The following is a 576,164-nucleotide window of genomic DNA, read 5'->3' as shown; positions in this document are numbered from 1 at the left end:
ACGGCTGATGCATTCCTCTCTGGCTACATGCATCAGCGCTGCTTCACGTGCTCATTTTGTCAGTGTGAGGGAAATTTGAATTGATGTTTATGTCCTCAATGACATGCACAAGGTCAGTGCCTCTGCTTCTAATGTAACATTAACTGCCTGCTCGCCAGCTACTATTGCATTTCGCTTGTCACTAGATGGCGATGTGGAGCTGCACTGAATCCAAGTCTCGTCAGGGGATATCATCTTCAAGTCCCATTTGCTGCCCTTCAACTTTGTGTGTACGATTGATTCTATTTGAGAGGCGTCATTTCCTCCTTGTCATTGTATCCCACAAAGATTGGGTTTGGCGATACTCCACTGTGACACTAAAAGAATGCCCCTTAGTTCAGCACAGGATTTGGATCACCACAATATTGTACACCTACATAAGTCCCCACCTACCGCAGGTTGAAATGACTCATGCATTAGTTACTGAGAAATTATGAAAATAGTTCAAAAAGTGAATGTAACACCCATCCATCCATCTTCCATACCGCTTATCCTCACTCAGGTCGAGGGCGAGCTGGAGCCTATCTCAGTTGACTCTGGGCGAGAGGCGGGGTACACCCTGAACTGGTCGCCAGCCAATCGCAGGGCAACATATAAACAAACAACCATTCGCACTCACATTCCCACTTATGGGAAATTTAGATTCTCTAATCAACCTATCATGCATGTTTTTGGGATGTGGGAGGAAAGCGGAGTACCTGGAGAAAAGCCACGCAGGCACAGGGAGAACATGCAAACTCCACACAGCCGAAGCCAGATTTGAACCCGGGTCCTCAGAACCGTGAGGCACATGTGCTAACCAGTCGTCCACTGTGCCGCCCGTGAATCTAACAATTGGTTAAATAATGTCTCTTTGCTTTTCTTCACAGCTATTTTCATTCATACTTCATACCACAGCTACATCATCACATGTCAGGTGTGTCAGAAGGATTTCAGGACTGGTATCACAAGGGGGCTCCAGCACTGCCATGTTCTTCTCGGCCAGGAACTGTCAGATGCTCAGGGCGTTGCGAGCAGGCTTGTTGTCATGGTGATGAAGCAGAATCAACCTTTTTTATTTATTTATTATTATTATTTTTGATGTATTTATTTATGTATTTATTTATTTGCCGTTGTCAGTTAAAGGTACATTCACAACTAGGATTAATATACTGTATACACACACACACACACACAGTACATATACACATTTACATTTGCATACCCAGCCTCTCACACAATGTCAGTTGGGATTTTTAAAGTGGCCAAGGCTTCTTTTTAGGGTTGCCAAGGTGATAGTGAAGGTTACTAAATGAACTTCTGTCAGACTTTTTATAGCTCTTTAAGATACAATACAGATAGAAGTCTCAAACTTTACCACTCAATTTAAAGTTTAAACAGGGTCTTACAGTAAAGTATGATTAAGTAATGGGCCTCCATAGAGGTGCATTTTGATCTTACTTTGTCCAATTATCTTGTTCAGTTGTCTAGCAGACATTTGCATCGATCCATTTTCTGTACCGCTTATCCTCACACGGGTCGCGGACCTGCTGGAGCCCATCCCAGCTATCTTCGGGCGAGAGGCGGGGTACACCCTGAATTGGTCGCCAGCCAATCGCAGGGCACATAGAAACAAACAGCCATTCACACTCACATTCACACCTACGGGCAATCTAGAGTCTTCATTTGCACAATCACTCAAAATACCAAGAAAAAAAACACTAGCTGTAATTGCATTGTATGGAAGAATAATAATGGCTACCAGGCAAAAAAAATTACAAATGCGGTCATATGTGCAGTACACGCCATTCTTGGATGCCAGGTGTGTGTATATCACTTTCCTTCTGCACACAAATTGACTGTTATACATAATTCACACATCCAGATGGCCAATATATATGTTTGCGTAGTCATCGTCGATTATTAAGAAGCACAACATTTAGACAAATACGACACTGACAATCTGCTCCACATATACAGTACCTAAACAACACTATTATTTGTTTCACGGCTACATTTTGCAAAGTCTGCTCGTAAAAACGATCGGAAGCATTTTCCACACTCACCTCAGAAGAGTTTTTCATGTCCTTGTATGATCCAAAAAAGCTCATTAAGATGTTGCTTTACCGTAGTTTGTTGACAGACCTCAGATTCATCCCAAGTGGTTAAGTGTCATTGAAAAGCGTCTGTGAACGTTTTCGCATGTTGCTTCAATGCTTTTTGCAACTACAAAATGTTGTGTTGCCAAAGGACATCACAGTTGTAAAATAATCTTTCTTCTATTAAAAGAAACTTGTTTACTTACAAAGAAGTATGTTAGGGTCGCGCGAAAAAAAAGAAAATAAATAATTTTACCTCAAGAATGAAGTCAATTTTTTCATAAGAATAAATTTATGTTTTATCACTATGAAAATGGACATTGCTACTGTATATCAAGGTAAGGACTGTTAAAGATCTTCAAAGGAACATTTTTCCTGTTCAGGTGTTTTGCATCCCACTTTTTACTGTTTGGTCAGTGGTAATAAATCAAACAAGTTTCACCATGATGTCACACTTACTTGCAGGTGGCAAAAGCCAAGCAATCTCCAATTGCACTACCTACTAGTAAACAAAGCCTTCTATATTCTATTCCATTTGCCCAAGACAGAATGAATAAGAAATAAGGTAAGTTGCTTGCACGTTGATTTTTAGCCTTCTTCTCTACTGCCACAGTTTGAACGTGTGACGTGCCAGTCGAAACGTTCTTGAGATGTGAGTTAAGTTGGTTGAAAGTGAGACCCAACACCAGCCGTAATTTACATTTCAAAAGGTAAGTTGCTTCAAAAATAGATGGATCGGAAATTCAGACATAGTTAACGTGATCATTGAGGGACTGGCAAATTAATCAATTTTTATTTATTTTTTATTTTTTTGCTCGGTTTAAGGGCACAGACGTATGTGCCGTTGAAATGAATAGTGCTCTGTAGTCTACTTGCAGGATAGCCATTATTTGTTGCAAAATTCTTCAAAGACAACCCACCCAAAAATATTTTGGACATACCTGTTAGAAAATCAGATGACCGACGTTTGGTTCAAGATTGCCCGTTTTGAAGCGTCTGCTCCGCTATCAGGCAGTCCTTTAATATTTTCTCACACACAAGTTCCACTGTATTAATTTAGATTTTTTTTTTTTTTGGGAAGGAAATTGACCCTAAACTTTAACCCCAAATGCTTTGTGGTATTTCTGGTTGTTTTTTATCATTCGTCAGCAATAGTCAATCCCTTTTCTACCACTCGCATGTATTCTGGCCCCTATTGCTTATAGACATTCTGAAATGGTCTATTAGTTCTCCTTATTTCATACTAAAGGTTTACTATATTTTCTCTATTTCACTGTTTACTGTTATTGAATTCAAGTTATATTGTGTTATTGTTCAAGGTTTGGACACAACAACACCATCAAAAGAATTTGTTATTTTATTGTGCACATGTGTCAGTTTCTGAGAAACAACTATTGTACACACATTGAAATTTCCTTATCTTAATATTCAATAGTTTTGTGTGAATATTAGCTTAAAAGCTAACCACAAACCCTGCTGATGCCAGGTTTTAAATGGATAAACTAAGTACCACAGTGCATGGATGGGAGACTTTTTTTCAAGTAAATCTAGAGAGGTTGCTCAACGACGTATTTCCACTCAATTAGTGACAAAAACAGAGAGGGGGCGGGCCTCAAGCGGTGTATTTTTAATTGTCTTGAGTTGCCACTAAACCACGAGGATCAACAAGAAGCTAATTTAAATATTTGACATTTTTGTACAGCCACCTCATCACCTATTAATTACAATTTTAACAGCCGACTATTTTGCCACAAGTCGGTTTGTTACATTGAATTAATTAGCCCTCAAGGACGAACGCCTGACAGACATGACAAACGGTAACACAAATTGTATAGGAAGTGCTTTTGCATGCTGTTGTGGGCACGCCATCGCAATATAGAGCAATAGGGAAAACAGTCTCGGATTAAATACACTCATCAGTCACAGTATTTGGCACAGCTGCACAATGATAATGAGATCCAACTCAAGACCATAACAAAATCTCCTAAACACATCTGGGAAAACATTTGATGGTCTAATTAAACCAAAGCTGAACTTTTGGCCATAATTCCAAATGTAAATTTTGACGCAAAATAACCATGCCACCCATCACCAAAACTAAACCATACTTTTTTTTCTTTTCTTCAACTGGACCTGGGGCCTCATCACATGGTGGAGAGAATTATGAACAGTTCAAAATAGCAATCAGTGTAAGCACAAAATCTTCAAGCTTTTGCTAGGAAGCAAAAAGATTCAGAAAAAGCCGACTCGATCAACTGAACTTTAGTTGAGTGTAATCAAAGACACTTTAAATGGTGCTGACCATTTAACATGACTTTGAACGTAATTGGTTAATGATGAACACAGCCACATCTCAGCACACACTTATGCAACCATAGCTAGAATTGGCGAAAATGAAGATGTTGAGGTTGTTCTCACATTGGGTACAATTAAAAACGAGATTGTCAGAGTTAGATGAGCTTTAAATTAGCGTTAGATGTTTTGGAGACAAAGTTCGAGATAGCAGAGTTGGATGGTTTAGGATTAGAGTTAGAACCTTAGCCCTACCTTAACCCAACTAGAGCTGGACTTGGCGGAAATGAAGGTGTTGAGGTTCTCTTTAGGAATGACTACGTTGGGTAAGATTAGCAATGAGCTCGTCAGCGTTAGATGAGCTTTTAATGAGCGTGAGATGTTTTGGAGACAAGGTTCAAGATAGCAGAGTTGGATGGTTTGGGGTTAGAGTTAGAACCTTAGCCCTACCCTAACCCAACTAGAGCTGGACTTGGTGGAATCGAAGATGTTGAGGTTCTCTTTAGGAGTGGCAATGTTGGATAAGATTAGAAATGAGCTCATCAGAGGGACAGCCAAGGTTAGATGTTTTGGAAACAAAGTGAGAGAAAGCAGACTTGGATGGTTTGGACATGTCCGGAGGAGAGATAGTGAGTGTATTTGTAGATGGATGATGAGGATGGAGCTGCCGGGCAAGGAGGACCTAAGAGAAGGTGGATCCATGTAGTGAGGGAAGACATGAGGGCAATTGGCATTAGAGAGGAGGATGCAGAAGCGTATAGAAGAGGGATGGTTCGGAGTTTGACCTTGAATATGTCTGCTTTTGTCTGAGTGCAACTCTTGTTATCTTTCTAAAGGTTCTTGAATTGAATCTCATTACATGGCACAGGTGTACCTGTACTGCATAATAGACACCAGAATGCCAAAAGATGAAGTAAAAACAGAACAAAAGCTGTTCATCTTGCCATGACTTCACATCAAGGTCAATTTGTGAAGCTTTATCGTAATTGCCTCAAGTGCACGATACTCCACAGCCGGCCTCACAGAGTGTGTGTACGATATATTCTTATCAGGAAGACAGAGCAGCTCTGCAGAAGTTGTGTTTGTCACTGTGGAGCAGCAGACACATTAATGAGGGTGTCTCCCACTTAACAACCTTCACTCAGACAAACATGAAGACATTGCAGTGGAACCTCCACCGTCAAACACAATTTCAAAACGTTTTTCTCGTAGGAAATGTAAAGTGCTTGTTTCCCCCTAGGCTCAAACTCCCTCCAACATAAAGCTTTTTATTAAATGTTTTAATAACATTTGTAACATTTCAACTGTCATCCAAGCAAATAAAATGTAACTGTAAAATTGTTCCTTTCGAAGACGCCTTGTTTGCAGAATGTTTGCTGTGTATTACATTATCATCTGCTTTCTGCAATTAATTTGTGCATCTAATTGTTATTTCATTAATTACTTGGATTGCATATATTTCACAGAAAAGTCAGAGCCCTTCTTACGTCTAGTTCTATGAATATCTATGATTATTATATTTGCCATCACTCGTACGCTTCTGAGGTGTCATTACAAAACCCCCCCACAAAATAGTCAAAGAGAAGCAAAACACTAGGGGCTCTATTTTCGTGGCCAGCGTAAATATGGCGCGGCGCGTGGCGTAACTGTGCCGAGGCCCGTTAGACTAGTGTTGGTGATTTCGTGGACAGGCGCAGCCCGGTGCTTGTAAAAGAGGGAGCGACGTCTCTGCCGCTGTGGGAGTGATCACAGCCGACTTCACTCGTGTCCAATCAAAGCGGCTCCTCTCATTCCCTTTAATTGCCGTGCGCTAGTGTCGCCCTGACAGTCTTTGACATGGCAGAGCGCAACCAACCAATTTTTTCCCCAAGAAGAAATTGATTTGCTTGAGTCCAGGAGGTCGAAGTGCGCAAAGTACGTTTAGTAGAGAACTGCAAGAAGACCTCCGCGGGCGGCTGATGTAAAGTTGGCTTGGGAGGACCTCACAAATATCTGCGTAGTGAAGTGGGCACTTAAAGACTGCCCCCGACCCACGGTTGTTTGTGTGCCCCCCTCCATCGCTGTGCCTGCCAGTGGTATGATTTAAGACATTTAATAATAATAATAATTATAATGTCACAGATGGTGTAGTGGTGCATTTGCCTGACTTTGTTGCAGGCAGCGTGGGTTCAGTTCCCACTCAGTGACGGTGTGAATGTGAGTGTGAGTGGTTGTCCGTGTCGCCATGCGAGTGACTGGCGGCCAGTTCAGGGTGTAGTCCGCCTTTTGCCCAAAGTCACCTGGAATAGCCTCTAGCACCCTGTGACCCTCAACAGAATAAGTGGTATTGAGAATAATAATGCATTCAGTGAATTCATTTCTCTAATGATTCAGCCAGCACATTTGTCTGCGCAGCTCAGAATCTGTCTGCCTGTGCCTCGATCAAATCCACCAAAATCACGTTAGATCAGCTGCGCTGCCAGCTCGACGTGGTCTGAGCAGGCCTAAGTTTAGACCGACTCATCTGTGATTGGCTCTAGCTCACCCGTGACCCTAATGACGATAAGCGGGACGGATGGTTAAGCTGAAAATTGTAGGACATTTGGGGCTTTCAGCTTTGGAGGCAGCAGTTCAAAATCCCTTAAGGCATTCACAACAAACACACACACAACTGATTTTTCTCCACACCCAACCTGGAGTCAATGAGTACCAAACACACTTGACCAAAATAACACACTGACTTTCTCAGCTCCACCCCTGTATGTTCCAGGCCATCAACCTAAACACTTTTCCACCCATTAGCCTTATTAATCTTTTTTAATCATTTGAGTGTTCATACTTGTTAGTGTCAGGGTGAGCTGCATGCCGACCCGACGGAGATTAGCATTCAGCAGGTTGAGTCGCGATGATGTTGAGTGCAGCCTCACAAGCCAAACACCTCCCATTAGTGGCACGTAGGTGACTCATTCTCAATTACTGACCGATACAAGATAATCACACAGGGTGACATTTTAGAGAGAGGGCTAAATGAGGAAAACACACACACACACAGCAAAAATGTGTGCACGCGCATAGTGGAGAAGAAGTGGAGCAGGTTAAATGAAGCGAGAGAGACGAGGAAGGATGAGTTAAATGAGCGAGAGAACAGTAGCTTTCCCCTCCACCTACTGTGATTCTATCCATAGAAAGAAACATCTAAGGCCAACAGGTCAGCACGTTCACGTACACTCAAGGATGCCTCGTAGAATACGACAGGAAGCTGTAGTAAAAAATGCATGCCAACATAAAAGCCAGTTGGAGGAAATAGAAAAGCAAAAATATCCGTCAACTAGCACACTACATGACAGATCTCTGCCAAGGCCAAACAAGTTACAGCTTCCCTGATACTCGTCCCGCACATGACTGAATATTATCTTTAATACATGCTTTATTCATTGACAGTTGAGAAAAAGAAATCTTTTTAAAGCGGCCTGTCTTGGAATGTTAAGTGATTAAGGATGGAAGTTGACGTCATTTGTATTCATTTTTTTTTATTGTCTATTGTCTACAATTCTGTCGGTTTCGCGCCACGTCGCTAGGTGTGCGATGGGCCTAAGTTTAAAAAAAAAAAAGTAAACAGGAATTGAAACTACACTCTCCTCTATTTGAGGCACAAAAAGGTTTGGTTGGTTGTCAAGCGGTACAGTCAAAAACGTCTCGACAATCACATTCGTGCTCACACTGATGTTGTTATGCGCCAATTATTGACAATTTTAATGTTAACGAAACATATACGAAATGTTTGTGATCATAATATAATAACTTTTTAAAAAGAAAATTATGACTGCACCTTCCCATAAAATCTTTGGGTTCTTGACAATGTGGCCCCAACGATGCTTTGTACTCCTTGGCACTGACGCCACCACCTCAAATGTTATTGTGGAAGACGCACAGGTTTTCTGTAAAATCCTGCAACCAAACAAACGAGATGGTGATGGAAACTTAATCTCTTTGGTGGTGATTATATTCATATTCATGTAATTATGGAAAAGTAAATGAAAGATAGAGACCATGGTACGTAAATAGCGATAGAGCGCAAGTCGGAGGAAAATAAAGGCTAAAGTAAGACTTCCTTTTTATCTGTACTTGTGTTGTTTCCTCATGTGACTGTTTGGAGCCGCTGGCAAAAGGGTTTGTGTTCAATCACACTTTCCTCTGAGACAAAAATTAGAGTGGAGGCTCATTGCACACACGTACGCAAACACACGCTCACAGACTGCCTTCAGCACAACCACTCATATGCATCCACACACACACACACTTGTTTGTCTCCAACCAAAGAAGCCCCCCACTCTCTCCTCCCTGCTGGCTGGCTGGCTGACGCCAAGGGGCAGATCCAACATGAGCACTGTCTCATAGCTGTTTCTCTGCGAGTATAATTCAATTAGTGGGGAGGACGGCCAGTGGACTGCAGCACACAGCGGTCAGTAGTTGTGCCAGAACCCCAGGCCAGGTTACACTGAGAAGGAGCGAAGGTGGGTTCTATTACCTGATGTTACCTGCATGTTATAACAAGAAGAGACAAGGTCCGGCCTGTGGGGCTAACCTATCTTTGGCGGCTCACTAGCAACGAACTGCAGGGCAGTCGTGGTGCCTGGATCACCCCACACATGCGGACACGTAGAACACTCCAGTCACAGGGACAAATATGCCTCCTTTGGCTAAGTAACCCTTTTTAGGGCAAAGGCACATTTCGCCGAGTTGAAATGGATGCCCCTATATTGAACATGCTGTGTGTCCTGGGTGGTCCACAAATAATACACGTTCTTTTGTGGCTCTAATTACAAGCCATAGAAACATCAACACAATTTTGAAGCTTCTATTTTAAAGTACAATTTGATGTCTTAACTTAAACCCAAACATCCTATATCAATACAGATTATACAGTTGTGCTCACCATTATTGGTACCCCTTACTTTTTTTTTGCATAACCTGTATAATATCTTCAGAAATAAATGGAAATGTACCAACCTTATACCTTCAGGATCTTTTAATTGCAGATCCAAAGTAATTTAACAAATAATATTGTTTTTCTTAATGTATTAGATATTGTAATTTCAAAGAAAAAAGACAGAAACCCGCATGTGCAGCAGTATTGGCACCCCTCCTTAATTTTTGGTTGCACACCCTTTGGCAGCGATGACCGCCTCCAAACGTTTCTTGTATCCATCTAGAAGCTTTTTGCACTTCTCCGGATGGATTTTCTCCAACTCTTCCTTTGCAATTTGCTCAAGCTCTTGAGCATTTGCAGGGTTCTTTTCCCCAATTGCAGATTTCAGCTCCCCCCAAATATTTTCAATTGGATTGAGATCAGGACTCATTGCTGGTTATTTGAAAACCGTCCATTTTTTCCTTTTCAACCGTTCCTGTGTGCTTTTGGATGTGTGCTTCGGGTCTTTATCTTGCTGGAGGAACCATGATCTTCACCTCTAACCAAGTTTTCTTACACTGGATAAGACATTTCGTTCCAAAATCTCTTGATAATGTTCTTATTTCACGATACCTGTAATATAGTCAAAGCCTCCAGTGCCAGATGAAGCAAAGCAGCCCCACAGCATCATCGATCCTCCACCATGCTTGCTTGTTGGCAGGGTGTTCTTTTCCTTAAAGGCTTCATTGTGCCGTCCGTAAACACACTATTTGTGTGCAGTGCTAAAAAGCTCTATTTTTGCTCCCTAAAAATATTGTTTATCATTTTCTCTTTTATAACAAACACAGGTTCTCTATAGAAAAATGTTGTTTCACTCTACATTTAGTACTTAAACATCATGGGTGCCAATAATGGTGAGAATATCACTGTAGATACATTTAAGTATCATTTATAGTAAATACTGAGACTTGAACAATTCAATATCTTGCATCATTTTCAGCAAAACTAGTTTCTTCTGAATTTAGTGGAATTGGTGTGGCTTTTAGTAATGTTAAAGAAAGGAGAAATACAGCACACAAGTTGGAAGTGAATGTTGCAGGAAACTGGGAATACAATAGAAACCTGAGCCACAGCAGAGTGGAAGAATGTATGTCAACTGATGTAATGAAATGCCAAATGATTTTCAAAACTGACCGGATGCATTTTGTAGGTCCCAAAAAGTATACAGATTATCTGGTCACCCCAAATAATCAGGGCTTTGTCTTAAATATCAAGCTACTAGGACACCCCTTACACCCAGCCTCCATTTTAAACAATACAGTACATGCTATTTTTATTGCTGCTATATAGATGACCATCAAGAATTGCAACAAGAAGCAACAGCTCGCAGACAATGATTAACAAAAGCACACACGCAAGGAACTAACATGTGGTCATCTGTTTTGAAAGACACACACACACCCGCTATACTATATACACCAATGCAGTGCCTCGCATGTCTTGTCCTCCTTCTACTCCACTGCTCTCCCAATATCATTCTTGACATGACACCAATGTTTTTAGCTCCTCTACATGTTGAGAGGAGCACTGAGCATCGCGTCCTCTTAACTGGGCCAAGCAGACGGACAGTGCAGTGTGTGTGTGTGTGTGTGTGTGTGACAGATGTATTGAGTTTCTTTAAAAGGGCACACCATTGTTGGAGAGGAGATGGTGCCTCGGAAAGCCCTAACCCACAAAAAAAAAAAAAAAAAAAAAGAAAAAAAAACACTCAGGAAGCATTTGTTCTGGGCAAAGATGAGTAAGGAGATGAGTTGTTTTTCTTTTATAGACACTGAAGTGTACACGCACACACTAACACACAGATGCACAGACTACAAGCTCACTACAACTCCTTACACACATTCACGCACATCTCCTGAGGCAGTGAGAGGGAAGATGAGTTGATGGAGGATTGCAGGTAGTGGATGATATTAAAGGCGTCATATTTTTAGTGGAGAATGGAGGCTGAAGTCTTAGAATGCAGGCTTTCCTGCAAGAAAACCACACAAGAGGCATGAAAAATAGATGAATAGAAAGCTTCCGTATCTGTAATCATCCATATAGGCAGGGAGGTTGAGAAAGACAACAGCGTGGTAAGGACTCAAGATGGAGGTTATTTTTCCTTCAGTTAAGTGGTTTTATTGTGAGCATCCCCCCACCATGCATGAACACACCGAAGGGCACTCTGCCTTTCCGTCGCACACACACACGCTCAGTTCACAAGTTCAACAAGGGCCCGTTAACATGTCAACTGATCACATGTGGCGCTCGTTACAAGGTCAGGCAGGCGAGTGTAAACCTGTAGCCTTTATTTTGGCGGGGTATTCCCACTGAGGTGGGATGAAAGCCGAGCTGCGAACGTAGCAGGACGCAGACATCCTGCACAGCCGTTGAGGGATGATGACGACACACAGGTGGAGGACTATGACTACTCAATCCCAGCACAATTATAAGTATATTATGATATATCTTTCAAATAAACCTATAACCTTACACCCAGAGTTACTAAAAAGTTAAAAGTTATTTGCATTTAGAATAACCTACAGGCCGGACGCAGTCTGTTTCTGGGATGCTGGTCTGATTTGGTCGGCTCTCGAACCTTTATAATGAAAATGGAACTCATGAAAATATGCAGCACAAGTGTCAAACGTTTGCCATCGTCAGACCAGGCTAGTATCAACAGTTTAAACAATAAAATGCATCTTCAAATTAAAGCTGAATGTCAAATGCAAATTGCGCTTTTTTTTTTTTCCTCAGTGATTTCATTATTTTCTATTGCCAAAAAGGTGTAAAAAGACATTTACCGCTGCTAGTAATAATAGATAAAAAGAATAAAACCTGCTTTGAAAACAAGCAATGACTCATGGTGATGCTGGAATGTTATTGCCTAACGCCTTCGTAGCAAGTGGGAGAGGGACTGCATTATATGAAGTTAGTGACTGTAAAATGATTAAAAAGGGAGTTAAGACATGCACACGTGATTAATGAGAGCTTGTTCTATCATGAAACAAATATTTGAATTAAGATTTATTTTACAGCGTTTAGGAAACACAGACCTAGCTTCATCAGTTTTGGTAACTTAGTGAAACTGTTACATTACAGAGTGAAAAATTATTAAAAATACCTATATATGTGGACATATCTCAGATTCACTTGATTGTTTAATGATTTGCACCTTAAATATGTGTTTTTTCATCCAGTTAGGCAATGAGCAGCCTGACAAGTTTTGCTTTTATCTTATTCCTACTGCACCGTTCAACAACGCTGCATTACTTATTTAGGACATTTGCGTTCTATTCAGTAATTGCACATGCATGTATACATCATCATACTTGGAGAGCCGTGATGGAGGTTAGTCCACATGTGTGTGTGCGTGTGTCATTTGGTGTGTGCTGGGACTTTGATGTGATCTGATCACTTGTGATTGGTGCTTTGGGGGCCCTCTGTAGCTTGTGGGAGAAAAAACACGACGGTGTCATCATGTTTCAAATCTCTTTCTTCTGCTCTGCTAATTGGTAAGAGCCACAGGCTCGACTACAAGACAGATGCAGCGCCATTGTGCCCACTGGGACGGGCTAGTGTGTGTGTGCGTGCGTGTGTTTGATTGCAGGTGGGCGACTGATTTGGCATTCGATTCAGACCGATCGTGCGTGTGTGCGCGGGTGTGTGTGTGTGTGTTAATGTGCGTGTGCGTGAGTGTGTGTGCGGAGATGTGTCTGCTGCGAGATTGCAGAAGACTTTTCCTGATCGGAATATTTTGTGGGATGTGTGAGGCCCGTCATGTCTGTCATATCGTTTTGCTGCCGACAATTTGTGATTGTCCTTTCTTGTCTGTGTGCATATAAGACAGCCGGTTAGTATTAGTGAATCTGTTGCTGTCGGGATCGCATTACGGCTCAAGATGTTCTGTGCAGATCGCATCCAGTCTACAGCTCTTGACAGCGAGCTCGAGGTGGACGAGGTCAACCTCTCCAGTGCCTCGCAACGCCATTCCATTCTTTAAACGGCCCCCCTCAGAGCATCGTGCAGTGGGTACCCTGCAGCAGCATTTTTGTGTCCCTTCGGTTTTTCTTTGAATGGTTCAGAGGGAGTTGCCTGGCCCGGGGTCAGCTGTTGCCCGGTTTCACTCATACTGCACGAACAAATCGCCTGCAATGGAAATTAAAGTCAAATGGGGTGGCACTACCTCATCTACAGAGCTCATAGAGTAGCCAGAAATTGTACAGAATCAAAAACCGGAATCCAATATTTATTTGCCAAGTATGTCAAAAACACGCAAGGAATTTGTCTCCGGACGTTGGAGCCTTTCTAGTACGACAATAGACAGCCATTTTGATGAAAAAATACTTTTTTGAGACATAAAAACAGACTACGGCGAGTCACTGAGCAATAATGAAAGTGTACCACTAATGTGGGAATGCTGATACAATTACAGTTGTGCAAATGATGCAGAGTCCACGAGCAATTTAATGGCAAGAGGAAATAAGCTGTTGGAATGTCTCCTTGTTTTAGTTTGCATTGATCTATAGCTGGAAGAGGTGGTGACCAGGTTGTGGCGAGTCCAAGAGGATTTGGCATGCTCTTGTCTTAGTTCTGAATCTCCTTGCATGTCTGCCTGCGTGTGTGTGTGTGCGTGCAACAATAAACATCTAGTAAAACTCCCCCTTGAGGGTTTATCATTACCATAATAAATTAAATTCAAATATTATCCTTTTGGGCTGCATGGTTGTCAAATGGTTTGCACATATGCCTCACAGTTCTGAGGTTGCGGGTTCAAATCCCGGCCCCGCCTGTGCGGAGTTTGCATGTTCTACCTGTGCCTGGGGCACTCTGCTTTCCTCCCACATCCCAAAAACATGCATTAATTGAAGACTCTAAATTGAGTTCATTGTTGATGGAAAAGTGGCAGAGAAGTATGTTAGAATAATACAGGACATGTACAAGGGCAGCAGAACAGCGGTGAGGTGTGCTGTAGGTGTGACAGAGGAGTTTAAGGTGGAGGTGGGACTGCATCAGGGATCAGCCCTGAGCCCCTTCCTGTTTGCAGTGGTGATGGATAGGCTGACAGATGAGGTTAGACTGGAATCCCCGTGGACCATGATGTTTGCAGATGACATTGTGATCTGCAGTGAAAGCAGGGAGCAGGTGAAGGAACAGTTAGAAAGATGGAGGCGTGCACTGGAAAGGAGACGAATGAAGATTAGCCAAAGTAAGACAGAATATATGTGCATGAATGAGAGGAGTGGTAGGGGAAGAGTGAAGCTACAGGAAGAAGAGATAGCAAGGGTGGAGGACTTGAAATACTTGGGGTCAACAGTCCAGAGCAATGGTGAGTGTGGTCAGGAAGTGAAGAAACGGGTCCAAGCAGGTTGGAACGGGTGGAGGAAGGTGTCAGGTGTGTTATGTGACAGAAGAGTTTCTGCTAGGATGAAGGGCAAAGTTTATAAAACAGTGGTGAGGCCGGCCATGATGTACGAATTAGAGACAGTGGCACTGAAGAGACAACAGGAAGCAGAGCTGGTGGTGGCGGAAATGAAGATGTTGAGGTTCGCTCTCGGAGTGGCCAGGTTGGATAAAATTAGAAATGAGCTCATCAGAGGGACAGCCGAGGTTCGATGTTTTGGAGACAAAGTTAGAGAGAGCAGACTTGGATGGTTTGGACACGTCCAAAGGAGAAATAGTGAGTATATTGGTAGAAGGATGATGAAGATGGAGCTGCCAGGCAAGAGAGCTAGAGGAAGACCAAAGAGAAGGTTGATGGATGTCGTGAGGGAAGACATGACGGCAGTTGGTGTTCGAGAGGAGGATGCAGGAGATAGGCTTACATGGAAAAGGATGACGCGTTGTGGCGACCCCTAAAGGGACAAGCCCAAAAGCAATTGAAGACTCCAAATTGTCCGTAGGTGTGAATGTGAGTGCGAATGGTTGTTTGTTTGTATGTGCCCTGCGATTGGCTGTCAACCGGTTCAGGGTGTACCCCACCTCCTGCCCGATGATAGCTGGAATAGGCTCCAGCACTCCCGCGACCCTTGTGAGGATAAGCGGCTCAGAAAATGGATGGAAGGATTGGTGGTTTGACTGCACACGCTGACAGCGATATATTCAGGCTGGTGTTGTTCTACTTATTAATTCTGTAGGTGGCAGTAATTCGTCGCCAACTGTCAACCAATCAAGAAGACATAGTTTCGAAATGCTAAAGAGAACATGAAAACCAAAGCATCACGCCATGCAAGCAAAAACTATAATTCACAGAAATAACTGGGCTGCTGACACATTAGTCTATGAGCCACATTTACCTGCAAAAAAATTGTTCCTGCCTCACAGCTGGTAGTGATAGTTTTATTATTTAACACTGGATTTGATTTTCACCTAAAATTTGCAGGACAATATAAGGGGGCTATTGTGACAAAAGAAAAGGATCATGCAAAACTGGCGGGCTGGCTTCGTACATTGTTGGGAGGAAGGTCTTTTTGAAAATCAAGTTTAATTTGGTTGAGGGCGGTTTGCACTTAAATTCACTGCAGTCATCACAACAGTGCATAATGTGCTGTGTTGCACTGACAGAGGAGAAGTCTCCCTCTCTTTCTGGGAGATGCCGTGTCGCTGGAGTTGAATTTTAATCAATACATTTGTATTTTTGGGATGGAAAATCTGATATTAACATCCTAATACATTTGGAACATAAACATGTCATGTTACCACGTTACAGTACTGTAAATCCCTTTCCATCTATGGAGTCACCATGCAGTTGCGAGCTCAAAAAATAAAAAATTTGGCCCAACGGTGGAAGTGAAAGGCTTTGGATTGATAACTATTCCATGGTGCTGTTTATTTTGTGTTAAAAAAGATAACAAAACAGAAGCTTTACCAAAAAAATGACAAAATTAACTGATGAAATGATCAAGAATGGAGTAAAAAGCATTAAAACATTTACAACAAACATTAAAGCACGTCACAGGCTCTCAAAAATCAATCAACCGAAAACACGATAATAACCGTGTGTCTTATATTTAATTAATAAGTCCGTCAATCTTTTTGACATTATCATGACTTCACGCTATTGTATCCAGTAAAAATACGTTTGATTTTTTTGATATGCAGTATATCCCCCTTGCCATGCCTGAATGTGGTTCAATCCCGAATTGCCTTTGCTATACAGCTAAAAGTCTTTGGTTTGATCCATTACAACCCAGAAACTCCATTTTAACAGGCCCAGAACTTTGAGATAAAGGAATCCCCATTTAGGTTAACATTGTCATTTAAACTATGTGTGATGACGTTTTTGCAGTCTTGCAACAGAGTCCACATGGGAATAATCACTGAAATTAAAACACCATAATTAGATCTTGTGGGATTCACTCATGTAATCCGTTTATGATTAATTTGTGGTTAAGGCTATGGTATGAAATAAACAAATCCAATAGGGCATGGTATGTTTTATTAAAATTGTTGAAGTGTTTACAAAAGATGCAACATTGATTGTGTTCTTTTTTTAAATTGAGAAACAATATTTTTCCCCTCTATTGCCTTGGATATTCTACATGGATTTGTCTTATTTTTTTTTATTTTATTAAATCTTTACTTGTTACACTCCTAATAAACAGTTTTGCCAGTGTTAATTTCTGTGAGGTGTCGCTGCACGTCTAAATCTAACCAGAAAAGAAAAAAAACTTTTTTTAAAATAATGAGGCCATAACTCCGAAACCCGATTGGAGAACAACAAAAACATGGAAGCAGAATTAAAAAAAAAAAAAAAAAGAAAAAAACTTCTGAATTACAGTAGTAACATACTTCATGGCATACAAGTATATTTCATCATTTGCCTGTAACGAATCATGCTTGGCTACACACTTCATAAATTTCTTCCTGGATTGCTCGACACGCTTCGAAGCCTCGGCACAATTTGGCCCATCACTGGATATTAAATAATACATTTGTTTTCTTTAAAAGTATCTTGACATACACTGATTAACCCTGGGCAAAATTTTTGGTTGCATAAAATTTGACGAAACATCAGTTAGCATTGCCTTAGCCTAGCACATTCTTTAGCTTTCGAAACTTTTGAAATGTGCGTTGGTGCACATGTGCCTTGTGTTTCTTTAAACAACTACTGGCTTGGAATGCTTATTAGTGTTGTTCTGTGCAGACACCTGTGAATGTCAATGGATTTGACAACATTGCTATATGTATGTGAAACCTTTCAAAAATGAAAAAAAAAGTTCCATGTTTCTAATTAAATGTTTTTTTTTGTGTAAACGTGCAGATTAAAAACTGTTTTGACTTGTCACAGCTTACTAAATTTCTGATGAACCAGATCATAGTTCTGTGGGGAATTAGGATTTGAGAATTGAGGACTTGAAAGTCGACCGACTAACTCAAGCATCGGACACGATTACATATGCCTAGTTTTAGACTTGTCATGAACCTGCTAGTTCTGCATCATATGTTGGCACCGTGTTAGGGTCATGACTCATGAGGGCATGTAGAGGGAGCAGAAAATTAGGAAGTGTATCTGAGCAACAGTTTAAAGGCGTCTCCAAAAAGAAAAGAAAATAAAAGCTGGATAGGAAAGGTGAAAGATGATGCGGTAGTGGAAGGAAGAGAAGGTATGAGTGGGCAGACCGTGTGAGATCTGGAAAGTAAATGGAGGATTAAGAGGATGGGATGACATGAAATGAGGGTAAAATTCAGCACAATATAGAGTTGCCAGGCCTTGGAGCCTAAGGAGCAACACCAAGGTGATGGAAGAGGGGGGAAAAAAACCTGGAAAGTTCTCAAGAGGAGGAGGTGAGTCAAGGAAGATAAGAAAATGCAAAGAAGCCATTCTGACAACCCTCCTCTGGGTCTTGTGAGTGAAGGGTGAGTGGGTCTTGTGAGAAAGTGGAGGGTGGGGGGTTGGGTAGGTCAAGATGGGTTAGCCACTTTCACATTTGAACATCAGCTCTAGAGCGCTGATAGAATGTAGAGAACACTGGGAAGTCAAAGGTGACATGCCACATAAGAGAAAGAGCTAATTTCAGTGAAAGGGAAAAGACAAATGTTTTGCGTGAACATTATCGATCACACTAGTCACTAATTCCTGAATAAAACTCACTAGAAATGTTCATTCTATGAAAAATGTATGAGTGCTCAATGAGTCTGCTGCCCAGTCGTATTGGGACGCTGATTAAAAAGGGTGTCGTAATGGTCCAAGTGACTGACAGAAGAAAATAGAATGTTAAATAGAATGCTACCGTGTCCGTTTGGCGGCATTTAGCAGATTCCTTAGACCAGGGATGTCAAACTCATTTTTGAAATCAGAAGTCAAGGATAATAGGTTGTTCAGTTACTGTGAAAAATAAAATAAAAGGGGGGAATTGGAAATGATGTTTTTTTTGCATAAACATTATTTATTACGTATGACAATTAAAAATTTCGGTACAAATATTAGCAAGAATAATGGAAGTTGATGCACATGGTTTGCTTCCACGGGCCGCATAAATGATGTGGTGGGCCAGATCTGGCCCCCCGGGCCTTGAGTTTCGACTGGTTACGTAGACAAAAGAATCAGTGTCGTCAGCGCGTGCGCACAGAGCAAGGAAAGCATTTTCTGCTTTCAATAAAGTTTAAGAAAAAAAGCATTTTCCGCTTTTGCTGTTTGGTGAATGCGCAAACGTAGACACTTCTGGTTTATTCCAGAGAATGTTAAAATTTCATTGAAAAACGTAATAAAATACAAATAACTATACGGATTTTCACAGATCCATTATTATTTGTTATAACAATATCTTGAAACCAGTTACAATTAGCACGGTTCAGACTATTACAGAATAGTATCATAAGAAGTTTATTATATGGTTGCTATGTGATCACAACTAAGGTAATCTATTGGGTAGGTAGATGGCGTAGATGGCGTAGATGACGTACATGACGTGCAGGAGCCGCTTTTTTTAAATTCCTTCTGTTACCACTAAAGTTGTAATAAACAGCATTGTTCACTTGACAGATAATATTTCAGTTTTTTTAGCATGTAAAGCAGCAATTTGATGGTGCGTATTAAATATAGGTAGTAAAGGGGAATTCCTGTCGTGGAAGGTCGATTTTGGGGGTGCGTATTATATTCAATAGCGTATGATGAAATTACGGTAATAATAAATGCACTGATACCATTGCGTCATTGCTTTTAGGTTCAAAGCTAAGCTTTCAAACCAAGTTTACAAATGTGCTAAGGATTTTAGAAGAGTGCGTAAAATATGAAATAAAAATGCATCATAGATAAAATGATCAAAACATACAGTGCATCGATAGGTTCAATGCAAAAAGGCCAAATAAAAGATTTCACAATGTGAGAACAAGGTTAGCACAGAGTTTCAGGGAATTTGGAATGACGGAGAAGATTTCTGAAACGAAATGACCTCGGCAATGTTGGGAATGTGATCACATGGTACACACTGCGTGGACATCACAGGCGACCTTTAAAAGCTGGAGAGTGTGACTCTAATATAACCGCCACCCTCCTCTGTCCTCCATGCATTACCCCTCTTTTCTATAAGAGAAGCAATTATTCCTCATCTTATCTCTAACCCCGCCATTCTAATTTGCTCCTTTTCTCTTTTCCTCCGTCACTAAATTTCTCAAACGTCTCCTCCGCCGCAAACCTCAACTGGCCAACGCAAAACGTACAGTGCGTCTGATTTTCTTAAAAGCTCCTGGTGATTTGGCGCCGGGTCATTATGGTTAATGCCGTTTAGGGTTTCCAGCTTTATTGGATTGGATTATAAAGTGTTTGATCTATACGTACATTTCTAAGCATCTCATCTTCTTTATTCCACTGCAAAGATCTGTGACAGGCGTAGAAATGAGACGGAAGACGCTAAGAGACTTCAATCTCTTCTGAAAAGGAAATTGGAGCAAAGAGGCGAGGGTGCTCGGAGAATGGAGCCAAATCTCATACATTTCTGGAGTTTTCAGAAGTTTATTTCATGGCAGAATGGTGGTTTTTAAAATTTCAGTTCCTCGATTGAGGGATCACGGTTGAGGACTGTATTAGAACTTCCACACAAGCCTTGCGCTCGCAATATCCCCCCATTAATTGAAATTACTTCAATTTTTTGGGCTGTTATGTGTGGTACTAACAAACTTGAATATTGAACTTGGCTCCCGTGTTAAGGGAACAGTCACACAACACTGTATTTGTCTCATAGTAGGTTTTGGCCGTTTCTTTATACGAAGCCACAAAGCATATTTCAAAGTCAAATTTGGATAAGACCCAGAAGGATGCATTCATTTCGTCTTGGTTCCAAACTTCACATCATGTGGCATGCTCATTAACACTTGTACAAGAGCTTGAAAACTGATGTTTTTGTAAACGCTGATCCAGGCTTGACTCCATCAGACCCGACATGATTCCGACTTGGACTACATCACTTAACAAGTCTTGCGCTGTTTATATTTTAAGATCTGTATTTTCACAAAAAACTCTCTTCCATTTAGAATTTCAGGATTCCACTTTCCCCAAGATTGTGAATGCTTGGCGACTTAAGCATAATCGACCTCCCTAATAAATATTCACAATCATTACTTGTCGCGTTAGCTACCGCTAAGTAAACGATTCAATTAAACTGGAAAAACAAACAAGCTATTAACATCAATCAGTGGCTAAATCTCATCCTAGAATATATTGCGTGAGAACAAATATCAGCAGAACGAAAAAAATCAATTACACATATATGTAGATAGCTGGTCACCTTTCCTCAACATGCTAAATCTAGACTCTTGATTCCTTTGCTTGAGTCGGGTGCCATTTGACAATAACAGTCAACAGCTATCTTCGTAAGTGTGAAAGTAAACTTTTGTATTTTGTATTCTTTGTTGTCGAGGTTGTTGTTGTTGTTTTATTATTATTCTATTAATTTATTTATTTTTCTTTTCCCACAAATTTGAGATCAGTTTGCATGGTGAGAGGGCACAGGCATGGAGTGGGGATCTTCTCCTCTTGTCCCTGTGTTTGCGGTTCTAGCACCTGTGGGGGCGGGACTTTCTTCACTCCTTCCCGATCTCGGGGGTGGGGGGCAACCACTGGGGTGACCTCCCGGTGAGCATTGGTGGGGTGATGGTGACTCGCCCATGTTCCGTGGGTGCTGTGGTGGCCTGGGTCCCCCACTCTGGCTGCTGGTGGGGGCGGTGGGGCCCCCCTGTTGCTCCTCGGGACTGCTTCCTCTTCTTCTCTCTGTTCCTTGGGTCCCGCTGCGGTCGCCTCTTCCTCTTCCCGTGGGGGACCTGGGCGGTCCCCTGCGGGCTGTGGGGCCTGCTATGGGATTTGTGTCCCTGCCTGGTTTTGGGGGGGGGATCTTCTTCTACAGATCTTCCATTCTGCTTGACCAAACAGCTGAACAGGACCAAAAAAAAAAAAAGATCTGCATTTTCAAGATGGTGTGCTATTTGTTTTGTTTTTGAAAGAAAGTTGTTTGTGTACTGCAAGAAAACCTAGCAACCCAAAAGTGTGCTATGATGTGCACAGGTAAGCTAGCTTCATGTCGGTTTTGCGTTTTATTGCAAAGACAATGAAGCAATAGAATACAATACGGTGACTGGTTGGGAAGCACAAAATTTTTTTTTTATTGTGAATGTGTTAAACAATTGTACAACTACACAAGTACAGGTACTGTGTGCAAAGTGGCTAATGTGAAAATATACATAAGATAGTATGACTTGATTTACGACTTGCTAAATCCAAGTAATTGCTTGCTTGGTTTCTTTCCCACCTCTGTCTTGAGGTGACATGAGAAAAACCCAACGGAAATTGATTGGCGTTTTGATTACCGTATTTTCACGACCATAAGGCACACCGTATTATAAGGTGCAGTCTCAGTTACGGGGTCTATTTCTATATTTAACACACACATAAGGCGCACCGTATTATTGGGCGCAGGCATGGTAAAACATACGCTAGATTAAAACATACGGTGGCATGCATGCACGCTAAAACAATGTTTTTAAAAAGGAAGCAAGAGCAAAACTGAGTTCGGTTGTACTTTATTGAAGTATTTAACAATGTACTCATGTTATTTTTTGATCAATCCTCATCCACAAATCCATCAAAGTCCTCATCTTCTGTATCCGATGAAATGAACAGCTGGGCAAGTTCTCCATCAAACACGACGGGTTCCCTCTCGTCATTGTCGGAGTCAGTCTCGTTGCTGTGCGGCTCCTCAGAAAGGATGCCGGCTTTTACGAAAGCTCGAACAACAGTGCAAGCAGACATGTTAGCCCAAGCATCCACAATCCATTCACAAATTGTGGCGCAACTCGCCCGGCGCTGCATTCTAGTCTTAGTAAAGCTGTGTTCGCCATCTGTCATCCATGGCTCCCACGCCGCTCGCAACTTCACTTTGAACGCCCTGTTTACACCGATGTCCAGCGGTTGGAGTTCCTTCGTCAAACCTCCCGGAATGATGGCAAGCTCCGAGTTATTGCCCTCAGTCGAATGGTGACTGTAGAGACGCTGTACTTTGCTCATTAATCCATTGCTCGAGTTGGTCTTCCAACTCGTGCCACCTTGCCTTGTCTCCGCGGAAACTCTGCTTCGTCTTCGTTTTCCTGCTTCCTCCACTTGCGAACCATGGATTCGTTGATCTTCAATTCTCTCGCGGCTGCTCGATTCCCATGTTCCTCCGCGTAACTGATAGCCTGCACTTTAAACTGTGCTTCGTAAGCGTGTCTCTTCGTAGGTACCATTTTCGGGGGTTCTTAGCCAAACCGATGTTGTTTTGCACAATGCAGACCCCGGCACTATATACCTACTGGGGGGATGCCTTTAGCGTCCTCTTTCACGCGCACCCTTCACCCTTTAACGTCCGCTGTCCTCAGTCACATCCAACTTTCCTCTATGTAAGCAGCGTGTCGGCAGGAAATGCTCCCAGTCAGTCAAGTGGAGCGCTCATCAAAGTCACACAACAACATTTACAGATTTTGGAACTAGGTGCACACATAAGGGGCGCCGCATTATAAGGCGCCCTGTCCATTTTGGAGAAAATTTAAGACTTTTAAGTGCACCTTATGGTCGTGAAAATACGGTACATCATCTAAATGTAGCCTAAGAAAACAATCAACAACAACAGGTTTAAACTGTGAACGTCGATGTTCTGGTGTTCAACAAATCTGCTAAATGAAGAAGAAACACTCTTGAAAATTTGATTAAGAGGGTGCTGATAAGAAAAGATGTTTCAAACGCGTTAACCTGTCAGGCAGTAATGCATGCCTGACATCTGTACTTCTATTAAAAACTCCTTCCGAGATATCACAATTACGTCTCCTCCACACATTTGCTCACTCTGCTAGCACCTCTAATTGCTGCGTGGGACGCCACCTTTAACTGTCAAGCATGCCTGTATGTCTACGTGAACCCAAATTCACGAAAATAAGAGCTGTTTAATGTATTTCATGACACGTGCGCTCGGAGGGACGCAATCATGTGGAGGTTGTAAACCCATCAACATTTTTTTTTTAAGGCGTGAGTGGATGTCTCACTGGCAGTCATGATAAACATCACATGCACTTTTAATTAACTCCATCGGACTGCCGCAATGGCAAGGTACTAACAAGAACAATGACACTCAATCATGGATGAGCGTTTTCTCATGCTTGTGTGTGTGTGTTATTGCAAGTGTGTGTTTCCCTCCATGTTCCTGCACAGGGCCTGTGCGTCCAGAATTAGCGGCGAGACACAATTGCATGAAAACTAATTTCATTTCTGAAAACCCCACTTAATAGAGATTTCATTGTCTCATCCTCTGTGGTTATAAATTACGTGAATCACTGCTCTTTTTGCTTATAAGTATATATGAACACGAAGCTCCTTAGTGAATAATCGTTACTGTTTGAATAATGATGTCTTGTAATACATTATGGGTTATCTCACATACTTCAGTGGGCTGTGCGGAGAAATATTCGAGTCATTTCGATCTTCATTTCATTCCGGTTGCTTTACGGGCTGATTTGGTTTTAATGGGCATTTAAAAGTCTGGCAGAAGCATCAATACGGAGTGATTTGACCAGCTTCAAATCAAATTCAAATTACCGTTGTGGTTTTAAAAATCTAATTTCACTTCCCATGTTTTGGGGGAGCACTGTAGCACAACACAACTATTTTGTGTTGCATCATCATACTCTACGCACCATCAGACGGAGGTTTTCTTTTCTCTTTTTTGGCAAAGGCAACTTCATAAAACATTCAAGAGCTAGACATTATCAATGTTTTAGTGTTTTTCTCGGGTGGTGCTTACCTTATTGATTCAATGGCGAAGTAACCTTTTCAGCTATTAGTGCTGGTTGTATCTTATGGGGCCGAACACGCCAACAGGCTTTTGGGAAACAATGTAAGCTACAAGCTACAAGCTAAACAGTTGTTAATGGAGCTGGTGAGTGTATTTTTGCATTTTTATTTTATTTTTTTAGGAACCTTTATTTCCAATTAACCAATTTAGTTTCTGATATTCTTGGTTGCGCAGCCTAACAATTGTAGGTAAATGAGTCTAATTTGAGTAGCCATCTTAAAGTAAGTTATGGGCAATGCTCCGTGAATAGTCTAATTAGTTGGTTGTTTGTTCGTGAGGTATTGTTATATTTGCTTCTGATAAAATGGCTTCCATGACAACATCCACACTTATCTTTCCATGGGCCACCGTTAACCTTTCACAACATTCAACTGGCGACCACGACGTGCGGTCAGGGGAGACAGAATCATGAAGAGTAAAAAGTAAACAAATAATAATGAAATACAGTTATTTTCAATGTAATTCTCTGATCTGTGCTTGACATTGGTTTTCGTCCGTCCATCCATTTTTATACCGCTTATCCTGTTCAGGCACATGGTCGGGGGCCTACCAGTTGAGCCCTGGCCTGGTTGCCGGTCATTTGCAGGGCACACATAGAGACAAGACAATCATTCACGCTCACATTCAATGAGTGGGAACTCAACTGTTTGCTTCATAAATTTGTAAAGCAGACTTTAATGTCAGCGCTTTTACCTGCCATGAACCTTGACCGCTGCCGAGGATGAGTAGCTGGCACCTTTGTGGTCTTTCACAATTGTCCACGAGGTTCTCCAGATACCTTAAGGGTAACCAGAGATCTGCTTTTCCCTGGACATGTCCACCAGCCATTTTCAAATCATTTTGAAATTACCTGAGTAGTCTGCATGCATTCTTCCATTTGGTTGTGTGTCTTTGACTGTAGTGAATATATACGGTAAATGTCTGATCTGCATGTCAGTCATTACACAGAACCAGTGACTTTCGTTACCTTTATGTCTTTCACTCTTTATTGTTTCTCATCTCAACAGTTCTGTTGTTTCAATAAACATTTTTTAATTTTTTAATTCAAGATGTTTTTTTCCCCAGGGTACAAACAATTTTAATTAATTTTCAAAAGACATCTCTTAGAAATAGGTTGTGGCAAAACATGCTAGGAGGACCGCAACGTCCTTTATAGTTTCAGAGCAATTAAAATTTATAGATTCATTAGGCAATGAGACTTTTGACGATGGCATCGGGGCTTTGTTACCACGGTCCCCGATTTTCAATGGAAAATGGAGTGTCGCAGAGATGCGGATAGCTGCCCACTTTGACTGATGTGTGGAGCAATCACAAAGGACAGATCATCTTCCATTGGTGACTACATGTTAAAGCAACCAAAACATTGCTGGATTGCGCCCCAGTTGCTAGGCGCCATTAGTATGCATGCAGACGTCTTCTGCCCCAGGCTGAAGCATTGTATAATCAATAAACTGGCATGGCTTTGACTCATCTGTTAATTTCTCTACACAAGTATCATTTTATGCATGTTATTCACAACAAATACTGTAGATTTATTTATTCGAACCCACTTTTTTGTTTGTTTGCGTGTTTGTTTGTTCTCACATCCATATCTATTTCATTGCAATTAGACATTGATCTACAAGAACTGAGATTTCTATTGTAATTTTGCCCCACTTTGACAGCCAAAGACATTCCCACAATGCTCGTTTTTTTATGTTCATTTCTGAAACAGCTTTGTTTGATTGCTGTGTTCTTGGCAACGATGCACTTACATTTGAATTGTAAGCTAATGTTCTATCCCCCTTGTGTCTGTCGGTATATTTGTGGGTTTGTGCTTTGGTGTCTGTGCAGGAAAAGGGAGCAGTTTCTGAGAAAGTCAAAGAAAAACACAACACGAGGCAGCTAAGTTACACTGAAAATTCAAATCCATGATATCAGAATATTATGCAGAGCTGACATTTTTACCTAATTCAATGCCTGTAGGAATAAATTAGACTCAGCAAATGATCAATTTTCTTGGACGGGACGGTGTTGCATTATTTTACGTTGCATGACAAGCTAATGATCATTAATACGTCCACGTAAGCTTGATGGCGAAAAGACTAACCACGCGAAGGATCAACAAATGTCATTGATTGTGCCTGAGTGAGATGTGTAAATTTCAATTATAGTGTAAGTTGTTGGAAGTAAGACTGTTTTTACAACGGGTAACAGTGGGGTTTATTTCATAACCGGGCACCGTGAGGTTTCTCGGCCACCCGGAAAGATGTCCTATACGCTGACCAAAGCATGAACTCTCGTTACAGTCATATCATCCTTTCTCTTTTCAACCAAAAGATAAAGCAAAAGAAACAAAAATAAAGCTTTTGATGAACAACACATTTTTGAGGGTAGTATGTGGGACAAACACAACAGTTAGTGTGTCCTTGTTTTCTCTGTATTCCTTTTTCCATGGGACAAAATGATAAAGGTATGTTCCTTATCTGTTAAAAGTGTCAAAGCAGTACCACCCTGGTTAGAAGTCATTTTACCCCTAAAAGTAGATGTCAGACTGTACCCGTACAACGTTATTTTGGGATTGGTCAGCCATTGTTGACTGTTTAGACTGAGCCATTTAAATAATTTAACATTATAACATTAATGGCCATAAAAATGAACAAAAGGAATGCCATTTTGTAAGTAATTAAACAACATGCTCTCTGCTGCTACATTTTTATTTTCTATTTGTTTTAAATATTTATAAGCTGTTTTATTCTTTGTTTTGAAATGCTTTTAATCGTGTAAAGCACATTGAGTTACCTTGTGTATGAAATGCGCTATATAAGTAAAAACTTTTGCTTTGCTTTAGATTGAGTCATTTACTTACTTAACGTATTTTGTCACCCATTAAAAAAACATCTCGGGGGGGGATGGGAACCTGATCTGAATTCCTTCGCGAGTGTCACCGAGCTGCTGTTTACTTCTGTTGACTCTGCAGGCGTAATGTCATAGGAAAAAGCTTATTTGATACGGTGAAACGCATGCTTCATAAATGTATGTTGCTTCAAAACAAACCCAGCATGTTTCAAAGGCTGCAAATTGACGGTATGCATGTTTGTTTCTTGTCTCCATAGCTCACGATAGAGCATTTGATATGAATATTTCCATTTGTGACTCTCTCTCTTTAGACCCATCACTCACTTTCCCAGAAAGCATTGCTCCCTGTGGGATTTTCACGGGTCCATTCTAGTGTCTGTAATGTGTGTTCAAGTGTACATAGGAGATGTTCTTGCTCTTCATGGATGAAATATGACACGCTTGGATTAAAAATCCCGCCGACCAAGCCCAAACTCATACTTTTTATTATATTGACATTCTTTTCTATAATATTTCCCATCCACTATGTACTGTACCCACACCTCGAGCCGGTTAATAAAATTGCGCCGCACTCTATTATCAGTCTCTGGCACGGACCTAGTCCTCACTTTTGTTCCGTGCAATCACGATGCTTTAAAGCTGAAGTGCAGGACTTTGCCTTCTCAAGTGATTGTGGTCTTGAGCCTATCATTTCTCGAGAATCTCTGATTGTACTGACATGCTAGAATTTGGTAGGAAACCATACATGAAATCAAACACTTATTTTCTACAGGAGAATGACTTTTTTTTCCCAGCTAAATGAGCAATGTTTGTTTATTGTATGAAATACTATTCTGATTATTTTTTGTATAACAGACATACTGACGCAACATGATGTAAGAGAATTATTAATTGTGTCCCATAAGGACACATTGGATCTTTTAGTCATTTATCCACCAGAGATTTACTGGTGGTAGCTAGTGGTCTAAACAACACTAATCAGCTTTACTTTTTGTTAATTTAAACAATAATTAATTAAGGAAATGTCCAATTCTCATTCCTAATTGCACTTCATGATAAAATACCGATGATATTAATACTTTTTGGACTTATACAACTGTGCATTTATATGCTGTGCAGGCTGGCTATGTATGATGATAATGTAAGCATCGTTTCAGCAAATGGAAATTGAAAGTTCCTCATGAAATGTAAATGAATGTTAAGAAGACTGTTGTGGAGCTGATCTTGCTTTTCTCACATGATTTCACTTTTGTTTCTTTTGCAGGAAAAAACCCCCGCAATAATTCGAAATGGATAAGTGTCGAAAAAAGTAACCATCCACCTGGCCTAAACTGCACAATTGGCTTTTTTGATTGAGTTTTGCACTGCGGGTTGAAATCTTAATGACACTATTACCTTGACCAAAAGTGGGAAAAATATTCTTTATATACTTTGATTCTGCAATAATTACAATGACTTAGTGTATTAAAGGTCAGGTCAGTTGCGCCGATGAGTGCCATTAATCAAAGACGTAAAAGTAGAGTATTCATTTGCATGAATTTTGTCTCCCGCGTGGCTTTTTCATTTGTGCTCTACAGTAACTAGGCTCGCTTGAAATATACTGATGAGTCTGTATTTACAGCGTGTATAATACTGAGCATACTGCCAATGCACCTTGCAACTTACTCTTGTGAGCATTCAGTCATCTCTCATTGGCAAGAATGTGGGAACATGTCCTAGTCAAATAATGCTACTAATTTCTTTGACAATGGTATAGACTCAAACAGCTTAAAGCCTGTTTTTGTTCCCCTATTTGAAAAATATTTCCATCAAAGTAAGGAGGTGTTTATACTGCCATGGAGAGTAAGGGTCACGTTGCATATTCAGATCACAATAAACCACTTTGTAGAACTTGCCTAGGGTAATTTAGTGATGATAAAGTTGCTATTTCAAGTGTTGCTTTTGGTCTTGCATTAGCCAGAGCTCTTGCGCCAAAAAAGAAAAAGAAAAACAAAGCTGCAGATAGCATTTCCTCACCTCCGAAGCAGCACTCATTGGCCACCGTTTTCACTCGTCTCGTGTGCAGCTGGCCGAAATTGATGCTCATTAAAGGGTCAACATGCAGTCAAACCACCGAGTCCAAATCGCCTGCAAGCTCTTTCGCAGAGCTTTAAAGCAGAATATCCCTGAGGCACTCCAAACATGACAAGCCATACGAGAGACTGCAAAAGGGCATAAAAGCGATGATGAAGACCTGCACACAGCTGGTAATTGCACTGATTCAAAAATGTTCATTTTCAAACAAAGATTTTTGAACAAGCTAGCCATGCTCCTACATATTAGTGAGACTTTATTTTGTGTGCTATTGTCTACATGATGGCCTGCAGTCACAGAATGATATTTTGGATCCATTTCGACAGATAAGATCCATTCATTTTCTGAGCCACATCTCCTCACAAGGGTCATGGGCACGCTGGAGCCTATCCCAGCTATCGTCGGGCAGGAGGCGGGGTACACCCTGAACTGGTTGCCAGCCAATCGCAGGGCACATACAAACAAACAACCATTCGCACTCACATTCACACCTACGGGCAATTTAGAGTTGTCAATTAACCTACCATGTATGTTTTGGTTTTTTTGGGATGTGGGAGGAAACCGTAGTGCCTGGAGAAAAGCCACGCAGGCACGGGGAGAAGATGCAAACTCCACACAGGCGGGGCCGGGGATTGAACCCCGGTCCTCAGAACTGTGAGGCGGACGCTCTAACCAGTCAATGAAGATTTTCAGCCAGGCTGGCAACCTTTTGTGTTGAGAGAACAAAAATATTGTTTAAATATTTTGTGAGGGGAAAGGCCCACTTGGAATCTACCTCTAAAATTTGAACCATACATTAATGCCACATCTCTTGCATACTCTGTACAACGTTTTACTCACCAACTATTATTTTTTACATTTATTCCAGGTATGTATTTGTTTTGTATCCATCACATTAAATGAGCAAGGCATTCAATCTTAGAAGTGCACTGAAGTTAGTGCCAAGCCCGATGTGCTATTGTGATCCTCCACTATTTGAATAATAATAATAATAATCCGCTGCGTGACTGCCCTTGGGTTACACACAGCAGACAGTCCTCTTCTTTCCACGTTAATCAACTGGCTCCTTGTACTTTATGGCCTTGTGCCACATGTATTTTGTCAGCCTTTGAAGATTCAACGTTTTACAATTTTTTATTTTGTCGTTCCAAACTATTACACCAGCAGGTACGTAGCCGAACGGAAATGTCATCACATTTGATTAAAGAAGCTCCAGTCACCTCGTGACTTGCCAGTCGGTCCTCGTCTTTCAAGTCAACCACCTGGCTGCTTTGACGTTGTTCTATACACTTATATTTTGTTCCATTTCCATTCATTTAACAGCCAATCAGCTCCTTGACTGTGCGTGTGCGTTTTGTCCGACAGCGATCCTCTTTCTGTGTCAACCAACTGGCCCGTCACCTGACCTTTATTTATTATTATTTCTTTGCAATTTTGACGAAAACACGTCAAAGACATGTTATTAAGACATTGTTTTAAAATGTTCACTAAATCTCTCCTTAAATATACAACATATATTCAAAAACGATTAATTTATCATCCAAATGCGCTGAATAAAATGATGTGAGTGCCACAAACTTTAAAATATGACATTTTTTTCAAGGGATTAATTTCTAGTGGAGACAGTTTTTCCCCTCTGTGGATGTCAGGTGATCGACAGTCAGCACAGTAGAGGTGTGAAATGCTATGAATAAATTCAGCTGCCAATTACACAACAATGACACAGCAGCTCTATGAAATCTAATTAACTTCACTGTTTATTGAGATGGATTACCAAACGAATGCAATTTTCGAGTCTATGATAGTATGAATTTAATTACATTTGCTTTCTTTCAAAACAAAACAAGCCCAAATATCGTGACTGCACAGATCGTTTGTACGGGCCAGTAGAGGGGGAACTATTGAGCAGTCAAATTTGCTGCGTTTTACTAATATATCTGGAAAGGTTCCATCGCTGGATAGGAATCATAAGAATAAAAAAAATAAGAGAGCTAAAATCAATAAATCTGGCAAAAAACTTCTGGATGAGAGGAGGCTGGCCCTTAAAGGTAGCAGGTAGATGCATGGGTTAAATGTAATGAGGTAAGAACCATCTGGTTTCATCAGTCATAATGACTGTTTTAAACAATATGACAAAAGCAAAATAATAACCCTTTAAGATAATTGTAACGTTCCTGCGAAAAAGTACTTAAAAACTAGCGACAAATCAATTGATTGATTGTTAATTTCCCCCAAATTGAATCCCAGACATTCAGTCAAATGTCAAAATGTCAAATCTTCATGAAAATAGCAAAGAACCAAAATCTGGAAAGGATGTCTTCATTCTACTCCTCAAGAAAGACAGTCAACAAGCTAACCTTGTCTTCTTTATGCTTTTACTTGTTGACCTGATTGGCCCCTCATATTTTGTACTCTTTTTTTCTTTCTGTCAGCTATTTTCTACAAGTAGTTGTAATAGTGAAACCAACCATCCGTTGTGCAAATTAATAAACTCTGCTTTAACAGAAGTAAGTAAAGAAGAAAGTGGTTTTAGATATATATCTGCCAGTGTTTCTGGTTCCAATTATACTTGTTTTACATGCAACAACAGGGAATTGGTACACTTTTTAAATGGAAAAAAAGAGTAAAAACTTAATCCCAGGTTTTTATTTACAGTACATTGTAAATAAAAGAGGGTGGGCAACAGATCTAACACAAACATCTTCAATAGATTGAACAAAGCGATTGCCAAGATGAAGGCTCTGGTAGAACAAGATCAACTCATTCAATATCACAACAGGACAATCACTCATTTGGGCCGCAATTAATCAGTGTAGAACCTTTTTAATCCCTCTTTAGTGGCTCAGGAAATAATGATGCACAGGCAAAATCCAGCAGGGTCGGTATGTCTCAATTAAGCCAAACATTTTTGTGCTTTGCTGGTCTGATGAGAGAAATCATATTTCATGCTATCCTTTTGTGGCAAGGAATTTGACTTAAGGCATGTTGGCGGTTCCTCTTCTTTCCGCCCTTAGAACATCACACGCTTCGGTGACCTTGGTGTCTGCCACACACGGCTGCTTTAGTTTAGTTTTTAATCTTTCCCTAATCTGTTTAATGTACAATTTCTGGCAAGGAAAATGATGAAAATATTTGGGCGGCAAATAGATTGCACAGTGCCCTTGACGTTCTGAAACACGAACCCTACAATGGTCCACGTCAAAAACAAGTTTCAGGAAAACAGACAGGCAGAAATATGTTTGAATTTAAATGTATGTGTATCAAAATACGGTATCTGACCGGCCTTTCCTCCAAGGACAAATGCCCCAAAACTGGCACAATTTTGGGGAAAGACATAAGGTTTACCTGCACAAATTAATCAAATTAGATATCATCTGTATTTCCTATTCATAGTCCTTTTGTTTGCGCCGAAGCTCTACAACTTAAGTCGCGGTTCAAACAACTTTTTTTTTTTTTTTTGCCAGGCCCTTCTAAGTAGTTACCTTGAAGAACAAATTGAGGTAAAGGTACTGTCATAGCGCTTAAATATGTGAGCCCAGGTTGAGGCTGCACTTGTCAAACAATATGACTTGTGTGATATTTTACAGCTGATCAAGTTATTTTGTTGGCATTTTGGACACACTATTGTGGCCTCATAATGAAAACATTGAGCCCCACACATTTTGAATTTTAATAGGCACCACCTGAATTTAGTCAACGAGCCGTAGGCATCCTACGCACAAACACACACACACACACACACACACACACACGCGCGCAACACGCGCATGCACACAAAACAAAAGCATTGCTTTTTTGGGGGTTTTAAAAGCTTATTAAACACAAATGAGGCAACTTCATTAACCGATTTGGTTAGAACACGCTTCCAATTACTCTAAATTGCTCACAAAATTCATAAATAAATACAATATACTAAATGAAAGTTGTGATATAGATCATCATCTGAAGAGAAACGTTTCTAGTGGAACGCAATTTATTGAGCAAAGCGCCTTTAATTAATTACAGAGTATTTAATCCCAAATTATTAAGGTTGGTTATTAACCTTTTGCACCTCCGTCAGTTATTAAAGTTTTATTTTGCTCGTGCTAGGCAAGTATAATGAAGCAGCAAGATTGACTTTGCCCACGTAGAAATCTAAGCCTGCAAGTTAGCTTAATTAGATCACTTTCTAGGTGTTAGGGAAACAATTTCTTTGTCAACAAACACAGTGTACATACGTACTCTGGACATGACATTGAACTTTGACATTTAGTAAATTGAAGAGCCTTACGTTAAAATTTAAGAACCTACCTTATGTGAAATGTGTGTCGAACATCACTTATCTATATAGCGTCCATGGTGTTCTAATAATAATCATAATGACAATATAATCAGAAAATTGTGACTTCGAAATTCTGCAAGATTAAGAATGGCTTGCTCGCAGACAAATTTTCAGAAATAGGACGATCACAAAAGCCACTGCCCCCACAACCGACCCCCAGGAAAGCGCAAATGGATACATACAAATCATTACAAAGTCGATTTTCCATACTATATCCCCTTTAGAGTATACACTTGTTCTCAAGTATTTAATTTCTGAAGGTTAAAGTATTAACGGCACAAGAGGGTGTCAAACAAAAACGTTTTGTCACAAAAGCCGCCAACCCCCTTAGAAAATGTACAGGGTCGATCTGTTGCCTTCAAGACATCTTTACCTGGAAAGATGAGAATATAAACACTTGACACAATTTAAAATTCTCACAAAAGTGACTCGTGAACAGCAACATGTCCCTTTTTAACCTTGTTGTACCACAAGTGAAACCCTTGTTAATAGCAACAATTCAATTTGATGACAAGCGACGACTGGAGTCTTACTACTTTCCATGTGAGTCTGCTTAATTCACACAAATAGTCTCTTCTTTCCCCACATTGACTTTTTCTCTTAACACCCCCCGTTGAGGCTCCGACTTCTTCTGGAATTAGTGTCACACACAAAAAAAAAAACCTCTGCAGCTTGCTGAATTGACATCTTTATGAGGAATGCTGACACATGACCGTCGTTTTGAACGCAAAAAGGTCGTGCGACTTCAGAGCACGTTTTCTCAAAGTTTTGAACTTCGACCGCCTCAGGGGCTTTGAACGTTAAAAAGTTATGCTTTGCTTTGATATTCTTTGTTAGCGCTCCACCAGACACAATTTTCAAAGTGCACACTTTTTTTTTTTTTTTTTTGCAATGTTCCATCTTCTGAAACAGATTGTCCTTGCCCCTTATCAGTGTTCACGCCGCCAAGCAGTTGTTATTTCTCACTTGTAGTGCTTTCATGTTTGACACCTCGCTCATCTGTATCAAAATGTGGGGCCATTTAGTGTAACTGCCTCATAGTGTTCCTAAGTTCCACAACAGATTTTCACACTTTTTGGGCTATTTGCTTTTCTTCTTGGATATTTCTTCATCTCACTAATTGTCATCGGTCCCTTAACAACACACCTAATTAAACCTTTTTGCTTATCTTTCCCTCCCTTTTTTGTTCATGCCTCATCATTTAGTTTCACTTTTCTATGCACGCATCCTCCCTCCCTCCCTCTGTGGCTGCTTCAAAGTTTAACCAGAATCGCATCCTGGTTTGGGGAAGGTTATGTTTTTGTCGCTGTGGCGGTAATACCTGCTGCAGACTAATTATAAAGCGCTTGCTCGATGCCTTAGCACAGAGGGCGAGGTTTCTAGAATTCATGGGGTTATGAACAAATTGGTTCCGGAGGAACACGGAGGACAGGAAGCAGCCTTTGATAAATGAACCAATGAAAGACCAGAAATTGAGAATATGACGCAGGATGTGTGACTGACTGACATCCGTAACTCTTAATCAAGTTTTATTCAAAATGGTATGACATGTGGAAGAACTGTCATTAACAGAAGCACCTCAGACTGCTTCTCTCAGAAAAGCAATGTGTTTGCAAAGTCATCTGTCGATTTGATTCTAGATTTTTTTTTTTTGTCATGATCACGTGTTTTTGTGGTTTGATTAGATTTAGTTTTGTTTCATGTTATGTCTTGTTTTCTTGTGCCCCGCTTGTGCTATTAAGTGTTTGTTTTCCACCTGTTCTCGTGATCTTGTGTCAACCAATCAGCTCCCTCCAGTCACTCGTGTCTTGTCCAGATGTTCCTCGTTGTCTCATCAGTTGGCTTGTATTTAGTTTCCCTCATTTCTTTCAGGTTGATCGAAGACTCTAAATTGCCCGTAGTTGTGAATGTGACTGCGACAGCACATGGTTATTTGTTTCTAAATGTACCCTGCGATTGGCTGGTGACCGGTTCAGGGTGTACCCCGCCTCCCACCCGAAGATAGCTGGGATAGGCTCCAGCAGCCTGCGACCCTCGTGAGGAGAAGCGGCTCAGAAAATGGATGGATGGATTTGAAGTTCAATTCTTAAGTGAAATTTTCATACCATTTTCATGCTTTTACTTGAATCATTTAGTAAGGCTTTTTTTGTAATTTCTCACTTGTCTATGTTTGTTACCTCTTCTGTTTTGAAGTTTAAAAACAAAATGATGCTTGCAGGCAACATTTGCAATGACTGCTAGTGATTTCATGTGTGTAATTGGTAAAATTATGAGCTTGATGAGCTTTTTAAGCGCTGTTGCTCCAAACACCTCCCTCATAGATTGTCATCTGATCACGATATTTTGGAATGGAAGATTTTATGCTCAGTTTAATACTGCTCTGAAGTCAGAAATAACCCACTTCCCCACTATACTACATTGAACTCAAAATGCTTGCAGTAAAAAAAAAAAGGGCTGCCATAAAGAGAGTTTTAGCTTCAATCATGAAGAATGTCGCCAGTCCTTGCAACTGTCAATTTTTTTTCATTTTTTTCCCTCCAGTTTGAGAAATTATTTCATGCAAAAGGTCATAGCATCGTATCTTGTACATGAATTTCTGCAATATCCAGTGTAACAAATACATGCATACACATATACTGCAGTTGATATACTTACTAATTTTGTACTGTTATTTAGTGCAACTTTGTGGGCAGCACCATCATGAGACTAATGCATCTGGGTGAAGTTTACGTGCCTGTGAGTAAGAACTCTGACTCTTGTGTGGCATTCCATCGCACTTTTCCTTGTCAAAGGTCTGAAATTGCTACTTCCCCGTTATAGTATTTCCAGTGCGGCATTATTCTTTCATCTGACATCATTCGCAATAAAGCCCACTTCCTGCTCTGAGCAGCGACTTATTTGTGGCAACCCACTAGGGCTTATGGCTACGCAAATTCAGCAGCAATTTACGCTTTCTCCGCATTGCACCTGATCAAGGGAGAGGGGGGCAAAATCTCCACACATGCACGTTTCCAATCTCCTAATCCTCCCTCGGCTCCCTGCTTTCATCCGTGCCTTTCCCCTCGCTCTCCCTAGCAGGATGAGGTGTCATTCACAGCACAATCAGCAAAGGATGCCAATACAAAGCAGAGCTGAATCACATACAGTACACATGAAAATACACAAACAATCAAAAAAGCTGTTTCGCGTTGATGAGCCAGTCGGGAGCAGCACTTGGGACGCTCATGCAGACAAAGACGCGCATGCTGATTTTGACCTCTGGTAAGGATACTGAGGAATGCCAGTGAAGAGAGTTCTGAAATACTTTGTGCTGCCCCTGCAGACCTTTTTATTTTAATTTTTGAAGCCGCTACTTTAATTTGTGTGTAAATTAGTCCAACACTTGCATGAGTGCACAAATTCTCTTTATGAATGTTCATGTTACTGTTGTTGTCCACTGGGAAAATATTCTGTTGTATTTTGTCCAGATGAGATTCAAAGATGGCAAGCAAATCACAGCCTCGCCTGCAAATAAATACAGTAGACACTGAAGCAACCAATGTGATCTCCCAGTCTCTCTGATTTACATTGAAAAATCGGAATTTTTAACAAGAAAGGTTATTCTTTTTTGTCGTGTACGCAGTAAACCTGGCGACGTTGTCACCAGAACGCTATGAGACCGGTGCTGAGGCCACCTCATTGAGCGCTAATGATGATTTCATTTGGATTCAAGTATATTTTTGAAGAAATGGGGAAAAAGACAAAATCTATGACATCTACCTTCATATGAAACCACAGATGCAGGTAAGCTAACATGGTTAGCGTCACACTTTAGCTCACCGATAGCTGGTCAAAAAGCAACTAAACTTCAAGTCAGTTATGCATTTAATTCAGAAGACAAATTCATTGACAATATGGAAACTGGGTGCACAAAAGTCCATGCCTCTCATTCACCCATTCACACACATTAATATATTTGGGAAACAGACTGGCATCAAAAACAACATTTTAAAATCTGATGAATAAATATGTTTACTTTCATATACAGTTAGATACATTGGTAGCTTAGTTAGATACATTGGTAGCTGTAAACACATGCAACAATGAGAAAAAATGGCCAACTGGTTAGCGCGTCTGCCTCACAGTTTTGAGGACCGGGGTTCAATCCCCGGCCCCGCCTCTGTGGAGTTTGCATGTTCTCCCTGTGACTGCGTGGGTTTTCTCCGGGCACTCCGGTTTCCTCCCACATTCCCCCAAAACATGCATGGTAGGTTCATTGACATCTCTAAATTGCCCGTAGGTGTGAATGTGAATGTGAATGGTTGTTTGTTTGTATGTGCCCTGGGATTGGCTGGCAACCGGTTCAGGGTGTACCCCGCCTCCTGCCCGGTGATAGCTGGGATAGGCTCCAGCATGCCCGCGACCCTAGTGAGGAGAAGCGGCTCAGAAAATGGATGGATGGATTCTGTAAGTTCTTGTGTATAATACACTTTTTTTTTTTTGCAAAAGAAATTCATTAAAAATTGAGGGTGTCCATTATATATAGCTACAAGGAAAATGAAACCATTTTGTCACATTGTATAGATTTATGCCAAATATGATATGTTATTCGAAGTCTAGCATTAGAAATTCATATACAATAACAATTTTCGCTGCTCACCAAGAATCAGCGGTCTCGGGGTGATGCCATTTTGAGATCTGTTTTCACATATTTTCCTGGTCATCTGATATATTCTGCTACTTTTCATCGCAACGTAGTCTCCATTTGGCCACCTTTGAAGGTTTTGGTCAGGAAACCAGCTCCTGCCGCTAGCTCGTCCCACCAGCCTCTCGCAGCACAACAAAATAATGGCAAAAAAAAAACAACAACCCCCAATAGGGGACTTGACTCTCCAATGCTGTGGACTCCTAGGGGAGCCCTCGTGTGTAACTACCCTACCGGAGTTCTACCGCACGTTTCCTCAGCCACTGAACCCAGCTCTGTGGGCTCCTAAGGGCGAAAACAATGGCTGCACTCACTTCTTCGCCGGGTTGCAGCGGCTGTGCTTTTCTCACTACCAATTTCTTTGCAAAACCTAATAAAATACAAATTACGATGTAGATAATACTTCATTTTTTAGCATGGATACCAGCAACTTGGGGGGTGTGGGTGGGGTGGGGATGGGCGTATTATACATAGGTACAAAGAAAAATCACCTGCGAAAGGGCGATAGTGGAGGTGCGTATCATACTCGAGTGCATATTATACTCGTGACATTATGGTGGTAAGTATATATAAATATATTCCATACTGTTAAGTTGCTCATTAAATTATTAGAGGTGTAAGTGTACTTTTTTGTGTCATGATCAAAGAAAAAAAATTGTATTATCACTATCACATCTATGTTGTGACAGACTTACTTGACTTAGGACTTGTTTAAATCGAGTAATGGCTTGACTAGCTTGAAATTTGGGAGTGACTCAACTTGACTCGCTTGATGATTTTTTTTTTGTTCCCCAGTAACTTGGTACTTGCTTGAAACGTGAAGGTTACGACTTGAGACTTAGTGTCCTTGCGACTTCCACAGACTGTAAGAGACTTATTCTCCACCTCTTCATCTTGGATGTTAGAATAGCTTGCTTACATTTAAGCTGTAATTGCAGCTGGTTTCATAAAGTAGCCTGACAGCCACAATAAACTGACTTGAAATTTAGTGAACATTAAGTGGATTTTTTTTTCTACTCTGTTTTCATCACATTGGAATGGCCTCAAACATATCTGATGCTACAATAAATTCAGCAGTTATTGGTTAACAAGCCTGTCATGACCTCACAAATGTACCTTCAAGCTTTCAAGTATCTCGCACAAGTGTAGCAGTGACTAAGAGCATCTCCGCAACATCCGCTCATATTTGTTTATCCATGTGACTCATGAACATAATTAAGCTTAGCTGTGCATTGAAAAGTGCCATAAACTCACACAGATGTCGACACCATGTTTCATGGCTCATCAAAAATCAATATGTAAGTTGAGCAAATGCTCAGCTCTTGTTCCAAGTGAAAATAATCACAATGGCAACAACATAAGGCACACCTACAAAATCTAATGAGATCTTTGATTGCCATCGCATATAAGCCACTTTTGAATGTAACTTTTAAAGAAAATATCCCTATACTCTTATTTTAATAACAATTTGAAGAGTCAATGTACAAAGTTTGTGAAATGACCACATGATAGTGGGTCTGACAACAAAACTGCTCATCACTGCGCATGGTTGGTTTCTCTATTATCATCTCAACATTGTATGTAAATCCTTTCCAATCTCACTTTGGAGATAAATATCGATCCATTTTAATATAGCTGCAGATATCTTTGCAGGTTTCAAAATCCTTTTGTTTTATTTTTCCCGTGCAGCTACGCATTCAGTCGTCCGGTGCACCTGTTTTAACAAAACATGGCATTATGAGAGCAAAAGTAGGAAATCAGAGGTGAAGGAGGTTCAGATGATTACGACATAAGATTGTTGTCCAAATCCCCTAAGTCTAAACTGCAATTTATATATATTTTTTATAATACTGAAAATCCCTCGTTCTCATTTTTATTGTACTAAGTTACAAGAAAAGCTCAAGTGGCCTGGACTTTTATCTGACCTATATTGTGTTTTGTTGGAGGACTTGTTTAAAGTCTGACTGACGTCGCCTCCGAAGGGGACAGCTCATGTACATACACACTCTTATACACTCGCTCAGTCAAACTGCTCAGGGCCATCGTTGGCTTTGACTGATGCGTCGGCTGCGTTGCGCTGACACCTCTTCGACACGGTATCCTTTTCGGACGCGCTTCACTGTCTCTCAACCACTTTGAGCGTGAGGCCGTATTTCAACACATGTGCGTCCGCGGGCATATGCTTTCAGCACGTTTGGCCGGCATCATTACTACGCTCTCCTTGTTTCACTTTTGAATCGCTGTTTGCACATCTAATCTGAGCCAAGCTGTGGTTCTGGCCCTTTGTGTTTGTGAGCGGGCGCGAGAGCTCTGTGCACAGTGCGTCTCTGTTGTTGTTTGCTGTTGTTCTCAGACTAGATCAGGGGAAAGGCAATGTTAGTGTAGCCCAATGCATGGACGGTGTTTAAAAAATGCAGGTATACTGGCGACTGGGAATAGAGGGCTGGCGCGGCTCGGAAGAGCAGAGACAGGTCGAGGTGACAAAAAGGAGTTGCATTTGAGAATTCCCCCTTCTCAGTCTTGGGATTTTTTTCCCTTTCGATTAAGGTAACATTATTCGTGTGTGGAAAATATAATTTTGTATTTGGAAAGCATACACACACACTACCGGTCAAAAATTTAGAGCAACACAATTTTTTATAAATTGAAATTTATGCAGTTCAAATTCAAATTTTACTCTGAAATGTAAGAATAGAAAAAAAATAAACTATTAAAGTTGCAAAAGAAATCATGGGATCTATCTACAAACAAAAATGAAAGTAGCCACCGGGGGCAGATAGAATAGCTGAACACACTTGTGGCATTATCTCTCAAAAAAAAAAAATAATTGGCATGTTCTAAAACTTTTGACTAGCGGCATTACCAGTTTTTTTTTTTTTTAACTGAAATTCAAGTACATGATTAAAAAGTACATTTAAAATCATTTACAAAGAAGTAGCAAAAAAATAAAAGAAATAAAAGACCGCTTACTAAAAAAGAAATCATAGTGCTATTTAAAAGATTCCTGTATAAAAATGATTTTAAAGTACATTACAAAAGCTCAATTGTAAGCATTATAAAAAAACCTGTATTTTAAAACATTCCCACTTGGGGCTGACTGAGAAGTGTTTCTAATATTTTTTCTCATTCCAACATTAACCAAAATATGATTTCTTGTTTTTCAGTGCAAACTACACTACATTAAACAGAGCATTATTATCGTAAAGCCAACATTTTTAGATACAGCTCTATTGAGTGTTATGAGATTGTGCAAGTGTACCTAAAGTTGTGGCCAGCGTTGTTGTTTGCTGTTGTTCTCAGACGAGATCAAGAGGAAGGTAAATGTTACTGTGGCCCCATGTACATGTTTTAAATGCAAATGCGCTGCCGTGTGATGATGAGGACAGGGGATGGAGGACAGCCAGCGCAGAGAAGGGCATCGACAGGTCGAGGCAACAAAGAGGGAATACCAATTTGGGTGTGGAGGAGGTGAGTTGAACATACAGAATGGGAGATGACGCGCTGATGGGGGAGTTTGGTCACAGATGATGAGACAAGAGGTCATAAAAGAAGAGAAAAGTGGCTATTTTAGAGAGAAGGGACTGGTGGAAAATGGATGCTGAAAGAGAGTAATGGAAAGGCCCACTGTGTGGAACTAAAGTGGAGGACCGAGCTGTGACTGAAGCCTCATCGATTACTTTGCGGTGTCACCAGGTGTGAACATTAGCCAGTGCTTTTGAGTGTGTGATATTGCGCCTTGTCGTGTATTCAAGCTCCGATAACATATGGAACACAAGTCAATGAGGCCAGAGCCCACAATGTTTGTATGCACCCACAATACAGTAGCTGTACACTTTCTATATAACTAAGTGGTACATTATATGTAATAGTCGTCATTTTACCTTAAAATAATAGATGCAATGTTATATTGATAATGCACTTGCTTTTAATAAGGAAAATATCATGTATTGTTGCTATGGTGATTCTATATCACCTGCTTTAGTCCTACATCATTTTAGTGGATCAACCAGGCCACTTCTCATGTTGTCAAATAAAAGCAAGGGGGGGAGGAAACATTCATTGTAATTTTCCCCTCTCATCTTCCAAACAACTGGAGCTCCTTAATTCAAAAAATCTTCTGTGCTGCGTATGTTTCTACTTGACATTGAACATTCATCCAATTTTCACAAAAGCAAATATCTCTCAGCATTGGAAATCAGGGGAGCCACAGTTACAATTTTTTGGATGCCAAATGCAGAGAGACTTTTTGGAGCCGCTCCATAAACAGCAGATGGAAAGCTAACTTTTTCATCAAATGTGTTCTTTCTCTTTTTAGTTTTTTTTAACATAACCATGAAATAAGGGGAGGAATGTGGCGAACTTGAGCCCTAAAATCGGCGACTGATGACTCTATGGCTCTAAATACTAGATTATCTAATCAATGAAATATACATCTAAATGTATTTTATGTTGAGTGTCTTCCTCCATGATTCAATAAAGGCTTAAGGTGATGCGTGTGTATGATTGCGCCTCAGTGGCATTAGCACGCAGCTATAACAAATGGCACCATGTTACTCCTCCGACACACTCACATTGGCCACCCACACGTTCTGTGATGTTATTGTCGGCCATCCCCTGAGTGAAGCAATGACTCCTAACAGGCTTTCTGTTGTCAGCTTTTCCAAGGGAAGGAAAAAAAAAAAAAAAAGCTGTGTTTCTTCGCCGATGCACGACCCACGCATAGCTGACACTCTTCGCTGGGTGGCCACCCATTTTGACTGTAAAAGTATACACATTCCCTCAATCTTTTCTCCATTTGTGTACTGTATGCATGAGAAATGAAAGGGATATATTGTTCCTCGCAGTGAATGAGCTCATGTAAGGACCAATGACAGCTTGGAAATGAGGCACTTAATGCCAGCCTACACATAACGTTTGTCAATGCGGCCAATACATATGGCATATACATGTGTAGAAACAGTGGTGGGATTAGAGACACACACCAACACTGTGTAAACATTAGCGTATTTCTAGAAACACCTCTTATGTGACTAAAGTGAGAGCTCTTGTGTTATTGTGTGTCAGTGAGCACAACTCACTTCAAAACAAACAGCAGTTTGGAGAACAATTCTTTAAAAAAAAAAAAGGCTTCAAGCTGTTTGCTGCCACTCCCACTTAAAGGCTACTGTCAAAGTACACAAAAAACAGAGAATTCCAACCAAAATTTCCTTGAACCTTTTTTGCCCCTACAAATATGTTGCGTTTCAGGTAAAACTACAAATCAAATTGGAAGTTACTTATTTTCATTGGACAGCAATTTGAATTTCATCCGTGTGTTGTTCTGCCTTGTTACACAATGTCAACACAGCAATTTGTTAAATGCTGCCCATCACTTAAGATTAAACCATCAGTTTTAATCATTTTATCAATCTGCTGCGCAAGACATATTATATTACATCATTTGAGATGTGAAAATATGGTCAAATTGAAATTGCTAAAACCGTCCCTTAAGTAAACGCACCGAACCAACACGATGAAAACCCTAAGATTTATATTAAAATAAACATAATGAGTCAAGCATTGAAATTACTTTTCTTCCTGGCTCTCTGTGAATTTAAATGGTGCATAAGCATTATTAAGCAGCAATTAAAACAGATGTTTCTGAAAAGTACGCCCATCTGCTTTGTCTCATTTCAACACATACTCACATGTACACGATGGGACTCGCACAATGCCAGGCATCAGAAGATAATACCAATCAGGATATTGATCGGACTTTAAGAGAAATGTTCTAAATGAAGGCAAATGTGGCCCCGTCTGCAGGGATATTCAGTCTACATATTAAGTCTATATGCGTGGCTTTAAACGAGCAATTCGATTAATTGTACACCCTCTTGCACGCAATGCTTTGCCATATTGCCTTAATCTCTATTCTCACTATCCCAGAACCAAATTTCCCGGGTTGCTTCAAATTTCCTTCACGGAATCTATCTAAACTTTTGATAGAAGAGAAGTATTTAATTCTCTGTGATGGTTTACGGTCTGTGCTTTCATAACAGCCCATTTCCAGTGAGAGCACTGCAGTCGGGAGTGGAGGGTCTATTTTAAGTGAAGGCAGATAGCTATATGGCACTGTGGCTATATTTAATAAAGCCTCTCGAACACTGCACCAGTCTCCCTCCCCGGGGCTATTTTCTGCTTCGACCGGCTATGAATGCTTGTGTTTAATGCAAAATGGCGGACAGAAGATGTCATTCAATTGCTGTCCTGCTTTAAATTACTGTCAATAAATGCAGGAAACAATTAGAGGTGCAGGAAGTGATGGAAGGTCATATGTCCTACTGGGTTGGACTACACCCCTTTGTGAATCTTTGCCCGTCGTCTTTCCAAGTCATTTGGGAAAATTCATATTCACGTATAAAATACTTGTTTGGCTTTTTTACATTACAACATTTTATACGTGCAAAATTGCCTGTGATACTGTTTGGCTTGGATGGAAGTCTACGAATGTCATTCCCGTCTGTTTCTTGAGCGCATGACTTTGGCCAAAGATTTCTTTCACTTGATTATATGACTCCGTGGCGCTCCCCCACTATACATTCTGTCAGTAAACAGATCCAACGGCAGTGTTCCACCCCGAGGCTCCATATAGCCACTGCATCATCTTGAGTTCAATACTTCGGAGTCAGCCAGATGACTCAGTTTGACATGTTTCTGCGCAGCAAACATCTCTGTATATGGTTTGCCTGTGGACCTGAACAGGATGGGTGTGACTGCGACCGTGTGCTGCATCACTTCGCTTACCTACAGTACAAGTGTGCACCACTCCACAACAGGAAATATCCATATGTCAGGTTGGGCCGTGCAGATGCCACTGTACCCGCTGAGCCCCTTAAAAGAGGGGGTGGAGTGTGTTTGTGATTTGTAGACGGAGAAGAGAGCGAGTTCAGGGGAAGGTACATCTGTCATCTTGTACCCCTGCTGAGTGGAGTGAGGCACTGGCGTTTTTTGGGGGGATGTCAGAGCATGTGTGTTTGTGGCGCTAATCAGCTATCAGAGCGTCAGCACAGGAAACAGAGTGAGCCGGGCAAACTTGGACAGAAGGATAGGTGGCGAGTACAAGGGGTGCATCTGTCAACCCTGTCGCTTTATGTGTGGGTGTTTGTATGCAACGCCAGAGTCTGTGTCATATTCCAAATGGTGGGAAGAGCAATTGAGGATTACGAAGAGATGAAGAAGCAGTTGGAGAATTGATAGTTTCTTGGACCTGCAGGCGAGTGAGGGTGGCAGATATGGAGGTCAGAGGGGAGCACGGCAGGTAGCGTGTACATCTGTCACCTTCTGCTTCTCCAGGCTACCAATACTCCGGAGGAACAGAAGGAGAGATAGAGGAGCTGGAGGCTTAAAGAACAGGGAGGGTGGGGTTGTTTCACGGGAGGAACTTCACAGGCTCATTAGTACACCTTTTTCCAAGCTGCATCCATATTGTTTCTAATAGTGAAAGGGCCAAAATACTGACAAGCAAACCTATGACTTAAGTACTGACTATCCATTCATCCATCCATCCATCCATTTTCTGTACCGTTTTATCCTCACAAGGGTCGCGGACGTGCTCGAGCTTATCCCAGCTAATGTCGGGCGAGAGGCGGGGTCCACCCAGAACTGGTCGCCAGCCAATCGCTGACTACATTTTTAAAAATCCTCAACAAATAAGATGGCGGATGTTTGAGGTAGCGGCGGTCAAAAGGTTGTTTAGGGATCGTGTCTGGATCAGAGTTCTGTCAATTGGTCTCGGTTGTGATCAAGCTTCTTCCGATTCATGGAAAAATTTACTCCAAGGTTCCTATTAATTCTGGAGTATTTCTGAGGTTGCTGAGGTCGTTTAGAGACTAAATCTATTTCAAGGTATAATTTACTGTACCATGAGAATCCTTATCATTTTTAATGATCAACATCACAAGCTGTGTGAGGGTAGCCAGGATTAAAAACTACACCAAAAATCAACTGCTTAAAAACACTAAAACTATTGTACTAATTGGCTTTTGCATTTTGGACTGTGTTTTTTATTTTTATTTATGAGCCGAAATATAATTGTTTTGGATAATTTATAAAAAAATAAATTTGAGTTTTAACTGTTACAGGGCAGAACATTTGTTGTCTATAGGTCATAATTGTTGACCAATTGTACTCACACTTATTTTCTGTATATGTCGAATAATACAAGATTTGTCAGAAAGGTTCCAGCACTGATGTCACAAAAGATTGTGAATGCGAATGGTTGTTTGTTTATATGTGACCTGCGATTGGCTGGCGACCAGTTCAGGGTGTACCCCGCCTCTCCCCCAAAGTCAGCTGGGATAGGCTCTAGCACGCCCGCTACCCTTGTGAGGATACGCGGTACGGAAAATGAATGAATGAATCAGTAAAGTGGCATGACTGGTTCTCGTCTTCTGCACAGACTCATCTTTTTACATGCATCCATTTTTTATAGCGCTTGTCTCCATTAGTGAGTGAGCTGCGGGGTAGACTCCGGACTGCATGTTTGCAAATCAATTGCAGGGCACATACAGAAAAATTACATTCACACCAATGGGCAGTTTAGAGTCTTCAATGAATGTAGCTTTTTGGAATGTTGGAGGAACACCCTGAGTACGAGGTGAAAAGCCAGGCAAGCACAGGGAGAACACGCAAACTCCACACATGAGGGCCTGAGCCCAGATTCAAACCCAGAATCTCTTGACTTTGAAGCAGACAGGTAACCACTATGCCTCCATTCTTCTTCTGTTTTTGACATTTTAGGGATAATTAACAACTAAAGAGGAATGTTGATTCTTGATGTTTGTGGTAGATGGTGTCAAAAGTCATTCCGAACCTTTTTGTCAGCGCGCTACGGTTCACAATTCTCGACCTGTCTCCAAACGTTTAGGACTCATTTTTCTGTATTAAGGAATATTCCAATTTATTCTAGATGATATACAACACAAGGGGACTGAGATAAATAGATAATAAAGGTCATAATGGTCCATCTTTTTTTGTCAGGGTGCTACTTATTGATTTGATTTACTGATCTTGTTTAAACTTTCGGTGAGAACCCAACCGATTTTGTATACTATAGGGCCACATCATGTTTGGGAGATGATAGGAAGTGTAAAATTGGTGCAAGCTTTTTTCTCTCTCTGTCTTTATTTATTACTAATTAGTAATTGCTAAACCGTTTTACAGTTCATTTTTCACCATGTTTTGTTTTCTTGATTTTTGGTCGTGCCACTGTTTGCAAAATGTCAGGCAAATCCATTCACATAAAACAAGAGAGCAAATGGGACAAGACGACAGGTAGCAACAGTGAGAGAGAGCTAGAGAGCGAGAGAAGACGAGCTCAACTAAGGTTGACATTGTCCCAGAAACTTATGAATAACATCCCAGTGTGTCAACTCTCTCAGTGTGTGCGAGCGCGAGTGTGTGTGTGTGTCTGTGTGTGTGTGTGTGTGTGCGTGTGACGAAGCAGAAGAAGTCATGGGCTTAGCCGTTGTCTGTCGTGCAGGGTCCTCGTCTCGGTTTGGTCCACTGGGGCTGCGAGCCAAATAGAATGACCCAGAAAGGCAGGACAACACAGCTGTCCGGACGTCAGAATATCAAGGCAATGACTCGGCTCACATCAGTCTGTGCACAGCTTGACTCTGTCTGCCTGAGTCATTTACGCAGCCGCCACGCTAAAGAGGACAGACAGGCATTTGTTTAACGGATTTAATTAGATGCCTTCTTTCTGAATGTCTATGTATACGCGTTACATTCCAGCATGTTTTTTTTTTTTTAACCAAACCTACTATATCTGACTCATGACAAAGAGAACTAGCAATTCGCCCAGAAATTGTGATATGCTGAGAGATGTTACCTCCCTGATGTGTGTAAAAAAATAAATGAATATTTTTTAGTGCATGGTTAGAGAGATAGATAGAGCGCTAGATAGATAGATAGATAGCTAGATAGATAGATAGATAGATAGATAGATAGATAGATAGATAGATAGATAGATAGATAGATAGATAGATAAATAGAAAGATACAAGTAGATAGACACTTTATTTTTCAAGTGATAGGGAAATTAGATAATTCTATCATGCAAATGTGACCCTTAGTGGTAATATGGAGATAATATCTAACAATATGTGCTGGGTAAAGTAATTATATTCATTGTTTTAATTATAGAGGCCGTTCAGGACACTTTGAAAACAAAACAATAAAAACAGCAATAATTAGCAGAAATGTAATGCCCCTCTTGGAAGCCGTCACCTTATCGTTTGGAGGGGTTTGTGTGTCCCAATGATCCTAGGACCTAAGTTGTCTGGGGCTTCATGCCCCTTGTAGGGTCACCCATGGCAAACAGGTCCTAGGTGAGGGACCAGAGAAAGCACAGCTCAAAGACTCCTATGATGAAAAATATAAGTGGATCAAGGTTTCCCAGACATGGGTCACTGGGGCCCCCCTCTGGAGCCAGGCCTGGAGGTGGGGCTCGAAGACGAGCGCCTGGTGGCCGGGCCTGCACCCATTGGGCCCAGCCGGGCACAACCCGAAAGGGCAACAGGGGTCCCCTTGCCATGGGCTCACCACCTGTGGGAGGGGCCATAGTGATCGGGTGCAGTGCGAGCTGGGCAGTGGCGAAGTGACGGACCTTGGCGATCCGATTTCCACCAACAGAAGCTGGCTCTAGAGACGTGGAATGCCACCTCTTTGGCAGGGAAGGAGCCCGAGCTGGTGTGTGAGGTCGAGAAGTTCCGACTAGGTGTGGGTATACTTATTGGTATACTTATTGCCCCCCGGTTCGGCGCCTGTATGTTGGGTTTCACCCCGGTGGACGAGAGCGTAGCCTCCCTCCGCCTTTGGGTGGGGGGACAGGTCCTGACTGTTGTTTGTGCCTATGCACCAAACAGCAGTTCAGAGTACCCACCCTTTTTGGAGTCCTTGGAGTAGGTGCTGGAGAGCACTCCCGCTGGGGACTCCATCGTTCAGCTGGGGGACTTCAATGCTCACATGGGCAATGACATTGAGAACTGGAAGGCCGTTTTTGGGAGGAACGGCCCACCCGATCATGGTTGGGGGAGGCAGGGGTTGAGGTCACCAAGGTGGTTAAAAAAGCTCCTCGGTGGCAAGGCCCCGGGGGTGGATGAGATTCGCCCGGAGTTCCTTAACGCTCTGGATGTTGTGGGGCTGTCCTGGTTGACACACCTCTGCAACATTGCGTGGACATCGGGGACAGTGCCTCTGGATTGGCAGACTGGGGTGGTGGTCCCCCTTTTTAAGAAGGGGGACCGGAGGATGTGTTCCAACTACAGGGGGATCACACTCCTCAGCCTCCCTGGTAAGGTCTATTCAGGGCTGCTGGAGAGGAGGGTCCGTCGGAAAGTCAAATCTCAGATTCAAGAGGAGCAGTGTGGTTTTCGTCCTGGCCGTGGAACAGTGGACCAACTCTACACCCTCGGCAGTGTCCTCGAGGGTGCATGGGAGTTCGTCCAACCAGTCTACATGTGTTTTGTGGACTTGGAGAAGGCGTTCAACCCTGTCTCTCGGGGGAGTCCTTTGGGAGGGTGCTTCGAGTATAGGGTACCAAACCCCCTGATATGGCCTGTTTGGGAACTCCTCGGGATCCCCCCGGAAGAGCTGGAAGAAGTGGCTGGGAAGAGGGTAGTCTGGGCGTCCCTGCTAAACCTACTGCCCCCGCGACCCGACCTCGGATAAGTGGTAGAAAATGGATGGATGGATGGATGGTAATGCTCTGATAAAAATACTATACAGTGGATCTTCTTAAGATGAACAAAATCCAATTTGTTCTGGGGTCAAACTACCACAAAACAATGATATTACTGGAAGCATTTTTAATATTAACGAACATGCAAGTGTCTAATTTTGAATGACTAATGCACAATATGAAGGTGATTTGCTCTGCTTGATTTTTTTCACATTCTTAATTGCACACAGGTAAAAAAAGAAGTTAAAGATTGTAGGTATAAACTGAAAAATTGCTGTAAAATGATGTTATGATTCCATAGGGTTTTAATTATGTTACTGTGCTGCTCGACTGCTATTATGTAATCTTAAAACAACGTGCTTTTATTTTCTTTTTACCGTTGTAGTTTCTCCACTGAGGGACTAAAAAACAATACTCTGTCATAGAAATTTGTGTTTTAAGATTAATAAGAAATGGCTCATTTGTCCCAAATGAAGTGCACGTTTTGCACTTTGGAGCTCCGGTAAGTGCAATCAAAATGGACAGAACAAAAATAATAATGAATTCAAAAAAGTATTGTGTTTATTATAATCAAAACTTTGGTTCATTCACACAATTTACTTTTATTACCTACTATGGTTTTGGAATCAAAAAGAATGCTACATATTAGCAAAAGTGATGTGTAAGTTTGAATGCAATATGTTTGGCTCCAATATCTGATGTGCATGGTTTATTGGGCACAGACACATTTTGTTGATATTCCTGAAACTAAACGCCTGTGTTGCTTACATCGTTAAGTGTTTTTCACCCTTCTCAAAGTCATCGCCACAGCCCGTCTGTTCAGCTCAGTCAAGTGCAAGAGAAATTGTTTGTGCGGCGAGCGAGCAACACAATGTGTGCCTAAGCATCAGGTCCGAGTCAAGTGTTTTTGAAATGCTCTCGAGGCACAGTAAACACCTTCTCAGAGGTGAAAGGAAAATGAGGTGACTGGTGAGCTTGTTGAGTCACTGGAAAGGTTGAGTGATGCGGTCCAGCTTCAGTCCACGGGCCTCAGCATTGTCACGCCCATGCATGGCAGACTGCAGTGAAATGGAGCTTCCAAAGTAAAAAAAAAACAGTTTTGTGACCACAGAGGCCGTAGGAAATACCGTGAACCGCCGCTATATTGCCGTTCATCGATTTTTAGGGTATCATTTTGGGGGGGGGGGTTTAAATTGCACAGGCAAGGTTGAATTGAGAGTTGCGCACTTTCATTATTAGTGTTGTGAGAAACTGTTACATTTAATGAGATATTGTAATTTATTTTCAAAATATATCCATCCATTTTCTTCAGTTTATCTGAGGTCGGGTCGCTTGGGCAGAAACTTTATCGGGGAAGCACAGACATCCATCTCCTCAGCGACTTCCTCCAGCTCTTCCGTTCCCAGGGGAGCCGGGGGACATTGTTTCTTCAGGGTGTCTTGGCTCTCCTCCTGGTGGAACGTGCCTGGAACTCCTCACCAGGGAGGCATCCAGGAGGCATACCTAATCAGATGCTCCTGGCACCTCATCTGTCTCCCCTCAATGCTGAGGAGCAGTGGCTCTACTCTGAGCCCCTCACTGATGACCGAGCTTCTCACCCTATCTAGAAGGGAGAGCAGAGGAAACTCATTTTGGCCGCTTGTATCCGTGATCTTGTTCTTTCGGTCACGACCCACAGCTCGTGACCATAGGTGATGGTAGGAATGTAGAACGACCAGTACGTTGAGAGCTTTGCCTTTCGGCTTAGTGCCTTCCTTACCACAAGAAACTGATACAAAGACCGCATCACTGCAGACGCTGCACCGATCTGCCTGTTGATCTTCTGTTTCGTTCTTTCATCACTCGTAAGCAAGACCCTAAGATACTCGAACTCCTCCACATGGGGCAGGATCTTGTCCCCGACCTGGAGAGGGCACGCCACCCTTTTTGGTCTGAGGACCACGGTCTCAGATTTGGAGGTGCTGATTTTCTTCCCGACTGCTTAACACTCAACTGCGAACCCCTCCAGTGAGAGTTGGAGATCACGGCTTGATGTAGACAACATAACCATATCATCTGTAAAAAGCAGAGATGCAATACTGAGGCCACTAAACTGGACCCTCGCTACGCCTCGGCTGCGGCTAGAAATTCTGTCCATAAAAGTTTTGAGCAGAATTGGTGAGAAAGGGCAGCTTTAGCGCAGTCCAACCCTCACCGGAAACGAATCCGACTTACTGCCACCAAACGCTGACACCGGTCGTACAGGGACCAAACAGTGTTCCACGGCCAGGACGAAAACCACACTGCTCCTCCTGAATCTGAGATTTGACTTCCCAACGGATCCTCATTGTCTGAGTGGACCACCTCCCCCAGAACATGAACAAAGTTCTGTCGGAGGTGGGAGTTGAATCTCCTTCTGACAGGGGATTCTGGCAGACGTTCCCAGCAGACCCTCACAATACATTTGGGCCTGCCAAGTCGGACCGGCATCTTCCCCCACCATCAGAGTCTGGGGCTCCTTCCCTGCCAGAGAGGTGACATTCCACATCCCTAGAGCCAGCTTCTGGAGCCAGGGATCAGATCGCCAAGGTCACTGCCTTCGGCCACCGCCCAGCTCACACTGCACCCGATGCCGATGGCCCCTCCCACAAGTGGTGAGGCCATGGGAAGGGGGACCCACGTTATCCTTTCGGGCCGTGCCCGGCTGGACCCCATGGTTGCGGGCCCGGCCACCAGGCGCTCGCCTTCGATCCTGACCTCCAGGCCTGGCTCCAGAGGGGGGCCCTAGTGATCTGCATCTGGGCAAGGGAAACCTACATCCATTTATGCATCATAGGGTTTTTTGGAGCCGTGCTTTATCTGGTCCCTCACCAGGTGATGCTGCCAGGGGCATAAAGACAACTTAGCTTCTAGGATCATTGGGACACACGAACCACTCCACCACGATAAGGTGACGGCTCAAGGAGGGGTATGTAGAACCTAAATTTCAATGAAGTTGGGACGTTGTGTTAAACATTAATACAAACAGAATACAATGATTTGCAAATCATGTTCAACCTATATTTAATTGAATACACTACAAAGACAATATATTTAATATTCAAACTGATAAACTTATGATAAAGTAATGATTGTGAATATTTATTAGGGAGGTCGATTATGCCTAAATTGCCAAGTATGCGCAATCTTGGGGAAAGTGGAATCCTGCAGTTTAAAATATACGAGAGTTTTTGTATAACCGAATACCAAAAGCATTGAATTGGTGTACATTCCCATATAGCATGAAAATAGGTGTCTGGGGTATTTTAGGTGCATTGCACGCATATATTAGATGGAGAGAAGCCCATTTTATGCATAGTGTACTGAGTAAAGTGTGTTCTATGGAGCACATTATATTGTATAAGATGTAGATTTGTGTTTTTTGTCATTCTAAACGTATTGTTACAAATCTGTATCCAGGAGCTACGGTCAGCAGACATTGGAGAGGTCTTCTTCCCATTTGGTGATTGGTAAGTGCATTGATTTAGTACATAAAATTAATTTATAAACTTTTGAGAGATTTCTTTTACTTTACAGGAGAAGCTTCATTATTTGCGTGACAAACTCCGGCAGTTCGATGGTGCTCTGTAGTGTTGATATTCTTTTTTTTTTATTGCTGCTTTTAATTTATTGTATTGAAGAAAGTTTCTGGCTGTTATTTGGAATTCTTGGAACAGTTCATCACCTGTTGTACAAACATTATTGTTAAATAGTTGTTGTAAGTGGTGAATTCCATGTTGTTTTCATGTACTAAAATAAAGGGGTATATTATTAATTTCGAAATCTGGATTATGCCAGATTGGGGAAAGCATACTGGGAGCTAGGCGGCACGGTGGCCGACTGGTTAGAGCGTCAGCCTCACAGTTCTGAGGACCCGGGTTCAATCCCTGGCCCCACCTGTGTGGAGTTTGCATGTTCTCCCCGTGCCTGCGTGGGTTTTCTCCGGGCACTCCGGTTTCCTCCCACATCCCAAAAACATGCATGAATTGGAGACTCTAAATTGCCCGTAGGCATGACTGTGAGTGCGAATGGTTGTTTGTTCCTATGTGCCCTGCGATTGGCTGGCAACCAGTTCAGGGTGTACCCCGCCTCCTGCCCGATGACAGCTGGGATAGGCTCCAGCACGCCCGCGACCCTAGTGAGGAGAAGCGGCTCAGAAAATGGATGGATGGATACTGGGAGCTAATTGAGATCCTGTCGATACTAAACTTTGCCACCAAGCCGTTAAGGTGGATGCGAATATTGGATTCTTGAAACATTTATGACGTTTAAGGCTAGTAGAAATAAGAGGTTCGATAAATATTGCAAGTAGCATTGGTGAGAGTCCTTGTCTGGTTCCTCTTTGTAATGTAAAACTTTGTGAAGTGATCCTATTTGTGGTGAATGACGCTTTCGGCGAAATGTATAATGTTGCTGTCCAATATATAATTGAATCTCCAAAGCCAAATTTGCGAAGTACTGCGAAGTACAGGAATGCCCAGTTAACTTTATCAAAAGCTTTCTCTGTGTCAAGTGACATGATAATTGCATTTAGATTTTTACGCTGTGACATGCTTATTAAATTCAACAGGCGTCTGACATTATTTGTGGAACTTCAACCTTTAATGAAGCCTGTCTGGTCATAGTGGATTATCGACGGAAGTACCTTTTCAAGTCTCGCTGCGAGGGCTTTCGAGATAATCTTGATATTTACATTAATCAGTGATATGGGGCTGATAATTCGCTGGGAGCGTGGGGTCTTTACCTGGCTTTAGTAATAACTTAATTGAAGCTGTATTCATATGGCTACTAATTCTACATTTATCCTTTATCTCATTGACTGTTCTGAAAAATACAGGCGCTAGTATTGGCCAAAAATGTTTAATGAATTCAACAGGGATTCCGTCCGGGCCAGGCGCCCGTCCTGGTTGCATATTTTTTAATGCGGTATGTAATTCTGTGATGGTTAAAAGAACATCAAGGCTGTCTTTAATTTGTGGATTTAATTGAGGGATGTTTAGATCCGTCATAAAAGTGTCAATTTATTTTTTCATTTATCCAGCTATCCATTTTCTGAGCTGCTTATCCTCACAAGGGTCGCGGGAGTGCTGGAGCCTATCCCAGCTATCAACGGGCAAGAGGCGGGGTACACCCTGAACTGGTTGCCAGCCAATCGCAGGAAAATGTCATTTATTTCTTTATTATTTATTTCTGTGTACAGTTGCGTTTTGAATCTTGAATGGCTGTAATTAATGACTTTTCTTTATTACGCTGAAGTTGGTTTGCAAGGAATTTTCCTGATTTATTATTGTACTCAAAGTTAGTTTATCTTAACTGTTGTTGTAGAAAATCTGTTCTTTTTGATAAGATAACGTCTAACGGATGTTTTGCCTTTTGAAGTTGGTATCAATCGGATTAATTGCATATTCTTCTGTGAGGTGTTTTATTTTTTCCTCAATTCCATTTTCCAATTTTTGTTCTTGTTTTTTCTTATACGAAGAATATGATATGATTTGACCTCTCAAAACAGCCTTCCCGGTTTCCCACAACAGAGATGGGGATATGGTTGGGGAGTTGTTAAATTTCAAAAACTGATCCCATTCCTTCCTCACCAAAGAATCAAAATCTGGGTCCTCCAATAGGGACGTGTTGAAGCGCCATGTTGGTGGGGGTCCCAAATTTGATTCAACTTTTAGATTGAGAAAAATTGGTCAAATCATCTTTATTTGGAGCGTATACATTGACAATTGTATAAAGCTTGTTAAATATTGTAGCCTGTATAATTATTTATCGGCCTTCTGGATCTGCTACTGTAGTATTTATTGTAAAATGTAGTCTTTTATGGACTAGTATTTAGACTCCTCTTTGTCTAAAGTTATAAAAGGCCAAGATAACCTGAGTGAAATTAGAGTCAATGAGGCATTTTTCTTCTGACTTAGTAAGGTGGGTTTCTTTCTATTTCATTTTCATTATTTATTTTTTCCTTAGTCAAGGTAACTCAGCTGAGTGGTGGAGCGACGTCTTCACACCCGTTATTGACCAGCTGCCACTGCCTGAAACCTTCATTAATTGTACAGCAAATGTTTTAGTTACACTTGCTTCCTAAATGTCATGAACCTATGTTTACTACTGTATAATAAAACTGCATTAATCTAAAGAAAGTAAAACTGCTCAACCTTTGAAGATGCCTGACACGTAATGTATAGTAGACATACTGTGGTGACGTCAGCCTGAAGAAATTACAAATTAGAATTGGGTCATGCTTCGAGTCTAACAGTGGAAACAAATGAAATACCAAATATTTTGTTTGTAGGAACGCTTGTCCCCATCCTGACCACTCTTGACATGCCCTTGAGCAATACACCTGCACCCAGGGCCACAGCAATTTTTGTGCCCATCATGCCTGTATGTGTGTGCTCTGAAGTTGTGTAGTGTACAACAAAATATTCACATCAGTGTAAATTGAGATAACAAAATTGGTACAAAAAAACACAAAAAACGCACATAGTCACCGAGTTGAAGTTTCAAATAAATTAGATTACGCCCTGCGATTGGCTGGCGACCAGTTCAGGGTGTACCCCGCCTCTCGCCCAAAGATTGCTGGGATAGGCTCCAGCACACCCGCGACCCGAGTGAGGAAAAGCGGAACCGAAGATGAATGAATGAATGAATTAATGAGATTGCAGCGTCATTGGTCTTCATTATTCATTCTGTTTAGCTGCTTTTCTCTGAACCCATTTGCTTGCAGCTTTCGTTTTTTCATTACCAAATGTAATCTTTTTTTTAGTTTACAGGGGGGAAAAAAATGATGCAAGGAAAAGCAATGTATTGGTTTCAGTCTCAGCAGAATACAGCGGAACAAGTCAATATGTCAATTGGTTAATTGATGGCAGCAATTCAGCTTTGCATCACTACTTTCTCCCCGAAATAAAAGGATTTTTACAAAATGTGATGAAATAATGGGGTAGGTTTTCTTTTACAGATATAATTTTGTACCACTGCTTCACACCAACAGCGCCACCCACTTTCTCACACGATTTTGCGGGTCAGAACTGCTGACGTGTCCGATATGTCTGGAAATGAACCTAAAATCAAAATGGTGGTTAACTGGTTTTGAGCATGCGCGTGTGTGTACATTAAATTCCCTTGAATGTGTTCTATAAATAGATTTTGTTTCTTTGTTTAAGAAATACGAATGGCCTAAGTGAATGCACAGGTTTTTGTGTGCGTGCATGTGTGTGTGAATACGTGTAAATCTATCTTTGCAAAGACCAATAAAATGTGTGTGTGCGTGTCAGTGTGTGTGTCAGGTCCACTTGATAAAAGGCCCAACAGCCTAATTGAAGATCTCATTGACTCACTTGCGGCCACGATCGGTGTGCAAATGCATTCATTCCATTTTAATTGCTGGCATCACTCACGGCTCGTCCCCGTTTTTCAGGGAGGAACATTTTGCTGTGAACACAATGAAGGACAACAACTTCAAATTGAATACATATGTTTGCTATTTTGTATTTGCACAAATGTGTAATTAACCTCTCACAATATTCACAACCCTGGGTGTATGAAACGCTTAATATCAAAGTTGAATGACCAGAACAATGGAATTTTAGTTGATTGCATGGATGAACGTAATAAAGTGGCAATTTATGAAGATGGGTGTGACCCAACTTTGTTTGACAGAGCATTGTGTGTGTGTGCTATATATTCATTAAGCTTGGTTGGCTTCACACTGTTATGGGTCGAGCATGCAAAATCGCAAATGAAGCATGTGCACATCCAAATGTGTTGATCGGTCATATAATATGCGTGTTTGCCCAGAGGTGAGATGTTGAATGTGTGTTATGTATAGACACAGTATGCACGTGCACATGTTATGATGAAGACTTTGGGTGCTCATTTGTATCGTTAAGCCACATGGCATTTTGGGCATCTGAAATCGAGCGGCCTCCCCGTTGGTTCCCACGCTTTAGTTTTTATCGAAAATGCAAAAGTTTGATCTGCATCCCACCCCACACACACACACGCACACGTCCACCGTCGAGTGTTTTAAGGAATGAAAAGTTTGATCATCACCCCCGCCAAGTGCTACATTGCCTAACTCCCCAATCCATAAAACCTAGTGACACCGCTGCTATAATCATATCTATACTCAATTGGCCTGAACAGTTACTCGATGTTTATGATGGTCAAAGTTTGATTAGAGTATTTCCATTACTTTAATATTTGATTTTCGGAAAAATAATTGACCATCAACTTCCCAGAAGGGATTGTTTGACCTTGGCAGTTCCACTTTTTTTCTATCCTCTGTCTTAATGTTACCTAATTTTACCTGCAAATGCTCGTCCCCACAATAGATTCCCTGCCGTCCACATTATTGCAACATAATTTTCAGCATCGTTTTTTTGCCGAGAAACGTAATTACTTTTTCCTATTAGCAGCAATGTGAGAAGAGCATCTTAATTCCAATATAATGAATAAAACTGAAATTTTATCTTTGTTTGACAAATAATTAGCTTTTAAATGTGGTCTTACCAGAAAACCTAATGGTGCAAGACGAAAAGAAAAATATGCACATGAAATTTTCACTGTTTTGATGGTAGAAAAGAGTATGTGGTAATGCCGCAGCTACAGTTGACACAATGTTTTCTTGTGCTTTATCATTGTTCCCTGCTGTCTGAAGTTACACATTGCTCCTGCATCCAGTGTTTACCCTGCCAAGGATGAAACATAAATTATAGAACAAATAATTGTGGTGCTGTCCTAAAAAGGGTGCCTCTTTGAAATTAGCCAACTAGAGCTTGACCAAAGCAATAAAAAGTGAATTTATTATATATTAGTACATTCATATTTCAACAGAACAACCCGATTGTGGTAGCATTAAATAAAAAAAAATAAAAAAATCATCCAAGTCAATTTAAACAACGCACACCATTATACAGCAGCTCAAGAAGACTGGATGAGAGTCATCTTTTGGGATTATTTGGCCTATAGCAGAACAAGATAGCTGCTAATTTCAAATTATGTCTGACAAAAAGATATCTGAGGTAACTGCGGTTATTACATCCATCCATCCATCCATCCATATTCTAAGCCGCTTCTCCTCACTAGGGTCGCAGGCGTGCTGGAGCCTATCCCAGCTATCATCGGGCAGGAGGCGGGGTACACCCTGAACTTGTTGCCAGCCAATCGCAGGGCACATACAAACAAACAACCAGTCGCACTCACATTCACACCTACGGGCAATTTAGAGTCTCAAATTAATGCATGTTTTTGGGATGTGGGAGGAAACCGGAGTGCCCGGAGAAAACCCACGCAGGCACGGGTAGAACATGCAAACTCCACACAGGCGGGGCCGGGGATTGAACCCTGGTCCTCAGAACTGTGAGGCTGACGCGCTAACTAGTCGGCCACCGTGCCGCCCGGTTATTACAAATGTCTCAAATAAGATTTACATGCAGAAAATCTAAAGCGCAAAAGGACCATCACATAGCAGACAGGTTGTGTGATTACTTTGCTTTCTAAATATCCTGGTTCTTACATTATCGTCATGGAATTTTTATTTTTTTTAAAGTTACGTGCCGTCCACTTTCTTCATGTGTAGTAGTGATAATACTGTATTTTTATACTTTTATGAGAGTAAAGAATGCAAAAATGTTACTTAAAAGTTGCCTGTTGAGTTAGTTGTTTATCATGGCAACAATGTTTCAAACTGTGGAATAAATTATTTCAACATTCATTTTTACCTATGCATAATAAAATTCAAACAAATGGGACGTCAACTAGCGTTACTTTTGAGTACAATTAAACACACAAATAAATAAAAAATATAAATAGCGCTTCATTTTGTGAAGGGTTCTATTACCTTCTGAAGTTATACAGGAAGATGATGGTCAATATTATCACTGTAAGAAAAATTTTAGGGGGCACGCATAAGTAATACTCCTGGCTGGAGTGATAGCTTTTTGTGTCCTTGTCTGCAGCGGCCCAAAATGTGTTTGTGTGTGTTTGTGTAAAGTATCTACAGCACACGAATCATCTGACGCTCTTATCCTGTCACAGAGAGGAGCAAGCGAGCGAAGGAAGTGCAGCAAGAAAGGAGAGGATAGCCAGGGATCACACAGAGGCTAATCTGCAAAAGCGTTTCAAAAAGGTAATGAGAAAACTGGCAAAAGATAAAGAGTCATGGACATAGCATTTATGGGCTTTGTGCAGGTTAAGAGGGAAACAATAGACAGTTTAGGACATTTCAGATGTTGGAAGATAACTACAGTGACCACAGTAAAAATCAGCTTCACTTGAATGTACAACCCCAATTTCAATGAAGTTGGGACATTGTGTTAAACATAAATTAAAACTGAATACAATGATTTGCAAATGATATTCAACCTATATTTACTTGAATACACTACAAAGGTGATTTTGTAGTGTATATTTAATGTTCAAACTGATAAACTTTATTGTTTTTAGCAAATAATCATTAACTTAGAATTTTATGGCTGCAATACATTCCCAAAAAGCTATTTGTTGAAGCTTTGTAGGTGGAATTATTTCCCATTCTTGCTTGATGTACAGCTTCAGCTGTTCAACAGTCCGGGGTCTCCGTTGTTGTATTTTACGCTTCATAATGCGCCACACATTTTCAATGGGAGACAGGTCTGGACTGCAGGCAGCCCACTCTAAATAAGCAGGGGCGTCCATGAAAAAGACGTTGCTTGGATGGCAGCATATGTTTCTCCAAAACCTGTATGTACCTTTCAACATTAATGGTGCCTTCACAGATGTGTAAGTTACCCAGGCCATTGGCACTAACACAGCCCAATACCATCACATATGCTGGCTTTTGAACTTTGCGTCCATAACAGTCCGGATGGTTCTTTTCCTCTTTGGCCCGGAGGACACGACGTCCACAATTTCCCAAAACAATTTGAAATGTGGACTCGTCGGACCACAGAACACTTTTCCACTTTGCATCAGTCCATCTTAGATGAGTTTCAAGTTGCACTTACGGATGTAGCGCCGAACTGTATTTACTGACATTGGTTTTCTGAAGTGTTCCTGAGCCCGTGCGGCGATATCCTTTACACATTAATATCGGTTTTTGATGCAGTGCCGCCTGAGGGATCGAAGGTCACGGGCATTCAATGTTGGTTCGCGGCATTGCCGCTTACATGGAGTGATTTCTCCAGATTCTCTGAACCTTTTGATGATATTATGGAGTGTAGATGATGAAATCCCTAAATTCCTTGCAATTGTACGTTGAGGAACATTGTCCTTAAACTGTTGGACTATTTTCTCACGCACTTGTTCACAAAGAAGTGCTTGAGAATGACTGAGCAATTCAGGGAAGCTCCTTTTCTACCCAATCATGGCACCCACCTGTTCCCAATTAGCCTGTTCACCTGTGGGATGTTCCAAACAGGTGTTTGATGAGCATTCCTCAACTTTCTCAGTCTTTTTTTGGCACCTGTCCCAGCTTCTTTGGAATGTGTTGCACCCATAAAGTTCTAAGTTAATGATGATTTGCTAAAAACAATCAAGTTTATCAGTTTGAACATTAAATATACACTACAAAATCACCTTTGTAGTGTATTCAAGTAAATATAGGTTGAATATCATTTGCAAATCATTGTATTCAGTTTTAATTTATGTTTAACACAACATCCCAACTTCATTGGAATTGGGGTTGTATTTATAATGTGATGCAACTATTTCATGTAGGTTTGCTCCATCCCTGCTTGGGAGCTGAAAATAAAATCTGAAGTGTTGTCATGAAAAATAAGCAGTAATGAGAGGAGGTGTTGCAGTCGATAATGGAAAAATGGCCAGACCTGTTAAGTACGTTAAGATGACCTGAAACAAAAAATTACAAAACAATATCCCTTTTCACACTCATATATTGTCACAAGCCTTTGGACTTCCTTAAAACCTTGAGAGATAAACAGATAATTTAGTTACCTGTGGCCCATTCCTCTGGTTGAGCTGTTGGTGCTTTGTGACCAAAGTGAGTTACTGTTGCCTGTGGACTGGAGAATGAATGTGATATTACAAGATAGGCAGACCCTATTGTTTTTTTATTTGTGTTAGTATTATCCAATTGGTAATATTATGTACAAATTTGTACGATGTGTGTGGTTAAAGGACTACATTGTTGTAAAAGCCATACGTGACCTTGGCTCTCCAGTAGATGGGCGGAGTTATAGGTGGATCATTTGCATGTGACGGGAGGACACGAGAAAAGATGGTCATAAATGTGTTGTAATTCTTGAGCCTTGGGGAATTTTGACAAACGTGTGTCACAGACATGTTAAGTCAAATGTGACCTTTGAATGTATTGAATAAAATGCATGTCACAATGTTATGAATTTATCTTCCACTTTAATTATGAAAATATACAAAAATATAAAATATAAACATTCAGTCATTCATCCATTTTCTGTACCGCTTATCCTCCCTCACGCAGGTCACGGGTGTGCTGGAGCCAATCCCAGCTATCTTCGGGCGAGAGGCGGGGTACACCCTGAACTGGTTGCCAGCCAATCGCAGAGCACATACAAGCAAACAACCATTCACACTCATATTCACACCTACGGGCAATTTAGAGTCTTCAATTAACCGACCACGCATGTTTTTGGGATATGGGAGGAAACCGGAGTACCCGGAGAAAAGCCACGCAGGCACGGGGAGAACATGCACACTCCACACAGGTGAGGTCGGATTTGAACCCGCAACCTCAGAACTGTGAGGTAGCTAACCAGTCGTTCACTGTGCCGCCAAAATATAAGCATAAAATATAAAACAAAATATAACATTTTGATTAAATTGTGATTAAATTGACAAAGTAAAATTGCAACAATGTCAACCATTCAAAATTCTTTTCCCACTGATTGGTTTAGAATGAGGCAAATAGAATTAGACAGAGGGAGGCAAGGAGAAAAAGAAGACAAGCTTTTGAAGACAAAGTGTTGGGCCGACTGTGCTGGTGATGGATGACACACTAGGGGAGAGTTAAACTTGATTCAGTGTGATTCTGTGTGTTTATTTTGAAGGCCGTGTGGTATCCTTCTCCAAAGGGTGAAAGGGAGAGATGGAGGCGGGTCAAGTGGTGACATTAGATCGCAATTGCAAAGCGTTATCTGTCAGTCAGATGGAGGCGGGTCAAGTGGTGACATTAAGTTGACACAAACTGTGTTTGCATGTTTGCCCTTGAATCAAAATACAACGGACCCCACAAGTTCAAACACCACAACAGCCTTGCAACTCAGGTGCTTGTCAAACTTTTTACACCAATTAAAATCTCAAAAAATACAAGTATGACCATCATGACCAACATGAAAACACAGTAGCATAGTAGGTCCAAGTGTTCCGAAAAAGTATATTTAACACCATTGTAAACCTCTGTAATATTATGCACAGTTTGAACATTAACACTGTGCTTGAATAAGGGAAAATTAAAAAAATTACTTAAATAAGTATTCAATTCAAATGTTTTGCACAAATTGACTTTTTCTTCACTGGTGCATCTACTAATAGCCCATATAGTCTTCTTTACTTTTACAATTTGCCTGTAACTTTGTGTGTAAATGTCAAAAAGTGAGTTCACTGATGTAGTGATGTCGCCTGGACACAAGGGGGCACTGCTTTGGAGAGGCGCCATCTGCAATACATACAGAAGACAGAATAGCAAAGAGCCGATTTGATTGGGCTTGAGTTACTGGACAGGCCGTGGCAAAATCCCCTACTAGTAGCTGGCCTTCACTGTACATTATTTCCTGTGTGTGTATTTCCTGTTTTGAAATTAGAACTTCTTGAAAATTGTCACAAAATGTATTTTGTACAGCTTTGAATATTCCACAGTACATACTATCTACATTTGCTGTCAAAAAGCCATTATGTGTTTTGGGAAGTGTGTGTGTGTGCACGCATGTGTGTGTGTGTGTGTGATGTTTGTGATTTGCATGAAAAAAATGAATCTCCCCCCCATCACTCTACTGTGCATGTGCATTCGTGTGCTTTTTTGTGTGTGTGCCATGTGTGGGCAGTCAAGCATGAGTGTGGAAACTGGATTTAAGAGGGGGAAAAAAAAGAAAGAAACCTGAGCCATCTCCTGTGCTGAACTTTTCACAGTTGCACAGTAATGGCTACACAACACAAACACAAACTTCCCTGTGGCCAAAATGCACACGCATTACACCCTTCAAGAAATTAAAGCACTTGAGCAATATCTCCGTATCCAATCACAAGTCTTAAGATTACGGCCGTGACCGATGAGGATAAAGCGCTTTAACTGTGTGTATCTGTCAGATATTCAAACGCCCATGTTTGGCTAACAGGGCATGGAAATCTGAAATCTCCATAACCAATCGCCAAGCATTCAGGTGAATTAAATTTAAATCATTTGCCCAGGCGTTAAGTGGCTCACGGATTATAAAATATTTACAGTCACCATTTATTTCCAGATTGGTAAAAAATAAAAAAAATAAACATACAGAAATGTGATGACCACAAAGCAAGACATGTTTCTTTAAATCAGAGGAACAAAGGTAATTCGTGCACTCCAACTGCCATTGATTACTGTGGTCGTAATGAAGGCAAAGGCACATGTAAGGCCGCACACAATAGAATCGAGCTGCGATAACGACAGGATTAATAGCAAACTCTCATAGGAGAATCGCCCCCTGTGCTCATCTAAACATGTACAGTATGACTGGATCAGATGTATAGAATGTATATATGCCGTGTACAAAACAACATCAACCTTAAAAATAAGCACAAAGCCAGCAAACATTTCTTTCTTTTTGCACTATGAGTGTAGAGAATTAGGGATCTTGCCTTTTTTATGAATGGCTGTATGTCTCAGTCTGGGAGTCTTTACAAGCGATGCAGGTCAGTTAATAATGCAGCACTGGAGGAGGTGACGAAGCCTCCACTTTGGTGTGGGAGTGCAGGTCGAAGCAGATTCGAAGACATTGTTTGTACAGATATGAATGCCATCTAAGGCTACGTTCACACTGCAGGGCTTGATGTCCAATTCAGATTTTATTGTTAAATCCCATCTTTTTATGTAGTAATTCACATTACAAAAACAATTGGGACTGCTACTGGAGACGGAATGTGTTCGTGACGTCACATGCATGCTCACAAAACGGGCCGTCAACATCGTGCACACGCACGAACACGAGTCCCCGTGTTAACGGAAGTAAATGGAGCCCCTCGCGTAGGTCTCGTCATAAGGCATTTGTGCAAATTTCAAGGAGCCAACATTTTGTTACAGTTATCAGTTGTAAAGCATCTTCTTTTCGCCACTGACTGATTTCTGCTCCTTGGTCTGCCGTTTGCTTTTGTTGTGTGTCTGTTTGGTCAAACAATTGTGATATTTGTCACAGTTGGGTGACGTATGGGTCGGATGAGCGCGCCGTGAGTGTCTGTATTGCACTCACGTCTGAAAGATGCCCAATTTTTACCCACATACGAAAGAGGGCTGTGTCGGATATAAAAAAAATCAAATCTGAATTGTACTGTTCATGTTGACAGGAAAACAAATCCGATACCTCACATTGGGCAAAAAAAAATCGGAATTTTCCTGCAATGTGAACATAGCCTAAAACAGACTCATAAATAATTGGGTAGATTTTCGGTCTGTTTTTTACGAAATCTCACGACAATTAGCAACAAATCTCATCCCGTCTTGTTCAGAAATTAATGTGCTCAACCTTCACCTTCCTTAACCACTCATTCACGAGAAGCTGAAATGTGTTAAAAAATTGTGTGAAGAACACTTCTCCTATCATAAAAAGGCGTCTCATGTTGAAATGCAAAGGACATTTTTTCCCAGTGTAAACCTGCATTGAAAAATTCTTATTCACATTGTCCTTGGGCATTTGATTATTAGATTCTATTCCAGCAGCACGGTGGACAGCTGGTTAGCACGTCTGCCTCACAGTTCTGGGTTCAAATCCCAGCCTCGCCTGTGTGGAGTTTGCATGTTCTCCCCTTGCCTGCGTGGGTTTTCTCCAGGTACTCTGGTTTCTTCCCACATCCCAAAAACATGCCTGCTAGGTTGATCGAAGATTTTAAATTGCCCGTAGGTGTGAATGTGAGTGCGATTGGTTGGTTGTTTATATATGCCCTGCGATTGGCTGGCGACCAGTGACTGAATACAGTAAAAAAAAAACAAGCATTTAAACTTGCTCTTGAGTACTGAAATTCTCTCATTCAATGTATTACAATTTTCTCTGCTTTTAACTCATCCCCATGGTAGGTGACAGTTCTGTTTAAAAGTAGACAGGGGAATATGTTGTAAGAAAAAAAAAATTACAGAATGCAGCTGCTATGTTGGGAGAAGTGTTTGGGGTGGATGTGGGAATAGAGCAGAAAGCCGCACATCCAGACAGAATGAATGAGATTAAAGAGGTCATGAGGGGGCAAGGTGATTTTATTTCCTGTTTATCGAGATGCGGGCCTACGACAAAGCAATGATGGGACGAGGGGAGGCGGGAGGCGCCTGGGCGTGGGTAATGATGGCGGCCATGCTAGGCCATGGGGAAGAAGGAGGCATGACGGTTGTGAGAGCGTGAAGTGGTGGAGGTGTGCGTCCGCACGTGACTGCATCACTGACTGTTCAGTGGAACCCAGTGGCCTTAGCGGCGTGGCATGCGAACAAACAGCAAGTGGGAAGAGGATCGTGTGTGTGTGTGTGTGTGTGTGTGTGTGAGCGTGAGAAGAATGATACAGTGGGAGAAGGTGTGATTAGTGAAGTGGGGATGTAATGAGGAGGAATGCCAGAGTGTGTCCACGTGTGACAATGACTCGTGGTGCAGAGAGAGAAAATGAAGGAGGCATGCACTTCTCCACAGACACTGGTCACGGGTCGGTCAGGCAGGAAGGTCTTGAAGGGTGATGGTCAAGTGGCCAAAGAATGGGGGAGGTGCATGGAAGCAGTGAAGCGGGGGTGTGGGAGTTGTGGATGTATAGGAGGAAACAGCTGGATCTACAGTAAAAAAAATAAAAAAATAAAAACTGAGCACGCTGATTGTGGAAGAGGATAATGAAGGAACAGAAGAGAAAACGAGTAGGGCAACGATGGCAAAAAGGTGGGGGATGGGTAAAGGGGGGCAGGGAGGGCGTGACAAGAAAAGAGGGAGTTGCTGCAGTGGTTCCATCTCGGAGCCAAAACCGCTGCAGCTAGAACTGCAGAAGGTTTTATGTTCAGATTTTTTAAAAGATTAATTTAGACCAAAAAAAAGAACACATGCCAGGCCAATAGTTGGCAGCATCCCGCCATAAAGAAAAACGACACTACATGAACAAATAAGTCAGTCACTCAAGACTGACTTAAAAAAAGACATCATTAAAATCTCAAAATAAAATACTTTAATCTGTAAAATTCTAATTCATATTTTGAATGAATGATTCTCATTTCCAATAGTGTTGCGCCTCGATACGTACATGTTTTTCCACGTACGCGTCCTCTGTTTTTACAGACAACCATTTTTCCCGTTTACACAGATATGTTACAAAATTGTCATTTTTGAGACACATTTTTTTTTTTTTTTTTTTTGCATTTTCAACTCCAAAACACTGCTGTCATGTAAACAAAGAACCACCCACAAAATCACTTTTAGGAAACAATGTTGTATAAATTGCTACTAAAGCCCCGTTTCCACCAAGCAGTGTGGATTGTTTCAGTTTGATACGGTTTCCATTTGATTGCTTTTCCATTGTCCACTTTTGGGTATTCCTTCGTTGGTTGTGCTGTTTTCAGTTGTACGCTTTGGGCGGAGGTATACCGTACGCTCCCTTTTTCCGTGTTGCAATGGAAGAATTGAATAGAAAGAAAAGAAAAAGCACAATTGAAAAAAAATGTCACCAAAACGTGGCAATGTGAGCTGGAGCAAACCGCTTGGTGCAAAGTAGCTTATATTTTGAGCGAGGGGCACATTTGCAGCAGAGTGAAACAAAGGTGTGTTTGTTCAACAATGGTTGGAACTGCAGCTTAGATGAGTCAAAAACATCTCTGAGGCGGAGACAGTTGGTGAGAGAGGCTGGACGGAAGCGAATGGGAAAATGAAATATTGCCGAAAACACAGATTAAACCAGGAGATGGGGGACAAAAAAAATGCAGAAAGATGAAGAAGACACAAGTGCAACTAAGTGGAAGAAGTCATGATGGAGACAAAGAGAGCTAGAGGGCGGGGGGAGGGCAGAAAAAGGGAACGCGTAGCAGGGAGCAAAAGATGGGAGAGTTGGATTAATGAAATAAATGCAGTGGAAGGCTCTGGAGAAAAGTTGCAAAGGGAAAGCAAGGAGATTTTGGGATGTATGGGGGTAGTGCAGAGGCAGAGATTAATAGTTTTGTAGATATGCTCTTGTGTTGCCACCTCAAGAGTAATGCCTTTTTTCCCCTTTAATTCTTCCTCCCATCCTCCTAGATTCCCTTTTTGAAATAGAGCCCATACTCACACACATGCATGCGTGCATACACACTCGCACAATGAATATCTGCGCTGATTCATGTAAGTTGTCTCCATTCCAGTGAGCATTTGCCAGCTCACTAATAGGAGAAATTCTTTAATACCACGCCACTGTGGATTTCAAAGCCACTTACTTGGTTTCGCGTGTCTCTCGACGCACTCAAAAGGCCCCGGCTACAATCTAACAGGATAAATAAGCCACAATGCAAGGGCGGGTCGCTGCGTCCCAAGTGGGCTTTACTTGTGGACGTGAGCGCGCAGGTGAACATACCGGATGGATACGTGCAAGCATGTCGCTGTCTGGTCACGCAAGCCAGACGCTAAAAGTGCAGCATTCCCATCTGGAAGAATTTTTCGTCGGTTACTTTGATCTCGGTGCTTATGATTAATTACCGCGTCTCTCAGTGCCACCGAGCGCCATTCAGCTCAAGATCCACCGTGAACTCCATCAGCATGTTCAAAGCACAACTTCATATCTCTTCTTTTTACACAACGGAGGGTACGCATAACTGGCCACACTGCGACTTGGAATTACCATTATAATGGACAAGGAACCATATTTAGTCTTTTTAAGGGTGTTTGGAATGGCCGTGCATCATTGAGTATGATGAGATTCCTTTGAAAAAGAAACATAACTTATTTATAACATTTAAAGAAAAAAATTAATGTAATATGACAGAGTGGACCCTCGAATTTAACCACAATCTGATCCAGGACGTTTGATTTGAGATTTTCTCCACTGGGAATAATGGACATAAAATGAATATTTAGCATTTATCATCCTACATTTATGACTACTGTCCAGGTAAGGTGTCCAAAAAGTCACATTTTCGCATAGATCAAGGCATGGAGCACCAAAAAAAAGTTAATGAATCCTAAAATCAATAATAAAAAAAAAAACAGAGCCGAGAAAGGCATATCTTTGAGTATAGCTGCTTTCTGCACTTCGTAAACATGACCATTTTTTCTTTGGCTTAAACATGGCTGAGAAACTGTCAAAGGGTATACACACCAAACACAAACACACACAAAATGGGAGAGTCTTTTTCATCATCCCGTCTCGCCCTTTATTGTTCAAGATTCTTGTTTGACTTTTTGAAAATGTCTTTCTTGTGATTTAGTTTGAACAACGAATTGTTAGACCGTCAAACAGTTGGAGCTCCGAGGCTCCGCTGACGGGTCTATAATGATCAAACAATAAAACGCATTTTAAAAAAACTGACATAAGTTATCAAAGCTTCACATTTGAATATGAAGTTAACAAGACGAGGAATAATATGCAATACATATAAATAATACACTTTAAGAGATGCCGTACAAATATCTCCACACGAATCTTTACCTGGGAAGATCTCAAGCCTGACTTGGTTTATATAAAATGATGTTTGCATGCAAAAACACTTTCTAAAATATGCATTAAAAACTGCGTTCCTGTTGCCTTTGTGCCGTTTTCTGAAAACTTCTCATAAAATGGATCATGAAAAGACTTTCATTTAAATGACACTCACAAAAAAAAAAAAGCCTTTATCAAATTATGTTAATGGTAATGTAAAACATTTATAGCTGATAGTTCCCAGTGCTGCAAACTCCGCATTTGGATTCTTCTGACTCGGTCTTGAGGGCTCACCTGCAGGAGCGCCGTCGTGTTCCTGCAGCTCAAGTCGAGGGCTGGCGTCATTAATATTTATCTGCGGAATGCTAATGATCTCTGCGAATCATATCATTTTACCGCAACCTCCAATTAACCTCTTCAGAACTCCATCGTTTTCCAGCCTCTTGCTTCGCCCTCCCCTCACGTACGCCAGTTGACTTCGGGTCTCGCTTGCGCGTTGCAGTGTCGATCCCCGGTCTCTCTCTGGGACTCGCGCCGCCTTTGCCTCGCTAGCCTCTTTTTCATCTGCAACTCTCTTTGGCACATTTTGCCTCTCAAAGAATGTGCGCTCAGACAGTTTTGGCTCTCTTCGGTATGTGTGTGTCAGGTTGCGTGCTGTCCAAAAGTAAGAATGACACAGCATGGCATTTAGAGTTCAGGTCCTTGGTTTGTCCTTGGTACATATTTAATAAAGCCAACCGGCGATTGGTTGGATGAACCTTGTCACCTGCTTGTCTTTTTTATTTACCACCGTGTGACTCAGCTTCCGTGACATTGAATGTCGCTCAATAGAGTTTTTAAAGACTTCATTTAATCAAGACTTGAATGTCCTACCGCCCATACATCGCGTGGCCAATTTGATAAGAACATTGACAAAGCCTCAATATGAAAGTATGAGTTGTTTGTTGGGACACAGCTATTATCGTCAGTGAAAGGCAGTGGATGAACCTGACATTTAATTTAGCCTTTTTAGCACTTTGCCCTTCTATCACACCATTAATCATTTCTCTTGACTTGGCTTTGTTTTTAATTGCAAAACCAACTACGAACTGGCACACTTAGAATACCAACCTTGAGACCACGGGTACACAAATCTGCTGCCATTGTTATCACGATAATAACATTGTTCTTATCAGGCAAAAAGCACAACTGTTTTTGTAAACGGGTCTCTTACTCTATTCTCAGTAACATGCCACACATCATTCCCATCATCATTAAAATGCAACAGCAAGTCACACAATCCACACAAAAGCTTGTGGATGAGCGCACAACCTCAGCAACATTGGAAAGTAAACAGGTGAAAATGTGTTATTCTGATCCATCATTCACAGGCTGAAGAACAAATTGCTCACTCTTACTTTAAAGAACTGTTTGCCAGATGGAGGAAAACACACACTTGTGATTTTTATTTCATTTGAGTGCTGACATCTTTAACAATGAAAATGACTCATGATAGCACCATATTTTTCACTTGAAACAAATAAAAAAAGAGACAAATAAGTGACTAAAAGAAGTTTTCTTTATATTCAGCTCAATGTGTTAACGACAATGTGTGTTCCTTTAACAGGATTTGTTCTCGTACATTTTGGAGTTCAACTGAAGAATAGGCCTTATAAGTAAAAAACAAAACAAAACAAATCATGGCCTTCCAATGGGATAGCAAAATCTTGTGAGATTTAAAACTCAGTGAGGATCTAAAAAGATTAACTCCACAAGCTTTTGCTTTTTAACTTTTTTGTACCCTACATGGTAAAGAGGAAAAATGTGATGACAACCGTAGGCCTGGAAATGGAACGTAAAGGGAAATCACTTCTTGTCAAATTTGTTAAAATTGCCTGACAAATCTGACAGTGGTACATGAGTAAAGTGATTTGTAAAAGGGAAAAAAAAAATTATCTTCCTTCTCTGGCCCCATCTTGTACCGTAAAAATATTTTTTAAGAAATTACCCCACCAGAGGAAAAACAACCAATGAGCGACAGAAGGTATGAGCGACGAGGTGTCAATCATTTGCTATTTACACCCCCCCGCAGCCTCGTGCTGACCTTTTACCTTGGGCTGCAGGAGCTTTGCTGAAACTATGGTAGAATATTCACCTCCGGAAAATAAAATAAAAACTCCTATCCCTTGTTTGCCAACAACTGGGCATAAGACGAGCAAACGGACGGAACCCAAGACAAAACAAAGGTGAACGTGGGACGACCCGGAATTTGCGACATTTCTGCTCGACAGGTCAGCTTATCAATTCATTATGATTTGATATGAAGCTGTAAACCACTTACATTTATTGTTATAGGAACGCTCCATTACGAACAAGTCAATGTGGCAGCAGCGGCTAACGTTGCGTAGAGTGCGTGTCTTGTGCACGTTAGTGAGGGGTGTGGCTTTAGACTCGAGCGGAGAGGAGTTAGTCAAGTGCGGCTACTTCATTCAAATCTGTCTATCGTTCTCAGTTTCAAAGCTGCAAACTACCCTTTAATGTGATGAACTAAAAGAACAGTACAATATAAACTATACAATTAAATATCAATTACATTAACGTATTTTACCTTGCAGATGCTAATATAAATACACATACAGAAGTTGAGCAATAGATAATGCAATGGCATTTTTTGACAAGATCACTCTTTAAACACTTTGATTTTAGTGAGCAGTGTCCACGTTCAGCGAATTCCAATTTGCCGTGACGGCATTTCGGAAGTGGTTTGTTGTCTGAAGAACAAGATGACGTCAGTGATGGGAAGTTGAGCAAAATCCATAATCCAACATTATTCCGCCTAATACGACACTGGCACGGAAAGAGAGGCTAAATTGCGTTTCATTTAATAATTTAAAGGAAAAAAAATTGGGCAATATTATCTTAGTAAAGTCTGAATTTTGTATTGAATTGTGCCGCTCCAAGACAGAACTTTCAGTCTCTTAATACATTTATTCCACTCCTGCTAATGCATGGCACGATTTATTCTTCCCTGCATTTCTCTTCTTGTTTTTTTTTTTGCTTCCCTCTCTTTTGTAGCAGTGATTGTGATGAATAGAGTCATTTTACGTGTTTCCTCTCTCTTTGCATCCCGGGAGGAATTTAATCCCCCTCAAATTCCCCCCCCGCTCTCTCCCCTGCTTCCCACCCACTCCCCACAACTTGGTGTAGAATCATCACTCCACCCTTTTAATGCAGATGCCCCCTCCACCTCCCTCCCTCCTTTAGTCTTACACTAATCAGATCACAAGCATTCTCCCACACTTGCTTCCACCACCACCTTTCAGTAAGCAGGTGATTCTCAGGATGGAGGCTGAACTGGTATTAATAGCAGCAGCCTTTTGTGTTGTTTACAGTGCCTGAACTGTGAGGATGGTTTTAATGTGTGCACACAGCCACACATGCGCAAACAAATCCCCATGTAGTTCGACAGCACTGCAGTCATTCACCAAGGTTGCGACCTCCAGTCACTATGCAACATAACATGCGGGAACATTCAGGCAGAATTTTAATCAACCACTGAAATATGGCGAGCTGTGCCATCAAAGAAATGGCATCTTTCCCGCTGATGCGTGACGACTTTGGAATGTCTCGCACTCTGTGACTTTTTGACTGCACAAGACAGTTGGACCCTTAAAGTTGTGTTTAGAGACAACAATATTTGGATATAAAACCAAAGATGGCATGCTTCATCTGCGATCTTTGTCTCATTCCTGCAGACTCGCACCTTAAAAATAAAACTGACGTGTAATACTAAGAATCACATCTCTGTTTCCATGGTGACCCCAAGTTCCAAATTTGGTGGTTGATAATAGTGGTAACCCGGGCACGACACGGCTCACAACATGTTGTGGTAGTGCGGCAGGTGTCAAACTCAGTTATGAATTGAATTTGTTTGAACATTCGTAAAGCGAGGTAACGTTTCCTATCGAAATAATGGAAATGCATTTAACCTGTGAAGTGACGAAGTGAAAACACGCTATTATGAAGAAGTAACACACAAAATTAACTTGGTAACTGTTTATTCCACTGGAAGAGTCTTCTTCCATAATAACATGGGTAAATTATGATTCGGGTGTTTTTTTTTTTTTTTTCCTTATGTCTCTCTTTTCTAATTCATTGGTTGATTTTGTCAGAGCAAACCGATCGAGGGAACCTTGTCATTTTCATTTCAGAAAATGTTTCAGAAAGTGTCATTTCAAAGCGTAATTGCTGTGTAGGCCACAGTTTTAGCTGGGTGATGCTTGTCAATCAGTGCTTGCACAATGCACATCACTAAATTTGTGAATATTTCTTTACCCAAAAGAATCCCGTTTCGTTTCAATCAAAATTAATGTGATAAGTAGCTTTTACTTTACACAAACTCACAAACAAATTCGTCTGCAGCCTGTTTATTTGCTGAACACACCGAATTCCACTTCACTTGCAAAACTTCTCAAACCGGCCTCGACTGGCTTTAAAATCCTATTCCACAGCACTTGGACTCGGCGTTTCACAAGCAGGTTCACGTGCGGCATCTTCGCCTTCTCGCAGGTTATTGCCTCTCTCACGCTATCACCAGCGAGTGCTTTCTCATTTATCCACGCCTGCAACCATTTTGCCACATCATCTCTCTCTCTCTCTCTCTCTCTCTCTCTCTTGGTTCTTGAGAATAGTGCAAATGGTTAATTTTGCCAAACCAAATGGCGCAGCAACATCACAAACACAAACGGCAATATTTTTTATTGGCAAATCTAGCACGGCTACTGCTCGATCTGTGATTGGGTGAGCCAGTGTTCGGAACTTCTGCCTATCCACAACAAGCGTGGACAACTCATTTGTTGTGATTACGCCAACATTAGCTTCAGTTTTATTATTTTGATTTCAAAGTTTTTGTTTGCCACCTCAATCACAAATCCAATCTATTAGATTTGTGTTTGGATGAGCGAGTGTGTTTAGGGGGAACTTCTGCCAGGAGCCATTCTAATTGAGCGCAAAAAAAAAATGACAGCTACAGTTCACTTATAACAATGTTTTACGCACTTGTCAATGCCAGGACTGTTTGCAAATGGAAAATGGTACGTTAATCGAGGTAATTTTCTTGTGCGTAACCACAATTTTTTTGTAATCCGGACTGCTCGCAAACTGAGGTGTAGATGTGTGTTCGAATCAGATGTAAAGTATTTAGTGGTAAGGTTGTGAAAAATGCCGTTGTAGCGCGAGCTGATAAAACCCTACCCCCAACCCCCACAGCCTACCAATTTAAGGGTCCCCTCTGATGGGATATCTGTAGTTTAGCTCTCCATTGGTGCGTCAAGTGAGTGAATATAGTGGCCATCAAGAGTGAAAAAAAAAAAGAATAAAATCATGCTCAATACTGGACTTGTGGAAGAGACCCAGAGAGGGTTTAAATATTTCAATGTTTGACTCTCCCTGGTTTTTGGCAACCCACGCTACACCGCTGATTGGCTTGGCTTCTTTAGTCTGTGACCACGTCTTTATTAGTCGACAAATTCATACTGTTGATTTTAATGTTTACGGTTCTTAAGTATATAACACGTTCCAATTGTAGGGGAAGCCTAGCTGCAAAAGTATCTGGCCTACTGATAATGTAACTGGAAAGCAGGGGGAAAAAAACTAGCAGTTGCCAAAAACTTTGAATTTGGGAAAATAAATAAATGGAAGACTTTTTGGAGCCTTCCGTAGAGTCGCTTTCAGGCAGCTTCAGAAAAAGATTTTGCCACGTGCCGAGCAGAGTTTAGCTAAATGGAGCAGAGCAATTTGGTATGAAATGTATCTGCATTCCAAGCGGTACATGCCTTTGATTTGCCAGTCAAGATGCTGACGGCTCTGTGCGGCGTCAACAGCAAAGGCTGCCGGCGTTCAAAGCCAGGGGAGCGACTCCGTTTAACAGGCTCAGTGTGTCGCGGCTCCCGGTTTTCAAGCAAAGCCACATCGGGGCTTAGCAGTCTACGTTGGTCTGAATACATCTGTAGATGCCCAAACTTCATTGTACGCACTTGAGTAAGGCACACCTGCAGCAAAACATTGCACAGAGTAACCAATAATGCGCCTCCTCCTGCGGATGTGGGAGTAAACACAACGCAGCTAGCTGTGCTGGATTTTTTGGCAGAAGCGATGTTTAACACTACCTCATCTGCTCTCTACTTTTCCAGCACTGCCGTGGGACACATCCAGGTGCAAGGAGAGAGACAGAGGGAAAGAGAAAGTGCAGGGAAAATAGAGCGGTATTGGAGCGCACCGCCATTAAGAGAAGAGAAGTCGTCTGGGAAGTCTGATTTGGAGAACACAGCAGAGAAGCAGTTAAGGTTCAAGGGGTAAAGCAAAAAGGCATGAGCGAAGACAAATAGTTGGGGGAAGACAAGCCAAAAAACGTAATTGGGCGACATGTCAAATATGGAAGGTGGAGACTAGGCTTGAATAATCAGTTGTTGCTCACAGTACCGCACCTGCACTGACACCTCAATGGTGTCATCGGCAGTACGACAGAAAAAAGATCACTATACAACTCAAAAGATGAAACAGATGTTAGGAAGACATTTAGTTGTATAGTGACGAAGTAGTGGATGGAGTGCATCGCCGGGAACAATAAAAGACAGACACACTCAAGAGCCACTTTTGCCTGTAATTGTTTCTTTTTAATTTCCCACCCAACTAACAGGCATCAGTACCTGTCATCTCGCTATTTCTGGTTCCTATGCTGCTGCAATGTACAATCACCATAACAAACCTACAATCTCCAAATAGAATGTCGATACTATTGCATTGCAGCAGCAATACAGCTCTTTCACAACAGACTCATTCCGCTTCACTGCTGGAAACAACGGTTAAGGTCATCTTTTATACCATTCTGTTCTTTATTCAGTTCCCTGGGCCTGAGGAAATACTCCTGGACACTGTGCAATAATGTATACATTTTTCACATGTGCAGCCAATATTATTCAATGTGCAATATCGTGCATACACACACGACCACAAATATGAATAGGTAGATTTGACACGCCCATTTTGAGCTCCGTGTCGCCGGCCACGCTCAGCTGGGAAGGTCAAAGTAGTCAGCCTATTCCTTGTTTGTGGACGGCAAGAAAACCCAAAAAACAGGGATGCCGGCACATCGTGCGCCGTACGGTTGCGTACAGGGCTGTACAATGACAACAAGGAACCTGGGAGTAACATTTGACAAATATTTTTGGGGTCTTTTTTTCCTCCAAATGTTATGGATTGATAACATGTTGACAAAAGTGAAAATCGGTTGCGAAATGATCAAGTCACGACTTCAACGTCGGTTAGCCGGCGTGTCTAGTGTTCATATCTATGGGCACTACGATACTTTTCCTTTAGCACTAGTTGTATGGGTACTGCTATTTGAGGGTCCCCCTCAAGTGCTGTTTTTGTATTGTTTTTCTCTTTTTACTTGTTGGTTGGTCCTATTATTTTGTTGTTGTTGTTGTTGTTGTTGGTGGTGGTGTAATGTTGACTATGTTGCTGCTGTGACAATTTAATTTCCCCCATGGGATGAATAAAGTACAGTTAGGGGTTAGGTGGTTAATCTATCTAGGTATCTATACGACATTTTGGAACTTTGAATTGGATTTTAACAGTTTAACGGCTAACAGTTGTAGTACAGTAAATGAACTACTAGTTTTGTTTTATTACACGTATTTCCATTTCTGGAATTATACAGCTTGTTAATGGATGCAAGTTAAATATAGATTATTGTTGACTCGATGCAAACTCGGTTTCATATCCTAACTGAAGTTGGAACAAAGACGTGAACCAGTACATCGAAACAAAAACAAACCTACCTACTCCACTCTATTATCGAGCAATATGTCGATGAATATTTTATTCCACAGGACACCAGAGAACAAGTGGGGATAAATGTAATAAGAGTTCCCTCCTGGTTTATATCTTATTTTTCATTATTCTATTGGTTAAATGTCAAAACCTAAAATGTAAGCACATCAGAATTGCAAGGTAAAGGTCCCGAAATAAGCTTAACCATTCACGGAAACAGAAAGAGCCACTGAGAGGAAGAAAGTCTTGAAGGCTAAATCCAGCAGGAGAGGATTAATTCTTAGTACGCGGGGCTCCAGCAGGGATGCACATGTTTGGTTCTGGATATGTTGTCAGCTCTTCATCTGCCAACAGTATTGGCAGTAGTTTCAGGAGTTGCACTTTGCTTGTTGGAAAAATATTGGCTTATTACTCTCAAATATGAGAAAAGAATCAAAACGTATCCCCAATGTATTTCTTTGATATGTTCACTTTCATATCTTCAAATTGTATGATAAATCAGAATCTAAACGTTTGTGTTAGAAGAGGCCGTGTCAGTTTCTAGGCTATTATTATACTTATTGTATAATAACCAAAGTGGAAAAAGTAAAAAAAATAATTCCCACATATTTGATGTGATGCGCAACCTAACGCTGCAGCCATTGCAATACTTGCATACCTCTCCAGTGACCAATGTTGTTGACAAGATTGCAGTCACTGCACCGTGCATTCTTTTCAAGCTTGTCGATGAGCGCGCACATTTTCTGTAATTTTACACACCCAGCTTCTCCCAACGATATGTATTTGTATGACTTATTTTAAATGCAATTGCCTTATAAAATGTAATAACATTGGTTCTGTCCAAACAATGCTGCAAGTTATCCTGTAACTGCTACTAACAGCTTTCCCGCAGTGACTAAGGAAGACATCCAGTGGCCTCGTATGAATCATTTGTTTCTAGTGATGTAAGCAAGCTTCTCAATGACAGCATCATTACGTATCAATGTGGGATTTTGGGACTACAATAGCACTCAGTTGAGGAGCGACCTCTGCCGAGGGCAAACCCTCCAAATTTGGATCACTACCAAATTGTGCCCCTTCAAAGATACCACCCAATTTTGTTGTTAACATTCATGCATTATTCACTGAGAAATTAGGGAATAGGCGCGTTAAAAATATGCGACCTCAACAAAAATGAAAACGAACACAAAAAAAATTTAAAAATCCTGGATCTGCAAATATTTAATGAGTTCTTGGATCATGCCCTAATACTCCACAAACTTTCATGGGAATTGGTTAAGTATTTATTTTCTAAACCAGAGCACAAATGTATTTAACCACAAAATAAGTTCTACTTATAATTGACTGCTGTGAATAAAAATACTGTGGTAAATTAAATCGTGATTTTTCCAAGGTGCCATGGTGGAACAGTGTCACCGCACAACAGCAGGAACCCCGGTCGATATTCTCGGTCGAGAGGACTTTTGGAGCCTGCTGGGTTTCACTCTTAAACGAAAGAAATGTTTTCTGCTTGTACTCATGTAGTCAAACTAGACACAGCGAGACCACAGAATCCCTTTTAAGATGCTATTTTATGCTTGATTATTTCACATGAGAAATAATGTAAATTCCATCAATTCTAGAGCCTTTTAGCCAAACTTTAAAAACTGTAAATGCTAGCAAGTATAATGCTATCATACCTATTTGCCATGTGGGTTCAAAGATGATATCATAATGATGTTCTGGATTATTGTTTGAACTTTCAACCATGTTTTCCTTCAAACATCAGGTTGCATTTGGAGTTGTTTGACCATTGAACTATTCAAGTTGATTGGGTCCACTGCATCTTCTTCAAGAAGCTACTTTGGTCCTTTTCCCTGCTCGGTACTGGTTTAACTCAACTCCTATTGGCTCTTCTCCGCTATGTTTGGAACAGTCTTGATAAGCACGTTAGCCATGTTCATCATCGTGAATACTTGTCTTGTAATGACACAACAATTGCAAATCTGTACAGAGCAATCAGCAGCCGTTTATACTCGCACACCCATTTAGTATCAGCCAGGCGCACTTGTAACCTCAGCTGTTTATACCAGTGCAGTGTCAATTAAGAGTCAAGGTGATGAGGTAGTGTGCCGTGTTAAAATGGAATAACGTTGTGCGCAATCACAGTTCTCCCCAAGAGTTTTGGTCTCAAGTTCTCTCATTACGAGGCCACCTGAATGCATTGTTGAAGAAGCAGTGGCGGGCGCGTCGAGTTTTCATTACCAGTGGCTGTGCATCCTCATACATTGCGTCGTCTGCGCCGGAGGTCAGACCCTTGAGGCTGCCATTTCAAAACTGTCACGCAGAATGTTGTCAAAGTCTGCATTGTTGTGGGCCCGTAAGTGGCTCTTGGTTCCACTTGTGTGTCAGACAAGTTTTCGATGTGTTTTGCATGCGTGTGAGCGGGTGTGTGTACATGCGTACATGCGTGTGTGTGTGTGTGTGTAATGGATGTAGTGCCTTTTTTCAATTGCCTTGGGCAAATGTATACACTAATTTGAAATATCTTTCCTGCATACTTAGAGCCACTTTGCTGCAGATTACTTGTCGACACAGATTCACACACAAAGACACCATCACTGCACAAACACAGACCATACACACAGACACACACGCACACACACACACACACACACACACACACACACACACACACAGACACTTATCAAATTAAATAAAGTCAGCGTTTTGTAGCCAGTCGAATGCAGGGAAATAAAACACCATGTCATTTAGTGCTGATGGGATGGAACCTCTATAAATAGTCATTTCCTGCTTGGCTTTAATTAAGTGGCACTACTGTCAGCTGTCACAGAGCGCAATTATCAAGCAGACCCATTTAGCCAACTAACCCTTTGCGCGTCTCTGTCGGTTCATCCCTCCGCCGGTCGGCGCCTCATCTCTGCGGGCTGCCGGCTTTCATGTCCACTTTTCCATCGCCATTATCCCCTTTCCTCTGTTTCACTGTCTCCCTTCCTACCTTGATCAAACCAGAATACGAGTGTTTACCTTGTTTTATTTCTCCTCATATTCTTCTCTCTTTTGTCTTTTTCTGTTTGCTATGCCCAGCGCTCCCTCTCTCTTACTCTTTCTCGTCTAATCTGCTGCAAGTTTTCCTCCCTGACAGCTTGTTTCATCTCTCTGCCTCTGCACTGTCTGCCCTCCAATCTGGTTTTTGGAGGTGATGTTTCGCTATGGTTCTCATTCAAGCCCCGTTAGCACAACTCCCCGTGTGTATGCAGGCACATCTAAATTTGAGCGTCACACCTCGTGTCAGTGAGTTCTTCTTGCTCTCCTGTGCAAGTGTGTGTGAGATAATGTTGCTGCAGTGTTTACTTAAAAGGTCTGGTGCAGTTCTGATCGAAGCTACTCTCTGTGTCTTCATCTGAAAGCTCTGAAGCATGTTATTCCCCTGGTACAGAAAGTTAGAGAGCAAAAGGAAGGAAGCAAGGAAGGGGGAGAGGGTGTAGTAGGGACTGAACAGTGAGAGTGGAAAGGGGAGGGGGGAAGGGATTGAGAAAGTAAGGCCAGGAGAATGGAGATGGTGCGCGTAGGAAAAAAAAAGAAGGGCATTGCAAGGACAGTGCAGAGGAACGAGTGCAAGAGCTGGGGGAAGGAAATGCACTCAGGGACACACAAAAGAAACAGCACACACCTCTGTATACGTACTTTATCTACAACCACACATAACTGGCCTCACGGCAGACTTTATGACAACAGACAATAAGTCTTCGCAATTTGAATCAATCCCAGGACTCCTATTTGCACTTATTTCCTCTGACACACTAACATAAATACAGCAAGCTACCATGAGAATTAAGTATATTATCCAACCGATACTAAACCACTGCTATATTATGTTCACAACTGGTCCATTTAGCAGCCACCAGTGTCTCCTGAGGGAGCTGTGCAGTCACTCCCAAAAGTGGCAAATCCTGCCACAACATGCAGCAAAGCATGCCACGTGCTGTAAATAGGATGTATTACCATTTAAATTAATTCAATTCAATCTTTGTCCATCATTTATTTATTTTGCTGCACATTTTGTATAAAATTCCATTAAATTGTCAATTAAAAGAGCCTAGCCGACTGAAACGTTTTAAACCGAACAACAAAGTGGTTTCCATGCAACCTCAGAGAGGCAGCTAGTAAATGTATAATTACTGTGTATTACTTTTTCTCAGAAGTCCTACTAAATTAAGACCTAACTGAGTGGACACCTTTAAACAAGATAGCCTACAAATCAAAGACAAAACATAAATGTGATCCTTCAGTACAAACACTTTGCTTTTACAGTATATGAATTTATCATTTGTCATGGAACAATACATTCCTTTTGATTTTCTGTATGAACCAGGATGGCATTTAGCAATGTTCAGACTCGAAACAACAACTTATACATGATCATTGAACGCAACTTCTGGCATAATTGTCACTTTCACTTGTCATCGTGGTTGTGTTGAGGAGGACCCGAATGCGGGGAATCAGCGAGGCAAGGCAGGAGTGCCGGAGTCTCAAAAAGGGGTTCAATTTCAAAAATGAAAAAAGCCAAGTAAGGTATGTAAACTAGTCAAAACACAAAATCCTTAACGTCCAGAAAAGCATAGGTCAGGCTAACAAAGAAATTCTAGGACTAGCGTCACCACGAAAGGAAACTAAATACAAGACAACAAGGCACACCTGGACAAGACACAAGTGGTTGGAGGGAGCTGATTGGTCGACACGAGGAACAGGGCTAACGAGAACAGTTGAGAACGAAACCCTAACAAGCAAGACAAGACATGAACATGGGACACGGGAAAAAACAGACAAAACTAAATCCAATCTGAACAAAAACACAGAACATGACAATAATGTTTCAAAGATTTGTGTTTTCTTCACTGAGAAAGTTTTGTAAAAATGTCACACAGTTTTACTATAATTCTACTAGCAATCCGACAACGACTTCAGCTCAGCGGCAGAATTTAGGGAGTGTTTGCTATGTGCGAAGGTCATAGGTCACACTAAACACTAAATAAATTGGACAAATGCAGTTAGCAGGATGATGCCAAAAAAAATTCAAAACCGATTTCCGTGAAACTTGGTAGAGGGCTGGTGCATGAGCATTTTTCACCAAATGACTTTGGCATATGTTTATCTCAGAACCTGTCTGTTCACCGTCCTCCATGAGCCGGGAATTAGCCGTGGGCAATTTTTTTATGTAATGCTGCCAACTCACAACAAACAAAAAGACAGACATGCAGTAAGTGGGACTTTCTTTGGTTGAGGTAATTCACTGATTCCTAAACCAGTGTGACGTGAGAGATCTTCAGGTACGCTGTGGGAAATTGTCTAATTTCACTTTCACTCAAAATTATGTATTTTACAAATAATGTATCTTTGGTCAAATAATGTATCTTTGGTCATCCGTCTATGTCAGCGACATATAGTGACAAGCAGGACCATTAAATGCTCTTCTCCAACATGGAAGAAGGTACAATTCACCTGTGTATCCACTTTTTTTGTTTTTTGTTTTGTTTAGTGGTGTGCCGTGAGATTATTTAACATGTAAAATGTGCGCCTTGGCTCAATAAAGGTTGGGAAACACTGATTTAAATATTCGCTCCACCATTTCATACAAAATCCTGCTGAATTCGTTGGAGAACAGACTCTCCGCCATTTGCATGTAAAAGCAAATTTGTTGCATAGTTTAATGGTTACACACGTTGGATCACATACGAACACACTAATGGCAGGCAGAGGCGAAATGGTTTGTCATAACAGGCGCGTCAGTGGATTTATCATCCAAGAAGTGGACCACACTTTCTCCCACGGTGGAAGGACATCAGAGACATACACACACAAACTCTATCCAAAGCACATTTGTATGTGTGTGTGTGTGTGCGTGTTCATAGTCATGTCCATGCACGCACATTATGTCTGACTCTCCCTTCCCTGCACTTACTCACGTTAATATATATATATACACACACACACACACACACACACTGAGATGAGATGAGTCCAATTATCAGCTGGCATTCCTCTCCTGGGGTAATTTAATGCATTGGGTGAGAGCTTCTCATTTATGTTTGGTAATTACACTCTCTCTGCTTTACACTCCCTTTAATAAGCTTTAACTTCACTGCATAAACCTTAAGATTACCCATGCACACACACACACACACACGCACGCACACACACGCACAGATGAACATTTGAAGACATACTATTTGCTGTTATTTTATGATCTATAGAGAGCTGTATCTACATACACCTACACACAAACACGTGTTTGTGTGTGTGTGGGGGGGTGCGCTTGCCAGTATTCTTCGGCTTAATTCATTCCTGCACCTGAACTTTCCTGAAAGATTATGTTTTGTATTATGGAAATGCTTAAGATTGCTATTCATTATGGGGTTTCACGACTGCCTTTGAATTTATATGTTTGTGTAATAGGTTGGTATATGAAAACCCTTTAGTCCACAGGGATTTAACAGATGCAGAAGTTATGAGTGCGCACTTTTTGTGTGTGTGTGTGCGTCAGCGTGCGCTTGCATATTACCTCGACTTGAGAAGTCGTGACTCTCTTTTAGCAGTGGAGAGAGAGGAGCCTCGCGATTGTGTGCGCCGCAACTGTCAGTGGAACATCTGAGAGACCAAATTATAGCTGTGTCATCGGCCTCCGTTTTTTGTTTGCGAAATCCGCTGCATAATCATCCAAGTCTTTCCCATTTATGATGAAAATATGACTATAAAATTGCTCTGTGTTGGCTTTAAACAATGACAGAGCACAAAAACGCAGATAATGATTTGGGCGCAGCCTTCACAGGCTCTTGAGCTCCTGCAAGCAGCTCCTCAAATAATTTCCGCAGATAAAACCAGATTCACAAAGTCCACGTTGGTTTTTAGAACAATCAAAAGACCCACTTGACTTCAACTAACTGTTGTTGTCTTCATTGAAGCCGAGGAGGCCTTTGACAGCAAGTTGACTTTCTGTAGCACTCCATGCTGGGTTGATCTTGTTTCTGGTCTATTCATATTCCATTGATCAGACCACCTGAATGCCATAAATCCCCTCTTATGCCTTTATGAAGGTATTCTGTGTTCATCCCCCAAACACAAGTTGTTATTTAACTAAAGAATATGCAGAGGCTTTGACATTTGCTCTTTGCTGGCTTGTAATGCGGAGAATACAAATGTGTCATTGCCACGGTGACCCAGGATCTCATCCTTTGGTGGTCTATAATGAATATGCACCGGGCAAACAAATTTCAGGTTAGTTATGTGTAGTGCTTTGTACAAATCTGCTCTACACCACACTCAGTTGATTGGACAATCATAATCAATCATAATCTGTTATTTAATTATTGATTTTGTTATTTAATTATTCGGCAATACCTAATGGTGTGACTACTCAGTGTATTTGTTATTTCCATTCATGAAATATGTCTATCAAATGCTCTATCCCTGTCCAAATATGAAATTCATAAATTCATCCATCCTTTGCCATAACAGCTTGCCACGTCCTTCTGTTTGCGCTAACTGGAGGCTTTTAATTGTAAGTGCTTTACAAAGTGTCAGCCCACACACAAACACATCAACTCATTAGACTTTGGCAGTCGGTGCTGCAGGTGCAAGGGGGAATCACCTGACTGCATTTGAATAATGTAATAATGTGCTCCAATCCAACTTTGCTGGCTCCGTCTTCATCCGTCCCCAGCACGCCTCTCATCTGCCACCGGTATATTCAGCATGACTTTTAATGTTATGTTCCCTGAAGCATTCAAAGTTGTTTTTTTCTTCGGATTTCCTTGCCACTGTCTCTATTTGAGCAAACACAACCTTCATTGGATCCGACCTCGACTTTTTCACAGGCAAATAACCCTTTGATAGGTGACTATTGAAAGGTTATTCATGAAGAGTGACGCCAAATTGAAATGATTATTGAACCGTTAATGTAAGGAGCATCGGCCGGCCGAATACCTGCGTTGACGTCCTAATGAAAGCGTCCACGCTTGCAGTCATGTGACGGTCCTCTGTCCACAAAGGATGCCCCTGTGGGAGAGGATGCTCAATTCTGTCGAATAGCATGGCTGCCTTTTTATCTTCCCACTGGGATGCTGGCATTCAATTATCAGTTAATATACCGTACATCCCGCATGTTGACGTCGGTAGTGACAAACTAGCGGAGCCACCTATTGCGGTATATTTACAGTTAGACGCCAACTTCAGAGATCATTTGCGCAACAAAGGTTGTGCAAAATGCAGTATCGTTGAATCTCTGTCAAATGTAGAGATGCAGTACGATACACTTCTCACGCAATTCATGAGAAAATCACAATGTTTGGGGAAAACATGAGGTACATAACATTTAGAAATGTATTGGACGCTTAAAACAAGATTAGATATTGGGAACAGTTTGACCCTGGAACAAAAACTTCTTCACATAAATGTACTATGTGAACTATCCATCCATCCATCCATCCATTTTCTGAGCCGCTTCTCCTCACGCGGGTTGCGGGCGTGCTGGAGCCAATCCCAGCTATCATCGGGCAAGAGGCGGGGTACACCCTGGACTGGTTGCCAGCCAATCGCAGACTATGTGAACTAAAGTTGAACAAATTAGTTGTTGACTTATAGATTGCGTTTGATCTTCGTGATTCAAGCACGCTCATCTGAAAAATGCTCTCGACAGGAGTGGAACTTATTCCCTCCAACTGTGCGTTTTTTCTCCCTCTGGCCGACTTTTGTTCTCTTGCTGTCCCTCCCACTTTGCAGCCACCTTCCATCCCCATTCTCTCTCTCCCGGGAATGGTAGCTTGGTAAATATCGACCAAACACCTGTGGCGCCGGAGTGGAAAAAAATGCACTGCACGAATAAATGAGCTCGGTTGCCTGTTTACGGTTTACTTTTGCTCCAAATGGCCTTTTGAAGTCCGCTACTCTAGTGAGCATGTTTAAATGTCTGCATGAAGTGTGTACGACTGCTGGAAGGAAATGCAAAATTGTTTCTAAAATGATTATGCCTGATTATGCATATGACACCCTTTCAAATTAAAAGCTTGATAATGAGCAACAGCACCTGAAAGTCATTTTGAAACAGTCAGACAAACACATATTTACAGTCTAAAAAAAAATAACGTTCAAAATAAAACTGTGTACTGCTTTAATGATTTGCTACAGCAGACGAAAACGTGTTACATCTTTTCTGTAAGAAAAATAAATATAACACAAATACAAAGTACAAAGAAGACGCTGGGGTGACAATTATCACATTGAAGGAAATTCTGCACCTCCTCCACATAAATTAAACAGTCTGCCTTGTTCCTTTTCTTTTTATTCCCAGTCACAATGTGATTTTGACCTTTTTATCTTAGATTTACAGTCCAGTAACGCTGAAAGTTCATTCAGAGTGTATTCCACTGCAGGGCACTCAGGGCTGTTTTGTACTTCCCGCACAGCTATAATTGCTAAAACACAAGCAATTAAATCCATGCAGAGATATGTGAGTATACGCACAGTATTTTGTAGTGTCTCTCTGACCATTGTTTGAGTAAGTGAGTGACTAAATGGGTAGGTGAGTGAATACTGGGTCAATCAGTAGGTTAATACAGTAAGTCGGCGAGTGAGTACGTTAGTGTGAGCATGTGAATGACTTAGTAACTGAGTTTGCATCTGAGTCAATCAGTGGAAGTGGGAGATTGACCGACAGCGTTTGAGTAATTGTCGTCAGAGACTTAGCGAGTGTGTGAATGGGCGGGAATGCAAGTGAGTTTGAGTGATTCACTCGGTGGGTCGGTCGGGGAGTTGATCGTTCAGTCAGCGAGTCAGTCATTGAGTCGACGAGTGACTGAATGAGACTAAGCAAGCTGCTGAGTGACAGCTTTAATGAGCGTGCTACCAAGTGGGTGACTTTGCAAGAGTTAATTAGTAAGGGAGTGAGTTGGGAAGTTGTTGAATAAGTGACTCAAGTTATTGACCAAGAGTTGTGGTAAGCGTTTGAGTTCGTGGGTGACTCAGTAAGTGGTTAAGAAAGGTTTTGGAAGTATGAATAAGAAACTTGCTAAGTGTGTGAGAAGGCTTTTGAGTAAGTAAATTAGTCAGTCAGTAAGTTGGTTTTTAGGTGAGTTAATTATTGATCATGTGAGTGCCTGTGTCTAACTGATCCATACTGTATCTGCGGAGCGCGTGAGTAAGTGAATGAAAAACGCAATGAGTCAAGTGTGCCACTGAGCGTGTGACTATGTGATCGAGTGAGTAGCCTACCTGAGACATTATTGCTGATGTCATAAATATTTGAAAACATTTGACATCTGAAAGTCATAAATGCTTTGGAAACATTTGACAAATAAAAGTAGTATGAGGTTCACCTATTGCATATTTTTTTTCATATTCATATCACCCTTAACTCGATTTGGAGAATATTCTGTAAATGTTTTGGTGGTATTATCTCCAAATAATCCCAAAAGCATTTGGTTGCTACTTACGGATTTCACGTATTGCAGGGCTGGTCTGGAACCTCACCCCTCCGCCATAAACGAGGGATTGACTGTCTACAAATTCTCTAAGAGTGAAAGATTCCCCCAAATCACTTCGCTGTGGACAGAAAGTCTGCAACCCGAACCCAGAAAGTAAGACTAAACTGATGTTTTGAAATGATCTTCCTTGTCAAGCTCAGATAGCGACGCTTGCTCAGTATGAGCGATCATCTCTTCAGGATGTTAATACCCATGACTTCAAAATGAGCTTTTTAAGGAAAAAGAGAAATTGAACCAAACACTGAGAAAAGCAGGAAAGAAAATATTAAAACTGTTCACTTCTCCGTGGTTTTTCCAAGGTCTCTGTTTGAACTGAATATAATTCAAACAATCCCCTCAAGCCTTCATATTATTACTGCTAGAAATAATACAGTTATAATGGATTGAATGTTCGTTTTTCTGCAGGTATTGATGGATCTCACAGGATCTTATATGTGTTGAATTGAGGAGCTTGCTTCTCTCGGAGTGTTGCGACAATTTCATCGTGGACTTGGAGAGCAAGATAGTGATTGGACGGGAGAAAAAGTAAAGCGCAGGGGTCAAAACTTTAGAAAGTAAACCTGTGGGTGGGAGGCAAAATCCTCGGCCTCTTGATGCACGCATGGCAGACCCCTGTCACAAAGAGTTTCCAAGCAAAGGAGACAGACATCTAGAGATTTCCATGGAAATGTTTTTGGTTTTTTTTTGACAATGAAGTACAGTCACAAAAGTGTGTAGCAGGCAACACAGCCAGACTTTTGTTTGGTTGCCATTCAACAGCAAATCATACTTGTCCGAGGTGCACATTTTAAAACCCAAAGAGCCTGATTTACTAAGATCACAAATAGCGGGTGCTAAACTGCGTAATCACTTGAACAAACTGGGCACACTGTTGGTGGGCGTGTTGCACACCATTCGCCAAGATCCCCAAAAAACGGCACTGCACTGATTGCACGCGCTGTTGGCAACATTTGCAAAAGTGGTGGAGACGGCTTTCGCTTTATGCATCGCTGACATTTTGACCGTGCAAACCATACCAGACTTTTGAGAGCAGTTCTTCACAAAAGTGTTGGTAATGATGTTGTCTTAACATCAGGTCTGCAAAACTCATTTTAGTGTGACTTTATGATGCTCACTTTGCGCACCGTGACACAGTCAAGCTAGAACAGAAAAGAGCCGTCGCTCTCCAAACTACAGTATCCCCACAGAAGTGTCCAAAATGTCTTGGGAAAATAAAAGAACTAAGTTTCAGGGCGAATTAATTGGTCCGGTCAGAACTCCTCATGCATTATTGAAATGATTAAGCGCCATGTGTGACGCATAACTAGTAATTAATGTTACTCAGCATATCTTGTAAAACAAATTGTGCAAGAAAATGCATTCCTTGAAAACTTCTTCAGAAGGCTTGAATGTTTATTTTTATGCAAACATGCATATTACCTTTGAATTTACTGCAGTGGCTTTCTTTTTTTTTCTTTTTTTTAAATAAGTGGCAAAATGCTACAGGTAAGGAAAGAGCAGGCCATTAAAATGTGCCGCCTCAGAGAAATCCTAGTGTTGGCGCATTATATGAGCACGGTGTTCCTTATTAGCCGTGTGACAGTGCCGGCACAAGGCGTTCTATTCCTTGCATTTTCAAGTCTTAAGCTGCAGTTTGACACGACAAATATGCGAAGCTACCACAGCAGCTACCGTCTTTGAACATCATCCAAAACCCTTCTGTGTTTTCAAGCCTCCTTTTTAAAATGACCCCAAAATATTCAGGGTTTCATAACAACACAGGCATTTGGTTTCGCTTTGTTTCTTGTCCTGTTTCGCTCTTGTTAAGTCCTTGAAAAAGTCTGAAAGAAAGTGTGCTATCTCCAAGCTGCGTGAAGGATGGCTGCGCTGATACTGGATTACATGTCTTGTTTGTAAATTCAATATTGTCCGTTCAAGGACGCTGTTCTAGCCCTGGTTAGTTTGGTTTTAGAATCATGTTTTTACACAGGAAATAATGGAACTTTCATCAGTTTGAGGGTCAGAGTGTCACCATCAGCAGTTTAAAGTAAAATGTTGACCATCTTTGACCGTTTGATGTATTACAGTGTGATTATTATTATTTTTCCCCCCCTGATAATATTGTTTGTCTACGATGGTACAACCACAAGAAGCTTCGCCCCAACATGGAACCGGTTGGCGTCCTGAAGAATGCATTCCTGAGGTTATATGGCAAGGGAAGAGAGCCGACAATAAAGTATAACGTGAAGCGAGAGAGAGGACGATATGTGACAGGAGATTAGCACCGTTCGTACGTGCGTTACTCTCCAACAGATGAACTAACAGCTGTTAGAAAACTCCGGCAGCCAAGGCGAGTGACGTCATACTTTTTTTTCAGCATCCCGGCGCCAGCGGAGACTTCAGTCATGTTCATCTTTCTCACTGACGAACAACTTCACACAACATGTAGACTGTGCAACAAGAGGACAAGAACAATTCTGGACCTTCTGCATGCCAAATGCAAATGTGAAGGGAGCTCTTCTTGTATATTTAATCAGAAAATAATATTTTAATTATTTATTCCTGTTTATTTACTTATTATTTTCTAACATAATTATAATTGAATTCTTGTCTTTTCTTATATGTTCGATCATATGTACAGCACTTTGTAACAGCTGCTCCTGCTGTTAAGATGCTCTAGAAATAAAGTTGAGTTGTCTTTAGCAAGTGTAAACAAAGGTTAATCACTGAAAGAGCATACTGTAGCTCACATAGCCTTCTGTGTATGTTATTATTATTCTCTTCTCTCTATCATCTTTTGGAATAAGTGACCCAAAAAAAAGCTTCAAAAGACAAATAAAATGCAAAACACACAGGTTACTTGAAGCTTGCCGGATTTGTCGAGGCCTCATGTGACATCACAGCAGAAGTTTTTTATTTTTTTTTTCAATTTTAAAATTCTTGAAATTTTTTAAAATTCAAATTCCGAATTGTACGACCTTACGATTCAACGTTAAAGGTTCTTCTGTACGTGGAGGTGTGTGAGGAATGGACGCTTCAGCCTTCATCAGTTATCAGATTCAAAATGAGTTGTAGCTTTCAGAGCTGACAATGTACGTGTGGGCAGGTGCGCGCACACACACACACACACACACACACACATTTTCCAACTTTATCAGAATCAGAATCAGAATCATCTTTATTTGCCAAGTATGTCCAAAAAACACACAAATAATTTGCCTGTTCCATCCTAGTATTTGACTGGCATGCTGTTAGACTATGAACTACGCATCAACTTCACAATGGCAGCCACATGCCATTTAGTTGCAAGCTGGGTGTTTGTACACGTGTATGACAACCTAAATTACTGAAGTAAAGCATGAGATGAGTCCATCGTAGTGTTTGAATTGTGGCTACTGTGAGCTTTGTAAATCAAAATGTATGATTCTTATGCACTGCCGGGTTTTAAACGATTTTGTGTGCAATTGAAATCAAGTCTTAAATCACGTGTGCGCCTCGTTTCCTTAATGACATGAAAAGCTGTCCTGGATCCCATCTCCTTTAATGGAGGATGCGACTGAAACGTGACAGCGCTCACAATGCCGAGATGAAAAATGTCTACGAAGGTGCGCAGTCACACTGACATGACACCGCCGATATGGAAGCGATTAGGTCAGGCTTGATCAGACACACTCGCGCACGCACACACACACACACACACACAAGCACACACAGACACACACAACTAAAATGCACACGTTAAGATAAACGTTCTCTAATTTCCATGTGTCCTTGCTTTGGGACTCTTCCATTTTCATTCTAAGCTGCTAATTGTCAGTTAATCGGTCACTGTTAATTGGTAATTAAGCATTAAGATAACACTTGCTGTTAAATGTGTGATTGAAATTATGGATAGCATGAATCAAATCATGTTTGTGTGCTCGCATTGAATTAGAACCTGCTCTTCTTCATCAACCCCCACGCCATGGGAGCTAAGCGTCTTTGCTCATCTGTCTGTAATGGAGATGAAATGAAGGAAGACAAAAAATACAAAGGGGGTATATTAATGTTTAACACAAAGATGAAATGGAAAACGATTCGGAGAGGGATACGGCAATGCCTACGGGCAAAGAGGAGAGACAACGAAGGAGATGCGGTTTGGAGACAAAGACAGAGGAAATAATTTAGAAGGATTTAAAACCCTGGAACACTTAATTAGGTAGCAGGACTAAACTAACTTGAGACTCGGCAGCCTTGCAAGCACCTCACAAAATGAATGAATAGATGAATAATCTGATGTTTCCTCTCCCGAGATCGATTGTACATTCAGACAGGCCTTGTTGAGAATTGAAAGTAACATTGATTGAAGAAATAACAGAGATGACGCAAACATACTTTATTATTTTTTTTTAGACTTGCATTTATCTACAACAAACCTGTAAAACTCAATGGACAACCCTACCTCCAGCATAAAAAGGCATACTTATTCCTAAAGATCATTTTGTAAATTATGACTGCCTTGAGTGAGGATCACTATAAAATATATCAAACCTTTGACCTCAGCTACAATACCTTAGCCACCAAACTGTGGTGTATCATTCAAAATGAATAAGGCTGTTAAAGTGGTGACATAGACGAGTAATCCTTTTAAGAAGAAAGAAAACCACAAGGTCCCATTGACAATTATGGCGGTAAGATTTCGCCAAGCGATCGACCTTTGAGCCCATTGCCTTGAAACAAATCATACTGTGTACGCTGTATATATGTCATTCAAGCTCAATAGGATTCTTGCTTTCCGCATTATATGAAGTCGTGTCACTGGGGCTACAAAAATGGGGAAAACACAGCTTGACTAACTGGTGATAGATATAGTGTAAGGCTAATCTTCCAAACCAAAATTCACTCAACCGATTACGTACAATCCGTAATGAGCGCAACCTACTTCGTCAATCGGCAAAACAGTTTGAAGCACTTCCTCCTCGCTCCGGTGAATGACGAAGGGGATCGTGACATAGCACCCGTAGGAACTTTAAACGTCTGCAATGTATTTTTTTAACACAAGATGTCACTACAGAGCCACCAAAGATGACGATAACCGATTTTTAGGCTCCGTTCATGTTTACATATATCATATCCTATTAGTATAGATAAATGCTATACATTTATTTTACTGACACCAGCTATGAAGATGTGGTTTTCCGAGCAAGTTCGGGTTCAAAACATCATGTCGGCAACCCGTAGTCGTGTACACAGGAAGTCAGCTATCCCGTTTTCCGGGTTTAGTCATGTGACGTTCCGCATCAAGCAAATTGGGGCTTATCTAAATTTGTATAATTGTTATTTTTTATTTTTTATTTTTCCTCTCCTGAGTCTACTTGCAGTTATCACCACTGTTTTACCCCCCGCATGTTTGGGGCCTCAGTGACCAAGGGGCTTTGTGTCTCAGCAGGAATCATTACAAGAAAACAACAGGCTGCACAGTACTTACTTACATTTTTAAAAAGTCAGAACAGCTGTTGTTTGCATTTGTGTGTGCCCAAACATTCGGTGTCAGTTTATTAATGGCATGCTCAGTGAACCGCAACTTGAGTAACTTTTCAATGCATTTCGCATTGAAAATGAATATCCATCCATCCATCCATCCATCCATTTTCTGAGCCGCTTCTCCTCGCGCGGGTCGCGGGCGTGCTGGAGCCTATCCCAGCTATCATCGGGCAGGAGGCGGGGTACACCCTGAACTGGTTGCCAGCCAATCGCAGGGCACAAACAAACAACCATTCGCACTCACAGTCACACCTACGGGTAATTTAGAGTCTCCAATTAATGCATGTATTTGGGATTTGGAAGGAAACCAGAGTGCCCGGAGAAAACACACGCAGGCACGGGGAGAACATGCAAACTCCACACAGGCGGGGCCGGGGATTGAACCCAGGTCCTCAGAACTGTGAGGCTGACGCTCTAACCAGTCGATCACCGTGCCGAGCATTGAAAATGAATAACACATAAAACAAAGGAAAGCTCTGTACTGCATACACAAATGTGATGTTCACTCTGAATAACTTATTTTTGCCAGTGACGAATGTGTCAGAGGCAACTGGCTTCACTGCTTTGTTAGCATATCAAAAAGCCCTTTCATATTTCAAAAAAAATATTTTACAGGGAATATTAGAATATTCTGATGTTTACTGTGGTGCGGGTCATTGTCTTGCTGACAGATGGCTTTTATGATACTTGAACGTATTTAAACAACTGTGTAGCCATTGTTATTATGAAACACACCCACATCCCGAGATATTTGAACATGTCTCCAAAAACACATGCTAATTAGACAGATAGAGACACAAAGACATGCACAGCCCACTGGAAACAGGGAGGCTGTTTGGCCCCACTGATGGAGTGCTGAAGCCTTGATAGTGACAGTTGCCCAGGGCTGTATAGCACAACATTGTGGGTCCTTCACACAAGCCTTTGCTTGCTTTAAGCATGTCTCGCATCCATTGTTTGGAAGTTGGTTTCTTCATTTCTAATGATTTTGTGTTCATTTGGTTGTTATTTACCTTACACAACTGGTTAAAACGCATCTTTAGGAACCATATTTGGTAACACCAAAATAGAGCTCGTATGCCTCACTTGTGAAACAACTACTACTGCCAAGCAGATGTATGACATCGTATTTGGCCAAGATGTTATTATAAAAATCTCATTGTAATTCATACAAAAATGTTCACAATACACTGTAAAAAAAAAAACAACCTGTAGAATTTACCCAATAAATGTAGGGTAACAATGTGCAGCCACTTTAATCGGGTAAATTTAAACCACATATTTTGGGTAAAGAATACCTTAAATCAGTACCGATAAAATACTTGCAAAACTTGGATAAAGTATACCACACATTTCTGGTCAACTGGCCAATCAGTGAGATGCACACACTGAAATCTTCCACATTTTAGTGAGCATAGCCGACAAATTGTTTTCCATCCAATCCCCAGACGCGGTTTTATGAAATGAAATGTACATAAAGCCTGCTAACCTTACCTGACATGCTCATAATACAAGCAGGAACAAATCTAAGTAATGAGCAACGTTTAGCTAAGCTTATTTTACCATATAGTGCATTCTTCTTTGTTGTTTTGTTTGCTTTTGTGGTTATTTGCTGGCTAACAACCAATCAGAGTGATCAATTATCACCGATGGGCGGCGCCATTTTGTGCTGATGAGCCGATGACACGTCAGCCAATTAGTGCGGCATGCACGTGTCACGTGATGCATACTGTAGTACCAATCGCTTTTAGGCCGATTTTTACTCCATTTTTCTTGGTGACACTTTTTACTTTTGTCAAATAGGTAGTGTAGGTAAAATTTACCCAAATTTTAATTTGAGATGATTTTCATGGATTATATTTACCACTCTCCAAAATCATTTTTTTACAGTGTACAGTATTATGACATGTCTCCAGCTGGAACAATATAACGATTTGTATTAGCAATTATAATATACCTGTATATACATAATATTTTATTAGGTGGCACAGTGGAAGACTGGTTAGCGCATCTGCCTCACAGTTCTGAGGACTTGGGTTCAAATCTGGCTTCGCCTGTGTGGAGTCTGCATGTTCTCCCCGTGCCTGCGTGTTTTTTTTTTCCAGGTACCCCGGTTTCCTCCCACATCCCAAAAACATGCATGGTAGGTTAATTGAATAATCTAAATTGCCCGTAAGTGAGAATTTGAATGTGAATGGTTGTTTCTCTGTGTGGTCTGTGATTGGCTTGCAACCAGTTAAGAGTGTACCACGCCTCTCTCACCCAGAGTCAGCTGGGATAGGCGCCAGCACGCCCCTGACCCCAGTGAGAAGCGGTGGGGAAAATGGATGGACGGTAAACATTCATACTCTATGTATACGTAGAAGGGAAAGGTTCTTGCACACCAGACTGTGGCGATACCTGACCTTGGGTATCGATACTGTACCACGAGAGCTAACGATGTGAGTCCAAACCTGAGTTAAGACTAAATAATGCATTAGATTACTGATGTTTATTATTGTTGTTCTTTCCAAAAAAAAAAAAAAACAACCCAAAAAAACAATGGTTACCCTGTTGTGTTAACACATTTGATTTAAATTACCATAAGTGGTAAATGGTGTCAACAGTGTCCTAATATTGTGGTTGATGACTGAATTGCTTTCTATAAAGTCATTCTAAAAACAAGGCACGAACATTCCTATTTGATCCTTTCTCTCTTTTCGGGTGATGATTCAAACACAACTTAATACAGAAGCGTTGTGTGCACATCTCCTGACACTCCAAACGTTCGTCTGACACGCAAACGTTGCTGACTGACAGTGCCGACACGCTTTTCTGACAGATCAAACCTGATTTACTATGCGTGCGTGCCGTCTGCTTGTGCACGTGTGTCATTCTGGGAGCCAGAGACGAGCCAGGGGAATTTGGGGTCACCATTGAAAATTCGATTGTCACATGTATGTCGTGGAACTTCTGGGTAGTTACTACCCAGTAGCCTTTGTTCATGAAGGCATCTCTTTCTGACTCTGCTCCCTTTTTTGTTCACTTCCATTGAAGGACTTCATGATTTGTCATTTATTGGATTAATCTACACAGGAAGCGACGGAGGGCTTATATAAAGGCAAATCGACAAAAAAAAAAAAAAAAAAAAAAGTGGTAATTAAATCCACTGAGCGCAGATGTCTGCCAATTAAGACTAAATCTAATTTGGATCAACACCAAATTAAGTATATTTGTTTTTACGTAATCCTGCTATAATACACAAACATCAAGTTTGATGCATTATTCACTGGCAAATTCTGCCAAATGTCCATGTAAAACAAAAACAAAAAAGTCAAACATGGATCTTGGCTCATTCCCCACCCCTCCACAATGTTCTGTGACAATCATCAATTATAGGAAAGCCTAAAACATATTTTGGTTGTAGAACTTTTCAGGCAAAAATAGTAAAAGTGCACAAAAAACTTCCTTCATCATCATGCATGAGGTCACCACAGCAGGGTACCAGTGATGGTAAAGAGAATGAGTATGATGATGATCAAGGTCTTACGACAAAATAGTATAGTAGGGACGAGAGTGGTCTGATGCAGTCCTACGGAGGGCACAAGCCCTTGCAAACTGTAAGCTGGTCTCAAGTCTGAATAAATCCAGAGGGCTGCGTCAGGAAGGGCATCCGGCTTAACAAAAACTTTCCCAAACTAATATGAGTGTTTATTTAAAGCATTTCATACTGGATCATACAGGGCGCCGGTTGAAATTCAGCTACTGCGGGTCGTAGATGAAGGAGAGGTGCAAATTGGATTCTTAGGCAGAAAGAAAAGAGGAAAGCACAGAGCTTAGAACTGAATGTTAGGACTATGACAAGCTAGGGAATGGGTTGGCATGATGATTAGGAGAAAGGTTGATATATTGTGTGTCCAGGAGAGCAAGTGAAAAGGCAGCAAGGCTAGAAAATTAGGGGTATGGTTAAAATTATTTTACCATGGTGTAGATGGGACGAGAAATGGAGGATGGAAGAGTTAGTTAAGAATATCCAGGAGGTGAAAGGATTGTCAGATCGCGTGATGAGGCTGAAACTTGAAATTAACGGTGTTATGTTTAATGTAATTAGTAGCTATGCCTCAGAGGTAGGATGTGAAAGAGAAGAGAAAGAAATTATGGAAGGAGTTAGACAAAGTAGTTCCGAGGATCCCAGACAGAGAGTTGTGATTGGTGCAGATTTTAATGGACATGTTGGTGAAGGAAACAGGGGTGATGAAGAAGTGATGTGTAAATTTGGCATCCAGGAAAGGAACTTGGAGGGACAGATGGTGGTAGAATTTGCAAAAAGGATGGAAATGGCTGCAGTGAACACTTTCTTCCAGAAAAAGCAGGAACATAGAGTGACTTACAAGAGTGGAGGTAGAAGCACGGAGGTGGAATACATCTTGTGCAGATGATGTAATCTGAAGGAGGTTAGTGACTGCAAGGTAGTGGTAATGGTAGTGGAGAGTGTGGCTAGACAGTGTAGGGTGGTGGTGTGTAAGATCACTGGTGGTCATGAGGAAGATTACGAAGAGAGGCAAAGCAAAGAACCATGCAGTGGAAGCTGAGAAAGCAAGTGAAGGTGAAGAGGTGAGACAGGCCCTCTGTAGGCAGGAGGAGCTTCCATAAGACTGGACCACTACAGCCAAGGTGATCAACGAGACCAGCAGGAGAGTACTTGGTGTGTCTTCTGGTAGGAAAGGGGAGCAGGGAGACTTGGTGGTGGAACCTTAAAGTACAGGAAAGCATACAAGGAAAGAAATTAGCAAAGAAGAAGTGGGATACGGAGAGGACCAAGGAGAGGCGACAAGAATACGTCCAACATAGGGCCAAGCTAGAAGTGGCAAAGGCCAAACAAGAGTCATATGATGACATGTATGCCAGGTTGGACACTAAAGAAGGAGACAAATATCTATACAGGTTGGCCATACAGAGGGATGGAGTTGGAAAGGATGTGCAGCAGGTTAGGGTGGTATGATAGAGGACTAAGGATGGAGTTGGAAATCAGTTGACTGGTGCTAGTAGTCCATCCATCCATCCAATTTCTACCGCTTATTCGAGGTCGGGTCGTGGGGGCAGTAGCTTTAGCAGGGACGCCCAGACTTCACTCTCCCCAACCACTTCATCCAGCTCTTCCAGGTGGATCCTGAGGCATTCCCAGGCCAACCGAAGGATGTAGTCTCTCCAGCGTGTCCTGGGTCATCCCCGGGGTCTCTTCCCGGTGGGACGTGCCCGGAACACCTCACCGGGGAGGCGTCCAGGAGGCATCCAAATCAGATGCCCCAGCCAGCTCATCTAGCTCCTCTTGATGTGGAGGAGCAGCAGCTCTACTCTGAGATCCTCCCGGATGACCGAGCTTCTCACCCTATCTCTAAGGGAGAGCCCGGACACCCTGCGGAGATCGACCCCAAGTTACTGGAACTCCTCCACTTGGGGCAGGATCTCATCCCCGATCTGGAGAGGGCACGCCACCCTTTTCCGACTGAGGACCATGGTCTCAGATTTGGAGGTGCTAGTAGTGTGCTGGATAAATGGAAAGAATACATTGAAGAGTTGATCAATGAAGAAAATAAGGGAGAAGGAAGAGTAGAAGAGGCAATCATGGTGGACCAGGATGTTAGAAAGGCACTTAAAGATAAAAAATGGAAAGGCACTTGGTCATGATGGACCTGTGGAGGTATTGAAGCAGGAGAGGTGGCTGTAGAATTGTTGACGAGGTTGTTGAGTATAATTCTAGAGGGTGAGAAGATGACTGAGGAATGGAGGAAATGGGTGCTGGTGCCCATTTTTAAGAACTGTGGTGATGTGCAGAGTTGTGGGAACTAGAGAGGAGTAAAGGTGATGAATCACACAATGAATGGGAAAGAATAGTAAAGGCTAGACTCAGGACAGAAGTGAGTATTGGTGAGCAACAGTATGGTGGGTGAGGGGTGTTGATGGAGAAGTACAGAGAAGTACTCTGATGGAGAAGTACAGAGAAGGTCAGAAATAGCTATTGTGTCTTTTGTAGATCTAGAGAAAGCCTATGACAGGGTACCCAGAGAGGAACTGTGATACTTCATGAGGAGCTCTGGAATGGCAGAGAAGAATATGTGTGTGCTCGATTAGTACATGACATGGATGAGGGCAGCAGAACAGTGGTGAGGTGTTGTGTAGGTATGACAGAGGAGTGTTAGCTGGAGGTGGGATTTTATCAGGGATCACCCTTAAGCCCCTTCCTCTTTGCAAGAGTGATGAATAGGCTGACAGACGAGGTTAAACTGGAATCCCCGTGGCCCATAATGTTCGCAAATGACATCGTGACCTGCCGTGAAAGCAGAGAGCAGGGAACATACCATTAACGCTCACTTTCACACCTGTGGGGAATTCAGAGTCTTCAATGAACCTAACGTGCATGTTTTCTGAATGTGGAAGGAAACCTAAGTGTCACGTATGGGGAGTAGCTGGATCCAAGAGCAGATGGAGGCAGATGTAAAATGATGAACAGTTTATTGAGGAAAGGTAATGGCGGTGGTCGTAGGTGGGTTGGCAGGCGGTGACATGGACAGGTGGCAGGCAGTGGTGAGGACAGGGGGCTGGCTTGGCGGCAGGAATGACGTGGATCAGGAACACGGGGGAAAACACTGAGAACAAGGAGACACAGGAGTCAAAAAAGGGAACAATGAATAGAGTGACTTACGTGAGGTAAATGGGCCGTGGTACCGCTGGAAGTAACTGCAATACTTTGGCGAGGATTTCCTGGAACAGGCAGGCGTATATACCGGTGGTGATGAAGCTGATTGGAGACAGGTGCTGAAAACAGAGAGGGGAGGGGGGAGACAGAGAGAGGACGCAAAGCGCCAACCCGGCTCCAATAATGGAACTGCAGGGCAGTATATGACACCGAAGTACCCACCCAAGCACTGGGGTAACATGCAAACTCCACACAGGAACGCTGAGCCCAGATTCAAACCCACAAGCTCAGAACTATGAGACAGATGTGCTAACCACTCAATCCGTACAACCCGTATCACGTAATAACAGAAAATCAAACAAGCTGGAAGTAATGAAATGTGATACTTTAAAATGGTCACGTAAAAAGTATGCCATTCTCAAGTTGAAGTGATATCAAACGGGCTATTCAAAAGAAGAATACTAATGATTGACAGATATATAAAATGAGAAATACATACTGTTCATCTGGGAGAGTGCTCAATCTGGAATCGGAGCCCAGAAAGTGAGTGAGCAATGTAAAGCAGCAAATTGACAGGAGGCGAATGATTATTTCACATCAGCGTTCTTTATAAGCTGCATGGAGACGAAGTGATGTCTTTAGATGTTATGTTGATGTCCTGCAGATGAAGTAAGACGTGCAGAAGTCTGTGGAAGTGGGCTTATTCGTGACACAGATACTGTGGACAAACTTGTGTCACCCAGGAGCAGATTGCTACATAAAATGACTTGCTGGGTCAGCATTTTGCCAATGATTACCACTTTGGCGTAAACAAGCAAAGATGGAATGATAGGAGACTTCTTCTAACAACGTCAGTGCAGCCATTGTGAAATGAATTTTAATATGCCAGAATGACACCCAGTAGAGCACAGACCACCGCAAAGGATCAAAACATAATTTGAAGCACCAAATTGAACCGACCTCTTGCATATGTCTGAATTTTGTCATTTGGATTCATACATTATTCACTGAAAAATTCTGCATTCTGAAAAAACTGGTTTGCACGGAAAATTGTGGGTTTTTTCCTTGCCTTGTGACTTTTAATGAACGTATCCACAAAATCTCTGTTTCTCCATTGTGATCGCCTCTTGACTGCAAAAGCACATATTGCGCTGAATAAAAACTTTTAAGGTGAACGGACACATTTTCAATCAATGTAAGTGTTGTTATTGTTCATGCAAAAAATAATGAAAGAAATATATAGATGTATGACACACGTATAATTAGTTTCTTGATGAAAAAACAAGATGAACTTATGTACTGAACGTGAGGGTGTATGGTTGTGTGGCTATGACTGGCGGCCTGTCTAGGGTGTGCCTCGCCTCTTTCTCAGCTGGGATTGGCTCCACTTACTGGTGAACCTAATGAGGACAAGCACTATAGAAAACGAGTGGATGGATGTATGGATGGATAGATGGATCGATGGATGGTTTTATTGCAATATTACTCTCTCAGAAAGTTAGAATCTAAGTCTTTTTTATCCACCTAGTCAACTGTGGATGTGTAACAAAATATAAATAATTATTTCCTGTCTGTTGCTTACTCCTATATTATTATTATTAGTAGTAGTAGTATTATTATTGTTTCTCCATTTTGGTTGGAAGATATGAAAGCTTTATGTTGTTTTTTTTACACTTTTAAAAAACAATTTCTAGCCTGTTTTCTGGAAACCTTGAGACAATGGAAGTCTTGTAGCTAAAATACATTTCCATTTCAAAGGTGTACTATCCTCCCACACCCCTCATTAATATATGAATATGGCAGAATGTGTCAAGTTGAATGAAACGCAGATTAAAAATAAACAGAATTAGCATGTCAGGAGTGTGTAGTGATTCTGTCAATCTTAACTATGACGGGTAAGGTTTGACGCTAACTACGCAAATTTTAATTATTCTTTTCACCGTCATATAGGTACCAATATAGGCAAATACACTGACAGCTACTGTATGGAACACTTTCAATTATGCATCTATATTGTGCAGTATGTGCGTTGTTGCTGGATTTCTCTTGGTGTTACTTGAAAGCAGGGTGAGTGCGTCTGTGTGAGTATGTGGCCTCGGGCCATCAATGAAAGGTGCCGCTGAGGGAATTCGCCCAAAGGCAGAGCTCCTCAGTCGAAAGGAAAGCTTGCATCTCTACTGCTTCTTGCATGCAACAGATGCACAAACGCATCCCTGTGCATTCAATGAAGTCATATGTGTGGCCTTGCTTTTCATGATCGCAAACACTCTTAGAAATGTTTGTGCAGGTCCCGAATCACAGAGTGGAAAGGGCTAATGCAACGATGAACTGTGAAATAAAGCAATAAACATGCTTTTGAATTTTTATTTTTCAATACGTTGAACATAATCAAATGCTGGTCAGCCTCCAATTGGTCAAGATTTCAAAGCTATTTCCCCCATTGGAAATAGACGAACAGATACACATACTTAATTCTTAGTTGCTTGCTGAGCTGTTTTTGTCCTGTTCGGCTGTTAGGTCAAGCAGAATGGAGGATCTGTATCCCTTTTATGCAGGAACAGTTTTACTGCGTCACAGTGGAGTTTTTAAGCTTCCGCTGTGGGTTCTTAGTATTATAATTGATGTTTATTGAGAATCAAAATCGAACAATCGAACAGAATAAGGTTTTTAGAGGGGAGAGAGAAACGAAGATAAAAGACAAAGCACTAATTGTAAACAGGATGAGAAAAGTAAATCATTACATATCTACAACAATGAAGCATTAAATATGAGTGTTGCATGCGGCTGTAGTGCTACACCCTGTGAGGGAAGGACAGGACAAGATAGAACAGGACAAGGACAGGAGAAGAAGCATGCAGGACAAGGTTCGTGAACCCGACTGTACAACTGAAGTGTGGTGGGATTGACTATGTAAATTATAAAAGTCTATAGGAGAAGAATCTCAATGAGGGGATACACAAGAAATTCGCATATTCATAAGTTATTTGTCACAATAAGTAAGTGGCCCCACACCCAGCGAAATAGTCCCAGGGGTGTGTGCCTGCGGACACATGCAAGTATATTGACACTGTTTTGCATACACAAAGACTGACAGAAGTGTCCTGTAATTGTTGTGCCTGCACCGTGGAGGCTGAGGACCCCACCTAATCAATCGAGGGGCGGGATCGAGAGTAGCCCGCTGGACGGGACCCAGGGCAGTCCGCCGGCCCCACCGAGGCGTCCCGACAACTGGCCACCCGGTGGAGGCCACAGGGACCCAATGCCACCCCCCCAGCCAACCACCCCCCACCACTGCCCCACACACCCCTCCCCCCTACACCTCCAGGAGAGCCAGCCCGGGGGGCTGGATAACCGCCATGAAGCTAAGTGAGATCCCACCTCCCCCCTTGTTACTATGACTGCCAGGTCCCCGACTTGTAGCTAAAATACATTTCCATTTCAAAGGTGTACTATCCTCCCACACCCCTCATTAATATATGAATATGGCAGAATGTGTCTAGCTGAATGAAACGCTGATTAAAAATAAACAGAATTAGCATCTGAGGAGTGTGTAGTGATTCTGTCAATCTTAACTATGATGGGTAAGGTTCGACGCTAACTACGCAAATTTGCCCCACCCAGCCCCACAGAGCCTATCCCAGGACCTCCCCGCCCCCGATTGTTGGCGGTGGGCCCCCCCCCAAACCAGGCAGGGAGAAAAACCCCACAGCCCGCAGGGGACCACCCGGCTCCCCCACGGGAAGAGGAAGAGGCAACCGCAGCGGGACGCAAGGAACGGAGAGAAGAGGACGAAGCAGGCCCGAGGAGCAACAGGGGGGCCCCACCAGCAGCCAGAGTGGGGGACCCAGGCCGCCCCAGCACCCACGGAACATGGGCGAGTCACCACCACACCACAAATACTCCCCGGGAGGTCACCCCAGCGGTTCCCCCCCACCCTGGAGATCGGGAAGGAGTGACGAAAGTCCCGTCCCCACAGACACCAGAACCACAAACACAGAGAAGAGAAGAAGATCCCCACTCCATGCACGTGCCCTCTCGCCATGCAAACTGATCTTAAAGGTGTGGGAAAATAAAAATAAAAAAATAAATAGAATAATAATAAAACAACAACAACAACCTTGACAACAAAGAATATAGAAGTCAAAAGTTTACTTTCACACTTATGAAAATAGTCTTGCAATTGTCAAATGTCAAATGGCACCCTACTAAGGCAAAGGAATCAACAGTCTAGATTTAGCATGTTGAGGAAAGATGATCAGCTATCTACGTATATGTGTAATTGATTTTTTCGTTCTGCTGATATTTTTTCTAACGCAATATATTCTATGATGAGATTTAGCCATTAATTGATGTTAATAGCTTTCCAGTTTAATGGAATTGTTTTCTTAGCGGTAGCTAACTCGACAAGTAATGATTGTGAATATTTATTAGGGAGGTCAATTATGCCTAAGACGCCCAGGATGCACAATCTTGGGGAAAGTGGAATCCTGCAGTTTAAAATACACGAGAGTTTTTGTGTAACCGAAGACCAAAAGCATTAAATTGGTGTGCATTCCGATATAGCATGAAAATAGGTGTCTGTGGTATTTTGGGTGCATTGCACACATATATTAGATGGAGAGTATATGTGTATATAGATGAAAACTGTTTTAATGTGTAAGTTTTTATCACGTGATCATGTGATACCACATTGCATTAGTTGGTGAGCAGCAAAAAGAAAACATATCGTCGATTACATTTTCCTAATTCTTTACTGTAGCGTAACTCACTGGGTCCAACTGATTCAGGACTTAGTCTTGATTTGTGAAAACAAATTGTGGCATTGCTCACTCATTAGTTGCCTGGCTGACAGAAGAGAAATAGATACAGACTGTGTTGACGCAGTGCACCAATCCCTCGCAATTGATCGTGTAGTTTTCCACGTGGTGGTTGTTAGAATGTACAACATCTGTAATGAAAAATCCTCGTGTCTCATAGCAGCATGCACGTTTCTTATGTGGGAGATACACTTGGTTCACTACAAGGGATTTTCTCAGTGAGCACGTTCCGATATATTTTTCTCTGGACACATTAAATAGAAGGCCTCTCTTGGATGTTTTAGCTCGGTTGTGTTTTTCAAAGTGCCCATGGGAATGTCTAGAATTCACATTGTGTGTCTGCGTGTGCATGTTTCTGTAGCTCAGGCCGCAGGGGTCACCCTTTGTGTGTGTTTGTGTGTCTTCGTTTAGCTGCAGAGCAGTTCACTAATTCTGACATATGCGACGTTGCATGTGCATGGCTAACCACGTTGTTTTTTTGCCTCATGTCTTGACGCCTGCTCGCCAAACCGACTCCACTGAGTTCAAATTACATTTTCAGCTCTTTGCTCGATTTCTTCAGTTCCTTTTTTCACCGCTGCTCTCCATTTTAGGGTTTTATTAGAGAGGACGACTCTTGCCGCCGGCAATTGTCATCGCAGCACTCCACATTCAAAGGCGTGTGTGTTTTGGAAAGCAGTGTGTGTGTGCTAAGTGCGCGCGTGTGCATACTTATTCTCTGCTTCCTGAAATGTACACTAAGTCTGCTTAAGGTGGATTTGCTTGCTGTTTTCTAAGATCGCATAATTCCGTGCAAGTTTTATATTCCTTCTAGATTGCCCTTGACTTCATCTCCCATAAATGTATTATGCTTCTCCACATCATTGCATGAATCCAACTATCACTTTGGACCCTGCCCACTAACTCTGGTCCTCACACACACACACACACACGCACACACACAAGCACAAGCACACGCACACGCACAGCTCGGGGGCTCCATCTATTAGAGCTCCATCCATCACATATAACTTTAATACGTGAGGAATAAAAAGATGCTTACACAGCTAAATGAGAAATTTCTGAGACTTGCATGACGTAAATCTGCATAGACACTTGAATGCATACACACACACTCAAACACACGCACGCAACGAACAAGGTCAAATGCGAACCAATTACTGATTTTGAGATGCTGCTTTCCGCCATGTGTGCGACACGATTACATGGATGTACACTGTACGTGTTGTTTTCTAATATCCCCAAGGGCATACGGCGAAATGCATGTATTCAGAGATCTTTTCTGCTTTTCTTTGGACCGCCTTCAACACTGTTTTCATTTTCAAGGTTTTGTCCTCCACCCACAGGTTCACTCAGGCTTTGCAGGGTAAATTGTTCCACTGTGTACACAAGGATGCAGGGCCAGCCACAAAGGATCGCCTCAGTGCACACTTTTACTGTCACAAAAGGATTTTATTCTTGCCAAACCATTACAGACATTAATTGAAAATAATATTAAGACCGAGAATTCTCAGTCGTATTGAGTCATCAGTAGATTATTACTGTTATTCATTTCCAATAAATATTTTGAATGAGAAAGCATTGAATGATGTCTTTGTTTTCCACTGCTCATTTTGGTTCATCCTCATGTTAAAATGTAAAACAAGTAACTCGTAACTCCCAATTTATATATATTTTTTTACTTTATACTCACTGGCCATATCATTATGTACACTCGCATAACCTAATGAAAAGCTGCCTTTACAAAGATACAATTTTGACAGCGTCAAAGTGGTATTAAAATAAGAATGTTTATCTTGTGGCTGTTTTGCAGTGGTGTAGAACTGGACTGCATCATACTGAGATGTTTTTTTTTTAAGCTCAGCATGACGCATTGCAATTCGACACCACTGCAAACTACAATAATAAACATAGTAAATGAATGATGGCGATCGTAAGGGCACATGACTGGCAGGGTCTCTAGAAAATATTATATAAAATATTTTCATATGTGCCATTGAAGTGGCGGGCCCCAAAGTGATATATATATATATATATATATATATATATATATTTTAATCTGGGAGTGGCCCTGTGTAAATATGCTAAAGTTAAGTGCTGTTCTTATTTTGTTTTCTTTGTCGGCGAGTTATCAGAATTGCAGTTGTTTTTGGAAAACACTTTTTTTGTTTCAGTTTTCATGAGATTATCAAAGTATATCTTATTTTTGCCTGGTGAGTATACCCTTATTTTTGTACATCAAATCATGTTTTATTTCCACTCTAAGATGCGTTGCTCAGGGCATAAATCTAGCTGGCCTACAAATGATTAAATAAACCCAATTTATAATCATTCAGAGAGCCTCAGCCACGAATGGTTTTGAAACAAAGACACAGAGACTTTTAGAAGTTATTGCTATTTCACATCATGAAATCATCCACTCTTATTTTTATACCTCACTATTGTTAACCTGGCCACAAAATGGTAAAAAAATCGTTAGAAGCTGGAGGGTGACTTGCCGGAGTCAGTTGCGTTGTTTTCGTCCAATGAACGTTACCTGAGCCTGAGGGGAGATATTTGAGCTGCAATGAAGATGAGCATGGACGGCAGCGTGAAACATACCCAAACAAATCTATTATGAGCTATATTGATCCATACTGAGTGATGGGCACCTCGCTGCAGTGCTGTGATTTTAGCGTAACAGTTTGAGGGAGAGGGGGGGAAACGAATTGCCTGTGTGATGTTGCATTTAATGGAGCAGTCTTTTTGCCATTTGGATAGCTCCTGATGATTAAAACTCTGGTTGTGTTGTGTGATTCTGCGCCATATAATGCAACATGGAAAGAGATGTTCACATGCTGCAAGCTGTTCACTCTGTTTGCTGTATTTTCCTTAATGGTACGCCTGTTTCACAGCATTCAGTGCCATGCGCATCGGGCAGGAGGCGGGGTACACCCTGAACTGGTTGCGAGCCAATCGCAGGGCACGAACAAATAAACAACCATTCGCACTCACATTCACACCTACGGGCAATTTAGAGTTGTCAATGAACCTACCATGCATGTTTTGGGGATGTGGGAGGAAACCGCAGTGCCCGGAGAAAACCCACGCAGGCACGGGGAGAACATGCAAACTCCACACAGGCGGGGCCGGGGATTGAACCCCGGTCCTCAGAACTGTGAGGCAGATGATCTAACCAGTCTCCCACCGTGCCGCGACCTTTCTTTAATTTAATTTAATTTCTCGAAGTCTCGGCGCCCTTTGCACAATGGTCATTGCACTGGACTATTGCTCTATTAGTCATTAAAACTGCTCTCATTGCTAGAGAACTTTGTATCTTTTTGCACAATTGTCAAAAAGAAAAAGAAAAAAAAGAAATTGTACCGGCATTACCAGACAACTAGCAACCCTTTATTGCCAAACAGTGACTGTTTTTCTAAATGTTTTGATGTCTCGAAAGTGTTCTCTGTCAATTGACTATCTGCTGTCGTACGAGAGCGGCTCCAACTACCGGAAACAAATTCCTTGTGTGATTTTTGACATACTTGGCAAAATAAAGATGATTCTGATTGTGATTGTGATTGATAAGCTCAATTTGTCCTCTTGTACATCTCTAATATATTTACATACATGATCAAAAATGGTTCTGATTTAAAATAAATAAATACATAAAGAGCACGTGTGTTACATTGTGGTCATCTTTGACAATACATTTCTACTTGATTAAAAGGTGTGCCCAAGACTTTTGTCAATAGGGTGTAAGGTACTTGATTTGTTTGCTTTCATAGTTTCCACGATCTTTGTTATGCGGCACGACCATCTGTTTTTCCCAACCAGTTAATTCAGTTTATAAAATAGGGGCACCGTCTTCCTTGGAACAATTTCACCAAGCCAAGTCTGCTGCATCCAGTGTCATCACTTTCTGTCTCAAAGTAAATTATTAGACGCTTTTTTCTCTTCAAAATGTCCCTGCTGTTCCTCAGTATGCAGCTGATGTGGCACACTTTGTGTCTCCACCGCGGTATACTCCATATTGATTTCACACTTATTTGCCAAACGGCATGCCTTTAATAAAATCAATTTTTCCTCGCTCCCTTTCTCATTTACCTTTGAAAGGAGGACATATTTATCTGAATTAAGTGTGGGGCACTCAAATTCCCCGTTAGAGACAGAGACATCATACATGCATGTGAGAGGCGTGGCGGGGGTGAACAAAGAGGCCACGTGGATGATACAGTATGTTGTCATAGTCTCTGTCCTCTCTCTCCTTCCTTCGCCGTGCCCCCACATCTTAGAATTGCTGAGTAGGGATTCTATAATGAGAAAACAGTGACGTGGAGGAGGAGTAAAAGAGAAAACTAAGCAAAGTGGCTTGCGGGGGCAGAGGGGCCGCGATGGAGAGAAGAGGAGTCGTGAGATCACCTTAAATAGGGGGAGATCATTCTTGCTCAAGGTCTTTCCTAATGAACAAATTATCATGCAAGGACTGACTCTTCACCTCCTCCCCCTCAGGGTTTGCATCCTGTATCTCGTCTCTCTCTTTCTCTCTCTTCCTCCTTACACTGTCACTCATTTGCTCTGACCCTCCTTTCTTACGTTTCTCACCTTTATCTCTCGCTCTGCACTTGCTCTGCTCGGCTGGCTTGACCTTGGCTCCTGCTTCTCTCAAATCCCCTCCCTATTTCATGTTTATTTTCTGCTGCATTCCTGTTTTCTTTATCAGTGTTGCTTCCCCTCCTTTCCACTGTTTACACCGCCACACCCCAGCACCCACCCCACCCACCTGCCCCCACCCAGCCTCCTTCTTTCCAAGTTCTTCCAGGCCTTAGGCAATAGTCTTCTACTTTAAAACCTCTCTATCAGCACATCCCTGCAATAGTCAGGGCTGACAGTCACTTTCACTGCGGAATTCGCTGATTTACCACACAGCCACACACATGCACACACGCACGAGCACTTACCCCCCTTGTGTGTGGCACTAACGTATAAGTGTGTTTGGCTATCCACAAGAGTATCTTCTGCATCAGTAATAACGGCAATAGCATCTCTTGCATGAATACTTCATTTCAAACGTGCACAAATGTCTGCTTCAAGGTGCGTCGGCTCCCCCAGCGTGCATCCTGCAGCTCTCATACTCGCCCTTCATCTCTGCATTAGCAGACATTACCAGCAGTAATGGAAAGGTCGCACATTTCAGATGCTCCCGATTCCAAAGTGTGTTCGGTAAGATCGCTCGTATTTACCGTTCTCAATCCCAGCATTGGTGTGCGTGCATGCGTGCATGTGGCTCGAGGGCGACAGTACATCATCTGAACAGCGGCACCGCATTGTGCCAGGGCGCGCTGGGCCGACACATTGTCTAGTACATGCTATGAACTTGTTCAACATCCCCAGTTCGTGTATATTGGAAAGAAAATGATATGAACACTAAGCCTCATTTCACAATATGTCTGTCTTTTTGTAAATGGACTTTCGCAGACTTTCGCACACTTGTTTCAGAATTTTTCACGCTTGTGCTGAAAAATGTGTTTCATCATCCATCCATCCATTTTCTGAGCCGCTTCTCCTCACGAGGGTCGCGGGCGTGCTGGAGCCTATCCCAGCTGTCATCGGGCAGGAGGCGGGGTACACCCTGAACTGGTTGCCAGCCAATCGCAGGGCACATAGAAACTAACAACCATTCGCACTCACAGTCATGCCTACGGGCAATTTAGAGTCTCCAATTAATGCATGTTTTTGGGATGTGGGAGGAAACCGGAGTGCCCGGAGAAAACCCACGCAGGCACGGGGAGAACATGCAAACTCCACACAGGCGGGGACGGGGATTGAACCCCGCACCTCAGAACTGTGAGGCTGACGCTCTAACCAGTCGGCCGCCGTGTTTCCTCATACTTAACTGAATTCTGATACTTACAGATGGACTTGAGAATGCTTTGCTATGTGCTCAAACATACAAACTCAGGAGATAAGCTATTGAAAGTGCAGTTGAAATAAAATGCCGGAGGGAGCCGGGCTACTACTGCACAAAGTGAATTTGTTTTTTGTAAAGTACAAAAGGTTCTGAAAATAAATCATTGATTTGCCACGACTCTTAATAATATAATATTCAACAACTTTCCAATTAGATGACACAAAAACCATTATTTTGTATACTAAATAATGCTTTGTGTATGTGTGTATAAAACATACTTTTTATTCATACTTTATACTACTACCAATAATACTACTTTATACTTTATATATTCATACTTTATAGACACGCGCATGCATGCACACAAATATACACACACACACAGAAACACACACACACACAAACCTCAAGTGACATTTACAGTTCTAAAATAGACTCCAAATCTAATAACCAGATCTGTTGTTGACCAATACTGGCCACTCATGCCAGAGTAGCATCTGCTCCATTTGCACACTGATTGAGGAGTATCTGCAACATTTGCACAATCAACGTTGTCCCAGATTATCGCACTACTCGTCACTTTAAACTCCACACACTCCTTGAAGTCTCGGCGCCCTTTGCACAATGGTCATTGCACCGGACAATTGCAATAGTAGTCATTCGAACTGCTCTAAGTGCTAGAGGACTCTGCATCTTTTGCACAATTGTAAAAAAAAATAATGTACCGGCATTACCTGACAACTAGCAACCTTATATTGTTCAGTGTTTATTATTTTTTTTTTTTGTCAATGTCTTTATGGCACAAAACTGTTCCCTGTCAATTGACTGTCTGTTGTCGTACTAGAGCGGCTCCAACTACCGAAGAAAAATTCCTTGTGTGATTTTTTTGGACATACTTGGCAAATAAAGATGATTCTGATTCTGATATACAATTTCAAGTAATATGTGTACTATTATGTGTATATACTTTATACATACCGCCATATTTTACAAAGCTGTCCATATTTTTGTGGTTTGGACTATGTGGGTGCGAGTTTGGCATGTTGTTTTTTTTGTTTGATAAAGACAGAGATACATGTCACAAGTGAGCCTTAAGGTGCAGCATTGAGTATAAGCCCAATGTCATGTATTGCATTTCAAAGCAGGCTTCATATCTTCTGCAGGGATTCAAATCATGCACTTTAGCAGCAACCTTCTTTGTTTACTACACATTGCATAGTGTAGGTATAGAAGCAAAGTTTTTGTGTCTGCACCTTCAAGAGGCTATCGTAATGCCGTATAAGAAGGCTAGAACAAACCGAGTCCCATGTAGACAGAAAATCCGCAGGTGCAACAAAAGAGGAAAATACTCGCTCTGTTGATGAAGCACAGCAAGGCCAGACCTCAGTGCATGATAAAACCGAACACCCAAGGGAAAGAAGGATGACAGTGGAAAGAGAAAGAAACTCACAAATATTTGTCCACAGCTCCCTCTCAACGAGTCTAACAACGTGATGAGTTCAAGCGTTTCTGTAAATGTGTTCATTGTTGCTAAATGCAGTCCAAGCAAACACTGATTCATGATACATTCATGCTCTCCTCGTTTTGTCCTAAGTGACCATTATAAATAATGGACCCAGAGCGTAAGTATACCCACACCTGCTCGGCGCCTCTCACCGTGGGCAACTCCAGAGTGGAAAAAGGTCCAACCCCTCTCAAGAGGACTGGTACCAGAGCCCAAGCCGTGTGTGGAGGCGAGCCCGACTATATCTAGTCAGAACCTCTCAACCTCACACACCAGGTCGGTCTCCTTCCCTGCCAGAGAGGTGACATTGCACGTCCCTTGAGCCAGTTTGTGTAGCTGGGGATCGGATCACCAAAGTCTCTGCCTTTGGCCACCGCCCAGCTCTCACTGCACCCCACCCCATGGCCCCTCCCACAGGTGGTGAGCCAATGGGAAGGGGGACCCACGTTATCCTTTCGGACCCACGTTACCCTTTCGGGCCGGGCCCCATGGGTGTAGGGCCGGCCACCGGGCGCTCGCCTTCGAGCCCCACCTCCAGGCCTGACTCCAGAGGGGAGCCCCGGAGACCCGGATCCGGGCAAGGGAAACCTAAATCCATTAATTTGATTTGTCATAGGGGTTTTTGGAGCCGTGCTTTGTCTGGTCCCTCACCTAGGACCTGTTTGCCATGGGTGACACTACCAGGAACGTGAAGCCCCAAACAACTTAGCTCCTAGGATCAACCCCTCCACCACGATAAGGTGACGGCTCAAGGAGGGGCATTATATTCATTTATTTCAAAGATTTTGGTCAGTATTCGCTTCCAGTTTCTAGGGGAAGTGTAACTTCTTGTTGATCTTAATTTGACATTTTCCTCTCTTTCTGTGAGTGATCCTCACAACAACTGTGGTCCCTCATCCAGGCTCCACTTAAAGTTTTCATAGATTTTAGGAACAATAAGTCAGCCACAGACCACATTCCTCTTCTTGACTAAACTAACCTGACCTTTAAAATATCTAGAGATCATATTGATATTCAAAATGGAAACGGCTTTTGGCAACCTGGAATGATCTCGCAATCCCATCAGTGAGCAAGTGGACACATCACGCCTCATCATGCATCTCTGTGTACAACATGGTTCCTACTATAAAAGTTATAATATTCCCAACAACAAAACCTGTGTGAGGGAGTCTCAGCACTACTGTCGACAAACTGCCTCTGAGACTGACAAAGGAAGTTCTTCCACCACCAAGCGGCTTGACTCTAATACCTTCAATTCCCTTTAGCCAGCATCCAAAATTACGACAGAACCTGGATGGATTCCGCCACCTCAATCCTTCCATAAACACAAAATCCTAAAGTGACCTTTGGTGGTAGCATCCAGAGAATTTGTTCCTACATGTTGCAAAGCTCCATATCCGGGGACACATCCCTCTAATCAAGTTAGCTGGCTTTGCGAAAATATAGTGTCAGCAGTCTCACAAATCAGTTTTAGCATGGTGAAAAATGGGGGAGACCACTCGGTTTCCTTTGAAGAGACAGCGGCCAAAAGCAAAATGCTTCAGCAAGCGCTGTCAAGACAGTAGCTTTCTCAGAACTTTACAACTTAAATTCATACAAAGAACAGCAGCAATGAATGCCTTTCTTCACTCTTCTCCTTACTGACTTCAAGCAAGAGAGATATTAGCTGCATATCAAAATTACTTTTTTACTTGTTGATCTGATTGGCTTCTAATGGATGTGACCGACTCAACGTTCATACCATTTTATTATTCATGAACTACTTTAATCAATAATAATTTCTCATTAAGAATTATTCTACCTTCCGCATTACGAACTTTGTATAGCAAAAGTTATTTATTCTTTCATTCAGAAGACAAACACATAGACAAAATGTATTTTGTTGACCATTTCGTGTCTTTCACGCGCAAGCAGTTAGAACTTCCCATTTAGTAGCAGAGCGATTACAACACGTACTGTAAATGTTAGTCAAAGCTGTTGTTATCTCTTGCGGGCAAGTTTCACTTCCTCTCATGCAGAGGGACACGGCAACTGGTATAAAGACCTTTCTACTCCGTACGTTCATCAAAACACCAGTACTCCAGATCTCGTGCCGATTGTATCAAAATAAATTGTAAACATCAAATTGGACTACATCGATTTTATCAGTATGCTTTGTAAACTTAATATTAGTCTGTTTATTGAGTCTCTTCCCACACACTGTTCAATTATAGAATTGGGGTGAACATTACATGTTTCCAAGCAGAGTAACATTTTGTATGATCAGAAAGTCCAGGATATTTGTCACATTGATGCAAGATGAGTAAAACGTTGTGATTTCAAAGCCACTTACAACTTTGATGAGTATCTGCAACCTTTCTGCAAATGTCACCAATCATTGCCTTTTCCAGTAACATACAAAGTATACAATCCTGTCTAAAACATTTAGGCCACCTCTGCCTTTGTTGTTTTAATTGCCTTTTTCACCGCAGTCATTTTGAAATACTTCACAGAGAATATAAATTGCGAGCTGGATTATACAAGCGATTTTTAAAAGATTTCCAAGAAACTTGGTCAAGGTACATGTGTTTAGGAAGAACCCATATGATTTTGTGATCATACAGGAATGTATTTGTATTCTCATTGTATCACTCATGTTAGTCATCCTGCATGAACCAGAAAGTAGCCTCCGAACTAATAGATGTACTAATGAACATAAACAACGTTGCACAATTGATAATAGCAATTGGTATTTTTTTTCTATTTTCAAAAAACTCCCAAAACATTGCAATTTTCACTGAAACCTTTTGAAAAGGTTCACACATTTTAGTATGCAACAACTCGAAATGCCCCAGGCATTGCTGTTCCATCTTTCCCAGATCCATTTCTGAAATTTGTATGAGCACAGATCTGCTATGACATGCTAATATACCTTCTGCTCTCAAAAACCAGCTACAGTTATTTCAGTGTGAGAAACTAATAACATCACAATCCCAAATGACCCCAGGGTTGTGATTTCCTGATAAAAAAGACACATTCAAAAAGCACACTGCAGACAATGACGAATTGGTGATGCAAAAGCATCCATTATGAACATCATCTATTATCATCCAGAATATATATTATTCTTTTTTGGTCTGAATACAAGCAGTCTTATAGAGAGACTGGATGATCATCTTTCAAAGCAGATCATTGGTTCAAACATATAATGGAACTCACTTTGTGCAAAACTATACTTTATACACTTTTGTTGTCAGCTAAAATGTTGTTTTTGTTTTCCTCCTTATTGGAAGCTTCATGCTATTTTCTTTCACCAGTTTTTGACTTCATCCGACTTTACAACACAAGCCGCCTGCTCGAAAATGATTACACTCGCCGTCAGAGCCCTCTTCGGCCTCGACGCAAACTAAGGTCAGACGGTAGCATCGTCCAGCATCCTGAAAACTTTCTGTTCCGTGTACCTTCATTGCCCTCGATGGCGTGATACTGAGAATAGTTGAAGGACCTTTGGCCCCAAGGTATACATGTATTATCCAGCTCCTCATCTTTCCATATTCCAGCCTATTCCATTCCATCAAGTGCAATCCCCTGCGTTGTCTATGACGCACAACCTTCAGACTCTCAAATACTTCTACTTCGACTAGTGATCCGCTTTTTGACATAAGAAATTGGAGGATGTGCATTTTGGTCATTTACAACCATGCATTTGTAGTTGTTGTTTTTTTTCTGCATTTGTACACTGTTTTGGAGGAATTATACTTTTCATGCAATAACAATAAAGGCATCTTGAATGTGGAAAAATTACAACAAACCAAACATGCAAAAGGCTTTCAAAAATACTGTGAAATCCTCTCATTTGAAATGGATACGCTTGATGGAAAAAAATGACTGTGAAATAGATGAGGGATAAATAATTAATTGGTGTTTTTATGCATTTGTTGCTGACATGAGACAGATTAGGTGCTGATTTAAATACCAATGTAAAGGATATTTTTCCAGATAAAGGACGTTTGTTACTGGCAAACTACATTGTAAACATAACGAGTACCAGCCTTGAAGTTTGTGATTCGCCTTTGTTTGAATAGCCCTCTCTTGTTCTCCCCTGTGTTTAGCATACGTGTCGGGAGCAGCTGCGGTTCAACATGTGCAGCTTCTCTGTTATCTTAAGTGCCTTTTCTCCCCGGGGCATACGAGAAAACGTGATACTAAGGGCAGCAAATCAAAAAGGAATAAATCACTGAACGTTTGGCGCATATGCGCCATATAATGTATGTCAATATGTTTCGGCCTATCTAAGAATGCGAGCGTGTGGTTTAGTTGTCCTCATGCAGCGGCTGTTTGTTTACCTCCTTGTGTTTGTTAGTGAAACCATTGAGGTGTGTGTCCATATTTTAGCATGGCCCAGATGATTCAGGGTAATTGCTCCTTATATGGTGAGCTGTCAGTTCACATCACTGTGACTGAGGGAGGGAGCAAGAGGGGCAATTTATTCCACCTACCCATGACCCCTCTTCTCTCCTTTTTAATGGCGATTATGAATGATTTATGCTCGACTGGCATGCATATGTGTCTGCATGCTACAATCAGGTGTTAATGTGCTCATGAGTAGAGTTGATTTACCAGTGGCGTACTGTTTGAAATTGAGAGCAGCACATGCACTGCCCCCCCCCCCCTGCACAATATGTATTTCATATTTAATAATAATTGCAAATGAATGTTTAAAAGTTTAGTTTCATAATCTGTTACTTTTTTGAGTAATTTTCTTAGTTTTCGAACCACGGCTTAGATCTGGACCCGAACACCTTTTAAGGAACATTTGGAATAAAACAAACACAACTCATCACAAGCACAACAGTGCAACCTCCAAAGTCCAACAAATTCCTTTCCATTGAGTTTTGAATTTCACAAAACATTTTTTTCCAATAAGAAAAGTTATTCATGAGCTGAATTAATTTGTTCCAGGTTCAAACTGTCGAGATGACTCAAAATCTTTTGTTCCAGTAAAATACAACTATCCCTCAACTTTTGTCCTCATCAGTGTCGCAGTTGACCCTGCAGGTTGGGGGGGCGTCTGGCTTTCATAGACTTTTATAATTTACATAGTCAATCTCATCACACTTCAGTTCTAGAGCCGGGTTCGCGACCCTTGTCCTGCATTCTTCTTCTCCTGTCCTTGTCCTGTTCTAACTTGTCCTGTCCTTCCCTCACAGGGTGTAGCACTTCAGCCCCATGCAACTCTCATATTTAACGCTTCATTGTTGTAGATAATGTCACGACTTACATTACTCATCCTGTTTATAATTAATGCTTTGTCTTTTGTTTTCGTTTCTCTCTCCTCTCGAGAAACTTTGTTCTGTTCGACTGATCGACTCTGATTCTCAATAAACATAAATTATAATACTAAGAAACCACAGCGGAGGCTTAAAAACTCCATTGTGACACAGTAAAACCGTTCCTGCATCAAAGGGATACAGATTCTGCATTCTGCTTGACCTAACAGCCGAATAGGACAAAAGAAAAAAGAAAAAGAGATGGCGCCTAAGCCAGCTGATTTAGGCCGAGAGGCAGCCAACATTGATTGATTGATATGAAGTTATTATTTATTATTATGTCGCCTATCTTTACGGTTGGTGCACCAGCAATTACTTCCCATGTGTGTGTTTGTGAGTGTCTGCCCCCACCTCTCACTGTGCTTGCTTAACTCTGCATTCATGGTAAATATGGTTTGGTAGCAGAACGTTTGGTTTTCCGGTGTCTGTGAGCGTTACTGTGAAGTCGCTGGGATTTGGTGGCGCACTAAAAGACATACGGATTATTGTGTGTTTAAAAAACTGAAAAATAAGGATTAACGAGGACAGTAGACAAAAGAAAAGCAAGAGAAAATACATGTGTGTGGAACAACATGCTCATGTACACGTACAGTATGTGCCATTGTACATTCTCCATTTTATGGATTCTTTCATCCGTGGCCCAGCAGTAGTTGTAATTGGTCTCTGATGGGACAGACCCGCTGGGTTCCGGCAGACGTTGAATGGCGCCTTTAAATATTTCAGCCCGGCCAAACGTGAGGTCTCTCGCCTCGGGCTCACTTAGCCGGCTGACCTCGCTTCTGACAGAGCGCGAGGAAGAGCACCTCATAGGCGCAACGTGACATCTTAAGCTGTTGCATACGCTCAAAAACCTTCGGAGGTGGGGGAGAAAGTATGAGTCACAATAGGAACTCATGATATTTGCTGCAACACAAGACTCAAAATCTTTGAGCTCTCTTTGAGTTTGAAACACCCTACGGCCACAATCTATAAAGACCAGTTTACTTCCTGACTACTACAGATGGGAATGATAATTGATTAATCATTTCATTTATTTTTTAAAATGTGGTCAAGTTTGAAATGTATTATTCATTAATTATGGATTGACCAATTGAAGCAAATTGAATGCAATATTCGGCTGTATCCAACAGCGGTACCTTTCATAATGTGATGAGATCCAGTAAAAGTGTATGAAAAAAGGCAACCTTCACAAAGTAATAACGCTAAATTTGTATTATACTATTGTAATGTAATTGCAGTGATAAAAAGGTAGAACTGCAGGTATTGATAAAGTGAGAAAGCAATACAGTATTAAGTAGTTCAGTGAACAACCCCAATTCCAATGAAGTTGCGACGTTGTGTTAACCATAAATAAAAACAGAATACAATGATTTGCAAATCATGTTCAACCTATATTGAATTGAATAAACTACAAAGACAAAATATTTAATGTTCAAACTGATAAACTTGATTGTTTTTAGCAAATAATCATGAACTTTGAATTTTATGGCTGCAACCCGTTCCAAAAAAGCTGGGACAGGTGGCAAAAAAGACTGAGAAAGTTGAGGAATGCTCATCAAACACCTGTTTGAAACATCCCACAGGTGAACAGGCTAATTGGGAACAGCTGGGTACCATGCTTGGGTATAAAAGGAGCTTCCCTGAATTGCTCAGTCATTCACAAGCAAAGATGGAGCGAGGTTTACCTCTTTGTAAACAAGTGCATGAGAAAATAGGCGAACAGTTTAAGGACAATGTTCCTCAATGTACAATTGCAAGGAATTTAGGGATTTCATCATCTACTGTCCATAATATCATCAAAAGGTTCAGAGAATCTGGAGAAATAACTGCATGTAAGCAGCAAGGCCGCGAACCAACATTGAATGCCCGTGACTTTCGATCCCTCAGGCGGCACTGCATGAAAAACCGACATCAATGTGTAAAGGATATCGCCGCACGGGCTCAGGAACACTTCTTGGGTATAAAAGGAGCTTCCCTGAATTGCTCAGCCATTCACAAACAAAGATGGGGCAAGGTTCACCTTTTTGCGAACAAGTGCGTGAGAAAATAGTCGAACAGTTTAAGGACAATGTTCCTCAACGTACAATTGCAAGGAATTTAGGGATTTCATCATCTACGGTCCATAATATCATCAAAAGGTTCAGAGAATCTGGAGAAATCACTGCATGTAAGCGGCAAGGCCGAAAACCAACATCCCTCAGGCGGCACTGCATGAAAAACCGACATCAATGTGTAAAGGATATCGCCGCACGGGCTCAGGAACACTTCAGAAAACCAATGTCAGTAAATACAGTTCGGCGCTACATCCGTAAGTGCAACTTGAAAGTCTACTATGCAAAGCAAAAGCCATTTATCAACAACACCCAGAAACGCCGCTGGCTTCTCTGGGCCCGAGCTCATCTAAGATGGTCTGATGAAAAGCGGAAAAGTGTTCTGTAGTCCGACGAGTCCACATTTCAAATAGTTTTTGGAAATTGTGGATGTCATGTCCTCCGTGCCAAAGAGGAAAAGAACCATCCTGACTGTTATGGACGCAAAGTTCATAAGCCAGCATCTGTGATGGTATGGGGCTGTGTTAGTGCCAATGGCATGGGTAACTTACACATCTGTGAAGGCACCATTAATGCTGAAAGGTACATACAGGTTTTGGAGAAACATATGCTGCCATCCAAGCAACGTCTATTTCATGGACGCCCCTGCTTATTTTAGCAAGACAATGCCAAACCACATTCTGCAAGTTACAACAGCGTGGCTTCGTAGTAAAAGAGTGCGGGTACTGGACTAGCCTGCCTGCCGTAAAATACCGCAACGGAGACCCCCGACTGTTGAACAGCTGAAGCTGTACATCAAGCAAGAATGGGAAAGAATTCAACCTACAAAGCTTCAAGAATTAGTGTCTTCAGTTCCCAAACGTTTATTGAATGTTGTTAAAAGAAAAGGTGTAACACAGTGGTAAACATGACCCTGTCCCAGCTATTTTGGAACGTGTTACAGCCATCAAATTCTAAGTTCATGATTATTTGCTAAAAACAAAGTTTATCAGTTTGAACATTAAATATCTTGTCTTTGTAGTGTATTCAAGTAAATATAGGTTGAACATGATTTGCAAATCATTGTATTCTGTTTTTATTTATGTTTAACACAACGTCCCAACTTCATTGGAATTGGGGTTGTACATTAAAACATATACTACTTGTGAGAATTGTATTTCTCTAAAGTCCTCCTTTAACCTCAAGCCAATCCAAATCTTTATTGTGACAGGGTCAACAATAAACGTGTCAACTTGCTACATGGCAAAATTGATGAGTAGCACGTGATTTCTTTCAGCCGAACACCTGCCAGTTGATGGCTGTGATCTGAATGGCAAGTGTGTCATATTTTTGCAAAACATTCATGAGAAAGTGTCACTCTAATGAAGGCGACCTCCCTTACCGTCAATAGTTTTTTTCATTTCTAATGTCTAAAATATTTCTCTAATCCCCACTTAATCAGTTAATTTATCAATCAGAGTTTTGTTCTCTGCCTCTAAAGTCCCCTAAATCTTAAATTGTTCATCTTATCAAGACATTTTGGACAATTTTGACGATTCCATCTTTGTGTGAACAACGCCCGTTTCTGTTTCTAGGCTACTAAGCAAAGTCCAGAATCCAGTACTTAGATTTTCTTGGAAGAACATGAAGGATTAACTACAACAAAGTTTGTGGGCTCGGCCCCCTCTTGGGTCCAACATCAGTGATCTTTGAGCTCTGAAATGTTCTTCTGAATGAGTCACAAATCAGTTTTTTACTCTGTGTACGACACAATGGTCTGGTGTCCCAACACTTTTGTCCACATAGTGAATTTGGTCCATTCAAAAGGTACTGACTGGCCAAGGTGATGGCGTGCAACATTTGAGCTGTCTAGTGATGTCTAATGTGCTTGATTAAGCCTGTGCAGATGTCCAATTGATTTGGGCCTTATGGTGGGCTATCGTGAAGAAGAAGATGGCAGTGAGTTCAGCCCACCACGCATGGCACGTCTGCAGCGCTGTTGTCGAGCACTCAATCATTCGCCATGTCAGTGACATGCTGTCATTAAACTGCTGTTTAAATTCCAGGTTAAGCTGCTTCCCCTGACTCTCTTCTGTGAACCGCATCCTCATTAAAGCTTGTCTGCCTGCACCTTGTTAAACCAAACGGGCATCTTATTTTGCACATCAGCGCCACAGCGTACAGCATAACACCGCATATTTGCCTTGCCTTCATCTTTCCCCTTTCCCACGTTGCTCGGCATCTCTCTTACTTTCTCTGTCACTCTTTTTCTTGCTGTCTACCCACTCATTCCAACTTTTGTCCCATCCTCCTCCTCCTCCTCCTCCGTGGATGTATTCTCCCTCCCTCTCCAGCCTATTCAAGCGGCTTCCAAAGATCCCAGGCACAGGGAAACAGATAATTCCCAGATTCTCTGCAGAGGTGCAGCAAGTAAAAATAGAGAAGGTTACCTTTCATGTTCAATTTTTAAAGGAATGTTTGAGATTTTCTCAGGATGATTAAAAAGGAATACTGCTGACAAGGTCATCGAGAGACGCACTCACGCAGAGAGGCTGGTCCAAAAGCCCTTTGGGATGCTCGGCTGTTTTTCAGATGTAAAACAGCAAAGCAAGAACTGGAGAGAGGGGGGAAAAGAAGGGGTAAAGTGAGAACATGAATGTCAGGGTGAAAACAACCAGGACAATGTGTTTGTACTGCCCCGACTGCCAGGAAGCCGGTACACTTAAATTGGCTATTTCAAATTTCATTTCGCAGCTGTCATGTATGTTGAGATAGCACAAATTATTGCCGTATGCATTGCCTCAATTCTGCATGGGAACATTTATTTGTGCTTGTGTGTGAAGCCTTATGAAGGTTTAACGTTTTAGCTTTAAGCAGCCGGCGATCACTAGAGACCAATTATCTGCCAGGGTTAAGGAAAACCCCCAGTGCCAGAGATGGGAGATTGTGTGGGGTTCTGACAAGGCTCCAACGTATTTCCTTCGGCACGCTGTTTGTGTATCCTGCATGTATATGCATGCGTGGCTGCATTATTAATCATTAGAAAAACTCATGAGCTGACACATTTTTTTGTAAACATAGCCACTTTTATCGTGTTTACTACTCCCTAAATGTAACAGCGCAACACGTTTTGACCAAAACGTGCTAATGTGAGGAGCAGGGGGTCATGCACTGCAATTTAGCCGCGACCCCAATAATGTTAACGTATTCTGAATGTGTCCCAAGCACTCGCTAACACTCACGATAGCGAAGACTGACAGGGTTGCAGTGGGACAGAGTGGAGTTGGCGTTTGCAATCCTGCATTCAGAGCGCGTCCGTCTCCAGAGGCATGGATGAATGGCCTGATTCTCTCTCCACCACACTTTTTGACTTCCCAGGCCTCTCTTCGTCTCTTTCACACTTTCTCACCATCCCCTTGCTCACCATTTGTGGCTTGTCTTTTTGTCCCTTTCACATCACCTTCCATCTCCAGGCCCACAAAAGCAGCTTTGCAAAGCTTGTAGATACACTTGATGACATGAAATCGCACAATTTCCAAGTCAGTTTTTCACGTAGTAAATCATTCACATCTTAATACAAACCTCGCTTCACAAGAAATTCCAACTGTTCAGACAATCATTTCTTCAGGCTAGGTATAAATACATAATTCATCTGTAATATATACATTTCCTGTGTATGTTCCTTCTCTTGTCTTACTAATGATTTACATACCAGAATTTCGAACCAATATTGCTTTGATTCACGAACTGCGCTTCTGTTTGCAAATAGTCTTGGAATCCACACGGAACGCTCACTTGCATAAATGTCGTTCGCTGTGTGCCTGACATATTTCACATATAAGTATCTTTTTTTTCTGCGCTAAATTTGCTCTCAGTATGGCTCCCAAGAAAAACAAAAGTGCAGGAGATAGTGCTATGGAAAGCTTAATGGTATTAGTGTTGATAAAAGAGGGAAATAACAGCTTAACACAAGCGTGGTGTTCGTGCTTCTTATTCTGCTACACAGTTTGGCAAAAACATCTGTTTCGGCAAGAGCCGCCCCGCCGCCCACTCCTCCTTGTCAGCGGAACTGAGGTCATCCAGCATGAGTCCGGCCGGCCGCTCAGCGGGAAGCTCCCATTTTGCTCAACTCTGATTATGATACCTCCCAAGCGCTGTACTACTCTAAGGAACAAAGAGACAGTAAAAGGTTCATTTGTTTCGAGATTCATTTTTCACATTACCATAAAAACAAATTAAACAAATGATCCAGATCATTAGCATTCACAGAAATGTAAATTGAAGGTGGATGCTTATCACGTTTCGACACATAAAGTATGTCAGATAAATATGATTATGTAAAGCTTTGGTTTGTCGTGCTTTTGCGTGATTGTAACAACAAGAAGGAGTTAGACGTTTCCTACATTAAGAATTGTCTGTGGATCCAAGGTCACCAAAGGTCAAAATAGTCCCACTCATTGATTTGACAGGTTACAAATGTTAAATTCTTGGCTGAGGTCGGCACTCTTGCTGTGATGATGAGAGCCTGATTTTCTAGTTGCTGTAGAACTGTCCACTTGCCTTAAATTCACATGTTTCCAAAATATTATTGCAAACTATGACACGTTCGACTGTAGAGTACTTGCAAACGTCCCAATTCTGCGCGTCATGCGTCATTTATTGTTGAGGTGGACAGAATCCAGTGTGAAAGGTCTCTGCTGTTGGACTGCTGAGTCATGCTTTATATCACAAGTCTCAAGTGGACCACTGACAACTCTGGGAGATTGGGCCAGGGAGAGAACAATCTTACCACTGAGTCATCTTGACACATTTTGATTGTAGCTCTAATTAATGTATGTGTGTACATACTGAGTGTGCATTAGAATCAGAGCTATACATAAAGTATGTATGTCTTTACTGATGTACGTATCATATAAGGCCCAGTACATGGAAGCAATGCTGACTTCTTTGTGCTGCATCTTTCTGTTTGATTTTATTCATTGTCAAAGTTGATTGCTTGACTCATCTATAGTCAGTAAAGTCAAACAAAGGCAGACATTTGGTTGTACAAAGCACATCATGGCACGGGTGTTCAGCAATGGTCAGGCTATTTTCAAGATGATCCGTTTTTGTGGACTGATAAGGAATCAAGTATCGCCTGCATAGAGCCAAATCGGAACCAACAAATCGGGACTGCAAGTTAATTTACACGGGAAGCAAACACTGTCCAGTGGGACAAATAAAAACAGGAGGTTGGTGTGAGCCACTATTCAAAAACAAGCTAAGTGGTGGCAGATTAGCCACTTTCTAATTTAGTCACCCATGGATGCTTGAATTTTGAGAATGCTTTCATTTAAACGAGGCCAATTATGCATTTAAAACAGTTCCCAGGTGTCTTCAGTTAAATGTGTTGTCTGTGATGTACTTGTGGCAAAATACCCTAAAGACAGAGAATTACATGATATTTCTCACCACTCAGTTTTAGCCTCACTGAAATCATCCATGATGTTTCGAACACGAGTCACTGTCATTTATGGCGCTAACACCATGACACCAAAGAGCTCTTGTCAATTTGTGTGACAATCGGTATATGTGCCACGTGCAGCTGGCGCAATTATTATTAATTTTTCCATTTTAAAGCCTGAAACCTTCACAACAAATAGAAAACTGAGTGGTTTGCTTCTCATAGAATAAAATAATGTGTATGGGTCATTTTCATATTATTTGATCAATAACAGTGAAGATCTGTTCAAAAATATATATATAATTTAGCTTTTATTTTTTTATGCCGCCTTAGCCTTATATGGTTAATGTTTCCCATGCTGAAGCAACTAATCATCTAGTCTTGGTTTCGAAAAGTTATTGATGATTTAAAATTTTAAGTATTCATAATAAGGGCAAGGCTTATTGACAGAGCAAATGGTGGTGAATTACACTTCTTTTTATAACGGTAAAGACAAAAGGGCATCATGCACAGCTTCATAAACATCATATTATGTGCGCAAGTTACATGTGTTGCCATTCAAATTCTGCACATAAAAGTGCATAAATGATCCTAACTACGCGTTAAACCCATTACACTCCCATCTTTGTACAAACGTAACAATGGTAAAGTCATGCAATAGTTCCCACACTTTCACAAATTCATACATATTCATTCATATCTTAGAAATAACACAATTTATGTATTCATATGTTTATGTATTTTTATTTATTTCAGAAAACGTTGCAAATCATTCAACTTCATTTTGGACACCTAACTGTAAAGACATTGTGGCATTAAGAGTTTGAAAACTATTACATGAGAATATTTGTTTCATTTTAGGAATAATTATGCCCTTTTGATGGAAAACAAATGCCAGTGATTCAAATACTCATATCAGTAAAATTAACAGATTTTCAAAAGGAAATTCAGTGGGCCATATCTTTACCGTACATTTACGTTATTCAAATGATATGGAAATGTACCCATGTACTATGCTTCTAATAACAAATCGTCACCTTCCAGTCCACTTCACCTGCTTGTGCTGTCAGCACTTTGTTGCTTAACAACCAAATGAATTATCTTTTACAATTTACATGATGTTCTGAATTTCAATTTGCGACACAGAACACAATGCCCCCATCCATTTGCTGTACGAGAGCCTGTCGTTGGTGCTTTATCTTAATAACCCAAGTGCAGACAACCTTCGATAATGAACATAACGTTTTGAGCTGATTATTGACAATGCTGGCCTCATTTTTTTCTGAACTGAGAGTGATTGATGCTCACAAGTAAAATCAGATTGCTAAATTGGCCATTAGCTTTTTAAGCTTTGCTTGTTTCAAAGTGTCATTGCGGTAAGTACTCGATGGTAGTTTGAGCTTTGGGGAAACATGGAATCACCTTGCCGCATATCATTACAAGATAGAATATAGAAAGTCATTGTTAAAATATTGCATATACAGTGCATGTAGAACCCCAATTCGAATGTTTTGGGACGTTGTGTTAAACATGAATAAAAACAGAATACAAGGATTTGCAAATCATGTTCAACCTATATTTAATTGAAAACACTAAAAAGACAAGATATTTAATCTTCAAACTGATAAACTTTATTGTTTTAGCAAGTAATCATTAAGTTAGAATTTTATGGCTGCAGCACGTTCCAAAAAAAGCTGGGACAAGTGGCAAAAAAGACTGAGAAAGTTGAGGAATGAACATCAAACACCTGTTTGGAACATCCCACAAGTGAACAGGCTAATTGGGAACAGGTGGGACCCATGATTGGGTATAAAAGGAGCTTCCCTGAATTGCTCAGCCATTCACAAGCAAAGATGGGGCAAGGTTCACCTCTTTGCGAACAAGTGCGTGAGAAAATAGTCGAACAGTTTAAGGACAATGTTCCTCAACGTACAATTGCAAGGAATTTAGGGATTTCATCATCTACGGTCCATAATATCATCAAAAGGTTCAGAGAATCTGGAGAAATCACTGCATGTAAGCGGCAAGGCCGAAAGCCAACATCCCTCAGGCGGCACTGCATCAAAAACCGACATCAATGTGTAAAGGATATCATCGCATGGGCTGAGGAACACTTCAGAAAACCAATGTCAGTAAATACAGTTTGGTGCTACATCTGTAAGTGTAACTTGAAACTCTACTATGCAAAGCAAAATCCATTTATCAACAAGACCCAGAAACGCCGCCGGCTTCTCATCTAAGATGGACTGACGCAAAGTGGAAAAGTGTTATGTGGTCCGACGAGTCCACATTTCAAATTGTTTTTGGAAATTGTGGACGTCGTGTCCTCCGGGCCAAAGAGGAAGAGAATCATCCGGACTGTTATGGACGCAAAGTTCAAAAGCCAGCATATGTGATGGTATGGGGCTGTGTTAGTGCCAATGGCATGGGTAACTTACACATCTGTGAAGGCACCATTAATGCTGAAAGGTACATACAGGTTTTGGAGAAACATATGCTGCCATCCAAGCAACGTCTTTTTCCATTGACGCCCCTGCTTATTTCAGCAAGACAATGCCAAACCACATTCTGCACGTGTTACAAAAGCGTGCCTTTGTAGTAAAAGAGTGCGGGTAGTAAAAGAGTGCGTGTACTAGACTGGCCTGCCTGCAGTCCAGACCTGTGTCCCATTGAAAATGTGTGGCGCATTATGAAGCGTAAAATACGACAACGGAGACCTCGGACTGTTGAACAGCTGAAGCTGTACATCAAGCAAGAATGGGAAATATTCCACCTACAAAGCTTCAACAATTAGTGTCCTCAGTTCCCAAATCTTTATTGAATGTTGTTCCAAGAAAAGGGGATGACCCTGTCCCAGCTTTTTTGGAACGTGTTGCAGCCATCAAATTCTAAGTTAATTATTATTTGCTAAAAACAATAAAGTTTATCAGTTTGAACATTAAATGTCTTTGTAGTGTAGTCAATTAAATACAGGTTAAACGTGATTTGCAAATCATTGTATTCTGTTTTTATTTATGTTTAACGCAACGTCCCAACTTCATTGGAATTGGGGTTGTATAAAGTCAGCTCAAATTCCGCTTTAAAATTGAACATACTACATACGCTGCTGAATGTGATACGGTAGATTCATTCACATTTTATTCTAATTCAGTCATTTTTACTCCGTTTATATATATAGAAATACGAAAACTCTAAGGTGTTGGAAAAGCCTGAAAAATGATATTAAAACTGTTACAATTTGACCTTCGTGTACTGAACATCATCTGCTGGACAATTTATGTAGACACCCTGACTAAATGCTGCAATATGCTTTCCTGTCCTGGTTCAGTGTAATGTTTGAAGCAGCGGAAAATATTTTTCTTTTTGCTTCTCTTGTCCTTGAGTAGATTTGAAGAGGGTTTTGCTTACAAGTAAAGTCAGCCAATAGAATTATTCCTGCAAGTCTGCATGCACAGGTTTATTCCACGAGCTCAGTCAGGAAATCAATGCTGAGGCGAACTCATTAGCGACGAAAACTTTTCTGTTTTACTCGTAATTTTCTCACATCTCAAGCCCCAAATATAACGAGCAGAAGCAAAAATGAAACTGTGAAACATGTTTACTTTTTATTATTGTTGTTTTTATGTTTGGATTTCATTTTTATTCTATGGTATGATACGGCGCAGCACGGTGGACGACTGGTTAGCACATCTGCCTCATAGTTCTGAGGACCTGGGTTCAAATCCTCGCCTCACCTGTGTGGAGTTTGCATGTTCTCCCTGTGTCTGCGTGGCTTTTCTCCAGGTTTCCTCCCACATCCCGAAAACGTGTGGTAGGTTGATTGAAGACTCTAAATTGCCCGTCGGTGTGAATGTGAGCGCGAGTGGTCATTTGGTTCTATGTGCCCTGCGATTGGCTGGCGACCAGTTCGGTGTGTACCCCGCCTCTCGCCTGAAGACAGCTGGGACAGGCTCCAGCACCCCCGCGACCCGCGTGAGGATAAGCGGTACAGAAAATGGATGGACGATATGATACAGCGGTACATTATATGAAATAAAATCCCTGATATCTTTCTATGATGGAATCAGAAGATTTCCAAAATGGCAGATATCCAAAAGTAAGAAAGGTTGACTGTTATCCCCAATATTGCATCTTACTTCTCCCTCTTTTTGTAGGCTTTTAGCCCCGCTTTGAGTGAGGCAATTTTGGAGCATTGTCTGACACTCCTCCCCTTGGACACGATGCAAAGACTTTTTATGTTTTTATTTTTTTTTTCCAAGCATAGCCCAAGCTGAACACCTGAGTCAATTTCTTATGTCTCCCAGCACTGTGTTTCTATTTTTTCCCCATCCCTTTCATGTTTCATGTTGTGTGCGCATCACTCCTCTTCTTCCTCACCTCTTCCTTCACCTAATGACTCCCTGGAGTCCAACTTCACTCCCACAACTGTCTACATGTTTATTTTAATTCTCTTCCCATCTCTCCTTTTTTATCTCCTTAACATACAAAATGGATGAAAACAAGACCTTGAGGGGGAAATACACGTGAGAATAATGTCAATGACTGCATAAAAAGGTATGTGTGCATACATGCAAGGATAAGGACATAAACATGCTATCGTATACACGTACTGTATTGGTGGATGAATGGCCGTATGCGCAAGACGCTAGTTAAACTCCCCAAGGACGAGGGAGGTTAGCAGTCAGGATACATACGAATTCAAAGACCAGCCCGACGTCTTCGCACGTCTTCTATAATTAGAACGCGGGTCAATGCGAAATCTCTGCAAAGTCAGCAGCTCAGATGCACACATAGTGTAACTGTGGTGTATACATGCACTACTGAGGACTAAGTTGCACTTTTAAAATTGTGTTCCCCGCCAGAGGAAAATGGAAAGATTAGATCATATTTGCGTTTTGCATGGCATTTAGGTGATCCATCTGTTACCTGTTTTGAAGAGTGCAGAAAAAATCTAGACATCAAAATACAAGGACGCATCTTTAAGTAACAGGTAAAGGGTATTGCCTGTGTTTGTTTTTTGTTTTTTTGTAGTTTGTTTGTTGTGTGCTAATATGGGTACCGCTAAGTGTTCACCACAATTTCAATTCCAATTTTTGACAGATGTGTCAGATGATGTTTGAAACCCTCTTCTCTTCCATTAACCAAATTTAGCACATCTTTTCCCCCAAACGTTTTACAGTGTAAAGTATTTGCTAATCCCATGCATTAATAACTTTTAGTTATCGGAATAACAAATACAGTTGAACATCTGAGGTTGAATCCAATCTATTCCAGGGCACTCATCAATATCTCATTTCATTTGCATAATAATTTGGTATGCGGTGGATTCGGATACCCCCTGCCCCTGAAAAAAACAACAACATTCCCATAGGAAATCACAGAACGACGTCTGTGTCCAAATTCAGCATCTGCACACGTCACAGGCTGCATTTGAAGGGTGATGATCGCGCCTAATGAAGGCTGTCCCAATTCAATAAAGCATGAAGGCTAAGAAATGCGTCCTTGTTATTATTTTGCTGTAGACACAAAACAACATTTTGTTTTAATGAACATGGAGCAAACAGCAGTTAAGAAGCGAGGACAATCATCTCTTCAGGCAAGGTATAAATACATAATCCATCTGTAATATATACATTTCCTGTGTATGTTCCTTGTCTTATTACTGAAAGAAGAGGCAAATGTACTTTTAATTCTTGCTCTGATTGCAATTCAAAGTTTTGTGCCACATAAAGGCATATTTTGCACCCAAAAACATTTTACTCCAATTCTGAATTGCACAACTTGTTGTTCAACTTTGGCGGTTGGCGGTTAGTACAAAAAAAACCACATTAATATAACTTACAATATTAGATTTCATAGAAATCATACAACGACAGTTTATTTAGCAAATATCTACATGTCATTGATTTCCTTATAGTTTATTGTAAAATGTTACCGTTGTCGGTTCACTGATGGTGTAGCTACACATTCGCCTGACTTTGGTGCAGGCAGTGTGGGTTCAGCGAATGTGTGCGCAAATTGTTGTGTGCCCTGCAACTTACTGGCGAGCACTCTAGGATGTAGCCCGAAGTTTGCGTTCATAGATTCTTGCTCATCCACCACGCTGAGCAGAATAAGTGGAATAGAAAATGGATGGCTGGATGTTGATGGAGTTGCGATCTGGAAACAGCACATTGCCTTCGCTTGTGCAGCTAATTATGAATTATGTTCAAGGACATCAAGTGTTATGACAAAAACAGAAAGCGCACGTTTTGAAAGCATAGCTAACACAATGTGTGTATTATTAAGACCAACTACAGTGAGAACCACGGATCATACAACCTATGCTCGATACAGTACGCACAAGCAGTGCACATTTTTGTAACAAAGACATTTTGTAATAATTTTTTTAGTGATAAAACTACAACTTTAGTTTAAAGCTGCAGTGCTGTTTTACAACAACAGTTACCGCTTTGATATGACGTGTAGGCAATGCCGAAGCCCCCGCCTCCCCACAGTGTGATTCGAGAACAATTTGTTTTGAATGACAGCCGGTGGGGGGGAAAAATGGATGCTTCAGAAGGCATCTTTATTGTACAATTATATTCCTGCTTCAGAAAAGCAAAATAATATCTTTAGTGAGCTTTTTACAAATGTTAGACAAGGACCCCTACCCATTGCGACATAAAATGTGTCATTTCCGGTACGTCATTTTCGGTGCGCCAGAGGGAATATCGCCAGTCGACACGTGATATTAGAGGAGCTGATAGGCTCAATCGGTGAGCAAAGCAACTTTACTGAGAGGTTTGCGTTGAAGTCGCAAAGTGTCAATATGATCAGCTCCCTTTTCCCAAAGCAATCTGAGACGCTGAAACGCTGTGTCAGCATTTCAACCTGCAACTCTGTCTGGCTGCGGCACAAGCGCTAAGTGGGAGCATGATACATAATTGATGTCCACTTCTCATGAGCATCTGTCAGGATGTTGGCCGTGTTTGTGCGTACGTGTGTGTGTTTAGAATTTGTGAATGCCAGGGGTCATACAGACCAGTTCACAAACGACGTTTTGAGCTTGACGTCGACTCGTTGCTGGTGACGTGTTTTTGCCGTGGTAGAGGTTTTAGCAACAGACCTGAGCGTGAGTGAAATGAGTCCATCACCTTAAGCCAGTCACGATAACAAATGTTTTCCCAACAACTATCACGATAAACGATAACGATAACTTTTTTTAATGCCTCTGAAATCATCAAAATAAGGCCCGCACTTATTATTTATTTTAGTTTATTTTCTTGCTTTTAAATGATCATTGTTATTAATGTAGTTTCCTTTGTTATTTCTCTATTTCTCTCTCTATGAATTGTTTTTCTTCACTCTGTGATGTGAATCCCCGTGGGTCTGCAATAAAGACTAAAGAGCTACGAGTCTAGCCTGGTTTAGATGAAGCCTTCAATTCCGATTATAATCGCTTTAGAAGCCCGAACCGTTTGGTTTCACGGGGTGGAAAATTCCTTTTGCAAAACCCATTAGAAGAACATTTTCGCCGTGTATACCGTCATTCAGAATAGAGCCGGGAAAATGCGCAGTGACGTCATCGTTTACGCACGGCATCAATATGGCGGCTCCGGATGGAGCTCGTATCCAACTGAGGTCTTGTTTTTAACTACTTGTAAGTTGTTTATGTCATTATTTAAAAATAAACGTATAAAAGCAATCTCAACTACTATGCTGAATAGACGACGGACCTCCATCTTGATAAATGACGTGATGGTCACAACGAAGTGCGCGTGTCTCATGGCTGTTCCGATGAAGTGTGGTGCGCATCATGTATACACCCAATCGGAATAGATCACGTCACATGGAAACAGTTGACTGGAGATCTTCAATCGGAATGATGTAAATCGGAATGACAAAAACATCTCCATGTAAACCCGGCTACTGTGTGGTTGGTCCGCTGAAAACGAGCCCTTCACCTGTCAATCAAATATATGTTGATGTTCGCTGTAGTCAGCTACTGGCTGAATAACCTGCGCCACTGAGGTTATGCTTAATAAACACTTGACGTTCCTGTCTTTATGTTAATTAGGGACTAACACACACAACCACTCGGACAGGCTCTGACGTTTTAAACGACTTCGCCGCAGGGGAGCGAGCTGTTTAGCTCCTTAACTTGCTAGCTCGTTAACTCGCGGCAGGGCTAGTGACCACAACAAACAGTTGACGTTCCCTTAAGGGTCTGTGCTGTGTGAATCTACCCGCTGCACATAGCGCAATGCTGTGGAGTATTGGACGGAGCCAACGCCGGCAAGAGTGTACCACGTGTGTCCGCCGGCGTTCCATGAGCCCACTAGCGGGTAATGACACAGTCCAACTCTGTCGGCTCGCTGTGTGATTCGCACCCCGGCTCACGATAAACACGACAATTTGTCCAGTCCACAAAAACTATCTTGTCCATTTTATTTATCGAACGATAAGTCGATATAGTAATTATCGTGACAGGCCTAACCATGTTTAATTTAAATTGTATTCCATTTCTGAATGTGCTTTGGTAAGTGAGGGAGAACTTGGGATGGGGAAAAAGCTATCGGCTCCAGCAGGATTTTCCAAAAAGATTTGGCCTGCACTATGAAAGTGGCAGGAGAGTGGGAATTATTTCACCGCACCCGAAGAGGTCTGTGATTTTTAGCACACACCGCAAACTGCTGTGTTGGGCCCAGAAGCAGGACAGATTGACCTTTGGCCAAGTTGTGGAAACGTTACCTGGCTGTCCAAGCGGCAAGCACAGATGCAAGAACATTTTTTTTTCCTATGGGTGGAAATACTCTCAGGCCACAGCGAGTAGCCTTCTCCCAGCCCACGTCGATGCGAGGGCATTTCCGTGTTTGAGCTGTCCATCGTCGGTGAATATAGATAATTGCAAAGCATTCGCTCCTCATGTGATTTTTTTTAATTTTTTTTAAATTATAGTACTGTACTGTAATATCAATGACCTCAACTTTCATCAAACTTGTGTAAAACAAAATCTGTCTTTTTGGCTTGAAATGTCTATCATGTGTTCCATTGTACAAGTATCTTGTGGACATGTTCTGAATGTCTTACTTGTGAACTCAGTTGCCAGCAGTTTCAAGGTGGTCATGGCAACATTGTTACTAAGGCTTTGCTGGAAGATATCATGTAGACACAGGAAGTGGATCCAAAGTGAAAAGTGCTGTTGGTTGGTGTTGTTGTTTTCCTCTTTTGCACTCGGAGAACATTAAGTCAACCTGAGAGTCATGATGAGCATTTATTTTAGTCTTGAGATGTTTGCTTTTTAAAAGTACAAACATATTGGACTTGCACACGTGTATTAATTACACACACACACAAAAATAATTTCTTCACCAGCAGCTGGATTTGGGGTGCAGAACCACATTTGCTCCTATCCACGTAGGTCACTGGTTGCAGCCTGTGATGATGATGGTGATGGTGATGATGATGATTCACATGCTGAGGGGTGTGTTCCCTTGGGGCTCGTGCATGTCTGCATGCATACAGTATGCATATGTCCGCATGTAAGAAAATCGGACATCTCTTCCCTCGATGTAAATGAAGCAGACAATAAAAGCCATAACCACACAGCATAACATTTCCAGAAGGCTACAAAAGAACAGAACTTGAAGACGAGTTACCTTGCATGGAAAACAATCCCACGCGCTTGTGTTCATGTATGCAAAAATATTTGAATTATTCATTTGATCATATATTTATAAGATCAATAAATTATTAAAAGCAGTAATGCACGGATGCAGAGGCAATTAGCAGCAAAACATTTTTGTTGTGTTTTTAGAGTTCTCCCTCCCTGGTTATCTATGCGTTCTGTCACCCCTTTCCCCATCGTTAAACAGAACCCAGTTTTTATGATAATATTGTGTGTCGAGCGTGTATTGATCTTCATCCAGGCTGCAGCCCTCAGGATACACACACACACACTCACACACACACACACACACACACACACACGCTGTAGCTGTACACAATAAGTACTCAATCTCAGGCAGGAAGTTGTGATGTTGTACCACTCCCTCCACAAGTGCAGAAACACACCGAGGTGCAGAGCTATTCATCTGTCTGGAGGAGGTCAAGCTTTGAGTTATGCCACGATCTCCCGGCCTGGCCGCAACAACCTCAGCGTGGGTGTTCGAGGTGCGTGCGTGTGTGTGTGTGCGCGCGTGTGTCAAGAGGACAGGGGCAGAAATGTAATGAGTGTATGGGGCTCTCGCAGGGCAGTTGAGGTGGAAAGGGGAACGCACGATTCCTGAGAAGAGGCACAGCATTTCGGCTCGGCCTGCGTGGTGGCTTGGACAAAAGTCTAGTGCAGCGCAGCAATAAATATTAGAGAGGCTTACAGAGGTCAACAGCGAATGAGCAAGAACACCTCAACGCTACCAGAAGAGGCTGCAGTGGCAAAATGTGAACCCACGATGTATCGAATGTGCATGTTTCGAAGCGCATCCGTTTGTATGTAAGTCTGTCTACGTAAGTGCATGTGTGTGCGTGTGTGTGCGCGTCCTGGCAACAGCGGAGGGGCAGATGCTGTCGGCACTGCAGGCCTACTGCTTTACAGCCTTCTGCGGAAATGTTTCGGTGCCAACCTGAGCTCTCATCCGCAACCAATCATGTGCCTGAGCCCGCAATGGAGCTGAGTTAATGTACACGCGCAGGTCATGTACACACTTGAACAGTAAAAAAAAAAAAGATGATATTTTATTCGTTCACGCTATATCCAGGTCACTGAAAACAGACTCTATAATCAGGGTGCACCATTTATGTGGAGACTTCAAAAACTATAAACTGGAACCAATATTTTGGGGGGGGTCTTCTCTCCTTTATGATCCCACTGTTACCTCAGTGAGTGAAATTTATTTTTGAAGAAATGTTTTTTGTTTTGTTTCATTGACAGTGTAACCACCAAAGTCTGAGATTGGGGTCGCTCCAATTTGATTTGATTTGGAAACAAATGATCCCAGTAGAAACCGAGAGAAAAGAAATATTGTGATAAAACTTTCATTGAGTGTACAGGCACATTTTAAGTAACCTTTCTCCTGTTATGTTATGTCGCGGAACACTTAATTTTTACAAATGGCTTGTTAAAATTGGTGAAAAGTTAGCTCGAGAGGTCTCGCAAGTAAACAAGATTAAGTGTTGACTGAGTAATTGATCATTTTAAGATATACCGGTGTTGTCTTAACTCAAATGACAAATGATTAATGCGAAGGAGAGTTGCATTTCTAAAGTGATTAAAGAGGTGCACAACGTACCACATAGACACAACACACTTTGGAATAAAGACGTTAAAGGTTCCAGGCCATCAATTTTTTAAAATTTGTGTCGGAAATGCCCAGGATGCCCTTTTTCAATCTTTTCTAGTTGGTCTTTTTGGCGTGGCAATTGATATGGCCGGATTTCTCGTTAATATTTGACCTGTAAATGCGCTTTGCTCTGATTGGATTGCTGCCATTCTTAATTTAGGTACATATAACAACTTTGTGGCAGCCAAGCGTTCATAGCGACTTCGCGTTTGAATCCTCGAATTCTTTCCGTTTTTGAATAGTTTGTCCGACTATCATTGTAAAGCGCAATTCAAGAAGTTGTTGGCTCACTAACAGGCAATGTGAAAGGGGACGAAAATAAAAAGAGGGGGGGATCTTTTCAGGTTATGCTTGTCATCCGCTACCACTGCCTTGAATTGAACGTTCAACAATAAATCCCGGCTTCGCCATTTCATCCACAGTTACATTATAAATGATAAATATAGTTAAGTATTGTTGTTAAACACAACGCACAGTATGTATACTTTATATATATTGAATGGCTGGTCGGCAGCCGAGGCTCCTTAGCAATTTCAAATCCGCCCGTTTTGCAAACCTTATGCCGTTTATTGCCTTTTGCATTTAATTGACAAACCGCATAGATGTCAAACTTAATCCATGTCACAGGCTCGTTTTGACCTATGTTATGCATAAATCAGTAGAAAATTTGTATTTTGATGGCATAGAACCTTTAAATACGTACAACAACACACTTTGGAATAAGGTTTGCCATATTGTAAAACATCATCCATTCATTACGGTGGTTTGGAAGCCGATGTTTTGTGTCACAATACCAGAATTTTTTTGGAATGAATTTCAAGTTGTCCACTCTAATGGGTATTTGAGAGGTGCCACTGCAATACGTTTATTGTACACTGTAGGAAATATGTGTAAGGGTTTAACCTAGGAATCTTCCCATTGATCTGGCCCACAATGTGAACATTTCTGTATCTTTTCCAAAGTCACTGAGGTACATACGTATACTCTATGTTTCCAAGCAAGTTAAATGAAGAGTTAAGTTGAAAGTGATTTTATTTTTATTTTTTAAGTCCACACACCGTATAATTACTGTGCACCTTTACAGAAATGCTCACACACACATCCACGCATGCATGGGGACTCCCGAATGAGGAACGTGGTTAATAAATGTGTTTGGTGAAACATTGTGTTCCTGCATTCAGGAGGGGAATGTTGAAACACGCTCGCTCCCTCCCTCACGCACACCAGCCAGGGGGGCTGCCTAAAGCGACATTTAGGCATACTTCATGAGCAGCAATATAAACCATAGAAACGTCAGAGCTATTGTGCTCATCAACCTGGCCATACTTACTGTATATTTTACTGAGCGCCCTCCTCTACTGTCTTCGTTTTTCGTTTTTTTTTTACTGCTCTCAGCTGTCATTTCCCAGAGAGCTTGAACTCGATCCGAGCGTGTCTTCTGGCCATATCACATCGTCCTGTCCAATATGAGGCTGTCACTTGCCTGCTGCTGCAGCCTCGATCACTTTACACGACTACATCAAGAATTGAGGAGGGTGAGCTGTCACCAAAGGACACCCACCATGTATACGTAGCAAAACATCTACATTACCTGTCAATGCAATTAATTTACCCCCTGTAGATATCAACAGTATCTATGTGATATTGGTGTTTATTTAAGTTAGAATAATGCGGTATATTGTGATATCTTGTGTCCAAAAATTATTTTTCGTGGTACATTACCATGGTACGATTTTTGTACCCTTGACATTTGACTTTTACAGCTGCTTGGAAAAGGTACAAAAAGTTACATTGGAGAAAAATAACCTAGCCTAGCCTTTTAGCACAAAGAACAGTATCTTTGTAAGCCAGCTATATTTTGCTCGTCGTACTTGGTAAGTCGGTCATCATGGACACCTTTTGTTTTGCTGTTTGCCAAAGTGCAAGTGAGGCCATTTACTGTATGTTGCACCGTCTGTTGGTGTTTTTTGTCTTTCAATCTGTTACGTTCACAAAAAAACAAATCAATATATAAATCAAAATATTTTAAAATGAATTTCATGCAATTTATAACCAGTTGGTGGACAGAGTGCGTGGAGATCTGCTCTGCTGGTTAGTTTTTGGTGTTATTGAACCTTGACCTTCAGAGGGGGCCCATGAAAAACATGGCCAGAACAACAACTTTTGTACTTCTTAAATCAGACATGAGACGTTTTAAGCAATATAATGAGGTCACCGTTCAAGTAATGTTACTAGTTTGTTTTTTCTCGAGCAGGAGCAGACTGAAACTATTTTGCCAGTGACCATGAAATTTTGGTTCAGAGAGCAAGGCATAAATCTTAATGAGAAAACTCAGGCATATGCAAAAAGTGGTTGTCTCAGAAGGAGACAAGGATATGCAAATTAGGACCGGTGGACCTTGGCGGATGTCTGCGCTTTACTTCCATGTTCAAGATGTAAGATGATGTTCTTTAGCCTGTCTTTGTCTGACAGCAAATTACTATTTTGATTTAGTTTTTTGTTGTTTTATTATTATTATAGTGTGGCTTCAAAGCGGCAGAAGTGATTCATTAATTCATTTGTTCATTTCCCACTCAGTGACAGTATGATTAGTTAAACTTCTTCCTGTTGCTTTTCAGGCTAGCAGTACATGCTTTTTCACTATCGGATATTTATATTGTTGCTCTTATGTTTTTATTTCTTATTTCCTTGTTTTGTACTGCATATTTGAAATAAGCTTCAATCAATCACTCAACAGCTGTCTCTCTATTTGTGCCCTGTGATTGGCTGGCAAATAGTCCAGGGTGTCATCATCTACCGTTCACCCAAAGTCATCCGGGATAGGCTCCACCTCCTCGTGACCCTGAACAGGATAAAAAAAATGTGATGGATGGATCACTTAAAAGTGAATTTCACTTCACATCTGTAGGAGGATAAAAAAAAAAACTACATTCAGAAAGAACAACAGCCTAAACTACATTCAGCGTCTTCAAAATCAAAGGCAACAAAATAAAAGTTACCTCAATACGATTTGGATAAATAAATACAACATTTAAAAACAAACATAAGTTTTTGAGAGAAGCGAAGCCAGTCAGAGTAAAAGATAACAAGAAGGCTATGAGTAATGCAGGAAGGACAGAGAGGATGGAAAATATGAGGGAAGCAGAGAGGGCCTCACAACAGACGGATGCTGATGACAAGCTTGCAAGAAGAGGAGGATGTGCGTGAAACAGAAGGAGAGGTGGAAGCAAGCCTGAGAGATGGAGACCGATCACAACCAAGCTAAGAAGAGCCAACAGCTGTGAGAGCGCAATTTGATCCTGTGGGGCGCACACACAAACATTACACTGTGTGTGTGTGCGTGCGCACAAAAAAATGCACGGGGGCACAAACACATGCTCACACGATCCAAAAGAGCCACATTACACATGAAATATTAATGGGGAAAAGCAATCAGCAAAAATGGAGATGGAGGAGACAGAGAGAAGGGATGGGGGTGAAGAAAGGTGGCAATGGTAGAAAGGGAAGGATGAAACCAACATGTCTCCTTCCGGTCCTCGGGTGACGTGAAGACTTCAGCTAATTGATTTGCAGTTTGGATAATAACCAGCGTAAACAACCTGCACAAACAGCATATTTACAATTCATGTGTGCTGGCATTATCTACTGTAGGTTAAAGATTGAAGGGATTCTAACATGGAAAAGGAAAACTACAAAAATGTAACAGCAAGAAATAGCAAAATAAACAAGTCAAGCGAAAGCTTACTCTTCATTAAAAAAAATTACTACAATGGCACTATATATAGCTTTAAAAAAAAAAGTAGCTGCTGGTGTATTCTCCACACCCCTAACCAATCTCATAAGGAAAAATATTTGCAGTGAGCTCAGATATGTGTGACAATTTTATCCATTGATGAATGCCATGCAACTTTGGATGGTGCATGTGGATGGCGCTACATCCCTGTGCTGAAGCAACCGCTTGACTCACCTGACCTGACGTCGTGTGATTTTTTGTATTTTTTGCAGCTCAAGGGGATCATCAAGGGGGAACCGTTTTGAAGGCAAGGACAGCATCGAGACGGCCCTGATGACCAAGCGGCGCAGGATGCGGGGAGAATCCTTCCAGGGCTGCACGTAGGTGCAGCACAGAAACTTTGGAAAGTGCGGCACACTCCACGGGGCTCACTGACGGGAAAAACTGCACGATTATTGCCAAAATAATTATCACGATTATTTTGATCAATATTGTAATCACGATTTTTAATCATGATTATTCCACATTAAGGAGAAATCTTTATTTTGCACTACTTTTCAACGCACAATATGTAACAGTTTTCTGTGCAAAATGAATGCTTAAACAAGAAAAAATGATAGATAATAATACAAAAAAATGTACCCCAAAAAAATCATTACAAAGGGCTCACTGAATAAATGCGCTATTACAACGTACAAACACGAATTGCAACTTAACGGAAGCAAATACAGTTCATGCATAGAAGGCAATAACATTAGACTGCAAGCTCTGACTTTTCATTTGAAAATCCCCGCTGTCAATATAGCGAATTGTCCAGGACGGTCCGCCTTCGTTGTTCTGCTTGACCGTTGGTCAGTCATGCATGCTCACAAACTGCAAAGAACTCGACAGTTGTGATTTCCCTCTTTATTTACTTCCGGTGTTGTTGTTTTTTTTTTTATTTCGGTCAGGCCAACCAAAAACTTGAAATCAAGGCAGCCCCTACAACAACGATTGTTCATGGTGTCTCACCGTGACACGCCGCCTCTCTGCCAACATGCTGAGATGGCCAACTTCAAAATAAAATATTTATATATTGCTACATTGGACATCAATGCCATTTATTTATTATGCTTTTATTTTGAAGTTGCCAGAGCTGAATGAAGCTGTAACCATGCGATCGCCCCCTGGTGGCTGGCTGTCGAGTTTGCGGGCACAGCTGCAAATGTAGCACTTTGCATACGCCTGCATTTTGCCTGCATTTTAAATGTTACAAATCGCACATGATCAGTTTCATTTAATCGTGACACTCTGTGACAAAAACATTTTCAAATAGATAAAAATCATGTATGCTCATTTTCAAAGCAAAATGCATGTGTTTCATACGTGTGGGTGTATGCGTGTGCATGAGCGCATGCGTGCGTGCGTGCGTGTGTGTGCGTGTGTGAGAGAGATAGAGAGTGTGAGTACATCGGTGTGTTAATTCATGATGATTAAGCACTAACAGTCAGGTGTGTTTGTTCACTTACGGTCTTTACTGCCCCTTAAAAGCGTTGCGTAATAAGGCCATCAATCAGCGTGACGGCACCAACATGTGCGCGTCTGTCAGAAAGGTCAGAAACATGGGGAGGTTGCGCAGAGCACAGGCGGTATTGCTTCACCGCAGGAGTTTAATCAGAGGGAGAAAATTTGGCCGCCCGTTGGCGCGCGCACGCACACGCAAACCGTGTGGACACGAACGCGAGTGGAGAACACGCGTTACTGCACAGCAGTAGCTCACTTCTAATGAAGAGCGGAAACGTTGTGGAACAGAGTGTCTCAGCAGGTGTGAGGAGAAAGGAAGCAAATAATAAGATCAGCGCTGCCAAGATTACAACGCTTTCATTGCTGGCCTTAATCTGCTCGAGCGACTTTTCTTTATCACCGAGGATCATCTTCCCACCTTTAATTTCCTGAACTGTACGGCTCAGGCTTTCTGTCATTGTGTTGCAGTCAATACACAGCATCCAATGTCATATTGTGTCGTGCCGTTCTCTTATGGTGAACTTCCATCCGCCCATCCATTTTCTGAGCCGCTTCTCCTCACTAGGGTCGCGGGCGTGCTGGAGCCTATCCCAGCTATCATCGGGCAGGAGACGGGGTCCACCCTGAACTGGTTGCCAGCCAATCACAGGGCACATACAAACTAACAACCATTCTCACTCACATGCACACCTACGGGCAATTTAAAGAGTCACTGATGCTCTGTTGTAGTTCACCCCGTGGGTCAAGTTCTTCCACACCAAACTCATCTAAGCATGCCTTTGTGGAACTTGCTGTTTGCATTGGGAATGGAAAAGGGCCTTCACCGAACTGTTCCCACAAAGTTACAAAAGCCCACAGAGTGTTTGTCTTAGTGAGTTGAAAACAGAGAGATGTTTCTCAATAGCTGTGTCCATATAGTGCATGTGACCTGATCACGACTTCTCAAATTCATATTAAACATGTTGTAGTTTTCAGTGGTGTACAACTGTGTAGTGTATACTGATAGATGTTTCTGATATTACTTTGTTTCATTGCAACAGCGCAAGGGAAAATCAGGAATTTGTAGAATGTGCGAGTGGACCGAATCAAGTGGATGCAAATGAACCCACAATATTTCTGGTTTAATATCAAAACTACAGAAAATGTTTTGATGGTATTCCAAATAAATCAATATAATTCAATCACATTCTTTCTTCAGTTGTGTTTTTTTTGTTTGTTTGTTTTATCTGGAGGGAATGTGTAATCAGGGTTGTCTGTCTCTCCGAAGAACGATTTCAAGTTTTGCTTCATTTGGTATTCCAGTGAGATCTTGAACGTAACACATCAATACTGGCAGGGAAAACCTGCTCCAAGCAAATAAAGTGAAAGTGTCAAAAGTAAAAATCAGCTCTTGCCGTGCCTTTTATTTGCCAACAATCTGTAACTTTCTGACAACCTTCATTGTAGCGCAGAACGTTTCCAGAGGACTGGGCTTGTGTTTGTCTGTGCCTGTGTGCTTGTTATTCTGATGATGGCGGGAAAAGAGGAGGAAAGACTCCCTGATCTTCATTAGGAATGACTCAGCTGCTTTTTCAGGCTGTCAGCATTTCCAAAGTTTGATTGCGGTCTGTCTGGGGCATGCCGGGAGAGCTGGTCAACACAGGAACGGAGAGTTTGGACTGCAGACTTGAGTGCCAAGTGTGACAGACTACCAAGTGACAAATATGCACGCCCTCCCTCTCATTATCCGATTGATTTGGTTGGTTGGTGTTTGTGACACGTCTGTCTTTGTGTTTTTCCCTTTGCATTGTATTTATAGTGCTGTTGGATGCGTATAAAAATCTGACCTCTGCCAAGGCCAAACCATTTTAATTTCTATCATCGCCAATGTTACGCCTTCATGTGTATCTTGTCTCGGACTCCATTCCCAAAAGTCTCGCTCGGACTGGCCAGACTCGAGATTTTCCGTCAAGACCAGTCGAGACCAGCACTGATCTGCTATTCTTGAACTTCATTAATGTGATAGCAAGTACAAGCACTTGATACAACAACAAATAGCTTCAATTCATGTATTCCTAACCCCCACCGCCCCCATAATGATTGCAAACTTCTCGGCGTAGCGACCGACGGACCCCAAACCCCCTGCTGCAGTCTCTTGTTTCTTAAATGCGACCAAGCTCTTCTTTAAATCTTTAAGAGGAGGAAGAGTTGTAGACGGCATATTTTTTGGCTAGCACATGTATTGAAAAGAAAATTTATTTGAAAGTGAGAATGCTCTTTAACTGTTCAACCTTGTCGTGTTTTTTTTTTTCTTTTTTTTTTCTAGTCTTGGTCTTGTCTTGTTCTCGGCGAGTGCTGGTCTCGGGCAAGTCTTGGTCTCGGATAGTATGGTGTTGATCACGACACTACTTGTTCTGTCCCTCATGCATAGGCCCCACTGGGTTTCATAGTTTTAGACTTGCTCATTTAAAAACAGACAGATGGAGAAATAAACTATCCATCCATCCATTTTCTGAACCGCTTCTCCTCAGAAGGGTCGCGGGCATGCTTGAGCCTATCCCAGCTATCTTCGGGCAAGAGGCGGGGTACACCCTGAACTGGTTCCCAACCAATCGCAGGGCACACATAAACAAACAACCATTCGCACTCACATTCACACCAAAGGGCAATTTAGAGTCTTCAATTAACCTACCGTGCATGTTTTTGGGATGTGGGAAGAAACCGGAGTGCCCAGAGAAACTCCACACAGGCGGGGCCGGGATTTGAACCCCAGTCCTCAGAACTGTGAGGCTCGCTCTAACCAGTCATCCACCGTGCCGCAGAAATAAACTGGTACGGTAATAATTTAAAATGAAGCACCAACACAAAAAGCAAAACATAATACAGATAAGTTCTCAATTATGTAAACTTTCTGTTAATCCTTTATCCTTTTTTTGTGGATCTGTCCTGTCAAATATGGTCTTTGAGTCTCCAAACTGGTCCTGTGTGATTGGTTTGTTTGTACTCATGAGGTTTCTTGGTTTGCAAGTTCATTTCTGCTGCACAGTTTTGCCTCACAGTTTTAGCTTGACTTTTTATTTGTTTTGGCCAATTCTTTCTGCCACTGAGTCTTGTGACCCTCAGGCAAAAATCTCATTAATTTTGCAATAGACTCAGTTTCTCACTTTCTGCCTGCAGATGGAGTTACACATTTCGTCATTCTGTGTAACACTGCTCATACAACACATTTAGAATTTCCATTATCATTGTGTCACCTGTTTGCAGGTTTATTAATTCTACAGTGGAGCCTCCTTATTTGAGCACAATTTTCTGTAATGATAAATTTTTTTTCCATCATTTTAAAGAAGTTTCTGAAAGAGGGCATCCATCCATCCATCCATCCATTTTCTTGGGCTTTTTTGAGGTCGGGTCGGACGGGCAGCAGCTTAAAAGCGTGGAAGCCCAGACTTCCCTCTCCCCAGCCACTTCGTCCGGCTCTCCCGGTTGATCCTGAGGCGTTCCCAAGCCAGCTGAGAGACGTTGTTTCTCCAGCAAATCCTGGGTCGTCCCTGGGGCCTCCTCCCGGTGGAACATGCCCGGAACACCTCATCATCCTAATCAGATGCCCGAGCCACCTCATTTGGCTTCTCTCGATGCGCAGGAGCAGCGGCTTAACTCTTAGCTTCTCACCCTAAATCTATGGGAGAGTCCGGACACCCTGCGGAGAAAAATAATTTTGGCCGCTTGTATCCGTTATCTTTTTCTTTCGGTCACGACCCCCAGCTCGTGACCATAGTTGAGGACAGGAATGGAGATCGACCTATAAATTGAGAACTTCACCATGATAGACTGATACAGAGTTACCTGTCGATTTTCCCTCACTCGTGAAGAGACCAAGATACTTCCACTCTTCAACTTGTGGCAGGATCTCCTGCCTGACACTAAGTGAGGGCACGGCACCTTTTACCAAGTGAGGACGATAGCTTCAGACTTGGAGGTGCTGATTTTCGTCCCAGCTGCTTCACACTCAGCTGCAAAATGCTCCAGTGAGAGTTGAAGATCACGGCTTGATAAAGCCAACAGAACCACATCATCTGCAAAAAGCGGAGGCGCAATACTGTTTTCACCAAACCGGACCCCTTCAACACCTCGGCGGTGCCTAGAAATTCTGTCTATAAGATTATGGACAGAATCGTCAGTCTTTGCCACATGTGGGCCTGTGAAGCCCTTTGACACTTTTTGTGATTAAGGGCTTTACAAATAAACTTGGCTCGGCGGAGACCAGGCCTCACAGGAAAGCCGACAGTGCGGCGCAAACTCTGTCACCGGTCATGCAAGGACCGAACAGCCCATATATCACAGGGTCCTGTCCCCCAGATTCCTGGGGCGCCCCCGCAGTCCCAGAGGGACAAGTCCACAAAGCACATGTCGACCGGTTGGGCGGGCCCCCATGCACCCTCCATAACTCTGCCGAGGGTGTAGAGCTGTTCCGCGGCCCGGACAAAAACCACATTGCCCCTCCTGAATCTGACATTCGACTTCCTTTACGGACCCTCCTCTCCAACACCACTGAATAGACTTTACCAGGTAGGCAACACCTCTTAGCAATTAAAACTGAGCACTATTATCTGTGCAAGGTCACAGTGATTATCTTACCACTCTTGCATTGGATCCCATGATACCTAATGAAGCTTCTTATGAAATCGAGTAATAATGATTCAATACTTCTGACAAAAAAAATTCACTTTCATATGGATTTCCTGTAAAAAAATACAATAATTCTGAAAGATCATTTGGAGAATAAATGAAAGTGGTACAAATGATTTCTCAGTAACCGGCAAGACAAAAATGGGGAATTATTAAGGTAATAGCATAATATGCTATGGTTGATTTAATATCATCAATGTCTTTTACTTGGGATTTGCATACAAGCAGGGAACATTTAAACAACTCTTCAGATCAGAGCAGCTAATGACTGTGCTACCGACAGTATGTTTGTTGAAGCCTTACCCAACAACACAGTCTATTTGTTGCATAAAGTGCCGCCGCCAGTGCAATGTAAAGCGGTCGACAATGTGCGATTTGTCATTACGGGGATGCATTGAAGCAGACGTTTCACAGGCTTCTTCATCGTTTGTGCAAATGCTTTTCAAAGGGGATTAGTGTTTGACCACTTACATCTCATCAGTATGGTACCTTAAGAGCCTAAAGGTGCAAATAAAGAGGGGGATAAGGACGTGAGCAGATGTGCCAGACTAAGCCAGAGGCGGTACATATCCCACCTGACATGAGGATTGCGTTTGGGGATCAGCAAAGGATTTGGGATCGTTCCGCTCTGTATTATGTTTCAACAATGGCCTCTGCTGTTACATGTCTTTGTTTGTGGACCAGTGTGGACATTTTTGCATGTATAAACTGTGAGGAACACGACTGCACATAACAATACACCCCTGATTTCAATGTACCCACGTGGCATGCACACATTGAGAATATCCTTAAAAAGAGAAATGTCGCTTTGCACGATGGCCACCGCATTCCTGCAGGAGGGAAGTTCCCCACTAGGTAACAATGTTTTTTTTCCCTCTTTTTCCTGATACATATTTTATGTCATGCAGAGCAGTGATTCAATTATGAAATGACAGAGTATGAATCAAAGATTATTGAGAATATTTCTAAAACTTTAACCAGTATGACCATGTGCTTAAGCATAGAGTATTATACAAAAATGGTAACTGCTTAGTTTTGAGGGACAGTGTCGGAAAATTATGTATTACATACAGCACACATTTCAACATCACAACAATATGTTTATTATTGTGCTAGTATTTTGCCCTCAGATTACGTTTTCTTAACTAAGGAAATGTGTTAACAACAATTAGCATTGTTTTTTTTTTTTTTTACGAAAATGTCCTTTTTTTAATCCTCTGAAAACTGATGTGTAGAAGAAAACGAGCAAAATTCTTCATCTTGCTCTGTTCTGTTCAATTCATTTTTTTTTTATATTATAGTGAAAGGTCAGAAGGTCAAACAGATTTGAACAAATTCAAAATCATTTTCCATTGGATTGTGGTAAATAGTAATTATTTGTACCAGAGACGTACTTTGAACATTTGTAACTGTCCTACAAGTGTGAAAATAAGTTATTAAACATTAAACATAGTTAAACATCAAAACAGCAAAACACTTAACTTTGGTTAAAAAGTAATAATAAATAAATAAATAATTTGACTGCCTTTTTATTTCATTTTTTTTCTGGTATAATATATAAACTTAATGTGTCCTGATGTACTTGATTTATTGCTAGAGGCGAAGCGGTTGTGCTGGAAAATACAAAATACTCAAGCTAAATGGCTCATGGACAGCAAATTAGGCCAAAGTTACATAGGACCAGTGCCTTAAAACTTTTTAGGTCAGACAAATTGGACACGAACAAGAGTGCAGGACATCAAGCAAATCCAATCCTTGATACTTAATTTGAATATCAGCTGCTGTTGCTAAATGCTATTAAATACGTCGCCGTCTTCATTTTCTCTGCACTTATCCTTGCCGACCATGTGCTGGATTTCAAATCCTCTTTTGTTGCCGCACAAACACTAGATTAGGTCTTTAGCAGTGAAGGGAAGTCAACGCTGGTTAACTTTCCCTCCTTTCACACACACATACACACACACACACACATGCACACAAATGCACTTTACAGTCAATACGCAAATTGGAACAGTGGTTCATTTGCTGATGAAAGCGGATTCATGCTCAATTATATCTTAATGGTTTGGGCACAACAACAGCATGTTTCATTTCATTGGGTCAAATGTGATTTAATTTGTCTCCGCTGAAATAACAGTGACCTGAGGTGACCTTATGCAGGTAGAACAACCTAAGAATGTGCTCAGAATACTACTGCAGGGCACATGAATTCACATTCATGTTAACACGAACACACACAGGATGGCAAAGTCAAAAAGCAGTGTGGGTCAAACAACAGGGGGCGTAAGTGAGCCTTTGAAGTTTCACCCCTGCACACAAAGCGAGCGTGTGCGTGCGTGTGCGTGCGTGCGTGCGTGACCTCGCTGCAGTTTTTCAGCTTGTGTTTACTCTCTGCCAGCCACAAACAGTTCACTTATCGCGGTCACGCAAAACTCCATCCAAGTAAATAACATTGATTAACTGACGCCAGATGCTCCGATAGCGTTTCTGCAGGGGATTTCACCTGAAAGGGCCTGGCCGACCCGATGGGGGAAATTAGAAATGCAGAGCGCCAGTGTGGAAGCTCCGGCAGGGTTCAATATAACAGCAGCAGCAGCCCGGTGCTGCATTGCGCTCCTCGCTGAGCAGCCCGCTCCAAAAACAGACACCATCACCGCCACATCCTGCAAGATTGAGCACGGTGAGTGTTGATGCTGAGTACATCCGCAACATTAGCTAGCGGAACCCACGCCGCCTGCACCGAAACAGAGTGACCGTACCACTGTACCATCAGTGACTTCGTCCTTGATTGCATCACGTGTGACATTTTCCTGCTTTTGGGACACACGTAGCGATAGTCCGTGTAAAGGGATGGGACTTATGCGACGCTCCAAATTTTGCCACGTAACCTTCAGATGCACTGCCCAAAGTATACAAGTTGACTTTTGTATGCACCCATGTCCACTAAAGAAAGGCTTGACCACAAGAACGTTTTGGAATGGCCCAGCCAGAGCGCAGACCTAAAGCCAACTGAAAATCAGTGCTCAGATGTGAAAGGGACGAGAGAGCTGACAGTCTGACACATTTGGAATGCTTTTGCAAGGAAGAGTGTTCAATTATTGCAGTGCAAAAGCACCCCTAAACAAGACTGAAGGCTGTCATCAAAGCAAAAGGCGCTTCAACAAAATCTTGGTTGAAGTTCTGCGCAGGTTCCTCCAAATTGCAATGCCCCAGTGATCTAACAATTTGAAAATCGGAAATCCAACCAAAGGTTTTGGTGAAAAGATGCCTTAAGATCCATCTAAAAACTCACTAAAGCTCACTTCTGCCACAATCAAAAGGTTATTTCTGCATGTTTTGCTTTTATTGTTTGTTTTTGTTTTATGGGGAAAACCTCAAGAAGAGGTGTTAAAAGAAGAACGTGACAGGAGAAGAACAAAAGGAACAGTTAGGTGTTAACCGGCAGTTGGGTGTTGTAAGCAGACTCCAGAATCCAGCGAAGGAGTGTCAAGCATATTCGGGCCTCACGCCAGCTGGAGAAGAGGAGTTGACAGTCGGTAACCAATTGGATCATTGAACAAAGCTGCGAGCGAAGGCTGAAGACGCTCGAGTTTGCCCGTTAGGTGCCACTTCATTGGCTGGCCAGCTGCTGTACACGTTCAATGGGTTTCATTTTCTTTCTTTCTTTAGTTTTTTTTTCCGTTGTATTTTTACAGTGATTAACTTACATGTGACAGTTTTATGGTCATTAAGAATGTTAAAATGTTGGCCTGTAGAGTTAATAAAGGTGCCAGGATTTTGTCTTTGTTACAGTTGACATGCTCAGGTTATAGATTTCATTTTCTGGTTAATTGTATTTATTTTTTTTCATTCCGAAAACCTGGTGCGTTCCACTGACTTACGGCCGCATTGTGTTGCAAGACATTGTCTACGCTGACGACCATTTGCCACCGCAGGCTTAAGCCCAGTATAAATTACTGCAGCAAGCCACTCTGATGATTTCCCACTAGGATGTGTGCCAATGAACGCCTCTTTGACACAAAGAGTGAATGAAGCCTTTCCCCACCGTTGTGTGCCACCCCCACCACCAAAATAGCTGCACCAGCACAAATATGACGCGGGGGGTGCAATGGGCTGACAAAGCTGCATCACTCCTTTTCTTTCATGAATATGAGAATAAAGATGTGTAGCCAGCATGCATTGATGGGGAGGGGAGGGGGGGGGGGGGTGTCAGCAGCCGGGACAGCAAGCCATTTAACTATATGACAGCATGCAGGGAGGGATGGAGATAGGTGTGTGTGTGTGTGTGTGTGTGTGTGTGTGGAGGGGGATGGGGGGGGGGTCTTTCCTCTGCAACCTACAAACACACACAACGACCCAACACCGCCTCTGCTGCCTCTCCTGTTCCAGTCCAGTGGGTGAGTTAGGGCAGAGAATGTTGCAGTAGGGAAAGAGAGAGAGAGAAACTGCAGCATCGCATTCTACAGCAGCAGTCCCGAGCAGTGCAGGTGAGAGGGGGAAACCAAAGGAGAGGGAAGAGGAGGAGGAGGTGCAAATTGAGAGAGAGAGAGAGAGAGAGAGAGAGAGAGAATGCGGGACTCTTGGAAAAAGACGCATCTTCACTCGCTCCATTAGCGACATCCCGAGCAAGGAGCAGGCGAGGATTAACGCGTAATTGATGCCCGCTTCAGCCGGTCAAGGAACAGCCTTGCTCGGTTACTTTTTGGAATGCTTTGCATGTGATAAAGTGGCCGCGGGAACAACTGCTGCCGTCCCCTTCCAAGTTGCGCGTCGGGATCCCATGGCTTGGCACGGAAACAAAGCAAAGGCATCCGCCGGCTCTTCAGGTAAGACGAGGCAAGAATCTGCAAGAATGTACTTTTTGTGTCCTTGAGTGCTTGTTATTGGTCCTTGTCAGCTGCGTCCGTCAAGTGGGGAGCGCAGCTCGCCTCCTCTTTTGTGTCGACTGGTGCTGCATTGCAGTTTTGCTAAAGTCACACACGCGAGAAAAAGCTGCCGTCCCATATGTGACTAGAATCATGAAAAGTAGCGCCTGCAACACGGCTACAATCTTTGAGTGGTGGCGGAATTTCATGAAAGGTTTATTTTTTTCTTTTTTCTTTTTTTATTTCTGCAGCACCTTGGATTTCTATATGAATATATCACGTGGTTTGAAGAGCCCAGCAATAGAAGTTGAAAAAACAGGAGAGTAAAGGAAGTAATAAGACATCAGTCAATCAGTAGCAAAGAGTGTCAGTCAGAAGGGAGAAAGACAAAATCCAACACCCACGCTGTGGGCTCCAACACTTCACTGAAGGAAGAAGAGGCAGGCCAGCCTGTGATTCAAGAGGCAAAACGGTGCGGACGGAGCCATGCGTAGACTCGGCGCAGTGCACTCGTCGGCGCGGGCTCTCGGCCTCGTGGTCTTACCGCTGCTGCAGCTGCTGACTCAGCTGCCGGGCGCACGCTCGGCTCTCAGGTACCGGGTGGCGGAGGAGGGCCCTCCCGACGTCAAGATAGGCAACGTGGCCGCAGACCTGGGCCTCACGGCGGGTACGGGCAGCGGGGACGTCACCTTTGCCCTGGAGAGCGGCTCAGAGTTCTTCAAGATCGACAACGTGACCGGTGAGCTGACGACGGGGCCGAGGCGCATCGACAGGGAAAAGATGCCCCAATGCCAGATGATTTTTGACGAAAATGAGTGCTTCTTGGACTTCGAGGTGTCCGTGATCGGCCCCCTGCAAAGCTGGGTGGACTTGTTCGAAGGCCGTGTAGTCATAACGGATATCAATGACAACACTCCGTCCTTCCCCTCACCGGTGCTCCAGCTCTCGGTGGAGGAAAATCGTCCAATAGGCACGCTTTACCTGCTCCCCACTGCTACGGACAGGGACTTTGGACGAAACGGTATCGACCGCTACGAGCTGATCCAAGAAGCCGCAGCCGTGTCGAGTTCGGCAAGACGCGCGGCGGGAGGAAGTCCCGTTGGTAGAGTCGATGGGCTTGGGGATAGGAGGGGTCGGAGTGGAGATATGGTGGGAGGAGCCAGGAGCACTGTGTTTGAACTCCAAGTGGCAGATATACCAGACGGTGAAAAACAACCTCAACTCATTGTCAAAGGTATGTTGGACCGCGAGCAGAAAGACTCATATGAACTGATCCTGCGCGTTCGAGATGGAGGGAACCCCCCGAGATCCTCTCAAGCTCTGCTGCGCGTTTCCATCACAGATGTAAACGACAACAGCCCGCAATTCGAAAGGCCCACGTACGAGGCAGAAATGGCAGAAAACGCACCTCCGGGAACACCGGTACTCCAGGTGAGGGCTTCAGACCGTGACATTGGCGTGAACGGGCAGGTGGAGTACGTCTTTGGAGCGGCCACAGAATCGGTCAGGCGGCTGCTGCGACTGGACGAGGCGACCGGATGGCTGAGCGTCCTGCACAGAATCGACAGGGAAGAGGTGGCCCAGCTGCGGTTCACGGTGGCGGCTCGGGACAGGGGTCAGCCGCCGCGCAGCGACCGAACCACCGTCATTTTGGCAGTCCGTGATGAAAACGACAACGTCCCGGTTGTAGAGATTCGAAAGATCGGGCGAATCCCAGTGCGAGATGGAGCAGCACTGGTACCTGAGAACGTTCTTGTAGACACACCGGTCGCTCTGGTTCAGGTTTCGGACCGAGACCAAGGAGAAAACGGGGCTGTGACCTGTACAGTTGTAGGGGATGTCCCGTTCACTTTGAAGCCGGCTGGTGAAACAGCTCTCCCGCCCTTACCTGCAGATGAAGCTTTTGACAGGTAAGTCAGTAAAGGTGAATTGTTCATGAACAAGAAGTTGAATTGCTTCCTAGTGATTGACCATAATTATTCTGTAGGACGATACAAATACTAAGTCATGAAAGGAGTAATAAAGCATTCATTGATACACCACATTATCTATATGTGATCGTCCTTACGTTGTTTCTCCGGAAAGTGTCTCAACAAATTCTACGTTTCACAGAGAATCCAGAAAAGCGTCTCATATGTTGTTATGTAATCAAGTCACTTCAAGTGAGCCACTCATTCACTAAAACCAAAGAGTGGATAAAATGTCACGCTATTAGTAAAATGGGATCATAAATATTCAATAAAGTCAAGGGTTTTCTGACTCATTTAGTAGTAATATTGCAGCAGTGCATACTCCAAATGTCAGTATTTCAAGTCAGTTGTAAAACTATTTTCTGAAGGCATTGAAGAGAGTGCAAGAAAAACACTAAGCAGAGTAAGCAAATGAAAATATAGCTACCACAATACTTGCTTTTACAGTCTTACTGGTGTAATATTGCGTGTTAGCATTATCTTTGACAAGAAAATCATCAACTAATGATTCAGTGGAATTTTCAACACAGAAAAAGAAGCTGAATAATTATGGGCCTCTACTATTATCATCACTTGAGGCTGATTCATTGACTACAGGCATGGAATGTAAACAGTCAACATACTGTATAATGGAATGTGCATTCTTTTGACTCGAGCTTGAAAAGCACCTCGATACATATACCAGATACTACATAAATGTATATTTGACTTACTTTCACAGGAACAAGAAAAAATTCTTCCTGCATACCTCAGCCCTGCTGGACTACGAGGTCACCAAAGAGTACAGCGTCACCATTGTGGCTGTAGATTCCGGAAGCCCAAGTCTGTCCAGCAACAGTTCACTGATGGTGCGAGTTGTCGATTACAACGACCATCCCCCAGTCTTTGCCCAAAGTGTAGCGGAGGTCCACTTTGCAGAAAACAACTCCCCCAATGAGAGGGTCGTCACTGTGGTGGCCACAGACGCGGACAGCGGCAAGAATGCAGAGATTGCATATTCCTTGGACCCTGTTGCAAACGGGCCATTTTTTATCGATCCGGATAACGGAGATATCCGTGCCACTGGCGTCCTGGACAGGGAGCAGAGAGAGAGGTACGAACTCAAAGTTATTGCCAAGGACAAGGGCACCCCGCCTCTCCAGGGTTCAGCGACTGTTGTTATTCAGGTGACCGACCGCAATGACAATGCGCCAAAGTTTGTCCAGGAAGTTTTTACATTCTACGTCAAAGAAAACCTGCTTGCCAACAGCCCAGTTGGCATGGTGACCGTGACGGATGCTGACGAAGGTGAGAACGCAGAACTCACCCTCTTTGTAGAAATGGATGGGCTGGATGAGAAGAAGTCAGGGGAGAAAACTGTGGGGGACAATGGAGAGGAGGAGCAAGAGGAGGTGTTCTCCATCGAGAACAACACCGGCACCATCTTTTCCACTTTGTCGTTTGACCGTGAGAAGCTTTCCACCTACACCTTCCGTGTACGTGCGGTAGACGGAGGAGAGCCTCGCAAAACTGCCACAGCTACCGTGTCGCTCTTTGTGACCGATGAGAACGACAATGCCCCCGCCATCACATCTCCGGCCAACGAGTCCTATACGCTGCTCCCACCTGCAAGCAGTGCCCGCACTATAGTCCGAACTGTGACAGCCATAGACTCGGACACGGGTCCAAATGCAGACCTCCGCTATGCCTTGGTAGGGGGGAATCCCTTCAGATTGTTCGAGATCGGCCACTCCAATGGCGTGATCACGCTGGCGGAGCCGCTGGAGCGGCGCCACAAAGGTCTGCATCGCCTGGTGGTCAGGGTCAACGACAGCGGGACCCCTTCGCTGTTCGCCACGGCGCTGGTCCACGTCTTCATCAACGAGAGCTTGGTCAACGCCTCCCTGGTCGACGCGCAGGTAATCTTTTCATGTTGCTCCTTCACGTCTTCACCGGGAGTTTGTACAAGTACGCAGAAGTTGAATGAAAAGAATCTTAATTGGAAGAGGCAATGATCCGTCCTGTTTTGGGTTGTGCAGATTGTTCTACCGAGATGGTAACGATAACCAGACATGATTCTGTCCACTGATCCATTCCAATAATGGCCACACTGATATCGCATTACAAAAGAGGAGGGTGCTAATTCAAACTGATTGTAACTGTTTAAACTAAAGTGGTAAGGCGATTATTTTCTTGATAGAATTAAATGAATGGATTCTCCACTCTGGGTTTGCAGTTTTCAGCCCATTTTTAGGACTTTAATTATGTCTATATTCGTCCCAGATAAAGAATCGCGTTTATCTTTTGAGGACTATTGGCAGCGCTGACTTCTTTGTTGTTTGAATCCTGCAGGAGTGTGTTCTCTGTCCAGCATGACTTCTTATAATGACTGTGTGGTTAAAATAACAGTTATTACTGAAGTGGCTCTTCTTTTACGCTACACTGAACGCAGAGCCGAGGGAAATAGGTACGTGGTGTGTGTGTGTGTGTGTGTGTGTGTGTGTGATTGGTGTGTTTGAGAGAGGGATAGAGGACGACAGAGTGAAAGCATTAGCGGTGCTATTGTGTTAGAGGCAGACAGAGAGAGACGGACTGGCCCAGTTTTGGCCTTCATTTGAATGGAAGCTGCATTTAAGCAGGGTCGCTTCACTATAGTAGGCCTGAATATTGATGAGGTTTAGGCGTTTCTGTTGTATCATGCTGCACATGCCGTGCATTAGTATTCAGACATAAAACAAAGTACCTGGAAACAAGGCTCAACTCTAAATAAGTCATTTTACAAGGGGAATGAGCAGAACATGCAGAAATAAAACATCTGCACTCATCAAATAGTGTGGTCTTGTGGAACTAAAAACTTTACTACAAGGGGAGCCAGCTTGTAGAGCAAATTGACTAGACATAACAGCATTACTGTTACACCAGAAACAATCACAGCAGTCCAAATGAAGTTTGTGTACTTGTGAATCTGGTACAAACCCCCGTTTTTCTCCCATAGCCTCATTACATGAACAAAATCCCAATCCCATTATGCTTGAAAAATAGCTCAGTTCATCTACAAATGCCGAAAGGTAATAACCACAAAAGTGTCTCTCTCTGGTGTGCGTCATGTAAATGGAATTGACTAGTAATGAAATGGACTCAGTGGCTATGTGGTGATGTTATTTGTTCCAAAAAAGTATGTTGTTTTACCTCACAAGGTGATCTAGTTTGGAGAGCATGCTTGTTTATTTCTCCTCCTGTCAGGTCTGTGCATGTGCAGTGACGGGAACAGTAAAAAACTGAAATTGCTTGGAGGCATTTGAAAGGAAACGGACAGTCCCTGGTAGCATTGGGCATTTGACCTCATGTCCCCCAGTGACGACACAGCAAATTAACCATCAATTCATTGTGGTTTTTTAAAATATTTGAATGGGATAAGTGAATAACGCTCTGGATGCTCTAAACTCCTGTTGCCAGCGTCATTCATCACTATAATGTTGTCTTGGAGGTCTGTGTTGTGGATTTAGTTCAACTTCCCACAATTTGCATCATACTAGTCTTCTATAGACCATTAAGTAGGGTAGACTGAATCAACAACGCATCCTCAGGTTAAAGTCAAATCGTGCACCCCATTAATAAACAATCACAGAGTCCATCAAATTATTAGGCATTATTTAATCCATTAATAAATTACTATGCCTTTCTCTAATCCATAAAAAAGAGGTGCATCCATTTTGTACTCCGCTAGTCCTGATCAGGGATCCCTGCTGACTTTGGGCAAAATGCAGACTACAAACCCATCCATCCATTTTCTACCGTTTATCCGAGGTCGGGTCGCGGGGGCAGTAGCCTTAGCAGGGACGCCCAGACTTCCCTCTCCCCAGCCACTTCATCCAGCTCTTCCGGGGGGATCCCGAGGCGTTCCCAGGCCAGCCGAAGGATGTAGTCTCTCCAGCGTGTCCTGGGCCGTCCCCGGGTCTCCTCCCGGTGGGACGTGCCCGGAACACCTCACCGGGGAGGCATCCGGGAGGCATCCGAATCAGATGCCCCAGCCACCTCATCTGGCTCCTCTCGATGTGGAAGAGCAGCGGCTCTACTCCGAGATCCTCCCGTATGACCGAGCTTCTCACCCTATCTCTAAGGGAGAGCCCGGACACCCTGCGGAGGAAACTCATTTCGGCCGCTTTTATCCGGGATCTTGTTCTTTCGGTCACAACCCACAGCTCGTGACCATAGGTGAGAGTCGGAACGTAGATCGAACGGTAAATTGAGAGCTTTGCCTTGGTCCTTCTTTACCACAACGGACCGATACAAAGTCCGCATCACTGCAGACGCTACACCGATCCGCCTGTCGATCTTCCCTTACTCGTGAATAAGACCCCAAGATACTTGAACTCCTCCACTTGGGGCAGGATCTCATCGCCGACCCGGAGAGGGCACGCCACCTTTTTCCGACTGAGGACCATGGTCTCAGATTTGGAGGTGCCGAGGATTCTCATCCCAGCCGCTTCACACTCAGCTGCAAACCGCTCCAGTGAGAGTTTGAGATCACGGCTTGATGAAGCCAACAGAACCACATCATCTGCAAAAAGCAGAGATGCAATATTGAGGCCACCAAACCGGACCCCCTCTACGCCTCGGCTGCGCCTTGAAATTCTGTCCATAAAAGTTATGAACAGAATCGGTAACAAAGGGCAGCCTTGGCGGAGTCCAACCCTCACCGGGAACGAGTCCGACTTACTGCCGGATATGCGGACCAAACTCTGACTCGTACAGGGACTGAACAGCCCGTGTCATGAGGTTCGGTACCCAGTTCTCCCGAAGCACCCCCCACAGGACTCCTCGAGGGACACGGTCGAACGCCTTCTCCATGTCCACAAAACACATGTAGGGTTGCACCCTCGATGACCCTGCCGAGGGTGAAGAGCAGGTCCACTTTTCCACGGCTAGGACAAAAACCACAGTGCTCCTCCTGGATCTGAGTGCTCCTCTCCAGCACCTCTGAATAGTCCTTACTAGGGAGTTTGAGGAGTGTGATCCCCCTGTAGTTGGAACACACCACCCAGTCTGCCAATCCAGAGGCACTGTCCCCAATGTCCACGCAATGTTGCAGAGGCGTGCCAACCAGGACAGCCCCACAACATCCAGAGCCTTTAGGAACTCTGGGCGAATCTCGTCCACCCCTGGGGCCTTGCCACCGAGGAGCTTTTTAACCACCTCGGTGACCTCAACCCCAGAGATAGGAGAACCCAGACTCTGCTCCCTCATGGGAAGGCATGTCGGTGGAATTGAGGAGGTCTCCCCAGTGGGAGCGCTCTCCAGCACCCCCTCCAGGGACTCCAGAAAGGATGGCTACTCTGATCTCCTGTTTGGTGCATAGGCACAAACAACAGTCAGGACCCGTTCCCCCACCCGAAGGCCTACCCTCTCATCCATCGGGGGTGAACCCCAACGTACGGGCGCCGAGCCGGGGGGCAATAAGTATACCCACACCTGCTCGGCGCCTCTCACCGTGGGCAACTCCAGAGTGGAGTAGAGTCCAACCTCTCTCGAGAGGACTGGTACCAGAGCCCAAGTTGTGTGTGGAGGCGAGCCCGACTATATCTATCAGTGTTTGCACCCTTGCCTAACTGTTTTTTTATTTTATTTTTTATTTTATTATTGACCAAAAACGTGTGTTAGCACAGGCTGGGAGTTGTAACTCACCTTGTGAGGAGAGCCATGCATCCCCCCCCCAAATGTTGCATTTTAAGGGAGCAATTGAGTGAGGAAACATGCTGTAGTATTTGTACCTAAGCCAGTAAACCTTAATATTATGAAGGTTTCACTCAAGAGTAGGACGACAAGCCCAAATTCAACAACTCTCTTGTGGCTATTACAAAAGGACATTTGGCAAGTGTCATAACAATGGTGCTGACGGGAGGAATAAAAGACAATGGGCCTAAGTGACCAGGTCCATTGAGTCCAACAGTAGGGTATAATGTGTCCAAGCTGGTATAAAAGTTGTCTTTGATGACAATATGCATGGTTTAGTATGATTGCAAGAAGGAACGTGTCCGAGTAATTGAGTAGAAGAAGTCAGTGAAGAGAGAATACCTCCATCTCATAATGAAGTCAAACTGAGTGGTGGATAGATGCCAGATGTAATTAGGCAGAAAAAAACGCCTGCTCGTGCCACGGCACCGCGACAGGAGATTGTTCTTTTTTATGCAGCAGTGCTGGTGTTGGCTCATTAGCACAAATACAACGATGCTGTCGGAGCTAGTTATTTTAGACATTGTTGGCATGGTACAACTTAAAGATGCTTTGTACATCAAACTTGCACTGTTTTGTAAATCTGAATCGAGCCTCAGCGATCATAACGCCGCAGAATGAACCAGGCAAATTTCCACGTAACTCTGGATTGTGTTCCAGCATGAGTATGAAGAAAAAGGCACAGTTCACATTTTCCGCAGATCGGTTAGATTGTTGATTTGATATGAATATTTTATGGCATCCAAAATGAATGGGAGCCTATGGGAGAGCTGAATCAAGTTCTTCAAACAAACTCAACTTTAAAAGCTCACTGCTCTCATATACATGTGGCCAAAGACTTAATTTCAGGTAAGGCTTTCAAACAAAACTCAACACTTTGGTCTTTTAGGGCTGTAAAGGGTTAAACATTTTTTTTGTTGACCTCACAATAAAAGCTTTTTAGGCGGTTTCATCTTGTTTGAGTGCTGTTGAAAAATGTTGCGCTTTTCAGTTGCGTAGAATAATTTTAGTAAACATAGTAAGTAGTCTGTAGTTGGTAAACTCATCTCCCAAAAACTGTCCGTCACCGGTAATAGCAATTTTTTGTCTTGGTTTTTGTGTTCCACGAAAGTGCAGGCACCCACCATTTTGCAGCCTACGCGTTAATTTGAATCCCTCTTGAGTTCTGAGCAGGACAAGCCTCCGCTGCAATATGATTGGCTGCTTGCATATCAATGATGCATACATTTGTTTAAAAATAAAATAGATTGTGTTGAATGGGAAAACAATTGTTTACCCGAATATTTCCAAATAATACATTTTAGAGCTGTAATTGCAATGCCGGGATACCGCAATATTTTTGCTCAAGGTTATCGTACCGTCAGAATCTGACAGCGGCCGATGCTGAGTCGCGGGCGAGCTGGAGCGATCCCATCTGACTCTTGGGCGAGAGGCGCGGTACATCCTGGACTACTTGCCTGTCGATCCCAGGGTCCCATTGGCAAACATCTTCTTTCTCGTCTTGCTTTGTTTTTCTCTGCTGTCTGCTGCCAGGTCAGCATCACAAATGAGAATCTGTTCTCAATTGCCTTACCTGAAAAAAACAACTGCTATTTTCACTCACATAAACACCAATGAACATTTCAAATCTTTAACCTAATGTGTGTTTTCAGCGTGTGGTAGGAAGCTGGAGCATTTGGAGAAAACCCATGCACATGCGTGGAGAACGTAAATTCCACGCCGGCGGGCCGGCGCCATGATTCGGGCCCCAAAACCCTGTGAGGCAGACATGCACACCACTTATGCACCGTGCTGCCGCATTCACACATCACCCAAAGCCTTTTTCTTATTCCCAGATCAGAATCAGCATATCTTGCAACTGCAGTACATAGAAGTCTTGCACAATACATCAGTACAAAAATGTTGCATTCCAAGTTTACTGCTGATGGGCGCTGATGACTGTTGGTACGAGAAATAACCAGCTGTCGAAATCTGTGTCTTCAGTTACAGTGTTTTGTCCATGTTTTATTGACTCTTCCGTTGCAGATTGGATGGCAAGACTCATGATTAACTTGTAAACAGACTGAGTGATTGTGCCAATCTCGATCAATGAAGCTGCTATGATGATTGGCAGGTAATACTGTCCAATGATTGGCTGAATAGTGAATAAAAAGATGGCCAATCATGCTACAGTCAGGCCGTGCAGGAAGGCAGTGATTGAAATTGAAACCCGGGTAACAATACAGTGGAAGAATACATGCCAACTGAGCTATGAAATCGATCAGATAGTACGTTGTAGTATTTCCTGTGGTCACCTGAGAGTTCTGACTCAAAACAGTTGAATATAGCAGGCCCGTCCCTACTATTTACGGTTCAACCCCAAATAGCAGGACCTGAGTGTTTTTTAGTTGTCAGTAAAGCGCAAGGAGAGCTAATAGTGGGAGAAATATATACCAACAATAGTCCAGCATGGCATATCACTTAGAGGCATATTTCGATTGATACTGTATGGACTCGCCATCCAAAGAAACATCGTCATGTGGGAATACACCCAAGCAAGAGGCTGATACTTTCTGAGTGAATGTGACAATTCGACTATTAGGCCCACGCAGACAAGGAAAACATTAAGGGAAAGAATTCGGTGTGGCATAATATTACAAGGAGAAACATGTATTTTGCCAAGAGAAAAAAAAACAATAAGTCAAGCAAATTCACACAGAACGCTACACAACATTCAGTCTTTCCCTAGTGACTTTTCATATATTCTGAGCTAATTGATTATTTGCTTAAAATACTTCAATTTTCTGAGCAAATGAAGTCAACAATGGGGAGAGTCTAGTTCTCACCTTCAATTATTATGAAATGATTGATTCTCGTAAGTTTCAACATATTTTCCCATTATCCTAGACATTTATTTCCTTTAGATTTTTTTTTTTCTTGCCATTTGAAGACTTTATCATTTTGTCTTCGGGTGTGTGGTTTAGAATGCAATTTAACATATCGGCATAAACCCCTTCTTTATCCTTCATCATTAAAAGAAGTGGTACTTGACACTAACCTTGGCAGAGGTTTTACACTTTACACAATCCCCACCTGGATAATTAAGTGATGAATTAATTATAATAGCTGACGCCTCCAAACCGCAGCTCTCTTGCCAATGCGTCCAGCACTCCAGCTACAACTGAGATCTAAATTTGGATCAACATCATGATCACAAGAGAACATGTCATGGTCGCAGCATCTGCATCACCGGAGAGCAAAAGAGGTATGGAGATGCCAGCGTTAAGCTCAGCTGGAGCTAACCTACTGGAGCACAATGGAGGGTTGCTTTGGGGGTTTGACATGAATTCTGAGTGACAAGACCAAATTTGGTTGTTCCCACCGCTGAAGATGTATACATACACATACATACCTTGAACTACATATTTTACACTTGTGGCATGCGCTGTACTTTTGTCTTTCCTTGAACACAACATATTCAAGGCTGCGCTGTAGGTAGGGTAGGAAGAGCCAAATAGAGGATAATATACAAAGCGAGTTACACAGAGCAGCATTCACTGAAGCAGTGTAAGTATTGCTAATGATTTTCGTGGGGGGTTATTGCAAACCCTGGACCACCCTCGCTATTTCTGCAATTCATTCCTGCAAAGTCTTTCATATGAAGCCGGCAGAATGTTGCAGGGATTACTTGCGTATGCCATTTCCAGCCTTGACAGGAGAGAAGAAATTGTCATATGAGCTTTGAGACTCCATGTCAAGGCTGCATAATGAGGTGTCTAATGAACAGACGGCTTACACTGTGGTGTCATGTAAGTGCGGACATATACAGTACATCACCGTGTGTCTGTATTTCTCTGCGTGTTGTCCATGCAAAATGCTTTTCTTAGCGTGGCTTTCTATATATTGAGCAGATCATTTCTGATTCATGATTTAGAGAACTGCAAAAGCTCACTGTCCCCCAGTGAGCAAAGGTCCATAACCAGTAATCAATCAGTTTCTTGTGACAATCATGTTCCACGATGTAGGGTACGTTTGCCCATTGATAGCCGTGTTGAGCGTAACTGGAAGATGACGGCCTTCTTCATCGAATCACGTTCACAAAGTATAAAACATATTGATCCAAACGGCCTCACATCAACAGCGGCAATGTGTTGGAGCCTTCCGCGTCACTATCCTTCCAAATCTCCATGGAAAAAAAGGATAACAAATCCTGCACAAATCCACTCCCACACTTGCCTTCACAATAGCAGCTTTATATGCTGAAGAGACAGCGCTTGTGATGGGAATACAGTCATTTTCTGCTATTTAGTTTTTTGTTTGTTTTTGTCCTTTTCTGCGTCATGTATTGACTGCTTCTTCTTTCGCTGTGCGACCTTGGTATCTGAATTCCTTTCCCCCCCCCAACATCTGCTTTAAACGACTTCATCTGGGATATTTCCCGCACGACCCGGGTGATGCGCACGACCGAATTGCGGACGCAATTTAAAATGCCGCAACCTTGACGCAAAACAAATTATATATTTAGTGACACTCCAAGTGTTTGGGAATAATGGGTTTGATGGGTTTAATTAAGCTGAAGATGCTGTTTGATGTTTCTCTATGTCTCACACCTACTGTGTCATTGTCGATTAGGCCTTTTTTTTCCCCCATCTTCTTTGATTTGTCTCTTGGCAGCACAGTGGATGCGTGGTTATCACTGCTGTCTCACAGCTAGAACGTTCTGTGTGGGAATTTGTCTTGGCTCAGGCCTCTTCTGTGTGGAGTTTTCATGTTCTTCTAGTGTATCTGTGGCTTCCTCCCAAATTCCATAAATGAACTGACTCAATAAGTATGTTTTACATTACATTGTGTTGTTCCAATATACCGAGACAGGAGCGAAATCAAGCTATTGATCAAAGTACATTATGTCCTCCATCTCTACGATAGCCATGCATCCTTTCCAGCCTTTTACGTTTAGTATTTTTCCAGTAACTATTACGTTGTGAAATATGGTGACTACTACGGCAAACGGCTGTTTATTTCGTTTATCTTCCTCCACTACTGCTAATGTTGAACACAATTCAATCCAGGACTTGTTTGGACCTCTAATGTGTTTTTCCCATATAAAATAATGGAAATGTAAATAATCTGTTCCAGGGTCAATCTGTCACTATCATAAAAGCTTTATGACAACAACGTTTTTATTTTAGCATTCTTCATTATACAATTATAAAAAATAAGTTAATAAAACAATAACGAAAGTCTAATGTTCATAAAGAAAGATCAGATACATCGCAGATGTGCTTAGCATATCTCCCTTTTTATTAATTCTTAAAAGTATCAAAAGAAGTTAACCACTTTAAATAATGAAACATGAACAACTAGCAATTGCTAAAAGTCTGGCGCACCGCTCAAAGGCCAAAGTTTCATGTGACTTTAGCTATCAATGCAATATTTCCGGATAACCTTCGTCACATTGACGGATGTGTTGTTCACTGTACATTCCTTCCAGGTTTACCAAGCTTGTGTTTGTTTGCTTCTGAGTTCTTACCGACAGCATTGAGCCGGAATGCGCAAATCTTAGCTCGGTCCAATTGACTTTTTAATGGCCGAACTTCCAAACATATTATCGGTAATATTAGCTCAATGAATCAATGTTTTTCAAATTGCCATGTAAATGTACTGTATGTATCAGTGTCCTGGGCACTGCGACCCTGACGAGAATAAGCACTGTAGAAACACAGTTTTTCGTTTTGGCCTCCTAACGCTCGTGTTCTTTTCGTTCCAGGTGAGCCGAAGCTTGTTAGCTCCACTATCGCTGGACATCGCGGGGGACCCAGACAGCGAGCGGGCATTAGGTAAACAGCGCCTCAGCGTCGCCATCGGCGTTCTGGCGGGGGCCGCGGCCGTCATCCTGGTCATCCTCCTCGTAGTCACTGCGAGGCAGTGCGGCGCTCAAGGCAAGAACGGCTACGAAGCTGGTAAGAAGGAGCCGGAAGAAGATTTCTTCAGCCCGTCGGGGGCCCAACCGCAGGTTGGCCGCGGCGGCGGATCGGACCGAGGCCGCAAAGCTCGGCGGGACAAGCGCAACATAACCGGCGGTGGCACAGCGGCCGGCGCCGTCAAATCAGACAGGTCGCTCTACAGCGGTATTGTCACCGTAAACGGGCTTCGCCGCCACGCCAACGAGGAGGAGGAGGAGGATATTAGCAGCGCGAGTGAGCGCCTCGCAGCCCGCTACTGCGCCGTGGACGGTGACCCCGGCAGCCCGAGGATGGGCGGCGGCAGGCGGCATCAGTCCAGTCCGGATTTGGCCAGGCACTACAAATCCAGCTCGCCTCTCCCTGCAGTCAATCTCCAGCCGCAATCCCCTCCAGCTGAAGGGAAGAAGCATCAGGCGGTGCAGGAGCTGCCGCCCTCCAACACCTTTGTGGGCAGCGGGGGCTGCGTGGGGAGCACCGGCTCCAGCAGCAGCAGCGGAAACGGAGACGCCATGTCCCTGGGTTCAGACCAGTGCTCGGAGTATGGGTGCCAAACTGGGAACAAGTACAACAAACAGGTACACCGCTCTGAGAAGTCACTCCAGTCATATTTTACACTCATTTGCTTTGACTCTGCGCCCCTGTTTTGGTTCAATTCAAAACTATGCTAAACATTGACACTAAGCCACTTCTTTCTGTCTGGCTGTCGTGCTCTTTGTCCGCTTCACGCCGCCTGATCGCTGTCGTCTCCTCCCTGGCTTCACGTCTTCTTATTTACACATCAGTTGACGTACTGTACCGCACCCCCCGCAGCTCACATCTAAACACTGTTTTATCTCCGCAAAATAGCTGCCAGTGTGCGCACTTATTTCAGCCTCCTAAGCCTGTGAGCCATGCGTCGGTACCCTGCTGTCTAAATCTGCGCACGCATAACCTCGTGTATTAGCAGAATCTAAAAAACGAACCCCCACCGAACTGCAGTATCTGTATGTGAATGGACATATTTTTGTTTGTATACACCGGTAACCCCCCGAGGTGTTCAGAGGGTGGACGGCCATAGAGGGAGTGGGCGCATAATTGCCCCCAACAGGCTAATTGGTCATGTTTTTGTTTCAATTTGTATTGTCAAGCGCTACTTTTTTTTCTTGATTTTAACATAAATGTATATTCCTTGAGCGATGCAGTTGCAAGGCTAGTTAAAGCAGTGACTCGTCTACGCACAGGACGGTGCCGTTAAAAGCCGTCTGACAAATGAATACTGCATGGAGACCGACCGAGTCCACCGTCTCCTCACACACGCAGGCTTCATCTATCATCTTAGATGCACTGACACAGCGTGGTCGCAGCAAGTCCAAGGGGAACGCCGCTCTGAGTGACGCTTGAGTGACAGCTCACCCCTCTTAAAGGGCCAGCGTCTTGTTTGCGTGACTGACGGCTCTACGTTTATCCTCCCCGCGGTGGAAAAGTGCTGATGTGTTCATTAAAAGAAAACCAGAGGAGCTTCTTAGGCTAATCAATTCATACACGGGACCCGCTGATCCCGCTCAACACACACACACACACACACACATATATGCAAGAGCACGCACAAAATAATGCACACACACTTCTGAGGTTAATCCATTACGGAGTCAATCCTCTTAATCTTCCTTTCCCAGGGTAAGAAAATGCTTACTGGGAGAGTTTTGGTCTTCATGCTTACGTGCACTCAAAACATGCCAGCACACATTGAGGGACGCAGACGCACAAACTGACAGCGTAAATGAATTATTGATCATATGGAGTAATTAGCTCCTCTGGGTGCACTAGCCACCATCCCAAGTCCACCTCCAAAAGATCTCACACCCACTCATTCCTTGTCCTAAAGACTGCAACTGATTGTGCGTATCTGAATGTGTTAACACTGACAGTTTCTGCACATAGGTTTGTGGAGGAGGGGACCTGACTTTGTGCTTGGGGGATGACTTAATTCAAATGCATTTTATATGTGCATGCAAGTGAGAGATCAACTCGGGGACTAAAAGGTGGCGGGCGTGTGCCAAATGTGGAAAGCTGGGACGCTGACAGGATTGGGAGTAGCAGCACAGAGGGAGGGGAAGAGAATTACTGGATGTTACGAAGCAAGGAGATAAAGGAAACGAGATGGGAGGAAGAAGTTCAAACTTCTGAGCTACTTTACTGGGTCAGCAAACATAGTATGAAAGAAGAATCATCATATAATATCAGCACATCGTCAGAGCCACTCCAAATAATGAGTAAAATGGAAGATAAAAACAATCCTGGATTGCATCAGAAAAAAACTAAACAAAAAAAACAGCATGGCAAAGCAGTCCAGTCATTGGCTTTTGGTATTTTAAATTCCCGCAAAACCGCAGCGGCCAGTGGCTCTGTGTTCTTGTGTTGTCCATCTGTCCCGGGCATGCTTTTGAATGTCATATCTTACATCTGGCACAGACGTCCATTAAAGGACGAACTGATGACGTTTGGAGGATGAAGATCTCACGTTCTTTTCCATGTACAATATCTCAAAAAAGGTTTTTGCTGGTAAACAAATAAGGTGAAGACGTTGAAATGTTGGCCAAAGGTCAACCAAATACAACAATTTCATTTATTGATTTATTTATTTTGACATTACTACCACGTAATTTTTAAAAGGGAAGGATACACTGAGCAGGTTACACAGCACAAAATAATACAAAAAATGCATCAAAAAATCAGCTAACTCGGCTAAGTTGAGATAGCCAATTTTTAGCCGGCAATATTAAACGTGTAACGTACATCTAACATGATGAGTGAGCTGAACGGTATTTTTTTTTTTTTTTGTTTTGTTTTTTGTGTGCCTAAAATAGTTATTGCCAGTGCACTAATGCTAATTTGGATGCGAACTGTTTATCAAAGGCTGATTTTGTTGACTCAAATTTTGTACAGACAGTTTAAGGATAGAAGGCCATCATCAATGAGAACAAAATGCATGCAAAAAAAAAAATTTTAAATGGGGGACGTCGATTACTCAAGTACTCAATGGAATATCTGTAGGATAATCGATTCTTAAGAGTCGATGGTAACAGCCCTAAACTATCAAAAATCTGCCTTCATGAAAAAAAAATGCTTAATTTTAATTGACAGTCATTATTATGAGATGGTTATTATTATTATTATTATTATTATTATTATTATTAGTTGTTGTTGCTGTAGTTTCCAGTGGTACAGAGCTGTTCTGCTGCTTTTGGATGTTTCTACTATTTGGCAACTAGATACTAAATAAGCTAATCAAAATATTAGACATACACTCATACTCAGTGTGCATTGTAGTTCCATACTACTGCAACTACAATAATAAACATGTTTTTAAATGACAATCTCAATCAAAGCTTTTTTTGATACCACTCGTGTATCTCATTGCACATTACAAGTGGTCAAGTTGTCAAGAAGATGCCACATGATACAGGTACATGGTTTCAATGATTGAATACTACTTAGCAAATGAATGAATGGCTGGGACAAAAAAAAAAAAGTGCTTTCAGTGGGTATTTTTTTATGGTCATTGCAACATTTTTTGGTCAGTACCAAAAATATCCATTAAAAGTAGAAGGTTGGATGATGGCTACCAAACAAATGAGGAGAGAGCAAGAGAGAGAGAGAGAGAGCGAGAGAGAGAGAGAGAGAGCTGGTTTGGGTGGGATCCAAAGAGCGAGAGTGGCCTGCTGAGATGTGGGTCATCAGGATACCCGGTGGCATCAGGACACATTAATGATCACAGTGCTCACATGGCACTGCAGTCAATATGGCCAAAGTGGCCTCGTTTTGCCCTCAAACCACTGGCACCACAAACCACACACACACACCGTGCATCCTTTCTTCCTGGCTAATGTCCACGATCAATTCTCAGCAGTGTCCGTTCATTTATTTGCAGTGGTCTCATTTTTTTATCTATTTATTATTTTATTTTTTTGCGACTGCAGCGTTTATTGTAACCTCGAGGAATGCTTTTCACTCGAACGCAGCATTATGATTTTTTTCCTTTTACCTGCAGTTCGACTTTCACCTTTGGCGCTTGTTTGGTTCTCCCGCTGTACGTGCCATATGCGCGGGCAGGCTACCTTCGCGCCATCCCTCGGCCCGCGCTGACCTCGAAAACATCGACTCAGCGTTTTCACTACTTCTTTTGCTGTAGTGAGCATTTTCTCACTTGGAGTGTGTCCGTCAGGTGAAAGTGGCACAAAGGCACTATCCAACCAGGGACACTCACACACATCTAAGGACTAATCAGTGGCCGTTTAACGAGGCCAAGACTACAGGTGCATTGACGGTGCAGTTTTTAGCTCCTTAGGTGACAAAACAGGAGAAGGTCATGGCTAGCGTTTCAGCACATCAGAGTGCGCTATGATTAGACAGGCCAAGGACAAAGTATGAAGCTGATTTTTTCCGCGAATAATCCGAACGGTCTTGTTCATCTAATTGGACTGTACGGACGGATGTGGGTGAAGCGATTAGGTCTAAAGGATTATAAAATTGAAAAGCAGCTTTTCATTTCTGCAAAATCCCCTCAGGATTAAATATGATGAGCGTCTGTCATGGACTGACACCCGGGCCGTCACGTCACTGGAGGCACATCCGCATGAAGGTCGCATTAAGGTCGCGGAGGTGAAGGCGCCGTCAGCCACGCGAGCGGGAAGCGCGCGAGCCGCTCTCGCCCGGCGCTGTCTCCCTTCTGCCTGTTACACAGCCGCCGTAACCGACCTGTAACCTTCTGTCTGGATGATACCGAAACGCCGACACGTTCATTAAAGTCACGGCGAGTTCAGGGCGCGCACTCGGCCGTACGCTCGGGGAGGGGGCGTTAGGTGGGAAGGGCAAGAGTTGAGAGCGGGCGAGATGTCAGTAGGACAAGGTAAGCAAAGCGTAGATGAAAATGGATCTAGTGACCTGGAGACGAAGGGTGAGCGGCAGGGAGGGTGCTTGTGGGCTCGGTGTCGTCAGGCGACATCAGGCTGGGAAAACGAGCCACAAGTGCGGGAGAGGATCGGGAGACGAGGGCGAAGAAAAGCTTCAAATGCTTGTTTTCGTTCAGCGCCTTGTGAATATTGATTTACACTTGACCCATGTAGGAATGTTTTGGGGTGAAAGATGCTTCCACGGCTCTGTTGTTCCAGTCAAGATTTATTCCTTCACTTTGACATCCCACGCTTGCTCTTCAGGTCAGTAAAGAGTGAGCGTGCGCTCATTTGATGTAAAAACAAAAACTCAACAGTAAATTATTAACAAGACGGACCAAACGAAGGGTGTGGTGGCTTTCTGTCTTGACGAGGTGGCTTGATCCTTCTCTGACTTTTTAAACTTGTGTGTCAGTTGTAGTTGTTGACACACAGTATGGACAAAGGTTTTGGGACAGCTGGTTAATACACATGAAGGAAGTTAAAATGGATGAACGGCGTCGGTCCCCTCTCTAGCCAAGATTTGAGAGTGTGTCTTTGGGAAGGTTTTTCCATTCACCCAGAAGAACATTTGTGTGGTCAGAGGTCACTCACAGAGGACCCCGCAGTCTCTGGTTGTAGTTCACACAAAAGATATTGAGATCGATGCCATTTAGATCGTTTGCAGGCAATTGCTTTGTTGCCGTAGCCACATCTAGTAAACATAAGAGAGAAATGAACAACCGGCCCCATTTTTAGTTAACATCTTCTGGCTAAAAATGACGACGTTGACTATGTTGTATTGAGCGGTTTGAATGATTTTGGACTCTCTTTCAACCAAGATTCAAACCCAGATCCCCTGACTGTGGGGCAGACACGCTAACCACTGCTTCACGAGCAATACCCATTTAACAATGAGAAAAAAAAACACTTTTAACTTTAGTGTAAATCAGTCTGGGATGAACTTTATACAGTATGTTGTTACATCAGAGCAGGAAGTGCAAATGAAGGTTTTGAGGTCAGGGGTCGCGTCGTCCATACCAAAGTCATCCAGCCATGACTTTGTGGATATTTTGTGCACTGAAGAGGGAAGGGGCTTCTCTCTAAACTCCCAAGCTGCACATCCCATAATTTAGTAATTCATTCCCAATACGAGTTGACTCAATTTGCACAACAGCAGAAATTGCCACAGGTCTCCACATCCACTTTGGAAAGGGATGGAGAGCTGCCGGCGTGTTGCTTCTCCGCACACATCATCATCATGTAAATCCACATGTCCTCCACGGGATATGAGGATTACACCTCAAAAGCTTTTATTGAGGTCTTTAGGTGAGGGTTAAGGCTACTTTGTAGGCTTCACAGAATGAAAGTCACTGGTAAGTCCTCGTGGTGAGTTGAGTGGTAAGTCCTCCAATCGGGGAGTTGCTTCTGCAAGACAAAGCCAAAAAAGGCAATTGGAAGGCTTGCAGGAGTCAGAGCCACAGAAATTCTTTTTTTTCTTTTTTTCTCCCCCCCTCGCATATCAAGGTCACCCTGGGCTGGAATGGGATTGCAAGTTGCATGTCTGTCTAGTCTGTTGAGCACAGCAGATAAAACACACATGTTGATAATGTCACCGTGTTAGCAGGTCCTCTCCGTGGCCTTTGTTTCAAGTTCTGTGAGAAAATGGCATGAATGCGGGAATGCTGTTCCCACTCACAGACAAGCTGAGGCATGGGGTACGCACCGCAGACGCCGTCAGATATGTGTTTGCAACACACACAGACACAACGAGACCAGCGCGGTGAAACACGCTCTTATGAGTACATAATGGTGCATAATTACACACATCCATTCCTTATGCACATACTCCCCTTTCACCACAAAGCTCTGATAAGAATGTGATGACACACAAGTCAGGATCAAAAGTTTTTCCAGCTCTTACATCAGTTTCTCCTACCATTCCCTCTGGATGGAAACACACGCACAAGCACACACATACACACACACACACACACACACACACACACACGTACAGTGTAGTAAACAAAAAGATCTACATAGCCAGCCCCACATTGAGATGCTGCCTTTTATTTGCTTTCATCAAGGCTCCATGCTTTAGTATGGAGCTCTGCATTCAGCGCTTCTGCCTTACGGCGTTATCTTAATGGCTGTCTGGGGGTCGAACTATATTGCCCAATATCGCTCAACAAAAGACACTCTTCCTCGCAGCGGACCGGGAATCTAAATAGTTTAGTTGGCCTGAGACTGGCGGTCTCCACCGACACAAACGTCTCTTTAGTGCGTTAAGTGTTGGTTTGAAATCAGCTGAAAGAAATTGATTTTGAAATGAACGAAACCAGTCGAAAGCCAACTAAATAGCACGATGTCAAGTCGAAGCGAATGAGACTCGTGAGGTCGTGTATGTTTGCTGACCTTGACAGAATGCCGCATCAAGTGGGAATTTAGTGGGCTGTGGGGGGATGATTTTCATTATTGCCTTTCCACTATCAACTTTGTATTGTTGGAAAGAATCATTCCCACCGCCTTTCACTGCGTTTCTCATTCATGTTTGGGTTACTTTAACTGACAGCAAGATTAGACAAAATCCCACTTTTCCCAAGGAAATGCCCTGTTGGGAACTGGCAGAAAACAACGAAGCTGACTGGATGGACTTCCTGTCTAACACATCAATCGCAAGCAGTCAGGGTGATTTAAAGTCAAGCATAAAGTTGTGATCAAATATTTTGGAGGTGATTAAATATAGGCTGCTCACAAACTTTGCTATATTTTCAAAGAATACTTTACAGGATCCATCTTCTTCAGAACTTCGACAGTTCATTCAATTCACACAAATATGACCAATATGATTTTATAGGTGTCGGAACTACGAATGACCGTGACCTTTCGGAGCGCTCAAAACAGAGTTGTAATACAGTGGAAGCTCAATAAAACGGACCCCGATATAACGGATATAGGATAAAATGGATCAACTGAACAATGTGCCTGAAAATAGTTTCCATTTGTCAGTTAAAATGCGGTTGACAAAGTCTGTTAGTTCCTGAATTGTCCGCTGTTGATGACTGGCTCTGTGGCGCAATGCAGGCAGAGAACGGGACTGATGTATGTATTTCTGGGTCACAGGTAGACAATATGACTTGATTCAATTCCAAAAGACGTGCCTCCCATGCCTACGTGGCGATAATGTTAAATGTCTGGCATTGACGAGACGGCCATGTGATGATCGAGTCTGGAACATGCCGTAAAAAAATATTTGTCAAGCCGTTCATCTTTGGCAATGGGTTTAGAACTAGGAAGCACACTAATGGCAGCGAAGATGTCAACAATGTCACCGTGACCAAACACACCGGCGTCGTAAGTTTGGATAAAATGTGAAACTTTCAAACATTTTCAAGCTCTTTTTTTATATTTATTTACTGTAACTTTGTGGCCTGAAAAAAAGCCCTTCAATGTAACGGACATTCGGCTATTTCGGACGCCCCCCCGCCCCTATTAGTCTGTTCTATTGAGGTTCCACTGTATATGATAGGTACATATATACACACTTGCACTTTGTTCTTTTATATCTTACAATGTACTGTACCCCAATGTCTATTAGCTTAGAGTTCAATCAACTTGTAGAAAGGAACAAAAAAAAAGAGGAAATGGTGCACTCAGTTGGACCGTACATGTAAAAAGGTGATGGAAATAGGTATGACTAAAAATAGCTGGAGGCTTGAATCGTGCAGTGCATTTGCACTCCATGATCAACAGTACATAAAGCGACTATTTTTGAAAACAGTGAAGAAAACAAGTCCGTTTTTCAAGCCGTCTATTATGAAGGTCTGGCTGTTCTATAAACTGTACACCTGCACTCTCTGCTTCTGAACTCAATGTTCTGTAAATCAGCCAGTGAAAGGGGGCTGTTTCCAACACTCCCCCCCTGCTCTCCCACCCAACCCCCCTCCTACCACTAAACACACACACACGCCACACTCTCATCCACCGTCTGTCTTCCTTTTGATTGATCTCTCTGTTTCCTCAGTGTTCATCTCTTTTCGTTGCTCTCCATATCTGGAGCCACCTTTTAAAAACCCTTTTTTTTAAATGACATTGAAGATTTTATTTTTAAATACAACTTAATGGTGTATTTTAATATAATAAATGGCTCCTAACAATCCACCCACGCCCCTGTTCACTTCATTTCTCTGATTCGATAAAGGAACAAAGGAACAGCCCTTAAGTGGCAATATGAGTAAGTTGCAGCTTTTTTCTATTAATTTTTGCTCCTGGCGAATCACAGCACATTTCTCACCGGGTATCGACTTATTAGATCTTGTGTGAGCGTGAAAGACTGGCTGTGCTCGAGCTCTAGTCCAAAGTCAGTGTTGTAGCCCCGGGCTAAATGTAGCCATCTGTTTTAGAATTGTTAGTGGAAGATAGATAATTCGCAAGATCAAAATGGAGATAGAAGAAGAGCGGTGTGGGTGTGGGGGGCAGACGAAAAAAATGAGTGGGAAAGACACACAGGATTGTTGTCTGTGGCCATGACTGAGAAAGAAGCCAGATGTAGGGAGATGAAATAAGATGGCTAATATGACAAAACACGATGTTTCGGAGCAACGAGTGGTTGGCGCACAAGGAGCGAGAAGCTGCTGGAGTATCCGGCCGTGGAATGAAAACAATAGAAATTAAGTATTTGGGTTGAAGGTTGCCGAGGAAGGGGACGGGGTGGGGGGGGCTTGAGTCGGCAAGTAAGGCCACGCTCAATGAAGAAAGAACAAAACGCTTTCTACCTGCAATGTGGAGGTTATGTAAATGTGAGTGGGCAGGCCGAGGCCTGCAGTGATGTTCCGGATAATATTAGTGACCCGTGCCATCCTTCGTCTATGTAAACAGGGATTTATGTGTGGGAGTGGCCATGCTTTTTCCTCATTCGGTCATTCATCCCCACTTTGTTATTCGGTGCACAAGTAGAACAGATAGGAACGCTATCGGCGCAAACATTAACAAAAACGCTTAAGAGCCCAACTGCAACAACACACACACAAACACACTTTAGTGTGCTGCATACAAGAATCACAGTCACAGTGGCCACTTTTACATGTATTGCTCTAGTAATTCTATAACTAGGACAGTTGAACCATTTGAATTTTTTCTCAAATGGGAAATGATGGGAAGAGAAATGTAGCCTTTCTTGAACATTGTGTTTTTGTTGCCTTGGTTTTGGTCGGACCGAGTTTGTTTCATGTCTTGTCTGTTCTCGCCAGCCCTCTTGTGACCTCGTGTCAACCAATCAGCTCCCTCCAGCCACTCGCGTCTTGTCCAGGTGTGCCTCGTTAACACATCAACTTGTTTGTGTTTGGTTCGCTGGGTTTCTTGACTCCATGTTGGATCATTGTTGTTTCTCTAAGTCATGTTTCTAGTTTTGTCATCTTGTGGCAAATGTTTTGTTTCCTTGTGTTTCTTTTGTTACTTTGCATCCGGACGTTTGGGCGTTTTTTTTTAAATGTAGCTATTTAGATGTTTCCATGTTCCTTGTTTGACTTTTTTTGTTGATGAAAATGAATCCCTTATTTTTCCCAAAGTTGGAGTGAAATTTAGCAGTTCCACTGGAGAATGTCACTGAATTGAGTGCAGAAATGCATTAAGGCTTACGTAACTCTTAAGAAAAGTGTGGGGGGATAATAGTAAAAAAATAAAAAATACGCATGATATACTGTATCTTTTTTGTACACAAGATTGTTAGTTAACAGGCTACTTTCAGATGCATAGAGGATGGACAAAAAGATGGGCAGTGCCATTGTGATTCTGGACAAATACGTAAGCTACACGTTTTTACCTCACGTTTTACTTCCCGTCGTCATGTTCGCCTCTCGCCAAGACAAACTGATCTTTGAGAAATTGAACAACAACTTGGCCCAAGTTCAGCAGACCAATTTCACAGCATTACAGCAAAGTCGGTACGTAATGGGTCAACGGTGCAAATCACTAGTGCATTATTTAAAAGTCTCTGTTCTCTTGTTTTGCAAATACACACGGCCATTAAGTAGACAGCCGCTCACAGCCTTTAAGGTAAAAAAAAAAAGGGGAAATGAAACCAACCAAAACAAAAAACACGGGAGTCTTATTGAATATGAGACGTGGAGATATCACGCAAACATGTTTTAATCAAAGTCATGCAAATGTGGCAGCCAAATTAGGGCTCCTGAGAGGTTTCCATGTGGATGAAACATCAACCTTTAATCGTGAGGATGAAAGAATGCTCGACAAACTGAAAAGCTGTACCTGCACACTTAAATGCGTGATGGCGACACACAATATCACACACAGTAAGATTAGAAGCAAGGATGGAGTGTGTTGACACCGATATTGCTACACTCTCTCTCTCTCACCGGTCAGTCCCTCTTTTAAGAGTCTGAATACAGAAGCGCCTGTGATGCTGTGTTAACATGAAAGCTTTCATGGCTGTTGAAAAAGGGCCGACTTTGATTAGAATGCGATTTGTGAAAGCGTGCTTAATGCCGGCCGCCGCTGACGACGGTGCTTTTAAATCCAGCGAAGCCGGAGCAGGGCAGCCTTCTGTCAAAAAATGTTGAATCGAGCGTTTCACCTCTGCATCTTTTTTCTTTCTTTGAATCTTGTAAAGGTCCACCGTACCAGTTTTACATGGTCACACGTTCACCAAATCACAAACACAATGTGCCACCACTTTCAAAAGTGATCAAACGCCCTATTTGAAATAATTGCCTAGTGCACCTGCTAATTGAATATCAAAAGGGCTCGCTGTTATTTCCACGTCACTTTCACCGGATCACTGGGAAATATGAATCATTCGTACTACAGAGAAAGTGCTGTAAAGTGGTACCTCGACAACTCAATTGACTTTTATATCAAATACATTTTTCTGTTAATTATGACTACCGGTGAATTTGTGGCTAATTCATTACGATGGTGACAACTAAAGTGTGTGCGCGACTATAACGTGACTTCATTCAGTATTCGTTAAGGGACAATGTTCTTAATGGAGGCCAATGGTTAAAGACTGTGAGACAAATGGCCATTGTACTAGCGTGTGATCTGTAAGTGGCTACATTTTGACTCATGTACTGTACCTGAAAAATAAAACAAGAAAACAAAGATCGCAAGTGATGTGTTTGGCACTGCCACATCTTAAGAGAAAGTTGTGAAATGTGGCGAAGTTGTTCAGAGAGGACTTGAGAGTAAAACCGGTCATGTACCAAAGCTAAATGAAGGTCATATTTGGGTTTCCTCTTGAGGTGTCTTCATGAGCTTAGACCAGCTGAGTAAACTATTACTCAGCTGGTCTAAGCTCATAAATGCACAGCCGTGAACAAACTGGAATGTATTGTTATGTTACATGCTAAAATGCTAGCTCCTCAAGTGAAGTTACACGACATAAAGGCTGTTTATGCCTTTTTAAATAAGTGCCTTGTTGTTATACTTGCAACAAATGCTACGTTTAAACTGCAGTTTATAATTGGGTTTGAAATTGCCTCACTGAAAATGTGTAGCGACAAGAAAATAGAGTTTGCTGCTATGCACAATGTAAAAAGGGGTCATTGATTATTAAGTGATATGGCTTATTTTTTTTCTTGTTTTGCTCTTTAACCAAGCAAAAATGTAGTTTATCCGATACACAAATAATAAAATGTTCAATAGCTGCAGCCCTAATGCCAATTTATAGTTAGTAATATAGCGATTGTGTTGCAGCAATTCTATCCGATGTTGCGCAGGCTTAAGTTTGAGCGTTATGTGAATCACGGACAGTTCAAAATGGACGTGATCCGGGGAAACCCTTGATTTGATTCCAAACAGAAACCGTGACATGTTCGCTGCTGGATGCGCGGCCTCGGGCCCTTCTGCAATCACTCCTCTTCACCCAATAACACTATTTTTTATTTTTTATTTTTTTTTGCAGCCGCCAACATAACAACTGCTCGCGTTATTATTTTAGACAGCTTGGATATGAATGCAGTGCAATGTTTTGCTTGGACAGTTCAGCCTGGGAAGACTGCGGCTTACTTCCTTAATATGAGCCGCGTGCGAGACGCTCAGTCAAGTTTGACCCTTGTTTGTAGGACCCTGCACATGGATAGATTACCAGTCTATTGGAGAAGTATATGTAGAGTTAATTTAGCGATGTGTGTGTGAATTACATGAAGATTGGAGTGTCATCACTGTGAGTCAGTACGTTGGTATGTTCTCACTTCTAACGTAGTAAAAAAAACGTAAACCTTTCCCCTTGTATTCCTAATAATGCTTATGAATGGTGTTACCGCACGCGCAACTAAAACGGATATCTGGAATGAAAAGTCTCAAGTGGCAACGGTGCCCGTGACTGATGGAAGGTAGGGGATACGCTTCCAATTAAACTGTCGCTTGCAATGCAGCCACCATTCTGCAGCGCCGTGATTTTCTTTCACAGGCTCACGTCTTGCACAGAAAATCAATTTGCAATTTCCAATATCCCGGAGTGAGTCGCTTCCACAATTTGAAAGCTCCACGAGTGAGATTATGAATAGGAGGCGGCACAAAGACTCGTAACCAATGATTGGGAGGAGTAATAAAAGTAAACAATGAATGTCTTCTCCATTTTTCAGCCTCATAAAATATCTGTCTTTGTTGTGCTGAAAGATTATTTTCTCCAAACAAACAGGATCTCGCCTAACCAAAAGCAATGCATTGCTCAATGGTCTTCCATTCTAAGCAATACATCAACCCGAATCCTAGCTCTTCTATTTGTCTGCAACGGGCGGTGATGTTTGTTAAACTTGTGTCATCATTATCTTCCATATTTTTTGACTAGCAGTATTTGCTGCACAATAAACTCCTGCTGTTGTGGTTATCATGCTGCGTTAGTGGGGCAGACGCAGCAGGCAACTGGCTGAACGCTGCGGCAAAGACACTTTATAAATTACACACAACCAGGAAATAATAGGACATTTGTTTGCCTGCAGTTGCTGTTTTGTCGGTGTCGGGCAGTAGTGGCATTACAAGTAGGACGGTTACTAGTTGAACGACATCCTCAGTAGTGTGGTCGTAAAGTGAAGCTACTTCCAGGATGAAATAGCTCTGTAGCATCCACAGGCGATACTTTACCCTCGGCACTTCTGAACCTTAAATGCATGGCTTCCATTTGACGTCACATGCATATACTGTACGCCTTCGAAGGTGTATAAAAAAGATTACTGATAATTGGTGGAATCAAGGCAACTGAACTGTTCTTGTTTGTCGAAGACGTTTCACCTTTCATCCAAAAGGCTTCTTCAGTTGAAGATGATTTCCATTGAAATAATAATTCCATTGAATTCCTCTTCAGCAAACGCAAAATTACTCAGAATACTGTGTTTACAATACAATGTCTTCTTGCTCTTCAAATTTGGGGGTTTAGTTCCCTTTTAATAAAACAATCGACTGCTAAACTAGTCATCACAAGCAATAAAATAAAACTGCGTGTGTGTGTGCGCGCACATGCGTGTTTGTGAAAATAGATAGAATAGCTAGAAAAAAATGAGAAGGCGGATGAAGCTGAAAAGCATAATTTAGGATGATTTCACCCAGAAATATCATTTGTGCAGGTTATTTTGGTTGTTGGTTAATACATTTCTTGAATGAATCACTTTTAGCTTAGCTCCCAACATTTTCCAAATAGTTTGGCTAACGCTGTGTGCCGCCTTTTTGACGGTCTCCTCCAGGTGGCTCAGAAATGCAACCATGCAGGCAACCACTGGGAGCGCTCAAATCACTTTATGAACCAATAGATTAATTAGGAAAATGATTGCCAGGTGATATATTATTACCCTCCTAAAGATGTGTGGTCAATGTTTTTCTCTTGTATGTTTTCAAACAGAGGCATTGCCATTTTTATCATTTTTCTAAATTTCCAGTCAAAACACTTTATGATTCTTAATGACACCATTCAGATGTAAAGCATGAATCTCACATTTTGTAAAGTTAATTTTTATCCCAATAACAACATAGCAAACTTTGTTTGTTTCTTTGTTCACTTTCCCGCCTAATGAAGTGCATGTCTCGATTAGTGTTTTTTCTTGTTAGCCCAAAAACAATTAACATTTCTCACGCACAAAAGACAGAGATCTAAAGTCTTAAGTGGATTGATCAAATCTGCAGGATGTGGCTCATCCGATGTATGAAGGCATAGATCGGTGCTGATCCAAAGTTTGCCTTGGCTGAGCTCTGCGCGCTACTGTGTCCCAATTTCATTTCATGTTGTGTTTGTTAGCATAATTATGCAAACATTTTGGGGAAATATTGCGCAAGGTTGAGGAGTGTGCCAAGGAAGAACCCATTAGAGTTTGGGTTGGATGCCGAGTTTTTTTTTTTTTTTACTTTTTCAAAATTAGAATGTCAACATTTCATTTCCATTCATTCTCAGTGACTCATAGTTGTATTTTACTGCTTTGACTATAGTAACTTGCATGAGGTAGATGTACAAATGTGTACAATTTGGTCCTAATTCGACGTGTTTGACTTTAGCAGAGGACGGCACTCGCACTAATGCCATTTTAGTTGACATCAAACAATATCTACATGCTAGGAAGTTGCTAATTTATATTACTGAGCAAACCAGTGGAGCAAGAGTGAGTAATAAGAATAGCTCATTAATTTTTGGTGTACACCTGTAGCTTCAGTATGCAACAAACGTTACTTTCAGGCCCCGCATAACTATCACACTATAGAGGCCGCGGAATAATTTGCATTTTTAAACATTATCTTTTAATGCCAGAAGTCGCATACTAATCAGGTCAACTGCTCGGCGACGACAGACTGTAATTTTCAAAGGCAATTGCGAAACTGGAGCCAAAGCAGCAAAGTGTGATGTAAGGTTATTGATGGGAATGGGCTGAATCCTCCCCTGCCTTCTCATTAACTCGCCTCCTGTCCTTCTTCCTCCTCCGTTCAATGACCCGGCTGCGCGCTATCAGTCTCTGGTGTATCGAACGGCACGCGCACGCCAACCGACACGCACATCAACGCACGCGCGTGCAAGAAGTCTGTTTGCATACCAAAAGCATATTTCATAGCTCAACGAAATTGAAAGCCTTATTAATTATGCAGACTACACAGACACACACACACATAAGGAAAGAAAGAGTGAGGGTGCACTTGTGTTCCATTCTTCCTCTGCGTCAAACGAGTCAGAGTGCGAGAATGATTGAGTCGCTCTGCGTCATGGAGAGAGCGAAGGAGAAGTTGTGGGGTGGGAGAGAAAGAGTGCACTGTCCTTAACTGTGCACACTCATCTTTATGTGTGTGTGTGTGTGTGTGTGTGTGTGTGCGTGCGCGTGTGTGTTGTCTCGCCAGTATAACGCCCTCTCTGTGTCCCCCAAGCCAGTGAGTGTCACTCACACACACTGAGACTATTGTCAAGACGTTGGCCGAAGCGCCCCCGAGGCCCTTTTTGTGCCACTCCGCCCGTCACAAAAGGGCAGGGAGGGCTTCGCTTAAGTCAGCGGTGTCCAAACGCCAACCCTCGGGCCAGTTGCAGCCCGTGGCCCGTTTTTAATAGGCCCACCACACACGGGTATTCGAAAGCTGAAATGTATAGAGCTCGCTCTACAATGTATCTTCTTGACAGTACTGTACTTGCGCTTTTCCACTTCATCGTACCATAGGCTGTCGGTTTTCCACTTCAAAATAGTACCGTGCCACTTCGATCGCATCATTCAATACGAGACGTAACAACAGTGGCGGAGAACGAGTGTCTACTGCATTTACTTCTTAGCGTGTGGCTGTCAGACCGAGTCATTTCTGGATCGGACTACAAGACAAATGTGATCTTTCACGACTGCACTAATGTCAGACTACTGCCATAAAATCTTGCCGCCTCTCGGTCAGCAAAACTACACGTTTATTACGATACCAGCGTGTTCCGTCTTACCATCACTGGGCTTTATATTGTCAAATCAAACACTGTCGGGGAGGCAGGACCACAGAACGTGTCACCGGTCACCGCGACCGGATACACCCGTTCCCATGGCGACAACAACAACAATGGATCGGGGCAATGTATTGCCATATTTTCTCCACTTGATGATGACTGTATCTCTGTGTTCCATGACATATTTAATGCCTTGGAAATACTTTTATTCCCTTCTTCTGACCGAAACCTTTGACCATTGAGATCCCGCTGATGCTTGTGGAAGCTCTCTGCGGACCGTGGCTTGTGCTGTAAAATGGGACTACAAAAGCGGAAGGAAAAGCATACTAGAACAGCTGAACCTAGTTTGAGGTTAATCAGAGGCACTTTAAATGGTGGCTGGTGCGTCCTGACTCCCATTTAACATGAGTTTGAAAGTGATTGGTTTATCCTGAACACCACCCCAACCTCAGTTAAGAAACGGTTTGCGCACTTACTAGCATTACTAAGATGGTGCCTACCCTTGTGGACGCCTCGGTTACGTGCTCTCTAGTATTGTCTATGTTTTTGTGTTTTTCGTTCGTCTTTGGAGACATTACGTGACTCACTTACACAAGGGAAGACTTGTTAAGCATCAGGAAGTCTACCCGGGACTTTCTTTCACCAACTTTCGCAAATCCACTCAGTTTTCGGGCAAAACAAAAGGCGACGGAATATGCTTCTATATGAAGAATGAAAAATGGTGTATGGACATCATGGAGCTCAGCACACACTGCAGCCCGCATTTAGAGTCTCTGTTTTTGAACTATAAGCCATTCTACTCGCCGCGTGAATTTGCATCTTTTATTCTCACCGGTGTTTACATTCCGCCTCAAGCTAACATGAACGCTGCACTGCTAACGCTCGCTGAACAAGTAAACGAAATAAAAAATTTAAAAAACACCCATACTCACCCCTCATTATTCTCTGGGACTTTAACAAAGCTAAACTCAACCACGAACTCCCTAAATACAAGCAGCACATCGACTGGGAAAATAGCATTTTAGACCACTGCTATACTACGCTAAATAACGCATACCGTGCCATACCTCGTGCAGCCCTGGGCTCGTCTGATCACTGCTTAATTCACTTAATACCGACATAGAGAAATAAAGATGATTCTGATTCTGATTATCTCTGTGGTTTGTTTTTACTTCCTTTCTTGAATTTATTTTTTCCACTTGAGTTGTACAAGCTATAAGTCACGTTAATGGTGGAAAGTGTTTTGAAATGATTCAACTCAGTCTGTTTTGTTTTGTTTTTAGGGTATGTAGACTTCCTCTATCCACTGTACTTCCTTGATTACTTTATTACTTTCCTGTTTACAAAAAGCCACAAAAACGTGAATAGGTGAGTTTTTAATCGATAACTGGGGATAGGTTCCACAGGGGAAAAAATGGCAATAGGTGAACTGTAAATATGCTGCAGATCACTACTAGAATACTGCACAGCAACGGGTAGACATAACAGTAGCGTATTAGTTTATCTTTATAATATCTTGCCGTGCAAATGTTACAATGACATGACGATGTCAAATGTGTTGGAGCGAGGGATAATTGAACGACATTTAAGGTGTTTGAATATAGGCTCCGCTGAATGTGAGTGGGCATTTATGAGTTGGAGTGTGCGGTCTTCGAGGGGGCAAGGCCAGCGCTGCGTTTGCTCCGATCCGACAGCACATTACGCCGAGCTCTGTTTAACCTTGTAGCGGGAGTGACGCTGATTCTCAACTGGCGGGATGGATTCCAGTCAGCCCGTCGAGCGTCACAACACGCCGACTCGACGCGTTGCGGGGGGGGAGAGGCCAGCGAGCAATGCGAGGCAAAGAAAGACGTGGCCAGATATGATAAACGAGACGGCGTGCGACACGGAAAAGACAAGCGTGGCTTGTCGGTGATAAAAGTGACAGCATGCGGGAGGAGAGAGTGGACAGAATGCAAGGAAATAAGAAATGTTGAGGTGGAGGTGCACAAGGGAGGGAGATGCAGTCAGATATCGTATATCCTTGATTGAGTGTCTATTGTACACAGCAGCATTCCAAATGACTCTCAACACGGTGCACGTGTGTGTGTGTGTGCATGTGTGTGTTTGTGTGTGTGCGTTTGAATGACTACATCCTCATCCTCACTTTTACTCTTCCATTCACTGCCTCTTCACAGTGACGCCATTGTCAAACCCTCCTCTGGTCAAGTCTTAATGGGCATTAGCAGTGCTCCTAACGCGCACACAATTAGAGTCTAATGGTCCACACAACTCGAGAGCAGTCATACATATGTATGCACGCACACGCACACAGAGGCTCGCTTGTGCGCCACCGTCCCGTTGGCGTCTTTTTCCCACAATGCTCGTTGTCATGGATATTTATAAGAGAATGACTCTTACAGGGATGAGGCGTGGAAAGCCATGAGCATCACGAGTGAGCCACAAACACACACACACACACACAAACACTGCAACAAAAGGAGCTAATCTGAGTCATGGGCATTTGTCCGGTAAGCCTGGCCTCACATCGCTCTCTCTGAGCTTTTGTTGCCGTTTTGTTTTCACTCCACTATACATGGACCAGCCTGCACAAAGGGATAAACATTTCAAAAGCCTGCAAACAGAGTCAGTGATTTTCACTGTTTTTCTTTGTGTGTGCGTGCCTGCGCGTGTGCGTGTGCGCAAGCCCAGATGGAGGCTGAGCGAAGGCAAGTTTGGCCAATGCCAGAACGGACAGCTTGATGATAACAAAGCTGTGGCGGATAGCAATGCGGTAGGCCACAAGCGATCTCTCGCCATACACACACACACACACACACACACACTTGTACAATAACTAGTTAGGGCTATTATCATGAGTTAAGTGGGCGCTAGCTGCGGTTAAGCTTTAATTGCTCCCAGCAAGAGAAAGTGATCTACGGTCTAATAGAGTTTCTGGACTGCACTGCAATGGTGTTTATCAAGGTAGTAGTACCCGCGGTGCCCGCACGAGGGGCCCGCACTGCTGCAGTAGAAAGAGAGAGAGAGAGAGAGAGAGAGAGAGAGCGAGAGAGGGACTGCATCAGGGCGATCTGATGACCTCGCTGCTGCAGTTAATGTTCTCTGGCACTCAGACACAAGGCTAAGGCGCTGCCTCATACCGCAGGGGCTGCTGTACTACAAGCTAGTGCGTGTGCGTGTGTGTGTGTGTGTGTGTGCGTGCGTGTGTGCGAACGAGAGACCATGCCACAGAGTAGGCATAAGTAGCGAACGCCGTCCTTTCTTTCTTTCTTTAGGTCTTTATTGAGTCTTTCTGTACTTGTGCCGCACTCCAAACCCCCCCCCCCCCTTTCCTCTGCACCTCATGCGCTCCTCTTCCTCCCTCCCAACCCTCTCTGCCTCTCCTTCGCTCCCCCTCTTCTTCCTCTCTCTGCAGTGCAGCATGGTGATTATCATTCCTCTCACAGCGTCAGGCCTGATAGTCAGATACTGCTGAGTACCCTTCTACATCACCTGCTCGGAGCAATGGAGGGAGGCGGACAGAGAGGAGAGGAGTGAAGGAGGAGGTCTGCAGAGAGAGAGAGAGAGTGAGAGAGTTGAGGAAAGGGGAGAAATGTGGATTGGTAGACGCTTGGTGAAAGAGTGCAGCAGCCTGAAAAAGGGACAATTGCTCTAGCTGCAGAGGTGCTCCCACTGCAACAAACATATGTTTGCAGCAGCATATAAAGCATATAAATATGTGTGTGCGCATGTGTCTGTGTGCGCCAACAAATAACTGTGCCTAATGCGTGTTTTATTTTTCATTTTAATTTTTTTTTTACACTAGTAGCATGGCGCCTGTGCTCATCAACACGTGGGAGCAGACAGTCGCTGTTTGTTTCTTCATCGCAGCAGCTGTTTCGACTTGCTTCAAGTCATCTTCTGCATTCTGCAAATTCCGCAAAAAGACCCCTTAGACCCACCCCGCTGCTGGTCAAATTCTGTCAGCCCTGCCAAACAACACACACTCGCAAGAACTATTTTTTTTCTAGTATGTTCTGCGTTCTAATCGTTGTTTGTCAGCAGAATTACACAAAAACTTATTGTACGATGCCAAGAGGACCAAGAACACCTTAGTACAAATGTAGACATTTTACCACTTTGTCAAACATTGCAAGATGATTTTTTTTTTCCATTCATTCGAAATGGTGCATATAATCAGATATAGTTATGACTCTTGATGACAAACTAGTGTGAGGTCTGTGGAAGTGCTTTAAGATGTAAAATTTAGTGTGCAGTTTCCCCACATTCATGCGTCGTTTTTCTTGTGTGCTCCTGACACGTGTCTCAACCTGTCCGCGTGACCTCGCGCGTACGCTCAGTAAACAACACAAATGTTCTTTGCAGTCAAGCCTCAAGGGGAAACCACTTCCCACGTCACTCACCGCAAACACACACACCCACACACATCTATATTTAAATTAGCAGTGTAAATATATCACCTTCAAATGGATTGTTAACACATCCGTCTCAGCCACATGGCTTATTGTGAACTTCTTCCTGTCGGCATATTTCGCGACGTTTCCCTTCTTTTAAGACTTTGATGCGTAACTTGAACGGGAGCTGCGAAAGCGTTCAGAAGGTTCACGTATGAACGTTTCTTGAACGAACCTGAAACTCACAACAAAGCCGGAGAGTGCGTTAAATCACACAGAGGTCAAAGGTGAGTTTGCTCTGCTCACGGGCCCCTCCGGCAAACCGATAAAACAGACAAGCAAAGCGACGATAACAAAGCAGAGTGTTAAGACTCACAGATGAGTTTGTGTTGATGAGATAAAACAAAGCATCAAAGATATTCATCTTCATATCTCGCCAGTTAATTTCACACTTAAGGCGGACGTGGGGGGAAAAAAGATAAAATAAGCAGTGGTGGAGCTAATGAAATATTCATGGTGAAATGTTAAGGAGTGCAAGAAGTATTTAAACTGGTTATAACACCACAATATCTTTAGTTTTTCTTGCAATTTAGGCAGGTCAAATCCATTATCAAAGCAACTGTAAGGAATTTTTGTAGGCTCAGTGTCCATTGCAGTCATTTATGCAAATGAGGCTCTGACATCATCGAGCGACTTTTAGGACAGCCAATAGCTCCTTTCCTTACTGAGGAGTTGGCAACGCCGCTTGTGAGGTGTAATTTATTTTTAAGTGCCTGAAATCGGGAGTCGTAAGTGCTCACATTTTGTTGTCAAGCTAACCGAGATAAAGCCGCTTTGCTAATGGAGAAACATTAACTCAAGACAAAAGAGGCTCTGTGGCCTATTGCTTCAAATTATTTGCTGTGCCTGGAAAGTTACTCCCCACAGAGGATAGAGTACTTTATCGTGCATATCTGTGTCTCACTGATTTAAAAAAAAAAATAATCACTTAGTAGGAAGCAACTTTTTTTGTTTCGAAGACTTACAAGGCCAGTTTAGCCATTATTTGGGCAGTATTTCAGTGCAGGATGTCTTGATCCGTTTAAGAGCACCATCATTGCGACAAAAATTGCTAGTAAGGAAGTTGCTTTGGAAGAAAGGATGTGTTTGTTTTGTTTTTTTGAGAAAAAAAGCAAGCAGAAATCAAGAGCGATTCTCACAGGAGGACGCAGATCCACGTTTTTCTGCCGATAGACTCTCGGGTCTTCTTCATAGCAAATTAATAAATAGCCAGGAAATGTCATTATCTTCATAATAATCATGAAATAATAATAATTTTAAGAATTATTCATTGTAATAATTTCTGTTGTTTTTATTTGTAACATTTGTAAGTGTTGTACAAGTGTAAAGAGAATTTAAACACTGAAGTGTCACAACAATCAAACAGTCTCGCTGAATAACAAATAAAGCAGCTAACCAGTGTCCGCCAGGCATGCCATCAAAATAGGCCATCTTAGTTGTACTTTGCAATCATCTCATGAACATTTACTTACCCATTCAGTTGCGTCTAGTAGAGTATTTATTCAGTTAACCTAATTTTCATTTTTGCTAATATGGCTCAAACAAGCCACCACAATGAATACTGTAGGTCTTCCCTTCCTTTAGGGACCGCTAAGCCCCTCAAAGTATTTGGTAAAGCTGGCCTTTAATTGAGTCTTACAATATCCCATGTGGATGGCTATGAGCCACTTTTTGCCATGGAAATAATCACGTTGAACAAGCGGAGACATGTCCACGAAATGAACCCGACTCTTCAGGACAGCGAGCAGGATAATTAGGATGCAAAGTTTCACACCTCAATCTCTGTTAGGGAAAATATCAACAACCTGACAGGCGAGATTGCAACGGGGATGTCAGGTGTCTGCGTGATTGACGGCCGGCCTCTGGCCGCTTCCGCGCAAAGCCACAACAGCACCAGAAGATAAATAACTCGGTAACAAATGCAATCATGCGTTGATAAAAGAGGTATCCCTTGTGATCGCGGCCAGCGGCAAGCAAGATTTGGACGAGGAAAATGCACGTTGTTATCCATCCTTAGACATTAAAAGTTGTTTTTTCATTCTTTTGGGTAAATCAATGCTCCCGTTCTGATTACGAGGCAAAATCTGAACAATTTACGTGTGCATTTCAAGTGATTAAGTAAGTAAACAATTGTAATACAAATAATGAACGTTACATCGTTGAGTTGGTCTGGGCCGAATCGTCCCCTCATTGATTAAAATAACGGTACATGACTTAACTGGCCACCCTTCGCAGTTATTTACCATCTTCAATGTTCTATACGCCTATAATCTGCCGTATTTTAACCATATTTAATGGCTTGTGCTTGTCCTGCCATTTAATTTTCCACAGATGTTTTAAATTGTGTTTTATTTGTTTGTTGTTTGGGCAGACGTGGGTGTCAAATTCACAAATTCACCCATTTGCAGATTTGATTTTGGGAACTTCTCCTCCAGTATTCACCAACAAATTCACCTATTCGCTGTTTTTGTGCTCCGGCCAAAGCCCTGTCTGATATAAAAGGTATTGCGTTGGCGCTATCTTGTGTTGCCAAGGAACTATGTTGAAGTAAGGGGAGGAGCTTCAACATGCTTTTTATCCATGAATCAGACTACAAGACAAATGTGATCTTTCACGATGGCACAACGTCAGACTACTGCCAAAAAAATCCCGTGTCAACACTACACGACATTTATTACGATACCACCATATCCCGTCTTTTATGATCACTGGGCTTTATCTTGACAAACGAGGACAAAAAGGTGTGGGGGGTGGGGGGGGGGAAACGTGCTCAGGTGAGGACGTTTTGAGATGTCCATTCAAAGATTGCTTGAGGTATATCCAGATATACTTTTAAAACGATACGGCTCGGAAGCAGGCAACAAAACGTTACGTAGCCTAGCAAGCTAGTGCTAGCACTAACGTTTGTACGTAAACATGCTGGCATGCTGTCGACTTATGCTCTAAAGCTTTGGTACAGTAAGCATTGGTTTGTGCACGTGAAAAAAAGTTGACAACAGCGAGCAAGGGAGGCGATGTGCCGGTCACAATACGCAATCCTATTGGTCGACGTCAAGGTGAGTTGTCTTTGATATGTCACACTACAAGGAAGATATCCAAAAAAATCAAACATGCTTGACTTTTCACTTTGGCGTCGTAGGGATATTAGAGCCAAATCATTAATCGTGCATTATGTCACACTGCAAGAAGTTTTGTTATTCCCGACAAAATATGTACTATATGGGGGAAGGCATTAATTACTCAGAGATTTTTACTATTCAAGGACGAACAGCGTATTTCCAAGACATCAAGATGCATTGACATTATATATTATATATTACATATATTCGACCGTGCACTTACTCTGGGCCCACATTGGTACATATCCGATACGTGTCGGATTTTCATTCAGAATTGAAAGAAAAAAAAAAACAGCGGGGTATCTAGTGAATTGTCCAATGAGGTATAGACTAATATATAATAAAGTACAACTGATTTAGTCATTATACAGCTCCTTGACGGGCAGCACGGTGTACTGCTGTTTAGCAAGTCTGCCTCATTGTTCCGAGGTTCACGGTTCAAATCTGGAAATGGAGTTTCCATTTCTGTGTTGTTGTTGTTTTCAGGTACTTTGGCTTCCCTCACATTCTAAAACATGCATGTTAACTGAAGACTCTAAATCATCCAAAGTTGTGAATGTGAGTGCGCATGTTTGTTTGCCTTTACGTGAACTGCTATTGGCTGGCGGACCAGTCCAGGGTGTACCCCGCCTTTTGTGCACAGTCAACGGGATAATAATAATAACTAGAGCTGCGAGCAGCAATGAATGGGCCATCGCACCGCTGGTCACGTTGAGGTACTGGCACGTTGGGGATTCATTAAAAATGAATGGAAATGTCATACTGCATCGTCATGCAGTAATGGATAAAATTATAGTTGAATTTATTAGATTTTATGATAATTATAATAATAATAGACTCCGGCTCACCTGTGACCCTAATGAGGACAAGTGTTATAGAAAATGGATGGATTGACTACTCCTTGTCGTCAAACCCCAAATTTATGCAGAATCAGCAAAGAACCCAAAGAAAGCTTCTCGTCCTGATAACCATGTTTGTTGTTTTGCTACGTGTACAAAGCTGGTCCCATTGCTTCATTTTGCAGCGCAGGACACCAACACCACATCCGATTGCACTGCACGTCTCACACAAACGCGACCGCGCGCAGATGTTGTATATACCCAAACACACGTGTTGAATATGCAGACACATGTAACAAGAAGAGACTTAATTAACTCAAGCTCGTTAATTCTCTTTGAACCGACTGGTGAGGAGGTTTACACACTAATTACCTCCATGACTCAGGCAACCTGTGCACGCACGCACACATGCAAATCCTCACATTAAAGACGTACCATACGCATCCTCACGGGCTGGTATAACACATCTTGCGGGCGTTGGAAGCCTCGTGCAAGCTTATGACGCGTGCTTACACAAAGGTGTGAAGTCTAGCTCGTCAGCATATGTACACACACACACCGCAGTGTGAATGGCATCACGCTCTTGTTGATAAATAAAACCTATGTTAAGGTATTTTATTTCTTTCAATCTGCAAGAGGATTTCATACGCCATGCTTTGTTTGCTATAAAGTGTACAAATTCTCTGAATTCCTATTGCTTGTATTTGCAGTGCAGCGGCATTAACTGCACACATTATACATATTAGCCAACCCACTCAAACACACACGTGCAGCCCAGTGGAGTGGAGTGAAGCTCCCGTGTCACTATTGAACTCTAATGGCCTGTGTCAGATGAACGGGAAGGTTTTCTTTTTTTTATGTCCTCTGTCAAACTCAATTAATATTCCATCAGGCGTGAATTCATAGGCAACACTGCACCTTTTCCACCATTCGTCAGCGTGTGTGCATGCGTGTGGTCTTATGCATAATGCAGACACTAGTAAAACTGAGGAGCAGCTACAATAGCACTCCGAGCAACAGAAAATAAATCTGCTTAACAAAGTGAAAAGCATCCGTCATAAACAGACAAAATAGAGAGTATAATAGTGCAAAGTCCAAGGCCAAAGTACTGCAACATAGTAAGCCAAGCACAAACACAAGCACTGCTGTGAAGAGCAAAAATCTGTAAATGATGCATACCCAAAGGTTTGTAATTGCCTATGTGTGCCACAAGGTGGCAACAAAGCACTTGTTTTAATGAGATAATGCTGCGGCCTAACTAAATGAAGCTCCTGTCCTCACTTCAACTTAGTCCTTTAGCGCCAATATTCCACAACATGGGGCCAAATCAATATTTTATATTAGACCTGGCTTTAGCCTGAGCACAAAAACAGCAAAAAGGTGAGTTTTTCAGCAAATAACGGCTGATAGTGCCCAAAAAGCTCCACCCCAATATAATGGGTTGTTCATTGCACCCACCCCTTCACAAAGTTTTGTAGGAAATTTGCTAGAATAATTCTGACAGACTGCAATGGAAACATCACCTCTTTAGTAACGATGAAACAGTATTTTAATGAGCAAAGTCAAAGGAGTAGCTTTAAAAAGACCTTGGCATGAAATTATTGACGATGTTTAAATTTTAATTTTAAAAAATGTAGCAGGTGGGACTTGATGAGAAGCAAAAGCGTGACGGTCATAACACATTCAGTCTGGACACTAATTGAATTTAATGACTAAAATTTTTGTTGAAGACCCATGTAGGTTTTTTTTTCTTCCAAGGATGAGCGCAAGCGAGGCAGCAAGAGTGAAGGAGTTATGGGTCAATAAAACCTGCCGTAGGGAAGAGGAGAGGGACTCATAACGAGGTCAACGACACATTATTGATCGGCACGTCATAAAGCTGACTAGTATAGAGAAGAAGTAGAAGAAGTGTGGCTAGGAAGAAGCCGGTCCAAAGAGAGGCGGGAGAGATACTGTTGTGAGAAGCAGAGTTGACTGCATTCAGAAGGATGGCTGTGTGGGGGAAGGAGTTTCATTGGGGGGCTAAGATGGCCGGGAAATAAAATTAGCAGGGTGAAAAAATGAAAAAGGGCACCTCGGACCAGAAAGGGAACCAGAGGGAAATTGAATTATATTGAATTACGGCTGCACTGATGAATATTGTAGCGGAACAGACACACACACCCGTACTTCGGGCGCCTGAAGATCACTAATAATAAAAAATATATACAGTCTCCTCCAAAGGTATTGGAATGGCAAGGTCAATTCCTTGGTTTTTGTTGTATCCTGAAGACATTTGGGTTTCAGATCAGAAGACGACTATGAGACAAAAGTTCAGAATTCCAGCTTTTATTTCATGGTATTTACATCGAGATGTGTTCAACAACTCAGGACAGAGCACTTTTGTTTGAAGCCACCCACTTTTCAAGTGAGCACAAGTATTAAAACATGTGAATGATGGGTGTTTCGAGTTGCTCAGGTGTTGCCTTTCAGATTGACTGCTTAAACATTGGATAGTGCTTGTTTTTGGCGTTGGGTTTCACCTGTGAAAACTGCATTTGCTGTTACGCAAACATGAAGACCAGAGAGCTGTCTAATGAGAGAAAAGCAAACCATTTTGAAGCTGAGAGAATAGGGAAAATCGGTCAGAGCTATTGCGCAAACATTGGGTGAAGCCAACACAACAATTTGGAATGTCCTGAAAAGAAAGAAACTACCGGTATACTGAGCAACAGACATTGAACAAGTCGGCCAAGGGTATCGACAGCAGAAATATTGTGAGAGCTGTGAAGAAAAATCCAAAGACAACACTCAGTGACATCACTGCCAACCTCCACATGGCAAGGGTGAAGCTATCACAATCCACTGTTTGAAAAAGACTTTGAGAGAAGAAATATACAGGCCATACCACAAGATGCAAACCACTCATCAGAAAAAAGAATCAGAAGGCCAGATTGGATTTTGCGAAGAAGTACGCAGATGAGCCACAAAAGTTTTGGAACAAAGTTTCCTGGACTGATGAGACCAAGATTAACCATACTTTGGCCTTTCCAAAGTGATGGAAAGGCCAAAGTATGGAGAAAGAAAGGATCTGTTTATGATCCAAAACACACAAGCTCATCTGTGAACCATGGTGGAGGTCATGTCATAATCTTTACCACTACAGTGGAGGCAGTGTTTTGTAACATTTTAATATTCATAACTCATTCAAGTGTAATAATAACCTGGCCTCCGTAAATCAGTAGGAACAATCAAAGGTGTCACCCTCAACTTGGATAACGAGTGATGGACTTTATAAAAAACGTGCTTAATGGAGGACTATCGCTTGTACTTGGGAGGTGAGTCTCCACATGAAGGCAAAACGTTTCTTCTTTTTTTTCTTATTGTTGTCGTAGTTGTTTTGTAATGAGTGCCCAAGTGTGTACCGCTTTCCCGTGTCGCAATATGATCGTTTTTCATTCCCACAATCGTCACACGAGCTAAAAAAAAAAGCAAAACAAAAGATTTTGGGAGATTTGCACATGACGTCAAGCGTCTCTTAAGGGCAGCATGGAGGCCTCGTGGTTAGCGTGTCCACCTCACAGTTCTGAGGTTGGAGGTTCGAATCCAGCCTTCCAATATGGAGTTCGTATGTGGCTTCCTCCCAGATTCCAAAAACATGCATATTATAGTCATTGAAGACTCAAAATAGTCCCTAGTGTGAATGTGAGCGTAAATCGCCCAAAGTCAGCAAAGATGGGTCAAAGCTCAACTGTCACCCGAAGGGTAAGTGCTCGAGTAAATGGATGGATGGATGGATTGATTTTTGCCGCAAATTCTAGTTCATTCCATATTTTACAACCACATGTGCGCTTCATTTGATAGTTTCTACTTTCTTAATGCTCAAGAGGCAGTTCTCTAATAGCCAAAGAAAATGTCAGCGTGAGGGCCTCCTCCTTGGCTCAAGCTGCCCTTCAGTTTTATTTTCAATCTGTAATATTCTTGAAACTATTTCTTCCCAATTGTTTTCAGATTTCATTCCACCTACGACCATAACCAGATGTTCAGTAACAAACAGTTTTTAGTTTTGTTTTTTTTAAATCTAATGTATTTGCTTTAAGCTAGGAGTGGAGAAGGTAATATGACTGAGGAAATTAACCGGTTCTCAGTTGCCATAGCTACACACTCTTCAGTCTAAACTTGGATGTTTCTTCAGAGAAGGCATCCGAAGTCTGACTTGTGTACACAGTAAAAGGTCATCGGGGTCCCGAGTTTTCATTTATCTGTGAGAGAAAAAAAAAAAACAGCTTGACGGCAGCTCCGGATCAATTATTAGAGATGTCAACAATTCAGCAAAACAAACCTGTTGTCTCAAACCACTCAACTTCGACCAAAAATAATCACATTTGGCTTCACATCGACCAGTCTTCCTCTTCCTCTTGTTGCTCTCAAATAAGCAAAGTCCCCATTTGCAAAAGTATTTGTAATTGTCTGTCCATTCATTTGTGAGGTCATGGAGGACCTGCAGGCTCACGATATCTGGTCTTGTTTGTCCCAAAAGGGTTTGATCCCTAAATGTGATGACCCCTAAACTATAGACTTGTCCAAAATATATAGCTAATATATAAGAATAACAAAATGTAACCCCAGATTCATTAATTAATTCGGAGCTTATTCCAAAACTTGTCCATTTAGTATCTCCCAGATGAAGCCACGATGAAACATCTTTTCTCTCTTTCTCATCTCAAACCAAGATTGGGACCGTCTGCTTCATTCATTTTGCTGTCTTCTCCACTTTAATGTTTATTAGGTGAGATGTTCAAATGTTCCCTCTGTGTTTGGAAGAAAAGAAAAAGGCTTTTTTATCCCAGCCGTCCATCACGCGTCCCTCCAGTTTATCCCGAGGCGACATTGCGTCGAGTCGAGGTTTTTCCCGCCCTAATCTGAATTTTTTTCTATTGTTGTTCCTGCTCCTTCCCTTTTCTTCCTCCCCCACAAACAGCACGTTTCAAAGCTGACGGAAAGCCAAAGGGTTGTAATGTTGAGGTGAATGGGCTTGAGAAGAGCTACGAGCTGTGTGTTGTAGAAATTGGCTTCTGGGTGCCGAGCCACTAGGAGTCATTTACACTGTGATGTTCGCTTCCTCGGCGCCGTTCGCTGCACGGAGGTGATTTGTGTGTTGGAAATCAGAGCAGGTGCGATGGCCGCTTTGAGGGAATGATGTGGACTTGCTGATTCATCGTTTCCCCTGGAGCTTTGTCACTGGTGGTCAGGAACAGCCCACTGGTGCACACATCCTGACTGCATTTCAATGTGCTACCAAAAGAATATTTTTAGAGCTGTGAAAAACGATACAAATCTGAGTGCAAAGTAGGACTTTGGCTCCTCTCATTCCCTTTAAACGTAGCGTAAGTGCAGTCTCGTAATGGCAGCGATCCGTGCGTGAGTGGAGCATTGTCACTGCTCTTGGCCAGTGCGGCAACAGGCAATGTGAGCGGGTACTCTTATTAAATACAGAATGAGCCGGTGATAACTCCAGCGACTTCAATACTGTATCTCCACGAACCTCAGTATCTGTCTCCCTGTGCCCCTCAAATTCAACCAAAATCGTGTTAGATCAGCAGTCTATCTTGCGCCAGTATTTAGACGTGGCAGGCATAGGTGTTGAGCGACTTTCTGCCACCAAATTGTCCTCCACCAGGCGCATCTCCAAGGACGAACGAACCCTCACTGCGTCGGAACGGCCATCTTGGCGCAGACCAGTCTGACAAATTTCACTTGCATGAAATCAGAATCCGCTGGCATTTGCGCCCTATGAGTACACACTATTGTCACAGCTGCACAATTAAGCCATAATAATAATACAAATCCATATAGACACACTCACCACTTCAACATTAGGAACAATGCAATCTTATGAGATCTACAATACAACAACTTTATAGAATATTGGTTCCAAAAATCATTAATATGGTCAGTTTGACTAAATAAAGTATCTGAAACATTAGAAACTGTTCTCAGTATGATTCAATACAGATGTACACCTCTGTAAACTTTCACCACAATAATAAACATTGTTAAATAAATATTTCTTGGACTGTGTCAAACAAAGCTTCATGTTATTTCATCTCCTGGATATCCGTTGCTGCTACTACTCGTTCTGGTTAAAGTGCACGCAGCAAATTGAATAAACTGCTTCTCGTAAGCGGCACGGTGGCCGACTGGTTAGAGCGTCAGCCTCACAGTTCTGAGGACCCGGGTTCAATCCCCGGCCCCGCCTGTGTGGAGTTTGCATGTTCTCCCTGTGCCTGTGTGGGTTTTCTCCGGGCACTCCGGTTTCCTCCCACATCCCAAAAACATGCATTAATTGGAGACTCTAAATTGCCCGTAGGCATGACTGTGAGCGCGAATGGTTGTTTGTTTCTATGTGCCCTGCGATTGGCTGGCAACCAGTTCAGGGTGTACCCCGCCTCCTGCCCGATGACAGCTGGGATAGGCTCCAGCACGCCCGCGACCCTAGTGAGGAGAAGCGGCTCAGAAAATGGATGGATGGATGCTTCTCGTAAGTGTGGTCTTAAAAAAAATACAAATAAAGCAGAGCAAACATATATGTAATATTCCGCTATCTTTTTTATTTATTTATTTATTATTATTTTTATTTTTTTCTTCAAGGTTTCATAACAGCTCAACCTTTGTGCAGGCTCTATCAAGTGTTATTGTTTTTAAAGGTCTATTTTTGATGCAGCTTAACTGATGTACCTACAATTGCGTAAGGTAAAAAATACTCTTTTTAAAAGTGCTATACTTTCCCCATGTGCTGCAGCAATGTTAAATTCCAAATAATGAATAAGTGCCTCAGGGCAGGCCAAAAAGGTTTGTAAACATCAGCCATTGCCCAACAGTTTTAATATAAACAGGATTAGCAAAGAGGTTTGAAAAGCCACCGTGATTGGTAGATGACATTATCCTGCATTGTATCAGGCGTGCGCATAAACACCATCCCATAATCTCAATATGTCTTTGCCGGCCGCTGCCTGTACCTAATCCCCAGATTGAGAATCTCAGATTAGGAGTCTCCCTGATGATTAATCCCATATTGTTTGTGTTTTGTGTGTGCGCTTGCCCCGCAGGGGACCCTTCGTCGGGTGACCTTCTCGGTGGTGAGCCAGGCCCAGGACGCCGGTTGCTATGACAGCGGCCTGGAGGATTCGGAGACCCCTAGCAGCAAGAGTTCATCAGGGCCGCGGTTGGGAGCCCTGCCGCTGCCCGAGGAGGGTTATGAGCGCACCACACCCGAGGGCAGTGTAGGGGAGGAGGAGCATGTGGAGAATGGTCAGCGGACACACACGCACACACACAAACACGTACAAAATCTGTTACACAATTTGACAGATTTTGTGTGTGTCATCCACTCATCATGCATTGTTCTTCAATGGCCCAGCCAAGATGTCCACACAAGGAGAAATGTGCATACAGCATAGGTGGGATATCAACGGTGGTGCCATTGAAAGAATATGAAGCTCTCACACAAATGCAGCAGAACCTCGATTTAACAGACTGCGATTTAACGGATGTCGAATGTACCGTGAAAATCGTGTTAAATTGTCACTTAAACCGCCGTTCGTCTGTGAGGTCCTGAATTGGCCGCTGTTGTTTACTGGCGCTGTGGCGCAGTCAATAGGCAGAGACTGGGACTCGTATTTCCAGTATGAAGACAAAATCCGGGTAACAGACGTGCCTATGTGGCAGCCATGTTGGATGTGGCACAATCCATCAAGGGCAATGGCGTAGGTAGGCAGTTCACGTATCTACATCTACTGTACATCGTGTACACTTCTGTGGAACATGCTATTTTTTGGTACAGTATACCTTACAGTTTTTGTCAGGCCCTTCTCGATGACATCTAGTTTTAACGGAGGTGAACTAGAGCAAGTGTACGAACTTCGCGGCTCACGATACTGACTCTCAATTCGCCCCCACAACATTGTTCTCACAACTGCGCACCATTAAATTCCCACTCCCACCCATTTGTTCTAGCAGACGGTGTTCCACAGTCGCCATTGTTGTTGCTTCGTTCCTTGTTCCGGAAAGGAAAGGAAAAGCGGCTACCGGAAATGGCCACAAAACGCAGAGGAAACTTTTTGTGTCACTCAGTATGAAAATAAAAACGTTTTAATTTACCAGAAAACGCTAGTTCATTTTTTAAATCACTGCCAAGGTCACAGAGAGACAAAACGTAATTGTCATCGTTCCCCTCACAGCGTATGGACAGGACATCACAGCGCTGCAAGAACTTTGGTAATGCATGAAGGTCACTGTGACCGTAGATCCTTTTGGGACAGTGCATGCGGTTTAATTCTGCTCTCAGACAGACAGGAGAATTGTGGGGGATTTTTTTTTTTTTTTTTTACAGGCAGGGGAAGTTTAATAACTTTTCGCCCAACAGTCAGATGAAAAGGTGGCTTTAGCATGGAGAAGTTGTAATCCTTGTTTAAGGTCGACCGAGAAGCACTTTGACAAAAATGATATTCTACTAAAATAACATTTAATTTCATTTCCAAATTATTACCTAAAACATTTTTGTAAGTAAATGTGACCCAGAATGTGAACGACTGGAGTACTCAGCTCACAGTATTAATCATAGAGCACGTTGCACTTTGTACACTGGTTAAAGAAAAATAGACTTTAGATAAAAGCAATTTTTATTTAGTGAATGAGGACCTTTCAGATGAAAACATTGCAATATTATAAATATATATATATATATATATATATATATATATATATATATATATATATATATATGTACTTTTGATACATAAAATTTCTATTAACACAATAACATGTCATTGTGAACAAAGACTTTTCTTTCTTTCTGGCGCACGTGATGATTCGCGGATGTGTCAAAAGTGTAGCGCCAACTACTGGAACGAAGGACTTACTTGATAATGATGTACTTGCCTAAAAAAATAGGAATAAATATAACAATTATTTCCTCAAAATTGTGTGATCTGGAAACAATTTTTCATAAATATTTCTAATACAACTTCGCCACTGGTAACATTTCCAGCTAAATGCCCATTCAACAACAACAAAAACATTCACTTTAACTCAAATGTTAGCCACGTAATAAGTCATTTTCCTTACTGGGTAATTTACACAAACTGTATACAAAAATAATTTTGTCCCCCAATTTATAGCTCCACTTTGTCTGCGTCTCAGGGTTAAAAGACAAAACTATCATTTCTATAATTCCGCACGCTGACAACAAATTTCAAAACAAAGTCAACAGGTTTTAAAGCCAACTGTGGCTGTAGCATGATGAGCAAGAAAATTGCCTCGTCTACCTTCTTTATTATTCCTGATTTAATTGAACACGAGCTCAGCATTGATCCAAACATGAGTGCTTTCCAGAGATAATAACGCTAACCTTTGTCATCAGGTATGAGGGGGCGTGGCTAACCTTTGAACTAGCACTCACGGGATATTAAAGGGCAGACGTGTAAACTAATCTATTCCTTGCATGTCTTTAAATTTGAATTTGTCATCCTAGTTTTTAATAACGCTCCTCTGTCTCAGCAATGGCTTTGGTTTCCAGCCGACCTTTAACCTTTCGAGTTATAACGCTGAACCCGATGGTTCTTTCTTGCTTTCCTTTTCCTCTTTTTGTCTTCATTTTCGTAGCGCCACCAAGTGGGCCGGAACGGAAAATTAATCGGGCATTGGCTAAATATTAAAAAATCACATACTGAAAAATACAGTAACATGTTAGAGGAGCTGATAGGCATAATCAGCATTGTGTCATCTCCTCCTAATAGTGGCTGAAAAGGAGTTTTTTTTCAACAAAAAATACTATTAATGTATATAGCTCCTTTGAAATTGATTTTTTTCCGACAGCACAAAGCAAAAAATAAGTTGGGGCACTTGTAAGTCAAGATACCACTGCACCTGTATGTTTTTTTTTTTCTTTGTTTTGGGGTTTTTTTTTTTGGGTTCTGAGTTGCTTTTTCTTGTGCGTTCAGATGCCAGGCAGCTGCCAGATGTGGCGCTAACCGGAAAGTGTACACGGGAGTGTGATGAGTTCGGCCACTCGGACACTTGCTGGATGCCCGTTCACCCGTCCCCTCGCCAGCGCCAACGCCACGGCAGCGACCCCCCGCGCCTCTCCACCTTCGCCCCCGGTGACGACAACAACAATCTGCGCAGAAACGACCACGCGAGCGACAGCGAGAGCGCCGGCAGCACCGGGAGCTCGGAACCGGGGGCGGTCACGGCGGGAGAAGGTCAGAGGTTACCGCTAGTCAACGGCGATGCTCTGGGCACCCTGGGAAGAGCCAACAAGAACGTGGGCGACCACAATCGGAACCTTCTCAACCGCAAGATGACCTCGGCGTCGTACGACACCTTCAGCAGCGCTGGCTTCGGGAGGCGCCGTCAAGATGAGGAAGGAGGAGAAGCAGGCCAGAACCCGGCGGAGGTCATCCCGCTGACCCGGACAGGAGCGGACTACAAGACTACGTCCTGCCTCACCTTGTCACGCCGTGAAGTCTACCTGTGACCTACCCCCACGCAGCCGTCGCTCCAGCGGCCCGCCGGCCGGCCGCCGCCGCCGCATCCCGAGGACTTTGTAGGATGGGAAAACGTTGCTTGGTTTCCCGAAAGTTGTACATGCATTTGAAACTTCTGGATTCAAATATTTATAGCCACTTAAACTTCAGCCAGTGATAGATCAACTATTTTGAGAGCTCCTGCCAGGAGTACTTTCCTTTCAAAAAGAAACAAAACAAGAAAAAAAAGAAAAAAAAACGAGTGAAAATTGCCTGCAGGCAAAGATTTTATTACGCCCATGTGGGGGAGGAACACTTCATCTCCTCTTTTTTTTTTTTTTACCTGAACCCAATGCATGCCTGACCTTCTGCCACTGAGGCCACTGTGTGAAGAATAGAGAGCGTGAACCCGAGAGAGAGAGAGAGAGAGAGAGAGAGAGAGAGAGAGAGAGCGAGAGACTGAGTAAATCACGACGCCATAAAGGCTTCAGGACAAAATCAAACTTTTAAGACTCAACCGTCAAACATTCAGTCTCGTCCAGTCAGATTCGATAAGTACGAAAACACATCAACTGGGGCATTCGGTCTTCTTCTTTTTCCACGTTTATTAGCGCCACACTGGAAAGGAAAAAAAATGAGAAGAAAAAAGTTGTTGAAGTATAAAAGCATCATAGTACCAGAGACGTGTGATGTTTCAAGAATAAAGTCATCGTGTTACAATAAAACTGTTGTAATATTAAAACTGTAGGAGAACAAGCGTACAGGGTTAAAAAAAAAAAAAAGTACAAAAATATTGCAAAGGTACTAGAATAAGGTCGTAATATTATAAAGTTCTAAATATTATAAAGTTCTAAATATTATAAAGTCGAAAAAGTTTTGAGAAAAAACGAGAAAAGGAAAAAGTGAATTTGTCATTTTAATGCGGAAATTCGTACATGCAACAGTGTGAGACCAACATCCGCCGTCTCTTTGTATATTTGTCAGATAATATCATCGGATAAATATAGCTAAATAAAAAAGGTTAATGATTGTACAAGCTCAAGCAATTAAGTGATTTCAGTGAGGTTAGTTGTTTCTCAGGAACAGGCAGTCACATTAAACTGCATCGTCCGAGAAAATGAAGACTTTTTTTGTAACATTATCGCTTTATTCCAATAAAAATGGATGTTTTCCCATAATATTACAACATGTTATTCCTGTAATAATGTGACTTTATTCTTCTTGAGCCTCTTTTTTTTTTTTTTTTTTTTTTTTTGCTGTGGTCCTAATCGTGTGTTGTTCGTTATAAGGTACAAGTACATTCAAATACCTTGAGGAGTACTTCATTTTGACAGCTTGGAGACGTACCTTGTACCTTGACGGATAAAAATGGACTCCAACTGTACTATTACGTCGGACTTTGTACCAATGAATAAGTGTACAGGAATATTAATGATGATCTTAATGATCCTTAATGCAGGTTCGCCTTTATTTATAATAGCAGAGTGCAACAATGTGTCGTTGTTTTTTTTTTTTTTTATGATACAATGTAACCACTCAGAACACACGGCATCAATAGTATCATAGCGTGTTTAACATATTGCCTTGGCATCCAGCCTGTATGTATAGAAAGTATGTAGAACAAAGCAGCATTCTACACTCACCTACTTGACCCCGCGTGTGCGTGAGCACGCCAACACACGCCAGCTTGACAAAGCCACGCAAAAGCGTTTCGGCGTTCTGGAATACATTTGCGCACGTTTCAGTGAAGTTGTAACATAAAGACGATGGGCATTCGCTTTCATGCGGGAACGAGCACGCTCGCAAGTGGAACACTTAACGCCTGATCCCCTCCAGCCAATATTTCCAAAACATCAAATGTATTTAAATCTCATCCAGCGCCATTCAAGGGATTTCCATCTACTGTATGTAACACATTAGCCAACGTGCAGATAAGACATATTCAGCATAGTGTAAGTAGGTCTCGTAGGGGAAAAGGACTCCAAATAAAAGCTGACTCTGCATGAAAGATAATGCTAACCACTTCTTTGCTCTTTAAAAAACAGGGGGGTAGAAAACCACAAGCCTTTTTTGGGATAACATGGATACATCTGTATTTTAACTGTGTGCTTATGGGGAAATGTTGGCAGTTGGACTGGTGACATCTTGAAATCTTATTTTAGAATTTCTTTTACCGAATGGTGCCGACCGGAGCGTGCCCGCTTTCCTGCGCATGAACTGGCTCGTCCTTGCCACGCAGGAGCGGCTGTGGATCGAGGCCAGCACATCTTAATTGCCGTCATCAGCGTGCGGGTCGGGATAATAGGTTTCGCACGTCCCTCCGGTCTTAATGAGTTCCTTTTCTGGCTCTTCTCCTCCCTTGATCTCCACATATCTTGTTATGAGCGTCTCAATATGTGAACATAAGCGGAAATTGTCGGGTCTCCTCGTTGTTCTGGAAACGTGGGCTTTTCCAAGGTTGTGCCGCAGTTTAGATAAGATTCCAACAGAGGATGACAAGTGTCTTGATATGGAACAGCAGGAAATACAATGATAACATCAAAGTTGACACTTTGTATATATGTATATACCTTCACCTTGACAAATATGTGACGGACACCCCCGAGCTCCAGTTTCCTTCCCGGAGTCATCTTTATCTCCAAATCTTCTGAGCTTTTGCCCTGATGGACTGAGGCGCAATCAATCTACTGACATGGGCCCAGGAATGATCTCGTGACGGAAAAGGTGATGATGGACTTGCCCCGACTCTGCTCTTTTAAGGCAGTTTCATTATTGCACCTTTCAAGAGAGCTTACTGTAAATGATTCCGTTTGGGTGTGTATCTTTTTTTGATAATATACTGCACGTTTAAACATGTTTCACTACTGCAAAAACAAGCGGGGGGACAGACTAATGAGACATTTTGTCAGATAAGACAGCGGACATCTGTCGTCGCCCTTGTGCTGTTTCTCTTATAGCCATGTACAGATGAAACTACACTGTAGAACACACAAGTGGATCCCGTTAAGGACAATGGCATGCTTAAGCTCTTCAAATCTGCACTTACGATGAACAAAAAAAAAAGATAAACGGGAGGAAGAATTTTTGCTCTTATAATTTTTCTCCTCTAGGTTTTCTTTTCCTACGCGCGTTTCACTGTTTTTTGCTGTTCCCTTCCTCTTAATGACATAAGAACTAATTGCATTTGCTATGGCGAGGATGAAAAGGACCTGTCGGCACACAGTTTGGTATGAAGACAAATCCTGTAAGTTTGAATTTGACATTAAAAACGTCAAACACTCACACGTCTCTGCTCTTTGAGACTTTCACACACTTAGATGCGATTAACAACCATTTGAGCACAAAGTAGTGAAGTGAGGAATTATCGACGCCCTCGTTTGGGACACCGAGTTACAATGGAACCACTTAAGGTTGAATTTCACTTTGTTGTTTGTTGATTTTTTTCCGAAATGCATCAAATATGTTTGAAGGTACGTGCTGAAAATGTACTGAATTGTAGAGATAGATCATAAAAATAAAAAATAAATGTCCTCATCTGGGCTTGATTTTGAGGGGGCGGGGCTAAAAACTAGCCCCGTGACGAGCGCGGGTTGGGGCGTATACTTTCCAGCATGAGCCCCTCCCCTCCTATATAAACGCCAAGCGCCCTTATTCCATGCAGTGGCCATTCAGCAGAATGGCCACTTCCTTTTTCCTTTTAACCTAAACCCATTACTACCAGTATAGCATGCAATTGGCCATCGAACTATGCCTACAACTCGGGAAAAAAAACATCTTCACTGAAGTGTAATGTGTTTGGTGTTATTTAGGCTACTGTGCGGCGACCCCGACGGGATCCGTGGCCTCTTGCGGTCATAGTACCCGCAGGAGGCACGGCACAACAGCGTCAGTGCCGTCAGCCTCGCAGTTGCCGGTCGTACGTCGCGGGGCAAGGAGGAGGAGGGAAAAAGATTCACACGGGGTCCTGTGCACGTCGTGCGGCTGCGGCTGCTTACGGTGACCCTAACCCGCTGAATTTCAAACGATGGAAAATTGTCCCGGCAGCACGGCTGCTGGTCATTATGGCGACTCAGAAGACGTGTGGAATGTCCATCACTGGGAATTCTCCTCTCCCCACTTGGGAGCCGTGAGAGAAGGCACAAATTTGATTGACAGCTCAAAGTTCTGAGGAGGCGGGGTTTTCAGAGCATTCAGCAACACGCCCACAGCATCTGCATGCTGAAAGAATGTCTCAGTTCTTCACCATTTTGTTGCCTGAGTTCACATACTTGGCAATGTTTTTATTCATTCATTGTCATTGTTGTTTTAACAAGACTCTTTTCTGTGATGATATTTTTTCGGTCTGTTTGTTTCAACTTGAATGTCTCCTATTTCCGTGCATGGGTTTACTGTAGCTGTTGAAAATGATTATGGGGAAATATGTACAAGCACGACAGACTCACTGAAAAGAAGATGATTGCGCAATTGTCATTCCAAGGTCGAAAATATGACTAATCTCCGACCAAATCCTTTCCTATCACACAGCCCACATGACAAGGACAAGGACACTGTAAAATATACATAAATGTGTGTGTGTGTGTGTGTGTGTGTGTGTGCGCGCATTATAGCGGCATGGTGAGAGTGGTTAGCACATCTGCCTCACAGTTTTGGGGACCGGGGTTCAAATCCTGGCCCCGCCTGTGTGGAGTTTGCATGTTCTCCCCGTGCCTCCGTGGCTTTTCTCCGGGTGCTCCGGTTTCCCCCCACATCCCAAAAACATGCATGGTAGGTTCATTGACAACTCTAAATTGCCCGTAGGTGTGAATGTGAGTGCGGATGGTCGTTTGTTTCTATGTGCCCTGCGATTGGCTGGCGACCGGTTCGGGGTGTACCCCGCCTCGGGCCCGAAGATAGCTGGGATAGGCTCCAGCAGCCCGCGGCCCGTGTGAGGATAAGCGGCAAAGAAAATGGATGGATGGATGGATATATATATTACCTTTGGCTAACAGATGAAAGAAAATAACGTGAAGGACTCCTAATGTGGCGGCACGGTGGACGACTGGTTAGAGCGTCAGCCTCACAGTTCTGAGGACCTGGGTTCAATCCCCAGCCCCGCCTGTGTGGAGTTTGCATGTTCTCCGTGTGCCTGCGTGGGTTTTCTCCGGGCACTCCGGTTTCCTCCCACATCCCAAAAACATGCATTAATTGGAGACTCTAAATTGCCCGTAGGTGTGACTGTGAGTGCGACTGGTTGTTTGTTTGTATGTGCCCTGCGATTGGCTGGCAACCAGTTCAGGGTGTACCCCGCCTCCTGCCCGATGACAGCTGGGATAGGCTCCAGCACGCCCGCGACCCTAGTGAGGAGAAGCGGCTCAGAAAATGGATGGATGGATGGATGGATGGACTCCTAATGTCAAATCCTGCAAGCATTTTCCTTTGCGTAAGTATGCAACGCTGACACCGTGTGGTCATTAGAAGAATTGCAACTGCTTGTACATAAATTATTTTAACAGAGAGTGGATGCTGTTGTGGATGTTTTTTGTTGTTGTTGTTGTTATAATTCCTTTCAATTGAAATGCAGTACTAAAAAGCCACTCGTCTTAAATCTTTGTAGTTAAAATGTCTTTTAGTGTGCGTTTTATTACCATGACTACCCTTCCGCAGTATTCTGCTGTTAAAATTTAAAAAACTCATGCACAATTCACTGATAATTTATGAACACAGCAGGCTCTTCTTCGTCCGCGTTTTATGGAATGTGTGGTACAAAGATAAAAAGAGTGCCCTAAAGTAGTAATAATTTACAATTATTAAAAGGAGAGAAATCTGTCCTGTTAATTGTCCAGTAAACTTTTCATACGATCGTGACACTACATTCTGTAAATAACTCCTTTACAACACCACGCACATTACTTATTTATGACTGGATTTATTACTTGACAACTGAATAGCAACATGCAATTTTTCTCCACTCAATTTCAGCATATTTTCACGCCACAGTTGTTGGTCTGCTCTCTTTTGGTAAGCACACTTATCATTTGGGGGAAATTCTTGTGCCACCTGATCATTTTCACCCATAAATCAAAAACACTTTATTAAATGATCTAAAACATACATGTCAAACTCAGGCCCGGGGGCCAAATTTGGCCCAGGATGTCATTATATTTGGCCCGCAAGACCATATCAAATGTGTATTAGAGCTGGCCCCAGTATATAGCACATGCGTTACTAATATTTCAAATCCCAGAATGCTTTGCTCGTGTGTTGGCCCATCAGTCTAGACCGACGTTCCGCGAGCAAATTTACACTTCCCCTTCCCAAAAATGGCCAAAGGAAAGATGGAAAATGGTTCAGAGCAACGTGGCTCCAACAAAGAATAAAACATCATTGAATTGTTTTTTTTTGTTTTTTTTTAAATGTCCTTTATCAACTCCTCGGCAGGGACTGTTAATAGTTTGAACTTTGGATTTTTATTGAAGGACATTCTTATTTTTTTGGGATTGTTTTGTTGTTGGCCTTTGAAAAAAAGATTTACATCAAAAAGAAAGGTAGTCGGAGAAAGATAAATAGAAGATGGAGAGACAGAAGAATTCATGTTATTTATTGAAATACAAAACAACAAATGCCACTGATGTCTTTTATCGCAAATTTGATTTCTCGTGTTTATGATATTAAAGTTAGTTTATTCCAGATTCGGTGTTGAAGCAAACTTTAAGTTTGTTGTCGTATGATCAACTTTAACGCTACATTTCTGTAGAAAAGGGAAACATGCACATCGCAGTGATTTTGCATTAAATATTGAGTTTGTCCCGCGACGTTGTCCCAGTTTTGAATTTTGGCCCACCGTGAATTTGAGTTTGCCACCCCTGATCTAAAACATCCCCTATCATAAATCAATTTTGTCCTTCCTCAACAAATATCAACTGCTTTGCTTCAGTTTGCTTCACGGATAAATCACCAGATAAGTGCGCTATCCAAGTAAAATAACAGCCAGCTTCTCAGAAGCATCAATTAAATTCCAGGGAGAGACTCAGTGGATGGATGTGCTTTTTTGCTTTTATTGTCTTATGTTATTGATTTCATAAAGATAGTAAACATATTGCAAGGGTGGAGCCCTAATACACTAGCTAGCGTATCAAATGGTCTTTGGAGCTGTCAAATGCAACCAGGGTTTTATTAGAGGAGGGTGAGATGTCTTTCAATGACTTTTATCAACCCATTGAAAGATATCATTATGAAAACTATGAAATTTACGTTTCCTTATCTTGCTCCTTTTTTTTGCATATCATATTGAGCATCACTGCCGCAGGCTGTCAAGACCAAAATCCGGGATCCAAGCTGTCAGGGTGCTGCCTTGCTCTCTTGAGGAAAGCCTTGCGAGTGGCGCTGTAAACAGGCTGATGTGCTATTTGAGCCTCTGTCGGCTTTTTTTTTTTTTTTTGTCACAGCCACATCGGCCAGAGCGCAACAAACAGCTGCCCTCCCTGACAGAAAAATGACACGTTATCATATTTAAGCATACTAAATCCTTTAGCGACTTATACACGCGGGAGCCTCAAGCCGCAGCATGACGGGCGACAAGTGAAGGATTTTTCTCGATGACAGCAGGATTCGCTTTATGGGTTAGAGGAGACTAAGAGTTAGGGTGGTTACAGTTTGGTTGGGGTTAGGTTTTTGGTAGGGGTACGATTATGATTGGGATTAGATATGGGTTAGTATTCGGGTTTGGTTTAGGTTTTTGATTTATGGTTTGGGTCAGGGCAAACATGAAGGGACATAGGTTAGGAAACAGATTTGTGGTTAAGAGTTGGTTCAGGGTTATTGGAAGGGTTTGGGTCAGGTTTAATGAGGTAAGGCCTAGGGTTTGTGTTTATGCTGGCGAATGGGTGAAGATTCATTTTGGGGTTCGGACTAGGGTTTTGGTTGGGTTAGTGTGAGATTTTGCTTATGGGTCTGAGTTCATGTTAGGGTTAGGATTAGGATTGGTTTTAGGGTTACATTTGAAAAATGCTGTTCTGGGGTTAGGGTAAGGGGGTTAAGTTTTTGGGGGATTGGGTAAATATTATTTTTGGGGGGTTAGGATTAGGGTTTTGGTAGGGTTAATTCTAGATTTTGATTTAGGGTTTAAGTTAGCGTTAGTATTAGCGTTGCTTTTAGGGTGAGGGGTTAAGGTGCTGGGGATTGGGTGATTATTTTTTGGTTTAGGATTAGGGTTTGGGTTGGGTTAATGCTTGATTTGATTTTAGGTCCGAGTTTGTGTTAGGGTGAGGATTAGGGTTGATTTTAGGGTTAGATTTAAAAAATGCTGAGTTTTTGGGTTAGGGTAAGGGGTTGGGTGAAGATAATTTTTTTGGTTTAGGATTAGGGTTTTGGTTGGGTTAACGCTAGATTTTGATTCAGGGTTTGAGTTAGGGTTAGGATTAGGGTTGATTTTAGGGTTAAATCTGAAAAATGCATGGAGTTTTTGGGTTAGGGTGAGGGTTTGGATTTTTTTTATTATTATTGTTTTGATTGTTTTATTGAATTTATTATCTGTTACACACTCAATCAGTTCCTAAAATGTTCAATTACTTTGGCCATCTTGCTCGATATGATTTGTTTCATATATACCAAATACTGCGATTGGCTGGCGACCGGTTCAGGGTGTACCCCGCCTCTCGCCCGAAGATAGCCGGGATAGGCTCCAGCGCGGATAAGCGGAACGGATGATGAATGAATAACATACCAAATATTAGTTCTATGAGTTCTATATAAGCAGGTTTTATTGTTGCATAGCTTTGAGTCAGCACAGTATGTGTGTAGCAGCCATGTTTTGACTACTCCCTGTTTTTCTCTTCCTTTCTCATCATCCGCATGTACTCATTACCCATAAAGATAAGTTTGAGTGCAGCTGGATGAAGATAATTGTTTGCGAATGCTGTGGGAATGATGGGGGTGTGTTTCTTCTTTTTCTCTTCTTCTCTCTGTCTCTCTCACTTCTGGATTGTGATGTTTTGGCAGAGATTCGGTAAAGGGTAACAACTCATTACAAATTGTCCCCTTTCCCCAAACCCACAAAGACAAGATTGCTTCCTTACTTATTGTGTCTGAAAATGATTTGCCCAAAAACAACTGGTGTCAGAAGTGGGATTGCAGGATTGTTCGCCTCCGGATCAGTGACTGATCATCCGAGATTCAACATAAGAAATGTCCAGCAAACTTTGAGGGGTTGTCTCAGTACAAAAATCTTATTGGTTTTTAAAAAAAAAAAAAATTTTACTCTACTTTTATAACCGAAGTACAATTTTTTTTTAATAAAATAACATTTGTATGATGATAACAAAGATCATTACATTCAGTCTCAAATCCCTATACCTTAATGGACATCCCAAATAAGTATTCCGATAAAGTGTTTGTGTTATGGTGAGGTGATGACGACGCATTTGTGAGAGAAATAAGGCTTTTTCTTTTGCACACGCTTGATCTATTTTTCAGGTTATGCATAGCAGAGGCCCGAGGGACTTTGGGCACGAACAGCACAGCTGGCCCAGTAAATTGCCCAAATGCCATTTCCCTCCTAAACAGCTGCCTGATGCTCTCAAGGAATGACAAATATCTGCATTGTTACGGCACATTTTCACACACTTGCGCCACGCTTTTCAGTTTCTATCATTTTATGACCTGCTGCTCTATACGGAGAATTTGCATTTTGTTTGCCTCACAAACTTGAAATTACATCACTTTGGTTGAGTCTCAGCGCAGATGGCCGTGCAGCAAACACGTCTGTGTGAAGGTGACGTTGTCTGGAGAAATCTTTCTCTTAATGAAGCTCCACAATGTGTGTGTGTGTGTGTTTTCCTCACTCGTTGAGGGATGAGGTAAACAAAATATTAAAAACAGCTCTCTCTATGTTGAGGTGCAGTTATACACCATAACAACCTACAACCATAATTCAAAAAAGGTGGCCAATGCATTCCTTGGAAAGGTTCTTTTATTTAGTGCATTTTTGGATTATGATGGATTATAAAATATTTGGATCCCCTGAGACCACCTGTGAATTCTTTTATTGGCATTCAACAACATAGCAAAAGAACAGATGCTTAAAGTGGATATGAATTAAGTCATGCACTGAAGCGTAGCGTTTTTATGTTTTCTTTTTTTTATTGTCTCCCATGTAAGAGCTACAGTTAATGACAGCAACTAGCCGATAATCCAGTGCTAGTTAATGATGGTTTTACAGCGGCAACGCAGTACAACTCTCACCTCGAATTAAACATGACCAATCTTCGAAGAAGTCGATGAAGTCAACGTCTGCCAGATAAAACCTTAGAATTAAGCAGAGTAAATGAGCTGTTTTTTGCGCAGTAATGGCTAACAGGCCTCTGGCATCACAGATGAGTTGCAATGCAGATGCAGCATCACTGATTATAGACTTTTGTAACACACTCAACTGGATCATTTCAAGCTGATAACACACCGTAATAGATAAAAGCATATGCTGTGTCATGATGTGTAGTGTCAGTTCTATATAGTTATCGATAAAAAAAATCACCATTATGATCATCGTAAATGAAAGCCGTCAGAGTGGTAATAATGTAATTTCTGTTCCGAAGTCCTGCCACTGGAGTCCAATGCAGGAGGACATACGCGTGGTCCTTCAATGCAAGGTTCCATTTTGCAATCAGGTTGCATGCTGCTTGGGTGGTTGTGTGTGAAAGTCCCCTCAGGCGTCCGATGTTTCGGGGACCTTGTGGGAAGCTCTTCGCTGGGGCGCTTACGATGCAACCTGACAGAATCTACTGGTGCGCCGCCAAATGTATTCAAGGAGTAAAACGTGACAAGAAGAAGTCAAGTGATTCGATTTATTTGTCTGTGGGGCAGATTCCAGCAGCTTTTAAATGATCATATGAAGTATATCATCATCTTTTTGTTTGAGAAAAGCACTAACATTAGACAAACCTGCACAATATAATCACTTTCCATCGACACAGTCGGAGAGGTATTCATTTTTTATTTGAATGTATTTAGCAATTTAACACTGCAAACGACAGTAGTTCTATTATTTTATTCCTGTTGTGTAAGCTTGCATCAAAGTGTTCAGACTCCCCGTTTTGTCAACAGTCTTTATTGATCATCGATGGCAACAACGACAAAACAAAAGTGGCATTAAAAAAAATGTTAATTATACTGTACCATACACACCAACATCAACAATAACAACAAATAAGGAAGTTTTTTATTTTTCATTCAAAATGTAATGAGAGCTCTAATGATCGAATGTATTTCTGGCATGAATGATTGGCGGAAAACTAAAACACGTCAATTCTTTACCGCGTGACTTTATAATGCCGTGATGATCTTTTTATTTATTGCAATGGCTTCACGCCTGGTTCAGCTTTGCACTTTTCAGGAAGTGTGTGATTGTGGAGTTTTTTTTTTTAATGAACATCAAAGAGTGCTCAGAGCTTATAAAGATAACCTGAATGCAATTGTGCACAAGCATAGTGTAACATTTCAAGGGACGTTCATGCAATGGGATCTGCATGGGAGTCATATTGAATCAAATGCACACGTGCAGATGATGCGGCTACAGTGGCCAGTAGCAACAGCGCCATCGTGTGGGGGAACACTTAAGTTGTGCTATTCAAAAGGAGGTAACACTGTGTCATATTACAAATGGGGGAAATGGGTGCACCATCTTAAAGCGAGTTAGTTTGTGAATGTTGATTTTCAACAAGACTTTACTGATTGTAAATCACAATAATATTATGTGCATTTTCATTGGTCACAAGTGTGTGCTCACAAGGCAGATATGTTAGGTTATGGTGCGAATTGTGCGTGCCACATTGCTGGGGGGGGGGGGGGGGGGGGGGGGTGGAAACACAACGCATGCTCACAGTCTCGCTCATACACGTTGGTAGCACACCGGGGTGGAAAAAAAGTGTGCAGGTGTTCAACCAAGGCTGGTGATGTTAGAGCGACCACCAGGGGGTGCTACAATACGATGGCCGGACCTGCGAGGGACGCAGTCATCAATCTGAGCCCCTGTGAATATAAATTAATAGGGACAATTACAACGTTACAACACAATATTTAGCAACATTTACCTTGTGACAACAAATGTTGTATTTTCATAATTCTATGTAATAAATCAAATGATAGTAAATCCAATAATGGCGAGCGTTTTGCAAGTGTTATCCGAACACTAAGTTGGGCGAGAAAACACAGTGGGAAACAGTAGAAAATGCAATTCAATAATCCATCCATCCATTTTCTGAGCCGCTTCTCCTCACTAGGGTCGCGGGCGTGCTGGAGCCTATCCCAGCTGTCATCGGGTAGGAGGCGGGGTACACCCTGAACTGGTTGCCAGCCAATCGCAGGGCACATAGAAACAAACAACCAGTCGCACTCACAGTCATGCCTACTGGCAATTTAGAGTCTCCAATTAATGCATGTTTTGGGATGTGGGAGGAAACCGGAGTGCCCGGAGAAAACCCACGCAGGCACAGGGAGAACATGCAAACTCCACACAGGCGGGGCCAGGGATTGAACCCGGGTCCTCAGAACTGTGAGGCTGACGCTCTAACCAGTCGGCCACCGTGCCGCCCAACTCAATAATAATGATAATAAATATGCATGCAATAAACATTCAAAAGATTAGGGTCACTCAGACAATTTCCTTATTTATTTGAAGAAAGGACAGGTTTTGGTTTGTTTGTTTGTTTGTTTGTCTTTCAAATTGAAAATGTGCAGACTGTATTTCTGATTAATCTTTTCTTCATTGGAATAAAAAAAAAATGTGCTTTTCTATCAAAAATAAGGACGTCTCCAAGTTACTGCAAACATATGAATGGTAGCTTGTATAAAAAATGTTGTTTCTAAATACTAAATAATAAAACTTATTTTCCTTTAAAACATTTGAATGATCATATACTTGATTAATATTTTGCATCTATTTGTAAACTAGTGCCCAAAACTATACGGCAGGTGTCAAATGTTGTGTCGAACCTGATAGGCTGAAGTTGGACCGGTGAAGGTTGCGTACCGGCGGAGGCGGCTGCGAGGTCGGCGATGTTTTGGCCGAAGGCGAAGGTGTGATATATTTCGGGGTCGGAACCACGTCGTACACAGGCCCATCATACGCCCCGCGTGTGACCCCTTTGTCCTGAATCTGTTTAGAGACGGGGGACAATTTGAGCCTCATACTGCATAATGAATGTACTGTTGTCTTTTTTTTTGTGCTGTACCTGGTCCCTGAACTTGAAACGTTGGTAAGCGAAGTCCGGGAAGGGCTTGCGAGGGATGAACCGTCCGGCGCCCTGCTGAACGTGAAGCTTCCCTTCCTCGTACACCGCCCGACCCTGACTCAGCACCAGCGCCGGAGCCCCACGGCACTCCAGACCCTCGAAGATGTTGTATTCGGAAGACTGTGACGAGAGCAATTACATATTATATACGAAAACGTGAGAAATTCTGTGTGAACGATGTAAAATGCCATACCAAGAAATGTATTGAGCGTAATAATGCATCATACTACTGGCTAGAGCCAACATTTACAGATAATCAACAATAAAATTGTAAATTCTGTCATCCTTATGTGATGTTAAGACAAAAAGTGTTTGGGCTGATGTAAATGAGATTTCATATCACAGCACACATTCACATACAGTATATTATATATAAGCCTCGGGGGGGGGGGGGTTAAACAAAGGGGGGGGGTTATTTCTGCAAGTATGGTTTGAAAGAGAATAATGCATGCAGTCAAACTGCAGCATTTGACAAGATGGAGGATGAAGGGAGAGAAAGGCTCGGGCAAAGAGCAAGGCTATAAAAACAGGGGGAGGGGTAGCAAGATGGCGCAGGGGGGAGATTAGAACCTCAAACCGACAGCAGTCTGGATTAGAATCTCCCAAAAACGCGCGGCAGACGAAATATAGCAAACACTGCCTGATATTGCCAAGTATGAATTCCATTTCAATTCGTGCCAAAGTCCTTGAAATGCATGCGAGCTCCCGCGAGACTCATTTGATTGCACATCCATTGATTGAAAATGAAGATTGTCGAAATAGCTGCAACATTGTACACGCTATCAGTTTGGACTCAAGGTACATTCTATTGGCATTTTGATGGCATCTTGAATGAATTCACTCAATTCTCCGTGGAAATCGTCACGCCTCCTTTTGTGCGATCAGCCCTGCGTGTCTGGCGGCTGGAATTTCTGGCACATTAGCACATGCAGGGCGGCCTCTTTGATCTTTTATTCGGTTTTTAATCCTGTTCACGCTCATCCTGCCTCCTGGCCCCTCTGCTTCTACTTTTGCCATCCGTCATCTTTTATTCATCCTGCTTTGTTCTCACCGACTGCTGCAGTTTGGACGTGATGGTTTTTACGCTGTCGGGGTCCCAGACGACGACGTCCGCATCGGAGCCCGCCGCTATCCGACCTTTACGCGGGTATAGGTTGAAGAGTTTGGCGGCGTTGGTAGACGTGACGGCCACAAACTGGTTCTCATCCATCTTGCCCGTGGCCTGGGAGGACGAGGGCAGAGGTGCATCAAACGTAAATACGGCGGCGAATCGAATATCGAACAAAATGAAGCTGAAGCTTTTATTCCTTGAGATCAGTGATTCCCAACCATTGTGCTGTGAGAGATCATTGTGTGTACCGCTGGAAAGGAAGGGCCCGGCAAAACACATTTAATGAGTATTTTATCCATCCATCCATTTTCTGAGCCGCTTCTCCTCACTAGGGTCGCGGGCGTGCTGGAGCCTATCCCAGCTGTCATCGGGCAGGAGGCGGGGTACACCTTGAACTGGTTGCCAGCCAATTGCAGGGCACATAGGACCAAACACCCATTCACACTCACAGTCATGCCTACGGGCAATTTAGACTCTCCAATTCGTGCATGTTTTTGGGATGTGGGAGGAAACCGGAGTACCCGGAGAAAACCCACGCAGGCACAGGGAGAACATGCAAACTCCACACAGGCGGGGCCAGGGATTGAACCCGGGTCCTCAGAACTGTGAGGCTGACGCTCTAACCAGTCGGCCACCGTGCCGCCATGAGTATTTTAATGGGATTCAAATTAAACGGTCAAGCATTTCAGAAACAAAAATATTAAATTTCACAAATTCTGCCAGGGTATGTAAACTTAGGAGTGCAACTGTACATATTAGCAGTCATACGTACCCTTGTCATATTGGAATGAAAGTGTAGGCTACACCTTTCATAACCTCTAGGTGGCGGTGGCATATTGGAATGAAAGTGCACAGCTTTTTTGTAACCTCTAGATGGGAGCATACATTTATAAAATGTGAAGGTTCTTTTCATTTTCCCCTATACCTATGTATAATGCACTATTGACTTTTGACCATTTTGGTGGGAAAAGAAATAATTGGTCTGGAAATAATTTTGTAATGACCACAAATAATGTACCTTTTTCTGTCTATCTAAGCCAGTGACGTACTGTGACAGGCAGAACAATTTCATGATCATCCACTAGATGGCAGAAGGTACAATTTGCCTGTGTTCAAACAACAGAATCATAGCTTTCTGTTAAACTCAAGTGGCCCAGATTTTGTGTAAAAAAATATTTTTTAAATAATAATTTTAAAAAAATCACAGTGCTGACATCTTGCGTGACGTCATGCAAGTGTTGAAAAGTCCACCGTCGGACGCAGGAGGGAGGTGGAATTACAAATTCTACGCGCACACATTTTCGTGTGTTCTTACCACAGCTTTGTCCCAAACAAAACTCATCCTCTCCTCCACTCCGTTGGTGCCCTCTGGGATGAAGGTGAAGTCGTCTTTCCCGATTGCTTTCTGAGACGTGCTGTAGGCGCAGTGAGCGCTGCCCACCACCTGCAGGTCCCCACTGTGTCGTGGCGAGAGACATTGTCATCAGCGCACACTTCATACTGCAGCAGGACAGAATGTTGTACAGGTAACAATCTAGCATAATCCTTCCAGACCAACCGTTGGATCTGGTGATTTACAAAATCGAAATCAATCAAAATAAATCAAAAAGGGCTGAGATTTAGTTCAAAGTAACCCAAAACCGTCGTCACCCTATTGGCCACCAGGTGTCCTCAAAGAGTCCAAGACCTGTTCAGGCCTCAAGCAAACAAAAAGCATCGGTAGAAAGTCAATCATGCAACAATGCTACTTGAAGTCATGATCACATCAACTGCCTGAGTCTTCAAAATATGAAGAGCTATTATGATAATTGCTTAACTGTATCACACTAGGCATTTATTAATGATAGTAAACGCATTATTCTGGGTACTGGTATTATAATCCAGTATAAATATGGTGTGACCTTTGTGAAATAAAAAACTAAAAATACAGCCTGTCACTTAAAAGGGTTGCTGTGGGACTAACTTGAAAACCAAAACGTGTGAGGAGGACGAAGAGGAGGAGGGAGGCACTTGGTAGCCAAGGCAACAGATGAGGAAGGATTCACATTCCTGCGCTAATTATAGAATCAGGGGCACTAAAACAATGTACTGTACGAAGTTCTGTACATTCTGTTCACGGAGCGTGTTTTACATTCACTGTACATTTGCTATATTCATTAAGTATAGATCATCACGTGTATTTTCCAATCTTTTTTGTTTGCCCCTCCTCTTGTCAAACAAAGACCGCCCCACTCCTTTTATTAAATCAAGTTTGACATTGTGTATTTTGTGAGCAGCTGCTGTGACTGCAATACCAAACAAGTAAATAGCATTAAAACCTTGCATGTGTTTCCTTTGGTGTCACTGATCTGATTTAAAATTCACAGTATAAATAACACTGCATTCGTTTAAAAGTTTGTAAATCCACTGAGGGTCTCATTATCCCAAGCTCATCCCAGTGTTAGAAAAAAAAAGCCCCCCCCCAAAAAAAAAACAAAATAAAAAAAATTAAAACAGGCGCTTTGCATCAACTGCTGAACATTCTGTATATTCAAGTCCTACCAGGCCAGAAGTGTGTGGAGGTGGTCTGGGGTCGTGGGGTCGGGACTCAGAGGTGGGGAGGTCACATAAGCAGCAGCTTTGGCCCAGTTCTTGCTCCAGTAATGCGAACCGTCAGTGGCCAGGCTGGCTGTGATTGGCTCCCCAAAAACGACAGCACCTGCAGATTCCGCACAAAAGGAATTTGCATTTCCACTGCTGAGGACTTCTTCGGGAGCCGTGTATGAGGAACTACAATTGGGATGTAGGAGCGAGAGCGCCACCTTTCCTCCGGGCCTGGGCGACGGTGTCGGCTGCACTCTTGCTCATCACTTTGGTGATGTAGACAGGACACTTCACGCGGTTGCCAAGGGTGATCGCACGAAACGCTGCCTCGGCCTCCAGCTGCACTTACAAGACAGCAGTTAAGGGCAGAGCAGAACTAGTCCATGGATGGATGGACGGATGGATGGATGGGTGGGTGGATGGATAGATGGATGGACTGATGGATGGATGGATGGGCACCGTGTCAGTGTTTGGATGGGCAGACGGATGGCGTCACCTCTTCGGGACGACTCAGAGGGTGGCCTTCGGGTCCAGTGATTCCCATCCCAAGGATTTTGCTTTGTTCCTAAGTCACAGATAAAACAACTGTATGAGGTCGGCGCCAGCCCTAAAGAGCGCACGACGGGTACAGCGGTGCCTCAACATACGAGCTGACATGATTAAGAAATATTGTAAATGTAAATGTAACACTCCAGTTTTCGGAATGTAACCTCTGAAGAGAGACAGAGACTTCCTGTACGCGAGGGTGGGCGGCGGGGCGAGTAAGTGAGGGTGCAGATTTTTCTTCTGCATTCTCATATAAGTGCATGCTGTACTTGGCCTAAAACCAACTTGACGTGTGTGCTACTACTTTAGTAAGAGCCTCTAAATAGGTCCTTATATTCCAGGACCGCTGACAACAATCGTGGTCAATGGAGGCTCGTCCTATCTTCGGCGGCGGCACTCAGACTGCTTGTAAAAGTCTGAAGTGCGCTCGTGGTAGAATTTAGGTTATAAAGCAGAAGAGATACCTACATACAGCACGATACCACAAGTAAGTACCGAGAAGCTGCCACAACAGACAGAAGCAAAGATAAGTTAGGTTCCACCTACGTGAGCAATTAAATCTCCATTTTCAGCATGAACCAAAACCACAGCGCCAATCTGTTTCAAGAAGCAGAAGGCCTCGTACAGCTGCAGAAGTGAGAAAACCACACGTTGGTGACATCATGAATAGCGCATAGCATCAATTGAAAAATGACTACATCCTGCTCTTAGAAAAACCTGCGCACCTGAGAATCTGTCATCTGGTACGTATCCTTGTAGGCCATGTACACCTGGAAGGAGTTAATACCTGAAAAAAGTGGGAAAATAAAAGTCACAAAAGTCAACTAAAATGGCATTTGCAAGACACGAATGTTGTTTTCTGTCTCCGGACACTGCATTTGTCGGAAAGACGGGAGTCACACAAATAGCTCCTTTGTTGCTGCCCCAGAAGAAAAGTGATTCTTTTCTTTACTTGCTTTGAACAGACGACAAACAAAATGCGTCCTCGGCTTCCATGGCGGCGGTATAATGAGGGCGGTGCATTCCCTCGCCGCTTTCCCTTCGTTAAGAGGATTCAGCACGAGGCCAAATTGTTGCAAAACTGTCCCTGGTGCTCTCGCCAAAGAAGCGATTAACATGACAACAATTAGAGAAGCCACCAGCACTTTGGAATAAAAATGTGCAAATGTGTAAAAACCTTTCTCCTGCACCAGCATCTCCAACTCCTCTTGAACTGCATCATTCCACTGGGGGATGTCAACGTGGAGGGAGTAGTCGCAGCACGCCCGCTTGTCCGCAGCCTCCTGCCAGACTTCGAAAGCCTCCAGCAGGCTGTCCCCGAGCGCGGGGCACACATGGTCGACTGGAGTAAGACAGGGTCCGAGGTCAAGGGCGTGCACCTCGTTAACATAACACGGTTGCCGTATTGTCACGTCCTGGGGCGATTCTAGGATCAGAGGTTTAGGGGTGCTGGGATTCATCTGAAGGGTGCTTCAGCACCTCCCAAAATGGGCTCGAAACGCCGATGCCAGTCAGGAAGCTGGTCGGTATTTATTATCATCACGTGTACAGGACACAACAACTAGCTTCTTTCATTCCGGTTCAAACACAAGTTAATAGCACCGTCCGACCACCTGAATCAGGGTTGTTGAACTCATTTTTGTCGCGGGCCACCTCGTAGCGATGGTTTCCCTTTAGAACTGTCAACTCATATATATGTGTCATCGCCTCATATCGTTCCATATACAAAAAAATACAATCAAATAAAATTGATGGATAACAAGTTTTGAAAACGGACGCCAGTGAAAAGTTGCTTGGTCAACTATTATTTAGACTTTCAAAGGGGGGTTGGTAACAAAAACATGCTTGCAATATCACAATCTTCTTAAAAGGGAAGACAATTTTCAATTTGGGTCTTTAAGCAAATAACTAAAATGAAGCCGATCGAAGCCAAAAAAAAATGGTCTGAAATTTTAGAGGCGCTGGGATTCATTTCACACATTTAAAACACACCAAAAAGGAGCTGAAAACGTCTCAAAACGGTGACGTCTCATGCGGACTCACTGATCATGGTCGTGCCTCCGGCGAGCGCCGCTTTGGTGCCTCGGAAGAAGTCATCAACAGGGCGTACGCCCAGATGAGGCTTCATCAGGCGGGTGTTGACGTCGATCCCACCGGGGATCACCATGCGGCCTCGGGCCTCGATCACTTGGATGCCGTCGGGGAGCGCCAGATTCTCCCCGACCTGTCTACGGATGCAATAAGCGCCAGTGCGATCGAGATGAGGAATGTTGACGTATTAACATGCGCGAAGAGAGGCCAAAACCAGATAGGACCGCTTTTTCATAGCAGTCCATTTGGCGTAGTAAAGGACGGATACCGACGTTAGCAACCACATTGTCGTTTTCCATTGCATTTGTTTTAGACCCGAGCCGAGAGTCGGAGGAAAACTTCTGGACTACATTTCGCATTTCGTATTTCACATGCGTCATCTTTTAAACTTTTACTATTCATTCGTATAACAACTCGCCGCTGTGTCTGAGACAAATACACTGTGGTATACATATCACATATGCACAATGAATATTATACATGTTAGCATACAGTACACATGATTGTATTCTGTCTTGGTGATTGTATTGTCATAAAGGAGTAGATCTTGTATGGTCATTGTAATATCAACTTTTGCACAGTGTAAAAACAGCAAGAAGATAATTACAGTATATTTTGCACATACTTAATGAGCCCATCTTCAATGTAGACGTCTGCGTAAAGCGACTGATCGTCGTTGACCACTCGCCCTCCTCTAATCAGCAGGCCGTCACCCTGAAATGTCGCAAGGAAAGCGCTTGAACAGATGTCGATGCGTGCAATCCGTCTCGCGTTATCTTTCTGCAGTGTGTACTATCTGCTTTGTAGTGTTGCAAGAACATGCACACACTCCTGCAGTACAGCGTGGGACGCCTAGCAACAGAGGAAGATGGTGTGTTTCCATAGTAACTGTTGATCAGAGATGACCTAAGATTTTTATATTTAAAGCTTTTTGCCATCACCTGTCAGGCCATGAGTATTTCTATGAACGGGATTGTATGTTTTACAGCTGAAATCCTCGCAGCTCCAATCCGAGTTCCATCATCTCGACATCGTCTGACTAAAGAGCTTGAGAAGACAGCGTCACGAATCTCAATACTCAAGTGTCCTCGTCTGAGGACATCGAACCCGAATGCAATATGATAATAACGGCTAATGAAGCTCGAGTCAAGAGGCTGGCCTGGTGCTACAGGACAGATTTGGCCTCCTCGCTAAGAATTTAATCTCCTCTTCCGGCATTGGCAAGAAGATTTCCAGCAGCTCCGAGCACGTCCGCTGCCTCTTACCGTCACATGGGGGACGTTGTTCTCCTGGCAAGTGGGCCCTGCAGACATGTTGGCTTCTTCTTCTTCGTCTTCTTCTTCCCCCGGGGATTGCAAATATTCACAACCGGTTCGCGGTGCACCGCTTTGTCCCCCCCCCCCCAAGCTTCGCGGTCTCGGCGTGAACGCGCGCGGGAAAAGCGCGCCCACCGAGAAAGTGTGCACGTGCACAGGAAAGGTGGCGAGCACACGAGCACGTTAGCACAATGATTACAGCGGTCACACGATCACGTCGCTGTCACCTCAGCTGTGCACACGCGACAACAATGGCAGCTTTGCATGGTTGCTGTCCACTTCAGCACCACTATGTGCATCCATAGATCTATCTATCTATCTATCTTCATATTTACCTGAAGTCCCAATATTTGGCCTGCAGCGTCGGCATAGCTGGCCCACTAATTTAAGCAAATAATCGCGAGTCTACTTAATGTTTCTTGCTAAATCTAAATGCATTTGTTCTTTTTTATTTTGGCAGAAAAATGATTTTTGGCCCACTAATTTAAGCAAATAATCGCGAGTCTACTTAATGTTTCTTGCTAAATCTAAATGCATTTGTTCTTTTTTATTTTGGCAGAAAAATGATTTTTTTTCCAAACAGATATTACAAGCATCCCCCCCCCCCCCCCCCCCTAAATGTTTTCCAGCAATTTCAGCAATCGTTGCACCGTTGCCACTGATTTCCATTCTGATTCTGATTTCAAATTTTATTTGTTGTGAAAAATATCTAGCATCTTCATCATCATCCTCATCCACATCATCATCATCAATTGCAGGAGCAGTTGTGTTTTGGGTTATTTCGTATGTGACCACATTTCTATGGTTTTGACAGCCCTGACTTATGGAGGATCAGTCAATCAATCGATCGATCTGTGCGTGTGTGTGTGTCAAAGTTACCTTTGCCGGTGTGTTTTCCACCCCTGGCGAAAAGGCCGTGGGGACTCGCGGAGGTCCTGGTTGTCCGTCGGTGTGCGATCCGGTTGCCGGGGCTTGACCGGAGCCCTCGTCGCCGATGCCCGGCAGCCTCTCCCGGCTGGCGCTCCTCTGCTTGCGGGCCCCTTTGACTCCGAAGTCGACGGTGTCGTTTTCAAAGGCGCCGTAGCCCTTGCGCCGGTCGGCTCCGGCGGCGATCGGTGCCGCAAAGTAGACCGGCAGCTCATCTTCGCGGTTCCACTGCCTCCTGCAGTCCGACATGTTTGTTGCGCTCGGCGAGCGAGGACGCAGCACGCGACGGAACCGCGTCACGGCCGGTCCCGCCTCCTCTCGTGATGTTTGTCGCGGCCTGTATAAATCCCAGAAATCTTGGCATAAATGGTGGCCTTTTTATATTTTGGGGGCTGTTGATCTCCAAAGGCTGAATGGGGGCGAGGAGAGGATTCGTCTTTGAGCCCACATCTGGAAGGGCAGACAAAAAATGCCTCATGTGCCCTCATTTATTTGCGTGTCACATTGGCCTCCATCTTTTAGCTGAAAAGATGGAGATCCTGCAGATCGGGTATAAAGCTCCTCGACATTGAGGCAGCTTTTATTCTATTTTCTTTTCTTTCTAGTCTGACTGCTGAACAGTTCTGCTGGTGTGAGCCTGTCTATTTATTTTTTTTTTTTCAAGCTTGCATTGAAGCATATTGATCCCAAGCAGGCGAAAAAGAAAAAGGACGACGAAAACGTCCATGAATCCGTCACGCATAGGAATAATATTTCTGTTTGTTGGAGGTTCGAGTGCAAAACTATTGTGTTGGAAATAATTGAGGTTACGTGCGATACGTCAACATAACAAGATCATTTGCATTGATAAAGTAGGCATTGCCAGGTTTTTAACACGAGAGGAAGCTAAGAAATGGGACGAATCAGACGTCTGCTTTTGGTTCCTACCAGCCAATCAGAAAGCCAATCTTATTCTGAAGAAGTAAGCTTCATGTTTGTCTGGAGGTTTCAGTTTGCATGCATTATTGATTCAGCTTGGGTGGAGTTGGTGTCCCGTTCACACACGCAAGGTGTATTTATTTATTTGCATGTATTCCCACGACACTCTTTGTCAATTCAGATGAACTCCTGCTAACGGGACTTATTGCCTCTCTTACTTCAGCTGTACACCCCACTGCACTACACACTCTAATGAGACTCATTGCCAGCTGTTGCATCAAATAAACAAAGACAACGATGCTCACTTGTGATAGAGCTATTCTTTTTTTTCTTTCATTTTTTGTGGTTCTAGTTAGCAATGCTGTCGAACGAAATGCATCGTGAGAGGAGCTTGTAGTATTCCGGGTGACCTCGTTTTTGCAGGCGTCCTCTAAAACTGAGCAGCATTGCTTTATTTGATATTAATATTGTCCTTTCTTCCTTTACATAACCCTAACGCTAACAGAATGGTTTGGTAAAGCTGCTGACCTGATTAGTACCATCCAGTAGTCAAATAATGTTTCAATAATTGAGCTTCAAATGAACGGGTCCTCCAATTTGTCAACCAGATAATATGCGTGTGTGTTCTGTCCACACGTTTCTCATTTTCCGACAGACAAAAGGCGGACTTTGTATGTTTGCCGGCCACCTTCCGCACGCAGGAGTTATGCCTCTCCTTGGATGAACGCCCGAGATTCCTTCTCCCGTCGCCAGTAAATTCCCTGCCGCTCCCTCTCGGCCCCTTCAACTCTCACCCTCACAAACGACTCATCTCTAAACGGACGGGGTCCGCACGCTCTTCAGATGAACTCTTCTCTCCTGACGTAGCCCCCCAAAAAACAAAACTATGGAGGTTTCCGCTGAGCCTTCGCCTCCTCGTGTGTCTGAATGCTCAGGCCTTCCCAGCCCTTCTTCTGCTGGCCTCGAACGTAGCAGCACCGCCACCGATTCTTCCCAATCTACCGTCCCGAGGAGAAGAACCTTTGCCTCTGCAGCCCAGCGAGTCATCATCCGGGAACGACTCAGAAAAGCAGAAGAGGAAGACGACAGCGATGACGAAGAAGGTAAGACATAGGTTGAAATGAAACATTATCGGGTTACTGAACAAAGATCTTTAGTTTCTCCCTAACATCAAGCTTCGGGCTTTGTTTTTGCTCTTAATCTACTTGCCTATGCACCAGCAGTAGATATAAGCTCCACTTATATTATACATAGAGATAAAACCAAGATCCTCCCGTCTTCCCCTCCAGATAAGGAACCAGAGGAAGTCTTCTCGAAAGACCAGATGGAAGAGAAAGCCAAAGCGGGCGATGCCAGAGCTCAGACTCGGGTGAGCCGAGGCGCATGCCTGCTGATCGACTCTCGGCATTGCTGTCAAGTACGCGGGTTCACGTCGTCTGCTTTTCAGCGAGCGTCTATTTTCATCCACTTGCAACATGATGCCCTGCGCTCAGCGCGATTCAGAAGATGTTGCTTTGCTTTCAGACACGGTGACATGGCACGCTATTTCTGTGTATTCATTGCCTTAAATCGCTGTTGGCAAATATTATTACCGTGAATGAACATAAAACCTTGGGGACTAACGCAGAAATGACTTCACGAGAGACCCCCCCCCCAGGTCCCGCGTGCACAGCACTCGCAAAGGAGCGTATGACGTATTTGGACACAGGGAGCACTTAAATAGCCACAGAGCGCGTGTGCATGTGAACAGCGCTGTATTACATTCACACTATTGATTGACGGAGCAGATTTGCGTGATTTCACACAAGCTATAGAGTGTAAACCTACTCCTCTGCAAGCGCATTTAATAGTGTGAGACGAACATTAGAAATTGTCAGTTAATTTGAGCAAATAGTCACTTGATACCCACCCTCCGACATGGCCTCCTCCACCCTTGCACACAGGCAAGTCTGTAACTGAAGTATCAGGAAATAATGGCGATGATTGATTCATCTGGAGGAGATTTTGGGATTACGTTCCACGTTGGTTGACTTTGCTTTCTGGATAGGAATGGAGAGGTCAATTCTGTGACCTGCTGTCACTTGAGGGGGGGAAATCACACGAGGTTTATCTACACAGTCTAATGAAGTCTAATACAATAAAATATCACAGTCAGTGGTTTTGTGGTTGCAGTTTGCTGTAAAATACACACTCGGCTCTGGCAAGCGTAGCCGAGCAGTTTAGAACACGCCACGCCGCCTTCTACGTCTCGTTTCACATTGAGCAAGGCATCAAAATCCCTACAACAGCTGCAGGCGGCTGTGGATCAGTTGGTAGAGCGGGTCGTCGTCGGTTCAAATTCCGGCTCTGACTGAGACAAGACACTGAACCCTAACCGGCGCCTTGGACGGCGGCAGCCGCCCATCGTTGTGTGAATGGGAGGCATTGGAAAGCGCTTTGGGCAATGCGATGCCATAGATAAAGAACTATATAAGTGCAGTCCATTTATCATTTCAAACTGCTCCCCTTCTCAGAATTGTGTACAAATTGTAAAGACAAAAGTTTTTCTTCTTGTATTTATTGGATCACACTGGATTGCGCCAGTGTACACAAAATAACCTAATATATACAAAAATCACAATGAAATATTTTTTTCTTTGCATGAAGCTGAGATAGCTCATGCAACGGTCATAATATACTTGTTGTTCTTTGTATTTAGGTTAAGGCGCACACATTGAATTAATCCTCTTTACGTCTCTTCTGTCCATCAGTTGGGTCAGCACTACTTGATTCTTGCTGAAGAAGAGGATGTAGATCTAAACAATCGTCTGGCTGTTAATTGGTTGATAAAAGCGGCAAAACAGGGAAGAAAGAGTGCAGCAAGAGCCTTGCAGCGCTGTTGGATCCGTAAAATAGGTTACTGTGCCAATACACACACGACGGGGGCGGGGGGGATTTTCATTGCTGATCTTCTTAATCTCTCGCATACTCAAATAGGAATCACAGCGGAGAATGAGGAAGATGTTCGGAAACTGTCGGCAGAGAGTAAGTTTGAAAGGGCAGTGCGTAAAGCAGCTATGCTGATGTACTGGAAGCTAAATCCAGAGAAGAAGGCTAAAGTGGCCGTGACTGAGATGCTGCAGAATATCGGCCAGGTCAACGCAGGACTGGGTAGGAGACACAAGTCCAGTACTCGAGTACTCGCTAAGTACCAATACTTGATAACATCTTGCAAGTGGGATAGAAATTTGTTTTCGAGTAACAACAACTTTTCATAACTGACATTTTGACGTCCAACTGCATGGTTCTTTAAATGTAACCGGTAACACGAGAGACTTCAGTTATGTGGTGTCTCAGTCTGAGCACTATCACTGCATTCCTCACAGCTCTGCCTGACTACATTGACACAATAAATCACATACTGCAAAACAAAATAAAAGAAAATGGCTCATTACAACAATGTGATTGTATAGTGTGAGTAAAGCATTGGAGGGGCATGCAAGGGAGGCAGAGTCTGCCTTGCACGTGAAGAGTAAAATAAATAAATAAACAAATAATGATGACATCAAATTCTTTTCCATTCTGTGCTTTCGATAGATTTTCATTTTGAATCCAATAGTCTCCATGACTTCATCGCTAAAATTGCTGAATTGGCGTATTTCGTGATCAAATACGTGGTGAGAGGGAAAAGCGGCAGCAAGCAGCCAGCCTTACCTCAGATTGCGCAATCCCTCACCAAACGCACTGCTCAACAGCACCATCTATTGGTAAATTGACTGTACTAAAACACAGGAGGCTGTTCGGAAGTACTTGCCTGTTCTGTTTCTCTTCATGTCTCCAATATAATGTGTTGAGACACTTGTAATATGCATTTGGATTTTCCATACTGGAGCTAATGTATTTAATATTTGCGTGTTATATATTTAGTTGCGGCACGGTGGCCGACTGGTTAGAGCGTCAGCCTCACAGTTCTGAGGACCCGGGTTCAATCCCCGGTGCCGACTGTGTGGAGTTTGCATATTCACCCCGTGCATGCGTGGGTTTTCTCCGGGCACTCCGGTTTCCTCCCACATCCCAAAAACATGCATAAATTGGAGACTCTAAATTGCCCGTAGGTGTGACTGTGAGTGCAAATGGTTGTTTGTTTGTATGTGCTCTGCGATTGGCTGGCAACCAGTTCAGGGTGTACCCTGCCTCCTGCCCGATGACAGCTGGGATAGGCTCCAGCACGCCAGCGACCCTAGTGAGGAGAAGCGGCTCAGAAAATGGATGGACATATTTAGTTTTGCTGATCGCATAAAACCGCAGATAAAGCCACACTGTGGTCGGCCGGCTGCTCTTGAGTGGCTTGTGGCAGCCACGCTGAAGGGGGCGTACGAGAGCGCACAGCTTCACGTTGCCGCCCTTCTTCTTCTACGTGGACTCTAGCTGCTAGCTCGCAAAGGTTCTTTGATTTTGTAATATTAAAGGATCACCTCATCGCACTTTGTGGCTTACGATTGGTAGGGAATGAATGCAAAATTCTTTTTGGCCAAAAAGGATTTGATCCAGACTGCACCGGAGGTGACAATGTTAGTCCACTTTGCGCTCAATGTGCCAACTCCAAGTGAGTTTGAACAGATCATTGTCCCATTAAAAAGACTTTACTCTTGACTTTACTGGCAATAATCTCTAAACTCAAAGAATGAACACTTTTACAGGAAAGGAACAGGGATAAAGGTAAGACAAAAAAAAAAATAATAATAATAATTAAAAAACTAGACTTTGAGTTAAAAAAAAATTTGGGGTGGGGGGGTTATTCTTTTTTGTCAACGGTGTGTGTTTAAAATATTTGAGCATTATAATAAAGTAGTTTCAATTATGAATTTAATATCTTGTTATAGACCTACATTAAAATGTATTTTTTTTGCACAACACTTTTGAATAAGAAATTGCAATACCTAATAAACTCTGGCTAAATCTCTGGAAATGACATTCTTTATGGCCAAATATTATGTGTGTAAATAGAATGCTGATACAATAATTTTTTTAAACCATTTTTTAATGTCTGGTTGTCCCGTTAATGACAAGTATGCCAATCTTTTGGCTCATAAATGTGTAAATCTGCCTCTTTATATTAACCAGCCATGACAGATACTGTGGTGCATTCCTAATAAACAACACAATATTAAAGCAGCAGGAAGATTTATTTGTCAAAGTCAAATGAATACATGTTGTAGTATCACAGTACACTAAATTTAACAATATTTGTCCCATTTACCTTTGGCAAAATCTTGTTGGATTGCTTTAAATAATACTTGAGATTGCGTGGGCTTGTGCTTGCAAATCACTTTTTAATTGTTCATGAACATTAGGAGACGCTGGAAAAGGGATATCTGACCCCACCTCGGACGAGACTCAGAAAATACTGGAAAACATGGTCACCTGTGAGAGTGAGTATCCTGAGAGAGCCAGATGGTTCCTCCCACCTCTGGACTACAGCACGTTTGGTCTTCTCAGGCGATCACTTGGTGGACCTGGATGACTTTGTGGAGATGACTCAAAGTTACGCTCAAGGTATCGCTCCCTCATCTTCTGAACCACAAACCCCCGATGGCACAGAGGTAAAAGGAAAAAAAAAGAAATCAATTGAATGCAAATCTCTGCTGCGTAAAAAGTGTTGCACTGTTTGATGACAAGGTGGAGCTGGCCCCCTCAGAAGACGAGAAGCCCCACAGAGGGTCTTGGAATTTTGGCGGAAGGGGGATGATGCTGGACACGAAGCAGACTAGCGCCATTCAAAAAGCAATGGCTATGAAATCACGTTTAGCGGTAACTTCTTTACAATGCATCGTAAGGTTGACGTGGGGAGTCCTTGTTCAAGTGGTGTCTCCGCTGCCGTCAGATGCTGCACCATCCGCTGGATTCTGTGATGGAGGTGAAGGAGCACCTGGTGGACTGGGCATCGCGGGCCGGCGTCCAGTGGCTGAGCACCGTCATCCCGACGCAACACGTCAACACGCTCATCTTCTTCTTCATCATCAGTAACCTCACCATTGACTTGTTTTCCTTTGTCATCCCGCTCCTGGTCTTCTATCTCTCCTTCATCTCCATGATTATTTGCACACTGCGTGTTATTCAGAGTAGTAAGGTGAGTTCTTGTTTTCTTTTCGAGTATGAATTGTGCAAAAACAGTAACATTTGTGATTGGCTAGACTTGAGGATTTTAACAGCTGTCATGAGGTCAAGCTTTATTCAGATTTAGTATTTCTTCAGAATCCAAGGGAACAAAATACAGAGGTCGGACTGCAAACAGCCAAAAAATTATAGATAATTGATGGCCATAATAATTGCATTCCAAAAACGTTTTACCCTCCAAAAATTCTTGAATAAGGGGGGATAAACCGCCAAAGAAGAAAGAAAAAACAATTTGAACAAAACAGCTCAAAGCACTTCCTTCCGCTCATGTAAATGGGGGAACTAACCGGGACAAAGCACCCGTTGGAACTTTAAACATCTACAAGGTCAGTTGTTTTACACAAGATGTCTTCAAGAGTGACCAAAGATGACAAGATCCAACGTTTAGGCTTCGTTCATGTGTACACACGTCATATTATATTTGTATAAATAAACGATATACATGCATTTCAATTTTTTCCCAAAAGACCAGCCATAAAGAAAGTTCAGCTTCAAGCCATCATGTCATCGAGCCGTAGTTCTGCTCATTATCGCAGCATACACACTAAGCCCGCTCACGTGTTTTCCAGCGTTGGTCACGTGATGTTCCCCGTGAAGCGGATTATTGTTCATATGAGACACGATGGGACAAATATCATTTTTTAATTTTTTTTTTAAATAAGGTTTTGCCATTGTAAAGGCTAATGATGAGGCTGATGTGTGACCATCACAAACAGAATCGCAGCATTCTTGAAAGAATGCCTACTCATTATGCAAATCCAGGTTCTCATTTTTGGAAACAAAATCTTTTCTCTTCGAAAGTAGTCTTTCATGTACCTCTCAATTCCCTTTTGCATTTCCAGACCTGGGAGAACTTTCGAGCCCTGACGTCTCTCCTGACCCGTTTTGAACCCGGCCTGGATGTTGAGCAGGCAGAGACCGACTTTGGCTGGAATAACCTCGAGCCGTACCTCTACTTTATATTCTCCGTCTTCTTCGTCATATTCTCGTTCCCTGTCGCTGACAAGGGCTGGATACCCTGTTCGGAGCTCTCGACGGTGGCCATCTTTTTCACGGCGGTGAGCTACCAAAGCCTCAGTCCAATGGCTGCGACATACGCGCGACGAGCAATGGTCATAGAGGTGAGAACGCTTTCACACACCATTGATTGATTCGCAGTTGTGTTTAAAGTGAGTGAAAAAAAAAAAAAAAAAAAAGTACACTTTTTACAGTTTTTAAGGTCCCAAAATATTGTACCAGATGATGCTACCGTTCAACAACAAAGATGCATACCTCAAGAAACAATCCATTCATTGGTCAACAGAGAATAATAACTTTTGTGCAACATCAGGAGTGGAATTGGGATAATTACAAAATATGCCTTTTCTCATCAAAGGTTCGTCTTTTTGTTGAAACCATAAAATGCGCGCGTGCGCACACACACGCAAAGCTAACATTATTCCCAGTAAAGACATATTTCTTTTGAGTGACAAACCCCCGTGGTGAAAGGCAACCATGGTTTTCGCTCAACTGAACGACTTGGCTCGCTTAATCCTGCAGAGCTCAAAATGTAACGGGAATCACTGAACGATTCCCAACTAGTGTGCCGTGAAAAATGATCAGGGGTGCTGCGGGAAATGATCTAATTTCACTTCATTTGTCTGCTAATGATTATTTAGGAGTGACAAATATATCTTTGTTCATGCATCCTTGCCAGTGACTGGCAGAACAATGAAATGCACGGAAACAAAAAACAAAAAACTACTGCTTGTCCTCATTCGGGACAAGCAGTAGTGTCGCTGACTGTGGGCAAGAGGCAAGGTGCACCCTAGCCTGTTTGCGAGCCAATAGCACGGCACATAATATACACTTTTGTTGTTGTTGTTTTGACTGTGGTTATCTTTTCCTGTAATGATAAACATTGTGCATTATTACAGGTTGCTTCGTCTCTTTGTGGCCTGACTCAGCTGCTGCCTGAAAACATGACAATGTTCGGCATCCTCGGACGCACCTTTGCAACTCTGCCACTAGGGGAGTCAGTCGTGCTGCAGCTCAGTATTCCCTGCCTGCTGTATGTTTACCTTTTTTACCTTTTCTTCAGGTGAGTAATACAGTGAAAGCCATCTTGATTTGTAAATAATCGTTCTTGGACGCTAACGATCGAGATCCCGTGTTCCAATGGATTAATGGGATGAGATTTTTTTTCTTTATGAATTCGTTTTCTGGCTTCTCTCTACGATTAGCATGGCCAGAAAGCGCGGCTTCCGGGGGACGTACTGCATCCTGGTGCCCTACCTGGTGTGTTTCATGTGGTGCGAGTTCTCAGTGGTGCTCCTCCAGAATTCCACGGCTGTGGGCATACTCCGCACCTGCGTGGCCTACTTCCTCTTCCTGTTTGCGCTGCCTGTTCTGGCGGTGGGCCTCGCCATCATGCTCTTAATCCAGCTCTTCAAGTGGTTCCTGGAGCTGGAGCTCACCAAAATGATTGTCACTTTAGTGGTGTGCACCATCCCCGTCACTCTCCGGCTCTGGACGCGGTTCAGCACGTCAATTCTGGGTGTTTTCCGCTCGATGACACGCCGCGGCCCCGTTAAACTCATCTTACTTTGCATCTCCATGGTGATCCTGTTCTTCTCGATCTACGTGTACCACACAGAAGGTCAGAAAGTCTACAACTCCACCTTGACTTGGGACCAATACAGTCAGGTGTGCGGACCCCCTGCCTGGCAATCCAAAGGAATGGTCAAGACACAGATCTTCTGCAGCCACCTGCAGGGGCACAGGGTGACCTGGACAGGCCGCTTTCAGCACGTCAGCGTGGCCGAGACGGAGAATGGGGCGCAGTCTGTCATTAACATGTTGCCCGTGTTTCTTGGGGACTGGCTGCGATGCCTCTATGGCGAGACATACCCTAAATGTGAGCCGAAGAATGGGACAAACCAGACATCTTCCGGCTCCACGCCAGTTGCCGTCTCGCTGCCCATGCTGCTACGAATGCAAGAAGAAGAAGAGATGTGTCAGATCAAGGGTCTGGCCAAACACGCCTGCCACGTCAAGCGCTTCGACAGCTACCGATTCCGAGTGACCGTCGGGATGATCGGGGACCGAAGCGTACAGGCGGACGACCCGGGCATGGATATCGTGCTCGTGGCCAGCCATGAGTTCCGACAGGTCCTGCTCAACTTGGAAGCGGGTAATATGGTGGAGTTCTGCATCAAGCTGGAGGGCCGCCTAGGGGCCAAGGCTGCGGCCTTCGAGTTGAAGGCTATCAACTGTCTGGACTGTGTTTCCCCACTGTCGCCTGGCGGTAGGCAGGTAAAGATAGAACGAGACTGGAGACGTACGACAATGCGAGCCCTGAATTTTGCATTTGATTTCTTCTTTTCGCCGTTCCTGTCAGCAAAGATCACCGGCTGAGAACAGAATCAAGGAGGGCACCAAAGCTGCTGTGCTGTACTGTATCGTTCAAAATTTGACTTCCCCAGCGAGCCACCTTGGATTTCTTTATGTGAAGATAGTCACTGATGTCAGCCAACAGACATGATAGTGATAAAAGTAATGTTTCATTTTGAGTGGGCATGAGTTTATACTCCAGTTTGTTGTTTAGGTCCGTTTTTAGGGTGTTAAGACCCAAACTTTGGCTGGAAAAACTTACATTTCCTTGGTGTGCAGGACAATGTGTTTTTGAACCCATTCATTTGCTTGACTGCATATCTTGTTGAGAGCCACAGGGAAGATGTGGTCTGGTAAAACGCAGTCTCCATCCTGGACTGGTTTGTCAGTCAATCGCGGGGAATTGGGAAGAGTGGGAATCGACCGCATTGCAGCTGCACAAAAGCGACCAGAACCGCAGCACTAACAATGGCTAAACTGCATCATTTGAATACCTTTTGTAAAGGAGTCTTTGAAAAGTGAGGCAACTAACGAGGATTTGGTCGGCCACATCTGTAGACCAACTGATCTTTGGGGACTATTATCCTATGTTCAAACAGGAACAGGATGTCTGACACCAAAAGGGAAATGATTTGTTTGCATGTTTACATGAGTGTACACTATTTAGTTTTGTATTTATGTTTTTTTTTTTTTTTTTTTATATATATACATAGGACATTTGTGGTTTCTTGCTGTGCGGTACTAATATTTTGTCATTATAAATAATCACAATGCCACCTGCTTCATGAACATGGCAACCATGTAAAATGATTTAGCATTTGAATTTTACTTTGTCACAAAATGTGTTAATATTATGGCACATTAAAAAAAACACACTCAATATGTCTTATCGGAGGACATACTTACTATTTATGTCGCTTATTCAGAAAGTTAAGTTTACCCAGGAGGATTTAAATGGTCATACAGTCACTCACAGGTGAAGATAAGTGTTACAATATATTTTTAAAGTATATTATGACACTGATTAGCATACCAGCACAAACATTTAATGTTGTTTATTCCCTGTTAATAAACATTTTGGGTTTCTTGCCACGTAGTATGCAACCTGCACTTGCCCGTGGTGACAAAGACTGGTATGCTTCACTGGTACACTGTGAATACGAGTGGCTTCTGTATCTGATGCAATAAACATTAACAGTGTTTGACTGTTAAAAGAAACCCAATTTGTATGTTTATTATTGTTTTGAAAGCACAAGCTGTCGTTACTGCAGCCTGTGCTGATATACTTTGAAGTAGGAAGGCTACATGCAATATTTCATTTTACTTATTTGGCAAAAAGATTAGAGCTTTCATTTGTTGTCATTTTCTTGGACACGCAACCTGAATTTTCCTTTGAACATCCCTGTTATCCTTTCACTCTCAACCCACAGTAACTCCTATTTTTCCGAAACCCAAGCAAGGTTGCAGCATCGATTCAATGTAACGCAGTACAAAGAGTCAGATTGAATCATTTTATTAATGCACATTCTGTCATTCACGTGTGTATTTTCAGTCATGAAACTTTTTTTGTAAGCATTCTAGATATACAGTGGAGTAGAATTGAGTGGTGGCAACATGCTGCTGCTGCACTCCTGAACACAAATCCTCTCCTCGGCCGCACGTGGTGACGTAATCACAACTGACACTGGAGAAGTCCTGAAACTTATGTAATGTTTTCTAGTACTTGAACCGTTTTCTTGTTGGTGTTGGATTGTATTTTTTCCAAACAAATGCGTTCAAGCTCTACCTAGCAGACAGCAGTAAAGGTATTGTAGTTCAAAGGCATGTGAATGATTGTGTGACGAGCGAGGAAAATGTAGACACGTTCAATAGATTACTTCTCTTGCTTTCCTGCAATGAAGCGCTTTGTGCGCCAACTACTAAACATTACAACCCTGAACTGACACCGTCCCACATCCAAAACCGCTTACGACAGTCCCATCGGGACCAAGGTCACTTAATAACAAAAGCACTTCACTGTAAACAATCAACGTGTGACCAGGTCACCCAGTTCAGTCCGACGCACACGAGCTCACGACGACACCTGGCTGTACGTCGTGGCTTTCGGGGGTGCCCCCCCCCCGGCGCGGCATGTGGCACTGTGAGGTCAAGGGTGTGAGGACAACCGCAACTTGTGTTTTCATCACTCGTTTGCATGACATTGCTGTTTCAATGTCAACGACCCTTTAGCAAGATACATTGACACTGAGCTTTGCGTTTGAGCTATGGCATTCATAATGACCTCTGACCTTCATGCACGCAAAATCTAAGTCCTCGTGACATTAATCAGCTGAATCGGGGGGCTTATTTATGCACGGTGTGCTTAGATTTCTTCATTTGAATGATTGTAAACTTTACATTCTCATTTAAAATTACATTAAATTGTTACAAATTAAAATTGGACCAAAAAAACCCATTTTTTATTTGATTGGGCTTAATGTGGGTGTTTCATGTTAAATATAATGTATAATTGTTTATCAACAGGGAGAATACTTTGGAATAGCAGCTATCTAAAACTCAATACAAGCCCAACACAACAATTCTGTACAATACATTTAAATGTTGATTTGCGCATAATTCCGCTCTGTTTAACCAGCAATACATATACCAAAGCCATTGCATCAAGTTTTCTTCTGGATTAGTGACTTGCTTCTATAAATGAGGTTCATGATCATTTAACAATCTATTTTATATGTTTAGCACTCTAGAAACAAAAGTGGCAGTGGCATAAAAAATAACGTTGACTATTTACAGCATACAGTAAAAAGAGTGTATACATTTGTTACCTGCAGATGAGCTCATGTTTGTAAAGCAGAAATACTGCCGCAAAGTGTCTCGAATTGCAATTATTGCAAAGTGGACAAGGTAATGGGTCACTTTTTGCGTGCAATCTCCAAGAGCGCTGCTCCAAAGGAGAGAGAGATTCTGCTGCAACTGTCACACACACACACACACAAAGAATCAATTCAGGTTATTGTGGTGAGGATGAAAGATACAAACTCACCACTCCCGCTATCTAATACTTGTGGCAATTAAACGCCACAGTTTAACCATCATTTTGTAAGTACCAAACAATCCTGCTGTGCTGCTAGCCGACCCCAAACTTCGTCTGGTCTTGTCAAAAGCTTCCAGGAACATCAGTGAGGAGTCAACACTGCGTGGTGACCGCAGATGGAGAGGTGTCCCTGCACCTCGATTACAAAAAGTCTGTGGGACGGGTGGGAGACGCAGAGTTCACAGGGGCTCAAATAAATGGTTGTTCATTAGTTATTCCTCAAATCTCACTGAGCATTCGGCGCCACCTGATGCAAACCGAAACGTTTGTCCGTTGTTGACTTTGTCGTCATCCCTGTCACTGGGCCTCCGGGTTGACGCGGTCCTGGAAAATGTACAGGTTGTTCGTGGCCGCTATAGCGATGATATTCTCTGACGGATGCCAAGCCATGTGCAGGATCTTCTTGCTGAAGTCCAAGCTATCGACGCCTACGTCTCCGCGCCGACGCTTTCCGCCGGTGTACACCCGGCGGGTGCGTAACACAGCGCGTGGCTTGCTGCTCTCCCGCCAGGCCTCGAGGGTCACGCCTCGGCCCGTCTCCCTGTCGAACATCTGGAAGAAGCTGTTGTACGCCCCGGTCATGATTACGCTGTCAACAGAGAGGCAACAAAGACGTCATTTGATGAAGTTATTATGCTGTATCATTATTATTATTATTTTTTAAGTACACATATATATGGGGACAGGCACGCCAATAAAACAAACATACTAAACCAATTGCTCCTCCCTAATTGATCTTTGGGCCAATTCAAAGTTCTCATGATTTCGATGTATCACATCCAGGAAATGTGAGATCCTTGCATGTCAGCAGCGTTTCTAGCGCTCTCGCACTCTTTTCTCATGTCTCATGTGTTCAGGTTAGGCGAGGCGACCTCAGCCAAATATTTGCGGCTTGGAAGCACATACCTTGAAAAAACAGCCAGTAAAGAAATTGACCGTTTGAAAACTCGTTCACTCAAGTTCCATTACTTTTCTGTGGGAGAAATATATTCTCAATTTTTAACAAATCCAATTCGTCCTGCAACAGATTTTGTGAGACCTCAGATATTCCATTTGTAATTGCAGCATATAAGATGTTTAAATTCCACATCCGACATGCGTCACCTTCAGTCATTTGAGCTTCGTCCTGGAAGTCATATTCAGTCTTATTTCATACTTCAGACTCATATTCAGTCATATAAGTCAAAAATACAGAATCTAATCGTGAACACCACCGGTTGTCACCTGTCGGAACTGTTCCAAACGCACTCAAACTTGTCGAAGATGCAGTCGTTCTCATAGAGTGAGCACAGCTTACTCCTTAGGTATTCGTGGACCTGGATGCAGATAAAAGAGAGAAGCTTGCATTTCTGGAGACAATCATTGTGACAAAATGATTTCGTCACAATTCCCCCTTGCAGCCCACCGTCGCTCACGCTCGTGACTGTGACTCCTACCTGATACGTCTCCACGGGGCCTTTGTCCATGTTCAAGTCCCACACCTTGGCGGTCAGGTAGTCTCGGGTCAGCAGGTAGCGTCCGCTGTGGCTGAACTTGACATCTGACACAGAGGAGATGATTTCGGAGAAGAAGGAGCGGCTCCCTGGATCCTCAGGTTCTTCAAACACTGGGCGAACAGCGTTCATGGGTGAGGGGAAGAATAGATTTCTGGCACACAATACATGTTGCCCACTGCTTAAAAGACATTATTCTATTTTTGTTTTTTTAATGGAGGTGTCTTACATTTTGTGTGTTTGTCACAAAGCGCAGAGGACCTCATGTCACAGAGACGCAAGGTGCCCTTACTGCTGCTGTACACAAACAGGTGGCAGTGCTGAGGGTGGAACTCTGCTGCCGTTATCACCTCCGTCAGATCCTCCATGTTGGCTGGCTTTATGTCCACGATGTCTAGCAAAATGCACTGTCAGGGGCCATACAGCACAAACATTGCGGGCACATTGTCGGTCTGCTTTCATTCACATTGCTCGTGCGACCACGCTCACAGGCCACAGCATTATGTACTCCTGCAAAATCCAAGGAAATCGAAGTGAACATTGACTAAACAGAGATGACATTTTTTGAAAGACTATTGTGCACCTCTCATTGAATGAAAAAAGGTGACCAAACTTTGAAAACACCTCTTTGTATGATACTGTGCAGTTATTCGCCACTGCAAACAATTACTGGGATAAGACGTCTGAAACTGTCAATCAAGCCTGAACGTTATGAATCACAAAAGCAAGCCTTTCAAATTCTATTCGTCTTTCACTTGGTTATCGAAATGCATGAGAAAATCCACAAGACGTCATAGTTATGTACAACATTATTGTAAATGTGCTGTGAGAGATCATCAGGTGTGCTACAGGAAATTATCCAATTTCCCTTCATTGGGCCAAAAAGTAGGATTTATTTACGACAAATAATTGATCTCTGCTCATTTCTCTATGCCAGCGGTGTATATTGACAGGCAGAACAATTAAATGACCTTCCAACAGATGCTACATCCTCATGTTGCCATTTGTACAACAGAAAAACTCATGGCACGCACACACTAAGTAATATTGTAAGCTTTTGTGAAAGATCATCATTATTTTAGGATATACTGTATGCCATTTGTAACACTTTTGTTTGGTGGTTGTTCTGTGATATTTTTGTCTTCTAAAACATGTACAGCAGAATAACACAGGTTCTAAAATACCAGATATGTGATGATATTAGTATTGGATTTCTTTGGTTTGGGCACGTGTACCTGGTGTTGTGGCTGGTAAGTAGTATCCCCATGCTGCATGTGGTCAACATACAATGCCGTGAAAAAGTATTGGCCCCCTTCTCAAATTCTTATATTTGTGCATAGTTTCCCAACTTTAATGATTAAGATCAGCAAACAAATGTAAATATCAGACAAATATAACCCAAGTGAACTTAAAATGCTGCTTTTAAATGGTGATTTCATTTATTAAGGGCAAACAAATATTCTAAGTTCCCTGCCCCTGTGTGAAAAAGTATTTACCCACCTTGTTAAATCATGAATTACTTGTGGCTAATCACAATTTTTGGTTAATTTTTCACGGATCACACCCAAGCCTGATTACCTCCAGACCTGTTCAATCAAGAAATCACTTAAACAGAATCTGTCCCGACAAAATCGAATTGGACAAAAGATCTAAAAAAGCTGCGACAAAATGACACGATTGAAAGAAATTCCAGAACAGTCAAGAAATAAAGTAATTGACATCTATCAGTCTGGAAAGGGTTCCAAAAGCCATTTCTAAAGCTTTCTGAAGGATTTACAGTGAGCCATAGGGAGAGCCATTATCCTCAAATGGCAAAAACTGTGGTGAACCTTCCCACGAGTGGCCGGCCTACAAAGATTACCCTAAGAAAACAGCAATGACTCATCCAGGAGGTCACAAAGGAGCTCAGGACAACGTGTAAAGAACTGCAGGCCTCCCTTGCCTCAGTAAAGTTCAGTTGTTCATGACACAACAAAAAGAAAAAGACAGGGCAAAAATGGCATCCATGGACCCGTTCCAATGCCAAGACTACTGCTGACCCAAAACAACATAAAGGCTCATTTGACTTTTGCAAAAAAAATAAAAGAATTTTGGGAAACTATTATGTGGACTGATGAGAGGACAGCTGAACTTTTTGGAAAGTGTGTGTCTCGTTACATCTGGCACAAACGTAGCAAAGCATTTCAGAAAAAGAACATGATACCAACAGCCAAACATGGTGGTGGTATTGTGATGGTCTTCACACAGGGTCAGGTAACTTTGAACATTTTATTTCCTTATTAAATGAAATCCCCCTTTAAAAACGGCATTTTAAGATCACTTGAGTTATATTTGTCTGCTATTTACATTTGTTTGATGACCTTAAACATCATAGTGGGGACACTAGGCAAACAAATATAAGAGTTGATACTTTTTCACGGCACTGTATTTGCTCAACACACGTGTCCCTCGATTTAATAGCCCAGCTCAGCACTTAATCAGGACCTAAACATTCACCCCAAGCAACGCCGCATGCATGCACAAGCTGCTCCTCTCTCTGTTCTATTTGTGGTGTCCCCGAGTGACTCGGAAGCGCGTGTATTTGCCCTGTGAATTATTTAAACCCTTCTTCCACACAAGAAGAAGAATTGGATTTTCTAGGTCAGCTTCTGTTTTCATAAGAAACCACCGACTGCAGCATCTACCGGACGCATACTCTGTATAAATCAAAACATGCTGGTTATTTCCAATGCTGAATTCAGATGATAATGAATGTATTATGTTTCTATTGCACATACTGTATATTTCAGGGGTGTTCAGTTTAGATACTGGCACTCCAAAGCAACTAAAACATGCAAACTTGGCGTTTTGGTGGGTGTGTCATTTGCACAGTTTGTAAAGCAGTTCATGTCAAGACTCTGCTGAATGATGTGCCTCTTGATCAAATGTCACTAATCTCTATAGGAAATGTTCCTTCTAAAATCATATTTGTACAAAAGGAATTTTACATTCAAATAAAAAAAAAAAAGGGTATCAATGTGAGTTGGGGAAAATATTGTAATTCGTCACTAAATAACTGAGAATGAGCCAATGAAATAGATTCTGAAAACAAGCAAGAAGGATACTGAAGCTGCGGTCAGTGATGCCCAGATGCCACATATTGATACGGAGGTCATCAGCTGACAGGTAGGTCTCCCCGTCACTGTTGACTGAGATGGAGTTGACGTGGTAAGTGTGACCATTGGAGAAGACTCGTCTGGGGCGGACCTCCACCATCAGATCGGCGGGCTTCAGGACTGGCACCTAACGGACACAGATGAAAATCAGTCCACTTATATGGCACCTGAGCCAAGCTGCGTGCATGTGTGTGTGTGTGTGTGTGTGTGTGTGTGTGTGTGTGCGCTCGCGCACCTGCAGGGAGGTGATGGTGGAGATGTCCTTGAGGCGGCCCTCCTCATCCTTTAGGTTGTATCCCGCTGGTCTCTTGTCTCTTTCACTCACCTTCCACAGTTTGACGGTCTTATCTATGGCAGGCAAAATCACATTTCCACGACGCCACATGGAGGTGATTAGGACCAGGAGGGGGAAAAAAAAAGAAAGAAAGAAAATACAATCGTATGAAGCAGAAACGTATAGTCAGTGGGATGGCTACTGATGTCAAAACATTTAAAGCGAGGTGAAGCATTACGTCTTACATCATCGTATTTGTAAAAACCTCTTGATTAATAATAACGGAATGCAATCCCCTCATTTTTTCTGATCGCCCAGGAAAGAGATGAATTGTGGATACATCACAGCATGCCATCGATATCTTTCGATATCATGAAAGTCTGCCCCCTAGAGGCTGTGAGCAATATAAGGATGACTTCAGAGCAATCTGATAGGAGGCACAAGACGTGTTTTCAGGTGGTGCCATGGGATCATTGCCATATCATTTATTATTATGATTTTTTTCACTCAGTGGCAACTAATATTGTATTGAATGCAGAACAGTGTTTCAAAGACAAAATCCAGTTTAGGACAAACTGTGTTGTGTCTCGTAATGCTTCCCGTTATGTTTTGGGAGTCATTTTCTTTGTGTGTGTCTGACTGACTTTTGTTGCTGCACGTTCTCTGTCTACGGGCAACTTGCTTTGCCATTCAAACAGCCTCGATGCCCATCGAGGGCATGACGGGCATAGGCCTTTTTTCATTGGACTATGAGACTGCTTTGCTTGAACCCCATCAGTTCTGCCTAGCAACAAGTGGCCAAACGGGACGTGACCAGAAAAATCAATCAGAACAATTCTGTTGGGCTACATCGCTATGTGCTATACTGTACATTTCAATTCAGCTGTGACAATAACAAGCAATAACAAGTGGTGAATGATGTGTGTTGTCTTTGCAATTGAGAGCACGCAATGCAGAACAGACCGCATTTCTAGATGCGTCAGCCCCAATAATGTGCACAAACGCCAATTTGTGATTCTCACCGTTGGTGGAGAGGAGAAAATGTGCGGCATTCTGTTGTGCCAGCCATTTAATCTTGTTGATTTTCTCCTCAATCTCCAAACTCTTCAGGTAGTCAAAGTCTGGCTCGTGGCTCTGGAAGGTGCTGTATACGTTATACTCCCCGCAGTCCCCGGTCTCCAACACCTCCTCGGACTCCCCTTTAGACTGGCAAACAGAAGAATCAATTGAAGCGATTGAACTCCGCTGAGGTTTGAAGGTGCCGAGTATTATCTGTCGCGCACATGTTTGGGAATCGCATGAGTAACTTTGTAAGGCTGACCTCTGTTTCTCTCTGGAAGATGACCACTCGGCCTCCTTTATCCCCCGTGGCCAGTAGGTCCCCTGTCTGGTTGAACTCCACCGTGGAGATAACATCAGCTTGGAAGAGAAGGAAATAGGAGCGCTTAAAAAGGAGCGGGCTCGATCGTCCATTTATTATATTTCAGCAAAGACGGATTGCGCCTGATGGAGCATACGAAGCTGAGACTCAAGAGGCAGACGAGACGCCATCTGTTCTACCTTCTGTGACATAGTCTCGTAGGAAGGTGTGGTTGATCTTGGGGCTCTCAGCGTCCTCGCCCATCTGAAGCCGAAGGAGGGTGACCCGCCGGCGTGCCCGTCCTGAGGGGAAGGGTCCGATCCGTTCTCTCGCTTCCCGCCCAGGCTCCGCCCATGCTGCTCGGGCCTAGCGCAGGGGCCTGGAACAAGGCATCCTGGGTAACCGGCAGGCCAGGGGGAAATGGGAAAAGGCGGTAGCCGGCCGACGGAGATGGCAAATGAGCTTGAGGGCGCGAGTCGAAGGCTGCCAGAATGTGGAAAGCGGTGAAAAAAGGATGGAGGAGGATAGCGACGAGCAAGTTGGCAGGTAGTGGAGGGGAGGAATAAATGCAGTTGCTGGTGATGAAGATAAGAAAGAATTGGCAGGTCATTATGCAGGCTGACGATGCACGGACACAGTCATGACCTTTAGTGTTACACACCCATTAGTGACGACACGCTTGAGTATACAGTACGTAAAAGGTCAAACAATCCCTGAGGCCAAATCACAATACGCTCCACCGGACGTGGAATATGAACCTTGTACATATAGTTGAGACTCTAAACAAGAATATATGAAGGAATATTCACTGTATTCATCCAAAGGATGCTCAGCCCGTAAATACAAGGGTGCGGTAGCCTTCCCCTGCGTACTTTCCAGATGGCTGGCCGCACGCTCTCACGCACAGACACACTGTCACACACAGAGTCCTTGATGCAGCAAAGGAGCAAAGGAGAACGCGATGTCTTGCCTGTGCGGCAGGAGGAAGGGAGGCAAGGAGGTGGACAGGCCTCAGCGCACCTACCGGATCGACTGCTGCCGTCGCTGCTCTATTCCCTGATGGGGTGGCGAGGTCCTCGGTGGTGTGCCCGAGAGACGGAGGAGAGGCAAAAGTGGAGGAAAATCAGCTCGCGACAAGGAGGTGCGATGATGTTGCTGAAGTGATCCTGTGCAGCATCCACTGTGTCATGGCAGCCTCCTCTACGGACAGCCAATCACAGGGCCCGTGTCCTGGACGAGCCCTCCCACTGCAGCTGCTGAGGTGGAAGAGGCCAGCAGGGGGCGCAGTTTAAAGCCTCGCCGATGCGTATAACACGGCGAAATCCGGAATCTTTTGGGGTTACAAAATGAAATTAGAATACATTAGTTGCATAATGCCTTCAAATCATTACACACATCCGTATCCTGAAACAAAATAAAACTATTACCTCTTTTGACGTGACTGTCTCTTAATTATTCGATTATCTGGAGGTCTACATTTCTTCAAATTGACAAGTAAGCAGTTTCAGCCAACTGCAGTCAGATCATTTTTCATCCCTCCACGGCTTCCCTCGCAGGGGAGCAAAGCGGACCTGTAATACTTCATACGATATAAGGTGATACATGTTAAACACCGTGCAATGTCATATACTGTATAGAAAAGCAATACAAGTTTAAGTGAGTCATGTTATTGTTAGTGAACACTATCAATGCAAAACATCAGCTACATTCAACGTTTCCCTTAACAAGGAAAATAATGATCCATTTAAAGAATGCATGTACCTATGTTTATTATTTTGGATCCACTTTGCAATGGTTTATATTGCAGTTGCAAAATACAGATTTGTGTATATATGTTACTCCTCTCTTCTACATATATAAGGTTACCATAAATATGCATATGTACATCATAAATGTTCGGTATTGATCCTGAAAGATGTTTTGTGGAAGCAGCTAATGTGTTTCATTTGTGAAGCTTTCCATATTTATAATATAATATATGAATACATTTATTTAGTCTATGAAATATATATAAAATGCAATTTACCTGATGAAACAATATCCTTTATATCGTGGCGACAACCGTATGGCAATGGGTTTAAATATATTCAGTTACTCAGGTTGTCCGGTAGATGGCGGTAGGTCGGTGACGGCGAAGGTGGCGCAGTTGCTGGCAATTATTTCCGCCGAAGAAGAAGTGGGTCGAGCGTCTGGGGGAAGAAGATGACAGGGCGCGCAAAAAGAAAGCCCAAATCCCTTCAGGTAACTTCTCGCCACGCTGAGCTGCCTCGTTTCAACACGCGTTTGCTGATTGAGCGAGTGTTGCTTTCGCTGGAGAGTTGCTCGCAGCAAGGCAGCAAATGGCTCCCCTGAAGTGCTGCCATGTTGGCGGCGGAGCGCCAACATGGCAGCAGCAGTGACCGAGCAAATACGTCCGAATAGCGGCGTCGCCTTTTCAGTATACGGCTGTTGTTGACTCGTTCGTCTCGTGTAGGCCGGAGCCGCATTATTCACGAGACGCCACGCGTGTGCCAGCAAAACGAATGCGATGAAGTTGCACTGAAAAGCGGCTGCACCGATTGTATTGGCTACCCGGAGATGGTGAGCCGATAGGGCAACTGATGGCCACATGAACAGTTCCATCCACTTGCTTCACCAAACGCTTCATTTAACTATGGCTGATGGGGTTTATTATTATTTTTTATTTTGGTATTCTTGCAACAGTGGAATAATCAGCGAAACGATCGTAAATCGGGTCATCCGTAAGAGAAGGTACCACTGTATTAGCAAGATTTCAAATTCTCCTCCTTTTGGGCCAGCTAGCAAAACCTCGACTTGCAAATCCTGTCTGTGGCAATCTACACATTAATACGTTTAATAATCAGCATCTCTGCTGAATATGATGTGTTACATTTAAATAGTGTTTGTTTTTTACACTTGTCACTGTGTTTTTTTTTGGGGGGGGGGGGATAAATATTCTGAACTGCTCCAGATGATGTAAGTGGCACAGTTATATTGCGTTTTTGTATACGTGTTGAATATTGATGGTTTTAATAATTGCAACGTGATCGTGGTTGTATTAAGAGGTGGATTAAGTCGGGCAAGTCCCCACTGAAGGCCCAGCTACCCAAATCCAAAGCCTTCCACTGCTGCCTGGTTTATGGATGACAATTAAAAATGGGTATCGATTTAGCATAGAGTAGATTACAGCTTCTCAGTTGCTCATTTTGTCAGGAGTCGGGAGAAGGAAACGGAGAAGTGAAGAAAGTGCGTCCGGATGATGTGAAGGCCACGCGGCCGTCCGAGGCGTCGCCGCAGCGACGTGACGAGATGCTGCGGCTCTACAAACTGCACATGCCCGAGGACCTCTACCATTTCTGGGACTTCTGCGAGGAAATTCACCCAGACAACCCCTGTGGTAACGTCATCATTGTTTTAACAAATTTGCCAGTTAACTTGGAAAAATCTGAGACATTACTACATTCTTTTTTTTAAAAAACAGTTTTTATTTTGGGATGTCTTGATGGATTGTGAGTCCAGTTTTATCATGAAAGGCATGCAAAAACAAGCAATCCTAATTTATTAAAATACTTGATACTCTATAACAGTTGTCCCCAACCACCCGTCCGCGGACCGGTACCGGGCCGTGAGGCATTTGTTACCAGGCCGCAGAGAAAAAAAATGACCAATTGATATCATTTCTGTTGTATTGCAATTCGCGTGTCAGTGTGATTTATTTTGAAGATTGACCGGATCGAACATCCATCCATCCATCCATTCTCTACCGCTTATCCGGGTCGGGTCGCGGGGGCAGTAGCTTCAGCAGGGACGCCCAGACTACCCTCTCCCCAGCCACTTCATCCAGCTCTTCCGGGGGGATCCCGAGGCATTCCCAGGCCAGCCGAAGGATGTAGTCTCTCCAGCGCGTCCTGGGTCGTCCCCGGGGTCTCCTCCCGGTGGGACATGCCCGGAACACCTCACCGGGGAGGCGTCCGGGAGGCATCCGAATCAGATGCCCCAGCCACCTCATCTGGCTCCTCTCAATGCGGAGGAGTAGCGGCTCTACTCTGAGATCCTCCCGGATGACCGAGCTTCTCACCCTATCTCTAAGGGAGAGCCCGGACACCCTGCGGAGGAAACTCATTTCGGCCGCTTGTATCCGGGATCTTGTTCTTTCGGTCACGACCCACAGCTCATGACCATAGGTGAGGGTAGGAACGAAGATCGACCGGTAAATTGAGAGCTTCGCCTTTCGGCTTAGCTCTTTCTTTACCACAACGGACCGATACAAAGTCCGCATCACTGCAGACGCTGCACCGATCCGCCTGTCGATCTCCCGTTCCATTCTTCCCTCACTCGTGAACAAGACCCCAAGATACTTGAATTCCTCCTCTTGGGGCAGGATCTCATCCCCGACCTGGAGATGGCATGCCACCCTTTCCCGACTGAGGACCATGGTCTCAGATTTGGAGGTGCTGATTCTCATCCCAGCCGCTTCACACTCGGCTGCGAACTGCTCCAATGAGAGTTGGAGGTCACGGCTTGATGAAGCCAACAGAACCACATCATCTGCAAAAAGCAGAGATGCAATACTGAGGCCACCAAACCGGACCCCCTCTACGCCTCGGCTGCGCCTAGAAATTCTGTCCATAAAAGTTATGAACAGAATCGGCGACAAAGGGCAGCCTTGGCGGAGTCCAACCCTCACCGGGAACGAGTCCGACTTACTGCCGGATATGCGGACCAAACTCTGACTCCGGTCGTACAGGGACCGAACAGCCCGTATCAGGGGGTTCGGTACCCCATACTCCCGAAGCACTCTCCACAGGACTCCCCGAGGGACACGGTCGAACGCCTTCTCCAAGTCCACAAAACACATGTAGACTGGTTGGGCGAACTCCCATGCACCCTCGAGGACCCTGCCGAGGGTGTAGAGCTGGTCCACTGTTCCACGGCCAGGACGAAAACCACACTGCTCCTCCTGAATCTGAGATTCGACTTCCCGACGGACCCTCCTCTCCAGCACCCCTGAATAGACCTTACCAGGGAGGCTGAGCAGTGTGATCCCCCTGTAGTTGGAACACACCCTCCGGTCCCCCTTCTTAAAAAGGGGGACCACCACCCCAGTCTGCCAATCCAGAGGCACTGTCCCCGATGTCCACGCGATGTTGCAGAGGCGTGTCAACCAGGACAGCCCCACAACATCCAGAGCCTTTAGGAACTCCGGGCGAATCTCATCCACCCCCGGGGCCCTGCCACCGAGGAGCTTTTTAACTACCTCGGTGACCTCAAACCCAGAGATAGGAGAGCCCGCCTCAGAGAACCCACACTCTGCTTCCCCATGGGAAGGCGTGTCGGTGGAATTGAGGAGGTCTTCGAAGTATTCTCCCCACCGACTCACAACGTCCCGAGTCGAGGTCAGCAGCGCCCCATCCCCACTATACACAGTGTTGGTGGTGCACTGCTTTCCTCTCCTGAGACGTCGGATGGTGGACCAGAATTTCCTCGAAGCCGTCCGGAAGTCTTTCTCCATGGCCTCACCGAACTCCTCCCATGCCCGGATCGAACATTCTTTTTTTAAAAAAACAGTTTTTATTTTGGGATGTCTTGATGGATTGTGAGTCCAGTTTTATCATGAAAGGCATGCAAAAACAAGCAATCCTAATTTATTAAAATACTTGATACTCTATAACAGTTGTCCCCAACCACCCGTCCGCGGACCGGTACCGGGCCGTGAGGCATTTGTTACCAGGCCGCAGAGAAAAAAAATGACCAATTGATATCATTTCTGTTGTATTGCAATTCGCGTGTCAGTGTGTTTTATTTTGAAGATTGACCGGATCGAACGCTCTCTGTTTCCGGTACGAGCGGGCTGGCTAATGGCGGCAGAGCTCAAAGAACGAAATCATTTCATAAACTAATTCAGTTAATTACATTTCCTGCAAAGATTTGTTCTTCTGAACGAAATGAATTACTTTTATGGAGTTCAAAGTCTGCTCTCATTGAGGAGCTACGGAACTGCAGTCTGGTCTGGCTGCCTACAACAACTCCGACCCCCAACCCTGCATGTCGCCCACGAACGGCGAACGAGGAAGCAAAAGCGCGTGTGTTTGCGTGTGTATACACGCGCACGGGCCACAGCCGGTCCGTGAGAACAATGCCTACTCTAAACCAGTCCGCGGTCCAAAGAAGGTTGGGGAACACTGCTCTATAGCACATGTCGGTGTAGTTGGGCTCGAAAAAACTGTCATCACTAAATAGGAAAGTACATCATTTGTGAAATTAAAACTGAACATTCACATCAGTCAAATCTTCATTGCTTGCTTTCAAATTCATGATTGTCTCTAAAAGCTTTTCTGTATTTTATTGTATTTTTCGAAAGACGACATTGTCCAAGTACCTCTGCCGTTAACTGTACAGAATGTTGCATAAAAGCACCCGCGGAGGCACTGTAGCTCTACTCGTGGATCAGTTATTTTACAATGATTATTTTTCTAGGTGCCCTGCAAGACACACTTGGTTTGCAGCTGGTTGGTCCTTTTGAAGTCTTGGCAGGAGCTCATCGAAACTGCAAGAATGCTTCTCCTAACTTCCACCTGCACTGGAGATATTTCTACGACCCACCCGAGTTCCAGACCATTCTACAAGGCAGCCAGGAAAGCCAACATCATATGGGCTACTACAGGTACATACCGAAACGTATACTTTCCTTAATGCCTTTGAATGAGTCTTTGAGTATTGATTTGACTGCTTTACTTGGCTCGAGAGATTCCTTAACTTGGCCAGCTAGACGTTAAAGAGTGAGTGGGCTTTCTGGCTAGGGAGAAATGGACGAGATTGCAATAATCATAATAAAACGCATCATAACTACTTGATCATTTTTTGTCTTTAAACTTTTTATAGAGATAATCCCGACTCCCTTCCCTCCTTTGTTGGCGAGAATGAAGCTAAGAAGGGCTGCGCTATAACACAGATGGGCGACAACGTGTTTGCCGCCGTCCAGTAAGTGCCGTTCTAGCTGGTGCCATGCTTGCATTTGGCGGACCAAACAACGCTCTCGTTTAGGGAACACATCCTTTGTGTTGTAATCGATGAAATCAAGTTGTCACGTGATTGCAGAAAAGAGTGTCAGCAGGTCAGGTACACTTAAAATATAAGGGCAAACGTATTCGGGCACTTGGCCGCTCCAAGCATTGGAAATAAAATAGGCTTATGGGGCTATAAAAGCCTGTGAGAACTCTGACCCAACCAATATTCTTCCAATCTCTGTAGTTCATCACGAAGCTCAAGTTTTTCTACAGAAAACATGGACATTGCTTTGTACACTGAGAAGTATGTGTCAATACTTTTGGCCGCGTAGTGTGTAGAGTGCAGCGTGCTCATTATGAATGAGCTCCTACCAAGAAATTAGACTTTACATCGATTTTATCAGGCTGATCGGTATAGGCTGATCGGTATCGGCCGATATTTACCATTTTATGATTATCGGCTTCAATGTCATAATTCGCCGATTGATCGGCTCCGCAAAAGACGTCGCCATCGTGCAAAGTATATTTGAATCCAAAAGCTTGTTTATTTTTAGCCTTGTCGCACGTCTTTTGACGGAGTATTGGAAATATCTATAGCCAATAAAGTTATTTAAAAAAAAAAAAAAAAAAAAAACGTCGGCGGTGCGGAACAGACAACACGTCTGAGACAGAACACATAATGCCTAGATCAGACTGCAAGACAAATTTGGTCTTTCACGATTGCACTATGTCAGACTATTGCAATAAAATCTTGTATTCCGATACCACCGCATCCCGTTTTTTACGATCATTGGGCTTTATCTTGTCAACTCAAATGCGACCGGATACACTCGTTACTGTGCCGACGAGAACAAGAGTGGAGCGAGCCAACTATTATAAGGACAAAATGGGGAAAATCGTGTGTTGGTGGTCACCGTTGCTCAGGACAGGACGTTCGTTTAAGGCTCGCTTGAGGTACGTTCACGTACTTTGAATACGATACGGCTCGCAAGCAGGCAATTAAACGTTACGTAGCCTAGCAAGCTAGCGGTAGCATGAACGGTTGGACGTAAACATGCCGCCGTTCTGTCGAATCATGCTCTACAGTTTCGGTGTGGGTGCAGTCATTTAATTAAAAATAAAGTAATTTAATTACAGTAAGTTAGCACCCGTTATTTCTTTCACGTTGTAATGTTGGTTTGACCTGACTGATTAGAATACACGATGTGACCAGAGCAGTGATTTCCAACCTTTATGGAGCCAAGGAACATATTTTACCATTGACAAATCTCACGGCACACCAACAAACAAGAATGTCACAAAAAGTGGATACATTAATTACTGTATGTACTTTCTGCCATCTAATAGAAGACCAATCATTTGTCCTGTCTGTCACTATGCCTCACTGGCATAAATAGAGGAACAAAGATGCATTATTTAATGTAAATATAATTTTTTGAGCAATTACATACACAAGTATATACAGTAAATGAACAGGTCATTTAAATTTCTCCATCTTGTGATCGGTTATCGTTTTTTGTTTTTTTTTCAACTCGGTGATCGGCCGAAAAGATCCTGATCGTGTAAAGCCTACAAGAAATGTAACTGATACTTTTTCGCCAAGGAAAAGCAAACTGTGCAAATGTAGTTAGGGCCGCACCGTAAGCAGGGGAGTTGTTCAATTTGCCGTTCCATCATTTCAGAGGGCAGCATGTCTTTAAGATTGTTGAAAGTAGACACCGGAAAGATGCCTTTTGTCTGATTCTTTCAACCTGGACAACGGATGTAATCAATATCATCTTACAGAGCCCGTCAAAGGTCACTGATCTTATGCTGAGTCTTCATAGTGGTTCGATTTTTGTTTTCATTGTCATGAAATCCGTATTCTGCATTCATGTGTTCTTGACATGTTGTTTCTGTCTACAGTTTATTTTCATGTTTTTCTAATGTACTGTTTATCCAGTGTTTTGCATTCAATATGATTGTCTGAAGGGAGTGGACTCCTGTACAAGCGCTTTTAGCTTCATTCCATTCTTGCACTGTTTTTTAATGTGCTAAATAAACAAACAAACGGCAAAATTATACGACGATAATGTCTGAACGTTCCGTGCAAGTAAAGACACTCGCTGAGCCACTTTGTTTTACGACTCGACAGCCTGTTCCTGCGAAGGAAGAAGAAGGAGAAGGGCAGGCGGAAAACGGGCGAAGAAGATTTGGAAAGGCTGGAGACAAAACTGAATGAGCGAGCGGAGACTCTCAACTTGTCGCTAGAGCAGAGGACCAAAAGCATGAAGCAGCGGGACAAGAAGGTAGCGAGTTGCGTTCTAACCTCACTCGTACCGCCGCTGACCTCCTCCTATGCATTTGGAATGTCTGCACTTCCTGGTACACACAAGGATTTTTCAAATCTTAAAAGATTGTTTATCTGTGACAGTCCTCACACATAAACATAAAAATAAAAATGAATGAATCAGGCGTTTAGCAGTTTTGGTCGTATTGTGCGTGGTGTACTCGGATAATCTCAGCACATAAAAACCACACACACAAAGATTGTGTTCTGTCGCTGATCTCGAAATCTTGCGGGATCACGCATGATCTTACAAAAATGAGGGGGGCGGGGGGGGGAACACTTCTGGATGTTTGCCAAGTGTTTCTAAAGGTTGCTGGAGTTGGGAGCTTTGTAAAATGGCGACATCATCAAAAATCAACTTGCTTTGGAAAATACTTCTTGCCGTCTGGGGAACTGACTTTTATCCGAAAAAACGACATTGGCTCATACAAGTTTGTTTTCATTTTGGGTGCTGCTTTGGCTACTTTTTGTTTCACATCTCAATTCATGGCATCATGATGCAGAAGATGTAAATATTGAACGATATCAAGCTCCAAATAATTGCATTATTTAGTTTTCTGAATTCTCGAAATGACATCTTAAATCCTCCATAGGTTGTCACCAAAACATTCCACGGTGCTGGAATTGTCGTGCCCGTCGACAAGAACGATGTGGGATACAGAGAACTTCCAGAAACCGACGGTCAGTCAGTCAGTCAATGTGTTTTCGTGGCACCTTCATTGACACATTTATTTTGTTGTGTGACCAAGCTCATAACTCAATTTACCCAAATATCTAATCAATTTACCCTGTTGAAGTTACAACGTAATTAAAATACAATTAATCTGTTCCCCCCCCCCCCCCCCCACACACAAAAAAAAATGTTTTTTTGGCTATGTTTTTATGAAAGAAACAAAAAAATAGAACTGTATTGTACAAAAACATAAACATGAATGTAAAGGAATCGAATAAATAAAATCGAATTGCTCTGCAGCAGTTTTGATTTTGGCAGCCATCTTAGTTTTAGTCTTTTGGATGAAAATGCTTTTTAGGTTTTAGTCGTTTCTCTGTGCGATATTTGTAGTCCGGTTTTACTCAACAAAAATTCCAAAAAGTTTTTAGTCTTGGTTTAGTGAAAGATGATTATTCTTTTAACAAATGCACATCATCATGTGTTTCAAGTCAAGACATCATTTTGACAAATTAACACCAATTTAAGAAAATAGTCGCCTTAAGTATCAAACAAGCAAAACCAAAATATGCATTGATATCTTATAAACCACGACTGGCACCCATCCTGTGCATAAGTTTTCTGATCTTTCTTTTTGGGAAATGGCCAAAATTAAAATGTATCTGTTCTTTTGTTTTTTGGGTTTGTTTTTTTACAATAACTTCTTTGCTCAATTTATTTTTCAACTGTACTCGAGTGGCAGTGTATCTGTAGCTCACTTGTAAGTCAATTTTTTTTTCTCGCCAAACATAGCAAAAAAAATAAAATAAAATCAAACTCTGGAAAAACTCGGAAGTTGGGGCACACGTAAATCAAGGTCCCACGATCATTTTGGTTCATATCGTAACTGCAAAAAAAAAAAGAGGGTGGTTATCCTCCCGGTTTGCCGCTTGTGAGTAATTCTCCTTTCGTCTCTCTTTGTTTCGCATCCACAGCCGCTCTGAAAAAGATCTGCAAGGCCATCGCCGAAGCTCAGAACGACGACGAGCGCGTCAAAGCCTTCCGCCCGCTCCAGGAGATGATCACCTTTGTCCAGTTTGCCAACGATGAGTGCGACTACGGCATGGGCTACGAGCTCGGCGTGGACCTTTTCTGTTTCGGTTCCCACGTGAGTCGCGTGGCATCAAGTATGCACGCCGCTGACATCTGCTATCAGGCCACGCTTACGTTACTTCCTTCAGTTATGTTTTGTTCTTTCAATATCGATGACCGTGACAAATTCCCGTCGAACTTAGGTCATTGTCTCCTCTCTCCCAAATAGTACTTCCACAAGGTTGTCAAGCAACTTCTGCCCATGGCCTACAATTTGCTGAAAAGGAATTTGTTCGGAGAGATTCTGGAGGCGCATCTCGGCAGCCGTCGCCGCGACGACCTGGACCAGCTCTCGTCCGGTTAAATGAGTCACGATTCCAGTCGATAACAGTCCCCTGCCACGTGATCTCGTTTCGTCAACCCTGGTTGTATCGGTGCTGCTTTTATGAATAGTTTCTGTTCAGTTTATTCCTTTTATTTTGTATTTTTTTTCAATGTCAAATAAAGTATTTTTTTATATTTTTAACATCCTTTCCTGTCTTTATTCTCGATCGACTCTGTCGTAAATGTATTGATGCTTTTGGTCATTGCAATGTAATTGTGGAGTGGCGGCATTATTTAGGGCACGTGTCTTGCATCATTAGAAGATTTAGTCATTCGTACAATGACTGCGATCTCATGTCGAAGAGTTACACAGTGTAACGATAAGCGAATGACTTGCTAAAAAAAACGAGTCTGCCGCTAACTATTGCTTCAAAGCAATAAATGAATGCGAAAGGATGATTTGTACATTGTGTCGTGAAGACGAGATTCAAAGCATTTTCCCTGTCAACCCCGAGGAGCTTTTCTTGTCCGAGCTGAGTCCAACGAATCGCAAGCGACGAACTTTTGCGTGCGCGGACACTGCAGTGGAATACGCAACAGAAGCAAAACGGGAACGCAGTGGGTCCGGCGCGTCGTTGCGTTCAGGTTCCATCGGCCATCGGGCAATTCCACGAGCTCTCGTTTAGGGAAGTGCCATATGATCGCTTTGCCCTTTGGGGGGGGGGGGGGGGGGGGGAGAGCGCAACATCGTGTATTTGGATGTGATCTGTTCCAGTTGTCGGTGCGAGGATTCGGACGTTACTGAACGACCGCGAATGCATCATCGATTCTGCAGCGTTCCGGGGAAGCGCGTCAGAGGCGCGTTCACGTCCACAGCAGCATCCCTCGCGCACAGGAAGCGCTCGTTGGCCTTTTCACGCCACGCTCGCGTTTGTCTCGCTCTTGTGAGGCCCGCGCGCGGACGTCCAACCCCGGAGCGCTTCGAGGACCCCCCGCCGCCCGCCGTCGCTCGACTTCCAGCCGCAGCCAGACGGAATGTCCGGCAGCCCCGAAGATGCTCTCTCCGGGGGCGGCGGCTCCGACCTCAAACTGGCCTCTTCCGACAACACGTCCCCGGAGGGCGTGCAGCCGCCGCCGCTGCACCAGAGCCGGATACGGCAGGTGGGTGTCATCCGCTGCGGGGCGGGGGTGCGCATAGGCGCGGCCGTGTCTTCCGCCCAACACGGAGCTTGCGATCGCTCGAGAAGCCAAAGGGTCTCCCGCTCCCGCGCTCATTGATGATGGCGACGAGGCCGAGTGTCGACTTGTCAACAACGCAAGGCCCGTCTGGGTCCACATCAAGTCAACCTCGTGTCTTATCGAACCGCAATTATATTGAAAGTCAAAGTCATGTTAATTGGCCCGGAGAAGCAGGTGTTGATTTGGGGATGTTTCTCGCGGACACTAATGCGATTTCAGTAACGGACACTTCACTCGTGCATCATTATTGGGTGGGGCCACTGATGAGATCAACGGACTTCCGTAGGAAAAGCCTTGAAAAATGATCCAGGAGTGCGCCACTAAAATTGACAGGCACGTTGCCTGCTGTAGCTAATCGTAAGTAATAATAAGAATAACAATAACAATAATAATAATAATAATAATAATAATAATAGCTGTCGGCACCTTTGTGACGTCTGCTCGCATCCTCACCCACCAAAGTGTTTGTGTTGTTGTTGTTGTTTGTGTTGTTGTTGTTGTTGAAATAGTGTGACGCCATAGCAGCAACTCAACACTCATTTATTGGACTTCAGGGGGAAAATGTTTGCACCTTTCCGGGCCGCGGAAGGAGCATGCTTGCGTACTTCGAAACAAGCCATTGCAACGCAAACCTGCGGCTTTTGCTGAGAGTGTCGTCGGATTTTGGCTTTTCGATTGGTTGCCATTACAAAGAGGAGGACAAGCTTTGTTTGAGAAAAGTTGCATTTTGTCTTTTGTCCCGTTCTGATCTACAACGTGCGCAGCATTTGATGGACGCAAAAGTCAATAAGCTGCTTTTGCCTCCAGTTTGCAGATGGGAGCCTTAATGACCGATCAGGGCAACGACTTTGGGACTCAGCATCCATTCAAATGCCAGTTGACAAAGATGAGGCGCTCAGCACGTCTGCCTCATGGCAGTTGGGAGGTTGGGGGTTTGAATGTGGGCTCTGCCCTTCCTGTGTGCGCTTTGGATGTTCTCCCTGTGCTTTTGTGGGGTTTTCTGCAGTTTCCTTCCACGTTTGGTGTATTGGAGACTCTAAACCATCGTTAGTTGTGAATTTGCGCAAAGGGTTTCTTGCCCTTGTGCGCCCTCCGACTGAGGTGTGCCCACATCTGGGCCTCAGTCAGCTGGGATGGGTTCCGTGCAGCACGCGCATGAATGAGCCTGTCCAACACAAGTCGTAGAGCAGATGGCTGGATGAAGAAGTGATGTTTTTTTTGGGTCCCGATGACAATGGCAAGGCTGATTCCTCTTCAATCTGGCCTTGGATGCCCCACATGCGGGGGTGTCAAAGTCCATTTCGTCCATGGCTCGCATCCTCGTTACGGTTTCCTGTTGTAACCGTGAAACTGGTGACGGTATAGCTCATAGCTCTACGACTCTCCGTAGTGCGTTTTTATGTCCTAAAAATAGATTTTTTTTGTCTGTCTGTTGTCGTACTAGAGCGGCTCCGGCTACCGGCGACAAATTCAAATAAAGATGATTCTGATTCTGAACAGCTTACAAATGTATAAACACCTTATCGTGTGATGACGTACAAACAATTCCCTGCATTTCATTGTCACGAGTCGTGAAAATAGCGACAGGCCAATATAACCCGTATCTGCATCTGTATGTTGACTTTTTCCAGAACGGACGACGATCCGTGTTCAGTTCGTCCCAAATGTGTTCGAGGGGGTTCTTGTCCACCCGAATCATCCAAGCGTGCCTTTATGGACCTTGCGATGTGTAGCTAGAAACGACAAGAAGCATAGAATTGGCCAACGTGCCGTGATAAGATGAACGCTTTACATTCAAGGGGGATGAAGGGATTTAGTCCAATATCTGATGAATTCATTGATAAAGAGATTTGTCCCCATACTCCCCCCCCCAAAAGAAAATCTGTCTAATAGTGATTGATGCTCACGCACATGCTTGCCATGTTCTAGTATGTGAAGAAATACAGTTTCTGATTACATTTTGAAACAAGCGGCAACGTTTTTCTACGATCACACTTTTTGTTAAAATAGCTCGTACTGCACGGAAATCACTCCTTACTTCCGATAACGTACTTTGTATTTAATTGTGACTTGGATCCTTTGTGTGATTCAGCCTTCATTTTTCATCCCTTCATCGACTCATCGACTCGTCGAGTCTCAGTGCCCGGTGTCCGATTCCACTGCAGCCTTTGAACATTTTCACCGTCACGGTGTGCACGCTCGCTTTCCCTTCCGAGGAGTGAGCAGGACGGGATACCGGAGACCCCACCGCATTCGCTTTCACGAACTACCGCCGCACACGCAATCACGCCGCCACGGCAGTCGTACATTGAATGAACCCGCGCGTGAATGTTTGCCAAATTGTGGTTTCTATGTAAAATATACACGTGTACACACACGTTAGCATAAGCAAGCATAGCGAGAGCAATAAAGTAGTCGGAAACCAGCGGAAGTACATGAACGGATGGCCTCCGACGCTGAAACAGATGTCGATTAAGATGCATGTAGAATAGATTTCGACATAAGCTGATAGAAAGGGCTTCAAATATTCCGATTGGGACTGATTAAGCAAGCCGCCAACGAGGCCACGTCGCTCCGTGTCCATCAGGTTGACGTCAAAACTTTCAGGACCGGATGATTTTCATCAACCTCGGTCAACCTGATTTCTTTTCGCGTCGTCTAATGAAGAAGGAATGGAAGCGAGCGGAAGCGTTCATATGCGGCTTGGCCACATCTGACGCAATGTTATCCGGTTTCTGCCGGCTATTTGAAAAGTAAGTCGACGGAGCATCTGCCTGTTTAGATTTGCCTTCAAACGGCATCACGTCACTCTGGTACATGAGCTGTCTACTTGGCTGCTTTGGTGTACTTCATAACTAGCTTGGGTGACCTAGTTATCTATGATGTCATCTTACCCTAACCCAAACCCTCTCAAGAATGTTTGGAAGGAAGCGTCGTAAATTACGATTAGCCTAATTTGTATGCTTATTCGAGGGAAGGTTGTTCCTCTCAACAAACACTAAGTCAAAAGACATTAACTGGTCATGGCTGCGAGAGTAAAGGATATACTGGAAGAAAGGCAGAAAAAGAAGATGGCGGAGACGTTCTTATCCCATAGAAGCCAGGTGCTTTTGAAGCTGGGGCGGCGAGATGCATTTGGATGTGAATTATTCACGATGGCCTTGACAAAGTCCTTCCTGCTGGAGATGAGCAGAAAGATTTGGAGGCGTGGCTTGTCATCAATGGAGAAGCTCTCGTCCACTGCTTGCGCGTTCGAAGGCTCCCATCGCAACGCCAGAGCAACCTCGTCGTGCTTACTCAGCCCAAAAGCGATCTATTGGAAACATGAAGTGCTCCTACTTGGTTGTGTCCAACTCTTCTTCTTCGTCTGACTAATTGCCCGACGTCATGAACCCTTTTCCTGTGTGTGTGCGTGCGCGAGTGCACACTTCACTCAGGGTTCCGGGTATAGCCACGCACTCGCACGCTCTTCCCTTTCCGCGATACATTCGAATCACTTTGTGCCTCAATCAACTTAGCAAGCTGACACCAGATGAGATCAACATTCTGGTGGGAATAGATTCTCGATCTGTCTTTTGAATCATTTTCCAGTCGGTCGCAAGGATAAATCAGAGATGAGCGGCATTTTATATTAATATACCATATTTCATCCAAATTCGTCCCAGGGTATTTTGCGAAATAGCAGGCATCTGTAAGAGTGAGGCATTTATTGGTTGGGACACTTCTCTTTTTTTGGTGGTAATGCATATTCCACATATAAAATATGATAGTCCGGGATATTACCTGCCACTCTCCAAAAGTCAACGGGGTTCAAGCCTGAACAGGATAAGAAATAGAAAATATAGAAAATGGATATTCCACACAATTGCTACTTAATCTAAATAATGCGAATGACAATATTTATATGATTAAAATATGCACCTGGTGAAAAATCGTGAGATGCAGCAGAGGGCCCTATTTGAGGAAAAGCGTTATAAACTACCTGATAATCTCATTGGCTCACTTTTGCTGACTCGTGATAAGAATATCGTACAGATGTCAGAATAGAATTTTTCTTGCAATTGGTTGATGAATGTGAAATTCAATGAAGTCGAGCGAAAGAGTCACATTTTCGATACAAGATTGCCTTTGCAGCAATTGTCGTTCCCGATTTGGTCTCCAAACTCAACATTCTCCATCTATTGAAGATTGCGCGTTTTGCAAAGCTCCCACTTTTGCCGCCAGCTGTTTCAATTCTCCTTTCTTACCGTTGCAGCTTTAAACATTAGCTCAAGGCTGCACGAGGTCGCTTGCTGATGTATTTCTCGCCTTCCATTGTCCCAACACACACACAACAATATTATACTCCTAATATATTTCCCATTGGGCTCTCGGGGCTGTTCTCATATTAAGCAGACATTGCGCAAACCCAAAGGACACGCGTTGTACTTCAAAGTCGAATATTAATATCACGACTATAGCGGCCCGAAGAGAACTTGTGGACATTTTTGACGCTCGCATGTTTTGGATTCTACTGATCGCTTGTTATGTTTAACAAGTCATCGATCAGGTGTCGTCTACAGGAAGCGCTGAATAGATCTATTGATGTCAAAATCTGTGTGCTTCGCATATTTGAGACTGCGCGAGACTAAAAAAAAGGCTGTGAGGTCTGCGGCTCGATGTAGTAAAAGCAATCAGTTAATGCGGCGCTCTGCCTGGAAGGCCGCCGCCGGTCCGCCCGCACGCCGCGGAGCCTCGTTTACTCGACGGCGACACCACTGAAGGACGTCGTGTTGGTGATAACGTCATCCGTCAGATGTTTGGTGAAAGTGGGCCTTGCGCCTGTCTCAGCTCGACATGGCTGCTACAGGGTGCGGTCTTTTCGTCTCACCCCTCCCCCCCCGCCGCCAGCCCGCTTTCTCCAGGGGCCTCCATCGAGGTTTCCCCTCGCAGCCTCGTCGCCATGTCGTTACGCGCGGTCCCTTGGGGGTACGTCTACCACGTGGTATTAGATTTGATTGAGTATTTGGTTTCGTGGGAGAGGCTGCTTGCACGCTGCGTGCTTAACGGCCGTGACCTTTGAAAGCTACAAGAGGCCTGAAAAATGACACTCAAATCATATCTGCGAACGCGTGCAACCATTACTGTCTGTAAACGGGAGCGCGTCGGTTCCTTTCCGACAGCAGACGTCATTAAGAGGCTTGTATTTTAGACACAACTGATGTTTCCAAGAAGTCATGTCCTAAAAGGGCTCGGCGGTCGATGGCTGACGGTCATCGATCGCTGAGCGTGACATCATCTCTGTAAAAGCCCCGCCTCCTCTTGCAAATTGCCACACCCACTGAAGTGGGGCAATTGTCTGGCTACAAAAGGCTACAAATCCAAGTGTTTTTACGGCCTATTTTCCACTTTTGGGACTTTTGATGAATTTGGAAAGAAAGAAAAAAAAATCAGCCTTTGTGCAATCCTGACGAATGCACACAAACACTGGTACAGGGTGGTCACATGACATGTTGCTCTGGAATCAGGCATCAGTCATGTGATGCAGAGTTCAGCTGAAGCGCACCATCAATATCCCGAGGGCACAGAACGAGAGGCGTGTCTGTGTGCCAAATCATTGTGGGCGCTCCTGTGCCTCGTCTAAAATGTTATCTCGCTTATACAGCACGTTGTCTTTCGATTGGGAAGTCCGATTTTGATGCATGTTTGCATGTCGTGATTTTGCACACGCTGAAGGGTGCAAAAGAAACACACTAAAATCGTGATTCTGTTTCAAAGACTAGTTAGTGTTCCAAGGGAGCATTTTGATGTTGTCGCGCTCTCGCCAGGAGATTCAAATCACCGAACGTTCGATCGGGAGCTGAAGCCACCGAGTGAGGGGCAAAAAGCAGAAAAAGAGATTATGCTACGTGTCTGGTTGAAGTTCGGCTGAAGGTTTGACCTTAACAAAACGGAATAAAATTGTCCGGACAAATATTTGATGTCAAAAGTTTACATCACGTAACGTTTTCCTTCTAAACTGAATCAAATGGTCCAAGTCAGGAGCAGACGGGGCCTTGTTTACAGAAGACACATACAGCGGAGTAGAACGTGTGCTGGAACTGAAATATCCATTAGCGTTTTGGAAATGACAACAAGGATGTGATGTCAGTCATGTATTATTATTGTTGTTGTTGTTATCATTCTTCTTCTTCTTAATAATAATAATAATAAAGGCTTTAGTGAAATGATCAGAAATGTACTGCTGATGAGGGCACATATAAGGTTGCATTTTAGATAAAACAATTAAATGTTAAATACATGACAAACACTTGAATATGTGAGTCGCCCAAATACCATGAATATAATTTACGTTTTGCAGAGATTACGGCATTGCTCAGTATCGTGAAAATGATTTGTCCTGGATTTTCTCAAGAGATGCTGACAAAGGCAAGAAGTGCTTTCATGCCATTTCTGGTATGTCGCTTAACCAGGTTAACTGAAAAATGAGCAGACTCCAAGCGAGCCTCTCCTGCTGTGAAATCATGGCTGCAGCATCATGCTGTCAGATCAATCATGTGTCATAACAAATGATCAATTATCATACACGGCAAAGGTTTTTCCAGGCCTATGTCATCATTGTAAAGCACAACAACCTGCGTGTTTTCTCCTTGGTGTGCAGGCTGCGGGTTTATTGTAGTTCAGGTCAGAATGAGCTAAAAATAAACCTGCAAGATGCTTAAAGGCACTTGAAGTTAGATTGTTGCTTGGTGATGGAGCGCGCTTTGTGTGCATGTGTGAATGTTGTTGTTGTTTCTTTTATTGAAAAGGTAGACAGTGGACAGAAAGGATGAAGGGCGTCATGTAAGCTCTCGAGCAAACTCCGTGAAGGTGAAATGACTTGGGGAAAAAGAACAAACATTTTTTTTCGATGAATCGAAGAGTCCCAAGCATGAACGGTTGTTTGTCTGAATGTGCCGCCGCGATTAGCCGCCGATCAGTTCAGCGCCCAAAGTCAGCCGCGATTCGCTCGTGCTCAGCCGCGACCCTAGTGTGGATGAGTGCGATAGAAAACGGATGGATGGCTATATATTTCCAAAAAGTGACTGCTCTCCGATGGAACTGTTCAACTGCACTTCGTAGGATGCAATCGGTGCCAACTGCAACCACCGATCAATCCAAACAAAGCGTTATTATCTTTGTCAAGACACAATTTGCATTGAATCTCATTTTATTGTCCTAGCGTACCCAATGAGTTTGCATCCTCGGTTTATTACAGAATGTATTCTCCCAAGTGCCTTTACGTGATGATAGCAACGGGAGGGATCAATGAAAGACAATTGATCGGCGCTTGATGCGTACGCACAAAATGTTCATTGTATTACTAACACACACATGAACACCAACACTATTTCGTATGTTTTGCACCCTTTTCCTGCCAATTCCTGTTGTTGTTTTTCTTCTGGTCCATTTTGTTTCACGCAACCTCCCCACCTCCTCCTGAAACTCACATGCGACAATCGACGGTTAGCGCACTATTTTAGGATCACTTTACAGGCTAATCGATCTTTTGATTGATTTTCTCAGCTTAATGTGGGTCCGAGACGGGCGGTACAGTCACCGTGGCTACATTTGATTGAACTTTAAACTGATTAAATATTAAAATAAGAAGAATAATTCAATAAGAATTGAAAGAAGGAAAAAACACAGGTGGTATGGATTTGTATTTTAAAAAAAAATGTTATTATAGGGTATCTGTCTAACCTGATGTACATTTGAACTTTTTCAAAATATGCGCACTCTCACACAGTGTATAAAAAAATGCTTGAATTAGATGCCACCGGCAGGGGGCGCTGTAGGTGCAGCTGTCGCCCACAGAGAAGTTCTTATCCTTTTGTCGAGTGCAAGTCCAGTTTAGAGTCACTTGCAGATCATAGTCAATCAGTTATGCTGGCTGGAGGGATTCAAGACACGAGTGATGACATGTCGGAGTGGAGTGCGTTGACTGAACCTTGTGACAAGCATGCTTGACGACAACATGAACGCACGCACACGCCCTGTCGCACAATGTTCCATGAGTTGTGTGGACCGCGGAGGGCGCAATGCAGTTGCGACGCGGGGCGACCTACTTCCGGGGTTGGAGGGGGAGGCCGGTGTTGCAGAAGTCTGCGAGTCGCTCTTGCTTGTCCACTGTTGTCCCCCCGCCCTGCAGCCTGAGTGGTATGCGCCATCATCTCTGCTGGCTCATAGAGAGACGACAGTGTGTAGCCAAGTTGACCCTCCTCCTCCTCCTCCTCTTCCTCCTCCGCTCCCCTCTTCCTATTCTTCTCTGATGCATTCTTACGTAAAGCATCAAAATGGGGGAAAATGCTCTCGTATCGCTCAAACTATTGATTTCACTCAGGTCATTAGTGAAGATGGCAAGTCATGTTTCAAAAAAAACAAAACAAAAAATGGCTCTCTATGCTTTCTTTGGTGGAATCATTGCTATGGCTTCTGCTTCTTTTGCGATGAGCAACAATTTCGAGTGATTGTTCTCACCGAGGCCTTCGAAGAAGCTGATTCAGCACAAAATTCACCTCAAAGGCGAGGCCCAGAAGCAGTCTTCTTTCAGACCGCCGCTAGGGGGCGTCATTTCGAGCACATTGGACACCACTGTGACAGGGGAACCTTTTCCAGCTGACACCCTGGACCGCTGACTCGTTCATCGCACGGTTGACACATTTAAGCAAACATCCCATCGCTCTCGCTTCCCCCAATGTGGACACTTTAGCGTCGTCAATTAACCAGACGGGAATGTTTTGGGAATGCGGGAGGAAGCCTCAGTACTCAGAGAAAACCCACACAAGCACAAGCACAAGCACCAAACAAACCCATACAAACGCCACATACACACAGTAAAGCACCAGTTCGGACTATTTTACTATGCAAAAAAAAAAAAAAAAAAACTCTTTTGCAAAGGCTGCAAAATGGAGTTTTCAGTTTGTAAATGTAACTTTCTTCTACAACTTCCTCGCTACCTTTTTTAAATGTTTCACCCCATTTTTCATTCTTCCAATTAAATTTAGTTGGTGCACCACAAAGTTATCTTTTTAAATAGATATTGATACAAATGATCGACAAATCACTTAGATTGTTCAAAATGAAAATGGAAAATATCCCTTTCAAATCTTCTCCAATTTTAATGCAATTAGGTTTGTGGATAAAAGGTTAAAACAATAAATCCATATTGCACGTATGGCAGCAATTAAAATCCCGTTCTATCAAATCTCATCATATTAGATTTTGATGATCTCCATTACATTTAGTTTCCTTGGATACAAAACAAATTGTGAATTTGCATTAAAATAAATGACCTCCGACCCTCAATTTGAACCGTCTTTAATTTTTGCAGTTGACAAATTTTTCCAAACGTTAAATGCAGTGATGGAAGGCTACCTTAAGTAAGAGCTCCTTTCAACGTTATTTCTCTTCCTTTCACCCTCAGAAATAAAACAAAAAGTGGGTGGGGGGTAGTAAAAATAATAGTAATGCATTTTATTATGGCGAACCGTACAATAAAACTGTCAAATGAAGGTATAAAAATTAAGAACACCCAAAAAAAAATCATCACTGTGAAAACAAGACGAGGGGGAGTATGACACAACATTGTCACAGATGTGTTTTGAATTTGGCTTTGGAGAGAGAAATGGAGGGCCTGTCGCGCAGGTCAGCAGGTCAGAAGGTCAGAAGGTCAGAAGGTCAGAAGGTCAGAGGAGGGGAGCCGAGCCAATGAAGCGTCTGCGGCGGGACGGTGAAGTGGTGAGAAGCGATGGCGATCTTTATAAAATGGCCGACGGGCGAGTTTACGGTCGGCCTGGAGGACTTTCAAGAGGATTCCAAACTGAACCGGCAGCCGCCGGAGTTCTTGTGAAACTGGCGTGGAAGGATGGCGCTCTTGTAACAAGAGAAAACGAGAGGAGGAATTATTGGGGACGTCATTCGGGATGAGTCTCACACACACACACACCACTGAGACGCTCTCACACACACACGCACACAACTGAAACACTATCACATGCGCTACTGAATTTTTCGGGGTCATTCATCAAACTAAAATGCTCTCACATGCACTACTCAAACACACTCTACTGAGTTTTTTTTTTTTCTCACATACACAACTGAATTGCTCTCACACACTACTGACATGATCTCACACACACACTACTGAAACACTGTCTCTCACACACACACACGCGCACACTATACACATTACGGAAATGCTCTCATACATCATACTGAACTGAACATCATCCAGACTGGAATGCACGTTTCAATATTGACGGCCCCTCTTAATAAAATTATTATCATTTCAACTATTAATATTTTGGGCTTCTCATGGCAAACTGTAAGGATTTAAAAAAAATTGTGAGTGTGTGTGTTTTTGAGACAACGGTGGAGAGATTAGCTTTGGCTTGCATCTGCGCTAAACCTCTTACACGCCGAACGTTGTAACGCACATACAAACAAACACTCATCATGCGCACACTAATGCATTACAGAACACATGTGCTAAAGCCACATCTGTTCGCACGGGGAAGCGTTTGCATGTACCGTGCATCTGGACTGGGTCATATCCTGCGTGTGCGCGTGTGTGCGTGTGAGGATAAATAATGACTGAATGGATGAGTCTTACTGTCATCATTCACCACCCGTTTCTGTCACGATGTCCACACAAATGCTTGATTTGCGTTCCATATAAGTGGATGTGCGAGCGTGTGTGTGTGATCCCGTGGGAGCGAGCGTCTTCATTTTCCTCCCATCAGTGTGGAGATGAAAGTGAAGGATGAGAGGAGTTTTTGTGGGATATTCCAGGAAGGGTCATTTTTGGAGGCATTTCACTCTCAGGATTTTTTTTCTTTCAGATCCAACTCAGATTCATTTACATCAGAAAACTTCAATGTTCAAATACTTGTGTAAAGTGCATGTTACTGGAACTTACTGGCACCTGGCAGGCAGTTGAGAGGCCCTTTTTTCCCCCCCCACCCATATTGATTGATCGGTGGAGACAGTCCGAGTTAGGAAGTTGTGGTCATGGCCCATGCTGCTGCCCACTTGAAGAAGGCGCGCGAGATCGAGCTTCATCCGGAGTACAAGGCGCTGCAGAAAGAACGCGAAAGGCGACGGCGCCAGCGGGAGAGAGCCGAGCGAAAGCGGCAGGTAAAACACATCTGTCGCAGCTCCGAGGCTAAGTCCAACTGTTTGTTCCATTGGCCACAAAAAGCCAATGGTGTCGCTCGACTCGTGGTAGACCGATATGTTTTTTTTTTTTAGGGCCGATACAGATTATTAGTCAAAGAGGCTGATAACTGATATTTGGAGCTGTTATTTGTTTGAGGTAATATGGAAAATATTGGCATCTAAATAAGGAATCATACAAACTCCAACACTTGGTTTAAATGCCTTTAAGCACATCTCATTATCTATCATCCATGTTGAATAATTGCAGGAATTAACATCCTTCTTATGTTAATTATTGTCGTTTCTTTGTGTTTGTGTTAGCAGGACTTTGTTGAATGTGTACTTTATTTAACTGTCACATTCATGGTTGATTTGTGTTGCACAGTTGTTGTTGTTTTTTTAAGAAAGCGTACGTGTACAGTAAGTTTGCTTACTGCAAGTAACTACCGGCATATATTCTTCGACTTCCGTTTGCCCTTTCTTTTAATTTCTCTTGCAGAGGCTTTTCCTTTTTTTGGAATAAATGTTGCTTAATGTCAGTTTCCTTACTTTATTCATCATCATGTGGGAGGTGGCCAGTTGCAGAAAGCTGATCTGAGATAAGATGATTTTATTAAAAAATCTCTCTCTCATGCAAAACAATCAGAAATCAGGAAATGGGGCATAATTTAAACTAATGTACACTACAGTTAAGCTTGCATTTTACTGCAATACAGTTGAAATACTTCAGTATTAGCATAGACTGAGGAAGAGTGTGTATAATCCAGTATCCGTCATTAGGTGACTGACAAATCCTCGACAGCAGTACAGATTACAATCAATCAAGTCAATCTTAGTTTGGAATTCTCTACAGTCGGTGGGCACACATTTGTGCACACGTGTCTCCATATGCCAAGATGACCGCGATCAACCAGGCTTAAAGTAACCCAACCGAGCCAAATTTAAATTTACCATTATTTTTCAGATTTCAGTTTTATGATCTCAAAGGCACTGTGGAAAATTCACTGATGAAACCAGAAGCTTGGGTTAGCAGCACTCAGCCTGGTGAGTCGGCTATTTGCGCCCCTAACCTGTGGACCTCGCGCATTCCTTCGCAAAACAGAAGTGAGCGAAATCGGCGCCGGCATTACGCTTGCCCGTGGCATTGTGGATCTTTCTGTCTTTTAAACATACAGTGAATATTCGTGAATATTCACCGATATTCACGGTTCAGCATTGGTGAATTTGCATATTCGCAGAATTCCTTTGCAGGCTTTTCTCTGGATTCACAGAAAATTGAATACATTAATAATTGAATAAGGCTATGTTCACTTTACAGGCCAATTCTGATACTTTTGCACATATGTTGACGCATCTGATTTTTTTTCATGTCAATGTGCACAGCACAGTTACGATTTTTTTCCAAATCTTACCCAGACCTCTTTCATATGTGGAGATAAATCAGAAATGTATCCAATGCGACGAGGGCCTGTATTTACTCCCGTAAGCACACTGCGCCACGAGACGTCATGTTTTGTGTGCATGTGTGCCACTTCAAGGACACATTCGGTTCACATTAGAAGTTTTTGTAATGTGAATGCCTGCAGAAAAAGATCGCATTTAACAAAAAAATCTCAATTTAGCGTCATACCCCGCAGTGTGAACGAAGCCCAAGTTACTTAATTTTCATTTATGTAACATGGCTTCTTGAGAGTTGACATGCCAGAAGCATGGCGTTGATGCTTTATGATCCTCTTAGTTTTAAGTGCTTTGCTGCCATATTGATCTGCAATTAGAAAGGGGCGTTGATTATTTGCATACTGTGCTTTCAGTATTGGCAGCAGGGGTATCCCGCAAATAGCGAGGGTTCACTATAATCTAGTCAGTCTGACCTCAGACCCCAAAGATCTCATAGCTACAGCCATGATGGACTCCAGGGACTTTTAAAGAGTAAGGGGACATACTTGAGGTGAAGCCTCAGGCCATATCATAATTTCTATTGCTGTAGTGGAAGCAAATTCCATCTATTTTCCTTCTGGCACAAAATGTCTACAATAGTCAGTTAAGGCCAAGCATTTTTCATACCTGGCAGGAAAGGAGAGAAAGAGACTTGGTGGTGGAACCTCACAGTACAGGAAATCATACAAGGAAAATGGTTGGCTAAGAAGAAGTGGGACACTGAGAGGACCGAGGAGAGGAGAAAGGAATACATTGAGATGGGACATAGGGCAAAGGTAGGGGTGGCAAAGGTCAAAGAAGAGGCATATGATGACATGTATGGCAGGTTGGACACTAAAGAAGGAGAAAAGGATCTATACAGGCTGGCCAGACAGAGGGTTAGAGATGGGAAGGATGTGCAGCAGGTTAGGGTGATTAAGGATAGAGATGGAAATATGTTGACTGGTGCCAGTAGTGTGCTAGATAGATGGAAAGAATACGTCGAGGAGTTGATGAATGAGGGAAATGAGAGAGTGGGGAAAGTAGAAGAGGCAAGTGTGGTGGACCAGGAAGTGGCAATGATTTGTAAGGGGAAAGTTAGGAAGGCATTAAAGAGGATGAAAAATGGAAAGGCAGTTGGTCCTGATGACAGGAAGAATAGATAGCCAGGGTGGAGGACTTGAAATACTTGGGGTCAACCGTCCAGAGCAATGGTGAGTGTGGTCAGGAACTGAAGAAACGGGTCAAAGCAGGTTGGAACGAGTAGAGAAAGGTGTCAGGTGTGTTATGTGACAGAAGAGACTGCTCGGATGAAGGGCAAAGTTTATAAAACAGTGGTGAGGCCAGCCATGATGTACGGATTAGAGGCAGTGGCACTGAAGAGACAACAGGAAACAGAGTTGGGGGTGGCGGAAATGAAGATGTTGAGGTTCGCTCTCGGAGTGACCAGGTTGGATAAAATTAGAAATGAGCTCATCAGAGGGACAGCCAAGGTTCGATGTTTTGGAGACAAAGTTCGAGAGAGCAGACTTCGATGGTTTGGGCACGTCCAGAGGAGAAATAGTGAGTATATTGGTAGAAGGATGATGAGGATGGAGCTGCCAGGCAAGAGAGCTAGAGGAAGACCAAAGAGAAGGTCGATGGATGTCGTGAGAGAAGACATGAGGGCAGTTGGTGCCATGAGGATGCAGGAGATAGGCTTACGTGGAAAGAGATGACGCGCTGTGGCGATACCTAAAGGGACAAGTCCAAAGGAAAAGAAGAAGAAGATGTTCCGTTCAGTATGTCTAAGATAACATATTGCGTAATTCTCCACCAGAAGATAGCAGTTCAACATATACAAAATAGAACTCCAATAACTCCACATTTAGCTGGGGTGTGAATAATTTGGTGTTTCAATGTAAATGCAAATTTGTACATTAATTACGCATTCAAACCTGAAACAGGCCTCACAACAGGTACATCCAACCTGCAGTGGCTTTCCATCAGATTTCCAAAATAGTGAAACGTGACCTGAGTGATTTGTCCAGGCGTGACCTCCTGAGTTTGACGTTCCTGAAGAGTAGTCGCACAGTTCAGGTCGAGCCCGACTGTCGTGCAGCCGACTCTGGGCACGCACAATGGCGGAAGTCATGGCCCGGACGGTAAAAATAACCAAGGCGGGAGAGTTGACAGTTGTTATCATGCTGACAGGGAGGAGGCTGGACTGTGGGCCTTGGCGAGGACTCGGGAAAGGGGAGGCCGAAGGGGACAGAGTGATGTTATGAGCCAAAACAGTGACTGAGATTCAACATGAAGCAACGGCGGGTTGAAAACACGGAAACGTTTAATGGCCCGTAGGATTCATCCACCGTTTGAAGTGTCTGGAAATCGGGCTCGAGTGGGAAGACTCGGACGGAGGGATCCCTCATCAAACCACTTCTGGTCTCAGTTTCCAGGTTGAGCAGTGACTTTTAGACCACATTTGGTCATCATGGGCAACGCAACAACTTGTATGGCCTGCCGATCAGATACAATTTTAAAAACAACTTGGAGTGAAAAAGATTTGCGCGAGCTGTATGGAGCATCCGGATCTAATGATTCACTGGTAAGAGACCCAGAGGTTCTGCTTCTGTAACGTCGTGCTTTTTTTCACACTAATTTGGTATTTTTCCTGATTCAAAATGGATCTTTTACATGAAAGTGGGCTTTGTCTGTGTGTTGTGACATCTCACGCCAGAGAGACGGCCCTTCTTCCTGCACAGGGGGTGTGGCTTGAACCCGCACGTGATTGGGACTTTCAGTCTGATGTGCTGAGAGTTATCCTGCATATTTTGCATAATATAATTTGTATAATGAAGGCAATGTAAATGTAATTGATGTGAAATACATCACATAAAGCTGAATAAGAACCCAAATTACACTAACCTACAGAAGAAGTAAGTAACAATTCTATATAGTTTTGCACCCAGCTATGGACATGCTTAAGATGAACAAAACTTGAGTCAGAGAATCATGTCATAAAATATAAATATTGTGTCATTTAACTCTGTTTTTCGACTTCACGAAAGGTGGCCTGGCTGCTCCACCAATATTACAGAGCACTAAAGTACGAGATCCGGGGTTGCCACAGAAATTGCACATTGTATTCCTACTTTAATTGGAGCTGGGGGGATTTTCGTAAACCATGTTAGATGTTGTCATATTGAATCAAACGGTCTGACGCTGACACCCGTAATGAAACTCGGAGATGTAGACAATAAACAGGCCTGCGGAAAAATAAAATAATGAAGCAGTTAATATATTTAGATAAAGTAATGTAGCAGTGGGAGAGGAAGAGCAATGTGTTGATAATACTGAAATTGGAATTTATGTTAAGTGAATGTCAGACATGAACAGGTTTGAACATATAAATCATACTGTATGTATTGACTTTCCAAAAATAGAAAATCATTTGGTGTTGAAACCCCAACTGGTCTGGACATTTGTAACTTATGTTACAGCGAGATGGTTGGAAGGACTTCGTGTAGGTTGTCCTGCGGAATATTTCTGGATGGCACACAATCCGGGTCAGAGGATGAGGGTCCCGGCAACCATCTGAACCACGCCGCTCGTCTCCTTCGCAGCCTAGACGATAACGAGGTCAACGTTATAGGAAACCTCAAGGAAATGTGTTCCTGTAAAATGTGTATTGCACAAATTTGCATTACAAAACTTTCAAAGAACTACAAAGTCTTTGCAGTCTTGAAGTGAAGACTGTGTGTGCGTGCGTGTGTCAGCTTGACGTGCAGCTTTCGTGTCTTTTGCAGCAGCAAAAGAGCTATCAAATGGGGATATTCAACAGTCCCTAATAAGCGCTTCGATGTGTTTCCTCCCTCCAGTCGGACAGCAGCACCAGTTTCCTGCGGGCTGCCAGAGCTGGAAACATCGAGAAAGTCCTTGAGTTCTTGAAAAATGGAGTTGACATTAGCGCCTGCAACCAGGTAAGAAACGTCTGGCATGAAAAATTCATGTTTTGGCACGTTGATTATGTGTTGTTTGTAGTACGGACTTATTCTTTAGGAACGGATTTGCTTATTTTAAAAAAATATATTAACATAACAAACAAGCATCCATGCCATGCCATCACAAATTTCTGTTGATGGATAAAGTTGATTTTGTATGTAATGATGATATAAGTCAAATGTGTGAAAGTAAGTTTTCCTCCATAATGACTTGAAATTGAAGTACCGAAACGAATTTGTGAGTGCCAAAGTGCAAAAATGCGTTGATTCTCTGTATCAGTAACTACCGCGTACTTTTACCAGCAAGGCTGCAGGCCCTACAGCTCTGAAGTGTAAATCACCGAAGTTACTACGTTTCCTTTGACTTGTGCGTTTCACAGAATTCGACTTGCCTCAAACTAGGTGGGAGGTTTTCACGTTTTTGCATCGTTGTTTGACTTGGGTGGAGGTCTGCATGATTCAAGGGATTTGTCCCACCCACAGACACACACTGTGCAAATTTCCCACTAATTAATGTTTGAGGCGCAGCACGGCTCGAGTGGTCGTCTCCCGACCTGAACGTCGCTCGTGACCGTGTCGAGGTGCCCTTGAGCAAGCTCCGGTTGCTCCTGATGCTGCGTCATCAGTAGATGATTGAGGAGACCGCACAAAAGTTCCTTCAAGGTAGAAAAGCCCACTTACCGTTGTGAAGCCGTTTTCAGGTGCTTCGGTAAAAAGACTCCATGGAAAAACAATTACAGCACACTTATCATCCTCTTATTTGATTTGATATTTGATTCGATTTTATTTTGTGACGATAAGGTTGTCCTGGCTCATGTAAATGAAATAAAGCTGTGCTACTCTCGGATCAAGGCTGGGATGTTTTTATACACAAAACTGAATTTTACTTACAAACAAAATTAGTGTGACGTGCACCTGATCCCTCGTAAATAAAAAGTTAAAACATTGTTTTGATTTGGAAGGGTAGCGGTGGCCCTTCATCACCTGGCCACTTTAAACTTCTCAATAAATGTGCCCATCCATTTTATTTGTTTCTTCCCTCCCTTTTTTGTGGTAAAATAAACACATTTGGTAGCTTCAGGAAAAATCATGCGACGTCTCCCAGCCAATGAGCAATGAAAAAAAAAGTATATGAAATGGGTATATCATTATGATAAATATGATTGTTATGATTGGCGGCGGCGGCACGGTGGACGACTGGTTAGAGCGTCAGCCTCACAGTTCTGAGGACCGGGGTTCAATCCCCGGCCCCGCCTGTGTGGAGTTTGCATGTTCTCCCCGTGCCTGCGTGGGTTTTCTGCGGGCACTCCGGTTTCCTCCCACATCCCAAAAACATGCATGCTAGGTTCATTGACAACTCTAAATTGCCCGTAGGTGAGAATGTGAGTGCGAATGGTTGTTTGTTTCTATGTGCCCTGCGATTGGCTGGCAACCAGTTCAGGGTGTACCCCGCCTCCTGCCCGATGATAGCTGGGATAGGCTCCAGCACGGCCGCGACTCTAGTGAGGAGAAGCGGCTCAGAAAATGGATGGATGGATGGATGATTGGCGGCACATTGGCAAGCGCAGGGAAGGGAGAACATGCAAACTCCACACAGGAAGGCCAGAGCCCGGAATCGTACCCCCAAATAACTGTGAGACAGATGTGCTAACCACTTGTCTACTGTGCTTCTGATGAATGTAATAATCATAAAAAAATGAGTTATTGAAGTGAAAAAAGCGTATTGAATCTCCAAATATTACGCGAGTCCCATAAAGTCCCGTCGCATCAACAATTCCTGCCCGTAGTACCACTGCCCACCACCCACCGCTCCAATACTCTGAACCATATTTAAATGGGTCGACATTCCCCCAACAGCTGCTCTTTGCCCCCCCCTCCCTCGCATTCCACTGAAGAGCAAGGAAAGAGGAGGGGGCAAAATATTTTCCACCTAAAAGTCACCAACATGATTCACCGTTGTCACAAGGTGGACTCAAGCATTGCACATGTATCTGGTGTGTAAAAGCAAATAGCTGTGTCATTACACCGTTATCTCTTCATAGCGAATATTTTTAGTCTGGGCTCCAATTGGTCAGTTGAGAGGAAATGGCTGCTGCCCACCTCCGACTCTGCTGTTTGTTGTCCCTAGCAGCGTGGCTGTTGTTTGGACCGAGCGTGCTCATTCATGCGCGCGCGCACACACACAGGCTCGCACGCACGCACATAGACGTACAGAGTCCACCTTGCTCTCTGCAACAGGAGACCCCTGCCCTTTATCATATCTGTCATGTGTCAGATGATCATATTTGAGCCCTTGTCCGCTGACCAAAAATGTGCGTGACATTATTTATTTATAACCCGGTGTGTGTGCGCGTCTGTGTGCATGTGTGTGCAGGTGTATAAGGTAAGGGTAACATTTTATAAAACAATAGAAAGATTTCAAAAATGGTGTGAAAAAAATATATTACACTGCCAATTTTTACCCCGGTGAGATGTATGAATGTTAGTTTGTTAACATGATTGCAAATAAAGATTGTTTGAAAACTATTTCTTTGAATTTATAAAATGTATGTATTATATTCTGTTAATTATAACATCATATAGATTCTGCTCTAGTTGGAAGATAAAAAAAAAAAAAAAAAAAAAAGGTCACCTTGTTCCTGCCGCTTTCTTTCTCTGATATTGTAGTATTGCTTTGCTGTGAGACAAAACAAGATGTCTGCATCCTGGGTGGGGCGGTGGCGAGTTGCATAAGACAGAAGATAACTGCCTGTTCATGTTCGTATATATGACCTAGCTTAAGAAAAAATAGTGAATCACATCTTAGCAGCCGTCAAGCTGGTTGTGTTCAAACTGTCTCGTTGCATGCACGTTTGTATTCAATTCGATCTCGTTATTCTCAAAGTGCATTAAGTTTTTCAAGTGAGGTGCCGCCGCTTATTCGATTACTTGGTTTACGAGCAAGATTCAGATACGCCACCGCTCAAGTGAAGTGGAATGAAAAAGAGACTCACAATGCACTCTTCACTTTTAGCCGGTTTTTTTTCTTTTCTGTACAGTACAAGCAGTCAAATAAACAAATACAGAATGAGAACACTTGCAAGCAGCAGCAGTAGGCCAAAACTCTCGTCCAGAGGCTCACAGAGACGCGTTATTAGGAATCCCACTCATGTGCTACATAGGACACGCCCTGCTGTAATATGATTGGCTGCAGGACACGTACCGCTGCGCTATGATTGGCTGCTGTATCCTGGTAGGAAACGCCCTACTCCTTCCAGACGGGAAAAGATGCGACTTCAGTAGGGGGGGGGGGGGGGTTATTATGAATCCCACTAACCCTAAGCCATCGTCACCCACCCTAACCCTATCCCTAACCCTAACTAACTTGATTGTTTGTATTTTGGGCAAATCTGACACAAATTTGGAACGGTCATCTGCCCTGCCGCGATGAAGGACCCAATCATATTGCAGCGGAGGCGTGTCCTGCTTTGAACACGAGTGGGAGTCCTAATAACGTCACAGAGACTCGCCAGCCATGTTCCCCATGTCACCCACTAGGCCACGCCCCCTTTGAAGACACACACCTCAGGCGCGTACTTGCAGTTGGGACTTCCGGCTGGTCCCAACGTGCAGTGATTACACTTTATAAACTACTTTATTTCTTCGCATTGTTTTATGTTTTGTCATGTTTTATACAATGCACTTGTCCACTGTAAATGACAGCTTTACAGTTGCCATGTATGGTTTGCAGCCAGTGTGTGGTACGGACACATGGTGGTATCAGTCGTAGGAAAGGCCATTACAGCCACCTAGCGAGTCCACCTGTTCTTCTTGTTCCTAAGTCGAAAAAAGGAGGGCTCTATTGGGGGTGCGGGATTCATTTAATCAAGTGGACTCCCTTCATTTGGGGCGAAGTGTCTATTAGAGCAGAGGCTACACGCCTGGGAACTGCAGTGGTTTGAACACTTTTGATTGCTTTTAGCACAGCACGATGCTGTGTGACTTAGAGACACGTCACCACACGTGATTTCGCAAGCAGGAGACCCACGCGAGCGCCGCCTTAGGGTAAAAGATTGGGTTACCCGTGATTAGCAGAGATATTTTTGCTCCAAAGGAAATGAGCAGATCCAAATCATGCCTGCCGAAAAGCACTCAATACAATTACAGAGCCATTATCCGCAGCGGTCAGCTGAGTCAGGATGTTATATAACCAAAGCCTGTAATGCACTTCATGTCGCTGAATGATGGGAGTTTATCACTGCATATGTTCCTCTCCAGACAGGATGAATTAGTATTCATCTGCCAACATGAGCGGGTGCATACATTCAGCAAGAGCCAGGAAACGTGGCAGTAGCGGATTCTTAGAGATGGTATAACGTCAGACGTTCAATTAGAAGTGAATCCGGAGATCTTGGAAAGCAGCGACGAGATCAAATGCGGCGCCAAAAGCCAAAGGCTGCCAAAGTTAGTTTGGAGTCGGCGATACTGCTCCCGACTGTCAAAACAACAAAATAGCTGTTATGTTTGTTGACAGACTATATAGTTCTGTAAATACAAAGGAATTTGTGTGTGCGTTTGTGCCTTCCATTTCGTGCTCACTTGGCCACAATTAAAAAGGCCATACCTCCCCTCTAATCCGCCCAAATGTTAATCCCCTGTGAGTGATATTACTCTTAAACCTGCGCGTGTGTGCCTACATTATTTCCTCTACCGCACTTGCTTATTATTGAAGTTGACGGGATGCTTTGGACTCCGTAGTACATTTGTTGGCATGTGTGATCAGGTTACACGGACATTACATTTAATCTCACTCGGCTGGAGTTCGCTTAAATTTTGTCGATTTACTAGCCGCGTGTCCATTAGCTAAATGAAGCTTTTAGTTACAGCACAGAGGGAAAAAGAGATTTAGTGTGCGTGCGTCTGTGTCTTTATGCGTGTGGGCTTTTGTCTTTCAGTTTTTGGGTGACACAAAACTTGACGTCCCACTTTTTGTTATGTGGCCATTTTGACCGGTCCACAAAAGAACTGAAGACCACTGCAGATTTTGTTTTCTACTGAATTTGTGGACTAATGTCTACATTCAGGAGTCCATTTTTAAGATCATCGAACAAATGTAAATACCTCAGAAAGATAAGCAAAGTAAACATAAAATGCAGTTTTTAAATGGTGATTTAATTTATAAAGGGAAAAAAAACAATTCAAAAGCTACCTGGCCCTGTGTGAAAAAGTCATTTTCACCTATGTCAAATCATGAATTAACCGCGGATAATCAAATGTTTTGGGTTCATTTTCACTGATCACATCAAGAAATCACTCAAATAGAACATGTGTGACAAAATCAAGTCGGCCAGAAGAAACATGAATTCTTCTCTTTGCCGGAAAATCCCGAAGGAGAATATTTAGCCATCAGTTTGTGACCTGAAACTGAAGCGCACTTGGGGTCAGCAGTCGGACAACGAACCAAACAAAACACACCAGCCAGTCAATTTCTGAATGGCTTCAAATAGATAGATAGCGAGAGAGAGATAGAGAGATAGAGATAGATAGATAAATAAAATAGATAGAAATACTTCTGCAAGGAAGTGGGCCCAAATATCTCCACAGAGATTCATTGATAGTGATAGAAAATGCTTGAAGGTAGATTTGAATTGTTGTTTTTTTTTTTTGTCCTTAATAGATAAAACCACCATTTAAAAACTAATTTTTTTTTACTCATGTTATCCTTGATCGATATTTACATTTGTTTGATGATCTTAAGCATTAAGCGGGTAGTGTCCCGAAATGCATGTGTGCATTCATGCGAGGGATTTGCTCGTGTCCTTTTGATGACAAGCTTAAACCTGCGCGGCTGCATGCACGTTCAAATGTGCAAAAAGGATCATCATTTGGAAGCTGCTTCAGTTTTGCCTTTTGGCACTGCAGCGGCAAAAATAGCGCTGACTCACGAGGCTGTGCGATTTATAATTCATTGATGGGACGGCATTAGAGCACTGGCGCTGTCACCGCACGAACGTATGATGAGCTCAGCGTAACAGCACCAACCTGATCGGAGCAATGAGGATTATGATGTCATACTGTGCATTACGCAATACGCTCGCTCACCACATCATTAGGTACACCTGCGCACTCTACCTTTGCAAAGATTATAATTATAATAATGATAATAATAGTTACCAGGTGTACCTAATGGATCGTCAAATCCATCCATCCATTTTGTATTACGCTTATCCTGTTCCTGTACTTGAACTCCTCCACTCGGGGCAGGATCTCATCCCCGACCCGGAGACGGCACGCCACCGTTTTCCGACTGAGGACCACCGTCTCAGATTTGGAGGTGCCGATTCTCATCCCAGCCGCTTCACGCTCTGCTGCGAAGCGCTCCAGTGAGAGTTGGAGGTCACGGCTTGATGAAGCCAACAGAACCACATCATCTGCAATACTGAGACCACCAAACCGGACCCCCTCCTCGCCTCGGCCGCGCCGAGAAATTCTGTCCATAAAAGTTATGAACAGAATCGGTGACAAAGGGCAGGCTTGGCGGAGTCCAACCCTCACCGGAAATGAATCCGACTTACTGCCGGCAATGCGGACCAAACTCTAACTCCGGTCGTACAGGCACCGAACCGCCCGTATCAGGGGGTCCAATACAGCAAAAACTCGGGCATGGGAGGAGTTCCGTGAGGCTAAATGTACATGTATTGTAAAAAAAATATATATATATATATTGTTGTGATGTGCAAATTATACTGTGTGGCATTATTAGGGCCACTTTGAAATGACAAAAAAAGTTTCTCACTCACATTCACACCTTTGGGCAATTTAGTGTCTTCAATTCACCTAAACTGCATGTGAAAGCCACGTTTGACTAATTTAAAAAAAAACGATTTTCTTTAAAAAAAAAATATAATAATAATAATAAAAAAATCCTGAGTTATGTATTTGCTCACCCTTGTTTTTGTTTTTTGTTTTTAATCGTTTGAGTGTTTTTGTACAAACATGATGCGACCTTCCTCACTGATGCCCCCTGTGATCGGCACAGCTCGCTCCCTGACGAATGCCCTCTTTTCTTTTTGAAAGGATGACATGTCAGTTGCCCTTAAATATGAGTAGCCATTTTTATGTACTTGGGTGTCCTGCTTACCCTCTGTGACTGTGCAGAAAGAGGGCAGTAACATGACACCCCTTATGGCATTTAGGCACTCAAGTCTTACCCCCGTGCATGTGCACGCGTCCAGATTTATTTATTTTGTGTGTGCGCGCCTGTGTGTGTGTACGTGCACAAGTGAGGAAAGGGTGCGCCGGTAGCGGACGTGTTAGCAACATCGCAGCTTCTCGTTGACGGCAGTGCCAGGCTAATCTTCTGAGCCGGCAGGCGCGGGGGAACAGGAGGACACGCCTGCAACTTTGGACCTAAACCTCAGGACCATTGGTGATAGTTTGGTGTGCCATCTCCATCATCCGGCAACACAGTTTAAGAAACCACAAGAAGAAATTGTGGCAAGAACTGAAAGATAAAGAGACATTGGTTTGACAACAGGTGGCAAGTAGAAACAAGACTACATTGAACTACTTTTGCAGCCAGAAGAAAATAGTGCACAATGGAAGATGAGGTGAATATGCTATTTTTTGAAAATGCCCTTCTGTACTGAGTGCCATGTTTTAAGTGGAAGTAAGCTGTCTCTCTTGTTTCATGTCTCCTGAGTCCACAAACGTTTGTAGAGGGGTGTGCTATGAGCCAACGAGGAAACTTTCATATTGGGATGTGGGTCCGCGATTGTATTGATTTTTTTTTTGATAATCATGACCTCCGCCAGCTACAAATCCAAGGTTTCCTTTTACGATTGTCTTTGTTAGCAGCCAGCTATTACCACTACTACTTGGACCACTACTATTACTCAGATAATCCACATTTTCTGGTGTGGATCCAGGATTTCTTTTCAAGCAACGATCCATACTCCGCAGAAGACGGTGAATATTACCACCACCTACAGGACACGTGTTCAGCCTTGGTGGAGTGCTGAGCTCTGCTGTATGATCCTGGTGTTGTTTAGGAATTATCAACAAAATACGATTCATAATTCATTTTCTGTCACTGCGAGAAACTGGATTGAAATGCGTTGGATGTTTTGCGTGTCCGTCACTCTATGTCAAGTTGACTCATCTCCATACATGAAATCCGGAGGAGCTACAGGATCTGTATACTGTTTATAAATGCCACATATATGCTACTTTCACGGTATTGAATGTGTGTTTGTCATCCTCGTAGAATGGTTTGAACGCCTTGCATTTGGCGGCCAAAGAGGGACACCAGGATCTAGTTGACGAACTGCTGGAGAGAGGAGCACCTGTTGACTCATCCACTAAGGTATACTGTCATAAAGATACTGTACGGACGCCAATATACAAAGTTGCAGTAGCTATACTGTATAGTGATAACCTGTGATGCTAAGTTATCTTTTTTTGTGGCTCTAAGGCAATCGACTACGGATAATTTCAATTCACTAGAAAGAGTAAACATAAAAATGTGTGTGTGTGTGTGTGTGTGCGTTGTTGTTGGGTGTCACATTGGACTTGCGACAGAAGTGAATGTCAGAATCAGCTGTTTGTTATTCGACTCTGTCCGCGCCTCATGCGGCGCTCTTCGCAGCCAGCGGGGAAGCCGTCGCTCGTGTCCTTTCGTGACACCAGCGTGGCCTTTGACATTAGCTTTTCAGGAACCTTTCACATCCCCAAAATAAAAGCATCAATCATTGTAACGTTCCTTTCCTTTCGGTCGACAACATTAATACGAGAGATTTACGTCTCATTGAGCAACCATTAGGTCACATACTCACACTTACACACTGGCTAAGTCACCAAATGGACTTAACTAAGTAAGCAAGAGCTTTACATTGTATATCGTGCACCAGAATTCATATATGTTTCACCTTAAATGATATATTGGCACGTATCTAATTGTTTAATCTTTATAACCAGTGCAGGCGATGTATCATTTTAACATTCTTAACTGTCTGTAATATGAAGTTGGACCAGAGTTGCGCAAACTTTTGTGATCAAGGGCCACACTTGAGTTTTAAAATTGACAGATTCATTTGGAGATGAGGTTTAAAAAAGTTCAAATGTGTATATAAAATAGTTGAGTTTGTAAACTGTAGATATTATTTCGAGTTGATTTGATTAAAATCAAAAAATTAGTTTATAGTTTATTTTGTGATCTTTTTTGTTTTGTTTTTTGCAATGAATCAATTGAATGAGATAAATGAATACCACATAAATAAAACATGAATATGTCAATTTTAATTGACCAATTTTAGCTAGAAATGAATTGAACACGTATTATTGCAATCGTCATCATGCAAATCCTCGGTGGGCCGGATTAAAGAAGGGAGCGGGCTTTATGGGGCCCTCGGGCCGTGCCTTGTCCCCCCCCCCCCGGATTAAACGAATCAAGCGCACGCCTTTGTGACTTTTGAGGCATTGTGCTGTTCATTTTTTTTCAGCTGGCAACTACTTATTTAATGTAAAAGGATGCAGTGGGGTGTGTCTAGTTTTGAAACTTCAAAACAATCCTAATGTGAGAAGATATATACTGTGAAAAAGTGCTTCGAAAGAAGCCCGTGAATGCATTGTGTATGCAACCCACTTGACCGCTTCTTCACGCCACAGAAAGGAAACACTGCCCTTCACATTGCCTCGCTGGCCGGGCAAAGAGAGGTGGTCCGCCTCCTGGTGAAGAGAGGAGCTGACGTCAACTCGCAGTCTCAGGTCAGGCGTCTTCGCTTGATGACGAAGTTACTCGATCCATTGCAACGCAAACGGCGACATTTGTGAGTGAGCTGAGTGCGTGTGCTGTCGCCACACAGAATGGCTTCACTCCGCTCTACATGGCCGCACAGGAGAATCACTTGGAGGTTGTAAGATACTTGTTGGAAAATGACGGAAACCAGAGTATTGCAACAGAGGTAACTTTGGAGAAATGAATCAATATTGCAAAAACCTCATACAGCGGTCGTGGGCGGGCGTTATTTACTCACCTCCTGAGAGTGCCAGATGACCTTTGCAGGGTTGAGACGTTTTTTATTTTTTTTTGTATAAATCCATTTTGATGATGTATCATAATATTAAATAAACACAATAGACATGATATTATATCAAGGTATTGAAACTGCAATACATAAATGATGGAATATAAACGTACTATGTGTAGATTATGAATGTAATAACTATACGTAATTGTTGACGACGACATGTTGAAATGTTTTGCACTTTCTCAGTAATGTTCGCCATAAACTTCCCAGCTTTCCCGATGCCTTGTATGCTCTGCAGGCTGTTTTTGTTGTGGTAAAGACGTTTACTGTTACGGTATCTGGCATAGTAAATGTACTGACAGCAACCAAGGGGAACTAATGAGGTGCCAGTTTGGGTTATTTATTCGGACGTTGGGGCACACTGTTTTTTTGTCTTCCATGCGCATCCCAATTTGCTTCTACGTTACATGTCCACCTCCCTCTTGTGTGTGCGCCCGAAAGGACGGCTTCACCCCACTCGCCATCGCGCTCCAGCAGGGTCACAACGCGGTGGTGTCCCTGCTGCTGGAGCACGACACCAAAGGCAAAGTGCGTCTGCCCGCCTTGCACATCGCCGCCCGCAAGGACGACACCAAGTCAGCCGCGCTGCTGCTCCAGAACGACCACAACGCCGACGTCCAGTCCAAGGTGAGCAGGCGCCGCGCTGTCGGCTTCACGGCGAGACGCGGACAGTGTAGGTCAGGGGTCAACGACCTCTTTGAAACTGAGCACTTGGTTCTCGGGTACCGACGAATGCAAAGGACTACCAGTTTGAGACACACTTCGGAATAACGCATTTGCTTGAATTTTTATGTTACAATTAATCATTAATGATATCCATCTTTGTGAAGTCACTTATCATGTTCATGATTTCTCACAATACTTACTCACAAAGATTTAACAAGGTAGAAAAAAACATATATCAACATCCAGCACTTTATTTCGATAAATCTCTGCAAAAACCAAAACATACAAAGCAGCTTTTGAGGTGGATCCAAATAAATTGACATCGAATCTAAGCAGGAAGAAAAGTTGCCAGTTGGGCCGTGACAAGTAGTAAAAAATAAAAGTATAATTATATACTCTGGCATATGAAGTTACAGTATATACATGGATGCAGCGGATCATTTATTGATCCAGTGAAGCCAAGGTACCTTGGATCAAACGTTCAAGTACTTTTGAAGTCACATGAATGCGTCAACATTTTGGGATGAAAATAGTTGTCCCCAGGTCAGGAGGACGCTATTTTTGAAAGGATATCTGATCGAAGATAACTAAAGTCAAATGTTGAATGAGGAGGAAACCAAAGAAGGAATCCAGTTGATTTCCTTTTCCCATCCATTTCCCTTTTCAAAAGTGCGTTACCAATGGCTTCCTTGTCTTTTCCTCGGTGCGACTGTTGACTTACCTTGTTTGTCGTGTGGCGGTGCGAGGCCTTTCCTGACCAACCCAACGCCCTATCCTCCCGTTTCTCTCTGCCTACTAACCAGATGATGGTCAATAGAACTACCGAGGTACATTAACCGACTCATCGCCGCCCGATCTCAGTCATTTCTGTGCCCTTTGACCATCTCTTCAAGCTTTGTTGTTTTTAGCTTTCCCCTTTTCAGGACTTTGTAGTCATGCATGCTAAATTGACCAATACAAGTGCATGTAACATACACCCCAGCATGGCTCACACTCTTTTCTGTATAGATGCGAGGTTTATCGCCACATGTGATCTGGTTTACTCTTCGAGCACGTGGATTTGAAATTATGCTCCGTTTCTATTAGTCGTTATTTCTCCAAAAAGCAGCTCACATGTTATTCTTATTTCGTTACTGCTCTTTTTCTCTCCATCACCTGCGGCATGCGTACGCCTAAGCGCGATGATATCTGAATGTCTTTTACGATCTTTCCGTTAACTCTGTTTCTTAATCAAATTGCACCATGTCTATCAGAATGGGAAGGTAAGGAGTGAACACACCTGCGACTGACTGTACAGCAGATTTGCTTGTAGTTTAGCGCTTATATCGATCAGCGTCCATTTGTCTGTGGGCAGATTCACATAGAGTAGAGGCTTTGTGCGTGCACTTTGCTGTTGTCTCTTTTTTCACCAGTATGGCAGTAAAGAAAGCGTTGTTGCATGCATTGTTCAGGGCATGCCTATTTTTTTTAGGTTGTTTTCTTCTGTCAATGTGTGTGTATGTGTGTGTGTGTGTGTGTGTTTTTTTTTTTTTTTTTTTTTGTTTTTTTTTGCATGCTGCCTTATGGTAATGCCACAACAGTAGAATGAGGTGTCTGTTCTTCACCAGCTTTCTTTCTTTTGCAAGTGTTCTCCTTTTTTCACCTGCTGTTTCCGCCATTACTCCCTCTCCTCTCCTCTCCTCTCCTCTCCTCTCCTCTCCTCTCCTCTCCTCTCCTCTCCTCTCCTCTCCTCTCCTCTCCTCTCCTCTCCTCTCCTCTCCTCTCCTCTCCTCTCCTCTCCTCTCCTCTCCTCTCTTCTCCTCTCCTCTCCTCTCCCCCCCTCGCCCCCTCGCCCCCTGTCTCAAACAGAGTGGTTTCACCCCTCTGCACATCGCCGCTCACTACGGCAACGTGAATGTCTCCACCCTGTTGCTGAACAGAGGAGCCGCTGTGGACTTCACAGCCAGGGTAGACGCCCTATTCGACTTTCTCTAATCACATCAAGACACTCGCTTGTGTGTGTTTTCACTCAGTAGCTGAAGCCCTTCTACTTCAATTTACAATCAAGATACTGACATTCTCTTTAATTTAATGTTTTCGCCTGTAGTCCAGTATCATAAGTGAGGCTAATGACAAAAAATTTTTCCCTTCAATATGGAATTTGATGTCTAAATCCTACACATAAGATTCATATTTTTTTTATTCTAATAATGACTGAGACCAATTACACTACCTCTGTGTTCTCTCCCCTCCTTTTTTTCACATTTTTCCATTTACCGTACAGTAATTGTCACCAGTCTATTGCTTGTTGATGCTTTCATCACAAAAGAGCTTGTTATGACTTCCTATTACAGTATGCAAATTGTTTTTATGATACGATATTTTAAACCATCAATCTGGGTAACCCATACAGCAACACAGTGCTCGAGAGTCATTGCGTTTCTGTAATCTTACAATAACAATGTTTCTATCCCTCCCGATGTTTTCTCATCTGTGCTGTCAGAACGGAATAACGCCTCTGCATGTGGCCTCAAAGAGAGGCAACACCAACATGGTGGTCCTGCTGTTGGACCGAGGAGCTCAGATCGACGCAAAAACAAGAGTAAGTCGGCACGCTCGCTTTTGCAAAAGAAGTCGACGTACAGCCATTCATCTCTGCTCCAACGTTTCCCAACCTTTGATGAGGCAAGCACATATTTCTACGGAAAACTCTCACGGCACGCCCCCAAACAAAGGTGTAATAACAAAATTAGATGTACAGGTATACTGAAAAAAAATGCTGATCTCATCTCAATTTATTCACAAATGTACTGACTGAATGGGAAATCTGGGCCTGTTTAGTTGCGCGCAAAGCTATTATTCTCTTGTATGAACGGCAGCAGGCGGATACACAGGCTAATTGGCCCTTCTGCCGTCGAGTGGAGCATTTCGTTCTTTTGCCTGCCACTATACATCGCTGGCATAGAGAGATGGAGTCAATAAATAAGCATTTTCGCACCAATTAAGCAAAACTGGATAATTTACTGACCATCCCTCACGGCACCTTAATTTGTGGTGATTGGGAATCACTGCTGTAAACAAGTCGACCATCTTGACTCACTTCAACTTAATCCTCCTAGGATGGGCTAACTCCTCTACACTGTGCGGCCAGGAGTGGACATGATGCAGCAGTGGAGCTGCTGCTGGAGAAAGGTGCACCTATTTTGGCCAGAACGAAGGTAATACTGCATGTACTCCACTAATATGCTCAGCTGCAACTAACTAACCCAATCATAGGCGTGCTAGCCATTATTAGGTGTATTTGCTCAAGCCAATAGGATCCTATCCATGAGCTGTAGCTAAATAAACACTCAGGAAGTTACAAATGACTCTCATTTAACATGTTTGATTGTGATTGGCTAATTCTAAACACAATCACATCACGCAGTTATGAGGGTGTGCACACATGTGCAACCACATTATTTCAGTTGTTTATTTTTGTATTGTTTTAGGGGGGGGGGGAGTTTTGAAATGATTTATCTTGGTCTCATTTGTTTTAGATAAACAAAACCTGGCATTTAACGGGGTGTGTAGACCTTTTATATCCACCGTATGTCCTGCAGGTGACAGTAATGCATGCCTCTTCCATGGATTAGATTAGATTATTCCCAATAAACATAAATGGTCCATGTCAATCCCATATTTTGTATTGAGTAATTTTTTGAGTTATGCTGGTAAGAAACTGTGTTGGGAAGTTTGCAAAAGTAACACACCGCCGTAACACACTACTGCAGGCATACTGTAACGGCAAAAAAAGACGATGGCTTTTAAATTTATGAGATGGCCATATTCTCATTATGTTCGGTAAACCAGAGTGTAACCTTATAGCGACAAGAAACGGCAAAAAAGAGATTCAGATCTATTTCATATATCTCTAAGTGTACCTTCTGAAATGTAATGCTACAGAAAATGACCAAGGGAACATCGTGAGTAATGAATTAACGTTGAAAGTAAGCTACGTAAAGAAACACTCTTCCAGATCCTAAATCAATCCTCTCATCATATTGTGTGTACTGTAAGTGTAAGTGTAAGTGGCGAGCGTAGAAGAGAAGATGACGCGATACGTGTTCCTCGGTTCGTTACGCGCAGAACGGACTGTCGCCGCTGCACATGTCAGCCCAGGGCGACCACGTGGAGTGTGTGAAGCTGCTGCTGCAGGACAAGGCCCCCGTCGATGATGTCACACTGGACTACCTCACAGCGCTGCACGTGGCGGCTCACTGTGGCCACTACCGGGTCACCAAGCTGCTGCTGGACAAGAAGGCCAATCCCAATGCCAGAGCGCTCGTATGCATGCATACATATTGGACAGAACATGACAAAAGTGACATATGCGTTTGAAATACGTCTTTGTCTCTCCACTAGAACGGATTCACTCCCCTACACATCGCTTGTAAAAAGAACAGGGTGAAGGTGATGGAATTGTTGGTGAAATATGGAGCATCCATCCAGGCCATTACTGAGGTGAAAGACTTACTGAAGAATGCCTCAGATGAATTTTGTCACGTCAATACTTGATGCTAAATGACCATGATATTATAACGGTCTTTGCTGTGTTGTGATTTTTAGTCTGGCTTGACTCCCATCCATGTCGCTGCCTTCATGGGCCACCTCAACATCGTTCTACTTCTGCTGCAGAACGGAGCCTCGCCTGATGTCTGCAACATTGTACGTTGGAGACCTGTTGCCGAGCGTTGAGACACACCTCTTCATCAATGAAATATCAATCAAATCAAATCAGGGGTTGCGCTGGATTAGTGAATTAGTGCTCCCTGATTCTTACAACACAATTGTTCTGCCTCGCATAATGAGGTTCTGTCTTTGCTCCAAAGCGCGGCGAGACAGCTCTTCACATGGCGGCGCGAGCAGGCCAGATGGAGGTGGTGCGCTGTTTGCTGAGGAACGGCGCGCTGGTGGACGCCATGGCCAGGGTGAGTCAGCACTGTCATTCGGTACACCCGCGCAATCGAATGAGGATCTCATTAGATTGTGGGGGTGTATCTAATGTTGTGGTGAGCGTACAGCCCATACCGGTCTCACAATGTCTGCTTCTAGATTTTACTGCCGCCTTGCTTATCTGTTGTCCTGCAATCACAGGAGGACCAGACTCCCCTCCACATCTCATCCCGTTTAGGGAAAACTGACATTGTGCAGCTGCTCCTCCAGCACATGGCCCACCCGGATGCCGCCACCGTCAACGGTTACACCCCCCTCCACATTTCAGCCCGAGAGGGCCAAGTGGAGACAGCCGCCGTGCTCCTGGAGGCCGGAGCGTCGCACTCCATGGCCACCAAGGTGAGTGCAAGAACCGGGGTTATAATACACGGCTAAGAATAACTTCTGATCACTTGGATTGATTTTTTTACGATCTGCTACAGAAAGGATTTACTCCATTACATGTAGCTGCTAAGTACGGAAGCCTTGATGTAGCAAAACTACTACTTCAACGCAAAGCTCTCCCTGATGATGCAGGCAAGGTAAGATTTTTTTTAGGGGCATTTTTACTTCTTTTATACAAAGACACAAACTGCAATTACATCATCTCGATGTTAGTAATGTACAGTATATCATTTCTAACCTGTAAGTGTTTATTAAAAGAAGATTTGAGGTTTACACTTATGGGTGATTTCATTAAGTACACCGATAGAAGTACAAGAGCTGTATTACTTAAGAGCTGTAGTACTGTGTTGTTACTGCCTACAAAGCTACTAATGCTCATTTTAGTGAACTTATTCAGCAATATGATAACATAACAAACCGCTGTCAATATGATGCAGGGTAGTTCTGCAGTTCTATTAGTGTTCATTATCCATAACCCTAATTGGATAAATCAAGTACGTTAAATGGCGTCGGGCCGAAACCTCCAATGCCAAAATTTGGGAAATGTCATATTCTTTTCACAAATCTATACAATGGGTCTGTCCCCATGTGTTATTTTTACAAATTGTTGAGTAAAGTGTTGACAATGGCTTGCTCTCTTTGACGATGCAATGTTAATGGCATTTATATATATACAGGGTGATTGAAAAGTAACTCCCTATTTTAAAACACTTATAATTTAGTCATATGTTGTAATATTTTTTCTCAATTTTTTGTGCATGTTCCATGATTAAAGGAGCAAATATATTCTACCAAACCAATGACTTTGGAAGAACTTAAAGGGCGAATACGAGAAGTTATGTCTTCCATCCTACAAGAGTTCCTTGTGGAATCAGTTAATGCGGTTCCCAGGTGGCGTGAGAAACTGGTGACTAATGCTGGCGCCCAAATCCAATTTGAAATAAAACTCCATGCAATACACTTTCTTCTCATGTTCATTTCTTGTAAGAATTAGAGTTCAGAAATAAATTACTTAAAGTCCTTAAAAATAGCGAGTTACTTTTCAATCACTTGGTGTGTATATATATATCCATCCATCCATTTTCTGACTCCGGTCGTACAGGGACCGAACAGCCCGTATCAGGGGTTTCGGTACCACATACTCCCGAAGCACCCACCACAGGACTCCCAGAGGGACACGGTCGAACGCCTTCTCCAAGTCCACAAAACACATGTAGACTGGTTCGGCGAACTCCAATGCACCCTCGAGGACCCTGCCGAGGGTGTAGAACTGGTCCACTGTTCCACGGCCAAGATGAAAACCACACTGCTCCTCCTGAATCTGATAGGATAGGAGAGCCTGCCTCAAAGAACCCAGACTCTGCTTCCTCATGGGAAGGCATGTCGGCGGAATTGAGGAGGTCTTCGAAGTGTTCTCCCCATCGACTCACAACGTTCCGAAGCGAGGTCAGCAGCGCCCAATCCCCAATATACACAGTGTTGATGGTGCACTGCTTCCCCCTCCTGAGACGCCGGAAGGTGGACCAGAATTTACTTGAAGCCGTCCGGAAGTCTTTCTCCATGGCCTCACCGAACTCCTCCCATACCCGAGTTTTTGCTTAAGCGACAACCAAAGCAGCATTTCGCTTGGCCAGCCGGTACCCAATCACGCCCTCACTGTCATTGCCCACGTGAGCATTGAAGTCCCCCACCAGAACGATGGAGTCCCCAACGGGAGCGCTCTCCAGCACCCCCTCCAAGGACTCCAAGAAGGGTGGCTACTCTGAACTGCTGTTTGGTGCATAGGCACAAACAACAGTCAGGACCCGTCCCCTGGCCGAGGGAGGCTACCCTCTCATCCACCGGGGTGAACCCTAACGTACAGGTGCCGAGCCGGGGGGCAATAAGTATACCCACACCTGCTTGGCGCCTCTCACCGTGGGCAACTCCAGAGTGGAAGAGAGTCCAACGCCTCTCGAGAGGACTGGTACCAGAGCCCAAGCTGTGTGTGGAGGCGAGTTTGACTATATCTAGTCGGAACTTCTCGACCTCGCACACCAGCTCGGGCTCCTTCGCCGCCAGAGAGGTGACATTCCACGTCACCTCGAACCTGTTTGCCATGGGTGACCCAACCAGGGGCGTGAAACCCCTAACAACGTAGCTCCTAAGATCATTGGGACACACAAACTCCTCCACCACGATATACATATTTAAAAAACAAAGGGTCAAAACACACCTCAATTGCTTTGCTGTAAAAGATAAGGCAAATATACAGAAGAAACAATCAAGATTGTTTTTATTGTTATTATTAATGAATTTTTAACTTTGCAAAGGCATCATTTTTTGATCAAACTATTGTATTGGATTCTCATTAGGTTGTGCAGATGTAGCTGATGCAGTTGCTCAATGTATATGTCCAAGCAAAGGTAGACATAAAGAGGTGTTCCCTCAATTGTGTAACAACATTTCTGCTGGCACAGAATGGACTAACGCCGCTCCATGTAGCAGCTCATTATGACAACCAGGAGGTGGCGCTCCTGCTGCTGGACAAAGAGGCCTCACCCCATGCTACTGCAAAGGTGAGGACTATGTCTTAAAGTGTCATCGTAGTGATGTACGGCTCAACCTTTTTCGCCATCTTAAGCCGCAGTTTTTATTGCAAAGTTGCAGAGGGTTCTGCTTCACTCACAAAGAAGAATTCATGTTGTTGCTGTTCTCTTTTCTTTGTACAGAATGGCTACACTCCTCTTCACATCGCGGCCAAAAAGAACCAGACCAACATTGCGCGAGCGCTGCTGCAGTATGGCGCAGAGACCAATGTTCTGACCAAGCAGGGCGTCAGTCCTCTTCACCTGGCTGCACAGGAGGGACACGCTGAGATGGCCAGCTTGTTACTGGCCAAGGGAGCTCACGTCAACGCGGCAACCAAGGTCCAACAAATATTTTTGTGTGGCTGCTCAGAGAGTCAAGCTTGCATATTTGTCTTCCTAAATGCATATTATATTGAGGTTTCTCTGTAAGTATATCAAACGCGATAATGATCCAGAAAATGATGCCGCATGGCTGGAAGTTCAAAGCACTTGAAAAGTGTCCAATCACATTGCTCTGAGGTCATCCATACACCACAAGAGCCTCTAGGCTGCATATTTGTTGCCATGAATAAAAATGTGCTCCATTTACTGATTACGTGGTGCCCATAAAATAGCCACTGCGTGTGTAATGAACCAGTCGTTGCTTTTAATGGCGACCTACGGTGGCTTTTTGTGTTCCAGAGTGGGCTGACTCCTCTGCATCTCACAGCACAAGAGGACAGGGTCAGTGCTGCAGAGGTGTTAGCCAAACATGATGCCAACCTGGACCAGCAAACTAAGGTAAACACACAAAACACAAAAATCAATTACTCAGCATGGGTTTTTGATAAATGTGTTAATTATTAATAGCTATATAAATATAAATTACCCGTAGCATTGTTTACCATACCAGTCTTATACTTAGTTAAATGGGACACATTATGGGAAATGTACTTTTTAATATTTGTTTGCAAATAGCTGCGTCTCCGGGGTGCCTGCCCACCCTTCAAGTGTGAAATTAAACAACCAAGCAAATCTTGTTATCTGTCGCCTGCTGAAAATGGCGCTTAACCGATCCGCACTTACGCCCCACTGTTACAAAACACGAGACCCAATTAACAGCATAACCACCCCCGCATGGAGATTCTCAGCCAATGACCTGAGCGGTTAGGCTGCCTGAAGTTCCAGAGCAAAAGACCCACTTTGGACACACGTTCCCGAAGCAAAATCATGTCAAAGCCGCCTGTGAGTTCGGGGCATTTGCGCCACACAGTCACAATAATTGACAAGTGTTTTTCGGTGACCTGGTGACGAAAGGGTGCCTCCACCAGCCACAGTGCATTCGAATCTCTGCAGGCCCTCATGTTAAGTGTGTGTGTGTGTGTGTCGGGGAGACATACGGTCAAACAAGCGTTATATCAGCATTAGTTTCTAATAAACGACGCTTACTTGATTGCTCCCTGAAGGTATTGGTGGGGCGGGAAGGCCTTTGTGTTTGGCGACGTGTCCGTGTGCCACAAAAATGATTTCATTATCTTGGGCGCTTTCTTGTTTTTTAACACTGCGGGCTCTGCTGTTGCTGTGAGCAAGCAGCCGGCCATCGCAAACACTCGGCGCTAGCGAGACGGAAAAGGAGACGGCCGATAGCCCGCGGGAACGCGCCCGCGAGTTCCGGCCCGCTGGTTGGCATTCTAATGAATGCAGCCCGCATTTGGAGTCGCTATTCTTAAATTGTAAACCATTCTACTCGCCACGTGAGTTCGCATCATTCATTTTCGCTGGCGTCTATATTCCGCCTCAAGCTAACACGAACGCCGCATTGCTAACGCTCACCGATCAAGTCAACGAAATTGAAAAAAAACACCCCGACTCACCCCTCATTATTCTTGGGGACTTTAACAAAGCTAAACTCAACCACGAACTCCCTAAATACAAGCAGCACATCGACTGTCCTACCAGGGAAAATAATACTTTAGACCACTGCTACACCACGGTAAAAAACGCATACCGTGCTATACCTCGTGCTGCCTTGGGCTCGTCTGATCACTGCTTAATTCACTTAATACCGACGTACAGGCAAGAACTTAAATGTGCGAAGCCTACAGTGAAAACAGTCAAAAAGTGGACAAATGAAGCCAAGATGGAACTTCAAAGCTGCTTAGACTGCACAGACTGGAGTGTCTTTGAAAATTCAGCTGGCAGCCTGGATGAATATACGGACACTGTTACATCCTATATCAGTTTCTGTGAAGAGGTCTGTGTTCCAACAAAATCATTTCGCACATTCAACAACAATAAGCCGTGGTTCACTGCTAAACTTAAGCAGCTTCGCCAAGCTAAGGAGGACGCATATCAGAGCGGGGACAGGGCCCTGTATAATCGAGCTAGAAACCAGCTGACCAAAGAAATTAACATTGCAAAGAGGATCTATACAGCAAAGTTGGAAAAACAGTTTAGCGCAAACGACTCTAAATCAGTCTGGCATGCATTCCAGTCGCTGACTAATTACAAGCGACGATCCCCCCAAGCTGAGAACAATAGCACACTAGCCAACGACTTGAATACCTTCTACTGCAGATTTGAAAAGGACAGTTTCACACCACACACCAATCCGGCCGCACCCGCGACCACAATCACACCTCTGACCTCTGCGTTAACCATCCATGAACAGGATGTGAGACACATCTTCAAACAACAAAAGATTAACAAAGCGGCAGGCCCGGACCACGTGTCTCCATCCTGCCTCAAAGTCTGCGCGGACCAGCTCGCGCCAGTCTTCACTCAGATCTTCAACAGATCACTGGAAATGTGCGAAGTTCCATCCTGCTTCAAACGCTCCACCATCATCCCAGTCCCCAAGAAACCTGCAATCTCGGGTCTGAATGACTACAGGCCTGTCGCTTTGACATCTGTGGTCATGAAGTCCTTTGAACGTCTTGTGCTGGACCACCTCAAGAGTGTCACAGGTCCCCTGCTGGACCCCCTGCAGTTTGCCTACCAAGCGAACAGATCTGCGGATGATGCAGTCAACATGGGACTGCACTTCATCCTAGAACACCTCGACAGTGCAGGGACCTACGCGAGGATCCTGTTCGTGGACTTCAGCTCAGCGTTCAACACCATCATCCCTGAACTCCTTTCATCCAAGCTTCTCCAGCTCAGCGTCTCACCTGCCATCTGCCAGTGGATTTACAGCTTTCTGACGGGCAGGACACAGCAGGTCAGGCTGGGGGAGGCCACCTCATCCACACGCAGCATCAGCACTGGGGCGCCCCAAGGTTGTGTCCTCTCTCCGCTGCTCTTCTCTCTCTACACGAACGACTGCACCTCAGCGAACCCGACTGTCAAACTCCTGAAGTTTGCAGATGACACCACTGTCATCGGCCTCATCAAGGACGGTGACGAGTCTGCATATCGACAGGAAGCGGAGCGGCTGGAGCTGTGGTGCGGCCGACACAACCTGGAGCTGAACACGCTCAAGACTGTAGAGATGATCGTGGACTTCAGGAGGCATCCTTCGCCACAGCTGCCCCTCACGCTGTCCAGCTGCCTTGTGTCAACCGTCGAGACCTTCAAGTTCCTGGGAATTACAATCTCCCAGGACCTGAAGTGGGCGACCAACATCAACTCCGTCCTCAAAAAGGCCCAGCAGAGGATGTAATTCCTGCGGCTTCTGAGAAAGCATGGCCTGCCACCGGAGCTGCTGAGACAGTTCTACACAGCGGTCATCGAATCAGTCCTGTGTTCTTCCATCACAGTCTGGTTTGGTGCTGCTACAAAAAAGGACAAACTCCGACTGCAACGGACAATCAAAACTGCTGAAAGGATTGTCGGTACCCCCCTACCCACCCTTGAGGACTTGCACGCTGCCAGAACTAAGACAAGGGCGTGCAAAATCCTCTCGGACCCTCCCCACCCTGGTCACCAGCTCTTCCAGCTCCTTCCCTCAGGTAGGCGCTACCGATCAATGCAAACTAGAACTAGTAGACATTCCAACAGCTTCTTCCCTCTTGCAATCAACTTCTTGAACAGCTAACTTACAATTCCATTACAACAAGCTGGCAATTTTTTGACTTGAGTTCGTTGTCACATTTCTGTATTATGTATTACTCGTGCACTCACTGTAGTTGTCTCGCCGTGCTGCACTATTTGCATATAGTGGCCACTCATGCCAGAGTAGTATCTGCTCCATTTGCACACTGATTGAGGAGTATCTGTAACATTTGCACAACCATTGTCCCAGATTATCGCACTACTCGTCACTTTAAACCGCATACACTCCTTGAAGTCTCAGTGCCCTTTGCACAATGGTCATTGCACCGGACTATTGCGATATTAGCCATTCGAACTGAGGACTCTGCATCTTTTTGCACAATTGTTGTTTGTTGTTGTTTTTTGTTAATGTCTTTATGTCTCCAAAGTGTTCTGTAAATTGACTGTCTGTTGTACTAGAGCGGCTCCAACTACCGGAGACAAATTCCTTGTGTGTTTTGGACATACTTGGCAAATAAAGATGATTCTGATTCTGATTCTGATTCTGAAAGCCAGACATGCCATTTGTGGGGCGGGCTAAGGCCTGGCTAACTGTGTGAGAGTGACACGCCCCTAAAACGAGCTGATTTCACCACGGCAAGAAATCTGCTGCAAAATGACATCTGTAATTCTTAATCCTTGACGTATTTTGAAAAAAGCATGCCACAGACATGTTATTAAGACGCCTGGGATCTATTTTCAAGTGTTTTAAAAAAGCTTAATGTGTCCCTTTAAGACTGTAACAAACACTGAAGTGAACTTCTTCCACCGATTGGGGAGAAGGAAGCACTGCAATATTTCCTTTTTATAGTGCTTAGTGTATAGTCCACAAAGTTGCTCATTAGTTTAATGGTCATATCGCACACCGGTCACAAAGTCAACTAGTCAACAGAATTAGTCAAATTTTTATCTTTTAGACAGTTTAACAAGCTCTTGTTGGTATGGTGTTGTACTGTATAGTCCAGGAAGATTCACATTTCTATTTGGGTTTGTTCATTGTTGGCTCAAGCCAAGGTCTGTTCTCCCAAGAGGAACCCTGTTCAGTGTTTTTTACTCTGGGCCGATCCTTGGGTGGGGTGTAGAAAAATCCTAAACACCAAATTGTACACCTTCATGGATACCCACATCTTGCATAGCTCCAAATGTTGTAATTAAGCACGCATTAGTCATTAAGAAATCTGAGAAAATACTGAAAATGTTAACATAAGTAGGAAAAACACATTTCCAACGAGCTGCATCAAATTGTGCATTTCTGCTGAGAAACACTGACAACTTCACATCAATAAAGTGAAAGTAAATCTTAACTTCTTGCCATACTACTCTTATTATGTCCACACATCAGCTTGGCTATACACCTCTGATAGTAGCCTGTCACTATGGAAACGCCAAGATGGTCAACTTCCTGTTACAGCAAGGTGCCAGTGTCAATGCCAAAACCAAGGTGAGAACCAAATAGCTAATAGTTTCCTTGTAAACACAACAAGACTTAATGTCACTTGGTTTCAATCTGTCCTGTAGAACGGATACACACCTCTCCACCAGGCAGCACAACAAGGGAACACGCACATAATCAATATTTTGCTGCAGCATGGAGCCAAACCAAGTGCTACTACAGTGGTGAGAAAGGCAGAAAAATGTACAAATCTTTGCAAATATTTTGTGTGGGGAAAAAAAACCTCCCAAATGATATTTCCTCATCTTAGAATGGAAACACTGCTCTATCCATTGCCCGGCGTTTGGGTTACATCTCAGTGGTGGACACGCTGAAAGTGGTCACTGAGGAAGTCATCACTACCACAACAGTAATTGCCGCCAATGTTTCATTTTAAGATGTTAAATTTCATGCATCAACAATTTTTCTCTCCTCGCAATCATCTTTACGCCAGACGGTCACAGAGAAACACAAACTCAACGTCCCGGAGACCATGACGGAAGTCCTTGACGTGTCTGATGAAGAAGGTGAGGATTTGATTTTCTTGTAACCACTGACTTTGGCTCATTCTCCATTGTCCTCAAAGCCAAAGCGTACATATTGTGGCTGAACTACTGTTAAAAGCATTATGTTTCATAGCTCTGGGGCTGCAAGATGATCCTTTCTCTGAAATCTTTCCAGAGATGGAAGGTACTGCTGCATTTTGTCTGACCGCCTGGTGTGGTTAATTACACTAATAAGGGTTTTGCACCACTACCGTTGTGTTCAAATGCTGTGTATGTTTTAACGCAGGTATTTATTATCTTCTTTTTCAGCCATTCGGATGTTGTTGATGGAATTGTGTTGGAAAAATCTCAGTATTTCAAACATATCGATAATATTTGTAGTGAAACACTTCTCCATTCTGAGCGAAAAAAACCTTCATCCCAACTCAGATTTGTTCATATAGCGCTTTCACAACAGCCGCAGCTGTTAAAAAAATTTTTTTTTTAAAAATATAATAATAACAATAAAATCAAAAATAACCAAACAAAATCTGCTCCAATTAAAATACACCAAAGCTCCCTTTGGTGTTTCACATACAGGAGATGCTGAGTTTTATTCCCTCTTGTTGCACATGTTGTTTGAAGCCATTTAGTAGATGAGAGACGGGCAAGATTGAAGTCTCCTTTGATCAATATGAGGGCGGCGGGATCATAGATGTTGCCATCACAGCATGCTGGCATTTAAACCCACGGTCCTCAGAACTGTGAGGCAAATGTGCCATTTTCTCAATTAAGCTCCCCAAACACTTTCAAACCACAGACTTACTGCTGTTGTTTTCCGATGAAAGGTCTCTGAGACTGTATCACAGAGGAAACAGAATATAATCTTACCCCAAGGGTTGGCAATAGCTCAGCTGTGTAATCATCCAAATATGTCACGTTGAATGAAATACGGTGTTGTACTTATATAGTATATATAGTACTTAGTGACAGTGCAAAACTGTCTATTGTGCAGGTGAGGACACAATGACAGGCGACGGAGGCGAATACCTGAGAGCAGAGGATCTCCGAGAGCTTGGCGATGACTCTCTACCGGGACACTACTTGGACAGCTTCAGCTACATGAGCCACAACCTGGACAGGTCCTCACCGCCAACCGCACACCGAGCAACGCCACAGAACGCGACTGAACTGGATCGTCGCAGAAAAAAATAAAAATGCAATAAAATACAGTCGATCTAGTTTCATACTGTTTGTTTTTGTTGCGAAAGCAATGTCTAATATTGTCTATATTCAATAATAATAATGATAATAATAACAATAATAATAAGAAGAAGAATATACACCAATCTAGCATGTATTATTATGATTATTGTTATTATTGTGAATGTGTCACATTCTCTTCAGGCCTCAGCCCCAAAGCTTCCATCAGAGGGATGGCATTCTCATTGAGGACATGATTACCAGCCATCAAGTGAGGACAAATCACAGCAAAATAGGAAAAAATACACTGACAAGTATTGTAAGTTGTAGTCAACGCCAAGTTTTATTTTGTTTGTCTGAAGGTGTCGGTACTGTCAAGGGAGCAAGACAAGGACTCGTTCCGCTTGAGCTGGGGAGCTGAGCACCTCGATAATGTGGTACTGTCCTCCAGTCTGCTGCATTCTGGGTATGACACACACACACACGCACACACAACCGCACACACGCACACGCCCAGTGGTTCCTTGGTGAAGTTGACACTGTAGCTATGTTTATATCATTTAAACGAGGCTGCTTATACACTTTACATTATTGTACGTTGAGAGTGAGTCTCTTTTTATACTTTGTCTTTGATTTTTCTCACTTGAATTCCCTCTTCGATTATGTTTCCCTCTTTTTTTATTGTCTTGTGGCTTCTGTATGCACACGCTCGTCTGTTGTGATTTGTGATTGCGTGTGTTGTTGTATTCTGCTTTTAGCAGTTCGTCTCCTTGCCTAGACCATGACAACAGCAGGTGATTCTCTTTATTTCTGCCTTCTCTCTCTGCCTCCTCTTTGCCCTTTTCCTCATCTGCTCTTATATTTGCCTTACAATCCAAATAAAAACGTTCTTCCATATCCGTATTGCTCCATGCATGGTTTGCTAATGCACGAGTTTGCATAACTGTTCCCCAGATTGGTCAATTACAGATCATTGTTGTAATCTAATACACGATCCAGTCATATGCAATACAAGAGCTGCAAACTGAATTCTGATCATTAAGATTAGTATTGATTGACACGTCCAGAGATTCATTTACTGTAACAATATGTTTGTACTGTGGTTTAGAGGATGACACAGTAGTGGATTTTGACTCCCGCTCCCTCCCACTCCCACTCCCACTCCCACTCCCACAGACATCGATCCCATTCCCCCCAATCCGGAGCCAAAATTGTACAGAATACCACTCCCGGCCCCTCCACCCCCCTTTTTTTTGTCACTCACAGTCAGTCCTGCTCCATTTTTATTCATATCTTGGGAGTGGACAGGACTGGAAACTGTGATTAACAGTGAAATTCCCTCCCATCCTGCGAGTGGGAATCCTGAGAAAATGTCAGCCTCGAATGTTCTTGTACTTGGGTCGATCAGTTTCATCATACTGGGAGATGTTTATAATATTCTCCGTATTCGCATTTTATGTAATAATAACAAGAACAATAATGCTGTATATATAATTATAAGGCGGCACGGTGGGCGACTGGTTAGAGCGTCAGCCTCACAGTTCTGAGGACCCGGGTTCAATCCCCGGCCCCGCCTGTGTGGAGTTTGCATGTTCTCCCCGTGCCTGCGTGGGTTTTCTCCGGGCACTCCGGTTTCCTCCCACATCCCAAAAACATTAACTGGAGACTCTAAATTACCCGTAGGCATGACTGTGAGTGCGAATGGTTGTTTGTTTCGATGTGCCCTGTGATTGGCTGGCAACCAGTTCAGGGTGTACCCCGCCTCCTGCCCGATGACAGCTGGGATAGGCTCCAGCACGCCCGCGACCCTAGTGAGGAGAAGCGGCTCAGAAAATGGATGGATGGATATAATTATAATAATAATTATTATTATTATTAAGTGAAATGTAATACATTGTGATTAAAATGATCAAATGATCACCATTATTTAAATGTATATTATTTACATTTTTTATCATTCCATGTTGTGTACAGTGTTGAATGTTAAAAAAACTGAGAGGGAAAAAAAATGGATATACTGACTATAACTAAGATACATTGTTGTTTGTATTTAAAAAAATACCAAACAAAAAATGTTCTGAGTACTTCTTGTCTAAAGTAGCAAAAAATAACTCCCTTATGTAGGACGAGAATTTCAAAAAGTATCTATTGATTGTGAGCTATGTTGTTTAATTATTGGGGTTTAATTTGTGGCGACAACTTGCAACTTTTGGGATTTTATTTTATTTTTATTTTTTTTGCGTCAAGAAGTTTGTGAATTGTTTGTTTGACTTTGTTTTTCCATGGAGATGTTCAATTCTTCCGCGAGAATCTTGTTCTTCGCTTGCCTTGCTTGCAACTAACATTGAGCGGAATGAAACTTGAACCAAGTGTGAGCATACGCGGTGTCCTTGTGTTGATATCAATGCTGAATGATGATGGGACTTGAACCCCATTTACTGTCAGTTGTTTTGTCTGCATGGAGTTGCATAGTCGACAACATTATTGGACATTATACAAGCTTTTATGCTAATTCTGGCATGCACCTGTCTTTTAGCTTTCTGGTCAGTTTCATGGTCGACGCAAGGGGCGGGGCCATGCGTGGCTGCCGTCATAATGGCCTAAGAATCATCGTGCCGCCAAGGAAGTGTTCCGCACCTACGAGGGTGACGTGCAGGCTGGTGAAGAGACACCGTCTGGCCTCCATGCCCCCTATGGTCGAAGGGGAGGGGCTGGCCGGTCGCATCATCGAGGTGGGACCCACCGGAGCCCAGTTCCTGGGGTAAGTGTGTGTTGGAGTCCGTGCGAGTGCTTGTTGGGGTGTGTGTGAGCGGTTTTACGCCGGTGTGTTCATTCTGTCTTCTTCACTCCTTCCTGTGCTGCACATGGATCAGTAAGCTCCACCTTCCCACAGCTCCGCCCCCTCTGAATGAGGGCGAGAGTTTGGTCAGTCGTATCCTGCAACTGGGTCCGCCAGGAACCAAGTTCCTCGGGTAGGAGGGGCCCACCCTGCTCACCCCAAGATGCAGTTTTCATCCAAGAGCGTGTATTCTTTTTTTTATAATTTTTTTACATTTTTTTTTTTTAGTTTTTTGGCTCTTTTGTGATATAATTAAAGGTGTAATTTGTCTGGATGAGCTATCTATTATAATTGCTCTCCAAACCAGTAAGGGGCAGCACAGTGTTGAAGCTGCGAGACAACTGGGATGCACTCGTGTATTATGCGACCTTCCCTTGGTTTCTAGTAAAAAGTGTTGATTAAAATCTGTCTCTTTAATTCGTGTATCATTCGTTCTTTCCATATGCAATTGGCGTGAGTTAAGCGAAAGCGCAAAAAGCGAAAAAGTGACTGATTATGTTGTAATTCATCTTTTACTCTAACACTAAATAAAAAATAAAAAATAAAATTTTTCATATTTCATCACGAAAGCTACGCTAGCTTGTTTACCACCGTAATCAGTCAGGACCACCACGCCGAACCGTCAGCCATTTTATAACACGGACAATCGTGTTCTGCTTCGCGCAGTCTTCCCCAACTTTTATTGAGTCAAGGCACCCATTTTATGAGGAAAAATCTCACTGCACAAACCCAAACAAAAATGTCACAAAAAATATGAATACTTTATACTGAAATAATGATGAACTCATCTCAGTTTACTCACAAATTGACTTAATGTAAATTGTGAACCTGTTTAATAGAACACAAAGCTCACAAGAAGCCAAGACTTATTCTGTTGTATGAATGGCAACAGGTGGACGCAAGGTTTATGATACCTTCTGCCATCGGATGGAAGAGCATTCTTTTGTTATGACTGTCACTATACGTCGCTGGCATAGATAGATGAACAAAGATATATATATATATATATATATGTAATTAATAAATAATTTGAAAATAAAAATTCAATGAAATTGGCTCATTTCCCTTAGCACCTCTGATGATCTCTCACGGCACTCTCGTGTGCCACGGCACCTTGGTTGGGAGTCACTGGTTTAGCGGAACAAAATGTGTGACTCTTAAGGAAGAACACGTAATAATAATAATTTTAGCGCTGTTTGTTCGTCCAATTGCATTGTTTTCAATCCCCGGACTCCGGTTTCCTCCCACATCCCAAAAACCTGCGTTGTAGGTTAATTGACAACTCTAAATTGCCCGTAGGTGTGACTGTGAGTGCGAATGGTTGTTTGTTTGTATGTGCCCTGCGATTGGCTGGCAACCAGTTCAGGGTGTACCCCGCCTCCTGCCCGATGATAGCTGGGATAGGCTCCAGCACGGCCGCGACCCTTGCGAGGGAACGCGGCTCAGAAAATGGATGGATGGATATTAATACATAACAAAAGACGCAATCACTTTTTCATTGTTTGTTTTTTTTATTTCCAATTAAAAATGAAAAGAAAGAATGATACATGGTCAATTCTCTTTGGCTTCTTTCCTACGTCTACAGCCCCTCGAGGAATAAAGTGGTACTGCAAGACAACCAACTTGTGTTTGTTCAGACTAAAATTATGCCTTTACAAACGTTTCAAGCACCAGTCTGAAATGTGCTGATCTTTTGCCATTTTATTATTTCGTTATCCCCACGATTTTGTACTGTACATCCACTGATCTTGTTTTGCTGTTTGCAACTTGTTAATATAGAATGAAATATTTTCCTTCTTTTTTTTTGTTTTTTTTTTCTTTTTCTTTTCACGAATCCTCTGAATGTTCTCCTGCATGATATACACCTACTGTAATATTATTTAAATTGTGTTATTTTGCTTTTGAAGGTGCTTCATAATGTAACACGCATCTCACATTGGTGTTGGACATATTGTAACTTTATTGATTAAATCATTCCAATTAGTTTTTTTGTGTTTTTCCCAATAGTCCTGTCATTGTGGAGATCCCACATTTTGCCGCTCTGAGAGGCATTGAGAGAGAGTTGGTCATCTTGAGGAGTGAAACGGGAGAAAACTGGAGGGAGCACCACTGTGATTTTACTGAAGAGGAGCTCAACCAGATACTTAATGGAATGGATGAAAGTAAGTAATCGAAACGATATAATCGCTGATGTTATGCCAATCGTGTGGAATAAAAAAAGAAAAGGCAGAAAATATAACTTTGACAAGATCGCAGCACAGTGGTTTTAATACCACTGTTTGGAGATTATTCCTCAAAAAGATAACATGAAAAAATAGATAAATTGCTTGTATACATTTTGGAAAGAATTTCAGGAATTACAGTCAAACACATTTTATCTCTGGTCAAACTGTCACCATCATAAAACCTTTATTAACTATAATCTCCCAGATTTGCTGACATATGGCATGACATCTGCATGATGGGATGGGAATTCTGACGTGATTTAAGAGGCACATTTTTACAGGAAATGTTAGTCAAATCACAAATTTGAAAAATATGGGCATTGAAATTTAAAAGAGAAAGACGTTCCACTCTGTTGTAGCACCGGGACTTGGTCTCAAGACCAATTTGCGAGGAGTATTGCCTGTCGTCTCACAATCGACTGCTTGATTTACCATATGCGTCATAATGTCGATTTGCAAAGCATTTAATAAGTCATTTCAAGAGTTATATGCCTGGATCAGACTACATGATTTTAACCCCAATATTGGACCGATTTGTTATCGCTGCCGTCTTTGCAAGATCGGGTCCGGACATATTTTGTCAGGAACGACAAAACTTCTTGTAGTGTGACATAATCCTCAAGCAGCGACTTGGCCCTATGATAGCCCTATAACGCCAAAATGAAAATTCTAGCACGTTTGATTTTTTTTCGAGGGGGGGGATATCTTCCATCTAGTGTGCTATATCGTCAAGAACTCTCCGACATAGCACTATGACGTCGACCAATAGGATTGCCTCTTGCAACAGGGCCTCACCTCCCTTGGTTGCCATTATCAACATTATTCAGTCACACAAACCAATGTTTAGCGAAACTTTAGCGCATGAATCGACAGGACACTGGCATAATATACAAATGTTAGTGCTAGCTATCAAGCTAGCTGCATTAACCTTATATTGCCTGCTTGCTACCAGTATGTGAACATTACCTCAAGCTCTCCTTGAAAAATGGACAACCCAAACGTCCTCTCCAGCGCACCCAGGGATGACGCACACAAATTTTGTCTTTTTTGCAAATTTTTTCCAGCACAAAACATTGCTAGTATTGTTGTTGCTGCCATAGTAACGGGCACATTGATTTGAAGATTAGCCCAATGATCGTAAAAGATGATACAGTGATATCCCAATATATTTCGTGCAGTGTTGCCAGTCTTCTGACGGAGACACGGCAGAATTTTATGGCAGAGAGACCACATTTGTCTTGTAGTCTGATCCAGGTGACTTTAAACTGGTCTTGGGCTCAACCCTCTGTGATCTTGGTCTTGACAACACCTCAAAGTCGTGGTCTTTTCTCAGTTTTGTTGAATGTGAAATTTCAACACCGCTGTTCATAAAAGTTGAGATTCACCATTGTTCATATTGAGTATCTCTAAACTTCATAGAACTGGATTCCCCAGAGGAGCTTGAGAAGAAAAGAATCTGCCGCATCATCACGCGAGACTTCCCACAGTATTTTGCCGTAGTGTCTAGGATAAAGCAGGACAGCCATCTGATTGGCCCAGAGGGCGGCGTCCTCAGTAGCACTCTTGTTCCTCAGGTCCAGGCTGTCTTCCCTGAAGGAGCCCTCACTAAGAAGATCCGAGTTGGGCTACAGGTCTGTACAGTGCATGATCTCCTTGGTTAGACTCATGCGGTGTAGTCCAAAAGCTGACACATTTTTGTGTTTTGGGGAAAATGTCTCAGGCTCAACCCATTGAAGTTGATGTGGTGAGAAAGATCCTTGGCAACAAGGCAACATTCAGTCCAATTGTCACACTGGAACCAAGAAGAAGGAAGTTCCACAAACCAATCACCATGACAATCCCTATTCCCAAGAGCTCAAACAATGAAGGAGTCGGATCTGTGTACAGTGGGGAGACGCCCACCTTACGCTTGCTTTGCAGTATTACGGGTAAGTGTGACCAAAAAAAAAACTATTTTCTTTTACTTAAATAACAAAAACTGTCTCTCTTTCAGGCGGGACAACACCGGCTCAGTGGGAAGACATCACTGGCTCTACACCGCTTACCTTTGTTAAGCAGTGCGTTTCCTTCACGACCAATGTGTCGGCAAGGTAAAGCTCATGTGTAGTCCATCTCTTTGTTCACTTATCATGATTAACATTATACTTTTATGGAAGTGTAATTTCACTGACTCTAAGTATCATTTACATTTTTTAGATTCTGGCTGATAGACTGTCGACAAGTGCAGGATTCTGTTAGTTTTGGCTCTCAGTTGTACAGAGAGCTCATTTGTGTCCCATACATGGCCAAGTTTGTCATCTTTGCCAAGACCTTGGACCCCATTGAGGCACGACTTCGCTGTTTCTGCATGACCGATGACAAAATGGACAAAACACTGGAGCAGCAAGAGAACTTCACAGAAGTTGCACGAAGCCGAGATGTTGAGGTGAAATGCGATGTTGGGTGGGAGCAGGAGAGAGGCTCTGTGATCGAGGGATAAAGGCCACAATGTAAATCTGCAGGGGAATGTCAAACGTCCCTGTTGCACAGTTTGGAACTTGAACAGAAAAATGTGCTTCTAAAGTTGCACAAGACACAATCCAAAAGAAATACATGCAGTATACCGCAAGTTACATGAACACCTTCAAATTACACTTTCTTCATTAACGTTAAGACTGAGTGTCCTATTGTTAATGTTTTTAAATTAAGACTGGTTCACGTATTTTTACACTTGTATGAAAACATTAAAAATCATGAAAACATTGACGTGGACAGAACCCGGAAGTATAACTTTTGGGAAAAGCTGACTCAAAATTCTCAGAGCGGAGATTGCGTTCAACCTTAGCAGTTCTTCTGTGCTCATTTTACAATGCGCTTTTTGTGGTTATCATTTACAGTGGTGTAGGATTTCACTGCATCATACTGAGCACTGCTTTGAATATTTTGGTTGCCTTTTTCGCGATGTCTTTAGCTGTCTCTCAGCTCGATGCACAGACCAGATATTTTCAGATTGGTGCTTCACTATTTGTTTTCAGATTGAGTACCATCAAACACCTTGTGCAGTCATCAAACACGGTGAAAACTAAGTACAAATGAACACAACCTCACTTCAGGAGATCAGGACAAAATACAGTGAAGCATACAACTGTCTTTTTAGCACAAAGCCAGGGAGCTTCGCTAAGATTCTAGACTTCTGCACTGTTTCTTCTTTCTGCATCTTTGGTCTGTCAGGGATTTTGTCTTGAGATTCGGGATTTATATGTCAATGCTTTCTGTCCTGAAGCTACTCTTTCCAAAGTCTCAGAGAGAACTAGTTTCTCCCCGAGACCCCTAGAGCCCGATTCTAAGTGACACCACTTTGAAAGAGTTTTGCTCATAAAACTTTGTGACGTGGAGAGGATTACAACATAAGAGGGGCTAAATTATTATTACTGATGGTGCAGGTGTACCAAATTGTGTGCCTGATGTGTAAAATGAAAAGTAGCAGACATGTTGTTATTAATAGTGTGTTTAAATAATGATAACTATTGTTATATTAACTCAGGTCCTGGAAGGAAAACCAATATTTGCTGACTGTTTTGGAAACCTGGTGCCTCTAACCAAGAGTGGGCAGCATCATGTCTTCAGCTTCTTTGCCTTCAAAGAGAACCGACTAGCTCTCTTTATTAAAGTATGCTAAAACACGGGCTTTTACACATACAATATTTCTACCAGTTCACTCATTGAGTGTTTTTTGTTTTGTTTTGTTCTTTTGTCACAGATTAGGGATACAGCACAGGAGCCATGTGGTCGGCTTTCCTTCACGAAAGAACCACGCACGTACCGCAGTCTGAACCACAAGGCAATCTGCAACCTTAACATAACCCTCCCGACATTTTCCAAGGTCAGTCTCGAACCGAATTAAAATGATGTTTGATGTGAAATTTCTCCTGACTGAACATTTTTGTTTTATTCCGTCTCATAGGACTCCGATTCAGAGCAAGACATGGATGACGAGGTAAACAAAACCTTCCTGATGCACTATCACAACAATAAATAAAATATTGCTGATAACTGTTCGTTATCTACTTTCTCATGCAGAGTGAGAAGAGTGACAAGAAATGTAAGTGAAGCTTTTACAATTTTAGGAAATTTGCAATACATTTCAGATGATCAGGATCATTTGCATTACAATTAAGTGTAATTTTGTGTCATCTTTTACATAATCTGAAATTATTCCATTCTATTCAATTACATATCAAATTGTCACTGTCTAATGAAACGCATATACCGTATCTCTGAATATTGTCTCTTTATCCGAAACAGGAACAAGTTTATTTTTGTTCTTTTCGGAGTGGAGATATGTGCTTTTCATTTGCAATTCCATATTATTGACACAACACATTATATAATCATGATAATGACAATGATATTATTAACAGATAATAACTGATCATAAAGGTTGTGACAAACAGTGTTACGCATAAAATAGATGTATGTGCCAAGATATGCACTGTTTGTTATGTTACTTCAAATTTGAATGACCCTTGCTCTGTTTCTTTGCTATACTAACATGTCGTTACTAGTAGCTACGCTATGGCTGTGCATTTCCCTTTCTCTAATTCCTCCATAGTGGCTCTATTTTTGCATCCCTTTCCCGCTGTCATTTTTTTTAACCTCTATGAATTATACTTATATTTAAATCTATTTAAACCATCTTAGATTCCTTGCTACTTGAGGATAACAGCATTTATAATAGCAGCAACATACATGTAAGTGCTAATTTAGGAAGCAGGAACACCCAAAGAAATTCTCTGTACAGAAATAAAAGATATGTTTGTCATCTTGCAGAATTATTTTTATATTGGCTTATGTTATCACTTTGTCCTATAAAAATATGTCTTATTTGCCAGCTATTTGCCATTTCATTTATTCACAGCACTGTAAGTTACATCCATAGTCACATTTTTCATAACTGTTAAGTAAAAGGCAGTGCAGCTCTGTTAAATTTATTCACCTCACTTACAGCAGTTTCATTTATTATTTTATTTTACAATATGTTATCAGTATTTAAGGTTTTTTTTTAATTGAAAGCAGATAAAATCTTTATTGCAAATCCTTTTTTTAGGGGGAGAGCAGGAAGGGGTTGTGGATTCAATAATTTGTTACAAAAAAAACTATTATTCTAATCGGATTTAGTACTTCATTTGTTGCCAGACATGACTCTCCATGTCAGTAGCAATCTTGAGAGATTTCATTCCTGTCCCTTTGTTCCATACTGTGTTGTTTGTTTGTGTTCTTTTTGGCGATTTCATTTATGTTCGTATATATGTATGTACGTTAATTGGCATACTGCTATTATTGTTAATGGTTATTAAAGGCATTCAAACTCCTTATTAAGTACTTCTCTTGGCTTTGCTTTTGCTACTGCTGCTCTACTCACCTAAAATTCTTCTGGATCCCTTTTTCCTGTTTTTGGTCTTTTTTTCATCTTTTGGTCAATGAAGACTTCTTTTTTTCTCTGTCCCATCAGCCTTCCTTGATCTCTGAACTCAGTCTGACTTTTAACGACATTGTCTTGATCAAACTTTTCTGATGTCTCTCCTCCCCACTTCATTTGTCCCCTATGTCATTTGCCCTTTTTGGTTGGTGAACTTTTTAAACTGAAGATGATGAATCTGAATCAGTGGAGACATTCTCACTGAAAACAAGTCAAGCGATGGACCCTGCGACCCTTGCAAGCCCGGATCTTCTCTCTGACATGTCAGACATAAAAATTCCTGTTTTGAATTCCGAGCAAGTGGATCACTTCCAAATTTCGGAGGCAGATGTTTCTGGATGGACTGAAGAAAAGGAGACTCTGGCCACCTATGAACCCCAAGAGTGGTGTGGAAAGGTTGGAGGAATTCAAACTAACAGGATTAGTAACACTAAAGAGGAAGTGCAAGAGGATAGTGCAAGAAAAGCTAAGAGGTTCTCGGCCTTTGAGTCGCCTGAAGTAAGGAATGTTGAAATAAAGAGCACTTTAGGTAGACCCGCCACAGAGGACAGAGACATGGCAAGCATGGACTCATACCTTGGCATAGACAAAAAATTGGAACAGCAAGCTGCATTGACGGGTGTTTCTCAGGAAGAGGTTGCCCAAGAAACTAGCGAACAGCCTATTGTGAATTTTAATGGTAAACAAAGGCCCCCAGACATCAAGAAACCTATTAGGAGGAAGCTACGAGACAGAGAACGTTCTGGATATAGTAGCTCTGAGGGAGAATTAGAAAGGATGAGCTCTGAGGAGTCTTTAGACGGTGATGCTGTTCTGAATGAGAGTGGCCTTGTTCTCACACCAGTGGTAGATTTGCCATCTTCTCCTCGTGTGGTCGAGACACCCATAGGTTCAATAAAGGACCGGGTTCAAGCCTTACAAAACAAAGTCAAAGGAGAGGAGGGCCAAAAACACACTGAGGTACAGATTTCAAGATCGTGCCTTACAAAAACCAAAATGGAAAGTGAAATGCCTCAGCTGCCCAGCGTTCCCAAATCTCCCAGATCTCAAACAGAAAGATTAGAAGAGACTATGTCTGTTAAGGAGCTGATGAAAGCATTCCAGATCGGCCAGGACCCTTCTAAAAATAAATCAGGGCTTTTTGAGCACAAAGCATTGGCTTCTTGTGACTCCACGCTAAAAAGTGAATCAACAGATTTTGATGAGGAAAATGGGACTGACCAAAGTCCGCAATCACAAAAAACCCAAAGTCAAAGCCTCAGAGTTCCCCATCATGAGAATGACTTTCAGAAAAGTGACAAAGCTGACTCTGGAAGTCCACCAATAGGCATACTTAAAGATACCTCTAAAGAATCACCTCTAATTTCGGATGCAAATGTTGGAAAGACTGTTACATTTTGTTATGATAGAGGTATTCACTCATACATAAAGTCAACTGAGCCTTCTGAAAAGGAAAGTATGTCTGTTAAGGCGCTAATGAGAGCATTCCAGTCTGGGAAACAGCCTTCAAAAAGTCAAGATGGGCATTTTGAGTACAACTCCATTGCTCCTTCAAGTATTTCGACACCGGAAGCAGTCGCTCTCAAAGAAGGCACCAGCACACAGGAAGCAAAATCTCAAATTCAAACTACACACTACAAGTCCCTTGATGCATTACAGCTAATGTCAGATACTGTTTCTTTTGGAAACAAATTAGACAATGCTGATACAATTCAGCATGATAAGGGTAGGACTAGTCCTCAGAGAGAACTACTAACGAACAGGGGCAGGGGAATGATGCAAGTTGCAGAGCAATCTATCAGCACCGGAAGGACATTATCTGATGATTTGCAGATAAGCCCTGACCGCAGACCTTCTGAAGACTTCAGTGCTGACATAAAGGCTGAGCTTGAAGAAAGTCCTGAGTACCAGCTATTTAAGCAAACACCCACAGCCTTAGATGTGAGCTTTGAACTGGAGGGATCGGATGATGAGACTTTGATTGATAGACTATCGATCTGCAGTTCTTTCAGGGAAACAATTTTTCCGACTGAGAATCAAATGATAGATGAAGGACCTGCATTCGCCCATCAGATGAACAATGATAATGAAGTTAAAGAAATCCCTGTTGATGAACCACTACTTGAAGAAGTCCACATTAGTAGGAAAACAGATAAGCAGAAATGCATGTCAGCAAAAGATATGTCAGGAATTATGTCCTTTATGAAAACTGACTTGGATGAGTATCTACAAACTAGGCCTGTTCCAAATCAGCCACCACACCAAGTTATTATTGATGAAAATTTTGAACAAATTATCCTAAGTAAGGAAAAAGAAAAAGATAGCTGCACATTTTCATTTGGTAGTATTGGTACAGAACAAGAAACTGATCATAAAAAGTTGAAAGATCAGTCATTGAAAATGCAAGCTGAAGAAGCAGAGGACGAATGTGAAAAATCAAAAGGTGCAAAAAGGAGGTCTGGGATGTCATCAGTCAACAATGATTTCGATCAGTTTCTGGAGGCCAGTCCAATGCCGAGTTCGCCAGTGGAACAGAAAAATTTGAAAAATAAAATTGAAGAAACAGTTTCTGGAATAGACAAAAATAGGACACATCATTCAAGTTTGGCACAGAACTATGAGGTTCCAGAGACCCTGCAAGTGAATAATCAGATACCTTCTTGCTTGCACGATGAAGTAGTGAACGATGAAAGAAAAGTGTATGCAACAAGTGATCATGGAAACGATGCATTGTTTTCAAAATGTGATAGTGGAACTGAAAAAACCACAATGGAGGAACAGCTATTTCAAGAAGTCCATGTTGGCAGGGAAGCACATTACCAGCCACCTGCAACAGTCAAAGATATGTCAGGGTTGGTGTCCTTAATGAAGACTGACATGCATCATTGTCTAGAAACTAGGCCTGTAACAGATCAACCCCCACAAGAGAATATCACTGATGAAAATTTTGAACAAATTATCCTTGTAAAGGGAAAAGAAAAAGATATTCACCCATTTGCTTCTGATATGGCTGGGTTTGGCACAGAACAGAAGCACTGTAAAGAAAGTTATTTAAGAGAAGACAGAAATGAGACATCTCATTACAGTTTGGGAGATGAGTATGAAGGGCTTGCAGTAGCCCCTCAGGTGCACAATGATAGTAAAGACATCGCAATAGATGAACCACTACTTGAACATGTCCAAATTAGTAGGAAAACAGATAACCCAGCACCCACAGCAGTGAAAAATATGTCAGGGTTGGTGTCCATAATGAAAACAGACATGGATCAATGTCTCAAATCTAGTCCTGTAACAGATCAACCCCTGCAAGAGGATATCAGTGAGGAAAACCTAGAAAAAAATATCCAAACAGAAGTAAAAGAGAAAGACATTCATCCATTTGCTTCCGATGAGGCTGGATTCGGCACAGAACAGAAACATTTTGAACTAACTGATATAAGAGAAGACAGAAATAAGACACCTCATTCCAGTTTGGGAGATGACTATAAAGGACTTGCAGTGGCCCCTCAGGTGAACAATGATAATACAGACACCACAACTGATGAACCACTACTTGAAGAAGTACACATTGGCAAGAAAACAGATTCCCAGGCACCCACAACAGTGAAAGATATGTCAGGGTTGGTGTCTTTAATGAAAACGGACATGGATCAATGGCTCGACTGTAGTCCTGTAACAGATCAACCACTACAAGAGGATATCATTGAAGAAAAATTTGAATTTTTTTTCCAAACAAAGGCAAAGGAAAAAGACATTCACCCATTTGCTCCTGATGAGGATGGGTTCGGCAAAGAGCAGAGACCTTTTGAAGAAACTGATATAAGAGAAGACAGAAATAAGACACCTCGTTCCAGTTTGGGAGATGACTATGAAGGATTTGCAGTGGCCTCTCAGGTGATCAATCATAATGAAGACATCACACCTGATGAACCGCTACTTGAAGAAGTCCACATTGGCAGAAAAACAGATTACCAGCCACCCATAGCAATTAAAGGTATATCAGGGTTGGTGTCCATAATGAAAACAGACATGGATCAATGTCTTGACTCTAGTCCTGTAACAGATCAACCGTTGCAAGAGTGTATCATTGAGAACAATTTTGAACAAATTATCGGAACAAAGGGAAAACAGAAAGGCAGTCACCCATTTGCTTCTGATGAGAATGGGTTCAGCACAGAGCAGAAACATTCTGAAGAAACTGATATGAGAGACGACAGAAATACGACACCTCATTTCAGTTTGGGAAATGACTATGAAGAATATGTTGAGGCCCCTCAGATGAACAATGAAGAAATCACAATTGATGAACCACTTCATGAACAAGTCCATATTGGCAAGAAAACCAATGAACATGTATCCACAGCAGTAAAAGATATGTCAGGGTTGGTGTTCATAATGAAAAATGACTTGAATCTACTTCTAGAAACGAGGTCTGTACCAGATCAACCTACACAAGAGAATATAATTGAGAAAAATTTTGAACAAATTATCTTAACAAAGGGAAAAGGGAAAGGCATTCACTCATTTGCCTCTGATAAGTCTGGGTTTAGCACAGAAAAAAAACGTTCCCAAAAAAATGTTAGAACAGAAGACAGAACCAGAACATCTTGTTCCAGGTTGAGAGACGACTGTGACGACTGTGACAACCCTGCAGGGGCCCCTCAGGTAAATGATAATGAAGACATCGCAATTGATGAACCACGACTTGAAGAAGTGCACATTGGCAGGAAAACAGATCACCAGGCACCCACAGCAGTGAAAGATATGTCAGGGTTGGTCTCCATAATGAAGACAGACATGGATCAAAGTCTCAAATCTAGTCCTTTAACAGATAAACCGCTACAAGAGGATATCATTGAAGAAAAATTTGAACAAATTATCCAAACAAAGGGAAAAGAGAAAGTCATTCATCCATTTGCCTCTGATGAGGATGGGTTTACCAGAGAACAGAAACATTTTGAAGTAACTGATATCAGAGAAGACAGAAATAAGACACCGCTTTCCAGTTTGGGAGATGACTATGAAGAACTTGTAGTGACTCCTCAGATGAACAATTATAATGAAGAAATCACAATTGATGAACCACTATTTAAAGAAGTCCATATTGGCAAAAAAAACAATAACCAGGCAACCACAGCAGTGAAAGATATTTCAGGGTTTGTAATGAAAAATGACGTGGATCAAAGTGTAGAAATTAGTACTGTACCAAATCAACCACAGCAAGAGTATATAATTAATGATCATTTTGAACAACTTATCTTAACAAAGGGAAACGAGAGAGACATTCACCGTTTTGCCTCAGAGAAGGCTGAGTTTGGCACAGAACTGAAACATTTTGAAGAAACTGTTATAAGAAGAGACAAAAATACAACACCTCATTCCAGTTCGGGAGAGGACTGCGTGGGACTTGCTGTGGCCCGTCAAATGAACGCTGAGAATGAAGAAATCACAATTAATGAACAACTACTTGAAGAAGTCCACATCGGCAAGAAAATCAATAACCAGGCTCCCACAGCAGTGAAAGATATGTCAGGGTTGGTGTGTCTAATGACAACTGACTTGGATCAGTGCCTAGAAATGAACTTTGAAGAACAACCACCACAACAGGTTATTGAGGAAAGGTTTGAGCAAATTATCTTAATAAAAGAAAAAGATAAGGACATTTATTTATTTGATTCGGGTGAAATAAAAGACCAAGTTGTAGTTGGAACCACAGAAACTGATCATGCAAAGATGGAACATAATTTATTTGAAATAAAAGCCCAAAACACAGAGAATGAATCTGAAGAATCCAAAGCCACCCTAGATGTAAAAAGGATTTCGGGAAAAATGTCAGTCAATGTTAGTGAGTTTAATATAATTGTAGAGGACAAGTCTATGGCTAGCTGGTCAAAGGAAGAAAATAATTATCAGAAACAGGAGCATGTCACTGATGAAGTTATAATGGATGACACAACTCAAACAACAGATGAAAGTCAAGCCTTCACTAAAGAGCTCGCTTTGACAGAAGAATGGATGGGACTAAAGCCTTCATATCAACCATCTTCCAATGTAAAGGAGATGTCGGGCATGATATCACTGCTGAAGAGTAACTTAGACCGATGTCTGATGCATAGGCCAGTGACATATCAGACTCAAGAAGAGGACATTATTCAGGAGACATTTGAACAAGTTAATCTTACTATAGTCCAAAAATCCTCTAGTGAAGAGAAAACGGAAAATACCAACAAGCAAGATGAGGCGACACTGACACAGATGCAGAATGATGTGATTGAAGTCAAAGACGTGACTCCAAGTTCAGTTTTTGAGGCCCCATTCCAGGAAGTTTGCATCGAGGAAAAGAAATGCAAACCAGAGTCAAAAACTGAGAGGGATATATCAGGCATGTTGTCACTCCTGGGTGCTGACTTAGACCATTGTTTAAAGGAAGAACCAGTCCTGACACAACACCACCCAGGAGAGGAGGTAGTCCATGAGCACTGCAAACAAAGTATAATATCAAAAGATCTTGACAGTGAAACATATAAATCTTCTTCTGAAAATAGCACATTATCAGATGATACCAGATCAAAGCAAATGAAATGCAAAACTTATTCACATGAAGATGAAAGTTGGAAGAATTTCCTGGCTGAAGAGGCTCTAGCTAAAATGTGTCCTACTGGAGAGTCACATTTTAGCAACTACAGTGATAGTACTGTGAAATTTACAAAGCCATATGAAACAATGGGTGAATGCAAGAATCAATATAACTATATCAATTTCGGTGCTACCGGAACATCTACACCACAAAGGCCACATGATTTACAGAACCTAGCCACTTTCGGTCTTGATGAACAAGTTAAAGAGCTTTATCCACAAGACTCTCTGGAGGCAAGTCCGGTCTTGGAGGATATATCTTCGAACAAATCCCCTGATTCCATTGAGCCAAGCCCTACTAGAGAATCCCCTTGTCCAGACTCTCTTGAAGGAAGTCCCACACAATCAGAGGAAACTGGAGACAGGATATTGTCAGCCAAGGCAGCTTTGTACGAGGATTATGCATCACAACTTAAAGCATGTCTAGCTTTTGACACAAATATTTACAAAAATGACAATGAATCAGAAAACATCACGCAAATGGAAGGTGATAAATACCCACCTTTCCATGATGATGAAACCGAGGACCATTCCACAATCAATCAATTTACCCCAGAAGAGGAGATGTTTAAAATGGCTGCAAGAATCAAAACTTTTGATGAAATGGAACAGGAAGTTAAAACCAAGAAAGCTACATCCCCATATACACCATTACAGACAAGGGATCATGAAGATGTTGAGCTAGATGTAAAAATGTCCCCAGCTATGCGATCTTCTTCGCAAGATACAGCAGAGGAATATTTTGAAAAAACAGTCACAGAAAAAGGTATTGGTTCAAGTCTTGGTATACACAAAGAGAGGGAAGAATTTGAGTCACAAATAACCGCACAGGACTTTTTTCCAGGAAGTGAAGAGTCTCTACAACTCTATGACAAAAGTCAAAATGAAATACATGACAATGAAAGTAATTCAAAGAAAGGTGCTGTTGATACACATTTTTATAGCTGTGTTACAGAAGACCTCCATCCAGATAATGACAGCAAAGACACCCTACGGCAAGGAATTACTGAACCTTGGACTATAGTGTGTGCGAAAGAAACACAATATTTTACATCCAGGTGTGACGATTCTGTAGCCTACAATGGACAAGCTAATGAACAGAGAAATAATTATGATTGTGCAGAGGACAGAAAAATACTTGATAAATCACCTCCTCAATCACCAAGTGATGACAAAACCCCCGATCAGTTTAAATTTGAAGAGGGAAAGCTATTTGAAATGACCAGAGGGGGAGCAATTGATCTGACCAGAAGTGTTGAGGAAGATATTGAAGGATGTGCATTTTTTCAAATAGAGGGACATCCAGTCCATGAATTTGTTTCAGAGGAGACTGGGGAAGCGCAAAGCACCTTGTCAAAATTCGACAATAGTGATTCAATTGCAGAGGAGATCCTACAGAACCCAACAGAGGTCAGTGTTCCTACTCCCAAACCCAGAACTCTCAAGACACCCTCATGTGAGAAGTCAAAGAGTGACAAGCACCTTTCTGAAGCTGATCTTGGTAGCTCAACAGAAGTTCAGCTCGGTTCCCCCACTGGATTGGAGAAGCTGACAGTTATTCAAGGTGATGACAAAGGCCTTGGTGTAAACTATCTTGACTCGACAATAGCTGATCGTCAGTCAAACACAATCATGCATCAATTAGCATACCCAAAGCAGAGCTGTGATTCATTATACTCCTCTGCTGATGAGGATGAGGAAGTAGATCAGTGCTCGGTCATTGAAACGTCTTTTTCAGGTAGACAGGCTATTGCCAATCAAGGCAGCAAAACAAAGGAGGATAATCACTTAAAACTGAGACGATCCGCAAAGAACTCTGAGCCTGAATTGGTTAACAAAACAGAAGACCCAACCATAATTCGCAGAACGAGATCTGAGACAGATTGTGCTCAAAATAAAGCCTCAGGTAAAAACAGCAGGAGTAGTTCTGACAGTGCTCAACCCACATATGTACCAAGCCTTTCCTCAGCTAAACTTCTTTCCTCAACAAAGCAAATGAAAGGAATCCAAAGCTGTAAGACTGAAGAATCATCCCTTTCTTTGGATACTGATGAAATCAGCAGCTCAAGTCACAAAAGTCCAGATTCTGTTATCTTTATGTACGACATCCCAGACTCGGACATTTTAGATTCAGATCCTTTGAGGACTGTGCAACAGTCTTCTGGTACAGTGGATGTGTTTGAATCTAGGCCTACCTGGGATGACATGGAGGAAACTCAGATGCTGAGAATCACCGATGAACAAACTCCAGAATGCATGGCAGGTATGGCCAGATCGACATGAGCTTTTGCTTTCCTAGTTCTTCTCCCTGGCAGCAAGAACTCTTTTCTTCTTTGTAAGAGCATTCTTGCCCTCACGTGTGTGCATGTTGTGGTGTTTTGCATGTTGGTGAGTTACATGTCCATCTCATCTGTGTCTGTATCCTATCTCAAGATTGAATGGTCATGTTGGTTTTTATATCACAACTTTATTTTAATGCAGACTATTGGTATCTCTGATACTAATATAGCTTAACTAATATAAATACATTTAATCTGCAGATCTTGACCACATAATCATATTTTGGAAACTCTTTAGAGTGATGAATCCAACCTTTATCTTTTCATCAATGTCAACATTACATTTCCACATTTAATTTCAAGTGTATTGCAATATGTAAAGACATGGTCTTGGGAAAATGACACTTGGAGCATTTACAGCATTTGACATGTACAAAGAAAGTTAAAAATATTTTATTTTACTGTGGTGATATTTTAGTGGATTGGCAGGATGATGCTGACAGGAAGGAGGAAACATTAGCTATCATTGCGGATCTGCTTGGCTTCAGCTGGACTGGTAAGCTGTCATTTGTGTAGATAGTCTTGCTCTCTTTTTTACTAATAGTATCAAAATCTTTTTTTCTTTTAAAAAAAAAACTATATATTTTGTATTCTTTATGTAAAACATTAAAGTGTGTGTTATTATGATTTGGTCAGCAAAAACACACTCAGTATTCCTTCACATTTTGTTATCCATTACCCCAGAGCTGGCAAGGGAGCTGGAATTCAATGAAGATGATATTCAGATAGTTAGGTCACAGAATCCCAATTCACTTCAAGAGCAGAGTCATGCCTTGCTTCAACGTTGGGTTGAACGTGAAGGCAAACATGCCACAGGTACATATTATTTCAGCCTTATTGGAGAAAAATAGACTAGGAGAATTTGTCCATCCTGAATATTGGAAATTTCCACACTTTAAAAAAAATATTATCCATCTTTTTAAATGATCATTCCACAGAAGATTGCTTGATTAAGAGACTGACTAAGATCAACCGGATGGATATTGTTCATCTAATTGAAACCCAGATGAACAAGTCAATTCAAGAACAAACCTCCAGGACATATGCAGAGATTGAGAAGACATTGGACCATAGTGAAGGTAGTTTTGGCACATTTTTTTTGTCAAAGGGTTTTCAATCAGTATACTAAATGAGTGTGTTTTACATCCTCTCCATTTTTTTTTCAGTTTCAGTGGCCCTGTCTTCAGTGCAAGAGGATGTGGAAAGCCCCAGGATTATGAGAAGGATTGAATCAGATCGCAAACCTCCCCCAGCTGTTTCTGAAGAGGACCTCTCTGTAGCTTCTCTACTGGACATTCCTTCATGGGCAGAGCCTACTGGACATATCCACTCAGACAGCATGCATGGTGACCTTTTGGAGGAGCTTGAGATCTCACAGTAAATTGACAATTTTATTCATTGGATTTCCAAATATGTGGCCTAGATCTGTAAGTTAATTTGTTACATCATTTGACAACAACAACAATAATAATGACAACAAAAATAATAATAAGCACAGATGACAGTATGTAGTTCTTGCAAAGTGATCCCTGAGTAGAACTGTGAATAAAATTATATACCTCTCGTCTAGTCTATATGGCAAAAGGGGGAGGACCGTGGTTGTGCCAGCCCACACTGTCATTAGCAATAATGATGAGGCGGTAGATGATAGGGTTGAGGTCACGGAGGGGGTCACCATTGAGAAGTCTAGCACAGGGCGCCATAAAGCTAGCACCGCCACTCCTTACAGCATGGGATCACTCGATCAGCTAATTTGGTGCAGTTCTTTAGGGCAGCCAGTCTTTTTTACACCATGGTCCAGTTTCACGTAAAGACATATTTTGACAGACCATCTTAGCTGCTGTTAGCAGCCCCTGTGTACACTCAGCCACCATCGCCGCACGTGAGTGGCACCGTTTGCGAGGAAATTTCTTGTGCGCCACAGGCTCGCAGCTGAGCTCAACTAAATTGAGAAAGGAACTAATCAGGTCATGAAATTATTCCATAATGTTTACTCAAAAGATTTGAACAAGTTCTTCATGAACAAAAACACTACTCAAGGCCAGTCTACCGCTGCGCGCCCGCCGCCCAACAAATGAAAATGGTTGGTGGCACTCAATCAAATTGAGTGCACTTTTAGTATTTTCGGTGCACATGTGCACCTTTGCAGTACTTATGTACACTCCTTTACATAATTGACCTGTGGATCAACTTTTTGTAACATTTCTGTTTGGTAATGTACCTTGAAATTTTTCTAAAGTAAAAATATGTGCCCTGGCTAAATAAAGGTGGGGAAACACTGCTGTGGTGCACTGACAAAACTGTACTGATTATACTGTTGATGCGATTTTTAAATTACGTTCAATGAGACCGCTGGAAAGAATCTACCCAGTGGTCTTACCCTTGATGTCAGTTAACTCAATTTGTGGCAGACCTTCAAAAATCAAAGAGGCGCTGAATGGGCTGCTCTGGTATTTGGTGTAAACTGGTTTTGTAGTTAGTATATATGCCTTTTTAACGATTTTACACATATGTTGAAGGCAGCGGCTCGGTGGACGACTGGTTAGCACATCCGCCTCACAGTTCTGAGAACCCAGTTTAAAATCCGGCCTCACCTGTGTATAGTTTGCATCTTCTCCCCGTGCCTGTGTGGGTTTTCTCAGCGTACTCCGGTTTCCTCCCACATCCCAAAAACATGCACGGTAGGTTAATTGAAGACTCTAAATTTTCCGTAGGTATGAATGTGAGTGCACATGGTTGTTTGTTCATATGCGCCGTGCGATTGGCTGGTGACGAGTTCAGTGTGTACCCCGCCTCCTGTCCATAGTTAGCTGGGATAGGCTCCAGGATACCCGCAACCCTAGTGAGGATAAGCAGTGTAGAAAATGGATGGCTGTAGAAGGCATAATTGTTGACTGTGTCTTCTTTATTTGTTGCAGTGAACTCAACCCTAACTTGTGGACATCAGATGATGTAATTTCACACGAGCGTACACGCTATGTCAACTTAGATGAGCAAGTAAGTATGCTCCCCACCAAAACAGAAGCTGCAATGAAGAGCAAAGCAACTCATGTTTATGATGCCAAGTACGAAGTGAAAGACCAGCAAATTTCCTGCAATATTCAAGTTCATGTTTTGAAACCTTTTCATGGTAGTGGTCAGCGCCAAGTCAAAGAGAAATGCAGTCAAAACGTCTCTGGAACATTTGGTGCAAAAGACGATGAGTGGTCATCGGAAACTTTGAAGTTGCCGTCATCTGGATCTATCAGTGACATTAGTCTGATCTTATCTGAATCAGACCAAGCTGAGACTGACTTCAAAGAGATTTATGAATACAACTATATTCCCCAGATTGTCACTCTAAATTTCGCCAAAGAAAAGTTGAGTGAAACCTCTGGTCGTACCATTTTTGTTTCACCAGAGATTCACCAAGTAACTGAAGAAAACACAGATTTAGATGTAAAATGTGAAGTCTTACAGAAGAGTGTTGATGAACTCACAACCCAATTCTGCAAAGAATTCCATGGCCATCTCGAGAGCCCACAGGTCTCTAATGTGAACAGGGGCTATGATTCATTTACAATCAACAACGAAAACACAAAAACACAAGTTAAAAACTTTAGGTTTCAGGATAACATGTCCTTCATTGATGATGATGATGATGATGATGTCCAGACAGTGGAATCCATTGTGACTACAGCCAAGTACCAACTGATGGATCATAGTAAAAACACTCAAATGGTCTGTGACTCAACTGAGAGCTCCGATATTTGTAGTGCAATCAGTCCAGACAGTGAGACATACAGGGAAAAAACAGTCTCTTCTCACCTTTATCTGCCTATCTATGCACGACAAACATCTGAGCAAGATGAAACATTGTCTTCCATGTCCTTAGGTTATGACACTTATGTTGACGAAGAGGATTTCTCACCAGCAGAATTTTGGACCTTAAATGACCCTTTACCAAGACCGTCATCACCCGAATCTGTCATGTCAATCAGTGATTACAGGGCAATGTCCCCTGACTCTCCTCTCAGTAAAAGGAAGGGTTTTACTGCAGACCTTCCCATAAAGGATGATAGCTGGTTACTCTTTTCAAACTCAACTAAATGTACTTCACCCGAAATTACTGAAACCAACACAGACTCTAATCCATCAAATGAGTGTGACACTAGTTTGGTGCAATTTGGTGCAACAAATAAACTTGCACAGAACTTTGATTCTCAAGTTGCAAAACACAGTCTCCCTTTACCAGACAGTGTACTTATTGAGGGAGAAATTTCAAGTTTGACTTCAAACATTCTGCCTTATGAGCATTTGCATGAAGTAAGTTCTCTCAATAGAAAAGCTTTGCAAGAATTAGGCACATATAATCATGGATATGAGTTGTCAGATATGGATTGCCGTCCATTCTCACCACAATCTCAGACTTCTCAGTACAGTTTCTCATTCCTTGAGCTCTTGCTCTCTGAACCAACCCGTTCCCAGCTTATGAGTCAGTTTTGTGATTATTTTTTACAGTATTCAGGGGGTAATCCAACTTTACCCCAAGTGACACAACACGACACAGAACTGGTCGAGGTTAGTACCTTGGAAACAAAACTGCCCTTGGATTGTAATTATCTGCAATATGACGATTACAAAACATCAAATGCTCATCTTTTGCCAGATGTGTCCCATTCAGTACACAAGTCTGATTCACAGTATTACATGAACGCACATCCATTACAGCGGAATGAATGTGATGAATGTGACAACCACAATGCAGGAAAGTATGGATCAATGAATACAATCGGTGATGTAATGATTGATAAAGAAGAGAGAGACGATGTAAAGGAAAAACAAATGTCATTTGAACCTAGTCTTCAAGTCCTTGAAGCAAAGAAAGAAAGTCAGGAATCATTTCTTGATTATTGGTTTTCTAAGTTGGCACCTCAACCTTCTAGCTTACAACCATCAACATATGACCCAGATCCTTGTATAACACATTTTGGAAAAAACACGGTCGAACAAAAAAAAAAAGGTCTAAATAAAGATTCTGTAGGTTCTATTTGGATGAAAAAATCAACAGAAGCAAATATTTATTCAGAAAACAAATTTCACAAACCATCTCTGGAGACCTCCAGCAGTTTGTCAGAAATAGAATTAAAGAAACCAGTCATCTTTAACTTTGAGGAAAGGCCAAAATATACCATAGAGTTTCCAAAGGATAAAACAATGAAATTACACAACGAAAAACCTTCCAATATTGAGGATTTGGTCCAAAACAACAGGCAAGAAAATCTGATGTCATCCTTTACAAAGGCAGGAGTATCAATAACAAAGTGTTCTTTATGTTCTGAATTGATTGAACAGGAAAAAGACACACATTGCAACTTTTTCTTACAATACACTGAAGATAAACCAAAACCAAGGAAAATATACTCAGACCTGTGTCTCAAACATAGTTTTGAAAACAGCGGACCAAAAACAGTGCGACAAAACCTTGTAACTGTGAACAAACCGCAGAGAAAATGTTTAGTGAAGTCATTTACATATGCTGAAGTTGTGCGTGGCATAACACATGAAAAGCAAGTAGATGTCATGTCTGAAGTAAAGACATTTGAGTCGAGACCGAGTTTGCCGCTGTTAGATTCTGACGACTCCAAGGAAAACTTGGTGTTGGAGGTAAGACCTTCTTCTCCAGAGTCTGTAGCATCTCAATGTGAACTCAGGGTTCTTTCTCCTGACTCACCTGTTCCTTATTTTGACGTGGCCCAAATTGAGAATTATGACCAATGCTTTCACCAAAGGTCGTACACACCACAATCGAGTGTTTCAGATTGGGAAGGTTGTGATTTGTGTCTCACAGACTTTTTTGATGATACCAGACCGATGTCTCCACAGTCTGTTTCATCAGACATGGAACGAGATGTCTCATTTCGCGGCAGGGCGCTGTCTCCAGATTCTGTTTCTTCAGATGTAGACACGTCCCTACTTTGGGACTGGCTGTTAGATTTCAGAGCATCCTCCCCAGAGTCTGTGGCATCAGTTGAGAAGTGTTCATTTGGTCCTGATTGTATGTTTGTTCAAAACAACAAACATTGTAGTTATTACTTACGGTATACTGAGGAAAGGCCAGCTTCTCCTCTGTCAACATTGTCTGACGTGGAGTATTCAGAATTTTGTCTCAAAGAACTCTTTGACGACAGCAGGCCAGGATCGCCAGATTCAGTATCGTCAGAAAATTTAAGTTCAGAAAATAATGTCGTGGCAATTGCAGGCCAATCATGGTCTTTTTCAAGACCTTTTACATATGCAGATGTCGTGCGTGGCTTTAGAAATGAAAGACAATCAGAGACCTTGTCTGAAGACACGGCTTTGGAGTCTAGGCCTGTTTTGGGACTATCTGACTCTTTTGATGACTTGTCTGACTTCTCCACAGATGAGTTGACTATGGAGGTGAGACCTTCTTCTCCACAGTCTATAGCATCTCAATGTGAACTCAGGGCTCTTTCTCCTGACTCACCTGTTCCTCATTTTGACGTGGCCCAAATTGAGAATTATGACAAATGCTTTCACCAAAGGTCGTACACACCACAATCGAGTGTTTCAGATTGGGAAGGTTGTGATTTGTGTCTCACCGACCTTTTTGATGAGACCAGACCGATGTCTCCACAGTCTGTTTCATTAGACATGGAACGAGATGTCTCATTTTGCGGCAGGGCGCTGTCTCCAGATTCTGTTTCTTCAGCTGTAGACACGTCCCTACTTCGGGACTGGCTGTTAGATTTCAGAGCATCCTCCCCAGAGTCTGTGGCATCAGTTGAGAAGTGTTCATTTGGTCCTGATTGTATGTTTGTTCAAAACAACAAACATTGTAGTTATTATTTATGGTATACTGAGGAAAGGCCAGTTTCTCCTCTGTCAACATTGTCTGACGTGGAGTATTCAGAATATTGTCTCAATGATCTCTTTGACAACTGCAGGCCAGGATCGCCAGATTCAGTATCGTCAGAAGATTTAAGTTCAGAAAATAATGTTGTGGCAATTGCAGGCCAACCATGGTCTTTTGCAAGACCTTCTACATATGCAGATGTCGTGCGTGGCTTTAGAAATGAAAAACAATCCGAGACCCTGTCTGAAGACACGGCTTTGGAGTCTAGGCTTGTTTCGGGACTAACTGACTCTTTTAATGACTTGTCTGACTTCTCCACAGATGAGTTGACTATGGAGGTGAGACCTTCTTCTCCACAGTCTGTAGCATCTCAATGTGAACTCAGGGCTCTTTCTCCTGACTCACCTGTTCCTCATTTTGAAGTGACCCAAATTGAGAATTATGACCAATGCTTTCACCAAAGGTCGTACACACCACAATCGAGTGTTTCAGATTGGGAAGGTTGTGATTTGTGTCTCACCGACCTTTTAAATGAGACCAGACCGATGTCTCCACAGTCTGTTTCATTAGACATGGAACGAGATGTCTCATTTTGCGGCAGGGCGCTGTCTCCAGATTCTGTTTCTTCAGCTGTAGACACGTCCCTACTTCGGGACTGGCTGTTAGATTTCAGAGCATCCTCCCCAGAGTCTGTGGCATCAGTTGAGAAGTGCTCATTTGGTCCTGATTGTATGTTTGTTCAAAACAACAAACATTGTAGTTATTACTTACGGTATACTGAGGAAAGGCCAGCTTCTCCTCTGTCAACATTGTCTGACGTGGAGTATTCAGAATTTTGTCTCAAGGATCTCTCTGACGACAGCAGGCCAGGATCGCCAGATTCAGTATCGTCAGAAAATTTAAGTGCAGAAAATAATGTCGTGGCAATTGCAGGCCAACCATGGTCTTTTGCAAGACCTTTTACATATGCAGATGTCGTGCGTGGCTTTAGAAATGAAAAACAATCCGAGACCCTGTCTGAAGACACGGCTTTGGAGTCTAGGCCTGTTTTGGGACTATCTGACTCTTTTGATGACTTGTCTGACTTCTCCACAGATGAGTTGACTATGGAGGTGAGACCTTCTTCTTCACAGTCTGAAGCATCTCAATGTGAACTCAGGGCTCTTTCTCCTGACTCACCTGTTCCTCATTTTGAAGTGACCCAAATTGAGAATTATGACCAATGCTTTCACCAAAGGTCGTACACACCACAATCGAGTGTTTCAGATTGGGAAGGTTGTGATTTGTGTCTCACCGACCTTTTAAATGAGACCAGACCGATGTCTCCACATTCTGTTTCATTAGACATGGAACGAGATGTCTCATTTTGCGGCAGGGCGCTGTCTCCAGATTCTGTTTCTTCAGCTGTAGACACGTCCCTACTTCGGGACTGGCTGTTAGATTTCAGAGCATCCTCCCCAGAGTCTGTGGCATCAGTTGAGAAGTGCTCATTTGGTCCTGATTGTATGTTTGTTCAAAACAACAAACATTGTAGTTATTACTTACGGTATACTGAGGAAAGGCCAGCTTCTCCTCTGTCAACATTGTCTGACGTGGAGTATTCAGAATTTTGTCTCAAGGATCTCTCTGACGACAGCAGGCCAGGATCGCCAGATTCAGTATCGTCAGAAAATTTAAGTGCAGAAAATAATGTCGTGGCAATTGCAGGCCAACCATGGTCTTTTGCAAGACCTTTTACATATGCAGATGTCGTGCGTGGCTTTAGAAATGAAAAACAATCCGAGACCCTGTCTGAAGACACGGCTTTGGAGTCTAGGCCTGTTTTGGGACTATCTGACTCTTTTGATGACTTGTCTGACTTCTCCACAGATGAGTTGACTATGGAGGTGAGACCTTCTTCTTCACAGTCTGAAGCATCTCAATGTGAACTCAGGGCTCTTTCTCCTGACTCACCTGTTCCTCATTTTGAAGTGACCCAAATTGAGAATTATGACCAATGCTTTCACCAAAGGTCGTACACACCACAATCGAGTGTTTCTGATTGGGAAGGTTGTGATTTGTGTCTCACCGACCTTTTTGATGAGACCAGACCGATGTCTCCACAGTCTGTTTCATCAGACATGGAACTAGATGTCTCATTTCGCGGCAGGGCGCTGTCTCCAGATTCTGTTTCTTCAGATGTAGACACGTCCCTACTTCGGGACAGGCTGTTAGATTTCAGAGCATCCTCTCCAGAGTCTGTGGCATCAGTTGAGAAGTGTTCATTTGGTCCTTATTGTATTTTTGTTCAAAACAACAAACATTGTAGTTATTACTTACGTTATACTGAGGAAAGGCCAGCTTCTCCTCTGTCAACATTGTCTGACGTGGAGTATTCAGAATTTTGTCTCAAGGAACTCTTTGACGACAGCAGGCCAGGATCGCCAGATTCAGTATCGTCAGAAAATTTAAGTTCAGAAAATAATGTCGTGGCAATTGCAGGCCAACCATGGTCTTTTTCAAGACCTTTTACATATGCAGATGTCGTGCGTGGCTTTAGAAATGAAAAACAATCCGAGACCCTGTCTGAAGACACGGCTTTGGAGTCTAGGCCTGTTTTGGGACTATCTGACTCTTTTGATGACTTGTCTGACTTCTCCACAGATGAGTTGACTATGGAGGTGAGACCTTCTTCTCCACAGTCTATAGCATCTCAATGTGAACTCAGGGCTCTTTCTCCTGACTCACCTGTTCCTCATTTTGACGTGGCCCAAATTGAGAATTATGACCAATGCTTTCACCAAAGGTCGTACACACCACAATCGAGTGTTTCAGATTGGGAAGGTTGTGATTTGTGTCTCACCGACCTTTTTGATGAGACCAGACCGATGTCTCCACAGTCTGTTTCATCAGACATGGAACTAGATGTCTCATTTCGCGGCAGGGCGCTGTCTCCAGATTCTGTTTCTTCAGATGTAGACACGTCCCTACTTCGGGACTGGCTGTTAGATTTCAGAGCATCCTCTCCAGAGTCTGTGGCATCAGTTGAGAAGTGCTCATTTGGTCCTGATTGTATGTTTGTTCAAAACAACAAACATTGTAGTTATTACTTACGGTATACTGAGGAAAGGCCAGCTTCTCCTCTGTCAACATTGTCTGACGTGGAGTATTCAGAATTTTGTCTCAAGGATCTCTCTGACGACAGCAGGCCAGGATCACCAGATTCAGTATCGTCAGAAAATTTAAGTGCAGAAAATAATGTTGTGGCAATTGCAGGCCAACCATGGTCTTTTGCAAGACCTTTTACATATGCAGATGTCGTGCGTGGCTTTAGAAATGAAAAACAATCCGAGACCCTGTCTGAAGACACGGCTTTGGAGTCTAGGCCTGTTTTGGGACTATCTGACTCTTTTGATGACTTGTCTGACTTCTCCACAGATGAGTTGACTATGGAGGTGAGACCTTCTTCTTCACAGTCTGTAGCATCTCAATGTGAACTCAGGGCTCTTTCTCCTGACTCACCTGTTCCTCATTTTGACGTGGCCCAAATTGAGAATTATGACCAATGCTTTCACCAAAGGTCGTACACACCACAATCGAGTGTTTCAGATTGGGAAGGTTGTGATTTGTGTCTCACCGAAATTTTTGATGAGACCAGACCGAAGTCTCCACAGTCTGTTTCATCAGACATTGAACTAGACTTCTCATTTCGCGGCAGGGCGCTGTCTCCAGATTCTGTTTCTTCAGATGTAGACACGTCCCTACTTCGGGACTGGCTGTTAGACTTGAGAGCATCCTCCCCAGAGTCTGTGGCATCAGTTGAGAAGTGTTCATTTGGTCCTGATTGTATGTTTGTTCAAAACAGCAAACATTGTAGTTATTATTTATGGTATACTGAGGAAAGGCCAGTTTCTCCTCTGTCAACAATGTCTGACGTGGAGTATTCAGAATATTGTCTCAAAGATCTCTTTGACGACAGCAGGCTAGGATCGCCAGATTCAGTATCGTCAGAAAATTTAAATGCAGAAAATAATGTTGTGGCAATTGCAGGCCAACCATGGTCTTTTGCAAGAACTTTTACATATGCAGATGTCGTGCGTGGCTTTAGAAATGAAAAACAATCCGAGACCCTGTCTGAAGACACGGCTTTGGAGTCTAGGCCTGTTTTGAGACTATCTGACTCTTTTGATGACTTGTCTGACTTCTCCACAGATGAGTTGACTATGGAGGTGAGACCTTCTTCTTCACAGTCTGTCGCATCTCAATGTGAACTCAGGGCTCTTTCTCCTGACTCACCTGTTCCTCATTTTAACGTGGCCCAAATTAAGAATTATGACCAATGCTTTCACCAAAGGTCGTACACACCACAATCGAGTGTTTCAGATTGGGAAGGTTGTGATTTGTGTCTCACCGACCTTTTTGATGAGACCAGACCGATGTCTCCACAGTCTGTTTCATCAGACATGGAACTAGATGTCTCATTTCGCGGCAGGGCGCTGTCTCCAGATTCTGTCTCTTCAGATGTAGACACGTCCCTACTTCGGGACTGGCTGTTAGATTTCAGAGCATCCTCTCCAGAGTCTGTGGCATCAGTTAAGAAGTGTTCATTTGGTCTTGATTGTATGTTTGTTCAAAACAACAAACATTGTAGTTATTACTTACAGTATACTGAGGAAAGGACAGCTTCTCCTCTGTCAACATTGTCTGATGTGGAGTATTCAGAATTTTGTATCAAGGATCTCTTTGACGATCGCAGGCCAGGATCGCCAGATTCAGTATCGTCAGAAAATGTAAGTGCAGAAAATAATGTCGTGGCAATTGCAGGCCAACCATGGTCTTTTGCAAGACCTTTTACATATGCAGATGTCGTGCGTGGCTTTAGAAATGACAAACAATCCGAGACCCTGTCTGAAGACACGGCTTTGGAGTCTAGGCCTGTTTTGGGACTATCCGACTCTTTTGATGACTTGTCTGACTTCTCCACAGATGAGTTGACTATGGAGGTGAGACCTTCTTCTTCACAGTCTGTAGCATCTCAATGTGAACTCAGGGCTCTTTCTCCTGACTCACCTGTTCCTCATTTTAACGTGGCCCAAATTAAGAATTATGACCAATGCTTTCACCAAAGGTCGTACACACCACAATCGAGTGTTTCAGATTGGGAAGGTTGTGATTTGTGTCTCACCGACCTTTTTGATGAGACCAGACCGATGTCTCCACAGTCTGTTTCATCAGACATGGAACTAGATGTCTCATTTCGCGGCAGGGCGCTGTCTCCAGATTCTGTCTCTTCAGATGTAGACACGTCCCTACTTCGGGACTGGCTGTTAGATTTCAGAGCATCCTCTCCAGAGTCTGTGGCATCAGTTAAGAAGTGTTCATTTGGTCTTGATTGTATGTTTGTTCAAAACAACAAACATTGTAGTTATTACTTACAGTATACTGAGGAAAGGACAGCTTCTCCTCTGTCAACATTGTCTGATGTGGAGTATTCAGAATTTTGTATCAAGGATCTCTTTGACGATCGCAGGCCAGGATCGCCAGATTCAGTATCGTCAGAAAATGTAAGTGCAGAAAATAATGTCGTGGCAATTGCAGGCCAACCATGGTCTTTTGCAAGACCTTTTACATATGCAGATGTCGTGCGTGGCTTTAGAAATGACAAACAATCCGAGACCCTGTCTGAAGACACGGCTTTGGAGTCTAGGCCTGTTTTGGGACTATCCGACTCTTTTGATGACTTGTCTGACTTCTCCACAGATGAGTTGACTATGGAGGTGAGACCTTCTTCTTCACAGTCTGTAGCATCTCAATGTGAACTCAGGGCTCTTTCTCCTGACTCACCTGTTCCTCATTTTGACGTGGCCCAAATTGAGAATTATGACCAATGCTTTCACCAAAGGTCGTACACACCACAATCGAGTGTTTCAGATTGGGAAGGTTGTGATTTGTGTCTCACCGACCTGTTTGATGAGACCAGACCGATTTCTCCACAGTCTGTTTCATCAGACATGGAACTAGATGTCTCATTTCGCAGCAGGGCGCTTTCTCCAGATTCTGTTTCTTCAGATGTAGACACGTCCCTACTTCGGGACTGGCTGTTAGACTTCAGAGCATCCTCTCCAGAGTCTGTGGCATCAGTTGAGAAGTGTTCATTTGGTCCTGATTGTATGTTTTTTCAAAACAACAAACATTGTAGTTATTACTTACAGTATACTGAGGAAAGGACAGCTTCTCCTCTGTCAACATTGTCTGATGTGGAGTATTCAGAATTTTGTATCAAGGATCTCTTTGACGATCGCAGGCCAGGATCGCCAGATTCAGTATCGTCAGAAAATGTAAGTCCAGAAAATAATGTCGTGGCAATTGCAGGCCAACCATGGTCTTTTGCAAGACCTTTTACATATGCAGATGTCGTGCGTGGCTTTAGAAATGACAAACAATCCGAGACCCTGTCTGAAGACACGGCTTTGGAGTCTAGGCCTGTTTTGGGACTATCCGACTCTTTTGATGACTTGTCTGACTTCTCCACAGATGAGTTGACTATGGAGGTGAGACCTTCTTCTTCACAGTCTGTAGCATCTCAATGTGAACTCAGGGCTCTTTCTCCTGACTCACCTGTTCCTCATTTTGACGTGGCCCAAATTGAGAATTATGACCAATGCTTTCACCAAAGGTCGTACACACCACAATCGAGTGTTTCAGATTGGGAAGGTTGTGATTTGTGTCTCACCGACCTGTTTGATGAGACCAGACCGATGTCTCCACAGTCTGTTTCATCAGACATGGAACTAGATGTCTCATTTCACAGCAGGGCGCTTTCTCCAGATTCTGTTTCTTCAGATGTAGACACGTCCCTACTTCGGGACTGGCTGTTAGACTTCAGAGCATCCTCTCCAGAGTCTGTGGCATCAGTTGAGAAGTGTTCATTTGGTCCTGATTGTATGTTTTTTCAAAACAACAAACTTTGTAGTTATTACTTACAGTATACTGAGGAAAGGACAGCTTCTCCTCTGTCAACATTGTCTGATGTGGAGTATTCAGAATTTTGTATCAAGGATCTCTTTGACGGTCGCAGGCCAGGATCGCCAGATTCAGTATCGTCAGAAAATGTAAGTCCAGAAAATAATGTCGTGGCAATTGCAGGCCAACCATGGTCTTTTGCAAGACCTTTTACATATGCAGATGTCGTGCGTGGCTTTAGAAATGACAAACAATCCGAGACCCTGTCTGAAGACACGGCTTTGGAGTCTAGGCCTGTTTTGGGACTATCCGACTCTTTTGATGACTTGTCTGACTTCTCCACAGATGAGTTGACTATGGAGGTGAGACCTTCTTCTTCACAGTCTGTAGCATCTCAATGTGAACTCAGGGCTCTTTCTCCTGACTCACCTGTTCCTCATTTTGACGTGGCCCAAATTGAGAATTATGACCAATGCTTTCACCAAAGGTCGTACACACCACAATCGAGTGTTTCAGATTGGGAAGGTTGTGATTTGTGTCTCACCGACCTTTTTGATGAGACCAGACCGATGTCTCCACAGTCTGTTTCATCAGACATGGAACTAGATGTCTCATTTCGCGGCAGGGCGCTGTCTCCAGATTCTGTCTCTTCAGATGTACACACGTCCCTACTTCGGGACTGGCTGTTAGACTTCAGAGCATCCTCTCCAGAGTCTGTGGCATCAGTTGAGAAGTGTTCATTTGGTTCTGATTGTATGTTTTTTCAAAACAACAAACATTGTAGTTATTACTTACAGTATACTGAGGAAAGGACAGCTTCTCCTCTGTCAACATTGTCTGATGTGGAGTATTCAGAATTTTGTATCAAGGATCTCTTTGATGATCGCAGGCCAGGATCGCCAGATTCAGTATCGTCAGAAAATGTAAGTGCAGAAAATAATTTCGTGGCAATTGCAGGCCAACCATGGTCTTTTGCAAGACCTTTTACATATGCAGATGTCGTGCGTGGCTTTAGAAATGACAAACAATCCGAGACCCTGTCTGAAGACACGGCTTTGGAGTCTAGGCCTGTTTTGGGACTATCCGACTCTTTTGATGACTTGTCTGACTTCTCCACAGATGAGTTGACTATGGAGGTGAGACCTTCTTCTTCACAGTCTGTAGCATCTCAATGTGAACTCAGGGCTCTTTCTCCTGACTCACCTGTTCCTCATTTTGACGTGGCCCAAATTGAGAATTATGACCAATGCTTTCACCACAGGTCGTACACACCACAATCGAGTGTTTCAGATTGGGAAGGTTGTGATTTGTGTCTCACCGACCTTTTTGATGAGACCAGACCGATTTCTCCACAGTCTGTTTCATCAGACATGGAACTAGATGTCTCATTTCGTGGCAGGGCGCTTTCTCCAGATTCTGTTTCTTCAGATGTAGACACGTCCCTACTTCGGGACTGGCTGTTAGACTTCAGAGCATCCTCTCCAGAGTCTCTGGCATCAGTTGAGAAGTGTTCATTTGTCCCTGATTGTATGTTTTTTCAAAACAACAAACATTGTAGTTATTACTTACAGTATACTGAGGAAAGGACAGCTTCTCCTCTGTCAACATTGTCTGATGTGGAGTATTCAGAATTTTGTATCAAGGATCTCTTTGACGATCGCAGGCCAGGATCGCCAGATTCAGTATCGTCAGAAAATGTAAGTCCAGAAAATAATGTCGTGGCAATTGCAGGCCAACCATGGTCTTTTGCAAGACCTTTTACATATGCAGATGTCGTGCGTGGCTTTAGAAATGACAAACAATCCGAGACCCTGTCTGAAGACACGGCTTTGGAGTCTAGGCCTGTTTTGGGACTATCCGACTCTTTTGATGACTTGTCTGACTTCTCCACAGATGAGTTGACTATGGAGCTGAGACCTTCTTCTCCACAGTCTGTAGCATCTCAATGTGAACTCAGGGCTCTTTCTCCTGACTCACCTGTTCCTCATTTTGATGTGGCCCAAATTGAGAATTATGACCAATGCTTTCACCACAGGTCGTACACGCCACAATCGAGTGTTTCAGATTGGGAAGGTTGTGATTTGTGTCTCACCGACCTTTTTGATGAGACCAGACCGATTTCTCCACAGTCTGTTTCATCAGACATGGAACTAGATGTCTCATTTCGCGGCAGGGCGCTTTCTCCAGATTCTGTTTCTTCAGATGTAGACACGTCCCTACTTCGGGACTGGCTGTTAGACTTCAGAGCATCCTCTCCAGAGTCTGTGGCATCAGTTGAGAAGTGTTCATTTGTTCCTGATTGTATGTTTTTTCAAAACAACAAACATTGTAGTTATTACTTACAGTATACTGAGGAAAGGACAGCTTCTCCTCTGTCAACATTGTCTGATGTGGAGTATTCAGAATTTTGTATCAAGGATCTCTTTGACGATCGCAGGCCAGGATCGCCAGATTCAGTATCGTCAGAAAATGTAAGTCCAGAAAATAATGTCGTGGCAATTGCAGGCCAACCATGGTCTTTTGCAAGACCTTTTACATATGCAGATGTCGTGCGTGGCTTTAGAAATGACAAACAATCCGAGACCCTGTCTGAAGACACGGCTTTGGAGTCTAGGCCTGTTTTGGGACTATCCGACTCTTTTGATGACTTGTCTGACTTCTCCACAGATGAGTTGACTATGGAGCTGAGACCTTCTTCTCCACAGTCTGTAGCATCTCAATGTGAACTCAGGGCTCTTTCTCCTGACTCACCTGTTCCTCATTTTGATGTGGCCCAAATTGAGAATTATGACCAATGTTTTCACCAAAGGTCGTACACACCACAATCGAGTGTTTCAGATTGGGAAGGTTGTGATTTGTGTCTCACCGACCTTTTTGATGAGACCAGACCGAAGTCTCCACAGTCTGTTTCATCAGACATTGAACTAGATGTCTCATTTCGCGGCAGGGCGCTGTCTCCAGATTCTGTTTCTTCAGATGTAGACATGTCCCTACTTCGGGACTGGTTGTTAGACGTCAGAGCATCCTCTCCAGAGTCTGTGGCATCAGTTGAGAAGTGTCTATTTGGTCCTGATTGTATGTTTGTTCAAAACAACAAGCATTGTAGTTATTACTTACGGTATACTGAGGAAAGGCCAGTTTCTCCTCTGTCAACATTGTCTGACGTGGAGTATTCAGAATTTTGTATCAAGGATCACTTTGACGATCGCAGGCCAGAATCGCCAGATTCAGTATCTTCAGAAAATGTAAGTGCAGAAAATAATGTCGTGGCAATTGCAGGCCAACCATGGTCTTTTGCAAGACCTTTTACATATGCAGATGTCGTGCGTGGCTTTAGAAAAGAAAAACAATCCGAGACCCTGTCTGAAGACACGGCTTTGGAGTCTAGGCCTGTTTTGGGACTATCCGACTCTTTTGATGACTTGTCTGACTTCTCCACAGATGAGTTGACAATGGAGGTGAGACCTTCTTCTCCACAGTCTGTAGCATCTCAATGTGAACTCAGGGCTCTTTCTCCTGACTCACCTGTTCCTCATTTTGATGTGGCCCAAATTGAGAATTATGACCAATGTTTTCACCAAAGGTCGTACACACCACAATCGAGTGTTTCAGATTGGGAAGGTTGTGATTTGTGTCTCACCGACCTTTTTGATGAGACCAGACCGAAGTCTCCACAGTCTGTTTCATCAGACATTGAACTAGATGTCTCATTTCGCGGCAGGGCGCTGTCTCCAGATTCTGTCTCTTCAGATGTAGACACGTCCCTACTTCGGGACTGGCTGTTAGACTTCAGAGCATCCTCTCCAGAGTCTGTGGCATCAGTTGAGAAGTGTTCATTTGGTTCTGATTGTATGTTTTTTCAAAACAACAAACATTGTAGTTATTACTTACAGTATACTGAGGAAAGGACAGCTTCTCCTCTGTCAACATTGTCTGATGTGGAGTATTCAGAATTTTGTATCAAGGATCTCTTTGACGATCGCAGGCCAGGATCGCCAGATTCAGTATCGTCAGAAAATGTAAGTGCAGAAAATAATTTCGTGGCAATTGCAGGCCAACCATGGTCTTTTGCAAGACCTTTTACATATGCAGATGTCGTGCGTGGCTTTAGAAATGACAAACAATCCGAGACCCTGTCTGAAGACACGGCTTTGGAGTCTAGGCCTGTTTTGGGACTATCCGACTCTTTTGATGACTTGTCTGACTTCTCCACAGATGAGTTGACTATGGAGGTGAGACCTTCTTCTTCACAGTCTGTAGCATCTCAATGTGAACTCAGGGCTCTTTCTCCTGACTCACCTGTTCCTCATTTTGACGTGGCCCAAATTGAGAATTATGACCAATGCTTTCACCACAGGTCGTACACACCACAATCGAGTGTTTCAGATTGGGAAGGTTGTGATTTGTGTCTCACCGACCTTTTTGATGAGACCAGACCGATTTCTCCACAGTCTGTTTCATCAGACATGGAACTAGATGTCTCATTTCGCGGCAGGGCGCTTTCTCCAGATTCTGTTTCTTCAGATGTAGACACGTCCCTACTTCGGGACTGGCTGTTAGACTTCAGAGCATCCTCTCCAGAGTCTGTGGCATCAGTTGAGAAGTGTTCATTTGTTCCTGATTGTATGTTTTTTCAAAACAACAAACATTGTAGTTATTACTTACAGTATACTGAGGAAAGGACAGCTTCTCCTCTGTCAACATTGTCTGATGTGGAGTATTCAGAATTTTGTATCAAGGATCTCTTTGACGATCGCAGGCCAGGATCGCCAGATTCAGTATCGTCAGAAAATGTAAGTCCAGAAAATAATGTCGTGGCAATTGCAGGCCAGCCATGGTCTTTTGCAAGACCTTTTACATATGCAGATGTCGTGCGTGGCTTTAGAAATGACAAACAATCCGAGACCCTGTCTGAAGACACGGCTTTGGAGTCTAGGCCTGTTTTGGGACTATCCGACTCTTTTGATGACTTGTCTGACTTCTCCACAGATGAGTTGACTATGGAGCTGAGACCTTCTTCTCCAGAGTCTGTAGCATCTCAATGTGAACTCAGGGCTCTTTCTCCTGACTCACCTGTTCCTCATTTTGATGTGGCCCAAATTGAGAATTATGACCAATGTTTTCACCAAAGGTCGTACACACCACAATCGAGTGTTTCAGATTGGGAAGGTTGTGATTTGTGTCTCACCGACCTTTTTGATGAGACCAGACCGAAGTCTCCACAGTCTGTTTCATCAGACATTGAACTAGATGTCTCATTTCGCGGCAGGGCGCTGTCTCCAAATTCTGTTTCTTCAGATGTAGACATGTCCCTACTTCGGGACTGGCTGTTAGACGTCAGAGCATCCTCTCCAGAGTCTGTGGCATCAGTTGAGAAGTGTTTATTTGGTCCTGATTGTATGTTTGTTCAAAACAACAAGCATTGTAGTTATTACTTACGGTATACTGAGGAAAGGCCAGTTTCTCCTCTGTCAACATTGTCTGACGTGGAGTATTCAGAATTTTGTATCAAGGATCACTTTGACGATCGCAGGCCAGAATCGCCAGATTCAGTATCTTCAGAAAATGTAAGTGCAGAAAATAATGTCGTGGCAATTGCAGGCCAACCATGGTCTTTTGCAAGACCTTTTACATATGCAGATGTCGTGCGTGGCTTTAGAAATGAAAAACAATCCGAGACCCTGTCTGAAGACACGGCTTTGGAGTCTAGGCCTGTTTTGGGACTATCCGACTCTTTTGATGACTTGTCTGACTTCTCCACAGATGAGTTGACAATGGAGGTGAGACCTTCTTCTCCACAGTCTGTAGCATCTCAATGTGAACTCAGGGCTCTTTCTCCTGACTCACCTGTTCCTCATTTTGATGTGGCCCAAATTGAGAATTATGACCAATGTTTTCACCAAAGGTCGTACACACCACAATCGAGTGTTTCAGATTGGGAAGGTTGTGATTTGTGTCTCACCGACCTTTTTGATGAGACCAGACCGAAGTCTCCACAGTCTGTTTCATCAGACATTGAACTAGATGTCTCATTTCGCGGCAGGGCGCTGTCTCCAGATTCTGTTTCTTCAGATGTAGACATGTCCCTACTTCGGGACTGGCTGTTAGACTTCAGAGCATCCTCTCCAGAGTCTGTGGCATCAGTTGAGAAGTGTTCATTTGGTCCTAATTGTATGTTTGTTCAAAACAACAAGCATTGTAGTTATTACTTACGGTATACTGAGGAAAGGCTAGCTTCTCCTCTGTCAACATTGTCTGATGTGGAGTATTCAGAATTTTGTCTCAAGGATCTCTTTGACAACAGCAAGCCAGGATCGCCAGATTCAGTATCGTCAGAAAATTTAAGTGCAGAAAATAATGTTGTGGCAATTGCAGGCCAACCATGGTCTTTTGCAAGACCTTTTACATATGCAGATGTCGTGTGTGGCTTTAAAAATGAAAAACAATCAGAGACCTTGTCTGAAGACACGGCTTTGGAGTCTAGGCCTTTTTTGGGACTATCTGACTCTTTTGATGACTTGTCTGACTTCTCCACAGATGAGTTGACTATGGAGCTGAGACCTTCTTCTCCACAGTCTGTAGCATCTCAATGTGACCTCAGGGCTCTTTCTCCTGACTCACCTGTTCCTCATTTTGATGTGGCCCAAATTGAGAATTATGACCAATGTTTTCACCAAAGGTCGTACACACCACAATCGAGTGTTACAGATTGGGAAGGTTGTGATTTGTGTCTCACCGACCTTTTTGATGAGACCAGACCGAAGTCTCCACAGTCTGTTTCATCAGACATTGAACTAGATGTCTCATTTTGCGGCAGGGCGCTGTCTCCAGATTCTGTTTCTTCAGATGTAGACATGTCCCTACTTCGGGACTGGCTGTTAGACTTCAGAGCATCATCTCCAGAGTCTGTGGCATCAGTTGAGAAGTGTTCATTTGGTCCTGATTGTATGTTTTTTCAAAACAACAAAAATTGTAGTTATTACTTACAGTATACTGAGGAAAGGACAGCTTCTCCTCTGTCAACATTGTCTGATGTGGAGTATTCAGAATTTTGTATCAAGGATCTCTTTGACGATCGCAGGCCAGGATCGCCAGATTCAGTATCGTCAGAAAATGTAAGTGCAGAAAATTATGTCGTGGCAATTGCAGGCCAACCATGGTCTTTTGCAAGACCTTTTGCATATGCAGATGTCGTGCGTGGCTTTAGAAATGACAAACAATCCGAGACCCTGTCTGAAGACACGGCTTTGGAGTCTAGGCCTGTTTTGGGACTATCCGACTCTTTTGATGACTTGTCTGACTTCTCCACAGATGAGTTGACTATGGAGGTGAGACCTTCTTCTCCACAGTCTGTAGCATCTCAATGTGAACTCAGGGCTCTTTCTCCTGACTCACCTGTTCCTCATTTTGATGTGGCCCAAATTGAGAATTATGACCAATGTTTTCACCAAAGGTCGTACACACCACAATCGAGTGTTTCAGATTGGGAAGGTTGTGATTTGTTTCTCACCGACCTTTTTGATGAGACCAGACCGATGTCTCCACAGTCTGTTTCATCAGACATTGAACTCGATGTCTCATTTTGCGTCAGGGCGCTGTCTCCAGATTCTGTCTCTTCAGATGTAGACACGTCCCTACTTCGGGACTGGCTGTTAGATTTCAGAGCATCCTCTCCAGAGTCTGTGGCATCAGTTAAGAAGTGTTCATTTGGTCTTGATTGTATGTTTGTTCAAAACAACAAACATTGTAGTTATTACTTACAGCATACTGAGGAAAGGCCAGTTTCTCCTCTGTCAACATTGTCTGACGTGGAGTATTCAGAATTTTGTATCAAGGATCTCTTTGACGATCGCAGGCCAGAATCGCCAGATTCAGTATCGTCAGAAAATGTAAGTGCAGAAAATAATGTCGTGGCAATTGCAGGCCAACCATGGTCTTTTGCAAGACCTTTTACATATGCAGATGTCGTGCGTGGCTTTAGAAATGAAAAACAATCCGAGACCCTGTCTGAAGACACGGGTTTGGAGTCTAGGCCTGTTTTGGGACTATCCGACTCTTTTGATGACTTGTCTGACTTCTCCACAGATGAGTTGACAATGGAGGTGAGACCTTCTTCTTCACAGTCTGTAGCATCTCAATGTGAACTCAGGGCTCTTTCTCCTGACTCACCTGTTCCTCATTTTGACGTGGCCCAAATTGAGAATTATGACCAATGCTTTCACCAAAGGTCGTACACACCACAATCGAGTGTTTCAGATTGGGAAGGTTGTGATTTGTGTCTCACCAACCTTTTTGATGAGACCAGACCGATGTCTCCACAGTCTGTTTCATCAGACATGGAACTAGATGTCTCATTTCGCGGCAGGGCGCTTTCTCCAGATTCTGTTTCTTCAGATGTAGACACGTCCCTACTTTGGGACTGGCTGTTAGACTTCAGAGCATCCTCTCCAGAGTCTGTGGCATCAGTTGAGAAGTGTTCATTTGGTCCTGATTGTATGTTTTTTCAAAACAACAAACGTTGTAGTTATTACTTACAGTATACTGAGGAAAGGACAGCTTCTCCTCTGTCAACATTGTCTGATGTGGAGTATTCAGAATTTTGTATCAAGGCTCTCTCTGACGATAACAGGCCAGGATCGCCAGATTCAGTATCGTCAGAAAATTTAAGTGCAGAAAATAATGTCGTGGCAATTGCAGGCCAACCATGGTCTTTTGCAAGACCTTTTACATATGCAGATGTCGTGCGCGGCTTTAAAAATGAAAAGCAATCAGAGACCTTGTCTGAAGACTCGGCTTTGGAGTCTAGGCCTGTTTTGGGACTATCTGACTCTTTTGATGACTTGTCTGACTTCTCCAAAGATGAGTTGACTATGGAGGTGAGACCTTCTTCTCCACAGTCTGTAGCATCTCAATGTGAACTCAGGGCTCTTTCTCCTGACTCACCTGTTCCTCATTTTGATGTGGCCCAAATTGAGAATTATGACCAATGTTTTCACCAAAGGTCGTACACACCACAATCGAGTGTTTCAGATTGGGAAGGTTGTGATTTGTGTCTCACCGACCTTTTTGATGAGACCAGACCGATGTCTCCACAGTCTGTTTCATCAGACATTGAACTCGATGTCTCATTTTGCGGCAGGTCGCTGTCTCCAGATTCTGTTTCTTCAGATGTAGACACGTCCCTACTTTGGGACCGGCTGTTAGATTTCAGAGCATCCTCTCCAGAGTCTGTGGCATCAGTTAAGAAGTGTTCATTTGGTCCTGATTGTATGTTTGTTCAAAACAACAAACATTGTAGTTATTACTTACAGCATACTGAGGAAAGGCCAGTTTCTCCTTTGTCAAAATTGTCTGACGTGGAGTATTCAGAATTTTGTATCAAGGATCTCTTTGACGATCGCAGGCCAGGATCGCCAGATTCAGTATCGTCAGAAAATGTAAGTGCAGAAAATAATGTCGTGGCAATTGCAGGCCAACCATGGTCTTTTGCAAGACCTTTTACATATGCAGATGTCGTGCGTGGCTTTAGAAATGAAAAACAATCCGAGACCCTTTCTGATGACACGGCTTTGGAGTCTAGGCCTTTTTTGGGACTATCTGACTCTTTTGATGACTTGTCTGACTTCTCCACAGATGAGTTGACTATGGAGGTGAGACCTTCTTCTTCACAGTCTGTAGCATCTCAATGTGAACTCAGGGCTCTTTCTCCTGACTCACCTGTTCCTCATTTTGACGTGGCCCAAATTGAGAATTATGACCAATGCTTTCACCAAAGGTCGTACACACCAGAATCGAGTGTTTCAGATTGGGAAGGTTGTGATTTGTGTCTCACCGACCTTTTTCATGAGACCAGACCGAAGTCTCCACAGTCTGTTTCATCAGACATAGAACTCGATATCTTAGTTAGCAGCAGGGCGTTGTCTCCAGATTCTGTTTCTTCAGATTTAAACAGGTCCCTACTTTGGGACTGGCTGTTAGACTTCAGAGCATCCTCCCCAGAGTCTGTGGCATCAGTTGACAAGTGTTCATTTGGTCCTGATTGTATGTTTGTTCAAAACAACAAACATTGTAGTTATTACTTACGGTATTTTGAGGAAAGGCCAGTTTCGCCTCTGACAACTTTGTGTGACGTGGAGTATTCAGAATTTTGTCTCAAGGATCTCTTTGACGACAACAGGCCAGAATCACCGGATTCATTATCGTCAGAAAATTTTATTCCAGAAAATAAAGTCGTGGAATTTGCAGGCCAACTTCAGTTTAGTGCGAGACATGTTACACTTGCAGATGTGTCGTCCTTGTCCCCAGTGTTGAGAGACCTCCATCCTTATCAAAAATTGATATCACCTTTGTTTGAGCCCCTCTATAAGGGACAATATTCTTCTTTCAAAATGTTTTTTAACTTCGATGTCGAACAACAGCCTTTCCACAATCCTCAACCAGTCCCCTCCTATTTAGAAGTCAAACAGCCACGCAAGTTATCTCTGTCTTGTATTAATCCTTCAAACAATCATCTCCCAGAGAATCCTTCAACCTGCCTCACTGACAAATTTACTGCACCAAAATGTCCTCCGGACTCTGCTGTCTTATCATATTTTACACCAAAATATTCTTTCCAACTTGCTGAGGAATGTAAATTCAATGAATCATTTTCACAATCAGATAATGTTGTACACATATCTGAGGCATTTCATTCTCATCAGTTATCAGAAAATTTATCTGTTTCACCAGATTCATCAGTGTTGCATCTAAAGTTTGTTGATCAGTATCGTGATGAGATCAAACCAGATTCTCCCAAATCTATTGCCCTTGACAGTGAAACTCATGACACACTGCGCCATCAAAACATGGTTGTCCAGTCATTTAGTGACTCCTGCTTTTCTAATTCAAGACAATCTTCCCCTGGAATTCCTGATTCAGTCGAAGATTCAGTACAATGTTTAAAACACCAACAATCTCAACACGGTCTCATAGGTGAAAGTGTTCCCACAGACCAAAGACTTGCCCACAACCCAATCCACAGGAGATTAATGGCACACATATTTGATCCAGTCTATAAGGGAAAACATGTCTGTGACACAGTCACGTTTAGTCTAACTACTTTTGATAGAGGCTTTCAAAAGACTTCTGAGCAAAACAACTTTGAATGTTTAACAGCTATTGGGGAGACGCAATTTGTTGAAGAATCTTGTAATTTTGAAAGCATGGACAGCATCGAGCCTCGACTGAATGAGGCCATGACTGGCAATGCTAGCCAGCCAGAGTTGAGTTCCATGCCATCTGTGGAAGAAAACATGGACTTTCATCACACTGTCAAAGGCATGGAGGCCTTCAGCAAACAAACTCAAACAAGGAGTGAAACAATGGAACCAAGATCGCTTTTGCTTGAGCATGAAGGGACAGACACTATATCCCCATTAATGATGACACACAGCCAAGATGTCCTTTTCAAAGACATGAAAAGACAGTCAGTGAGAATGGACAAAAAGTTTCAAGTTCTGCCGGTAAGACAGCAGAAGGTCTTGCTATGCAGAGAATGCAGTGTTGCTTCATATAATTAATAATGTTGGCACTATATTGTATATTGTTGGAATTAATGCTTTACCTCAAGCTTTTACTAATTGCACACAATGGTCCCACTGCCATGGCGTGTTCATATTAAAGCAGAAGGAATGGTTTTCTTTCGGGATTGCCATACAGCTGTAGCGCAGCAACTGTCATAACTAATATTCAGTAATGTGCTCACCATTTTAATGGGGAATGTGCTCTCTGCACTGATGTTATAAGAGAGCATCAGCCATTTACAGGAGGTCCTTGGTTTACGATGGTATCAATATACGAGGTTTGGAGGTTACGATAGAGATGGGAAGGATGTGCAGCAGGTTAGGGGGATTAAGGATAGAGATGGAAATATGTTGACTGGTGCCAGCAGTGTGCAAGCTAGGTGGAAAGAATACTTCGAGGAGTTGATGAATGAGGAAAATGAGAGAGAAGGGAGAGTAGAAGAGGCAAGTGTGGTGGACCAGGAAGTGCCAATGATTAGTAAGGGGGAAGTTAGAAAGGCATTAAAGAGGATGAAAAATGGAAAGGCAGTTGGTCCTGATGACATTCCTGTGGAGGTACGGAAGCATCTAGGAGAGGTGGCTGTGGAGTTTTTGACCAGCTTGTTCAATAGAATTCTAGTGCGTGAGAAGATGCCTGAGGAATGGAGGAAAAGTGTACTGGTGCCCATTTTTAAGAACAAAGGTGATGTGCAGAGCTGTGGGAACTATAGAGGAATAAAGTTGATGAGCCACACAATGAAGTTATGGGAAAGAGTAGTGGAGGCTAGACTCAAGACAGAAGTGAGTATTTGCGAGCAACAGTATGGTTTCATGCTTAGAAAGAGTACCACAGATGAATTATTTGCCTTGAGGATGTTGTTGGAAAAGTACAGAGAAGGTCAGAAGGAGCTACATTGTGTCTTTGTAGATCTAGAGAAAGCCTATGACAGAGTACCCAGAGAGGAACTGTGGTACTGCATGCGGAGGTCTGGAGTGGCAGAGAAGTATGTTAGAATAATACAGGACATGTACGAGGACAGCAGAACAGCGGTGAGGTGTGCTGTAGGTGTGACAGAAGAATTTAAGGTGGACGTGGGACTGCATCAGGGATCAGCCCTGAGCCCCTTCCTGTTTGCAGTGGTGATGGATAGGCTGACAGATGAGGTTAGACTGGAATCCCCGTGGAGCATGATGTTTGCAGATGACATTGTGATCTGCAGTGAAAGCAAGGGAGCAGCTGGAGGAACAGTTAGAAAGATGGAGGCATGCACTCAAAAGAAGAGAAATGAAGATTAGCCGAAGTAAAACAGAATATATGTGCATGAATGAGAGGAGTGGTGGGGGAAGAGATAGCAAGGGTGGATGACTTGAAATACTTGGGGTCAACCGTCCAGAGCAATGGTTAGTGTGGTCAGGAAGTGAAGAAACGGGTCCAAGCAGGTTGGAACGGGTGGAGGAAAGTGTCAGGTGTGTTATGTGACAGAAGAGTCTCTGCTAGGATGAAGGGCAAAATTTATAAAACAGTGGTGAGGCCAGCCATGATGTACGGATTAGAGACAGTGGCACTGAAGAGACAACAGGAAGCAGAGTTGGGGGTGGCGGAAATGAAGATGTTAAGGTTCGCTCTCGGAGTGGCCAGGTTGGATAAAATTAGAAATGAGCTCATCAGAGGGGCAGCCAAGGTTCGATGTTTTGGAGACAAAGTTAGAGAGAGCAGACTTCGATGGTTTGGGCACGTCCAGAGGAGAAATAGTGAGTATATTGGTAGAAGGATGATGAAGATGGAGCTGCCAGGCAAGAGAGCTAGAGGAAGACCAAAGAGAAGCTTGATGGATATCGTGAGGGAAGACATGATGGCAGTTGGTGTTCGAGAGGAGGATGCAGGAGATAGGCTTACATGGAAAAGGATGACGCGCTGTGGCGACCCCTAACGGGACAAGCCGAGAGGAAAAGAAGAAGAAGGAGGTTACGAACGCAATTAAGTAGTCTGCGCAGCGGAGTAAGAATACGTCGTCATGCGGCACAAGGAGGCAGGCTCAGTTACTGCCGTCCTTATTCTTTTTCATTTGATTGTTTTGTATGTATGGCCCATTAGTGTTTCTTCATACACTTACTTACTGTAATTGTTACTTTACTACTGCGTAAACACAGGTTATTAATAGAGTACAGCACTTTCCGACTTGCATACAAATTCAGGTTGCACTGCCGGCGTAGGAACAAAACTCTTGTCGTAAACCAAGGACACCCAGTAAATTAAAAGATGCATGTCCACCCTCACTTAACACATAATCCAGATTGTGACACAAGTTCACTTGTGCCATGCCCTGTAATATGTCATTGTATTTTCAATGATGTGCTATTGATAGGCAATTTAAATTTTCTCTATCATTATTGTTGTTGACAGTTAGAAAATACCACTGGAATGACCTACAGTAAATGCTCGTGGCCTATAAGTGAATTTTTGCATCAGAGACAGTGCTCTGACACCTGGCCTCCACATAATGCATGTTTCATTTTACTCTCCTTTTTCATCAGTCACAAATCATTTTCATTTTTTTCCATTCCATCATATCCTGCAGGTATCAACATCATCATCTGGGGAAAATCTTTCCAAACCTAAAGATAAAAAAGATCCGGATTTGGAGTGTTTTGTAACAAACATACTTTTAATGCCTTGTAACACAAACGCACTCTGTGGAAATATAGAATTACCCACTGCCGATACTTTTTATCAGAGTAAAACACATTCTGAGATCATGATGATTAGTGAAATTGGCCCACCACAAACTACAGACAAAGAAGTTCTAGTATTCCCTGAACAAAGTGAAGGTGAAGGGTTCAGCTCAATGACCAAAGACTCCGCTCAAGAAAGTGGTGAGGAGGAAATTATCACATCATCAAACCCCACACCAACTCCACCAGGTTCAGGATCTTCACAACTGCACTGCTTACTGTCAGATCTAGAAGAGATTAAAATTACGCAATATGAAAAGTTTGGATCAAAGATCATGTGTACACCTTTATCGCGACCCAATGACAAAAGCTCTGACGGTGATAAGATTCATGAATGCAAAGAACGTCAACTTAGAGATAGATGTTCCACAGATAATGTAAGTATCAGCATGCAGCAAGAAGATACAAACCAGACAAATGGCACAATCACATGGCCTGCACACCTTCAAACATTTGACCAGGATGTCACTGAAGAAGTCTCACTTGATCCCACAACTACACAGTCAACCTTTGGTCGAGAACCTATTATCTCACCCACTGAAGACCTGTCAAGTGCAGAATATTCAAAAAGAGGTCATGATATTTTGGAGCAGTCACTGAATTTTACTTCAGATGTCGCTAAACCAATCTTCCTCGAAGTTTCTGAAGAAGTGCCAAGTAATCTGTGTGAGGAATATTTTAAAAACGATGTCATTCAAGGTCAAGAGCATGAACCAAATTTTCTGTCTTATGAAAGGGAAGACACAACAAGGAAGAGTCGCCGAGATTTATGCAAGGAAGTGTCAGACATGCCGAGTCAAGAAACAGCTATTTTTGAAAGACGGTTTAGCTTTGAGCAACTGATACCGTGCTCCATTTCAGCGAAGGTTGAGGGGTCCTCACATGAGATTAGTCCGTTGGTGAGTGTACATCATCAGGAAACAACCACCTCTGGAACGCAATCTGATGATTCCTCAAATGAGGTTAATACAAGAGCGAATTTGCAACATTTGGAAGAATCCTTCACTCCAGTGGACAATGATGGACCTGATTCTCATCTTAGCTCAGTTAAAACCAACACAGCAATGACTTTATTCACCTCTGATGAGGAGTACACCATCTTACCTGCCTATGCAGCAACCTCTTCTACCACAACCACCTTGACCCACATGCGCCCGGCATATGAAGATGTTGTCTGCAGTGGTGCACATGGTTCAGCCTCTGAATATTCATATCCAGAGCCTTACTTTGACTGCAGGCAGGCTGCATCAGATTTCTCAGAGACTGAGCTTGATGAACCAAAGTTCAGATCTAGCTCAAATAAAGGTCATCTTGGGGATTACCTCAGTCACCCAGGAGAGAAAGAAACTGTGTATAGACAGGTGTTGCTGTCTTCTGGAAGTGAAGATTATGAGGATGCTTCTGTTGTTCACGAAGTTGTACCCATCGAGAGTGAAGATGTATTATTCCGCTCAGAGGCATCTGCTGAAGAATTCACCTTGTGTGAACTGCCCAGCTCCAAAATGAGAGCATATGATGATACGCATTCTCTGACAAGGGTAAGGCTAGATTTAGTGGACTGTCCTGGTCTTGCAAGCTTTGCTTAACCAAATGTTATATTTACCTCATAAAGGACTGACTGCTAAACCTCTGGCTACATGGATGGAATCTTCATAACCCTCAATTTTATTTGGGATTTCTCATTTAACCAGTCCTACCTCAGCATGTATCATACTCATGTTAAACCAAAGCTACCGCTTTCATAATCACCTGTCAGATCATTTAGTAAACATATGCATGTTATTTTTGATGAAACTAACAGACTGTTATGTTGTACTGTCCAGTGTATGAAATGAAAAAAATCTCTGGAAAGGACACCATACTACTTTGTTTCTTGCTTGCGTTGCTTCCCAAAATTTATTCATTTGGATATGTTCTTCGTAATCGTAATGGATTTTGTTCTACTTGGTCAGGAGATCAACTCAGAGATTGGCTCAATGTCTGAAAGTTCTGATGATGAATTTTTGAGTACCAGAATTGTGCGAAGGAGAGTTGTCATTCAGGTATCCACCCCAACATGATTGAAGGTGGAGGGATGGAGCATGAAGGGTGTGATTTTAACCATACTAGGTTTTCAATGTCAACTTTCAATTGCCGTCTAACAGCTTTAGACTAATCACAGAGGATAAAAAATTGGGTTATAAAAGGTGATGTTGTGTTTACCAGCGCGTATTTCTTCCATTTGCGCACATTTTCCCTGAGAATACAACTTAAAATGTTACAGCCCTCCTATCCCAATTTTATTCAGGAAATCTGTCTTTTTTCTGTTACAGGCTGATGAAATGCCTGACCTTCCGACTCAGACTGTGACAGAAGAAAAGTACCAAGATGAAAATGGGCACATTGTTGTCAAAAAGGTACAGTAGGATTTTTTTGGAAAGATTTGGCACATTAAAAATGACATACAACTATAGTGCAAAAACATTACGCCACTTCAAGCGTTGTTTTAATGCCCTTTTCACAGTGGTTTGACACAGTAAATTTCTTAAGAGTAGTACATCTAGTTATTAGGATCACACAAATAGAACTAAACCATTTTCCAAGATTCTTTATAGAGGGTTAGTGGATGGTCCATGGAAGAACCCATTACATATTGGTGAAGATGCAGATAAAGGTGCAAATACATAGATTTCAGACTTTTCTTTTGTACTATGTATTTGAACTGAGGGGAATATAGTAAGAAGCATTGAGCATTAATCTATATAAGCCTCACTGCTACATTGGCCACTAGATTTCTAAGTGGATTTTTGACCTTCCTCAGGTTACTCGAAAGATTATTCGCAAGTGTGTTTCGTCGGACGGTGTGGAACGGGAGGAGGTCTCGGTCGAGGGATCCCCACAGAGGTCCATAAGTGTTGGAGAGGGAGACGGATACTCCAAAGTGGTGAAGCGCACTGTTCTAAAGAGTGAGGGAGACCATACAGAGGTATGTGTGTCTACTCTATATTCAGACTGGCCAATATGGCCTAAAATTCAATTATTGAGTTCCTTCACAGTAACGGTATACAGTATAATGAGATCGTAAGTGTTTGAATTATTTCTGAATGAGTTCATAATCCCTTAGCAAACCTTGATTATTATTTTTTTTAAACAGATATGATACAGATATACTTTGATCAAATTTACTGTGCAGATCTCAAAAGTAAAATTCAGCATTCTGTGGTGTAAAATAGTGCAGACAAACAAACAATTTCTGATATAAATATTTAAGAAACACTAAAACGCACGCCCGCAACCCTTGTGAGGATAAGCGGTACAGAAAATGGATGGATGGATGGATAATTTTTATTATTTTTTTTTATCTTTATTGAGATTCAGACTTGATCAGTCGAACAGAACAAAGTTTCTAGAAGGGAGAGAGAAACAAAGACAAAAGACAGAGCACTCATTGTAAACAGGATGAGAGAAGTAAATCATTACATCATATCCAACAAGGAAACATTAATATGAGTGTTGCATGGGGCTGTAGTGCTACACCGTGTGAAGGAAGGACAGGACAAAATAGAACAGGACAAGGACAGGAGAAGAAGCATGCAGGACCAGGGTCGTGAACCCGGCTGTACAACTTAAGTGTAGTGGCTTTAATTATGTAAATTATAGAAGTCTACAAGGCGAGAGTATATGTGAAGGGATACACAACCGATTTGCATATTCATGAGTTATTTGTTGCAGTAAGTGCGTGACCCCTCACCCAGTGAAAGAGTCCTACGGCTGTGTGCCTGTGGATACATGCAAGTGAATTGACACCGTTTTACATGCACAAAGACTGACAAAAGTATCCTGTAATTGCTGTGCCTGCACCGCGGAGGTTGAGGACCCCACCCAATCAATCAAGGGGCGGGATCGGGTCCAGGGGTCCACCCGAGAGCAGCCCGGCGGACGGACACATGCCGCACCGAGGGACCCAGGGCGGTCCGCCGCCCCCAACCCCAACTCCACCCCCAGGATAGCCAGACCCCCCCCCCAACCCGCAAGGCCTGCGATGCAGCCAGTCCCCGCCCAGCCCGAGGGCGGGATAGTGTCCCTTGTTTGTTGGAAAGGAGGGCGGATAGGGGCACCCGACAAGGGAACAATAAGGGGGGGAGGACACAAGGAGCAGCCGCGGGCCTTGAGAGGTCAGCCTCAACACCAAGCAGTCATCGGGAGCACCGCCATGCAAGAAAGTGAGACCCACCTCCCCCCTGTTACTATGACTGCCAGGTCCCTGACTGGTGCAGTCATTGGCCCTAACCAGTGCCCCCCCCCCCCCCCCCCCCCCCACACACACACTCCCGAGTGGTGTGGTGCATTAAAATCTGGAGAGGTCAGTGAGCCGAGGGGGTGGGGCAGGGCTGCCAGGCAGTACTGCCTAACAGCCAAACCCCCTCCACCCACGACCCACCGCCCCCCAGAGATAGGTGTATGTGGTGCATTAAAACATGGGGAGTGTGTGTGATGCATTGTTCCACAGCCAGGACGAAAACCACACTGTTCCTCCTGGATCTGAGATTTGACTTCCCGACGGACCCTCCTCTCTAGTAGCCTTGAATAGACCAGGCTGATCCCCCTGTAGTTGGAACACACCCACCAGTCCCCCTTCTTAAAAAGGGGGGCCACCACCCCAGTCTGCCAATCCACAGGCACTGTCGCCGATGTCCACGCGATGTTGCAGAGGCGTGTCAACCAGGACAGCCCCACAACATCCAGAGCGTTTCGGAACTCCGGGGGCGAATCTCATCCACCCCCGGGGCCTTGCCACCGAGGAGCTTTTTAACCACCTCGGTGACCTCAACCCCAGAGATAGGAGAGCCTGCCTCAGAGAACCCAGACTCTGCTTCCTCATGGGAAGGGGTGTTGGTGGAATTGAGGAGGTCTTCGAAGTATTCTCCCCACCGACTCACAACGTCCCAAGTCGAGGTCAGCAGCGCCCCATTCCCACTATACACAGTGTTGATGGTGCACTGCTTCTCCCTCCTGAGACGCCGGATAGTGGACCAGAATTTCTTCGAAGCCATCCAGAAGTCTTTTTCCATGGCCTCACCAAACTCCTCCCATGCCCAAGTTTTTGCTTCAGCGACCACCAAAGCAAGTCCAATGACACGACCACAAAGTCGAAAAACAAAGGCACCAGGCGCTCGCCTTCGAGCCCCACCTCCAGGCCTGGCTCCAGAGGGGGGCCCCGGTGACCCGCGTCCGGGCAAGGGAAAACTGAATCCATCGTTTGTTGTCATCATAAGGGGTCTTTGAGCCGTGCTTTGTCTGGTCCCTCACCTAGGGCCTGTTTGCCATGGGTGACCCTACCAGGGGCTTGAAACCCCAGACAACTTAGCTCCTAGGATCATTGGGACATACAAACCCCTCCACCACGATAAGGTGACGGCTTCCAGGAGGCGGAGTTCAAATCTACTGAAGGACAAATTTATACTACCATTTATCTCATATATACCACATATTACTGTGTAAACTGCACACCCTTAATCTACAGTAATAGCAAAATTTCATCATAGTCATTTAATGCCCTTTATATCTGAAAAACTGGAAGACACATGCTCATTTTTGTTAGTTGGGCTTTTGTCGTGATGTGAAACGTTTTGTTGCCTAGGTTACCTTTGCAGAAAGTGAGGGTTTCTCAGCATCACAAGAGACCGCTGAGGTGCGTAAAGTCAGTCTGGCAGAAAGTACCATTGTCGTAGAGGGTAAAAGAACTGTCACACACAAAGGGGAATTGTCTTTGGACTCCGACCTCCCCACAGCCCAAGAGGACTTCAAACAGGTTTGTTTCTCACTTTTGTCACAATTGTTTACAACAAGCTGATTGAAAAAAAAAATCATCAATTGACTTGCATTTCAGTCAGTTCTGGGGTGTTTTTTTTTGTTTGTTTGTTTTTTGCCTCCTTCTATGCCACCAGGCACTCGGTTATATAGGTGGTTTTACCAGAGCAGAGCTCCCCCATGTGGTGGAAAGTGAGACTGTCAAAGATGATGGAACTGTGGTCACGAGGTGTGTGGGAGTTGGAGCGCACGTGTTTGTTTTTATTTGTGTGTTCTTGCATTGAGACTTGTTTGGTTGAGTTTGTAGTGATTGCTGTGTCGTAGATTTCCTACTGACAATTGCGTCTTGGATTGAAGTGGGATGTAAAAATCTATTTATTCTCATATGGATAAAGCAGTACACCATAAATATTCCACAAGCACACTTCAGCAGTTTTTTCCCCATATGGGTCAGTTTATCATTAAGTCTTTAAGAATTTGGCTGTGAAATATCTGCATTATATTTAGTCATATTTATTCCAGCTTGTCTCCTATGCTGGACATTTGTTCTAGTCTTCTTGAAGCCAGAGAAGACACCTCACAAAGGTTATTATTCTGGATTTAATAACATTTTTTGTTGGTTTGTGCAATGAGAAAGTGGGGTTTGTGTGTGATCACTTGAGAGCGTGGCATTTTTTGTTAGTCTCCTGTAAACCACTTATATACAGGAGTAGCTGTTATGTAGAGTCAAGTATTCTCGTTGATGTTGTTCTGCATCAAAACATGCAAAATGTTTTGTCTTCACAGTGCTATGTGTCAGTGCAATTAAATTCTACTATAAACTATAATAGTACTCAGTCAAGTGCAGACCTATGTCAACTGTGGAACCGCAGTTTGTATCTCTTCGACCAGCAATGATGTCACAGTTTAGTCATGAGGTTGTAGCACATGCAGTACTGTGAAAAAGTATTGGCCCCCTTCTCAAATTTTTATACTTTTGCATAGTTGCCCCACTTTAAGACCATCAAACAAATGTAAATATCAGACAAATATAACCCAAGTGAACTTTAAATGCTGTTTTTAAAGGATGATTTCATTTATTAAGGAAAAAAAATGTTCAGTTAACTGGCCTTGTGTGAAAAAGTAATGTCCCCCTAAACCTAAGAACTGGTTGGGCCATCCTCAGCAGCAACAACTGAAATCAAGCTTTTTCTATAACCGGCAATCAGTATTTTACATCTCTGTGGAGATATTTTGGCCCACTCTTCCTTGCAGAATTGTTTGAATTCGGCGAAATGGAGGGTTTTCGAGCACGAACGGCCTTTTGAAGGTCATGCCACTCCATTTCAATCGGATTCAAGTCTGGACATTTACTAGGCCACTCCAAAACCTTCATTTTGTTTTTTTAAAGCAATTCAGAAGTTGACTTGCTGGTGTGTTTTTGGATCGTTATCCTGCTGCAGAACCCAAGTGCGCTTCAGCTTGAGGTCACAAACTGATGGCTGAACATTCTTCTTCAGGATTTTCTGTTAAAGAGCAGAATTTATGGTTCCATCACTCACAGCAACCAGGTCCTGAAGGAGCAAAGCAGCCCAAGACCATCACACTACCACCACCATGTTTCACTGTTGGTATGATGTTCTTTTTCTGAAATGCTGTGCAACATTTAGGCCAGATGTAAAGAGACACACACCTTGCAAAAATTCTCGTCAGTCCATATAATACTCTCCCCCAAAGTATTGGGACTCATTCAGATGTGTTTTGCAAACGTAAGACAAGCCTTTATGCACTTTTTGGTCAGCAGTGGTTTTGGCCTTGGAACTCTGCCATGGATGCCATTTTTACCCTGCAGTCTCTTCCTTATTGTTGTCATGAACAACTGACCTTTAACTGAGGCAAGGGAGGCCTGAAGGTCTTTACAAGTTGTCCTGAGTTCCTTTGTGGCCTCCTGGATGAGTCATTGCTGTTGTATTGGGCTAATCTTTGGAGGCCGGCCACTCCTGGGAAGGTTCACCACGGTTCCATGTTTTCTCCATTTGAGGTTAATTGCTCTCCCTATGGTTCGCTGGAATCCTAAAGCTTTAGAAATGGCTTTTGTAACCCTTTCCGGACTGAGAGATGTCAATTACTTTATTTCTCGACTGTTCTAGAATTTCTTCGGATCGTGTCATTTTGTCACAGCTTATTTAGATCTGTTGTCCGACTTGATTTTGTCGGGCCAGATTCGGTTTAAGTGATTTCTTGGTCTGGAGGTAATCAGGCTTGGGTGCGATCAGTGAAAATTAACCAACAACTGTGATGAGTCAGAATTCATTCATGATTAACATGGGGGGGAGGGGGTAATTATTTTTCACACAGCACCAGGTAACTGAAGTTTTTTTATTTTCCTTAATAAATGAAATCACCATTTTAAAACAGTATTTTAAGCTCACTTGGGTTATATTTGTCTGATATTTATGTTTTTTTGTTTTGTTGTATTTGGATGATCTTAAACAAAGTGGAGAAACTATGCAAAAATATAAGAATTTGAGAAGGGGGCCAATACTTTTTCCTGGCACTGTACGTAATGGCCAATCACATTGCCCTCATGTCATCCTGACTTCTCACATGGCATCTTTGCATGGCTTGCTTTGTTATGCTCTGATGCATTAACAGGAGTTAGGGTTCTCAATTGTTTTCTTTCTTGATGACAGCATTCACCCACAATTTCTGGAGGCATCCCTTTGTTTCTGTGGACTTAAATGTTCTTCCGTTTTTGGTCTTCTCCATGCGCAGGGCCCACATGCGTAAAGGTCAGACCGTCAGACGGACGGTGGTGCAAGGTGCTGGGCAGCGCAAACAGGTCTTTCTCGAGCAAGTGGACGGCCCCACGAAAGGTTCCAAACCACACGAACTCCAGCAGCATCTGCACCAGCTGTTTCACCACTACTATGAAGAACACCAGGAGGACCACGATGACGATAATGAAGACGAGGAAGAGAGAGAGTAGAAGAATGTGGAACACACTCCCTTGCTACACTAACTATCCTATGCATTTGCCACATGCAATCCCAGCGTGCACCTCAAAGCTACCACAGTCTTCCCATTTAAGTCTGGAAAGATTTTTTGAAATTTTCAGTTTCCTTCCTTTGCTGGTGTTACATATTCATTAATTTCTTTGTTCTGACATAGTTGTTTTTTTTGCCTTTTTTGTGACCAAAGAATATCTTTCCTGATCAATTTTAGGTTTTGTGTCAACATAGTCTACATTTATTTTTTGTCTTTATTATGTGGTAAAGCAACAAAAATATCAGAAATAAACAAGAAATGCTATTCAGTTATAGCCCACACTGAACACTTCACCTAAAAAAATACTCTCCTCAATGGATGCTTGAACGAAAAAAAACAAAAACTGAAAAGTTATTCACGCGACACTGCCTCTCACCGCCAGACTTAGTGAGATCTTCTTGGCGAAGAAAAGTCACTGAACTAAAGTCAGATTATACACAAGTGTATTTATTTAACTCCGATCGCTGCTGCTGCTGTTGTGTTTTTGTGTAGGCTCTGTGTAATGTGTCTTTCAGGCATTCTGATAGTATCTAACCTAATCTAGATAATACTGACATCTGTAGCCTAGGAATGATTAATTAATCATGTGAAGTCGAGCGGGCATGACTAATCAACATCTGTCATTATGATCCTGGCTTTGTAGTTTTTGTCCATTTCCACCCCGTGCTGCGCCTTTCTAATCCTTGTGTTACGTTTGATTCGAGGAGACTTTTGTTGGCACTGTGTCCTAAATTATTGATCATAGCTCTTATGGTATGAATGGTGAGCGTGTGAGGAAATTTCACGTTGTTTTATTTTAGAGGGCTATTTTATGTACTAGATAACAAATCCTCAGAAAAGGAGGAACAAAGGTGGTTGAAATAGCCTTTTGAAGTACTTTTTTTTTTTTTATTATTTACCTTCAGTGACTCCATTGGATTCCCACCGCACCCCTAATTTCTGACGCTATAATGTTTTGTTTTTTTTTTAGGCCAGTGAAAAGCTATTTATTGGGAAAATATGGCACATAAAGTGATGGTGGTTCCGGTGTATGTATTTATTTAATATTAACATGCTTGTTTTTGTTGAGTGTGCGACTGTGAGTGAAAGTTCTTTTTTTTTTTGAGTGAATAGAGATTTATTTTACACATGCTGTATTTGCACTCCTGAATGTCAGGGATGGAACGCCTCCATGCTTTTAGTGCACCCGCAGAGTTTCAGTCAAGTATCACTGATCGTCTAATTCTTTGGCAGGACAGATGGCGAGTAGTCACAAGCATATTGAGACCGTTTGAGAGAGCTTCAACAAAACTTATTCCCGCTCAGAGCATCGCTACGGTATGGAACTCAACGTAATGTTTTTATTTCACTATCACGATTTCCTTTTGAGAGACGAGGAGTGGGGGGCGGGCGGGGGGTGGGGGACTGGGAGTTCACTGTGACAGGTATACTGTACTTTTAATTTGAAAAATCAGCACCCCCTTTTTTCTGTGATGCAGACAGTTATATAGTCATATGATGCATATGTATAAACATCTATAAGGGCATGTATTGCTGTTCAAAAGTAAAACAAAAAAAAGATAAAAACAAAATGGCTGCAGTGTGTTTATGGCTGATAGAGAATAAAAGTCTATGAAGTAAGTGTCTTTTTGTGCCTCGTCTATTTCTATTTTATCCAGCTTGATCGATTGCTGGTCCAATACAACAAAGAAAACGATTGGGGGAGTTTCTGCATTAATCCAAAATGTATTAAAAATCACTCAAAAAGATTTTATAATATCACTCAATCTATGAGCTAAATATCAGATGCTTATTTCAGTTTAGAGCAGGAAACGAGAGTAATCGTCTCTCTCCTACGTGGCGGCCATGTTGGGGAGGTCGATGTTCCGATTGAAGTCAATGCATGGACCCTGAAATTAAGTCGGAACTTGTTTATTTCTCAACCGATGTTTATGAGGATTACTGTTTTGTAAACGGCAAAACGTATGCTATCAATCCAAAACATTTGGGGAAAAAAAGCGAATGACATAATATCAAAAAGCTGCGGTGAGAGAGAACTCGGCCAAGGTAACCGCGGTCCCATGCGGCCCCCCCGGTAGCGCTGATAAAAAACTGTGGCTCCCGCCGTCATTGAAGTTGCCCATCCCTGATTTGAATGATTTATACAAACTATTGACCTAATGGCAGAAACAGGGGGGGAGGGAGACTGCTTTGCTAACTCTTGTTTTGTTGTTTCGTTCACCATTTCCCAACTTTTATTGAGCCATGGCACATATTTCACACAGGCAAAAAAATCATGGCACAACACCAAACAAAAAAGTCACAGAAGTATACATAAATTCATCACAGATTTACTTAGTGTGAAATCTAGGCATGTTGAGTTCAACACAAAGCTGAAACACTTGCAGGAAGCCACGGCTGGTTGGCTTGTATGAATGGCAACAGGTGGCTGGCTACACAAGCGTGCCCTCTAGAGGAAGAGCACTGATTTGGTTTGCCTGTCACTATAGGTCCCTCGCGAAGATAGCAGAACAAAGCTTGATGATTTGCACTAAACATAATAGCTTTTGGAGCAATTAAGTGCAATTGGATCATTCGCCGCATGGTTGTTAATCACTGCTTTATTTGACCACACGTTTTTGTAACGTACTGACTGGTCCCTGGTAAATGACTAGGTTAGCAAAAAAAAAAAAAGTATAAAATTCAAAACTTACCTCGTTGACATTCACCGTAATTACTAACAAATCTGTATTCACTAATTAAAATATTGTTAAAATAACATGAATATTGACCATAACGCATCCATGATCACACTGTTTAGCTCATTTATTACTTCTTAAACATAAGCCATCCGTTGCCGTGCTGGCAACAGTTACACACCAGTTAAGGAGCTGTGCATTGATTTGACATCGTACGTTTCATCAAAAGGAAGCTTTTCTGTATTTTGCCATTTAAAAAAAAGAGCGACAGACACAAACCAATTTCAAAGATGATAAGGACACAGGCGTTGCTGTCCTGCTAGAAATCGTCAAGGAAGACATGCCTCACACCTCTTATCCGGCTTACACCTTCAAATCTTTCACGCCACTTTAGCCAAGTTGACAATTCATCTTCTTCGTCATCGTCTCTGTGCAATTGGCAAGGTAACACACTGGGAGAAGGACAACAGAAAACCCTATATGTACAGTCATACAATAAACAAGTACAAACATTATGAAAAATGAGCTAACTTCCTAAACATGTTTATACAAAAAGTAAGAGGTGCTTCTTCCCCCCCCCCCCCATCTTCTTCTTGAGCCACCCTTCCCCTTGGATATGCAGCTTTGAACTTTATTGTGTTACTGTTTTTACAACAGTTCCATGATACCGGAGGACAGTAGAAACATTTGGGACAGGACTGGTGCACAACATTAACAAACAAAGTCAGTGAGTCACAACTCAAACAGAAGATATTATAGTTTCATATGGTCTTACTCAATATTTCCCCCCATGCACTACACAATAGTCTTGGATGTTCATATATTACATATATGCTACATTCTCTTATTTCTTATATCACTGATATAAAGGCAAACATATTCCAATGCAAAGTGTAAGCTCTGCTTTCTTTACATTTAAATTAGGATTATATGTTGAAGTCAGACGATTCGAACGGTGACTTATAGCTCATAGCAAACATAAATATAGTTTGTAGATTGGATTTTGACATAAACTCTTAATTCCTCTGAAAACCATAGCAATTTCGACGTTTGTTTTTGTTTTCATCAACAATCACAATGAGTATATACATCACCAGAACTAAAGCAAGCTCAATTTGAACATTCAGATCTTCCAATTGCTTTTTGTTTTGTCTTACACACAGAAATACACGTAAAAATTCACAATTAATTTCCAGGAGAGGTTACAGCAGTAGATTTCTAATTGATATATTTCAAATGCATACCAAAACATCTTAAAAAACAAAACCAAAAAAAAGTTGCCAAAATGCTCATTTCATAATGTCCTAATACTGTGTGCAGCCACCTGCTGGTGGTTTCTTTAGAATGAAGTCCATTGATTAAATGCCATAACTGTAAAATGTATTCATATTTGTGTCCTGTGCCACGTGTTGAGAGGGTCAAAGGTTGGAGAGCAGTCACGGGTTGCCTCGACTGCCCTACTCACACATTAGCTGATGGGATGGGATGGTCTTCTCTTTTTATTCCATTAACTGCAAATCACACAGCGACAGCATCAAGTAGTGCAAATACAAACGTACAGCGTGTACTATTTTTTCACGAACGTACAAAACACTATTATTCACACTAAAAAGAATAATAAATGAAATGTGTTTGTAAAAAATGGCAAATAGTATATCATAATTTGTTTGTTTTTTTAATAATTCACTCTCATGTTTGAATTGCATTATTCCTAATTCATTTTAATATAAACCACTATATGGGCAACCCAGCAAACTTCCTGTGTATGTTGAAATAATGAGCGAAATTACGGGTTGATGACATCATAGCTTGAAGCCAAACTTGCAAAAATATTGTTTTATTTTTTTTGCTGGTGTCTTTGGACAAAAGTTGAAAACATGTATATCCTTTATTTAGACAAATATGATATGATATACGTAAACACGAACAAAGCCCAAACATTGGACATTGTCATTTTTGGTGGCTCTGTGGTGACATTTTGTGTTAAAAAATATGTATATAAATAAATAAATAAAAGACACAAGCGAGAAGGAAGTGCTTCGACCTGTTTTGCCTAATATGTTTATTTATGTTTATGTATGCATAAGCAGTGGAACCTCAATTTAACTGACGTCAGATTTAGCGGACAGAAATTAGTGTCCAGTTGGAACTCAAAATCACCCCCTCCCAAGTTTGAATAAACTTTAAAACTTTTGAAACATTTAGAGCTTTTTAATATGTATTTAAAATAAATTTTGTACTGTACTGTTGTCTTCAGGACAAGAAAAAAAGTGCTTAAATCTAACGGACATTCAGATTTAACGGACAGCCCCTCCCCCCCCACAGAGGTCATTTAAATCAAGTTCCACTGTGTGTTTAGATAGATAGATAGATAGATAGATAGATAGATAGATAGGTGTGTGTGTGTGTGTGTGTATGTACATATATATACAGTAGGGTACATATGGCATGATGACTAACTTGATATCACGACTCTAAAGTGCCACTGGAGGGCAGCAAAAACAAGATTTTCCACTGTTGTACTGGGTGTCGTCAGTCATCGTGAGTGTTTCTTACTGAGAGGGGATGCTGGGTGAGCCGGAGCGGTGGAAGTGGATGTTCTGCCACTTGCCGTCACGGCGGTGCCACACGCGGGTCTCCTCCGACTGCATGGTGCGCGGCATGCCGCCGCCATCCATGTACTGGGTCAAGCGAATGTAGGCGATGCACGCCGCGTTCTCCCCGATGAGGTGAACGTGTGGGTTCAAGAGAATGGTGTGCACTGGCTTGTTGCCTTTAGACAGGGCTGCAAAAGACAAAGGTGAGAGAGAGCAAATGTCACGAAGACGTGGACATGTTTCCATCACGTTCTCATAGGCGCGCACATCTCGCTCAAATTAGGACTGGGTGATATGACTTGAACATCAAATCTCAGTTTGATTTTCTTTTTCTATATACAAAAATATGATTTCTGATTTGAAACCCTAACCTTGTTTTGAAACACTACTTTGAACCCCAATCCTGTTTTGAAACCCTAACCCTGTTTTGAAACCCTAATTGGACACCCAAACCCTGTTTTGAAACCCTACTTTGAAACCATAACCCTGTTTTGAACCCCGACTTCGAAACTTTGAAACCCTAACCCTGTTTTGAAACCCTACTTTGAAACCCCAACCATGTTTTGAAACCCTACTTTGAAACTCCAGCCCTCTTTTGAAACCCTACTTTAAAACCCTAACCGTCTTTTTAAACCCTCATTTGATACCCGAGCTCTGTTTTGAAACCCTACTTGGAATCTCTAATCTTGTTTTGAAACCATACTTTGAAATCTCAAACCTGTTTTGAAACCCTACTTTTAAAACCCAACCCTCTTTTGAAACCCCAAACCTGTTTTGAAACCCTACTTTGAAACCCTAACCCTGTTTTGAAACCCCATTTTCAAACCCTAACCCTGTTTTGAAACCCTACTTTGAAATCCCAACCCTGTTTTGAAACCCTACTTTGAAACTCCAACCCTCTTTTGAAACCCTACTTTGAAAACCCAACCCTCTTTTGAAACCCTACATTGAAATCCCAAACCTGTTTTGAAACCCTACTTTAAACCCCTAACCGTCTTTTTAAACCCTCATTTGATACCCGAACTCTGTTTTGAAACCCTACTTGGAATCTCTAATCTTGTTTTGAAACCTTAACCCTGTTTTGAAACCATACTTTGAAACCCCAAACCTGTTTTGAAACCTTACTTTCAAAACCCAACCCTCTTTTGAAACCCTACTTTGAAGACCCAACCCGCTTTTGAAACCCTACTTTGAAACCCCAACCCTGTTTTGAAACCCTAACCCTGTTTTGAAACCCCAAGCCTGTTTTAAAACTCTAATTTGAAACACTAACCCTGTTTTGAAACCCTACTTTGAAACCCTAAACCTGTTTTGAAACCCTAAGTTGAACCCCTAACCCTTTTTTATTTTGAAACCCAAGGCCCGTTAATTCCACATATATATTGTGTATACTACAGTTGAGACGCCGTACTCTCTGTCGGTCTTCATTGACTCGACGGCGGCATCAAATTGTCGCGGGCTTTCATTCAAAACATCAACGGTGACGCGTTCACTTCGTATTTGTCCGTTTTTGTGTCTCGGCCTATTTTGTTCTTTTCAAGCGTTCATTTCATCCTTCTCATCTGCGAGTTGATTTCAATCTCTTTCAGGATAACTCTTTGTGCCACTTCTGTCTTTTCATTTTCCCACAATTCCTCAGCAGATCAGCAAATCAAGTAATTAGTCAATCACTCCTCCCATCCACCCATCCATCCCTTTTTCCATATCGCCTATCCTCACTATGGTCGCAGGCGTGCTCATGACTGTTTCAAATTGGCTCATTTGTGTCCTCAGAGTAGTTGACGTTCCTAATCAGAAAATCTGACTGTGACAGGTTGTTATGTTTGCTCGCGTAATCTAACGGCTAAGGGTGCTGCGCGTTCGTTTGGAACAATGGAATGATGTTTTTTTTGACAGGAACTACTTGAGACGTTCGAAAGGTGTACATAATTCCATCGGTGTACATTATCAACTGATATCATTTTCTGAGCCAATCAGAATTGAGTATTCACCAAGATGTTATAATACTGTGTTCTTTCACTCAAATATTGTAGCTGCACTGTCATTTCTTTTGTTTGTTTCTTTTAGAAAGACCTGTTGTGACAGTCTTGGAGACATGAATATTGTTCGATACAATAGCATACTTTTCCAGACTTGGTAATTTATGAAATCAAATTCCATACTTTTTCATACTTGGGTGGGAACTCAGTTCATAAAAGTACTGTTTGATTATTTTGGGGTTTTTTTTTCCCTTTAGATGACATAAAATTAATCAGTCTAGGCATGGTTAATGTGGTTTAAAAAAAAAAAAAAAAAAACATTGTGACCCCTAAACCTACAGTAGTATATGTAAAGAAATATATTTAATAAGTTTGTCTGTCATCAAAGAGAAACAACGCACGGTCTCAAGCTGTCTCACTGTCTTTTGTCATGTTGTTGTCGGCATGAGGCAAGGAGACCTCAGCAAAATATTTGTCTTGTAAACATACCTATAGGATCAAATTTTCAAATGTGAATAAATCAGCGCTGTGGTGTTCATGATAAACTGTGCGATTACCTTCTAACCGGGCTCCTTTCAATATGATTACGCTCATGTTGTCTGTTCCTTAGCGGAAACTCCACACTGTTCACAACCATGTTGTTGGTGTAAGCGGTGCACATCAGCGGGGACGCGCTTTAAACTACGGAAGTCGCTACAAAAAAATACAACTGAATTAACTGACAAATCCATTAATCATCTAGCAGCTGCGACCGTTGAAAAAGCAAACGCCGGCTCTTCCTTACAACGACTGCCAACTTGATGTGGAAAACATGAGGAACTCTATACAGACATGTTGATCTTGGCTTGCCACGCCATTGAGGTTTCTGGGACATAACCAGTTTATGGGAACTATTTTTATCCCGGCTGCGGCCGTCTCACCGTTTATAGCAACGGTCATTATTCTTTAGAGATTTTGTTCCCAAGATCTTTGCATACCCGCAGGAGCTGTGATCTGATTACAATAAATAGTGACAGAGCCATCAGTAGGATTAGGCTATGCACAATTACCATGCAGTATACAAAACACATTGGCCGATGACACTTCACTTTTACATCCTGGAAACATAAAAAGGTACGCTCTCAAGCTGTCAAAGTGAAGTCAACTTCAACTACTTGACTTTCAATTAAAATAAAAACAACAACAAGAAATAACCTATATGTAACAAAGCAGAAAGCCTCCCATGACTCATCGTGACAGAGGATTGAGGATGGCACAATTCACCCAACAAAACGAACACAAAAGAAACTGGAAAAACATTGCTGTGTTTTTTACGAGTCGTTCAAGTCCAACGGATAGCCACACAGTTATGGGAACTTTTGGAGGAATATTTGATTTCCATTTGCGAGATAATACCACAAATGTGTTGAGCTGTTCTATCGGCCCAAGGTGGCCAAAGGTTTAGACTATATTTTTCTTTCCATGATCTTTTTTGTAACTCTACTAGTTTATTTGTTCTGGGCTTTCATTTCAGAGGAAAATGAGAAATTGAACTGCACAAATTCCAGTTTTAAAAAAAAGCTGGGGAAATTGGCAAGGTAGTTTACATCCAATGCTCGGGTTTGGCAAACGAGCTTTTGGTTTGGACTTTGGGCCAGCTAGCTTTGGGCTCGACTGACCGACACCTGGTTGCAACGTATTTCACAGCGCTGACTTGAATGTGCTGTTGAATTGATATATAAATGTAAATATAAATGTAGTTTGTCTGCTTGAGGCAGTAGCCTGCACTGCAAAAAAAAGGTCATCATCATTTGTACACGTGAACTCACCATTCTCAAAGTAAAAGCGGTGGAAGTCGTGTCCTTCGACCAGATTTCCCAATGCCTCGGGCTCGAAGGAAGTCAGACCAGGATCGCAAATCTTCCTGTCACGGAAAAGACAGAAGAATGGGCAAAGAACCTGCACATTCAGCAAATTTTGATCCTGCAAGGCCTGGAAAAAGGACTTACGCGTACGCCTCAAAATCTCCATTGTTGATAGACTCAATCAACTGCTCGGTGACTTTGATAATTTCCTGTTTGCGAGCTGCAACACAAGATCACAAAGCAACCAGAACTGCACTAAACTGACTTGCGAGCAGGCAAACGTAGGTCTCAGTGCATTTGATATCAAATCTGCCTCAGATGATGATCTACTCCAAAAGGTATTAGAAATAGAAGGCACGTACAAAAATAAGTTATAAACAAAAATCTCTGTTGTTGCTTTTCTATGTAACAAAGCAGAAAGGCTCCCGTGACTAACGGTGACAAGAGGAGTCCGATATTGAGGATGGCACAATTCCTTTCACCCAACAAAATGAACAAAAACAAAACTATTACTATTTGACTTAGGAATGTGTTGAATTACCTTTAGTGTTATTGGTGCAGGCTGGGGGATATTAAAAACATGACTTATTTCATGCATCAAAACACATTTGTTATAAGGTAAATACACTGCATATATACAGTACTTTGATGAGCACAATATATATAACAGTTCATGTTAGGGAAGGTGGGGAATAGGGGGTTGCCAGAAAGCATTTGCTATTTTTGTTCAATCACAATACAAAAGAATGAAGCAGGGAAACAATGCAAGTCACCAAAATCAATTTGAAAAAAAATGATGGAGAATGTGCTAATCAACACATATCACATAGCACGATCGTCTAATCTGAGGGGGAACATGGACATTTTGAGCAGTTTTCTTCCAGTAGAAGGCTGGGTGACACAAGAGGAACCAGGTGGCGCATCCTCCCTCCCCAGCACATCACAACAGAGGGACTTACTTTGAAATGAGGAGGTGGGAGTCTGCCTGGACTCAGACATCTGTGAGGAACGGTTCTTAGAGCTCAAGATACCGCTCACTAAGCTGCCCAGACGAAGGGCTGCAAGAGGTTACGTGGGAGGGGGTTGAGAGTGTGTGTGTGTGAGGAAAACGTAGAGAAGGATTATGTGGGGGATGGGGGGGGGGGGGGGGTAATATATATATATATATATATATATATATATATTCTTGACACAACAAGAAAGGACAGAAATAAAGTAGTAGCAAAGTAGAAACATCTACGCAAAACTGAAGTTATTGCATCTGCCATAAACCACACAAAGAGAAGAATGCAAGGAGGGGTAAGACATTTGGAAGACAGGGAAGGCTGCAGTTTGCTGCCAGGTGGAAAATAGGTGCGGTGTCATCGGGTTAGGGTTATTAAAGGAAATAAAGGAAAGCATCCATGCGAGCAGTACAATTGCGGACTGGCTGCCATAACTGCACAGCGTAGGTGTGAACCATTGACAACTTTTCCTACCTTTAACGTCCTCGTCTTCGATGGTGGTGTTGGCACTCTCGATGGACTCCTTCGAAATAAAAATGAGCATTCCGTAACATTAACAGTGGACACGTGTGGCCATTGATAACTACAAAAGCACGAAATACAGCCAAAACAATGTTGTTATTTTGGGAGAAAAGAGTAATAATACTGCAACAATAAATGGAGTAATATCACAAAAACAAATGTTGAACTGTAAATCTAATAAAATATGTACTGCCCCAAGGTATACCTGATGAGACATATGTCGTTAGCCAAAAGTCATAATTGCCCATGTCCTTTTTGACCTACGGTCATATATATCTAACAAAAAAAATACCAATGTGCTTGCTAAAAAAAAAATTTTTCTTTGCATCTGTGTAGATTCTCAGTCATCCATTTCATGGCAATCCGCCAAAGTTCAATCAAGGCAAATGGACTCGTTTCGTTTGTTGAATGTGTTGTGTTTTTTTTTTTCCCCCCTCGTTTTCCAAAAATGGTCAAAAATGACTTGGGCGATTTTGCCATGAGGCTAACGGATTATGTTTTCAAAAGAAAACATCAAAAGCATCACCTTGTTTCCATCCACAGGGTTGTGGATCACAGTCGTCTGTGGTTCCTTTAAAAAGAGCACGAGAAGACCACGCGTGACTTAAGTATCATCCTCATCCTTATCCTCATCATCATGTCTTTGTCACGATCGAAACAGATGAACAGTGCAATAATAGAAGAAAGTGCATTTTGTTTTGTGTGTTGTGTGACTAATGTGGTAATTGTTTCTCTGATGATCGTAATAGTCATCGTAGTAGTAAGGTTAAGGGCAGTCTTCCATCCATATATCTAATCAAATGTCTTGGCTTTTGTAGAATCCCTCCCACTGGCCAACTCTGAGTTTCTAATCACTCACCCAGATTACACTGGATTATAAAATCATTGTCTGTGCATGCGTGCATGTGTGCGTATGTTGTATTTAAACACAGAAGAAAACAAAGAGCAAAAAATGATGTCCTGTGTTCATGCGTAGCCATCTGGAGCGCAAATGGGAGCACAGAGAGTCTTTTGACGTCATGCAGAACGGCGGTCACGTGACCCGATATGCTCGACCAATCGCAGCGCAGACACGGAGCCGGATCGATAGGGAATGCGGACTGAGCCGAGGGGGCCGCGTCCTCGCACGCCAGCCACACACGGACAACGCATACACAGCAGCAATCACAGAACATGCCTTGTTGTCAGGAATCGCATGCAAACGCTGACGAAGAGCAAATTGACCGAAATGAGCCTGAAGCGACACATGCATGTGAATGCAGGAGTGGCAAGTGTTCTTGAGGTCGAGGCTGTTGCAGAACCAAAATCTCTCATTTTCTTAAGAGTCCAACATGCATGCTTTTTCTCATGCAAGTGCACAGCCAGAAAAGATAGTTCATTCGGGGATAGCCCAAACACGGTCGACACATATTCGCCCCATCTCGTGACACGGCCGCAACATCAGGTACAATTGAAAAGTCACATGAGGGCCGATACAAAAGCGCTGTCAAAATTCAGTGGCGTGCATTTAAATAGATAATCATATTCATTCATTCAACAACGTTTATTTTTATGCTGTTGCATCCCAATGAGAATACTGACGGCTGTAGATCAGGGGTGTCCAAACGTTTTTCTCCGAGGGCCATAAAAATCAAATCTACGGATACAAGACCCACTGTAACATTCTTTGATTTGTATTCATTAAACACGCTACAACCAGGATATCAAGCAATTATATATTGTAGTTATTTTTGATTAATTGCTACATCACAGCAGTGACAGACAAATAATTTGGGATTTTTCAGGAATTTTTGGGGTGGCCCGGTGCCCTCTATGCACTAGTATAGGACTGCCCCGGCACTGAGGGGCAGCTGAATCACATCCACACATTCAGAACCAAAACAGGAGCAAACTGGATTGAGCTGAAATTTTAGAATGAAAATGTGAAATGTTCACAAAATTGGATCTTGGCGAGGGGCAGAAAGTGGAGGAAACCATTTTTTCTTCTGTCAGTGAACTATCTTTGATTCATCAGGGTCTTCGGAGGACAAATGCGTTTCTATTTTATTTGTAAATAGTTTTTCTACATCTTTGCAGATGCAGAAAATGCTCGCTATAATACCAATGTATTAATAGTAGTACTTTTTAGGGGTGTCGCACCCATGTGGGATGTGGGTGGCCTGTCGCAACATTCCCACTTTGCATGCTAACCCCTCCACTTTTGTTTTTCTTTCCAATAACGTTACGGGCTGCGTCAAGTGTTCTTTTTATTATATGCCGCGGGCCGCTAAAAATAAATGGACATTGGGCTGCAAAAGGGCCCTGGGACTTAGTTTGGACACCAGCTATTGGTGTATTAGGGCCAATAGTAATATTACAAGAATAAAATCAAAATTTCACAAGGATTTTATTTTGTTTGGCAAAAAATATCACTTATTTTTGCAAGACGAAATAATCTATTTAAAAAAAAAAGAGATGTCTTTATATTGTCGTAAATGTGACACATTGTACGTATTCACGAAAATGGCCCTGTGCATTTCTTCACAGTCGTGAACACGCTAAACACACCAGAGCCTTGCTCAATGCACCACAACCGTAGGTGGGAGATGGCGACAAGGGATGTTCCACAGGAAACGTCTCATTTTAGGTGAATAAAGTTGAAAAATGAAATTTCAGCATATACCTGTGTTAACTTGTTGTTAAGTCACAATGTCAATGTTATGGCATATTAGGGCAATTGTCAGTATGCACAGTTCAATGTATATTTAGGTTTTCAATCTCATATGGAATAACTTTATTCTTGTAACATTATGACTTTATTTTTCCCATAATATTATGATTTTATACAAGTAGCATTTCGTCTTTTTTCATCATATTACTTTTTTTGTGTAAACGTGTTTGTATATTTGTGAGAATTACCAAAATAGTAGGAAGACCTCTCAGTTTGAGGTTTCACAATTCTAAACCGCCCTCCAGCTATTGGTAAATTCCTCGTTCAATCGATCTTTTATCATCTATTTTCGATGTACTGGGTCTCATGAGAATATGCAGGTGTACCTAATGAAGTGGCCTATTATCAAGTGAAATGGTCACAAGAAAGCCTGAGATCCAACACAAAAACAGGATGTGAGACAAAGGCGAACCTGTACGTCATCCACACTCGGGCATGAGACGGGTGAGGGAGCGGTGAGGGTGACGGAAAGCAACAGATTTGCGGGTGTGAGTGCGGGTGCGGGTGTGTGTGTGTGTATACCAGTGCAGGGGCAGGGCCAGTGTCTTTAGGACTGGTCGCTGTGTTTGCTTTGTTGTTTACCTGCAAGGGGGCAGTGTAGAGGGAATATGACACTCATACATACGCACACAAAACACCCGCGCGGGCACACTCGCACTTTTGTATACAACCTGAGCACCGAGCACAGTGTCCAAACTAGTTTATGAGTTTCAAACTGATCACCGTCAACTTTTTTTCATCAAATCTTTATAGATTCTCAATGTGGCTTTCAATCTGTGTGTCTCTGCTTCCCCCGCAAAAAAACAATTGCACATTATAGAGCGTTACCACGGTGGGACATCTAAACTGGAACAAAGCCTGGACTTTAAAATGGCCGCTGAACACAACCTCGTGCGGAAGTTCCGCACATCTCGTTAGAGCTCAGCGATCTCCTGAGACTTCAGTTTATCCTGTGAGACTTCAGCACAGTCAGCATCTAAAGGCTTAACTCCACTAATGTAGTTTTCTTTGTCTGTGGCAAAATGGATGTAACAGGGCCAATGACGGCATGGGGAAAATTGTGATGAAAGAAGTTGTTATATGTCTAGACTTATTGCAACTTGGGAAAGTCTCAACAATAAGCCGACAATAACAATAAAAGAAGAATTTATTGCACGGCGGAATGTGCTGCATTTATTCTTTCACACTGTGTTTCATTATGAACAGCAGTAAATGCAATGGTCATTGCAGCGGACTATTGCAATATTACTCATTCGAACTGCTCTAAGTGCTAGAGGACTCTGCATCTTTTGCACATCCATCCATCCATCCATTTTCTGAGCCGCTTCTCCTCACTCGGGTCGCGGGCGTGCTGGAGCCTATCCCAGCTGTCATCGGGCAGGAGGCGGGGTACACCCTGAATTGGTTGCCAGCCAATCGCAGGGCACATGGAAACAAACAACCATTCGCACTCACAGTCATGCCCATGGGCAATTTAGAGTCTCCAATTAATGCATGTTTTTGGGATGTGGGAGGAAACCGGAGTGCCCGGAGAAAACCCACGCAGGCACGGGGAGAACATGCAAACTCCACACAGGCGGGGCCGGGGATTGAACCCAGGTCCTCAGAACTGTGAGGCTGACGCTCTAACCAGTCGGCCACCGTGCCATCTTTTGCACAATTGTCCAAAAAAATTAAATAAATGTACCGGCATTACCAGATAACTAGCAACCCTTTACTGCTCAGTGACTGTTTTTTTTTTTTGTCAATGTCTTTCTGTCTCCAAAGTGTTCTCTGTCAATTGACTGTCCGTTGTCGTACTAGAGCGGCTCCAACTACCGGAGACAAAATCCTTGTGTGTTTTTTTTGGACATACTTGGCAAATAAAAATGATTCTGATTCTGATTAACCTCTTTTTTTACACTTTTATGACAGTCAAACATGTTATTGTCACTTAAAACACTGCCTTTACAGTAAATAAAGGTTTTGTACGGCAACATTTTCACACTCAAAATGATTGATTAGTTTCCAATGTTTATCGGATGAGGAAAATTGTTTGGAAATGGGAAGAAAGGTCGCAGGCGGACCTGCATCTCAGAATGGGAAGCGGTCGCCCGTACGGCTTCCACTGAACTTTAAATAAGTAGACTTGTGAGAAGATCAATAATCTGTCAAAGATGTGACTTGCTGACTAATGACTAATCACTATCACCAGTCTGTTGGATCTCAAGTGTAACATAAAATAAATGAAAACATCAGCAAGTCACCTATATTTATTAGTCAGTAAAAATATGACCAACGCATCCTTTTGTGGAAGTCCTTTTCACTCCGTGATTCTTCTACTACTGTGTGAGGATTAGTTTGATTTTGCTGTAATGGGACGAGGTCAGACGGATGATGGATTAACTCCTATCGTAATGGACATTGGCGTGTAATAATATTGTCAGCCAGAGTGCGACCAAGAGAAGAAGAAGGAAAACAAAAAAAAGGGTCATCCTACGAGAAATGTACCTTTGCCAATGTTGTCTGCGGCACCACTGAGAGATCAAGCAAATAAATAATCATCGCCCGCCGCCTGGCGTGACTTTCCCTGAATGATGATGTCGCTAAGTGCACAATGCATAATAAATATCTTTGATGCTCCTCATACACCAAACGTTCCATCAGAATTATGCATGAAACAAAGCTCTTACTTCCATTGGCCACTCACCTTAACGCCGTCTGACTTTTTGTTCAGCAAACTCTTGGCTGCTGTTGGTCAAAAGACACAAAACAAACTTCAGCACAAATATGACAATCTGCCGTGTCAGGATTCACTAACATGCAGCAAGCATATCTGTACATTGTGCTCGGATACAAAATCTATTGCAAAACCTCAAATCCAAAGCAGCATTTGCCTCTGACGCCTTTCAACAAGGTTCGTTTTCTTCCAGGTATTAACTCACATGGGTGCATAGTGCCTCGGGTGGATTTAGCAAGTGACGAGCGGCAAATTCCATCTATACGTCCAAGACTCCCGCGGGAATGTTAAGTTGGTGATTTGCAATCACATTAGCATGCTCTTATACTCTACACAAGACATTTGTCAGAGCTGAGACGGCGTCTTAAAACTGCATGCTGTATCCGGCCGGCTAAAGATTTTCCTTTCATCGTAGACTAGCATTTTTGCAAGCGTGCAGTGCCTTAACCGACCAATCATTTTATCTCCATGCATACTGGAAGGGATTGTCTATTAGGAAAAAGAACAAAATAACATAACAAATTAATGATTAGACCCATTGCTGCTTCCCAAAAATTCTTACCTCAAATTGAAACCACAATCCAAACAAATGGAAAGAAATTTGAAAAAAAAAGGAAGAAAATGATGAATAAAAAGTGACACAAATGCTCTGACACTTTACTGTAGAATAACAAGAGAAGTGTGCAAGCAAAAGACTGGGGGGGGGGGGGGGGGGGGGGGTCAGCGAAATGACAAAGAAAACTGAAACATGTTACGGCACAGATGGAGTAGATGATGAAGAAAAATGAGGATGTTTATGAATGACATCCCGGTGTCAAGATCATCTGTGTACCGTAGATAAACAGATCAAAGGCATTCAAAATGAGGGTCTCAACTGATTGATTCGGAAGGCTTTGAACAGCTTTTCATAACATAACAATTAAAGACCAAATCAGAATGTTTCTTTTTTCTTTTTGAATACAGGGATGCCCTTACAGTTGTTAAGTGTAATTTATTTTAAAATCCAACTGTTTCAAAAAAACAGACCATCGACTTGGATTATGGTGACGTTCGTTAAATATTAATTATTGGAAAGACAAAAAAAATGCAACCTGTCATTTGCAAAGACACTTTGAACAAAGGAGGAACATTTTCATAATAATGTTTCACTATTTATAATTTGCTTTGTAGCAAACTGTAGTTCAACTTCCAACATCTAAGTAACTGCATGGAAATGGGAACGACAAAGACATGATCTGAAGCTAAAGAAGTCCAAGAATGTACTGTACATGCTACGCGCGTGTGTGTGTGTGTGTGTGTGTGTGTGTGTGTGTGTGTGTGTGTTGTAATAATCTCAGAAGTCTCAGAATAAACAGTCTTATCATTTTAGTGTGTGACCAAGTGATCATAAGCATTGCACATGACTGGACCGTAACATCAGCACTAAAGTTAGCGCTAACAACATGAGTGGCTGCTCCACTAGTATCAGAGACTTGTATTCAACTAGGGCACGTATTTTACATTACAAAAATCTTCTTGTCACATCTTCTGCCATGAAGTTGAAGAGCATTTAATATTTCTGCCTGTCAGTAAGCATCGCTGGCATAGATAGATGATCGAAGATACATTATTTGTAGGAAATAAAAAATTATTTTCCGACCAATTAGGTGGAATTTGATCATTTCCCGCGTCACACTTGATGATCTCAGTAGTTGGAAATCACGGATGTAAGACCACTAAAGTAGGCAATGACCAAGATGCTCTACTACAGGTTATTCCACTTTCTTTCTAGGCCTTGACGAGCACACTGAAAGAGACATACCTGAGAAGTTTCTTGTGACCAGCAAAGTGGTCAGTATGGCCCCCTGCGGTCACAGGAAGGGAAAGAAAGGGCGGTCAATGATGACGGCAGGAAGGGAGGAGAAGACGGGACGACTGATTAGAAGGTTACAGCAAGAAAAAGGAGTGTGGCACTTGGAGGGTTTCAGAAAGTGAGTCATTGCTTTTATGTTAAGTTTGAGACGTCTTGAGGGTCAAAGACATAGAGATAGAAGTCAAAGATGGCTACAGGTGTTGCAGAAATAGAAAGATCCCATCTCGCCAGACATCTCACCTTGAGTTTCCTCCTGGCGTTGAATTTCTTCAGGCACTCCACAGTCTCCTGCCTGTGCATCATGGAAGCTACGGTGGACCGTTGCTACAGGAGGGAGAAGACTTGAGCGTTACGAAGCAAAGCAAACAGTTGCAGCTACGGCTGTGGGAACTTGACACATACGCAGATCCAGGGATGTTTGAGGGCCTCTGAGGCGGTGATGCGTTTACTGGGGTTGATGGTTAGCATCTTGTTGATCAGATCTTTGGCCTCAGGAGTTACAGTGTCCCACTCGGGGGATGGGAACTGTCAGACAACAGCAAAGATACGAACCATGACTAGACTGGAAAAGATACGTTTGAAAATGTATCCCAATATCATTTCTCAATACCAAAATTAGAAGAAAAGATAAGTGAATGTGGAAGAACAGACCTATCAGACCAATCTTATTACAACCGATATTACAATCGGGATTATTTGGATTTATTCAAGCGTTGGTAGACTGGAAAGCACATGGCAATTCTTGCATGAATAACTACTGAACCAAAGTCCATCGCAGCCAAATTTCCTGGCCAAAATGTACGGAGAAAGATGACATTTGGTTATTTGAACTGTTCACCACAAAACAACACAAGTACAATGGCCAAATCCGATGTAATGTATTCCTAAAGCTAAGTTTGCAAAAAATGAGAACTCTTTAAAATAATTTGCATACATTGTCCAGAAGCACTGAAGGTTTTGGGGCAACCTAATCTGTAACCAATTACATTCAGTAGAATGATAGAAAAGTTCAGAGTGACAGCTGGTACCCCAGAAAAAAAATGACAATGGGAAGGTACAGCACAGGCTTCTACCATAACATTTTCTTTTGTTTTGGGGTTTTTTCTTTTTGTATATTTCAGCAGAAGACTGGCTTCCATTGCTGCTTCAAGTGCTTAACATTGTGTGTGTGTTCGTGCACGTGTGCGTGCGTGTGTGCGTATGATTGTACTTACGTCATAGGCCCCAGCCTTGATTTGTTGATAAAGGCGGTGCTGGTCTTCGTCCCAGAATGGAGGGTAGCCCACCAGCAGAATGTACAAAATCACTCCTGGGGTGATATGACATTTGAGGCTTAATACACAAAGAGCAAATGAACAGCGCATCTAAATCTGACAGCCCAGTTACATCAGCCAGATGCAATAGAATTCGGGAAGTTTGGGTTTGTATATCATGTTCATTTGTAGAACTGAAAATGATTGAGGCTTGCTTCAATTCACAAAAACAGCAATTTATTTACCGCAGGCCCACATATCCACTGGTTTCCCATATGGATCTTTCCTCAAAACCTCAGGAGACAAGTATCCCGGGGTACCAGCAAAGCCTGGAGGAGTGAGGTAAAGTAATGGAAAAGATATGAAGAATGATCTACTGAGACTGTGACAGACCAACGAATGAGTCACTTTGGAAAACTGATTTGCGAATACTCACCAAACCATGCCTGCTGGTCCCCCTGCACCTCGATAGCCAGCCCAAAGTCAGCTAACTTGACAGCCGCCCCCTTCAGCTTACTGGCCAATAGAAGGTTCTCAGGCTGCAGGGGGCGGAGTCAAACAGGTTAGAGGTGAGAGGTTTCACACCCTTGCAACAAATTGCCCCAAGACACGGATCTAAAACCAGATCAGTCCAACCAAATCCTAATCAAAAGTATTAGGGGTGAAATAACTCAAGTGCTCTTAAATCAGTGCCTTGGGTCACTCCCTTGCTGCCACTTATCCTGTTCAGGGTTGTGTTGACCTGAAGCCTGAAGGCGAAAGGTGGACTACACCCTGGACTGAGCACAAGTCAATCACAGTGCTAATGTCAAAGGTATGTTGACCGGGAATCGAGCTCGTCCCAGCTGTTTGAACCACTACACTACCAATAGACATCGACACACGCAAGAGACCCAGTTTAGCATGACTCGGGACATCTCTGTGTTGGACTGATGCACGTGCGTCCTGACTCAGAAGGATTAAATGTGCTCTTCTGCGTGAGTACCGAGCTACTCCTTGAGTCCATGAGTGGGAACAAAGTGCCGATAGCAAGGTGTAACAGGAGGAGGGAGTGACAAAACAAGCACAGCATGAGTTTAGCATAACAGTCAATGCACAGTAAGCATCCCTATAAAACAAAAACACACCCAACAGAATGAGGCTTTCCTTTTAATCACTTTTTTATCATCATGAATCTTCTTTGCTTATTTGCTGGTTCTAATCGTCCACTGTCTTAAAGTGAGCTTGTTTGAAGCTTCCATTACCAAATATGGTTCCTTTCCCAAAAAGGGCAATGGCACGTTCCCACTAAGCAGTACAGTCTGGTACACAATCTATCTGCATTTCCATTGTCGAAAGCTGTGAACATACCAAAATCTGGACACCTTTCAATGTCAGCGATCGATTGGTTGACAGAGAACGGTCACTTCAGTGCGTCAACAACACTGATATACAGTAGGAGAAATACTGGAAAAAAAAAAAACTTGACTGTGTTGTGAGAATTAATTGATGTCGCACTATTTACATTGCCGTCCAGCCAACACACATCCATGTAGAAGCACAAGCAGGATCAGGGTTTACCACCAGGGTTTAATGCCTGGATCAGACTACAAGACAAATTTGGTCTCTCATGATGGCAATAGTTCAGACTACTGCCATAAAATCTGCTGTGTCTTGGTCAGAACACTGGCAACACTACACAGCATTTATTACAATCTCACCATATCCCGTCTTTGGCGATCATTGGGCTAATCTTGTCAAATCCAGTTGACGGGGGATGCAAAACACATCAACGCCACTGGATATAACCATTACCGTATCGGCAACAACAACAACCGTGGATGAAGAGACGCTAGTTTTGATTGCGGCATTGTTTTGTGTCGAAAAAAAAATAACAAAAAGCAGAAAAAACGTGTATGGTGTCATCCAAGGGTGCTCCTTGGATGACACCATACACGTTTGAGAGGACGTTTGGGCTGTCCATTCTCCAAGGAGAGATTGAGGTAATGTTCACATACTTTTAATATCGCTAGCAAGCAGGCTATATAACGAGCTAGCACTAGCTAGCTAGTGCTAGCACTAACGTTTGTACGTAAACATCATGTCGGCATCCTATTTCGGTTTTCCACTGTGTGCCCGAATAAATGTTGACAACGACGACCAAGGGAGGCAAGGCGCCGTTGCAAGACGGAATCCGATTGGTCGACGTCAAGGTGCTATGTCGTTCTCATTGATACGTCACACTACACGGATATACCCGTGATATACCCCCAAAATTCTAACACTTTTCATTTTGTCATCGTATAGGACTTCTTCGACGGCAAATTGTAGATCCGTGTATTATGTCACATGACAAAATATGTCAGACCCGATCTGGACAATAACGTGGCTCAAATTTTGTACTCTGATCCAGGCATAAGCTGAACTGAACATTACCACTTGGCACAAACGTAGCAACGGCCACAAACAGATCTTTGTCTAGCTTAGGCCACTGTAAACAGCACTCAGTAATGAATTTTACATTTTTTTACACAATCTTAAGCACACACATACTGTGAGACATCAGTTTACGGCATACTCGTGACTCAATAGGATGCATGGACATGCCTACATAATCTTCCTTATTAAAAAGCATCTGAAATCTCAAGTGCAAATTGGTCGTTCAGCATTATTCGGTTTCCTGTCACACGCGTTCAGAACTCGCCGGAACATATTGACGAGCGCTTTCTGGCTACTTCTTTCCTTCACATACAATCACCCCGCGGGAGGTTTAGAGCATGCAGACGAGCGTTGGAATATTCATGACCGAGGAAAATCATTCAAATCACAGCACTTTTTTTTCCATAATTATGCAAATGACGTCCTGATTTGTGATTGTGCCTGTTCCTGTCACTTCAGCGCAACGATTTAGACACCCGCCTTGAAAAACAAATGCAGAAAAAGCTACTGATTAGAGAATGGTTGTTATTATTATTTCTCTTGACAACCAAGAGTGACGAGTCAAGAAAAGGTTAAGTGATTTCCAGATTAAATCTGGCCTTATTAACTCATCAGAATTCCTAAACGACTGAAAAAAAAATCATTGTCACATGAATACTAAAACTATAATTTGACTCTTTTTGATTAATAAAATGATCTTGGTTTGATTATTGAACAGGTAGCACGGTAGAGCATGTTGACACGTTTTTTTGTTAGTTTTTTTTCCCCAGGTACTTCGGCTTCCTCCCACATTACAAACAATTTGATGTCAGGGCCACTGAAGTTGAAGTTGACATTGTAATTGTGATTGATTGTTTGTTTTATACTGGATGTGCCCAGCCATCGAGTGGCGAGCAGTCCGGGGTGTAGCCTGCCTCTGGCCCAAAATCGGCCGGGATCGGCTCCAGCTCATGCGCAACCCTAATGAGGACAAGCCAAACAGAAAATGGATGGATGTAAATACATGACGTAAGTTCATGTGAGGGACATGGAAATAAAACAAAAGATATATGCAATTTGTTTCACAGAATTGAGTGTTGCCTCTAATTAAAGAATAAAAGTGGTTAATGACTAAATAAATCAAATGTAGAAGGGATCTGTTTGTGATGGAGTCAGTTTAAATTAAGATATGCTTTGTCGTTTGCAGTCAGTGTGTTGAATAGTACATGGATGTACACTGAGCGGCCATTACCTTAGGTACAGTATGCGCACAATCTAATAAGATCCATTAAAAATAGAAACAGAGAAAAGAAATTGTGGATGTGAGTTGCCTCTCCATAAAATGCAGTGTTACGCCACGGAAAACTATAACCAAAACAATGAACATGATAGGAATATCTCTCTGATAGTGCCGTTAAAAAAAGAGACTCATTAGCTTTTAAAGTCAAACATTTTTATACAGCGCTTGTGATGGATCTGATGAGTTTATCAAAAGAGGAAACGTCAAACTATACCTCTTACTGTTTTTTCCGCCCCTCCTGTCTCTTTGAATGTACCTGCCTGGTGCAGAAGGTGGAGACAGTAACCGAGGACAAAAGGGGAGGGGACATACAAACCTTCAAATCCCTGTGGACGATCCCATTAACATGGCAGTGATGGACACTCTCCAGGATCTGCTGGATACAGTGGCTGAGGGCAGAAGGAGAAGAGGAATAAGCATGCAGCCATGTTATGTAATAATACCGTATGTACGGCAAGGACATGACGAGGCGAGAGGGGCGGGGAAACAAGCCCAGAACAATTCATCACGTCCTCTTCGGCAGACATTTCTGTATGATGTTGCACACAAACCCAAGCTACGGCACAAGAATACCGCTTTGCCGCCTTTTGTCCTCCCACCGTCTCCGGAGGAATAGCTGGCACTGCGAGGGTGCCAGCGTATGATTAATACCGCAGGCTATATGTCGTTAATCACCTTTATAAATAGCTCTCTGAGATGCCTCCAAGGAGAGGCAGCTGCATCGCACCTCAGAGACGAGCATAAGTGAAACACACCGAGACGCTAAGAGCCACACGCGGCGGCCTTAGAGGAATGTGCGCGTTTACCTGGCGTCGGCCTCGCTGTAGTACTCGCGGGCCACGATGTCCTCGAAGAGCTCTCCTCCCGTCACGCTGATGGGCATAAGAGAACATGTTGGTGTGTCTCTATTCAATCAACCCTCAGCTATCAAATACATTCTACTCTGTTTCATATTACGTTATTACCATGTTATTACCTTCACCTAGCAAGAAACGTAACATCGGACAAGGGAGTCAAACTTGTTTTCACATCGTAGTTAAGGCTGCCCTCAGCGGGCCTGTTATAACGGTGAAGCTACATAAACGGTCCACTAAAAATAGGGTATAAAAAGTCTACACACCCCTGTTCAAATGCCAGGTTTTTGTGATCAAAAAAATTATACCAACATGAATAATTTCAAAACATTTTCCGACACTGTGACCTGTAATCTGGTCGACTCAATAGGGTAAAAATGAAATATTTTACAGGGGTAGCAAAACTAAAACAACTGAGGTGTTGCACAAGTGCGCACACCCTCTTCTCACTGGGGATGTGGCTGTTTTCAGAATTAACCAATCTCATTCTAGATGCTGCACACACCTTAGCCCAGGGGTGTCAAACTCATTTTTGTCGCGGGCCACATCGCAGTTATGGTTCCACTTGGAGGGCCGTTCTGGCTGCAAACCCATATGATTGCCTCATATTATTACATATAAATCAGAAGCCAGTAAAAACTGTTTGTTCAACTACAGTAGGAATCAATTCGATTTTAAAAGGGGGGTTGGTAACAAAAAAATGCTTGCAATATCTCAACATTTTTAAAAGTGAAGCCGATTTGCAATTTTGGTATTTTAGCAAGAAACACAAAGTCTATGCACACACTCGCGGGCCACATACAATGACGTGGCGGGCCGGATCTGGCCCCAGGCACACCAGTTTGACACCTGCGCCTTAGCCTAATCAATTTTACATGATGCAATTCAGCAACAATGCATCTATTACTAATCTCACAATGTGTTCGTTTATTATATTTACAGATTTTATAATAAAGCAACTTTTACATGAGGAATGCAATACGTCATTACAAATGTTATAAGTCCATAGGGAGAGAACTAAACAGACTTCTAAACCAATTTCCGTGAAATTTCTTGAAGCGTGCTGGTGCATCTGCCAGAAGCAAGCCCTCATAACATTCTTGCAGATCCAGATAAACACATTAAAACCAATTTGAAAGTATATGCGACACAATATGGCTGTGATAGCTGAGGACAAAGGATAAACAGATGAATTTTCTCTTCAAACGTTGAGATTTTCTGGTGTTTTATATTGTCATGGCATTCCAATGATGCGCAAACAAAGTTATTAAAAATATCTAAATTAAAATATATATATATATATTTAAAACACCAACATTTGAATCTAAAAAACTCATGTTTAGATGTGACAACGGGGCGACTTACAGATCAAATACCAAATAGTGGAAGCCCTCCTCTGATATGCTGTCATGGAGGCGCACTGTAGAGATGAAGACAACAAAGAAATGTAAGCCAAAGATGGAAACACATTTTTAAAGAAGCCAGAAATACTGTGCTGCTGTCACTTCAAGGTTTTCGGTCTTCTCGGACTGTATCAAAGTAACAAATGTCCTGAAATCGGGGTTATGTCTTTTTATTCAATCGAAATATTTTAATTCAACAAATTATACATATATCCAGTCTTGTCTTGCATTGCTTGCATATGTTCAATACATTTCTAATGTTAGTGATATTTACACTCAAGATTTTAGCAGCATGCAAGTTTGCCATTTATGTCAATAGTAGGGATATTAATCATATGCACAATTCATATAAAAGTACCCATCGGGGGGGGGGGGGGGGGGGGAACTGTGATGTCTCAAAATCTTTTTAAAAATTGTCATATAAGAGATAGAGATAGAGATTGTGACTGAAACCAGTTCAATAATCGGTTGTGGAAGTGGGTATAAAAGAGGGGTCAATGGGATCATGACGGTTTCATAAGGAAGTAAAAGTGCGAGGCTTCTGTGTCTTTTTGATGCCTCAGCTGAGAAATAGCGCACATAAATCAGGTACCGCGTGCACACACATAGACGAACGTTGTTGTTTTCTTTCCCCTCACACACTCGCTGTCCGTAATAACCAGAAAGGGGAACCATTTTGTGCACATGTTGTATTTAGAGAGGCAGCAATCCCGGCTCACCGATGTTGGGGTGCTTCAGTAAACGGCAGATCCTGGCCTCTCTCTCCAGCTTTTGATGATCTGAAAGAGAAACACACGCGACACAAACACAGAAAAACTGTTATTTTTAGTGCAGTGATTGGCTTTCTGAATCATCTGACGTGGCGTCGGCTGCATTTTTGTCACCGTGTGAGCCTCTGCATCATTGTGTGTGCGTGCGTGCGTGTGGCGGGCTTGTGCAGCTCTTCCCTTATCAGAACTGAAGTGTTGGATGAAAATAATGTGACCCGACATGTTCATGGGAAAGGGCCTTTAACAGACAGCACCACAGTGTGCACATCAACCTTCACTGTCACGACTCCAAATGAACTGTTGAAATCTGCGCTCTGTTCAGCCACAAGTTCATTAATGGATTGATTGTGATGTTTGCCTCTTCCTTCTATCAATGTATTTATTATTATGCATTGTTATCAGGTGAGGACTCATCATTTGGCTAACAGGCAATTGCCTGGGGTGCCAGAGATTTCCAGGGGATCCCAAACATCTCATAAAAAATGATTCTAAAATAACGATATAAATGATAGAGGGATATATTGTACAGTAGACAGTATTTTGATATCGTACAACGATACAGACGCCATCACTCTTTTGCAACGTACGAGGAATCGATAAGCGGAATCACCGGGCACGCAAACAAACGAATCCCTGGAGTCAAATTACTCAGAACCAGTTCTCAAAACAGAACCAGTTTTCAATTTCCATTCCTATACACAAGTGCACCATAATCAGATGAATAAATTGACATTGGCGGAATCATAAGGGGAAACTTACACACTGGAGTCTTTTGAAATCAAAGGGAATCTCAAGGGGAGTGTCAAAGTTTTAGAAAGCACGAGCGTTATCCTTCTGGTCTGAAAGATTTTCCTCAATGGAACGCATCGCATCCTTCCATGAATGGAAGAACACAGCGCATAAAGTACATTCATAACATACAGTATGAGGCGCCCATTTACTGTAACCAGCCAAGACATTACTCGCTGACCTAATTCTCAACGCAAATGTAAAGCCAGTCCATTACAGTGAAAAAATGCATTCCTGGAGAAAAAAATAAGGACAAGCAGTTGGCACGCGTGCGTATGCAAATGGGGTGTATTTCAGCATTGTTGCAGCTCGGTGTGAAAAGCAATAGGAAGCGGAATTCTTCTTAATATCGTGGTCGTCTCTATGCGGAACTTTGGAAAAAAAAAAAAATTTGTCCGCTCTTCACGTCACTGCAGACGTGCCTCGGTGCGACCACGCTTGCCTTGCCGGTCCCCACACGCGCATCCTTGCTTCAACTTGCATTTACACATGCCATTACTTCCACATACAAAACTATATTTTCCCTGATTTGTGACTTATTTCTAGTCTTTAAGTTTGTTTCTACCATACAAGATAGCGCTGCAATATTGCTGATCTACGGCATCAATGGACGGATCCACACAAGTCCATCGATCCTTTTCAATGCCACTTGTCCACATCAGGCTCGCAGGCGAGGCAGGGTACATTCGGGACTCGTCCCCGGTCAATCAAACAACCATTCACGCTCACATTGGTCACCAGTTGACACGGAGGGCAAATACAGACGAAAAAAAACAATCACACTCACGCTCACACGTGCGAGTGTGCAGGGATCCAGACCAAAAAAAAACAGAACAATTGTTGTTCACACTGTGAAAATTCTAATGCCACCCAAATCAGCAATGATTGTATGATTGTATGATTGTCCCCATTACCACCATCTACGTACCAGCTTGAACATCTTGAGCACTTGGTCAGCATTTCAAAAGAAGATACAGATGCCACTTTTGACCCATGCTGACATTTCGAGACTGTGAACATCAATAAATGTGCTTTCATCCACTCGTGTATTATCATGCATGATAACAATCCTGAGAACGGTCCATACATTGCAGTCGGCGACGCCCATACATTATTTTAATGGAGGCCTACATTTTTGATGTATTGGATCTCATTCGGGTGTGCAGGTGTAGCGCACCTATTGAAGTAGAAAGTCAGTGTACTTTGCTGGAACACAAAATCTGCTGATTCCCATTTGGAACAAGCGATTGGAAGGCGCGGTGGTTAAAATGACCCACTTCACAGCTTTGCCTCGGGACACAGCTAGCAAGAGAAAGAGGGAGGGAGAGGGAAAAAAGAGCACAAGGTTCTACTTTCTTTTTTTTCCAAATAAAATAGGACGCCTATTTTTTACTCCCACCCTTTTCTCCTTCCTCTGCGCTTCTCGATATGCAGCTCAGAATACCAGCTGACTTCTTGGCATCATTAGTGTTTGTTTATGTGCCGCATCTTCCCAGAGCAGCATGCAAAATTGACAATGCAGCTTATTTACAGTAAAGTTGGGCGTCAGGGTGAAATATATTTGTCACACAGAAAGCAAAAACTACACTGTAAAAACCATAACTAGTAATTGTTGATCTCATTAAAGTTTTGAAGCTAAACTGACTCAAAAATCAACCTTTCCATTTACAACTTACAAAAACTTGTCTGCCCAACAAATTTCTCTCGTTGTTGTCCTAAATAAGATTTTCAAAATAGCGCAATAAATATTATCGACTTTTGAGTGGATTTTTTTTAGTGAAGTCAGGAGCCATTGGGAAACCCCCTAACATTACCGAAGTGCACACGCACACACGGTCTGAACCAGTTTGAACTCGACCGAGCGGCGAACGCACCTTCTACTGAACCTGAGTCGTGTGACGGTAGTCCGTCCACAATTTCTTTACTGAAACCCCGAAGAAAACTTGACCAAACGGGGACAGTTGGATGTGAACTGAATTGTTTCGACAATTACAGATTTTCGCCGGGTCTATAGTTTGACTAGCGTTTGAACTTTTTCTGGACAGAACCGGGAGCGGACAACCATTTTGCCCTAGCAGGCAAGCGAACAAAGATATTATGAAGATATGTTAAAAAAAAAAAAACTGTTAAAATATAATCATTTGCCAGTTTGCCAGAGTTGCATATTTAGTGTTTGAACTGTTCAAATTCATTATTGTTCAAGATAAAGATTATTAGATGAAATGTTCCCCTCTTGTTGTCCTTCGGTCAAGGAACGAATGAGGAAGTACAGGGAGGATGAAGGAAGGAATGAAAGGAGGGAGGGAGCGAGGAAGGGAAGAGGAAAGAAGGAAGGGGAGAGGAAGAAAAAAAGATGGAGGGGGAAAAGGGATGGAAGGAGCGGAAGAAGGAAAGGGGAAAGAATGAAGGAAGAAAAGAGAGGAAAGAAAGAAGGGAACAGTCAAAACAGAATGGGTCATTTTGACCTGGTTGGACAATGTGAAGGTTAAGTGGATAAAGCATTATTAGAAATGTCAGAGGAACGTATGTTGTTGACAACATACGGTGAGATTCTGTCATGCAGTATTTGAAAACCTTTGTCGAAGTGTTGCTGCTCCACATGAAGCGCAGAACGGGTGTTTGAACAGTTAGCTCCCTGTTCATTCATGGTGAAATTTCGAAGAATTTTGTTATGCCCATGTTTCTTTCATTCATATGGGTACATTTTTAACTCACGAGCAAATACTGTAGGATTATTCAACAAGAATATCTGTGTTTGGTGATTTAGGAATACATGGCATTGAAGAAATAATTGTATTTTCTTTATTCAACAAGAAAATCTGCATTTGGTGAAGGCAGAAATACATGACATTGAAACCAGAATTTCTTCGTTAGCCTTAAAATATTATCCTAGTTGGGTCAACAAGAAAATCCAAGTTGGCAGAACTCTTGTCATAACTTGTAAACCTGAATTAAGTCAACAACAGTAGGCAAAAGTTGAGAAAAGTTACAAATCTCTTGCATCAAGTTACCATATGATTTTTTTATTTATTTTTTGACAGTGTAGAGGAGCAATGCTGAGAATAGTGCAGTTAAGACAACGCCATCAAAACTCAGATGCATTTTCCCCCGAACTGCGGAAAAAGAGGTGGATTTGTGCCAGCTGCTTTGCTAATCTTACTGTACATTTATTATCCTTCCTATCATTTCAGTATGAAAGAGTCATTCCTCTAATGAAAGAAGCTATAAATGTTTCACTCAACATATGTGCCTTAGACATTCGTTTTACTGCTGCCATCTACTGTATTTTATTGCATACGGCGACATTTTTGCCATACGTTGGCTCCCGCCTGAAAGAAACCAGCAATTGTAGAGGACAGCATGATTATTTACAGTACATCTGACGTGTGACCTGCTTGTTGCAAATGCGACGTTTGGGATGTCGCGTCAGCCCCGAAAGGCAAACGCAGGCAGGCGACACGGGCGGCTCACTCGTCACATCAGTGGATGATTAGCGGAAGCCTCGCAGCAAGGTCAGTTACGCATTTCTCCATCTCAGCCTCAGTCTTACACGGTATCGGAATGACACTAAATCCCTTTGTGATGCATCTATCCATTTTCTCTCGCGCTCCTCCTCCTCCAAAGCGGCCGTCTGCGTGGATGTAGCCCAACTTCCCGTATAGCTGACGTTACGATTTTGTTCTTAAGACAGTGGACTTCTGCAGGTTGCACTCCCATTTGTCCCAATTGCTAATCAAGACCTGATTAATCAATAGTCCACACTATCAACCAAATTCTTCATGATCAATTAATTAGTTATTACGTCCATGTCTAGTTGCTATTGTACTTGCGTGACTCCAAAATATCTCACAATAACGATGACCTTTCACAAGTTTCATGAGTACAATTTACTTTATTGTAGTACAGTACGTTAAATGCAAACTGATTGGTGTAAATGTGCATTTGAAAACTAAAAAAAGCTATCTCATTCTTTATTTATATAGCACTTTTCATACATGCAACGCAACCCAAAGTGCTTTACATGACTTAAAATCAACCAGGTGAGGAAAACATCATATCAAGGATCCAACACTAAATAAGCCAATGCAATGAATGACACATTGTGTGATCATTTTATTGTGCAGCAAAATTTGCACAAGCATCACACACAACTGTGAACTGTAACAACAGCGCTGATGCTAGTGCAAACACAAATAAGAGGTGTCCTGGTTAGTACACCAACATTACAGATCACTAAAGGAGGTTATGTGGGGCTGCCATGGCAATGAGAGCAACTTATTCTAAACGCAGTCAACATGGGACTGCACTTCATCCTAGAACACCTCGATGGCACGGGGACCTATGCGAGGATTCTGTTCGTGGACTTCAGCCCTGCGTTCAGCACTCATCATCCCCGAACTCCTCTCCTCCAAGCTTCTCCAGCTCAACATCTCGCCTGCCATCTGCCAGTGGATTTACAGCTTCCTGACGGGCAGGACACAGCAGGTGAGGCTGGGGGAGGCCACCTCATCTACATGCACCATCAGCACCGGGGCGTCCCAAGGATGCGTCCCCTCTCCTCCGCTCTTCTCTCTCTACACGAACGACTGCACTTCAACGCAAACTCCTGCAGTTTTCAGACACCACAGTCATCGGCCTCATCAAAGACTGTGACGAGTCTGCGTATCGACAGGAAGTGGAGCGGCTGGAGCTGCGGTGCGGCTGACACGACCTGGAGCTGAACACGCTCAAGACGGTAGAGATGATCGTGAACTTCAGGAAACATCCTTCGCCACAGCTGCCCCTCACGCTGTCCAACTGCCCTGTGTCAAACGTCGAGACCTTCAGGTTCCTGGGAATTGCAGTCTCTCAGGACCTGAAGTGGGAGACCAACATCGACTCCATCCTCGAAAAGGCCCAGCAGAGGATGTACTTCCTGCGGCTTCTGAGGAAGCGCGGCCTGCCACAGGAGGTGTTGAGGCAGTTTTACACTGCGGTTTGTCCACACACGTGCTTATCTCCAGTATTAATTAAAGGCTAAATAAAAATTTTCATATGTACTGTATACTTGCTTGCATTCAAATTTGTAAGCACTTGTACTGTGAATGTTTTTGTTTGGTTTGGTTTTTTACAGTGAATCAGCGCATTTTTGTCACATACAGTAACTTTCGCAATCCACTCGATCATTTTCTACCTTCAGATTTTTCTCTTGGCTTTCAATGGACCACAGGTAGTCCACCCCCCACCCTGCTGGACATCTGTTGTCTAGCAACTGCACGGCCAATCAGAGCTGGCAGGCCTCTCCTCTCCTCTCCTCTCTCTGCAGTGGAACCAGCCTTGCATGCAAATGGCCGACACTGAGAGTTTGCTCAAAACTATTAAACTCTAAACAAGGTAAGAAAGAGAAGCCGAAAACAAGATCTTATATTACGCACACAAAACACACGTCCATCCCCAACTGCAACCCTAAACTACAGTACACAGTGCGACCCAAAAGAGTCGTTTTAAATGTATCGAGCATCATGCAAGAAGCTCTCCAGAACTTCCAAAATGAGGTTTTCTGAAAAAAAAAAAAAAAAAAACACTTCACTTCCTTCATGTAAACTAACCTCCCCAATTTTCAACAGTATGCACAGCACTGTGTGTACAAGCTTGAATGAATAAATGATGGAAATAACACAATGACAGTGCACTATATGCACTATTTGCATATAGTGGCATATATATGCATATAGTGCATATAGTGGCCACTCATGCCAGAGTAGCATCTGCTCCATTTGCACACTGATTGAGGAGTATCTGTAACATTTGCACAACCATTGTCCCAGATTATCGCACTACTCGTCACTTTAAACCGCATACACTCCTTGAAGTCTCAGTGCCCTTTGCACAATGGTCATTGCACCGGACTATTGCGATATTAGCCATTCGAACTGAGGACTCTGCATCTTTTTGCACAATTGTTGTTTTTTGTCAATGTCTTTATGTCTCCAAAGTGTTCTGTAAATTGACTGTCTGTTGTACTAGAGCGGCTCCAACTACCGGAGACAAATTCCTTGTGTGTTTTGGACATACTTGGCAAATAAAGATGATTCTGATTCTGATTCTGATTCTGATTCTGACAGTAACTAAACATGGCACAAAAAGTAAGCACATTTGTTTTTGGTAGATTATTTCTTTGTTGTAAAAATGCTTCTTGGCAATAAATCTTATACCATTGGAAAGCCAGTTCATTATCCTTTTATATGGTGGCGCATTTGTAAGGAACATGCGTTTGTGGGATGAGCAGCAGAACTGAGTATGTAGGTTGTGACCCAAAAAAGTCAAACGCGCAGCTTCTCTGCCAATACCAAACATCTTATTTTGCTGTTGGCACTGTCTTTTTGTTTGTTGGATGGGATTGGATGATTGATGATGATTGTCATTTGCCAAGCAGGAGCCTCAAGCAAATAGAGCCACAACAGCCTGGCACCTCCTCCTCACGCTGGTCACACACTGCTGCGGGATGGCATTCCATTCTTCAACCAGCATTTGTCACAGGTCAGCCAACGTGGTTCCGGTGGTCACTGTCGCACGAACGGCACACCCGAGCTGATCCTGCAAGTGTTCATCGGGGTTGAGGTCAGCGCTGCCGGCAGGCCATTCCGCCCTTTCCACGCCCAAATTCTGGAGGTCGTCTCTGACTAACGCCACTCTGTGGGGGCGAGCGCTGTCACCTTGGAGGACAGAGTTTGGTCCCAGACTGCTGAGATATGGGCTTGCGGCTGGCTGCGGAATCTCATCTCCATTTCTATCTGCATTGAGATCGCCTCCGATGATGATAAGCCTTGTTTTTCCCACACCATTATCCCATTGCGTCCATCAAAACGTTATTTGATCTGTGCAGCAATCAGCACGGCCTTCTCTGCATCTTCTCCAAACTTTGACTCTAGGATCCAACTTCCGTAGGCAGAATGTGGACTCATCACGGAACATGACGTCCCTCACAGGCAAAAAAAAAATAATTTAAAAAGCTGTTTGGCATTAGCTAATTAGATTTAGCTAATTGATTACGGCCATGCTCTGCTGCTCATCCCACAAATGCATGTTCCTTACAAATGTGGCACCAGTTAAAAGGGAAATAAAGAGGCTTTCCCATGCTATAAGATGTATTGCCAAGGTGTATTTTCACAACACAGAAATAATCTACCGAACAAACAAGTTTCCTTACTTTTTGTGCGATGTTTTGTTGAAAGGATGACTGTTTTATCAAAGTCTGCTCCGCTCTTGATGTGTTTTATTATTTTTCCCCCTATTTTGTACATTGTGTCTATGGATTTACTGTTTTATTTAAATTATTGAATGCAATTGTAAAAACAAACGATCCAAAAGATTCAAAAGAATCTTGAAGTTGATGATGATTATTTTCATTATCATGAAGTTGAGAGGCTTGTTAAAGTCCATCCATCCATCCATTTTCTGAGCCGCTTCTCCTCACAAGGCTCGCGGGAATGCTGGAGCCAATCCCAGCTATCATCGGGCAGGAGGCAGGGTACACCCTCAACTAGTCACCAGCCAATCGCAGGGCACATAGAAACAAACAAACATTCGCGGACACATTCACACCTACGGGCAATTTAGAGACTTCAATTAACCTACCACGCATGTTTTTGGGATGCGGGAGGAAACCGGGGTGCCCGGAGAAAACCCACGCAGGCACGGGGAGAACATGCGGGGGATTGAACCCCGGTCCTCAGAACTGTGAGGCAGACGCTCTAACCAGTCATCCACCGTGCCGCCGCTTGTTAAAGTAACCACGTGTAAGCAAATTATGCAATCACTGTAGCAATAATATATTTTTTTATTTAAAACAAATCTAAATTGAGCATCACTATGGTTAAAAAGGCAGCATTTTAGATGCAGCTCTTTTTGTGGGTTTTGTTTGGGTTAATCAAGGTCATTATATGCAAACAACCACACCAGCAGCCAAATTCTTGAATACAATCCAATTCTTGCATCTGCAACCCCACTGCAGCAGTGTGTCAAGCTCCAGGTGTGTGTGTGTGTGTGTGTGTGTGTGTGTGTGTGTGTGCATTCATTGCCATTGCAAGGCTTTCCTTCGATGTCCTGCGAGCCCGTCGGAATCATATTTATTTATATTTAAGAGAGAATCGAACTGACGCCAAGTGTCAGCGAGAGCAAAACCAGGAGGAGACAAAAATACAAAGTGAAGCATAGCAAACACCTGGCAGAGGGAAGTGCAGACCAATAAACAACCTGAAGAAATTCATTCAAGACAATGTGCCTGGGGGGCATCACAGTTTATCACTAATATATCGCTGTCATCGTACTCTACCGATCACACACAGATTAGAAAGTTGCAAAGGCAAACACTCACAGTGGCTGCATAGAGTCGTCATTAACATTCGATGTGGTTCCGTTCCGACGACATTGATTAAAGGGGCATCGCACAACTGTGATGCCTGTAGTTCTTACATCATTTTAAAGTCCATCCACATATTTTCTCTTTCTTCAGTATATCTGGCGATTTTTCCACTTTCTCGTCCACCTCTACGATGAGCAGTCGATAGACAATTTGACATTCGGTTTCAAACCGAGCTGTGGTATTTTTACCAAAATAGCAGGCAGCACACACATCGGGAACTGCTCGCATCTAATTGAATTAAGAGTTTAAATGAAAACGATGTTGTGTGGGAACTGCGACATCCTCTGCCTGCCAGCGGCTAAATAGTCCTCCTCCATATGGTTGCATCGTTGCCCTGCACAAGCCGGCGGTTCTAATGAAACCCCGAGGGACAATGAAAAGCTATCACTCTCCTCCCGTTCCCAATAGAGGAGGAATTATGAGACTGATTACTCCCTTGCTTTCTCTTCGGAGGAGAAACCAAATGTGGCTGGTGTCAGAGATAAAACCGTTGGGAGCCTCGTAATGTACTGTACATAGGCGACACATGCACACACACACACACTAGATGAATGTAAAAAATGGTGCAAAAATGTCAGTAACCAAATTTAGAGACGACAAATGCTCCAAATGAAACACACCATAATTCATCCACAAAATCCATCTTTACACAACGCTCAGACACACCTTCCTAATGGAATGCGACGCACTGGGAGTGCTTTAGAGCAACCTCAACCACAATAAGAAAACATCCTTCTTCCTTTCTGACAAGGTCACTCAAAACTGAGTTGTTATGACGTGGATCTCGTTGGATTGTGCAGGTTGTGTTCTGACATCGTAATTGACCATCCATCCAGCCATCATTTGCACTCTTACGGGACCCACCTTCACCAAGGTGACAGCGCTATTCGCCGCATCGTGATATCTATGTCCTCGGTCTGTTCATATTGGAGCACGCTGGACTGTTGTCAGCGCCACGACTCCTAAACACTCAGCGAGGGCGACCGGACTGAAGATTTAAAAACATGAGACAGAGGAAAAAGAACAGGAGCAGGGAGGGGACGTTTTGTGATTGTTTAGGGAAAAGGTTTGATGAAACAGATCGAAGACACGGAGGTTGATGACGACTCACAATTGGTCTGGAATGATAAGGTTCTCACATCAGTATACCGACCTTGACGTGCACTCTTTTTCTTTGAAGTTCTATTCTATCAGGCCTTTTTGATTTAAATCCTGATTTTTGTTTGCAAACACAAGAGTTTTGAAATTCGACAGTTACAGCACAGGTGAGGAATACTGGGTTATGCTTCAAGGCTGCTCCTGCAGGTGTGAGGTCTAATGTACTTTTAAGCCACAGCGGTAAATACCAATGGTCAAGCCAATAAATCACATTCCGAATCATGTACAGGCACTGCACACAACTGTGAGCGGTAACATTAGCGCTGATGATCAGGCTCACCAAATTCAGATGTTCCCTGGCTGGTCCACCAAAGTGGGGCCTCCGCGGTTGCCACAGACTCCTTAGTTGTCAAGCCAGTGTACCATCAACAAATATTCAACTTGTATTAACTGCACAATGTGATGTTTTAGTAACACTTTAACATTCACACATTTAACATTAGAAGTTCCCCTGTAATTGTAACAACATGATATACTGATCTGTATTTTGTGTTCTTTAATCTTTGTCATTTAAGCTCTTGTATTTAGTTGTTTGTATGTCAGCTCCTTTCTTTGGGCAGCCGTGGCCCAATGGTTAAGATCATCGCCTGCCACCGTGGGGGACCTAGGTTCAAAACCCCGACTGGACCATCCGCCAACATCCCCTGGACTCACGGCTGTGGTGTCCTTGAGCAAGACACTGACACCCCAAAATGCTCCCCGGGCGCTTCAGCTGCCCCCTGCTCCAGTGTGTTCCACTAACATGTGTATGTGTTCACTGTGATGGGTTAAATGCAGAGAACAAATTTCGTGTGCATGCATGCATGTTCATGACAATAAAAGATGATTCTTCTTCTTCTTCTTCTTAAGTGCTCCTGGATGTTCACTTGTGGTTTTAGTACGCCAGGAAGTAGTACAAGATGTCATTTGTTTGAATGCTAGCTATATCTGAAGGAAATTTCTTGACAGTTCTTGAAATTGCTTAAACGAGCCACATACAAAAATGCACAAAGACGGAAGCGCTCCTTTCCTTTTGTGATTCAGCCTCACAGTTGCACACAAGAAATCCAGCTGGCCGGACGACTGAGCATTGAATAAAGTAAATAAAATCAACCTGGCTTATTTCTAAAGATGAAATCACTGTGTGCGCACGTGCACGTGAGTGTATGAGAGAGAGAGAGTGAGAGAGAGAGAAATCAAGATATATTTTTAGCTTCAAGCACCCAGTGAGTCATTTGAGCCCCCGATCCCTCCCTTCTTTCTCTCCCCTACCCATCCCTTCCCTTCTGTCTCTCCTCTTCCTCTTTTATTTCAATGGAGCAGTCGCAGTGGCCGATGACAAGAGACGATAAGAAAGACGAGAAGGAGAAGAAGCAGGAGGACCGATCTTTACTTGAAGTCGATACTATTGAGGCTGGCGCATAAACGACATTTCTTTTACCGCGACACCTCAAAATTATTCAAATAAAATAACGGTGGCGGAAGAGAGAAAGTATTCACTATGAATGAAGGACATCCATCCATCCATCCATTTTCTGAGCCGCTTCTCCTCACTAGGGTCGCGGGCGTGCTGGAGCCTATCCCAGCTGTCATCGGGCAGGAGGCGGGGTACACCCTGAACTGGTTGCCAGCCAATCGCAGGGCACATAGGAACAAACAACCATTCGCACTCACAGTCATGCCTACGGGCAATTTAGAGTCTCCAATTCATGCATGTTTTTGGGATGTGGGAGGAAACCGGAGTACCCGGAGAAAACCCACGCAGGCACGGGGAGAACATGCAAACTCCACACAGGCGGGGCCGGGGATTGAACCCGGGTCCTCAGAACTATGAGGCTGACGCTCTAACCAGTCGGCCACCGTGCCGCCTGAATGAAGGACATTTTCATTACAATTGTAATGGTTGTTGTTGTATTGCATCTTTATTGCATCTCATGCCGCCCTCTTTGAAATTACGGCCTTGTCATGATCAGCGTCTCTCCCACAATGCATTGCAACATTCACACGCGAACAGAGGTGGATAGTAACGCACTACATTTACTCAAGTGACATTTGGAATCAATTGTAGTTGTCAGAGCAGTTTTAATGAAGCATACTTTTTTACTTTTACTTGGGTACTTACGTTAAGAAGAAACGGTACTTTTACTCTCTTACAACAATCTACATACCGCTCGCTACTTTTATTTATCAATAATTGCTTGCGCGATCTATTTTGAGACTTTTGTTTTCAACTTTGGCATCAGGCGCCGTTGCTCCAATCCACGCTGGTTACCACAGTGACGTTTGACTCAAGTTCACCAATCAAACGACACAAGAAAGTCACGTGTCCACACACAAAGTCTTCTATTGGTCAATCAAAGTGAGTCGTGACAGCCGCGCACGACCCGTGTTTACATTACAGACTACGCAAAACAACAGCTTTAACGTGCAGCGTAGTTTTGTCACTTCCCAAACTTTGACATTTCAGCCCACTTCTAACTTGAGAAAACACCTTGCGCTCAGTTGCACGGTTTTGCTGTTGTTTTGGCTGTGCATACGGCAGCATTAGCACTATTTTTTGGGGAACACAAGTAACTGTAAAACACGCATCTTGTTCCCTCTCTCTCTCTCTCTCTCTTGCGCTCTCTCTCCCTCACACGCACATACACACACTTAATCAATATGTCTGGTCAGCAAAATGCTTCTTCATTTAGTCATTTTTGTGGATAAAGCAAAAATATTTTCTGTAAGGCCTTATGCATGTGTTGTTTTTTTCCACTTCCAAATTGAAATGGTGGCCGGTGCGTGTGGACTCCCATGGAACACGAGTTTGAATGTGATCCGTTACTTCGGAACACAGCCACATACCAGTTATAAGAGGGAGTGCATCCTTGTGCAACCAGATTTATTTTCATTTATTTTACTTAATCAAGTAAAAGACCAGTTAAAAAACAGAACATCTCTTTTGCAATGGTGACCTAGCTAAGAAGGCAGCAAGTTAAGCGTCAAGTCTATCACAAACAAGTTTATTTCAGTTGTTTATTTTCCTCTCCCCTCTCAAAAAAAATGAAAAATCAGTTAATAAATACAATTAACTAAATTAAATAATCAAAATAAATCAGTTGAGTTGTACAAATTCTAGGTCACACTAATAGTGGAAAAAGTTTTTAAATGATTTCACTTGGTCAAAATTCTTTTCTTGGCATTTGAAGAGGGGTGTGTATACTTTTTATATCCAGTGCAGCCTTGTTCCTGTTTTTGTAATCTGCCTGGTGAGCCTACAGTATTGTGCTTTTTCAAAAGTGGAAGCAATATAGTATAAGACAATAATTTATATATATATATAAATATATATATATATATATATATATATATATATATATATATATATATATATATATATATATATATATATATATATATATATATATATATATATATATATATATATATATATATATATATATATATATATATATATATATATATATATATATATATATATATATATATATATATATATATATATATATATATATATATATATATGGCACGGTGGCCGACTGGTTAGAGCGTCAGCCACACAGTTCTGAGGTGTGGGGTTCAATCCCCGTCCCCGCCTGTGCGGAGTTTGCATGTTCTCCCTGTGCCTGCGTGGGTTTTCTCCGGGCACTCCGGTTTCCTCCCACATCCCAAAAAACATGCATTAATTGGAGACTCTAAATTGCCCGTAGGCATGACTGTGAGTGCGAATGGTTGTTTGTTACTATGTGCCCTGCAATTGGCTGGCAACCAGTTCAGGGTGTACCCCGCCTCCTGCCCGATGACAGCTGGGATAGGCTCCAGCACGCCCGCGACCCTAGTGAGGAGAAGCGGCTCAGAAAATGGATGGATGGATGGATATATATATATATATAATATAATTTGCCTTCATTCGTTATTTTACAAAGATTGTATTTATTATGTTTTAGACTAAGTGATGTGTGCAGCAATATCTGTACTTGCACATTCATATTTTATTTAGTTATTTTTATTTTATTTTGACGTTCATGCTCTGATTTAAAAAAATCAATGACTGTTACTAATACTATTACTACTAGTGATTACGAGTACTAATTATTAAAGTTACTCACTTGTTACTCAGTACTTGAGTAGTTTTTTTCACTCAGTACTTTCTTACTCTTACTCAAGTAATTTTTTTTGGAGGACTGCTTTTTTACTTTTACTTGAGTCATATGAGTCTAAAGTAACAGTAGTCTTACTTCCGTACAATATTTGGCTTCTCACCCACCTCTGCACGTGCGTAAGGCAAACGTGAGACGTCTTTATTGCCCCGGACAAACAGCTGAGACACAAGCATCTCCGGGAAGTGAAGTCAGCGCACAGACACACAAACAAGGACACGCATATGCATATAAACAAACACATAACCAGATGAGGCATGCAAACAAGCACACACACAAACACACACATATGGGCTAGACCCACGCTGCCCATCATGAGCAAATACAAAGTGACAAAAGCTGGCAGACAGGGTCGCCGTGACGCTGATGCACGCATGTGAGGAGAGCGTAGATATGCTGTGAGGAATATGCCACACACACACACACAAACGCTTCCTCCCCTTTACTTCCTCCCTCTTTTTCCTGCTTGTTTCCTGCATGCGTTGACTCATCTGCTGCTTTTCATGGGATGCTACACAAGCAGGATTGCAGACTGAGGGACACGTGTGCATGCAACACCAGAAACACAATACACACAAATTGTAATACGGCATTATTGCTGCATTTCCCACAACCAATCCCACACTAAACCCATTTCGATTCTGTATACTTACGCACGCACACACAAATGCTTGGGCGAGCACACGTGCACACACACACACACACACACACACACACACAGACACTGAGGGAACGGGTCCAGGCTAGGTGGGGGGTGGGCAGCCGTGATCCTGCCAGAGAGAAGGGAATCGGCAATGCAACTCCAGGGCTTATCGCGGAAAGAGGGTAAGACCATATCTGACACGCCCGCATGCCAGCTATGTACACACACAAAAACAGAGCTATAGTGTGTGTGTGAGTGTGTGAGCTGAATGCATATGTGGTGAGGTATCCCTTTGCAGTTATTTTTAAATCGTTCCCAGCATGCCATGTGGCGGATCACTGATCCCGCTGCAAAGGTGTCGATTACCAACGGCGGGCGCACGACGGGATCACATGAGCGAGCGAAAGAGCAAATTGTTGCGGAAAGAAAGAGGCGGAGTCAGAGAAGACGTTTGAAACGTGGAGTGACAAGGGGATGAAGACAGGCATAGATGGTGACATATTATTAGTCTTGGAGGAAATATGCAAATAGCAGGCAGACGGCAGGAGCCGTGTAAAAGGCACAACATCACAATATAGAGCAGGGGTGTCAAACTCAAATTCACGGTGGGCCAAAATGAAAAATTGGGACAACGTCGCGGGCCAAACTCAATATTTTATGAAAAATCACTGTGACGTGCATGTTCCCCTTCTCTGCAGAAATGTAGCGTTAAAGTTGCTCATACGACAACAAACTTACATTTTGCTTAAAAACTGAATCTGGAATAAACAAACTTCAATATTATGAACACGAGAAATCCAATTTGCAATAAAAGACATTAATGCTATATGTTTGTTGTTTTGTATTTTAACAGATAACATGAATTCTTCTGTCTTTCCATCTTCTATTTATCTTTCTCCAACTACCTTTCTTTTTGATGTAAATCTTTTTTCACAGGCCAACAACAAAACAACCCCAAAAAAATAAGAATGTCCTTCAATAAAAACCCAAAGTTCAAACTATTAACAGTCCCTGCCTAGGAGTTAATAAAGGGCATTTAAAAAAAAAAAACACACACAATTCAATGATGTTTTATTCTTTGTTGGAGCCACGTTGCTCAGCACACGACAAACTTGACTTTAGTGAACAGACAATCTGTCTTGGAAGTGAACCGTTTTCCATCTTTTCTTTGGCCATTTTTGGGAAGGGGAAGCGTAAATTTGCTCGCGGAGACCCGTAGCATAGTCGCTAACGACCGCAACAGAAAGGGAACGGGCGCTCGCCGGTCTGGACTGATGGGCCGACACGCGAGCAAAGCATTCTGGGATTTGGAATATTAGCGGCGCGTGTGCTATATACTGGCGGGCCAGCTCTAACACACATTTGATATGGTCTTGCAGGCCAAATATAATGACAACACGGAAATGTTTCTCACATGGACATGACGACGGCATCAATCATAAACGAGAGTGAAAAGTGCATAGTCAACAACGTTTATCAGGGCCAATCCTTGGAAGACTAGGCATCTATCATAACAAGATCCATAATAAGAATTCATTAGTCAATAAATGGTTTATTCATAATTCTGTGGAATTGATAGCTGATTAATTGTGTCTTGAAGCATTTGATTAAGCCTCAACAATTGGGCTGTGCAAAGTCAAGCTACATTGCCGATATATATATATATATATCATCATACATATGTTATGTATGATTTATGTAACAATAATAACAATAAAGAAAAATACCTCTGTATTCTATATAAAAATATAGTAAAAGAGAATACAGGGTACACTGGGGCAAGTCACAATTGTGTGCCTCGTGAGGAATACTGCGTAAGCGTATGAACGTGAGTTTTGACCTTGCGAGTGTTCTTGTGTTGTTTTTGTGCGTTTGACCTTTTGTCCTGTTAAAAACAAAATGGCTGAAAGAGCATCGGTCACGCTCCTTTTTGTAATTTTTTTTATTTTTAAAACACTTTGGTCAAGTGGTGAAGTATCTGCAGCTCGGAAAATTTGGCTTGCAACGCAACTTGGAAAAACTCGTGAATTCATCAGTTTAGTGTTGGCACCACCGCTATAATCACCACATTTTTGAAGGGATTGGTTTTATGGGGTTTTTCAATACAGTCAACCATCGCAAACCCGCGGTTCGGCTTTCGCAAATTTGCATTTTGGCTAATTTTGTTGGGAACCTACTCCATTGTCTTTTTGTGTGTGTGCTGAGGCCAAAGCAATCAAATTTTACTTTGGCACCATCTGCTGGAATTTAGGCGTTGCTAAGTTTAATTCTGTGAAAGTGTTTTTTCGTTTGCGTTTGAACTACTGTATTTGTACCTTGTGCACCGTCAAAAGTCAAAGTGAAAATATGCTTCTGCTTCTCTCCCAAAGCTGCAACTAATAACATTTGCAGTTTACTTTGCCATTACAAGCTGCCTTTATTCCGTAATACTTCTTATTTTTTGTAAATGCCAAAGTGTGCACGTTGTGTATTTTCATGTTTGGCAGGCGGGTCTGGACCGTATCACCTGAGATAAAAGGGGATTTACTTGAGTATAAAATGACAACAGAATGAAGTGAATTTTGCTCTGCAAAATTAGCCTTAAAAGGCTGTGTTGGTGCGTGACAAATGTGGTTTTAATTTTCAATTTTCAATTTTAGCTACAGGGCTACAACGGCTGTAGACCTTGTGTGAAAAGACGGCAGCCGTCGGTTCACGCTGGCATGAAGGCGCACCATTGGCTGAGCAGAAGGCCGCGCGATTGGTTACTCTGCGATTGGTTACTCTGCGCTCTTGGTGGCGCCTGTGTCATTCGTGTGTGCCTGTGCGTGTATTTATTTGTGAGTGTATGGGTGCGTATGTATGTGCGCTTGAGGTGGTGTGTCATAAAGTGCAAGAACGTACATGCGCGTACGTACGTAGTGTATGTGTGCTTTAAGCCTGCAGGCAACCAGGCCAGCGGCTGCAATTACAGTGACGGATGTGAAAGAACTAGGTCGGCTTTGCGAGAGATCTGCCCCTGGGACGCCAAGACCAGCCAAGAGCTCTGAATCGATTCAGAACACACGCACGCGCGCACATTTAAGTCATATACTGCTATTTTCTGTGCACGAGTCATATCAAAAAAAAAAAAAACATGATCAAGTAAAACGCCCGGTGATTCTCTGTCTCCTCCTTCCTACAAACACTCACTTGCTCTCTCTAAGAGCCCGAAGCGCCATCATCCAGGGGCCGCAATATTCACACTTGATGCACGCGTAACACATGGGACGTGTGTCGGTAGCCTACCTCTGGCAGAGAGCTTCTTGGTGTTGATGATTTTGGCAGCATACTCTTGACCTGAGGAGATCTTCACGCACCTCCTGACCACAGAAAAGGCTCCCCTGGACAAAACGTCGTCAAACATGGGTCATAGTGGAGTGTATGTTTTATAAACAAGGCACAATAGGAATGGAGAAAAATTTTCTCTGATGTGCAAAGCATGTGTTGATCGAGGGTGGACAATGCAATGACACGACGCATGCGTTGTAATATCTTTGGTAACGCAGCCTTTGCATCTGACAAATGAATAGCGATCACACTCAGCCGCAGCATTCGGTACACCTGCACGATCAAGCTAACATTTGACAGTATGGTCGCGTGAGGTGTACAAAGGCACGACATTTCAGTCTGCTCGGATGACTTCATTTGGCAACGTGGGAAGGAAAGTATATTATAAACACACCTCAGTGTGACGCAGTGAAAACGACAAACACCACAACAATCTTATTGTTCAATGAAATGAATACATTCCTTGTTATAGTTGTAAAGAGATTATTTTTTCTATTGGACCTCATTGCTAGTTGCTGTAGGTGTTTCGGCCGTTGTTTCCTTTGTCCCGTGACAAAATTCCAACATTCTATGATTCATGAAGGCTCCAAAATGATAGCATAAATAGACAGTAGTTCTTCTCATCCAGCAAGGAGATAAATTGGGCAATGTAATTCAAGCTTCAATGGCACCAGAGGAGAAGGGTAGTTAGCTGTAGTTAGTGAGCCTGTCAAACTTTATGAGGGAGTCACCTCTGAGTAGGCCGAGTTCCAAATAAAGAGCATTTACAGGCACGTTTCGTCATCGCAAAGGTGCGTTGGCTCCAGTTACACGGCGGCCTGACGCTGACACAATTTGACCATCACAACGGACAAAGGTGGTTAGTCCGCACGTTCGTGCGTGCCGCCGTGCTGATCGGCGGGGCGCATGTGTGAAGACCCCCAAAAAGTAGGTCAGCTATATTTGAGGGAGCCGCATCTCTAAATGCAGCCTTGGACAGGACTGCCTGCCTCAGCTCCTCTCAGCTCCAAACGCACACAAAGCCTTTTGCTATTCCTCCTCCGTCTCAGTCTGTGCACATTTTGCCTTTCCGATCCAATCTCTTCCTCCACCGCTACTCAGACTTTTTCTAACCTCTGACCACATCATGTAGATATGAGAAGGGGCCATTAGAAACCCACGGATGAGGGTGGCCTGAGGGCTCCGAATAGCAGGCACCTCTCGTGAAACCCGGTCGAACCATTTCCGATTGAAGTGCACTAAAAACAACTGTCTAATGGGGGGGGGGAAACAGACCTGTGTGGCATTTTATATCGCGTTCTGCAAAGTGAGCAGCTTGCCACTAAAGCTTACCTCCATTTTCTAAGGGATTTGGCGAAGAAATGTGGAAAGCATAACGTGTTACATAACGAGCGTACTTGTCTACCGACGGATTGACTGTGAAGTGCATGTGTCGAGTACATCTGTGTGCGGCTGAGCTCGCCTTGACAGCAAACGGTTTGTTTTTGGAAGTCAAATGAGGCAAAGCCGTCGAGACAACGGCAGGCCGCGAAGCGTTGGGATACTTCTCTGAGTGTTTACCAGCACCCGATATGTCAAATGATCCAAACCAGCTGCAAATGTGCGGCTTCGCATTGAGCTAAAGGCTGCATTGCACTGTTGTTGCTTATCAATTTACCTTCAAACATCCATTAGGTACACCTGCACAATCCAATAATATCCAAGACAAGACAAGACCTGAATCAAGAATTCTGCCTACTAATGAATGACACCACAATGCCACAACAATGAACATTAGAGATTGGGTAAGTGACTACATTTTCCTCAGGGAACATTAAGAAACAATCGGTTAAGTATTATTTCAGTAGGATGGGAGAATCTCAACAGAATGTCCTGAACTCCTCTTTTAATGCCGCTGTCGTATTGTGCAGAACAATACTACCCGGAGGAGTTCCCGAAGCACGGATGTCTGTTTCTCGGTTGGAGACATTTGTTCTTCAAGAGGCGATTAACCGTGAACCAGTTACACGCAATCAACCGAATTCCCAACGAGCAAGTCATCGATCATTGTGCCCATCCTTACGAGCGTACCGCTAAATGAAAAACTCTCGCACTTCCTCACCACCGCTAACTGCAACCGCAATAACCGAGTTGCGTCCAACGAATAGTTCTCTCACCACAACAACACTCGCTTGACGACGGCCCCGACGCGCGGCCTTTCGAAATTGTCAGGGGGTTGCCACGGCGACTCACGGGCGTGTTTTGCTTGGCAGAATGCGGGTGTGAAAACTAAAGGGCGTAAAGTGCAGGAAGGGGATGAGCTGAGTTAAAAGGTCTCAGAAGAACATAAAATGGCTTTTGGAGCTGAGTGGACTTCTTTTTTATTGGAACCATAATGTTGACGTGTTTAGGGTTGCGAGATGTGTGACAGAGGATTGTTCTGTCCCAATTTGGGACCCACCTGGGCAGCCAGTGAACGAGCGAATCCCTCCGTGCCCTCGAACTGGATATTTCTGTCATGTCAGTGCTGCGCGACACCAAATCTGACCATCCCGCACATGGGTTGGAGTATGTAAATGTCGCTATGCAAACACTGGACACGATGGAGTCGGTGACGTCACGCGCGCAAACAGCAAACCACGTAAACAGAGCCTGGAATATAATGTGGGATTAAGACGAGTTGGATGCCACTGGACATGCCTGCACTAAACATGGCAACCCACACACACACCCTCACCCCGCCCCGCCCCCAACACACACGTACAAACTGTTCTATTCATGCTTGGAATCTGCGTCCGAAAACCAAGGTGGCCTATTACGTAACACGCTGACATTTGAATACAGCAATGATGTAACAAGGTGGTGATGATGATGATGATGATGATAATAATGATATTGATCGCTTACTTCCCCAGCTCCTCAAACAGCTGATATTCGTCGGTAAACCTCGTGCAGATCGTCAACGCCATGGTGGATGTGGCGCCCCGGGGTGTGTTCTCGCTGTCAAACCCGCCGCACGCAATCGTCCGGTTTTGGCGTCGAAGCTGCGAGAGAGCCTTTCATGCACACACGGCGCTCATCTGCGGGAGGTCTGATGATGAAGAGGAGGAGGAGGAGGAGGAGGAGGAGGAGGAGGAGGAGGAGGAGGAGGAGGAGGAGGAGGAGGAGGTGGAAGGGGTGGAGGGGGAGGGTTGGTTGCAGCAAAAAAAAATATATAAAAAAAAAAAAAAGCGCTCCACTTTAGACCAGTGTGCTTCCGGTGATATGAGCAGCCGCGGCGGTGTTATTCGTCGACTTGTCGCGGACGCAGCACGTTTTGGTGACGGCGCGTGCGCGTGCGCAGGCTGCACGGACGCGCGCTCTCGGCGCAAATAAATCACCTTAACAGCAGACGCCCGTCAAGCCGTTGCAGCATGCATGAGATCCAAAACGAATTTAGGGGGGAGTGAGAGACGCTGTTGGTTGCAGTGCTCAAATGCCACAAATAAACGGATTGATACATCGCCATTTATTTTATCATTGGATCAACCATCCCAATATCCAGCACTTTACAAGTGCGCCCTCTAGCGGCTACGCGCAACATCTTTGTAACGCCACGGCATCGTGGCAAAAAAACGGAGCGTCTCGATTCGCATTGGACCCGAGCAGCAATGGCCTGGTGGCTGCTACCTAGCGTATTAGATTAGTACCACCGCGCTATTCGCACTGGTTCGAGGCCGAATCCTGCTGAAAATATTCAAAACAAAAGTCAATGGCGACCCGAACCGTGAAGACTGAAAGCCACAAACTGTGATCCCAAAACAGTCTAATAGGATTTGAAAGGCATTTTACAACGTTGCCCTTCAAAATAACGGGCTCACAGACTTTTTGATTTGATTTGATTTTTGTTAAATGTGTGGCTACGTACATAATGCAGTGCAGTACAAGTCAGTGCAAACTGTAGGCCGGTCCCAAGCCCGGATAAATGCAGAGGGTTGCGTCAGGAAGGGCATCTGGCTTAAAACCTTGCCAAACAAATATGAGCGTTCATCCAAAGAATTCCATAACGGATCGGTCGTGGCCCGGGTTAACAACGTCCGCCACCGGCGCCGTCAACCTGCGGGGCGCCGTTGGAAATTCAGCTACTGTGAGTCGAAGTCAAAGGAAGAAGAGGTGGAAAGCGGGTTCTTTGGCAGAAGGAGAAGAGGAAAGCACAGAGCCTAGAACTGAATGTGGGGACTTTAAATGTTGGGACTATGACAGGAAAATCTCGGGAGTTGGTTGACATGATGATGAGGAGAAAGGTCGATATATTGTGTGTCCAGGAGACCAGGTGGAAAGGCAGTAAGGCTAGAAGTTTAGGGGCAGGGTTGAAATTATTTTACCATGGTGTAGATGGGAAGAGAAATGGAGTCGGGGTTATTTTAAAAGGAGAGTTGGCTAAGAATGTCTTGGAGGTGAAAAGAGTATCAGATCGAGTGATGAGGCTGAAACTTGAAATTGAGGGTGTTACGTGTAATGTGATTAGTGGCTATGCCCCACAGGTAGGATGTGACCTAGAGGTGAAAGAGAAATTCTGGAAGGAGCTAGACGAAGTAGTTCTGAGCATCCCAGACAGAGAGAGAGTCGTGATTGGTGCAGATTGTAATGGACATGTTGGTGAAGGCAATAGGGTTGATGAAGAAGTGATGGGTAAGTACGGCATCCAGGAAAGGAACTTGGAGGGACAGATGGTGGTAGACTTCGCAACAAGGATGCAAATGGCTGAAGTGAACACCTTTTTCCAGAAGAGGCACGAACATAGGGTGACCTACAAGAGCGGCGGTAGAAGCACGCAGGTGGATTACATCTTGTGAAGATGATGTAATCTGAAGGAGGTTTTCCAACTGTAAGGTAGTGGTAGGGGAGAGTGTGGCTAGACAGCATAGGATGGTGGTGTGTAAGATGACTCTGGTTGTGGGGAGGAAGATTAGGAAGACAAAGGCAGAGCAGAGAACCATGTGGTGGAAGCTGAGACAGGACGAGTGTTGTGCAGCTTTTCGAGAAGAGGTGAGACAGGAGGAGCTTCCAGAAGACTGGACCACTGCAGCCAAGGTGATCAGAGAGGCAGGCAGGAGAGTACTTGGTGTATCTTCTGGCAGGAAAGAAGAGAAGGAGACTTGGCGGTGGAACCTCACAGTACAGGAAATCATACAAGGAAAAAGGTTAGCTAAGAAGAAGTGGGACACTGAGAGGACCGAGGAGAGGCGAAAGGAATACATTGAGATGCGACACAGGGCAAAGGTAGAGGTGGCAAAGGCCAAACAAGAGGCATATGATGACATGTATGGCAGGTTGGACACTAAAGAAGGAGAAAAGGATCTATACAGGCTGGCCAGGCAGAGGGATAGAGATGGGAAGGATGTGCAGCAGGTTAGGGTGATTAAGGATAGAGATGGAAATATGTTGACTGGTGCCAGCAGTGTGCTAGCTAGAAGGAAAGAATACTTCGAGGAGTTAATGAATGAGGAAAATGAGAGAGAAGGGAGAGTAGAAGAGGCAAGTGTGGTGGACCAGGAAGTGGCAATGATTAGTAAGGGGGAAGTTAGAAAGGCATTAAAGAGGATGAAAAATGGAAAGGCAGTTGGTCGTGATGACATTCCTGTGGAGGTACGGAAGCATCTAGGAGAGGTGGCTGTGGAGTTTTTGACCAGCTTGTTCAATAGAATTCTAGTGCGTGAGAAGATGCCTGAGGAATGGAGGAAAAGTGTACTGGTGCCCATTTTTAGGAACAAAGGTGATGTGCAGAGCTGTGGGAACTATAGAGGAATAAAGTTGATGAGCCACACAATGAAGTTATGGGAAAGAGTAGTGGAGGCTAGACTCAGGACAGAAGTGAGTATTTGCGAGCAACAGTATGGTTTCATGCCCAGACAGAGTACCACAGATGCATTATTTGCCTTGAGGATGTTGATAGAAAAGTACGGAGAAGGTCAGACACTACATTGTGTCTTTGTAGATCTGGAGAAAGCCTATGACAGAGTACCCAGAGAGGAACTGTGGTACTGCATGCGGAAGTCTGGAGTGGCAGAGAAATATGTTAGAATAATACAGGACATGTACGAGGGCAGCAGAACAGCGGTGAGGTGTGCTGTAGGTGTGACAGAAGAATTTAAGGTGGAGGTGGGACTGCATCAGGGATCAGCCCTGAGCCCCTTCCTTTTTGCAGTGGTGATGGATAGGCTGACAGATGAGGTTAGACTGGAATCCCCGTGGACCATGATGTTTGCAATGACATTGTGATCTGCAGTGAAAGCAGGGAGCAGCTGGAGGAACAGTTAGAAAGATGGAGGCTTGCACTGGAAAGAAGAGGAATGAAGATTAGCCGAAGTAAAACAGAATATATGTGCATGAATGAGAGGGCTGGTGGGGGAAGAGTGAGGCTACAGGGAGAAGAGATAGCAAGGGTGGAGGATTTGAAATACTTGGGGTCAACCGTCCAGAGCAATGGTGAGTGTGGTCAGGAAGTGAAGAAACGGGTCCAAGCAGGTTGGAACGGGTGGAGGAAGGTGTCAGGTGTGTTGTGTGACAGAAGAGTTTCTGCTAGGATGAAGGGCAAAGTTTATAAAACAGTGGTGAGGCCGGCCATGATGTACGGATTAGAGGCAGTGGCACTGAAGAGACAACAGGAAGCAGAGCTGGAGGTGGCGGAAATGAAGATGTTGAGGTTTGCTCTCGGAGTGGCCAGGTTGGATAAAATTAGAAATGAGGTCATCAGAGGGACAGCCAAGGTTCGATGTTTTGGAGACAAAGTTAGAGAGAGCAGACTTGGATGGTTTGGACACGTCCAGAGGAGAAATAGTGAGTATATTGGTCGAAGGACGATGAAGATGGAGCTGCCAGGCAAGAGAGCTAGAGGAAGACCAAAGAGAAGGTTGTTGGATGTCGTGAGTGACGACATGACGGCAGTTGGTGTTCGAGAGGAGGATGCAGGAGATAGGCTTACATGGAAAAGGATGACGCGCTGTGGTGACCCCTAACGGGACAAGCCCAAAGGAAAAGAAGAAGTGTGGCTACGTACATGCGGCGAAAACTCTCGCAACGCCTTTTATTGACCTTTCTTTATTGATCGATGAGAAGAAATGACAGGGTGACTGTATACTGCCTTAAAGTGAGACGTCTGCTGTCCATTTTGACTTCAGCGTCAAAGAACAAATTGGGTCCCTTGCCATATCAATACATCACAGCATATCGTATCAAACCCCGGATACAACGCTGACGTGTCCCAAGATGTGAGCAGTATCCAGATTACATCAGAGCTGACCGCATGCTTACAAATAGTAATTAGCTTGGGTTGAACTTAAATGAAATGATTCTATTGTGCGTGCCTGGGAGAAAACATTTGCAATAAAAGATGAATGTAGATGAATTTATTCTTTAGGGGTCCATCCACCCATCTATTTCCTACAAATGTTGTTGTGGCCAATGAATGGACATTATCGGGTCATCTTCTCAAATACATTTTTGCACTAATTGCATATAACATGACAGATTACAAAAAAAGCATATAGTTTGACTTCATTGTTTTATTCATTGACAAGGTGTTGGGGAAAAAAATACAACAATTGCATTCAGATGGATAAAAACTTCATAAATACAATAAATATATTGAGCATAAGTTAAAGCAATAACAATAGTAACAGTTGATAGCCGCTCAGCTGGAGTGAAAAGGCAGACAGCGTGAATGATCAAACAAGTGCGTACTGGAAAATAAATAACGTTTGATACAAACAATTTTGGCTGTCGACAGCTTCATACAGTTTTCAAGTAAGCTGTTCTCCTCTGTTTTCAAAGAAGGCAAGTCCTTGATCAAATGAACACTTTTGGGTACTTGTTCAAGTTTTTGTGAAAGCAGCTCGTGGAGAATTCGTCCCCCTTTGCACGGCCGCTCAGCGTCTTTTGCTGCTGGAAAGAGAGGAGGACATGCTCGTTTTAATTTTGGATTCAGTTGACACTGACTGCACAGTTTATTACGAGGTACACATGTGCAATGCAATGCGTTCCGAGTGTGTCTTTTAGTTTGAACTTTGTGAAGACGACATTTTTCACGACCCTCTTAAATTGGATCGCATCAGATTATGCGGGTGTAATGTATGCCTATGTGATGCATGGTGTGAAAGTAGTTGAATAGACTTGAACTTACTTCTCAATGATCCTCTCAATGACTCTCGTCACCCAGCGAGCATGGGGGTCGAGGCACACCTCCTGGCCGGTCTTTTTAAGTGTAGCACTGCAAGCAAGGAACAGAGGGGCTTTCAGAACAAGCACACTTGGCTCGACGATGACGCCCGACAAGGCCGTTCCATCTTGAAAAGGTCAGTCCGCGTACTGAACTGGGGGAAAAAAAAGCTCTTACATGATCTCGGTCTCCTCGCAGTGGGAGTTGGCGGGAATCAGCTCCACCTTCTCGATGTGGCGGCCGATGGGTCTGCTCTCCGTCTGGATGCAGCGGCAGTGCAGCTCCACTCCCAAGCTTCTCAGAGCCATTCCTGCGAGGAAACAGCGGAGAATGTGGTTCAGTGAAACATTTCAGATGCGCGCCCACGACACGTCTGCGTGCAGTGACGAGTCGAAAATATGCAATAACAACAATTTCATAGCTGCATGATACAATAACAACGTAAGCGTACCTTCACTGATGGCCACAGAAGCCAGCAGGACCACCAAAGCACTGAGGATCACTTTGCTCATCATTTTGTCCTTCTCAAATTCTACAATGGATCAAACTTTTTTTTTTTTTTTTTAAAAAGAAGAAGTTGCCGTTCAAAAAGCTCGCTGAAGAAGTGACAATGCGGTTTGTTGACTTGCCGTCCTTCCGTCTCACTACTTTTCTCAGTCGCTTTTGAGCTCTCTGCTGTTCGAATGTAGTGCCGAAGAGGAGACTTCCTCCTTTTATAGAGCCTCACGTGAGTTGGCTCACATGCTGATTGCGCAAACTGGGGTTTTTGGCAGCCGAGTGGGAATTTACAAAGGGGGGGAGCGTGGAAGGTAATTTCACTGACAGGTGATCTGCATGTGGCACACTCATGGATCAGTATTTGTCACTGATAAAAAAATTCTCATTTGGAAAACACGACTAGAATTGTGTCATCCAGCGCCATATGTGATCGGAATGTTTGGCATGATTTGATTCACAGGTGACACATGATTAAAGATGTGCTTGATATGCAAAAGCAAATGGTCATCAGGTAAAGTCAGTCATGATGACATATTCCTCCTAAAAAATACACAGTCGACTCGCATGAATACGCTACAAATACAAATAGATGGACGTCTCCCTTTGCTTGCTTGTCAAAGACAACAAAAACAACAACAACCCATAATCCCAGTTAGTAATTCACCTGTTTACCTGCAGAGACTTTAAAACCGGTGTTATTTGAGCCCCGTGTAACATTTCCAGTCTTTTGTCACACTTTCTTTGGAACGAGATTCAGGCATCAAATTCAGTATTATAGTTTCTTTACCACCAAAAAAAAAAACCACCATAAAATATAAATGTAATACATGACTCCCTTTACAGTGCAAGTACCACATACAGGCAAACCTCTGAGGGTGAACACCCCTTAAGTCACACAATTCAGAAATTGACAAACAATTTCAAGAAAAACTAAACTGTTAAAGTCACCCATCTCAGTGAACCTCATAGGGAAAATAATACTTTAGACCACTGCTACACTACGGTAAAAAACGCATACTGTGCTATACCTCGTGCAGCCCTGCTTAATTCACTTAATACCGACGTACAGGCAAGAACTTAAATGCGCGAAGCCTACAGTGAAAACAGTGAAAAAGTGGACCAATGAAGCCAAGATGGAACTTCAAAGCTATTTGACGGCACAGACTGGAGTGTCTTTGAAAATTCAGCTGGCAGCCTGGATGAATATACGAACACTGTCACATCCTATATCAGTTTCTGTGAAGAGGTTTGTGTACCAACAAAATCATTTCGCACATTCAACAACAACAAGCCGTGGTTCACTGCTAAACTTAAGCAGCTTCGTCAAGCTAAGGAGGACGCATATCAGAGCGGGGACAGGGCCCTGTATAATCGAGCTAGAAACCAGCTGACTAAAGAAATTAACATTGCAAAGAGGAACTATTTAGCAAAGTTGGAAAATCAGTTTAGCGCAAACGACTCTAAATCAGTCTGGCATGCATTCCAATCGCTGACTAATTACAAGCGACGATCCCCCCAAGCTGAGAGCAATAGCACACTAGCCAACGACTTGAATACCTTCTACTGCAGATTTGAAAAGGACAGTTTCACACCACACACCCACCCGGCCGCACCCGCGACCACAATCACACCTCTGACTTCTGCGTTAACCATCCATGAACAGGATGTGAGACGCATCTTCAAACAACAAAAGTGTTGGTGCCAGTGGATTTACAGCTTTCTGATGGGCAGGACACAGCAGGTCAGGCTGGGGGAGGCCACCTCATCCACACGCAGCATCAGCACTGGGGCGCCCCAAGGTTGTGTCCTCTCTCCGCTGCTCTTCTCTCTCTACACGAACGACTGCACCTCAGCGAACCCGACTGTCAAACTCCTGAAGTTTGCAGATGACACCACTGTCATCGGCCTCATCAAGGACGGTGACGAGTCTGCATATCGACAGGAAGCGGAGCAGCTGGAGCTGCGGTGCGGCCGACACAACCTGGAGCTGAACACGCTCAAGACTGAAGAGATGATCGTGGACTTCAGGAGTCATCCTTCGCCCTAGCTGCCCCTCACGTTGTCCAGCTGCCTTGTGTCAACCGTCGAGACCTACAAGTTCCTGGGAATTACAATCTCTCAGGACCTGAAGTGGGCGACCAACATCAACTCCGTCCTCAAAAAGGCCCAGCAGAGGATGTACTTCCTGCGGCTTCTGTGAAAGCACAGCCTGCCACCGGAGCTGCTGAGACAGTTCTACACAGCAGTCATCGAATCAGTCCTGTGTTCTTCCATCACAGTCTGGTTTGGTGCTGCTACAAAAAAGGACAAACTCCAACTGCAACGGACAATCAAAACTGCTGAAAGGATTGTCGGTACCCCCCTACCCACCCTTGAGGAATTGCACGCTGCCAGAACTAAGACAAGGGCGTGCAAAATCCTCTCGGACCCTCCGCACCCCGGTCACCAGCTCTTCCAGCTCCTTCCCTCAGGTAGGCGCTACCGATCAATGCAAACTAGAACTAGTAGACATTCCAACAGCTTCTTCCCTCTTGCGATCAACTTCTTAAACACCTGACCTACAATTCCATTACAACAAGCTGGCAATTTTTTGACTTGAGTTCGTTGTTACATTTCTGTGGGGCCAATTATGTATTACTCGTGCACTCACTGTAGTTGTCTCGCCATGCTGCACTATTTGCATATACTGGCCACTCATGCCAGAGTAGCATCTGCTCCATTTGCACACTGATTGAGGAGTATCTGTAACATTTGCACAACCAACATTGTCCCAGATTATCGCACGACTCGTCACTTTAAAACGCATACACTCCTTGAAGTCTCAGCACCCTTTGCACAATGGTCATTGCACCGGACTATTGCAATATTAGTCATTCGAACTGCTCTAAGTGCAAGAGGACTCTGCATCTTTTTGCACAATTGTTTTTTGTCAATGTCTTTATGTCACCAAAGTGTTCTGTAAATTGACTGTCTGTTGTACTAGAGCGGCTCCAACTACCGGAGACAAATTCCTTGTGTGTTTTGGACATACTTGGCAAATAAAGATGATTCCGATAGGATTAACTGTGCTTTGCTTTTTCTTTGGCTTTTTGGGGGCATACTTGTTACACTTATTCCAAAAGAACAACGAGCCACAACAAGGGGTGTTACGAGTAGAAAAAGAAAGTAGTGGAGAAAAAGATACTTTACATTTGAATAATACCAGTGGTTAACTTAGTTCAGCTGTCATATGACAGTCAAGAATGTTAAAATATTGCCTAAAAAAAAATCTTGTAGAGGATTAATGATGGCGACGCATTTTTCTGCACACAGTGGCACATGGAAACAGAAGTTCAGAACATTCAGATAGATTTTACCATCTCAAATATGTTTTTCGTTTAAGTTAAATGGTTATAATTCATTGTAAATTCTCCCATAGTCGACCAGGGGAATTTTGTCAAACACCCAACAATTTCAAATATTTTCATTTATTTTTAAATCTGTTTTTTTTTTTTTTTTTTTATTGAACTCGACCAGCATGCACTAAGATTGTGTTCAGCCTTTGCTGTTTGACTGAAAGGTTCCTTATATTGGGGTTAAATGGAACTCATTGCGCACACATGGAATAGAATATCATTAAGGACAATGATATATTTTTGAAATGTCACAAAAGTACATTTCAATGAATTGTCCTTAACAGGTTAAATTAAATTTAAATCTTCATTGAAACTCTTTGTGTTAACATAATTCTTTTTAACATGAAAATGTATCCACTTTACGTTGGTGAGTAAGGGAACATTTGTGACGCAACAGCTGAAGAGCTATGGAAACAACAACAAAAAAAGATTTTGAATGCACCATCATATTATTTGAAGTGATACATTTCATTGTAAGTCAACTTTATTGCCAATATTGGCAATAAATCAAAATAAAAATCATCACTGAATAATATGATGAAGCGGCACTTACTAAAAAAAAAAAAAAAAAAAAAAAAAAGTAAAAGCCTCCTCTCAAGTTCAACGAATGCAGTAATTGTAATTACCTGTACATGAGAAAGGTCATGACAAGCGTGCTGTGACGCAAACACAGCAAGCTGAGACGCATCAAGCTGGCGGTCATCAAAGTTATCAGTTACGCTGCAACAGTTCCACTTTAGACCAGTGTGCTTCCGGTGCTATGTGCTACTCATCGACTTGTCGCGGACGCAGCACGTTTTGGTGACGGCGCGTGCGCGTGCGCAGGCTGCACGGACGCGCGCTCTCGGCCCACGCGCAAATAAATCACCTTAACAGCAGACGCCCGTCAAGCCGTTGCATCGTGCATGAGATCCAAAACGAATTTAGGGGGGAATGAGAGACGCTGTTGATTGCAGTGCTCAAATGCCACAAATAAACGGATTGATACATCGCCATTTATTTTATCATTGGATCAGCCTTCCCAATATCCAGCACTTTACAAGTGCGCCCTCTAGCGGCTACGCGCAACATCTTTGTAACGCCACGGCATTGTGGCAAAAAAACGGAGCGTCTCGATTCACATTGGATCCGAGCAGCAATGGCCTGGTGGCTGCTACCTAGCGTATTAGATTAGTACCACCGCGCTATTCGCAGTGTTTCGAGGCCGAATCCTGCTGAAAATATTCAAAACAAAAGTCAATGGCGACCCGAACCGTGAAGACTGAAAGCCACAAACTGTGATCCCAAAACAGTCTAATAGGATATGAAAGTCATTTTACAACGTTGCCCTTCAAAATAACGGGCTCACAGACTTTTTGATTTGATTTGATTTTTGTTAAATGTGTGGCTACGTACATAATGCAGCCCTATGGGGGGCACAAGTCAGTGCAAACTGTAAGCCGGTCCCAAGCCCGGATAAATGCAGAGGGTTGCGTCAGGAAGGGCATCTGGCTTAAAACCTTGGCAAACAAATATGAGCGTTCATCCAAAGAATTCCATAACGGATCGGTCGTGGCCCGGGTTAACAACGTCCGCCACCGGCGCCGTCAACCTGCGGGGCGCCGTTGGAAATTCAGCTACTGTGAGTCGAAGTCAAAGGAAGAAGAGGTGGAAAGCGGGTTCTTTGGCAGAAAGAGAAGAGGAAAGCACAGAGCCTAGAACTGAATGTGGGGACTTTAAATGTTGGGACTATGACAGGAAAATCTCGGGAGTTGGTTGACATGATGATGATGAGGAGAAAGGTTGATATATTGTGTGTCCAGGAGACCAGGTGGAAAGGCAGTAAGGCTAGAAGTTTAGGGGCAGGGTTGAAATTATTTTACCATGGTGTAGATGGGAAGAGAAATGGAGTCGGGGTTATTTTAAAAGGAGCGTTGGCTAAGAATGTCTTGGAGGTGAAAAGAGTATCAGATCGAGTGATGAGGCTGAAACTTGAAATTGAGGGTGTTACGTGTAATGTGATAAGTGGCTATGCCCCACAGGTAGGATGTGACCTAGAGGTGAAAGAGAAATTCTGGAAGGAGCTAGACGAAGTAGTTCTGAGCATCCCAGACAGAGAGAGAGTCGTGATTGGTGCAGATTGTAATGGACATGTTGGTGAAGGCAATAGGGTTGATGAAGAAGTGATGGGTAAGTACGGCATCCAGGAAAGGAACTTGGAGGGACAGATGGTGGTAGACTTCGCAACAAGGATGCAAATGGCTGGAGTGAACACCTTTTTCCAGAAGAGGCACGAACATACGGTGACCTACAAGAGCGGCGGTAGAAGCACGCAGGTGGATTACATCTTGTGAAGATGATGTAATCTGAAGGAGGTTTTCCAACTGTAAGGTAGTGGTAGGGGAGAGTGTGGCTAGACATCATAGGATGGTGGTGTGTAAGATGACTCTGGTTGTGGGGAGGAAGATTAGGAAGACAAAGGCAGAGCAGAGAACCATGTGGTGGAAGCTGAGACAGGACGAGTGTTGTGCAGCTTTTCGAGAAGAGGTGAGACAGGAGGAGCTTCCAGAAGACTGGACCACTGCAGCCAAGGTGATCAGAGAGGCAGGCAGGAGAGTACTTGGTGTATCTTCTGGCAGGAAAGAAGAGAAGGAGACTTGGCGGTGGAACCTCACAGTACAGGAAATCATACAAGGAAAAAGGTTAGCTAAGAAGAAGTGGGACACTGAGAGGACCGAGGAGAGGCGAAAGGAATACATTGAGATGCGACACAGGGCAAAGGTAGAGGTGGCAAAGGCCAAACAAGAGGCATATGATGACATGTATGGCAGGTTGGACACTAAAGAAGGAGAAAATGATCTATACAGGCTGGGCAGACAGAGGGATAGAGATGGGAAGGATGTGCAGCAGGTTAGGGTGATTAAGGATAGAGATGGAAATATGTTGACTGGTGCCAGCAGTGTGCTAGCTAGAAGGAAAGAATACTTCAAGGAGTTAATGAATGAGGAAAATGAGAGAGAAGGGAGAGTAGAAGAGGCAAGTGTGGTGGACCAGGAAGTGGCAATGATTAGTAAGGGGGAAGTTAGAAAGGCATTAAAGAGGATGAAAAATGGAAAGGCAGTTGGTCCTGATGACATTCCTGTGGAGGTACGGAAGCATCTAGGAGAGGTGGCTGTGGAGTTTTTCACCAGCTTGTTCAATAGAATTCTAGCGCGTGAGAAGATGCCTGAGGAATGGAGGAAAAGTGTACTGGTGCCCATTTTTAAGAACAAATGTGATGTGCAGAGCTGTGGCAACAATAGAGGAATAAAGTTGATGAGCCACACAATGAAGTTATGGGAAAGAGTAGTGGAAGCTAGACTCAGGACAGAAGTGAGTATTTGCGAGCAACAGTATGGTTTCATGCCCAGACAGAGTACCACAGATGCATTATTTGCCTTGAGGATGTTGATAGAAAGGTACGGAGAAGGTCAGACACTACATTGTGTCTTTGTAGATCTGGAGAAAGCCTATGACAGAGTACCCAGAGAGGAACTGTGGTACTGCATGCGGAAGTCTGGAGTGGCAGAGAAATATGTTAGAATAATACAGGACATGTACGAGGGCAGCAGAACAGCGGTGAGGTGTGCTGTAGGTGTGACAGAAGAATTTAAGGTGGAGGTGGGACTGCATCAGGGATCAGCCCTGAGCCCCTTCCTTTTTGCAGTGGTGATGGATAGGCTGACAGATGAGGTTAGACTGGAATCCCCGTGGACCATGATGTTTGCAATGACATTGTGATCTGCAGTGAAAGCAGGGAGCAGCTGGAGGAACAGTTAGAAAGATGGAGGCATGCACTGGAAAGAAGAGGAATGAAGATTTGCCGAAGTAAAACAGAATATATGTGCATGAATGAGAGGGCTGGTGGGGGAAGAGTGAGGCTACAGGGAGAAGAGATAGCAAGGGTGGAGGACTTGAAATACTTGGGGTCAACCGTCCAGAGCAATGGTGAGTGTGGTCAGGAAGTGAAGAAACGGGTCCAAGCAGGTTGGAACGGGTGGAGGAAGGTGTCAGGTGTGTTGTGTGACAGAAGAGTTTCTGCTAGGATGAAGGGCAAAGTTTATAAAACAGTGGTGAGGCCGGCCATGATGTACGGATTAGAGGCAGTGGCACTGAAGAGACAACAGGAAGCAGAGCTGGAGGTGGCGGAAATGAAGATGTTGAGGTTTGCTCTCGGAGTGGCCAGGTTGGATAAAATTAGAAATGAGGTCATCAGAGGGACAGCCAAGGTTCGATGTTTTGGAGACAAAGTTAGAGAGAGCAGACTTGGATGGTTTGGACACGTCCAGAGGAGAAATAGTGAGTATATTGGTCGAAGGACGATGAAGATGGAGCTGCCAGGCAAGAGAGCTAGAGGAAGACCAAAGAGAAGGTTGTTGGATGTCGTGAGTGACGACATGACGGCAGTTGGTGTTCGAGAGGAGGATGCAGGAGATAGGCTTACATGGAAAAGGATGACGCGCTGTGGTGACCCCTAACGGGACAAGCCCAAAGGAAAAGAAGAAGTGTGGCTACGTACATGCGGCGAAAACTCTCGCAACGCCTTTTATTGACCTTTCTTTATTGATCGATGAGAAGAAATGACAGGGTGACTGTATACTGCCTTAAAGTGAGACGTCTGCTGTCCATTTTGACTTCAGCGTCAAAGAACAAATTGGGTCCCTTGCCATATCAATACATCACAGCATATCGTATCAAACCCCGGATACAACGCTGACGTGTCCCAAGATGTGAGCAGTATCCAGATTACATCAGAGCTGACCGCATGCTTACAAATAGTAATTAGCTTGGGTTGAACTTAAATGAAATGATTCTATTGTGCGTGCCTGGGAGAAAACATTTGCAATAAAAGATGAATGTAGATGAATTTATTCTTTAGGGGTCCATCCACCCATCTATTTCCTACAAATGTTGTTGTGGCCAATGAATGGACATTATCGGGTCATCTTCTCAAATATATTTTTGCACTAATTGCATATAACATGACAGATTACAAAAAAAGCATATAGTTTGACTTCATTGTTTTATTCATTGACAAGGTGTTGGGGAAAAAAATACAACAATTGCATTCAGATGGATAAAAACTTCATAAATACAATAAATATATTGAGCATAAGTTAAAGCAATAACAATAGTAACAGTTGATAGCCGCTCAGCTGGAGTGAAAAGGCAGACAGCGTGAATGATCAAACAAGTGCGTACTGGAAAATAAATAACGTTTGATACAAACAATTTTGCCTGTCGACAGCTTCATACAGTTTTCAAGTAAGCTGTTCTCCTCTGTTTTCAAAGAAGGCGAGTCCTTGATCAAATGAACACTTTTGGGTACTTGTTCAAGTTTTTGTGAAAGCAGCTCGTGGAGAATTCGTCCCCCTTTGCACGGCCGCTCAGCGTCTTTTGCTGCTGGAAAGAGAGGAGGACATGCTCGTTTTAATTTTGGATTCAGTTGACACTGACTGGACAGTTCATTACGAGGTACACATGTGCAATGCAATGCGTTCCGAGTGTGTCTTTTAGTTTGAACTTTGTGAAGACGACATTTTTCACGACCCTCTTAAATTGGATCGCATCAGATTATGCGGGTGTAATGTATGCCTATGTGATGCATGGTGTGAAAGTAGTTGAATAGACATAAACTTACTTCTCAATGATCCTCTCAATGACTCTCGTCACCCAGCGAGCATGGGGGTCGAGGCACACCTCCTGGCCGGTCTTTTTAAGTGTAGCACTGCAAGCAAGGAACAGAGGCGCTTTCAGAACAAGCACACTTGGCTCGACGATGACGCCCGACAAGGCCGTTCCATCTTGAAAAGGTCAGTCCGCGTACTGAACTGGGGGGAAAAAAAGCTCTTACATGATCTCGGTCTCCTCGCAGTGGGAGTTGGCGGGAATCAGCTCCACCTTCTCGATGTGGCGGCCGATGGGTCTGCTCTCCGTCTGGATGCAGCGGCAGTGCAGCTCCACTCCCAAGCTTCTCAGAGCCATTCCTGCGAGGAAACAGCGGAGAATGTGGTTCAGTGAAACATTTCAGATGCGCGCCCACGACACGTCTGCGTGCAGTGACGAGTCGAAAATATGCAATAACAACAATTTCACAGCTGCATGATACAATAACAACGTAAGCGTACCTTCACTGATGGCCACAGAAGCCATTAGGACCACCAAAGCACTGAGGATCACTTTGCTCATCATTTTGTCCTTCTCAAATTCTACAATGGATCAAACTTTTTTTTTTTTAAAAAGAAGAAGTTGCCGTTCAAAAAGCTCGCTGAAGAAGTGACAATGCGGTTTGTTGACTTGCCGTCCTTCCGTCTCACTACTTTTCTCAGTCGCTTTTGAGCTCTCTGCTGTTCGAATGTAGTGCCGAAGAGGAGACTTCCTCCTTTTATAGAGCCTCGCGTGAGTTGGCTCACATGCTGATTGCGCAAACTGGGGTTGTTGGCAGCCGAGTGGGAATTCACAAAGGGGGGGAGCGTGGAAGGTAATTTCACTGACAGGTGATCTGCATGTGGCACACTCATGGATCAGTATTTGTCACTGATAAAAAATTATCATTTGGAAAACACGACTAGAATTGTGTCATCCAGCGGCATATGTGATCGGAATGTTTGGCATGATTTGATTCACAGGTGACACATGATTAAAGATGTGCTTGATATGCAAAAGCAAATGGTCATCAGGTAAAGTCAGTCATGATGACATATTCCTCCTAAAAAATACACAGTCGACTCGCATGAATACGCTACAAATACAAATAGATGGACGTCTCCCTTTGCTTGCTTGTCAAAGACAACAAAAACAACAACAACCCATAATCCCAGTTAGTAATTCACCTGTTTACCTGCAGAGACTTTAAAACCGGTGTTATTTGAGCCCCGTGTAACATTTCCAGTCTTTTGTCACCGTTGTCACACTTTCTTTGGAACGAGATTCAGGCATCAAATTCAGTATTATAGTTTCTTTACCACCAAAAAAAAAAAACACCATAAAATATAAATGTAATACATGACTCCCTTTACTGTGCAAGTACCACATACAGGCAAACCTCTGAGGGTGAACACCCCTTAAGTCACACAATTCAGAAATTGACAAACAATTTCAAGAAAAACTAAACTGTTAAAGTCACCCATCTCAGTGAACCTCCAAGGATTAACTGTGCTTTGCTTTTTCTTTGGCTTTTGGGGGCATACTTGTTACGCTTTTTCCAAAAGAACAACTAGCCACAACAAGGGGTGTTACGAGTAGAAAAAGAAAGTAGTGGAGAAAAAGATACTTTACATTTGAATAATACCAGTGGTTAACTTAGTTCTGCTGTCATATGACAGTCAAGAATGTTAAAATATTACCTAAAAAAAATCTTGTAGAGGATTAATGATAGCGACGCATTTTTCTGCACACAGTGGCACATGGAAACAGAAGTTCAGAACATTCAGATAGATTTTACTATCTCAAATATGTTTTTCATTTAAGTTAAATGGTTATAATTCATTGTAAATTCTCCCATAGTCGACCAGGGGAATTTTGTCAAAACACCCAACAATTTCAAATATTTCCATTTATTTTTAAATCAGTTTTTTTTTTTATTGAACTCGACCAGCATGCACTAAGATTGTGTTCAGCCTTTGCTGTTTGACTGAAATGTTCCTTATATTGGGGTTAAAAGGAACCCATTGCGCACACATGGAATAGAATAGAATTTAGGATAATGATATATTTTTGAAATGTCACAAAAGTACATTTCAATGAATTGTCCTTAACGGGTTAAATTCAATTTAAATCTTCATTGAAACTCTTTGTGTTAACATAATTCTTTTTAACATGAAAATGTATCCACTTTACGTTGGTGAGTAAGGGAACATTTGTGACGCAACAGCTGAAGAGCTATGGAAACAACAACAAAAAAAGATTTTGAATGCACCATCATATTATTTGAAGTGATACATTTCATTGTAATTCAACTTGATTGCAAATATTGGCAATAAAGTTAAATAAAAATAAAAATCATCACTGAATAATATGATGAAGCGGCACTTACTAATAAGTGCACTAAAATGTGAGAATAGACAAATGATAAAATGTGACGACTGATAACGATGGCTGGGCGAGTCAAAAAAAAAAAAAAAAGTAAAAAAAGTAAAAGCCTCCTCTCAAGTTCAACGAATGCAGTAATTGTATTACCTGTACATGACAGAGGTCATGACAAGCATGCTGTGACGCAAACACAGCAAGCTGAGACGCGTCAAGCTGGCGGTCATCAAAATCATCAGTTACGCTGCAACAGGAAGTATGGCGCAACCTTCGAAATGCTTTGTGCTTGGCTGTGGCGCATACCCTTCATTTTGACTCATTGACAAAAGAATATACGTAAGACAGAGGGTAAAAAAAAAAAAGGAAGAGAAATGTTTGTTATTTCCTTATCGCATGTGGGAAAAAAATGATAGAGGAAGTAAATGTGAATGTCTCATGAATTTAAATGGAGCAGGGGATTAACTTTATTGGGACATAATGATTTCACTGATATTGTTATAGCTGATGTATTGTGTACTGTTATTCAACAATAGTCACATTTTAATGCTCTCCTGTAATATTTTGTAGTGTGCAGAGGGCATAGTATTGTTTACCTAAGTTACAGTGGATGTTTTAAAGCACCTTTGCAAGATGAATTTCATTTCACGACGCATAATCAACACGCGTGTACGTACGGTTGTGACATCCCATTTGGGAACATGATGCACACTGAAACTTTCTGTTGACCTCAGCCAAAACTTTCCCATTACAGCAGATAGGCACTTAAATATAATAAACATGAGACTCACAGAGGCTCGGCCCCATAAACATGGCTCATCGTTTGAAAGCACTTTATTTCAATTCAACAGCATTACGGGAATTCAGGGTAATGTTTGTCTGCTAGTTGGCCTTAATTATTGCACGACTGGATTGCCATTTCCGTCTGGCTAAAATAATCCAAATTTCCTTTTTTGGAAATAAGAGGCTTGAATTAATATTTCAATACCAGTCGGGACTTTCGACTGTGGAAGCCGCAGTCATTTCTAATGAAGCTTGTGACTCAGAATGGGCATAATAATGGATTAATTAATCATTAAGAATTTAGTCTGGTAGTTTTTAGGTATCTTGCTGTCTAAAGAAGCCCGACACGATGACAGCTAAGGGATGCCGAGTTGCATTCACACAGACGTCCATTTTGGGCCAGCATTACACAAGCACACAAACACGATATCCAACATTCGCAGACTCTGACTCTGTGCAAGAGGCGGGGTACACCCTGAACTGGTCGCCAGACAATCGCAGGGCACACATAACAAACGACCATTCGCACTCACATTCACACCTACGGGTAATTTAAAGTCTCCAATCAACCTAGCATGCATGTTTTTTTTTTAACCTGGGTCCGAGGAACTGTGTGGCAGACGTGCTAACCAGTCAGCCACTGTGCTGCAGAAATATAAGGTAAAATATATATATTTTTTAATTTCATAAACCTAAACATTCTAACATACTTATTTTGTTTTGAATTTTAAAAAAGGAAAAACTTATTGACTTTGACACCCCTGCCATAATTTATCGATCTACTTCTGCCTCTTCATTTCTATAGCAAATATGACACAATTTGATTTTGGTTTAATTTTTAAAAGTTCACCTGATAGTACTACTTTTCATATTCCTTATCTTTGTTAAGGTTTTAGAATTTGCTTACCATTCATAACAAATTCAGATTGCTATGTCAGAAACTGCACTGGGGAGGGGACATTAGACAATACAAACTGTCCAAATATTGAAAACGCAAATTATTATGCTAAAATCTATCCATCCATTTTCAACACCGCTTATCCTGGTTAGGGTCGCGGGGCGCTGGAGCCTATCCCGGCTGATTTCGGTCGTCTGTCAGTCGCAGGGCACACACAGACACGGACAACCATTCGCACTCACATCCGCACCGCCACTGAGTGGGAAGTGAACCCACACTGCCCGCACCAAAGTCACGCGTGTACCAGTGACTACACCAGTGATTTATGCTCAAATATACAATCAGCTAGTAAGATGTTCTACCTGCTCGTGTGCCACCATGACCTCTACCTCTGCATGTGTCAACATGTCTGGACTGATGATGAAATAAAAATATTGATTAAACCCATGCCGGCAGAATATAGTACAGTGTATCGGTGTGGTTTGTGCGGAGCAAGCGTTTGAGCTGCACACAGCCATTGCATGTGGCTTCTAATCAAACTGCAATGTTTTGTTATGATTGTCAGCCCAGTGTGAGAATTGCACTTCTTTTGACTAATAATTAGCATTTTCGGCCTTTCGGGATAAAGACCATTTATTATCTGTATACATGCAAAGAGAGACAGCAGAAAATGACTTTTCTTTACCTTACACATTTAACCAAAAACATCCCTTTGGATCAGAAAACCTTCTGACAGCTGGGTGCAAAATTCTGCGCCAGCAAATCATCTGCAACACAGTCACCATTACTGTTTATTTATTATCTCAGGGTTAGAATTTTGAATTGTGGCTAAATTATTAGACCAGTGGAGTCCAAACAGTTTTGCTCGAGGGACAGAAAACAGAAACTCAAATACATAAAGATCAAAGGATCCACTTGGAAATTCTTCGACTTTAATGTATTAAACGAGCTTTGGGGGTTTAAAAATAGCCTGTTTTAAACATGCTATGTTCGATCAATCATGCAATTATACATTGTTTACATATTCTAGTTTTTTGGGGGGGGTTTTAAACACTGCTGAGTCACCGCTTTCTGTTTAAGATGATAAGGCAAATAGTTTAGAATTTTTCACGACTTTGGTGTGGCTGGCTACCCTGCATCCCACGAGAATAGATCTGCCCTACTGACCATTTAGAACCAAAACAAGACAGAAACAAAAAACTGAAAGAAGAAAAAAAAGAGCAATCTGTAGTAAGCTGACCATTTTTAGAGCAGTTACTTGAGGGATCATTGATGTGATTTGTTCCCAAATTGGACCTTGACACGGAGCGGCAAGTGGAGGAAAACATTTCTGCTACCAAAAATGAGTTATCTTTATTCAGTGTTATGAAGAGTAATTTTTTTACTATTTTAGTTGTAAATAGTGTATTTACATCTTTGCATATCTGGAAGAGCTCTACAGTTTACTGTATAAAACCAATTTATTAGTAAGTGTACCACCCATTTTTTCGACACCCACACTTCTCACGGTGCCCACCTCTACACTTTTTTATGGAACTTGCATTGCGGATTATGTCATATTTCATTTTTAGTATACAGTATGCCGCAGTCCGCAGAAAAAATGGACAGCAGGCGGCAAATGGCCCCCGAGCAGTAGTTTGGACACCCCTGCCATAGACCCATGGTGTGAGGACTATTGCGGCATTAACTTAAACAATTGAGACATATTGGGTGATTTTGCGTGCATGTGTGAGTGCGTGTGAAGGAAATGAATCATTCATCCTGAGCCTTTTATTGGGATCTTGCCAATGTTACAAATTATGCCCATTTATTTTGTGGTCTTTAACAACATTTTAGTTCCAACATGCAAAATGAGGTTTGGAGCGCATCACATTTTAAATCACACTAAATCTCCCTTGGGACTCAAGTCACGTGTCCGGATGAACTTTTTGTGTATAATTCTATGCATTTGATGTTTCCTACAAAGCTAACGCTAATGTACAGCATAAAATATCTTTGCAGCTGCGGTTGTTCCGGCTCGGCATGAATTCTCTTCAGCGCTTAGCACAATTGTAAATACCGCAACAGCCCACTGCGCACTAAGCATACAGGGAAGAAGACTGTGAAACAACAGTAAGTATAAATGATTTGTATAATTATTTGACTATGCAGCTTGAGCCTCTCTTTTGTGAAAGACAATCTACCAACAGGATTTAGACAACTGCATTGAAAAGAAGCCGATACTGCATACAAAGAGTTCATGAGGGTAAAACTAGATGCTGGGAAAATCAGATGTGATTCATTGAGTTCACATTGTTTAGTGTCCGGTCACGTTTTTTTTTCCTTCTTTATCTTTGAGGTGTAAACTGATAGGCATACTGGAGCTTTACTGTGAAGTGTGTGAGCTGATATACCTTTTTGAAGAAGAAGAAGAAGAAGAAGAAGAAAAAAATACAATATCCACAGACTTACAATGTGTCAACTTTTGTTGTTGTTGTTCAAATTTGATCCAAAGTGAGGCAACATAAGAAAGTCAGAACATGCTCAACAAAAGGCTGATGAGCTGCCGCTGGAGATTTCTGGAGATGACACAGAGTTTGTGGATTTGCAAACAGCTGGAGGAGGAGTCCAACTCCTTTTCTGGTCCGTCAAAGTTTTGAGGAAGGGGATCCAGCTGGGCAGGCTGCCCTACTTGCATTCCATGTGATGAACACTTTTAAATGTGACGTCTGATTTTGTGCCTGGGCATGTTTGTTGCCTCAATCATATGCACAGAGTTTTAAGCATATTTTACCCACTGTGAGTGAGTTCTGCACACTCTGGTGTTTATTATGAATTTGATCATAACCAACAAATGAAAATGTGTTCTCTTGACACTTATTGCTGAGGCCTGTCCTTCTGTACACTGGCGGAATTATGACTTTTGCAATTATATTATAGTATAGTGAATGGGTGTATCTTCACTGGAAATGACATTGACACAAGGTGTGATGACTAACATACCAATTCGATTTTAATATACTGTGTATCTAGACTGTACAAACTGTATATTCATAATATTTTTCAATATAGACGTGGTGTTCTAAATGAATATTCAATTAGAATGTTCCATAGAAATAACCTGGATCCTTTAGAATAGTGGAAAAGATTGCATTCCATCAAAATTGTCCAATACGTTTTCAAATACTGCATAAAAATAATGAATATCATTTCAAAATTTGGCCAAGATATGAATCGTTTTAAGCCTAACTACAGTATGTTGTGAAGTATGTTTGTGGGTTGCAAATGTTTAAATAAAAATAAATAAATAAATTAAAAAAATCGAATATATTCAATAGAGTCTCCAGTGGAACAGGTCAACCAAACCATTCCAGGACTTTGGTTGACGTTCCAATTTTTTTTCAGACTTCGTCCAACATAACTAATGTGAATTAATCCAAACTTTTGCCATCGCAAAACCTTGATGAAATGTTTTAAATAACATTTTTAACTGTCACTAGTGTAAAAATATAAGTTAACATCTATATTATTAATCAGTTTAAAAAAAAAAAAAGCGCTTGACAGATGACAGATGAAGGGGAACTTGCGCATTGTTTTTACTGTCACAAAAGCGTGTGTAAAACACTCTACTAACGTTGCCTAACCTAGATAGTGGCTAAAGTCAGCAGTCGACCGCACCGACTGGACTTTGGCCTCTCTTCCGGCTCACAAGCTTCGCTCGCTCCCGCTCATCTCTGCGGCTCGCAGCGTCGACTCCTGGCTCAGCGATCGTCAGCTCCAGCTGGCACGGGATTGAAAACTGCTTTTGGGACAAGCTCTTGTCGTACTGCTTTCAATGCGCGTCCGCTAACTTCACAAAACTTATTATTGTCTTCGCTTAACACTTATCGTTGAGGCCAGTCCTTCTTTAGGAAATAAGTGTCGCCAAAAAGCTACTGAATGAAAGCCAAAGAAAAAGCAGAGCACACTTGCAGAGTTAACCCAGAGATTAATGTCTGATGCGAAGAAGTTTCTCGTCGGAGGGGAGCTTTTCTGCTCGTTTGTTGTTCCAGGAAGCTGGCTACTGATTGACAAGAAAAGAGGCATGATGGCGTGAAGGGAACCCGCAAGAGGAGTGTGCAGTGATTTTCACAAATTGAGCAATAGTTTTGGTATAATAAAAACAAGCCGAGTTGGCCCCCACCGTTCCAGCAATAAGAGCTTCGTCTCTTCCGGGAAGACTTTGGAATGTGGGATTTTTTTGTCTATTCATACAGATGTCACCAAAACACTTGAATAAAATACAAATATTTATACCGTAGAACTCCAACTTCTGCGTCCCTAAAAATGTTATTAAAAACAAATATTTGGGATTGTTGTGAACATCACAAATACTTTATGGTGTATTAATAAATGGATGAGGAAGTAGTGTAGTGGCTAAAATAGTTAGACATTGCCATCTTCTGGTAAGAAAGTTCTCCTAAAATGTTAGTAATGTGCACTTGTTTCCTCGTTGTCATGCTTGTTTGTATCTCTTAAATACAGTGGGTATAACAAGTTTACACACCCCTGTTCAAATGCTACATTTTCGTGAGTTTAAAAAAATTGACCAAGTTGAATCGTTTCAAATCATTTTCTGCCATTGACCTAAAACCTGAACTCAATTGGAAAAAGCAAATAAAGTAAAAATAAGCAACTGAGATATTGAGGTTACACAAGTGTGCACACCCCTTATTACTGGGGCTGTGTTCAGAATTCAACAATCACATTCAAACTCATGTAAAATTGGATTCAGCACACACCTGCCACCATTTAAGGTACCTCCAATTAAACCCGAATAAAGTTCAGATGGGTTTTAACACTGATGGGTATTTGGAACTGTTCATAATTCCCTCACTTTAACTAAGGTGCCAGTTCCATCTGGGGGGTCGGGAGGGGGCATCCAGAAAGCATGATGCTCCCACCACCATGCTTCACTGTGGGCAGGTTTGGGGAGTAATGGAATACATGCAAGTGGATTATGTAATCAGATTACAAAAAAAAGGTACCTGTATTCCATTACAGTTATAGAAAAAAATTAGATTACAGGAATATTCATTAAAAATTGGAATTATTTTTCAGGGTTACAATTTTAAAACAGGGAGAGGCCGGTTGTTGATTTGGAGCCGCAACCTTTTGCAGAGTTAGCAGCGCATCATTGGATCATAAAGTGGGAGGTGTGTGTGTGTGTGTGTGTGCGTGTGTGCACGCGCATGCGTCTCAGCGAGGGGAAGGGTTGATACCGCTAACCGCAAAGGTTGCATTCATAAGTTTAATTACTCCTCGTTTTTTTTTGTATTTCACTCAGTATACAACACGCCCTAAGTCATGGGGATAGGTTTTAAAAACTTTGTTATGAAGCTACGCAGCACGGTGAACAAGTGGTTAGCACATCTGACTCAAGGTTCTTAGGTTTTGGATTTGAACGCATAGTGCTTCGTCCGTGTTCCTTCCGCTCCCGCATTTTAAAAACATGCATATTTAACATTTAGAGAACAAGACACTTATTGATATTGAATTTCTTTTGTCATATTTGCTATTGGCACCTATGTGGAGTTTGCATGTTCTCCCCGTGCCTGCGTGGCTTTTCTCCGGGTACTCCGGTTTCCTCCTACATCCCCAAAAAAATGCATGGTAGGTTGATTGAAGACTTTAAATTGCCCTGAGGTGTGAATGTGTGCGCGAATGGTTGTTTGTTTCTATGTGCCCTGCGATTGGCTGGCGACCAGTTCAGGGTGTACCCCGCCTCTCGCCCGAAGATTGCTGGGATAGGCTCCGGCACGCCCGCGACCCCAGTGAGGATAACCGGAACGGAAGACGGATGGATGCTATTGGAGAAATCCAAAAGGAATTTAATGTAATCAAGTTGCATGACTTTAATATTGCGGTAGTTGGATGACATTACTGACTGCATTTTATTGTAAAGGTAACTAGTAACCGTATCGGAATACATTTTTAAAGTAACCCTGGTGTTCTTTAGGCGATGAGACGCGTTGCGTTTGTGCCTTCATACCTTTTGTCCACCAACGTTGAGTCAAGGCAACTTGACTGTTCTTGTTTGTTGAAGACATTTCACCTTTCATCCAAAAGGCTTCGTCAGTTCTAAATTTTCAGTGTGGAGTCAGTCTGTTTACGCCTCGGTGGGTGAGACAATAACAATAAGGTGTTGTTGTTGTTGTTGCCCAGTGTGGTTGGCGAAAACAAACTTCCTGTGTACCAAAACAGCTCGTTAGGACCTTTTGAAAGAGGCCATCTTGGGGGGAGGGGGGAGGGGGGAGGATGTCAGGACATTCTTAAACCTCCTCGTCTCTTTTGAGATGGCTTTTCCAGTTTTCACATACAGTATATTATATTGATGATACGTCCTCAAAGTCACGTCCATTCTCAAGAAGGATTTTAAGGACTTCATCATATTGAGGATCTTTGCAGCACACGGATGAGGGGGGCCGGCCAGCCCCCCCCTCACAACTCACTGCCTAAATACGCACGCCCCTGTTGGCGTCTTGGAAAAGCGAGCCCAATGAAAATGTGATCCGGGCTGCCTGTTGTGTTCCCGATTGCGCCGCTATGGCGCCCGAGCCCGTGAACACGTCAAAGCGGTGAAATAGAAAGGTAGGATTTCAGTTTGTAACGGATCTCCGTCGGCCATGTTAACTTGGTTGTTAGCACGGTTGGCTCCCAACTAGCTTGCTAGGCTACTCGCTCCATCGGTAGAGTAGCGAGCGTCACACGCGCTTTGTTCGGTGTCTTTTGCGTGCTTAACATTCACGAGGAACATCGTTGCTCCCGCCTCCGTTTGTTCATGTTTACGCGGCGGCGGTGTAACCGCTAACGGTTTGCCCGTCGTTCGTGTCCATGTGCAGCGCAGCCGTCATGGAGGCGGGCATCCTCCCGGTGGAGCTGTGGCGGCTCGTCTTGGCCTACCTGCCCCTCGCCGAGCTGGGCCGCTGCTGCCAGGTGTGCCGCGCCTGGAGGGAGCTGGTCCTCTCTCTGGATAACACCCGCTGGAGGCAGCTGTGCCTCGGCCGCCCCGAGTGCCGGCACCCCAACTGGCCCGGCAAGCCTCACCTGGAGCCGCCGTCGTGGAGGGAGGCCCTGAAGCAGCACGCCCTGGCCACCCGCACCTGGGCGCAAAACGGACCCGAACACCAGTCCACCGCCTGCCTCCTTTTATTCAGGCGGCGGAAAGACCGCCGGGTGTGGCACGTGGGCGCCGGGTTGGAGTTGGAGACCCTGCGAGGCGCTCTCGGGGTGGCGGGGCCTTACGACCGGCTGCTTCTCCATCCGGGGGTGTACGAAGAGCAGGCGGAGGTGGCCCTCAAGGTGCCCGTGGAGCTGGTTGGACTGGGCGGGCTGGGTCAGGTGGCCCTCATGGTGTGCATGGAGCAGCAGTGCCCCACTGCCAGGCTGTGTAATCTGGTTTTCATGCCACCCTGGTTCTCCACCGTGGTGTACAAGGTCAGGTACTTTGGGATTGATCATATATCTTCTGACATATTGCACTCACCACTGGACTGATTGAGTCTCTTTAAGTGTGGTACGCAGGCACCCTCTAGTGGCACATGAAAGAATCACTGCCTATGTACAGTTGAGTTGTATTAACCTGATCGCTACAATATATTTGCATTGAATCTTTAAATACTCTTGGTTTTAAACCTTTAAAGTTATGTGTAATACATTATGATTGAATTAATGTTCAAGTACAGTATTTTCATGTCCTTATTTAACGTTCAGTCTGTGCATAACGTAGCAGTGGCACACATTAGATATACTTTTTAGGAATAAGACTTTAGAATTTATGTTAAGCCATTTTTGTGGGGAAAACTGTTAATAAAATCTGGTAAAGTTAAAGAAAACTAGCAAATCTGGTATGGATTATCAACCAAAATGAAATGAAGTAGACTTTATTTGCTTTCGTGGGCCACATAAAATGATGTGGCCGGCCTGATCTAGCCCACAGGCCTTGAGTTTGACACCTGTGATCAAACGTATTTTTAATGGTTGCTGCTGTTCTATTATTGGTGCTGAATTAATGCAAGATTGTTGGGCCTGTCCATTTTATTTCCCTCAAAAAGTATGAAAGGTTACCTGTTAAGTTTTAGTGTGCGTTGAGAATCTTTCATTGAAATCACTTTTGTTAACGTTGTAAAATACAGCATTGTCCTTGAATTGTCAATGTCTTAATATATATAGTATCTTTCGAGAGGTTGTTTTATTATTTCTGCTAATTTAATGTAGGAATGTTAGGCCTCTGCAAATGTCTGAATTGATATTCTAGCTAAAATGTTGGTTTTAGTCTGCAGGATTTTTGTTACAGGTGATGCACTGGATCATGCCGGTGTTTCTAAAGAAATGGTCGATGATTGTGTTTTTCACATTTGTGTTCTTTTTCCGCCCTTGTTTGCTGTAGGCGTCATGGGGTCATGTCCAACTGGATAACTGCAACTTTGAGGGGGCTCAGCTGCAAGTCCGCGGGCCCGGGACTTGCCAGGCACGTTTTTGCTCTTTCTCCAAGGGCAGCTCTGTGCATTTGCTTAGCGTGGCCCTCAGCTTACTGGACAGCTGTGACTTCTCCGGGAGCGATACAGCTTCTGTCACCGTGGAAGGTTCGCCGGTGTCGGAAAAGAACTGGGCTTGTAAATATATGGCTGCCCTTGCTAGGACATTCTCGCCGTGCGGGAGCAATAATAGTAGCCCCCACAGGGCGAACTCCACTGGCGAATCTTGCTCTGATGCTACTGTTAAAAAAGAGCACACAAGTATGGAGGACAGGCAGCGGGGAAATGGATTGGAAGCAGCTGATCAGGGCACAGTGATTGAAGATGGATGGAGTGATGGTGAGGATGATGGGAGCCGAGAGGGAGGAATCACCCAAAAACTATTTTCACTGGATTATAAAATCCCATGCGACAACCATGGACTGTCCCACTTACTGAAGCCCTGTGCGCATGACTCCTTGCCATTAGCCTCCTCCCCAAATCCCCCACGTGTGACTCCGGAGCTCCTCACCCTTCAGCAGGAGCTGGAACGGGACCCAGATGCTCAGATGTTTGTGTCATCCACTCTTGGCTGCCTCGTCCGGCGTTGTCTCTTCAGGGAGGGGAAGGGAGGAGTCCATATATCTAATTACGGACAAGCTCGATTGGAGGCCAACATTTTTCGCTGTCTGAACTATGCCGTCAGATGCATCCAGAACTCCGTAGTAAATACAGTCATGATACAAGGGAACCTTTGTAGTCAAACAATCCATTGCAGGCCAGATGGCGATCAACCTTCAATTTGGTCAGATTTAAGAAACAAATTTCCCATTGGAAGTCATGAATTGAAAAAATACATTATAAATAATATTTTTTTGGGTTGAGCTGTCACCATTATAAAACCTTCCATTCATCCATTTACCGCTTCTCCTCACTAGGGTCGCGGGCGTGCCAATCCCAGCTATCTTCGGGCGAGAGGCGGGGTACACCCCGAACCGGTCGCCAGCCAATCGCAGGGCACATAGAAACAAACAACCAGTCGCACTCACATTCACACCTACGGGCAATTTAGAGTCTTCAATCAACCTACCACACATTTTTTGGGGGATGTAGGAGGAAACCGGAGTACCCGGAGAAAACCCATGCAGGCGCGGGGAGAACATGCAAACTCTACACAGGCGGGGCCGGGGATTGAACCCTGGTCCTCAGAACTGTGAGGCAGATGCTCGAACCAGTCGTCCACCGTGCCGCCTATAAAACCTTTTTACAGGCAATTTTCAAGTAGTGTCATGCAAGAGTGAAAACATGTTAACCACAACATTAAGATATACAAAGTTGTTATTATTATTATTTTTTTTTACAAAACTGTAAAACCACAGTGTTTAACAGTGGTTAACTCACTGTTAAACAGAAGAACAAAACGCTACATAATAACGAGAGGAGACATGCATAGTCAGACTGGAAACATGAAATGAGACACCACTGGAGTCTTATTACATTGAATGTTTTGCATATCTTCTGCTATTTACAGGATTTCCCTAAAGTGACGATACTTTCTTTTTTCTATTTTGTTTGCAGGTATCATTCGGACAAACGTGAGGCCATCAGCATTCGACAGCTTAGGCTTTGCGCCTTTGCGGTTTTTCCAAGCACATCACTCCCTTTGCCATTGCTTGCCAATTGACAATAAAGCTGTGTTGCAAACGACAGTTTCAGAAGCTTTATGTCCGTCACACTGCACCAATGCATAGTAGAATTTACGCCTACCTACTAGTTTATCTGCTATTACTGATGAAAACACCAAACTCCGAGAGCAGGTATTCGCTAGAAGCCAGGGGAAGTTTATCCAAAAAGGCTGCGCTGGAACTCGGCATAAATAAAAGCTCGATTCAGCGGAGTTAAAGGCTTTACCCTTGCCAACCTCTGGTGGGTCAAAGGCTTCAAGTGGAAGATTGTGAGGCTCGACAACCTGAAGCTAGTACAGATACCCGTTAAACTTTATCACTCTCAGAAGCATCCACTGAACAGAGTTTTTGTTCATACTGAATTCTCCGGCTGGACTTTCCCTGGCGTTGCGCGAACGCCTGCTCTAGAAGTTTAGCGGTTTGGCAAGAACAGATCCTGTTTCCAGAAACTTGCCATGGATAGCGGAAATTGTACTACGTATTGGAGCAGCGTGACGGCCATAAAGCTTGTCAAACGGGCACGGAACTGCAATCGGGGACATCAACCATTTTGCCAGGAGGCAAATTTGCAGTGCTGCTCCAATGTGAATTGGCGAGCCACGGCCAAGGGAATTTTGCATGCTTGCAAAAGCTGCAAAGCCGAAGATGTCAACTGCTGATAGCTTCACGTCTGTCTGAGTTATGCTTGAAACAAAATGGAAAAAGAGAAGTGTATCGTAACCTTTGGAACATCTTGTACTTAAATCTTCTCTTCTCATGTTCTTCCTCTTTTAACATCCATTGTTGATTTATACATGATTGAGGCAAAAAGCCAAAGAAAATCAAAAAATTCAAATCTGTGAAGTTTTGTGCAAGGAGTGTTCAACCTCAGAGGTTCCCCTGCATCGTTTGACTAATTCATATTCCTATCTCGAGCAGAATTGAAGCTTTTTTAAAGCTCAGAACCCAATCAAGCGAGCTCTGTGTGAACTTCTTTTCTAGCTAGTGATGCTGCGAAACGAGGTGTGTGAGTGCAGAGCATCAGGCGTGTTCCTGCGGCTGTCGGCTCAGGGCCTCATCGCCGAAAATGACATCCACTCAAACGGGGAGGCGGGGCTGGACATCAGGAAAGGCGCTAACCCCATCGTTGTGGTAACTGTCACACAGATCCGATGTTCTGCAAAAAAAATGCCTGCGCTGTGAACACAATTTGCTGTGTGAATGCCGAACGCCTGTAATTGCATTATTAAACCCAAAGAACAACATTTGTGGCTTATTTGAACAAAAGAACAACATTTGTGGCTTATCTCATATATTGGGCTTTTTACAAAAGAAATTTATAGACAAGCTCCCGGTTGTGAATGCAGAAGAAAGAGAGAAATTATGTGGCAATAATACCGTGCAGGTTCTTACTCTAGTCGCCCAATCGCATTGGTCTGATGTCATTCTGATATTCGCTTGCTATTTGTGAGTTGCGATGACATGCTGTGAGGATTTAACCATTGATCATTTTTGACAGATCATCATTCTTGTGTAATTTCTGAAGAACTTTATTTACATTTTTATGGAACCCTTTTTTTTTTTTTTTAATGAATGAGAACTGATCTTTTACACTGTGCTCCTTTTTTTTTTTTTTCTCCATCCCTCAGTGTAACAGAATCCACAGCGGCTTGCGCTCTGGGGTTGTTGTGCTTGGCAATGGAAAGGGGTCACTTCGGAGCAACCAGATCTATAACAACGGGGAAGCGGGCGTGTACATCCTCTTCAGTGGGAACCCCGTGGTCTGGTAGGTGCAATCTCGCCTTGCGTTTAATGATTTGCTTTTTTCTCGCGTTGCGGTAAAGCATTACGGCATGCAGACAGTAGCGCACAAAGAAACGCACACATCAGGATCATAGTGAGGATTGGAGGTGTCAGAGTGAGCGGGCTGGGGTGCAGTGCCTCGTCAAGAACAAGGCGCCTTGCGTATTCCGTAGCTATTGTGTGGTGTTCACTTTTCACGAGTTCCTTGCTTCATGTTCACACTCTCTCTTAGTGGAAACCACATCTTCCAAGGGCAAGCAGCAGGGATTGCTGTAAATGAGAATGGCAGAGGGATTATAACAGGTAAATCCACCAGTGTGTGTTTTTTTTTTTTTTTGTTTTTTGTTTTTTGTTTTTTTAACAATGTGGCACAGGTTAACACACAGGAGCACTCAACAGACAATATTTTTTCAATTCCAGAAAATGTCATCAAGGACAATCAGTGGGGAGGTGTGGACATCCGCAGAGGAGGTGACCCAATCTTGAGGCATAACTTCATCTGTCATGGAAACTCTGACGGCATTGTGGTGGGAGAGCGAGGCCGGGGACTCATTGAGGGAAACCATGTCTACTGTATGTTATTCCCTGATTTGATGTCAATATCAACAGGCACAGTCTTCTCCATGCAGATGTTTGGTTTTTGTTTTGTTTCTTTCCTTTTCACTCATTAGGCAACAAAGGTTGCGGTGTGTGGGTTATGTCATCCAGCCTCCCACAGCTTCTTGGAAACTACATCACCCATAACTGCATGTATGGCCTGGCCGTGTTCTGCAGGAAGGACCCAGACAACATCAAGGCCAGGGAGGGGAACTGGCCAGGGCACGACGGGATCGGCGGGGACGACAGCGGCGACAGGAGGGGCGTAGTTGAGGAAGACGGCAGGGAAGAGCAGGAAAACCTACATGAGGAGGGGGAAATGTTTGCATGGGAGAGCGACCTGGACAGTGAAGATGAGCGCCACTCAGCACGCCGCTCCATCAGTGTGGCGCTGGTGGAAAGCAACTGCATGAGCTTCAATGGAGGTAATTAGACAGCCATCATACGTTTTTTTGTTTTTTTGTTTTTTTTTTAATTCACGTTCTCTATATTCAATGTTTTTCCCCATATTTCTCTCCCCCTCTGCGTAGCCGTCGGTCTGTATGTTAAAACCAGTGAGCCACTCAACGTTTATGCCAACCTCGTCAACCGCAACAGGGGCGCTGGCGTTGCCGTGCTGCAGAGCAGTCAGCTAACCCGCTTGGTTGCCAACTGCATTGTTGCAAATGTACGAGGGGGCGTTACAGTGGAGAAAGACTCCCGTGCGGAGCTGCGCTGTAACGGTATATATGAAAACAACGACCACGGCGTCGACTTTGCTGGGATCGGACAAATGGTCGAGAATGACGTGGTTGGAAACTGTGGCTACGGGATCCAAGTGTCTGGAAGTGGTGATGTCAAGGTGTTACATTTTGACATTATCTCCAAAAGCATGTTCATAAATTATATGAGCGTCAACTTGTCATTTACAGTTGCTGCGCAACCGTGTCCAACCGGCACTGGGTTGTGGCATCGCAATACTGGGACCAGTAAAAGCGGTGGTCACTGATAACCAGCTGTTCCAGGGCCACCCAGAAAGCAAAAAAAGCCTTTTACACTGGGACCCTGGCAATGAGAGCTGTGTGTTACGCAATAACAGTATTTCAAGACATAACAGCAGGTAACCCAGGCAACCCACAGTGTGCCAGAGTCTCTCCAACAATGCATGTGCACTGAGCCAGTCTTTTTTTATCTTTTTGTTTTTTTCATAGCTGTACATCTGTCCCTCCTTGGATTCTGGAAAACCCTCCCCCCCGTCCGCCTGCCAGCTCACCTTCAGGCCTCTCCTCCTCCCAGTACCCCTCACGACTGGGAATCTCCATGACGACCAGGATCAGCGCCACCGTGGAGAGTGGTTGCCACAGTGGCAGCATGTTCTGCTCGATTCTGTGATAAAACTTTAAAGCACTGAAAAACAACATCTAGGGATGATTTTGCCAAGTTTGACTGTCGACATCATTTCTGCCTTCTGAAGTTATGCTCTTTGGTTTGGATGTAGACAGGAAAAAAAAGAACAAAGTGGAATTTTTATCATACTGGTGGAAGATTGTCGGTCGCAAATTTAAACGGATCGTCTTCAAGCTCTCTGGGATCATTTCTGCAGCAACAGAAGATTCCTAAGGATTTTGATTCATTTCCAACATGGAATGGTCACGTTAGTTAGTGGCGGCTTAAATGTCAACTGAATGAATACTCGCAATTCTTATATGGTACCAAACAATCTGCAAACTCCCTGATTATTACTGTTGGAGGTTACATTAGCCAGCTTATGCCGGCATTTGGTTTAATTACAAAAAACGTCTGACAATTGCCACCGCCGGCCACAACGGCCATCGAAATATTTTGTAGTTACTCATGTCTAGTGTTATTAAAAGAGAATTTCATTTGCGTAATATCCGATTGGCATCATGTCTCCCTTCTCATTACTGACCTGTTCTTAAAGATTGCATGGCCACCATTCACTAGATTTGGCGAACCTGACGTACAAAAAAAAAAATAATAAACTAGGGTAACCTCCGATTGCGTCATGTCAAAGCAAGAATCCTTTTCTCAGTGCTCTACAAATTGTAATCTAAACGGACTTTTCTCACAAAGCGGTGGTTGTCTTTGGCTTTATCACAAAAGATCAATGCATTAAATCTGAACTCTTATTTTGTATTGACACTATCAACTGCTTGAACACTGTATGTAAGCTCTATTTGGCACTACACGTAGTAGTCAGGTGTTCAACTCAGCTTTGTCCACCAGTGCTCATCTTTGAAGTGTTTCCAAATATTATACTCACCGTTTATGGCTTTATTTATGTTGACTCCTTCAAAGCTTTGTGTTCTGCCCTGCATTCAGTCATGAAGTTTTGGGAAGTAGTGTGCTATGTGTAGATGAAGTCTCTTCATTTTTATATTATTCAAAATCAACGTGAGGGTCGGTCAAGTTTTAAAATATTCTTTTTTTTCCATGCAAAGACGTGCTGTAACCATACCCGTTCTGTCAGTGTTTACAACACTTGTACATTTTCAAAGCCAAACAAGTCAGAGATAATGTTGCCTTTAATGTTCTACAAGGTAAAAGCTGTGACTTGTTTGACCTTTTTATGTAATGATAGCTTGAGCTTTATATGAAGAAAAAGCTCAACTCTTGCTTCAGTCTCTCTTAACATTCACTGCCATTGACGGCTTTAGAAGTCAAATATCCATGTTAACTGGGAAGGCTGGCAGCGAATGAGTTAATAAATGTCATAGTTCCTTGTGAGTCTGTGCCACCGCAACCAAATCAAATTCTTTGAATTTTTGCCACAGACTTACCAGGTGATAATTACCTAAAGAGGGTTGGAGATGTTCAGTGTGCAATATGTAATGTCAACTAATGTGCCTACTATACGTTTTCAAACATCTTAGATGTACAGTTATCGAAAACGCGTTTACATTTGTCTTTGCATCCATCAGAGCGACAACTGTATCATTTGAAATTATATTTCCACTTTATTTGTTCACGAAATTAATAAACAGTTCTTCTATTTGCCTCTGTGGGTCCTTAATGCATCTTCTTGCGTTTGCGCCTCTCCACAAATGCATCATATTTGACAAGAGGGAGGATGAGGGAAGCCTTTTTGCGTTCATCATGCAGGCCAGCCACAACGTTCTTTCCACGGGGGGGCTTCGCCAGGGTCAACCCCATCGACTTTGCAACTTCAACTATCCTGTAGAGCCACAGAAAAGTCACTTACTGCCTCCTACAGAGTTACATTAGGTACACCTGCACAATATAAAATGGTCCAATATAAACAGCTGTATCATTAAATATGCCTTTTTTAATTATTAAAAAACGTTTTTCCTGTGATTGTTAGAAATGTTTCTAAAGTGTGATAAGCCAATGTGCATATTCACCAAAACGGGAGGTGGCTCACATAATTTATAATGTTGATTCAGCTCACATTGGGAAGGTGAATCTCACGTTTTGCCCAGTAGGTCAATACTTTTTGTAATATTTCCCATCTAAAGACCCCCAACCTTACCTGGCCTCGCTGAGTGACATGTCTTGATGCAGTAATGTGAGGTCAGCAGTCATGTCACCCATATGGAGCAGCAGAGCGAGGCAGTATGCTGCTAATTTGACACGCATTGAAGTAGACACCATGTTCTGGATCCTGAAAGGTGACATAAAATCCCACTTTGATTACATTTAACATGGGAGGTTTCTGATGCCTTTAATTAAAAGTGTTGATAACGCCAACATCATACCTGCCATTGGTGAAAGTCTCCACTGTGAATGTCCTGAATAGTGTGTTTTGCACAATGCGAGGGCAGCCTTCCTTCATGCCAACTGTAAACCCAAACGCATTAATTTTAGAGGAAGGAACAAAGTGCAGCTTTTGGGGATAGCGAATGGCAAGTTGACTGACACTTGTGGCTGAGGCTCTTCTGCCGCGACAGTTTGAGAAGCATGGAAAGGTAGAAAGCGCAGCGCGCCATCTTCTCTCGGGCTTCGTCGTCACCGGGCAGGTTCTCCAGGTGCTTCACTACGCACAGAACCCTGAACCCAAGGAAATTACCGACAAAAGTTTAGAATACTCAATAAAGTTGGCGTTTTTGCTTCAGTTCCACCGAGAAGTACAGCCGGTCCAATTCTTTTTTGATACCCTTCTGTTTGGGGTACTCAGCACAGTGATGTGGTGCCTCGAGGCTGCCGTTAGACCTGTGTTTCCCAACCTGTATTCAGCCAAGGCACAGATTTTAAGAAAAATCTCATGGCACACCACCAGACAAAAATAAAATTAAAAGTATATCTGCTGAAATAGCGGCACGGTGGGTGGTCGACTGGTTAGCAGATCTGCCTCACAGTTCTGAGGTTGTGGGTTCAAATCCCCGGCCCCGCCTGCGTGGAGTTCGCATGTTCTCCCCGTGCTTGCGTGGGTTTTCTCCGGGTACTCCGGTTTCTTCCCACATCCCAAAAACATGCATGGTATGTTAAGTGAAGACTCTAAATTGCCCGTAGGTGCAAATGGTTGATTGTTTCGATGTGCCCTGCGCTTGGCTGGCAACCAGTTCAGGGTGTACCCCGCCTCTCGCCCCAAGTTAGCTGGGATGGGCATAGGCATTTCATACTGTAAATTTGTGAGTCAATTGAGGTATGGCTGTATATATGTATATTGTTGGTGACATTTTTGTTTGCCGGTGTGCCGTGAGATTTTTCTGATGTGTAATATGTGCCTTGGCTCCGTAATAGTTCGGAAACATTCGTGTCTCATTCTATAATGATGTCGTCGCACGATTTACATCTGAATCTTACTGTGGCGTGCTAAATTGAACCGCAGCACTTGGTGGAAATGTGACTTTTGTCATGTCACCCTACCCTCCGCTCTCTCTCATAGTCTGCAGCTCTTCAGCAGTGAGCGCCGCCATCTTGGAACCGGCCTCCTCCAAGGCCTTGAAGTCCACTGGACTGAGTACTGCGAGTACTCATAAGGAAAAAAGAAAGAAAGAAGACTCGAACACTGTTGTGGTTTGGAGCTGAATGAAGGATACGTTTATCCAACGGGTAGACATTCTCAAGCGTGTCTGCATGTGCGTCACACGGAGGAAGGTGGAGAGCAAAATTTGCCTGCGACTCCATCTCGGCAGCTTCCTGTTGCAGAGCTGTGGAGAGAAAGAAGTCTAGCGTCTCGCTAATCGACTTGGTTCGATTTATAAGGTATCGCAGTCACTCCTGTGTATTTTTATTTATGTACCATCTCGTACCTCTCTTTGCAAGGATCGTATTGAATTTAATTTGCTTTTTATTTGAATGTTTACTTAATCATCATCATTTCAGTAAAACTTTTACCCAATGTATTTCTTGTTTTTTTTGTTTTTGTAATTAAACTTGGGGATCATGGGAGCTGGTACAGTAAATGGGATGTTGTTTTTGTTTTCCTTTAATACCTGCAATTAAATCACTGTGAAGCACTTTTTTGCTTTTAATTATAAAAAGGAAAATTGATAGTTTCATTGAATCTGATCAGTCAAATGTATTTATCAGTATGTTCATGAATCTGTCGCTTATTTTTTCCATCAATCAATGAATCGGATTTGTATTAGTTTTTCAAAAATGTTCTAATTAGTATTTCAAATTGACAGTGCGGAAAATGCACAAACATAGAATGATTATGATTCAGTTACTGGTTTGGTCCGTAACATCCGACAGAAAATGGGCAACCATTCTGATCACGGTTTTCCAAAGTGAAAGAAAATGTTTGCAAATGTCTTATTTTGATGAAACACAAAGATAATCAAATCGGCTTTATTATTATAATAAATACAATGTTTAATATTTACGTCTTTAGGATTTGAATAAACATACCTTTGTAATATTTACTGCAGAGAGGCTGAAATTTTGACAATTTGAAGTTAAAAAAGTTCTCCAAACAATGAATCGATGATCAAAAATGGTCATTGATTAATTTGATAAGGGACTAGTTGTTGACTAATGGTTGCCCCTGCCCTCCTTTTGCTTACCATGCAGACCCTTCTCATCGATGACCGTGTTGGCAGCCTTCACGACCGCCTGGTGCAACATGTGGTGGTCCACCATGTTCAGCCTGCGAGAGTTCAGAGCTTTCTTCTGTTTGTTGGTACCAAACGCCTCAATCAGAGAGTCAACCTGAACAGAGGACACATTTACTTTCAAATCATTTATGAAAGTGTGTTTTATTATTTTTCAGGCATCATTTGATGAGTTGAGTTTACATCCAGTCGGTGTTCCTTTCGATTGTGCGGGATGCATCTTCAAGGAGTAGTGCATAGGATCTGAAAATCTATATTTTATGTTTAAAATCAGCCAATCTTTTTTTTTTTTTTTTCTCTCAAAGTAGAATCGATCCCATTGAGCTTGAAATGTCTGGTCACATCACAAACTAGTCCAAGCGGGAACCAATTGACCCCCTAAATTGAACTGCTTAAATGTATAATGGTGTTTCGCTTGTAGTTCTTTTAATCATTGTGTGTTATTGAAGAATACAGCATAACCCACTCTAATGTGGGGCTTATGTTCCAGACACCCCACCCCGGGAAATTCCTCATAAAAATAGAAATGCCCTATTTAAATACACCCTATCCATGTTTTTATAGCATTTACGGTACTTAATTTTTTTTCTCTTTAGGTGTTCAAACACACTTTTAAAACAATGCAAACATAATATATTGAGAGAGGGCAAGAACAATGGATAACAAAAAATATTTTATAAGTATAAAAAAAAAAAATAGAGTAAGATCTGTGATAATATTTAACACCACAAAACTGGGACAGTGAAAACTGAATCATGATACAGCAGGGGTTTACTGTACTGCTTATTATTTAGCAAATGGAACAGAAGTTTGTTTTACCACCAGATCCCAAACACGATTTCTTGGGTAAATAAGAACATGACAAACTGAGGTACCTTTTCTCTGTATGTTTCAGTTGTCTCTTCATTATCCACCACTGTGTTTTCTCCTGGTGTAAAGATTCATTTTGTTAGGCAAAATGTGCATAATCTTCATAAAGCTAAGTACTGCTTATAATACTTCCGGATCCACTTGTTACAATGTATGTTTTCATCTTACCTGGTATAACGGGTTGCAAGTTGAAAAGCTGGGCACTGTGCAGTTCCATTTGCATGGTCTGCTTGTTCAATACGCCAACATAATAGCTAAACAAGAAAAACATGATACTCTGTAAACAACGACAAATAGTGATTTTCGCGTATGAATAACTGCATTCAACCTACTTGCAAAGACTGTTGCATTTAAGGGCTTCTGTTCCGAAATTTTGTCCAACATAGGACAACCTTTTTGATTCAGCCACCTAGACAAAATGAAAACATGTCATGCAAATTCTCCACCTTGACACGAAAAAGGACGAGATCGAGCTCGCGAATGGCGCACCAGTATCCGCCTCGTTTTTTTCCTCGGGTTGACCTTATCTGCACTCGTGTACATCGTGAAGTCCAGTTTCTCGGCATTTCGGACGCTGCCATTGGAAAATCGAACTAGAGTAGAAAAATTAGGGGGGACATATCATCGATTCCATTAGTAGGAGGAAGCTTATCAATAATAACTCATTTGGAAAAGTGTCGACTGTTGTACAAGAATGGAGTTTTGACAAATCTTTGCAATGAAAAGAAAATTTACAATGAAGACACAACACAACGCACTCATATATATCTATAGTTCACAAACTCTGGTCATTAAAACTAAGAATAATAATTACATATAACTGCTTTATCCGAGTCTTTATCTTCCTCGCAGCACACTATCGAACAGGAGGCCGCCATGTTGGTTATCTTGTGTTGATATATTTTTTTCTTTTTTTCTTTTATTTTGGGACCAAGCGGCAGATAGGACACGCCTCCTTTCAGCTGCGTGCCTACGGCGACGCTAAGCTAGGAGGGTCAAAGTCGTCGGCGCATTGCATGTGTATGGACGGCAAGAAAAACACACGGTTTCGTCAAACAGCGTATAATTATGACAACTGCACAAGGAATAACCCCTCATAGGTTTTATTTTTTGTTTGTTTATTTTCAAATGAATGTTTTGCTCGCACACGCTTTGGCGTTGACAACAAAATAAACCTCATTACAATCGGTTGAGAAGTGAGCAAGTTACGACTTGATTTCAATGTCATTGCCTTCGATGGGAACGACGACCTCTCCAACATGGCCGCCACGTAGGCACGTTGGTTAGCTGGGCTGCTAAAGGACCCTGGCTAATCTAGACTTCATACGTTTGGGCGAGAGGTTTCCGGGTGACGAATACTCGGCTTTTTGCCACCTCTGCAAATGATTTTTTTTACATCAATGTGATTGTATGAATAATACATATATTCAAACAATACAGTCCACGAATGTATTTTAATTAAGTCCTGTTACTGGTGGAACATTTCTTGCTCACGCCTGTCATCTTTGTGCCCATTCCTGTGGTTGTGTGCGGCAGTAGTGACACCTAGCGGTCGATCGCTGAAGTGCGGCTGCAGACAGATACAATTGCCTCAGCGAGGTCAATGAGCACAGCGCCGCCCTGCGAGTCTGGTTGGGAAAATCTGTCTGAATAGGACAATGAAGTAGAATGAGTGCATACTTGATTTAAAATACACAGGTCCGTAGCGATCTGTTTTGTGAGTAGCTGGTTTGTGTAAGAGTCCGCCTGGGTGAAACTACGAGCCGCCGAGGACGTAATCGTGAACAAGAGCCACTTGGCTCTCTCGCCCCCACAAGGCAGGAAGGCAGGCTGCCTTTTCGCTACGAGCCAAATCAAATCCCCGGGGGAGGGGGGACGTGGATCGCGGCGGACCGGCAAAGATCTTGGAAGCAGCTTGGGCGACATTGAACTCTCCGAGACGCATCGAGGCGGCTGACTGAATGCCTCTCCTCCCGTCATTGTGTTGACAATTAGCCGGGCAATTAGCCAGCTAACTTTAGCCTCGCCAGGGCCCCAATTGTGCTGCTGCTGCTGCTGTTTCATCCAGCCTTTGACTGTGCCAGCCGGTACTTGAAAATATACCTCGCGTCACATGCAATGTTCGCTGTGTCTGTCGCTAAACTGTGCAGTTCTCTCTCTCTGTGTCTCTCTCTCTCTCTCTCTCGCTCTCTCTCCCTGTGCGTGTGCGCGTGCGCGCGCATCACAACGGACTAGCTAGCTGTCGAGCGTTTAAAGCATTGGCACTCCTGCTACAAAGCTAGAATACTGTCAGGTGTAGTTTATACTGAATAAGACTCATCTGGAATGGCCACGTGCCTTTTGTGGGTATATTGCCATATTTGTGGACAAGTATTGGGGCACTTGGCCGTCACACTTGAGGAGATTGAAGTGCAAATGGTCAAGTCGTCTTTTTGAGTATTCATCCACTGGTGTATTTTACATTTTGAGTGCGTATAGGTACAGCATGTATGAATGTAATCATCAAATATGTAACTCTGGGCTTGAAAGTGATGAAAAAAAAGTGCTTCCCATTTGCATTTGACAAATGGTGACTGACTTTCAAACAAGACAACACTAAATTAAGCTGACCGGATTGGCTCACTCCATTAACCTGTTGATATCTTATCGTCAGGAGGACTATGGACTTTCCGAGCCACTTTGAGCAGATCTTCCGGCAGCTCAACTATCAGAGGCTGCACGGTCAGCTGTGCGATTGTGTCATCGCGGTGGGCGGCCGACATTTCAAGGCCCATCGCTCCGTGCTGGCAGCCTGCAGCACCCACTTCAGAGCCTTGTTCACGGTCGCAGATGGGGACGGCGGCATGAATATGATCCAGCTGGACAGCGAGGTGAGAACCCCCGTGGTACATACTGCGGTAGCGCCACGTTCCATCGCAAGGCTGTCGACCGAGTTCACTTTCAACGACGCTGGTCACAGAATATCCAAAATTCAAGTCCTTTTCCCACAAAAAGTAAACCCATATAAATGGTTGACAGTCCTATCAGCGGGCATGGACGCAGAAAGTAGAAACCTACTGCACATTCCTCGGCATAAAGCAAAACGTGCAGAATTCTTCCTTTCAAGATTGCTAAATTGAGGTCTAGTTAGGTTACAGTAACATTTTTATGTCCAACAGTTGGATGACGTTGAAGGCGTATTTTTCTTGAGAATTTGAGCTTTCAGGCATCCAACTTTGGCGGTTCCACGGAAGCCAACAACATGTTGTGCATTTGCAGGTGGTGACAGCGGAGGCGTTTGCCGCCCTGGTGGACATGATGTACACGTCCACGCTAATGCTGGGAGAGAGCAACGTGATGGACGTCCTGCTGGCCGCCTCCCATCTGCACCTCAACAATGTGGTCAAAGCCTGCAAACACTACCTGACCACACGAACCCTGCCCATGTCCCCTTCGGGTGACAGAGCCCCGCCTCACCGCCAGCAAGAGCAGCAGAGGCACAGGCAGCACGCGGCAGCCTTGGTGAACCCCGCTTTAGCCGCCGATGCTAACCTGGCCGCAACTGCCGCCACCTCAAAGTTGCAGCGCTCCTTCTTGCTGCAGCAGCTCGGCCTTAGCTTGGTGAGCTCCGCTTTAGGCGGGATGGAGGACGACGGCTTGGGCAGCAGAGCGGCGGAACAGAGAGAGTCGTTCCCTATTCGCCGCTTCCACAAGCGCAAAGCCTCACCGGCCCTATCGGAGGAGAGGCCCAGACAGAGGCAGCGGCCGTCTGCTCCGAATTTGGGGTTACTTTCGGAAGAGGGGGGGAACGCAGACCGAGTGGAAGGAGCGCTCCTCTCGCCAGACTCCCACAAGATGGGGGACGACTCCAAACTGGACGCGAGCATGCTACGCGCCCCTCAGGACGATCCTCAGATGCCGAGCCAGTCGGACGGCGGGCGGTGTGAGGGGGACGCCGCGGGGATGATGCAGGGAGGGGTGGGCAAGGAGGAGGACATGGAGGATGACGACCGCAAGACCAACAGAGTCAAGATCAAATCGGGAAGCGAGGAAGAGGAGGAGGCAGAACAGAAGGTACGTTTTGTGGTCGAGTGCAGAGGATTGTTCAGATCAAGACTCGGATTAAAAACGTAGTTCCTAACCACGACCTAAACTTATCATGAATTGCGATTGCAGTGAGATAGGAAGTAATCATAATGAACACAGCAGACATTGACGACAAAGCCTCTATAAAATGTGTGCTTGCGTGATGATAAAGTCCACAGCATTTTAATTGGACAATCAATTCCATGGTAAATTGTTCTAATTTGGATCCAGAGCATAATTTGAATTGCAGTCCCTTGTGACGCGTGAACTTGTGATTGAGAAGGCCTAAGAACTCAACCGAGTACTTCAATAACGCCGAACGTATCATGTGGTACATGAGTTTTTGAGCCTTCCTCGTGAGCAGTGTGACAATTTTTTACCTGAAAACCCCGATGTATACAATTTAGGTACATGCAGTGCATGGATAATCCACCGGGGGCAGTAATTTGCCCACTAGAGGGGTTTCCAGTGATGCTACAAGATCGCCATTACTAAGGAACGAGACACGGGTGGTTTTTCCAGAAGAACTTTGTCAATTCTGAAAAAGTTAAGGTAAGAAAAACATTCACATTTTTGCTGAAACATCAATAGGAACAATTACCGGGTCGATGCAATGTGAAATGACTTAATATTTCATAATATATGTTTTAGAAAAATAATGTATAAAATTTGATATTGTCATTTTATTGTATTTCATGCATTATAAATAACACCAAGCAACAAACATTATATATATTTTTTTCAAGTCAACTAATTAAATGTTGAAATGACATTTGGTACATTTTGAACATCTTGCTGTATCATGAAGATTGATGACTAGTTGGGTGTTGTACGACTGCTAGTAACTTTCTTTTGCTTACTGATTTTCACAAAAAAACGGACCAGTTCAAGGAAAAAATACACAATCTGTTTTTTTGTGTTTTTAGATGGCAAAAAAAATACAGTGCTGAAGATGCTCTGAAGAGGATTATGGATGGGAATATAAGTGACGTGGAGCCAGCTAGGTGAAGATGATGAGGAGGAGGAGGAATGGACTCCTACTGCAAGGATTGGGGAAAACCCAGATAGTGATGATGACCAAGGCGCAGAAGTCCCAGAAGAGGACACAATAAAACGAAAGGACAAAACCCCAAAGCAGTCGGCAAGGGGCAAAGTGAAAAGGAAGGAGTATCGGTGGAAAAGAAAACAGTTTCAACCTCTACCTGTTGCGTTTGTGGAATGTATTGAGGAAGACTCCGAAGAGAGGCTTGACTGGACACCATATAAGTATTTCAAAGATTTTGTGACTGAGGAAATGCTACAGGAAATTGCAGAAGAAACACATTTGTGCAGAAAAATGGAAAGTCAGTGAACACAAATGCCCAAGAAATGGAGCAAGTTCTGGGTATGTACATGCACATGAGGTTAGTACAGATGCCCAACGCACGAGCTTACTGGGAGATGGAGACAAGGTACCCCCGAGTTTGTGACGTGATGTCACTGGGTCGATTCCTGAATTTGGTGGTGCTGATTCACTTTCAGGACAACGTCAATGTGTGTGAGGATGTAAAAAAAGATAAAGTGTGGAAACTCAGGCCATGGTTAGAGAAACTACGCCAACGCTTTCTTTGCGTACCTCCTGAAGAATGTCACGCTGTTGACGAAAACCCCCACAAAGAGAAATGTGATCTTGGTGCTACAGATGTTGTCCTGAAAATGACCTCAACCCTTCCAGCAGGAAAAAAATCATAAAGTCTTTACTGACAACTTCTTTCCATCGGTTCCATTGGTGGAGCACTTGAAACAAAGAGGAATCTACTTCATAGGCACAGTCAGAATGAACAGGGTGAAGAACTGTCAACTGATGAATGAGAAATAACTGAAGACAAAGGGAAGAGGGTCTCTGGATTTCAGAGTAAACCGTGAGATGGTATGACAACAAAGCTGTGAACCTGCTCTCTTCTTTTGTTGGCATTGAACCACTGGGCAGTGTGAAGCGTTGGGATCGGAAAGCCAAAACCTACGTCATGGTTCCCAGACCAGACATCGTTGACACATACAAGAGGTTCATGGGAGGCTATGACCTTCTTGAGATGCTATCTGCATTGTACAAGTTCAGCTTCAGATCCCGAAGATGGTACATCTACATTCGGTGGCACATCGTTACAGTGGCCGTAATCAATGCATGGATCCGCTACAGAAGAGACCTGGAGAAACTGCAGCCCAGGCAGAAACCCCTGTCCCTGCGAAGGTTTCAGGCTTCTGTTGGCACCGCCCTCACGAGCGCAGGAAAGGTCAAAAAGTGTGGCAGACCACTGTCCTCTCCAGAAGCACCGCCAACCCCTCCCCGCAAGAGGAAAACCACGGAAGTGGCCTTGATCATTTCCCAACATGGGAAACCCGACAGAGATGCAAGCACTGCGTAGGCCACTTTGCCCATGTGTACGGTGAGAAATGCAGAGTGCATCTGTGTGTGAACAAGGACAGAAACTGTTTTCAGGCCTACCGCCATGCAAAATAAAAGGCTTGTGAACTGCAAAATGACTCAAAAGAACTGAAATGTTATGTCTTCCAGACTTCCACCCTGATTTTCTCATTGCCTTTTTATGTTTGGAATTAGGCGGCACGGTGACCGACTGGTTAGCACATCTGCCTCACAGTTCTCAGGACCGGGGTTCAAATCCCAACCTCGCCTGTGTGGCATTTGCATGTTCTCCCCGTGCCTGCGTGGCTTTTCTCCAGGCACTCCGCTTGCCTCCCACATCCCAGAAACATGCGAGCTAGGTTGATTGGAGACTCTAAATTGCCCGTAGGTGTGAATGTGAGTGCGAATGGTCGTTTGGTTCTATGTGCCCTGCGATTGGCTGGCGACCGGTTCAGGGTGTACCCCGCCTCTTGCCCGAAGATAGCTGGGATTGGCTCCAGGATCAAGCGGTACAGAAAATGGATGGATGGATGTTTGGAATTACCAATTCGTTGGATTTGTTTGTGTTTTATGTTGTTGGCTGTTCAAGAAAAAAGAATCTTCGAGCATTGTTACCCGATGTATCAAATATGGTACAAATTGAAACTCATGTATGGGAATTGATATTTGAAAAATATATTTTGTTTCTTTGTTCAGAAGGACCAATAAAGGCTCCAGTTTCAAAGAATTGGAATTTTCTGTAAATTATTTAATGGTTTGGGCTTTACAGGGCTAAGGACCTTTAAAAACAATACTTAAAATTAGCAATGAATAGATTTTTTTCTTTTCACTTCAATCAGATGTACAGTATTCAAATCGTAAATCCATGTGTGCATACATTTGTCTTTTTAAATTATTTTAATCATGTAAAGCACATTGAGTTACCTTGTGTAGAAAATGTGCAATATATAAATATGTAAGTATATATAAATAAATTTGCTTCGCTTTACATTTTTTTTTGACAGACAACAAGGTCTCATTTTCAGAAATTTCCACTCCAAAAAAAAAAAAAATGTTTTTAACTCTGATAAGTCTTAAGCACGCTACGCTGTATGTATGTGCTATAGCTACATCACTGACAATTTGTAATAAGCTGTAAAATGGTGGATGAGAAGATTTCCTTTCATGTGAATGTCCACTGCTCGTCTGGTCTTCCTCAGGTTCTGGTCAAACAAGAGCCGCTGAGCTCGCCCGAGCCCGCGGACGAAATCAGCGACGTGACGTCGCAGGCTGAAGGCAGCGACCCGGCCGAGCCGGCGAGCCAGGAGGAAGAGGAGAAAGTGGAGCCGAGTCCCGAGAGCAGCGACCGCAGCTTCGCCTCGGAACCGCAGCCCAGCTCCGACTCGCTGCTGCGGTCCGGCTCCCAGCTTCTGCTCAAGAGCGGCATGGGAGGAGGCGGGGGAGGCTTTGCTTGTAGTAACGCCTTAAACGGCAAACCTGATTTTACTATTTCCAGCTTCCTCGGCCCAAAGAATTTTGGGAGCGGCACCGGGGTCTTGATGGGTGGAGAGGATGACCTTCCCAACACCACCACTGGTGATGCTGTTGCTCATAACTTCCTGTTGAGGCAAGAGGCTTCTGGACCGTCCGGTTCTGCCCCATCCACTTTGCTGCAATCCAGTCCAGGCAGCAGTGAAGGCCGCACCCGTTTCGGAAACAACTTACAGGCTGATTCCCTCTTCCTTCACCCCCTTTGTGACACTTATGGGAACCCCAGAGGAAGTGGGGGTAGTGGAGGGTGTGGAGGAGTTGATCCATTTGGTTTGGACTTCCAGCGCTCCAACCTGGGGTTCCATTCCGTGGAGCGACCTCAACGGGGTGCCAGTGGAGCCACGCCCACCGTCCTGAGCTACCCCGGCTTCAGGCGCATGGCCCCAAAGATGAGCGACAGCATGGGGAGGGACGGGGGCGGCGCCCTCCAGGACTCCGCCTCTTCCTCGTCCAGCCTGGTGAGCCCCATGCTCCTCAGCGAGTCTTCGGGGTACGACATGGCGGGCGGCAGGCCCACCTCCCTCCCGCCTCAGCTGACTCGAGCCTCTGCGGACGTGCTGTCCAAGTGCAAGAAGGCTTTGTCGGAGCACAACGTCTTGGTGGTGGAGGGCGCGCGCAAATACGCCTGCAAGATCTGCTGTAAAACCTTCCTGACGCTGACCGACTGCAAGAAACACATCCGAGTGCACACGGGAGAGAAGCCCTACGCGTGCCTCAAGTGCGGCAAACGTTTCAGCCAATCGTCACACCTCTACAAGCATTCAAAGACCACCTGTCTTCGCTGGCAGAACAGCAACATGTCCAACGCCCTCCTCTAAAAGCGTGTGTCGTTCCCACGAAGGATGGTTGAAGCCAGTCTTAATCCCGGAGCACCGAGAATGGTGGTGGCCAGTTTTGTCTTCAACTAAGTTAGCTAAGGACATGATAATGTCAAAGCATGTCTGGTAAAATGTAATTTTTATTGGCCTATTAAGTTACACGGTGTTGATACGTAGTGGAGCTTTACGTGCAACCCAGAGACTTGAGCAAACGGTGAATTACGTCATCTGTTAAATCAACTGAACCCCAACTCGAGGGCCAAGGGGATGCATTTGCGCCTTTGACTTTTGAATTTGCTGATGGGACTTTAACCCTTGGCTACCACAGAAGTGCACCTGTCCGGTAAAAAGTGTGGTATCTTGCATCCAGCCTTTAGTTTAGGAAATATTATCACAGTTCACTGGAAAAGGCAAAATGCACTTTATTTTGCATTTCGAAGGATGACTAGACTCTCTAGCCTTAATTGTTACTGACGGGGAATGAAAGTAAAGCGAGGTCAGCGTTGCATGAAAGAAAACTGCCATCCGGCGAGATTTCAGAAATTTAAATATCGAGCATTTGTGGATCAAGATAGCATTTTTGTTTGTTTCTTTGTTTTTTGTTTTTCCTCTCTCCGATAAAGTCAGCGTATTCGTTTAGTGTACTTCATTCAATGCTTTTAAACGTGTCTTATGCAACTCACATTGTGCTTGTGTTACACAGACAAATCATTGCTTTTCTAGCAAATAAGAGTGATTTGCTTTTTAAATTATATAACTTTTAAGGTGGGCGATTTGAAGTGGACCATTCAGCCCACTGACCTTTAAAAAAAAAAGAGAGAGAGAGAGAAACATTTCTCATTGCTTTTGCACCAATTATGTGTTAATGAATGTGACCGATTGACTAATCATCCAAGGCTGCTTGTTGCTTGTCCAACGTTCAAATCACGGAACCTTATTAAAGATGCCAGAAGTCTGGCAGGTTGTAAATAGGAGCAGACTTGTTTGGTCGAAATCATATTCATGCAGTGTTACGTAAGTGAACTGAAATGGGGGTGGAACTTTATTTAAAAAAAAATAATAATAATAAAATAAAAAAGCTGTTCTTTTTTGTATCACTGAACACTGTGAGAATCACACAATTATTCCTGTTCAGCACCTTATTTGTACTGGAGTCATTATCATGAATGTGTTCCTACGTGAATTGAATTTGAAACATCAAAAGCGCTCTAAAAAGTATCTGAAACACACTCTAAAACAGTTAGAAAACATGAAAGTGCTATATTCAGCCACAAAATGTTTTAATATAATATTTCCCTATATTTTTTACTGATTTTTAACAGTTTTGTTTTAAAAAAAAAAAATAGCAAAACTCATGGGAACAAATGTGAATTTTAGTTCACAACAATTGTTGAATTGTGTGAACCAGCACCAGTTGAACTGTTTACCAACATAAGTCACATAATGAATAACTTTTCATTCTTGTTTGTGTGATGCTCTTCTTATAAACATGAGCTATTCTCTATTCTTATTGTCTACAATAAAAAATAACTGGTTAGTAGTGATAGACCTCTTTGCTTGTGTCGCTCACGTTGAACTTCTTCATTCAAGCGCCAAAGTAGTGATGTCTGTTACGTAACAAAATATATTCTTAGCTTTAGCATCGACAGAAAAAGGCCTAAATTGATGATTCCTGTTGCTGCCTTATGCATTTTTGCTTAACAAGCTTTTGTTGGTTAAGGCCAAACTGTCAGGGTTTTTTGTGTTCTTTCCTTGTAAACCTAACATAGTGTAACCATAAGAGGACCAAGTTTTTGTTGAATGTATTGTCCATTCAGTTGTACATGCACAGGGAATAAAAAAAAAAAAAAGAAATTTAGTTGTATGTGATATTTTCCTATGAACAACTTTTCGATAAAAAATACTAATATGGGCTGCTGCTTCATTTATGTTTGATTTTATTGCAAGTTCTCCTGAGCAGAAGCTCACAGTTTGAGCTCTTTGATCATTGGTTGACCGCGAAGGCCGAGCAGGAGGTTGTTTGCCGCCAGGCTGGACATGGCGTTGCGGGTGCTGTAGGAGGCACTGGCGATGTGTGGCAGAATCACTGTGGGAGGAGCGAACATTAGGCACGTGATTATGGGTAGGGATGCAATATGTTGACAGACATTGAGGCTTCTGGGCATTATTTTGAGTGTGTCTGGGAATTTTTGTCCATCTGTGATGTCACTGATGCTGGAACTGATCGAGGGCCGAACTCACCATCACAGTGAGGGCTCCAGTTTTTCTAAACCAAACTCACCCAAGCCTGTCTGGACCTTGCTTTTGTTTAAATTAGTCAAAAGAGCGATCCAATCAAAGCAAAGCTTATTTACACATGTCACATATTCATGAGAAATCCAGCCGTCTCAACTGCCAGGCGTAAAAAGACAAACTATCCTATCGAATAGCTTGAAAAAGGACTGAGCATTTTCGACCCAAATTATCTTGCAAACCCGATAAAATGACATCAAAGATGATCAAAAATTTGATGGCATGGGACCTTTAAGATTAAAGGTAAACTAAGGGGCCGAGCTCAAACCTTGCTTGATTCCGAAATGTTGTCCCACCAGGTTTTTTACCCAGCAGTTACGAGATAGATCATCTCATACTGAAGTAATGGTGATCTTGTCTCCTGTTTAGTTGAACACAATGCTATGATTCTGTTTCTCTGAATAGATTTGGTGTTGACCATTGTAATAGCAGTATCAGCTTCCCAATGGTGATGTCCATCATCACGCAGCATTGCAGTGCTATTGACATTTTCTTCACCCATCCATTTTCAACAGCGCTTATCCTGGTTAGGGTCGCGGGGCGCCGGAGCCTATCTCAGCCGACTTCGGGCGAAAGGCGGACTACAGCCTGAACTGGTCGCCGGTCAGTCGCAGGGCACATATAGACACGGACAACCATTCGCACCATCACTGAGTGGGAACTGAGCCCACGCTGCCCGCACCAAAGTCAGGCGAGTGTACCACTACACCATCAGTGACCACATTTTCTTCAAACTTTTCCAATTTTTAACAATGCCAATGTCATATGTTTGTCCATAAGTAAAATCTTTCAAATTAAAGGGGCAACTAATGGGTTGAGTCCAACACCTCATTGATAATAAGTGTGTCTTATGCCTTTTGTTCATGCGAACGACAACAGGTGGATCCACAGTTTAATTGTACCTTCTGACATCAAGTGGAAGAGCATTTAATTGTTCTGCACGTCGTTGGCATGGATAGATGAACAAAGATAATTATTTGTAATAAATGCACCTTTTCTGAGCAATTAAGTGAAATTGTAGAATTTCCTGTGGCACACCTGATGATCCTTCACGGCGCGGCACAAAAGCTGGAATCAACACTCTGAGCAGCGATGAGGAACTTACCACAGTTTTTGAGGGTAAGCAGTGGATGGTCAGTGGGTAGAGGCTCAGGGACGGTCACGTCTAATCCCGCGCCCGCAATCAGATTAGTGGCCAGTGCCTCGTACAGGTCCTCTTGATTCACCACACCGCCTCTGAAAAATCAATATATGATTATTAATATCTGCTACTGCACATTGCTGTTTTATCAATATTTGAATTGTTTATTGTTTTTATATCTGCCATGTTGCACTTCTATGTATTTGTTTTATGTGATGAGGACCAGAATGGGAAATAAGCCCTCTGAGTTTGTGTTTTTATCCTCGGTGATGATGCTCGACTGTATGTGGGGAAGTGCTAATGTGTGCTCCCAATCAGTGTTTAGAGTGAGGTGGCTGACTGACGGCGAAACAAGCTGAAGGCGTGTTCTTATTTCAGTTACCTGCTTGTGTTGATGAAGATGGAGTTTGTTTTCATCTTGGAGAAAAGGTTCTTGTTGCAGATCAGATGCGTTTCAGGTGTTAAAGCGCAACACGCCAACAGGAAATCTGACCGCTTCGCCAGCTCATCAAACGAGACTAGGGCAAGGAGGTGACACTTTAGTATTTGGAATTCCAAGTTTAAAAGCACCAGACTGGTTCTTACCGTACTCTGCATTAATGTCACTGGCCAGGTCGGGGCGAGGAGCCGTGTCTGTGTAGATGAACTTTTTCACTTTGAAAGGAGCCAGGCGTTCAGCGATAGCCACACCTCAATAACCAAACAGACACCGAGTCAGACGGGTGGAAATATTTGCCATCGTTTGACGTGTTAGTCGTCCGGAGCTCTCACCAATCCTCCCCAGGCCTAAAATACCCACAGTGCTGTTGGCCAACTCATGTCCACACAGCCACAGAGTTCTCCAAGTCCCCCAGCCTCCACTGAATCCAGGGTTAAAAGGATCTCAAGTGTTAGAAAACAGCTTATAATGTGCGCATGGTGGATTTTGGGGACCCACAAGAGCACGTGTGTGTGCATAATTACGTCTTGGCTTCGTGTGTGGCCTCGATGAGCCTCCTGGAAGTTGCTAACAGCAGAGCCACTGTCAGTTCAGCGACAGCGTCTGTCAGAACGTCAGGTGTGTAACCAACACGGATTCCTCTGCGGGGACACACAAGCGTATTGATCTCATTATTATTACTGGGGTGCCGAATATGTACAGTATGTGTGTGACGTGAGCGTCGCTTCTTTGTGTCGTGTCACACATGTAACAGAAAATCTACACTGAGACAGAAAACTGTTTTTAAATCATCCTTGATGATGGTTTCTTCTTTTTTTTTTTTTTTTATTTCATTTTCTAATCATTTTTATTATCCCCAAGGGGACTGTTTCATTATATTTTACCCATCCACTGTCTGAACCATTTGTCCTCATTAGGGTTCACTGAGCTCAAGCCTATCCCAGCTGACTTTGGGCGCCGATATGTGGGGCACGCCATGGACCGCTTGCCAGCCAATTTACAGAGCACATAAAAAAGAACCTTTTCAACATTCGGCCTTCTGGTCCCAAAGCCAAGTCTCGACAGACTGACACACTATTGCCAAGACTTGAAACCAGAAAAGAAGAAAGTTCGTTGACTTCAATATTCCATAAGTAGACTGTATTGGTTTGGGCTATCAACTGTATATCTGCACTGACTTTACTGCCAGTAAGTAGTAGGGTTCAAATGGCTCAGCTCTCTGAATCCGAACTTTATGGCTTCAAGGAATGTGTGACATGAGAATCACCTTCTCTTCAGCTCCTCCAGAGAGAGGTGGTCAAAGCCCACAGACATGGTGCTGAGGACCTTCAGGTTGGGACCTGCAGGAGCACAAGCAGCACGTTCATTCTTGTGCGGATATGAGAGGCTGCAAGATAATTTCATTGACTGGACGTCGAGCGGGCGGTCCTCAAACCTGCAGCGTCCAGGAGTTCGGCATCAATCTTCTCGGTCAGTACACAGAGGAGGGCATCGACACCTTTGACCTTCTGAAGAAGCTCCGCCCTCGGCACTGGGACGTCATCGGAGTCCCACAGCTCAAACTGCACTCTGGTGAAATCATTTTTGCAAATCAAAAATATACAAAGTGAAATCAAACCAATCAAGTCAAAATATTACTTTGAATTGTAAATTGTAACTTTTTAGTTCAGTCACTCTCACGTGGCGACACCCTTTAGGCTACGTCTTACCTTAACCCCGCCCCCCAGTTTACTCAACTTTGCACTTGGTGTTTGAATTCTTAAAAGAACTACGTGGTATCAAAAACTGACCATTTGGGCTATTTCTTACAAATACAGTATCAGTAATTTAGGTCACTCACTGTCCAGATTCGTGGAGGATCCTCAGGCCCTCTGTTGGGATCTGGCGGGTGACATACACCCGAGGTGGAGTTGACATGTCCCTCTGTGTGAAGCCTGCCGGAGCCCCAGTGAGAGTCAGCGGCTTGACGGACGCCCGCTGGAGCTGACGCAGTGCCACGCGACTGCACCACATTGCCAACAGAAAGTAAAGCACAGGGGAGGTGACAGTCCGAGAGATGGCGGCGGTACTTTGAGGTTGTGAACCTGCTGTGTCCAGAAGTTGGCCTCCGGTTGAGTGGGAGGGGCCTGAAGGTCACTGGCCAATATGATTAGAGGGAGGACGTCTCGAAAGTCTGAAGGTGAAGGGGATTGTGCCATGTTTTCAGGATTAAGCAATGTTATAGACTCATTGTATTTGACACACACATAACGCTATTAAAGCTTTCGAGGACAACATTAGGCTTGTTTCATCAACAGTATGAATGAGGGCAATGTAAATGTTTCACTTGGTTGTTGAACTTTGCTCCTTCAAACAGGAAAGAGCCCAAACTCCAAACATCTGGTCGCAATTAGTTGTGCAATCTTACTTGATCCAACAGGAGTGGACACACACGCACAAAAACACAAATCTGCTTGAAGCATGTTTGTGGCCATTGTTAATATGCTATTGCATCATCACTCAACAAACCACAACTTTGGGTACTGCTGCACAATCTAATGAGCTCCAACACAAAACCCGTGCCGAACGTTTCTCTCGTCGAGCTCAATAATACAACAATGCTCAGTTTTGATTGACGCTGTCATGAAGATATGATTGAATTAATTAACAATATGCATATTGTTGATGTAGCACACTGTTATGCAATAGATTTTTCGTAACCTATTTGCTTTAAGCAACATTTTAAAAATGGTCAACAGGCATGACTATATTTTCACTCTATTAAAAAAATGCAAATCCGATTTAGAAAATGTGATGCGATACTATTAACAAGTGCATATCCTAATCAAATAACTATGGTAAATAAAAACATAAGTTTAAAAAAGATACAATTGGAAGCATTTTAAATAATGGATGGATAATAAAATGAACAAAGTTGTCGAAAACTGGGAACGTGTATTTCAAACGTAATTGTTTATGTTTTGATAATGTTCGGAAGTTCTTTTTTTTTTTTTTTTGCAACAAGACGAACGCTGCTGTTGTCGAACAATGTTTGAATTGAGGTGCATTCAATGTCAGTAGGTCTTTGAAAAACGAGCACCATAATAGGCATGAAACGTACGCCAACACCACAAGAATTTTACACTGGCGAGCTCATTCGACGATGCCGATCACGTGAGCTCGGTAACCCGGAAACGTTCCAAATGTCTGACCAATCACAAGCATTCATTTCACCACCGTTCCTCGCTCACACTGACAGGTCTACGTATGAAAGATTTCTTCATTTTAGTTTGAACAACGAATTTTAGCTCGTTGTTTACAAACAATCGTTCATTTATCAGCTGCCTCTTTCGGCAGTGAGTCTCGAAAGGAATTCTCGATATGTGATCAGGCTCAACGAAATTGCGCATGCGCCGTCTCCTCGCCACCGGCACCAGGGGGGCACCGACTGGCACTTGTCTCGCTCGCTAGCTAGCTAGCTGCAGCTACTCACATGGAGCTTTCCTAAACGACATTCTTCAGTACATATTCTGTGTTGTTCTCTTTGCTAGCCGTTTTCATAGTCTGCTAAGTAAGTCAATAATTGTTAACTGACACTTGAACGATAACTACCGTTGGCTGGCATGTAGTTAGCCATTCAGCTACAACCACGGGGCGTGTTATTATTATTATTATTATGATTATGATTTCAATTTGTTAGCAATAGCATTGTGACAGTTAAGCCGCTGTGTTTTGATATGTCACCTCGATATCTCTGTAGCAGTTGATTTGCCAGCCTGTTCCCCTCTCAGCATGGCTGAAGACTCGATGGAAATCGATGACTCTCTTTACAGGCAAGTCTTGTCATTTGACCAGCAAAGGCCCAGCGACTCAGCGCCGACGGGGACTCCATGACCCCAAAGCTAGCAGTGGGGCATGAATGCAATGACTACTGTGGTGTAAAAACGGATGGCCTCCCTTTCCTTTTCCTCTTCTATGCAGTCGCCAGCGTTATGTGTTGGGAGACAGTGCAATGCACCAGATGGCCCAGTCCGCAGTGTTTCTCAGTGGAATGGGAGGGCTGGGAATAGAGATAGGTAGACTATCGCGCCGTTGTAATATACACTCGCTGACCAAAACATTAGGTACACTTGCACAATTGCGATATTGTACTGCTTAGCACAAACACAATAGCTGTGTTAAAGATTGTGCCTTACAATGATGATGCTCGTTATTATCAATGTGGTGGTTATTTACAGTGGTGTACAACAACACTGCATCCTCCTGATAGGTGTTCCAATATTTAGTTTGCCATTTTGAGCTACCTGTGTGAGAAAATATCAAATAGCGATTGCATATAATGTAGTTCTACTGCACTCGTAAAATAATAACCATTTTTAAACGAATGGTTCCTTGTCATGAAAGTTGTTTAAAAAAAATTTTAATTGGATATAATTAAATGATGCAAGCGTACCCGATGAAGTGGCCATTGTGTCTACTACGTACATGCGTGTCCAAGGAAATGGTGTCTTGACAATAAGTGTCTTTGTTTTCACAGCAAAGAATATTGTCCTGGCTGGCGTGAAGGTATGTGCTCGCTTAACATTTAATTTGGGTAGTCTTGTGAATATGGCAGCATGGTGGTAGTACGTGTTCTGTATGTACAGGCTGTCACCCTTCATGACATAAAGCAGTGTGAGACCTTTGACCTTGGCTCCAACTTTTTTATTCACAAAGAGGATGTGTTGAGCCAGCGGAAAAGGTAACGAGCATCAGCGACGTGCAATCTGTCTTTTCTCACACGTCACAGTGTTGTACATTCGTGCCGATCTCGTTTATTCTTTTACATCCTTTCTTAAGGGCAGAGGCGGTTTGTCCTCGAGTTGCAGAGTTGAACCCCTATGTCCATGTTGACACATCCACCTCTCCTCTGGATGACAACACCGATCTCAGCTTTCTCCTAAAATATCAGGTGTGTTAGATTAGATTTGCTGGTGCACCTAATGGAATGAGTAAAATGTCCACTGTACAAGACTGGGATTTTCACAAAAGGATATAACTCAAGACCGCATCTGCTGAAATCGCTATTTTTAATGTCCGACAACTCTCTTTTTTTCTAGTGTGTGGTTCTGACGGAAGCAAGACTGAGCCTTCAGAAGAAAGTGAACGAGTTCTGCCACTCGCAGCGCCCCCCCATCAGAGTAGGCCTTAAACACATTAGAACAACAACAGAAGTCTCACCTACACACGGTCTGTGAAATGTTAATACGGACGACTCTGTCTCGGCAGTTCATTGGCTCTGACACATATGGCATCTGTGCGCGGGTGTTCTGTGATTTCGGAGACGGGTTTGAAGTGTCCGACCCCACAGGGGAAGAGCCCAAAGAGATTTTCATCCAAAGCATCACTCGTGTGAGCAGTTAAAAGTTTTCCACCCAATATTTAGAGTGGCTTTGGAGGAGCAAGCTGGATTTTGAGCATTATTGCTCAATAGTTGTCAATTGTGGCTCTAAACAGTTGGAGACACCTTCATTTGTTTTTCTGCTCAGGACAATCCTGGTGTGGTAACCTGTCTGGACAACCAGCCTCACGGCCTCCAGAATAGCCAGAGCGTCGTCTTCAGAGAAGTCAATGGCATGGTGGAACTCAACGGCACCTCACGAAAGGTTTCAGGTATTTGGCATATTTCTGGCAAGATTTCTTTTTCTGCACAAGCTGTCATGATAATGAAGGTAAGTGAGAATTGTATGTTCTTTTATTTGTTTCTATGGTTAGTCCTTTCCCCTCACAGTTTTGCAATAGGAGACACATCCCAGCTACAAGCATATGCACACGGAGGTTTCTTTGTCCTTGTGAAAACCCCCAAAATGTACACATTTGTAAGTCAAAAGCCTCCATTCATGAAAAATGGTTATTACTTGAGAACAATCCATTTTGTTTTTGGCTCTGAACATATCCAAAACATTTCAGGAAACACTCGAGAGACAGTTGTGGGATCCTCAGGTCTTGACTCCAGACTTCAGTAAACCAGAGGTGACTTTAACAGCGAGGGTTGGGGTTTTACTGTAGTGTCACAGAGAAGCACCACACCCTTTCTGTTATGCTGCAAAATATCAGTATACAGTATTCCCCCGCGCTTCGCAGGGGATGGGGACCGAGCCCTGCTGCACAGAAATCCACGTGTAATTGAAAAAAGAAAAAAAAAGCTTCATAAATGGCTCGAGTTACCACAGGATGACGACAAAGCATTAGTTTTGTCAACTCATTTCAAGATTGCAACAACATTGCAGGAAAGCACTACTTTTGTCTGATTGCAGCTTGCCAACTCATTTCCGCAAAATTCCTTCGCACCAAGATGAGCACAAAAACAGCGACTAGGAGAATTTTTCAGCGAACGTTCAATTGCGAATATGCGGGGGCCCACTGTAGTTTGAAGTAAAAGTAACCTGAACCATTTACTTCTTGCTGCTGTTGATCCTTTTCTTGATTTTGTCTTTGCAGAAATACTGAGATACTCATAGGACATATATATATATATATATATATATATTTTTTTTTAGTTTTCAGATTTTCATGAGACCAAAATGACCAAACTAGAAAGACCAATGTTGAATTTATTGTGAGACAAAAATAGCAATTGGCTCATCTTAATTTCCCTGCCATCTTTCCAACAGGCACCACTACAGATCCATGCTGCCATGTTTGCTCTGGAATCCTTTCAGGAACAGCACAATAGATTTCCCAACGCTGGGTAATCAAACCTTTTCACTGTCCAATCTACATTTTGAACACATTTTTGTCGAGCTGTGTCACATTCATTTATGAAAGATTTTCCTTTATGCCAGCAGCTGTTTACAGGACGCTGAGACGTTACTGAAGTTAACCGAGGAAGTGAATGCAACACTCAGGAACAAAGTGAGTTCTTTTATCCCAACCTTCTTGCACTCAAAGAAATGCTTAGTGAGTTTCATGTCACTCGTGTGAGAAAAAAAGCTTTTAAAATCTTAGTTAATCTCACATTGGCCGTGTTGCTATTCCCGCCTTTCTACCTTTAGGCTGCTGTGAATGCAGAGTTGGTGCAATGGCTGGCGAGGACGGCGAGGGGGACCCTTCCTCCATTAGCGGCTGCCGTAGGAGGCCTTGCCAGTCAGGAGGTTCTTAAAGCCATCACAGGGAAGTTTGCACCCCTGCAGCAATGGGTAGGTCATACCTCACCGGGGTTTGACACTGTGACATGATGTTTGATATTTTGTTGCCTCTGTATATAGTAAATTTGTTTGTCTGCGGTGTAGTTTTATTTTGATGCCATTGAGCTAGTGAAGCCACTTCAGTCTCTCCCTGCTGATGAGTTTCTTCCTCGGGGAGATCGTTATGATGGACTGCGAGCCTGTATTGGTGAATCGTTGTGTGGGGAGCTGCACAAGCTCAGGGTCTTCATGGTAAGTTTTGTTCAGCTCCTCCATAAAATGTAAGATCATTATTCACTAGTCAGAGTAATTCAAGATATATGCTGTATTTCCTCCCCTGCAGGTGGGCTGCGGTGCCATAGGCTGTGAAATGCTGAAAAACTTTGCCCTGCTTGGAGTGGGATTGGCTCAAACCTCGGGAGAGGTGCACACTTAAGTTTCCCCTGCTCGGTTTTGAACACATCTCTGTCGTGCAATGATTTGTATTTATATCGTAAAACGTATTACGTCACATTTGTCTTCAGGTGTGTATCACAGATCCAGACCTCATCGAAAAGTCCAACCTGAATAGACAGTTTCTTTTCAGACCACAGCATATACAGGTGAGAGGATCATTACGATCGTCATCATTACGTTTGCTTAATTCTTTCAATTTTAAAGTCTTGTTTGAGTTGCATTAATGATTTATTTCAGACTTTTTTGTATTCATAAATATCGACATATTTGTCATTATTTCACATTTTTATTTATATTAGTGCTTTATTTAAGTACAATGAGTAATGAGCATTCGCTTCACTGTATTAAACTAATCGTTTAGTTGGAGCCCTAGTTCACACGCTTTTTCCTCCCACTGTAAGTCAAGGTACCACTGTAATTCAAATATATTCATCTTAAATGTACACACCATATTACAATGGAGATGTTCCACTTACTGTCCTCAAGCTAAATATTGTGGGCCTATCCGTAGTGTTTGTTGTTCCTCTTCGTCTCAGAAACCAAAGAGTACGACAGCGGCAGAAGCCACTCTGCAGATTAACCCAGACCTGCAGCTGGACGCTCACCTCAACAAGGTGTGTCCCGCTACGGAGAGCATCTACAGTGACTCCTTCTACGCACGCCTGAACCTGGTGGTCACCGCACTGGACAATGTCGAGGCCCGCAGATACGTGGACAGGTGGGTCAAAAACAGGCTGGATCCTCAAGCAGAGCGTGAATTGTGCTGTGTAATAAAAACACTCAATCAATACATGTTTGGCTTGTTTTCTCCAGCCGCTGTGTATCCAATCAGAGAGCACTCCTGGACTCTGGGACCATGGGAACTAAAGGACACACCGAAATCATTGTGCCAAATTTGACTGAGTCCTACAATAGCCATGTGAGTATACTTGCAGAAGCACACTTCCTGGTGTTAGCGAATATTTACTCTCCTTGAAGATACAGAATACATCCATTCTTAACTCCCCTAACTTTCTTCAACAGAGGGACCCCCCAGAAGAGGAAATCCCCTTCTGCACCCTCAAGTCTTTTCCTTCTGTCATAGAGCACACCATCCAGTGGGCCAGGGACAAGGTGGACCCCGCAAAGCCCCCTTATACCAAAAATGGTGATTGTTAATGCTATTTTCCTAATTTTTTTCTTTCCCACCTAGTTTGAGAATGCATTTGCCCAGAAGCCCTCCATGTACAACTCTTTCTGGCAGACCCACACATCGGCTGAATGCGTGCTACAGGTGCAAAAACAATGCAACGCAATGAAGTGCTTGCTTTTCATAATGATTCCTTTACATTTGTGTACAGAGGATGCAGGCGGGTGAAAGTTTGGAGGGCTCATTTGAAGTCATTAAACTGCTTAACAGGCGGCCGCATTGTTGGGAACAGTGCATAACCTTGGCTCGGCTTAAATTTGAAAAGTATTTCAAGAGAAAGGTAAGGACTCCTCTGCGGTCCTTCAAAATGTTTGTGCAAATCATTAGGTACACCTGCTTCACTTACACTGAAATCCTATATTGAAAATGTTGACTTCACAAGGAGTAACATTTTACCATATGCTTTTTATTATGGTGGTTATATTTTGCAGTGCTGTAGAAATATACTCTACAATGTGCCTATGAGTATTACAAACACCTCTCAATAATGTAACATTCAGAAAGGTGTTTCAAATACTCGCCCCCCATTTGTGTGCAGTAGCTAAAGTACACTATTAGGACAGAAGTATTCGGAGATAGCTCTTACAATACCTGGAAGAAAAAAAAAACAAGCCATCTCTGACACGTTAAATTCCTACCTACGGCTATGGTGTCCCTGAGAAAAAGACCCTGTACCGCTCCCTGGGCGCTAAGTGGATCCCTGCTCCTGTTTTTGCCACCAACTGCCGTGTTCGCTACTGTGGGGGGTTACATGCAGAGGACACATTTTGTGATTCGACAAGTATTCATGACCATAAAGGTGGGGGGGAAAAAACGATTACCCGGGAGATGGAATCTATTTAACTGCAAATCACTTCCTAATACTTTAGTCCACATTGTGCAGTAGGAACACCTCATCAATCAAAATGAGCATTATCTTTGCAAAGGTGGATTGGATTTTCCGGCACTGCTCTTGTATTTGATCTCGTTAGGGATCGTGCAGGTGTACCTTACCTCCTTAAGATTTTGAATGAAATGATCTCTTCATGTAGGCCTTGCAACTTCTGCATGCTTTCCCACTGGACACGAGGTTAAAAGATGGAAGTAAGTTTTCAACAAATTCCCTTAGGAGCATATTACGGACTGCAGCAAAACACATTTCTATCTCCGTTTATCAGGTTTATTTTGGCAGTCCCCCAAAAGACCACCAGCTCCCATCGATTTTGACTTAAAAGACCCCCTGTGAGTGAACTGCTTCCACATCACGGCTCTTGTGTACTGCGCAACTCATCTTACCTCACCGTTGCCCTCTTTCCCGTCAGGCACTTCACCTTTATTGTCAGCACGGCCCGGCTCTTTGCTGGCATTTACAACATTCCTTACTCAGAGAAGGTCGGTCGCCAACGTGTACACGTTCAGAGCATATTTAGCACGATGTCCGCAGACTGCGTCATGGTTGTGTTTTCACTCCCCTTCAGGATCTTTGTGAACAGGCGGTGGCTGAAATTCTCTCCCATCTGAAGATCCCCGAATATCAACCCTCGGTCAAAGTACGCTTCAATGTCACTGATACGGATGTTACTAGAACGCTTAATGACCCCAATTAATCTTTGTTCATCACCGCCTTCACAGAGTATTGAGACAGATGAGGCGGCAAAGAAACCTGATCAGTTGAAGATGCCTCTTAGCAGCGAAGAGGAGAGAGTGGCCATTAGGCAACTGCAGCACGCCATTGCTGGCGACGTCAAAGCAGGTAAACTGAGGAAAACAGCTCATTTCCTTTGTCTTCAGATATTTATAATGTCTAATTGATTTTATCGATCAGTGATAAATAGATCATTTTTTTGTTGAGTGGGTTTCATATTTCAAACCCTAACCCCACGGACGTGTACTGCTGACACAAAGAACAGACAGGAGATAGTTTACAAAAGTAAATTGGCAGTTTTGCCAATATAGAGATTTGGTCGCTGTATTTCGTGACTTTTCTGACCTCTCAAGTGACTATTTTTCAAAAGAGCGCCTAGCTAGTTGCAATCCCGCTAAGAAAGCGACAACATGGGTGGAACGATCTTCACGTATTTTTCTGTTTGACCTGAAAGGAGCCTGACGCAAGGCAAATCAGTTTCAATAGTGCCGATTTGCCAAAGACATCCCACCCATTTACGTGTTGCAAAATAAGTGATTTAGCCACAACCTTTGACCTGGGGTATGTGCTTTCAAGTAGCAAATATTTTGTCAAGGTCTCACCTGTACAACTCTGCATGAGAACATACTTTGAGAGCTAGCGACAGATATATGCACCAGCCAAGCGGTGCAATTTGTTGGCTCGTGTTATAATGTTAAATTATTAAACAAAAAAATCTGTTACTTCTGTGGAGGTTGATGCAAGTTAATGCAAAACTTACTGTCATACAATATTTAATTACAGCATCCCCTGTGATTTTCTAAGAGCTGTTTCAATTATTATCTTTAGGTATCTATCCTCCATTATTTGCTGAAAAGCTCTATTTGCTGTTTTTGTGCTCAGCCCAAAGCACTGTATAATGTAAAAGTATTGCTTTGGTGCCATTATTACCAAAAATTTGGAGCCAAGGAACTATGTTAAAGTGAGTTGAGTAACTTCTTGCAGTGCTTTGCCACCATCTTCAAAACTTGTTTTTGAATATTGTCATGTGCCTTTTCTATCAGCAAAGTGGAAAAATTTGAATGAAATATTCAGGCAAGCTAACGAATAATGTGTGACTGCGTTCTCACGCGACGTGTAGCCAGGTTGCGGATGTCGCCGCTGGAGTTCGAGAAGGACGACGACCGCAACGGCCACGTGGATTTCGTCACGTCCGCGTCCGCCCTCAGAGCCAAGATGTACTCCATCGAGCCCGCCGACAGGTTGAAGACCAAACGCATCGCCGGCAAGATCATCCCCGCCATCGCCACGGCGACGGCCGCTGTGGCCGGACTGGTGAGAAGGACCGCTTGACACAGCGCATCTGATTTTTTGAAGTTGTGTTTAGGATGCTCATGCCTTGGTAGCAATCGTGCAACAATCATTACAGTGGACCGCAGTTTGATTTGCTTGATTGTGATTTATTGGAGCACTTGTCACGCCTTAGGTGGCCCTGGAGCTGATCAAGATAGTTGGGGGCTTCGGCTTTGAATCTTTGAAAAACTGCTTTTTCAACTTGGCCCTCCCGGTAGTGGTCTTCACTGAGCCGGCGGCTGTCAAACAGGCTCTCATCAGGTACCGCCGTGTTTGGTTTTTTTCACATGCATGTTCATTTTTTTGTATATTATTACTGCTCTCTGAAAACCATGCAACTCTAAATTTTGAGATTATTTGTTCATTTTTCATATAATAAACCAAAACTCACAATTGAGAGGTAAATGATTTCCATTGGACAGCAACGTTGCATGCCACTTGATTAGGATTCGGTAAACCTGAACAGTCTAATGAGAGCAAATATAAGAGCTGAATCAAAAGTTTGCCTTTAAAAGATCATTTTAAATGCACAGTTGGTCGTAGATGACCACAATGCATCCCACCGGCCAACATTTCCTCACGAAAACAGTTGAAAGTGCAGTTGTGGTATACAGCTCTTCTACGTTATGGTCAAGAAGGTAATGTTTCATTCCCCTTTTGACAAATTTAAAAACAAAGATAGAAATAGATTTTGTGATCCTAAGTAGTGTTCTTAACACAATTCCAAGTAATACTGTGACTTGCATGGATGGCCAAAACTCGGAACTCTTTTGTACAGTATACCAGCTGGCTCCAATAATGCTCAGTTTGGATCGACATTGTCAGAAAGCTATTCGCTAGGTTCATTAAAGACTAAATTGTGTGAGTGTCAAGGGTGTACCCCGCCTCTGGCCTCCAAAGTCAGCTGGGAGAGGCTCCAGCTGACCCGTGGTGACCCTAATGAGGACAAGCGCTGCAGAAAAGTGAGTTGTAATGTTGTGACATCCTCAGGGAGAACATCTACTTTTCCATCTGGGACTGCTGGACTATCAGCGGCCACGAGGACTTCACCTTGTCCGACTTCATGAATGCAGTCAGGGTGAGACGCTCGGACTGGCAATGTGCTGTGTCACTCCCTTTTCTTTGGCACTTTGTGCAATGTGCTTCTTTTATTGTTCCCGTTTCAGGAGAAGTACGGAATTGAACCCACGATGGTTGTCCACGGTGTGAAGATGCTCTATGTGCCTGTGATACCAGGACACACAAAGAGACTTAAACTGACGTGAGTGCTTCGCTGGGAACATTTCATTTCTTTGTCCTTAGCACTTTGGGTTCACTGATCGCTAATCAAGGGTTAGACTTATTTTTGTAGAGAGGAATTTTTAAATCATGTAATTAGGGCAGCAACTAACGGTTATTTTAATCGTCGCTTAATCTGTCGATTATGTTTTAGATTAATCAGATTTAAAAAAAACATTTTTGTAATTTTCATCCCTTTACTCAAAAACAAGACATTTCAAATTGACAGTGCAGAAAAAATATGAATTGATTATGATTCAGCTACTGGTTTGGTCCGTGACACGACAGAAAATTGGCAAAAATGTTGATCATCATTGTTTTCCAAAGTAAAAAGATTTTCTCTTATTTTGGTTCAAAATAAAGATCATCAGTCTGCTTTCATGCAGGATTACAGAAATATGAAAATATTCACCAATTGAAATTCTGAGGAGCTGGACAATTTTTAAATTTAACAACGTCTCTGAACGATTAATTGATTATCAAAATAGCTGTAAATTAATTTGATAATCGATTCGTAGTCGATTAATTATTTCATTGTTGCACCTCTGAATGTAATATTCTCCACAATTGTCTTAACACTCAAACATAAATTGCTTCATGTTAACAAAATAAATACATGGAGGTAGTCAACTCTGATGACGGGACTTGACCTTCTCACAAACGGTCGAGTTAATAAATATGATTATGAGTCAGGAAGTCAGGCCACTGATGCAAACATTTGAGTGTTCCAAATGGTTGGAACTGCCCAAATCCACAACAATCCAAAACGTCTGCGCAGGATGCAGAAGCTGATCAAGCCGTCGGCGGGCCGCCAATACGTGGACCTCACGGTTTCGTTTGCTGCGGAGAGAGCCGAAGAGGAAGACCTGGCCGGTCCTCCCGTCAGGTATTTCTTCAGCCGCGACGAACACGCGCCCTGACGTGGTACCGCGTCCTGTCTCCTTCATGTACGCCGTCGGAATGACCAGGAAGCCGTGCCGGGCGGCACACGCCGCCTCTTCGGCCTTGGTTCCTGGTTTTTTTTTTTTTTTCCCTCTGATCCAAGCAGACGAACATGAAGGTTCCCGGGTAGCACTTAACTGTACATACAGTGTGTTCTCTCCTGTTTTTTTTTTTTTACTCTGATGATGAAGTGGACAGCGCCCCCTGTGCTGATGCCTTAATCAAGACCCCTTTTTGTTTGTGGTACTAAAGCCTGTTTAAAAAAACAAAGTGTTTACAGAATCATGTGCACTCCATACACAGCCCCAGTTTTCTCATTCGTGACCAGTCGTTGACGATTGCCCCATTTAAGGACTGTCAAGTTTGGTTTCGAGGTGGAGATGCCGCCGAAGATGCCCGTTATTTCCCCCGTTCAACAAAAAGCCTTTACCCACACTTGCAAATGAAGTCATTGGGTGTTACTGATGTTTCCCAAGCATTGTTTCATCCTCCTCTCATCTATGCATACTTCGTAGTTGTAGTTGGACTTCAACGAACAGCAACATTTTCTAGATTTTTTATTTTTTTTCCCCCTCCTCCCCCCAGGGTTTCTGTTTTTCTGGGTGTGCCAATGTTGCGTTCCTGACTTGGTGTCTGTTTTTGTCGTGAGGACGGACTATCATGTTAAAGACGTTCGTAGTGTTGCACCGCCGTTGGAAGATTTCCGAGAAATATTTTGTAGAGGAATTGTTGAAGAAAAATAACCTGGTGCTGAGTTCCACCTCCACACACCAACATGCGTTTCCTTACACGTTTTATTGAAAAATGTCTGTTCCACATGATGATTTGCAGTCAATGTCCACAATCTCAAAACAAAACACAATGAGTAATGTTGATACTATTATCAGTAGTTCAATAAAAATGTGAGTTTTCAGGCTGTTAAACCTGCTATTCTGTTTTGTCTGAAAGCACATACACCTAATGTCAAAATTAGTTAATTACAATGCTCAGTGTCATTAATACAGGTGTGAAGACGCTATTCAATAGTTTAAAACAATTTTAAGTAGCCAGTGTACACATAAATATGTTCATGCAGTTCATTTACCTTTAAAAATGCTATTTCATTCTTTATGCTGCAATTCAAAATATTGTAGTTAAATATGGCAATCTACACATAACAGTCCATTAAATATCCAAGTCCTGCAAATTCCCCCAGCTGGGTCCCGCTTTTACTTTGGCTTTTAGCTTCACATAAAGTTTTACTGCTGACTCCATCTCCCTCTTCACTATCTGAGCCACCTGGCAGGAAACACAAACAGGACATGGTTTTGGCAAAACACAATCGTTCCCTTGCCAGCCACATCATCTGGGTGCTACATAGCTCTTGTGCATGATACTATTAATGCAAATGTATCAATACCACTCTAACTGAGCATATCTTTGTGAAGGCAGAATGTTTGATACCCGCTCTTGTACTATGAGGGGCAGTCAAAAAGTAAGGAGCCCAATTTAACCTACTACTAATAGATTGTTTTTTTTTCAGAAATATGCACAGTTAGTAGTAAAAAAAAAAAAAAAAAAAAATTCTTTAAATGTTTGTTTTCAAAAAGCCTATCCTCTTCCTGTCTTGAAACAAGTATTCAAACTATAAACCGTGAACATTTCAGATTTTCTTTTCTCCAATTATTAGTAGCAGTGTGACTTTTTAACCGTCCCTCGCAGATCTCGTTCGATCGCGCAGCTGTACCTAACGTTGTGGCCAGTGAGTGTACATGATGCTGTCGACGCCATCCCTGTCCCACCTGTATGAGGTTCTCCTCAGCAGTTTCGTAGAAGAGTTCATCGTGGAGCTGCAGGACAAAGTAGGCTCCTCTCAAGTGTGCGCCTCTCCGAGGGTGCCCGTCTGTACGGCGGACAGTTGGACGTCACACAGCCGTGACGTGCGGCCCTGAGCGCGTGTGCGTGTGCATTACCTGCGTGTGTGTGCTGGTGAGAGAGCGGCGCTTTCGGGTACGCTTTTCTCAGTCGCCTGTGGATGTTGACGGTGGCGCGTTTGACGATGTCTGCCGCAGAGCCCTGGACGGTTGTGTTGACCGCCTGACGCTCCGCCTGGACAAGACAAATTATTGGGCTGTAAATTCATCATCATATCTTTCTACATTACTGTCAATCGTATCTACCAATAGATACATCTCAATAAATTAGACAATGTTAAGTCCATATATTTCAATACGCATACATTATATAGATGCAACTTTAGGTTAAAACATTTAAAATCATTTTCATTCTTTCCTGATTGTTTTTGATGTAATAGTCTAGTTTCTAGAGATGGTGAATTTTGAGTTTTTGTTTGCTGTAAGCTATAATCATCAAAATGATACATATTTAAAAGAATCGTGAAATATTTCAGAGTGTGTGTGTGTAGTGCATCTCTGTAAATACGAGTTTCCTTTTTGAAGTGAACTACCAGTGCCTAACTAAATTAACCTTTTGACATTCTAATTTATTGAGATGTACCTGTAGCTAGCTAACTCGCAAGACGGTTAGAAGTGTTTCATCACATGAGTGAGGATTTTCACACCCATTTTTTTCAACGTGACTCGAATGCATACGTGTGCTTTGACGTGCGGCTTTGTGTCGGTGATGCCACGAAGGTATCTGCGACGCCCCATCAGCGTCTGAACGTAACCGTCCTTGATGCACTTCTTCACCGTTTCTCGGAGGAAACGGTTGATCCCTACAAACACACGCGACAGTCTCATGAGATCCAATACGAGATCGAAAAAATTCTGCCTGTACAAAGACAACACTGCTCATTTTTGATTGACAATGCCGAGCGGTGCTCATTTTGCAATATGTTTCATAGTGTGGTTGCATCATACTGAGAACTTTCTGTTTTTCTAGGTTACCCCATTCAGCTACATGAAGACAAAATATTAGAAACACGACACAATATACCCGTGCAATACAAACCACAATACATGTTCAACTGGATGATTAACTTGGTAAATAGATATCAGCGCTTATCTTGAATTTTTGGAAGAAAAAAAACCTAATCTCAAAAAACTCATGTCAGGTTATTTGGATCTCAAGTCAGCAGAGTACATTGTTTGTAGAAAAGGCAAAAAATCACCAGACCAATGTAGTGAAATTGTGTAATTTCCCGCAGCACACCTGATGATCTCTCATGTCGTGTAAGGAGACCAAGTGGTTCCTACCTTTGTATCTGGCCTTGAAAGTCTGAATATAGCAGGCCGCGTCGTTCTCCTCCACGCCCATCTGCTTCCCTAAAGACTTGGCTCCCATCCCGTAAATGATGCCGTAGCAAATCTGGAAAAGCAGATCAAACAGACTTGACGGCTAAGTGACTTTGAGCGTCCACGTTGTCACACGTGAGCCTCGGCGGACCTGTTTGGCCTGCTGTCGGAGGTCGTCGTCGACCGCGTCCGGGTCGACGCTTTTCCATTCGGCGGCGATGGAGCGAAACACGTCGGCGCCCCCGTTCAGCACCTGGCACGCACATTCATTTATAGACTGATATTTCTCTCACATTGACACTATGCGTCGGTCGGGACCTTCAGCAAACGTTGATCTTTGGACAGGTGAGCCAGCACCCTCAACTCCAGCTGGGAGTAATCGACCGCCAATATCATCCCGCCTGCAGCAAGACGAGGGAACAAATGTGAGGGATGGGAAAATCGCAGGTGGGGACACCGAAACGCATCCAGCACCTGAGAAGGGTACGAAGGCGTGTCTCATGCTGACGCAGAAAGACGGCCCCGGATTGGCAGCCTTGCTCACGGGAACCGACGGGGCCAAAGAGCGCCTCTTCTTTCTGCAACATCAAAACGCTAAATGTACTCACAAAGCACGTACCACGGTATAATACAAGCATCGTTGTTTTGCGTCTGTGCTGGTAAAGTGACTGACGACTGCAAATAAGTATTTTTTTAATCTTGTTTTATGGTATTTTATCATTCAATTTATATTTCGCAGTCTTGAGACTCACTGGACTAATCTGGGACCTTGGGTATCAAATTTGGTGCCAAATCAGGTGTTAACGATTGACAATCCAATTCCTCGACTCCTTGAATGAGCGCAACGTTGACATACCCGTGTTTGCTCTCGTAGTGGCCGTCTTGTGAAGGCGGGCTCTCTCCCGCCGCCGCGGGCATGTAAATGTCAAAGTCTTTGGGCACATTCTGAATGTTGGGCTCGGTGAAGCTCACTCGGCCTGAATCCAAAAACAAACGAAGTCCATGAGCGTCTCAATGCAGTGGCGTAAATGCGATGCGTGTACCTGTAGCTGTGTGCGTCTGAGCTATAGGATAGATTCTATGCATGGCCAATGTGGCGTGGTACTTCTTTTCCGTCTGCAGCGGGAACACCACTTTAGTCAAAGCGTTGGTGACCTTCCTCCACTCCAGTATCACAGCCGGGAGCGGATGCAGAGGTCGGAGCTTCTCCAGAACGTCCTGACGACAGCATTTTAGTGTAAAGGGCCTATTTTACACCTTTTTTTTTGTGCGTAGAAATAAGCGGCTCACCTTAGTTGTGCTGAACTGCTTCCCGAGCCGAACTCTGCCTCCGCCTCTGCGGGTGTACCCGAGGGTCTTCTTGCTTTTTGATGCTCCCACGTCACCGTTTGGAGGCAGATGGAGCTCGAAGAACAAAACCTGCAAAAGGGTTTTGCGCACCGCTGACACAAACGTTTGTCGTTCACATGATGTACTCCCTCGTGTCTCCTCTACACAAACCGATGACAACCTTGAACGCCAGCAGTAGAGCGCCGACGTAGAAGACCCATCCCATTTTTGTGAGGTGAAACGCGAGTATGCGGGGGGTCAATAACTTCCTTGGCAGGGGTGAAAAAATATCTGACCTGCGCTACGTCGTCGATGCAGGTGAGTGAGAAGCTGTGCCCCGCCAGCTCGTACGCTTGAGATTCCAGCGCCGCCAGTTTGGCTCGCATCACATGCTTCTGTCTCTCACACTCGTCTAGACTGAAGCCCACGCCGTTGAGTTCCAGCAGCGCCAGACACACCTGCGAGGGCATCTCCACGCTCCTGAAGGAATCTGCGCAGGCCGCGACAAGACACCAAATGTCACAGTCGCTCATCGTCACGCTTCGTACGTCTTTCGAATCCTACCGAGCATGCCGTCTTCGTCTAGTCGAGTTGTGAGATGGTTCATGACGGCGCGTACGAGCACGCTCGTGGTCGCCGCCCTCACGCGAGGACAGTGGGCGTGTGCGTTCCCGAGGCCGTCCAACAGAGGGTGATCTTCCGGACAGTAGGCGGTGATCATGTTGGCCAGAGTCCTCTCCTCGGCGCCGGGGTCCATCAGCCAGCACGCCACCTCGGGGACATTAAGGAAGACGGCAAATAGTTTGCGAGAGATTCCGATGACGGACAACATCTGGTAACGTACGGAGAATTGAAATCGATGCCAAATGCCTCACAGGCACGTCATTTCTCACAGCCAATCAGCCAAGGAAGTTCGTGATCATCAGGAAAATGATAATAACGATACAGCGGGGGAGGGAGAAACAATGCTGAAGCTATCTGAGCCAGCTGCGGCTTTGTGCGAATGACGCCGTCATCTAGCACCGTGTTGGAGTCCACTTACCTTGGGGTCTTCGCAGTTTCCCTCCAAGCTGATGCCGCAGCTTAATAGCAGCTTCTTGTACACCCGGATGATGTCATACGCGACGACCGTGCCAGCTGACGGCCCGCTGAGACAGGCCTTCACGTGCTCCAGCCTCTCGCCCACCGGCAAACCCTCGTCCAGGTCCGGTGGGGCGAGACTTAAACTCAAACCTGAGAAGCAAGCAAAACTGGATGAACTCATTCCTGTATAAATAAATGGACATTGTTTTTCCATTTTGGGGAACATTTCCTAGTTTTTTTTCAACCTCTACAAGTTCACTACCATTTCAAGCTATTCATTGGACTTGAAGTACTTGACTTTGAATTAATTGGCGTGTTCTAAAGGTTTTTGACTGGTCAAAAGGCAAAGTTTGCAAACGAGTGAAAGCAACACAACCTGCAAGTGCCACACAGTTATGGGAACTTCCACAACAGAGTTTTCTGAAAAATATTTGATTTCCATTTTGGAGATAATGCCACAAGTGTGTTCAGCCGTTCTGTCTGCCCAAGGTGGCGGCTTGAATGAGTCAAATGTTTTCTTTGTGAATTGATTCCATGACTCCTTTTGGAATTTGAATAGTTTATTTGTTCAGTGCTTTCATTCCAGAGTAAAATGAGAAACTGAACTGCATAGGTTTCATTCAAAAATGGACATTTTGACATTTAGCGTAGATACAGTACATACGCGTGTGTGCGCGCGCGCGAGTACCTTTGTTCTGCTTTTGCTGAAAGGAAATGTAGAAAGCATCTCTCGCTCCCCAGCAGACAGCCAGCCCGATCAGCAGCAGTCCGTCGCCGCCTCTTACGGGAAAACCATCGGCCCGGCGGAGCTTCTGGTGTGCTGCTCACACAAATGGCATCCGCACTGTAGCCTGACGGAACACACACTCATCACATTCTCACACAACTGCATGGATTACCCGGCTTCTGTTCCCCTCCTAGTTGCCCTCCTGGCTCGTGCTGGTGTTCGAGCGTTTCACAGGCCAAAGCCAGAGAGTAGCGCTCTCTCGTTTTCCACTCCTTGACGAACGTCCGGAAGAGGCGCTTGTCGCTCGAAACGTCGATGATGGAGAACGCGCTCGAGTTGCTGGAGGAGAGCGATGCATCCTGGGAGAGCTGAAGAGAGAAGCCCTCGTACGAGTCCGGCGACACGCTGCGGTGGGGAGCGGAGTGCAGCGGGGTGCGGTCGGGAGAAACGCTTCGCTTCTGGTCTCCGTGAGGCTGGCGTGGGCAAGCGGACGTTACATCGGCGTGCTGCTTTGATTCGTGCGTCACCTTTTTAGAGTTACAAAAAGCGCCTGGCAGCTTAGTCGTGGGGCATTTTGCAGGTTTCCCGGGCAGGACGCCCGAGGGCGTGGACTGACTGAGCGGCGAGCGGACGGACGTAGTGGTAAGTTTGTTTCTGTGCGTTACAGGTGCGGCCTCCTGAGTGGGGGGTACCGAGTCTGCGGCAGAGCCCGGCCTCTGTGTTCCGCGCTCGCTTGCCTCTCTCGGTGGTTGTGGCTGAACAGAATCTGACTCGGAGTCAGTATTGACAGGCTTTCTCCTCCCCTGCATGGATGGAGGAGACTTTTTTGGAGCCTGTCGATGGTTTGAAGGCGGAATTTGCTCATTATTGTCCACGTGGCCCAATGTACCGTTTTGCACAGGCTGATCAGACATGCTAGGCCAGCAATCGAAGATTTCCTGCAGACCAGGGCTGCAATAAAAGCCGCTCTGAGGCGCAGCATCGGCGTGCCGTTGTTTTGCAATGACGTCGTGTGATGGTACGTAGAGGAGTTCACCTTCCCGTTCCTTCTCGTTCCGTCCCTCACTCAGCCTTCGTGGGCTCTCTCCGGGAAGCGGAGATCGTGGCGAGGTTAGCGGCTCCTCGGGAAGAACGAGGCCTCGCAGGTGACCGGCCTCCCGCCTCTCCAGAAAATGCTCGCCCACCAGCAAAGAGTCGCCCCACTCTGACAGGTTGAACGAAGACTCGCCCCACTCGACGGCTTCGTGCTTCTCCGCCTCCTGGTTGACGAGGAGCTCGCTGCGCCGTTTCTCCCGGGGCGACGGGAGGGGGCGGCCGCCTCTTGCCTCTCGCTCCTCGTAGGCCGACCCGTCCGAGTCCGTTCCGTGCGGGCTCACTGAGTTCTCGTACAGGCTGTCGAACAAGAAGCTGCCGCTTCCGTTCGGATCGTCCGCAACAGCAGCAGCGGCGGCCGCTTTACGGTCGCCGTCATCCACGTGACGGTCGGCATCGACCGCGGAATTCTGCGGAAACATCAGACCACCCCAAATCTATCATTAATAACCATTTATTTCTCCTGAGAGCATACAAGCGTTACGCTTCTACGATGTCACCCGAGCTAACGAGATCAGGATTTCCTGTTCGAAAGCATATTAGCGAAGTGAACCCAAGGAGCAATGTTGTGCTGATCATCACTCACCTGATGACTGCTGTCAAAGATGAGCTCCATCTGGCTGTCTGTCAGAGAAATATTGAACACGGGGCATTTGTTGTTCGGAACGTCATGTCCGCCACGTCGTCCGTCTTGGTCACCCTGCCCCGCAGTAGCTTCTACGATTGCTTCATCTTGTATACATCCTCCATCATTGAAATCTCGCTGACGTCTATCAAGTCCGTCGCTGGGGTCGAATCCTGGCTGGACAATTATCCGTTCGGTCTGCGTGTCCAATTCAAAACTGTCACCAAACGTCTCCTCTCCGCGTTTGGCCTCCGGCTGCGCTTCTTCCTTTCGATCCTCTCCCGTGTAGAGCTCTGGAGATGAAAACCCGTCCACCTCTGGAGCCTCCACCCTTCTTCGCTCGGTCTCAGGCGAGAATAGCGCGCAGTCGCACGTGTCGACTTGTTTATGCGGTGTAGGCGCGGTTAGAGTTTCTCGAGCAAGGCCGGGAGCGACCTCGGCGCCGTGTGAAGTCAGCCCGGTCGAGTCTTGTGGCCGTTTGTCACTTTGTATGGACTGAAGGACTTTGTTTAGGATCCTCGAATGCTTGAGTTTCCCTGGCTGTCCGGGCGATACGCCAAGCCTTGAAGCATCATCGATGTCTGATGTCTCGGCGCAAACACTCGGGAGTTCTTCTAACCTGGAACTTGGCGGTCTCAACCGAGGAAGAGACATTAAGGGGAGATCTGGTTCCGGAGGTTGTTGGACTTGAAGCATCGGGCTGGTCACAATCTCAGCCAATTCTTGTGTCACACTTCTTAGGGGACCATTAGGCTGTCTGCCTGAAACCTGACTTGTGACTCCTTCCTGCACTAAAATGTTCACCTCCTGGCTTCTGGGCTCTCTCTTTACCAGCTTATCTTCACTTTGTCTTTCACCAGCTTTGGACTCCTTTCTCTGTTTATTCTTCCCTTCTTTCAGGCCGTGGCGAGTAACTTCACGGCCTGCCTTTTCACTTGTACTCAAGTCTTTCTTGCTCAACTCCTTCAATTTTGTCTCGCTATCGATCATCTTGGGTTTGCATTTCCCATTATCTCCTCCAGGTTCTCCTTTGTCCTTCTGTGAAATTGTGTCATCATCCGCCTTGTTTTTCTGAACGGTATTTCCCTCTCGCTGGCCTTTATCGCCACCGTTCATACGGACAGCGCGAGCACCAGAGGGAAGCGCCGCCGGGTCCCACCGAATGCCCAGCCGTGCCAAATCTCCCCGAAGAAGGAGCTTGGCCTCCGTTACGACGGCAACGGCGGCTTCCTGCTCGGTCAGCGCCCGCCCGCCGCTCACCCACACGCAGCGGAGCTTCCGTCGCTCCGCAGCTTCCCCTTCGCTCTCATCCACCGCACGCTTACAGCTGAGGAAGAACACAAGACTTACAGCTGTGGAATCCGCAAACTTTTCTTTGTATAACCTCACCAAAGTTGCAACTTTTGGGAGCATTTTTAATGCAATTTTATTGAAGTTCAAGCTCATCAGCTCAATTTGTAATTTGTTGGCAGTACAGCGACGCCCTCTTCATCACAGGATTGACGACCCGAACCTCCCACCATTGGTGAAAGGCTGCAAGGTTTTTTTGTTCTTATTTTGAGCCTTAAAATGCACCTCCCACACGCGTTACATACATTTAACCTTAAGACACTTTTAAACACATTTGAAACATGCATAATAATGGGATAAAAAGACAGAAAAAGTCAAATATCGCTACCATATGTTAAAAATGTATTGAAACTCACTTTGTAGACTCATTGTAAACACGCATTTTTGAAAAATGTTTCACAGAAAAATTCACAATCTAGCGGCAATGCGCTCGGCGAACGGCGATGTTGCGCGGGAGTTACGCAGATTGTGTCGTTATGTCGACTTTCAATAACTCCGAGCAAAAACTGTCTAATAAAAGTTAGTCAAGCGTGTTGCAGAGGAACCTTGTGACGATTGGAAGTGGACTCGAAGCCTCGCACCTCTTAAATGGGACGGCGTTCCTCAGAGCTTTCTCCACATCGGCCACTGTAGCCCTGGCCAGTTCAGCGACAGTGCGCAGGCCTTGCGCATAGAGAGCCCGGGCCCTCGTCGCAGTCAGAATGGAAACCCTGACCAGGTCCACGAGCTCACGTTGGACGCCGAAGCTCAGCCGGGTCTGGTACTGCGACAGCAGCAGCTCCATGTTGCCCCAGCCCAGACGCCCGCAGAACACCGTCACCATGCCTGCGGGATGAATGAAGCCATCGTTCCATCATAACGTCGGGCCTTTCGGTGTACTTAAAAGAACGTCCACACTGACCGACAGGAAACAACGTCGCATACACCCGCACTGTCGAATGAGATCCAGTACAATAAGACGCAGCAAAATGTCATTCACTCGTCCACCTTTTTTCTACACTACTTGTCCTTGTTATGGTCACTGCTGACGTGGAACCTATCCCAGCTGACTTTTGGGCATTTGACATTCAAACTCCGCCTCGTCAGAAAATAATAATGACGAGCTTTCATCGACATTATCACATTTTGCGATGGCTTCCCATGAGTACCTGCGTACGTGGCCGCGGACTGCTGGAGAGACTGCAACTGCCCCCGGTTGCATTTGTATTTGGACGCCACTGCCCCCAAGGGAACCTCTTTCACCAGATCCTGCAGTACGAGAGTGGCGAAGAACCTGTGAAGGCGTACCAAAAGATGGACGCGTTTTTTATTTAGAGAAGCATTTCGAATGGAAATTGGGAGTTTGACCATCAAGTAAAAAAAATAAATAAATAATCATCCACAATTCCAGGAATACCTCAAATGTGTAATCGAATATAAAACTTGCATTAGCATTAAGTTAACTCTCTTGACTTCTGCATTCAGTCATGAAGTGCATACAAATCCATACTGTAATTATCGCTTGCGTCTTTACATCAATGCGTGCATGACCTTTTATGAATTGCCATTTGTCTGCGCTGCTTCTCCGTCTTGGCGACAAGTTTCCCCCCGACCGAGCGAGCCAGGAAACCCTCCTGGACGCCCACCAACTCAGCCACTCTCTTCATGGATGACGACAGCTGCTCCCACAGGCAGAAGAACCGATACCAGTCGATTGTAGTCCACTCTGCATACAATGGCGTGATCTGGCAGGGAAAGTTTTCAATAACATTTACGCACTTGTATTACCCTGCTCGAAAAGGTGTTTAGGGATCCTCGATGCGCATTTATTGCTGCAAATGAAAATGGTAGGTGATGGTAGAACTTCTATTCGAAACAATACCAGATAGAGAAGGTGCAGGTCGTTTTCCAGCACAAAGGCCTTCATAGCCCGCTGCAGATCTGCAAATATTCCCAGTGCCTCGGGAGGAGAGAGGGAGGACGACAGAGTGGCGGCACCGAGTTGGGTGGGACAGTATTGCTCCTCTGAAAATCCAAACGCATCACAGACAGTGGACAAGGAGGATTTATTAGAATGGAAACAAAGTGGATGGCAGCTTGAACTCCCCCCAAGAGTTCAATTCATACATGAATAGCAATCATGAGATTGATTGACTGGGGAGGACGATGAAAAATTCTTTTTCCAGGCGAAAATCTCGACTTAGTTGTCGTCTGGCTTGTGTTAACCTGGGAAATGATTTTTTTTGGGGGGGGGCGCTTTCAGAGCGGCTGCTGCGTCTGTTTCAGCATCTCTGCCGACCGACTATGATGCCTTTTATTTCAAGTTTTATGTTTGTGTCATCTTATTAGATACATATTGATGTGAACTGTGGTGTTGGATCGGCTCAGTGATGGCCCAGGTCTGAAACTCACCGCCCGTGACTGAGAAAAGGTCAATAAAAGAATAAAGCCAGCGATGGCCTTTGCGCACTACTTACCTTGTCCGTCTTTTTGGACACTGATAAATTCGTTGTCCATCAGCCATTCAACGCAGGCCTCGATTGCCCCCTCGTTGCGCTCTTCCGTAGACTCGTCTTTGCTGTCCCATTTGGTGCCGGCAGCCAAAAGCGAACACGAGGCGTACAAGCGCACATCCTGCGGCGTGCTGGCTACTCCTCCCGCAATGATCTGCAGGTAGGGGCGACGTAAAGTGCGACTCCGAGTGACACAAACGTAGCAAACGTGGTCAGCGGGTGACAATCGGACCTCCAGAATGGCTCGCAGCATGCTGGCGGTGACGCCTTCGCCTTCCCGTCTCACCAAGCAGCTGCCGATTGGCCGAAGCTCGCCCGTGAGGAGGCTAATACCTTTTTGCCGCTCCGCCTCCTTGCACACCAGCACGCTCTCACCTGCAATGATGAAAAACTCATCATCGTTCAACAATCACCGCTTTCTGCCCGTTGCTTGTTGTTGTCTCCTTCAACTTCTTCGGTACCTGCGGTGTCCACTCCTTTCCTTCCCGCTCGTCCAGCCATCTGTTTGTACGTGAGCGGGTCCAGCAGGTGACCGTTGAAGGTCGGGGTTCGAATGATGACCCTGCGGGCAGGGAGATTGACCCCCGACGAGAGGGTGGAGGTGGCGCACAAGACCCTGACCGTGCCCTGACGGAAGGCTCCCTCCAACACGTCACGTTCGTCAAACGTCAGACCTGCGGAGACTCTTTTGATGCTTACGCCACTCAGCAGAGGAGATTACAATTTCATGTGTCGTTTCATTGTTCATTCGTTCACGCACTCAAATTCTGCCACCTACATTTGAATGAAAATTGACTTTTGAAAGCATGCACACAAAATAGTTTGATCTCTGGAGTGCCTGCCCACCTATCACGTGTGAAAACAACAACCAAGTAAATGTTTTATGGTCACATGTTGTGCACTTCTGCCTGATTGACGCAATGAGCTCGCCACGCCGAGTTTCTGCGGGAGGACATATTGTGTACGATTCCAAAATGAGCGCAGATTTGTTTTGGGCGTGGTTGTGCGCTCACCGGCATGGTGGAAGGCCACCCCCCACGGCACGGCGCGCTGCAGAACGGGATCCAAACCCGCTGGAGTCCGACTCAACTGGGCTACGACGTCCACTCGTCCTTCCTGATCCAAGCACACCGCTTGGGGTTCTGAGTCACCCTCACGTTCTGAAATATATTTAGACAAGAAATACAGCCAACTTCCGCATATTCACAATTTGATTATTATTATTATTTTTTTTTTTTTATCTATCCTCCATTATTTGTTGAAAAAGAAATCTACTGTACTCCCTGTTTTTATGCCCAGGCCAACTCAATAAAAGTATTACTTTGGCCCCATCTTGTGGTATTTAGGGCTACAAAAACATGTTGCAGTGAACTGAGGAGCTTCATTTGACAAAAGAAGTGCTTTGCCACCATCTTGTGGCATTTCTTGGCAATTAAAAACCTTTTGGACGGGTGTCAAATAGCCGCTGGTATTCGCTATTGACGGCAGGGCTCGGTCCCTGTGTCTCTTGTGTAAAATAAGAAATTTACATTAATGAAGCGTAACATGACAAACAAGGAAATTCAATGACCACAGACCTCTGCCAAGGCTTACCGCTAAATATTTGTTTCCTATTAAATATTCCTATGAAATGAAATTTATGAGGAAGATCATTTTTTAAAATCCACACCCGGGATGTCTGCAGGATTCAAGCGCAAATAAAATCGGAATACTTTCAATGGGATTTTCCCCCCCAAAGAATTTAACATTTCTGTCAAATATGCCAAGTAAACCGCAGCTGATAAAGAAGATATGACATCGTCGGACATCTTGGGTTTAGTTCTCCTTTAATAGTAATGAATTTGTAAGCGGAAAATAGCCGCGTATCGCTCCAACGTGCGAGACGGGAACATACCGGCATGTCTGAGGTTGTAGAACTCTCTGGCAATGCTGTCGGCCAGTTTCTCGCACCAGTTCTTGGAGGGGCAGAACAGCAAGACGGAATGGCCTTCCCGCACCGTCTCGTAACACAAACTGACGACGTGCTCGTCATCACCCTGAACGAACGTAGCGGCGATTAAAAAGGAACTTGCGAGTGATCACTTCACGCGTGCATGAACTACACTCAGTATCGTTTACCTTTATCGGGAGCGCCGGCGTAAACTGTCGAACCACAGACAGGCTCTTGTCGTAGATGCTGCAGCCCACCTTCAGATGCTCCTGCAAGGGCACCGGTCTGAAGTCGGTCTGGTAAAGCTCTGCACCGAGCCAGTTGGCCAGGAGGGACAAGTTGGGCAAAGTGGCACTCATACCTACGATCTGCACACCCTCAGAAAGAGACCTGGCGGAACACGAAATCCCACATTCGAACCCCGAACCTCAGAACTGTGAGGCAGACGCGCCAGACACAAACCCGGTGGTGTTGCGCTTCTGTGCAACGTAGCGGATTTTGGTCAAGAGAAGTTCAAGCAGATATCCTCTTCCGGAATCTCCGACCATGTGCAACTCATCCACCACCACTATGCCTAGAGGCGCAAACGTCAGCGTGGGAAAGTCACACATGAGCAACACTCGCGAGCGGACTTTTTGCAGGCGTATTACCGAGTAAAGCCATGTTGCCTTCCTCTATTAGTCTGTTGATGAGAGAGTTGGCTTTCTCTATGGTGCAAACAGCCACATCCACAGCGGCAAAACCACCGGCGGCTGATGTGCTTCCCATGAAGCCGTCCACACGCGCTCCAGCCTCTTCGAACACGCTCTGCGGGGCCACAGAAGCATAGCAACTACACCGGTTACACAAGTACATCATTTACCGTAACCTGCCTCCCAGCTCGGCACCTGAAGGTGGTGCATCTTCTCTTTGGCCACAGAAACAAACGGCAAAATCAAGAGCGCTTTTCTTTTAGTCTCCAACACGCGCTTCAGCATCAGCAACTCAGACACCAGAGTCTTTCCAGCGCTAGTCGGAGCTAGAAAAGAAGAAGAATACACCTTCAAAAAAAAAAAGAGAGATTGACTTCAAATGACTTGCTGGAACTCAATGCAGATGTTCAGCGCCTTACCAGAGTAGACCAGGTTACCTCCCTGCAGGACCTGCCCAAGGCTGAGGCACTGAGCCTGCCAGTCAAACATGCGGGTGAGTCCGAGTTGGTGGTAACGCGCCAGGACCGCGGCGGGTAAACCCCAACTGGATAACAACAGCTTGTCCGATTGCGCGTCGTCGGGGGCGCACAAAGCCGAGCCTGTGCAGAGGAGAGCGCACGCGGAGAAGCACACTGAAATGTCAGGACAACGAGTCAAATCTCATACAGAGAGACACAATGTTAAACGGCACGCTGTGTCAATGCACATGTGAAACAGCGGTCTCAATTTCTTCTTCTTGTTTTAATCCGGGATCAACATTTGGCTACATATTGGTCATGGATCATGGGGGAAATGAATGATCCATTGAATTTAGTTCACAAAAAACAAAGACTCCATGAACATAGTCATATTGCTATTGAACTGGTTTACCCGGCTGACGTAAGCTGTCACTGAGCGTACAGGGCTCGGAGCCGCTGGGAACCGTCAGCACGGAGGCGGAATGATGTTGCGGCGACGGCTGGCGTTCGGACCGCTTCGCGGCGGCGGCGGTGGCCGTGCGCGTGCCGCTGAACAAAATGTAGTCCCCGGAAACATCGTGACAAGCAGCTGCATTCGCATTGCCATCTCCGTTTTTCTCCTTGTTACAGGAAAACTTCTGCCGACTGAAATACAAAAAAGAACACGGTATCAGCAGTAAAAAAAAAGCATCCGCCCACTTTCCCCGCTGAAATCAATGCAAACACCAATAATCCCTTCAAGCACCCAAAACTGTTTCTCATTAGGAAACATAGAAAGATATAATATTGTACTTTAGAAATACATAGAGTCATAACACAATTTAATATAATGTAAAGAATTCAACAGTTTGGGCGTCACGATTTAATGCTTCAATTCAAATAATTGTGCTGCTCCTTCTCTTGGCCAAAAATCTAAATCTAACAACAAATCAAATCGAAATTGTCCATAAGTGCGAATGTTTATGAACAACTTGGATTTTAGTCTTCAATGAACTGAAATTGTTTGTTTTGGGATATGAGAGGAAGCCAGACAAGCAAGGGGAGAATATCTCCAATCCACACGGGAAGGCCTGAGCCGAGATTCAAACCCAGAACCTCCGCACTGTGAAGCAAACGTGCTACACGTGCTGTGTGACACCCAAAGTAGGTGATCCGTGCAAGTTAAGACTCACAAAGTGGCCGTTTCTGCCTTTTGCTCCCTGATTGCTTCTTTGCTGATGACTGCCGAAGCTGAATCGTCGTCGTCGTCGTCGTTGCTGAAGAGGAGCCGCTGAGCGAGGTCTCGGCACTCGGCGCCCCTCCGTGCCGTCCTGCGACTTTCCTGGATGCCGTGCGCCTTCTTCTGCGCGGATGCAGGGTCCACACGCGGGGCGTCTTCCTCAAGACTCCACTCTCCTAGCGCAACACCCTAAAGGACAAAATCAAGTCACTTCTTGTGTGACAACGTGCGACTGGAGACATCGAACTCATGTTCAACTCGCCGTCGTGCCGGCGTCTGCGTCTGCCAGGTAATGGGTTGTCCTTGGCAACGTCTCACTGTCAGTTGGCTCATCACTGCCACGACGGAGAGCAAAAAGGTTGCCGCATTCCTCCGTCGACAAGCAGGATACATTTAAAGTGGATAAAAGAGCACTTTACCACTTTTTCTTCTTGATCTTGTGCTGCCCCATGTAGCATTTCCTTTTCAGAGGCAGACCAGGAGCACTCATATTGTGCTGCTGTTGACACGCGTGTTCTGTGCACGTTGCCCTCACTTAACATGACATCGCTTTGTTTCCAGTCAGCGGTTTGGAGATCTTTTTGGAAGGAAGGTAGAAAACAACCAGTTAAAAAGAAAAACAACAAGGGATCGTTATGATTTGTGAGAAGAAACTTATTCACGCTGCTTGCGCCTAACGACGAAATCAAAAGTTCCGCCCACAGATCTGTTTTGTCGGTAGGACACGCCCAGTCGGAGTTCCGTGCCGACGGCGACGCTGAGCTAGGAAGGTCAAAGTCGTCCGCGCATCCCATAGTGTGTGGACGGCAAGAAAGCCAAAAGACCGAGGATCCCGGAACATTGTGCTGCACACGGTTGCGTAAAACGTAAAACGGCATACAATTACGACAAGGGAACTTGCAGTCCCTTTCAGATACTTTTAAAAAAATCACATGTTGTTTATTGATAGGATACGCTTTGGTGTTGACAAAACAGGAAACCTAATGAAAAAATGGCTGCAAAATGAGCAAGTTACGACTTAATTTCAGTGTCCCTGCATTACCTTTTCAGGGGGAAGTCGACCATTCTGACATGGCCGCCACGTAAGCACGTCTTTTCATCGGGTGGCTACATTTCGCTGGTGTCTCCACCTACTCATATCTATGGCTCTCGGTGTTCCAAAGAAAATAGTCCGACGAGGAAAGGGATTGAAAAGTAACTCCCTATTTTAAAATACTTTTAAAATATTTTATTCATATGTTGTAATATTTTTCTCAATTTTTTGTGCATGTTCCATGACTAAAGGAGCAAGTCTATTCTCCAAAACCAACGAATTTGGAAGAACTTGAAGGACGAATACGAGAAGTTAGGTCTTCCATCCCATAAGACTTCCTTGTGGAATCAGTTAATGCGGTTCCCAGGCGGCTTAAGAAACTGGTGGCTAATGCTGGCGCCCAAATCCAATTTGAAATAAAACTCCATGCAATACACTTTCTTCTCATGTTAATTTTCTTGTAAGAATTAGAGTTCGGAAATAAATTTCAAGTACTTAAAAATAGGGAGTTACCTTTCAATCACCCTGTGTATATAGTGTATATATAGAGAGAGAGTGAGAGAAATATGTGTGTAAGTATTTTACACACGGCGTCTATAGACCATGTGACTTGCATTCAACCAATGCAGCACAGTGCGCTGAGTTTAAAAAGTGTCCAGACAACGGCTTCGTATGCGTGACTCGCTCCGCTCCTGAGTATGCAGGTATGGGCGTGGCCTGTCTGTCTTCTTTATTTTATGTATTTATTTATTTGTTTATTTTGTCTGTCTGTCTTGGTGAGTAGGGCGTGTGGAGGCAACTTTATTTTAATTATTTATTTGTTTAATTCAGAAAATGGATGGAGTTTTTTTCTGTCTGTCTTGGCAAGTAGGGCGTGTGGATGCACCTTTATTTTATTTTTATTTTTATTCAGAAAATGGATGGATGGATTTTTTTCTGTCTGTCTCGGTGAGTATTGCGTGTGGAAGCAGCTTTATTTTATTTTTTTTCAGAAAATGGATGGATGGATGGTTTTTTTTTTGTTTCTGCGTGTGGAAGCAGCTGTTGGGTGGGCGTGGTCCTGGGCTCCGCCCTCTGCGACGTTGCTGAGGATTCAAGATGGCGGAAGCCCTGACAACTCAGGAGCACCTGGTAAGCGTCTTGTCACGGAGTTTTCTCCAGTTTCGATCCAGTGTGTACCGTCCAACACGGTACAGTTAATTGAGGCCACAACCGACGAGTATGTGCTGCGGGCTGTTCCCGGGAACGATTAGCTTCCTTGTCCCGAGGGCGACTGACTCCGTCCGGTGTGGCTGACTGACAGCGGTTAGCATGTGCTAGCATAGCAACGTCTACTGATTCTGTTTTTGCTTGTCAACCCGCTACCATCTCCTAAACTCTACATTTCCCATCGAGTCTTACAAGTGTCGTTCATGTTTAAAGGTATTCGTTTTGAAATATTGTTCCGATCGACGTGGCGACCGTACAGTTGCCCGTGCAGCTAGCTAGCTACCACATGCAACTTCTCGCAAATGCTAACAGCTACTTTCAACGAGCACGCGAATTCATCTAAAGTGTTCTTTCTTAAAATAATTAGGTGGCTGTTTGTATTGCGATGTTCGTTTTGGTATATCGCCATCCAAATAAACGCCACAGATGTTAGTTTTTCGCTGACTGTTAGCCAACAGTCAAGTAGTGCTATAATTTACCTACGGGAATTGTCAGAAGTGACGCTTCGGATTCTCAGCATCGATGCCGCTTTGCTTTCAGTAGAGTATTGCAAAGTGCAGCACGCCTGCCAATAAACCTGATGACTTGGTTTTCATTTTTCGTCCTGGCGTGTTTGCTCTCCATCGAACAATATTAGATCGGTGCAGTCGATGGATACTTTATTAGTCCATAAAGGGAAATTCACACTTCTAGTAGCCTCCACAGTGAAAACTATCCCATGGAATGTCAAATATCTAATAATATATATAAAGTAGTATCTATCTAAAGATGTGAAAAATATACATGTATTAGCAAGTCTTTTTTGTTTGTTTTCCTTTTAAAATTCAAAAATGAAATTCAAGTCATAATTTAAGTGAGGTGGAAAGGTGCATGCCGGTCAGTGTGCCAAATGTTAACAGTAAGTCACCGTACAGCGTTGAGGGAATGTGACATTGGCGTTTCCCTCCCAGGGTGGCATAGTGGCATTAAAAAGCCGCACGGCGGAGGAAGGACTTCCTCAGTCTGCCACTGAAGCTGCTCCTCTGCCTGGAGAAGGTGCTGTGCGGTGGATGTGTCCACGATGGACAGACGTTTGCTCGACATCCTCCTTTTTGCTGTAGATGTCAGGCTGTCCGATTCTGTGTCCACGCCACAGCCTGGCTCAATTCACTTGTTATCCAGTGGATTTAATAAATCACTGATATTTGTGAGGACACCTATTAAATTAATTGATCAAGGTGATCATTTATGCTGCCTATTGGCCTCACAATCGCTTCTTCTCCAGCACATGCACTGAAAAAAAAGTCTTTCGAATTTACTTAATTTGAACATGTACATTGGTTGCACATGATTAAAATGTGTTCAAATGATGTTTATTTTATTTCATTTTTTAGAAGATAAATTGTCATTTGAACACATTTTAATCACGTGCAACCGATTTGCATGTGCAAATGAAGTAAATTCGAAGGAGTCTTTTAATCAGTCTGCACAGGTGCAGCAGACGCTGCTGGAGCGTAATTGCGTCGGAGACCCTGGGGCTGCCGGAGGAGACGCCAGGGACGGTGGACGAATCCCCCGAACATGTAGCGCGTGGCTGCAACTGCGACTGCACTGATAAAAAGAGTCCTTTGAATTTACTTCATTTGAACATGTACAAGACGGCACGGTGGACGACTGGTTAGAGCGTCTGCCTCACAGTTCTGAGGACCGGGGTTCAAATCCCGGCCTCGCCTGTGTGGAGTTTGCATGTTCTCCCCGTGGCTGCGTGGCTTTTCTCCGGCCACTCTGGTTTCCTCCCACGTCCCAAAAACATGCCGGGTAGGTTGATTGAAGACTCTAAATTGCCCGTAGATGTGAATGTGAGTGCGGGTAGTTGTTTGTTGATATGTGCCCTGCGAGTCTAAAGAAAAAGTGATTTTTTTATTTATTTTTTTCCGAGTGTGTGCGTCCTCTCGTGTATTAAAATAATAAATTGGGTCATCAAAAAGGAGTCAAAGTTTTTGATATCCTCTTTGATATGCTGAGTGCTTCTGTTTGAATTCAATTACAAATACCATGCATACATTTATGCATGAACCTTTATCTCACAGGGCTGATCGATGATCATCATTCCCAATTAGACATTCAACAAATACATGGTATTAACCTTGTGGGGTGGTCAGAGTCAGCCACATGTGCTCCCAGCACCCCCGAGAGAGCAGCGTCACCCATGATCGCAGCGACTCTCTCCTCGAACGGGGTGAGGCCCTCGGCGCCGATTCCTCCGCCTGTTTTGGCCACGCTTTGGCGGTGGGCAGCTGTCCACCTTAATGTCTGACCACTTCTTTTTTAGTTCAGCATATGTGTGCGCTGTTCCGACCCCACAGCATTGACAGTCGCACACGCGCTGTCCCATTCGCTCCTCTTTCGCACGTTGTTAACGCCAGAGGACAGCGTGCCCAGGAGGATTTTCTTGCGCGCCTCCACTTCATTGAGCAACTTCGCATTCAGAAAAAATATTTTTCTTCATTACCTTGCTCATTTTCCTTTTTTTCTGAACACGCAGAGATCGGGGGTTCATTTAAATATGATTTGCATATTTAAATGTGGGCGTGGACAGGGAGGGGTCGGCTACTCCATCATGTGCGCTCATTTCCACGTTGATTGGGATGTACAAAGGAAATGTGCTTGGATTCATGCGTACGCAGAGATTCATACACCGGGATATTTTTGGGCCTACGACGTTTTCTGGATTTGAGCGTACGCCATGTTTCAGTAGGAAATCCACGCAAGTCTTTGTACATGAGGCCCCTGGAGCATCTTTTTCCAGATGTTCAGGGAAGAAGCAAGGTCAAATAGGAAATAATTTCATGGACACGAATACTAGGCAAATGTACATTCAACAATCGATGTCATATTTCCCAACTGGTAATTGTCACGTATGAGGAAATCCCACCATCAACATAAATTCTTCAGACCAATTGAAGATGAAGACCAAACTACTCTCTTTACACTACGGTGTGTACAACATGAATCATGATTATATTGTTGTGACTTTCGGCTCTTCTCATCAGCGTGATTTGTTTGGCGCAGTTTTTATTGTCGGATGCTCTTCCTGTTGCAATTCACCTATTTATCCGGGCTTGGGGCTGGTAGTGGCTGAGTGTATGAGCGCCGGCCGGAAATCGGACTGTGAAAGGCACTGGAAAAGCAGTGCTGACTTGTAATGATCATACACAATATTATTTTAGCCTCGTGAATGTGACATAGGATTATATGGACCGGTTGGAGGTTACTTCCACTTTAAATCCCTTCAATACCTGGTTAAATTGTCTCTAAAAATACACATTTGTCTACGTTCACTCCAAAATGTCTAAAGAGTGACATTTTGACACACACTTTCAGATTGACTGGTGCTTGGCCCCAGGTAATGTTAATATTGATCTTCTATATTGATATCGTAATGGCGTCTCATTACTGCACACTCGGATGATGTTTTTGTTTGTGTGTGTTTTCGCTTGGAAAGGCCACTCAATGTTGGGAAAATTCTACATAAAGTCGTCAGGATTTTCGGAGTTTAGGATTACGGCCCGAAAAGACTTTTACAGGAAGTGAACCAAAGCTGCAGCGGCGAGGGGGGGAGAACATGCAAATTCCACACAGGCGGGGCCGGATTTGAACCCAGGTCCTCAGAACTGTGAGGCAGATCTACACCGTGCTACAATGTTTCCATGGTTTTTCAAATTATATAAAAGAAATGACCGGTTTAGTCAGCCATTGCTTGTTGCAGACAAACTTTATATTGACAGTACTGTCAGTCTTTATTATATACAAAGCTACGCTAGTTACATAAGACAACATCATGCATGGTCTAGTGCTACTGTGGAGCCCTGTTAGTGTTTGAGTTTACATATTAAATTAATTTCATTGTATTTATTTATGCATATACGTATGTATTTAAGAGATGGTATTTTTAAAATAAAAATATTGTAAGTCATTCGGTAAGAGTTCATTGAACTTTAATCCTGTTTCTACGTTCAACTCCCGCAAGAGTCTCTTTTCCACCCCTCTCTATCTACAGTCCCCTCCAAAAATATTGGAACGGCAAGGTCAATTCCTTTATTTTTGTTGTATACTGAAGACATTTTTTTTTCAGATCAAAAGATGAATATGAGACAAAAGTTCAGAATTCCAATTTACATTTCATGGTATTTACATCGAGATGTGTTAAACAACTCAGGACTAAGCACCTTTTGTTTGAAGCCACCCCCTTTTCAAGTGAGCAAAGGTTTTGGAACAGAGATGATTAAATGAACTTAAAAGTGAAGAACATTTAATATTTGGTGACTTGCAATAACTGCATCAAGCCTGCGACCCATTGACTACACCAGACTGTTGCATTCTTCATTTGAAATGCTTTTCCAAGCCTTTACTGCAGCCACTTATAGTTCTTATTTGTTTCTGAGGGTTTCTCCCTTCAGTCTCCTCTTCAGGAGGTAAAATGCATGCTCTGTTGGGTTAAGGTCAGCCTTTACTGCAGCCTGCAGTTAAGGCTGGAAAAGCATTTCAAATGAAGAATGCAGCAGTCTGGTGAAGTCAAACAGGTCGCAGGCTTGATGCAGTTATTGCAAAAGGTGCTCTGTCCTGAGTTTTTTTTTAACACATCTAGATGAAAATCCCATGAAATAAAAACTGGAATTCTGAACTTTTGTCTCATATTCATCTTTTGATCTGAAACAAAAAATGTCTTCAGTATACAACAAAAACAAAGGAATTGACCTTGCCGTTCCAATACTTTTGGAGGGGACTGTATGTGGTGTTCCAGGCTGTGGAGGAGTTCCTGAGTGAGGTGCGTTGCAGGGAGCAGCCTCACTGCGCCGGGCTCGTCTCCCAAGCCACAGCTGTTAAGTTTCTTATGGCCCGCAAGTTTGACGTCTCCCGAGCCGTCGACCTCCTCCAAGCATACAAGGTATAGCTGAGTGGGGACACCAATGAAATGACCCTTTTCAACTATCAGCGAGAGAGCACAGAGCCTCTCAAATATTTACTACTGTACTAGTGCAAACTAATGACACTCTGCTTCTACCCCACCACAAACATAATATCAGAACACAAGAATCAAAGAGGGGATCATCAATATAGACCCCGACGAGGAGCCCCTCCGTTCTGAGCTGCTGAGTGGCAAATTCACCATCCTGGTGAGTGGTGGAGGCTGTACTCAATATCTTAACTGCACCGAGATTTGAATACCTGCCGTCTTTGTACGAGAGTATTTCAAGGCATGGATCCTTGCCTTGACACATCATGTTCCCTCCAGCCTGGACGCGACGCAAATGGTGCTGCGCTCGCGCTCTTCACAGCTCGCCTCCATCGGCCAGACGTGACCACTCACAAAGCTGTGCTGCAGGCCATCATCTATCAGCTGGATAAAGCCATAGACAGGTGAACCCGCCCCCCTCTCCGCCTGCCTCAAACACATTATTTGCAGTTGGTAGGCCATCTTGAAGCCATTTTTTATTTCTAAATGGTCTTTTGTTTCTTTCCAGTGTTCAAACCCAGAGAGACGGACTTTTATTTATATATGACATGACCAACTCCAGTTATGGGAATTTCGACTATGATCTCTGTGTCAAGATCCTCAATTTGCTCAAGGTAAATCTAATGAATATGGTTTTGTAGTGTGTCTGGATCAGTGATTCCCAACCGCTGTGCTGCGGCACATTAGATCGCAGGAAATTACCTGATTGAAATTTATTGGTCCAAAAATTAAGATCTCAGTGTGTCTTTCTTCAGTTCATGCAAATATCAGTATTGTGTTCATCTAAACAGGCCCATATTTCACATTATGTAAATTGAGATCCTCATTATTTCACTATATATACATTTTGTAACATTTTTGTTTGGTGGTGTGCTGTGAGATTTTCCCAAAGTAAAATATGTGCCATGGCTCAGTACAGGTTTGGAAACACTAGACTCTAGATTTTCTGAAAGCTCACTCATAAGCTACCTGCTGTTTGGTTCCCCTAGGGGGCGTTTCCTGCTCGTTTAAAATGTGTCTTTATCGTGTCTTCGCCTCTCTGGTTTCGAGCACCTTTTGCCGTTCTACGCCTCTTTGTGCGTGAGAAGCTGAGAGAACGGGTACGTCTGTATTCACCAAGGAGGCCACAGTGCACCTATTGAATAGCTCACCATCTTTTGCTATACAATGAACCCCCGTTTATCGCAGGTGATGCATTCTCGAACGATTCGCAAAAGAATTGAAAATCTCCAACATATATAGAACAGAGGCGTGAATGCTGAACCGCGAAACAGTGTGGGGTTCACCGTAAAGGTCACTTGAACTGTATTTCCTATCTTTTCCATCTTTTAGGTGTGCACAGTGAAGGCTCACAAGCTGGCCAATCACATCCCAGTCTCCTCCCTCCCTGAGCACCTTGGCGGGACATCCCAGTATAGCCACGTGGCCTGGATCCAGTCCTGCATCAACGCAAACACTGTAGAGGGTGACGCGCAAGTACACGACACGCACGACTGCGTGGGAAGCCTTCTGCGTTCTTACAGCCTCGAGTGCGGCGACCCGAGCGTCGGCGCCGCGCTGACCCACGGCCATTTAAGTACTCAGCTTGGCTCGGAGCAAGCCGCGGCTAACTCTCATTTCTATGACGATAGCAATGCGAGCCAACACAAGCACTGTGGTGTGGACGAGGGCAGGACTCTGGGTCATTCTCAGCTGAGCCCGCATTCTGCTGCAAACAGGCTACCGGGGAATCACCAACACTGGAACGGCTCAGCTGGGAGCGGAAACAACAGGAGCCCCAATTCTAACATGAACGATCGTGGACGTCCGGCTCCCCCCCAGTCGGACACACCCCCTGACACGCCGCTCCCTCACAAAGGCGATGGGGACGCGGTGGATTGCAGGACAACAGACTCGGATCGCGGACCTCTGAGTGAGCATATTAAAGAGGTGGATGACGAGGGTGAGGGAGATGAGGGCGTGCCGCCGCTGCCCCAGAAAGCTTTGCCCAGACCGTTCCACCAGCCCACCTCCCAGACGTCGCCCTTGTCCTCATCATGGAGTCCTGATGACGAGGACTGGCGCATGGAGGAGTCCGTTCACATGCCGGAACAGGGAGGAATGGCGATGCACGAGTTGGTGGATCATGTCAAGAGGAAAAAGAAGAAAGGGATCTATCGGGAGTATGAGGAGATTCGCAAGGAGCCACCCGCAGGCACCTTCGACTACTCCAAGTAAGATAGTCTGATGACGTTCATTTTAAAAGATAACCTTTGGAGATAACTTTTACTTTGTTCTTGGGTTTAATGCCAGCATTTGTACAGTGTTCCCCGCTTTTCGCAGTTGTAGTTGACTGGCCAGTCAAAAAGGTCTCTACTTGTCTCTCGTTAATTAATTTTTTTAAACAAGGCTACGGCCTGATTAAAGGATGCTGCTCCACTCACTTCAACATAGATTCTTGACCCAAACATGCGCCAATGCAAACAGCAAATAAGGTTTTTTTTTTTTAAAGCAAATAACAGAGGATAGGTTCCCCAATAAATCAGAACCCCTGGAACCTATCAATGTGTAAAGCGAGAATGTCCAAACACACCCTTGAAGATATTATTAATAGCTCACTCTTTCGTTCACATAGTTTTCCAAATAAGAGGCAAAGCGTGCTTGCTTCAAGCTGTTTGTCACTCCTAAATAAAGTGACAAGTGTACTATAAAAATGGCAGATCAAAATTGAAAAAGTATTCTTAAACTCCAAAATGTTCAACCAAACCATATAATGTCGTCTAATGAAAGTCCACTAACAAATGATGTTCAACCCTACAGACCCGCTAACGGAAATTAGCATATATGTTAGAGTAATGGTAAACCTTTGAACAACTTCTACTTTAACACACAGAGCAGCAATACATACAAACAGAGTATAAAACAATACTCTCAGGCATATTACAGCAACATCTCAATAAACTAGAATATGGTAGAAAAGTCCATTTAGTGGAGTAGCCTACTCATACATTATATAGATTCATTTAACCCTTGGGGAAAATACTTTTCAGACGGCAAATTCCTGCCTAATTTCGACATTAAAAAAAAAAAAGACATTTGTTTTGTTTTTGTTGTTTTTTAATATTGTAGTTTCTAGAGGTGGTGAATGTTGTTTTTTTTTAGTTTGTTGTAAGCTGTAATCAAAATTGCACATTAAAACAAATCATGAAAGTGCATCCTTATAAGTTTGACTTTTTCAATTGAACTACCTACCTAAATTAGTAAGCTTTTGGCACTCTTCTAATTTATTCAGGTGTACTTGTATTTCTGCGCTGTTATCTGTTAGTATTATTATCATCTTATTCTTGCTGCTTAATTATGCTGCATCTCTTCCAGTCGGCCTCACTCTAAAATCGGATATAGTGGAATAGAATGGGGCAACACAATTGGAAAATATTTGAGTTTTTCTGTGACTTATGAACATTCCACTCTAGGAGTAGGAAGCTGTTTCGCAGTTCCACGTATCCACCACACAAGTAGAAGAGTTGTCTTCCTCGACCCGACTCATTGCGACAAACCTCGCCTTCTCTCAACTTGGCCCCAGCCGCTGTTCTTGACTCTAGTTTGGCTTCGACATTTTGGACAACCCTTTCATTGACTGATAATCACTCCGGGGCATCTCCTGCTTCGCTTCACCTTAAATCAGCTGGGATTAGTTGCAACTCCCTTGTGACCATCAACAGTTCAGGCACTACAGAAAATGGATGGATGGATAGGTTCATCGACAGCTTGCGCTGTTTCAGTACATTTCTCAAGGCGACGTCGGCAGGTGTCCTTCTGTACAGATGCTTGACAACATGCAGTAGTGATATGTGGCAGCAGGGCATTAAAGAGATGAGCGTGACTATATACAGTGTATAGAAGATCGAGATTTATATTGTTAGTCACGTGTTTATGTTAAGGTTGTTTGAGATAGTGTTTCGCTAATCTAGCCTTATCTGCTAAAAGCTATGCGCTGGCAAGCCCTGCATTTTGTCAGTCAATATTTGTATATATCTCTACAGTACTATTATTTGTCCTCGTTATCCCATGTGTGCAGCTAAGGTCACCAAAGTTGATATTTGACATTTGGCGTTTGTATGTTTCCTTCCAGGAAACTCTCCAATCAGCTCAAGAATCGGTACAGCGATGTTCTGTGTCTGGACCAATCCCGAGTGCGACTCTGCCAGCTCTGTGACGACGAGGACGAAGTAATTTTAAATCCATCAAAACTGACTGTCGCAAAGTGTGTACGTGCGTGCGCATGTGCTAGCTAAACGTCACTTGCGCGCACCTCTTCTGATGTGTGTCTTGCAGACTTCAGATTACATTAATGCTAGCTTCATGGATGGCTACAAGAGGAGAAAGGCATACATTGCTACTCAGGGTAAAACACAATCCCACTCTTGAATATTTTAAATTAGATTATCATCACTATTTCAGAAAAAACGGATGCTATTTGTGCCTCAGGTCCTTTGCCCAAAACATTCGGGGACTTTTGGCGCATGGTGTGGGAGCAGATGGTACTTATCATTGTCATGACAACGAGGTAAATTCTTCTCAAGTGGCAGATGCACAAAGCGTGTTTATGGCGGTGTTGTGGCATTCATTCACAACCAGTGCTCATACATGTTTTGTGTATCAGAGTGGTGGAGCGGGGGCGTGTAAAATGCGGTCAGTACTGGCCGCTGGAGGAAGATAGAACAGAGCAACATGGATGTTTCCTGGTCAGGAACACCCACATCCAGGTCTTCCGCGACTTCAAACTCTCACATCTGGAGCTCTGTAATACTCAGGTGAGTTATTACCACCTGCAGGATGAGCAGTCCTCCACTACCTTTTTCAATGGACAGATTCACCAATTCCGGTGGAAAGGTCAGATGCTATAAGTTTCCGTCGTCCGTATGTTTCAAGCGAGTGGGACGCCATCTAACTGAAAAATAACGTGTCAGAATCATCTTTATTTGCCAGGTATGTCAAAAACACATAAGGAATTTGTGTCCGGTAGTTGGAGCCGCTCTAGTACGACAACAAACAGTCAGTTGACAGTAAATACTTTTGAGACATAAAAATGTAAAATCACAGTCACTGAACAATACAAGGATACCAGTAATGTGGTAATGCTGATACTTTTTTTTTTTTTTTTCCCCATCTCTCCTATTAAGTGTGCAAGTGTACCGCTACCCAATGTTGTAGCCCATGAACATAATTGCCCTCTTTGTTTTTGTCAAGTCTGGGGAGAGACGGGACGTGTGCCACTACCTCTACGTCAGCTGGCCGGACTTCGGGGTGCCCAAGAGTGCGTCGGCCATGTTGGACTTTCGCGAGGACGTTCTTCAGAGGCAGGACGTCGCAGTCCAGAGTCTGGGCTCCAGTTGGAAGGGGCCTCCAGGGGGCCCTCCCGTGGTGGTACACTGCAGCGCTGGCATCGGCCGGACAGGTAATGCAAATGCAATATGTTTGCAGAAAGGAATGTCAAATTCTAGTGGTTTCATTAAGGGGCTTATTGTTTTAATAAATTTGGAGCGTTCTTGTTTTGTCTTGCAATATTATAAATACTATAATGTATGCAATGATTATCCCCAAGTTAAAGCACCTGTGTGGCGGCTATAAGTATTCTAGAATCCGCTGTCGGTGGTCACATGACCAAACCCGTAAAACAAGTCGGCGTACTTCCTGTGTGTGCGTCATCCATCCATCCATTGTCTGTACCGCTTTTCCTCCCTTCGGTCGCGGGCGTGCTGGAGCCTATCCCAGCTATCTCCGGGCGAGAGGCTGGGTGCACCCTGAACTGGTCGCCGGCCAATTGCAGGGCACATATAAACAAACAACCATTCGCACTCACATTCACACCTATGGACAATTTAGAGTCGTCAATTAACCTACCGTGTGTGCTTCAATAAGTAGCATATCTACAGGTTGACAGCATGATGGTTTGAAGCCGAACTCGGTGCAATTTTGTTTGTTTTTCTTTATGGCTGGTGTCTTCGGACACAAGTTAAATACATGTATATCCACAAATATATGATATAAGTAATACGAACGAAGCCTAAACATGGGATATTGTCATCTTTGTTGGCTCCGTGGTGACATCTTGTTAAACAAAAGACATTGTAGATGGTTGAAGTTCCTACGGGTGCTTTGACCTGGTCCACTGCTGTAGGGTTTTGACGAACGAGGAAGATGCTTGCGCATATACCGGATTATTTTCTTCTAGTGTTACCAATGATTATGTATTTAATGGGGAGATAAAAGTGCAATCATTTTGCAGCCAGTTTAAAGAGGATTTTCTGTAAATGCACTCAGTCGGCCTCTATTCAAAATCGAATGTACTTAAACCCTCTGCGAATGCATTGTTTTATGCAATTTAAAGATAATAGGAAAGTTATACAGTATATTTTTTTGCCTCTTCTGGACTGATATTTCAACCGTGTATTCCATTATACCATATTTTAAATTTAGAGAACAAAATACCCTGATGATAGACATGCATAAATATGTATACAAGATCAAGTGATCAGTCCAATTTAACGTTCAAAATGGCCATGAAAGAACTAACAGTAATTATGGGTAAGAAATAACAGTATGTACAATTCCAATGAAGTTGGGACGTTGTGTTAAACATAAATAAAAACAGAATACAATGATTTGCAAATTATGTTCAACCTGTATTTAATTGAATACACTACAAAGACAAGATATTTAATGTTCAAACTGATAAACTTGATTGTTTTTAGCTAATAATCATTAACTTAGAATTTGATGGCTGCAACACATTCCAAAAAAGCTGGGACAGGTGGCAAAAAAGCCTGAGAAAGTTGAGGAATGCTCATCAAACACCTGTTTGGAACATCCCCCAGGTGAACAGGCTAATTGGGAACATGTGGGTGCCATGATTCGGTAGAAAAGGAGCTTCCCTGAATTGCTCAGTCATTCACAAGCAAAGATGAGGCAAGGTTCACCCCTTTGTGAACAAGTGCGTGCGAAAATAGTCCAACAGTTTAAGGACAATGTTCCTCAACGTACAATTGCAAGGAATTTAGGGATTTAATCATCTACACTCCATAATATCATCAAAAGGTTCAGAGAATCTGGAGAAATCACTGCATGTAAGCGGCAAGGCCGAAAACCAACATTGAATGCCCGTGACCTTCGATCCCTCAGGCGGCACTGCATCAAAAACCGACATCGATGTGTAAAGGATATCACCGCACGGTCTCAGGAACACTTCAGAAAACCAATGTCAGTAAATACAGTTCGGCGCTACGTCCGTAAGTGCAACTTGAAAGTCTACTATGCAAAGCAAAAGCCATTTATCAACAACACCCAGAAACGCCGCCGGCTTCTCTGGGCCCGAGCTCATCTAAGATGGACTGACGCAAAGCTGAAAAGTGTTCACATTTCAAATTGTTTTTGGAAATTGTGGATGTCGTGTCCTCCGGGCCAAAGAGGAAAAGAACCATCCTGACTGTTATGGACGCAAAGTTCAAAAGCCAGCATCTGTGATGGTATGGGGCTGTGTTAGTGCCAATGGCATGGGTAACTTACACATCTGTGAAGGCACCATTAATGCTGAACGGTACATACAGGTTTTGGCGAAACATATGCTGCCATCCAAGCGACGTCTTTTTCATGGACGCCCCTGCATATTTCAGCAAGACAATGCCAAACCACATTCTGCATGTGTTACAACAGTGTGGCTTCGTAGTAAAAGAGTGCTTGACTGGCCTGCCTGCAGTCCAGACCTGTCTCCCATTGAAAATGTGTGGCGCATTATGGAGCGGAAAATACGACAACGGAGACCCCGGACTGTTGAACAGCTGAAGCCGTACATCAAGCAAGAATGGGAAAGAATCCCACCTACAAAGCTTCAACAATTAGTGTCCTCAGTTCCCAAACGTTTATTGAATGTTGTTAAAAGAAAAGGTGATGTAACACCATGGAAAACATGACCCCGTCCCAGCTTTTTTGGAACGTGTTGCAGCCATAAAATTCTAAATTCATGATTATTTGCTAAAAACAATCAAGTTTATCAGTTTGAACATTAAATAGCTTGTCTTTGTAGTGTATTCAATGAAATATAGGTTGAACATGATTTGCAAATCATTGTATTCTGTTTTTATTTGTTTAACACAACGTCCCAACTTCATTGGAATTGGGGTTGTACATGCTGTGATCCGTGAAGGTCATGGAAATGTGATCGTTTGGAGAAATGAACGTCAAATTCTACTGGTTTTGATAATGTTGAACATATTTTGAGGCAGTCTTGTTTTGTGTTGCAATGTTGATGAGCTAACGGAATATCTCCTTTCTCCTCGCTGTGTCTGGCCAACTGGCAGCCAGCTGGCTTTTGTATGAACAATATTGATTTGCTCCTGATCCCTGCTTCCTCCCTGGCTTCAGGCACATTCTGCACACTGGACATCTGCCTGTCCCGGCTGGAGGACATCGGCACGGTAGACGTCCACCAGACAGTGCGGCGCATGCGTACGCAGAGGGCTTTCAGCATTCAGACCTGGGAGCAGTACTACTTCTGCTACACAGCGGTCATCGAGTACGCCGTGCGCCGCAGCAAGCTGAGCCCGGTGCAGTGGTCTGACTCGGAAATCGAGACAGACAGCGAGTGAGAGACACGCGCAGGGGCGGGAAGTCGACCTGAACCCACGTCGGCGTGGAAGGTTTTGGAGTAGAAAGAAGACGGAGACGTCTCCGATGCCGTCTCGGTGGTGATGCTCCGATCCGCGTTGGTCCCCCGTGTGAACGGACGCGCAGGGTGACCTGAAGAGCTTTGGAGTCCTGCAAATTTCAGAGCAAATGGCAGGGGAGCTCAGCCTGCCCTGCACTTATCCTCTTGACAAGAACGTTGTAGCATTTTTCTATTGACTTGCACATGAGGAATGGCAAACTTGAACCTTTATCTTCTTCACCCTCAAACTGTTCTGCCATTTTCTTTCTGAGGGGATGCAGCTTTTGAGTGAGACACGTTGTGACAGATTAGTGTGTGAGCCTTTTTTTTTTTTTTTTTGTCGTTCCATGACATTTTTCTTTCTTTCTTATGGTGCATTTTCTATGTGTGTCATATTGTGTGCATATGTAGACTAACTTTCCAAAGCCAAAGTCATCACCTCGAATGCTTGTACTCCTTACTAAGATGATATCGACTGAAAGCGTGTATATTCTTGTAACATGCAGCTACATTTATATATGGTTGTGCATATTTACCTCTTGAGTAAGTGTAAAAATGCCTAGTTTTAAAGCTGGACAGGTAAATCCATGTCGCGAGCCAAGCTATAAAAATAACAATTACAGTCCCCTCCAAACGTATTGGAACGGAAAGGTCAGTTTCTTTGTTTTTGTTGTATATGGAATACATTGCATGTCAGATCAAAAGATGAATATGATACAAAAGTTCAAAATTCCAACTTTTATTTCATCGTATTTACATCTAGATGTGTTAAACGCCGCAGGACAGAGCACCTTTTGTTGGAAGCCACCCACTTTTCAATTGAGCAAAAGTATTGGAACCGATATGATTAACTTAATGTAAATAACATTTATTTGGTGGCGTAACCCTTACTTGCAATAACTGCATCAATCCTGTGACCCATTGACTTCGCCAGACTGTTGCATTCTTCATTTGAAATGCTTTTCCAGGCCTTTTCTGAAGCCTCTTTCAGTTCTTGTTTCTGGGGGTTTCTCCCTTCAGTCTCCTCTTCAGGAGGTAAAATGCATGCTCTATTGGGTTAAGGTCCGGTGATTGACTTGGCCACTCTAAGACCTTCCGCTTCCCCCCCCCCCCGATGAAGTCCTTTGTTGTGTTGGCAGTGTGTTTTAGGTCATTGTCTTGTTGCATGATGCAGCTTCTCCCGATTAGTTTGGATGCATTTTTTGCAAATTGCCAGACAAAATGGTTTTGTAGACTTCAGAATTCATTCTGCTGCTACCATCATGAGTTACATCATCAATAAAGACTGGTGAGCCCATTCCAGAAGCAGCCATGCAAGCCCAAGCCATGACATGACCTCCACCATGCTTCGCAGATGAGCTTGCGTGTTTTGGATCATAAGCAGATCCTTTCTCCATACTTTGGCCTTTCCACAACTTTTATGGCGCATCTCTGTACTGGGTCAGCCGTGGCCCAATGGTGAAGATCATCGCTTGCCACCATGGGGGACCTAGGTTCAAGACCCCGACTGGACTACCCCCCAACATCCCCCTGACTCACGGCTGTGGTGTCCTTGAGCAAGACACTGTTACCCCAAACTGCTCCAGCAATCAATCAATCAACCTAAAAGACAACACTTGAGCAACGAGAAACACTCATCAGTCATGTTTCAAAATTTTTGCTCACTTGTAAAGTGGGTGGCGTCAAACAAAAGGTGCTCTGTCCTGAGTTGTTTTGCACATCGAGATGTGAATAGTACCATGAAATAAAAGCTAGAATTCTGAATGTTTGTCTCATATTCGTCTTCTGAGCTGAAACCCAAATGTCTTCAGTTTACAACAAAAACAAAGGAATTGACCTTGCTGTTGCAATACATTTGGAGGGGACTGTATATTAAAAGTGATCCCATGCTAAGGCTGAAATTTGTACTCTTCTTTGATTGGATGATTTTAAAGCAGTTTGGCCTTCAAACTGTTTCATCTTCCCTTATTCCATAATCCTTTCCAGTATTACTCTTGAGACTGTCTCAGATAATTGTGCCTTCAGGTTGTCCTTTTTGTTTTATGTCACAGTGCAGCAGATAGAATAATAAAAACGGCTTGTGCACTTGCAAAGGACACGGCACACACTTTTTTGCCTTTAGTGCTGCCACTTCGGAGTAATATGAAAAGTCATATGAGTGGACAAAGTTCTGGTTCCTCTTATCGTTTGACCTCAGGGGCAAAATTTTTTTTTGGGGGGGGGGTGTTCTTTTCAGATCTCTTACTGCATTTTGCATCTAAATTATCATCCAACCAATGTCTTTATTTTGTATTGTCACTGTATTTTATCCAGCTATATTTATGTCTTTGTATTAAAAAAAAAAAAAAAAAGTACAGGTTGAAAATCGTTGAATGTTGGTACGACACCACAGCAAAATCATGTGATAAGCTGAACAAATCAGATGGGAGTTGAACTATATATTTCTGTTGTTAAAAAGTGGTGTGTGTTGGAGAAAATCCTACCATAATATTTTCAGAACTGACTTGTATAATTGCTGATTGTTCTATTGCTTTGGGGTTTTGTTTAGGAGGAGGGCCGAGGAATGAGCTGGAATGGAACAAAACAAAACAAAAAGTGAGGTCCTGCCGTGTGCTGGTCTATTGATTGATTGATTTGTTTGCATGAACACACGAGTCTTGAATGTTTTAAGGGAACTGCTATTCGGTTGATATTGGTGTATTTGGACCCCTGGGTGCCAAAGGCCGAGGCTCACCTTTTCATGAACCCTCAGCATGGAGCTCCCAATGCAGCCTCACCTCACCAACACACGCGGAGAGTCTTAGTAGCACGTCGTATGACAAACGCCATGCTAGACGTAGAAAGTGCAAGAGTACGCAAGTGTCTCTATTCTCCATGTTCTTAATTTGTTATATGAAGAGAGAATAAAAACAAGGTCACGTGTCATCCTGGTTGTTTGACTGTTCCCGTGTATATCTTGTGATTGAATGTTGACGTTTTTACACTCTGTTTGCCCAGCCGGCCCATTAAAGCAATGCTCTCACTGTCTGGGTAGTGTACAAAACTTACTGACCTCATACCGCTTTAAAAAAATTAAAAACACTAACCTTTTAAACACACGTTTTCCAAGTTTTTTTATTTTCAGTTGAAGACCAATGATCACATACTGTGGAAATTTCATTTATACTGCTCCACAATTTAAAGCACATTTGTGGCTGGCATAACTTTTATAGAGTGGCACATATTTAGTGTCGACTATCACAGATTATGTATCTTTGTCATTAGGAGATGCAACAATTGATTAACAAACCAATGATTAAATTGACAACTATTTTGAAAATCGATGGAGGTTTAACTTAAAATGGTCCAAATCCTTAAAATATCAGCCTCTCATCGGTAAATATTCTCAGATTGCTGTAGTCCTCCATGAAAGCAGACTGATTATCCTTGTGTTGAATCAAAATAAGACCTTTGTAAACACTGCTTTTATTTTGGAAAACAATGATCCACATTAAAACAAATTCTGATATGCTACAGATCAAACCAGCAACTGAATAGTAATCAATTTCTGCATTTTTTGACAAATGACAAATATCAAATATCTTCTGTGCTATTCAACTCCCCAAAGCCGCATCACCTGCGTATGTTCTTCTTCTTTTAAAAGGAGTTGGGATATGTTCTCTGGGCTCGGCTACACGAGGCACAGCAGACGCTTGTGTAGTAGGAATAGATGCAGAGGCGGGCTTGAACCACCACCATGCAGTTGGGATACTGGTCACTGCAGCATGGCCCTGCAAAAAAGAAAAAAGAATAAATAAGAATCAAGTAGAAAGAGAGTCGAGCGGTTGAACAGGCTTACTTATGTCAGCTCCACATGGCTGTGAGTTGCATTCTTCTCGACTCTCTGGGGTCAAAGCGGGCGGGGTCACACTGCTCACTCGGAGCCACGTTGTCGGTGAGACAACGCACCTCACGCGCACGAAAGCTGCCGTTGCAGGAGCGCGAACACTGGTGACGCACAGCGGCAGCAATTCAGTTTACAATAGAATACTGACAGGTGTTTGTAATCCACAATGGCTGTCATTGGCATCACTCCCGACTCACAAAATAGTGCTCCATATCGTGAGTGAGTTCGCCATTTTGGAGGGTTGTTCAAATTGAGTTACTATAGGTTATCTCCTATATAGTGACCTTTTCCAACACATCTTGAAAAGTAGTGAACAAATAATGGTTACTACACTAGAAAAGCAATATATCCCAAAATAAAGGAATCTGGTAAGACCGTTGTATTGTATCGTGCCTCATGTTCCAGCTGTGATTACATGGACAATGACAACATTTTCTCTCCGTCGCACTTGTCCTCATTTGGGTCACGGGTCAGCTCAAACTTATCCCAGCTGACTTCGGACAAGGGACGGGGTACACTGTACTTACCTACCCAGGAAATATGGAGAGCTATGGAAAAGTATGTATGTACAGATATATTTAAATCAGATGAGCAAAAAATGGATCCACCACACTAAATTGCCACCATTGTGTACATTCTATAAATTATGTTTGTTATAGGCCTAAACCCTTTTTGAAAAAGATAAAAAGAAATAACTTATTGACCAAAGGGAAACTAATGACAAATTCAAGTAGGCCTGGAAACGTACCGTGCTCCACGCCGTGACATACCAGCGGACACCACATAGTTTCAGCGTGCAGGGCTGAGCTGTGATCGGCTGAGGTGTAGCGGAACATTTCACTGGGGCCACCACCTCCGTGCGACCTTTGTTTTGAAGAATGCAAGCCACGCGCCGGGTCTGAGTGCCATTTCCGCACTCTGCAGAACACTTTCATGGCACACACGTGAAATGTCATTCAAGCAGTTCATATTTTTTTACTATGAGTGTGCACAGGTGAATTACCTGACCCCATGGTCCAGCGAACCACTCTAGGCGGTTTTGGCACGGACCGGAATTACATGAGGTCACTTCCTGTGGACGTTCACCATGGCAGCTGTTCAACGGAAGGTCGGTCACGTGGTGCATCAGGCGTACGCTCGTTCTGGTTCGATTGCCCGGACCGCATTCTGAACGTGTTTTACCTGCCGGCTCCATTGGCTGGTGAACCAACTGCATGCGCATGTCCCAATTTTGGAGTGCATCTGGTTTATGGCGGATGTTGCATTCCTCGTCTGGGTCGACCTCACCCTGGTTGCTCACGCACACCACGTTCCTCCTCCGCTGGCCTAGCCCACTAGGGGAGGAGAAAACAGAGAACGGGTGGGCTTCCTTAACGTTTAATGTTTTCACCACGTTTAACAGAGGTGATCTCACCGTGCTCCACTCAGATCGTATCTCCCACTGGCTGCAGATTTTGAGCTGACAAGAACATTCGGTCACCGGTTCGTCAGCCGATCGGCACAGGTGAAAAAAAAAAAAAAGGTATTGGCATCCTTCTCAAATTCTATTTTTGGATAGTTTTCCACTTTGAGATCATCAAACAAATGTAAATATCAGACAAAGATAACCCAAGTAAGCCTAAAATGTAGTATTTAAATGGTGATTTTTATTTATCAAGGAGAAAAAACAACTATTCAAAGCCACCTCGCCCTTTGTGAAAAACAAATGCAGCCCTGTTAACTCATGAATTAACTGTGGCTAATCACATCTTTTGGTTCATTTTCACTGACCACACCCAAGCCTGATTACGTCCAGACCTGTTCAATCAAGAAATCACTTAAATAGAATCTGTTTGAAAAATTAAGCGAGTCAGACGATCTTAAAACGCAGCAACAAAATGGCACGATCCAAAGAAATTCAAGAACAGACGTTCCTCCCAGACAAAAAAAAAAAGTAATTGACATTGATTAGTCTGGAAAGGGTTACAAAACCAATTGTAAAGCTTTAGGACTCCAGCAAACCACGGTGAGAGCCATTATCTACCAAGGGAGAAAACAGTGGTGAACCTTCCCAGGAGTCGCCGGCCTATGAAAATGACCTCAAGAGCACAGCGATGACTCAGCTCGGAGGTCACAAAGTAACCCAGGACAACATCTAAAGAACTGCAGGTCTCCCTTGCCTCAGTTAAGGTCAGTGCTCATGACACAACAATGAGGAAGAGACTGGGCAAAAATGGCCTCCATGGCAGAGTTCCAAGGCAAAAACCACTGCAGACCAATGAGAACATAAAGGCTCATCTTACTTTTGCACACAAAAAACAAACAAAACAAAAAAAAAAAAAAATGAAGGATTCCCAAGACTTTTGGGACTTCTATGGACTGACGCGATGAAAGTCGAACTTTTTAGACGGTGTGTCTCGTTACATCTGGTGTAAATGTAACAGCATTTCAGAAAAAGCAAATCATACCAACAGTGAAACTTGGTGGTGGTCGTGTTATGGTCTCGGGCTGTTTTGCCCATTCAGGACCTGGACGATTTGCTGTGGTTGATGAACCCATTAACTAACTTGACAACAATAAGACTTGGCCTCTTTTTTAAAGAATTGTTCACTATCTGCCAAACTGCAGCTTGTTGTGAATTTCGCTGCCACCATCTAGCACACCAAACTCAAAGTTTTTCTCGCAACGACAGACAAAAACAATTGTCCAGGCGAGGGGCTCCTATCTCAAAAAAAATTGTAAGTCATGTCACTCGTAAATTGAGGTACCACTGTAACACTGAACTATAACAATGATAAAAAGATATTTTACTTGCGACAGATGGCACTATGGTAGAGGCGGTAGAAGGCTCTGGAGTTGTGTTTATGCTTTTTAGAGGTAAAACATACTCATCGTGCACACTGGGAGATGGTTGCTGGTAAATTAACTACAGAGAAAAACAAGTATATATTGCAGCGTTATGATGTAAATATGCAAACACCGTGCTGTTTCTGGTTTGCAGTATCTGAGTGTGCGTCTCACGTAAACATGCAGGTCGTCAGTCAGCGGCCCGGGCTTCAACGAGTCGCTGGTACGTGAGCTGCGTTCCCACGGCGCTGAAGACGCCGGCCCTGTCAACGGCCCGGTGGCCGTTGATGATATGTACAGCACTTATTTGTACAGCACTTTACATACACCCCAAAGTGTTTCGCAGAGATAAAAACAGACAATTAAAATCGCAGGATGAATACAAAAACACACAACTGCCATCCCCTACAGGTAAATGTAGTAAATGTAATTATCTCTTGCTTTGTAAGGAAGTTGTGCTGTTTTCTGTGCCGCTATGTTCGTTCTTTGTGCGTATGTTTGGTCATGTACCCAAGTAGTTGCGGCTCTTTTTTTGTCTCTTGTATGCTATGCTGTATGTATGCGGAGGAACATCCGAGAGAAGTTGCCCTTTCACCGCCTCGAACGCCTGTTAACACAAACATTCGCACACTTTCATGACCAAAATCTTCTTGGATCGTATGGACTGCACACGCCATTATGTTTGGGTTTCAACAACAACATTATTATTATTAGAATTAAATCAAATCAAATCATTCCTGCTCACTTCTTTTATCTGTTATCAAAGAATTGATTGCAAAATTTTGCTGTTGCTGTGAAAAGCAGTGAAGCCCAAAGTAGGGTGAGGGGGTCATTTGGAGTTTTTTTTTTTAAATGTATTATTAAAATAGAAATGTTTATTGTTACAAGACATCACGTTTAAAAAAAAAAGAAAAATAAGTATGTTGGACTCTGGTGTCAAACTTAAGGCCCGGGGGCCCCATCTGGCCCATCACATCATTTTATATGACCCAAGAAAGCAAATCATTTGCGTCAACTTCCATGATTCTTGCTAAAATCTGTACCAAAATTTCATATCATCATATGTATTAAATAATAAAAAAAGTGGAGTTTTTTTGTTGCCAAACTCCTTTTTACAGTTACTTGAATAATAGTTGAACAAACTATTATCTTTGACTTCTGCTTTCAAAACTACTTATCCATCAATTTGTTGTCTGTATGTAAAACTATGATGAGGCGATGAAACATTTGCGGTTTCACGGTCACGAGGGCCCTCTGAGGGAAATCGTAACTATAATGTGGCCCGCGACCGAAATGACTTTGACAATCTATAAGCCATCACGCTACCTTTTATTCAACTTTTTTTTTTTTAAAGTTGAATGTTACAAGATACAGTATTGGATATTTTTAAGTTGTACGTTTTGAGATACCACACATTTTATTTATTGATTTTTTTTTTGGGATAAAATTGCGTACTGCCCTCCTTGTTTACTAAAAGAACTGAAGAACAGTGAGAGTAGCTGCATAATAATTACTAAACTGGGCTTGCCTCTCACCTTTACCTAATTGCAGGTTTGAGGTGTTGAACCAGGTGCAAACACACACACACACACACAATTTCTCCCACAGTCCAAAAACATGCACTTTAGGTTCATCAGAGACTCAAAAGGGTGTCCGTGAGCCCTAACTTGGAATAATTTGTAATAAATTATTATGTCTTATCAAATTATGTCTTATAAAACCTTTAAAAACCTTCACGAAGTGCAAAGAGTAAAGTCGTGATTCAAACACCAAACTTCAGAACTGTGAGGCAGAAGTGGTAACCACTTGTTCAGCGCGTCGCCTTGAGAGAATGATATCCATCCATGCGTTCTCTGTCAGTCCCGATCTTGGCCACTCGGAGGCGTTGGAGAGCCAAAGCGCCGGAAGCCGGAAGTTGAGATTTAACGTGCGAAATTCAAATTGCTCCAACAAAACATCGGCAGCTGACAGTGACTTTTCTGAGCTTCCGCGGTTTTTTGACGGCTTCACTATTCTCAGTTGACGCATTCGGGCAACCGAGAGAACCGTCATCTGTACACACGTGAGCTTTATTTTATTGTATTTTATTTTATTTTGCTTTTGCTAGTCGCAACCGTCACACTTAGCAAGCATTTTGCTGTTAGCGGCCGTGTAACTTGAGCGACTCGTATGATGTCGGACTTTTCCCATTTCCCGTTTGACTGGCTGTCTTGTTGGCCGCTTCGGCCGCTGTCGTCTCCGGCAGGCCGCTGGCGCGATGCCCGTGGAGAGGACGGAAAAGAGGACGGAGCCCCGCGGGGCGGAAGAGCTTCACAAATGCTACCAGGTTTATGACACTATCGGATCAGGTAATTTGGCGAAAGCACTAACTTGTTGTGTCCAATTCTGGTATTTTAAACCTGTTTTTTCCCCCCTTTTTTTAAGGTGGGTTCGCTAAAGTGAAGCTCGGTCGGCACATCCCGACAGGAGAGAAGGTGGCCATTAAGATCATGAACAAGAAAGACCTTGGGGTGAGTGTGTTCCATGCAAAAACTGATTCATTCATCATTTTGATGACTGACTTTTTTTTTTTGGGGGGGGGGGGGGGTATTTTTGATTTGTGTAAACTGTAAAAGTCTTGATTGCTTTCATGAACATAATGTTTACGGTGGATGAAATGAGTTTTATTTATTTAACCTTAAACTTACCCAGGTGAGGCAATTGAAAACACATTCTCTTATGCAATACCGAGCTGACTACAAACAGCAGAGTGAAACAAGGCAAAGATAAATTGAGGTTTTTAATTGGTCCCCAGTTGGAAATTTAAAGTGTTACAACAGTACAGGGGGAAGCAGTACACACCGGAATAAAAAAAATACATAAATAACAATGTGTAATCATTTAAAGATACTTTTATTGACTTTTTAAATCTAAGATAAAACGAGCGGTGGGTGTCACAGCAGACTGAAAACAGGCTTTGAGTCAACTTAGTCAATGGATGGCAGGTGTTGTTTGGTGGAGGTTGTTGGTGAGGGGGGGGGCTGCACTAAATAGTTCAGTTGCTTTTCTTATACTCATTAAGGAAGTTCTTTTCGTTTGCTGTAGGTATGTAATGAGATGCATACAGACCTGGATTTTTATTCTTATTTTTTTTAACTTCAAGAAAAGCTTAGAAAGTAATCTGGTTCTAATGCACATTGCAGATGGAAATGATGCATTTCAATTGACCGTGTAGTCAGTATAGAAAGTGCGCACATTCCTGGTCAAATGAAAGTTTTGTCATGAGACCACATGAATTGGTTTCAATTTCCTCATAAGCGTCAGCTTTCTAGCAAACATCCGAAGGTCTATATGACACTGTAAAGATGCAAATGTCAACTCAAAGCGCTTTTCATAATCTTCCAAGGATGATCTTCCACGCGTGAAAGTGGAGATGGAGGCAATGAAGAACTTAAGTCATCAGCACATCTGCCGTCTCTACCAAGTCATCGAGTCCTCCACACAGATCTTCATGATACTTGAGGTAAGCAAATGGAAGAAGTCTGTACCATCTCCTTCAGTTTGGCTACTCCTCTCCTGTTGGGGACTTGTGTTTCTTGCAGTACTGTCCAGGAGGGGAGTTGTTTGACTACATTATAGCAAAGGACCGGCTTTCAGAAGAGGAGACGAGAGTGTTTTTCAGACAGATTATGTCTGCCATGGCCTACGTCCACAGCCAGGGTTACGCACACAGGGACCTCAAACCGGTAAAAGCAGCCTGCATGACTGGATGCTCCTCAAGTGTTTAATGTGCCTACTTATGGGCCTTTTCAAATGCAAGACTCATACCTGCTGTCTCTCTCTAAACATTAGGAGAACCTGTTGATAGATGGAGACCACAACTTGAAGCTCATAGATTTCGGTTTATGTGCCAAACCCAAGGTACATCAACGACATGTTGACACTATTGTGCGTGAGATCCGATACATGATCGATAGCGACGCTCAATTTTGATTGACACGGTCGGAGAGGTAAGTTGGGTCACTGGTTCACTTAAGACCTCTCAGACTGCGTCAATCCAAAAGGTGCAAAGGCAGAATATTTGTATTGGATGTTATTCCGTAGTGCAAGCGGTCATAATGTTGCGGCTGTTCCGTTTAATGCGGTCATGTCTCACAGGGAGGCCTTGGGTACGAGTTGATGACGTGTTGCGGAAGTCCCGCTTATGCTGCGCCTGAGCTCATCCAGGGAAAAGCTTACATTGGCTCAGAGGTGAGTCGTTTACAGTTTTGTTTGTTAGCTTAAATCTCCGGTGGTCTTCCGCTGATCCTTTTCCTGTAGCTCTGCCTTGTCTTGGTGCCCCCAGGTAGGACATAAAGATTTCTTATTTTATTTGCAACATTGCTGTGTTCCAGGCCGACGTGTGGAGTATGGGCGTGCTGCTGTTCGCGCTGCTCTGCGGCTATTTGCCCTTTGATGACGACAACTGTGTGGTCCTCTACAGGAAAATTACTGTAAGAGCTGACCTTACGTTCTCATTGTTTGTTCACTTTTGTCTTCCTGCAAACGGTGGACTACAAATGAAAGAATTCCTTGTTAGTTAGGTGAGTGCAGTGGGGCTGGAGTATTATTCCCCAGCGGACTCCAGGGCACAAGGAAAATTATAGCGGGCCTGGACTGATCACCAGTCAGTCGGGCGGTTATTGAGAATGGTGCTCCGAACGCAAGTTGCGTGAACGTCACCTACACGAACCGCTAAAAACGGCTACTCGGACTACAGGAGTGCCTCACGTGTGTTATGCGCGCTCAGGACTTGAAAAGCCTCATGCAGAGCACAACATAAATGCGAGCGTCCATTTGAAAAAAGTAAACTTGTTAGATCTGTTTTTGGGTGGAGTTTTGATGATGATAGACTCACCGGTGGTTAAAGTCATGTGAATTGGAATTTTTAAATCTAAACTTTGACCTTGCTAGACTTCATTGACGTGTACTGATTGGCGACACTGTACTTTTCTACGGATCCCGTAACAAACAGCACCAATTGTGTCAAACTTCTGACCTACTTATATTCCAAATCTTACTCGTATCGCTGTCTTTGACAAACGCTTGAACAGCGAGCACATGCAGAATATGCACATTGGTAAATGTCAGAAGAGTTTTTTGGTGTCAAATTGGTGCTCATTCATCATCCTGTTAAGCAAAGACATCAGGCAAGAAGAAAAACACTAAAAGAGCCACTTAAAATAGTTTTGCATCCTTTCTAATGGGGTCACTCCCTGGCCATGACCCATAAAGCTTATCCCAAAAAAACAAAAACAGACACAACAGATGTTAGTTCGTATTTCAAGTTTATTACTGCGCTTGAACGCATGTACTTTCAGAGAGGAAAGTATGACAACCCTCCGTGGCTATCCCCAGGAAGCATCCTTCTGCTCAACCAAATGATGCAGGTATGTACGAATGGTAACATGTATCATATGGAGAAAAAAAAACTAATATTTTTTTTAAAGCCATATAATATCAGTGAAGCCATACGTATTTGTAGTTACCATTTTTTTGTCCTGTAGGTGGACCCCAAGTTGCGTCCGGCAGTGCAGCAGCTGCTTGAGCACCCTTGGGTGATTCAAGACTACAACAGCCCTGTGGAGTGGCACAGCAGGCAGCCGGTACTCTCGCTAATAAATATGCCCGTATATTCACAGATGCACGCTTAAACATACTGCACACGCACACCACAAAGGTCTACTAAAGCTCAAGAAGTTAAAGTTAAAATTGTTTGTGCTCACAGTGGTGTTGGAATAACGCGGCGGTGTCTTATTTTGTAGCTGGGTCACATAGACGAGGACTGCATCACTGAGATGGCGGTCAACATGAAGCGGTCCAGAGAGAGCACCACGGCGCTGGTTAACGAGGCAGGTGCCACTTGTTCACTCACTCAAAACCGAACCCGGAGGAAGCTTGCCCCTTGTGCACATGGAAACACAATGGAAAACTCACTGAAAGGAGAAATTAAAAAAAAAAAAAAAAAAGTGGCAACATTCTTCCATTTGTCTTCATCTGAGAAATGAATTGGACCACCATTGTTCTTAATTTTCCATTTGCCGTTGATCTACCATGCAGCTATGGGGGTTCATTTGCTCTGCTCGACTCATGATTTTTTATTTTTTTTTTAAAGATGTGGTGAAACTCTCAATTCAGAATTCCACCAAAACCAAAAAAGTGGAAATTTTGTCTCTAAAGTCAGCCAAGATGTCAGAAGTCATTATACGACAGTTCACCTCTTTGCACTTTTATGATCACAATTGCTCTTTTTGCTGTTTTGCTTTTTACATTATGGAGGTGCCTTGACTTACAATATGAATTTGTTCCATGACCACACGTGTAACTCAAGTCATCTTTCCCAATTAAAATAAATTAAATTGGAAATGCAATTAATCTGAGTTTCCCATCGAACGGCTATGCAAATATTTATAAAAAAAATTTAATAAAAAAAAAAAAAGGCACTCGACGGCATTGTACTTTATAAAAACATACAGTAAGAGGCGGAGCATAAATAAATAGAATGTAAAGAATACAAGTTTGTGCATCATGATATGTCCATGGCCACCAGAGGGCGTGGCAGCACAGTATAATAAATCCAGCCATACTAAAGTACAATTGATGATGAAACAGAAGACGTTGCGTCCATAATTCCGAGATGTAAAAATGTTTTTTGTTTTTTTTTGCAGATGCTAAAGAGTATTTGCCTGTGAGGATTGTTGTATGCTGTCTGCATGTGTTGCTACCGCGGCTTGTGTTCAAATAACAGTTGCTGAACTCATTCACTGCCAGCCAGTTAACATGGATATTTGACTTGTAAAGCCGTCAATGGCAGTGATTTAAAGGGTTATAATTGGTGCAATCTCGATACTAGTTCCGTTAGCCCTGACGTTGTCTGCCGTACAACAAATCCGAGCGCCGATGCAGTGATTTAAAACGGGCGCTCATGTGTGCAGTGGCGCTACGACCACGTCACAGCCACGTACTTGCTCCTGCTGTCGAAGAAGCAGAGAGGTAAGCCCGTGCGCCTCCACACCGAGCCCAACGCCATCGATGCCGCCTTCTCTCCACTACATGGGCGAATGCAGGTCAAAGTGCAACTCCCAGCATGCCTTTCAAGCTCAATGTCCAGTCCTCAGCCACTCAAATATTTTAGCTTCCCCTTTTTCCAGACTACAGAAGATCTTCACTTCACTGCCGACGACGACGCTGTGATTCTGGATTCTTTGGATCTTTGCTCAGACTACATAGACGATTGTCCGTGGGTGTCCGTCGAACGTCACACGCCTCAAGCGGTTCACCAGAAGATGGAACGAATTACAGATGACAAGGTTGGTTCAAGAGGGGACAAATGTGTCTTGCGCACGCTTCACCGGAGAAACGCTGTAATACAACATTTATTTCTACAGAGGCCGGCAACACCATTAGAGAAAAGATGTGTGCGGAGCCCGCCGCCCGAGAGGGCTCAAGTGACGGCCCGCCACCGCCAGGAGAGGAGGCACAAAGAGCGCCAAACAGCCCGTGACAACAAGGAGAACGTTGGCCAGCAGGAGAAAGACGTGGAGATATTTGCACTGCCTCCGCCTCGCACTCCTCCTTCCAGCAAGAACAACACCCGCCACAAGAATGTGTTGACCACACCCAATCAAAACGTGGCCAATGGCACCAGAGGTACACCCAAAGGTAGGAAGACCGTTCGCCTATTTTGCCTAATGCGCTTCATGCTAATAGACGACGGCGTTTGGGCTGTGTTGTGATATGCTGCCCAATTATTTTGGACACTTGCATGACTCGCAAAGATATTTGACTTTGGGGTGAAAGTTCAGGATCAACCGAAAAGGGACTGTAATCTTCACGGGTGAACTTAATTTGTCCAGCTTTGTGGGAAAAGTTTTTCATATACCAGTGCACAAAAACAAGATCCGAAAGGCAGAGTTTGTGTGGAAGAACTTGAGGGCCCTGAACCCAATCCCGAATCCCATCAAACCAAACTTTGGGATGAACATTAGCCAGCAGGCCCTTTTCTCAGGTCCAACATCAATGTTTTGGGGATTAATAGTTGGCCAAAGTCTTCTAAAACGAGTCAAAGGGTACTGTAGTTGGAATGGCGAGGCGACCCGTTACTTTTGTCCACCGAGTGTATTCATTTGTATTTCCATTGATATATTTCTCTTCTTCCTTCCCTAATCATAACAACACCGCAAACCACACACAAGACATTTTGCAAATAAATTGTCTTGTGGTAATCGTCTTTTTTGTAGTTGTTTCCCCCCCCTCAAAGCTTTTTCTCATTCTATGACTTTCCCGTCATTCGGCCTCTGAAAGTGGACACGCACACTTATCACCGTCAACTGGATGCTGGGCTTATCATCAGGCTCATTCTATTGGCTCAAATGACGAACACTAATAGAAATGGTGGCTCATTACAACCTTAATTATGTGCTAAGCGGAGTCTGATGCGGAAATTGTCTCCGCCCGCAGTCAGAAATGCGCCAAGGATTGCTTTCTCCACCTATAGGGGGCAGCACCCATGTCAAGTGTCTTCTCTGCTCAGGCCAATCAGAATCATCTTTATTTGCCACGAACTATAGGTTAGTCCTCACACTGCAACAGACCCATTTAGGCTTACATTAGCATCGTCAAGACTCTCCTCCATGCTCTGTGTGTGCGTCCATCCTTTATGTTTAGGAGCGTGTATGTCTGTTTTTTTTTTCCTCAATTTATGATTTAAACAAAAAAAAAAAGAGAGAGAAAGAAATGCGAGGTCGACCAGCAACCCAGAACAAATTATTTGATCTCGGAGATTCCTCTGCGATCTTCCTTGGCCCATGTCCACGAAGGAATTTCATAGGAAGTAGGTTTAGTAGTTTTTGCATATAGTAAACCGAGCCCTGTCACAAATAGTGGAAAAACTGCAAGTGATTGTCTCCCTCTAAAAGTGTTCGTTTGCCTCTAGTAATTGTTTAAATCATAAATATACTGCAAACTTGGATCTTGAATTATTTTAAGATTTAGAAATTTAAACTCATAACATTGCCCTTTTAAAAAATGGCTTACTGAATATTAGATTTTGAAAAGAATGCACCGGAAGTGCGCGTGTAAATGTTGTGAACTCTCCTCAACTTCCACTAACAACACAGGCTAATCTTACCTTCTCGCTGTCATACAAAGAATTTTGTCTCTCCGTCGAAATGTGTCACTTCTTTGGCACTAATTACTACGACTAGACAAGGTTTTGACGCCGTCTAGTGGCGCCTTAGGGCATTACAGAAAAAGCACAAAAATACACAGATTTGGCGAATAGGTGGGTACACTAATCCAGTTCGGTGCACACAAACTGTGATGAAAGCATGAGCTCTTTGTCTGAATTATTAATACATATTTAAACTATTGTTGTTATTATGAAGGTGATGGCATCGCATTCAGGTCAGGTGTGTGTGTGTGTGTGTGTGTGTGTGTGTGTCGGCAGCAGAAGGCAGCGGTGCGAAAGATCCCATTAAGAGGAGAGCGGCAGAGACCAAGGAGCCCACAAACATCGAGATCCTAGCCTTTAGTCCTGAAAGAAGGCCAGTCTCACGGCAGCGCAGAAAAAAACAACAGCACCAAAGGGCACCGACGGCATTTGTTCACATTTCTTGTTTGCGTCTTCCTCCACAGGTCTCGCTCTTTGGACATGGCCGGTAGCGGAGACAGCGGAAAGAAGCGAAGGGCGGGGCGGGTGTTCGGCTCCCTGGAGAGGGGCCTGGACAAAGTGATCACCATGCTCACCCCCGGCAAGAGACGAGCGCCGCGGGACGGCCCGCGTAAGATCAAGGTGCGCGCCTCCCGCGCCAGCTCGGCCGTGTGCGCGCGGCGTCTGACCGTGCGCTTCCCCTCCCTCCAGACTCAATACAACGTGACCCTGACGGGGCAAACCAACCCGGACCAGGTCCTCAACCAGATCCTCTCCGTCCTGCCAGAGAAAAATGTCGAGTTCAGCCAGAAAGGGTGAGAAATCTCTCCACCTGCCTCCCTCTTCACTTTGAATGTCGAAGCAACGTTTCCCGTCCCCCCACCCCCCTTTTGTCCAGCTACACAGTGAAGTGCAAGACCTGGGATGACTTTGGCAAGGTGACCATGGCCTTTGAGCTGGAGGTGTGTCTGCTGCACAGGCCAGAAGTGGTCGGCGTGCGTCGTCAGCGCCTAAAAGGAGACGCTTGGGTCTACAAGCACTTGGTGGAGGACATCCTCTCCTCGTCCAGCATCTGAGCATCGAGTCGCTGCTTTTCAATACCAGCAAGCCTCGAAAGACTTTACATTCATGTGCAACATGTACAGTCCATCCTTTTTTCTCCCACCATCTAATTTGCCACATCACAAGAATAAATTATGACTTTTATTTTACTGTACAGCTCTGCATTGAAATTTATGGATCTTTTTAACCTCTAAATCTACTTGATTTAATTGCAGTAAGCAATGCTTACTAATTTGATATCTGTTTTTTTTTTAAATGTTTCTATATCAGTGTTAGTTTTGTTTATCAATGTTTGTGACAATGTGAAGGGAGCAAAATAAAAGGTTTCAGCATGTAAATGGAAGTCATTTATTTGAATAAAAAGATGTATCATAAGGGATATGTTGCAGACCCACCTGTGATCCAAAAATTGATTTAGAGATCATAAAAAAATGGTTTTAACAACTCTAAACACACTACACTTTTAAAAAATATTTCTTAGCTCTTCGTTGTCAAGAAATGGGAGACATGTATAACATCACTTTGAGGAAATGAAGATTCGCTAGCATAGTTCCAAAAGGGGCAAAAAATTTTAATTAATTTGTCCCTCCCAGCTGAGGTTTACTGTAAAATTTACACAAAACATAAGAACTGACTGTATATTGAAGTGTTCAACCAAACCATATCATTTTGTCCAATGAAAATCTGGCTTAATCCTGACATAATGCCAAATGCCATAGACGGGCCAGTCAAAATTTGCATAGATATTATAGTATTTATAAAGCTTTAAACAATGCTACTTTACCACACAGCTCAGCAGCAGATACAAACACAGCAGGCAAGGTCACGGGCATATTTTCTTGGCTCAATGGGAACAATGACGATTCCTGCCGCTTAGTAGGGGACCTCCTCTGCCTCTTCTCGTTCGGAGCTAAAGTTGGCCTACGAATGTGCGAGAAGTGTGCTTGTAGACCTGCTCCATATGTAGGGTGCCTCTAAAGGCAACTTATGTCGTGATTTGGGACACGCGCACACACGTGCTAAACCCACTTTGTGGAAAAAGGCCCCCGCTGGGAGGAGGTCGCAGCAGACCGGCCTTCCTCGAGAGCCGATAGACGGTCTGCGGCGCTAGATGTGCATCATCTCCCGTGGCAGAAGATGCTCCCAAATATTTGGGCCAGACCGCTTTTACCGGGGCTTGTGTGAATGAGCCATTCCGCGCCGGCTCATTCCAGATGTTCGCCGCTTCCAGCGCTAATTTCATGAATTTGATCAACTATCAATGCTTCTTTGCTGTGCTATATTTATTTCTCACTATGTATTTTAACAACTCCCACCACATTGACTGAGGTGCATCAAACAGAGTCCATTTATTCAGGATTTTAGCAACAGAAAAACAAAATCTTGAGGTTGTCGGCCGACTATAAAAACAACAACAACAAAGGTTGAGTGTTATGTCGCTGTTCCACCATTCCGACAGGGGGCGCTCTAACGCCAAACCTGGAGCTGTTTTCCAACGTGTGAGTTAGTATTTTGCGACCTAAGAAGATTAATGTGAGGAATGTGGAGGGCCACAGCGACACTTTGCGAGCACAGTCTGAGATGAAAGCTTTCCAAACGTTTTCATCTTGAGCTACAAGTGGAGTCGTGTTGGAGAAAGATGAGGATCCTGCTGGCAGTCGCTCTGCTTGTGCTCTTCTCATGTAAGTTGGCAGTCTTTGACTTAAATGTGGTGGAAGCTGCTGTTCTGAGACTTGTTTTGTGGGCGAGGTCAGGGCTTTACGGGGCCTGGATGTCCGACGGCGCCGTGCAGGCAACCCCATGTGAGGTACGTTGAAAAACGACGTTGGCCTTCATGTCAAGTGATCCAGATTGACGCATTTGGCAACAAATGTTGTCCCGTATGTTTGCATCAACATGCTGTCTGGGGATTATTATGCTACGCTGTGCTTTCTAATCTTCAATGTGGATGATAGTTAGTGTCGTGCAGCGGTGTCGCAGGCCAAATCGTAGTTAGGGTTTCCTCTCAGCCGGGGCCAGCAAGGCCTTCTCTGCTGGTCTAAACACTATCAGAAGAACCGACCTACATTCACAACCCAAAGTCTAACATTTGTTCCACAAAATTGTATTGATTAGTTCCCAGCAGTCTATTCTTTTCATTTTGTAGCATTTCTCTTGGCTGCACTGATTTTAGTATGTACATGTGGCCGTTAGATATTTCTTGTCCAATCAGATTTCATCCTCTTTGTGTTGCCATGTGACTCTAATCTGCCCAGGGCCTTTCGACTCAGTCCTGCTGGCGGATTTATCTTAAACTATATTCGCAATAGGACTGCTTCTTGAGCCAATCAGATTTCAAATTAATTCTCCCAAATGAAATGCAAGGGTTGCGCGACTTCACACTTTTTAAGGCGACACTAATATGAGGAAAGTCGACGTCTCTGATTACGTCATTGATATTTTTGGGATACGGTGCTATAATTAAAAATAAATAAATCACAGGAGAAGGGAATACTTTGAAATATTCCAACGATTCTCAAAGTGTGGTACAAGTGCACGGTGGTACATGGGCACCCCCTAGCGGTTCGTGAAAGAATACCTGCCCAAGTACAGTTTATCCATCCATCCATTATTATTTTTTTCATATTTAAGCGCAGTGTTAATGTTCAAACTGTATAATGTTACAGTGGCTTATGGTAATATTAAATATACTCTTTAGGAATAAAACCACATTTTGGTTGAAAAATTAGGCCTACTACACTGCTATTTTAATGTTGGTCATTAAAGTGGTACTTGGAGAGCGAAGTATATTTTTAGATGGCGCTTGATGTAAAAATTTTGAGAATCACTACAATAATCTATATTCAAAGGAATCCCCGAATCAGAGTTTTTGCATTACAATCAAAAGGAATCAAAGAATAACACTACTTCCTTTATTGCGAAAAGAGCTGGAATGCACGCGGCATTCAACTCCTGCTGCCAATTTGAAGTCAAAGATCCCAGCCAGCCACAGCGTGGCTTTACGTGTTTTACGGCACAGAGAGCGGCGCAAAATCACCTGACCACCTCCATGATGCGGCGAGGGATTCTGGTTAAAGTCAGCCATTTTAAACTAAAAAGAAGCGTTTTGCTTGCGAGAACATGGCAGCTACAATACATCAGTGTATTGTATTTTCTGGTGTCGTGACAAAAGCAACCCGGCTAGCAGCCATGTTGGGGGGGGTCGAGGTTCCCACCAAACGCAACGCAATGCATACACATTGAAATTAAGTCCTAACTTGCTTATTTCTCAACTGATTTTTATGACATTTTTATTATTTATTTTTTTTTGTCAATGCCAAAGCATGTTCTACTAGTACATAATGTTTTTTAAAAAAGTCCTAAAATGTTTGTTTTACCTGTGAAAGGTTGCTCCCAGTTCTCGCCGTAATTGTTACAGTGTCGTACGCAACCGTATGCAGCACAATGTGCTAGCATCCTTGGGTTTTTGGTTTTCTTGCCGTCCACAAACTTTGACCCTCCTAGCTTAGCGTCGCCATAGGCACGCAGCGCTAACAAAAGCGTGGAATGGGTGGCGATCAAGAAAGGAGACATTAGTGAGGACTTACGACAAGCTAAAACTTGAAAGAAAAATATATTTAGCCAGCTTGGTCAATCGAGTAGCAGTTCTCATTTTCAATGACAACCCGGCCAAGAGGGAGGAAAGCCCTGACACCCGCCAAGGTAAAGAACACGCTACACTGAAATCTGCCACCATTGTTGTTGTAAATGTTGGGGAAATTCGCACGTGGTCACGCGAGCAGTGTGTTTGCTTTTCCCGCAGGCTGCGTCAGCGAGTGAGGCCCTGGTCTCCCTCCTCTTGTCTCCGCTGTCTCTCTACTCCGGCCTGACGTCGGCTCTGGTCAGACTGGTCGTGTCTGCCCCGCCGCTGGTCTTCAGCGCCATCCGTCACTCGGTCTTGCTGCTGCTGGCGACGCCCGCGTGCGCGCTCGGCCTCTGCGCGTCCGTGCTGCTCACGTGCGTGCGGGCGGCCCTCTACCTGCTGCACGTGGTTTTAGTGGGCTGCGTGGCCATTTGGACGCTCAGGCAGGAGCGCGCTGACGTCGCTCACGAGAAGGTCAAGCGCCAGGCCGAGAGGCGACTGAGAATGTTTGGTTGTGTGAAGCGAACCTAAGATTTTTTTTTTTTTTTTTATTTGCAATAAAAACACCTCACGCCTGCTTTTTCCTTCATTGACTTGACCAGTAAACAACTTGATTTATTAGCTCCATAGATTCTCAGTTGAAGTTGGCTCTGCGCAGGCCTGACCTAAATGAGTTTGAAAATCTGAGCCGCTTGTGCCCGAAGCCGCCCGTTGCCCACTTATGGATCTCTTTCTTTCTCCCTCTCCATTTTTCTTTCAAAGTGCGCCCCCCAATTATATGTGGATTGTTTCCCTGCTCTCTCATCATTAGCCTTGTCTGTCATATGGAGATGAACAGAGAAAATAAGAAGGGGACTTTATTTTTGTATTATTTTTTTTATGTATTCAAGTGTTGCTTTGTTTTTGTGCGCGCGCACAACACGAGTCGAAAAAGTAATAAAGCGAGTTAACGGCCAGCGAAACTACTGTGGAGATGTTGCAAAGACAATTCGCTTACTGTAATTCCAATTGGCAAAAATCTATTTGAGTTTCCGTATCCGTTTACACCGACATCCAAAGTAATGAGTGAACTTTGCGTCAGAGAGAAACGGACAGAGGGGGGAAATGAGGCAGGATCATCGAGATTTATGACGTGTCCGCGGCCTTCCAATTAGCATAAAGACTGGACCGGCCCACTCGAGCAGAGAATTAAAAAGCCTAATTGCGCTGTCAGCCTTCCCCTCTCGCTCGCTCGGTTCTGTTGACTCCATTTCATTCCCCTCGCGTCCGTCTCATCTTCATTTATGAAGGAGGCCCGCGCTGATGCAGATTCATTGCCGGCGATAAACGGCGGCCGGCTCGCTTGTAATTGTCTCTCAGATGGGGAGAGTCGAGTGACAGCGTCACTGAGCAGGAAAGGGCTCTCTTCGAATTGTGCAGGTGTGCCTCACGTTGTGGCCGTGAAGTCAATATTCTCAGTCCCTGCGATAATGTCTTGGGTGTCAAAATGGGTTTTTGGTCAAACCCCCGTTAGGTTGAGGTGGGATGGTGTCGGCTTAAGCGACAGTTCAGCATCAGTTTCGAAACGGAGATGAATCTACTGCCTCGTTCTTGTCAGAACGCACACAGATCGCAGAAAGGGCCGCTCAACACCACGGTGCGTTTTTGCAATCTTGCATGTCTCACACTAACCCCAAAGCCCCGACAAGCATAGTCTACGGGAGATTGTCGTCACGTGGAGGACACGGCCGCTTGCTCTTGCTCTTGCTCTTGTTGCGACTTTGGGCTTGTCCCATCAGGCGTCGCCGGCCACAACAAGTCACTCGGCTGATTTGTTTGACACGGTTTTTACGCTGCCTTTTCTTGACGGAAGCCACCCATTTTTTTTATCCGTGGTATCTCATCTATTGTTACTTGCTGTGTTTTTAGTTTCTTCATTATTTGATACGGGCCAAAATTTGGAGGGCTTCTCCGAGTCGACTGTTTGCACTTTTTTTTTTTTTTAGAAAATTGCACAGAGACGGCTGCCACTTTTGGTTCGTCCTTGAGCTTCTAGCTTTTTTTTCTGCAATTTCTCATGGAATGCGACGGTGCAGCAGGCTGTAGTCAGAAGCAACGGCCTGGCAAACGCCAGCGGCTGCAGCTGTGTGCATTTCCGAGAGCTTGTCCTGTTTGTGCGTCTCCCCTGTCAAAGCCTTTCCCGGCGGTCCGGACGAGGCCTCACATCGCTTCTTCTTCTTCTTCGCCTTTGCCGCTGACAGCTTGCACACACACACACACACACACACTTGTAGACAACGCTCCTCCCTTAAACTTTCCACTTTGCCCCAATCCTGCTACCTGCTTTTTAACCTCTGTGCCCTTCCTCTCCATCCCACTTCATCTCTTCCTCCTCCTCCTCCTCTTCCTCATCTTTTTTCTCCTCTAATTGGTCTCCGCTAGGTTAGCTCGGACAGGCCTATTCATCATCGCACCATCCTCAGAGACAAACCCTCAGGGAGCCCGCAGGGATGGACAGAATCGGACGGGAGGGCGAGAGGCTCTGCCGCTTGTCAACCACTTCCTCATCTTCTAGCTTTCCCTTCAAAAAATACAAACTAAAAAAAAAACCTCACCGCTTGGCGATCACGTCATAGCTGTCAATTTTACAGAGGAAGAAAAAGTGGACGGTGGGCCTGGGGGGGGGGGGGGTGGATGTCGTGAACACATTAGTAAGGTTATTAGTTCAACAAGCCGCTACTCACGAATGCCATTTGGTCCACGGGCTGTCTGTGCGATTACAGCAAGTCACATGGACCGAAGTGTATGTGTGTGTGGGGGGGGGGGGGCACATTGGCACTCATTTTTACTATACTGTCACTTCTCACTCTGTTGTGTTTGTGTGGCTGTAAAGGGCAATGAGAAGCATGTAACGACTGATTCTGTGTGGTCCAAATGTCTGCAGTGATAAGGTCAAGCTGGATGTTTTCCCACTTTGGTGTGTGCGTGCGTGCGTGTGTGTGTGTGTGTGAATTAGAGTAGAGTAGTAGTGGAGCAGAGGTTCTCTTCTTTTGACAGCACCAAAACACATCACCCATCCATCCATTTTCCGTAGCGTTTTTCCTCACGCGGGTCGCGGCCGTACTGGCGCCCAACCCAGCTGACTCCGGGCGAGAGGTGGGCTACACTCTGAACTGGTCGTCAGCCAATCGCAGGCCACGTAAAAACAAACAACCATTCGCGCATTCGGTGCAATTCTTTTAGTTTGATGTTTAGTTTGACAGTAAACCTTGGCAATAAACATCTTGACTTTTTTTGAAGAATTGTTCCCTCATCGTATCTGGCAAAATGCGGCTTGTTGCCAAGTGAGTTGAATCACTGCCGCCACATAGCGCTCAGACCGTGCGCTCGCAAGTCAAAGCGGAAAATCGCTCCGATGATGGCTCGTATCTCGAAAAACCCGATAAAAGTTGAGTCATTCGTACCTTAAGGCACCACTGTACTTTGATGAAAATCCCAGTATTTTTGTTTTCAGTACATCAAGTGTAGCGTCCACCGAAATCACCAAAATTCTACCGAATCTCACATAAGTGAGTTCAACTCTCACATTTTTGTAAAAGAAAAAAAAATAGATCTCTTCATGGGAAAAAAACAAAATAAATGTTTTTAGTCCTGACTGTCTAAAAAGACACAATGGTTTTTTTTTTCCCTATCTGACATAAAATCTGACTAAACTTTTCCTGTTTGAGTTCAATTAGGATTACCCAAATTATTTATCTTTGCTAAATGCCAGAATAACGAACGAAGGATTTTTAAGTTTTTTTTTTTTTGGACCAATACTGTATGTATAACAGACAATACAGTCATGGCTGGAAACATTGGCATTTTTGAGCATGACTGTACCTACAGTATGCAGCAGTCATGAAGAAGCAACATTCTTTCCCCCCGTTTTCTTTCGCACGTTGTCGGTTTCTCCTGCTCTGCGCCTCCGTCTTCCTGGTCCGTGCGTTGGCTAATCAGCCGAGGGCCAATTATACTCCGCTGGCCCCCGCACCTCCTCTCTTAACGGGGCTCAGGAGGGCCAAAAAGTACACATGCCGATTGACGTTAATTTGCATGACTCCTTGGCCTCCGTGAGTACCACCGTTGGCTGTCTTCTCATTTGTAGACGGAGAGCAGAGGAGGAGGAGATGGGGAGGGGGGGGGGGGACTCGGGGGCTTCCAACGTCGTGTTATGTAATCTGGAGTGCTTAAAGTGGAGTGGAGAGACTAAAAGTCAGAATGAAACTTGAATTTTGTAACTTTATGACTTGTAACAATGTGAATGGTTGACGCAACAAAAGCAAACTTTGAGTTCAAATGGTTGACACCATCAGCATTTCCATTCTACAACATTAGCGTCACTGTTACGCACTTATTGTAAGACGTGACAATAATCTGTTTATACATTTTTATGAAATCGTATCTGTCATTATTGTCAAAGTGCATGTCCTGCCCCTTGTCTGCCAAAGGCTTAACCTTTTCCCCTTCACAGACACATTTGAGGTCATTTGTAGATGAGGTAAAAAAAACATAACAAATTATTTCAATAAGTAACAGAACAGAACATAAAGAATCCATTATTTTCAAAAAGTAATTTATGATTATTCATTCATTTACAGTTTAAGTTGTATTAGTCTTAGTTAGCGGGAGAGCTGGCTAATAATAAGCCACGGTGCATGTAGAAAGCCAACTGGGTCCAGATCCGAGTCCAAGTCAACCTATGGGACCCCCGCTAGACTATATGAAGCCTAATGGATTGCCTTCAGCTGCCAAGGACCCAAAAGAAGACCACACGCACGCACACCTGGGCAGACGCCCAAACTGCGGCCGGCCCGGCCTTTGTCTCGAGCTGGCCGTGTGCTGTTTTTGGCGCGCGTGCCGTGTTGTCGCCGTGTCACGGCTCGTGTCCTATTATCAACCCCCCGCCCCCCCCCCCGCCCCGAACCCCGACGCACTCACACGGCCCCCGCCCCACCTCCTCGTTTCCGACCACAGAAGGACAGAGGTGCGCGGATTCGGCCGGGAGCCAAGATCGCAGCCGCGGGACGCTTCACCCGCCCCCCTCCCCTCATTTTGGGATGCCACAATATGAGATCAAATGACAATATGATGAAAGCAAACTGTGGGGCTGTTGTGTGAGTGTGTGGCGGTGGGGGGGGGGGGGGGGGGGGGGGGGGGGGTCACACTGAGAGCAAAACAGAAACTCCCTCCATGTGTGAGGATGTCCACATTGAAGATTGAGGCTGGGAATGGGTCAAGCGATGTGACATTGACTCCAGTATTCGTGTTGCACCAATGCACGCACACTTCCCCCAAAATTCTCTTTTTTTTTAATTCTGAAGGACCAATAAAATTATGGCAAATATTTACAAATAATTACTTCTTCGCTTCACATTACAGTTACATTAATGGAATAAATCACCAACAACAGTCACTCGGGTGGACGGATGGACAAGTACACAGACTAAAAAGAAATGCATCAAGCAAACTGTCAGTGAATATTTCACAGTGTAAACACAATGCCAGATTGTTTTTTAAAAAGAAATAAAATGATAATAATATTAGCAATATAAATGTACAAAAAAATATAACATCAAGCAGTTGTGTCTAATTTTATGAACAACAGTAAAGTAGGGCAGTAAAAGCAAATGGCAAAGCAAAAGGCGAGGTCTCCAGTGATATATGATATCTTTGGCAAATTGGCACTGCAGTCAAATACATTCAAATATTCAGACAACACACGACACAAAAAAAACAAAACCAAAAAAGAGGAAAAAACACGCAGTTTTGTTTTGCAACTACTAAAAAAGTGAATAGAAAACATACACATTTTCTTGAAGAAGCTTGTCTTTTACATCTTTTGGAAATTCTCAACCTTTCGAGGATACTTGAAGGAAGTTCTCATCTTCCAAAGTCTTTTCTGAAACATTTCGACTTTATTATTATTATTATTATTTATTATTATTTTTTTTTTTTACAAGAGTTTCAAACAGGCATCACAGGCTTTGGTGAATGTTACAGATATGTCGTCTTTTGAGAATGCTGAAAAAGTACTTTGTGTTGTCCTCACTGATGTCTCTTGGGGCATTTGAGTACGTTTCCGTTATCGTCTTCAACAATCAATCGATTCCACGCGATTGACGGTATTCTAAATGGCGAATGAATCGACTATTATGCCCATTTCAAATATAAACATCTCTCTAACACCCCAGGTAGGAAGCCAGGAACTAAAATCAAGTCCAGATTGTTATACGAAAGGCCACAGTAAGGTGAAAAAAAAAAAAAAAAATCTATTTTTTTCTTTCTTAATACTCATTTTATGTGAGCTCTGTCTTGTTTGTGAATACATTTAAGATGCACGCAACACGGCTACACTTCAGCACGAGATGTGTCCAGAGCGCGGTTCACATCGGCGAGCAGCAAACAGATTGTGCCGCTAATTGCTGTCAAGATGTGATGCTGAAATCCCCTCAGGTTTAATATGAAGGCAGCAGCCATCTTCGTGAATTCATAAGGTTGCACGCGCATGCTGAGAAATACCAATAAACAAAAACTCATTTGGCTTTTTTTTTTTTTTTTTGAATGAAGAAAAAAAACCAAAAAACATCATGTAAGCGGTTTTCACGGCGAGAGGAAAGATCACAAGACGCAACTTTTGCCATTGAAATGACCTCGCTTTGGCAAGTAAAGAAAGCTTGACTTTTAGTCCTTTTATGCGTTTCTGACAGGACAGCGAGCATGGCGACAGTGAGAGAAAAGTACGAGAAGGATTAATAGGCCGTCCGCACAAAGAGGAAGAAGGTCACGAGGCTGAAATACAACAGAACAGTTGAATATTCCTAATCGGTGCGGCGAGTGCGATACGATGAGATTAGAGTTGGGACGAGCTTCTGATGGCGCAGCAACTTCGGCCTCCTCGGGGGGAACACGAGGGGGGTAAGGACAAAAGGAGGGCCACCGGTCCCACCCACATAGAGAGCACCCGCCGTCCCCCGCTCAATGTCATGGCCGCCGTTCGGCCGGGCCAATGAGAGGCCGTGTGAGCCAGTTAGGTCATAGCAATGGCAAATTATTTGGTGCGGCTTTGCTTCTGTCGACAAATAATCCTGTTAATGTTTCCGTTGCGAGGCGTCTACAAGGAGAACGGCCTTCGATCGATACGCTTGACGCGCGCGTGTGTTTGTGTGGGGGAAAAGATGAAACGACTTGATATGTATGCGCCTTTTTGATTTCGTTTGTGCCATTTTAGTGTCCCTCCTCACGAACATGGTGAGACCCGTTTAGCCCTAATGCAAATGTCGCCGGTGTTTTTCAGAGGCTGTATTTCCTATTTGGCAAATCGTGGCCGCAGCAAGGACATCTCAGTCACCTTCTCAAATCAGATGGGTCATAATTGGTACATAGTATGCGTCAAGTGGTATATAGTAGGACATATCGTCAGTCGTGAATCGTCAGACATTAGCCGATTGTGAGCGCTGAACGCATATATGAATACATCATAAACGATATTGTAATTGGTAAAGTACAACACTACGGGGTATTTAGTACGGTACGTACAGTAGCAAATGGGATACAATATGGCATGGAATAGCATACCGTAGAAAATTGTGCATGGCGTGGCACAGATACCGTAGTGAATGACATATGATATGGTAATGTACAGCAGTAAATTGTATATGGTAAGGTACATGCAGCATTAACTGCTCTATGGCATGGTACACTACATGCAGCTATGTTATATATACATACATACATACATATATATCTATATATATATATATATATATATATATATATATATATATATATATAGATAGATTTTGGCAGCGTTCAGTCAGACCAGATTGACTTGAATTGGTCCATGAAAGAAACCAACATTGAATCCTCGAGTTGAATGTGAATGTAAAGAAGTGACTGAAATGCCCAAGTCGTGCCCGATGTCCACGGCGGAGCGTGAAACTCGGCCCAGCTCGTGTCATTGGCGCATCGGTGTAACCGGAATGCAAATGAGCCTCTTTCCTATTCTCGTTTCCAACTGTGTCTCGGCACGTCGAGACTTTTTTTTTGTGCGTTTTTTTTTCTTCCGGGAGGCTTGTTTCCGGTGACAAGCGCTCGCTCATGTTGAAGGCACTGTCCTCGTTTTCAGCTGGTGTGGTTCAGGTTTAATAATGCCTCAGAAAGAGCTAGAAAGAAAGAGAGCACTGACGAAAGGCTTCCGCTGTGCGCTGGCAGCACAATAAGAGAGCTGACAGGAGATTTTTCTTCAGAGTTGTGCACACACAACTTTCAAGGTCGACTCATACAAAAGAAAACGCTCGATTCCTGTTTCCGATCCAGGTCGAACAAAGGCCGAAAGGTTAACGCTGTTTGTATATTTGGGGATTTGGTGCATCCACGCTATCGCAGTTTCTGGAAATTGCTACAACGAAACAAAGTAACACCGCGAGCCTCTTTGCATTTTTAACCTAAAGAAAGAATCATCACCAAAACATAAATTCCAAAGGTGATATGTATGGATATTTTCATGCGTCTCATCACGGTAGATCATTTTGTATGACGTAAGACGGGACGTAGGAAGATTGCGCCCATTCCCACAGACCGGCGTTGTGGTCTTCAGTCTTCACGCACTCATCTGGTCCAGGAGCCAATCGGTCTCCTAGCGTGCGCGCACTGGATATTGATAAGGCCTCGACATAAATTGTCACAGCGCGGGAAGCTGAACTAACACTAACACGGGAAGATGAAACAAAAAAGAAATCCATTTCTCGTTTTTTTTGTTTTTTGTTTCCCCCCCACAAATGCAATATTTTTTTACTGAAACAATTCCGGCATGTCAAACGGCAGAAGGCCAAGCAATTAAAAAAGTCAAGGTTAAGAAGAAGTCCGATTTCAGTTCATAAGAAAGTCCCAACAAAATAAAACGGCCTTTTTAACAATGATTGAGTCTCTTTGTGCTTTTGTAGTTAGTCAGCCGCTCCACTAGGGGGGGCCATCTTTGGGGAATTTCAAGAGCGAGTGCGAAAGAGAGAGAGAGAGAGAGAGAGAGAGTGCGAAATAGGGGTGCCGCCACTTCCTGATTTCCTGACTCTTCTTTATGAACAAGCAGGAAGTGGATAAAAAAAAAAAAAAACTTTTCCAAACAAGAAAACCTCAGTCCGAACATATTTATAAACAAACAACCGTTTTCCTTTTTTTTTTCTTTTTTTCCTTCTGCAAGATTTTACTGCATCATCATCATCATCGTCATCATGACTATTCTAGCACAACAGCGTGACACATTATAAATGGTTCCAGGCGTTCGCTCCCATGGCAGAGTGCGGCGCAGAAAAGCTTCTCAATATATTACTCTTTCTCCACTATTCTAAATAGCCGTCGATAGCGACGACTGTAAATCTCGGCGGGGGAGGTCGGGTAGCACCTTAACACACTCCCCGCTTGACTTTAGTCGCGGCTCGCTTCAAACACGGTCCCGAGTTCATTTGACACTTGAGGTCTGTGCTTTGCCAGAAAGGTTCGCCCTCGCCATCTATTCTCGTCTTTGTTGTCACCCAGGGGCGGGGGAACCTCCGCAGCCAGTTCCGTTTTCGTCAGAGCGCCGTACTACGTCCGTGAACCAAAAAAAGCACGTTGGGATAATTGAACACATTTGGAGTGTGCACGAAGAGCAACGGCAGCGCGGCGAACGAGGGGATCGCACATCTGGCTGACGGTTCCGAGGTTTGCCGTTCGAATCTCAGCAGTTTTCATTTATGCTTGTGGGAGTTTTGGTTTGCGTCCCAGATGTCCGTCGGCGTCACTGAACGCTCGGCATTGTCCTCGGGTGCGAATGTGAGTGTCGATGGTCGTTTGTCGAGGTCGCAGGTGTCAGACCGAATGAAGTGAGTCGACCTCATCTTTCTAGCTACATGGATTTATTCTTTTCATTTTGGCAGAGTCTGTACTCAAAATTGCAATTTTCTCCACCTTATACAGGTACTCCATTACAAGCATTATTTTTTCTTTGCATGTTTTACCTCAATCTCCTCTTAACAAAAATGTAACAATAGTTATACACTTGAATATTTGGCCGTCACTATTTTCCATGACTTCGGATTTCAAATTCATGTTTCTATGTAAAACAATGAAATGCAGATGATCGTGTATAAATAATATAATAATATTTTGACAGCCAAAACGGACGTGCGAGGCAAATGATAACTACGTGGCCTGCGATGAAAATGAGTTTGACCCCTGACCTATTTGATTGGCCGGTGACCAGTCACCGGCGACCCCAATGACGATAAGCGGTATAGAAAAGGGACGGCCGGATGTGTTATGAGCAATTGCGGGTGATTTGGAGCCTTTTCGAATAGCCGATCTAAAGTTTGATTTTTCCGGCGGGCTAAATAAAATGCTCTCGTGGCCCGACGTGGCCCACGGGCCGCAGGTTCCCCGCCCCTGTTGTAACCCCAAGAGGCTGGCATTGAAAATGTTTGGTCGTTTAAAGTTATGCAAGTTGGATTGTCTTTACTTTACCGTAGCGTGGCATAGAAGTGTGAATTGATTGACGTCAGGTTTTATAAAAGCGCGGTGGGGTTTTGCCCTCGCCAGGCCACGTTGTGTCATCAGAAAAAACAATCATCCCGACCGGTTAGCCCGCAGGATCACAACGCGTTTGATTGTGCGCAGACATGTCGCAGCCATCTTTCGCGTAGTAGAAGAGTCCTCAGAGTTCTCTCCAAACTGTTCTCGAAGCGCACGGATGGAGCCTACCTGTCGCACTGCATCACGAGCGTCCTCGCACAAGCCTTTTCATGGGCGGGCAGTGTGGCGGGCGCCCTCGACGGCAGTCCCAAAAAGGCTCAACATGGTCCAAACGCGAGTGGTCCCTGCGCGGGGGGGGCGGGGGGGGGGTTGGGCCCGTTCAAGTGAGCAGTGCTGGTGCTTTCCTTTCCTTCCCTCCTTCCCTCGTCGCCTCCTCTCCTCAGCGGTCAGTGGCGGTCGTATGCCGAGGCCGTGGCGGCGGGCCCCGCCCCTCGTGACGTCGCGCTGTAGTAGTACGGTGACCCTGAGGGAAGCGCACGCCGTCAAACACGCCTGATTATCACGCGCATGCAATGACACGTGACGGGATGCCCAATTGAACGAGCAGAATGCCTCTCAGGTAAAAAAATTATAATAATAATAAAAAAACAAATATATATATATATATATCCTACTCTAGTCACCCCTGTTCAAATGGTATGTTTTTGTAATATAAAAAAAAATGAGATTCAAGATAAGTTTCTCAATTATTTTCAACCATTACCTTGACCTATAACCTGTACACCTCAATTGCGGGAAAATGTGTTCTGGGCCCATCAAAATGTTTGTCCGCAATTGCAAAAGTGACGTTTGGCACAAACGCAACACGGCTCGCAACGGCACGGCGGCCAACTCGTCGGCACTCCCGCGTGGCTGTTCTGAGGTTGAGGGTTGAAATCTGAGCTCGAGCTTGGCGTGTTGCGCCGCACTTGTGTGCGTTTTCACCGCAGCCGCTACGCCAGCGTCCGCCCGCATTCCAACAGATGGATGCGAGCTTCATTGAAAACGGTCGCAATCTGTGACTTTGGAGTACAGCTCCACTACTGCTTGTGCTCCCTCGAGTCTATTCAGTCGGGTCGGGAAGAGGTCAATTCAATACTGTAACCTGGCAGATGCACCTGAACTCCCTCTCTGAGAACACGCACGCACGCGCGCGCCTGCGTCACATCCATCAATCTGGTTGCGTCCGCAGTCCAGGTCATCTCGGGAGGCTCTTTGGGGACGTGAAGCCTTTCAGCCGGCCTGACGAACCATTCCGTGTCACTCGCGACTTCCGGCTGACTTGTTCCCAACTCCACTTTCTTTCATTTGCGCCCTTGACTGTCATCCGTCGCCTCGTCCATTCTAAGGCCCTCGGCGTCTCTTAACGTGTCGAAAGTATCTTGTACTCTTAATGGGCGAGTTCTCTGCTTTGTGTGTGTGTGTGTGTGTTTTGCGCCTACCTTGCATCTGTCCCGCCTGGCTGGCGAAGAGACCGGAGGAGCAGCCGATTTCCGTCCCCAGGAGGGAACCGTAATCTTGCTGAAAGACTGCGGAGGGGAGAGGAGGGAGTGAGTAAACGCAGTAAACGAGCGGAGCCCGAACCCGTCGCGATCGTCGACTTGAAATGCAGCCGCGAAAATCTTGGCGATGACGGTCTCGAACACTTTGCGGCGCGCAAACGTCTGTGGGTTGAACTGGCACAATCGCCTTTGCGCCAAATGTGTGTCGTGAGATCAAGCAAAGGATGGCAATAATTGACGTTTCTTCCACAAATAACATCACAAGTCCAAAAGCTTATTTGACCGAGAAGTCAAACACAATCTTTTCGCGAAGACGTTCAACCTGTTCCCGTTTTGGATTTCCCTCGATTCTCGCTAAAATAGAAGTTGTGAAACTTCCCCGTGTCGGAACCTACCTAATAAACTCGGGTTGGGAAATCTCCAGGATTCGTTGTACGTGGAATACTGAGGATGGGAATACGGGCTCCCGGAGAAATCTCCTCCTGAGTAAGAGAAAACAGGATGATGCAAAAACTTTTTCTTTGGCTTTTTTTTGTGGCACCGTACAATGATGAGAGCGGACGTCGAGTTGCGTGTTTTGTTCTTTTGAAGTGTCACAGTGGTTCACTTGTGTACGAAAATCGATTGGCGAAGGACGACGAGGATTCACCGTGAACTTATTTTTCAGTGTGTTGAGGATTTTCAAATACAACTTCAAACCTAAAAGCGAGCGAAAGGGACGCCGAGATTTGACATTTGGCCGAAGGTTTAAGAGGCAAAGCAAGACTTTCCTCCCGAGCGTCTGGGCTTTTCTCCTTCTCTCGCCTCTCCCCTGCCTCCATCTTCCTCCCTCCTCCTCATCCAAACAGCATTCTTGCTTTATTTCTTCTCTTCCTTTTCTCCCTCTCCTCGCCCCGCTGCTGACTCGCTCTTTTCCCCATCTTTTCTGCTCTTTCTTTGCTCTCCTCCCGGGGGATCCCTCTCCCGTCGCTGACAGTCCCAGACCCCGGTGCGCCCCCTCCATCCCTCCTCTCCCTCTCGCTCTGTCGGTTCTGCCTCAGTGCTCTCCGTCCCCCCCCCCCCCCCCCCTGAGTGTCAGCCCCCCCGCCGCACTGAGAGAGAGAGAGAGAGAGAGCGTGCGGCAGAGAAGAACCGAAGAGAACTGCTTACTTAATGAAGGTATGATATTAGACGGGCTGGACGGAAAAGGAGGATCAACTTTGCAGATGCTCTTCATCTCCGCTCGGATTTCAGCGAGGGGAATGTTGGTAGAAGTCGCGCGCCACACATGACCCACAAGCGCACGCGCGTGTGCGCGTTTGTCTGCAACTGTCAGGTGGGGTCGGGATGCGGTCTCAGTGGCATCCGCGGGCGCGAACATCCTCGCCTTGTCATCACCGTGGTGACGGCAGCGTGTCAGGTTGTTTAGGAGACGAGGGTGCGGGGGCGAGGCTGGGGGGGGGGGGGGGGTAAGGAGGAGAGATGAGGCTCGCGGCTCTCCCGCGGGTGTAGCGCCGTGTCAAGGTCGCACACGCACGCTGTCAAAAGCAAACACGCACACGCGCGAGTGAAGACGCGCCCAAATATGCTGTCAAACCTGAGGACGGGAAGAGGTGAGCGCACGGGGACAGGGCGACGGGGTTAGCCATCTTGAGATGCGCTGTTCAGACACGTCCGCTGAGAGCGCGCGCGCGCGCGCGTGCGTGGCACAAACTAAACGACTGGGACTACAGCGCGACAAACACTTTTCAACATTTTGCTTTCATATTGCTCTGTGAGCGCACGCGGCCGAGATTGAAACACAAAAGCGGCCACGGAGGCACAGTGGAAGGGAATGAATGAATTAGTCGTGGGTCACTGGTGATTCTCATTAAAAACAAATTACTAATGTTGAGGAGGGACAGCTGTGCTACTGTGGCTGCTCTCTAATGATACGCACGCACGCACGCACGCGCGCGCCACCCCACTGGGAGCGCTGTCAGCCGCGGCATCGGAAGCGGCCACGCTCGAAGAACACCCACCCGAAAACGAGATGTAGTGGAAAGTGAGTACCTGGTACCATGCCAGCCAGGGACGGGGCGGAGTAGCTGCCCTGTCCCGCGGGGGGGACATGAGGAGGGTAGCCCGGCAGGGTGGTGCTGGCGAGGTCTCGACCTGCAATCACCCAAAACGCACACGCACCTTCATCAATACCTGGCTCAAATGATCAACAATTATTATTATTACGGATGCGCCGCAGCATCGCTAGCGCGTCGAAAGTCTACATTCGTACTCAGACTTGGAAAAATGCTCCGATACTACGACACCGATACCCAGTGGCAGTTACGGCAGTTCTAGGGGGAACCGGCGGGGCCCCAACGATGGGCTCGCGGTTTATCGTTTTTTGCTAGCTCAATATGGGCCCACGAAAAGCGACGGACAAGCGTGGCAAGACGGCTGCGGGACTCACTGTGGACTCCAAAAGTGACTTTGTTGGGAGCATATCGACGGCCTACGCGTTGCAAAGCTCGCTCCCTAAACAAAAGTCCACAATTGCCACTATCGTGGGGAAAAAAAGGAATTGTTTTTTTTTTTTTTATTATTGGACACGAGTAAGTGAATTTACCAAGTGGAAAAGCTGTTGCTTGTTTGGATAAGTGAGAACATTTGCGAGGAAGCGAGGCAGTCGCACGCTGACTTGTCGTCCCAAAAAAGAAGGAGCTGCAAGCCAAGAAGGTCATGTGGATTGCATTTTTTAAAATTCTTCATGATTGTCGCATCCTGTTTGTTAAAGCTAGGGCGTCGTGCGATTTCCGACCGACTTCGAAGGCCCCGTTTGGGTGTAGCGTGGTGCAGATTTGTCATCGATCGCCCCTTTTCGTGTTTGATATACAGTTTTTGTCCGTCTTTATATTCTGTTCAAAGCGTGCAAACCTTGACTAAAATACGACTTTTGTCGAGGCTGGACGCAATTATTCACGTTTACATTTTCGACTGGGAAAATTATGTTCAATTTACAAACTTTTCAATTCGCAAACTCCGCTCAAGAATCAATTAAGTTCGTCAATTGAGGTTCCACTATAACTGAAATACCTTGTAACACAGGCGCCATTGAAGTGAAATGTGATGCAAGACTGTTCTCAAAACAAATGTGTTATTATTGAGTCAAAATTGTTCAAGAATAGTTTGTGTTTTCTGTTCTTGAACAAAATAAAACAAACATTTTCACCAAAATTGGCATGAGATAGTATCGGTAGTTGGTATCAGTATAAAGTGGTATCGGTGCATTACAACAAAGCGGTCACTTATTTAGTTAGCGACACCGGGCTAACGCGCCCCTGGCGCACAGTTGTGGCGCCCGCCACGCTGGATTTATGCCAATCGCCAAAATCAGCCAGCAGATACATTTTTGTAAGCGTTCCAGCTCCGACGAATAGTAATATACAAATGAATCAATTGAATTCGATCATTCGAGGTTATTGAATGTTGATTTCTTTTTTTCGTTTTTATATTGTTATTTTGATGAACTTGTTGCCGATTTTGTGGCGTGTTTCTGTGTGCAACTAACCCGAACTTTGTGTCCTGGGGTTTTGATTTGCGTTGGGGTGAACCTTTCTGTCTACATCTCCTTATTGTTTTGTTATTATGTTCATTTTCTGTTTTACTCTTCAACTTGTTCGTTTTTGTGACCTGCTGGTGTTTGTTAGTCCTTCCCGTCGAAGCACTTCCTGGGATTTGGGATTTTTATTTTCCAAAATCCCGTTTGCCAGCCTTGATATCGAACAAACTGCTCGTTTTTTTTTTCCTCCCTGCCCGGAATGGTGACAGCTTATTGGAGAGAAGCACAAGAAAAGAAAAGATGCCAGGCATCATCTTCGTCGCAAACAAAAATTAATCTGACTGCATGGTAACATATTAGTGGCATTAATTACATATTATTATATTTAATCAGGCGGCACGGTGGCCGACTGGTTAGAGCGTCAGCCTCACAGTTCTGAGGACCCGGGTTCAATCCCCGGCCCCGCCTGTGTGGAGTTTGCATGTTCTCCCCGTGCCTGCGTGGGTTTTCTCCGGGTACTCCGGTTTCCTCCCACATCCCAAAAACATGCATGAATTGGAGACTCTAAATTGCCCGTAGGCATGACTGTGAGTGCGAATGGTTGTTTGTTCCTATGTGCCCTGCGATTGGCTGGCAACCAGTTCAGGGTGTACCCCGCCTCCTGCCCGATGACAGCTGGGATAGGCTCCAGCACGCCCGCGACCCTAGTGAGGAGAAGCGGCTCAGAAAATGGATGGATGGATGGATTATATTTAATCATCCCGGCTACGTAGTCAAAACTCGCTTGAACTGTTCCTTTACTCCGTTTTGATTTGCTGGCATCTTTTAATGCACAGATTCCCCCCATCCTTCCTTTTAATACAGCCAAAGCCCCCCCGCCCCCCCTCCGTCTGTCAGTAGCTGGACAGGATATACGAATAACTGCAATAGACTGCATGACAGCATGTGGGCCCGAATCATTTCTCTCCGTTTGCATGGTGCATCGGGGTGTGTGCGTGTGGGTGTGTGGAGAACCAGCCCTCCATTCATCATCATCATCATCATCATCATCATCATCATCATACACACGCGCACATACACATGCATCGGCAGCCTCCCGCACACACATTTATCATCATCATAAACAGCTCACTTGCTAACACCGTCAACCACAACTAACCGGGGAGAAGAGGACGAGGAGGGAGGAGACGGGAAGAAGGGAAGGAAGAAGGTGTGTTTGGGAAAAAAAGGGGAAAACAATCAAATGCATAAAAACGAACAGTTGTGCTAAAGCAATTCCAAATCGGAGCAGGAGGCCATCAAGTACTATACGTTCTATGTTACCAATAGCCCCAAAAATACATTTTCGTATTATGACCAGATCTGAACAAAAACGGAATAATGAGCATCGAGGTAGAACTTTGAAATGGAGTTTTTTTCGATCATGAATACTGCATGTGGCGAGCGCAAGTTTCTTGTCTGCCCGATCCCTTCCTACTCCGGTCTCCTCTGTCCCTCGCCGCCTCATCTCTGCTGTCCCACTGTAGCAAAGTTTTTCCGCCTGTTTGACGCGACAGCGAGACATTAGCGCAGGCGGGCTGCTCATCCGCTCAGGGTCAGCGCACAGGGCAAGAGGAGGGGGGTTGAAACAGAGCCGAGGTGGACTCTCTGCAGCCCGACTTAGAGGGGGCAGACGGGGCCAGATCCTCGGAGGTGTGTGTCTACGTGTGTGTGTGCGTGCGTGCGTGCCAGCGCTGCTCGATGTTTCTGTTGTGCGCGGCTTCGCCGTAGAGGTCAGCGCAACGTGAGCACGTCTCCTCTGAGCTCATATCCAGTATTCCCTCACACATGTGCCTTATATGGACAAAAGGATCCGGACACACTCCGCTAACTGACACTTCTGTTCTTCCACATTTGTGGGAACCGTCTGGGAACGACCTTTTGTGTTCCCACGGCACAAAGCAAGTTCCGTGAACGGAGGTTGGTAGTAACGCGCGCCATGTACTCCGCTACTGTTACTTACGTGAGTTTTTGAATCAATTGTCAGAGTTTTATTGCAACAAACTTTTGACTTGAATATTCTTAAGAAGAAATGTGTCACGGGGAAAAAAAAGTTAACCCTCAATAGAGAAGAGACAGGACAAGCACTTTGAGAGAAGTGAATCAAATCAAAAGGTTTTGCATGCAAGGGCAGAGTTGGAATAGAACCAGGTTGGCGGCTGCTAAGACGGGCCCAACTATTTTTCTGAAGTGAAGTCAGAAATTCAGACATGAGCAGGACGCTATCTTCCGCTTGACACAACTGCCGTCCACCAAACATGTTGTCGGGTGGATTTTGTGATCATATTGAACGTTCGACTTTTCTTATGATGTTATAATGAACAGGATAGAAAACTCGATCGAAAATAAAAACTACTTTTACTGCTTTGACATTGCGCTACATTCTGTGCACTCCTTTTTATTTTTCTATTTTTCTCGACCGTTTCACCAATCCCACAGAAGCGCCGGCAATGTTCGACCAAAGCGGCTAAATTTACGTGAAGCGCGGCGGAAACAGCGGAGGGAACAACGGCGTGCAACTCGCAGTTAGAAGAGGCAGAACACTCGTGGCCTCATATTTAAATCTATATTTACAGTATGTCAGACATTAGGGAAAACAACCGCTATGTCATGCGCTGTTATCCGTGTTTGTCGGCCACATTTCAGCCGACAAGAACTCCACTTGAAACTTGAGAAAACATGTTGCCGTTTTCTTTGTAATCGCCCCTTGATCAACCTGTTGCGCTGTTCAGAAGTGTACACAAAGGAAGTTCATTTAAGACCATTTATCGGGGCTGGATTTGCCTGAATTATTTTAGAATCGTTTCATTTATTTTTGCTTTCGTTCAAATGATATTGTTGGGCAATATCTTCATTTGCACATTCGTATTTCATATTTTTGTCTAGTTGACGTTCATGCGCTGATTAAGAAGAAAAAACAAACAAATCAGAAGCTACTCACCAGTTACTCAGTAAATATTTACTCACTCTTACGAAAATAATTTTGGAGGACTACTTTTCACTTTGGCTTGAGTCATATTATTCTAAAATAACAGTACTCCAATTTTTGGAGGAGTGTGAATGGAAGAAGGCTGGAGCTCCTGACCCCGTGACCTTTTGGGGTGAACCTCTCTCAGGTCGGCTCTCAAAGGAGGCAACGAACATTCTTCCCGCAGGTGCGAAGGCATCCCATCGGAGCAAAACATGCCCAAGGTGACGGCAGCGTGCTTTGCTTTCTCGCACGCGTTTGCACCCAAGTGCCGAGGGCCAAAACAAAGCCCCCTCGAGATTCCAGAAGATACAAAATAACATTGGCTATCCGGGATGTCTCAACACTGCCCGTCACGCGTAACACCCCCGATTTGAACGTTTGCATGCATAAGCAGAAACGGACATTTCTTTCTACCGCCGTCTCCGCTCCGGCGGGCAGTATCCCTCTGTGGCCTCGGCCGGCCGAAAACAGCCGATTCCCAGATATCCCCAATTCCCAGCTCGATGATTCCCCTCATTACCGGGGGGAGCGCCGAAGCCTTGTCCGAGCGCTGCCTGGTCTGCTCTTAATTAACAACTGCCTCTCGCTGTGTCCCCAAATGGAGACAAGCTTTTTTTTTTTTTTTTAATATATATATATATATATATATATATATATATATATATATATATATATATATATATATATATATATACAGTATATACACAGCATCTCTATCTGACCATCTTTCTTGCCATCCTTTCCTTCAGGCATGTCTCTCTGGAGATCGAAAGCACTGAGCTCTTCATAGACATTTAAACACTTTGCAAGTGTGGAGCCCACAGCGCAGCTCAAGTAGACTTTATAAGGATTACAGTGTTTGGCATATGAATGACTTTATTTCTTCATCTAATGCGTGGATTAAACGTGATTGAAAAACATTGCCGGTGAAGGTTTTGTGTTTATACAATGTAGATTTGCACAAGAAACACTGTCACAATAACACACAACTACACACACACACACACACACACGCATGCGCACACACGCGGTACATAATGCATTTGGAAGTGGACTATCTCTGAAATGGCTGTAAATTAGAATCAAGTCCGTGCCACATTGACATTGCACCACTGGTGTGACCTCCCCAATCGCGACGATCTGCACGCTTACTGTAAATTTCTTGCGAATGGTCCAAAGGAAGATGTTGGGTCATTGTAAGGAATTTTATGGCCTAATATGAAAATGACCTACACTGCAATCCCAAATCATTATGAAATTTATCAAATGTATTTTTGACATGCATGATATATTTCTTTTTTTAATCGAGGAAATGAAATGTTCTGACGTCTCCCTTACCTGGAACGAGTGAATAGGACTGCGGGCCGGCCACGCTGGCTCCTAATTCCGCCCCGGTGCCGGGATTGGCCAAACCGTTCTTCATGTCGTCCAGTCCGCCGGCTAGCGACGCCATGGACGAGTAATCCGATGTCTGGGTAGAAACAGGAAGTGGAGGAGGATGCTCAAAACATCAGGAACTTGTCTGATAACCGGACGTGTATAGAAGGCGTTAAATGCAACGTTGGCATCCTGCTGCATGCCACCGCTTCCTTCTTGAGGACTCACGTTTTATCTTCAAACACACACACACACACACACGTATAGTGGTGACAGCTTTTTTTATGTCAACAGTTTTCACTTAGTTGGCTTTAATTTCTATGAAAGATTTCAAATCTTCTTTGAAGGACTTCAACTTCACATAAATGATTGTAATGTAACGTTGACATTATTGCCGCTTTTGCGCACCCACTTCAAGCGGCTAGATTTTACCATTCCCGGCTTAGCTTGCCAAAAACTACCCCGAATGTTAAGCGAAGACATTTCCACAGGTCCGTTGTCAAAAAGCACAATCGGTCGTGACCTTTAGATCATCTACTTTCACGTATAACACCAATCGATCGTCATAATCACTCAACTGTTTGTTAAGTCAAAGCTGCCACTGACAGCACGTTGCCCGAGCTGCCAAAATGCTGACGAATGTCACCTTAGCCTCAACCTGACCCGCGTTTGACCCCACAGGACCAATTTCTCCTCAGCCACTGATCATAGGTACGAACACAGATGTCAGATGTGTGTGTGTGTTTGCAGATCGTGGACACTAACGACAGCGATCAGAATTTCCTTTCGGTGATGAGGTGAGCGTTTTGCAGTGACCCTTTTAATACCCTGCGTGTGAATTTGTTTGAGCGTGCGAAAGTGCGAGTTTGTGCTCAGTGACCTCTCGAACGGCCCCGCGCTCGTCAGCACACAACAACACGACCACTGGACTGTGACCTGCCAAATAAGAGCTTACCCCGTACACGCACGCACACACCTGACCGGCCATTCTCTCTCGCACTCTTTGAAGACTTCATACACATTTTAAGCTTCCTCTTTTAATGACTCCCACACCTCCTGTATTTCTTTTTCATTCCGGCAACTGTCCGCCGCCGCCGCCCCCGTTTCTTGGCTGGCATCAGTCTTATTATAATGGTGTCTAATGAGTCCGTGTATCCATGTAGATGAGGGGGCAGAGGCAGCCGTGGCGAAGACGAGGACTGCTGTGGTAATTGTCCATGATGAAGTTTGGCCGGTGGGGTGACAGGCCCGCTAAGGAAGATGGATCATTCTCATTCGCCGCCGTAAATGTTGTCAATTCTGCCGCTCGTACGCCACCATCAGCCCTCATCAAAGAGGAGGGACGCAGCTGCGGGGCCGGGCGGGGATTTGAGGGGTTGAGGGCGAGGGGGGCGGGATGGGACGCTGGCTCGAAAGAAATGGGAGGATGTGTTTCGGGCGAGGGAGACGAAGTTGCTGGATCGGCTGCTAAAGTTTCAGACGATTCCTTTCAGCACCTTGGAGAGATCTCGCATTCTTCTCGACAAATACAAATAACGGTCAAAATGCATATTTCGCAATTCTCGCAATATTCAGTGGAGAAAAAAAATCAATAAAATAAAATGCTACTACTACTACTACTAATAATAATAATAATTAATAATAAGAATAAAGGTGCCATGTTCTTCCTTAGCCAAGTCCCTACGTCCCCACCTTTTATGGAAACCACTTTGGTAGTTTTTGCATACAGTAATCCTCATGAGAGACTAATATAAGATATATGCACATGACCACATTGGTTTGCGCGCTATGGCCACGCATCCATCCATTTTCATCTCCTCCCGCGGGTTGCGGGTGAGCTGGCGGCTAATCCCGGCTATGTTCGGGTACACCCCGAACTGATCGCCAGCCAATCACAGGCCGCGTATAAACAAACATCCATTCGCACTCACATTCACGCCTACGGGCAATTTAGAGTCTTCATTTAACCCACCACGCATGTGGGAGGAAAGCAGAGTACGGGTCCTTAGAACTGTGCGCCCGCCGCACTAAAGCCATAAAAATTTCATATCTGACAAAGTCAATCTAAACCAAGAATTATTATGTTTTTATGGGCGTAATCTTTATTGTTCTGGATCTCCCTAACGTTGTGTCAGGTGAGTGCAGAACATTGCTAACGTTTCTAAGGTAAAAAAAAACAAAAACAAATGTAAATGATATAATACTATTTGAAAGTGAATAAAGCTTGTGTGGTGGCAGTCTCACAAAAGAGAATTTACATTTTTTACAGAACTGTGACATGTTTGGTTGTTAGCCATTTTTCCCTCATCAGCAGCCGTTCAACCATTTCTCTCCACATGCAGGCAGAAAGGGAAAGCTTTGGTCCAGACCAGATCTCGCATCAATAAGTGATGAGTCCTAACCGACCCTCCGCTACACATACACACACACACACACACACACACACATACACATGCACCTTGCCATGTCGCAGCGGGGCATTTGCATAATGGTATTTCCCCTTTTTCCCATTCTCCAAATTGCCCCCCATTTCTCCAGCTCTGTCTTTGTCGCTCCCTCTCGCCACAGTCTTGTGTTCTCCTGATGGAAAGAGGCTTGACTGCAAACAAACAAATTCTCACAGATGGCCTGAGGGGGGGGGGGTAATCATCTCCAGTCAAAAGGAACGCAACGGGGCTGCACGGGAATCTGCATTTCAGCGCCACTCTGCAGACAAACTCTAATAGCGCCGACATTTTGAATTACCCTCACAGGACACGTCATTAGGTACATATGCCCATGAGATCTACTTCAAAATTTGGATCGAAAAATATTAGAAACACCTCTCAACGTTCTACATTATTGCAAAATACAATCCCAATGGCTAAGACTGTTGTTCTCTTAGACAGTATCCATAAAAAAACAAGTATTATTTCTATAAAGGAATTTTTGAGAGTCCTCTTGTATTGGCTTTGAAAATGTATCACCGTATTTGAGTCTACACATTTAATATCCAAAAGCTTATAAATATATATTTTCACATTATTAAAGAGTTCCTTGGTCTTAAATAAAATGAGATGTGTTTTTATCCTCGGACAGAAATGTATCGTATTTTATTGATGTGGCTGACACAAGGGCACGTTGGAATTTTGATGTTTTTAATCGACTGTTTGGCATTTAAGCAAGTGAATCTTCACAGGAAAAAACAAAAAAAGCACAATTGTCTTCACAGTCACTTTTCAAGGTTTCCGAATGCTCTGCCTTTCACTTTTTTGTTTTGTTTTTTTGGAAAAAGAACAGTCTTTGGGACCCAGCGTGGTATAGACGGGTGGGAGGTGCCATCATCTGAGCTGATTTATCACCTGACTAATGGGAAGTGATTGAAGGGAAATTCAAACCAACTCTCTCTGACAAGCACACACGCAGACACACCGCCCGCCACGCGCCCACAAATTAATTGTGCGGCTTAATCGACTCTGGTGACAGAGACAACAAGAGCCAGACAGAAGATGAAGAGAAGGACGGGCCGCTGTGTTCTGATGACAGATAAAATAAGATTTGCTTACAAATCATTATTTTAATGACTCAAATGGGATAAAAATGTTTTAGTGGAGAAAAAGCTACAAGTTCCTTGAAAGGCGAAAGTATAGTACAGGGGTCACCAACATGCTGACTGCAGGCGCCAGGTGGCCTCCAAGCACCACGTGCGTGGCCCACGTGCCTGTCTTAGAAATAGGTCACCACTGATCGGACATTGTGATTTCCTAGGAATGTTGTAGAAGTGATGGTGCAGATTTGTAGAAATAGTGTTGCACATTAATATTTTTGTTTTCTACAATGTTATTTCAAAATGTTGATCACGACTGTCAAATTACATACGTGTCTTCACATATTGTATTAATAACATAGTTAAAGGTAATTTGAGCAAGTTTGTTATTTCGAAGTGTGTAATTAAACATGGTAATTGGCATTAATCAGTCATCGAGAAGTCGCGTTCACCTTCGACAAAGTGGGTGACCCCTGATATAGTACATTGTCAACAGAGTTGCCTAGAACTGAGACTCGTATACTGTATCAGTCCTACATGTTCACTCACTTCCTCTTATTTGCATGCAAGCACACATACATGCGTCAAGGTCACAGTAAAATCCCAAACAAACTTAAAAATGAAGCTCAGATATACTCCTGTAACCATTTAAATTGTCCATTTCAATGGCCTTCCTAACTATGCGCCATTCAAAATGATCCCCACAAAGACAGCAGAACAAGAAACTGCTCACACACTCCGTGAAAGGCACACAACATCAACAGCAGGTCCAAAGTCTTCTTGGCATCTTTGAGCAAGGTCCGTCACAATACAGCATGACCCTTCTTGACCGCCAGCACGGCACACAACGCACAAACCCGCACACGCACACAAAGATCCGCGTCCAAAGAGCAAAGAGGCTGAGCGCTGTTCAGCGTATGACTGTCAATCATTCGCTCTGGGAAATTCAGGCTGGGAAAAATGAGGAGCGGGGGGTTTAGTTGATGAGACCAGATGATCGGAATGTGTGTGCGCGCTCGCACCTCTTTGTAATCACAATGCGGCTCCTAAAGCCAATCTGACCCCAGGGCGACCCAGAGTTGAACAGCCCGATCTGCGAGCAGACCGCGGTGGCTTGACTTGGCTCAGAGAGGACGTTGACCTATGAATCACGGGCTATTATACTCTCGACTCGAAGTCTATGGTGCTACAACAGCCAATCCCTGACGACCTCTCGCCCCGCGCCACTCCAGTCTCCGTGTTGGTCAGAATCAAATGAATGGGCTAAAAAGGCCAACTCTGCCCTGAAGGTCTCAAGGCTGTAGCCCATCTGTGTTTCTACATGCCATCACGCCGACGCCGTGTTTGTTCTCTTGCCCTTGACACTGATTAAGTCAATAAAAATGAAAGAGGCACGTATTTAAAGCTGGGACAAAAATAATTGTCATTTTGAGACTTTGGCAAATGTATTTCCTTAATACCAACCTGCAGAGTGCACGTTAGAAGCAGCTGACGGAATACAAATGCTAGCTTGTTGTTGTTTTGTTATTACACTTGTCCATTCCGCTCACATTTACATTATTGTACGGCTGGCAAAGGGCGTGAGGTCAATTTAAATGCAACAACAAGATGCAGACACCGCCCGACACAGTGTCTTTTCCTCTCGTCTCCGTGCTGAATATTCCCAAGATGCATCAGCATGAAGGGAATAAGCAGCAATAAGTGAGATTAACATCATCAGCGGAATTACCTTAGCCAGCCATTAACTTTAAACTGGATGAAAGTAGCTACTTATGGCAAGTATTTATGTTAAAATGGCACGGCGAGATCTATCAGGCAGGCTTTAAGATATAATACCGCACAAATACCCACAAGTTTTGTTCAAATCCATTGCTGTCTGTAATGCGTTATCTCGCTGAGATGACTTTTGGCAATATAGTGTAAATCCTCCGAATCATGTCCAAAGTTTTGTCAAATATGTCAATGAAGAAATTGAAGATGGGCATAATAATCGATCAACTGATATGAGAATTGTGCTGATGATGTCCAATTAATTGTAGATTAATGGTGTTGAGGCAATTGAGGCGCCGTCTAAAGAAAAACATCACGAGGTCTGATATGGCAAGCTGAGCTACATCCGCACTTTGACAACACCTCAAATCATCATCAGACATTTGAACAAGCGTTCTGAACATTCTCGTCACTTCACAAATAATCATGATAAAATGAATGAATCCAGTATGGACTGTTAGCTCTCTCCATAGTTGATCAAATAGCCAAATGCCAAAATGGAAGCGCGGTGCTACAGGCTTATTGGCCTGCGCCCCAAATCTACACTGCGCCCTTACGCCCTTACCTTGCCAGGGTCTGGGCTCGCATAGAGGTCAGAGCTGGATTGGATCGGACAGGACGGCTGTCTGTCAAACAGGCGGTCCAATACCTCGATCTGCTGCGGCGAGAACAGCTCCCCTCTCATCTGCTTCCTGAGGAAGTCCCGCCCACTGTGGCTGTGCCCATTGGCCAGCGGCGACTCCTGCAGACCTAAAAAGGGACCGAGGAAATGTCGACGTTGAGAAGCCTTGCAGACGTGAGTTATTTACAGAAGGAAATTCAAGAGGGATACGCGTAGGGTGCTAGTGCTTCTGCAGGTGTGGATATCAGATTGGGAAATTTGATGGCGCTTGGTAGAGCGAGCTGGCTGATAAAATAAATCTCTGCGAAAGAATTTAACGAAGCTCAGCGGGTTGCTTTAAAAGCGTCGATTGTGAAGAAAATGCCATACAAATGCAAGCCATTAGCAGGCGTGCGCTGTCTCTCCTTTTTGATCTGGCGGGAGCGCACCTTCTCTCTTATTCTCCATCATTCTGCTCGCGTCAGCCATACACAGCCCGACACCAAAATATATATTGCCGTGCTATCGGTATTAGACAGCGAGCTCTCGTATCCTGCAGTTATTGCAAGGCTGAAGGACCCAATGACACAATTATAAGAGCTCTGAAAAGTCGCAGCCCGCAAATGATTAGAAAAGGGAGAAGCAGAGAAATAGATAAAGAGAAAAAGGGGAAAGGTGGGGATGAGGGTGAAAATCCCCGCCGCTTCAGAGCCAATTCATCGCTCCAAACTGCTCCCGAGAGCCTATTTTAGTCCTGGGGTCACCGCGCGCACATGTGTGTGTGTGTGTGTGTGTGTGTGTGTGTGTGTGTGCACGCGTGTTCGGAGAGGACATGACAGACTGCCTTGCCTGTCTGTCAAGGGGGCTTCTGGGGGGGGGCCTTAAATATTTCTTTCTTTGATTTGGACTGAAGATACACATGCATTTGGCCAGTCTGATCGAGAAGAATAACAATTGAGCGTGGTGTTGTTCAATCAAGAAAATGGAATATAAAACACATTTCTGTTGGTCATGATGATCTTCAGTCCGAATCAAAGAAAGAAATATTTAAGGCCCCACCCCCCCCAAGTCCCCTTGACAGACACCCAAGACAGTCAACGCCAAAATATGCAACTATGGTGACATTTGTGACATTACCGGGTGCCCCAAAAGTCTCCATACACTGCCTTTTTTTCTATTTCAGTCAGTATGATTCCGACAGACGTGAGGCCATCAGCATTGGACAGCTTCGGCTTTGCGCTTTTTCTAAGGATATCGTTCCCTTGCCCATCGCTCGCCAATTGACATTGGAGCAGTGCTGCAAAGGTTTTTCTGTTTTTCCGCTTTATGGCCCAACGCGTAGTACAAGTTACGCTATCCGTGGCAAGTTTCTCGAAAGAGGATCTGGTCTTGACAAACCACGCATTCATTTAAAAGGTTATATCAAAGGTTTTTATTGTTGCTGCATTTTGAGGATAACGTTATTTAGTACAGAAGCCTTTCTCAGCCAACAATTCATTTGCAATTAACTGGTGGCTTGGTCGTGTCAAGGGTTAGTCTGAAAGTTACATACACCTTCACAATATATGAGGAGTGCTGCTAAAAACCAAAAAGTCACCGTGCCTTCAGTACACAAAACCGCTTTCATCTTCTCTCCCTCTGACAAACACACTTCTCGATCATAATCTCTCTTTCGCCGCTACTACTCCCTCTAACAAACACACACGCTCGGTGCAGTGTGGGCGTAAGGTCCGCAGGTCTCTGGTGGTGACAGACCAATCAGGATGGAGATAAAGCCAGTATGATGCTTTAGCCCGGTAACCCACGGCGACCCATTTAATCCTGCCGGCCGGTCCCCGTGATGGAATTCAATTGATCAATCATGTAGCTCTGATGGCACCATTTCAGCCAGTTTATTGCTTTCTGCTGTCTCTCCGTCACACACGCACGCACACGCACGCACACACACACACACACACTCTCAAAGTCGGACCCGCGCTTGCCCGACCACAATGCCCCAGACAAAAGGGAGAGCTTGGAGAAACAACACAAACTACAAGTAAGAACAAAGCTTTGTATTTATGATGATCAACATTGTCCGTTCATCTGGATGAGTGTGTACGTAGAAGTGTTTGTGTGTCCGTGTGGGTGCGTGCGTGGCTTGATATCCGGCTGCTTTCATTGTTTCCATGGACGGGCGAAGAAAACTCGTTGCCGTGACGGGTTAAATCCTATTCACCGCTGGACGTGCACACAAACACACGCACGCACGCACGCGCACACACACACACACACACACACACACACACACACAACTGCCTCTATCTCTGAGTCGGTCTCAGAAGGGAAGTGTTTCTCTTCCCTCTTCTTCAGAGCAGAACAAAACAAACAATGAGCCATTATTGTTCTCTCCTCTGCCTTTTTCCTCTCTCTCTCTCTCTTCCGCCTCCTCTCCCTCGTTTCGTCCCTTCGTCATCCTTTTCATCTCACCGCTGTTGACATTTCTTAACAACCCATCAAATTAGAATACATGCAGGACGAGAAATTACGTTTAAGTATTGTGTGGCGCGGGTACGCATGCGTGTGCGTGTTTGCAGGGATTACAGGTAGCCTTGTGCACTTGACATAGGCTGAAGCTTCCCAACTTAAAAGAATCAAAACATATATTTTACACAAGAAAAAAAACACACCACCAAACAAAAACATCACAAAATGTATCTATACTCAAATAATGATGATTTTGTCTCATTTTTATTACTCAGAAAAAAATTTGGAAAAAAATCTGGGCCTGTTTAGTTGAACACAAAGCTGAAGATCTTAAATAGTAATTTTTGGATTACATAATGCCTGGATCAGTCTCTCACGATTACGCAATTTCAGACTACTTCCATAAAATTCCGCCGTGTCTCAGTCAGAAGACTGGCGACACTACATGACGTATGTTACAATTTCACCGTATTCCGTCTTTTACAATTATTCGGCTAATCTTGTCAAATGGAGCTGACGGGGGAGCCGAGATCGGAAAGCGTGTTAACCCTACCGGATATAACCGCAACAACAACAATCGTGGACGATGAGATGCTGGTTTTGATTGCGCCAATGTTTTGTACTTAAAAAAAAAAAAAAAAGTCCGTTCTTCGAGGAGAGCTTGAAGTAATGCTCACGTACATTTAATACTGCTAGCAAGCAGGCAACATAACGTCATGTAGCTAGCTAGCTAGATAGATAGGGCTAATGTTTGTTTGTAAACAACGTGACGGCATTCTGGCGATTCACCCTCTCTCCTCGCCATGGTGCGCGCCACAAATGTTAACAACGCCGACCAAAGGAAGGCGAGGTGCCGTTGCAAGACACAATCCTATTGGCTGACTTCAAGGCGCTGTGTTGTTTTTGTTGATATGTCACACTACACTGAACATATCCCCAAAACATCACACATGCTAGACTTTTCATTTTGGCTTCGGATGGCTTCTCATTGCCAAATTCTTGATCGTGGATCATGTCACACTACGACGGGTTTTGACGTTACCGACAAACAATGTCGGGCCCGATCTGGAAAATCGTCCGCGATAGCAAATCGGGCCAATATCCAGGCTAAAATCTTTTCGTCGGATCCAGGCATTAGTGAAACTGGATCATTTCCCATTACCCGTGGCACACGGCGGTTGGGAATCGCTGACAAAGACGGCACCGAGGCTGCGAATGTGACCTCGCGGTGCCAGCTTGACCGTGCCCTTTTTGAAACTCCAGTGATCAAAGCGTTTTTTGGGGGGGCGCAGGCGCTGGAGGAATTCAGGGTGAAGGGCAGAGATTCCCTCCCGCCCCTTCTCCATCCTCCCTTCTCGACTGCACCGCCTCATGCTCATTCCCAGCATCTTTTATCCGATAAGCTCTCGCGCGTCACAGTAGACACACAGCGGGGGTCAAAGGGCAACCTAGCATGCTGGTTTAGTACTTCTGCGAACATGCTTTGGTTGAAAGTTTTGTTTTAAGCAACACCTGGATGTAATCTTCTCCTAGAAGGTGTAGTTTAAAGTGTTTTCTGAAGAGAAGCAACAAAACACACACACAAGACGCACACGCACGCACACGCATGCACACTCACCCCTTCTAAAATGATAGGTCAAGATACAATTGTCCCCTTTTGGCCCCACAAGTCAAGTTCTTCCATTCAATCCCATTGATCCCCATTCTGCTCCCCGTCACCCGAAGCCCCCTCCACAAACGGCGACTTCCCCTCGCTTTGGCTGAGGTCACGCAGGTCATCGCAGGGCTTTGCCCTCACGCACACACGCATACAACTTTCTGTCTTTTGGCTGTTGTGTGCAGAAGTAGCAGGTGCAGATTAACTTTGCGCACAGGAACAACACACAAAAGCCAATTTGGAATCTCCTGAGCACAAGTTTATCTCACTTTCAAAGTGATGGACCCGTGGACACGACAAATAGGATAGGCTCATGACCATATGGAATGTCTTGTAAAAAGTAGTCTCGCTATTAGTAAGACTCAAGCCTGATGAGGGGGGGAAGAAACGCTACAATCGATTTTCTGATCAATTTGAGGAAGGCTAGCGCATTGGGCAAGGAGGAGTCCTGTCAAATTCGGGTCAAGATGTAGACACGTGTGGATTCATTGACTTATTTTATCTTTGTGATGAATGCATTCATCTTCATGATAAAATATCTTTTGTGCAGATGCCAATTGGAATTGTTCTGCTTTAGCTCACCCAAGCTCCAATTGAGTAATAAATGACACCCTCCTGTAAATATTTTTTCAAGAGTATCTGAAATCGAAAAGAATTCAAAGGTTGTAGGGTGCTTGTTTTTTTTTGTTTTTTTTTGTTTTTTTTTTTAAGTTTCAAATATTCCTGTTCACGAACAACAAAAAAGACATTTGTATGGTGGGCCAATACTTGGCAATGGGCCTTCTTTTATATATTATATTTTTGAAATTCCAAAAACACAGTTGACAAACAAATGTTTCCGCTAAATACATACAGCCTTGTGTAAAAGGCGCCTTAAATATAATTACAGGTCAGACTGTGAGTGACTGTGAGACTGGTCTGCATTTTTGCCTCCGTTCGTGTACATTCAGATGTCTCCCATATGGGCGCAAGACTAAATAATTGTGTCCCGTTTGCCTTTGTCTAAGTCTCTCCATGTCGCCGCACGCTGTTCCTCCTGTCGCCCCTCGCTGTGCGCGCGTGTCATTATCCGGCGGGGGTTGCTCTAATGGAAGCTGTGATTAGCAATGCTGTTAATTAGACCGCAGAGTCAAGCGGGCAGACCGGCGCCGCAGCAAGGCCGGTGGCGCGCGCGCCCGACAACGCGGTGCGCGTCTTACGCTTCGTGGGGGCTTCGGTGAGACGCGGCGTTTGAATTTATTTGAAAGTTCAGTCAAACGATCGGCATGTTACACATGAAGAAGCGTGTGCAACGATAACGCCCCTAATTAGATTACAGCGCTCGTACTCGAGTCTTTGCCACAGTCGTGAGGGCACGCATAATAGTTCATCCATACAACATGACATTTATTGTTCGTGTCAAAGGAATACAGTCTCTAAATAAAGGATCCCAATTACGGGTCATTTTCACCGTAGATATTTGGACTCGTCAGCGCCACAATAGCGCAGATATTCACTGGTACCATAATGAGGATGACTTTGTTCCTTGTAAAAGATTTCGGTTTGACAGCATGCAAAAAAACTCAGAACAAGTTCAAATACCGCCTGTATTAAAAAACACTATGATGATGATAAATGGTCTGAAAAAATATCCACATTTCTTTGCCAACAATCATTTAAGTTTACTTGTTAAAGCTCTCGGTTACACAACGGTTTGAACCAATCAGTCGACTAGTTCACGAGTCGACTTTACTACGCATCGACATTGAAATTTGAAAGTCGACGAACCGCGAATCGCGTGATTTTGGCATCTCGTCTTCCAATCGACCAATTGACAGATGATGGGCAACACTGTCTTCAGAGTTTACGGAAATAATCGCAGTTAGCCTCGCGAGCTTCGGCTATTCCAATCATACAATATTCATACCAGCGGGACCAAAACATTTTGGACCCAAAAATGGACTGGTAGCACAGTCACCGGCAAAATGTGAAAGTCTATACTCAAAAACAATAAAAGTACATGTGAAACTGAAGAAATGCTTGATTTTGTAGGAGACTGGCAACGGTGTCGCGCCTTCCCAAACGCTACGCTAACGAACACAAGATGAGACCAGCCGGCTCGGCGACGGGAGGAACGTGCGACGACATCATTCAGCATAATGCTGAATTGAATATTTAATCATTTCTTTGTACTTGTTTCTATGCCGGTCCGTCTTTAGGTTGGGGACCGCTGTACTGGGCTGAAAACGTCATCCTCAATTTGCATCACATTATACTCTTCAACCCCGAGTGTACACAAGTTTCATCTGTAAGATATGTGGCATCGTCAAGTCTTGTGTTCTGCTGGTGCGCGACAAACCTGCGGGGGATTTCTTGTTGTCTGCTGGAATGTTTTACGGCTGGACAATACATTAGGTACACCTGCACAGTCTAGCGAGGTCCAATACACGAGTTCCCGAATCTGCCTCACTTTTGCCTCACTTTTGATTGACACAGTCAGAGAGGTAAATATGCTTCTTATTATTTGAGTTGTAGTTTGCAGTGATGTAACTGCAATACTTGACACCGAAGGGTGTTTTGATTACCCTGCGTAGCGACATCAAAGGGGTCGAATCCAATTCAAGCCTTGAGGATGATGTCGTGCGCTTCGACACCACACCAATTACAATCCCAATGCAGAGGTTTACACGAAGCCTTCTTTTCCGATTAGAATCGGTTGAGCGGCCCGAACCAAATGAGAACGTGCCATATAACACAGCTCAGTCAGAATAAACAGGCCGAATCCGAAGTGGCTGGAATATTCCTTTGGCCAAGTCAATCGTCATCAGTCGGAATAGAGCCGGCCTGCGCTCTGTCTGCGCATGCTCCGTCCGTCTCCACGTAAATGCGCGGTGACTTCATCGTCGACATGCTGCGTATGTGACAGGGATCTTGTTTTCAACGACTTGTAACTTCTTTTATACAACTGCACTAAATGGACGGCCGACCTCCATCTGACGCGACGTTGATGCCGATGCGCGCGCGTCCCTCGGCTGTTGCGACTAAATGTAGCGCAGGTGTATACGCCCGATCGGAATGGATCGCGTCACAGTTTTCAATCAGAACGATCAACAAATTCCGATCAACATATTCTTAAATTAATACCCAGCTGACAGTGTAAAATGTAAAACAAAATTGGCATTGGCATTTTTCCAAAGGCAGAGTTTTTGATCAAGCTTGAGTATTGGACCTCATTAGATTATTCAGGTGTAGCAAATTTTCTCCCAGTGTGTGTGTGCGTGTGTGTGTGTGCGCGTGTTGTGTATGTGTGTTTTGGGGGGGGATGTTGGATGGCAGCCCCCAGTGGTGTTTGCCAACCCTCGAACCCCCCTGTTCAGACATCTGGTCCTGTCTCATTTACCGTACGAGTGATGGCTTTTTAATGCCACTGACAGAACGCCACACGCACTCTCAAAGTCACGTGCTCGTGAACGCGGCGTACGTAACGTGCGCAGTCCGTCGGCCGCCTCGCACCGCCGCTGACGCGCATACGCCATTGATCAAGAGTGAAAACGATCGAGATCAATAGCGTATGAATAAACTTCCTCTTAGATGGCGCTCCAGCAGAGTTTGTAAATGAAGATGTCCGGCGTTGTGCTCAGGTGTTGCGCTCGCACACGCGTCTGTCATTGATCGTCACGCTCACAGCTTTCGATTCAATTGGAAAAGGGGGGGGGGGGTCCTGAAGCTATCTGTAATATGTTGATGTTTGTTGCGCACATGTGGACGTAATATGTTTAAACATATTAACACACACACACACACACACAGACGTCCTCTCTTAAACTCACCTTCATCCCTCTTCCTCTTCCCAACATCAGCAGCCGAGCTGATACCCAGAATGCCGCTGATGGAGTACGACGAGCCGGCCGAGTCGCTGGTCACCGCGGAGACCTGCGTGGCGGCCACTGACGTCGCTGTGGGCAAAGACGGTTCAGAGGTGAACAAAATCTAATCGAAATTCTGCAGAACTTTCAGAAAATGCTTTCAAAGTTGCACTTAGGTTCTCCAAAAAAAAAAAAAAAAAAAACACAGTTCTCCAAAGTGTCCAATTGTGGGAATCCTCTATTGTTGAATCCTCCTGGTTAGCAAACACAAAAATGCTTTTACAAATGTTGCAGCAGACGAAAGGCTTCCCTGCGCTAGTTCGCCATCATGCGTGACGTTGCGCAATTTAAAAGTCGTTTGGGTGCGGATCAATTCCGCTTTTCGTTTGGACTTTTGTTTCTCCTTTGCAAGCGTTGTGATGGCTGTAGTTAATCTAGTTCTGACCAGTCGTGTACTTCTGAAAACTCTTGTTTTGCATGCAGTCTAAGAAGACAAATAGTACAATTGTGCCTTGAGATAACAATTTCATTTGTTCCGTGACCATGTGTGTAACTCAAAACACATCTCGAATCCTCTTTCCGAATTAAAATGTGATTCATCCCTTAAAGCCCCCCCCCACCCCCCCAAAAAACATTTGTGTAATGTGTTTTGTGATAAGAAAAATAGCACTCTATAATATTGTACTTTATAAGAATATACAGTGATGACATCACTACAACGTGACGAATTACACATTTTTCGCTTCACTTCAATAGACATTGTGCTGCTCCTTCTGGTGTGCGTGCCACCTGGGGGCAGTATAATACAGACATACGGATATACAGGGAGCCCGTTAAAACTCCTCAATAAGCTGCAGTAATATTAATCGTTCTTCACAGAGGATCAAGAAAATGAGCCCCGCAAAGTGTTGCGCCACAGTTTGTCTTCAAACCCTTTATTGCTCAGTGGCTGTTTTTTTTTTCTCAATGTCTTGATGTCTCAAAAGTGTTCCGTTGTCGTATTCGAGCGGCTCCAACTACCGGAGACAAAATCCTTGTGTTTTTTGGACATACTTGGCAAATAAAGATGAGTCTGATTCTGATATCCGCTGCTCAAAGGGTTATGACTGCGTTACACCGATGTTATTAGTTAGCCCGTCTATGGCATTTTACATTGTTTGTTAGCATTGAGCAAAACTGACTCACCGAAAGCAAAGCTATTTGCTTTTAAATACCCAGCGTGTAATTCTTTCTTTTACGTTACGTTTGACGGTAAACTTCATGCGGGAGTGGCAATAAACACCCTGGAGTTTCTTTGTTTTGAAGAATTGTTCGCCATCTGCCGATCCTATGTCTCTGTTTGTAAGATCACTTTACCGAGTTCACCTGCCCACAAAGATTCAACAGAAGCGAGAAAAAGCCTCAGAAGGGGGTGGGACTGTCAGTATTTGTCTCACCCTCTAATCTCAGCCCCCAGGGGGGAGACGAGTTCCTCGCCGGGCGACATGGCGACATACTTGTCGTTCCTTTAGACGCGCACACATCACATCATACAGTCACTCGTGCCTGGTCTCCTTATCTGTGCCCTTATAAGCAAGCGAGGGGCTGAGTGACAGTATGGCTTCCCATGAGGGACAGAAAGGTGAGGAGACAGACATCCTAATCCTCTCTCCCATGGCAGACCCCCCCACCCTCCACCCCCCGACCCCCAACAACACAGAAGAACAAGAACGAGAGAGGGAAATTTTTAAAACGCACACAACAAAGACGAGGATGGAGCCCCCCGCACTCTGTTACACCTTCGCCAACAACCAGGAGGAGATAATGAATGCATATCCCACCTTTTCCTATCAGTTGATTTAGCACTTCAATTATCTGATGTTCCTTTCTTTTTCTCTCCACTGTTGTTGTTTTTTTTTTTTAATCACAACGTAATGCTTTTATTCTGCAAATTCAAATGTTCAATTTTCCGCCTGGGAGTAGGAGCCATTTATCTGGATAATCTGTGTGTGTGTGTGAGAGCGAGAGAGAGAGAGAGGAAGTGCCGGGAAACAGTGCATATGAAATTAATTTAGATTCATAGACGATGCGTGATTACGAAGATAGGAGAGAGAGTGAAACCCAATCCAGCGCCCGCAAGAGCGAGCATGGAGGGCAAAGAAAAGTTCTCATATTTATTTTCAAGTGAGATAATCGTCCCATAAACGGGATGAACGTGGTGCTGGTACAGTATGTATTGCTTCAGTCGCTAGCGTGACTTGACACGATAAAGGGATGATTTCGATTGTTGTCATTACTCAACATTTGTGCGGTATAAAGACAAAATAACTTCTTGAGAAACATCGCATGTATCGCGTCATATAATGTTACCTTCATTCCTGAATAATTGAAGATTAATTCCTGAATGGTCCACAAAGGGCAAAAATACGTTCATGCTGATTTGTGTAGTAAAAGACGGGACATTGAGCGAAGTGCTGTCACTCTAATGCACATCGGAAGGACCGAACTTTATTTGGGTGCGTTCGTCCGAATGGATGCGAAGGGAGCGCGTTTAAAATAAAGACCATTGGTTCTCAACTGGTGGGTTGCGGACCCATGTTGGGTGGGTCGCAGACAGCTCGGAAAACCAAATGTGTGCCTATTCCGATTGTGTTTTTCAGTACGGTACACGGGCAGACGAAGTACCCACATAGTACGACGTAGTAAGAAAGTGACAAGATATGTTACTTCCTTGTTCTGTAGCTACTCGTTTACACTGTAAACAAATACAGTGCAGCTCAGCCTTTGTCCGGGGGGCGTCATGGCAAGCAATATGCCTTTGACGGAGCAGCAAACGGCGTTTAAAAACGTCATATACTCCTTTGATCTGCGTCCTTGACGCACAAAAATGATCAGAGACTCAAAAAGCATTGCGAATGTGCGCCTACTGACGCACAACATTGCCTACTTAGGTATGTGTGCAAGGCTCGAATTAGGCGCTCTCGCATCGTAGTTTGCAGGTCAAAATTTGAAATTTGAAAAATCAGGTGTACCGCGGAAACGCTGGCGAAGACCGAAGCAGGCAGTGGCGACACAACGCGCTCAACGTCACCGATGCGACTGATGAGCGCCAAGACGGCGGTTGAAAAATTGAGAGGAGAAAAAAAAGACAAATGACGAAAGTGTGCTAGCGTTTCATAGCGAGCGCCGCGGCTTTGACGATGACGAGGAAGGGGCCTACCTAAATTGTGAGCCGCGACTGAGCCCATTTGGCCCGGTGGCTGCTGAACCTTGGTCCGGATGATCCTGCAGGAGGAGAGAGGAGACGTTAGTGTGTGTTTCGAAAGAGAGAGGACGGCGTCGCGGACACGAGAACGCGAGCGTCGCGGGAGCCGTGCAGTGTGTAAGCGTGCGTGCGTCCGGCTGGCACGGCGGCAGAGGGGCCTCACACTTCCTGCTTGGCTGCTCATGCAAAGCCTTTTCTTCCTCTCTCTTCTTTCCTCCCTAACGCCTCTCGACCCTGCCTCCGTCTTCCCTTCCTTTGCCTTTCTCTCTCCTCTTTCACTGTCCCTCCCTCTTCTCCGGCTCTGCGCTCAGGGGAGAGAGCCTTGTCATTGTATGATCGCGTGGAACCACTGAGCTGCAACCGCTTCATACATACGGAGCCCGCATGGGGCCTCTTAACCAGACTTACTCGCTTCCCACAAATACGAAGACGCAGCGCTCAGCCTTACAGTTCCCACCTGTCAATGTCAAGTTGGCACTTGACGCGCTCGGCGTTCGTACCTGTTGATGGAGCTGACGCTGGGCACGCTGTCGTTGTCGCACACTCTCTCGGCCAGGAGCCTGTCCCGGATCTCCCAGGCGAACATGGTGGGGTTCTGCCGCTTGTAGTCGGCAATCTTGTCGACCACTTTGGGCGTAGCGACCTTTGGTTTGGATCCCCCGATCACACCCGGGCGGATACTGCCCGTTTCGTAGTACCTGGCAAAGCACGGAGGATGCTTGTGTTGGCCACCGTGTAAGATTGCAAGTCTGTCCGATGATTTGTAGAGCAATACATGTAATCATGAGTGAGTTCCACATCGCAGGGAACTCTGCGGTAGCTTAAAATGTTGATTTGCAATGACGATGTGCACAACAATGTTCATGGTATTGTTTGTGTTGCTTTTGGGGGGGGGGGGGGTGGGGGGGGGGGGGGGACGACACGTTTTAAGACTCATACTTGGCTGTTCACTCGAATATGCACACACGGCGGTCGCACAGAGCAAAACCGTAAAAGAGTCAAATGCATTACGTGTAACGGATATGACGTCGCGCCGTTATGTGCAAAGAGCCCACTGCGCGCATTTCTGTCAAAGTGGAAAACAATTATTTGTTAATGTTCTGGGATTGAGTTTTTTTGCAGTTTGAGTGTCAGGTATTTCATGATGCGCTCCATTCCAAAGTAGCCTTGAACATACGGTTAAAGGTTGCGTATTTTGGCTATTTCAAGCTCCGTAGTGGCTCTCTAACATGGACTTAGAATAAACGTGTCAATTTCATTTGAAAGAACACATTGGTTTTGTCATACGCGTGTCCAGAAAAGGCCCCTCTGACAGCTACTTCTGTTTGACCCAGTTTTGTATCCGCTTTGTCCATATTTGGCAAAGACCGCCCCCTTTCCTCTGATTGGTTGGCTCAGTGTAGAAGAGCCACACGGGTTTATGTCGACAGCCCTGGCTCAGGAGCGGAGAGGTAGGCAGAGATCTTCGCTCGTGATGTCGATAAGCTGGAGAAATTCCAATCAGCTGATTTCAGGCCTCTCGACAACGCAACACACCTGTTCACAATGCCCCTGAGCATCTGGCAGTTCCTGGCCAGGAAGAGCATCACCCTGCTGGAGCGACCTCCCTATTCACCCGACCTGGCTACGTGTGATTTATTTTTTTTATTTTGTTTCTCTTCCCCCCCCCCCCCCCAAGCTGAATGGTGTAAATCAAGGAGACCCATTTTGATGATGTGGACGACATCATCGTCGTGACGACGGCTCTGCGGTGGTTCCAGGAAGAATCCTTCCGGGGCTGCGTTAGACTGCAGGGGGATTACTTTGAAGGGAAAAAAAAACTGTAGTCTGAAATATATCTTTTGTGACACCAGGCCTGTAACTTTTCTGACATACTTTGCAAGCCTAAAACATTTTTACAGAAAAGAGAAAAAAAAACTGCTGGTATCAGTTCATAATTAGCAGTGCAGCAAGAGCTTCAAAACTGTGAAGCCGTTCCATAAAATTCAGCTGAACTGCTGAAAGGTTCATTCTTGGACTCACTGGAGCGGACTTTCAAATGATTCTGTTCTTTTTCCTGGCACTTCAGTTCACCCCCTCCGGCTGGTGATTTAGAACATTAGGACCATTTCCTTGACAGTCCCGTCCCTTCCCCGAGAACTCCACTTTTCAAATATAACCGCCATTTCCCTCATCCTTCATCATCTCGTGTATGATGAGGATTCGGGTAGAAAAGGGAAAAAAAAGTGATTCCATACTTTTCACTTGTCAGTCAGTGCGTGCTTTGCTTTACGACTGGGCAGAAATATCACAAGTGTCTTTTGTTGCTGACTGTCCTCTGATCCTGATTAGGAAAATAAAACTCCAAACTTGATAAAGCATCCGTCTGATCAGTGATTGTAACGACTGTCGCAGTCTTATCGTACATGTACTGTCATTTAGGACGCGTACTGCAGTGTAGATCGACAGATTAGCAACATGCTCACCATTGCAAAATAAAACCACGACGGTGAACAATGTTAAATCAACATCAGAGCAAAGTTCCCCAGCTAATGTATCCATTCTGTGCAAAAAGTTCAGATAAGGCAAGACACACTTTTTCAGTTACTGATATGCAAATCTGTGCGTCAACTTTCTTTTAATTTTATTTTTTTATATATACACATTAAATTGTATGACGTCACTCGCGCGCATTTGACGTGGCTGCAAATCAAAAATGCGAGCTGAGGGTGACACTGACAGACACGCGCTCACGCAGGAATCCAGGAGTTTGCTTTCCAGCGTGGCGATTTCATGAATGTATTTGCATGCACAAGGGGCAGGTGGGCTGTGTGGGGAGGGGGGAGGGGGGGGGGCAACAAATGCACTGCCCTGCTTGCAGAAAAGGGGAGGGGGCCGGGGGGGGGGGGGGGGCAGTGTGTGGATGCAAGCTGTCAGTCAGTCTTAAACCTGCTGCTCGCTCTCTCTTACTGCGGCTGCACGGTGGAGTAATCCCTTTCGTCATGTTTGTTTCCGTAAACGTGTATTTCCCTGGTGTGTGTGTGTGTGTGTGTGTGTGTGTGTGTGAGTGTGTGTGTGTCTGTGTGTGCTGCCCATTTCCACTCAACACAGCTGGACTTTAAACACTTCAAAAGGAAAACAACAATCTATTTTCTAGTGGCAAACTATTTAAATTATTCACGGGCAAATCATCGGCGAATAAATGAGTGTGGTTATTGATATCTGCACCGATGTGAGAGAGAGAGAGAGAGAGAGACACACACACACACACACACACACACAAGCACAAGCAGGCAGAGTTGGTGTTTTTGTTCTGGCAGTGGAGAGACAGAGAGAAGAGGATAAAACAAGCCTCCCTCCTTCCTTGCATCCCTCGCTCCCTCCTCCCTTCTCGCCGCAACGCTTGAGTGCGTTGAACGGCCAGGACGGGGGGAGAGAGGGATTGAGGGAGCCCGAGAGAAGGAGAGAGAAAAGAAGCAAGGGAGAACAATGAGCAACACGTTTTTGGGATATAGCTGAGGGCCGCTGTGGCTAATCCTTCCCCACCGTCACCACAAACGCTCTCTCCGTTTCTGATTCTTTTTTTACTTCTCCTGACTTCTTCTTCAACACGCCCCCCCCCCCTCCCTCTCCTCCCTCCTTCTCCTCCTCTTTCTCCATCCTTGTCTCCATTCTCCGTTGGCTATATTTTGTGCGGCTGAAATATGGTGCCGCTTTCATTTTGATGCTAATTCCCAAAAGTGATGAATCTTTTCCCCCTTTGAGGCCTTTTCTTCTCCGGCAGACGGAACCGGCCGGGATTGACTTTAGAAATTGGCTTTGTAAAGGTGAAGGGAAAAGTAGAGGAAAGGATGGTGAAAAGGAGAAATGTGAGTCAGAATCAAAGAAAGGAACAAGACTGAGAGAAATGATGATCATGGCGCTGGAAATGACAACTTGGCAATGATTTTTTTGTTTTTTTACTGATTTATGACCTTCTGCAGATGAGTACCTGGATGATCAAAACCCTTATTAACTTCATTACCCTTACGCAGCGAGGTCACGTGTGTGTCTGCGCGTACTCGTCTTCCGTACCTGCCGAGGATCTTGCTGACGCATCCGTGGCTGACGCGTAGCTGGCGGGAGATGTCGCAGGGGCGCACGCCTTGGTGGGCGAGTTCCACTATTCGCTGCCGCACGACATCCGGGAGAGGTCGGCCGTTCACGAAAACGCCCCCGAGCTGGTTCACGCCGCCGTGCCCTGCGAAAACAAAGCAGTTCAAGTCCGGTCCGAGCCGCGAGCGAGCGAGTCGGTTCCCAGACGTTCCGAGTGACGCGCGACCGAGGCGCCCCGGGCCAAACTGTACCGCATCGCGACAAAATGTCCTTTCTCGAAACCGCCCGCGCTCCCGGCCTACATCTGAAAGAAAAGAAAGCCTTCCCTACCGGCATCATACCGGCGGGGCCGTCCTCTGAGCCAGGACACACTAAGCTAAGATCGCAAGCGAATGAAGGGATTGCAATTAATTATTGACCCACCGAGGGGCTGAGCGACGCTACTGATATTCCCCTGAGGGAGGAACGAACATATAAAAAGACCAAATGGGGAAGAAATGTGGAGAGGCCACACAACGCACGACTGCTATCCTATCCCTCAACATTTTACCTTTACAGAGATCTTGTTTTCCTTGAACACGCTCCCTTCTGACCAAAGCAAACTGATGACGGGGGCAGACCGCCACCGAGGATTCCAATTCATCGACCAACCCTCCAGCCTATAGCTTAGGGCTTCATTTTTAAAAGTTAGTTGTATTGCGAACGAAGTTCATCAACGGACTTCGGCGAGCAGTCGCTCGGAGTTTGTCTATCGTCGAGCAGCGTCGACCGAAATGTCCCAAATGTCTCTCAGTTCCACTTGTGCAACACAAGCGAGTCCAAAACACAAGCACAGTCGTCGACTGAATACCTCAACCACCTAAAAAAAGAATTGCACGGTAACCTGTCAATAAAGGTCAAACCTTCAAGTCTACACTTCAAACAAAAGTGTTGTCAGGTCACCACGGCAACGAGTGTATGACTGTTTTCGGACACCGTCACTCCCCACAACGTGTTTATGTCGTGTATACGTTGCACCCAAGGCAATGCAGCGCCTCTGTAATCCACTGCGTTTGTATTACCATAGTGATTGTGTCTTCAGGGGAAGCGCACACACACACACACACACACACACACACACACTAATCCTAGCTGTGAGGGTAATAGATTTTTAAATACGTGACCCCTGCAGGGATCTCCCCTGAACCTGACCATCTCTTTCTTCTTTCTGCATCCCTGTAAAGTAAACACACAAACGCAGCGAGCCTCCTCCAGCTCCAAAACAAAAGACGTCTGCACAAGCAGAAAGTCTGGAGAGTCTCGTGCTGGCAAATGAAAGCCATTTGATTTCTTTTTCGATCGAAGCAAACTCATTATGCAGACGGCGAGGCGCCGCCGTTTAAAAAGCAATCACTTTTGGGGAAGATAGCAACGTAGGGCGCCGCCGAGGCCGAGGCCGAGCCCGGGAGTGCTCGTCGACGCCGCGTGGGACCGGCGTGGCCCGACCGCTCGTGTTCAAACACACCGGCGACAACGCCAGAGACAGAAGGGGGGGGGGGGTTTCTGGCCAAATTAGGTGGAACAACAGAACTTCAACCTCCGGGACACTTTATCCAAGAGAAGGACACCAATAAAAAGGCCCGACAAAATGATTGATTATTAACCGATTTAGTCTGTGCTGCCACTGGGAATTTGGAGGGATGGATGTAACGGAAGACTTGACTTTGGCATGAGCGGAATAAGCCAAACAAGCGTGCCGCCACTTTTCACGCCGAGATTTCCTCGGAGGTCTTCCACCTTTAATCTTGTGTCACCGATGCAAACTGAGGCTGTCAGTCCACAACATTCTTTTCATGTGCTGTTTGAAACCACCGCCAGTTTGCTGGCTTCTATTTGTGAAAGCCTGGGGATATGTCGTCGTTGTCGTCGTCCCCCGATAGTCATAGTTTCTTATCCGTGGCCTAGAACACACATTTGCCTTAGAGGCCGACAACTTTCGCTATTTCACCTGATTACCTTTTTTTTTAAACTATGGACCCGCTGATCCATAGCAACTGATTATTCGTATTTATTTATTTAAGCATGACTCGACCTGACACAAACGTCTACGCGTATTCATGCGCCGCGAGATCTCGTCGACCTCCACGAGGTAAACAAACGTAAGCGCAGCAAAACCTCGGCAAAGTTGCAAGATGTCAGCAAGCGGCAAAATATTCGCCGTGTGTTTCTTCTGCTTTTGTTTTCTTTTCGTATGATGGACAATTATGCCAAATGCTGCTTGTACACTTAGGACAAGTTTTATAACAGTGACATTTTGGCCTCTGACCTGATTAGCTCGATTTCGCTTCGTCGTGTTGCAGTGTCGACGAATCAAAGCTTGCAAAACACCAGCGAATGGAAATGCGTATGAAGAGGTTCCGCTCGATGCCAAACAAAAACAAGGCAAAAAGCGGCATTGCCCTCGCGTCCTCGTGATTTTGCGTGTCGAAGTCTTCGCCGCCTCTTCGCTCTGCTCATCTCGCAGATAAGAGCAAATGAAAAGGTTTCTTTGGCGCTTCCTATCTGGGCCGCACCTGATGAGCTATCTTCGCTTCGGATGGAAATGGAGAAGAAGAAGAAACTCCACGTAACGGCGTTTTCACTTATCTGTGTATTTCCAATTGCTATTTGACTATTCTTGGAGTGGAGCTCCTGGGATTACGTCCGAATGTTATTTCCCCGGCCTACGAACACCGATAGAGACGATTACCAAAACACAATAAAACATTGAAACCCTCATTTGTACACAAGCTGTCGTGTGACACTGGTTTCATTTCAAAAGTAATTTTCCCATTTGCAAGAGTAAGAAAGCAAATTTATCTACTGTAGCCTGAAACTGTCGCCATCATAAAAATGGAATTAAGTGCACAAGCATGTTTTAAGTAACTATTGTATCATACCAATTTTCAATAAAGTATAAGGGAGGGAATATAACAGTTGGCAAACTTGAACTACACGCGCTTTACGTCGCCACCTGCTTTTACCTTTGTATCGTTGCAGTTTTCACTTAACCAGGTTTTATGCAAATAAGTCTCGTTGAGATGAAAATGTCTTTTTCAAGCCAGCGCTGGACAAAAGGCCGGCATTCGCTTGCTGCAATTACTTTGCGTATGATAGTTAATTAACTGTATTGCTCATGTCCATCTATGGTTATCATCGCAATTTTCCCATTGGTCATCATTGGCACCCTAAAAAAAAATTACTTTTTTTTTTTTTTTTTTTTTTAAGCCAAAGAACAAGCAAAACAGACAACCGAGTTGAAAGCTTGTGAAATTTGCCGACGTGTTACAAACAAAGACGCTGGGAATTTTTGGAGGCGGATTCAAACCGCAAATGTTGAGTTTATTTTAAGGTTCGTGTTTTAGAAGGAAAATATCCCTGCGTCCATATTATCTCCACGTAACCTCCAAAATGATCATTTGCACGTATAGTGTGAGAATGCTGGGACTGATGTTCCCAACTTGTTCCATCATTTCAAGCCAACAACCGAGCACATTTCACGAATCCAATCGTAGCTGGCAGCGGGGGAGATTTTGTTGCATACAAAAAAAAAAAAAAAAAAGTCTTACTCTAATAGCTTGAAGCTCAAGAGAGCGGGTGACTCTTGCGTGGCAAGTGCGGCAGTTTCATGTTTTGTTTCCTGGAGAAAAAGAATCCGAGGGGACATGCGCGAGCCTGCGCGCGGCCACGAGTCCTCATGCGTACCCGGTGAGGTTTCGTTCGGGTCTCCTTGAGACGGGACTCAAATCTTTCATTGATTCGCTCTTCCCGGAGGAGGAAAAAAATACGCATGAAAAAAAGAAAAAGAAGAAGAAGAATAGGAATAGGTCAAGCTCCTCCATGCAGAAAAGAGGGTCCATGAGGGTCTCTGCTGTCTTTTCCTGCAACATTCCTCCGAGTCGCCTCGTCGCGGCCTGAAGCCTTCAAAGGGAACAAAAAGGGGAATTGCGACGGACGACGACTACAAATAGAGCTGTTTGCAAAGTTGTCGGTGAGAAGGCTGATCGAGGGAATGTGGTTGCCGAAACATTGAGGGGTGCGAGTCCGCACACTTTTTATACATTTGATATACATTCCCATGAAGGGAAGATGCAATTGAGTCACGAACGGGGCTGGTGTTAGAGCATTCGCGCTGTAGAAAAAAATAAAACATTTGAAAAAAAAAGTCGTTTCCAAATGTTCGATGTGTTACGGTTTTATTTTATCGTATTGTATTTTTCTCCTGACTTAAGATGCGAGCACGCCAGCTGCATTAACATCACAATATTCAGCTCATTATCATCACAATTACCCGGAACACATTTTCTTCCGCTCCAAATTCAACAACGGTTTCAGATTTTGTATTTTTATACAATAGCACACCGGATGAAATTGATGCTCGAATTGTGTTAGCAAGGGGAAAAAAGGAGACAGCGGGCGAGACTCCTTTGACCCCAAAGAAAATCTACACGCGCACACTCCGCATTTGCGGGCGTGCAAGTTGCTCCGTTTGCGAGCTTTCTCGCGTTGCCTTTTGACATTCGGACGTGGAATCGTTTGAAAGCGGCCCGCAACTCGCGTGTTGCCTTCAAGCGCCAACAATCGTCGACGTTGGCCCAACAACTGCGAGAACAAACGCGATTTCTTCTCGCCTTTCCGTGCGTGCGTGCGTGTGTGTGTGTGCGCGCGCGCGTGTAATCGTTTTCTCCCCGGGATTTCCCGGTTAGTAACAATGAACGAATGAATTCCTGATCTATGAAATGCTGAATGCTTTTTTTTTTTGTACGCTTATTTGTGAGATAGCTCGCGTATGATTTTAAAATATGTCCGCTTTGTATATACAACTAGAAAATAAAGTTAAGGCCGCCAAAATTGTACTGAATGTTTTTTTTTTCTATCAGACGGATTCTGCTGTCGAGCCCAGTATAAATTTCATTTATATATAAATTATACAGTACAGAAAAATGATGCAACTATTATTATTAGCATTTGTGTACTTTATAAAAATCCCCCCCCCCCCCCACACACACACACACACACACATGGCCCACGAGAGGTTCACCTGATTAAAGTCCACCTTTAAGTTTTGACAAGTTAATTTCTATTTGACTATTGCTAGCAGCACTCACCGGACAATTCATTAGGTACACCTGCGCATCCAACGAGAGCCACGAGGTCAAGCAAAATATGACAAAATATGACAAAATATGACAAAATATGACAAAATATGACAAAATATGACAAAATACGACAAAGACCGCAAGCGGGCTTGCGACATTTGCACAAGCAAAGCTACAGCGAATCTTTTGATTGGACATGCTGGGGCGATTTGGCGCCATTGAGCCCGCGCGAAGTGGACCCGACGACCTCGGGTCCACTGCGGAGTCCGAGACCGCATCAGCCGTCTTTTGCACTCTCGGTTGCAGCCCGCAGCCTCTTCCAACTCAGGCGACAGCTACTCGCTCTCTCTTTCTCTCTTTCTTTCTCTCTCTCTCTCTTTCGCTCCCCCTCTTTTGTGCCCCCCGACGACGACGACGACGTCTTTTCCTTTGCGAGGAAAATGCATTCAACAATTGAAACAACAAGCGTGCAATTTCAAGCTTTGTCAAGCAAGTTCAGGCTCTCCCACCCCCCACCCCCCACCCAAAAAAAAAAATGTAATTCAATAAAAGGCAAACGTCATTTTGAAGTGTTCGCTTATCAGTTCAAACTTCTTGCGCGTTATAACTAAATAATTCAAAACGGTAGATGAAGATATGATACACATATGTATATATCACGTAAATATGGACATGAGAAGAGAAACGGAAAACGGCACAAGCCGCGCACAAGTCGGCCTCGCTCGCCAGCCTCGATTTCGATGTGCGGGCAGCGTGCGGCGGGACAAACGGAAAAGTTGGAGACTTACTGTGCATGGCCGCGAACGGGTCGTGCTTGCAGTGGAGCTCCATGCGGGCTCGGAAACAAAAACAAAAAAACAAAAAAAGGAAGCGTGCAGTTGGTTGGGCCAACCTCGAAACTGCTAGACCTCCAGTGGATGATGCAAAGTAGTTCCGTTGAGGGGGAGAAAAGAAAAAAAAGTCTTTTTTTCAAGGTGGATTCGTTCGCTCGTCGGTGTTCCCGGTAGGAAATTGAATCAAATATTGACCGATTCCAAAATATCTATCAGGGGTGTCAAAATTGTGTCCCGGATGTGACAGCACAGACAACGAGAAATCTTCTTGTGTCATTCAAAATAACTTAAAAAAATACCCATAAGGGTTTCAAAATGTTTCAAAAAGAACACCTCGCCGCACAGTCTCAGTTCGCTGGGCGGAGGGGGTGGGGGGGCGCGGGTCCCCCTTACCGGCTCAACTTTCTCCGATCAGGCTCGCAATCAAAAAGACAAGACATCCGAAATCAGTTGTTGTTTCAGCAACTACAAATGGCGCAAATCCACAACTCGCTGCGTTGGGCGTCCATTCCGCTCTTGCGTGACGTCCCGAAATAAAACTGGAGACGGCGTCCGAGTGGCATATCCGCAGAACCAGAACCGGGGCCGGGGCCGGGGCCGCCTTTGGGAGCGAGCGATTCGTTGCCCAACTGCAGCCGAGTTGGCCGAAGAGGGAGAAAGTGCCGAAAATGGGGGGCGTGGGGGGGGGGCGGGGGTTGCGAAAGCCAGCGAGCGCCCCTGGCCCTTCAGGAGCCGTCCTCTGGCGTTTCAGGACCCGTTCTCTGGCGGACAGCGACCGCGCTCCCAACCCCCTGAAGCCCGATGACGTCACGCGCCGGCCGGCCAGCTGCCTGTCACTCAGCCGCCTGCCGGCCAATCACGAGGCCGGAACCGCTTCCGCGTCACTACTCGCAGGGCACTGAAAGGGCGGGGCTCTGTCTGGCTCCGATTGGCTGATGCCAATCCTCGGAACCAATGACGCTGAACGCTTGTTTTCATCCCCGGCCAATGGGAGAGCTCGACGCCGGCGCCCATCTCCACTGGTGGTGGGGGGGGGGGGGGGGGGGTCACATCCCGTCTTCGGTTTTCATTTCAATTAAGCACGAAGAAGTTATCCGTGTCAATATTAAATGTGCATTTCAAAGCGAAGTCCAATTCGCCGACATTTAAAACACATTCGGCGGTTGATTGCGAGTTTCCCGCTGAAAACAAAAATCATTTAGACACATTTGCAGCTTCGCATCATGAAGTGCAATTTCCCAGCATCGCCAAAGTCGATAAAGCTGAGTTGAAGCGCGCGAGCACATTTGCATGATGCTTGGTGCTCGGAAACATCTCATCGCTTCACTTTCTCGCTGATTACGCGCACATCTCCGCACGTAAAACAAGCACGTGACTTGCCCGGATCGTTATTGCCAACAAACAACAAGACACCTTATGATAATGTTGATTTTCATCAAAAAGGCAACACAGACAGCAAATGTCAAGGAATGTATGATTCATGGAATATTTCATGTTACGCAATCAATACGTGTCTCCATGTTTATCCCCACTTCGGTGGCGTGCAGCTTTTTTAGCAATTTGCTGTCTGGACAAAAAGAAATCTCCGTCAAAACGGTTTCGAATCAAACACACAAGCAGCAAAATGCGCTTTCTGAGTTGAGGTGGAGGTTTTTTCTTTCTTTCTTTCTTTCCTTCCAGAAATCGGCCATAAATTGTACATTGTTTTTTTTTTGTCTGTTTCACAGATGAGCCACCGGGGGGCGCTCGACTGTGAAGGGCATGCCCGCAAGCAGGTAAACGCTCGTGCAATACGTACGAAAAACAACAACAACAACAACAACACGACGTTAGCATCGATCCAAACGCGCTCATTGTGCCTCGTCAATACTCCAAGTTCTCATTATTATCAATGCATCGTGTACTTGCTCTGATTAGGCCCCAAAATCAACCAAATTGCGCATCTTTAACAAGGAAACGACACAAAAGTTTGAATGTGCTCAAATCCAAACGTGACATGCATTAAATACATTTCGTGCATTGTTTTTCTTGGCTGTGTGAATGATAAAATATTTTTGCGCATTTGGTGAACAATGCTTGTTCCGCAGTTCTTATAAAAAGGAAATCATAAAAATTTTTGGAATGCAATTTGGACATTTACACGTGATTTGCATGCGCTTCGTGAAGACACGGATATATGGAAGAAGAATAATACTAATATGCAAATGTTTCAGTTCATTAATGATGCTTTGTGTATGTTCACATCAATAAGGTTACGGCTAAATAATTACAATGCAATTCCATTCAAAGGAATAATAAGGAAAGAAAAACGGCGGCTTTGAATTAAGAGACTATCAAATATATCCCCCCAAATGTCGTCTTGCGTTTGAGTTCCAGGTTTGCGAGCCACAAAACGTTTCCTCGCCCCGTTTGCAAATTAAATACACAAGCAATTAAAAAGAGGCCAACACAAGCAATCATGTATACAAATTGTTGTCGCTTTAGGCTTGTAAATTTGGAGAAAACTTCCATCAGGGTGGGACGACTTTAATCCGGGGCTCCTGACACATTTGCATATTTCATTACCTCTCAGTGTTGGAAATCGGAGTAAGTGCAGATTAGACTTTTTTACTAAGAACAAATGTGCTGCTGATAATCATTGGCAGGCAAATTGGAGGCGATGCTGTAGTTCCTTCCTTCCTTCCTTCCTTCCTTGCTTCCTTCCTTCCTTCCTTCCTTCCTTCCTTCCTTCAACCCAGCGTGAAAGACTTTGATTTATTTTGATAGATTTTTTTTGGGGGGGGGGGGGGGGGTATTTATTGCTTGGCTCTTTGCGCGAGAGCCTCGAAACGAAAAAAAAAAAAGCAATGAAAAATGAATGTTAACTCCAGCAAGCTCGTTTATTACGCGCCCGCGTGGTCGTCAACCAAATGACAAAGACACACTCAACTCGTACATTTCATTTTGCTTAGGAAGGATATGTTTGAAATATCAACGTGTAACTGTAAAAAAAAAAGCAACACAATCAGCAAGAAAGGTGATTGGCTGCACTCGTTGGGACGCGATGAGCGCAAAATCACGTTTCTAGTAACTGATGAATGCATTTCTACATTAGTCCCCCCCAAAAAAACATCGAATGAACTCATGAATCTTTTTTTTTTTTTTTTTTTTTTTTTTTAAGCCCTTCAAAAGCAGTTGGCTCAATTGCGCGATCTCGAGAACGGACGGCAGACTTTTTACGCACGACTCTTTGGATTCTTTGCACGTTTCGCAAGCTGAGGCCGCGCACGGGCCCTCGCGCCTCCTAAAAACTCTCCTTTCCTCTCCAAACCCAAGAAATCCCTCAAAGTCCATTTTCAAAGAGAGACGAATGAGGCGTTTCTTTCCCAATAAACTCACAGCAGACGTCGGCTACGAAAGTTATTTCGGACGTTTCGAAGTGGTTAGGCTTCAAAATGGCTTCCCTGAAGCAGCAGCCCGCATTCGGAACACTTTAAAGCAGCGGTCGTAAACTCGGGGGTCGGGAGCCAAAAGTGGGTCGCGGAGTCATTTCGTGGGGGGGGGGGGGGGGGGGTGTCTCGGACAGGTCATTAAAATAACCATTTCGAATGTTAAAACTGCTACAGTTGCTTTCGTCTCCAGCCTTCATTTCCACCCAAAAGAAGACACACTTGCACTTGCACTTTCATACAAAGATCAGTGCCATGCGATGCAATTTTCGTACATGCACTTATGTTCGTCCCCACTTTCTTAATAAGGTGCTCTGAAAGGCACTAAACATGTCAGCGTGTTTAAAAAGATCCCATTCATGTCTTTTCCGAGGCGCTTTTTTCCAACAATACATCTTTGCTGTTTTTCCAAACTTCTGTAAATGTGAGTCGCAACTTGGCGGGAATAGAAAAATGAGTGACAGCATTTGACAAGCAATAACTTCAAGCGGCCGTTTCTCCAAATTTGTACATCAAACAGTCGAAAACACGTTTCAAATACAGTGGTGCACTAGGCCTAAGAGTTCATCAAAAGAGGACGCGGTTTTAGCCCTAAAAAGAATATTGAATATTACCGTATGCCACTGTAACACTATGCACTGTCCTTAAATATAGGACTTTTTTTTTTTAAAATACTTCAATAATGATTCAAATAAAATGTATTGCACATAAAAGTTACATCAAATGTGTACCTAAATAAGTATCTGCGTATAAACAAACCGGTTTAAAAAAAATCTGTGCAAATGTATTGTACTTTAAAGCGAAATACAACTGAACAGTACATAATGCAACGTAACGTAACATAACACGTATGCACTATTTTTTGCGTGTCGCCAATTTCTACTTTTGCCACATTTTGAGAATTCATCAAAGGGTTGAAACGTAAATGTTTTTCAAGCCTAAAAACAAATCAAATTCCAGACTATTGTAAAACTTTGATAATATTTCACCACATTGCGCTCATCGAGTTAATGAGCGTCTTTCTTCCTTTCGATGCGCTCTCTTCACCTTTCGTCACCGATTGGCTGGCAAGAATCACGTGCTTCTTCTGTCTTTGAATTAGGCTCCGGCGGCCATTGGAAAGTGCTACTTTCCGAACATAAATGCCCATTTTGTTCCCATCGGCACCCAAAGATGGAATGACCAATATAATAATATAATAACCGCACTAATAAAATAGTCATGAAATCAGTGGTGGAGAACCTGTGGCACGTGGGCCATACATGGCCCTCAAGAAGACCTTACCCAAGGCAATAAAACTCAGAAAGCCCCAAAACATTTCACCTATAAATGCTCACAATAAACAATAACGTTCATCTGATAGTTGCGTCATAGTTTTTCAATAATTTTCGTACTTTATAACATTGAAATGGCCCCCGCAGAAGAGGTTCCCACACATTGAACAAGCGCATAATACATAGCAAAATAATAGTCATATGTCAGCAAAACAAGCTGCTCGACAAAAAACGTCTTCCTGCCTTGCCAAACTAATCCGAACCGAGTTTAACACGCGCCAGCAGCCTTTGCCACTACTCGCCACAACTTTGCCGCACTTCGCGCACGTTGGAAAACGTGCGTGAAAAGTTCGGATTCGCGCGGCAAACGACTTCAAAAACGCGCTGCTGCATGTCGACGAATGCAGACGGCGCCAGCCTACCTGATCGCCCCGGCCGCACTGCACCAGTCCTTGGGCCCTGCAGCTCCATGAGAGCCGCTGACAAAGGGGAGGGGGATTGTGGGGTGGGGGGGTGTGTGTGTGTGTGGGGGGGGGGGGGGGTCAAAAGTCGCTGCTGTCCTCCCTCTACATTTCTCGCTCTTTCGCTCTCTGATTTTGGAAAACTGTTGCTCGCTCTCGCTACTTTCTCTCCGGCAGCTGCGCACAGTAGAGGAGGGGGGGTGCGGAGGGGGGGGGGGGGTGGGGGGGGGGCAATGCAGGTTAAAATAATTCGGCCCTTCCGCTCCTTATTGCGCCGCCTGCAAGTGTTCACTCAGCTGCAACTAAACGCTTTAGATGGGGGGAAAAAAAAAAAAAAAAAAAAAAAAAGGAGGGCCCTCGTCATGGCGGAGTTTTTTTTTGTTTGGGGGGGGGGGCGTGAAAGTAGTAAAAGAAGAGCCGCTGTCGCAATGTGCGCTCGTGGCCTCTGACCCTTTCGTGGCGCTAAAGTGCACACGCGCCCGCGCCTTGCGCAGCCTTGAGCAGCCTTGCGCAGCCGCAGCAAACTTTTCCTCCTTCCAACAGTTGATTTTATACAGTGGCAGTCAGATTTGGTCTTTCACGAACTTTACTGCTTCCATTTAAAACATATATATATATATATATATATATTACATGTTAATTCTAAAGAAAGCAATTGTATGAATGTACGACTTTTATGAGAGAATAAATGCCAGATGACAGCATTTACAAAGCTAAGCTTTCTTCAGACCTTCTGCATTGGCACGCACTCACCTTTTTTACTTCTTCTAATTTACAAAAGTCATTCTGACTGTTGATTAACACAAGAAAAATGAATCAACAACGTTAGTCAAAGACACAATTGGCCAACTGGAGTCACTGACAAAACCTTTGGCCAAAAACGTGACTGTACAAATGCATATCGATATATGAACATATCGATCGATGCAGTAATACATACAGTTAATGTTTTGTTCGCGCAACAAGTGGTGACTGGTTGCTGGCTAAAAAAAAACAAAACAATTTGTACATTGGGTCGGCACACATACTGTACATTGTTTACCGTTATGAACCAAAAAAAGGGGGTGTTAAAATAGCACATATATACCACCTAGTGACATCACTTATTCCATGAAGTTACGATGAAAATGAAAATTATATTTCCCCCCAAATTCTTCACTGCAGATGTTCCTTCTTTTCTTCTAAACTACTCTTGTTCCTTTACAGTGCCACGTTCTCATCGCTGCCATTATTATTATTATTATTATTATTATTATTGTTGTTGTTGTTGTTCCATGCTGCTAATTTTCCACTTCATATAAACTTCTCGGTCCAAATGCACACAAAGTCTATTTCAGTCGAATAACTCTATTTCTCAATTGAAAAATGTCCTACTGTATTATAACTTGGATTATATTTCTGTCATCTCTTACGAGAATAGCAAATTATTATACAATTTCACAAGTGTCCAGTTGTGCATGCATTTATTTTCCAGAAATAATTTAAGAAAGCCCAAAGAACTTTTTGGGGCATCGAGCCTTTTTTTTTTGCTTTTTGCTTTTTTTAGCTCCAGATGAAGATGCTGGCCTTCATCATGCAACAAACCTCACGCCACATGACGCATGTATTTATTTTTAATTTTTATTTTTGGGGGAAATTACAAGTGCACAATTTATGCCTTTATCGTCCAAACGGGTTGAAAAAGAAAATGGGTCAATATTAGCTCGTGATTTTTTTTTGGGGGGGGGGGATTTTGAGACAAGAGATATTGCCTTGTGCAGGAAACATGTGCCTTCCAAAACATAAAACGCGTGTCCAACTTGTCGGGGGGTCAGGGTTCACGCACGCACCGCAAACAATTGAGCGTGGCGCCGACAAACGCACGTCCGTCATTTAGTTGCCAACAACACTGAGCGCTTCTCTTCAGCCCCCAACGCATCAACATTCACTTTTTTTTTTTTTTTTTTTTTTTAAACATGTAATGTCACGCTATTCGTCATCGATCTAATTCACCATCAATGTCTACGTGCACGATGATATTAGTTTCGGTACGTACAAATATTTTTGGGCATCGAGTTCGGTGCCGGTCAAATCATTTGAGCGCATGTTCAAGCACGTAATTGGAAGTTCTATAATTCACCAAATCATTTGAGCGCATGTGCATTATTGCAAGTAGCGGATCAAACGTTAACGTCAATTGTCGTCACGATTTGATCAAGTTCAAAGTGCGTGCATGAGCGCGGCAGCGGTGCATTTCCTCATCTCGCGGGAGCTGGACTATGACGTCATTATTTCACCAGAAACGCTTAGTGCTGATTATTATTATTATTTTGTTTTTTTTGCCACAGTATTAAAAATGAAGTTAAAATGATTTAAGAATAATAACAGTCCATTATTACTCCTCACTATATTATTATTATGAGTAGTAGTATTATATTGAATTGAAGAATCCAGTGTATTACTGTTCATATCGATATGCTGTATTGTTATAAGCGTGGTTTTATCATGACACTTGAGAAAAGTACTTTTCAGGAAATAATAATTCATAACAGCACATCAATTATGAAAGTGAGCACGAATAAGTTGAAGGTATTTCATGTTTGGATGCATCCACGCACGCATCCCTTTTTCTGTAGCGCAAGTGTATTGATGTTGAATTGAGTGCTTTAATTGTCGGCCTTCTTGAGTTGCTTGAGCAGAATCCCCTCAAATAAGAATCGGGCATCGTTTGAAGTCATGAGTAAGCACTTGTTTGTCTTTCGTCCGTGCGCTAATGAATGTCATGAATGGGGTGCGCGGTGCTGCTGGGGGTCTTTGTGATACTTCTTTAACAGTAGGTTGATTATTGTGGTCGTAGTTGGTTGTAAGGTAAAACTGCACTGCATCATACTGAGAGTTGCTTCTTCTTCTTCTCCTTCTTCTCCACTTTTGTCAATAACAGTAATAAATCGTGCTTCTGCCTCCGTGTCATTGAAAACTCGACGTGATGATGTTTTGATGTGGCTCCATAGTTGAAATGCTTTGAACCATGCACGTGTATGTGCAAAACTAGTATCCAAACTTGTTGGACTACACGCTATATCCACTTGGCTGTGGAGTGCAAGCGCGGAGATGTCACAATTGCACCGAAAGTTTAATGCTCGGCCAGCATTCCCATTTTGAGCTCCATTTCAGCACGAAGGTGTTTTTTTGTTTTTTTTTGCTTTGCTTTTGTAAAGGAGCAAGTCAATTCTTCATCTTGAATCTTTCTTTAACTGGAAGTTTTGGAAGCGTTAAGTGTAAATGTAACAAAGAGATACTCTCCCTTTTGTGTCTGATAATCCTATTTTTGCCCCTGATGTGTATAAAAAAAGAAAAAAAAAAACCCCAACTTGATTTCAACCCCTTGGTGGCAACTTGTGTGTGCTGCTCCCCGCCCAGATGACCTCAACATCCTCAGGATGTAATTCAAAGCGGCACTCGTGTGCAGGCGATACAAGATTGCCGTTCCTTTGCGGCTATTCTGTCCGAGGCGGCTTAAGGGCAGCAGGCGGATTGAGCGATCGGACGCATTGTTTGTCCATGAAATATGAGGTGACAGAACACGATTTGGATGTAAAGGTATACGTTTCAGCGTGACCGTTCAACAAGAGCCAACAAGGCTGCTGTCAATGTTGTTTTAGATTTGCTGCAGGCCGGGAAGGAAGTGTTGTGGCACCAAGCAGAGCCTGTGTGTGTGTGTGTGTGTGTGTGTGTGTGTGTGTGTGTGTGTGTGTGTGTGTGCAGCCTCTGTTGTTCACAAGTCGATCAAATCCCCATCGGCACCTGCATCCACGGATGAACAGGAACAAGCGTTGTCGGGCTCCTTCTGCCGCTCGGCGCATTTTCAGGCTGCTCACTGTTGCTTTGACCATGGAAAGAAGTTCTTTCATTGATGAGCAAATAGTATTTTCCTTTGTCACAGGTGAACGTGTGGTGGATGGATATCCAAATTTAGGGCACTCATTGAAAGAATATGTATTAAAAGACTTTTAAAAGGCAACTTTTCCCTGAAATCATGACAATACTACTACTAATATAAAGCCAATAGGAAATACAGGACACGCATTCTCCCCCATTGTTGCCGTTTGTCCGAGGACGGTTGTGTTCAATGCCGTTTGGCTTTCACAGTTGCTCGCTGTACTTTTTCGAAACGGAAAACCGACTGACCCAAACTGAGTCGCTGGAGCTGTGCAGCGAAACTAACTTGTCACTTGTTACAATTCTTCCAGTTCAATCATTTGCGATGCATCAAAATAGCCATTTCTCCAAATTTAGGAGGGAAGGCTTGTTTCGTGTTATTTTGAGAACAGCGCCCGAAAAACCACCCATCAACATTCCATCAAAACAAACGATTCGGAGCAATAGCGCAGCCGCAGATCCAGTCGGATACTTCATAGACATCCGACAGAGGTATTTGTCGAAAGAAATGACTGACAGCTTCAGACTATTGCCAATAAATCAGGGGGACGCATTGTGTGTCTCTGCAGGAGCCGTCCAGTGAAAGGTGCGCAAAAAGCCCGTCAAATGAGAGCAATGACATGCTTCTTTTAACGCCTTTCCTCCAATAACGATCATTCGTCAGGCAGAACCACGCTGCCGGAATGTGTGATTGGAAATCTGGGGGGTTTGAAATCCCCGTCCCGGACCCACCATCCATCTTTAACACTCCACCGGGCCACGCATTTAGAGATGAACCGGTGAACCGGATGCCTCCGTTCAGCCGCTCCCCGACCTTTTCTAAAATAATAATAGTAAATACCAGCAAATGCATGGAAGTCCAAATCAGGCAGCCACATCACAATTTCAGCGAGGCAGTCAGGCATCCCGGACCGCCATCCAATTTAGGGAGATATGAGAAGCAGAACAGGCGCAGA

General features: G+C 43.5%; 19 protein-coding genes and 3 long non-coding RNA genes across 67 annotated transcripts; 10 read left to right on the top strand and 12 right to left on the bottom strand.

Annotated features, from left to right (window-relative positions):
* Positions 1–100,417: 100,417 nt before the first annotated feature.
* On the bottom strand, positions 100,418–101,301 carry LOC133477387 (uncharacterized). The gene is made up of 2 exons (XR_009788338.1): positions 100,648–101,301; positions 100,418–100,568 (listed from the first exon to the last, which is right to left on the bottom strand). It is a non-coding gene; the product is annotated as an uncharacterized LOC133477387 (long non-coding RNA).
* A 49,847-nt stretch (positions 101,302–151,148) lies between these two features.
* pcdh7a (protocadherin 7a) lies at positions 151,149–204,336 on the top strand. The gene is made up of 6 exons (XM_061771330.1): positions 151,149–151,659; positions 151,950–153,608; positions 154,390–155,566; positions 165,127–165,897; positions 197,638–197,839; positions 200,530–204,336. Exons 2-6 carry the CDS (start codon positions 152,185–152,187, stop codon positions 201,063–201,065), a joined length of 4,110 nt encoding a protein of 1,369 aa, XP_061627314.1. The 5' UTR covers positions 151,149–151,659; positions 151,950–152,184; the 3' UTR covers positions 201,066–204,336.
* Positions 204,337–211,857: 7,521 nt separating this feature from the next.
* crmp1 (collapsin response mediator protein 1) lies at positions 211,858–223,292 on the bottom strand. The gene is made up of 14 exons (XM_061771327.1): positions 222,843–223,292; positions 221,273–221,361; positions 220,600–220,784; positions 219,734–219,898; positions 219,282–219,343; positions 219,103–219,183; positions 218,507–218,575; positions 218,229–218,349; positions 217,969–218,125; positions 216,743–216,884; positions 215,368–215,538; positions 214,257–214,436; positions 214,018–214,180; positions 211,858–213,054 (listed from the first exon to the last, which is right to left on the bottom strand). The coding sequence occupies exons 1-14, from the start codon at positions 223,137–223,139 to the stop codon at positions 212,963–212,965; spliced, it is 1,974 nt and encodes a 657-aa protein (XP_061627311.1). The 5' UTR covers positions 223,140–223,292; the 3' UTR covers positions 211,858–212,962.
* Positions 223,293–223,452: 160 nt separating this feature from the next.
* wfs1a (Wolfram syndrome 1a (wolframin)) lies at positions 223,453–234,032 on the top strand. Of its 3 annotated transcripts, XM_061771324.1 has the most exons (11): positions 223,453–224,911; positions 225,098–225,177; positions 226,559–226,703; positions 226,785–226,958; positions 229,142–229,219; positions 229,287–229,390; positions 229,467–229,598; positions 229,672–229,917; positions 230,807–231,085; positions 231,881–232,044; positions 232,187–234,032. In XM_061771324.1, the coding sequence occupies exons 1-11, from the start codon at positions 224,695–224,697 to the stop codon at positions 233,358–233,360; spliced, it is 2,793 nt and encodes a 930-aa protein (XP_061627308.1). In that variant the 5' UTR covers positions 223,453–224,694; the 3' UTR covers positions 233,361–234,032. The 3 variants fall into 3 exon arrangements, with proteins under 3 accessions (XP_061627308.1, XP_061627309.1, XP_061627310.1); XM_061771325.1 differs by having other exon boundaries at positions 224,845–224,911; positions 225,098–225,337; positions 226,559–226,958; XM_061771326.1 differs by lacking the exon at positions 223,453–224,911 and having other exon boundaries at positions 224,936–225,337; positions 226,559–226,958.
* An 801-nt stretch (positions 234,033–234,833) lies between these two features.
* On the bottom strand, positions 234,834–243,910 carry ppp2r2ca (protein phosphatase 2, regulatory subunit B, gamma a). Its single transcript, XM_061771328.1, has 10 exons — positions 243,737–243,910; positions 242,913–243,287; positions 242,674–242,771; positions 242,375–242,558; positions 241,314–241,426; positions 241,028–241,205; positions 238,153–238,317; positions 237,867–238,036; positions 237,655–237,746; positions 234,834–237,019 (listed from the first exon to the last, which is right to left on the bottom strand). The coding sequence occupies exons 2-10, from the start codon at positions 242,974–242,976 to the stop codon at positions 236,728–236,730; spliced, it is 1,356 nt and encodes a 451-aa protein (XP_061627312.1). The 5' UTR covers positions 242,977–243,287; positions 243,737–243,910; the 3' UTR covers positions 234,834–236,727.
* A 925-nt stretch (positions 243,911–244,835) lies between these two features.
* LOC133477048 (histone PARylation factor 1) lies at positions 244,836–254,315 on the top strand. Of its 5 annotated transcripts, XM_061771321.1 has the most exons (8): positions 244,845–244,953; positions 245,926–246,109; positions 249,190–249,376; positions 249,595–249,693; positions 251,854–252,007; positions 252,642–252,729; positions 253,693–253,865; positions 254,019–254,315. In XM_061771321.1, the coding sequence occupies exons 1-8, from the start codon at positions 244,915–244,917 to the stop codon at positions 254,151–254,153; spliced, it is 1,059 nt and encodes a 352-aa protein (XP_061627305.1). In that variant the 5' UTR covers positions 244,845–244,914; the 3' UTR covers positions 254,154–254,315. The 5 variants fall into 5 exon arrangements, with proteins under 5 accessions (XP_061627303.1, XP_061627307.1, XP_061627304.1 ...); XM_061771319.1 differs by having other exon boundaries at positions 244,836–244,953; positions 253,693–254,161; XM_061771320.1 differs by having other exon boundaries at positions 244,839–244,953; positions 245,929–246,109; positions 253,693–254,161.
* Positions 254,316–254,858: 543 nt separating this feature from the next.
* LOC133477046 (ankyrin-2-like) lies at positions 254,859–355,726 on the top strand. 5 transcript variants are annotated; one of them, XM_061771313.1, is made up of 49 exons: positions 254,859–255,274; positions 271,807–271,908; positions 280,175–280,273; positions 281,575–281,673; positions 281,772–281,870; positions 282,438–282,623; positions 283,409–283,489; positions 284,511–284,609; positions 285,145–285,243; positions 285,761–285,859; positions 286,770–286,967; positions 287,046–287,144; positions 287,250–287,348; positions 287,513–287,611; positions 287,778–287,975; positions 288,059–288,157; positions 290,480–290,578; positions 290,732–290,929; positions 291,272–291,370; positions 295,944–296,042; positions 296,120–296,218; positions 296,305–296,403; positions 296,488–296,560; positions 297,534–297,660; positions 297,926–297,992; positions 298,084–298,187; positions 298,480–298,515; positions 300,258–300,482; positions 300,595–300,693; positions 302,568–302,722; positions 304,205–304,416; positions 304,506–304,713; positions 304,779–304,875; positions 304,982–305,210; positions 306,309–306,434; positions 306,525–306,647; positions 306,729–306,761; positions 306,845–306,866; positions 308,413–317,142; positions 317,637–317,714; positions 317,903–318,034; positions 318,157–318,297; positions 318,385–318,595; positions 320,137–320,215; positions 347,602–347,685; positions 348,090–348,254; positions 350,910–351,080; positions 351,217–351,308; positions 353,834–355,726. In XM_061771313.1, the coding sequence occupies exons 1-49, from the start codon at positions 255,149–255,151 to the stop codon at positions 354,045–354,047; spliced, it is 14,607 nt and encodes a 4,868-aa protein (XP_061627297.1). In that variant the 5' UTR covers positions 254,859–255,148; the 3' UTR covers positions 354,048–355,726. The 5 variants fall into 5 exon arrangements, with proteins under 5 accessions (XP_061627297.1, XP_061627300.1, XP_061627298.1 ...); XM_061771316.1 differs by lacking the exon at positions 308,413–317,142 and adding an exon at positions 296,673–296,723 and having other exon boundaries at positions 254,893–255,274; XM_061771314.1 differs by lacking the exon at positions 254,859–255,274 and adding an exon at positions 265,243–266,509 and having other exon boundaries at positions 283,466–283,489.
* LOC133477047 (uncharacterized) lies at positions 264,817–270,051 on the bottom strand. Its single transcript, XR_009788216.1, has 3 exons — positions 269,884–270,051; positions 268,595–269,680; positions 264,817–265,246 (listed from the first exon to the last, which is right to left on the bottom strand). It is a non-coding gene; the product is annotated as an uncharacterized LOC133477047 (long non-coding RNA).
* A 1,167-nt stretch (positions 355,727–356,893) lies between the features above and the next one.
* On the bottom strand, positions 356,894–401,540 carry camk2d2 (calcium/calmodulin-dependent protein kinase (CaM kinase) II delta 2). 16 transcript variants are annotated; one of them, XM_061771295.1, is made up of 22 exons: positions 401,320–401,528; positions 398,392–398,486; positions 379,938–379,997; positions 379,181–379,235; positions 377,768–377,833; positions 377,278–377,350; positions 373,701–373,803; positions 373,510–373,593; positions 373,226–373,320; positions 372,414–372,536; positions 372,252–372,335; positions 371,961–372,003; positions 370,130–370,170; positions 367,963–368,022; positions 365,257–365,301; positions 364,683–364,731; positions 364,164–364,262; positions 363,746–363,766; positions 363,349–363,424; positions 363,169–363,263; positions 359,341–359,569; positions 356,894–358,295 (listed from the first exon to the last, which is right to left on the bottom strand). In XM_061771295.1, the coding sequence occupies exons 1-22, from the start codon at positions 401,379–401,381 to the stop codon at positions 358,292–358,294; spliced, it is 1,662 nt and encodes a 553-aa protein (XP_061627279.1). In that variant the 5' UTR covers positions 401,382–401,528; the 3' UTR covers positions 356,894–358,291. The 16 variants fall into 16 exon arrangements, with proteins under 16 accessions (XP_061627279.1, XP_061627281.1, XP_061627285.1 ...); XM_061771297.1 differs by having other exon boundaries at positions 370,130–370,167; XM_061771301.1 differs by lacking the exon at positions 364,164–364,262.
* A 4,398-nt stretch (positions 401,541–405,938) lies between these two features.
* Positions 405,939–407,290, bottom strand: LOC133477043 (interleukin-8-like). 2 transcript variants are annotated; one of them, XM_061771294.1, is made up of 4 exons: positions 407,061–407,290; positions 406,787–406,919; positions 406,574–406,660; positions 405,939–406,332 (listed from the first exon to the last, which is right to left on the bottom strand). In XM_061771294.1, the coding sequence occupies exons 1-4, from the start codon at positions 407,122–407,124 to the stop codon at positions 406,320–406,322; spliced, it is 297 nt and encodes a 98-aa protein (XP_061627278.1). In that variant the 5' UTR covers positions 407,125–407,290; the 3' UTR covers positions 405,939–406,319. The 2 variants fall into 2 exon arrangements, with proteins under 2 accessions (XP_061627278.1, XP_061627277.1); XM_061771293.1 differs by having other exon boundaries at positions 405,939–406,335; positions 407,061–407,284.
* Positions 407,291–415,529: 8,239 nt separating this feature from the next.
* Positions 415,530–416,894, bottom strand: LOC133477042 (interleukin-8-like). 2 transcript variants are annotated; one of them, XM_061771291.1, is made up of 4 exons: positions 416,649–416,894; positions 416,375–416,507; positions 416,162–416,248; positions 415,530–415,923 (listed from the first exon to the last, which is right to left on the bottom strand). In XM_061771291.1, the coding sequence occupies exons 1-4, from the start codon at positions 416,710–416,712 to the stop codon at positions 415,908–415,910; spliced, it is 300 nt and encodes a 99-aa protein (XP_061627275.1). In that variant the 5' UTR covers positions 416,713–416,894; the 3' UTR covers positions 415,530–415,907. The 2 variants fall into 2 exon arrangements, with proteins under 2 accessions (XP_061627275.1, XP_061627276.1); XM_061771292.1 differs by having other exon boundaries at positions 415,530–415,920.
* A 9,806-nt stretch (positions 416,895–426,700) lies between these two features.
* Positions 426,701–435,761, top strand: fbxo10 (F-box protein 10). 3 transcript variants are annotated; one of them, XM_061771284.1, is made up of 11 exons: positions 426,701–426,835; positions 427,092–427,681; positions 428,634–429,425; positions 431,367–431,516; positions 432,014–432,150; positions 432,400–432,470; positions 432,588–432,740; positions 432,839–433,189; positions 433,295–433,605; positions 433,676–433,863; positions 433,955–435,761. In XM_061771284.1, exons 2-11 carry the CDS (start codon positions 427,097–427,099, stop codon positions 434,133–434,135), a joined length of 2,919 nt encoding a protein of 972 aa, XP_061627268.1. In that variant the 5' UTR covers positions 426,701–426,835; positions 427,092–427,096; the 3' UTR covers positions 434,136–435,761. The 3 variants fall into 3 exon arrangements, with proteins under 3 accessions (XP_061627268.1, XP_061627267.1, XP_061627266.1); XM_061771283.1 differs by having other exon boundaries at positions 427,087–427,681; XM_061771282.1 differs by having other exon boundaries at positions 426,701–427,681.
* On the bottom strand, positions 435,699–440,575 carry polr1e (RNA polymerase I subunit E). Its single transcript, XM_061771288.1, has 12 exons — positions 440,466–440,575; positions 440,141–440,244; positions 439,984–440,060; positions 439,820–439,905; positions 439,657–439,709; positions 438,734–438,878; positions 437,765–437,875; positions 437,592–437,688; positions 436,642–436,772; positions 436,481–436,562; positions 436,255–436,386; positions 435,699–435,939 (listed from the first exon to the last, which is right to left on the bottom strand). The coding sequence occupies exons 1-12, from the start codon at positions 440,527–440,529 to the stop codon at positions 435,774–435,776; spliced, it is 1,248 nt and encodes a 415-aa protein (XP_061627272.1). The 5' UTR covers positions 440,530–440,575; the 3' UTR covers positions 435,699–435,773.
* Positions 440,576–441,181: 606 nt separating this feature from the next.
* LOC133477038 (zinc finger and BTB domain-containing protein 5) lies at positions 441,182–450,344 on the top strand. 3 transcript variants are annotated; one of them, XM_061771286.1, is made up of 4 exons: positions 441,182–441,738; positions 442,305–442,521; positions 442,910–443,704; positions 447,320–450,344. In XM_061771286.1, exons 2-4 carry the CDS (start codon positions 442,312–442,314, stop codon positions 448,466–448,468), a joined length of 2,154 nt encoding a protein of 717 aa, XP_061627270.1. In that variant the 5' UTR covers positions 441,182–441,738; positions 442,305–442,311; the 3' UTR covers positions 448,469–450,344. The 3 variants fall into 3 exon arrangements, with proteins under 3 accessions (XP_061627270.1, XP_061627269.1, XP_061627271.1); XM_061771285.1 differs by lacking the exon at positions 441,182–441,738 and adding an exon at positions 441,757–441,993; XM_061771287.1 differs by lacking the exon at positions 441,182–441,738 and adding an exon at positions 442,000–442,119.
* Positions 450,345–450,388: 44 nt separating this feature from the next.
* grhprb (glyoxylate reductase/hydroxypyruvate reductase b) lies at positions 450,389–456,187 on the bottom strand. Its single transcript, XM_061771289.1, has 10 exons — positions 456,064–456,187; positions 454,181–454,513; positions 453,776–453,909; positions 453,608–453,680; positions 452,865–452,981; positions 452,673–452,761; positions 452,487–452,591; positions 452,284–452,419; positions 451,866–451,996; positions 450,389–450,554 (listed from the first exon to the last, which is right to left on the bottom strand). The coding sequence occupies exons 2-10, from the start codon at positions 454,351–454,353 to the stop codon at positions 450,433–450,435; spliced, it is 1,080 nt and encodes a 359-aa protein (XP_061627273.1). The 5' UTR covers positions 454,354–454,513; positions 456,064–456,187; the 3' UTR covers positions 450,389–450,432.
* uba6 (ubiquitin like modifier activating enzyme 6) lies at positions 455,585–467,229 on the top strand. Of its 4 annotated transcripts, none has more exons than XM_061771280.1 (32): positions 455,585–455,890; positions 456,083–456,152; positions 456,301–456,395; positions 456,857–456,885; positions 456,966–457,060; positions 457,159–457,270; positions 457,419–457,499; positions 457,588–457,710; positions 457,848–457,971; positions 458,074–458,177; positions 458,269–458,331; positions 458,973–459,049; positions 459,144–459,213; positions 459,354–459,497; positions 459,591–459,737; positions 459,829–459,909; positions 460,010–460,087; positions 460,478–460,659; positions 460,755–460,860; positions 460,965–461,054; positions 461,134–461,214; positions 461,282–461,410; positions 462,162–462,213; positions 462,288–462,351; positions 462,432–462,501; positions 462,588–462,659; positions 462,742–462,862; positions 463,875–464,068; positions 464,220–464,347; positions 465,077–465,164; positions 465,253–465,347; positions 466,143–467,229. In XM_061771280.1, exons 2-32 carry the CDS (start codon positions 456,112–456,114, stop codon positions 466,282–466,284), a joined length of 3,078 nt encoding a protein of 1,025 aa, XP_061627264.1. In that variant the 5' UTR covers positions 455,585–455,890; positions 456,083–456,111; the 3' UTR covers positions 466,285–467,229. The 4 variants fall into 4 exon arrangements, with proteins under 4 accessions (XP_061627264.1, XP_061627265.1, XP_061627262.1 ...); XM_061771281.1 differs by having other exon boundaries at positions 456,080–456,152; positions 459,147–459,213; XM_061771278.1 differs by having other exon boundaries at positions 456,080–456,152.
* polq (polymerase (DNA directed), theta) lies at positions 467,083–483,699 on the bottom strand. 2 transcript variants are annotated; one of them, XM_061771275.1, is made up of 37 exons: positions 483,582–483,699; positions 483,202–483,384; positions 482,959–483,116; positions 482,802–482,874; positions 482,493–482,728; positions 481,733–481,965; positions 481,282–481,461; positions 481,058–481,188; positions 480,821–480,977; positions 480,633–480,744; positions 480,359–480,560; positions 480,135–480,276; positions 479,254–479,400; positions 478,702–478,914; positions 478,473–478,615; positions 478,205–478,394; positions 477,610–477,752; positions 477,279–477,472; positions 476,897–477,021; positions 476,330–476,573; positions 474,360–475,725; positions 472,854–474,183; positions 472,643–472,774; positions 471,914–472,104; positions 471,436–471,643; positions 471,168–471,361; positions 470,833–470,961; positions 470,586–470,760; positions 470,399–470,519; positions 470,017–470,120; positions 469,861–469,943; positions 469,694–469,795; positions 469,504–469,615; positions 468,898–469,022; positions 468,259–468,394; positions 468,088–468,188; positions 467,083–467,584 (listed from the first exon to the last, which is right to left on the bottom strand). In XM_061771275.1, the coding sequence occupies exons 3-37, from the start codon at positions 483,027–483,029 to the stop codon at positions 467,471–467,473; spliced, it is 7,659 nt and encodes a 2,552-aa protein (XP_061627259.1). In that variant the 5' UTR covers positions 483,030–483,116; positions 483,202–483,384; positions 483,582–483,699; the 3' UTR covers positions 467,083–467,470. The 2 variants fall into 2 exon arrangements, with proteins under 2 accessions (XP_061627259.1, XP_061627260.1); XM_061771276.1 differs by lacking the exon at positions 483,202–483,384 and having other exon boundaries at positions 483,582–483,698.
* Positions 483,700–484,605: 906 nt separating this feature from the next.
* ptpn9b (protein tyrosine phosphatase non-receptor type 9b) lies at positions 484,606–501,487 on the top strand. Of its 4 annotated transcripts, none has more exons than XM_061771272.1 (13): positions 484,606–484,703; positions 489,565–489,708; positions 489,848–489,937; positions 490,057–490,181; positions 490,286–490,391; positions 490,767–490,877; positions 491,110–491,990; positions 493,889–493,985; positions 494,092–494,161; positions 494,245–494,323; positions 494,420–494,570; positions 495,007–495,214; positions 498,178–501,487. In XM_061771272.1, exons 1-13 carry the CDS (start codon positions 484,671–484,673, stop codon positions 498,399–498,401), a joined length of 2,319 nt encoding a protein of 772 aa, XP_061627256.1. In that variant the 5' UTR covers positions 484,606–484,670; the 3' UTR covers positions 498,402–501,487. The 4 variants fall into 4 exon arrangements, with proteins under 4 accessions (XP_061627256.1, XP_061627255.1, XP_061627257.1 ...); XM_061771271.1 differs by having other exon boundaries at positions 484,611–484,703; positions 489,493–489,708; XM_061771274.1 differs by having other exon boundaries at positions 484,637–484,703; positions 489,543–489,708.
* LOC133477034 (uncharacterized) lies at positions 484,710–487,895 on the top strand. The gene is made up of 2 exons (XR_009788215.1): positions 484,710–485,967; positions 486,046–487,895. It is a non-coding gene; the product is annotated as an uncharacterized LOC133477034 (long non-coding RNA).
* Positions 501,488–501,790: 303 nt separating the features above from the next.
* adamtsl7 (ADAMTS-like 7) lies at positions 501,791–504,001 on the bottom strand. Of its 3 annotated transcripts, XR_009788311.1 has the most exons (6): positions 503,761–504,001; positions 503,529–503,680; positions 503,350–503,440; positions 503,095–503,274; positions 502,299–502,447; positions 501,791–502,230 (listed from the first exon to the last, which is right to left on the bottom strand). XR_009788311.1 is itself a non-coding variant. In XM_061771969.1 (5 exons), the coding sequence occupies exons 1-4, from the start codon at positions 503,586–503,588 to the stop codon at positions 502,304–502,306; spliced, it is 453 nt and encodes a 150-aa protein (XP_061627953.1). In that variant the 5' UTR covers positions 503,589–503,998; the 3' UTR covers positions 501,791–502,230; positions 502,299–502,303. The 3 variants fall into 3 exon arrangements, 2 of the variants coding, with proteins under 2 accessions (XP_061627953.1, XP_061627952.1); XM_061771969.1 differs by having other exon boundaries at positions 503,350–503,418; positions 503,529–503,998; XM_061771968.1 differs by having other exon boundaries at positions 503,350–503,999.
* A 205-nt stretch (positions 504,002–504,206) lies between these two features.
* melk (maternal embryonic leucine zipper kinase) lies at positions 504,207–515,741 on the top strand. Of its 3 annotated transcripts, none has more exons than XM_061771269.1 (18): positions 504,207–504,515; positions 507,418–507,520; positions 507,597–507,682; positions 508,558–508,674; positions 508,754–508,897; positions 509,004–509,072; positions 509,310–509,402; positions 509,546–509,644; positions 510,512–510,580; positions 510,698–510,796; positions 510,956–511,042; positions 512,126–512,257; positions 512,342–512,500; positions 512,579–512,852; positions 514,639–514,735; positions 514,827–514,983; positions 515,053–515,156; positions 515,240–515,741. In XM_061771269.1, the coding sequence occupies exons 2-18, from the start codon at positions 507,430–507,432 to the stop codon at positions 515,415–515,417; spliced, it is 2,055 nt and encodes a 684-aa protein (XP_061627253.1). In that variant the 5' UTR covers positions 504,207–504,515; positions 507,418–507,429; the 3' UTR covers positions 515,418–515,741. The 3 variants fall into 3 exon arrangements, with proteins under 3 accessions (XP_061627253.1, XP_061627252.1, XP_061627254.1); XM_061771268.1 differs by lacking the exon at positions 504,207–504,515 and adding an exon at positions 507,054–507,234; XM_061771270.1 differs by lacking the exon at positions 504,207–504,515 and adding an exon at positions 507,055–507,234 and having other exon boundaries at positions 514,642–514,735.
* Positions 515,742–526,854: 11,113 nt separating this feature from the next.
* Positions 526,855–571,327, bottom strand: pax5 (paired box 5). Of its 4 annotated transcripts, none has more exons than XM_061771262.1 (11): positions 571,252–571,327; positions 560,157–560,322; positions 556,604–556,801; positions 556,059–556,123; positions 552,824–552,949; positions 544,856–545,040; positions 538,956–539,088; positions 533,122–533,223; positions 531,486–531,572; positions 531,031–531,117; positions 526,855–530,072 (listed from the first exon to the last, which is right to left on the bottom strand). In XM_061771262.1, the coding sequence occupies exons 1-11, from the start codon at positions 571,298–571,300 to the stop codon at positions 529,996–529,998; spliced, it is 1,275 nt and encodes a 424-aa protein (XP_061627246.1). In that variant the 5' UTR covers positions 571,301–571,327; the 3' UTR covers positions 526,855–529,995. The 4 variants fall into 4 exon arrangements, with proteins under 4 accessions (XP_061627246.1, XP_061627249.1, XP_061627247.1 ...); XM_061771265.1 differs by having other exon boundaries at positions 544,940–545,040; XM_061771263.1 differs by lacking the exon at positions 571,252–571,327 and adding an exon at positions 566,083–566,789.
* Positions 571,328–576,164: the final 4,837 nt, after the last annotated feature.

The sequence above is a fragment of the Phyllopteryx taeniolatus genome, chromosome 4 (genome assembly GCF_024500385.1).
Source record: "Phyllopteryx taeniolatus isolate TA_2022b chromosome 4, UOR_Ptae_1.2, whole genome shotgun sequence".
NCBI classification, from domain to species: domain Eukaryota; kingdom Metazoa; phylum Chordata; class Actinopteri; order Syngnathiformes; family Syngnathidae; genus Phyllopteryx; species Phyllopteryx taeniolatus.
This window is presented reverse-complemented; position numbering and strand designations above follow the sequence as displayed.

Bases quoted from the DNA above. Each gene is read 5' to 3' on its own strand.
- pcdh7a (XM_061771330.1), top strand. From the start codon at position 152,185: ATGCGTAGACTCGGCGCAGTGCACTCGTCGGCGCGGGCTCTCGGCCTC. The intron at 153,609-154,389 runs GTAAGTCAGTAA...TTACTTTCACAG, and splicing joins GCAGATGAAGCTTTTGACAG to GAACAAGAAAAAATTCTTCC. The intron at 197,840-200,529 runs GTCAGCGGACAC...TTGTGCGTTCAG, and splicing joins GGAGGAGCATGTGGAGAATG to ATGCCAGGCAGCTGCCAGAT.
- crmp1 (XM_061771327.1), bottom strand. From the start codon at position 223,139: ATGTCGGACTGCAGGAGGCAGTGGAACCGCGAAGATGAGCTGCCGGTC. The intron at 221,362-222,842 runs GTAACTTTGACA...GCGACATTTCAG, and splicing joins TGGAAAACACACCGGCAAAG to GGTGACGGCCTGCTGATTAG. The intron at 219,899-220,599 runs GTGAGTCCGCAT...GTCTTACTCCAG, and splicing joins CGGAGGCACGACCATGATCA to TCGACCATGTGTGCCCCGCG.
- wfs1a (XM_061771324.1), top strand. From the start codon at position 224,695: ATGGAGGTTTCCGCTGAGCCTTCGCCTCCTCGTGTGTCTGAATGCTCA. The intron at 229,220-229,286 runs GTGAGTATCCTG...TGGTCTTCTCAG, and splicing joins AAACATGGTCACCTGTGAGA to GCGATCACTTGGTGGACCTG. The intron at 229,391-229,466 runs GTAAAAGGAAAA...TTTGATGACAAG, and splicing joins AAACCCCCGATGGCACAGAG to GTGGAGCTGGCCCCCTCAGA.
- ppp2r2ca (XM_061771328.1), bottom strand. From the start codon at position 242,976: ATGGGCGAGGACGCTGAGAGCCCCAAGATCAACCACACCTTCCTACGA. The intron at 242,772-242,912 runs GTAGAACAGATG...TTCTCTTCCAAG, and splicing joins ACGAGACTATGTCACAGAAG to CTGATGTTATCTCCACGGTG. The intron at 241,206-241,313 runs GTGCGCGAGCGC...TGTGTCCGTTAG, and splicing joins CCACCATCACCTCCCTGCAG to GTGCCAGTCCTGAAGCCCGC.
- LOC133477048 (XM_061771319.1), top strand. From the start codon at position 244,915: ATGACAGGGCGCGCAAAAAGAAAGCCCAAATCCCTTCAG. The intron at 246,110-249,189 runs GTAACGTCATCA...TTATTTTTCTAG, and splicing joins TCACCCAGACAACCCCTGTG to GTGCCCTGCAAGACACACTT. The intron at 252,730-253,692 runs GTCAGTCAGTCA...TCGCATCCACAG, and splicing joins AGAACTTCCAGAAACCGACG to CCGCTCTGAAAAAGATCTGC.
- LOC133477046 (XM_061771313.1), top strand. From the start codon at position 255,149: ATGTCCGGCAGCCCCGAAGATGCTCTCTCCGGGGGCGGCGGCTCCGAC. The intron at 271,909-280,174 runs GTAAGAAACGTC...TCATCCTCGTAG, and splicing joins ACATTAGCGCCTGCAACCAG to AATGGTTTGAACGCCTTGCA. The intron at 298,188-298,479 runs GTATGACACACA...TTCTGCTTTTAG, and splicing joins TCCAGTCTGCTGCATTCTGG to CAGTTCGTCTCCTTGCCTAG.
- camk2d2 (XM_061771296.1), bottom strand. From the start codon at position 401,381: ATGGCGTTGACGATCTGCACGAGGTTTACCGACGAATATCAGCTGTTT. The intron at 379,236-379,937 runs GTGAGCCGGGAT...TCATCTCTACAG, and splicing joins ACTGAAGCACCCCAACATCG to TGCGCCTCCATGACAGCATA. The intron at 377,351-377,767 runs GTAAACGCGCAC...TTCTGCCCTCAG, and splicing joins TACAGCGAGGCCGACGCCAG to CCACTGTATCCAGCAGATCC.
- LOC133477043 (XM_061771293.1), bottom strand. From the start codon at position 407,124: ATGATGAGCAAAGTGATCCTCAGTGCTTTGGTGGTCCTGCTGGCTTCT. The intron at 406,920-407,060 runs GTACGCTTACGT...GTTTCCTCGCAG, and splicing joins TTCTGTGGCCATCAGTGAAG to GAATGGCTCTGAGAAGCTTG. The intron at 406,661-406,786 runs GTAAGAGCTTTT...CCTTGCTTGCAG, and splicing joins TGCGAGGAGACCGAGATCAT to TGCTACACTTAAAAAGACCG.
- LOC133477042 (XM_061771291.1), bottom strand. From the start codon at position 416,712: ATGATGAGCAAAGTGATCCTCAGTGCTTTGGTGGTCCTAATGGCTTCT. The intron at 416,508-416,648 runs GTACGCTTACGT...GTTTCCTCGCAG, and splicing joins TTCTGTGGCCATCAGTGAAG to GAATGGCTCTGAGAAGCTTG. The intron at 416,249-416,374 runs GTAAGAGCTTTT...CCTTGCTTGCAG, and splicing joins TGCGAGGAGACCGAGATCAT to TGCTACACTTAAAAAGACCG.
- fbxo10 (XM_061771282.1), top strand. From the start codon at position 427,079: ATGTGCAGCGCAGCCGTCATGGAGGCGGGCATCCTCCCGGTGGAGCTG. The intron at 427,682-428,633 runs GTCAGGTACTTT...TGTTTGCTGTAG, and splicing joins TCTCCACCGTGGTGTACAAG to GCGTCATGGGGTCATGTCCA. The intron at 432,151-432,399 runs GTAGGTGCAATC...ACTCTCTCTTAG, and splicing joins AGTGGGAACCCCGTGGTCTG to TGGAAACCACATCTTCCAAG.
- polr1e (XM_061771288.1), bottom strand. From the start codon at position 440,529: ATGGCGGCCTCCTGTTCGATAGTGTGCTGCGAGGAAGATAAAGACTCG. The intron at 438,879-439,656 runs GTACCTCAGTTT...TCCTCTGTTCAG, and splicing joins CTGAAACATACAGAGAAAAG to GTTGACTCTCTGATTGAGGC. The intron at 435,940-436,254 runs GTAAGGTTGGGG...GTGGCTCTACAG, and splicing joins ATGTCACTCAGCGAGGCCAG to GATAGTTGAAGTTGCAAAGT.
- LOC133477038 (XM_061771285.1), top strand. The intron at 442,522-442,909 runs GTGAGAACCCCC...GTGCATTTGCAG, and splicing joins TGATCCAGCTGGACAGCGAG to GTGGTGACAGCGGAGGCGTT. The intron at 443,705-447,319 runs GTACGTTTTGTG...GGTCTTCCTCAG, and splicing joins AGGAGGAGGCAGAACAGAAG to GTTCTGGTCAAACAAGAGCC.
- grhprb (XM_061771289.1), bottom strand. From the start codon at position 454,353: ATGTGGTGCAGTCGCGTGGCACTGCGTCAGCTCCAGCGGGCGTCCGTC. The intron at 452,982-453,607 runs GTGATTCTCATG...GTGTCCCCGCAG, and splicing joins CTGGAGGAGCTGAAGAGAAG to AGGAATCCGTGTTGGTTACA. The intron at 452,420-452,486 runs GTAAGAACCAGT...TCCTTGCCCTAG, and splicing joins TGACATTAATGCAGAGTACG to TCTCGTTTGATGAGCTGGCG.
- uba6 (XM_061771280.1), top strand. From the start codon at position 456,112: ATGGCTGAAGACTCGATGGAAATCGATGACTCTCTTTACAG. The intron at 457,972-458,073 runs GTATTTGGCATA...TTCTATGGTTAG, and splicing joins CACCTCACGAAAGGTTTCAG to TCCTTTCCCCTCACAGTTTT. The intron at 460,660-460,754 runs GTGGGTCAAAAA...TGTTTTCTCCAG, and splicing joins GCCCGCAGATACGTGGACAG to CCGCTGTGTATCCAATCAGA.
- polq (XM_061771275.1), bottom strand. From the start codon at position 483,029: ATGAGTGCTCCTGGTCTGCCTCTGAAAAGGAAATGCTACATGGGGCAG. The intron at 476,574-476,896 runs GTACTCATGGGA...TTCATCCCGCAG, and splicing joins GTCCGCGGCCACGTACGCAG to GCATGGTGACGGTGTTCTGC. The intron at 470,761-470,832 runs GTGAGCCGCTTA...TGCTGTCGTCAG, and splicing joins AGCAGTTCAGCACAACTAAG to GACGTTCTGGAGAAGCTCCG.
- ptpn9b (XM_061771271.1), top strand. From the start codon at position 484,671: ATGGCGGAAGCCCTGACAACTCAGGAGCACCTG. The intron at 489,709-489,847 runs GTATAGCTGAGT...ACATAATATCAG, and splicing joins ACCTCCTCCAAGCATACAAG to AACACAAGAATCAAAGAGGG. The intron at 489,938-490,056 runs GTGAGTGGTGGA...TGTTCCCTCCAG, and splicing joins GTGGCAAATTCACCATCCTG to CCTGGACGCGACGCAAATGG.
- adamtsl7 (XM_061771968.1), bottom strand. From the start codon at position 503,568: ATGCGCATGCAGTTGGTTCACCAGCCAATGGAGCCGGCAGGTAAAACA. The intron at 503,275-503,349 runs GTAATTCACCTG...GTGCCATGAAAG, and splicing joins TCGCTGGACCATGGGGTCAG to TGTTCTGCAGAGTGCGGAAA. The intron at 502,448-503,094 runs GTACGTTTCCAG...GTGCGTCACCAG, and splicing joins ATGTCACGGCGTGGAGCACG to TGTTCGCGCTCCTGCAACGG.
- melk (XM_061771269.1), top strand. From the start codon at position 507,430: ATGCCCGTGGAGAGGACGGAAAAGAGGACGGAGCCCCGCGGGGCGGAA. The intron at 508,898-509,003 runs GTAAAAGCAGCC...TCTAAACATTAG, and splicing joins CACACAGGGACCTCAAACCG to GAGAACCTGTTGATAGATGG. The intron at 514,736-514,826 runs GCCAGTCTCACG...CTTCCTCCACAG, and splicing joins GCCTTTAGTCCTGAAAGAAG to GTCTCGCTCTTTGGACATGG.
- pax5 (XM_061771262.1), bottom strand. From the start codon at position 571,300: ATGGAGCTGCAGGGCCCAAGGACTGGTGCAGTGCGGCCGGGGCGATCA. The intron at 552,950-556,058 runs GTAGGCCCCTTC...CTTTGCCCACAG, and splicing joins AGTCGCGGCTCACAATTTAG to CGACGTCAGTGGCCGCCACG. The intron at 530,073-531,030 runs GTAGGCGCAAAA...CGCTTCCCTCAG, and splicing joins CCAGGCGGGACAGATGCAAG to GGTCACCGTACTACTACAGC.